Source organism: Tympanuchus pallidicinctus, unplaced genomic scaffold, assembly GCF_026119805.1.
Source record: "Tympanuchus pallidicinctus isolate F22 unplaced genomic scaffold, pur_lepc_1.0 scaffold16, whole genome shotgun sequence".
Lineage (NCBI taxonomy): Eukaryota > Metazoa > Chordata > Aves > Galliformes > Phasianidae > Tympanuchus > Tympanuchus pallidicinctus.
In genome coordinates, this window is record NW_026294679.1 from 6,852,789 (window position 1) to 7,407,440 (window position 554,652).

General features: G+C 36.8%; 2 protein-coding genes and 2 long non-coding RNA genes across 14 annotated transcripts; 1 reads left to right on the forward strand and 3 right to left on the reverse strand.

Annotated features, from left to right (window-relative positions):
- Positions 1-36,657: 36,657 nt before the first annotated feature.
- On the reverse strand, positions 36,658-462,088 carry ATRNL1 (attractin like 1). Of its 10 annotated transcripts, none has more exons than XM_052678074.1 (29): positions 461,534-462,087; positions 423,433-423,516; positions 421,351-421,464; positions 419,688-419,816; positions 416,598-416,806; positions 408,027-408,201; positions 406,693-406,780; positions 395,764-396,019; positions 388,845-389,028; positions 384,764-384,918; positions 374,372-374,456; positions 372,417-372,625; positions 370,065-370,183; positions 361,412-361,544; positions 359,404-359,585; positions 349,858-350,071; positions 348,506-348,694; positions 345,997-346,215; positions 343,453-343,590; positions 327,611-327,704; positions 311,999-312,051; positions 292,291-292,385; positions 291,599-291,677; positions 290,303-290,460; positions 249,743-249,804; positions 231,313-231,391; positions 151,697-151,804; positions 88,679-88,793; positions 36,658-40,278 (listed from the first exon to the last, which is right to left on the reverse strand). In XM_052678074.1, exons 1-29 carry the CDS (start codon positions 461,833-461,835, stop codon positions 40,154-40,156), a joined length of 4,152 nt encoding a protein of 1,383 aa, XP_052534034.1. In that variant the 5' UTR covers positions 461,836-462,087; the 3' UTR covers positions 36,658-40,153. The 10 variants fall into 10 exon arrangements, 8 of the variants coding, with proteins under 8 accessions (XP_052534034.1, XP_052534041.1, XP_052534037.1 ...); XM_052678081.1 differs by lacking the exon at positions 461,534-462,087 and adding an exon at positions 428,251-428,371; XM_052678076.1 differs by lacking the exon at positions 36,658-40,278 and adding an exon at positions 78,887-79,256 and having other exon boundaries at positions 461,534-462,088.
- Positions 398,812-435,334, forward strand: LOC128078142 (uncharacterized). The gene is made up of 3 exons (XR_008205318.1): positions 398,812-398,989; positions 416,386-416,466; positions 435,208-435,334. It is a non-coding gene; the product is annotated as an uncharacterized LOC128078142 (long non-coding RNA).
- A 13,271-nt stretch (positions 462,089-475,359) lies between the features above and the next one.
- LOC128077890 (uncharacterized) lies at positions 475,360-497,779 on the reverse strand. Of its 2 annotated transcripts, XR_008205208.1 has the most exons (5): positions 495,314-497,779; positions 484,021-485,640; positions 481,957-482,182; positions 481,002-481,165; positions 475,360-478,004 (listed from the first exon to the last, which is right to left on the reverse strand). It is a non-coding gene; the product is annotated as an uncharacterized LOC128077890 (long non-coding RNA). The 2 variants fall into 2 exon arrangements; XR_008205207.1 differs by lacking the exon at positions 495,314-497,779 and having other exon boundaries at positions 484,021-486,108.
- Positions 497,780-511,684: 13,905 nt separating this feature from the next.
- TRUB1 (TruB pseudouridine synthase family member 1) lies at positions 511,685-541,524 on the reverse strand. Its single transcript, XM_052677256.1, has 8 exons — positions 541,279-541,524; positions 541,093-541,188; positions 537,444-537,499; positions 523,996-524,077; positions 519,080-519,152; positions 517,724-517,863; positions 516,602-516,658; positions 511,685-515,289 (listed from the first exon to the last, which is right to left on the reverse strand). The coding sequence occupies exons 1-8, from the start codon at positions 541,409-541,411 to the stop codon at positions 515,075-515,077; spliced, it is 852 nt and encodes a 283-aa protein (XP_052533216.1). The 5' UTR covers positions 541,412-541,524; the 3' UTR covers positions 511,685-515,074.
- Positions 541,525-554,652: the final 13,128 nt, after the last annotated feature.

Genomic DNA, 554,652 nt, shown 5'->3' on the forward strand with positions numbered 1-554,652 from the left:
CCTGTATACTCCTCCAGCACCCAACCAGTCTCACTTTAAGGTAGTTCTTGAGCTAGCTATTGCTTAATTCCAGCTGGTAGCCCTCAGTGAATTCCTTAATTAAAGGTCTCAAAATTCACAGAAACTACTTAGAACTTCAATTGAAATTGGGAAGAACATGTGTACCACTGTTAATCAGAGGTGTAAGTGTGGTGCAAGCTATAGCAAGGTTACGACCACCGTCTTTCTGTGTTCTCCTGGGAGCAAGAACTTGGATGCATTTGAGGACCTCTGACAAGTTCGTTCTCAATTTGTTTCATTTCCTTTCGCATAACTACACAGAAGAAATGGACTGCCTGCAGTGAATTGTCTCTCTGAAATATTCCTTGAGTGGCTACATCCTACAGAAGATGCAGCTAAAGCATATTCTAAAACGATAGTCTGGACAAAGAGCATAGCTATTGTTGGTGTATACTGTAGCCACTTTAGGAAAATTATCTAGTAGAATATAACTCATGTTACTTGACAGCATTTTGCAAAAGAAAAGATAAAAGATTAACTCACTAAAAACCATTACAGGGGACTCGTGTTTGAATCTGAGAGAGGTTTGCAGGCACTCTGGGGTATGACCCATTGAATAACAGTGAATAGGCACTACTCCTTCCAAGCCTTTTACGCTGCAGACTAGACTACTCCTACTCTGTAAGTACAGTAGATGAAACCTGACTCTGTCCATCTTAATAATTGTTTGAAGATCTCTGTGAACTCACATGTCTTTTGTCAGTACTACATCTGATGCCATTACAGCTTTAACATCCCACTGTGTTTATAGTGCAGTTCAGCTCTGCGTCGAGCAGAAATATGCTGGCGAGATGGAGTCTGTGCTGGGTGCTCTGCAACTTACATGCATGATACTCCAGACCAGTCTTACCTCATGCAAATACTTGTACAAACATTCTCTTAGTGACTCCCAGAGGCTTGAGATACACTAACACTTTGCCTCAGTGTCTATCACCTTTCCTTCACAAAGGAATTGCCTTAGTTCCAATGACCCCACTGTAAGCAAGGGAGGGCACAATCTTTCCTAGTGGAGCTCATCTTGATTTCAGTAAAGCAGAGGTGTGGCAGCGTGCCCACATTACCACATCATTCACTGAAAACAACATATTACATTTCTGGGAAATTCTCAATATAGTGGGAGGCTGTCCTTTTGTTCATAGGTCATGAATTCACTGTCCCACTCCTCTGCAATACAGAGAGTTGATAGAACAATTTCCCTTCTGTTCATTTAGTGAAACCACTCATCAGGAATATTTAATTAAAAATCCATCCTTTGAACTCTTAATTCAGGAAAAGAAAAGAATTCCAAGTAGTTTGGCACTCTCAGGAAATGAGATGAAAGGAGTACAGGCGCATTATGGAAATGCATTGATAGGGGACTTGTGGAACAAATGATGTCATCAACCTGAAGAGAGGAGAAGAATCAGGGAGAAAATTCCAAAGTGAAGATGGTCTTGGCTCAGTTTTGAGCCATCTTAGAATCATAGAAACGTGGAATCAGAATCATTATGGTTGGATAAGACCACTAAGGTTATCAGGTCCAACACCAATATTGCCCACTGAACCATGTCCTTCAGTACCACATCTCCACATTTCTTGAACACCCCTGGGTGCCCCTTCCTGGGCAGCCCTCTTCAGCCTTTGCCTTCTCCCAGGCATTTTAAGGCTGCAGCGTCAATACATGGGAATGCAGCTGCGAATTATGCACATCATTTGTCAGAAAGCTCACTAATTCTTCCCCACAAGACATGGATATAATAATCATTTTCAAATAGAATCTGGAAGTGATGCTATTCAAGATAGTCAAATCAGGCCTAAAAGCCTGGGCTTAATGATATGACAACTGACAGAAAATTCTTCGTGCCCTCACTAATGGAAGTAAATAGACAAATGATCACAAAACTATATAATTTGTATGAGATTAAATGCTTTCTTAAACTTCGCAACTAAGAAATAGAAAAATAACGTAAACAGAAGCAGAAACAGAAGGTTGCTAATGGGCTTATCTCTACGGCTTCTGTTGGGAAGATTAAATTTAGCAATATTCTCCCTGTGAGATTGCTTCCTCCCTCTGGCAGTAATTTTCATAGTACCTATCCCCAGGTGTGACTTTTTTTTTCTGATTAAAAAAGTGCTTGCTGACATTGGCCAATCTGATGATCAATAGCTGCACCCTCAGTGGCTCTCAGTTTTTACTCTCTGGTCATATGTGGAAGCTTAGACTATCATACAGCCTTTCATTCTGAGCCAAGCCAGCCCCAAATCACAACCAATTTACCAAATACAGAACAAACAGATCCAAAAAGATGTGATCTTCATCTATCGAAATATCTACCATCGGAGATGATGAAAGTGGGATCCTACCCAGCATAAGCTTCTGCACAAACATGCAGACTGAAGTCAGTTTGGTTAACTTGAGCCTAACAAGGTTCAACAATGTTTGGTAAGATCACCTTTAATATTACTGATTACACACCTTACAAGATGGAAACTGAGCCATTATTTCCATCAACTCTTTAAAAAAAAAAGGAAAAAGAAAACCAACATTAAAGGTAGCTGGTACAGTAATCTGTCCCCTTTCTATTTGACTCCATTGTTTATGAATTATCAGAGACTGTCTAGAACCTCTCTGTCCATTTTTTGCAGTGTGGCACATGTGTCCATATGTCTTATGTTTCCTAGCTCCTAGGCGGCATGAGATGAGCACTTGAATTCCATGGCACATCTGTACTCCAAAGGTGGTCCATGCAATGGATTGCCTTAGGAACTTGTCATGCACTCTGTTTTGTAGGAAGATACGGATGCTCATCACATGTGGCTGACAGGATGACACCAGGCTGCATGCACTGAGAGCCAGGTCTGTGCCCCACTGGTCCCTACTCGCCCTACACCTCCCTCCTCATCCCCTGCACCCGATATGCCCCTTTGGGACCCCATATGGTTGATTGTGGAGCTGAACCGTAACGCAGATTCCTGAAAGGCACAGCCTGAAAATAGCTGTTAATAATAAACAGCTGTATCAACACAGCTGAGGGGTGATGAACTGTGGGGCAGTGGGTGGGAGCTGCCTTGGGGGAACACATCTCGGCCATCTCAGCTTTGCTGCTGAACCCCTCATCTTTCCAGCTGCTCCTTCCAGCTGCAGCAGGGGGTTAGCAAAGTAGCCTTGATGGGGTGCTAAGATATTAATATCCACAGTGATATTATGAACCTCGTTCAGGGGGCATTTCAGCCTTTTATAGCTGCTGCCACTGTGAATCCAAATAGCACACTGCTTTCTGCTACTTTTTCTCATACTACTTCTGAGGACATTGGGGAATTCAATGCCAGATCAGGCTGTGATCTTTTCGGTCCAGTGCCTGCCTTGTTGTAAACACTGGCCAGCAAGACACTTCTAAGGAAAGCTGCTCACAGCTGCTGTTACACGTAAATTCCTCACCTGGGAACTATCTTACCAGCCCCAGCAGTCAGGAGGTGGATGAAGACTATCACTATCACCCTGCTCTTTACAGTAGGGCTCATATCTAGTTTACTATTCTAGGAGCATGGATTCTAACTGATACACAAAATATCAATTGTCAACAGTCAGTGACATTAAGGCCAGGCAAAGTGTACTATTTCAGCTAATTTCAGATTTTGAAGCTGAGGCACAGTCTTAAGTGTTTGCATTCCCATCAGGATGCTTTCAGAGCTGTGGCTGCGGGCGTATCAGCACCAATATCTAACACCAAGGCTCAGAAAGCTGGCAATCCAAATGGACTGGAGAAAGAAGAAATATGCTTATCATTATTTTAAAGATAGATAGAGATCTAAGACAGAGAGAAATGAGAGACCTTCCTCAGGTCATGCAAAGAGTCAATAGCAGGAATTGAGCAAAGATTGCCCGAACCATGCCCAGTGTGCTAATATCTTGACCTTTATTTCAAGGCATTTACGCTTCCATAGGAAAGAGTTATATAGCTGGCAGAGGGAAAGGGGTGTGCAGACAATTAATTGCACTTTTACCTGCCCTTTCTTTCTTCATCCCAAGTTACTTCCTGGCCCCACGGCTTGAATCATGAATTCTGGAAGAATTTCCTCCATTTAGCGAATCTGTACATAGAAGATAAATAGAAGCTGGAGGAAAAATGCCGAGATGATAGAGTAGGTGGAGGAGCTTTTCTGTGCAGCCAATGTACTTCAGTATGCTCCTCATCTCAGCTCTGTGCAGCTACTCCAAAGAGAGAAAAAGCCTGAACACTTGTTTTTTCCCTCCAGGTAACAAGTGCAGACGGTAGGTGTTGAAGAGTGTTCCAGCTCTTCAAAAAACTAGAGGTAAAGACAGAGATGCATTAAAAGGAGAAGAAAAACTCTTTGTTTCATTTCTTGCCCCAAGAACTCACAGATACTTCCTGGTAGGTGCAGAAGAGCTGAGGAGGCATTTGCATCAGTACCTGTAATAGCTGAGAGGGGCAGTAGAGGGCTTTTTAAAATGCTTACGGGATTTGGGAGCATAAGTCCTACTGACAGGCATTATGTTCCTTAGCTATGCCTGAAATGCCACATTTCAGTTAACACCTGGAACAGCAGATTTTGTGCATTACCCTTCATAACTGCAGGTGATGTTGGATTACATTTAACTTTCTATTACACAAAGAGACTTTTTTAACTTGTGCTGGCAACAAAGTTCTGCTCTCGCAGCTCTGCTGTGCACTTCAATATCATGGCCATGGTGTGGCTGTGCCTCGAACTGTGCCCTCACCAACCTCCCACTACGTTCCTACAGAGTCTCCTCAAAAGGCACCAAAATGCATAAAACCATACTCAGCCCATACAGGGCCAGAGATGCTGAATTGTGCTGGATACTGCTCCTTGGTTTGAGAATGAGAATAAATTTCAGCACTGCTTTGGTCCTGCACAATCATCACTTGCATGGATGGAAGCCAGAAGATATACAAATTCCCAAGTGTTGCTGACTTGTCTAGCTTGCTAAAATCTTGTATCTGACCCAGAGACACACATATACGTTCACACTATATTGTCAGCTTTTCATACAAGTCAATTGTAACAGAAGAGTGGCTGCTTAGTAAATGGGGAGCTGTGGCTCCCTCCTGCCAGCAGGCCCTGTATGCTTGGGGAAGCTCTGAACAGCCACAGTTCAATTGCTGACCCAACTAATCCTGCTAATCCCATACCCTGATGTGCCCCATTAGCCTGTGAAAGGAAGACATAGATTTTCACAACAGTTGCCAACCTACACGATAGGTGACCCGCACATTTCTCCAGACCAGCCAAAAAGGGCAACACGAGGATGTGGCCAAAGGAGCTCACAGGAAGCATGCCAATCCGTGAAATGAGCTCCTTCTCAGAGGCCTCTGGAGGCTGTTGTATTTGCAGCTGTATGCCAGAAGCCACTGATGCTCTCTGAGGCCATAACTGATTTATATAGAAGAAACTTTTTATTTCATGACATTGTAAAGAGCAGAGTGATCCTGCATTGCCAGTCTCTGAATCTGCCGAGGCACAGGAGCCATCTATCTCAGGCCTTCACTTTAGTGCTATGAGTTCCAGAAATGGATTTTACATGGACGTACGCAGCCAGCATGCACCAAATACAGCAGCTATAGCAATGGAGTGAGAAAACTGTTTTCATTTCTCTTTAGGACCTCAATTGGCACTGCTAAGCGCAAGTATATAGTGCCTAAGCCCATAAATGCCGTGAGGTTTGAATTAAAGATGGAAACATCCGTGTGAGAACAGAGAGTGGAGGAATCATTTAATCCTAAGGAAACTTCTAGGTAGCAAAAAGAAGTGGAAAGATGCTGTATGTGGATGTGTGTGTGTGTATGGCTGAGAAGCAGCATACTCTTCGTAGTGATAAACTTTAAAATATGATTTACTCTGTGCAGGCAGCAGCCTCAGACATCAAAGCTTCAGACTCAGTGCAGTGTCAAAAAACCATGAAGCTTTAAGACTCGACCAAACATCAACACCAAGCTGAGGCCAAAGCTTTTACTCTTGAGACCGCTGACTGAACGGATTAGATTTATTATTAAAAAAAAAAAAGGGAAAAAAAACACCCTCTCTAAAACTGCCGGTAGAAAAATAAATGACTAAATGTATGTTTGCTCAAGTACATCTTTATCCTGCTGTGCTCCACACATCAGTAAACTCCTTGCATTTTAAATGGAGGCTAAAACCAGTTGTATATGCACTAGTCAATGAACTAATGATAACGAGGGTATCCAAGTGCAGAAGACAAAGGTTTGCTTTTAATCAGGGACGTGAAAAGAAAAACACAATGTACTGACATATCTAGGTGTTTTCTCTCACGCTGCAGAGTGGATTGCTGTGGAGCCATATACCAGCTACAACTATTTCCTGCGTGCACAAAGTTATACAGAACCACTGATGATCCACTTGTGTTTAGATGTTGGAGCAAGACTAACTGTAGCCAATAGGCACAGAGGGAAAGGGTTTCATGGTAGATTTTGCTCAATGAGACGACAGACTGCTGTGTCTTCTCTGTCCATACAATGGGGCCAGACCTAAACATACCATGGTGCCATAAAGTGAGGCCTCTCGTGGTGAGCTCTGAATGCCCTTGGAAAAAACCCCTTCTGCAAGGAGCATGCAGCTCAAAACAGACAATATATAGAAAGGGGAAACACCTAAAAGTTATCATCTCTCTTCTACATATGAATAACAAACTGTATCACAAAAGTGATGTATGGCCTTCCCATCAATTTCAGAGGGGATTTTCAGTGCCTTTTGGAAACCATGCCAGTTGCCCAACCAAGCCTTTTGTACAGTCTATGAAAGAGATGGGAAATGGCTACAAAGCCCTCTATGTCACTATGGATGTTCCTTTCCTTTAAGCCTCATAGCTTCACCCCAAACTTTGCAATTGAGTGAACACTGGGAGAAGACGTGACTGGAGAACCTCCATTCAATGCTGTGAACCTGTGACATCCTCTGCTCATGTTGCTCATGCAGAAAAGGGAGGGAAGTTGGTTTTATTTGGATTGCATACACACATATGAGCAGGTGAATGAATTGCTACTTTGCTTTCAGCAGAGTACACAGACTTACACAGAGTTGGCAGCAGCTGATGGGCTGCAGCTGAAGTGATGGCAGGCATTAATGCTGCTTGCATAGCTTATCTACAGGTCTGCTTTGAGAGGTTTCATTCCCTGAATTGGAACTGGGCTCCTAGTATTCTGCACAGAAAAACACTGCCTCCTTTCCATTAGGATTTTGCAGACCAACTTGGTACTAAGGGACACTGGTTACTGTCTTCCAGTTTCTTAGTTTCTTACCCTTTCCAGGTACACACTGGACAACAACCCCTCTCTATGAATCTTCATGGGAAATCTGCACATTTCAGAGCCTCTCACCTCCAATCTGCCCAATGTAAATTGGCAAAAATTTAAAAAAAATTTAAAAATCCACCACTGACAAAATAGCACTGGTTTGCTTCAGTAAAAAAGAGAACTAAATCTTTTCCTGTAGGCATCTAAGTCCTGCTGCTGACACCGAACAAGATGGAAGGAAAAACAAGGAGGAAGATAAACGACTGAATGAATAGCTCAGATAGGAGCCTGGCAGCCTGTAAAACTCCATCTCTTCTGCCACTTATTAACACTAAGACCATTTAAGAGGTGCTGTATTGTTATTTCTGTAGCAGGGCAGCAAACCAAGCTTAGTGACATGGAACATGTTGTCAATAGTCCTACAGATCTGCTGGAGGACTTTAATTGGGTAAGAACATATGTCAGTAGGAGGTGGGGGCTGACATCTTTTTATTAGCTAAAGATGTTACCAGGCATGGTAGCTTTTGAGAAGGAGAAAACTTTTATTCTTTTGTTTCTTTTATCACAGAAATCTACTAAACCACAAACTGTTCAGCTTTGCAATGAAAGAGCGCCTTTTGTGCCATTTATATTACCTACTGTGCTCTTATTATTAACAGTTTTATGTGTAAGAACAGCTCATGGAGAAAAAAAAAAACAAAACACAACCAAAAAACACATGCTTTTAAGAGCTTGAAAACACTCCCTGCAAAGCTTTCTTCCTTTGCTCCCACCTCAGAATCTCAATCAACAAATGGATTTGTATTCAGGCTCCCCCTTCTGCCCCACAAGTCACTTTGGTGAAATATTAATTCCTCCTTGGATTCCAGAAAAGCCATTGAAAAACAGCTTGAGACACTTCCCTCCCCCTGGGAAAGGCCATCTGAGGCCTGTTGGGTGTCTGCGAGCAGGAAGGTTATAGGTTACGGAGGCAGGAAACCTCCTGACCTTCATGAAGGAGTGATGAATCTGAGCAGCAGTCAAGAAAAGCCTGTCGGAATACACAGATGGGCCTCACTGCACCTTCTGTCTGTGTGCAAGGCAGAGAAACACGGGAATCCTAGGTTTCCCTCAGTAGGAAAAAGAACTTGTTTGATTAAGTGAGCTGTTTTGAGTTCAGAGATCCTGTACAGCTGAGGAATGAAAAATTATTACAAGCTCAAGACAAGATAGAGTAAGTGCATTTGGGCCTCAGCCTGCTTTCCTGCTCTACTCTACGGTAAGCATCTCTTCTCTGCCTTTCTTCTGTCTTTTAACCCTAGTTTAAATTATTTTTGTCAGTGAAATTGGCTAGCTTATCTGAGTATCATGATATGGAACAAATGTGGGAGCTCTGCCCTCTCCCCACAAAAAGATGGGGAGAAGTGCCAGGATTGTCAGCTAATGATCTCTACCTGTATAAGGTACAAACAATAACTGTAAAGTTTCCCACTGCCATCCCACAAAGTACACACTAGCGCTGCTGTTTGGGTTCAGTAGAGCAGTGCAGCTCAGCACTAGTTTGGTTTGCAGAGCAATTCTGATGCATGCCACATGGCAGCTTCCAGAGGCAGCTAAGCCTGCACCTCCGGTCCGTGTGCGTACCAGATATACATCAGCTCTTAGTGGGAATGTGATGGTGTGCACTAATGACTGGTCCTCTGCTGAGTGTTTGGAATCACAGAATCATTAAGGTTGGAAAAGATGACTAAGATCATCCAGTCCAACTGTTATCCCACTCTCACCATGCCCACTGACCACATCCCTCAGTGTCACATCTTCTGTGTGATCCCCCACCTGCTTGGCACCCTGTGCCAATGCCTCTCCACTCTTTTTGAGAAGAAATGTTTCCTAATATCCAACCTGAACCTCCCCTGGTGCAACTTAAGGTCATTAACAACGTGCCTGGGAGTGAAGCCCAGTCTGAGAGGTCAGAGTACACCCAAAGTAACTCCCATCCACCACTACAGGCAGAGAAGTCAGGTGCACTCACCTGAAGTGCGGGGAACAGCAGGCACTGTGGCCCCCTCAGGGACATCGTGGAGTCTCCCAGTCCACTGGGAATTAATTAATCTTAAAGCAAGATGAGCTAAGACGACTGCAATGAAAACATGCAGTGGGCAAAGGAGTGATGTTTGGGGATCTTTCTTTTGATACTGTCCAACACTCATGGAGAGCTTCAAAATAAATCAGTCTTAATTTCCCAGATGTACGGCTATTTCCCCAAGTACATCGTCTCAGAGACTCAGATAATACCAGCTCCCATGTATCTCTGGGTAACGTTTTGCCCTTTTTAGAAAGGACTTCAGACATGCAGCTCTGAAGTTAAAATTGCATGCAACTGATCAGTGTTCACGGTTAAATATAATCAAATAAGACATTTCTCCTCTGATTAATTTCAAGTGCATTGTCAAAGGTGGTACAGATAATATCAAATTCACATTGCAAGGCAAAAGGGGCAGGGCAATGTCTCTGTACTTTTCAGCTGCTAAGTTTGACGAGGGAGCGAGGGCTGTACCACTCTAGGCAGGGAGGAGCACAGCTCACACAGATACAAAAAACGGGTGGTATTCTTCATGGTTCACCGATAGGGGACAGCCTTTCGCATGTTTGTCAGATGAACATATTCTCGGATGGCATTTCCCAGAGGGAATAAAGTGTCTAAAGTTGTTTTTCAAGCTCCTGTGCACTGTCTGAACAGATAGTTATGAAATTGCATCGCTAATGCTTGCCGTGGAGAGGCTTTACATTATATGCTACAGTGAAAACATTCAAGACACAGCTACACATACTCACTGCCTCTGAAGGTACAGAACAGCTTGCTCTGTTCTAAGCAGGATGCCATGCTGTTAAATAACGGGACAGCAACCAGAGAATATTTTGTGTGATGGAGGAGCTGAATTTCATTGCAAAAGCACATGCCAGCTCACCTTAGCCAAGCTGGCTGTGGTGCTCTCTCCTTACAGCACAATGGTGATGTATCTGCTGCACTTCTCCTAGAAATGTTCAAATCACCATCTCAGTCACTACCACGGCCCTTTCTCACTTTCTCCTTTCCTGTCCCAAATGCCACCTCCCAGCTTTTTGCCAAGGATTGTAATTCTGTACACAGAGACATAGAGAAATTTTATTCTTGCCAAAGCTAAAACACTTCCCCCTTCTGTTCTCCCCTTTTTCATCCCACTGGCATTTATGAAGGGAGAAAAATATTTGCAGTGGATTGTGTACTTGGGTGCACGGGTTTAACTGTCCCAAACTCAGAAGCTCATAGGGCCACAAATGCATACTATTTGTTAGATTAAGCTGTTCAAGGACAAACCTCTCCTTCCTTCTCCCTTCCCTACTTGCCCAGCCATGTAGATACATCCAAAGTTACTCTCTGTCATTCCTGAGCAACATGGCTCTTTCATTACAGTCATCAGTGTCAATGTCTATGGTCACAGAGAATTTACTCACTTACAGGCCCCAGGTGTATTTTAAGGGGCAAAGTTTATTGCTGCAGTTTTGTGTGTATCTTCATGATACCTCCATGTCAGTGACAGGTGTTGTTTGACTGATTTGGCTGTCTCTAAGTACAATGATTAAATATGAGCATCATGAGCTATTTATTCAGACTTAATCTCCCCTTCTTGATCCTCAAGACATTATCTGTAGAGAGTTGCTAATGCAGAAAATGTTGCTGCTACCAACCAGATAGAAGCCTGAGCTATCCCATGTAAAATGTGATGGATATACTTTCTAACAATGGAGTGGGAGGTGGGCAGAAGGCAGAGCTGCTGAACAGGTTTAAAACTCCATGCATCAGAGATGTCAGCTAACTGTGTATCAGATTTACTAACAAGCCTTTCTGGGGCAAGGATTTCTAATTTATCACTGTCTTACACTGGAAGGTCCTTAAAATATACATGGTCTTGGCTATTTTGAGTAAGACCTGCAAATTAATCTCCATCTTGTTGCATTCCCTGGACCTTTACACTGAAAACACCTGAGACGACTGTAGTTTACAAAAGGCTGCCTGCTTCAGATCTGCAGATGGCAAACAGTGTGCCGCCTATTGCAAGGGAAAAAGGCATGTCAGCTAATTTCCTGCCACTGTAGTTCAAACTCACCTTCATTTAATAATGAAAAAAAAAAAAAAGTATTTTGAATAACATATATCCACATCCAAATACCTAAAACACCTAAAGTTTTCTTTGACTTCTTCCACTGAGAGTATGAGGGGAGAATCAGGCTTTAATGCCGTGCCAGCACCAGATCTCCTGTTCTTCCTCACTGCATTTCGTCAGCAGGGCTCAGTGTTTGATCTGTTGTTGAGTGATACAAGGCGGAAACACTGTGGTCACCCTCGTGTTATTTAACGCTGGTTTTCCTCAGTTTAGCAATTAGCACGGTCACTGAGCTGTTTTACAGGAGGTGTTACTATGCTGAGTTGTTCTACAGCTGCACAGGATCAAAGAGTCACAAAGAGAGCCCAGTGCATATATCTGCCACACGTTCCTTTAACTCAGCTTTGGTTGATGTTAACAGTTCTAAACGTGGTCATTAACTCTCTTTCTCTCTAAGATTTTTTATTTCTTGCAACATGTCGGAAAGCTTTGTTCCAGACTAGCAAGCCATGACAGTGAGCCAGGGAAGATGAGAGTGATGGAATATAGCCAGGGCTATGGCACTGTTCTGCAGAAATATTCCACCCAGGAAAGGATGCCTTACTGTTTCAGTTATCATCGTCATGAGTGTACTTAAGATCACTTAAGGCTCAGCAGCTATGGAGTCATATTTAGATTTTGAAAACAACTAACACATCTTTAAGAATGATAGTTCTATGGATGCATCTCAGGGAATGGGTCCAGGAAGACAACACATCAAAGCTGAATCTGAGTCAGTTGAGAAAAGCAATACAATCTCTCCTCCTCCCCTCAAAGATATTATGTTCATATTCTTTCCCGTATTTTCTCAAGTCCAAACCCTTCTCCTGTAGTAAAGGTTTTGCATCAATAGCTCTATCTCATATGGCTCTAAACTTTCAAAGCCAGAAATGATAAATATAAGAACCCAATAGCTCTGGTGAAAGAGCTTTCCAGGCTGTTATTAATAGGTGCTGCTGCTTGTCTCATGTAGCAGTTTCATCACATTCTCCTGTAACTAAGGCTCCAAAACATAGTACTTGGTATGGCAAAAGGCAGGTGGGAATTAGAATGAAACTGTGAACGTAAGGAAAGGGGAAGGTAAACTGTCCATAGCTACATAAAGGACAAGGAAAGTGGGAGAGGGATAGTTTGACAATACCAGCACATAGAGAACATAAAGAAAACATTAAATTTGGATAAGATAATGTATAACAGATAGTATGTGAGTCAGGAACTACAGTTTAAGTTATTTTATTCTGTCACAATAACAAAATAGAATATTTAACCTATCTAAATTGAACTGTTAAAACTGTACAGAATTCTAAGCCTTCCTCAATTAGTCCTATAAGGCAGTATTAATTTCAAGAGCATCTTCAATGGTATGGCTTTTCCACTCTATTAAACTCTATTAAGCTCGTTCAATCCATAAAACCGTAAACATGAAAACCTAATTAACATTCATTTTATCTTTCTTCTTCATGTGTCTCCACCAAAATCTATAGTTACTAGCTTGTTACTCTTGTGTTCTGCCACTTGTTCTCTCATTTAAAGGTCTCTCTAACTATTTGAATACACTGTAATTTGACCCAAACATCTTGATAAAACTGGAGAGCTCAAAGTCCTCATTGGGGACTTTAGGAGTACATTTGCACCCTGCAGTCTCATGTAGCTCATGATACCTCCTTTTTTTGAGGAACTATACCTCATTTCTTCAGGTGTTAACAATAATGCAAACAAGAAAGGGCTGCAGGATTTCAGAGGATAGCATAAAATTCTCCCAGAAAGAAGGGAGAGTGTGGAGTAGAAGTTTTAGTCGTAATCCTATTCTTTTCATTTTGATGAAACATCTTGGTTTTTTGTTTCAAGAAAGTGATCCTTTCTACCATTCTTTGTTATTGTTGTGTAACACTGTTTCTCCTACAGATCTTGTCAACAATGAGACCCATCCTTTCCTAGGGGATAACTTGTCATAGAATACAGATCCTATGATTTTTCCTCACTGTAAGGACAGATGTCTGCTCTGACTGGAAGATCTGAAAATGAATGATTTTGTCCCTGCAGAGATATATATACTCCCTAGACAAATTTGAGCATCATCAACAGACATCTTCCTTAGAAGATTGACACAGAACTTGAAAAATGATGTACAGGTCCCCTGGCGAGAACATCCCTGCAAAGCAGTGACACAGAACAGAAAACAAATGATCTATACACTTTGCCTTTTCCATCATTTTATCCTGTGCTCTAACAGAATAGAAATCCTCTGTCCCAAATGTAGAAGCCCATGAATGAAGAACCCTCATTTCTGTGCAGGCAACATCCTCCTCCTTCTCAGAGGCTAGAGAGGGTCACAAGCTCTGAGGTGGATCCTAAGGGTCTGCATGTTGCATCGCTCATCTACTGGGAGCGCTCTCGTGGCTGGCTCTGGCTCTCCTAGTTCCTACTTCCTACTGGGAAGACTTCAGGTGGAGCACCCTCAAGAACCAAATTATCTGCAGCTCTCTTATCTCAATAGCCGATGAGAGAGAAATCAGGCACTCAAGACATATGAAATGGGGAAGAGAGCATGCCAGGAGAGGTATTTGGTGTGAATCAACCCCACAAGATCTTACAAAATGATTTGCCTTTTGAGAGGCCGCACATACCATGATACAACTGTGGCTTAAAGGCTAAATTAGATCAGCTAGTTCAAAAAAGTGAGGGAGTAACACTATTATGGTTCATGTGACACTTTCTGAATTTCATAACCTGAGATTTTGTGAGCAGAAACAATACTGTGTTTGGCAAAGCTACATTTTCAGAGAAGAGATAGAGGGAGGTGATGTAGCAACCCAACAACAACAACGTATACATTTAAAATAGCCTCATCCAAATGTTGGAGAAAACCAAACCTTGGAAGTAACAACTTCTGCCTTGCATTTTTTTTCTTACCATTTCCACTCACAGTGCCATATTTCAGTTCAGATTGTAAACACCTTTGAACAGAAACTGCATTTGTTTCTAACACTCACTGGGTGCCTGGCATTAATGATCACCACAGCCATTAACAACTGAGAGGATCCCATGTTCTGGCTGTACTTATAAAAGACCCTCAAATATCTCAACGTAAGGAAACTCATAGTTGGGATTTTCAAAATATTAATTAGTATGCATCCTGCTGCTAACCCCCAGCTCCTCATCTCTGTTCCATTCACACTTTGTAAGGTGTGCTTAATTTTTCTAATCAGTTGCTTTTCTTTAGTAGTGTAGGAAGGCAGCTGCAATACACGAAGGAGCTATTCCACATGGAAGAATCACTGTAGTTGTACCAATTATTTGTGCACCACAGAGCTTTCTTTTTATAATTGACTTCATACGTTCATGTCTTCAATGCTAAGCGCACAGCTTCATCATCACACTAATCTTTGTTCTGTTAAGAAAGCAATAATTTCCTGATCTGGGCCTGGGAGGTTTATTTATGGAGGCAAACCAAGTAGTATATCTAATGACATTTATATAATTGGTAGTCCATGCAGGAGGAGCATTAGAGTCATTGGAGCCCTGCATGGTGTCTGAGGCATGGACCTCTCCCTGTCTCACTTGCATATGGCTGGAATTACAGGTCTCCCTGACTTACCCATTTGCCTATAGTTATACCCCCTCCATAACTGGAAATGGCCCCAGTACCCCCCTTTAATTCTATTCTGTTGAATAAAACCTGTCCTGGGAAGGAAAGCTGGCTGAGCCTACTCTTTTCCTGACTGTGGATATGGACTATACAGCACCAACTTCTCTCTTTTGGCTTGCATTCATCCATAAAGAAAATCAGAGTTGGCAGAAGGCTACTACAAGATTTAAAGTAAGTCACTGATAAAACAAACCTGTTTGTAACAGAAACGCAAGATTTAAAGTACATCACTTACAGATAAAATAAGCCTGTTTGTAATGGAGATAAAAGCTATTTATATTGCAGTGGTGCTAGGTAAACATTTTTTTTTCAGTCAATAATAAAGTCACAAAAAAAATGCATTTTCTGTTGTCCAGAAACTATTTGTGAATTCAGGTCAAATTTCCTAATGGTTACATCTGAGAAAAAAAATACTGAGCTAGGACTCTCAGAAGAGATGGTGGATGTTTTTGCTACCTTCCATCCAACAGTTTAATGCAGATCCACTCTATAAATTTTTACTGAGGTCCACTTCCTCCCAGCAGGAAGCAGCATGCCATCTCCTGCCCCACCAGGGGTTACAAGTTGTCATTTCAGCCAAGATGGACCACTGCAGCTGTTCCCTTATTTCCCTGCCTGCCTGCCTGCCAGACTTTAGAGAACAGTGAGCAGCAAGAAATCCGGGGTCTTTTGCTTGGCATGCTTATCTGGAAATATGATGAAGCATAAGGAAAATGTGCATAGGATCTGACTCAGAGACTATCCAAGCATAACGCTGATTCCAGGGTTTCTATGTTGCCTGAGACAGAGGTAGTTTCTCCTCTGACATTTTCCAGTAAATGTTAACTGGAGTAAGACCTACCCAGCAGTTCCACATCCCAGCTGAAAATCCTAACCATCACATAGCGGTTCACAAGCTCTCCCTTTGGACTGTTTCCACACATGGCATCCAGCAGACACTTCACTTGAGAGGTGGTTGCTACACTCATCAGGCAAGGAAAGAAGCTAAATCTGGAATTCCATCTTGTGATGAATAACTCTAATCAGCGTCCTACTGAATAAAAGGAGGATGGTCCCTCCATCCTTATCTTTGTTAATTAGCTGTCTTTTGCTTTCTGCCATGAGTATTTAAAAATGACAGATTTTGGTTCATATCACATAGAATTAAAAAATTACTGCACATTATAAATTTTGATGATTTCTCACACCAGAGCAATGTTTTGATTCCATATTTTTGTTTTGATTTCTCTAGCCTGAAACCACTCTATTTTGAACTCATTTTGACTTCTCATTGTGATTCTTATTGGACAGGGATGGATGCATCACAGAGATGCTTTTAATAGCAATTTTCACACTTCCACTGTCTAAATTCTGGAAGCTCTTCTCATAAATTAGCCTTACCTCTAAACTTCCTGATTTCACCGGTATCTGGAAACTTTAAAAATGACATATAAAAATCCAGGTATGGTTTTAAAACAACCTTGGATGGATGGAATAACATAACCTAGAGGGAAACCAATATTAGTTGCAGGGAAAGCCAGGATTTGCAAAAGTCCTTCTTCAGCTTCTCAGTTTCCACAGTGCATAATTCCATGAGTAATATGGCAGGTTGTAAATATTAGGATCTTCTGCAAAGGTAATATCTCAAGAAGAGTTTGAAATAACAGTAAGAACATCTAACTAAATGCATGGGCCTACACTGACCAAGACTGTGAGTAGTTCTGTTCTCCCCACCTTATTTTTTTCCTTTACACGTTTACTTTATATGTTTCAAATGTCTGGAAAAGGGACAAGCTAAGAACAGAGAAAAACAAGATCTCAGGGATGCCTAACACAGGCTTTGCAGGTTCAAACGTTCTGATTGTCTGGGGAATATTAACTCCACAACATGAAAGACATTTCCCAGTTGGCAACGTTGTGCCTGAGGCTGAGCACCACCCATACAACCAACTCCTTTGTGCCCATCAGCCAGAAGGAAGGAAGCTGTGAATGAAGCAAAACACTGACCCCAGTGAAGTTGGATGGAAAAGCCCCTTTTTTTCTCCAAAGAGGAAAGGGCAGGCTGCAAGAGTTCACCTAGAATATTGCATTGCCTATGGTTGTGAGATGGGAGGCCCCTTCCATAGAGACAAATGTGCAGTGGTTGAAATTGAGCTGGCAGACCTGCCTGGGGAACAAACTCACCTTTTATTAAAACAAAAGAAAACTTGCCAGAGCTACTAGGCTCAACATCACTTGATTAAAGCCATTGGGGAATTTACAAATCAAGGAAAGGGCAGAGCATGGAAAAAATAAGAAGTGCTAGATCAGTTAAAAGCGGCTAGAGAAAGCCCCGAGGCTCTGCAGCTGGTCATTACTGATGCAAGAGATAGGCTGCCTCATGGCGAAGGGATATAATGGGAGAAGAGCAACACATTAATCTGCAGAGTTCAGCATTAGGGCTGACTAATCACATGGAGCACTGGCAGCTGCAGACAGCAGACCACCTCCTAGAGCCAGGGCATTGGTGTGGATCTCTGTGTGCACAATGCTGCAGGTACCACCGTGTCCACACGCAGCAGGAATGATCTGTGCTGATTAAAGAGCTGCAGGGCAGTGGCAGTAAAAGCAGGATGGACGAGAGAGCTCCCTGAGGCAGGTAAGCAGCAGGTGTGCAGGTGTGCAGAGGGATAAAAACCTCTCTCGGCCCTTTTCACACTTTGGTCAGTAGCTCCGGGGCAATGAATTTGAGGCTTCACTACACAGAATCCTTTTCTGCCTTATGTAAAAATTACCTGACTCTCATTCAGCTATGATTTATAGCAGGACTTGCAGGCACACAATCACACACCTGGTTAGGCCACCAGCAGCAGAGGACCCTTCCCTCACAGTGTAAGAGGAGAAACTGAGGCCACCAAGGACGCCCATACTCAGATCGCTGTCTGTCATGTAGATTGAGTTATGCAATCTCTGCAAATGTGTTCCCAGGCCTGTTCCTCTCTGCCAGAAAGGACATGCACTGAAGCCTGTATAACCTGCTCCTTAGCCACATCCAAGTGACTATATGAGCAATTATTTTGTGTTTGCCAATGTAGCGATACAAAAGAATTGGCAACAAATCTTTTCTGCCCTGCTCCCTCCGAGTGGCACGGCGTTTTCTCCTCCATCCACCTTTCCTCTGTCTGCCATGAGAAGTGTCAGAAGTCGTCAGATTGCAACGTCTAAATGAAATGTACTAATCTGATCAGGATGAAATGCCAAATGAGTCACCTCCTTCCGCATCAGCCTCTCTGCCACCTGCCCTTTGCTCTACTTCTTGGCTTTCGTAGTTTGCTGCTCAGTACAGTGCCCAAGATAATATAAAATGGCCCTGATAAAAAAATGAGCTAATGGACAAAAACTTTGTGAGAGGTTTCAGGTAGGAGACTGCAGTATAAGCAGATGTAAGCGATGACATTTGTGGGGAATCTGCCCTATACTCTTCCCTCTTAATGGGAAAAGTGAAGTTGATAGAATAATTCTGATGTTTTTCCCCTTGCTCTTCTAAATGGCACATCAGTGAGACACTAACAATGCTCTCTCCATTAAATCTGACAGAGAAATTTATGTTCCCTGATTCCAGAAGACTGCAATAATGTAAGAAGGAGTATGAATCTGAACTGGATAACCAGGTGGGCCCTGGACACAGGACAGTGTGGGATCAATAGCTTTTAATAAACTTGCTGAATTTGGCACCTGTTGTTGTCCCTGAACATCAGAAAAAAAATTAGTTTAAAGAAGGAGTTTTTTTTAAAAAAAAAGAAGAAAGAAAGAAAAGAAAAAAAAAATAAAGAACAGGGTGACCATTTTTTCTCCATTTTCCTTGACTGTCCAAAACTACCATCACATGAATGAAAACACTTTAGCTCTTCTTTGCTTTTTCCCCTCTTTGAGGCTGGAGCTAAGTTTCTGCATGGGCAAGATACCTTTCCATAACCACTCATCTGAGGCATAGGATAAGTGCAGGTTGAATATCCTTAGAGAGTAGTGTTTGAGCTGAGAACACCATGCGGCTGCTTTGGTGCTAACAGGGAACCAGAAGGAAAGCTGCAGAAAAGTGCAATCTACAGCTCCTTCTTATTAATGAGCTGAAATAATTCTGCACTGAAAAGTAAGAAAACTACAGAATAGATCCCTGCCCATCTCTACTTTTTTCCTTTGGTTATGCACTGTGTAACTCATTGCCTAGGCCAACACTTCCCAGGGCAATCAGATCTTGTCAGTAACAACTATTTGTTATATCAAGGCTAAAGAAAAAGGTGAAAGAACAAAAAGGTTAGATGGTGGAAAAGACTGTTAAAAGACTGATTCAGAAGAAAAATGGGTCTTACTAAGAAAGATGAACCTTTCACATCACACACTGGAATTTACCTTCACTTTGTTCTTGTCAGCTTCCTAAGGGTTAAGCCATCTTTGGTAGCAGGAAGGTAAAACTATCCTAAATATCTTCAGAAATCTGCTTGTCTATTAGTAATTCCCCAGTGACAATGTAAAGAAAATCAACCACCAGACTTCACATCCTGTACAAGCCTGGTTATGCATATTTAATAAAAGGAAACATACTATAAGGCAAAAATGTGTGTCCATGGAAACTGCCTATCTGGATTAAAACAAAAACCACAATATATTATATTTTACATACAGCATTCACATACACTCTTCCTCCACCAGTCTGGTTAGGTATTGACTGTCAGAGATTTCTACTGCCTGGTTATTATTTTCGCATCCCTGAGATGATCTCAGTGTTGTACAGCTCTGAGGTCTGTCAAGTTCTGTGCACAGCTCAGGCACTGAGCTCACTGCACACAGGCAAACATGGGCTGCAACAAAGCACTGAGCAGAACAGCTTGCCCCTAGGATTTTGAGCTCTTCAGTAATTTTTTTTTTTTGTTGTTTTTGTAAGGGGTTAGATGAGGGGAAACAAAACATTACAAAATGGCATGGGCAAGCCAGGAGCAGTCTGTGCTCTGCACAGAGGGGGAACTGTGCTCCCAGCTTTCACTGTTCCCTGTCCTCATGCTATGCCTGTACAGGGAGAGATAAGAAATATGGGTGTGTATGTCCCCATGGACATGCACACGATCCTCCATCAGTGATTTCTGGATGCTGGCTTCAGTCCGTGCTGTTCTAACACCACAGAGCTACAACCAGCAGCTGTCCTGGGGCTTTTTGAGGGGGTAAGCCTGCAGCTCTGAAAGCTGGGGTTCAACCTCAGGACAGGGAGCAGAGAGCGACGGTGGGATCAACAAACCCACTGAATCATCTTGTGGCTCTGTCAGCTCCAGACAGCAGAGCAGTGCCCACCATCAGAAATGCTCAATAACCTCTTTGTTTGCAGCACCAGCTGCTGTGCTCTCCGAGGCCAGTTGCAGCGAGCAGTGGTGTGCAGCTCTGAGAAGCATGTGCAGGGACAGGCAGCAAGTGAGCTCTGTTACAATTAGCACATGATGTACAATAGCTTGTTTATCAAAATGAAACCAATAGTTGGCTTTCTCAAAATCTTACCTCTAGTACAAACTGGGAAGATGGTGACATCACCAGTATGGACTTGGGGGTGACCTCTCAGAAAGTAGCTCCAAAGAGAAGGACTTGGGTGCCCTGGTAGATGGCAGGTGACTGTGAGATCAGACACTTTGCCAAAGAACAGCAGTTTCCCACCTTGCTGCAAAGAACATCAATACCCAACCTTTACATTTACCTTTACCCTTCTCTTCCTCCTCCATGTCTGTGCACACATTCACTCTGTGGCTGCTGCCTTTCATTTAACTTGCTCTTAGGAAAAGACTTCCTGAAGGTTTTACTTGCCCAATTACTAGATGAACATAACCACACACAGCTGAGCTAATGCAAATAGATTCTCTGCTCCTTCATCCAGTACACTTGCTGCAGGCTTTGCTACGCATTCATAAGCAAATCCTGTTTCCTCTCTTCCTCCCTCCTGTGTTCATCTGAAACTGGAGAGAAGCTTTTATCCTGTTTCCTTGTTATCATACAAGGCATCCACAAATTCATTCCCCTGCTTGAATTTCCTCACATTCCTGATAGCACTACCTGCAAAGCCCACATTAAAAGCCTACTCCTGTGTCAGAGTCAAGCCAAAGCAAACCTAATAAATCCATGCAGCAATGTCAAGGCTACATCAAGGCTACACCATCAACATTGTGCTCCTGTTTGTGCAGTTAAGATCTCAGACTTCTCATGCTCTTGTCCAACAGTACTCTGAGATTTCTGGACTATGCTTCTGGCAGGGAAGAAAAGACCTGGCCATCTCAATGTGATCCAAGGAACCTGTACTTTGAATCTGCATCCTCCACACCCTAAGGCTTTCATGCCTGATATTCACCACCACATATCTGACAGAGTTGAGTAATAAGGCTGGCACAACTAACAGACATGCCATTTGCAGCATGTATCTTCACACGCTCTGTGGCATAAGCAAGACACAGTACCTTCTCTCCTTTTTAACAGAATGCCTCCACCAGATCAAGCATCACAGGTAAGGAGGGAGAACAGGAGGAAGAAGGGAAGAACAGTGCTAGCCTGTCAGCAGCAGGAGTATGGTGAAACTTGGAGCTGCATGGAACCCATCATTTTGGACTATGGAAACTGCAGATTATTTTCTGCTTCTTCTTCCATCTTATTCCACTTTTTTTTTTTTTTTTTTTTTTTTTTTTTTTTTTTTTTTGGCAGGGGGAGGGGAGGGGGGCTGTTTTGCTCCCAGCAACATGCTCTTCCTATATATCTTGTCAAATATATATATCGAATATATTTTCTCCTGTCAGGGTAAGAAATTGGTTAAATAAGCTTAGAAGTGGGTTTGTTCTCCAATGAGCATCTGTATGCCCTAATAAAGTCAGATAACTGTACTATTGGGGTAGCTTGGAAACAGACAAAATCTGCTTTCTGTTTTGCTAAATCCACAGCTAAATGATTTTTGAGGGGGATGTTTTCACGGGAGATAAAAGACTAAAATCAATGATAGGACTGTCTGAAGACTGAAGTTTCATTTTATCTCCACAAAAAATTCAGGAGTCAGCTATTCCACTAGCTTTCTATTAAATTTTGGTTCAAAAATGTCACTTCTGCTCACAGCAGTGCTGAAAAAACTATTTATCTGAATCCAACTGTAACACAGAGATTCTCCTGGATCCATTTGTTCATCAAATTAGATAAGCATACGTCAGTAATGGTGTTTATTACAAGAAAGTACTTGTAGGTGATATGAAATCCAAACCGATATGTGACAAAAATTAGTAACAGCAATAATAAGTGGCTATGAGATCGACACGAGGTCTAAAGATAACGCATATATGCTCAGATAATAGGGATTTTAGGAGAAAAGTGATTGTGACAGTTCAGAAAGGAAAATTACTATCTCTTTCAAACACTTAACAAGACGTGACAACAGTTTAATCCTCAGAATTACGAACCACATTGTCTCACCATGGTGATAGGTCTGCTTCGCATTGGAGTCTAAATAAGAAATCTAGGAAGAAGTGAGAGAACAATGTGAAATGGACGTTAAGATTTCATGATGTAAAAGGATGCCTATGAGATGGTTTTACCTTCCTGACGTGGCACTACCTGAGACATCTTTTTGCAGGAATACCACCTTCCATAAAATCTCACTGAGTGAAGCTTGTTGGCCCAGGTAACTGGGCAGGCAGCTGCTATTGGTTTCTCAGTACTAGACCCAGAGAAGAGCTTATAAGGTTTGAGCAACGCAGTTGTAGCCTACAGTAAATGGGTGACAAGAGCTGATGGCTCCAGACTCGCCAGTGGTAAAATCCTCATTTTCCAATCAGCTTTCCTATGCAGCAGGCTCTGGGTAGAGCCTACAAGAGGAATAAGGATTAACTATTTCTATTTAGGTTGCATACCAGACCTTTAAACACAGATCTAGCTGTAAAGCACATTAAGTAGAAGTGAACCCTTGCTCATTTTCTCTTTGCAGCCAACTTCTTTTATAACGAGCTTTGTCTCCGATTCTGCTAAGCCTTTAATTGTGTGCTTAACTTTATGTGCTTAACATCAATGGGACATGTGGGTAAGTACAAAACTAGGTGTTTTGTTGAGCAGAGTAAGTTACCTCAAACAATTGAATATTTTGCTCAACTGAGGCTCTGGCAAATAGAAAAAGAAAGAGCATTTAATGGGTTATTGAAAAGAAATAGTTTCCCAGTATCAGCTGGTAAAACTAATATCTTAAGTTCCTTCTCTTCATAGGTATATCAATAACTCATTTCAGCTCATCCAAGAAGGAAAGATTTCTTTGAACTTCAATTGAAATTTGGGCACCTATGTTAAATAACCGAAGGCTTTGCTACTGGGAGTCTTTGATGAGAGTGTCAAAGATATTTGGGTAATTATTTCTATTACATCAGTGCTCAAGACCTTGCCATTAAAGTATATATACATATCCTCTCATCTTCACTGCATTTCTGGGATTATTACTTTCCTGTAGGAATTCAACCAGAAAAACTACTAGGTGAGTTTACGCATAACATATGTACTCACTTGGATGCAAGAGCAGTTGTGATGATATCCCTGCCTCTAGATTACATACATTTTTATTACCTAGCAGTATTAATCACAGAAGGGCTTAGGTTGAAAGGGCTCTTGAAGATCATCGAGCTCCAACCCCGTGCTGTGGACTGATTGCCCCCACCAGATCAGTTGCCCAGGGCCCCGTGCAGCCTGACCTTGAGCACATTATAATGGTTATAAGAGGAGATAAATAAACTGACGAACCCTTGTAGCTTCTCCCATTTTTGAATTCAAGAAAAGCACTTTCCATAGATTTATGTACTTAAACACTCTCTTTCCTCACAGCTAGCTCAGCCATTGCACTTATCATCACTTGCTCTGAGATTCACAGTGCCTTAAATCGACTGAGGTGAGCAGTTTTTGGAAAGCTATACCTGGCAGACAAAGACAGCTTGCATTTTGGCAGCTCTCTTTCCTTTTCTGTCCCTGAGCTCATCCTGTAGCAGAATGAGGTGTTACCCTGTAAAAAAGAATAAAGGCTACATGCAGGGAGAGTATTTCTTTTTCTCTCTTGCCTTATCCAAATGTGTTCTTCTCTCATCTGTCCTCTATTGCATCATATTCAGCCTCTACCTGCCCTCTAAACCTTGCCAGAATATAAATTTTTGCCTCTTCCACTGCAATTAATAACCACACCTATACATTCTTCTGACATATCTGTTCTCATTACTTCTCCATCTTTTGACCCTACCCAGTGTCATTATCATGCTAATATCTCATACCTTCCGAGTCTTCAGTAATGGGAGCAGTTCCTTCGCATGACTTCCTACAGAGAAAGTCAAACATTTCCTAATGTATCACTAATGTTTTTCCTCATTTCTTTCACATGACAAGCCACAGAAACACAGAGCAGCTATACCACTATTTCAAAAAAATGTCACATCAAAACTCTCGTGTCTAATGCCTACAGTTGTATGCCACAATCTCAGCTACATCTTGGTGGTAAAAGAAGGGGAAAGTCAACTTTAAAAGGGCAATGATCGGGATGCAGTATAAGCAATGTGCAAATAAGTATGTTATTACTGCATTCAATTCCTAGTTCCCTACTTCCCCAGTTTGCTTCTTTCCTTTGGCATTTTTGGACAGCTTAGACAGTTAAAAGAAACTCATGTTACTGTTTTTCTGGTTTCCCTTTAAAATTTTCATGCATAATATTTGGGTTGCAGCTATCACTGGAGATTTCGTATTTCTTTTAAACACTTCTCCTGGAGATTTAGAACGAATCAAGCATATATTCCTATAGGTCTTTCATTTTGTAAACATCCTCTTCTTCAAACAATAATCTGCATTCTGGGTCATATTTGGAGATTTGTAATGTCTCTTTAATGGATTGTAAAACCAAAGGGATTGTTACGATAATCTATTTTAAATTAACTTCTGTTTAAACAATAGTACATTTTTCAAAATGATAATCAGTGTGGGAAAATACATTCTGATCCTCAGTAAATTGTTCTGGTAATCAATCACCCTCAGTTTTAAAACACTGCATGGCTTATTTTAGGTCCATATTTGTTTAGCTCCAGTTTCTATTCACTGGGTATTGTTGTGCTTTTTAGTGATGTATTCATGTTTCTTCAGAACTATAAAACAGCTATTTTAGGTAGATTCTGAACACAGGTATCAGTTCACCTATTAACCTTATCTTAGATTAATTAGATAGATTGCTTTTTAAAAAATCACACATTATTGGAGTGATTTTCCACAAGCTTGGAATCATTTTTTATTTCTCTCTGAACCTTTGCTATTTTTCAGATTTTTTCTTAATGGGTGAAAACATGATCTGGACAGAGAATGCTAGCAATTATCTCAGCCATACCATGAACTCAGCTCCCTTCTGCTTGACATTCGCTGCTTACCCAATCAAAGCAAATGCTTTTCTCCTAGCCATTATACTGAATGGGAGCTCATTCAGACTCTACCTATCACCAACTCTAAATCTTCATCAGTACCACTGTATTTCCAGGGTACTTTTTTGCTACCCTGTATGTGTGACTGGAATTCCTTGCTCCCACACATATGACTTTGGCTTTATTAGAAGTACTTATTGTTCAGATGAGCTCATCTTACGGAATGATGCAAATCCAGAATATAGAAATGATCTGTCCCATCATTATTTACCACTCCAGTAATTTTTATTCATCTGCAATATTTACCAGCAGAGATTTTGTATTTTATCCTAGATCACTGGTAAAGATTAACTGTCTTTAGGCTAAGAACAGAGTAGTTCAAATATTTCCATAGGATGTAGATTTTCAAGCACAGCACTTTTGAAAATCCATGCATTTAGTGAATCTTTCAGTCTAAGAATAAAGAAGTTTGGAATAAGCTTTATATATACACTATAAAACAGTAGGGAAAGGTTAAGCTGTTTTAAACAATAAAAATATAGCTGACCAGGCAGTAGGTTAGAGGCTATTGTTTCCATCTAATAACATCTTAGGCTATCTGGTCATAAAACTTTAACATTACCATAGGAATAAATACAAAATCACACTGAGTTACAAGAAAAAAAACCTCATGTCTTAGAAATAATGCAAGACAGTTTTCTCCTTCAAATGTTTTAATCTGAATTTTAGGTTGGATATTAGGAAAAACTTCTTTTCAGAAAGAATGCTCAGATGATGGAATGAGCTGCCCAGGGAGGTTGTTGAGTAAGTGTCCCTGGAGGTGTTCAAGAAATATTTGAATGCTGTACTAAGCGACATGGTCTAGGGGGAAATTATTGGTGGTAGGTAGAAGGTTGAACTGGGTGATCTTGGAGATCTTTTCCAACCTTAATGATTTTATGAATACCTGTCATGATTTTAGGCTAGAGTTAACTTCCTTTGTAGAGGCTCACATTAAGCTGGTTTTTGGATTTTTGATGAAAACAGTGGTAATATCACACCAGTGTTTCAGCTGCTGCAGAGAAGTGCTTACACAAAGCCAAGGGCATTTTGGCTGCTCATGCACAAGGAGCTGGGAATGGACACAGCTGGGCTAGCTGACCCAGACAGGCCAAAGGGATGCCCCTTATGAGATCGTGCTCAGCAATTAGAGCTGGGGTAAAGAAAGAGGAACTGGGAGAACATTGGAGTGATTGCATTTATCTTCCCAAGAAGCTGTTATGTGTGATCAACCCTGCTTTTCACTCGCCAGCCCATGGGAAGTGGCAAACAGATTACTTGTTTTGCTTTTCTTCCACACATAGCGTTTAATTTACTAAGTAAGCTATCTTCATCTCCACCCACGAGGTCTTACACTTTCACCTTCCCAGTTCTCTCCTGTCCCACTTGGACAGAATGAGCAAGTGGCTCCTCAGTGCTGAGCTCTCTCTGCTGGGTTAAGCCACAGCAGTAGCTTCACAATAAAAACAACATGATATTCAGCAGAAGATCTTTAACATCCTACGTGGCTAGAGAGAGGCATTTGCCTAATTTGCCCCCAAATTACTACCAAAACTTGGAGAGCATGATGACACACAGAGGCAGCACTGCATACACATCTCTCATCTCAGGAATGGCCTAGTATATATGGTAGCATCACTATAACCTAATTCTGTCCTTTCTTTTTCTTAGTCAGCAGAGTACACAGTAATCTCACATGAGCCTGCATCTTGCAAGTTATGCAGGGTTTTGGCAGAACTGTCACTTCCCTTACAATACAATGCATTTTGGCCTTGAATTCATTATTAAAGAAATAGCATTTGTCTAGCATTAGTCAGTCCAAATGCAACACTTTACATTTAATTTTTAGTGATTTATCTGGGTCATATATCATTACATGATATACAACAAAACTGCCTATTTATCTAACTGTAGTAGGAAGGATTCAATTATTGTGGAAATATGGGAATAACTGTAACAAATTGGAAATTGTGTTTCATATGGCTTGGATATCACTATTTAGGAATGATGTTCTTATCAGCTGGAAACAAACAAAATTGTCAAAGTTTCTGTAGTTATTTCAAAACTCCTTGCAAAGAAAATCTGCTATTACCACTCAGTCTTCCAATATCACTCTCCCTCAGTGATGAAGTCACATACTCCAGGATCACTCTGCCTTCCCTTTTCTGCACTTTAAATGGAACAAATGAATTTTCACTTTTGGGCTCAGAAGTAGTTTAAACTGGTTAAGTAGGTGTGGTTAATTTCGCTGGTTACATGGATCTGTATGTCATAATTCAGTCTATTAAATCTGCTATCTTGTTGTTAAAACAGAAGTCAAAGCTTGTTCTTTGTCTGCATTGATGTAGCACTCTGTATTAATTTACGTTAAACAGGGACTGAAGGCTTAAGAGTTCCAACCTCACCATCACAGTTCTCTTCACAAAATCCTGAAGTCTTAACAGGTTACCCATATGCACTAATTCTTCCCCCTTCTATATTTACTTGGTGTACTAATTTTTATTAATCTTACAGTAAAAAGGGAAATACAGCACTTCCAATAGTTATTTCCTTCCAATATGCTGCGCTACTGAAGAAAATAAGTATCAAGTATAAAAACATGTGAAAAGCGACTTCAGTCTCCTGATGTTAAATGTTACATACTTTCTTCTTGCCAACAACCTAATGTAGGTATTTGAGTATTCTTCAATTGTACAAGCTTTACTACGTTAAATATTTTTACTTGAAGCATAATATATGTTCTAACAACTCTAGCATGTGCAAATCACTTTATAGCCCCAAGCTTCATGGAATTAATAGAGGTTTAAAGGTAATAAGGCTCATATATTTTATGAAGTGGATGAGCTACCTTGACGCTCTCATATTTTGTGACCACCGCAGTTTCCAGGTACCAACAGAATTGGATGGATGGGGTGGAACTGGTAAGAAAGGCAACAGAGTTAAATCACATGAATTAGATTTTCTAAAAGTGGAAACATGAAATCACCCTTTCATTATCCTTGCATCTGACAAAATACATTATCATATGTTTTTGCTTGAACAGTGTAAAGATCGTTCAAAACAGATACAATTGCAAATCAGGAAGGATCACACTTACGTGGAGCCCTGACAATGTGATCTCATCAAGCTAGAACTTGAAATTGCAAGTGTCACTTCAGATAAGATCAGGGAATGCTTCCTGTCCCAATAATGTGACATTATCAAGTTTGAGAATGCAGCAAAGGCACATGCACAGTTTTGTGAACTAACAAGGCAGATTGAGAACACACTGGTTGGCAGGATATTTTAGATCCCCAGATTGCCTTGAGCTGGACATAATTACATTATTTTTATTTATTTATTTATTTATTTTGCATGTGGGAGAGCCATCTCGAAGACTAAAAGAGCAGGGCACTCACTGAAGAAAGGAAAATGTTGATCTTTTAATTAACATAAGTTCAAGCATCTAAACTGCATTTCACAGCACAGAGAAAGCTTTTGAGTGAAAAAATGTATGTTTTATAGGAAACTCTTAAACAACTCTGCTTCTATTTTTATAGGAAGTATCTAACATATAGATTTCTACTCTGAGAGTGCTGGTATACTTAAGTTTGCTTTAGAAAATTAATAGTTAGCTGCCATTATATTGCATGAAGCTCATCCTCAAGATAGATCACACCAAATTTATCAGTGCGATTATCCTCTTGATTTGGACTCCAAAACTACAGAATAAACACAATGGTTCACAGTCTTAAAGCAGGAGGGATAAGGAGCAGGAAGCCAGTTAGATTTTTTGGCTCTTCACCTTGTTTTGGCATAGTTTAGGGACATAAACAGCACTTCTTTGGGAACCAATTGAAAGGTTAGGTATATGTCCAAAGCAGAATTCATGCATTAAAAGCAGTACTTCTGAGGAAGCTGGAAGTCACATGAGAATTTGCAATATGAGAATGTTTTTCCTAACACTAGAAACCATGAAGTCATTAACTGCCTCTCTTTCTGATCTGGGAATACTTTAGCACCTAACATTTGCTTTTAATTGAATAGTTGTCAAATTCTGCTCATATGGGAAGAACTGCTTTATGAACTTTTCTGTCCTTCATGGCTCCAGCTCTACCATCTGACTGAGGACTCTGGAAGCCAAAGCTCACAACACACCATCTCTGCTGACACAACATGACCAGAACCATTGGTACTTTTTGCACAGTGGGAGACATGAAGGCTTCTGTGGTAAAGAAGCTGGGGCAGTCAGAGTGAAGTCCTTTTGCTTCAGTGCTACAAATAAATGTACTTAGAAATAAAACCTATTTATTCTTTTTATTAAACACACACATGCTCTACTCATAAACCACGTCATTTCGTGTAGCATGGACTGCAGCATTTGAAATACAAATTCCATGCACAGGATAATACTGAAGGTTGCTTTGCCCAACTTATGCATGTACCACAGTACCAAAATAATTAAAAGTTGACATTTAAAGGGGAGTACCCTATCCCTCAGAAAGAACTGCTTTTTTTTTCTTTTTTTCCAGTGACTTTCCAATATCAAGAAGAAAAAAAACCTGCCAGCTTCCTATGCAATGCTTGATAAAACATTGTTTATGGACACGACTTAGTGGGCAATATTGGTGGTAATAGATGGTAGGATTAAATGATCTTAGAGGTCATTTTCAACCTTAATGATTCTATGAAAACATGAAGCTATAACTTAGTGCAGAACGAAGGACCTGTGGCGAAAGCTTTTTATGAGCAGAGCTCTTCAAAGGCCTCATTTTTGCAGCAAGAAAAATACTAGAGAAAAAAATACACCACGTGTTCTTCATCTTAACAAACTTCCTTGCATTGATTAACACACTGTTTTATGAGACCTGAAAGAACAAAGTTAAATGAACAAGAAGTGAAAACTTATGATGGATGTATCCCTCACAGCATTTAGATCTTTTCCACTTGATTAAAAATTCCTAGTTCCTCTTCACTGAATTGTTTAGTTTTTTAGCAGTCTCTGTCCTGATTAAAACAAATTAGCATCAAAGATCCCCAGCTGAATGAGGAATCATTAATTGAGAAACATGCAATGCTCCTTAATTATCTTAGAACAGTCAGAGAACAAATAATCTTAGGTTGCAAAGGGGTTTGCACGCACTGTGCACCAAAAGCTTATTCTCTGTGTCTGCCAGAATAAAGGTAGACTTGCCCAAACTGTTGAAGGATATCAGTACAAGCCTCAGTAAACACATTATAAATTGTTTGTCTAAGAGAAAAAAAAAAAAACAAGCAACCAAAATAAAGGAAGGTGATGGCTGACAGAAAGAGAGAGACGTTTCAGTTTATTACACTGATCATAGTTTTCAATTTGCTTTGCATATGCCAACGTGGATTGAGAAAGAATGAAAGCTGTTCTTTATTGATACAAATTAAATACTTCTGAGCGAAATGCTCCAACTCCAGAAACATCTAACAAATGTCAGACATGCAGGTACAGAGGAACGGTGCAGCTTGAAATAGCAGATGAAAAGGCAACAAGCCTTCATAAAACCTGTCTCAAAAGGAATCCAAGGAATATTTGCTATTCTTTGGTTGTTTGCTCTTTGTTACACTATTCCTCCAACAGCTGGCTTTTTTTTTTTTTTTTAAACTATGTCTCAGATTCCCCAGCTCAGCACTGCCAGCCTGCAGACAAGGAACTGAGTTGTTTTTTTAAGGGCACAATATACTTACTAGTATAAATGTCTTAACATTTATTTTGCATTGCAAATTTATAGAAGAAATCCTGCAGAAGTCACTCAATAACACTGAATGGTTCCTAGAGTGAGTCTGTTGGATTTACATTCTTTTACAGCTAAGACTAATCCAGCAAGTGTTGCTAACTTAAAAACCGGACAGCAAAATTAAATGCTGTTCAGAACCACCTAAGCTTGCTGTGAACAAGTTTGTCCCAGTGCCAGTATCCCCTGCTCCCTCACTGAGCTAATTAGCTTTGCAGAGAAGGAAACTATTAGCAGGAATGCAGAAGAATGATGATGCAGTTGTGCACTCCTGGTGCCCAGACACTTTGCACTGTACCACATTATTATGTATAGGTGCATTCTTACAGTCTTTGCATGTAAAAATTCTGATGTAATGTTATATAGTGCATGCAGTGGACATAAGATGATTCCAATGAGTATAAAGGATAAAGACTGATCTAATAATTTTTTTTTTGAGTCTCCACACCACAAGAAGGCAATGGGCATTTTCCCAGTTCCTATAAACTTGTACCATTCCTCTGCTGCCAACGAAATTCTCCTGACATATTGCGTAAGGGTTATCCAAAGATCCATTAAAGTAAGGACTTGATCTAGATCTTATGTTCTGACCTTAGTATTCTGGCATCTGAAGGACAAGAGCAGAATATCCAGCCTCTTATGCCAAATTTACTTTGATTTTCTTTCTAGTTCATAGTCACAAATCTCTAACACAAATGGGAAGCCTAAAGATTTAACATCAGAGCTCATTCTTCTGCGTAACTAATGGTGATGTCACTCTTCAGAGAGGAATTAATGATGTAAAGAACCACAGAAACCTCAGTAGGGATCCGGCATCCCATCCTCGTGCAGTAGGGAGGGAATAGGAGAGGTGGGACCGAAGTGGTCTGCCCACCATTTCACTCCATGAAACAGCACAGCTGTGCTGTTTTTTTTCTCAAAGCAGTCAGACTGCTTTTATGTGAGCAGTATCACTCTGCATTTGAAGATAATGCACCATATTGACTCCTTGTTTGGGCTTATGTGGAGCACTGTTTCTGAATCAGGTTAACTCCTGAACTGCCTAGGTCCATTAAACCTGGGACCACCATGTCACACAGAGAGCCATAACTGGTTGCCTGAGACAGCTGGCACAGTTTTCAGGTACACATATTGAATATAGATCTCTGATTTACGACTAAGTCCCCTATGGCTGCTTACACCAAGTCCAGAGAGAGACTGCTCAGACAGAACATCAAGTGGATGAATAAGAGGCAACTATTTTTTATAGTTAGATACAATTCTGTGAGGGATCCCACTTGCAAAGGGGGAAAAAATAATTAAAATAACAGACTGATAATCTTCAGGAAGTAACCTACACCTCTGTATCTTCACTGGAACGACACTCAGAATAGCAACATCTCTTTTCCTCTACTTGATCCACTAGTAAAGAAAAATTCCCTTTAAGCAGAGTCTAGATACACTGCAAAGTTAAAAAAAAAAACAAACAACCCTCTGGCTCCTGGAGGATACAACTCACTTTTTACAAAAAAGGTATTACATATATTTGCAAGGAAAACACAGACCTTGATCCAAACTAACACTTCTACAACAGAAGCATATACACAAATGTGCAAGCACAAATATACTGTTTGGGTAAATATGGATTAGGTTAAAACTTTATATTTTCTTTCCTCCCTTGAAACAGGACTTTGCCTGTATGTCACGCTCCCTACAATTCCATATCAGAAAGTAAAATGTCCTGTTGCTTAATGGTTTATATTTTACTTATTTAAAGCTTAATGAAGCCATTTTTGTATGGGTTGAAATCATAACCTGTATGAAATTCCATCACTTACTAATAGCTTTCCCATTGGCTATTAGAGAAAATGGGAGATGCTTAAGGAAAGAATGTAACTGGAAGACTTGCAATGTTTCAAGTGCATACAATTCTAAAGAATCTAGAATGCCACATAGGGGAATGGGAATAACTGGGTTAGTATCAAAAGTTAAAAGGCCCATGCAGGCAATAACCTTGTTTCATTAAAGAGTATAATTAAACATATGCTACAAATAAAACTTACAAAGTCAGAGGGATTCAGGAACCAATAAGTAGCAGCTACAGACCAGTTTGAAGCTTTGGAATATTTCTATATGAAGTGAACAGAGGCTGATGATGTGCAAGTTGATCAGATATACAGTAAAATAACTGCTGAATAAGCTAAGAGCATTAATTCCAGAAAACAGAGATAAAAGCAGTTGGAAAGGAATTGGGATCAGCATGTGGCAAGGACTGCATATCTTCAGAGCTTGGATCAGATTGATGATGAGACTGCACCAAAAGAAAAAGACAACAAGGCAAAGCAAAAGACAATATTTGAATGGCATGGTGGCAAAGACAAAGCAGAAGAGGAATGCTAATGCCAGTGATCACTTATAAGACCACTTGGGTCTGGAGGAAAGAGTGTCAATTTATTGCAAACCTGCTGAAAAATGAAAATATTTTATTTTCAAAAAAGGAAGCTGTAGAAAGACTGACCAGAGTTGTTTGTGGGAGTGAGTTCTGAAGGGATCAAGGACTTGCTACTTGGATCTTACCTGTGGGAAACAGTTCTGTGCCACATGTCTACACAGTTTGCATATTAAGTTATTAAAAGCAGGAAGATGTAAATAAAATCATACACTGTGCAGAACAATTCTGTTGGTTTCATAGATCTGAGACAGTTTCAGAGCAGCAGCAAATGTTTTCATAAATGGAATGTTGAAGCTGGTGTGCTGCCTCTTTCTTAAATTTTATAAAACTCTCACAGTTTTTTTTGTTGTTATTAATTTAATAAAGAAGGAACTGTTCAGTATAGGGAATTCTGAAAGAAGACTCTACCAAATATTAAATATTTTCCTGAGATATTTGATAAGATGTAAAACTATCATCAGGATGAATACACAGAGATTTCAAGAACTCTTATGATGCTGTATCATAGCCCTTGAGCTACACTGGAAGGATTTATAACTTCATAAAATGGTTTTAAAAAGGCATACTCAGTATTTGCAATGAGGGAGATGTAGCATGAAGGAGGTATAAGATCCCCGGCCCACATAACGTGACTGAGGAATTAAGGCATGGAAATGTGTTATCTTCAATACTAATCAACATGGTGAAAATGGTACAATTACTGACGTTTTCAGAACTTCAAAGAAACTTCAAAATTGTGAAGCACCTTTGAGAGTCTGTGGTCTGAGCAATTGCGAATGAAGCAGAAGGTTTTATACAAAAAATAGATAATAAAGGAGAAAAACAATGTAAAATCAGACATGTAGAAAACTCAATTAACCAAAGAGATCAGTAAGCTCAATGATTTAGTAAACAATGGGAATTTACCAACAAGAGGAAATTGACCTCAAGAGTAAAAACTAAGAGCAAATTCTGGGTTCTCCCACAATAGTCATCACAGGAAGTAGGAAAACTTTGAAACCTAATAGCAAATGTTTGCTTTTCACTTCCCTTCATTAAGTATGCCCCTAGTTTGGGTATAGAAAACTGCAACATCGAGCACTGTAAATAACTGCTAAATAATGTAATAACAAAAATATACTTAGTGCTCATATGGTGCCTGTTATTTTTAGAGAACTAAAAAGATCTGAGTGCTCTCTAAACATTAATTAATCTTCAATATTCCCTTGTCATTAGTAAGGTTAATTTTATCATTCCCAAGTATTTAGTTAGGAAATCTAAAGCAGAAGAAAATGATTTACTACATTCCAACTATCTGTTTGGCAGCAGAAACAAAATTACCTATGTTAATACATTTAGGAAGATTTTTATACTGGAACATTTGCCTTTCTGTGCTTTAAGAACTGGGGAAGGAAGGACTACAGGAATGTTAACAGATTTCATTTCTGAATGAAGGTATTAGAATGCAGACAACTTGTGTACGCTCTATCATAAAAAATTGTTCATGGTAGTAATACTAAACATTAGTTTCCATCATCACCATGCTTATTTTTTTGTGCAGATTTGATAATTGAATATCTTGAAAGAGCTTTAGGACTTCAGATGAAAAAAAATTTCTTGATGTTAACCAACAAAAATCAAGACACAGCAACGATTTTTTTACAAACACTGACCTGGAAGAGAACATTTAACCGAAGACTCAGATCCTCAGTAGAATAAGGTCAATATCTTCTAGATCCAGAAGCATGCTTGAAGATCTCCATCTTTTCCTTTTCTTGCATCTTGTGTAATAAAAAATATTTATTAGAAAATAAAAATTACTAAAATAGGAAAAGATAAATATCTTTTTGATGGTTTCATCCAAAATAGAAAAGCAAAAAGTAATCATTGAATGAACAACAATTCTCTCAAACTCAAATAAGCTAACCGCAATATTAACTCTGGCGTTAAGTCAGCGTGGAAAACCTGTTACAGAAAAATAATATTAAAAAGCAAAGACATTAAGGGATAGAAGGTGCATGCCTTACTTTATGCACTCAGTCTTGGACTCTGCAAATACTGATCACAAATTGGTAACCCCATGGAAGAGCATTATTTTTTCAGCATTTTAAATAGACTTCTATATCCTCATTCATAAGGATAAAAGCATTTATACTTCATTTCTGGAGAAGTACCCATAAAGAGACACACAGTAGTCACCAATTCAGTTGAAGCATGCAGGCTCTTTAACAAAACATGTGAGGAAATAGGAAAAAATGGTCTGATTCAGATCAGTTGTGGTGTCACTAATGCCACAAATATAAATGCTTCCTGAGCATTTTGAAGTCTTTTTTTTCTTCTCTGACCATCATTCCCCTGCTCCATTCTCTTATTTGAATCTTGCTACTTCTAAATATCTGAAGAGGTGTAGAGATCTTTTTACCTAAGCATGACTCAGCCTCAAATGGCATGACTGAAGAAGTATCCATGAATGGAATTCTGGGGTAATAACAGCCCATTCACTTTGGAGTAAACTTCTGAGGGTTACTAGAATTTCTAATAAATAAACAATATGCTTTCAACATCAGAAACAGTGGTAGCTGTGTGGCCATACACGTAATAATAAGAAATGCAAGTAAGTGTTTTGAAAGCAAAGTAACATTAAATGAAAAAAATAATAATTAAAAAAAACCCACAAAACAATTCAGATCTATTCAAGTCTAGATTCTGCAAGGCTCTCTTCTGGCAGCTTTTAGTATTTAACCAGCTAGCACAGCTGAAGCCAATATGGGAAGTTTTGGCTACTTGTTGATGATGGGAGTTTTGCTGTTGCTGTCAGTGGAACCGTGGAACCATATAAGTATCCCCAAGTGGTCCATACTTTGATCTAGAAACTATTGCATAGTTATCAGCAAACTACAGCTTTTCAGATAATTCTGTACCTTAAAGACTGAAAAGTTAGAGTTAATTTATTGAATTTCTTCCAGTAATACCAAGCATAGGACATCTTTATATTAAAAAAGAGAGGGGATTGTTAATTACCTTTAACAGAGAATTTACCTTTATTGTCAAGAAACCTTTCAGATACTTTTAAAAAAATTGGCAATGAAATTAGATACATAATGAGTTTATAATTAAAATTAATGCTATGAAGACTGAATGCCTGTTAAAGCAATCTCAAACTAAAATTCTTACCATCAGGATTCCAGCTCCCTGCATTAGGTTAATTAGAAAAGAACTATTGCAGATTTTACACATAACAAACATAAAGATACAGTGAGACTGGATGATCTCAGAGGTCTTTTCCAACCTTCGTGATTCTATGATTCTGTAAGAGTCTCAACTTTGATAATCTTGTCCAAAATTGTCAGCTTGGGAAGAGGGGAAAGGACTTTAAAGAGAATAGTCAGCTATGAAAATTTTCAAATCAGATAAATGTGAATTTTCTCAGTTAGCAGTATCTCCATTAACATCTCTAGAATTAAGCACTTTCTAATGTGATATTTATACATACACAAATTTTATTTGGATAATTTTAAAATTTTGTATAAATATAAAGGTTCAAGGAAGAAATGAAGGACAGTCCATATTATTATGGGTAGTCTATCTCATACTTTGACCAGTAGCTGATAGCTGCTGAATTTCCCTCAGCAGAATGATGGGGGTGGGGGTGGAATCCTGACAATCAAAACTTCACTGTGGGTTTACTTTCCAGAACAGCATTTAGTCATTTATTTTTCATCCAACATAAATCACATTCGGGTTAAAAAAAGGCCATTCAACATTTTCTGACTCTAAGAAAGAGGTCAAAAGTTAATCTTGGAGAGCAGGATTTAACAAAATTGGCTTTCTTGTGAAGCAATCATAATGTGACAGTTGATAAAACATCTCATCTGATGTGCAGTGGTCATTATTAAGAGTTAGGAGTTGACAACAACTGTCAAAATCAAGATATCAGACATATCATATTATTTTTACACCTTTAAAATAGAAAGCAATAAAAGTTACTCTTAAACACTGGTTTAAGATATGTTGGCAAACTTCTGGTATTTAAATGTGGCCATTATATAACTATTTCTCTCTTTATATTTTATTATGTCTTTACTAATCTGCATGCAATCAGGGGCCCTAGAAGAAGAAAGTTGCATGAGGAGAAAACATTCTCAGAATACATGAAAATGTTGAATGAGCTTACGACAAACATGCTTTTCTTGTACAATAAAGTAACATTTTTAACCGTTAACACAATAAAATAGACTAATATTTGCCCATCTTCAATGTTGCAATAAAATATTTTAATCCCTTTAAAATTCATATCTCCTTTTCAATTGTCAAACTCTGGTTGAGATACAGAGGAATGTAATCCTTTGTGAGTACAGTCAAAACTGCTCTACAAGAAGAAATGATCTTTCTGTGGTTTCCAGTACATTCGCAAAACACACACTGTATAATTCTTATGTGAAATGTTTAGGTTGAGGATAATAGAGAGCTTGGAAAATATTCCAGACAAGTGGTTCTTTCCTTTTCATAAGTGTATACGTCGTATATAAACCAGTTCCACTGTCTTGCATTCATTTGAACAGATCAACTTGAAAACTGACAGAAAGGGTTGTTTACAAAGGACCGTTTTTTCCCCCACAATATTAATAGTAGTATTGATTGAAAGTTCCCAATAGCAGCTTTAAGAAGGAGTTTTTTAAATTTTAAGATACAAGAGACTGAGGGCAGAATAGGCAATAAAAGTCACAAGATTGTGATGGCATTATTTTAGGATAATAATCTTAACATATGAAAGTACTGAAGCAATCATGCCAGCATAAGAAATAATTATACCATAATTCATAAGTGCATAATTTATCAAAACAATAGAGCAGTCATGGTTAGATGCAACCTAATATTGCTGTATAAGATATAACTACACACTGTACAATCGTTCCTTTTTATAGTTATTTTTACATTTAGTCCTCACCCAAATTAAGCTGAGTACTTCAAGATATGAATGGCATTACAAAATAAACACAAACCACAACAGGGCTTTATTACTGCTACTGCACCACCATGGCATGCAAGTAACTATGTAGTCAACTATAAACAGTAAAATGTCTTCATTTTCCTGAAATAAAAAGAACATGAAAAATACAGATATAGTAGTAAACATCAATTATCTTTTTATATCTTTCATATTTACCAAAAGTCTATCATTACATGAAGAATTTATACCTCTGTATCGCTCTTCTGTACTAGTATAGTGGCAAATTTGGAGCTGAGAAACTACACTTTCAACAAGCTCATACAAAACTACTAGTTTCATTTTATACTGCTGTCAATGTGCAATGCAGAAATGAGAACATGACACGTCTGCTACCTACCCCCTAGCATTCTCTTACTTTTTTATGTTCATGAATTTTAGTAAATTAAAAGACCAAGGGCCATTAAAACTGTTAGGTTATCTATTGTGGTGACCGAGCCCACAACAGGCAAAAAGGAAAATCCTTCATCTTTTTTTCTCTTTCTGAGTACTGATTATTTGAGGATCCATCCTGGATGCTGAATTTCAGAACCACTGCTGGAAGCAACTTGGATTTCTAAATAATTATTTATTTTAATTTTGGCGTACAGGCTTTGAAAGAGGCTGAGATGAAATTCTGCAGCTGGGAGAACAAAACTATCAGAAAACCATACTGGTCTATTAAACAAAGGTCAAGTGCTGCCTGGGATTCATTTCTTCTGTTTGGAGGTGAGGACAATTCATAGACACTAGATAATTTCAATATTGAAATGAGGCCGCTACATTACTGTAGAGTAAAAGCAAGCTAAACTTGGAGACTCTTGGAAAAAATGCCAAACTTGACTGAAGAAGAAACTTCCCCATGCTCAACCAATTTTTCTAATGAGTTAGCTGTCGTGGAAGTCCCGTGTGAGCTCTGCTGCTTACCTGCTTTGGGCAATGATAAAAGAACACCTAAATCCAAATGTTCCTCCGTAGTTCCTGCTTACTGGAAAGACATCTTAATGCCGATTACAAGGAAAGAACTGTACAATTCTCATTGTTACATAAAGCTATACAAAAATGTCCTTTAGTTTCATGGAATTTGTTTAAATTTCAATTATACAATTTCCCTCTACATTACAAAACAATGTACAGTTTTTCCTAGTTCTGTTCCAGGATTTTCTCTGCTCTGATATGTTCAGGATTAAGAATGCTAGGTATTTTATTTAATGTTTTGTTGATATAATAATTTCAATTATTTTTATTAAAGCTCATCAGATATACCTACCATAGATTTGTTCTGCTTTGGGGTACAGTAGGCTGTGTGAATATAACAGAGTACCTCATATATTCATTCATAGTTTTGCCTCCATAAAAACTGAGGCTGTAGTATAGCTTTCAATGGAAGCCATTTAAAAAGAAAACATTACAGAATATACAATTGCAGTTTTTGAATTTCAGACACAAGTTCCTTGACGTGTTGAAAGATGATGTTTTCTATTTCTGACTCCTGAACTCTTATCTTTACACTCCGCAGGCTTCTGTTGTGAAATGTCTATCAGTGCACTTGCAATTGCAAGACCTGTAAGACAAATAAAGGGAAAACAACATTTAATGCCCAGCTTTCGTAAGAAGACTTCCATGGCACTGTGGTGGTTCCTTTTGTGCACAGTTTCTTTATTTTCCCAGAAGGGACTGGCTTGATTTAAGAGTTAGATAACAAGCTCTCACTTTCTGAAATGCTACTTTGTTACAGTGAAGTAAAGGAGAAGGAAAAATGTGCAGCTAAGAGACCAGACTGGGAAGTGAGAAAACTGAGTTCCATTTAAGTCTCTTTGATTTTTGTGTGTGATATTAGCTTCACCTTTCTTTGTCAATGTTTTCTATATTATGCGGACTAGGAACTCTGACACAGATTTTCTCTGATTAAATATCTGTGCTTTGCATTTACAAACGGATGAAGATACCAAATCTGAAAATGAAAGTAAAATGGAGAACAGTTAGTACAAAATTTTACTCTTGAATATTTCCCTTTGCAATATATGCACCTTTCAGCCCCAAGAGCTTTGTATTTACCATGCAGAGAAACGTATGAAAATCTTTCATAATGCACAAGCTTATGAATAGAGAGTAAAAAGTGATGGTGTCAGTCTGTGGTGAGCCTAAATGTGGTCAACCAGCCAAAGCTGTTCCAAACTGTGGTTGTCAATATTTCATGAGCTGCTACAACCTTAGCAGAGTATTACAGTGTATTGCAAAGGGTATGGACAGGTACTCCTAGGAAATGAGTAGTATAAGTATACACACATTTGATAGTTACTCAAATGCTTAATCAATGGCAGCTCTAAAATTTTTGATTCACAAAGGTGACACTTCAATGAAATGGATTAGGTGTATTCACATCATTCATACGTTGTACTCCATTATGGCCACAATAAAACTATGACAGTTGTATCTACCAAAGCACATTTAAATATACCCATAATATAGGCAAAGAAGCTGCTGGTTCTCCATAGCACCCAACACATCTTAGTCTCTCAACCATCCCGAAGAATTTATGCTATTGCCTATGGTAACACTATCATTCTTATTTCAGAAAAGCTGCAATGATTAATGTGCAGACAGCTTTTTGAAAATTCATAGCATTATACTGTAAAATGCTACCAAGAGCTACCACAGGATATGTAGGAGCCAAGATTAATTAAAGAAAAGTCTTTTTCCTTACATACAGACACATTTTCTAGCAGACATAATTTTTGAAATCTTCATGGCACCTTTAAAATATCAGATGTGTCTGGTATTAGAAAATTTAATTCTGATGCTTGCTTACACATGATTCTGGGCTTAGGGAGGGAGAATACTAAATGGAATGAATGTTATAAGGAAAAGAGGCTTTACATTTTTTATAAGATATTTAAAAATATGCTTGAATGAATGACACTAGCCTCACTTTACATAACACTTACGAGAACAGAAAAACTATTTTTTTTTTTAAATCCATGCTGTGCACTGGAATACACTGGTGTGCTGTTAGAGTTCCACTAAAATCAGGTCACTCCAAAAGATCATTTTTCAAACGTCACACAAATCATCTGATGAAATTCATTTATTGTGTTCTCTAAGCCCTGCATAGTTATCAAAGCAATACAATTAACTGCAGGAACGATTAATTATTTCAGACTGGCGGTCTAAAGGAATTTCATTTACCAAGTCAAGCTGATGCACAGACACTGCAAGCAAACAGAATTTGCATCAAAATACAATAGAAAATTTGATAAAAATGATGTGGTTTAAATATTCATTAAAAACACAACACACACACACACACACATAGAAAAATAACAAACAATTTCACTTTATTTTCCAAATTTTATATCTAAACAGTGAATGCAAAAACTTTTATATTCATTGAGCTGGAACTGTAAATCCTGTGTAGTGCTCTACATCGATTGCCTCTATTCATAAATTAATTCATTTACCCATATTCCCCAAATGTCTCCATATAAACATCCTACCTACCACCAAACTGGTATTTTCACAAGCAGTACATGGTTTCTAGTTGCTTCTGATAAGATCCTGAACAAGTTGGCAGAAAGGAACATTGGAATCAGTAAGCGTTCTACACGCAGAATCAATGGATCACCTCCACTAGTAAAAATTTAAGTCTACCTACAGAACCACATCTATTTTTATGCTTAGTTTGTTTTTCTACTAAATGTTATAGAAATAACCTGACCTAGTTCTGTGCAGCTAAAACACTTTCTTGCTTGTTTTATGGATATGTATGGAAAGATCATTATGGAGTGTGCCCAGTCAAATACAGAAGTGGAAAGTTTATTTTTATAAGATGTAATTGCATCCACAATTAGAAAATACCACAAAATGTAATATGAACTTGGTTATGGCTAGCAGAACTATTGTCTTTCCTAATGGAAGTTAAATGGTGGTAGTTTATTCTCAAGAAGTAAGTATCTAATCATAAAATTACTGATGTGTGAATGTATTTTATTTTTTTTACAATTACGCAAAACAATTAATAAGTACAGGAATGAAATACAGCACATCAAATGAGATTGCCTTGAAAAGTGCATTCCCGATTTATGCACAAACAGCATTTTAATTCTGCATTTAAACAAAAGCATCAGAAAAAGTCATTCATTTTGAGATACTCCCCTCCCAGTCTCTGTAAAAACAGGCGATACTATATATTTTAATTTTCCAGCAAAACAGCTTCATTAGGCGTGAAAGGTTAATTGCAGGTTTAAGTGCAGTTCAGGGAACAGTGCACGGGTCTGTAGTGAATAGCACAGTCTGCTGCAGGAAGGCTGAGTGCTATAAACTGTTTGCCCCACTGAAATGTTTTACTACCTCATTTACTAACTGTCTTCTTTTACTGCTTGTATTTGTAGTTCTTCTAAACCTTTAATAGCTACAGTTTTATTTCACTGTAATCAGATTTAAATGGAAATACCCATGCTGGGATGTTTAAATGCTTTTTTTCTGATTCTATACAGCTACATTTGAACTGATGTGAGGCTACACTATCTCTAAAAGTAGAAAAAACTCCAACATTGAAAAAGTTTTTTTTTTCTTCCTCTATTGTTCATTTTAATGAGAAAAGCATTGAGTTATTCCTATTACTTTGTCAAAAATAAGGGAACAAAGAATGACCTCAGATTCATGGTTTGGCAGGTAATTGGAAATGTTTTTTTCAATTTAAATATGTATTATTGGGAGATAATAATTGGATAGATGCCTTCACTTGATTAAATTCTCCACGTTTTCATTGTCACACAGAATTAGAACATTCACAATGCTGAAGGCAGTAAAATAACTACAGCTCAAGTAGATCAATGAGAATTGTTTGATATTTTAACCAATATTATAATCATTGCTTAAGGTGACCTTAAATAATGAAAACAAAATGACGGCTACCAAAGCTGAAAGTGTAAGTTGTGCAGTAATATTTTCATAGCTTCACTCTTCATCAATCAGCAATGTTTGCATCGCTGCCTTTTTGTTGATTCTGTAAAAACTTGTTCCTGTACCTGCTCACCTAATAGTGGACAGAGTCTTTTTATTATAAATGATCCATTATGTGACGTTTTTCCATTGTGTAGAATGCACTGCCTGCACTGCCCATGAACACACCAAACGGATCTAAAGAGCTTCAAGACATTCTGAGCAAGTGGTGAGAATTATAAGCTCGAGTGTCTGACGTAGATGACCATCACACACAGTGAGCACAACTTTATGCTCATCTCAATAAAACTACCAGTTACTATGCGGGGAATTTTTATGAGGCCTGTAATTTATCATTCCAAGCCTATAAAGATCTTTTTATAAGTACACATCTATATATTACATGAGTATAAATCACATTTATATACAAAAATACCTTGTTAAAAATGCAGTCTTCTATCATCTACTTCTGAATTTGATGAAATAGATCACATTCACCATCACCTTTGTGGATGCATTCCAGGACAGCATCTATTCTTCATAGGAATCATATTCAGTCACTACCATGGTTATAATGGTAGAGGAATATAACTTTCAAAAAGGTAATTATTTGGCAAATGTTTCTAAGTACCCAACAAAAACAATTCTCTCATTGTATACATGACATTACAGTGAGTCTGTTCTTATTCAGTTTAATTTTTTGATTAAAAAATCCATACTTTCTCGAACTTTCTGTACTTTTCCTGTTTTCTTATTAACCAAACTTTTTTTTTCAAATGGTCTAACTTGTGTTTAATTTTCATGACTGAAAAGCCTGCAACACTGTTTATGCTACATACATACATGTGCAATAGAGCAAGCCATGAGAGGAGTTAGCCAAAAGGCACGTCACGAGGAAACAGAGCAGAAGGAATGATCCACAAAACATTCTCCTACGTATGTAGAGGTATGATACTCAAGTAATTACTTTCTTAAAGAAAAGTTGAATCATCTGAAATTCAACACTGGCCAGAGGTGCCATGGAGTTCTAACCCACAGTATAACTGAGTTCATTTCAGTGTTATAACACGGTCCAGTTCTGCACACAGATCTGAGGGTCCCGGTGTGTCTAGATAACATTTGGAGTTCACAGACTTAGTCACAGAGAGCAACCATCATAAGCAACTGCCAAGAGTAAATATCTGCATAAACTTTCATACTGCAATGTTTTTGATTGAAATGAGAATTTTTTAAAAGAACAAACTGACAGCATCTCAACATCACAGTCTTTTTATGGGCCTCTCTTCTGTTTGCTTCATGGATAGGTATAACACTAGTATTTAACATTACTCTTACTATGAGAAAGATACATGAAAGAAACAAAACTAACTAGGAAATTACTTTGGGTAAGTAACCTCATCATTTATTTTTCAATGATAATTTTTGCTAGATGGGAAGTCAGCCAAGGGACCAGGACATACGTTTTTCTTTTCTTATTCATATAACTTAATTAAATAAGTAATATATGAGACAGTGCTTAAACCACAGCAATAACAAACAAAATAATGGTAGCATGGATAGGCACACACTAGTAGAGAGGAGATGCTGTGCTCCTTTGTATTATACCCTTGGTATTTAGTAATAACAGTATCTATGAGGAGCTAAGAAACTCCTATTCCCAGAATAGACTTATAAATTACTTGCTGTCATTTTGTGGGAAATGCAGACTATACAATAAGTTATCTTTTGTGAAACGTTCAGCCTTTCCCAAATTTTTCTCATTTTGAAAAGGAAATGGCCCCACATATTTGTGAGAAATATTTGTCTTCTGAGGGCTCGGCAGTGATTTTTTGCATGCAGTCAGGCAGTTCTCCCTTCCATTTCAGTGTGACATATCTCTGGTTTAGTCTGTTATCCAGGTCTGCAGAACGTCTGGTGCCTTAAAACTATTCATCCAGCTGGTAGCTGAGACAGCAAGTGCTGATTGGTCTCTTGCTGTGGACAGATGGGGACTGATGATGTGGCCAAGGTGCATGCTGACTCCCCAAGGACGGCTGTCAGGTCAGGGGGTGTGTACTCCAGGGTAATCTGCTCCAATGTGAGATAGCTATCATATCCCTTTGGGGCAGGTTTTGTTTGTTCAATAGGGCAAACAAATACTGTTCTGATGAAGAAGATGTAGAGAGGTGTTGGAGGGCCCTCAGCGATAGGATGAGATTGGTGTAATACCATTTTGGTTAACCTGCTTTCTCTCACCCACTTGTCTGGACTCGAGGGTCTTTAGATTATAATGAATAAGGTAATAAAATTTAATGTAATAACATCGTATGATAATATGAGATCACTGCACTTTGTTGGAATGCATCATCACACCCGTGTGCCTGCACCAGGTTCAGGGATGGCAGCACAGAAGAAAGGATAAATGAGCTTAATAGTGGAAAAGGAAGATGAAGGTCATGGCTGAACTGATGTGGGAAGTGAACTCTCATTTGAAACCATGTAAAAATGGTAGGTGGGGAATGATATGTCACGTAATGTCTTGAACATTAATAATGACATTTGACAGAATAGGAAAAGGAGCACATAGAGCTGCTAAAAATGAGATGCAAAAGAGTCCACAGTGGGCAAGAACACATAGGCAAGACCAGAGGGTAATGTTGTCATTTACATAAATTTGAGGGTAAATAGTGGAAAAACTGAAGAAAAAAAAAAAAAAAAAAAAAGAAATGGAAAATCTCAAGAGAATGAGAAATAAATTACATAAGATTGGACTGTAAATGACGCTTAGATTATCTTACCCTGTTGGTGATGGGTAGTCAAATACATGGTTTTTTTTTTTACAAGGGAAACAGGAAATTGAGCCATTGATAGTTGTTTGAGATCTCAGATACATTACTTTGGAAAAAATTAAATTTGAAAAGGAAACCATACCTTGAGCTACAATAGTTATAAAGATTACTGAGTATATTATTACATATTTCTCAGATCTTTTTCCTTGGGGGTCTCTGGTAAAGCTTGTCACAAATTTGCCCAGTAATATTAAGAATATGATTGACTTCAAACACACTGAAAAAAAAAATTAAAAAAGAAATTGTAGTTGGCTGCTGAGACTGAAGATAAAAGGTTCTTCTCTAAACTTCTTACTGACTCACTTTAAATACTAAAACAGGTTTGGGGAATGCTTAAATTTAGACTAGTTGAGTAATATCTCCTAAAGCTGAAATATTTATCAGTACTAAATTCAATTAATAAAGTAGGCATCAAATTTAGTCAGGAAATATGTTCTCACAAAATAACAGAGCCCATAGAATTAAAACTGCTTGATGCTTTTATCTAAGATGTTTTACTTTGGCACTAGTAACAGACAACTAACAAATTGTTACACCATTATTTTGTTATCTCATTATAATTTCTGGACCTTTGACCACAAATGGCAATTACAGAAATCTGAGAACATTCCTAACTATCCCATTGCCTTTCTCAGCATGTCTTGTGTTATGTAAGTCCATGGAAAACATTGTTAGCAAATAATATTTTTACATTAAAAATATGCATGAATTACTATGTAAATAATATTGCATATAATCAGGCTTTGTGTCCTGTGTTTCTTGAATATAAGTTGGAGTCTCAAACAGGTCTATCAGCAGCCAAATATATTTATAGTTAAAGGAAAAAAAATGAATTAATAGAATACATAATATTTTCAGGAAGCTATCAATTAAATACATGAATTCACAAAATTTTTGTTATTTTAACCTATTAGCAAAATAAGGAGGATGCTTTTAACTGTTAGCTATTAATAATAGTTAAAAGGAATATTCTGCTTGGAGCATGTGCAAACTTCATGTCAGTTAATTCCTTAATGCATTCCCACTGCATACAGTACATAGTATTAAAATGGAAGTAATTACACAGGATTCCGTTGTGGACAGTAATATTTGAAACACTTGGATTTTTTCACAAAAACTATTAAATTTTCAGTTTGATTACATCTCCTTTCCATTGAATCATTTTTCCCTATGTTATGAAAAACATCTCCATTCTTGTGATGTTTTGCAGCAGTTTAATTTGTTTTCAAGAAAATCACTATAAACTAATTTGCTACTCTGCAAGAATTTGGTGAGATGCATTAATCATGCCAGAATCTAATTTGGTCTTGTAAACCCATTGCTGTAGAAGAGAAAAAAATATACTTGGAGATATACCTGGAGTACTGAACTCTTTTTACTTTTAAGCTATACCTTGGTAAATAGAAATGAAATTCAAATTGGTTTTGTTCAGAAGTGGTTATCACAGCAGTGACTTACGTGGCATTAGTTCATGAGCATTACTATTGTAATGAGCCAGGGGAGGATCAGGTTGGATATTAGGGAAAAAATTCTCTCAAAGAGTGATTGGGCACTGGCACGGGCTGCCCAGGAGGTGTGGAGTCACCATCCCTGTGGGTGCTCCACCACCCATGGAGTTGTGGCACTGAGGGACATGGTTAGGGGCTATAGGGGTGATTTGGGGTTGGGCTTGGGGATCTTAGAAGTCCTTTCCTTAATGATTCTGTGATTTGCTTTGTGAAAGCCTTCTTCAGACCACTATAGCTGAGGTTATTCCCACAGCATTATTTTACCCTCTCTACCTTCAGCAATCTCCACTGAATTGAGATCCTGCATGCCAATCAGAGAACGTTGAAGACATGAGAACTGTAAAAATTTGTGAGCCCCAGTTACATTTTTAAATCTTTTTAAACCATATCCATTCATGCATGCTGGACAGCATAACCACTGTGATGAAAGCTACAGCCTTACTAAACATTCTGAATAGGCTGAACACCTGCAAAACAAAGATTTACCATTTGTATACACAGAGCGTATTGGATCATACAGTGCTATTATTTCATGCAATTAAGAAATCAGAAAACTTGCATACATGTGTGTGAGTGTCAGGAAGAAAAAAGTTTCAGGCACAACTGATCAATCAGGGAACAGTTGGATGGAGACAAGGCAGAGAGAGATTCATGAGGGGTTGCTACTTTCCAGAGGGGCCTTATTTGCAGAGGGTGATTTAAAGCAGAACTCTTCCTGTCTGTAGAGGAAATCTGGGGTGATTAACTTTGCCAGGTGTAATTCAGCTTTTGTGAATACCTCCCTAATGCTCCATCTGTGTGATAACACATATTGTTAGATTTGCAGTTTTATTACTCTTACACTCTTCCCCTCATTGTTGTTTCTCTGCTAGGCGGTCTACTGCTCTGACACCAGACCTCTCCTCAAGACTAAAAACTCAACCTTAAAGACAATAGGTTTAAGGGCCCAACCGAGGCCAATTCAGTTCCCACTGGAAATAACACAATACTATTTGCACTATCATTTACTTTTAAGGAAGAAGATAAGAGCAGCAATCTTCAAAGATGCTGTGTGTTGCTATTTCTCACACTTGCACCTTTATTTTTGTTGTTGGTTTTTTTCCATTGACAAAAATTTTATTTAAACCAGAAAGTGATGAATATGTTTATACAAACAAATGATTACAGTTCACCAGAAATTCAAGAGGGTTCTCAAAAGATTAATCAGAAGCAAGTATGCTATCTGCAGTGCTTTTCCTATAATGAATTCTCACTTTAATTTCTGCTTTCCAAGGTTGACTTGTTTTCCATTGCCAACATGCTACCGCAATATATCATTGCTCTAACCACTGTTTGGCTTGTAATTTGGTTCTGGCCAAATAACAATACCAGTTTTTCAGTATTCTGCTGATTTCCACAATTAGACATTCAGTACATTTCCAGCTACCTTGCCAGCCGTCACTCTGACAAAATAAATGATTCTGGGAGTGTAACACAGAATTAAGTCAACAGGACAGAAAACATGCCTAGAATTTTTGAATTCTAATTCTAGCATATTTTGAAATATCACTAAGAGACAACTTCAGGGTCACTACCATCCCCAACATAAGGCTGCTTGGCATGTTAACGCCCAAGAATCAGGAAGCTTCAGAAATAAGCAGAAAATTTGGTAAAAGGCTGAAAAGTTCAAGTCATAAAAATGTAAACAACAACAACACCACCACCACAAAAAAACAACGAAAAGATTTTAAAGAAACAGCCCTACCAGAATCCTGTGCAGCACTGAAAGAGGATAATTCTGAGAGGAGTTCCAATATATATAGGCAGGTTATATGGCTACTCATTCATTCTTCCTGAATCTTCTACACTACCCCAAACATGATGCATTGTAGCCTTACCAAGCAACATGACAGACATACTTGCAACTGGTTATTGTAAAATATACGGTAAAAAGATTCCATTTCAAATAGTCTATTTGCAATTGATTACATACCATTAATTTTGAACAGTCAATATAGATAAATATAAATAAAACAATGCCATCAGAGCTCAGTTTCTTTGCAAGACACATGGAGATAGAGCAAATGCCTGAAACTGCAAAATACTAATACCATGCTGGTGTACCACTGAAAATGTATTACATGCCCTATGCATGCTTCCTGGTCTGTTTCCTGGAGAGGAAAACTAGAAAATGGGCAGAAGATAATGACAGTTTCCTTCTTTTATGTGTACTCACTCTCCAAAAGACAAGTAGCATTCAATGTCTTGTTTACCTTATTTCGAATAAATCTCAGCCTGATGAGTACACCACCATTTCATCCAACAAACATGATAAAGTCCTTTATTTTTTATTGAATAAGGTAGAAATCAGGTGACAGACAACAATCCAGAAGTTCCCATAAAGTCACTTTTTTAGCAAAGTCAGTTCCTAGAAGGTGTCCTGAATGAGAATAAACATTCAAGTATAGAAGAGTTTCTTCATCTGCCCTTGTCATTGGTAATCAGAGTAGGAAGTGGCAGAAGTGAAACCTGGGAGAAGATGAGATAACAAGGGCTACTTTCTGCTTGGAGCTTTTCAATGCCAGAACAGTTCTTTGTGCTGACTGGCAAGATTTATAGCAATTGTATGCATTCTTATTCACATTACTTTCATCTAAAAGTAAAGTATTTCATAAATGACCATGCTGGCTTTGTATTTCCAGGATGTGATTAAAAGAGAGTTTTCATTTATGTATTCTCAAGAAGTTTTTACTATACAATGAAGGAGAAATAAACCTTCAGCAGGACATTAGAATTCCCTCACTGCATTTTATCTAAAACTCCCATCTGTTTTTTAAAAGCAGAAATTATGTTGTCTTCTACTTCCTATTTAACTGTGGCCCTTTCCCCCCCTCTATTTTTTCCCATATGCTTTTTGATCACATATGAAAAACTTGGCTTCAGTGCTCTCATCTCCTGATTTTCTGTATTTCAATTATACTTTAATGGCTGTATATACACTGATGATGGCACAAGAGTGTGTTGAGAATGAAATCTGTTTTGTACTATCCTAGATTCTGAGAACAGCTACAATTTGAGTTGCTTTCTTCTGTAGCCTCTGAAGTGCCTTCAGGAACATAATAATGCAATAAACACCAAATCTGCTCTTTCCTTCACAATCCAAGCCAGCATTCTGTTTCCCATAATACTGCTACATTATGATTTGCAACTATAAATAATTATCCTAAGTTATAAAGATAAAATATAAAACTTTAAAGCAATACAATTAGACACCATTCACTTGAGACTCTGAAGCTGTTATAAGCAAACAACAATTTTCGTAAGGAATAGAAAAGAAGGTTATAAAGGAAAGCATGTTACCCGCTTATGACTAGTTCACCAGAAGCTTGTCACAATCTTGGGTGCAAATAATGATAACAGTCAGTGGCACACTGCTCCTTGTTTCAATTTTAAAAGGATATTAAAAAAATAAAATAAAAATTACAGGAATGGGATTTGGAAACGTATAAGATTTGGTAATACAAGAGATTATCCCTGGGCAGCCTGATCTAGTGGCTGGCAAACATGTTCACTGCCACAGGCTTAGAACTGTATGATGTTTGAGGTCTCTTTCAACTAAAGTCATTCTGTGATTCTGTGACTCTGTGATTCTATGAAATGGGCAGTGGTTGGAAATGAGAGGTACTTCTCTAAACCTCTGTAAGGCTTGTGTTCAGATGTATGAACATGGGACTCGTATTTGTTCGGGGTTGCCTGGACAAGTGTTTGATATGACTTCAATACATAGAATTCCTGGCTTTTCTTTGTACTATTTTACATTGTCTTGCTTCCAAACTGCTCTTCAGTCCAAGAATCTCCACTTCTCATTCCATTAAGTGTGAGTCACCCCAGTATTTAGATGCCTTTACAAAGTACTTGTTACTCTACCTGGATTTCCAATAATGAGAAATTCTCTTTGTGAATCCAATACTGTTACTACGATGTCTCTAATTCACTTCCACCTACTTAAGTCTCTTTGGATTGCAATAGCATAAAGAGGTAGTGGTACAGCAGGCTTTAAAAGGCTTTATTTATATTACTTGCACTTCTACTGACTTCTCATATTAGTGGTCAATTCTTTTCCAAGAAAAAACTACTCTTTACAAAGAGAGATAAAAATAACTGTACACATTTGAACTATGATCTAATTGCTCCTTCAAGAGTGATGAAGTAATTTGTGAATAATCTAAAAAGAGCTGTCTTATTTCATTACTTGAGCCCCACATGCGCTTTAAAAACAATATATTCATTAAAGATTTTAATATCTGTGTGCTAACTAGTGCACATTTTTATTGAACTTCTCATCTTTGATGTGCCTCTATTAATATGGCAAGAAACCCAAAGCACATTGCGTTATCCCTACTGAAACAGCTTATAGCTTACTTGCTTTTCCTCCTTTTTTATTTGCAAAGGACAAGTACTTTTGAAGAAACATTCTGAAATGAGATATTCAATGAGTTATCGAAAGATTGTAAGACCAGGCAAAAGCATAAAGGATTAATGATGGCTATGTGTGTTGAGGATGGAGATTCAGATATTTCAAGTCAGATGACTGATGTGTGCTATATAAATTTTATAGGCATTGACCAGTCACAGTATCTACTCAGGAATAAACAGCACAGAAATTCCATGGGACAAAAAGTGTTGTCCCCTCTGTGGAGTTTTTCCTTCCATCCTCCATTGGGAAAAAATGCAACTGAGTACGCATTCTGTCCCTGTGGCCTTCCCAAAGGACCACACACCATTGAAAGTTGCATAGCACGTGCAATTCTGTAGGTTAGATTACACACACATTTGTACATCTCACCTCGTACTGAGGTCCCAAGCAACAGTGAAGCCTCTGAAATCCTCAAGAATATAAATAACAATAATAAAAACTAGTAATAAACAGAAATTAAACTAGTAGCATCACTTGTGGAGCTTTGGAATGACCACAGAAAAGCTGACAATATTACTGGTAAAAAGTATATTGAAACAGCTTGGAAAAAAAGAAGTGGGAAGGAATAACAATATGAATAGAATGAATGAGCCTTTATGCTAGATATGAAAGTGTTTCTGATACTGACAAAAGAAGTTACAACATTTATCATTCTAGGATCGCAGGGGACAAAACAATATTAAATCATGAGAGGTATTATTTGTGAATTGGCACTGTTTTCTTTCCCTTGTGTTAAGAGAATGATAAATGCTTTCAATTGCGTTAAAGGAAAAGTCTGATACTGGCTGTGAATTCTATACATTCATGCTACAATTTCTGGGACATTTGGTGAAATTCTCATAAATACCATTGTTTACATTAAAGATGTTAGTAAGATTGTTTTTGTTTTCTTTTCTTTCTTTCTTTCTTTCTTTTTTTAACTCCTCATCTCTCATCTGCAGTTTTATTCAAGAGTCCCCCTCCTGATATTTTGCTTTCTAAGGCAGATGAAATAAGTAAGATTCAGTTACCAGAATTCTTAGGATAACTGGTGGGAATATTGCAGAAGCACAATGTGATCAAAACAGATGGAAAAGCAATCCCCAGATGACTAAGGGCAAAACTGCATCAGTGCCAGGACTGCAGAAAGAGCAGAACTATATGAGATATATTAAACATTTGCATTTGAATTTTTAATATTGAAAATAAATGTCACAGCATTTCGTGAAGAATCTATTTGACCTGAATGCAGCTCATCTGCTGCTCCTTGCTATAGAAGATCACACCTTTTACTTGCTATTTATCTTTAACTCCTGCTGAACTCTCTGGCACTTCCAACCTCTAATGGGAGGTTATGGTTTTTTAAACATTTGCTTGCATTTTATATTTTCAAAAGCTAACGCAAGACATTGTGGTGACAGCATGAGATAGCATAATAGCATGCTTTGTTTTTAGCATTTTCAGACACGAGTAATATCTTCTGCTTTGCAGTTTGGGATAAACATGGTGCATCACTGTGCCATCTAGTGTGACTCAGCTTTGAGAGCTTTAGGCTTGGCTCTGCCTCCAGTGCGCCAAATATACATGGCTGAGCTTTTTAAGCCAGTAAATACTGTACATGTAAATATATTTAAATGTAAATAGATAGATATAGATATAGTCTGATTTGAAAATAACAGATTATATTTTTTAATGGTGTAATTCCATAAATGGTCTGGGTGCTATGAAAAATTCCTAGAACACACCCAAATTCATTACACAGATTTCAATTACTAGGTTACATGCTCTTCAAAATAATATTCAAAATTTTACAGAACGTATTTATTCATATTACATATAACAGCTTGCATGGATAGAATGGCTCTTCAAAATAGCCAGGTGTATTCATTTTCATTTTCAGTGCAGTAATTACTGCTTCTCAGCCATCTTTCTGCAGCCCCTGTTAACCCCAGTTTGGGATGCACGCCGCACTGTGTCAGGTGCAATACATGAGCTGCACCAAAAGCATCCACAATCTAAAAAAACATTTCACTATGCTTAAATTTTCATATTCAAAAATGTGCTTTCAGACCTTAACCCTGACTTTCCAAGTCAGGCTTTGCATTTGAAATTGGAAATTTAGCTAGGTTTTTCCTCTGGGCAATAACCTGCTAGGCAATAAAAGTTCTGAAAATCACTATTCATTCTCTGTTACAGTTCTCAATGTTTCTGACATTCTTTTACATAGCTTATACTGAACAGACCTCATACTCATGAGATACAAGAAAGAGCACAACCTACCTCACTCATGACCATTGACACTGGCCTTGCAATTCTAATACAAGTAAAAATAAAATTACTATTTTATATTAAAACTGTCAATATATACATTGCATTGATCTATGGAGCATAAGACTGCATTAATCAAAATATTTGCCCTAGAGAAACAGACTAAATTACCGTGAAACTGAATAAATGCAGAAGATGCTAAATTCAATTAGAATGAGTTATTTTAAGAAGTTCATGCTCAGAGGTAAGCACAGAATACCTACACCAAAAAAGATCTGTAGTTCTGACCCGTTACGACATTAGCACAACGATTCTGAGAAACTTTAACTACTCACAGAAACAAAGTTTTGTGTAGGAAATCACACATACAGAAGTTAGAATGAAAAGTCAAGAAGTTTCCAGGTTTTGATAGATTTCAGGCTGGATGTGTCAAAAGATAAGCCCTGACACTGGCAGGCAGTCTCCCTTGAAAATTTAGATTCCATATACAGAGATCTTCAGGTAAACCAATTTCTACTTTCACCTCTGCCTCCAAACACTGGTCTCAAAGGACTTCATTTCAGCCAAGACCTGTCAAAACCCCCAAATGCTTTTCATTACTGAATTCCTTCTGTATGTTCTCTGACAGCTGTGTTAAAATAATAAATTCACCACCAATTGATTTTTGAAAAGGGAGAGAACCCATTTCATCTCACCCACAGATTTGGTTATTTTGACACGCAAAATTGGAGGCATATTTAAAACTGTTGTTTGAAGTCCATGCTTCTCATGCCATTTATCAAGCTTAAAGTAGCAGCAGGTTCAGAAGTTCTAATACAATAATGTTCAGTAGAAAGACTATGAGATATTTGGACTGTGCTCAATTCTGTTCATATCCTTTGCAATCATTAATATTAATGCAATTCACTTACAAATACCCAGCACAGATGAGGTGTCCTGGCGCTACTAATTGGTGCTATAGGACAATACAATTTATATTCTATATTCTGACATATCTGAGAAGAAATTGAAATGTTTCTAAAATTCCACTGAGAAAGGATTCTAAACACTTTTTTTCAGCATCAAGAGATAAAAAATACACCAAAACCAGACTGCTGGATTAATAAGGTAATGGTTGTATTATTGAAAGAGCAGAAAAAAGTTCTTTAAAATAGTGTGTGCAGACAGAGCTTAGTTGAGATGGAACAGTTGCAAGAACACCTTAATGGAGGACAAGAAAGCAATTAACAATGAAAAGTCACTGATGCAAAATATAGTCCTAGAGATTAAAATCTTATTGAAACAAATGCTTCTCCATTTGATCATAATGAATTGAGCTGAAAGATCTGCAAAACCAGTTCAGTGAACACATAAGAAAAAAACAATAATTTGTTACCCAATTATAGTACAGAGCTTTCTGACCAACATGGTGCTCTACAGCATTAGTTAAATAGAAAGAGGAAGCTTAGGAAATGGAATAATGTAAGAGAATTAGACACAGTATTATTTGAAATTGCAATGAGGTAATTGTAAAAATATATGCAGAAATACTAATGTGTACAGTGATTTAAAAACACTGGAAGAATGTGCATTATCTCAAATGGGAAAAACAAAATATTCATGAGAAAAGAGTCAGAATGAGCATAGCAGGAAGGATAACCTATTAGGGTAGATGAAGCTAATAGTACAGGGAAGAAAGTCATGATAGTGGAGCATGGGGCAACCTGGGAATATTCTGAAATGAGTGAAATTGCAGTCAGAAGTGTGAAAGAGAGAGAGAACATTAAGAAGTGAAGACTAAGAGGCACATTACGTGTGTGGGAACAGGCTGCCCAAATTAGAGAGATCAATCCTATCGAGGTGGATTAGGGCTTTGTAATGGGGACAACGGTCTCAAATTGCCTTTGGGTGTCTTTAAGCACCTTGCTAGCATCCAGGTCTGGAAGGTATCTGCAATGGGAGATGTGTCCAAACAGTTATCAATATTGCAGGTGGGCCTTCTTCAAGAACTTTTAAAAAAGAAACATGAGCAGTCAAATTAGTAAATAAATAAAACAGTGTGCACTGCACAGATTGTGTGAAACTGGTGTAAAAGAGGATAAAGGAGGAAACAATTAAAGTTAATATCTGCAAAAATAGCCGTCACCTGGAAATGTTATTATATAAGGTATTTTTACCACGTAGCTTGGGGGTCCTAAGTTCTTCAGTGTTGCCATTGATAATACATTTGTGATGAAATGTGGGAAGGTAGGGCTAGGTGTAACAGAACAGTCAGCAGTGGTGAAAATGGCATTCACAGAAAAGAAATCTGTCTTTTAAATGGAGCACATTTCAATAACATTTCTTAGATATTTGTCATTAGGAGCCAAATATGAAGTTACATGTTTACGAACCATAATGTGGGACTCACTAAAATAAAGCAGTGATTTCAGAAAGGCCCTCCAAGTTAGAGGTCTCACAAAGGGAAACAATTTGATTACACTTTGGAAGTTCCAAGGAAGGAAAGATGATGTGCTAAAAGGGCTCTTTCACTATTTCAGCAAGAAAAGGTTAATACCTGGGTGGAGAGCCCAAATTAAGGAACAAAATGCAGTGAAAGTAAAGAAAGTTTGATAAACATGTCATCAGAGTAGGTAAGCTAATCATTCATGTCTTAAGCTCTGAAAATACAGAATCGAGGAGAAATCTTGAAAGGCCAAGAGACTTGGAAGGATATCAGCAGCGGAAGAACCATAGCAGTAAAGCACTGGGAAAAATACACATAGATGAGAGCAATCACTGAAAAAGTCAAAGTGCCTTGCTGAAAGTCAATAATATATATAATTATTCAAAATGAACATATTTCACTTATAATTTGCTAATGATTTATTCTGTCAACATGACAAACTGAAGAGGTCTGAAAAGATATTTCAGCAATTTCAGGATGTGAAACAAATTATCTGAAAATATGGATTTCTACACTGTCTTGTAAATAAATTATCTCTAGAAACTGAAGGAAGGAAGGAAAGAAAGAAGGGAGAGAGGGAGAGGGAGAGGGAGAGGGAGAGGGAGAGGGAGAGGGAGAGGGAGAGGGAGAGGGAGAGGGAGAGGGAGAGGGAGAGGGAGAGGAGAGGAGAGGGAGAGGAGAGGAGAGGAGAGGAGAGGAGAGGAGAGGAGAGGAGAGGAGAGGAGAGGAGAGGAGAGGAGAGGAGAGGAGAGGAGAGGAGAGGAGGGAAGGGAAGGGAAGGGAAGGGAAGGGAAGGGAAGGGAAGGGAAGGGAAGGGAAGGGAAGGGAAGGGAAGGGAAGGGAAGGGAAGGGAAGGGAAGGGAAGGGAAGGGAAGGGAAGGGAAGGGAAGGGAAGGGAAGGGAAGGGAAGGGAAGGGAAGGGAAGGGAAGGGAAGGGAAGGGAAGGGAAGGGAAGGGAAGGGAAGGGAAGGGAAGGGAAGGGAAGGGAAGGGAAGGGAAGGGAAGGGAAGGGAAGGGAAGGGAAGGGAAGGGAAGGGAAGGGAAGGGAAGGGAAGAAGAAAGGAAAACAAAAAGGCCTCTAGAGGAGAAAAACAAAACAGAAGTCAACAATCTATCTGTATTTTAGGTTTGTAGACTGTAAACAATCGACATATATCCCATTAGAATTGAAGCTGTAAACATCAAATATTTTTAGATCCCCATCTATTTGCACTTCAGTCACCAAAGCTTTGAAGAAAATCAGTTGTGTGTTCGCACTGCAAGTACGTTCACTAACACTCTTAGTGATGTACTATAAACTTTATTTAATTAGGCCTGATTAATGTTGCCCCTTAATTGGAAAAAAAACAACCAAACCTGAGGCTTAACATTTAAATATGAACAAAAGACACACAAAAAGGAAACAGAAAATCTATTGCCTACAAAAAGGTCTTCCTCTATTTTGGATACTACTTATAGAACTTTATATAAATCAAAAGATATCAAAATTAAGTTGTAATTCCTGTACAAAATAAAATAAAGTAGTTGAACTATATCCCATTTAGAATAACTTATCCAGAAATCTAATATCAAAAAACAAAACAAAACAAAAAAAAAAAAACCAAACCAAAAAACAGTAAAACCTGGTGTCAGCAGCAGGAGCATACAAACAGGAACAAGATATTGAACACAAAGTAGTACACTGTGGTTCTTGCTGTCTCAATTAGTGACAAATCTCTTTATATTTTGAAATTTTTCAATTCATGGTTGCACAAGGTCTTCTCTGCTATTCTCCTGTGCTTAGTACAAAATGATCAGCAGTCCTTGCTGCATGACTCTCTGTTGTCTAGACTTATTAAATTGTTCCTTGCCTTCTCAGTGTCCTGTGGAGCCAACAGCAGATGAACTTCATTTCCTCCCCTTATAAAGAGAGCTTTGAGGGAAATCATTTTGCAAGAATAACAACTTCTTCCCACCATGCCAGATCAAAAATGGGAAAGAGAAGTGGATGTTCCAGTACCAAATGAAATAATATGATTTTCCTATCTGTTGGACTTTGTTTCTCTTAAGAAATATTCCCAATGGAAACATCCATTGATTGCTTGCATTTTTACAGAGTCATCTTGATCAGGACTGTATAGAGACCCACCCTGTCAACAGAGAGTGTCTATGCTTTAGTGGACGCATTTAATGACATTTCTAGTAGATACACGTTGTTTTTTTTTTTAAATATATTTTCCTTTTCTCCCAGCTATCTTCCACAAAGTTACTAGTGGAAAGAGATGATCCACCCATGGGTTTCAGGATAGTGAACATTAGAATGGCTGAATGCATGAATCCAAAAGCATAGCAGGGATTTACTCTCATTTTTCCATCAGCCTTCCTGGGGCTGTGCACATAAAAATATTATCTTCTCAAACCTCTTTCACAAACCAAAGCTAATACCTTGGCCAGTGTCTAAACAAGAGAAATATAACAAAGAATAATTGTCTTTATAAAATCTGACTGAAAGGAAACCAAAGTTATAAATTTACAACAAGGGACGCAGTGCTACAATATATAAAGCAGTATTGTACTACCCAATGAGCAAGTGGAAGGTATGTGTCCAGACATTCCATTTCCAACTCTCTGAGAACATACCATTAGACATTATCACTGAAACTGGAAAATACTGTAAACATATCCATTTGTTCTTAGCCTTAACAGAGTTATCTACTACAGTATATTCTCTTGTGCTTTCCTACCAGTATGAGAAGATTTATTTTAGACTTTTAATCTGATCATGCATACCCCTAATTGTTTCAACTATAATTACAGATGTTAAATTGTTTTGCCTTTTATGAAAAATAAGACAAAAACAGAAATTAAATGCATGTAAAACTGAACTATTTCAATGGCACTAATTGCAAAACAATTTTTAAAAAACAGCTTTTGATGAAATAATTGTTTTAATTATACAGTATACTTAGGTTTTTATCAACTATAAACACTTCAGGTTTTAGCACTAAGGTAATTTCATGGGCAATGTTTCCCATATTTTATTTCAGAATGTAAATAAACTAGAAGTATAAATCACTGCATAATGACTTTGGAACAAAGGAGAAGTGTTGATCTCTCTCTGTTTAACAGGATACTATTGTAGTATATCACTAGTAGATACGTCTAAATGCAGACAGAACTTCACAAACTGCCTAGAAGAAACCTTTACTCTTGGACTAGATGATCTTAGTGATCTTTTCCAACCTTGATGATTCTATGCTTCATAGCAAGCAATGTCTCCTTATAACTTTAGGTTGTTCAGAAATGCCATTGGCTCACTGAAAGCTCCTAGTGGAGCTCAGCAGGGGTACTCCTGAGGTAGAGTGATTGCACAAAAGTGGTCTCCTAGCAAGGAACTGCCTAAGCAGAAATTTTCACACAGAGTAACATTCGCATATTGCCTGCCTTAAACTCACAGATGCACGAATGACCTTTTTCCAAACCAAGATGCTGTTTGTCTGCACACTGTGGTGGACCACAATTGCCATGGCAGTACATTGTCCACTGTCTCAAGAAAAAATAAGTGCAATAATTCTTATCTAAGTGACAGTAAGTTTCTATTAGGCTGTTCTTAAAAGTTTCCTTTGGGGGTCAGACACAGCAAAGGTGTTAAAAATCAAATACTGCAGTAGGAAAATTTATTCAATAAAAGGACTTTTAAAGGTAATAAATTATATCCCCAGTCAAATATCTCTAATCTGGTACTGTCTTTAGTGTTCAGCAGACACAGTCATAGCAAATGTCTGGTGACATTTGGAAGGAAGGGGAAGGAAAGGAGATATTTGTGACATGGAATGAATATGGAAAAGGAGACATTAGAGAGACATTGCACATGTGGAAACGCTCTGGCAGAATTACAAACATTTTTACAGCTACAAAACAGTCAAACCTCTGCTCAGTTTAAAAATATGTCTGTGGACAGCTACTTCATATTATTCTGTGAAACAGCTACGGTAACAACTACTTGTATTCTCACCGCGCGTGAAAGCTCAACAAACACCAGTGAGTAGGTTCCTCCTTCAGTAAAAATCACACCATTACATTTAGGAAATGCTCGTTCCTTCACAAGACAAAGAAAAATCCTTCTGTGCTCTGACTGCTGAATTGGTTACTGCAAATACAGCAAAAGCAGCGGAAGTGCTCGGTAGGATTTTAAACAGCCTCTTATCTCTACACTACACTCTCACTTGTACTGCACCTCCGCACACACACAATACTTTCTGTTAGTCTTGCTTTCGCTTTGTAATCCACCAATCACACCGGTTGATGGTGATGGTGGTGTCACCATCACTGGGGGTTGTCAAGGACCATGGAGATGTGGCACTGAGGGAGAGGTCAGTGGGCATGGTGGGGATGGGTTGGGCTGCACTGGATGATCTTAGAGGTCTATTCCAGTCTTAATGATTCAGTGACTATGATTCTACAAAAATGCACTTCTGTAACTTTCAGAACAAACATTAATAACAAGAGATACTACATATCCAGGAAGGAAATGAATGTCTTTTATCTGTTTTCTATTAGTGTTATAATCTCTGAGAATTTCTGCTCCTCACCTGGGAACGTGTTTTGTTTTGTTTCTTCATTTGACTGTTTCTTTCATTTTTTGACCATCTTTCAATCATTTATCAAATATCAGATGTCAGCTGGAGATTTGTATCAGACTCTGAATCTGTCTTCTCTGATTTTTTTCTCAAGCCTTTTCCATGTAATTACATTTTTATAATGACAATGTTGCTTTAGAGGTTGCTATTAGATAAAAGCAACAAATCCTGACTTACTAAAAACTCTAAGCATCAAGGGAAATTGCTGACATTCTCACATTGTAATAGAGATCCAGGGGTAGCAGTTGCAGCGTGATGTCATCTTAAGAAAAATCTCTACCAAAACATTTTTAATAAAAGACATTCCCTTTCATCTTGTGGCAGACAAATATATGAAAACAGATTCACAGTCCTGTTGGCCAGCTGCATTTTTCACAAGCACATTTACTGAGAGCTCATGGTAAGGTCTGGTCTTGAGCTGACCTGTACTCTTTCCTGCCCCTCTTCCTGCTTTCTTTTTACATTCACTCAGCTCCCTTTCCATTTGCTATTAAGGTTAGAAGAGACTTAAGGCACAGGATCTAGAGCTAGGAAATTTCATATGCTCAAATTGCTATACATTTTCTCTGTCTCAGAGAGAGATTGTGATCTACACACATCTGTTTTTTTGTTTTGTTTTGTTTTTTTTGAGGTAACTGATAGCTGTTTTGGTATGGAAATGGACACTGTTTTTTTATAAACAAGCAACATCTATTGCCGCCTAAACATGCAGTCACTGAAACCAGCAAGTGCCAGGACAAGTCTCATCTGAGGTCACTTAGGTGTTTGTCTTCTGGCATCTTGGTGGGAGCATTATTAACTTTCCTAATTTGTACAATAATTACAACACTATTTCTTTCATTTACTTTTAAGGAATGCATTGTGATTTAATTCACAGACATAATTCACAGATGTTAGATGGAAGATGTTAAAGAAAGTGAAGGTGGGGGTTTTAATTAATAATTCACTTTAAATTGTTGCTGCCTCCCACTTCAATTGCAATCACCTCAGTAATTAGAAAGACGAAATTGAATCTTCCTGGGGAGCTCCTACCTATTCTGTGTGCATGTCTTCATCAATGATATGCATGCAAAATACTTTGCAATTCCATGTCTGAGACTGTCCTATTTACTTACTCAGTACACTCTATATTCCAAGCAAGGCAAGACTCCTCTTTCTCAGTTCCTTTTCTGGAATATATTATGGAGAGTCGAAAATTGTGCAATAAATACATTTGAAAAATTTTTAAATGTTGTGAGTTTGATACAATCTCTTTGCATAGTCAAAGGATTCTGACCATTATGGGGCACATTTTCATCACTAAGAAAAGTTTATGGGCTACGTCTTTAAAACTGACGGTGTCTTTCAGGATCTATCAAATGCATCATAACATAAGCTATCAAAATGAATAAAATATAAAGTGCACACTTCTCAGAGCCATCGCTTTCAAGCACGTAAACTTTCATCTTACTTTTGAAAAAATGTCAAACCACTTGGAGCAGCACTTTTAAAAATATGATTTATGAAAAAGGCTTATTTCACAGGCACAGAGAACTACAGAAAAGTCCCTCAAACAGCACGGCTACCACAACTTTTAGCAAAGAAAGTAGTAAAACAAGTGAAGGATAGGAACAGGTAAACAGAATTATGGCTCCTGTGCTCAGTCAAATGTGTCTGCAATTGGTAAATAGCTTGCAGAATTAAATATGCTACAGCCAAGGAAACACTCTTGCAAGTTCCCAATTTGCATTCAACAGATCTGATGTTTGCAGTGTAATAGATTCTGCCACACTAAGTGCCAGCGGTGATCTAGTGCACAGAAGAGAGCTCTGAGCGTGCTGGCAGGTGAGGACCTCAGGGCTGAAATGAAAAGGTTGTTTTGAGAGCAGTCCAGCAATGCAGAAACACAGCGCTCTTAAGTAAAGCAATGAAGTAGGAATCACAGTGCACAATATTTTCATTCTTTAGGTTGACTATCAATGAAACTTAGAATAGCTTAGAGAAGAAACCTAATCTTTGGAAGGCTGTGAGAAAGCTCCTGGTTATTTTGATACAGAATTGGTTAAGAACAGCTGTGAGTGCTGCTGTACACAGACAGCATTAAAGATAATTCTTGCTTCAGGCAATTCACCAATTAAGCTAAACTAAAATCCCATTTCAGCTATAATACTTCTTTAAAAGATGCTTTTTGGGTTCATATTATATGTCTTAATGGGAGAAGGGTGCCATATGGAGGGATTTCATTTTGTTAAGAGATACTCAGAGCTCGTCTTTCGTATAAACCATGCATAACATGGAAATGAAAGCAAACATAAAGCTTATGACAAGCAATTGTCATTTTAAATACAGAGAACTTTATTAATATAGCCATGGGATACAGAAATACTGAAGTGAGATATCTCAGATGAAAGGCTCCTTTAGCTCAGTTAATGCCACCTACTTGTATATAGTTATCTTGCTTTTAATAGTTTGCATACTTGGTTCATGACTCTTTAAAATGTGTGTATTATTTTCCAAGCCATTTGAAAAGAGAAACTGTAGTTTACCAGAACCAACTGCCATATAAAATAATAGCTAATGTAACAATATGATGAAATTACTGTCAAGTTGTTTACCAACTGTCCAGTATTAAACATGGTCTTATGATTATTTACTGAACATGTTAGGAAAAAAGAAAAAAGAAAAAAAAAAGACTTCAAGACCCAGGCTTTTGTACCAATAGCCTCTGAATTCTGGGAGTACAGAAATATTTTCTAACCTCCTTGGCTAAAGCGTCTCATATGCTGAAGAATCTCATGAAACTGTGGCCAAGTCATGTTGATTATATGGAGAAATCTTTCAGTGAGGAGGATAAGGACCCTTCTTTGGAGGATGGCTCCACACTTACAACAGCAGCACAAAGGCACACTCCTTTAGTGCAGTGTGAGCTTTAGCTCACTCCTATTTATCCAAAATTCTGCAAAAAGTCACGTACTTATTCAGAGATGTTAGTGATATTGCCACTATCTGTTCACTTTCTACTGGTTTTCCATTTCTATGCCCCCAAAATGTGATGATCGGCTTTATTTACAAAGCCCTTCAAGCTGCCTCGTACTCCTCGAAGGAGTTCCCTACAGTTGTGTGCAAAGTACTCTTAATTATCTCATTTCAAATCCTGTCTTCGATACATTGCTTACAGAAAACTCATAGCTGGCCTGTTGCTTTCCTATGAACATGGGATTTTTGGCTAACCAGTACTGTCACATTGCTTCCTTATGCTACCCCGTCTGTCTAGCCCCATCTGTTGTCTCTTGTTCCATACTCAGATTATAAGCTATATGGCAGAGGAATTGTCTTTCTGTTCTGAGTCCATTTAGTGCCTAAAACAGTGCAGGCCTGACCCATCATTAGGGCTTCCCAGCACTAGAATAATACAAACAAACAAATGTCCTCACAAATAACCCAGCTGGAATGCCAGATAGAGAGACTGCCTTGCAGACACTACAAGATGGAGGAATCAAATTCCACCAAAAATAAATTATGCAGCAATACCAGTCCATTTGGTCATCACTACAAAATGTCCCTCTTGCTCACAATTGTGGCTTTTAGCTAAATTATGTCTCCTGATAATAAAACTTGTCCAGTTCTTGTATTATGCTTTTAGCTATTGGGATCAGCTTCCTGTGTCCTGGCTCTTCTAAAGTAACCAACCTCATGCTTTTCCTTCTTCTGTTTTACCAGAAAGATTAGAAGTTTGAAACCAACTATTTTCAAGCTAACCTTGATATAAGAAGTTTACTCATAGTTGCAGTGATCCAAGGCATTACCACTTTCTGGTGTGCTTGTGAGCCATACCTTATGTTCAGAAGAGATGGAAGAATAGCAACTCTTCTCAGCTGCTCTGTGCAAAGTTTGGGGCTTTTAAACTCACTGCCTTTCTGTGGCAGTTTTAAACTACACAGTTTGTTCCCATCCCTCAAGGTCCTGGCTGGAATTTTGCTGTCTCATCTGCATAGCTGAGCAGCTCATGCTTTGCTTTCCATCCATCACTGGCCAGGCTGGACTCCAAGTGGCAAAGTCCTTCTTCTTATATTCTCAAAATAATAAAGGAAATATTCCTTGTCATCAAGTAAAATCTCTACAGGTGTAGAATATGAATATTAAAAAACCACCGTGAGCAACTCTCAGAAGAGCAAAGATGCAAAACCCCCACTTGTCTCTGATGCTGCAAATGGATGAATTTTGTAATGGGCCCAGAACTCTGCAGATGCAGAATTCAAGTCCTTTGGGACTGACTGATGTGACTTCGGGAGTTCACAATGCTTGCAGTTATACTCACAAGTTGCCTGCAGGTTCTGGCAAGGGATGTGGTGTGGTTATAAACTTATTCCCATTTTCAAGGCTGCTTGTATAGAGATGAGCAGAATTTGGGACAGGATTTCTCTTGCGGTTCCTAAAGTGCTGATTAGTTTAATTAACTTTTTCATGAAAGTAAAATAGGGAATAAATTTTAGTTATTTTCCTATGAGATCAGATTATTAATGGGTCTCACTAACCTAGATTTCTTCAAGCACCTCTCTTTCATATTGTCGGTATTCTGCTGCTTTGATTACATAGAAGAGGTGGCAACATGATGACTGTTAATTAGATCAGAACTCTCAACTTATTCCAGCCCACTTTTTTCCAGGTTTCATATAGCAGATTGATACAAATAAATAATGGATGTACAGGTGGGTTTAACTCTAACATTGAAATCACTCTTGTTCATATATGACTTCAATAAAATCCTGTAGTTTGTAGCTTGAAGAACTGATTAGAAAGAAGAGAGCATATGAATATCCAGAAATTCAGCCCTGAGAGGAAGCTTTACTATAAATAAAATTTCATATCTTCAGTGATCAGAAATGTCCTTGATCTTAGAATTTTTGGTGATATCATTAATAAGCATGTCCTTACTTGCATGCAGGTATCAGCTGTAAATTATGCTTTATATACAGGCTCTATATAGTCCTCAGGGAAATTCTTCATCCAGGAAGTTCCAGAGATTCTCAGAACCAGCAGACTTTAATAGGAGCTGAGGATGCTCAACAGCCTGTACTCCTCTGACTAAAAATCCTCACAGCTGTGCAGAGCGTGGTGCAATAACCATGGGGTAAGTGCAAGGGAAATTCTTTTTTCTAGACAAAGTGCAGACTGCACATTAAATGCATTCAAGCATCATAAGGACTACTGTCAAGTAACCTACAAGCAACAGTAGCATGTCATGTCTCTGCAGATTGCATCTGGCAAAATGAAGCTTCATCAATCTGTGTTATTCTGTGCTATCACATGTATGAGGAGAATATCAACCAAGCAACTGACAAACCAAATGAAACTTAAATAAAATTCCATATTTTAAGGTTTGCTATTGCCATAGACTGACATTCCAAGAGTGCCAAAGAAGTTTAAAACACAGAAAAGAGTAGATATGGAGGTCACGTCGGCAGGTATTTTATATGACATTCAGAACACTTAACATTACTTACATTTTGGCTTCTCATTGATTGCTTTTGAATATAAAACAAAACCATAACATGTCCAGGCAGCTAAAATTCTGCTTTAACAGCTGTATCAATTACTCAAAACTCAAAAGTGGCATTTTGATAGATTAACAGTTCTCTATAATGCTGTCTTTCTAACAATTCATTTCCAATGAACAAGAATTAAGAATTAAGAGATGCAAATAATTAGAGAGAAATGACTGAATGATTTTTCATTTTCTGAGAAATCCACTGTCAGGAAAGGAGATCCACTGAGGGAACAAATGGGATTCTGATGCTAGAACATTGCCAGAAGGATACAACGAAATGTAGTTTAAACAAACTAAAAGATAAAATAATACCACACCAACAAAAATGATTTGTGCATCATATTTCTTCCTCCAAAAGGAATAGTTCTGTGTCTAACACGCATTTCATAAGTGTTAGAACAGTTTTTGGGGTTTTTTTTAATGCATAATTGATATTTCTTACTCTAATTTGGGTAACAGATACCCAAGGGACTATTGGTTCACATATACATTTGTTTCTTCTTACTTTAATTTATCTACTGGAGGGCTCCGTTTGCATTTGCTGCTGCACTGCCTGTCACTGAAATACATCCTTAACCATATATCATTTTTCTCAAGCTTTTATTTACCATGCCATTCACCAGCTACCTTCATATAAGTACACCTCAAGCTACTGGAAAAAGAACATTCCCCACATTCACTGATAATATCATTCCATAGATTGAGTGGAGTGCTTTATGAGAGATGTTGCTATCATCCAAAGACAAATCATCTCTATGACACATGCAGTTTCCTTTTACCCAGGGCTTAAAATCATACATCTACAACACTCCAATGTTTAAGCTCTCCCCACAGCAGTCTTCTTCTGATAAATTAATAGCTCTTTTAGTTCAGCAACAGAAAACTCCTCATTTTCTCAATTACAGGTCATGTGTGCATTTAACCTCCCCACCCCCATATGTATGGATACATCCAGGAGTGTCCACACTCACTGCACTATGCTAAAATATAAGGAAGGAGGGTAATTTTGACCTTCTTTATGGTCAATCAACACAATGACTGTTGCATTTGTTCTGCAGAAACATGTAATAGTACTGCATCATCTGATGTCTTATGGTTTACATTTCCACTAAACTAGATGGAATTAAGGGAACAAAGAGGTGGTTCTTTAGTTCATGGCTACTGCAAAGAACAGAAGCGTTAGACTTACCTTGAAAATAATCATATATTTCTGCAAATTTATTTATTTATTTATTTATTTTTCCTGCTGGGATACTTAGTTCCTCCAGATAAATATTTCATATATCACTACACAAGCACTTCACAAACAATTATAAATATTGCTGTAACAGCAGTTGCATTTAAGCTTGTTAATTGCATCAAACAGCTAGAGATACATTCAGTCTTACCTATAGTTTTTAATACTCAGCCCAACTGAAGTCAGTAGCAGCATTAGAATAAAAACTTAGTGTCTAAAGAGTTGTAATCAAATAAGTACAGTAGTCGTAGTTCATTAACACTGTTTAAAATATTGGAAGTAGTTCACACAGTTAGTTTAGAACAGCAGAATTCAAAGCAATACTGCAGTATCTCTTTCTACTTATTTTAAGTTAGTATCTTTGGATACATCACAGTGATATGTAATTCAGTGACATTAAAGTAGGATTTGTATGGAGAGAGAAAACTGATCAGTTAATGAAGTCAGAAAAGTATAAAGACTTTCTCAAAGAGGAAAGTCTTTGTTTCCTCCAGTTTTGAGCTTTCCAAAGAGAACATTCTTGAGTGTAAATTTATCATTTTTTTCTCTACATATGCACATGCATACGCATTTGAAAATACCTGAAACCTCAACGTTTCTAAAATAGGGCAGGTTATCTGTTGGTTTTTAGCAAAATGCGCAGAAGGAGTAGCACTATGCCATCAAAGTAATTTCTAAAGCATCTGCTTAGCGAGACTTAAAACTTTGCAAGTCATTGTTTTGATTATTCTATCTCACCTGAAAAAAAAGAAATGCTTTATCTTATAGAGCCATACTTTCTAGCATGTTCTCGAGATAATACATATGCAAGTATGCATACAAGAAAACTGAATATGTAGGAAGTGCAGCTTACTTACTAATAACAAATAGTGTTCCAAGATTCTTGTCTTCTCCATAAAAATGATAAAAATAAGCAGTTTTATAAAACTACAACAAATGAAATTTTCCTGTATGTGTGTGGATGCTTGCAGCAACATTTACTTCTTCGGAGAAATATGTCACACCTTACTCAATCTCTTGAATGTTACTTTCCATAATCATAACTTGAAGTGTCTACAAGTCTGAAATATTTTTTGCTGTGATGTCAATACACCACTCTATATGCAGACAACGAATAAAGTTGCTCATGAAAAAATGGCATATGTTGTTATGGTTGATTTCATTTGCATTTTTGCTTCTGTTTTTGTTGTTTGTTAGGAGAACACATTAGACTGAAAGTTACTTGTAAACGCAGAACAGCATCAGAAGTCTCTTCCCAATTATTTGGTGGTTGCTTTTTTTTCCAATACAAAGATCACATTCAATTTGAAAAATAAACATTACTACTTCTTATCCTGCTAACTACACCCATGCACAACATCAGAGTTTAAAATGCTATCTACTGTAACGAAGTTGAGATCCATGTTGGCATTTCAACTTACAAATAGAGTATTCAATTTTACAGCCTTGTCTAACAATGCCATCTCATTTAGTCAGGAAGAGATCTAGGAAATCGAACTGTAGAATATCTTTCAGTGTACATAAGATTGTATGCTTTTTTTTTTTTTTCTGTACTAATAGGAAATAAAATTTATTCCAACTGTATCTAAAATGAAACCAACTACAAGCAGACCTTCAACTTCAAGCAGGTTCCTTTTTTTTCTATTGCAACCCTACTAGCCTGGGGCAGGCAAAATGGTATTATGGCAGACTTAGAGATTACAAGACACAACAATGGATGAAAAAACAGCCAAGTTTCTAATTTGTGAGTGCTCGGGTCATAAAGTGCGCATAATTCATAGCCTTGCTTCCAAAGCAAAGAATATGTTAAAGTATGTTTCCAGATGCAATAATGGGTGGTCTGCGGCTATTTCTTCCTCTGCATAAATTGTTTGTCTTGAAATGCTGAAAATGTTTTGAACAGAAAGAACGCTTCCTTTTCAAGACCTGTCAGAACAGCTTTGCAATTAAAGAGTGGTAGATTTGTGATACAAGTGGCATCCAAATGCAAAGAAGATCAGAATGCACTCTGTGAAGCATTGCCAATGAGGCATCTCCGCCCATCTTTTTAAAGCTGTTTCATTTTCTAATGTACAATTTCTTGATAAATCAATATTCCATTCTCTTCCATTCTCTGAGTGGAGAACACTCAGAACTACTGCTTTGAAGGTGGAGTTTTTACTCATCACTGACTTTTCAGTAGGCTGCCTGCACTGCAATCCAAAAATATAAATAATATGAAATAAAAACCAGTTAAGAGCTCATAACTCTGAATTATGCATAATTTAGCCTTGCAAATATGAAGCTGGTTAAGTGCTCAGACTTAGTCCTCCTCTTCAGTGATAGATTATTACTACTACTACTATCTGATTGATATTTGGTGGTATGAAGTGAATGTGGTATCTTTTTCATTTCACTAGAAAAATAATACAAGACTCTCAAAAGCTTGCAGTTACCTCCATATTTAGTTGTGATTTCCCCAGAAGCGCTAAGGAATAAGTAGAAATAGTTTCTTTCAAAGTAAGTGACCACATAGACCAGCTCTGCTGGAAAACTGCACTTTTGTTTGCCAAGGCTCAGATGAATAATCAAGTTTCAGCTCCCAGAGCAAGAAACGCAGCATTGAAATTCAAGCATGCAATTTGTTATCCAAGGAAAAATAAGTTGGTGAAGCAAACTTTCTCATACAGTAGCTACTATAATTAGCCAGGGAAATTCAAAGAGAAAAACATAAAAATTGTTTTCTCAAAAGCACTCAAGCAATGAACCACAAACTAAACTGTGCAGGTACTGTGCAAAAATGGATGTAGTCAAAGCATGGGGTGAACACCAAGAATACATATGCTCACTAGCTTGAAGGATTACATACACTATTTGTTTTTGTAAAGTTCATTAAGATTTATTTTTTTTTAATTCAAAAAGCTAAAATGTTTAATAATAGTCAATCATAGGAGACATAGTTGAAGCTTGGAAACTAATTTTTAATATTGAGGTGGCTAGATGTCTCCCAGTCAGTGGAAGCACTAATTTGATGAGGGGACTACTATTTTTTTTTCCTTCGGATCCAAGCACATTAACAAAATTCAGGACTGAGAACACTGTAGAATTGCTGTGGTAAAAAAAAAAAACAACCCAGTAGGCTGTACAAAATACATATTTTGTTCTGCAAGTTTATTCTTTTACCAACAGCTGGAAGTTTGTGTGTTTAACAGATTGCAAGTTCACTCTGCTTCACTGTGATTGCAGCTATATATATACCTAAAAATAGATGCATTTGTTACACTTGAGGATATAAAAGCATGGAATCTGTGGAACACTATGGTACAGAGTGGGGCACTTGTTCAGGTGACGGTGTGAGGCATTGGCTAGTTTTTCATGCGGAGTTTGTTGCTACCTCAGTATCTGATTCTGTGTACCACTTGCTGATTCGAGAGAAATGTATTTGTGCTGCTAAGATTGGTAGATATAGGGAAGATGTGTTGCCTGAAAACCAGGAAAGGGATTTCTGGGAAAATTATTTTCAAGGGGCAATCTAGAGTTTGTGTCCCACATAACATATTTTTCTATAAATTCCAGCAGGACATGGTGTAGCAACACAGGGGCACGCTTCTTTTCATCATGTTCTAAGTTCATAGTTGAGTATTCAAACAGTTTAGCTTCCAATTTAATGGATAAGTGGGAGCTATGGGATTTGTAAAGAAAATAGGGATTCCAGATTAGGTTTACTAATTGTTCCCTGTGTATGCATTTTGTGGGGGATCTAATGAGTGATTGAGGGGATCTAAGGAGTGGCTGTTCAGCATCCCATGGATCTGTTAAGTAAGGATTTGACAGCGTAATTGCTCCAGTATGAAAAAGGGTACCAGGTCTTCCTTGTTTTATGCAGTGTATAAAAAAGGTCTCAAGAGGTGCTAATCTCTCTTTAATAGTTGAGTTATACAATCCAAGTGGGACAGGTGGTGAGTGCAGCAGTATTTGTTGATTACTGCATTGTTTATGTATGGGTCCAGTGTAGAGATATGTCTGTTTTAGGATATAAAATCCAACATATCTTGCATTTTCTACAGGGAATTGAAGAAGGCCTCACAGCAAGGAAGAAGCGTAAAGTGATTTCATTAAATGTAGAAAAACTACTAGTGCTGAAGTTGGAAACCCAAATTCTTAATCCAGTGCAAAAACTGAGCCTTCAATAGGTGAACACTTGCAGCAGATGTTTGATTGTTTATTTTACTAGATGAAATATTTTCCTGTATCTTCCATTCAAGAAAAATAAATAAATAAATAAATAAATATATACACACACATAAGCAGATGTGGGAGAATAGTGCTATCTCAAAATCTCTTTTCATATTAGTACTTCTGATCAATGGAAAAAAAGTTAGTCTTAGAAAACCTCACTGAAACATAACATCAGGAAAAATGTTATTTGGATAGAGCTCTAGTCCCCTAATAATAACTGATACAAATTACAGAATTTCTAAGTGCTGTACTGATGGAATAGATTATCAGATTATACAGCCGTATCCAAACGTTAGTAGAAACTATCACACATTAGTAGAAACTATCACACAGTTAAAGATTAGCTAAATAACTTACAAGTTTATTTCTGAATTGATGGTGCGTGCCTCCTTGTGAGCAAAATGCAGATCACAGATTCCTAATTGCCAGATAATACTTCTGCTGGGGACTACATTGGGCTTTCTTCCTAAAACAAATTCCTCCCCATTCAATGCAGTTTTCATTGCACCTTGCTACAAAATGCCATAACCCTGCAGGAATAAATAACTGAACCTTGCTGGCTGACTGCACCAGACATGAATCATTGACTCTGCTGTATATGGAAAGGGACAGGTTTGTTTGTAGAAGGAATTAAATCCCAGGGCCAAAAATCTCTGCAGGAAATCCTAAAAATAGCCAAACCTGGGAAGAAGCATGGAACAAGCTTTCCATTTTTAGCATCGTCACTTAATAAAATAGAGGTTTAGGAAACAACGTAAATCAACCACAACTATGATTTCTTACTTCTCTGAAGATCCTGCATACTGCCCATGTTCAGGTCTACACAGTGTCATGCACTATGCCTAGCAAGCCGGCTTTTCAGCAAATCATTTCAGCTTTATCAGCCATCAGTAATTAATCACATAAAGAATATGGAAGTTATGTTTATGGAGGATGAAAGATAACCCGGTATCCTTGCAAAATTGCTCTTGAATGCTGGATTCCCTTTTAAAATAATTATTCATCCTCCAGTCCTCAATATTTTACAGTCCCCTTTCATCAATCGTTGCACAGGCATAGTACAGAGGACTAATACAATGCAAACAGGACTAGAAAACATGACCTTGACCAGCTTGGAGGAACTGGGACTATTTTGATATAGAAAAAGGTGATTTGAGGGGAAACATCAAAATATAAAGGTAGAGAAAAGGAAAGGAAGGAAATAATCTTCTTCATGCTCATTATAGGCATGATAACAAGAAATGGGCTTAAACTGTAGCAAAGGAAATTTAGGTTAACCATAAAAAAAAAAATTCTAACAGCACAGCAATGCATGAGAAAATAATTCCTAGGCAAGAAGCAGAAACTGTTTCTGCAGGCTTTTACAAACAGGTTAGTCAAACATCTGTCAAGAATTGTTTACATGCAGCTGATGCTACTTGAAGAGAGAAGATAAGAGTAAATGATCTCTAAAAGTCCTTCCCAGCTTTATTTTTTTCATGACTCCATAATCAACATTGAAAGGAGCTTGGCATCACTCCCACTGAAAATAATGGTAGTTTGAAAAGTATTCCCTGATGGCACTCCAGATCTCCTCTGGTGCTAACCAAGGTGGAATCACGCGAGTCACAGTAGTGGGAAGTGGGACCTGGAGATCCAGCTATTGCTGGAAGTGGTCATTTATACAAAGTTGTACTTGTCATGCTCATCTTGTATAATCTTGCATTATCAAGCTCTTCACAAAAGCAGAGAAAATTTGATGCTACTTTCAGACTATTCTTCAGATTCTGTACTGAACTGAAGCCAATGAATAGCTGATAATGTTTCTTAGGTGGATGAGGAACTGATTTTAGTGTATAATTTCAAAATAAAATAGAACTTTTGATATATTTTTCTGAGCAAGTACTACTAAATCATCAGTAAACTCTAAAGAACATATTTTAATTTAAATGTACCAGAACTCATAAAAGCAACATATAACTCTCCTGCATCAATCTAAACAAGCCTTTGATGCAGCTCAGGATATGGCACAATGTGCTGCTGGCCATAGTTTGCTGTTTTCTAAACAAAAAATCCTCTTCCTCTATAAAAGCAAGCACAATTTATTCAAACAATATTTCTTCAATAGCTGGTATTTAGAATTTAATAATTTAAATCTCCGGAAATTGCAAAGAAAATTCCACCTGAAATTCACATTTGTACTTCAATCATGTTGCACTTTATGGCCAATCCTCCTCTGCTGTTTCCCCAAGAAAAAGATGCAGTCTTCTCTTGAATGCTTATGCTCTAAAATGCTCTAATAGCTTGTAGCGTAACTTGTTGTGCTTTTTGCATATTGAGACATTTTCAAGTAGTCAAAATCTCCCTACAAAAACTCCTTTTTCTCACAGTTGCAGTATGCTACCTAAGAGTCTTTATATATTTCCCCTGATGGTGACTAATCAGTATTTCTCTACTGTGGACTAAGACTCCTGCATGAGTATATTTGGCAGCAATTGTTTATCTACAGAAAGAATAATGGATTAATCTGCACTTCCCCCCCAAAAAAAACAACAAAAAGCCACACAAAACAGAGTATCTTCTATTCTGAGATACTGATCTGAAAATGCATCAAGAAATACTGAGGAAGAACTCTTAACTTCCTCATTGACTCAGACTTTCCTGCTGAGGCAATGCAGGAATCTGAAAATTAATGGATGATGTTAAGTGTAAGCCATACTATGAATGATTATTTATAAGTTTTTCTATTATGCTTGCAACAATGAATCTGAGAACATCTCAAACACTAATTTGCTCCCACTGCCACATCCTCACAAACAGCATCTCAGTTTTACAGACAGCACAGAGAAACATCATCCGTCCCTAAACATATGGGGGAACCAGTAAGAGCACAAGGACCAGCATCTGCTTTGGACGCACGTTTCAGTAGATGCAAATCCCAAGAGACCACATAGGAAATAGGTCCCTAAACGAGAAGGGAAAGAGATAAGAATATAGCACTGAAGCAGTTACATACCTGGAAGAAAGCACTGAATGATTCTAGCAGGACAAGTCTGAAGACTTGATGTGTCGTTATGAGTATCATGGTCATATATCACTCTCAGAGGACAAGCATCTGTTCACCCCAAACAAAATCAAACCATACTGCCTTACTGCATGTGCCCTGCAGCAAGGTAATAGGTATTTTAACTCCCACTTGCAGACAGAGGCAAGAGAAAATATCAAGGCCGTGTATCATTGAATCCTAAATTAAAAGTAATAAATACATATAAAAATAGCAGGAATTAAGCATAGAATGGGGGAAAAAGGTAGATACGTTTTCATCCTAAACTTTCTATAATTTTCATGTTGAGTCACTCAACCCTAAATATAGTTTGCAATTGTAATTTCTTTTGTAAGCATTCAATTTACACCCTAGCATGTTTTGAGCGCTTCAGACAACCTTATTGAAATGACAGAGTTAAAGTGACAAGGTTGGCCTTTTTCTGCTGCTGTTCAGATTCCTGCTTCCTGCTTAGCAATTTGGAAAATTCATCTAATATTAGCATTTTAGAGATACAAGAATTTTAGAAAGCTGAAGTTTATAAAAAGGAATTATTCTAAAAGTCCTTCATATTCAGGTGCTAGTTAAAAGTTTCTCCCTTTTGGACAGATTGTCCATCATATTTCTATGTTAATTAGTATTCAGTCACTTCCTAGCTCACCATCTTCTCTGTATGAACAATAACTTTATTTCAGTACACGATTTGTGTCTCAAATCCAAAAATATTTACAGAAACACTAAATTCATTCTTTTCCTTATTTTTATTTTTCATGTATTCAACTGATTCTTGGATTCTATACCTTTATGCATTCATGTAGGAGAAGCAATTTTTCAACCACTGGCCTATTTACATTGCATGGACCTGCTAATTCCTTATAATTGAGCTTATCCCTGTTGCTGTTACTACAGACATTTGTCTTTGCTGTATTTGTAAGTAAGATAAGAAAAATCGCCATCCAATTTTTTTATTTTTTTTTTTAATTCTTTTTCCTTTTTTAAACCTGGGTAACCATAGGCAGGAATAGCCCTACTATTCGTGAAGCCCATATACTTCAGGAACTACAGGATGTAGAGTGAGTGGTACAGCCCTCTGAAATACTTGGGCAGTTCTGCAGTCGGGTATGATCCACCAGAGCATAGGAGTTCTGAGACAACTGTTAGGCTCAAACGAATTGCAAAAAGCAGCATCTGGTGAGTTTTATGTTGTTGCCACTGTTTCACGTTCAGCAAAGAGCTAATCATTTGAATATGCTGTTTAGCTAGCTGTATCCATATGCATGGCCCTACATCCAGATGATAAAAGGATAGTGCAGAGATGTGGAAGTCAGCCTTAGCCTTCTACAGGCAGTGCTGACCTGGACCCAATGTGTCCAGTAATACATGAGCTAGCACATAGACATCTCTGAACTATACTCCCTATAGCTCTCAGTACAAGAATTATGAAACAGAACTATCCAGGGCACACAAGAAGTTGAGATGCAACCATAAGGGAAGATGTCCTAACAAGCATCTCTTCTATAGCAGTTGTGAGCTCATTAACCCCAACCTTCAGCTCTCAGCTATCTGTGGGTGGTTTGTATTAATATCTTTGCTGCACACATATAATCTCTTTCAGAGGACATTTCTAGTGATTTCCATAGTGAAGGAACAACCAGAAATGCTGCCAGTGATAAGGGAGTTCACTGGTACAATCTCACTCTTATTACAAGACAGAAAGTATCCCATTAAGATGTATTTTCTCAGTTTGCTCTTCAATTTTACTAATAGCAAGTTTTGAGATTTATGCCTTTTCCTCTTCCTTACGGTATAGTAATTGAATATATAGAACACAGAGTGTGGCTCTTCTTCCATTCTTCATCTTAAAAGTGTTTTACTTAGTGATAGTTATATTAATTTGTGTCCACAGGCTTTAAACCTAACTTCCTACAGTAGCTGCACAATATTGATTGAAAGAATCAAATGATTCCATCTATTGAGCAGTTCCAAAATTTAAGAGCTGCTTTTAAGTTAGAACTGCCCCTATCATGCTTTTAAACTGCTAAGAAAAGAAAGCTCTGACATCCTTCTGTCAACATTTTCCAGAACCACAAATTGCTCACGCATTAGAAATTGACTTGGAATGGCATAAAAAGGCTGTGAAGAAAATGTATTCCTGAAGTCTGGGCCTGCAAAGCCACTGTAATTTCAGAAAACACCATACAGCCTGAAAAGACAGCAGACACAAGGACTGAATTTAACTACAGATGATAACTCAATTTATTTTCTCTGTAGTCTAGTAACTCAATAAGTCCTTAATGGCTTCATAAATAAACAGATGGATGTCATCAAATGCCACAGAATGATAAATTTCATTGGTCTCTATATAATTTTGGGTAACTTTATATCAGAAATAGACAGTAGAAGCATCTTAGCCCAAAAGCTTGATAAAATAAGTGTGGGAAGGTAAATTATAAGTGATTGCATTGTCCCAGTGATGAATGAAAGCTTCCATGATGGTATGACTAAGAATCAGGGCAGGTCTCCATGTAACCATTTCTAGTGGTGGATTTCAAACAGATTTGTCTTCTGTTGATAGAGGTGCTTCTTTTCAAAGAATTTAAAGTTAGAGGAAGGAGAAATCGGTAATGGGACCCCTGTTGAAAGATTTAAATCATATATAACTTTATATCTGAAAGGTTTATGGCTCTAATTTATCCGTAAGCCATCTGCTCCACCTCCTATATCTTGACAGAATATAAAAGCAGACCACCAATTTCAAATAGGAAGAACACATATCATCCAGCGTGTTACCTGAGCAGGGATTTGTTCACTTCACCTCATTTTCCAACTCATCTCGAGTTAGACATCTGTTGGATCCTCAAGGTTTAGCAGGAGAAAATTTAAAATCATCTGCTTGCATTTGGGGAGGAATGTTGCCAAAAAGATCCTCAGTTTAGGTGGAGCTGTGCATTCATATCGACTGGATGCAGAAAAGAAAGGCCCTATTACTGCATGTTTTCTATGTGAGAAACAATGGGCCTTTGTATCAATACCAACAGTCAGTGTTGGAACAAATCACCTCTGAATGGCATTATCTAACTACCAAGTGTTTCCATGTGTATGAAATAAACCATGTGAGTGAAAGCTGGTTTTTTTTAATTATTATTTTTTAAATAAAATTTCTATTAAAAATGACAAATATACAACCTTTCTCAGAAAGATCTCGAATTGAGAACTTCACATGTTCCTCAGTTGCCTGCCTCTATCCTTTTTCTGCTATTGTTTTTTCCTTTGTTGACATTTACACAGTTCACGTCAAAAGAAGAAATGCAATTCACAATCTTTTTCAGTTATGGAAAGCTTAGTCTTGTAGAGTACCCAAGGATCTGCCTGAAAGTCAGTCAAAAGTGAAGACCTAACTTCTTCCTACATATGGATTACTTTTCTTTGTACATCTTATCAATTTCTTTGTGATTCCATAAGCCGTGCTAATCCTGTGGCCTTCTGCATGACTGAATAGGCATGAATCCCACTGGAAAAAAAAGTTATGATTTGATGGCTTGATATTACAAAAGTAACCAACCTTTATGCTTATTCAGTGATTAAAGAAAGATTAATACCTCTGCTTTTCCTGAGTCTGAATGATTAAGCTGATGAACCTACACTAACACTATGAATAGCATTCACCTACTCACAATATACAGTGCTCATTTTACAAATAGGCTTTGAAATAAATGCCATGCATCCAGAAAAACAAAAACAAAAACAAAACAAAAACAAAACAACAAAGCCACAACAACAACAACAAAAAAAACACCACATCCAGCAACATGAGTATAGCATTTATAGCCTGAGAAAGTAAACAAGACCAAGCTCTGTAAAATACCAGTGTGATTAGAAGAAACAATCACAGTAAGGAAATTTGAGCAGTGAGAAGAAGAGGATCAAAATATTAATAATATATGATTAATACATCAACAGAAAAGCAGTTACAGATGAACTGCCAGACATTCCTCAAGAAAAACCCTCAACTCTTCCATGACTTCTAAAAACATACAATGTAACTGCAATGTAGAAACCAACTAGCTTCCAGAGGACTGAGGCCATGTAGTTTTTGAATTTAGAAACTATGAAAACAGATGAAAAAGTTCCAACTGCAAAGAAACTTTTAGAGGCGAAGAAATGTGAAGTGAGAATTGTCAAAAGTCAAGTTAAACCTTGCCAAGGTTTATTAATGCAAATACCTAAAGGTTTTCAGTGTAGAAATCAAATGAAAGAGAAGAAAATATAGGAAAAATCGCTACACAGCGAGAGATGCAGTGAGATGGAGAACATCTAGATACTGCCCCAGAACTGAGTTAACTTTTTTCTACTGGTTTCAAGGAAAGAGAGAGAGAGAATGTTTATCAAAGAGGGCACAATTCAGAATGATAATGGCACAAGGGTTGGAAATAGAAACAACACAAGTTTTATGCATTGACACAGTTATCAGAACACTAGTTCTGTAAGAATGCAAGAAAACAAAGGTTGGTAACAGGGATGTTTAGTAATCTGTCAAACAGTGGCATATAAATTGAGAAAAGTAAATGCTGCTTATTTCATATTAAAAGCTGTCTAGACTCAAGAAAAAAAATCAGTTATTTATTGATTACACTTAGCTATACAATACTTGGCAGGGAAGAATAATTAAAGTCAGGTAAATGGAAAAGGTGCAAAACACATCCATATTTCATCAAAGACTGTGCCAGACCAATCAGACCACATTCTTTTCAATGTTAATTGATTTTCTAGATAAGAACATGGTTAAGATTATTCTATCTAGACTTTTGAAAGGCATTCTACACAGTGGGATAGTATCAGTGGACACAAAAATGATCTATATTACAGAATTACAGAGAGCAGACAACTACATGAAGGAGAGAAAACAAAGTGTAGTTGTAACAAAGGAGACAGGTGAAGATATAGCACGGCAACAAGAATCAATCTTTTGACCAGTCTTGTTTAATATTTTCATTAAAGATTTTGGCATACAAATAGGGCCATGCTGTTGAAATTTAATCATGACAAACACTGGTATGTAGCATCAACACAGAGAAGGAGTAGAATACGAAAGAGAGTTGCATGACCTCAAGTATTCAAGGAATATAAATGTAATCATTCTCCTGTTCTAAATTCAAAGTTTTATTTTGGAGCAAGCAGAACCTTATGTTGGACACAGAATGACCAAGTTGAAAAATGATACAGTTGTTAAAAAAAAAAAAAGTAAACATTCAATGGGATCCAGCAAGGAAATGTAAGGAAATGTCCAGATGGGACTCCAAATGGCACTCCAAGTACGACTTCTCTATGAAAGTTAAAAAAAAAAAAAAAAAAAAAAAAGAAAAAAAAAAAAAAAGCTAAAGCTAAAACTGGGACAGTGCTACAAAGATGCTCAGAGGAAAAGAAGAACGTTTTTCAAGTAGACGTTATTTGCCTTTGCCTGAAGGATAATGATTCTTTCACAGTCAAAAACTTTGGACCATGAGCATCTACCACTGTCTCTGTATTTTTCATGAGTGGGGAGCAAAAATTGGCAAATTGACATTTGAACGTGAGTGGAAAATGAGTCAGCCAATACCACAAACAACTGAGGAGATGTTCATGGCCATGCTTATAATTCACAGTATTCAGAAGTTTTACAGCATCGTCAAGTTTTATTTCAGTCCCCATTTTGCATTTACAGATGCAAAAGGGCCCAAAGGAAAAATGTCTATGTTCTTAATACTCTGAAGGAACTGTGGTAATTTTTGTTTGAACAATGAATAACTATGTGTCAAATAAATGTTTATAATATTTAACAGTTTTTACTAATGTCTCATTTTATTGACCCCCTCTAAGGCAGGAAGTCCAGTGATAAAGTTGTAAAACAATCATCTCAGCCGCCTTTGTTTTCTTTGATAGCTATATAGCATGAAGCTTTTATCGGCCAATCAATAAGTTACTTTGGCCAAGATTTGTGACACAATGCTAACATCATACAGTATGTTCTTCATTTTAAATTGCTTACATCCCTTTTCAAATAAATACTTCAGAAATAAAAAGGAATCAAGATTCTATGACTAGAATGATGCAAAAAGTAATTTATAACACATCCACCTAAAATTCTTAACAATAAGACCAGACAAAAATCAATACTCACTTCATACCTCATCATTCACAAACCATAGCATGCTAAGAACCTCAATGTTTTTTTTGTTTTGTTTTGTTTTTAGGTGAAGACTTTACCCTGAAGGTTGCAAATAATTGCTTTGGGTTTTGGGCAAGGGTGTGAAGCTGTTTGGTTGGCCACTGGGTCTTATTATCTACTTTGTTTTTGCTATTGCCATAAATATTTTTTTAAGTAATCATCAGCACCATCTGCTACTTACCACTGTGTTCTTTTCACAGTGTCAATACTAAAAACACAGTCTGCTCCATCATTTGATGCAGTGCAGAAGAACAAAATTAAGCAGAAAATAGTCATGCCAAAAATAGGCATAACTATTTAAAAGAAAGCAACTTCTGTAAAATAAGCTTCAGAATAGATGACTGCAGGTTTCACTGAGTTTTAAAGAGTTGTTTTGCCAAGCATCTCTAGTTAACAAGAATGAACTCTTTTGTACTTCTTTTGAGACAAGACACTTGACAAACTCACCCATCCATCTAAAAATGAAAGTTACTCTTCAGTAAGTCAATTAGTCTTACTTACAGTTACCAATCTCTTTCAAAGAGCATTTTGATTTTCTCATACATTTCAATTCTGTTTTTTGAACATTTCACTGGCAACATATTGTTTACTAAGGTAGAACATCTCTCAACTTAATTACCAAAATTTATTTCTGCATGAAATACTCTAGTCATGCTTTATATCACAGAGAGATTTAACTCAATCTTCAGTCTAGATGGTGAAAGTTAACAAAAAAAAATAATTATGTTTCATAAGATAAACATTCAAAAAAAAATCTGTTCATATTTAGTAGTTCAAAATAATTCACCTTATCTGCAGAGTTTGGAGTCAAATAAATACAATCATATATCCACAAGCTAAGCTACGTGACTTGGCACTCCATGGATTCTCCATGCATTTCTATAAGATGGATCTATAGCTTTTCTGGAGACAAGGTGGTTTTTTGTGCCTCTCCCATTGGAATGGTGAATTATATGGCAATAGAAACCCTGCTTGGGTTTTGGTCCAGACAAAATGCCTGACTCACCAAGTCCTGAATTTTAACACAAGTTGAAGGCATCTATGGTGATGTGCTGTAATACATAGTTTGGCTCATTCCCAGCTGCATATCATCACTTCGGAGCAGATAAATAGAAATGATTTTTTTTCTTTCAGTATTTCATAGCAGAAATCTTGTTATCCTGTTTTTTTCCCTCCCTTTCTGGTGGGTGTTACGATGAATACAGTTTTACTCAATGCTTTTATAATGCTTTCCCTATTTACCTATCACTTTATCCTATCTAAATAGTATTGTTAGATTATAAATATGAAAGCATTTTAAATACATCCATTCCATCAATAACACACAGAAAACAAGCTAAAAATCTGTCTCCAAAACTACAAATAATGAGATGACACTCTATAGAGGCAGTCTGGTATAGAACAAAGAGCAGAATGATGCAGAAAAACATGTACACATGTAGGGTGCCCTGGTAATGCTTTGATGGGACTAATAGGCTGAAGAAAAAGAGAAAACAGAGCCATGCTTTGTTTTCTTTAGACATATCCTTTTCACAATTTTTCTTTCCCTCTAGTAGTATTATATTTCAGAGTCTAATTAACCTACCAGCTATGAATATCTTCCTTTTTCTTCCCATCTCCACTTTTCTTCTCCTGGTATCTATTATTCATGGTCTTTCTTCACATGAGCGCCCTATATATATATATTACATACGTATATACATACACATGCACACAAAAAAACTGGAAGTCTTACTTCTCAATGAAGGAAGCAGGGGGAAAAAAAATCCTTTTATACAAACTCTCCGCTAGGTTAAGCGATTCTCCTTCTTGTTGCCTTTTACTTGTAGTTACCAATCCAAATGTGCTTATAAAACACTGCATGCAATATTCTCAGGACTGTCTAGTCTAGAAAAAAGGAGGCTCAGGGGAGACTTTATTATTCTCTGTAACTGTCTCAAAGGAGGTTGTTTTGAGTCAGGGTTCAGTCTCTTTTCCCAAGCAACAAGCTACAGGACAAGAGGAAATGGCCTCAGGTTGACCCCAGAGAAGTATAGGTTGGGTGCTAGGAAAAATTTATTCACTGAAAGGACTGTGAAATTACCATCCTCAAAGAGATATTTAAAAGATATATAGATGTAATGCTTAGGGATATGTTCACTGGTAGACTTGGTAGTGCTGGGTTAACAGTTGGTCTTGATGGTCTTAAAGAAGTTTCCAATACACATGTATCTATGATTCTATAAATCTATGAAAACTATTACATATAGTTTTGTTTCCAAGGCTCAGAACAATTGAGTAATATCATTAAAATAATACTTTATAACATGTTATTTCATATTTATATTAATATGTCTCATATGTATAATAATTTGGAATTTTAATCAGGGAAAATTAGAAATAATACTAAGAAACCCTTATTACTGAAAACCTCATGCAGAGCTAATTGTCTTGTAGAACAATTAATGAATTCATTATTTGTTAAGATGGTGAGTACAGCGAAGGCAGATGGCATGGTAATTTTATTGACTCTGTGATCCTACTGTAGTGTGCTGATTGGGTAGGATTGAATGCCACAGTCAATGCAGACCGAAGTTCTGTTTTGATTCATAAATATCAGAGAGCAATTTTCAAATAGATCTGTAGGAGAGACCCAATGAATATAAAATCTTGCTATGAGCATTTCTATACAATAGAATGTTGCATGAAGTTTTCCAAAATGCACATTCCACAATCTACACTACAAGTTATTTCCACAGAAGTTGCTCTGTTAACCAATACATTTTATTTAGATTTTGATTTCAATTTGCAGGTCATATTTTAATGTCTAAAGTTAGACTTAGTCATAGTCATTTAGATGTTCTTTGGGGCTTAATAGAGAGAGACACACACATACAATCTCAACATCACTTGGCTCACTATCTTAATAGAAAAACACACCTTTACTGGACAATTCTACATGCTAGGGAAATTTTGCTTTGTGAAAGTAATGTATCAGCATGTAAATAATTCACGAATCGCATCCCTTGATTCTGGTGTTTGTTTGTTTTTAAAATGCTCTAGTTTCCTGTTTCTCCTTGAGCTTTAGAGCACTTACTGGCCTTCTCTGAGAATGATGCAAACATTTATCACAGAGTTCTATAAACTTTTTGTACAGTACCTTGATACCTCAAAGTGTGGGATTTAGCTGGCTTTAATAATAATGATGACATGATCACAGTTCTTTTAGCAGAATTTATCACACTACCAGGCTATTCTTTCTGCATTGCCCAATATATCACCAGAGTTGTATTAAGACCTTGAAGGAGTTATTCTTGGTCTTTCCACTGCTGGTAATTCATTGGCACCTCTTTCTGCAGTAAGCAATTTATATATTATCCTCTTGTTCCTCCTATATTTTTGTCTAGCCTCTTTTGTTCAATACTCTTTGAGACACATAATTTAGTTCTTTTTACAGATCTGGTTGCAGCTGCTCTCATTATTAGATCTCTTGACATTAAGTAGTGAGTAAGCTATTTAAAGCATGGGGTCAGACACTAAAAGCAAGCACAAATGTCCCCTACCTTCTAACATATCACAAAACCTGCAGGACATGTTCACTGCAATGGTTGCTTTTTACAGTGATGCATATGTAATAATATGCTCAGAGATTGTATAAAGAATCCATATTTCCTCTGATCTCTAAATTCTGACCTGATTACTCAGATGCAATGTAACTAATGAGACAACAGAAAAATGAGCAATCATGTTCTATCAGTCTAGCCACAGTAGATGTTTTTTCATCACTAACATTCCTTTATGTTTTATGCTGATTATTCTAATTTATAATTCAGTAATTTCTATTTTAATCCAAGAAAAATTTATTTAAAACCATTTTCTACTCTTTAACTAATGTTAAACATTTTAATTACATCAACTTAGTCAAGTTTTGCATGCTCATAGAACTAAACATCAAAAGCCTCTTTCTGTAAAGTTCTGAACATTTTCTGCAGGACATAGAGAACTCTCAGGTCTCCAATGGGACATATGGTCCTGCTAGAGAAGCTTTTGCCATGCATAGCCTTTGGCCAAAGCCCACCATCTGTAGTTTCAAGTTTTCTTCCAGCTGCTGATAAAGGTGAAGTATAGAACATATGCTGTAGAAACAGTAACCTTTACATTGGAATTATTATTATTTTTTTAAACATTCAGGGAGACTATTTAAGCACACTGTTCACTAATATAAACATGGGAAACAAATAAAACCCACTTTTGAGCACAGCAGGTTATAAAAACATATGAGTACAGCCCTAATAACTCCATTACAGAATAGCTTAGTTATTAATGAAAATACCAGCGTTCTTCATTTTGAAGAAAACATGATGCACAGCAATACAGGTAGTCTCTCGTATTTCAGACATACACCCACAAAAACAAAACCCACAGTCTCTCACTGTGAACTAAAAATCAGTATCTTTGACGTATCATTTAAACAAATGTTTGACACATTGTCCGTTTTATCCTAGAATGATCCCAATAAGCATGAAAATGATTATATGCAAGTAATGGATGATTCTAAAATTACCTGGTAAGACATAATTGCTGAATATATTACTTACATCCACCTAAATATCATTGTTTTAACCTAGCTTGGGTCATAAGGGAAACCAACTGCACAGCAAACATATGTCTGCTATACAAAACTTCCACATCATTTCAAATGACTTGGCACAGTTCACAGCATCTGCTCCCTGAAAGCCCAGGAAAGAAGCAGCAGGTAGTGCTGCAGGACAGGAACGAAGTGAATTAGTGGAGTTACAGGGATGCCAACAAACTTGCATAATAGCTTCTGCCAGACTATGCATGGTTACGTACAGTGAAGGCAGTTCACGAGTACCAAAATTCATTACACTTAGGAAAAATGATTATAGCAATATAGTCTGATATAATCTAATGGTTGAATCAGCATGGCTGCACATCTCAAGCACTCCTATTCGCTTGTGACCCTGAAGAAAGTGGGAGTTGCAGATGGGGACTAAAAAAAGTCAGATGTTTCTAAATAATAAAGTGTCATAATGAGCAACGGAGGAAAAGGATTTAAAATATGTACTACAAAGCTGATTGAAAGTAAGTAATAAAATAGAGGAAGACAATTTATATACAAAGAGGTATGTTCTTTCACATTGAGAGACTGAAATGACACATCTGTTGCATTGTTGAACTCAACTACAGGTTTGAAATGCCTATTTGCACTGTATTTCATATGCAGCAAAGATCAGCAATTACTTCTTAAAAGATTTAAATAGTGAGTAGAAACTGATGACGAAGCAACTAGTTAAGCACATTTTACTGCAGAAGAGCACACAGACAAATCGAAAACAAACAACAACAAAAAAACATTGTAAGCTCCAGTTCAACAATTAGCTTTAATTTCTTTCATTATGTTTTGTTTTTCCTTGTCAGACCATAAACACCTTTGTTTTGTTTTCATTTCCTTAAAACATGAATAGAGAATACTTTAAATATCCTTCCTCTTTCATTGCTGTTTTCAGAGCACTTAAATTTATATACTTTTTCCAGGCAATGCATTTCACAAAGTATTAGTAACATTTGTTTTCCTAGCACATACAGAAATTCCAAGCCACAAACTGCATTTTAAGAACAAAATCCTCATCTCAGAACTCAGGAAGAAAACAAACAAGCAAACACAACCAAACAAAATAACAGAGGATCATAAAGCACAAAAGAGAAGACAGCTGAGCTTATTTCAAACAGAAGTCAACTGAGTTTGCCCTCATCATCATTACTCAGTACTTTTTAATCTCTTAAATGGATTTTAAAGGTTAAGATGAACTCTTTTTGGCTCTTAATAATAGAAGCTAGCCTTAAAGCATATTTTCTGGCTTGAAGGAGTATTTTTGGTCCATACCATGCAGCATATCATTAGTTGCAAAGGTGTACATTTTGGTGAACCCTCCAACGGATTCTGAAATAGCAAAGTGCTCATCTCTGCAGTGCCAGACTACTGTCTGAACTTTGTTATCATTTCCATTTTGTATCACATCATTGTAGGCAGTATTTAAAAGATCTAAAAATCGTATGTAGGTTCCTCCTGCTTAGGAGGTGTGGCTGTAATGGTTTTGTACAGCAGTCTAACAGAGATCAGGTAAGACAGATCACCATGACAAGTACTTCCAGGTAATGCAAATGCTGTTTTAAAATAAACCAGGATTATTTCCACTGTGGACATGTTCCTAATAAAGCAGGCAGATTCACTCACAAAATCCCAGGATTCATTTAACAGGCATTCTAGTAAATGTTAACATTTTCAATGAATCCCAAACAGCATAGCGTTGGCATTTATTTCTCTTGGTGCAAAGAAACTTATGTAGTGCACTCAACATAAAATCAAGAGAGAATAATCACTGGTGTTCCCTTTCCAGAATCGTTTATAGCAAATGAACTGAGACTGTAGAAGTGGTCACACATGAAAATGTTCTGTCCTGCAAAAAAAAAACCCACCTGGTATGCAGTAGCATGCTTCTACGCTTCCTGAAATATATGTATGCACACCAGCCTAGATTGCCGCTAGGCTTCTTATATTAGATATCACATCAAAATTCCAGATGAAAATTCCTCATTAAACAGTGACACCTTGACTGAACAGCTCCTTGCATTCATATACTGTACGTTATTTTGTATGTGAGCAGTTGTCCACGCAGACTGCATTGCAGGAGGACGGAGGTAATGCCCACCAGCACAAGCCTTACCTGACTGACCCGGGGGTGGGACTCCTGATGATCCTCTTGGCAGGCATAAAAATACTGTGAGGACAGCAGCTTTGTTTCCTGAACACGGCTCGATGGCAATTGGTTTGGGAGCACCCTGGAAAAGGAAGGGACTCGTGTAACACCTGATAGAGACTTCTGTTATATTTTTATTTGTACTTCTTTATTTTAAGGTTCACTGTAACAGTATGAAGATATTTCTTTCCCAGTTAGCTCTTTGCTTTCAAGCAGATCGTCCTACTTGTATTAACTGACTGAAAAATGGGCTTTAACAGCCCACACTGCAAATCTAATCAAACTGAAAAAAATGAAATGATCATAAAGGCAGCAAAATTGCTCTTCTCATTTTATACCTGACTAGATGTAGCAATTCCAACTTCTTAAGCTTAGAAAATGGCAAAACATTTTTGAAACACACAACAGTATCTGAGAATACTAGAATTTCCCATACTGTAAGAAGTATCTGCCTGAAAGAATTGTGTTCCTATAGCCAACTACTACCTAACCATCTTCCAATGTCAAAACCATTAAATAAGAAAAAAAAAAATAATTGTATATATATATATATGTACATATGTATGTACTGTAGAGAGAGAGATCATTCATAAATTTCCCAGACCTATAAGTCTGTCTTCTCTGAATCTGTCCAGGTAAACAAACGGTTTCCTTGAGGCACATCCTTCCTGATATTTTTTTTAAAATATTTTTTCAATTTTTATTTTCTAAACATAGACAAAACAGGTGCAGTGTTACTTATTTAAATAAACTCAGAAACTCCCTTCAAATGTTGGTTGCTCAAGTATCACCTTACTTTGTCTCATACAAAACTAAGATAACAGTGCTTATCCTGGCAGGAGGTATCTGCTGTTACTAAGCATTTCTCTTTCATTAACTACACAGATCTTCTAATTTACAGTTAGCTTTTGAATAAATGGTTACTACCATCTTGCTCCCAGCTTTCCAAGACATGGGATCCAGAAGGAAGCAGAGCAGCCTACAAAGCAATGGAATGGTAAGTTCCTAATACCACAATTTATTATGTTTCCATATTTACACCATTCTGTATTTTGTGCTTGCTAACAGATAGGCATTTCACTTTTGAGAGCTTAAATGTTTAGTCAACCGCTAAAGATATTTGTGAAAACATTAGGTCAAAATCAGCATAAGCGTTTGTTTCTGTTCTGGTTTGTACATTTTTAGAATGTCTGTCATGTTCCAAAGCAAAATACCAGTTTGATGTTTTCATTCAAAATTCAAAGCCATAAAACTTTCCATTTACATGCAAAATGCAAAGTATATATATAAATGTCAACTGATTCAAATATCCTAAGAAGAATGAGAGTCTAGCCAAGTTAAATACACTGTGAAGTACTAGATAGAAAGAAAACAAAGGCGCTTCCATCATTGGAAGAAATTATTTTCCATTCTTCTACCTCCAAGTAACCAACATTTATTACTGCTCAGCAGAGATAAGGAAATAGAGAATACTGCAATAAATTGAGCAATAGATAAATATATTTAATTTTACTACTTGGTCATATTTAAATGAACCTACAAAAATGCCATTCAAGGCAACAGCACTAAGATAACTTGGGTGAATAGTGCCATCTAATTTAAAATTACCAACAGTGAACGACAACCTATTATTCATAAACACCTTACCAAATGATGACACACGAAAAATAAAATGCCAGGAGTTTCAGCTAACAACAATCGCTTTAAAAATCAGCATAAAGAAATGTAGTTAAACTGAGAGGACTGGATCTGTAACATCTAATAATCTCATGTAGTTTTCTGTAACTCAGTGGTCTCATGCTGGCCACAGCATCAGAGGACAAGAACAGACTCTGAGGTTGTGTAAGCTGATGTGTATATGTTAATTTACATTGACTTATGACAAGCAAAACATCTAAACAAGTGCTATATGATAATATTCCAAAATTACCGTATAAAATGGGTGAAGAGAACCATACTAATATACTAGCAGCATTGACTGCACAAACAGCAGCAGTCTCAGTGGATTACTGGAAAAGAAATAGTATGGCAAAGTTTTATTCTTAAGGTTTGACTCGCTTATGTTGAATGGCAACGTAAAGAAAATATAACAATAATGGTAATTTCTTCTGATCACAGAATTTAATATTGGAAAGGGTCATTATGGGATCATTCAGATTAGCAGCTACTCTGTGCCCTGGGCTGTTTAAATCTAATCAGACAAACATAGGCACAGAGTAATAACATATAACATACCAGCACTGACAGCAGCCTGACCTGATGCAAAACTCTCTGCCTATTTTTCCCCACTATTCCACACTTTCATTCACTTCTACCTCTTGCACTCTCAGTTGTCAGAATATTAGGCTCCCAGCTGCCATACACTCATGTCATACCTCCCCCAGCATCTAAGTTTGTGCCCATAACTCCAGTTCTTCCCCCCAGTTCCCTCCTCCCAGCCGTTCACATAGGAATGCAGCTCTCTGCCAGTTAGGTATCTCTCAGTGAGGCCCTGCACTTCCCTCTTCAACTTGCCATGGCTCTTCATCCTTTGAGAGAATATGCTATTAAAATAATTAGCATTACTAGTGCAAGTAATGGAGCTTTTAAGTCATCTCTTCTGCTTTGTCACAAAGTCAAGTAAAATAACATGGTTCCTTTCTATTTACGCCTGCCAGTGTCTAAGGGGCATTTGGATTGTGCCATCATCAACGTGCTTCAGTTTTTGGTTCACGCTGGAGGGCTTGGGAAGTTGGACTGGATGATCTTTGAAGGTCTCTTCCAATCCTATTCTATCTAAAAAGGCAGACAACTGAAATCTTCATTTGAAATTGTATTTTGGAGCACAATATATGCAAACATATCACTGCAAGCAAAAATAAAAATTATCACGGTCCTTTTATTTGATGAATAATTGCTGGATTATAAATCAAAATCATGACATTTTTCTATTGCTCTGCAATATAAAACCTTTCATTAACAGGTCTTGTCCTTTTCTGTTTGAGGCTTTTACTAATACTTTTCAAAACAGAATCAGAAGAAATTTTCAGATAAATATTTTTCAGAGGGGCTTGTCCAAAAAGTCAAATGCATTAGGATTTTTCTATTTGTGCTTATAAATGAGGATCCTCTACAGAATGTAATGACTGAAAAAACTAATGCATTATCTTACCTCATATCATTCAGATTTGCTAGCACAAAGCCACAAAAGAATGGAGCAAATGATAATAGTTCAGAAACCCCAAGGTTTGTCTGTTGTTTAAAGATAAATACATAACCACAAATCAAACTTATTTCCTGGTGACATAACATGTACTCTGAAATGTGCAATTTACCATGCCTTTTTCACAGGGGTTTTGTTTGTTTGTTTTTGGAAGAGATAAGCACACGTTTGCTTGCACAAAGCACTTAGCTACTATGATTTACTTATTAGAATTACTATTATTTTTTTCCCTGACTCAGAAAGAAGTGACTTACGTTTCTGCCAGAAAGCACAAATGACAATCACAGAGTTAATAAAATTTTATCAGTGGAATGCAAAATAAACAAACTTTTCTTATTAAACAGCTCTTCGATCTCCTACCTCCTTTCTTACACACTGACAGGAAGAGATACATTGGGTGGGAAGGGGAAGAAAACCAGAAAGGGATAAAACGGTGAAAGAGTAAATATTATCATTGATAGTGACAAAAGAAGACTAAGTCAGTGCATGTAGAAAAAAAAAAAAAAAAAAAAAAAAAAAAGGAGATGACAGGGAATAAAGCAGAGAGTTAATAATAAATTCGAATAGTTCAGTTACAGAAACCAAATATCAGAAGTCTTCCTGGGGTTCTACATTTAGTCAAAGAAAAGATTCTCCACTCTTCAGATTTGTTTTAGAAAGCCTAGCTGACGCCTATCTGCCTGAGCACGTGAGAAACTGGCAAACTTTGGGAAGATTCTTGGCTCACCTCTGATCCATTTCTATCAGAAATAAATTCAGACTGGAGGTTTTTTCCTCAGTACAAAGAGCAGATAATAGTACCACTGTTACTGGCAGAAAAAATATCTATGATTGTATTGAAAATATTCATTTATTGTAAGCTAGCACACCTGCTTTGTTACAACAATAAACAAAACAAGCTTATTTTTAAATACTGAAAACCTATCAAACCGTGCATTATGTTTAGGAATAACTCAGGTGAGCAGTTTTAGGCATGCAGCCCAAGAAAAGATGGGAAATGCATTCTGACATTTGTAGATGGCAGGAGTAGCAACAATGCAGCACGAAGAGGTGAGAAGAGCAGAAGACAACGATGACTTAGGCGATGTTCATGGGTCAACCATAATAGTTTGGGACCTCTTTGGACAAAATGCACCAACAATTTAGCACTGATTTTCATCTATACATCAATGAAAATACTTCTTAACCTAGAAAAAGTGTAAAGGGTTTTAGTTCTGTCTGTATTCCAAGAACTGGTTTTTGCAGAAGAGCTACAGAACTTCAGATTTTCAGTATAAAGTAATATATATATATATATATTTCTGTTCAGCATTCTAAGTTAGGTGCATCCAATTTTTAAAAGTGCATTATTATACCATAAGACAAATAGATCACGTAAGACTAAATGGCTCCGATTTCATGCCAAAAAAGCAATTAGAAAATTGAATCAAGGAATTAAGGATTAATGTGAGCATCTTACACCTGTCAGCAGTAATAAGTATTTTGACAAGAACAGAATAAGGTTTGACAATGTGCACAAATACAGATCTGATATATAAATCAAGTATTAAAATGCAAACAGTTATGCATTAATCACTTTAATGTTTCCTAGCTAAAAAGGTTTTAGTTCTACTTATGAGTATTCACTATAAATAAAATTTCATCTCTTGTACTTAAAAAAGAACTTGACTTATTCTTCTTGTTTTAGTTATAAATGATGCTGATTTAAAGTTAGTTTTTAATCATATTATTAAAACAGAATTAATCAGGTGAGTTTCACATAAGCTAAGCTTGACGGCTTGGCAAACAAGGAACTAAATCTGTTGTTACAATAGGATTAATATCAGACTTAGAATGTAAAATGCATTTTTCTAGACTTCAGTGGGCAAGACTTCACATGGAGAAAAGAGGAAATATTTCTTCTGAAGAGGTAAGGTAAAGGAGGATAAAAGGTGTAGCATAACATAGGTATAAATTATAGGTGCGGACATCTTCCTTTTCTCTTGTCCAAAGGTTATTTTTCTGAATTCACTGATTACTTTCTGAGTTTTAGAAATTTTTTCTAAGGTCTTTGATTGATTTCTGAAGTCTCAGATTCAGAGAAGAATTTCAGTGCTTACACTGGCCAAATTTAGATATCTATATGCAAAATCAAGAGCTTTTAAACTTTGTTAGTATCTTAGCTTCAAGATAAACATTTTCCCAATAGCTCTCCTCTAGGCACAACCTCACTGATCTTACACCTACTGAATATATACTGCCAGTCCTGCAGCTGTCCTTGCTGTGGGAGCTCATGTTAGGTAGGTGTCTAGTAAAATACATTCACCAAATGAGGCTCTAGAATACAGTTGTGACCACCTCATTTGGAAACACATTGAAAGCAAAAGCAGCCCTGTTCTTCTTGGAAAGAGGATTCCTTTTGGTTTTCCTATTTGGTAATTTGTAAATACTTGCTTGAGGTGATCTAACCAATAGCTAAGGATAAAGAGTAAAATGTGATAATTCCGACCACTTTTAGTGAAAAAAAGGCTGACATTTCAACAGCGTAGAAGAGAGAAAGAATATCATCTTCTCAAACTCACAGAATTTCATTGATGTCATTTGCTTGGGACGTTTTTCTGGAGAAACTCTAAATGTCCCCTGGAAGGAATCTGAAAAACCAGGTAGTTCTAAGCCCTCTGTCATGAGCAGGGATAATTTCCATGAGACCAGCTTGCCAAAAGCCCCACCTAACCTGATGTAGCACACCTCCAGGGATGGGGCACCCACAGCACCTCTGGGCAGCTGTGCCATGGCCTCACTATCCTCCGAGTAAAGAATTTATTCTGTGCATCTTTATCTAACCTGCACTGTTTTATGTGGTTAGTTCTTGTTCTATCACTACAATTAATTAGCCTTAATTACATGGCAACTGGAAAAAAAAATAAAGAAAAAAAAAGCTTTCACCAAACATCCTTTATATGTCCACAGAAATACATTTTAGGAAATTCTGCAACTGAATAAATCAGCAAGGCCAGAGTTATGAACATCTTTTATCAGCTGTCACAGGAAGCACCAGTTCTTCATACAACCCCGAGGTTTTACTGAAATTATTTCATTCGCTAAAGATTTTCACTTAATCCACGCCAAAGAGTTCCTCTCACAATTAGTGAGTGGAAAGCCTTACTTCAGCTTGACCTGCTGAAACGTCCCAGAGCCTGAGAGTCATCAAGGCTCTGCACTTCTACACTGCAGCTCCTTTTGCCTGAGGATCTCCCAGTGATTTATAACTTCAGCTAATGAGGTCTCAGCAGCCCAGGTGAGGTACACATCCACTTTACCCACAGCAGTAAAAGCTGCAGAGCATCTAAAGACTATCTTAAAATTCTTTGGCCTATACTGAAGGAGACTTGAGGCAACTGCATTTCATCTGCAATGGAGTCACCCAGCCAGTGCTGATTTCCTAGGAGGAGTCTACCAGCTCCATTCAGCCTCTGAACACTTCTATAGCAGCTAATGGAGCTCAGAACAACAGGCTGATGGACAGTATAATGGGACCTGAACAAAATCAAGCCAACATTTATTAAACTTTTTTTTTTTTTTTTTTTTAAACAAACTAATTTTGCCCCACTCCTTTAGCAGACTATAAATCTCAGTTAATTTCCTTACTTCAAAAAAAGCCATCGAAATCTCAGATATATTGGTACATTAATTTCCATAAGAAAAACAGTGGGAATTAAAAAGAACACAGTGTGATTTACCAAGCTGTGATTACGGCACCAGTGATAGAAATACATTGTTATCCCTCAGTTTATTGTTTTACTTCCCTGTCACAACTGTACCAATACATAACAATGGGCTGCATTCTTTTTTGCAGTCTTTTCTGATTAGAACATGGCTGCTGCTTATCAAAGGTCATGTACAGACATTGAATTTATGTATCAATTTGAAATTGTTTATGCTCAGAAGAGCTGTATTTCTACTATATGAACTATGTTTGCAAAACAGGTGTGTATTTATTTTGGAACAAAGTTACTCTCTCTGCTCACCTAATAGAGGACATAATTTCACAAACTAATGTTATGTCAGACAGCATTTCATTAGCAAGAGAATTATGAATTGACATTCTGATTAAAGTTGAAGCCACAAGGAACACCTGCAGATGCATTTATTTCCAGTAGGGTTTCCAGCACAAACTCCTGCTCAGCTGCCTCGGGGTGGTAATTCTGAATTTGGAGACTTGCGTGAACTCGAGTTTCACGACTGGAGAGAACACAAGATACTGAACTTAAATCAAAATACCAAGTGGCCATAAGGCATGCTTATTTTCTGTCTGCATATGCCATGTCCTGTCAGCCTACTGTTAAGTAAACTGGAGTTTATTTTACCATTACATCTTGCCTACTAATATGAGTAACTTCAGGTTAACCTGCAAAATATTGGATGGAACCTCCAGCGGATGGTGTGTGAAGCAGTTGTGCTGGATTACTGCCAGAGGAATCCCCAAGAGCCTCCAGAACATTCTCCTATTAAGCTGTCTGAGTCTGATTAAAGCTTGGCAGTGCTAATGTCCAGAAAGAGAAAGAAATTTATCTTGGCAGCAGCCAGCAAGATTCTGCTGGGAAAAGCAACTGAGACCCTATGTCTGTGGCATATACAAAGCTTTGAGCGTCCTCAGATACTTTCCTGTAAACTCTTCCTGCTGCCATTTCAAATTCAGTAAGTCAAAGTGGTGCTGTGCAGTGAAGTGATGCTAATGGGTATTTGTTTTCCAGATGGGTATATTTGTTGGGTCTCCAAGGATCGGAAACAAGAAGTGGAGAATTTCATTACTCCTTTACAATTCAACCTTAAAGGCTCATGCCGACAAAAATTCACGTTTTCACTGGTGACAAATCACCAGTTTTCAGCCCACCACTGAAATCTGAGCTGATAAACTAAAACCAGATTGTCAATGCTATGTATGAGAGTGGTTACTTCACCACTGATTGCCTGCAAAATGTGAACATGGTCCCCTCCAGAGCCATGCCTGTTCTTAAAGGGTGGAATAGATGAAGGATGAAGGCCTAATGTCCAGGCTGACAAGAGAGTCTGCTGTGATGGGCATCAAGGAAATGCTGAGCAGAACACTGACTACTTTCTTTGGAACCAAAAGCAACCTAATGTCAACATTTTAGAAATGTCCATAAGGTGGAAAAACTTGGGCTATGCTTTGCTCAGAGCAGGCCTTAAAAAAACTCAGTTTGTCCTTTCTGCAGGACTGTAGGAGGGAATCAAGAAGTTTTGACTGGTGGCATTTCTCATGATCACAGGGATCTCATTCCTGAAGCTGTGCAGCACCACAGAATAATTAAAGATATGGTTTAATTGTTATTTAGGACATCTATGCCAGACTTCAGGGGTTAGAAAAGGCAAGTATAATTAAACTATATTTTGCATTTCTTGCAAAGAAAATATAGTACACCATATGTCATCTAAAACACACTTCTAGTGAACTTTTCTTCAGCAGTGTCTTTTAAGGCTCTTTTGTAACCTTCTGGCCACATGCAGGATGCCTAGCGAATGATAAAGTAAAACATTTATCCTTGGAATCATCATAATAATAAAAAAGAACTAAATCAAGACACTGCGAAAGCTAGCTGTCAGCAGAGAGGATTAAAGTGCAAACTTGGCAATATTCGTAAAGCAAGAAAAAAAATGCTAATAGTACCAGCATAACAAATGACTTTCTATCGTGACAACTTACACAGATCACAGCCTCCCAAACACAAATAGGCAAAAACGGAATGTCTGAAAGCGTGATGTAACTTTTCTTTTGATTGTCCTTGCCATGGTCCAAGGACAGCTATAAAATGCAGACACCATAGCCAAAAACATTCTGAAACAAATTACCTACCATTTAAGATCTGTAAGTACAGAAAAGTTTTCATGCTAGTGACCATGTGCAGCATGACATCGGGGATCAGATCATAGCTGCTTCAGCAGCAGGAAGAATAAACAATCAGACGTCTTTACCCCAAGGAAAAGGCATATGATGGAACAAGAGGGAACGCATTTTGCTCTCAGGAATTTTAAATAATATAATATATAACAAAATTTTAAACATTATGAAATAATCATCAGCTGCCTAAATCAGTACAACACAGAAATAATATCAGAACTATGCCGATTTATATAAACTACAAATCCAGCAGTACATTATGACACAGTGGGGGGATTGAAACTAGATGATCACGATGGTCCTTATCAACCAGGCCATTCTATGATTCTCTTAATCGTTTTGTTGAAAAATCCTGCAAACAAACTTAGGTATCATCACAATGTTACTTTCCAAGATTGGTCCCCATCAAGGTTGTTAACACTTACAGTGGTCACAAACACAATAGAAACTTCACAGAAAAAGCACAGGAAAGGAAACTTTGCCTCCAAGGATGGAAGCTGACAAATAATTAGGCACATGAGAATTAGTGCTTCATGAAGCTGTCGTGTTAAAACAAACAGGATTACTCGCATGAAAGAAACTGTTTATGTCCATTATCCGTGTTGGTTTAGCATAAAAATACGGAATACTTTTTAAGTTGTTTTTTTAAAATAAGAAATAAGAAAAATATTCTTCCTTTAAAATATTACAAGATCTGTTTGATTTTTTAGCAAACCAGCAAAACATAAAGGATTTGCTGAACTAGGATTTCCTGGATCTTGAATTATTTTCCTGACTTACATGGAAAGTGTCCCTTTCTTTTCCTTTCGTTCAGAAAGTACAACATTCTGAGCATGCTGAGTCCCTTGAGCACTGCGAACTGAAAATAAAAAGCTCGATTATGCTCCCATAGTGCAGTTCTGCTGGTAGTTCTGTTCTACTTATATTTCCTATGGTACAGCAGGGAACTTCTCTTTATTTTATATTTTTATTAGTATATAGTCACCACGACCAAAACCATTATTCACATTGCATTCTATAGTTCCTACACTTATTATATAGAAGTACAGAAAATCTTGTTATTTTCTTTTCAGAAAATGTTTCAGTCTTAAAGTTTACGTTGTAAAACTTCACAGTTCCCAATAACAATATTTGAAACATCTTTTTTCCTCAACGCATATCTTTTTAAGAGCAAATTGACCTTTTTTTGTTTGCTTGTTTCCTTGAAAGAAATCTCACTTTTTTTGGAACTTTCCATTGAAGTTTGCTTCAAATTTGTGCATTCCATGAAGATAAATACTCTATCTACAATCTTTTTTTTTATTATTATTTCTAACCAAATGATTTATATTCACTTAGATTTGTATGTAAGATTTAGTAAGAGTACTACCAAGACTAAAACAGGAATGCTTGACCTGTTCTTCTTTCAAAAGAATGAAGCATTTACTTTTTACCGTATGTGAGCTCTAACGTATTTTCTCAGTGACTAATATCAGGCCACTGAGGAAAACTGTGCATTTCATCCTTATTTCTAATTCCTCTTCCCTCCCATTTCCCTGCCCCTTCACCACACCTTTCCAGTCCTACAGTGTTCTTTCCACAGAAATAAATATCCCATATCAGATGTCACAGGCTAATACAACAAGCAGAAGCAGCAGGATCTTATTTACTTAAACAATGGCTGAGATCTGAGATCAGTCATCAGGCAGATGTTGTTTCTGAAGTTTAAAGCGTTCATGATGATTGTTACTATAGAAACCGAGCTTCGTAAAATATTCCAAACAAACACTCCTTTATTAGCCAGCACTATAACTACAGTGCTCTGCATTACGCTGCATCCCATAGTAAGTTATCAACCACACGTTTCTTTTCTGGTTATTTATTTTCAGTAGCGACTACAAGACAGGATTTCTATAGGTCTTAAAAGATGCTGTATCACAATACCAGTCACCCATAAAATGACACATGCTGTATTCATTCAATGCTAAGCTCCAGGCTGTTTCATTTCTCCCCTTCTGTGGGCAGCCACACAAATCAGAGCTTTCCTGTTCAGCAACAGTGAAAAACAGGAACCCACTGCTAATTCCTGTGGTTAGACCAGCAGCACAAAACCAGCTGTGGTTTCTAAATGCCAGCCCCAGCCTCTTTAGCAATTAGACCATTCTTTGCTCCTTAGAAGACTTCGCAAAGCGCGTGCGTCACTCACAAAGTATCTTTCAGCTGCCAGCCATACCAAACCAGCAGTTCAGACCTGTTCATTACTTGTGAATCATTCAATCAATTCTAGAAGAGTTACACACTGAGCATCTGGCTCCAGTGCAGGTAGGTGGAGCCCAGCAGTGCAGGATCCCTGACTGCATCTCTGACACAGAGCTGGTCGTGGCTGTCACTACTAGGAGACTTAGGAATACCCCCATTAGATCAATCTGCAAAGGAACCACATCTCTCTTGCTACAATTAAAATACCTGCAGGCAGATAACAGGGCACCTAGGACTGAAGTTTAGCAGGTCATATCTGACTTCCTATTATACCACGTGGAAGGAAGACTGTATTTAAGGCTACCCAAGCAAATTACAAGAAATGTTATTACAGAATATAGGCATCATGTGGATATTTGGTAAAGTACCTCTGATGTTTTTCTGTTTCAGAGACATCCTTAGAAAAGATAAAATGCTATTAATTTTTCAGACCACAGAGATTATCAAAACAGATGGTAGCAAATTCTGATAACTCCAAAGCAGTTCTGCTCCTGAACCTGTTGCTGTGCGTTCAGTCTCCTCTAATTTTCTACAGTGTGTTTCTGCTCAAATAGGATAATTTTGCTGGAATCTTTCAGAATCTTTTTGGCTCTCTATGATGTGTGGAGCAACTACCATTTTTTCCTAATACCAATTCTATCCAAGGCTTACAATTTAATTTAGCCTGAACCATGACTCAGGTAACATCCTGCTTTTCCTGCTTTCCATTACTATAAAACAACACTGTTTTAAAATGCAGTGATACAATTAGATGCGTATATTCTTACGGACAAGTATGGAAGAATACGTGCCAATGGTAATTTTAACACACAATACCCTTGCAGTAATGGAAGCAGAAGGGCATATTAAGAAGTCAGTTAAAAGAATTTTAGTTCTGATGTGCTGTCAGAGCCAGAAATTAAGATAACAAACAAACAAAAAAACCATAAATTATCTTAAGATTAAGGAAAGCATGGCAAAAGGAAGTTTTGGAAACAGGTGACAAAGCAAGATCACTGCAGGCATGTTTTATGAAGGCAGAGCTACTGGTTAGAACTGATCATGTAAGGCTAAAAGCAAGGAATGCAGTTATTGGATGGCAAATGTCCCAACCAACATCCAGTGAGGAAAGGGTCATTGGTACGTGCTGTGGTTACAAGGAGGTTGAATGTTCAGTTGTCTACATGCCATTGTGAAAACAGCTGATTTGGTATGGTTGTGAGGACCAACATTTTAACAAATTTTTAGCTCTTAACACAGCTTAAGAAAGTCAGCTCCTCCGGACAGGAGCACTCATAGGACTATAACACATCTGACTCCCTCACAATTTAAATGAGCAAGATGCCATTTAGAGCTACACTGACATGCAATAATCTTGAGTACGTGCCTAGAACAAACCATTCCATTCCTCTTCACACGTACAAACTCAGCTTTTCTGAAGGGTGTTTTGTACTTTTTGTTTCCCATTCTGTTCTCTTATGTTTGCTTTTTTTTTTTTTTCCCCTCCTTAATGTTCTACATGGACTGGATGCACAATGTAAAACAAAAAAAATGTACTTATAAATACCTGTGGACATATTACACACACAAGTACATATTTCAAATTGTGACATCAGAAATGTTATGGTGAAGCAAAAACGCAAACACAACCAAAATTTAAAGACCTTAAAAATGAAATCCTCTTGAAAATCTCCTCATTTCTGTTGTCTCAAATCCCCAAATATCCATTGAAATGAGTTGCGCTAAGAGGTTCTAGATCCTTAAAGTATTTCACAGACATCTTTTAGTACTCTTTGGTCATAAATTGCGAGAATAGTTTCTACTGTCTCCAGCTCCCTTGTTTCCAATTCTTCTGTTGTGACATTTCTGGATGACTTCCAGTTGTGACTGTTGTAAAGTCCTTGTTTCTGCAAAATCACCTACTGTTGAAATTTGCAATTCCAAACACTATCTTTTTGGTCTGTTTATCAGCTAGCACTCTTTGCTCAAGTAATCTTTGCCCTTCACATTCCAATTGATTTTGTCCTTATTCAAACTTCTATGAATTTACCATAAGTAATGCAACTTGAAATGTAGATGAATAGATTTCTTCAATCAAGGAAAAAAAAAAATTACCTTCATGTAACCTTCAGTGATGGGAGATGTCTGAACATACAGTTAATGACTAATTTAATTTGGGGATTAACATTTCATCCATTAAATCTTTGTATTACTGGGTTTTATCTTTTACATTTTCTCTATATATTTTAAAGATTTTTCTTATGTCTATGTTAATTGCCTCTTCATTATTTGTGATTTTCCTCCATTTTCTTCTGGTTTTGGGCTTCAGAAAGTTTCCTAATTTTCAGTGAACTGCTGAGTAAGCTGAAGATGTTAATTGGATATATCCCTTCTTTTTTGTAAGAGTTTCTTATTAACGCCTGCTCTCGCAGATGATAGAGATGTTAATCAATTTGCATCTGTCCTTTTAAAAGATTCAGTTAGGTCCCTAATTAACCATCTGTAAACAAACCCTTGTTCAGTAACATGGTTCAGCCACTTACTGTGAGTGAGCTGGTAAGGGCCTTCTGCTGCCACTCAGCCCTGCTGTAAATATTTGACTTCTCTCAATATTCAGAGAGTAATTGGAAAAAGACAAGTGACTCACAATCCAGACTGTAGATCATTGGATTCTCTCTAATTAAATCAATGGCATTGCTATTATGGGAAAACAACAGAAAGAGGTGTATTTTGCATCCATAGAGAGTCTCGCTCTTCACCAATACTGAGTCATGTATTCCATAACTATAATAAATGAGGATAATGAAGTTCATACTTTCCTACAGTGAAAGTAATAGAAAGTCTTTATAAATCAGATTAATTCCTCATGTAGAAACTTTTTTTTTCCCCCAAAAGAAAGGCACATTCTCCTCAGGATTTGCAAAGATTGTGATCTTCCAGAACATCGATGATTACCCGTGAGCAAATTATTTCATATTTTCTATAGTCTCTACACAATACGTTTATCAACTACTTTCCTTTAACACTGTTGCCAAAACTGCTCTTCATCTAACTATATCCCATGACTCTTCCTATACCCTAAAGCAATCACAGGAGTTTCTGAACATATCCAAGCACAGTAAGTAACTTCTCTAATAAATCTTGTCTCTCATCACCCCCTGGAGAATGTGCCAATGCAACCTGGATATCTTTTTTTATTATTCTTACGTGCAGAAAGATATATTTAAGGCAGTGGATATTTACCTATATGTCCCATTCCTAGCACGCTGTCTGTCACAGGGCATATATGTTCCCATAGACTGGATGCACAATCTTTAACTCTTTTCTTGTGGGCTACTCATGTCCATGACAAAGAAACAGAGATTAAAATTGTCCGTGCTTATGAGCAATTTACAGCACAAAAGGAAACTTCCTCTGTTCTTACAAGCAGATAACTTACTGATGTGTGTCAGTATGGATTACTCATTTTTACTGCACAGGAGCAGATCAAGGGGTTTCATTTTGGTTCAGTACTTCAATATAGCTATGAACGTTACAGATATTACCTCCATTCCTGTTAACCCACAACAACATTTTTTGTATGATGAACATGCATATTGTATCATTGGCACAAAAACAGGCTTTTAAATCGCACGTAATGTAAGCAGAAAACAGGACAGAATTCACATAGTTTGGCAGATGTGAATTTAGAGGCAGATATTTACATTTTTATTTAGAGACATTATTTCAGTGATACTGTTTTATGCTTTCCACCAATATATCATCAAGGGTTCCTTGAGACTCTTATAGTTTGAGCACCTTATTTATTCTCTAACTGTTAGAGCAGTTTTCTGGACAACACTTCTATGTAATTAGAACCCTACTACATAGTCATTAGTAGTTAAGAAAGATCATTAGGAGTTGAAAAGAAAATAAATAAAATTAACTTTTAATCACCAAGGCTGAAAAAAAGAAAAGACACAAAGGGGGAAAACAGAGCTAAAAATCAGAGACATACCCAGAGGATTTTCACCCTCTTTATTCTACAGCTCTAGTTTTCCGTGAGTCAGTGATCTTCCACAAAATCCAGTTTTGTTACAGCATATTCATTTCATATTGACTGTAACAGATTGTGTAACGTGAATTTTCTCTTCTCAATTTTTCACATTCTTCAAAAGAAACATCACATCGTATGTTAACTTGTTACCAGGATTCTTAGATCTGCCATGCTCCTCTGTCTTTCAATTACCAGATACATGCAATTGATTAAATTCATATGCTGCTAGATAATGCACTATACCAGGTTACGTCATAGATAGCCTATTGCACATGTCCATACTCTTGTTCCAGACTTAAAAACACTAATTGGAGAAGACCTAGTCTAAGTTCGCAAATATCTGACTCAAAATGCTAAAGACACTTCTCAGTTCTTAAGACCTGGAATTCACTTAAAAGCTATGAAATATACACTTCGTATTTTATTAGCATCAGTTCAGTGTGCTATCCCATGAGTCTAGGAGTTAGAAAATAAAAGTTTAGATAATCTAAACTGCAAAAACCACAGTTTTTCCCTGAGAAATATCGTCCAGCCTCTGGACTTCAGATTTCATTGGTAGAAATGAAGGAATTGGGCTTTATAATCTAAGAAAAGAGAGAAATTAACCCATACCAGAGTTCTTAATTACTTTTTTTTTTTCCTTCTGTGAAACACGTGGCATATGCATGATGTATGGCAATGTGATCTACAGAGCTTTTTATTGATGATTGTTTCGTGTGATCTATAGAACTCACACATCGCTCATATTTATGAGTAATGCAGTCCTCCCAAACTCTTGCTCACAGATGTATAAGAGATGAAAACATTCAATGAATACCACTTTAGGAAGGCCACATTATTCTTGAATGTCAGAGCTTATGCAAGTCAAGCTAAAGAAGGCATAACGCTGACATCATCAATTACACACTAAATTCTTTATGTCTGTTAGAAAAAGAAGTTATTTAGAAAAGATGTGGGTTTTTTTTTTTTTTTTTTTTTTTTTTTTTTTAAATCTTGTATCAGTTTTTGCGTACTTTGGGTTTATAACCAATGTCTTTGCTTGCACCAAATCAACTGCAAAAATGGACTGCAAAAACTTCTGACTTCATAATTTCATCCAGCAGGAACTCTCTGTATTTTCTGATTTGTATTCAATACATAAGCTTTTTTTTTTTTTTTTTTTTTTTTTTTTTTTGACAGCACCAAGGTTCCATAGCTTTGGTGCTCAATCCCAGAGAAGTCGTGGATGTCCCATCCCTGAAATACTAAAAATTATGCCTTGGCAGCCAACTGGGAGATGTCTCTGCCTATGGCAAATAGGTTTGAGCTGGATGGCCTTTAAGGTCCCTTTCAACCCAAACTATTCTATGATTTTATGAGTTGTCATCAACGACTGTTACACGTAATTAATAGTAACACAAACTTGCAATGTAACTACTGCTTTTGAAGCACAAAGCTAAAGCGTCATAGAAAAAATACATTCTTTAAAATTTTTATTTTACAGTTGGTCACTGCATTTTTCTCTAAATTTTTTTTAATATTTGAAATAACCCAAACATTAAAAAGCTGTATTAGAGACAGTATAAAAGACAGTATTTTCTTATTTTAATACAATTTTATTGATGTATAGGAATATAACTATATATTGAATGTTAAGTATTTGCTTTGCAACATTCAAAAATAAAGCAAAGGTTATTATTTTTAAGAAAGGTTTTCAGTATATTAAATACCAAATAAAATTTTTAAATGTTGATTCATGAAGTCTCTAATCTATTCATAGATTTTTAAGTTTCTCCATAGGACAAAGTTAGTTAATCTTAAGGATATATATTTAAAATTATTCATAATCAATACTAAAAATCAAAAAGTTGGCAGTAAGCTCATTTTAAAAACTGCAGGCATGCAATTTATATTGGGCCAAAGTGGCCAAGTCTGAGACTGAAAAACCAGAATGAACAGATGCAGCGTATTATGGCCTAATTCCAGGTTCCCAAATGGAAACAAATGATTGAACTGTATCTGCCACATTAAATGGAAGACCATTTAAACTCTTAACATTTTACCAACATGACAGCCTACAAGAAAATGGTGACTTGTCTTCATTTATCTAGTAAGATTCAAGAATTATTTTCCTCAGAAATTCAGAAAGAAATTTTCTGTCTTGTCTTATGAAAATGACATACTCAGTTCTGAGCCAATTCAAAAATAAGTAAATGGCATTTCAAATGTTTCCTTCTCCAGCCCTGACATGTTTTTTTCCCACAGGAATGAAAAGGAAGAGAAATGCTTATCTAAAGCTGGTTCAATAGAAAAACAGCCCTATGATAAAACCAAATGAAGTGGATGATAATAAATTTGTTTAGAACAGAAATAAAACTAGTAGTCAATAACATAGGATGTGCATTTTAAACTGGTTCAACATATTTTCTGTTCTACAAACTTTAGACATCTCACTCAATTTCTAAATATTTCACCAAGGTAAATAAATCCATGTTGAAGTGCTTTCCAGGTTCAAGATAGGCCTATTGCATTGTTTTGGACTAGTCTCAAGAAAGACTTAAAGGTATGAACATTTTGCAAGACATTTCTCTCGTATGTAGACTTCCTGCCTTTATTTTCAGTTTCTTGTTGGTACCTATTGCAGTAAAATAATTATACAGCTTATCTTTCAGTTAATTTTCATGCGCAATAATATGATCACATGTTCATACTGTGGCTAGTAAATTAGGAATTCCTATTTAAAAAGTCTTTCTTAATCCATTCTTAAGAAAAGATGACAGAGGCAAGACAAAATGATTACATTTGTACTTCTATGAAAGGGAAAAATATCAATAATGGTCCCCACTTTGTGGGGATGTCTGCCATAACCCCTGAGGATTGTCAGACATTAACTGTTGATGAATATTTAATTCTTTCCAAGCGGGAAAGAGCACCTGAATGTTATTAGTTTACAGTACACTAATTGAGGAATTCACATAAGGGATGGGAGACTGCTACTAGAAGGATGAGATCTACATTTCCTAAAGCTTCAGATACCATCAGAATTTAGATGCATAAGCTACGAAATGTCCTTGCCCATGCTTAACTGCTGTTTTACCCTGGAGGTTATATCAACTCACTGAACTTCTGCTTTCTGGATCAGAAGCCATTCTGAATACTTCAGGTTTCTCCAACGCAGAGAAGCGGTCCTCATTTAGAGCTATGAGTTTAGTTACTACTTATGCTCTGCTGAAATCTGTGTCCCATAGGACAGACATCCGATGACTACCTAAATCTCACCCATGTGTCAGATTTAACAAATCTGCATGTTACTTCACATCAAAACTGGATGTAGTCCATTTTCAGCTTCTCATTCAGCTGTACATGCATATGGGTTCATATTGAATCTGCAGATAATTAGCCAATAGGCACAAAAATAACTCAGGGGGTTCTGTGCGGCTAGTCTTGACTAAATTTAGAATGCAGAAAAAAAAACAACACAATAACCAAAAGTCAAAACCTACAAGAACTGCAACAAAAACCAATCCCTCACCAGTTACATGTTTGATGATAAGCAAAATTTTATCTAACCTGATACATTCATTAAACTGCATCCTTGACAAAGACTGACAGGATGAGATGTTGCTGTTCACTCACAACCTACATTCGGTATGAATTTAAGACAATACATTCATACAACTTACAAATACATGCTAACTATTACAACTCATTTGTTTCAGTCACTCATTGCTAATATTTAAATACAAAGTAATAGGTTCAACAACTCCACTGACAGGGTGATAAATTACAAGAAATCAAATGAGTAAAGGGTATTATACTTGCCATCTCACAACTAGGAGATTGTGAAAACAGCATAAATCTTTAATTAACTCAGGAAATTAAAAGGTGACTTTAATAAAGAAACTTAATAACAAGACACACTCAAATGAACTCACTAGCACATGTTAAAAAAGAACAAGAAATAATTTCAAGTGTGCTTATACACATGCCAAATTAAAACAAAGATATACGTTATAAACTTGTACCCACATAAATGATCTCTGATACTAAAAGACTGAAGACTATGGCCCATGCCTGGAGACATTCAAGGTCAGGCCTGATAGAGCTGTAGCTGTCCCTATTCATTTCAGGGAATCTGGACCAGATGACCTTTAAAAGTCCTTTCCAACTCAGTGATTGTACATTCCTATGACTTAATTACAACGCACACATAAACAACAGCCTCCTGAAATCTGAGCATTTAAAATAGTCAGAATATAACTATACTGACTTAAGCAAACAAAAATCAAATAAATGATTCATTAAGTAACTTTTTTTTTTTTTTGTCCTTTTCTCTTTGTCCCACTAGAGCATCTTTGGAAAAATTCAGTCATTTAAGTCACGATGGAGTCAGTAGATATCACAGTATCTCTAAGGCATTTATAGACATTAAACATGCACATCAAACAAACATGTATACATTCTAACAAAGCCAAAGTTTCATAATCTAGCTTTAAATGCATTTAACAAAGATTACCAGTTCTGGAAAAAAAAAACAAAAAAAACCAACAAACAAAACACTCTAAGAAACATTAAACCAAGTTCTGTCTTCATAGTTAAATAGTCATGATTTCAGTGGACAAAATAGCCAGAGACTTCAGCAATTTAGACTCGCATGGCAGATTTTTTCAGTGGCAAAAAAATTAACTTTTCAAAGTATTAAGAACTTCTTAACAGCCAGTGTTCTGGACACTGGTTTCAGCAATACAAAACAAATTCAATGGAAAGAAGGGAGATTACACTGAAAAAAGTGAATTTGAAATATCTCTATCTTATATAAATATGGACTTAAAGTGATAAAATACCAAGTGGAATTTAGAATTGGAATTCTATTTTGATGAACTTTATGAAATGATCTCTTGATTTCCCTAATCTCACACCACATCTAGCTTAAAAAGTCTTCTGTGTCTGCTCTTCCTACAAAACGCGTTGTAAGAGTTATGGAATTAAACTTACTCAATTTATAATTCATGTTTTTTAACTTATTCAAATGAGTTTGGCAATGTACAGTGGTACCCCATTTATTCTCAGCAGCCATGCCTTCCCCCTCCCCCAGTTTACTCATTTCCTAAAGGAAATTGCAAGTTAATAGAAAAAGCAGTACTGGAACTGCCTCACATCCTATAGTTATTAATTAAGCAAAGTCTGGTTCAGTAACTCTGGATACTAAAAATACAGAGTTACACAAAGCCCAGTGCCTTTTGACACTCTGTCAAAGTTTCAATTTTGACAGCCATTCTATGAAACTTATGCAATAATATAAGAAGTTCCTTGAAAGGAGGATAATCTCCAAATTAAAAAAAAAAAAAAATCACAAAAAAAAACCCAGTAAAACAGCTCTTGATTATTTCTTTTGAAAGTCTCCTACATAAATCACAATAAGTTATAATATACAATAAGTATACAATAAGTCTAAATAAGTTATACTACTGTAGTGTAGAAGCTGCTTGCTGTATAATTGTCCTCTATTCCTACACACAGATTTTTTTCCTACCACTAATAAAAGCTACACGGCATTTTAAATTGATAATGTATTACAGCTAGTTGATAATAAATAACATTAAAGCTTAAAATACTCTAATAAGGGAAATTTTTAAATGTTCCTGATATCCTGCAAGATCTTACAAGATAATTTATAGTTGCAGTTGGTACTGAATTTTAAGTGCGTAGGTAGCATGCTAGGAAAAATGCACATAAACTCCATAGTTATAGCAAGTCTGTTCATAGTGAACCTTTTCCAAAAATGAACAGATTATCATTAAAGCGATTTTTGAATTGAAGGCAATAACTGCTTCAACATATATTCAAGTATCTTTTAAATTCTGAATGGCATTAATACATTGAAAACTTACTGCAAGTTTAAAAGCTGGAATAAATGCTATAAATGCAAGCTGAAGTAGGACATCCCAATGAATTTTATCTGAGTGCATGTACGTTAATGAGAATATTCAAAAGCAAATCATTAGTTATTCTATGTAGGAATTGAGTCCCTGCTTCCTTCGCACAGCTTGATGGATGGGAGCCTCTCAGTGAAAAAACAATGGAAAGGAAAGAGAGTACCCTGAAGGATTTAAGGAAATTGCTTATTAGAGATGGACTGACATTCAGTTCTGGTTGGACAGTGAATATTTAGTTTCTTTTGCTCTCATATGTGCTTTCCATACTCTAAACACAGCATCTGTCAGGAGTTCATTATGTTCATACAAAGTGAAGCTCTTAGTGATGCTTATCATGATGCTGAACCCTACATCTCAAAAAGGGAAAAGGAGAGGTGTTTGCAGAGAAAGGAGAAAATTCCTCATGTTCTTCATGGTGACAAAGAGGCACAAAATTACCGGCAAGAGAATTTAAGACAGATGCAAGGCAAACTCCCCGCGTTTACCCCTGAAGTAACAGAAGCTACTTGGGTGAATCGAATGCTTTTCCTGTTCAAAAGGGACTGCCAGCTTAGGCTTCAGCTAGAGGGTTTTTTTTGTGAAGCAAGCAGAACCCTGTCTCCAACCTTGTCTCTAGCTATTAGCACCTCCATCTGCCAATTTCTGTAATGACAAAGAGCCAGTGCTTTGGCAGACTGATTCTGCAGGAGCAGGGCCGAGGCTGCCAACCTCACAGGCAGAAACATGCATGGGACTGAACCAACAAGAGCTGAGCTTAGAGCAAGAAAGGAAAAATAAATAAATAAATAAATAATTTTTTTTTTTAAAAAAAAGGACTAAAAGATCACTCGTAACAAAACAGTGTCACATAATGGCTTGCATCCCAACTTTTTTAACTAACAGAACAACGGAATAAAAGAATGGCTCAGGTTGGAAGGAACCTCAAAGATCATTTAGTTCCCAATTCCCTTCCATGCAGGGTTGACAAACTCTAAATCAGGGACTAGACCAGCTGCCCAGGGCCCCATCCATCCTAGCCTTGAGCATCTCTAGGAACAGAGCACCCACTGCTCTGGGCAGTCCATGCCAGCCCCAGTGTCTTCTTGGTTGCTTTCCTTTATGGTGCATCTCTTATAATGAGCAAAGGAAATACTGAATACTACAAGCAGTATGGAAGTAAGGTCATCAGCCCTAATAAAAAAAAAATAATAATAATTTTTTTTTGTTCCTTACAGACACATTCACTTTACTACACCTGAGCCCCAGTCTTCTCTGGTCTCAAAGCTGCTCAGGCCCTGAAGTCTTCAGGATACTTGTGAAAATCTTTCTAATCAAAGCACTGAAATTTTAGTACAAAGGCTAAAGGAAAGCCCTGCCTGCAATATGTGCCACATCATGTCTGCTGAAGGCATTCTGCTGCAAAAATTAAATTACTTCACACACACAAACCCAACAAGACTCAATATTAGTTTTAGACCATACTACCTTCTAATCCAGTCCCTCTAAAAAAAAGGAAAAAAAAAATAAAAAAAAAAAAAATCACCCTTCTGAATTCATACACCTTGGTTTAATAGCACAATAGCTTGCCTGAGTCATTTAATAGGTTGCTCAGGCAGTTTGGGAGGATACAAGAAATAGTGTTCAGGTTAAAGGTGCACTTGGTAGGGTCTGATCCCAAGGCCTTAAAATATTGTAAACCAGTACTGTCACCATCCAGCTGAGAACTTTGAACTACGTATTTTTTTGCTAGCATGCCTCCCAGGGGCTAATTTATCCCAAACTACTTCATGTTAGTCACACTAGTCAAATAGTTGTTTACAAATAATATTTGCATTGAAGATTATCACTTCTTTTGGGGAATTTCTTACACTCAGAACCTTCTATTTATATTATCTACATACTCTACGTATATATCAATATAGAAGTATATTTCTGTCTGGACTTTCTAAACCATGAACAAGGAAGGGTAAAACTGACACAACAACAGGAGCTGGCTTTTTTGCTACAATTTCTGTGAGACTTGCATAGTTTCTCCAGTGCCCAGAGATTCTGAGAACAAATAGCCTAAGCTGTGCTGAAAATACAATATTTTTGCCAAATGAACTTGTGGGCAATGGGCAGTCTGTAATCAAGAGTCAATAGAAACAATAACAAAAAAATAACCTTTCAGTCTTATTTCTAAACCAGGGGATTGCTCTGTTTTACTAGAGTCAAATCTAAGAGAACAAGCAGATGAGGACAGCAAAGCCTTTATTGACCAATAGGTCACCCTGTCTGTGGAGGAAAAGACATCCAAAGAGGACATTCAGATCCTACAGTGATTGCAGCAAGGATCCAACTAATGAAAACATTCAGAAAGAGGAGAGAAAAGATTATGAGGAATTCAGAGTACTAGGTGAAGTTAGTCTGTGAAAGCAACAAGATATACAGGAAAAGGTCTTGGTCAGAGCTACTCTCAGTGATAAAGGCAATCTTTATCACCATAGCAGTTAGCGAGGAAGATGCCTAGACACTAAGCTACCAAGTTTCACGTATAAAACAATGTGGAATGTAGAATAAGGAAGAAAATAAAAATAATATCAAGGAGATAAGCCCAGATGAGCAGTCTGCGTTTTTACCTAGCAGACTATTATCAATAACATCAAGTCCTTTATCTTGCTCATTACACTTACAAAACTCAGGTTAACACGCTTCCACTTAGTAATTTTTATAACAATCTACGAATGAAAATTCAATTTTAGAAGATGAAACTGTAACAAATATCAAGTAGGACAGAGCACAAGCCTCCACCTCCATCAGGCTGTGGAACAGGGCCAGACACAGCTCTGAGCTTGTCACTCTTGGATGCCTGCAGAACTCAATGCAATAAGAAAAAAAAAACAAAGAGAAAGATGGAACAATATATTTATTCATATAGAACTTAAAATATTACTTAAATGTTTGCTGATGCACTTGCACTACAGACTTTTACCATTTTGAAAAACCAATTAAACAGAAAAAGAGAAAATATTACTGAATTACTTCCATTTCTTGCAAAGTCACTTCTAAAAATTATGACTATAGTTCAGGTAATCTTGCAGCCCTTAATGCTTTTTTTGGCTAGTTTGTTCACATTTTCTTGCTTAATGACAATGCTCAGACCAGTATCATTTAACTCTATCCTTCAGAGAAAATGATGCACCTAAAAATATTAACATAAATTTCACTGTAAGAGGATTAAAACTAAAGTACCTCTATCCAAATTAATTTAGCTAAGTACACTAGATAAATAAATCAGCACCCTTCTACTCTCAGAAAGCACTTCAAGCAATTTCAAGTCATTAAAAATACTCTTAGTTCCAACATTTTGGCTCCTAGAACAGTCTTAATGGTTATATGACAGTATGTTCTACTACTGGCTGTATGGCTTTTATTACATGCCATGATCTATTTGATGATCATGGCTGCTTTTTAGAGAACTACAAAGAAAAACTGAAATAATGAATTATTTTTCAGACAAGTCTAATAAAAGTGTTAATCAAAAATACCATAAACGTCAGAAGCTCTCATAAATCCTACATTGCATATATTCTTCTCACTAAACATTCAGCCAATGGAAGAACAATCCTAAAAGGGAAAAGGGAGAGCAAGCCAAGAAAGAGAACAGAAGCACTTTACATGAATTTACAAAATCATATCAATTCAGTTATCTGATCTTACATACATATGAACTATTCTCCTATGACTTAATTTTTGACAGCTTGTAAACATCTCAAAGAAATACGATTATGCTTGATTTCTGGTTAGACTATAACGTATTCCTATCTGACAAGATACAGTCACTTTCTCCCCCCTTTAGGCTGCTATCATAAATATTAGTGAGTTTTAATACACTTCTTGCAGAATAAGAATGACTCTAATGCCCTTCTTCCAGTGCCTTTGACATGACTAATCCTGAGAAAACAAATATAATGTTTCAGAATACAACTTGAAATGTATAGATTTTATTTCTAATCATAATTTTCCTTTTTTGGTTTAGCAAGAGTATATGTGATTTGACCCTCTTTCCGTCAACTTTTAAATTCATTGGTAAAGAAAGTGTAAATACCTATAACACTGTACATTTGTTAGGAAGAATTAGTTTTGCATTTCTATGAGGTTCCAAGAACATTATGCTGGAAAGTGAAATTATAGACCTGTCAGTTACATCTGTTGGATTCTGTGCTGATGTTAGTATGATGCTATAAGTTTTCAGGAAATTTTTGTGAGGTTTCCATAGAGCTGTGCAGATCCCTTCTTCCTCTTACGGTACAAATACCTGCTGATTTACTTCACTTTCTACCTGAAGGCACTGAGTTAAAAGAAATGAAATATAAAGCTTCCAGATGCAAAATGCAAAAGCAAAAACAAACAAACAAAACAACAACAACAAAAACAAACAAAAAAAAACATCCACAGAAAATGCAGATTTAAATAGAAATCAGAGGTGAATATTGATGATTTTTAAGCAACACTTAATTTATAGGTATATTTCCCAGTATTAATGTAAACACCCAAATAAAGTTTACCAGCAGACTTAACAAGAAACCAAACTTGCAATTTTGATAATTTAGGTCTATTTCTCCAACCAGCAACGTTTCTCTCTCATTGCTTCTTAGTCTTACTCATCCTGTCTTTAAACCTGGCAGAGATCAGGCTGCTGGGATGGAGCTGCCATGAGATCATGCAAAATGCATCAGCAAAGCCTAATGTGGGCAATGACAGAGGCACAGGAAATAACTAGTTTCTCATTTTGTGCCTCTTCCTCTCTTTCCTGTCAAAATTCTAATTATAAAAAAAAAAACCCAACACATTTAACTGACGTTGTGTCAAGTACTCATAACTGTTACCCAATATGAGTGTTTGACTCTGGCTCCCAAGTAATAATGTTAACAAGATAACAGAGAACAGGGGGAGTGTGGGCTGCCAAGCCTATGCAGTAAGATACAGCACAATTTTCAACGCAAATGCTTTCCTCCTGGACACAACTGCATTTGATTTGAAGATTTCTTAGCAGATTCATTCTCAGGCTACGTTACCCAAGATGCTGCTTATGTCATCATCAGTTTGCACAAACATGCTTTCTGCCAGCAAAAGCTTCTCTTTTAAATGTTCTTACTAAACATTTGTGTCTACAACTTTAAAACTCTGCTCTCATGACACTGATTGACTCAAACAGACAAGATACTGAGGAGCACTGAGGCCAGTGGCAGACTCAATGGTATCCAGAAGTAATTTCAGTGTGGAATTAAGAAAAAAAAAGCCATAAAATCATTATATATGTATATATTATATATATGTACATTATATAACATATATTATACCTATATAGACAGCAAGTGTTCTTTTAACACTCATTTGATCCAAATTCTGGATTTTCAACCTACATTATTTACCCATCTTGAATAGCAGTGCTTATGGTACTCCTCTTGGGAAGTTATTCTACCATATTGCATCATTATACACACGTGCACCTTTCACTCTCAAAAGAACATTATTTACCCTTTTAACATCATTGGACTTAAGCTAGCTTCATCTTCTTTCATAGGAGAAAGAGCTCAAGTAGAATTTACTGGGCACAACTAAGATCTCATCAGAGAGAGAAAAGTTTCACATTACATCTCATTTCACTTTAATCATATCCACACTAAATATCTGCAGATTGACTAGTTTAAGGGAAAAGGATTTGCTGTAACTGTGCACTCAGCTGAGCTCTTTGCAGTGGTGTGTGTAATGGTTTATGGAGGTTCCCTGACTTAAGAGATGGCAGTCCTGTTGGTCAAGTGCAAAACTGAACACAATCAGCAATTTGCCATTGTTTTCAGTTGCTTTAGATAGGCAGGGTCAAGAGAACAAAGGATAAGTTGTGTAGTATTTACATTCCTTAATGAACTGCTGGAGGCAACTGGGACATTGTAACAATGAGGACAACCTGAACAGAATATAAGTAATTAAATTAATCTGCTGGTATTTTCTAGCATTGCAGTTAACCCCAGAGATGCATAAGACAGGCCTGTATTTAAAAAAAAAAAAAAAAAAAAAAAAAAAAAAAAAAAAAAAAAAACTTTAACAATGACCTTTTTCTCTTCAAAGATGCATAACATATGTCAAGTAATCTATATTTGTTCTCCCTCCTGACTTACTATTTTTTTTTTTTAATAACCAATTAGATTAATATATTAACAAATACATTCTTAAGATGTTCTACACCTTCTTCCTTCTTTTGCTGTGTGCTCCATTTCTATTTTCAATAACCACATGAAATTTGTAACAACTCCCTACCCAATGAACCCCTCCTTAAGGGATCCTTTTATGTTATGGAGGCAGGACTCGCGCCTCAGCATTTAGAGTAAATTCCATCATTAAAAGCAAAAATTATTTTGCCACAAGAAAAAGAAATCAAATAATTTTGTGATATCATACTGTGTTTCCCTTGTGTATGGGTGAATTTTTACCCCGTTGATATTTGTTTAGAAAGTCAAGGATTAGACTATGAGTTTAAAGGAGTTAAAATTGAGTCATTTACTGATTAGGAAAAAAAAAAAAAAAAAAAAAAAAAAAAAAAAAAAAGAGAAGCAACAAAAAACCTTAGCCAAACAGACCGAAACAAATTTGTCCAAAAATTTGTATGATTTAAACTGATTTTGCATTTATTTCATTTATGATCTTTTTTTTTTTCCTTTAAAGTAATTCACAGTAACACACAAAACTGTACATTTATTTTTTTATTTTTTTATTTTTTTTTCCCCCCTTCAGCATTGCCAATTAATAGCGTCCAGAATTTCCATGAAGAACCACACTGGTCAGAGTACTTTTCATCTCTTATTGTTCTCCCTGGAAATGAAACAAAGATGCTGGCTACAAGCGCTCACTTAGGGGAAAGACAGCCATTTCCTACAGTTCTCATTGAAGCTGTTTCCTTATCTCCTTTCAGCACAGGAGACCATCAGCTAAGGGCAAAGTAAAAATAAAATAAAATAAAATAAAATAATAATAATAATAATATATATTGCAGGCAATGGCATTTCTAAAGGAGGGCAATTTCTCCTAAGCTTTTCAGACAAGTGAGTCTTTTATATTTCAGCCTTCCTTGAAACATTTCTGACTCCTCTGTTTTAGAACCCACTTGTCTGCTTAGCACAGGTATATTCCTGATATGCCTATCATGAATTTGGAAACAGATGGAATTAAAGGACAGGATTGTGCAGGAGATTAGGGTAAAATAAAATTGCCCTCTGGAAACATGTTTTAGGACACTAAGGAAATAGATCACTTCTTTTTTTACAGGCAGATATCGTATGTTTTGCAGTAAGAATGTAATACACAACACATGAAACTGTTAACAATAATTCTGTATCAGCTTTTATTTTTTAGCAAAGATGACCTCAGAGAACCTTAATCTTTTCTCCAAAGCACTATACTGTAAGCCAAGACAATTGAACCCTTTTAGTAGGGATGCGGGGCACTCGAGACAAACTCTTGAGGGCTATTATCTCTGATACCATCAAACACACTATAATTTGTGCTGTGTATAGCAGTTTTGAAATGTGTCATAGAGACAGAGTGATTCATACTTTTTATTTTTCCTGACAATAGATGCTAATATTTTCTGGTATTTAGAGTGCCAGCTTTTTGACAACCTACAATGCATTTTAGGTTTGGCTTTTTGTTGTTATCTGAAAAACTAAGTTGCATGACTTGGTACAAAACAAAGCCTATCACCTGACTATCACTTCTGTTCCCTTCTCTTCCTATGGATACTCATAAAAAGTGAATAACTTGCGACAAGGCAATCATAGAATCATAGAATGAAATTTGGGGGATAAGGAAGGAAGGTGAGAGAGAAAATGGAGGAAAAATTAAGATCACGAAAACATTTTGATTTCAGTGCGAACAGATAACTTTGCTGATGATGCTCTCTGGATAGAATCTATGAATTTGTGGCTATTAAAAACCACTTCATTCCAGATATGCACATTTAATCTCAACTACACAAGTATCACATAGAAGTTAAATCATAAAATAATACAAGATCTTCTTTTGTCATCTCACCTCAGAATATTCAAAATTCGTTCTGAAATTAACAGAGCAATAGCTGAAAGTCTGGTAGACATTTCCAGAGAAACAAGATAGAATTCCTGTGAACATAGGATTTTCCCCAGACTTGCATATTTAACTTCAGAATGCCCTTGAAAGCCGCATACAAAGTTTCTAGATAGCACTGAGTATACTAAGATAAACAGATCATAGGATTCCAGCCTTAGTTCTGCTCATTTTAAAAATGATATTTCACCCTTGTTCGAAAGTATGAAACAACCTAGGTATTTGGCTCTGAAGCATATAGTTTTTTGAAGCACTATTGAAGAACAACAGAATATAAAGGTTCATACAAAGGAGAAAGTACCAAAATGTGACATTTCTCATAATGAGAAGGCAGCATGGTTTGTTACAAAGCAGAACACAGAGAAGGCAGAATCACAGTTATTTCAGAACTGCAGCACAGTCCCATACACCACAAAGAAATAAAACTTCAAAGCTTCCTGGACATGCTACGAGCATGTTGGAAAACACAACACAGGGACAATGAAACGGGCAGAACTACCACACTTGATACCAGAGTCAGTACTGCTTTACAGTTCATGCTTTCCCTGCAGAAAAAACATCTAGAAGCAAGTACCCCCTCTGAGGTTTTCGAACTGTTAGTATGCTAAAAGAAAACCATTCTTCAACATCTAAAGGAAAATAGTTCTTCGCAGAATCTTTTTGCTCATTCTCCTTCCTTTCTCCTACATCACACTCACCTATCAGAAGTAGGACATTTATCAGTATAAGACTAAATACAGCCATATTTGCAGTAATGGATTTTCACAATAAATATACAACAAAGTTTAAAAAAACAATAGATTTTGTTTTTCCTTGAGTAAGGAAAAGATGTAGAATTAAAGAACAATTATCACAAATGCATTTAACTAATAGCTGCCACATTTCTAAAGACAAGGTTAAATCATTAAATAAGACAAAGGAAAGACCTATATGATGCCAAGCTTGATACCTCTTGTACTGTAGGAAACTTCTCACTAAAGCATAAGTTTCCCATACAGATAGCAGTCAGTTCAGCACTAAAGTTTTCCAGTTCAGCTGCCTGTGCACAACAGCCAAACAGAGGAAAAAGCAGATTAGTAAGATCTGGGAGACCAATGAATACCGCATGGCTACATATATGAAAAGGAATTACTACAGACAGCACAAAAAGCCCCCTGCACAATCTCTGGACACATGAAAAACAACTAAAAAAGTTGTAACCTATGTAAAGTGTGTCTTTCTGGACAGAAGATATTGGTCTATCCATAAAAGGCACAACAGTGCAAGTATAGGTTGAACCTTCCCACACCAATATACAGTTCCATGTTGTTGCCATGCGACAAATGGCTGCAGGGGAGCAGTCTAACAAAATGGCATCTGATGTGGAAGTATGTACCAAATGAAGGTGTGTCACTGGATTCCTCCACGTGGAAAAAAATGATACCTACTGACATTCATAGACCCTTGTCGAATATTTATGTACATCAGACAGTGGATGTGAACACAGTGAGGTTATGAAGTTACTGCAGCTCTGGCCTATGAGGCTAAAAGTTCTGCAATTTTTTCCAATAGTCACCTACCTGCAGGAAAGTGCCCACCTGCCTTTACAGGCATCACTGATATTATTGGTAACCCTGTGTCTGCACAAACTGATCTGTAGCATGCATCATACACATTCTCTGGTACTAGCAGCATAAGGAGGAGTCCCTTTACGCTCCATTCATATTTTTTCCTTTCAGCATCACCTCTGCAGCTAAAGTTTAATCTTGGTTCCTATAATCACTGCTGCTATTTGTGGTACTATGGTACCCCTATCTGATGCATTCTGCATTAAAAAGGGACAAAATCCCTCAGTCAATAACTCTTGCATCAGGCTGAGCTGCTTGCTCTTGAGGCAGCTCTTCTTTTAGAAAGATAAGCAGTTTTGATCAAAGACTTCCACTAATGGAAAATCTATCATATTCCCTGAATGATGCATTCCAATAATAAAATACTTTGGCTTTTTAAAATGTGCATCATCTTTCCTGATCAAATTCTCTGACTTTCAGCCTCAGGATCTTGTTATGTTTTGTCTCCATGATAAATGAATCCCCAATACCAAGCATCTACTCTGTGTGCAGTGTCTGTCAGCCTCTATGACAAAGAAAATGAAACAGAATAAAACAGAAGTTAAAAGAAAGCCCCCATATGAATTTAAGACTGACTCAATGTTTTTAAACAAAAGATGTTTGTGTCTCGCCTCAAAAATGAAATTGAATTCTTCCACCTTAAGTCCTACAGCAAAAGAATCTTCAAGGTCAAGCACCGGGGGTCAGATTCAAAAGACAAAGGAAGAGTCCTTACCAGTGCCCCCCACTACTCCTCCACCAAAGAAAAAAAATTTAGGACCTAACTAAAGTTAACTTCCCCCACATCCTATTCTGAGATATACCTAATCCAGATGATTGAAAGACTTCTATGCACACATACATAAGGGCAAATCCTTCCTGTAATACAGCTTTAAAAACAACAAATTATGCCTCTAATGTTCTTTCACAGTTATAACACAGATTCACAGCACTTTTAGTTAAGCAATTAGCGTATAAGTAGATAAGCATAGAGAACTTCAATCAACGTTAAAGGAAGCCACACCAGTGACCAAGGAGATAGATACCCTCAACGTTTTCCCAGGCAAAAAAATGACAATTTATCAACACAGAAGCACTGCTAATTGTAGCACAATGGAAAGCACAACAACAACAGCAAAACAGCAGGGTCCCAGGCTGCAGCAAGTGAGGGTTTGCTCAAGTGCAACTGCCATGGGCACAGAAATAAAGGAAAAAAAGCAGTTTACCTTCCGAGGGCCTCAATTATACAGTGATCTTCAGCAAGATACCCTTACCTCCCCTGCCAACCCTTAAATGAGGTCTGGGACGGGGTGGATCCTGGCTCCAGCCCTTCTTGCCACTCAAGTAAATTGCATGCACCTGAGTTCCCCTGGGTTGGCTCTGCCTTCCACCAGGTGTTCAATCACTGTTTCAAGCTGTGACTTGCATTTTTGCTACACTGAGGCTTAACACCAGGGGGAAAAAAAATGTGTTTCAGGAATACCTGGAAAACACAAGAAAAAGGAAACATCTTCTGATCTAATCCTGATCACTATTCACCTTTTATACTCAGCAACATACCTTGGACAGAACATAACTTATCAAACACTAGAAAAAAGCACAAAGGTGGACCAAAACCACAGCCATCTAGACCAGCTGTTTAAACCTTCAGCAAAATGCCCAGAACAGACAAGGAAAATAAAATAGCTCTGTAATTGCAGCTGATCCTGAAACAGATGTAGAACCATTCTTGCTGAGAACAGCACAACAACACAAAACAAATCATGATATGAGAGAAACAAGTAAAATTGGCAATGCAGGTCAATCTTAACAATCTTCCTTTGGTAATAGGAGAGTGAGAAAATTAAGTCAAGATTGCTATTCCAAGTTAACCCGTGGTTTTGGATATGATCACTTGTCAAGTCCTGCCCATACACTGTAGAAATACATTCCTTAGGTCAAGACACAGCCATGTCTTCTGCCTTTTGTCTCCTCTTGGAAAATTAGCCCAGGCCTCTTTGCCATAAACATTATTCAATATCGAAGCATTTAAAAAGGTTTCTTTTATTAGGGAAGTAACAAAACAGCATCAGTACATCAATGCTCAAGAGTAAACAATAAAATTTAATTGTTCAGTATCTAGATACCTGAAATTTTAGTCATAGGTTTCTTTATGTACATCCACATTCTAACAGGCTCAATGTGCATACAAACATACATATGCATCTCAATATGAATTACTTTATATTAGTCAGCCCATACAGAGACCCTGCAGCAAACGACACTTCCAACTGTCATGCATAATTTTTATGGCCATTTAAGGCCAAAGAGGAAGGGTAGGGGACAAAATAGAGAGATGTGAGCAGAGAAGACAAGCAAGTGAAATCACTGATCAAAGACTGGTTATTGTCTCCAAGTCTTCAAGTCAGAAGCTAAACTTTCAGAGCATCTGCACTATTGTTTAGAAAAGTCTACTGCTTAGCTGGAAACAGCTTCTAGAACTGCTTTTAAACAGGGATGGCTGGGCAATAAGACATAGCTGTTGAAGCAAAATATTCAAAACGTTACAGAGGACTTCTGAAAGAAGGAGACTAATACCTCCATATCTGGGCTTACCTAGGCTACCCTGCAGGCGAATGCCTTCTTATTGGTGGGGTTTGTTGCTACACTGTTCAGGTCTGCCCCTTGAGAAACCTCTCTGGTGGCTGCACTTTAGAGCAGGGATACCATAGATGCCTGAATTCCAACATACTTACTACACATTCCTATCTAGCACGAAAGGTACTATAGCATGTGAGTTGATATACAAGCAGAATTATACTTCTTCTACAACAGTGAAAGTAATTAGGTCTCCCTCTGTGGGGACTGATGCAGGGAAAGTTCAGCTCTTTAACTTTGGTACAACATTCCTCTGTGTGCAGCCTTTGTTTTCAGACATTTTCAATTAAGAAAATCCATTAGGTAGTAACATGTTAGGTATCAGACATACTTTGAAGTTCAATTCTAGCAACAAACATTGTTAATGAAATCAAATCATACTCTAAGAATGTAAACAAAAACTGTCTAGAAGAGCTACATTTTATAACAAAAAGTGAAAATAAGGACACTTTGTAAAGTAAAATAGTCAAAAGTATAACCAAGTTTCAAATATACTGAGCATTTAGTAAGGAAATTTATGAAATCCCTAGATGTCTTCATATCAATTTAACCTAGTTCAATATATTAGAGTAGAAAATCCATTCAAATGACCAGGTAGCTATGGCTGACCACATTGTGAATGTCAGTTCATTGACTCAATGAACTATTGGTATTTTCAGTTTAGGCAAGCCGTTAAAGAAAAACAAGATTATTACTTAATTACCTCCTCAGTTGCTGGTACAAATATGATAATTTTATGAACCAAGTACAGTATGTATTTTCTGCACTTACTTTCTTAGCTACACGATATACTTGAGTCTGAGGACAAATTTTAATACAGAAACTACGCAATTAAATGTAATTGGCAAATAGCAGAAAAAAATAACCGAAATGCATGTGAGGGTTTTAGGGAGTTGGAGGAGAACAGTAAGGGTATAAGCATGAGACATTCCACAGCAATGAGACAGGCTGGCTGGGCGCCTGTCAGCCGCTAGAACTGCACCCTGCAAGAATTCAGCTGCAAATCTTTGTTTCCTTTATCTTTTTCATATCTCTGCAAGCCTCAAGGGAAAAGGCAAAGACTTTGTCTTTCGGCTGGAGTTCTTTCATCCAAGAACGCTCTTCATCCAAGGCCAAAGGTTCACCGTATCCTAAAAGGGCCTTTGGATCTGCATGTTCAGTCATCTTCATCCAAATGTATTTCTTTGGGAGCATTATTCGGTCCTTGTGGTCGATCCTAAAAGAACACCGATAAAAACTATCTTCATTCCTTCAAATACAATGGCTTTATCTTTAGGACCACTGTATAAGAGCATTGTTTCAAAGGTGCAAAATGGTAAATGACTTATTTCAATTAAAACCACAGCATATTGAACCACTTCTATAGTTCTGGGTTTTGGTCAGATTTTTAGATATAAAGCTTTTCAAGATGAAAAAGACCTTCTGGAAAACCACACAAATGACCACAATATTTCCAATGTGCTGGCGGCACTGTTTAAAAAGTGCATAGCTAGTGTTTTTTCATGTGCTAAAAAATATGAAATATGACCCTACATATATGCTGCAGTGCTACAAAAGATTCTGAACATAATAATCGAGAATATGAATAGGTTCCTGTACCCAACTTAAGTTGCCTTACCAGTCAAGATGTAAGCAACCTTTCCTCTGTGAGGAAAAAAGACAGTTACGGTACCTGAGAATTTACAACATGAAGAAAAAACTGCAATTGCAATCAGTGATTACACACATACTCACACACAAAAAAGTGTAACATTCACCTATCAGTATTCTACACCTACATTGCTTAATTTTTTTTCCATTCCATGTTTCTCTAAATAAAGTCTTCCAGCTTTTTTTTGCTCATTTCATTCCCTTCTCCCAAACCTTCCCTGAGCTAAACATTCACTTATTTCTTTCTTCCATCTGTCCAAATTCCTTATTTCCTTTTACTCTTTAGGTTGTCTCTCCCTGCAGTACATACTCTTCTCCATGAGTCCTGTTATTTTAGTCTTCATCTTTCTCCTTCTGCATCGCTCTAAACTATTTCCACCTTCCCAGTCTCTACCAGCTGTTGGTCTCCCGCCCCTTCCCACCTGCTATTTCACTATCCTGCCAAACACCTGATTCAGATGAATTATTTCTAGAACAAGAGGGCAATCCTGCCTCGCTCTAACAGTACAGCAAAGAAAAACTACAAGGAAGTGGATCTTCAGCATCACTTAGAAAAACACTGTATGAATCCTTCTCTGCAAGCAGGGCTGCCAATTCTCATTATTTCATTACAGCACTTGAACGAATTTTACTGCTACTATCACTGCTGCTTCTGAAAGAAATGTGCTTTTTTAAAGAAAAACAAAAGCACCTCAAAAGAAAGTTTCAAGGTCTGTCGGACTGAAGAAAAGCATGAAACATGATCGTGTCTCAGCTTCGTGAATCACAGATGAGAAAGGCTATAATTCAACCCTGATAATTTATAGTATTATGATTTTTTAAGCTAGCAATGAAACTGTTAGCATTCTGACTCACAGCTTTTTAGGGACAGACATAACATGATCTGAATTAAAGCACACGACAGCAGCTTCAATCCATGCCTGACTTTGAACTGCAGAGGGTAAGCAGCACTGACTGGGTGGTTTGAAGATTAGAGAAAGGAAAGAAAAAGGGACAGCTGCTTTCAAACAGTCACATGAATAGTATGAAAGCATCACCTCTTATCCAAAATTTGTAAACCCAGGCAGTAATATTTTCTTGATAGTTTCTAGTCAATTTTGGCTGGAAATGACCAGAAGTGACAAGTGTCTGGCACTGCAGATTTCAGATCATAAAGAAACAGAGGAAAAGCTCAGCTTTCCTCCTCAGTCTCAGATAGTTCTTCCTCCCAAAAGCCATTTCTTGATCTCACTTTAGAAGTGGTTGCCCCCATTATGGGAAATGGACATAACAGGTAAAGGATACTAACGAGGGTTACTTTTTCTTGAGGTCGAATGTAATCAATACCTTCCTTAACTGATCTTAAGAGAGATGATTTGGAAGGAAAAGGCTTATGGTTTTTGTTGTTGTTTTATAACTCAGCTTCCAGAAAAATTTTAATTTCTGTTTCATGTTTTCTAGAATTAATATAGTTAAATAATCTCCTTGATTCCTTGATGGTTCTATTTATTTTCAGTTTAAGACTAGGAAGGATTAAAATGACTACAGAGAGTTTGTTTTTCAACAGAAATGATGCCTTTCTGCCCCCACCTAAGCTCCCATAACTCGGTCAGTTACTTCGAGGAAATGTTACTCTATCAGTTCTGTGCTGAGGTGAATTTAAAGACAATGAAGGGCAGAAATCAAATCCTTTATAACATTAACTTTTTTCAAGGATGTTAACAGGACATATATGGCTCAAAGAGAAGTTTCCTATTGACTCACTTCTGCCTTCAAGGCTTGATGAAAGCAGATCTGACTTTAAATCTGATAAGACTTGGATGGGATTTGCCTTGTACAAATCTCTACGCTTCAAAGTTTACTAATTCTTTGAAGTGTCTTCTATTCTTTAGCTTTTTTGTGTGTGTAAACTAGATTTCCGTACTCTAGTCAATATATAATTCTATCTGAAAGGGGCAAGTGACATAAGTTATCATGTACCTTTTTGTTAACATCAAACTTGTCAGCACAAGTGTAAAATAAAAACAATTAAGGCAGATTACCTACAGGCTGCAGATGACTGACTGAAGTCAAAATGGGAGCAGCCTCTCAGGTAAAAAATGTCATAACTATCAGATTTTGAACCTCATATATTCTATAATTAAGGATCATTTTCTGGATGCTCAGGCCTTCCCAGATTTACAAACGGGTCTAAGATACTGTGGTCTGTCCTGGCACCTGATGGTAACCAGATCTTAGCTCTCTGCTGACTCCTCCTGAAAAATGCAATACAAGAACATTATTGTCAGGGAGTGAACCTGGTGCTTGTTCAGTGTTTTCTACGCAGTGGTGAAAAACTGAAATACCATGAAGTGTTTGGAAGCACTCACAAACTATTTTCTCAGTGCTCAGTTCTCAGCACTAAAGCTAGTTCTGGGTCAAGTCAGTGCTAAGACAAATCTAAGCTTTGCAGCTGTTGAAATACTTAAGCCATATCAGATCTTAAAGTGATGTCATAGCAATGCAGTTATTGCTTGCCTGCCATGGGATCTGCTGATGGCAGTTGAGGTTCTTATTCATCAAGGGGCCCAAATAATTGAAACAATCCATCTGCTCTATGCACTCCCTTTCTGTCTCTGCTGTGATTTCTTACAGCCTTGTGAATTTGCCAGTGATGTCATACTTAATCAAGCAGTTGGTGGCCTGTTTGATCTCTGGAGAGCCACAGTGCACGCCTGTGATGCTGCATAGGTAACTAAAATAATCCACCTGTTCCGGGCCTTTCCCTTGAAAAACCCAACGGGACGTGATATTTGGCAGTGACTGTCATAACTGATCAAGCAATTGCCAGACTCATGCATATTTCCTGAAAGCTGCTGCTGTTTTTCATCATGAATTCCAGATAATTGAAATAATTGTCCTGCTCTAGGGCCCTGCTTTGACTCTAGCACTTTTTACAATGGGACATTTGCCTATTGTCATCTTTCTTTAAGAGCTGCTGCAGGAAGAGGCTTTGATTATTTTTTTTCACAAGATGTCATAATACTGCAAAGGAAAGTGACATTATTCACTTTGTGTGACTGAATTTCCAGACACTACTGCTCTCTGTGCTCACACCGTGACTCACAGCAGATGCATTATGCTGCGTCAGTCTCAGTGGTGGAAAAGTTGCAGGGAGACGAGTGAGGGAAAGCATGCAAGAGCACTGTAACCAGGTTGATAGTGGGAGTCCTATTACCATTTTTGTATAATGAGCAGTAAGTAATTTCAACACTCCAGTGCTCTCTTTGTTAAAGGGACATATAGTAAGCTTTATTTCAGCAGATATGGAGACTACAAATATTTTACAGCAGACCTAGTACCCTGCCTTAGACTATTCACCATGTACAGTTAAAGGACACACTTGCCTGTTGATTGATGTAAAGATTTTAGAATAGCCCAACTAAGTGTACTCGCCATAAAAAGCCTTTGTGTGTTCATCTGCTATTGTGGGAATAGGGGCATAGATCTTACTTGTAGTCAGATTATATTGCTCAATTTTATTTGAGAAGTACAGAAATACCACATTCACCCACTAGATTACATCCCACTCTTGAATTTACTGTCTTCATCTCTAGGATGGATGTTCAGTCATGTTCATTACTCTGCTTAGCATCTGAGCAGGTCACAGACTGACTGTCAGTGACTGTAAGAGTCTGGCATATCTGAAATAATCTTGCAAATGTCAGTCAGAGTTTCCCAGCACTTTCATTAAAATCTAACATTTCTGTTGCAGTAGTTTTTTTTTCCTTTTTTTTACTTTGATATTTTGCCCTACACAAAGCCCAGGACACAGAAAAACATTCTTTTATTTTTAAAAGACGTCTTCCCAGATAGTATCCACCTCTAATAACATCCAACCATCCAACTTTTCTGAAGCCTAAGGTTTTCTTTATACTTACTTTTTTTTTTAGCTCCTTATCTTCACACAGCAAAAAACTGACTAAGGAGAAATGCTGATTTTAAATGGGGAAAACAGCTGCCAAATCTTATACAGGTACAGTTAGGACCAATATCAGTGACATTATAGTTACGTCACATCATTATTATTTTTTAGATATTTGGTTGAAAATGAAACAAATTTATAAGCAAGAAGATCTGTTAAGAAGAAGATTGTTTATAAGGAAATTACATGATGGAAGAAATACATTTTCCATATCTGAAAAAGTTGGTTTGATACAATTTTCGCTAAAATAATGAAAACAAAAGCCCACAACCTTTCTACTAATTGTCTCTTGATTAGAAAGAGTGTTAGTTTAAAGACATATGAAGTCTTGATACCCAGAAGAGATTTATGTTTGTCAAAAATGACTCTCTAACTTATACACCAGGACCAGTGGTCATCAGAAGATCTTTTGTCCAGAAAGGTTTGATCTGCTCACCCCTATGGGGATTTCTGACTTTTGGGTTAAGTTCTGACCTTGGGTCCTAGAGGAATCGTAGCATCTGCAGGCCAACTATTTCAGCATTACTCACAGGAATTCTCCCCTAAACTGTGAAATATCTTTTAATTATAAGAAACTAACTTGAGAGTAGTAGAGTTGAACCTTATTTTTTTGAGGAAAGCTTACATAGGAAGACTTGATTCTCTACTTATGACTGTTTGTCAATGAATTGACTACTAGAGGGGAGAATCAGTCTTTTGATGAAATAGATTTTTTAAAATAAAAAAACATATACAAGTGATGACTAACTGTAGAGAAATTCAGAGGAGTGACTTTATTTACAGATAATTGCCTCTGGTTAACAAAAGAAAAGAGCACTACAGATTTTTGCCATCAATTAGACATCATTAATTATGGTGGCACGCCAACAAGAAGTCAGACAACACAATATAAATGAGGGAGAAAGTATTCCTATAGCCTGACAATGTTATGGTTAAAAAATAGTAAATGCTTATATAGCACACTCATGGGAGGAAATCATTCGTCATTTAGTCAGTGAAAACCTGAAGTCCAATTCTAATCCCTGATTTAATACCAAGAAGACTAAACAGATCAAGGTGATGCAAATACAGGAGGTATTGCAGACTTGCTCGCCAACAATTTAAATCTGGTCAGATGGGTTTGCACATGACAATAACACCAGTCAGTTACATTTCCTGCAGGGTCAATAACAGCTTGACCACAGCAGTACCATTAAAAGTAGAAAACCTAGATTTCTTTTTAGTGTCACAATATATCACTGTAATTATAATTTTTATATAATACTTTCTGTAGTCACCAATCTGATTATCTCAAATGCCAGCTCTTCTAGGAGGTAGAGTTGTCACATGAGATACCGTGACTCAGTGGAAATAAACCTGTGCTTTTACTCATAGGTTGTTATTTGACCCATCACCAAGAAAAATGGAAAGAGACTTGGTTCACTTTGGAAAAATATTTTTCCTTAAAATTACTTTTAAACAGAGAGTTACTACTCCTCTCATTTCCTAGATTGCTTGATTAGGGCAGACTAATTTGTGAAATGGGAGCAAGATTTGCGGCACTGTAGGTATTTCAAACACTCTACATGATGGCAACTCTGCATGCAATACACAGTATCTTTCCCCAGTCTTTTCAATTTTACTTAGTAAGTTAGAAATGCATACACAGTCTTGAAGGCCAAAAGCTTCTGGAGTAAACAGCACTCATTGTTCTAATGGCTGTCACTAATGGAGTCAGCATACCTCTCTGCCAGCAAAAGAGGCTTGGACAGATTCTGATACTGCTGCTTCCTTCTCCAAAGGCACAGCAAGACTTGGAAATGGATAAGAAAAGCTGTGCCAAAGAACATCTGAGAGATGCACCTTTTCATCACAGAGCTAGAATTGGGTTAGGCGAAGGTTGTGTCACAAGGGAATATGTTGTTATAAGTTGCCAATATTTGTTTTCTTCAATTTATGGCTGTTCTTTCCAAGATTGAAAGTTGATTTTTGGCTTGGGGTGGATTGCATGAGTCTGTTTTTAAATAAACAAACATTATAAATAAAAAAACATTACCCCCATTTCTCCATACTCAGATATGCTTCTGTTCCCCGAGAAGAACACAAGACGCAGTTAAGCTGTAGTGATTAGAGCAATGACAAGAGAAGAGAACTGTGGAAAAAAGTATATCATTTATCTTAAGTAGAGAAATCTTGTTTTCAGCAGCTTGCACACACAAACCTCCCCTGAGATACTAATTTAAAGCCTGAAACTGTCTCGTCTCCTGATGTTGTTTAATCTTTTTATGAAATTACAGGGAAATTGCTAATGGTCACATTTAGATTAGACTTATCAATATGGCAAATCAAACACAGCAAGTTAAGTCATGCAAGATACGTATTTCAATACAGAACTATACTTGAGAACTGATCATTAAAAAGCAAGCATTTAATTGCATAGAAATTTAGAGGGGATAGAGACAGAAGTAGGGTAACGAGACTGTCTTTGAACAAATTGAGTGGATAAGAATTGAAACAAACATAAAAAATAAGTAATGCTGAAAACTGTTATGCCAAAATAGTCATAATCCCAATTCCCGGATTTTACTTGGCATAAAATATACTAGAAATGAACTTTAAAACTGGGTTTTCTTGTATTGCAAAATGCATTTCTTTTTTTTTTTTTTCCTTACAAGAAAAAAAAGCTTTTTTTTTTTTTCTAAACCATGGTTTTGTCCAACCGTACAGCTCTTATAGTGGCTAACGTCTTTCCTTTTAAGTTTCTTTGCATTGCTGTAGAACTTAGATACCAGTCATCTATTCACTGTATCTTGCCTTCTGCTTAGGCAGCAAACGCTATTCCTAGACAATGGTTATCTTGAGTAGCTATAGCATCATTAACTTGTCTCAAATGCCCCATTTTTGAAGATTGTTCTTGTTAAGAACAATTTTGGAAGAGTACAGAAGAGCTAGAAAGGGCTGAGTGTTTCAGATTAGACTATTATAGTAAAATTGAGCATCACAATCAATTTCTCTGGTATCTAAACTGATTTACTGCATCCTACTCCTTTTCTGTTAAAAAAGGTCTGGCAATAAATACGCATACACATCAGAAATTTGGTAGTAGTACTAAGACTCCTGTATCCCTTCAGTTGAGTTTATAATTCAGATTGCGTAATTCAATAGAAAAATTAAAAAATGCTTCTACCTCAACATTTAAAAAATATATTGTTGAGATCATGGAATCATAGAATCTTTCAAGTTGGAAGGGACCTTTAAAGGCCATCTAATCCAGTTCCATGCCATGAACAGGGATACCACAGCTAGATCAGGTTGCCCAGGGCCTGGTCCAGCCTCGCCTTGAAAGTCTCCAGCAATGGGGCATCAATCACATCTCTGGGCAACCTCTTCCAGTGCCACCATCTCTCAGATGTCCCAGCATCTGTCACTGAATCTGGTAGCGGAGGTGATGTTGAGATAATTCTTAATTGTTTTTGAGGTAGATTAGAAACAAAGAAAGAGATGATGTTTGTGGGATTCCTTCTATGACAACACAGCTATCATATGTAAGTCACTCTGAAACTAATGTCTCCTATGTATTTCCATAGAAACTGCAACACATGTAAAGACCACAACGTTATCTGACAGAGCATATTTTCAGCCACAGAACAGTACTTCCAGCACAGTCACCACCATTAGCTATGCAGTTTCACCAATGAACAGGAGCCTGCATGCTGTGGTTGTAAAAATCTGCATGGCTGCCTAAAATTCGGCTTGTCTTTCTTTCACATCACTGTCAACCACGGCTGAAATGCACCACCCACCACTTCACTGTGCTCACATTCACTGTTTGGTTTCCATAAACATTCAGCAAGCACCGATGAATATCAGTGGGTGCCTTGTTTTCCCACAAAACTCAATGGCATACTTTTGTTTCGTTTGCATTTCTATGCAGATGCAATTTTGTCAGACTGCCCCTCTGTCATGCAGCAACAACATTTAACAGAATATCTGAAGGAAGGTTCAACCTCTACTGGCATACCACCAACTTCTACTTTTGATGTCATGGGCCAATATAATAAAATAGGAGGCATTACTTTCAGAGAAGCACTCGTACCAACACTCATTCAGATCCACAACTTTCTCTTACTACACTGTGAATACCAGAGCACTCAGCTTTGTCCATGAACTGTGATGCCAACCCATGAGCCCAACAAGTCCTCTTCAAATTCCAGCAGTTACACAACCCAGCAGCTCAGCATATGCCTCCAGGTTGTTGAATGTTCTACTTCACTGACTCTTTGCAATGCAGGGTCACTAGAAGGGAGAGACAACCCTCATCCTGATCATTCCTCTTCCCTTCCTCCTCTGTTTATTTTTGGATGTTTTATCACCTCAAAAAGTGAAATTTTTTACCACAGAACTTATAATGACTTTTTAGAAAAGGATACTGACACTTTCTGTTGGCTAGTATTGTATTGATACAATTAATTATCATCTCATAATGATTTTTCTAGCTGAAGTTTCTTAATACAACTGTTCAGATTACTAAGAACAAAAGATAAACTGCTTATATAAACACTTTGTGTTCAAATTTTTCCTTTTTTTTTAAAGTAGAGAAGGTGTTTTGATAGTAGCAGTCAGGAAGGGGCTACCTAACTCAAGTGTTAATTGTGCACAGAGAAATGAAGACAAAGCATATTTGAACTGTTAGATTAATTTTGTCTGGATACTTTTTCCATTGCAGGTTTTAGGCATTTGAGAGCCCAGACAGAATCTAAGTATTCATCCCTATGACTTCATTCCACAGAAGACAAATATATTCATTTCTCTCCTTATTTTTTCATCTTCAAGCCAATCTTTAAAGAAAAAAAAAACAGAATCAGAAAATATTCAGTGAGAATGAGCACTCTGAAGAAGTACAAGGAAGATGGATATGAAGGAAGAAAGGAAAAAAAAAGAATTCATTCTTTTAGAAAATGGTTATTGCTGTTTTAGTCCACGGCAGTAAAGTTCTCCTATCACAACATGTGGGGACATCCCCACAGAGAGGATAGCTTTGCTCAGGTTCTTCAATATTTCAGGAAAAAAAAAAAAAAAAAAAAATCTGAAAATACACTTCTAATATCTTTGCAAAGCAGTAACTACTGATTCTTGATAAATTAATATATTAGTGGAATTCTAACTTATCATTATTCTATTAAAACTGCCAGTTGGCTAACAAGATCTAAAGACACTCTATGACTGATAGCTTTTATTCTACCAAACTAAGACAAAAAAAAAAAAAAGTTATGCTTGTTTTCAAAGGACAGATAAAATGCAATATAAATTTACATTTCAAAAATTTTGTCTATGAGTTTGAGTTGGTGAATACATTTGTCAATATGATCAGATTAATTTGCATTTTATACATTCTACTTCAAGTTTCAGTGTTGTCTATTTCATCAAATAGAGGTGATCAAAGCCATTCTCCTAATTTGTAATAGGAATGCTGTGCTTATGTTGGCAGAGTAGGACTCTCCACCAGGACTTAAATATTGACAGAAAAATACATTCAATTGAAGGTACAGTTTTAGTGTTACGTAATTAAATTTATGTTAGCATGTGCAGGTTGTTACTGCAGTGACAGAGAGACAGGCAGATCCTCACACTAAAGGGAAGTCTTAATGGATTCTGTAAAGTAATGAATCTTGGTATCCTCTGCAGATCCACTGCAGTCACTGGAATCCACATACTTACAGCATTTTTCCAGAATGATTTTTCCAGGTGGTAGGATGGATACACTCATTTTTAATTTCAGCTTTAGAAGTCTTATTGAACTGTGAAGGAAGGTGGCAATATTTATTAGAGAGATTTGAAAGACTACGTTTTTATAGTGATATTCATCAAAACATTTTTGATGTCTGCTACCCCAATTTTTTCCAGAAGTGGCTAGCTCTTCCTGCATGCACCTACACAGCTTTCATGATCGAAAGTAAGGCATTCTTTTCTGAAATAATTTACAATGGTAAATACAATGGAGTTAGGATTTGTTGTGTATTTTTCAAATTAGCATGTATAAATTTAAATTTTACTAGTAATTCAGAAATCTTTAACACTCATTTATTTAATTAGTCTAGACTTAATAAAGTAGCCAATGGAAACTAAACCGGTCAAGTTGCCTTAATCAAAAATAGGTTCAAAAGTTAATTTTCTGAATGATAGAGCAACAAACCCAACCTTGAGTACAACTGTGATTAATTAATTGATTAATTGGTTCCTGTTGAGAAGTTATACTCAATAAGAATCTGTCAATACAAATTGCTATAGTCACTTCATGAAGTGCCAAGAATAATGGGTTCAGGTGTGTATTAGAACTAGTTGTCATGAATGCCAATTTACAGGAGAAAAACAGACTGTTTATTACCTAATTTAATTTCAGACAGTTAACTTACTTGTAATAATTCATTTTAGCACTGTATTTCCAATAACTTGACTTTTGCTAAAAGTATCATCTAATAAGTCAGCAAATTTAAATTCTTCTGTAAATAATTAACACAGCCTATAATGCAGTTTTGCCATTGATTACTAACACAAAATTCACCAACTGTACTTAGTCTGTATTTTACAGACACCACCGTTCTTCCCACTGGCAGCATGGTTAATTACAAATGCTTCCCAACTGCTCCCATAGTAGACTCGATTCTGCAAGCTTCCAAGAACATCAGGAAATATGCAGCAATGTAGCAATGTTGCTTCTTGCTGATCAGCCAAAACAGATTGTGGGGTCTTTTAGATCAGACATGCTAGCAATTATGCCACACTTGGAAGCATTTACTACATTTGATTTCAGCACATCTGGTCAGTGTTTGTGTCCAGATGCTGAATAAGATATTGCTTGCTAGTTCATAAGCAGATGCAAAGTTGCTCTGTTTGGAGGTTTTGCAGGCATTAGTTTGTGAGTGTCGAACTATTTGGTTTGCCTGGCCACACTGAATGGAGAGGAATTGTTTTGGGCTTGGGCTATAGATACAATATAAAAGAACTTTTGTTACTTATATATGGAAAAATAATATAGTTAATGTATTTTTTTTTAAAACAAAAAAAGGTTAACAAAAACATTGGGTTGGACATGTATGCTCAGTTCACCCTTAACAAACCTTTCTGCTTCTGAAGTCTCTATAGGTAATTTGTTGACAGTTGTGAACTGAGAATGCTCTTATTCAGGGCATACACTGCAACCATGTAGACAAGAGTTCAGACAAAAAATAACATTTCTATGTCCTACAAGAGGCATCGCTACCTGCAAAATTTTATTCTGGTATTTTACTTCTTAAGTTAGACTTGACTCTACACCTTATTGCCACAGGCTAATAAGACATCATACCATAGAAAATAACTAGTTAGGATTTCTTTTAAAGTGTTTTCTCTTATGTATACTCCAATACTAAGCATTAGACATCTACTGTTGCTCACTATTTCTGCTCTGAATACGACAGTTTTATAGTAAGTACATATTAGATTTATTCCCTTGGTAAAAAAGAAATAGTTATGTACTTCCATATAACAAGACAGAGCAATCATCAAAAAAAGAAACAAGTATGTAGAGATCTGTGTAAACTGGAAAAGATGTTCATCTACTTGAACTAAGTTTTAAGAGGCTTCTAAATCACATTTGTCATTTCTTCCACAGAATTTCTAATATATACCCAGAATTAGAAATTGAACCATTCAGACAATGTATCAGTGAAGCATAAGCCAGTTATTGTAAGACAGTTTACCAAACAATTCAGTTGTGAAATTGTAATGAGCTCAGGACTGTTCGAGCATACTTCCCCCAGTTTTGGTACATCAGTCATCATTCAGCATCTAGCAGCAACAGGTTGCTGAATACAGTATGTCCTGTATTCTTCATTTCACATGTTGTGAATACTTTTATCTCAGAATGAAGACTGTAGGACTAGATAATCCAGGAATGTGTGTGCTGAGTAGAAATCTGGAAGTTAAGAAAATCCATTGACTTGGAACCTTTGAAAAACAATGCAAACCATTAATTTCTTAACAGATCCTAGAAAGATGTCAGCTAGAAACAACTTAATGCCTTAATGGAAAGACCTTCGCCTTCAAGTTCAAATATTCTCTGAAATTCAGTTAGCACCACTCAAGTACAAATAAGCAGTTACACTATCGCAGAAAATTAATATTGTGTGATTATTTTATAGCTTACTAATCTGCTTAAAGCTTCATGTCCTTTATACCTATAAACCACATAGCAGATGTATAAGAGTTGTAGAGAGTCATATGTCATTGCAACAGTTTGCAGGTTCTAAAAATTGATATACTAGAAAACATACTTTGCAGTGTGTAGAACTAAATTAGCTTTATTAAATGCCTTTTGAAAGGGTATTAAATCAAAATCTACAAGTACCAATTAAAACATAATGTTTTGAGACTACTTCAAGAGGTAAAACAAATGTAAGTGGCTCTTAAATTTATCACAATTCAAGTTGATGCATTAAAACAGATTCCCCCCCCCAAAAAAAAAAAAAATAAAAAAAATTGAAGAGGTGAAAAGCATTAATCATCGAAAGAATATAGTTACAGATCCAAATGATCAGCTGTGACTGAAATACAGATGTGTAAAACTTATATCTATTTATAAGTTACTGATCCACAAAAGTCTCCTCACTATTTTGCTAGTACTTAAATCCAAAACCAAATTCCTGTTGGTACATAATCTTCGATATTTGTTAGAATTTACTGTAGTCTAAGCAGTTCAGTATCCATGTCTTACATGAGCACATGAACACTAAAGTAAACACGCTTCAATTTTTCAATAGAACAATGAAATTTCAGGATTAATTAGGCCATTACAAATTACAGTTTGCAACCCGTTGTTAATATAGAAGCAAAGGTTGATTCTACCTCAAAGCACAATTCATGAACAACTCATTACTATAGCTCAATTGTATTAAATTCTTGGTTATCACTTGTTGAAAAAATGAGAAAATCCAAACCCTCTTTCCCAGGACAGCAGCCTAGGTGATGGATCACATTTTCCTTGATCTTCTAGAGCTCGAGAAATCCTATCTGCATAGTAACAGCCATGACAATTGACATGATAGAGTAGTCAGGCATTGAACTACTTTAGACAGAATAGTTGCAGCAGTCCCACCTTTATATTTGAAAGCTGTCACATGAGCATCTAGGTCCTGGAGACCATATTGAGTTGTGAATTTTGATCCAACACAATGAGCTTCTCGCAGCCTTTTTTAGGAAATTCTGAAGATGTGACCCTTTGCAATATTCCATATTGGATATGCTGCATACATGGCTTTTGATTCAAATCTAAATCAGACATCTAAAAAGTAGTAGTACAGGAGAATATCAGAATCTCTTGGGAGAACTTTATTCCCATGCTTCATTTGGTAGTTTTAAATTGACATCGTATTTCTGAATGAGTTCTTGTTAAGACTTGTATTTGTAGGAATAGCTGCAGTAATTATTGAGTTATATTTTATGGCTTCTGTTATGTTTAAAGTCACATCTAGATTGAAGATTGAAAGATTCAATACAAATACTATCACTTATGAGTAAGACAGTGGATAGGGAACAAGAAAACCTGGGCTTGCATCCAGTTTTTCCCTCCCAGGTTTCCTGTGTGTAAAGTGGGATGAATATCTGCTGGTATATAAGAAGCATTTTTATACCTAAACATGAAAATAAACATTGCTTACTAGTAGATTATTTCAAATAGCTAGAAGGTTACTAAAATATTGAATTACTACAATATTTGCTTTTTATCAAAGGTTCTCATCTGCATTGTATAGGATTTACTACTATGAATTATTTAAGACAATGAATTAGCAGAAGAACATTCACACTTCAGGAAGCCTGATTCCATCCACCACAAATACCACTTAGATTATGACAATGACTGTTAGATAATACTGAAGAACCTCACTTTGTTAACCATGACACTTAAAATACACTGGAGCTTTGCCAGCAGTTTAGAAACATTTCAGACCATTAGTACAGTAATAATTCAGCATCATGTTATAGGAAAGGGAACATGAAATATAACAGCAGCTGTGTTGATCTCCTCTGAACTGGCAAGCAGCAGTAAGACATTTCAGACAGCGTTCATACAGGCCCATTTATTCCAATAAAATGAATTGGTTTTATTATTTTGTAATGACTCCTTTTAACTTTGATCTGTGCTCACCTTATGTTACATGCATATTTGCATTATTACCTAGTCAGTCACATGTAGGAAGACCTAAAACTGCTGTAAAGCTAAAAAGGGCATTCGTCTTCTTTTTAAATACAATATCTGTTTTAATATGATTGTAGCTTATGAAGAAAATGCTAATTTCCCTGCATTTATGTTTATAAGGGAACTTTCAGTTCTAGAAGAGAATATACATTATTCACAAACAGACTTAAACGATCACTTTTTAAAAACAGTTCTTTGGTTATTTTCCTCAGAATCAGTAATAATTTTATTAGGAACACAGATTTGGGATTTCAGAATAATGACAATGTTTATATTCTCCCCATTTTATTCCACACAAGAAGGTGGAAATTCTAATAAACAATTTGTAAATAAGCACATATAAGAAATGCATAGGCATGACTGGCTATTTTCAGGAAGATGCTACTGAATATAACCAGGTATGCACTAGTTCTGATATAAAAAAAAAAAAAAAAAAAGAACTTATTTATAGAAGAACAGTACTACATTTTCATATCAGAATTCCTATAGGGAAATACTACAGCTTTTATATCACTGAGCCTATATTATGTCTTACAGCCTGCATCTGTACTATACCTAATTTGAAGGCATGCTTCTAGCACTAACTGCATCCACATTCTTTTTACTACCAGAACACTATCACCTCCAGCATGGTGATGCTGGTTCCCCTGCATTATACGCATTTTGCAATCACAAAGCAATGGTCTAAGTAAAAGGAAGGTATACTTATATTTCCTTTCTCTGCTGTTTTGAAGTAGTTGCATAGACATGGTACTTATTGCTGCTAGTATAATGGGCAGTATTTGGCTTAGGTCACAGCTTTTACTCACTCCATCACTCACTTTTTCCTTGCACAACTTTCCTCTTTTATTTATGGTGGGTAAATGGAACTAATTTTACTTACCAGCTACTCAGCTTATTCACTGGTTTTACAGACTGAGACAAATGATGGTATTCATCAGTTATTTTCTATTGAACCTCAGACCACTGTAATCTCACAATGGAAAGATTTAGATGCCCGCTCAATGTCGGAAGCCTCATTCCCATTGCAGAGATCGTTCCCAAGGTCACCATATCATACAGTCAGGGATGCTAACAAGCTTTTCTACGTAGGAAAGAGTTTTTAGGTACCTGAAAACAACTATTGCATTTCTAGCCTCTTTAAAAAAAGAGGAAGCTGGTACTGTTTAAATGTCTGCAGAAATGACCAGAGGTGAACTGAACTGCCATTCTTTTCTTAACAGAGGGGAAAAAAAATGCAAGAAGACAAAGTTTCCCTGGTTTCCATCAGAATCCCTCTAGCCTTTATCAAAAGTTAACAATAATGTTGACTACTCACTAAAGCCATAAATTTCTCAGAGTTTCTTCTTCCTTTATCAAGCTTATTTTACAAGTATCATTTTTAATACATTCATTCAATGATAGAATAGCTCATGTAAGAGCGTAACTGAAAGTTCATTTGGTCCAACATCTCTGGTAATGGGTAGTGTGTGAAATATGATCTTTCTCATCTGGTACATGTTATTTTTTGCTTGAAATATAGCTAATTACTGTCGTTTGTTAGAGATTAGACAGTTCAGTATCATTCTTTGTGTCACACTGATTTTAGGTTTGTTATGACTGCATGAAATTGGTGACAGTGAGTGTTTGAACAGAAGCTGGAAAAGATTCACTATCCACCTAAATTATTAATATACTGTCTTCAGTAGTACATCCCATTTGGAAAAAGAAATACTACAATGAATGAAATCATTAATGTATTAAATGCTAGATTAAGATATCTATTAAAATAGATCAGTAGTCTGCATTACTAGCATCAGATTATACACAGCAGAGAACATTTTTTTCTTTACTTACAGCTGAAGTAACACTGAAGCTTTGTTTTAATTATTTGTATGTAATACTAAAGAATCACTTTCAGATACAATTGCTTCACATTCTATAGCAGTTCTGTACCATGCTTCAGTGTAGCTTCTACAATACACAAATAATAACCACAAGTAATTTTTTAAAAATTTCAATGCAACTGCATATAAGGAATATACTTGAAACTATTTTTTTTTCCTTTTTTTTCTAACTCTTTGAACAGAAGTTCCTTTTAGAAGACAAGTGTTACACATGTCTTCTAAAAGATTGAGAAGGAAACTTGGGTTGATCAGCTGAACTAGCTTCCCACTGTCCTTGGGAAGGCTATGAAGGAGATCTCCCCATACGCCGTATCCAGTCAAATAAAGACAAAAACATTATTAGGAACAGCCAGGCCAATTTATGAATGACAAACTTTTCCACACACACCTGACTGCTTTTGTTGGCAATACAACTAGCTTAGAGGGATAGCAGTGGATGATGTTAAACTTGACTTTAGTTAGCAAGACTTTCAAAGCAGTGGTATGGCCTGGGAGTTAGAAGGAAAGACTGACAGGATTGGTTCACTCTTACTGAAAGGTTAAGGTGGGATCTGAATCCAACTGTGCCTTTGCTCAAAGACACACAGGGTTAAGATAATGGGAGGTAGAAAAAGGCTGCAAAAGGGGAGATTTTAATGAGAAATCGGGAAAAAGTTTTTCACAGGGAGGGTTATCAAACATTTGAATGGGGGACAGCAAGATTTTGGAATCATCATCCTTAGAGGTACTCAAAGCACCACTGGACATAATTCTAAACAACCTGACAGATGATTCTGGGATGTTCTTTTCCACCTAAGCCAGTTTCTGTTTTTCCAACCTGTATTAGTTTATGATTAATAAACTAAAAAATATGTACATGATGAATGCAGTTTCCTACCAATGAGGTTTATTATTCAATTCCAATTCAGTAAGTAAAAATATTGAATTTTTGTTTAACATAAATTGTGATAACAAGGCTTAATTCTTTATTCTTATCAATATAAAGTCCCCAAAACAGCTGGAGAGAAGATGAGTTCTCTAGTGCTACAAATACTCAGCTAACAAGTTGTTGCATTCATCTGTCACAGATGCTCACCACATTACCGTGTTAGTGTACTGAAACATAATGAAGAAAAGCTGGTTAGAGTTAAAACTGAGCAAAGTCTATCTGAGTATGGGAAAGAAATCTGAAGACCTCACAATTACAAGGAAGGTGTACCAAACAATGATTAGCATAATGTGCTGTTCAGAATAGCATTTGGCTTTCTCATTCATTCCCAGATCTCATTAAGCATCTTTCCATATAATTCTTTCTGTCTTTCCCAATTGATTTGAAGTAATTGGCCCACATTTTGGAAGATAATGAGCTGTTTGTTTTATTTTCAGTTCTCAGGGCAACTGCAGCTCTATGATATAAATCAGACTTTTCAAGCTCTTTGAAAAACTGTCTGAAACAGAGTAATAGTGTATACCTCAGTAACAAAGACCATTGCAGAGATTGCTGTAAAAATGTCAGAATACCTCTTACCTTCTGTGATGGCTTTCTAAGAACTGTAAGTTCAAAGATTCAGACCTCATCCTCAGGGTACTCAGTGGTTCAGATGGACATATAAATCACTGCCTAAAGTCCTGTGATCAAGCCATCAGTTGGCATTTTTGTTCATCTTGAACAATGGAATTTTTTGGAACAAAACAATTCCAAGTATCAGAAAAGATGTAAGTTCCTTAGGATTAGATTAATAACATGAGTGAAATCATATTATGTCTGCAGATTTCTCAAAAACTTCTTTACCATATATCCCAAATCCTTTACAGATTTTTCTATCTTTGCTTGTTCTCAGAAAAATGCATGGCAAAATGCATAAGAAGCTTATTTAAAAACTGTAGCCATTTATTGTCCCAAATATTGGCATATTGTTTATAAATTGTTGCTAGATCACAATGATACTGTGCTCGGTATTCAATGGATATCATTCACAGAAGCTTCCTACTAGAACAGAAACAGATGCTGTAGCTGTTTAGAAGAAGTATAAATTTAAGTAGTCAGATTATAGTACAACATCTATGAAAAAGTGTGAAAAATAAAAACATTTTTGATTCTTTAAAATATTTTTGCAATTATCATGTATTTGATCATGCAAGTAAAGGCACTATTCCTCAATAAATGCATCAGGTATGGAATTACACTAGTCTAGTTATTAACCATGCTCTAGCAGATACACATAGTGTTGGACTTGGATATGCAACTTTACCTTTACTGATTTCAGCATGTGAGTGATGGGAGAGTGTTGTGCAAATATTTATGATTAAACGCTGAGGGTACATTGGAGTACCCAACAGCAGGTTTTGGAGTTTTTTATGGATATTCAATTTATGATGTTCAGCTGGCTCAGTTTAAAACAAAATGGTAATATATTTTCTTTCTTTAAATATGGTTTGAGGACATTTGTCATGCAAGAAAATGGAATATGCACTTTACGGCATCCACATGTCCAGAGAAGATTGATCTCACTAGATCTCATTGCCAAAGGCATTTCAGCTCCTCTTGCTATATTTAGTGGAGATCACAGTTTGATGTATTGTGTCGAGAAACACAAATGTTGTATACAAGTCACTGAATAATGCATTTTGTTTTCACACATAAACTAATATTTAAGTGTGTTCAACATTTGATTCCTTCTGTTTCCTACAAATCTGAAAAATATCGTAATATAAAATAAATTGCTTGTCTACCTTTCCAAAAGCCCAGTGGCTTTTCTTTTAATAACAATTAAGGTGTTTGCAGAACAGAGTAATTCCATTTATTAACTACAGATGGTTCAATATTTATCCATCTTTCTCAAAGACCTAAAAAGCGGAGGCAAGAAGCTGACAGCAAGTGTCTACTTAAACTTTCCACTTCTTACAAAAAGCTGAATAATAAAGATAAGATAAAGGTCATCTTGCTAAGCATATAGTATGAGAAAGAGCACTGGGAAATAAAAGGAAAGATTCATTTCATACATATCTGTTTAAAACTTTATTTCTTCCCTCTACAGATAATCATGTTTTACAGTTTTTGTTATAGGAAGATCTAATAGATTACTAAAGTACACTATGTATATAACTGAAAGCAATCACACATCAAAAATACTGCTAAGTCATTAGAAGGATTCCTGATATAGAGATGGCTGTGATTCAAACTTACTGATATTCCCAATGTCACTGCATCTAACTGCTTTTGTAATCTCTACTTTACAGAAGTGCCTACTGCACTGCGGTATACCATTCACAATCCTTTGATCTACAAAATAAATCTTAAATGGAAAAAACTCCTTTGGAACAATTAAGGAATCATACCATTGGGTCCTAAAACCTGATTGGGGTTAATCATTTTTCAAATTCTAAGAATATTATATTTTTTGCAATTAAAAATGCTGAGATGATTATTAAAGCCACGTCACAGGCAGTGTTTCTACCTCTCTTTGTTTACGCCAGTGAACTGTCTTGTAACTTACAATTTCAAAGAGGCGACAAAAAGGCTGGGCATGTGAGTTCATCTCACCAAAGAAGTGATTTAGTAGGTTGGCAATAATTACCAGGCCTTCCTAAATAACCATTTCAAAAAAAAAAAAAAAAAAAAAAAAATCTACTTCTCAAAATATGAACAGGGAAAAGTAACGTCTAAACTGCAGATTCTCTCTTCTTCAACTCAAAATGCAGGGAACAAGAAGCAGTGGGCAGCACAGTATTAAACTCCCTCCACCTTGATGACAGGCACAAAATGAGAGCAGGGTTTTCATCTGCCTTTTGTACAACAGCACAGGTGAAGAGTGACCCTGGCAAGGAGAGAACTGAGCTTCAATCTCTACAAAATCCAGTAGTGTGTCACGGTCTACCTGAACAGGAGCACATCTCAGCCTTCTTCACATTGAGCCCCCATGCAACTTGAAATCCAAGAGCCACGATGCACAAAGCAAGCAGGCAAAACTAAAGTTAGATACCGAGATGGAAAGAACATTCTCTGTAGCTATGGAAAATGTATATAACTAGAAAGAGCAGCCTGGCAGGGAAAGGCATGTGAAAATAGGGTGTACAGACAGGCCCAGACAAACAAACCTTAAAAAAAACCTTAAACATACATGCTTTTTTGGTTATCCTGATAGTACAGCTATTTCCTAGCTTTGGTAAGTTTGTTTTAAGCAATTTTAGAAAAATTACATTGCTGGGGATTTGTTATCCAAAGGCAAGATTCCCTGAGAAATCCTGCTAAAAGATAATCCTAGCGCTGCACACACATTTATTTTGTTTTGCATTCGCTGATTTTTCTACCTTTTTACCTTATAAAACAAGATTACATTTATTAATGTAAAAAAAAAAAAATAGGGCATGTAAAGTGTCATTTTTCATAACATTTACAGACACATCTATATACTTCTGCTTGAAAACAATCAGAATGTGTATTTTGATACTTTCAATTTGCAACTATGCATAATACAGTAATTTAACAATTTCTATTCACAGCATGCCAATATCACCGAAACACCTACATTTAGCAAGTCAGCCAAAAATCCTGCTAATTGTTTCAATTGAGCATAACATTTGTTGGCAATTCTGTTGGAAACAAATAAAATATTTCTATCCAAGCAATTTCTGTAGTTATCCGATTACACAGTACATGTGCAAAATACATTTTTATTAAAAAAAAACCTGAAAAAAAACAGTTTTACTAAACTAACTGAGGTGAATCAGCAGAGAGCTTCTACCTTCAAGGCATGTTACCATGAAATATCAGGAGACCAGCTTGGAAGTACAGAGATCTTGTATCCACTACATTCAACACCTTCTTACAGTGCCTGGTCAATGAAGGTAAATTGACTCAACAGAAATAAGTAATCAAATAGGAGAATTCAAGCATTAAAAGTGTGTTTTCTGTAAGTTTAGAGACTGCATAAATTCCAGAATCAATCCAGAATTCTAAAAAATTCATTTAAGAATTCTGCCGCATGCTAACATTCTTAACAATTAACATGAATATTACATGAAAATATCTTAATAATGTCTTCTTATTACAGAAGAATCTTTTGCAAAGGAAAATACAAAGATTTGAAGGTAGGATTTTAACTAACTGAACAGTTCAGGGAAAATAATTTTCAGATAAATAAAAGACTGAGGGAATGAGCAGAAGAGAATGCAGGGAGACAAGGTCAAAATATAGCACAAGGCATTGGACTTCTTGTAACAGTTCAGTAAATTTAGTATAATCCTTGAGTAACACAGGAAAAAAAAAAAGAAATTGAGATCCAAAATAGACTCTTTTCTTCAGCATCAGGTGTATTATCTGACTGCATTTCCTTGAGATTTACTAGTTTTTGTATGTATGGATTTTGAGAGGCTACAAAAATGGCCATGTGGTTAAGATAAAAAATAATTATATCATGAATACAGACTTCAGGTAAAGAAAAGGTAAAAGCAATTCCAGAATGAGTTGGAGATCACATTAAGCAAACACACAGTCATGAGAGACTTAATGGTGCCCGATCTTAGAAGAAAACTGAGGATGTGGATCAATGAAGGTAACTGCAACACTAAAGGAAAGAGTCAGAATCATTCAGTAACAGAAAACTCGTGCAGTGAAGGCAATTAAGGTCTCCAAACAGAAATGGAAAATGTTCAGAGATCTTGCAGAAGGAAGAGCTAGGAGGCAATCTGGTTCACAGCAAAGGCAGAGCTGAAAGGAGAATAGCAAATGTAGCCATACATCATTTCTGAGAACTGTTCGTCCACCCTGTTCTAAAAAACGATGAAGGAAATTATATAACCTCTCCAGGCAACCGCTCCCAGTGATTCCATTTTATTATGAGAAGCTTTTCCTGATACTAAGCCTAAACTTTCTCTACTACAATTTAAGTCCATCACACCTGTGCTGCCTACAGTGCACACAACGAAAAGGTTATTACTCTCCTGATTGCTACTAACATTTTGCATATTTGAAGGTTATTATTTTGTCTTCTTTCAATAGTCTATCCAATTCCCTTGGCTCTGATTGCTCACATTGTTCTGATCTAGATTCTCTCTCCTCCTTTGCAGTGACTCAGATTGGACACAGTACTTAGGCAAAGTCTTTCCAGTACCAATCAGACTTACAGATACATCATATGGATTATACAGATTTGAAATTATTACAGGGTAAAATAAAAACATTACTAAGATAAAAAGAAAATGAGAATTAAATGAGAGCTCAAATAACAACAGTACATGCATATCCAAAGTATTGTAAGTTACAAAGGAAACAAAGCACCCTTACTTTCTGGATGATAATGAAAAGAAGTAACAGGGTAGATGTCTCTAAATGACATTTATGCTCCTGATTCCACCTATGAATACTATAGGCCATACAACCTGCAGAACAACCTGCAATATGTTCTGTGTGATTGCTGTTGAATTGGCTCACAGGCTGCATCTATACTTGATACTGCACCTTCTCCAGCACTAATTGTACAGGTAGAAATAGGCTGATTAGCCAGCAAATCTATGCTTCCCTATCTAGGAGAATGTTTACTTTAATGAAAAGATAATGTGGGATAACTTCTAGTTATCATATTGTAAACAAAACAACCAGATCTGTTATTGTTATTTACAAAATTAATAACAAAATATTATGTAATTAGTATATTCTTTGAAATACTTAAAGTTCAGCTCTCCAATCAGGTTGTATGAACAACACTTGAAACTGTAACTTATACAGCATGATTTTTTAAATAAAAAATTCAAGTATAATGGCTTTTGATATTACCTCTTGCCAAATATGCAATGCCTTCATGTTCAAAGAGAACAGAATGACCATTCTAAGGACAATTTCATCACTGTCTTCAATAAGTTACTGCTCTCTTACAATGGGGCTTAATTTATACTGAGTCTAAAATTGGGAACTGAGAATATCAAAGGCAATCTGAATTGGTAAGAGTCTGTTCCTTGTTCTTAGACATTATGTCAACAACACAATGAGAGCTGAACGCTGACAAAGCATACAACTAGTTTCATTTTGTACAAAATAGTGAAGTATGCTTAGCTTGCAGTTTCAAAGATTACTCATTGAATCATTCAAATTAAACAAGAAAATGAACACAACTTAACTGGAATTATTTATTAAGCAAGCTAAAAAGTTCTGACAATTTATTGGCCAGTGAAACCAGCAACACATCTTATTAATATAAGCTTCAATTTCCCAAACTTCATAAAACTCTGGTACAGGACTTTAATGTGTTTTAATAAGTCACTTTGACTTCCAATAGCCATTCTCGGCATAATGATAGCTACTGGTGTTGGTGCATAACGTCCGATTCTGTAACTCAAATAAATGAGAACAAGTCACATAATCACAGAATTGTAGAGATTGGAAGGGACCTCTAGCCATCACAGAGTCCAGCCCGCTGCTAAAGCAGGTTCCCTACAGATGGTCACAGAGGTGGGCATCCAGACAGGTCATGCGTATCTCCATAGGAGACTCAGATGAGCTTTGCTTATAGTTTTCACAATTGCCTGAAATTCAAAACTTGTTTAATGTACCATAAATATTTCTTGCTGCTTACTAGAGAAAGGCCAGATTTTATCTGAATTCCCAAAGCCCTGCAATTATCTTACCTTTTCAGAAGTAGAGATCGGTCAAACATCTGTGACAATTCTACAAGAAATACAGTAACTTGATGGAAAAAAAAATGTGATTGAAAGGATTACTACATGCTTTTCTGCAAAAATAACTTATAAAGAACACAGATTTGAAAAAAAAAAATTATAATCCTAGTCATACTGCATAGATATCAAATGTATGATCAAATGAACAAATCTGCACTTGGTTCCTATGCAGACAGCAATGTAACTGCCTTTACTCCAGCAGATGTAGCAGAGTAAATACTACTTTTCAGAGACTTAGCATAGCAGTACACTAGAATTTACAGTACTGTCACCTTATCTCACAGGCTTGATGAAAGAATCCGTTCCTGTTTCAGAATAACATAGGGGCTATGAAAAAGCTGAAAAGTAGCCAGAAGTTAGGGAAAACAGGACAGGAAAAAAATTCTTCTCACTTAATGTACAGATTAACTAAAATGACTGGCAGCAGCACAGTGGAAGCAAATCTTCAAAAGTGATTTAAATTTGAGGGGAAAAAAAACCCAAAACATTCCTTACAGTGGAATATGAAGGCAGCCTAAATGATATACTGAAGAACTGAAGAGCAAAAAGCAGCCATGTCCAGAGAAAAAGAAATGAAAGAAATAAAAAATGCTTTAACACTGAGGGCACTGTGTAGAAATACGTATCATGTCTATTGATGTAAGATGCTACTTTAATTTTTTATGATTTCAGTACTGAAAAGTACTGGAAAAAAAATATGGTGGTATCACAAAATATCACAATATTATCAAACTCTGAACAGAGAGCTTTTGATGTTTTCTTTCTCTGTTCTTTAACAGCCTGTGCTACTTGGAACTGTGAGCAGTGGGACCTTAGGAATTCCTTTTTTTCTTTACCTCCCTTGGATATCAGCCAATTCACTATACTCCTCCCTTCCTTTTCTCCTCTTGGAATATGGAGGCTCTCTGCTCACCTGACTCCCTTGCCTCTCCTCAACTGGCAAAACTTAAGGGTGTGTAGGGAAATGGCATCTCAGTAAAAGTAGATTAAGGTCCAGACTGGGGCTGCCATAGGCAAAACAGACCTTTTTCCTCTCCAAATTAAGGCACAAGATGCATATCATAAATACCAAGCCACAACAAGAAGTACTGCTTCATATGTTTAGAAGGGATAATCAAATAAAAAATATCAATATTTTTAGCATATGTGGTTCATGTAATGCTAAAAATGAAGGAGGGCAAGGGGAAATCTAAGTTTGATTTCTTCTGTGCTAAGTTTAAGCTGACAGTAAGATATTTAAGTGTTGATATAAGACCAACATGACAAAATGGATGACAACACAAAACATGTTAATGTCACGTTATAAAACAGTTGCACAGAAAGGCAGCCTGAAGAGGTAAAGAATGAATGAATAATATTAGTTAAATTGAGAAGAGCAAAGGCTAGAGCTGAAAACCCACTCAGACAACAGGAAACAGAAGGAATATGATGCAGATGACTGGTTTTTTTGGAGGAGTTATTATAAGGATACTGTCATTTTGTTGGCAAAACATTAAGAAAGATAGGCTGGCTCATGGAGAGTCCAAAATAACAAGAGAGTCTAAAATTTCAGTGCTCCTCTGTAGTCTTCAAGATTTTATTTTAATCTGTTGTAAATTGCAGCTCACTCAAAATAGACCCAAATACTATCAGTTGTAATGTAGGCATCTAAAGTAGGTATATTTTAAGTACAGTATAATTTTATTATGTATTTACGAATACTGTTTCCAAACACTGGTCAAAACGTACCTTCCTACTGCAAAATAAAACTCTACAGTAAAACAATTGCCCCAGATATTAAAAAAAAAAAAAAGGAAATAAATAAGAGGAGATAACCAAAATGGCCAAATGAAATTATCATGTAGGCAGTCATATGAATATTGACATGTAGCAGACAATCAATATTAATGTGGAACAGCAGCTGTACAAAACCAGTGTCCACGGACCCATGAACCAGTACAATGTGATTGAAAGCACAGTGTCAATAAAAATACATTAATAACATCGAAAGAATTGGTGAGTAGCACACAACTTAAAAAAAATGATGTGAGGAACCACAGTGCTCCTGATTAAAACTGGAAACCCTGTTATATCAGTGCAAGTTCTCCACAGTGCCATGGGAACATTTGGAAGGGAGTTACTGAATATTATTCGTTTTACCTGAAAGTCCCCTAACTTCAAATAATCTCAACGGACACCAGATACCAAAAGATTATAAAAACAATTTTAAGATTAAGTTATAGTTACTGCACGTCTTTTGCTTATGCACTGTATCCTGAAAATACATGTGTGATCCAAATTCCCTTCAGCCCAAACAAGATCTGAGATTAAAAAACACAATGGCAACTACAGCTTCTGGTATCCACTTGCAAATTCAGGATAGACCTGGAGTAGAAACTCAATACGCCACTTTCTTGCAGAATATACTTGAAAAGTCAATCAATATTCTGAATCACATTCATTTAACACTCAGCACAATGCTTTGTTTTGATATAGATCACTGTGTCGTAATTTCAAGGATATTTTGAATGGCCTCTATTCTGTGCATAACTGTATATTAGTTAGAAAAAGCAACCCTGTGTTTACTGAATACTAAGCAATTACTAGAAAAATGCTTAGTCTAGGAAGAAATAGCTAACAAAAACTATGAAATAAAATATTTTAGTATCCCCTTTTAGCGCTGTATAAAAGATAGTAGAGAAGAAAACATGGCAATTAACTTGTGATGTTTACTTCTAAAGTTTAATTAAACAATCAGTATGTACAGAATTAGTTTGGATGCCACAGCTCCCACTCATTGCCTCCCTCAGAAAAGACAACAGAGAAAATGTTCTCAGGTGTCAGCACTGAAACAATGAGAACACATTCCAAAAAGTTAACTACAGTGTATTTTGTCCTTAGTCTGTGAGCTGGAGAGATCTTCCGTTCCAAGATAAAAGGAGACAGAAGTAAGGTGAATGACGGGGATGAGTTTTTTGTCCAAAAATAACAAAACTTCTCCAAAGAGATATGGCATTTTTATGCACTATCTAATGCAAGTATTTAAAATATATCAGCAAGAATAATTCTGATTGCTTCCTGTGCAGCAGAAGGACAGAGAGCCTCAATTTGATAAGTACTCAAGAGTTGATACTTTTTTTTTTTTTGCTATGAATCTGCTTTTCACATTGCTCACTTCTCTATGAACCTTAGAGATTTGATAGAGTATATTTAATCTTCAATTGAAAGAGGCTATTGAGAAAAGTAAGAGAAGCTTTGAATTTAAGAGGAATTGGCAGCAATGAAAAGAAAAGTACAATCTTGAAAGAGTTCAGAGCTATCACACCTCATTCTCAGGTCCCACCATAAATAAGATAAAGTAATAACTGTAAACACAATATTGTAAATAAAAGTAAAGGAACAGAGAATTAGCATCTATCAAAAGACCAACTTAGGTTAGATATTCATTATCATCCACATATTGTAATTCTCCTTCTATTTTCAGTTGAAACTTCTAGAATCCATTTCATGCATTATTACACTGTTCCAATATTACATTGCCATGCATATTATTATTTCTTTTTCAATGGTCTGCAATTACAATAAAAGAATGCAGTAATGTAGCCATTACCTACAAATGACAATATGCAGTATACTCAGTGTTCTTTAAATCTGTACATATGAAACACTGAAATGCTACTCTCAGCTGCTTTATTTATTTGTTTGTTTGCTGAAATCTCTGCTAATTAAGATAGATGTTAACTAGGGGGCACTGTGCACTCGAAGGACTGAGCATGAGGTTTGTTTTCTCCTGCGACTTGCATTCCTCCAGCTCATATCCATCACGGAAGGAGCACCAGGTGAGCTGGCTGTCACTCCAGCCAAGGCTAATAGATTCTTCAGTGGCTTTTGTTACAGCTCATGTCATGCTATTAAAACTATGCACCTTGAAAATGGCATAACATACGTAGCTGAGACTTGTCAGCTCCAGGTAATCAGACACTGCTTGGTTTCAAAAGCAGATGCAGATGAGACTAGCAATATAAATATGCAAATCACAACGGTCCCTTGTCAGCACCACTGTTCCTACCTCTAATGGCCCTCGTAGAAAGTCTGTTTGCTCAGCTCCTACTTCCAGTGCTACATCGACAGAAGCAAAGGGGCGGCTGGCCATCTGCTGTCGCTCTCGCATAAGTTGCTGATGGGGAAAAAATGATGTTTTAACATTAAAAAGCACACCAAATATTAGGCTTCCCTACTATTCCTCCCCTTACAACATAAGAATGCAAATAGCATGCAAATACTGATATCATATTTTCAATATTAAAGGGAGAAATTTATACCAATTGATCAACATCAGCATTTACTTGAAGACTGAGCCTGGAGAGTTTATGTCGTCTACAAATAGTCTTTCAGCTAAAGCTCTGATGAAATCTTGAAATGAAAGCTCCCCTAGCAGGCTATTCATGAAATAACTTTGCTATCTGTGCAAGCTGGAGACAGATATGGGAAATGGTTGGTATAAATAGTTGAAGTCTAATTTCAGTGATAAAGAATGCATCAGAACACCTGCCAAGAAAAAGCCCACTTGGCCTTCAAATTTTCATGCTTTACTATTAAACCAGATGGAGCTAACTGTGTCAGGACTCATCATTTTATACAGCATTGTTCCTGCCGTTACTTAAACATGAAGAATAACGTGTTAGTATTGGAAAGACTGCATCAGTATATGTGAGTATGATCAGTTATGCTCACAGAGCTTGTATAATCCCTTCCAATCATACCAGCATGCACAGAAGTCCCAAGCAAAACCACAAAGCTAACTCATATTTCTTCCTCAATCTATAATTATAATGCTTATTAAACCATGATGAATAAAAATGATGACCAGCAGTAGATATTACAGATCTTACTCCACTGGTTCAGTGCAACTAATAAAAGCATTATTAAATATTTAAAGTGAATGAGTCATGCAATTGAAGTCGTGTGCTCCTTCAACTGAACAGGATGTCACAGCATCTTGAAAAGACAAAACGCTCACAGAAGTGTTTTATTAGAAAATATCTCATTTTCTTTGTGTTTTTCTCCTTACTGTTTATCTGGGAAACTTAAAACATTAGAACCTGGCATTTGAATGTTAATGACACTGGCACTGTGACGCACTGCTCATAAAACCCTTTGAAATAGTAAAGGGTATACAAATATTTCTGGCAGCTTACTAATAAACACTCTTGATTTAAGGTCTATGACACAATGACACAACAACCACCTCGTTTTGTAATACCTTTCATGTATGTTTTTTCTCAACTTGCATTTTAACATTGTCTTTAGAAATCTAAAGAAGCACCCAGACCATTAAAATCTAAACAGTTCAGTATTCTCTTAACTCATATCCTGTATATTCCAAAGGCCCTTTTTTGTAGCCATGCTCTGAATCTTTCAGTAGGCAACTGCACCATTGGGTTCCCCACATATCATACCAAGGGGATGACTGAGACGTATGTGAGTGAAGAATAAAGGAAAGCCTATTCTGAATATCCAGATGGTTAGAGATTAATTTTTTAGCCTTCCATTTCAAAATGAAGCTGATGGCTTCTGCTTTGCTTCAGGACCAATTTGTACCAAAACCAGTATCTTTGTATATTTACAGACAGGAAGAACTACTATGGCTACCATGTCTCACCAGCAACTTGATAAACAACACACACAAAAAAAAAAAGAAAAAAAAAAGTAATGTGTAAAAATACCGAGTTGCTAAATGATAAAATTACTGTATTTAGCTCATTTGCTTCCTAAAATAACAAAAACAAAAGCAAACAATGTTATTAGAGCAGTCCTACCATATGGACCTCATTACTGTACTGTATGCCTACGGAGCTATTGGCAAATGTGTATTTTTTAATGGGAAGCTAGACATCATTTTAAACAAACAGAACTGCTTGGAAAAAGTAGTTAATTGAGCAGAATAACGTATGTTACAAATGCACAAACGTTTATTTAAAAGACATAGTTGATACAGAACATAAAGGAATGAGTATTTTATACACTCCTTTTTTTTTTTTTTTTAAGGTTAGAAGTTTTCTTCACCTCTGCTTTTAGCCATTTGTTCTGTAAAGCATTCTCATTCACAAGGCAATAGCTGAAATTTTGATACTCTGTCATGCATGAATAGAACTATGATGATTAATACTAAGAAGATTCTTAATTAGTTCTGTAAACAAGAATGAAAATTTTAAAATGTTTAGCTATCCATGAAGTGCTGCTGAGTTTGGCAGCTGAGCACTTGCAACATGAAAACAAAACTCAAAATACTGTTTCTTTCTGCTCAGCATTTTAAAGTTCCTAATAAGGTGCAGAGGAAAAATAGAAAATAAGGGGGAACAAAGAGAAAAGCAGGAAGATGTTATGATGTTTAAAATCATATTTGTGGACAAAAAAGGAACTCACACCTTTTGCAGCTGTTCATGTATCAAGACTAGAACAAACAAAAAGTTCCAGTTAAAGAAAATTGTGAGTATGGTATGCTACCACAGGTGGCAGTCAGGTATGACAACCCATGCTCCAGCCACAACTAGGATAGGACAAAACAGGACAATATACCACGACCATCTAGAAATATGTCACAGAGATATATTTGCCTGAGTATACAGTTATGTTTTGCTGTTGATCAGAATTTCTCTGATAAATACATTTTGAAGAGAATAAAAATGTTCCAAAGAATCTTCTGTGAGAAAATGCATAACTTGTAAAGTTCTTCTTAGGAAGAAATGTCTCATTTGAATGCATTGTTTGATTACATCTAGACTCGCCTTCAAAATAATTAGCACTGCCTTTTCTATGCTCTTCTAAAAGCCCTATTTTGAAAAAAAGCATTAAATGGTAGGAACTAAGATAGGTGTACTTTCTCTTTGTAACAGACATTCATGAGAAACTGATAGATTAGGATAGCTGAAGAGGAGGAGAACATTTTTGTCATAAGCAGATGAATAGAAAAGCCTTTTCAAAGATCCTTCTGATGCAGATGAAAGGGTAGCTATAATTTTATCAATAGCACAGCTGTACCTAGGTTTGCATCCTTCATACCCTAGATTTTAGTTTTCTTCTTTCCGTTGAAGCATAATTACTAGCAGCATTATAACATGTCATGAGTTACTCTGGCAAGACAAGTATTCAAAATCTCGAAGAACAGTGATCCTACAATCTTTCTGGCAGCTTGTTAGTGACACTGTTTTCCCAATTATCTAATCTGAAATTCCTATTCTGCTTACTCATCACTCAGCTCTGACTCCTCTTCTTCTGCTTCTGTGCTGTTAAACACCGATGCAAATAACACCACATTGCTACAATAAAAGCATTAAAATGTCCTCTGTTACATGAGATTTCAAGGAAAACTGATGGCAATATAAAAAAAAATTATAAAAACGTCAATGCTAGTTGTATTAATTAATTTATGGCTGCATTGCATTTGACAAACTTCTGGGGTAAAAACAAGTATGTTAAGGGACAGCCCTGTAAAAAGACATTCTCTATGAGCCATACAATTCAGTCATATTCCTGAGGTATTTTATTGCCATATCTAATCAACAGAAGTAGCCTAAATGGGTTTAATGAATACACAAATCCAACTGGACTACGGGCATACTAGTTAGCAACAGAATTTAATTATCCTCAAAATTCCTAAATTCTCATTTTCAGACTGAATTGTACACAGTGATAATTCAATGCAACTCTGATTAGTAGCTTTAATTTGCAGAGTCCTTTCACTGTAACTTTTCTCATTGTAACTACCGGTGGTACAAATCTCTTCAGATTAAATTAGGTATTTACATAGATGGAAAGAAATTTCTCATTTACATGTTGAATGACCTACCTGATTAATTTCCAAATAAGCTGATGTCACTGAAACAGTAGGTCACTGTCATTAAGCTATTTTATTTTTGAAGTAAAATAAACTCACCATTCTATTATTGCAGCAGATAAGGTGACTTTAAGAAGCTAACAAAGGATACCAGTGGAAACCAAGAAGCAGGAATAAGCATGCTCATGACAGCAGTAGTAGTTTTACAGTCTAGATTCACTCATTCTCTTCACCATGAACTTCCTAAATAACTCTGGCCACTTGCCTTCCCTGTGCCTCATTCCCCAGCCTGCTAAGTGGAAGTGCTCTGACCCAAGAGTGCATTCAGGAAGAAAATGAGATATTAAAAAGACGGCCATAGACTAACATGCTATTTGCACTGCAGAATAGACTCTACAGAAAGTTACTAAGATATCAGAGCCTATTCCATGTCACTTTCTTTCAAAATTGTCTGAAGAAAAAGTGCTTTCAGGTGTGTGCAATGTCTGTCTTGAGAAAGAAAAAAAAAAAAGAGAGAAGAGTTATATTTCTCATCCTAGCATTGCACTGAATAAAAGAAGGGTTATTTAAACTAGACATAGTCTAGCAAACAATAGCTAAGACATACTTAAAATACAGTGTACACATCCCAAAAAATAACCGTTCCAAAAGGTCAAGTTTTTATGTATCCTTTTTGGAAGCCAAATACCAGTTGTCTGTAATTTCCCTTGAACAAATCAAAAAGAAAAAAGAAAAAAAGACGAGCCCGGAAAAGGTCATTTTGTTGCTAGATCCAAGGAACAGACTTTTTATGTACTGCACATTAGGAAGCAAAGAGCAAAACATGAATCTGCTGTGACTTTAGGGTAAGGATGTTTCTCGTTATGGAAGAGAATTCCCACCTCTATAAGACTGCAAGTATAAAAAGCTGTGTAGTACAATGGAAATGGCATACTGGTTTATGTTCATTTGCGAACAGTTTATGGTTATAGTGAAGTTCTGATCTACCCTTCCGGTACTTTCCCTATGGATTAATTTAGCATATGAAGATTTTTTGGGTTTGAAGAATCAACAATAAGCTCAAAATTCAATTCTATACCACAACTCACTGCTTTCAAATCTAAGAAGCACTAAACAATACCTAATCCCATGAATTCATGTTGTGCATTTACGCAGTTCTGTAACCATAGTCATTTTAAAGGATCATCAAGACTTAAGTCTTGCAGGCCTTGCTAACTCCAGCACTATACTCTTAATCAAATAGGCTTACAAAATCCTTTCAGCAAACCCTTGTTATTTTGCTAATAGCCAGCAGAGCCATTTTCAATTCACAGAAAGTTTCTAAAAATACTTATTCAGCAAACTAATGCTATGTACAAAGGAAAAGAGAACTAGGTCCACTAATTATAAATGTTAAAATGTTTCCACATAAGTCATTCTACTGAATTTGCCCAAGGACAGTTATTTATAAATGAATATATTAAAATATGTATTCAAATTAATTATTTCGGAAAATGAAAGTGAGATTCAAGTACCATATTATGCAAACTACTCTTTGGAACTCTTTCATTTACAGTGATGTCACATAAAGAAATGCTTTTTAAAACATTCTCTAAAGAATTATTAACACTGACAGCGCAGTACTTCACTATAAAGTGTCATGTTTATAAGTGGAATAGACGGAGTATGAAGCTACCTTACATCAAAAGGTTTTCAGAAGAAGAATTGAGTACATCCTATTCATTTTATTAAGCTAGTTTTTGAAATGAGGCATCATTAATACCACCCCCTATTATCTCAACTGTTAAAAACGGCTTTAGTTATTTACCTTAAACAACAGACATAAACTTACAATTGAAAATAAAATTTTCAGCTGCTCCTGTAGCAATTTAGATTTCCTTGAAGATAGTAAATATGATCTAATAAAAGAAACTGGGTATAAGGGGTACCAGATGAGATCGGTTTGTCCACCTCTGTACATTAGTCAACAGCAAGTTGCAGCATGACTAAGATCTTCCCAGCAGATACGGAAGTTTCCAAGGAAGGCCCCAATGATGGGGCTTCCACAGTCACTGCAGAAGTCTGGATTGCCTAACAGCCCCTGGGCCAGAAAGGTCTTTTGTAAAATCTAAATTAAATCTCCATGCTGACATTTAAGCCAATTGCTTCTTGTCCTGTCTGTATCTTCTCCTCCACAGGAGCTCTTCATGAAGTTGAAGCTTCCCTTCAATCCTCTCAACTTTAAACTACTGTAGGGATACAAGTATTTTGTCACCACTTCCACTCCCAGTTTCAATGCTCCCATATGCATCTCCAGCTGCCTTACACTCTCATTAAAAAGTAGAGCCCCAAATCCTACACAGCAGAACAGAAGGCTCAGTTCTACCACCTTACAGATCTTTTTGTTCACAGCATTATGCCAGATCTGTGCTGGAATCCATTATAATTCCACCTCATTTGTTTTTGTTTTTTTTTTTCCTCTTTTTTTTTTTTTCCTCTCCTCCTCCTTTCTGCAGATGCTTACATCTTCCTCAGAGAAGAATCTTTCATTTGACAATTACAGAATACCGGAATTCTAACTTTCCAGTCAATTATTTCAGATTCTCCCACCTTCTTCTGTACAGATTTCAATTCCATTCTACAATATGTCTGCACACTTTCAGTTCAACTATACTACATATGCAATAACCTTGGTTCATCACAAATAAACACCAGAATCAGATCACAGCAGAATCCCACTTAATGTCACTTCCCCCATTCCACTCTGGACTGCATAGAACGACCTACCCTAAGCATATAGTTTTACACTATAATCCAAGTGTGAATACCCTTTCAGGATGTTTATGAGAAAATTAAGTGAAATACTGTCAGAAGGAACTCTGCATCTTGCTTCCTTCTTCTCTACAATGTCTGCATGTGCGTTGTATCAAGAAACCAGTTTGGTTTGGCATTACTTGTATAATCAATGAATTCACAGCCTTCACCTGTGCTCCCAGGGCTGACTCATTGCTCACCTCAGGTGGTCAATCAGAGGTTCAGGCTGTGATTCAGCAGTTCCCATACACTTGTACATGACAAAAGAATACTGAATGTCACCCTCACTTTTGCTCTCTACTAAATTATTAGAGACTGTTTGAAAAAATTTTTATTTTAATACTTTCCTAAGAATTAGTGATAAATTATCTGCTCTCCAATTGCCCAGCCCTTGCTTTTTCTCGTTTTTTTAAGAAGGAAATAACAGTTGTCGCTCTCCAGCCTTACTGAATCTTCTTAATCTCAGAGAAAACCCTGTCAGGCTCTGTGATCAGATCAGTACATTAGACAGTTCCTGAACTATTCCAGAATAAGTAGAATTTGGTTATCCAATCTGAAAATATTTAGCAAGAATCCTCTGCCTCATGTTTCTGTATTACTGCTTGAGACCATATCCCTTTTTCACTGTAGGTACTTACAGGCTTTTGAAAAGGCCTTAATTAAAACATTTCTCTTCCTAGAACAGAAAAAGTCACCAAAATGGGGTGCATGTACACTTACTTCAGAGATTTTCAAGTGCAAGACCAGTGTATTTTCATTTGCAAATTGTGCCAAGACAACAACAACAACAAAAAAAACAGGTGATGAATTTGTTTCCCAAGTGAACTGAAGTGAAAATATGTTGTTCGAATTATAACGGCCAAATTGAAATTCTGCCAATTTAAAAAAAGCTGCAACCATACCTGAAGCCTGGCTCACACCATGATTTCAGGTCAAAATCTTCAGATTTTTTAGATGATTATAAATCCAAGGTACATATTTATGTTTTTCTTCATCATTTCCTTTCCTTTATTTTTTCTACAATGAGTTTGTACCAATTTTATGAATTTGTAAAAAAAAAAAAAAGATTAAATAAAAAATGAGCATGAAAATTCTGAGTACTACTTCAATACAGGTGAAGTTCGCCTTTATCATTTATCATTTTTGTTGATTATTATTTTGTTAAAGATGAAGTTTGTCTCCAATTCTTTAACACCATTTATTATTTGAGATTACTCATGCACTGATAGAGTAACAATGTAAATGAAATGTGAAGTGCAGCATTCTTAGCAATTACACAACACAAAGCACAAAGCACATCACCATTAAGGAAGGTAAACTGGAGATGTGATTGACATCACAGGAAAGCCTTTAAATGCTTTCAAACTTAATTCTTCAAGTACTAAGCTAAATAACTATCAATTTCACTGCCTTGCAAAGAAGACCAAAAAGAGGTGCACTTTCCAGTACCCTGCCAACATCAGGTTGGAAATGTCCTCATCTAAACCGGTCCTCAGTGAAAAGAGCTGCAGAGCCTCACCACTGCAAGCCACGCTGGCATGCCACACTATCTTGTGCTTCTGAATTGGATGAGAAAAATTCCTGTAGAGAATTCTTAAAAAAGCTGGAGCTGTGTTACTTCCAGTTATACTAGACTTCAGGTTAACTGCCTTCCACTTCCATTAAAAAAAAAGAGGCTCACAGTGACACTGACAGACTTTTCATTGTAATAGTGCCATCCAAGATCAGCTCTAAAAGCAGTATGTTTCACATCAACAACCATTACAAATTTTTTTTTGTAATTGTTTACAATTATTTGTAGCCAGTTTTAAGTTACATCCAAGACCAGGAAGTGTGAAAAAAAGTGTGGTTGATTTGATTGTGCAGAAAGTCTTGTCCATCTGGCAGCTTCAGAGAGGAGGCATTTAGCTAATCAGTGTAAAATGAGGACACTGATTTGAAATTTGGGTACTTTTCCAAATAAATATTCCAAACTTCACAGATTTGTTCACCATACCTAGCACCTCCAGGTCAGCAAGAACTTGGCACACAGTGCTCATGGGTATGGCATGTGGCCATAGCCAACTCATTTTGTGCAGGGGAGTGACGGCTGTGAAAGAGATGCAGTTCTGCTTTCTGACCAGAGTAATAATATGAATTAAAGCAGCTCTCCTTTGTTCATGATGTTTATTAAATTGAGACAGTTGATATAGTGGATGTGAGAAGTTACACCTCTTAATGGTGACTGCTCAAGAATAGCTGAAAAACAAATTGCTCACAAAGCTTTCAGCTCTGGCTACAGAACTAACAACTAACCCCAATCCTATCACTTGCCTCTGAAAGAAACCAAAAGATTTACTCTAAGCTCAACTATCTAGAACAAGAAAGTACTGAGAAAAGGAAACTGCCAAGGTAAGGAAGTCTGAAGCTTGCAATATATTAGTGGAGAATTAATTTAGGAGTTGAGCTGCTATCTAATAATCAACTGTTATTGAAGGGACTAGAACCTGTCTAATCTCCTAAAATATTCAAACTTCATCAGAATTTTAGAAACTGAGGATTTCTAAGTATTAATTACCCTAATCCTACAGCCTAAAATTAAGTTCTGGAATATAAAGCCCACTACTAATTGCAGTGGACCATTCTGGCAACATATGTAGTACGAAAGTTCAAGTTGTTTTTATCTTGATAGCAATATGGTGCACACGTTCCAGCCACAAACATGGAAATTGGACTTTTCTGGTAGTATCCCTAGAAGAGAGTGAACCAATCTCTGTATATACTCTGTGGATTAAAAAATACTGTGAAAGGGTTAATCCCTCACCAGTGCCACAATGAGACTTTCTATATAAAAGTGGCAGAGTGTAAATCAAAGTACTCTGGCAGTTTGAGCTCCAGTCAGACTGTTTCAAAAGAGAGAAGTGGGACGATTTAGAGTTCATCAATTATATCACATCAAATTAGCCTCCACCACAGGCTTCGCTCGACAGCTTTCATCTATTCTAATTTACAATAGAGAGGACAGCCAAGTACAGGATTGTGGCAATGACACCGTCAAAGGGAAGCATGGTAGCTCTGCTTCTCAAGAATGATAGGCTTTTCCAAAAACTAGCTTCAACTGGGGTCAGAATCTCTGGTCAGGTTTATTTTCCTTTATTTACTCTGCTCCTGATTTTAGGAAGCATCATGCTAAACATCTTTTTAGCAGTCACTGCCTTTCTACAGACACTGCTCTCTCTCTCACCATCATACAGTGATTTACCCTCGCAGTTAAATCCTTAAAATAGACAAGTACACTACTTGAATGCCATTGTAACTGTATGTGGCAAGGACATAGGTTAGCTATTTTAAAGGGGAATAGCTATCAGCAAATTTGCCTTCCAACTGAGAGACTTTACATGTGAATTCATCATGGTTATTTGAAGACACTGACAGTGCAGTAACGTAAACTGCAGCACAACACAAGAAAGCATTTCAGTATCCTATGGAGATATCATTTTACAAAACATTTTAATATTAAGAATCCATCCTTTTGCTGTAGATCTCATCATAAGCATTGTGCATCATTTAAACTGCAATCCAGAGGCTTGGATGGATTCAGATGGAAACCAGGCCTTGTGCCAGCCTTCTGCATAGGGGTGAACTCACACAAGAAGGATGAAATGCCTTTCTTATTGCTTCTACCAAAATAAATCCTAAGAGTCCAAAAGAGCAAAAAGACTGTTTACCTTATAGCAATCATTTTACTCCTAAAATAACTTTTTTTTTTTTTTGTTTAAACAGACAAATTAAAATAGGCCTTTAAAAGTACACAAATTTCAATGATTACTTCACCAGGATGAGCAGGCTTCAAAACTATATTTCCATCCTCTTCCATCACAGTTTCTATGCACATCTGTACTACATGAACCAATTCTGTACTTGATTTTCTTCTAATATGGCTTGTTTCCAAATGAAGTATTGCAGGCTTTAGGCAAGTCAAGGTCATCTTTCCCTTTCCCATTACTTTACTCTCTCCCCAAGGTTGACTTTGCTGGTAAGACTTTACTGTGAACTACTAATAAGCTTTTAATGGCAGTCTTCAAGTTGTTTTAATAGTTGTATCAGATTAAAATACTTAGGGACAAGTAAATTATCAGAGTTCCTGACAGCTAATTTTTAGAGACTATCAAGTGAATTCTGTACTGGTAAATACTAGGTAAAAACTTAGAAATGTGATCGTCTTTTACCTGGAATATTAATTTGCTCCTTCTTTTAATATGCAATGTTATAAAGCTTCTATAAAGAAAAATTGAATATAACAAAATATACTCATGATTTTCTCTTGCAAATCTGGAAATAGGACATTCTTTATCCTTCCAAAATATGTCCCTTTCTGTGTGAGAATTGTTTACCTTCGATAGAGAGTGCCATAAATTTTTTAGGAATGTGGACTTGTTTTTCATCGCTTGTTCCAGCTGGAGACATATTGGTTTAAAATGTCAGGGAACCTACTATGTGTTAATGGATTTTATATGGGCATCTGCTAAATGCTTTCAAGTTTACACCACCATAATATATGAGACAGCTGGAATTTCATTAATTGAAATTTATTTACCTAGGAAAAGAACAACAACATCCTTAATTGAGAGACAAAAGAAAACAAAGTTATGATCTGAGTCAAAGGTGCCATACATCTCCGTCATTCTGCTCAATAGATCCACATTTATCACAGTGCAGGCAAAGAAAAGACTCACCCTTGGGACTTCTAAAACAGAGCATGACAACTGTGATTTGCCTAATTAAATTTCCTTACTCATTTGGAGTTGAGGGAAATATGTTAGTATACATGTTCCACTCCAAACTTAGGTGCTTTGGTTTTGGTTTTGTTCGTTTTGGTTCTTCCTGGGGCTTTGACCGCCTAGTATCTGTTTTGGTTGCTTTATTATGAACATATGAAAAGTTACATCACAATCACACAACATATTGCTCATAGGTTCCAATGGCTTCAGGTAATGACATCAGGAAATTAGAAAGATGTTTTTCGTTATCTGCATTAAGATTAAATCACAGAATACAAGTTTTTAGCAGCTCCTCAAACTTGCTATTGGAAATCTTGCTATGGTTGCTCAGTACAGTTATGCCTTATGCCTCAACTATAGGGAGTGCAGTGTTGCATACTCATTTGGAAAGACCAATTAAGAATCAGAGACCAGAACTCAATATAGGCAGCTTGGAGAAGTTGGGTTATGTGTTTTATGTCAGTTGTAACTTTTCTTATGAGAAACATTAAATCTTATGTTAAGAAAAGGTAACAGGAAAATCTAACAGTGGAGGTAAACTCCTTTATATAGGAAAAGGAAGACCAAAGAACCATACTTAGTAGATTTTTAAGATCAGCATTATTACATTAAGAAAGTACACAGCCATAGGCTATTGTAGTTATATCATGTCATTTGTGCCCTATATGGCCATTTTTGAGAGTCAGTAACAACGCTTAGGTATGTAGCCCCAGAATGACCCTAAACATAATACTGTCCCCACAGTTTATTTCAGTAACATACTAAGAATACATAGCTGAAATACTCTATATAAAAACCCCCAAGCAGGTTTAACTTTTACAGTTTTGGTAATGCTCCAACACAAAAGGGAGCAAACATAACATCAGCAAATGAGTTTTATGCAGGGAAGAGGAAATTCTTGTACCGACAAACTGCAGATCGTTAAGACTATAGACTTCCTAGAAAAAATAAAAATATTGAAAAACTATTTGAATATTTGCCTTCATAAATAATTTTGCAGCATGTTGTTTCTCTTCCATTTCAATTTTAATGAAGGAATTCTATGACTTCAATAGTAAAGATTTGCTTGCAGTTATATTTCATTGGCCTTTAAACTGATGCGCATTCATTCCTATCCTACAGGCAAACGCCATTTTTAAATTTCTCAGTCTTTGATGGAGGGAAGTTTTGACCTAATTCTCTGCAGCTTTAAAGGCAAAAGATGTCAATGATTTTTAAAATGCAAGGTCAGTAAAAAATGCTCCAATAAAAATAACAGTGGTAACGAATAGAAATAAATTAAAATCGCTGCAGATTAAATTATTTTCTTTGAAAGTGGAATCACTCACGTCTCATGAATGTAATCTTCTACTTATCATACTGACACGTCAGATACAGTCTGGCTAAATCAATCATACAAGTTAAAATTCTACCCATTACTCTGTATTATATAAAATGTTACCAGAGTCCTCATGCTTTATTTGAGAAAGGCAGAAATCTCTAAAGTATATAACTTAAAGTGCATTCTCATTTGTAGTCTCTCTTTCTACGCTGAAAACAATAGTTCCCAATGACCAATTGAGTTTCTGATCCTTGCATATAGAAGAAGATGACACTAACTATTATGCACAAAATAAACAGTACTTAACTGTGAGACATAGATAAGATAAAAGACTACTGGTTTTACTCCAAGACATTTTTGCTTGTCTTGCTTAGGCCCTTTTCCATACAAACTGCAGGTCGGCAGCTGTGACTCAGCTGCACAAAGCAGCTCTCATACTTTCATCTCCTGGGGTACATCTTCTCCAGAAGCAAACTCATTTCATGTCACCTCAGCTGCCACTGGCAAACTCACCAGCAGTGCAAAAGAATCAAGCTGTGATGGGATGAAATCCAGCACTCTGAGCACGTCATTTATTCTTGCAATGAATCAACTCAAGTGGCTGGACCAATAGTTAACCGTATGTGAAAAGGACATACAATGCTACCACACCTGCACATAAATTATGTTTACTTTCCAAAGAGTATATATTCTGTTGTATCAGCTGCATCTCTCAAAGTAAATTTACTTATTTAAAAGAAAAGTCATCAGCAATGATTCAGTACATACAAACGGCTGAGTTCAAAATGTTTTATAATGTTTGCGAACAGCTTCTATTAAAAGGTCCAACTCTGAGCCATATCAACAAGCCAAATTGCATACCAACTTGCCTCAAGCACCTGAAACAAGTCGTCATTACCTGTGGGCAAATTACTGTTTCTGCTAAAAACATACAAAATCTTTGGTGCAAATGTTTGCAGATGTGAACCACACATAGGATACTTGAAAATCTCTTTAAGTATCTGTCTGTTTTTCACACAGGTGTTTTGAGTGAGTTGCCCCTTTTCTTTTTCTTTCTTCTTTAAACTTGAAGAAGCAGACATTTGCGTGTTGTGAGCCTAAAGCTGCACTTGCATAATAGAGAGCTTGGCTGCTACGTTTCTTAACGCAAAATGACACAGAACATTGTTTGCAACATACGGAAAAGCTGAAACTATGCCCTAAGGCAAAACATCGTGAGCCATAATTATTCAATTATGATGTTTAAGATCACCTACAGTTGTGAGAGCACTGCATAAATGAGGCGTAATGAAGAGGGTTAGGCCAGGTCTGACTTCTCACCCTTCTCTCTGATCAGGCTGGCTTTGGGGATTTAACTCAGCTTTGTTGCACAGCTCCTTGTGGCTTATTATTATTTCCATTTTAACAGTAAAGCAAAACATATCTGAATTTGTAATGGGATTGTTTTGTACTTCTTAAAAAAAAAGAAATCACAATCTATCCAAAGGAAGCATATACATATTTAAAATACATAGAAATAAGAGACATTACTAAGGAATGTGACCAAGAAAGAAGTAATAATCACAAAACTGTTTGTGCAAAACAAAAGCAGTAAAAAAATAAAAACCGAACAATAAACGTTGACTGGTTTCTTCCTGAGCAGTCCAGCTCTCTTATAGCCCTTTAAAAATGGCTTTATGTTCCAAGAGAATTCATAAGCAGCAGTAAGGCTCTCAGCTCATCACCCCATAAGACAAATGTGAAGAGTGTGCAAACAGGCCCCACTGGGGCTGGGTCCCAGATCACAGTGCTGGCAGAGAGGCTGCAGCTGCAGTGAGCCTGACAGGGCAGAAGCCATCCAGCTCTGCCCTCAGGAAGCTGTGCTGTCCCTTCTTCCCTATGTTTCATGTGAATAATACTGCAATTCATTTTCCTGCTGCGATGCCCTTTCCTTCTCTCTACCATCCTATTCTGGTTTTGATTTTCCCTTTAGAAATGACACAGCCTGCACAGGGCAAACTTTGCACTGCTTCCTTCAACACTTGTTTTGCAGTTTTTGGCAGCCAAGGATGGGTGTGAGGAACAACTTTTCTGCACTCCTCTACATCTCTTCCTTCCCGTAGGCTCTGATGGGCACGATGCAGAGGCAGGAGAGGTACAAGAACTGCCTGTGCACTGTTGCGGGATGAAAGGTTTTGGGGCAGTATTTGGTTGGTCTACCAGCTATTTCTTCTCTTTGGGGATAGAGACAGCAAAATCATAGAATCCTTTGAGCTGTAAGGGATGCTCAAAGGCCATCTGGTCCAATTGAACAGGGACATCTACAACTCAATCAGGTGCAGAGAGCATGGTCCGACTGACCTTGTGTGTTTGCAGGGATGGGACAGCCACCACCTCTCTGGACAAACTGTACCAGTGCTTCACCGCTTACTTCAACTCGTTTAGGAGCTGCTATGCACCATGCTAGTAGTGTATTCAGGGAAAAAAAAATAATACTACTACTAATTAAAAAAAAAACAATAACAACACATAAAAAACAATAACAAACAGCCACCTTTACTAACAAAACAAACCAAAACACAAACCATGAGATTTAGTAAGAATGTCTTGACAAACAAAAAAGAGAAAAACTAAAATATATCTTTCTCTCCTTCAAGTACTATGTGGAAGAAAGAATAAACTCCTAATATCTTTTCCTCCTTGTAGATAGTGCTCAAATAGCAAATAAGTACAGAGTGAATATACAGATGAGTTCTAGAATGAGAAGCCTTTGCCAGGATCCATACTTTGGGCATTCTGCAGCAGTAAATATTGCTCACTGCCAACAGGCACACATACACATGGAGCAAAAAACTCTCCAAAGAAAATAATATCTTAGAAAATTTATTCTTCTTTGCTGTAGGGCAAAAATGATGTGGATTTTAATAGAATGCTGAGAGAAATTAAGACTACAATAAATATATGTACAGGTAGAAGTCACTTTTTAAAGTAGCACATAAAAAAGCAAAGCCAAAAAAGGGGGCTAAAAAGCAATTTAGCTGAAGAAGAAAGATTTCAGGTAGTACTAATTTACTGCCACAGATATGAGCCCACAGCTAGCACAAGCATAAAACACTTCCTATGCAAATACAGCAGGCAAGCTAAGTCCCGTTTCCTAGCTATGTTCAATATAAGATAAAAATAATATCATAGAATGAGCAAAAAAAATCTACTCACTAGTTTTTATACTTAATGGTTTTTGTTAAGTTTGCTATTATTGCTGTTATTTTTTAAAGCATTTAAAATCAAGCACTTATGATACAGACAAACCAACGTGGACGTGTTCTTAAACGTGACACAATGCTTGCCTCTGACATTATCCCGTGAAACATTTATTCAGGGTCCATGGCTTCTGATAACAGCTCAGCACACTGCTGCTGTTCTTCAATTTATTCCTCAGGTTTTTGATCTGCCTGCTGATCATCTCTGAGCTAGTGGTACAGAATCTTAGTTTTTCCAACCTGCATCCTAACACCAGCCAATTCCTTAAAGGAAAAGATACTCAATGGAGGATCTCGCTTCCTAACACCATCCTGTGTGCTTTTAGCAACACTGAAACTGCTGCAGTAACAAAAGAAATTAAAGATATTGTGTCAGAATTCACTGCTTCCAGGGATGGAGAAGTGGCTTTGTTTCTATATACAAGCAAGAAATAAGAATGAACTGATTTCTACCAATTCCTTTTCCTTTAGTCACAGAACTAAAAACAGCATATGCTTACATATTGAGGACTGCTACATAGAGCACTGTTAGGAAAAAGGAATACAATTAGACTGAACACCACTTTATTTTGGCATTTTTGCTTCTATAATCCTGAAAAGATTAATTTATATGTACTTTCAGAAATGTGGATGAACTCTGCCACGAGGAAAGTGTAAGTGATGGCCTCAGTGTCAAGAAGGAATAAGAAAAGAAGGGGGAAATACAGAGTTTGGTGCACATCTTCCGTGTAAAAAAACTTAAATAGCAGTAACTTGAATAGTGTGTTCCTGTACCAGGCATTTTGTAAGGCAAACAGCATTTATTTGGAGAGATTTGCAGGCTTTCTGTAGCAATTCATGCGAAACAGAAATCCTGAAGAAACAGATGGAAGAAATGTTTAAAGGAAAATTTCAAGCACGGGAAATGCAGTATTTCCAACAAAATGAAAATAACTATAATTTCACCTAACTTTCACCTCTGTTAACAGAGGCAAAGCCCCTTTGTCATGGATGTTGACTGCATATAATCTGTTCACTTAAAGTCGAACTTAATCGTATGATTATTTTTATATACAATATATTGCCCAAAAGCTGTAAGCCAGGAATTTGCCACATTAGCTGCTGTGCAAACAAAGGAAAAAGGGGATTTATGGTCCAGAAGATTTATATTATAATTTGTTAATTTTCAATGAAAAGTAAAAGATAATCTGAACGAGGCATCCAGGCATTTAAAAACAGAAAGTATTTAGCTACATAATGCAGCTTCTGTGCCTGCGTTCAGAAAAGACAATTACCAGATACACTGAGAGCTGCCGTAAGTTGACAGAAGGAAGTGAAAATTCTCCTTAAGTGTAAATGCATGAATTAGTACTAATGCCAATGGAACCATGTCTATTTACAAATAAATTTTAATACACTGCCCAAAAAAAAGAAAAAGTCGAAGCATGAAAAAATACATCCAAACAAACAAAAGAGACACATCCAAAGACCAGACTGTAAATTATTAATATCCATAAAAGGAATGCTTTCTCCTATAACTGCAAAACTATCCCTATTTCAAAATAAAATAGAAATGGTAATGATGGTTATTGCTGAGTTTTTAACTTCCGGACCTTAATTCTTACTGGAGATCTGAGTTGATTAAAAAAAAAAAACAAAAACAACCTAATGTTTCTCACTGTTCTTTCTTCATCTGCAGTCATCACTGGAAAAATCTAGAAAAGCCCGTTCAGATTTCAGAGGTTTTGAGTCCTCTGTGAAACTAAAGAAATACAAATAAAGGTATTTCATTAGTATAAAATGATGATACTTTTTTTTTTCCCATACAAGATATACACCCATCTACGCTTACCAGAAAGATTTAGAGCAACTTCAAATGTCTTAACATGAAAATTAGAACACTTTGAGAGTAGAAATATTGAGTGCTGTCCCTCCCTCCCAAGACCTTTATCATAAAGGACACTCTGAGTTCAAAATATATCAGCAATTTTATAGAATCATAAAATTTGGAGTTGGAAGAGACCTTGAAGATCATTTAATCCTCCAAACCCACACATGGGCAGGGATATCCCCCACCAGATCAAGACCCAGAGCCCCACTCAATTTGGCCTTGAGCACTTCTAAGGATGGGGCATCCACAGCTTCTTGGCACAGCGTTCCAGCGTTTCGCCAACCCCACAGTAAAGAATTTCTTCCCAGTGTCTAATTTGAACTTCCCTTCTTTTAGTTTTTAGCCAAGTTGCTTACACGGTCATTATTCCCACTAAGTACTTTGCAGTGTGCAAAAGTCAGAATACACTGTATTTTCAGGAATTAAAAAAAGTAATAGAAATTTTAAAAACCAGGCAAGATAGAATTCAACCAAATACAAAACATTATGATCGCAATAATACAGAAACCATTCTTTCAGTACGTGCATACAAGTTTTAAAATTCATCTGTAAAATTGCTTTAAGATTTAATAGTTATATGTAAGTGAAAATGAGCATGCCGTGTGCAGTGATAATACCACCATTGTGTGATATCATCTGAGTCTATTATTCAGCAGAGCAGAGAAATATCAAGAAATAATTGGCCCAAAGCCTCTCATTTTAATTGCTCTGCACAGACCTGGAAAGCAAGTTTGATGCCTCTAATATCAAGGAACATAACCAATTCTAAAAATTGAAATCTGAAATGCATCAGGCTGGTCATAAAGAAATTATAAGCACTAAGCCAAGATTTGCTACACCACCTTCAAAATAAAAGGGAACAATTTTACTATGCCAAAAGGCAATAACAACAACAGCTCACATAGGCTTGTTTAGAATTAAAAGCCCATTTAGACTTTGGAGCCGGATACAGGGAAGTTGTTCAAGGCTGGAACTCAAAGTCAGGGTGGCTATGATGTTCTAAACAAAAAACAGTAAGAATTCTGACCTCTTCTAAACCACAGCATTGACTTTGGATAGCTAAATGCATTGCTATACATCTTTCCCAGTATCCCTTCTTTGCCACATTTTCCTCAATTTCCAGTCTACCTTCCACCTTAAGAAGCTGGCTGCAGTCAAAAGACACAAAGTGTTTTTACATATAAAAAGGTTTTACTTTTCATTCCTAAAGACATCTTGTGAACTTCCAAGATACATTTTTAAGTGTCTCTTTAGTCTAAGCTACGGAAAAAAATATTTTCTTGGTGGTACTTCTTAGACACAGCATTACTCCCAGGTTCCCCAAGATCAGTTCTGATTTCAAAATATTCGAGAACCTCACTTCAGAGTACACAGTCCTAAAAACTCTTTATATTAGTTATACTAAACTTCTCATAAAATGTCTAGTCTGGGGAAAAGGTACTTGGCCAATTTTCAGCTCAGTTTCTCTGAGGTAACAAAGAGTTTAAGTCAATCAGTTTTATAATGAGAACTAGCATCAATGAGAAGTTCAAGAGCGACTTGTCGCTTCATTTTAAATACCAGATGTGTCTAGAGACACAATTTTATTTCATTTTATGTTGTTTGCCATGTCAGAATAAAAGTGCTAGCTGCAAAATAGTAAATCTGGGACTGAGTGATTAATAAATGTGCTTTAGGTTTCAATGTGTGAACAGCATTGTTCGATTGTTTTTCATCTCAGAGTTGTGTGAAGGCTTGTTTTGTTTGTCTAGAACTACTTATACAAAATGCATTTTAACTACCAAAGTTGATCATAAAGGGAAAGAGGGAGAAATAAAAAGATACGTTATATAAACGACCTTGAGATTTCTTAGCACAAAAGGCACCAATATTTCTTTACTCATTCATTGGATTCTACTGCATGGCATAAAGTTGATTTAAGAAATTGATAACTGCTTTACATTTTAAATGAAAGGACAAGTATTTTATAAGGGAAAAACAAAAAACAAAAAACAAAAAACAAAAAACTTTTGGTTTCCTCAAAAAATGAAGGGAAAGACAGATCTTGCCAGGATGAATAAATTACACTAGCATGAAAAAAGGACAGAACAATACAATTGACAACAGATTAACATCTGGGGTTAACTGCCAAGAACAATGCATTGCTTATTAGTACCCAACTGAAACGTTCAATCTTTGTCCTAGCCCACATTATTCATTTGCTAAAGCCAAACAGGCTCTTCATCAGCTTCTGTCTTGCCGTATGTTCTCATTTCCCTGGAAATGTATGGTAATGAAGGTCCTTCTAACAGATGTTCCTTTAGACTCATTAACTTTTGAATCTTGTTGTTCATTTTATCCACCAAAAGTTAGTTTGTTAGAACAAACAATTACGGGAAAATAGAACATCACAAAGAGCTATCATCGTGATATTTAACTCCAGATACTGATGGTGAGTGAATGCACACAGATGTCAGTAATTATAAAGTATGATACTTAGAAACTGTCCTAAGTGATCAGGGAGTTCCCTGTGTCTCATGAGACAAAAATATCCTCTGTTATTTCAGGCAAAACAACGTAAATGATTGCTTAGCAAAGATTCAAATTGCAACCGTCCTGGTTACTGACAATGACTAAAGGCACCAAGCACTTTGATCCTACTTGCCTTAGGGAGAGCTAAAATAAAAGTACAGGACTGTATAAATAGTACTATAGCAACCAACTTCGAGGAAAACATTAAAGTCTTGATGATTTCATGAAAAATGCATGAAATAAAGCCCTAAGAAGAATGAAACACAACTATGCACTGGATCTACATGATGATACACAGAGCATGATAAAAGGTAACTTTATTTATTACAGGTTATTTTTAATGTATCCCTTCACCTCTGTTTCAGAACAATTAATTTAGATTTCACTGTTGAATTAAGATTTGAAAATTTGATCTTGAGGGATGGCTCACTTCATTTTAGTGATATACCTTTACAAGGGTGTTATTTTTACTCTTCATTACCATGAACTAAACAGTTCAGGGTCGATAAAAGTCCTGACAGTTTTCTTACATTTTATTATAATATATGAGTTTTAAGGAAATGTAAAACGTCTTCCTTAGCATAAAGACTTTTTAAATGACATTTGTACTCCTATTAAATCTCAAATTAACAGAATTTTACATGACCTCATTTGAAGACTGACAGCAACGTGAAGTCAGTACCTACCTAAAAAAAGGAAAAGATGTCTTTTCACATGAAAAGCTATGCTGTGTAGTAGATTTCTAAAAGTCATTACTTACGAAGAGATCATGGTGTTTTCAAATATAACGTGCCAACAAGTGAAACACAACTACAAATTTGCAACTTGCTTCAGCTCTTCTAGTTAAAACCAAACTGTTGCTAGCTTAAGGGCTCCAGTAATTTGCGGGACTGTTCAATAAGAAATATTGATGAGATGGAAAGAACAACCAGCACCGGGACATATAAACCAGGGATAAGCTATAAACTCCGTTGAAACTCTTCCATGCACTACTAAATTGACCAGCACTGAGGTTTTATTTGGAAATGAAACTAAAAGTAACTTTTCAACATGTTGCTACTAACCTCTCTTTCTACCATGGGCTTTGACTTTGTTTCCCATATACAACATTCTCCAATTCCACACACCTAGTGACAGACGCAGCATTAAATTCAGAAGATACAGTGCAAACTGCCACACAGCAGTGTGACAGCAGACTATTATATTTCTTTCAGAAATAAATAGAATTTTGTTGAAAGCAAAAACCAATTTTATACGTATTTGAAAATGATGAGTAAAGATGAAAAATGTTATGTAGGCAAACGTTTGTGATGCATTGTGCAGTCATATAATTATTTCTACACGCTTTTGTCTTACTAAACAATCAGCTTATGGCTCCACTCATACATTCACATGAACTAAGCATTCTTAGCCTGAACAAGGCTGTATTATCTTTGGTTACTAAGAATCACATGCAGCTTTTTGCTTGAATGAGGTAGAAAGAGACTGTGGGCCTATTTCATTTATTTCATATATATGTGTACTGACTGTACAAAAATGCAAAATCATTTGCTGTCTCAGTTGATCATCTGACAGTTTGTAAGATCATTTTGAACAATTAAGACAAGCAAAATAAATGAATAAATGAGTCCTAGGGCCAGCATTCTTAAGAGATCAGACTAGTGGAATTACAAAATCTCATGCTTACCAATGGCACTGTTATATGTGAACAGTGTTAAGAAAAAAGACTGAAAAAAAACATTCTTTCACCATTCCTGACACCATATTTGTCAATAGAATTCACAACCCAAATCTGTATTTTGTTGTATACAACTGTCAAACATTTTTGCAGGGACAATATAAGTCACTTATTTCAAGTATTGTCTCATTTTCTTTTCAGTTAAAATATAATAAGTATTCATGTTTCATAGTCATGAACAAAATCATCAATCATTAAAAAAATAAAAAAATAATTAAAAAAATCAGAACAGACCTCACCTTAAGGGCATTCTCATATTTTGTCATTTTTCTGTAAGTTAACATATAGTAATTACTTATAAAATAAATGCAAACACTGCATTGCCATTCTTTAGTAGTTGATGCGCATGTGAACATGAAGCTACAAACATATTTTTTATATTAAATGGAAATCCAAGCTTTTACTTAACAGAAGTATTCATCGGTTCAGTGCTTGCTGTAACTAATCCCTGGTTTTCAAAGATGTGTTGCTGCTTTCACTCTGAAACCTTTACTCCTCTCACTGTGCATTTTGGACATTCTGCATTTTGCAATACCAAACATACCCCGCATCCTATACATCTTACACATCATGGCAGAAAAATAGCTTGTAAAGATAAATACCTTTTTTAATTTGATTTTTTTTTTTCCTGATTTTCAACAGATGGCTGTCTTTACAAATGAATACCCCTACCCAGACCACAGCAATATTCCCCCCAAAAAATTTCATGGTACACAAGGAAAAGGCAGAAATAAAGTTATATAAAGAAATGAAGTTAACGCATTCACCATACAGACACAGAGTGAAAACAAAGAAAAAAACCCAACACCTAGTCCTGTTAAAAGGGTTTGCAATGGACATAAATCAAAGATAACAGATGAATATTGCATTATTGGAAGCAGGTTGGTCAAACTATCGCTTAGCATGTGCTTTGGTGTACAAAATGGGAAGAAAAACAGTTGTCTGCATTTCTTCACTTTAGAATCACCTCTGTATGCTCTGATCTGTATAGGGCAAATGTATGCGTTACATTCCATGGATAAACGTAATATCAGCCTCCAAGCTGTTAGCTTCATTGCTTTTAAAAACAAACACAAAAAAAATATGCCTCAGCGATGGACAGAAAAAAATGTAAGACTGCATTAAGTATCGTACAGAAAAAAAAGGAAAAAAAAAGACAGAAACATCCATTCGTGCACACTGTCTTTTGGTAAAGTTCCAGAGAATTTGCCCTTCTGCTTGGTTTCTTTTTGTAGTAACAGTGCTTGAATATGTATTCAAGCATCCAAAACAAAAAGGCAGCAATTGTCCCAACCCATTCATTAAGCTATAAACCTTGTAAAATAATTTCTCTAATGCATGAGATTTCTCTAATGTCTCTAATGCATTGGTGGTACTAAGATACATAGTTTAGTGGGCAATATTAGTGGTAGGGGCCAGCTAAATGACCTTACAGATCTTTTCCAACATTAATGATTCTATGATGTAAATGGGAGCTTTAATAACAAAAGCAACCTTATAGATCAGATGTTTTAAGACCATGTTCTGAATTTTTTGAAATTCATATAAAAACACAATTTCTATAACTAATAATTGTTTCATGACTGCTATGCTGAGGAAGAAATGAATTCAGATAATCCTATATATTTAAAAATATTTTGCATCATATTTCCAAAAGAAAAAAAGAAGGCGGGGGGGGGGAAGAGGGAAGAGACTTTTACAGCTGTTCATGTTTTCTTCCATTTTAAAATTGGATGGTAACCAGGTTTGGCAATAAGAGTTTTAAAATCTGCCTAGCCCTTCCTTTTGGTTAGCTCTACTCAGAACTAAACCTTGCCCCTGTACATCATTGGTGCTTTACAGACGGCCTTTCAAAGGAACAGCTTCTCTCAGATTACCTGTACGACAAATCTATGCACATAAATTCAGATTCAGATTATAGTGTTAGAGAAGGTAATCTTTGAAGTCATGGTGCCTATTTTTGGCAGAAGTCAAAGTAGTACAGTGCTATTCAGAGACAGCTGCAGTCAGAACTACAGATTGTAAGAATAAAACAGACAAAAAATAGTAATTAAATATAAATTGAACACATATCAGAAAGTATATTATCTTATAGTATGCCATACAAGCCAGCAGTGTAGCACACTATATGATGTTCTATATATGAGGGGCTACCAACAGATTTGATCAAATTGTTATCTGTTATATGTATTGTTATACGTTCACAAGATAATTTACAAAATACACACAAAAATAAAGAAATCACATATACTTCAATATTAATAACTTTATGAAGTAAACCTTATGTAAACCTTTACTTGGCTGAAACTAATTGTTGACTAATTGTAAAATAAGTGTTAACAACACCATTCAAGCCAGGTGGCTGAACAGCAAGACCAGTAAAGAAAAGTAGGTTACTTATAAAGAAAGATACACGGGTATATAAGAAGAAAATTCCATTAACTACAAAGAAGTCATTAGTGATGTTCTCTGCTGCTTGACCTGATAAATCTGTGCTGTGTCCCTTTTCACTCAGCAGTCAGCAGCTAATATTTTACTACAGTAAATTAATTGAGGGTGATAAAGAAGAACTCACCAATCTTCTTACCATTATTTTTGCCTATCTTAAACTTGCAACTCATATCACAGTGAGAGTAAATAATTATTTGCCCATGGTTCCATCTCTATTTTCTTTACAACGTTTATTTATGTTATATATACGTCTCTTTATAACGTTTATTTCTTCCAACATGAAGTATGGATTGCAGCAAAAAGATTTTCCCTTTTTAGACAAATTCCACAAGTTGGAGACCCGATCGCCCAACAAAAAAATAAAACCCTGCTGAATCTATTGAAAATGTTTTCAAATGCATGTATATTAAACCAAGTAGCTAGGAATTAGACAGCGTTAAAACCAAAAGCTTAGCTACTTTAATAGATTTGCTTTTTACTCATGATACCTTACATAAAAAAAGTTTTAAGGGTAGTGAGAATGAAAGGGATTATCTTCACTATAACTGTTTTTAACTCTGCGAAGCACACCCTCAATGCACTAAAGAACTTGAATTCATCTATGCATATTTAAGTGATACAGATTTCAAGTTTGAAACATAACAATCTGTTTTTGTTTAATACCATCTTCAACCTGTCTTGAACTGGGATCTGTACTTTAAAACAAAATAAAAATAAAATGATTGAATAAAAGGAAAAAAAAAATCCACAACACTCACTTCAGCTACACACACGCACAGAAAATATTTAAGAATGTGTTGCCTTTATTATTTTTTTAAGAAAAACAAAAGATCAGATTTTAAGAGAGGCAAGATAGGGTATGATTAATACCTTAAAAACCATTGTTCTTGCACTGAGAATGCTCACTTGCCAAAACAAAGATGCTGAATGTCTCTATCCAGACAATGGAATCTGCAGTGAACACAGATCTGTAACAGAACCTAAATCATGTAAGACTTACAAAGCCAAAGTGGTTCCTGCATTTACAAAAAATAAAAAAAATAATTAAAAAAAATCACTGATAGGTCAAGGGATGCCCCAAACACCCAGGCAACATCCTTACTCTACAGAATATGCTCACAGCAGTTTCTACCTTTGCAGCCATATATATCTATGGATTCTGGGAGAACTACAAATAAGGTCACTGCAATAATCCAAAGTAGCAGGTAAATGAACTTGGATTAATACAGTAGATTCCAAATTCCATGGTAAAGAGTTTTAGATGCCTACCCAGCTGCACCTTAAAACATTCTTCTCCATCAAGCTTATTGGATATCAGTGAACAAACCGAACTTCAGGTCAAACTCCCTTCATATATGGATGTATCTAAAGTACCCAAATGAGCTATGTCTTGTTTTAGTCAGAGCATTAGCCAGCTCACTGTCACCCAAATCCAATTTCATGGACACTCTATGAAGACAGAAAGACAGAAACAGTGGAAATCTTTCACTGATAAAGCTTAATGAAAATAAATGACAGAGCCCCAGGTCATCAACTTGCTGATGACAGTGAAGTCTATGCTGCATGCTCACTTTCCTGGTGACATCATACTTTGTGTTGAATAGGATCCGTTTGAGCCTTGTGACTGGAAAAAAATCTTTGAAGATTACCCTTTGCATCTCAAAAAGAGAGAAAAGGATGGCTATTTAAAGAAAACAATGTAACACAGTATGGAACACGGCCAGATAATTAACAAGAATAAATATTATGATTATATCGAGTGGGTGGGTCACTGTTTCAGAACATCAAGATCCAAATTCATGACTCTATTCTTTCAAGGACATCCGATATACAGTCATACATTATAAAAAAACTTAACAGAAGGGACTTCATTTAATACTGGTGTCTGGTTTTTCTAAAGCTGTATTGTGCCATAGATTGCAGGACACGGGAGTTAACAAAAGTCCCTAATGAAACATTACCAAAACCAAGCACAGTGGAGAAAACATTTCATGCAGATCACTTATTTGTCAATACAACATTTATCTTTTATTTTTGCCCCAGCATAACTTTTGCAGCATGACCAACCAGATACAGGCAAAAATTTATGTATTTATGTATACATAAATTTATAAATTTATGTATAAATTTATGTATTTCTCCATTTTTGCTGCACAGCTTTGCAATGGAGCTACTGACTCCATTTCTCCTTGACAGTTTCATGAAGACAATATACTCCTTACCTACTGCTTCTCCCAAATCTACTTTAGTCTTTCTTATCTCAGTCCTCTACCTATAAACTATGTACAGCAATGTTTTACTAAGTGTTTTTGAGGTACCACTCATCTAGCATTATCAAGTGCTCATGTAATACTTTAATGGAAATAAATTTCAAAAGTACACAGGTTTCATATCCAAACAATACAAACAGGAACATAATTCTTATTTATTATTTTAAAAAATTATTATTTATCTGCTATTGGGCAATCCTTATTCTCAGCCACATACAAACAATGCTATTTTCAGACCTGAATAAAAGAATCAACCAAATGTCAGAACACTGGAGCATGTTTGGCCCTTATGATCTTGTTACATTCCATAATCCTTGATTTTTTTTAAAAAAAAGCAGACACTCATTGGCAAGGCAAAATTGGTTCCTGAAAAATGCACAGGCACCCTATCCACTTTTTTTCTCACGTTCTTGAGAAGTATGCAGCCCTTGAAAAGGACAGTACTTGCTCATTCTCCCATCAAGTCACTCACAAAAGCAACATAAATAAAGGTGAACGCAAATTGAACAGCCTGCTCTATCTACCTCACCTCCCGCTTATCTATCCCACATATCCTAAGCTTACATACGAGGATATTATGGGAGACAGCATCAAAAGTCACTGAAGTGAAGAAACAACATGCACCACTCTGTCCTCATCTGACCATGACATCACAGAGGGCCACCAGACTGGTCAAGTGTGATTTCCCCTTGGTGAATTCGTGTTGACTATTCCTGATAATCTTCTCTTCCACTTGCTTGGAAATGACATCCAGAATAAGCTGTTCCATCAGCTTCCCATGGACAGAGATTAGGCTGACTGCTCTCCTGTCTTAAACATACACGGATGCCTTAACAATTAAGTGTGGCACATTACTTGGGTGAAAGTTCCTCCTTCTCTGGGTTGGAAATGGCACCTAAGCCTAAGATTCTAATCTTTAATTTCCAAAGACTGGAAATATTAATTGATTTTACTTAATTCTGGCTTTGTAGATACCACTGATCTGGAGACAGAAAAATGTAACTTCACAGTGTGAGAATATCTCAGAGATCATGCAATTCTGTTTTATGCTAATGTGATAATCAGTTTGTATTTAGACTACCAGAGCCTTCTCATCAGCCTTGGCAAACAATCCTAGACCATCTACATCTATGCAAAGTATTTCTGCAGAGATAGTTATCATGTCACCATCCCTTGCTTACGGATACTTTTACTATTTCCTTTCACATCAAGTATCCATTACTCTACAATACCAAAATTCCTCATGATTTATTCTCCCCTATCTAGTGCTTCTCACATGCTGTCATTACGGTTCCTGAATCACTAATGCTGCCTCTGTACTTTCTGTATTTTCTCCTGTGATTTCCTGTAGGCTACCCAAAAACTCAGACCATTGTCAGCCTTCCAGTCAGTTCTGACCCCATCTCCAGAAAACTGGGCATCACTAGTATACTGAGATGAATCAGCAAAAAGAGCTTTCACATCGCATGCTCTTATCTAATAGATCACCATTCACTGCATTACAATCTGGTTTTGTTGGTTTTGTTGTTGTTGTTGTTTTTCTTTTTTTTTTTTTTAATTTGCTTTCCAAAAACTCAGTTTTAAAGCTCTGCCAGACAGAGACCAATTCAATGTGTCAGGTTCATATTTAAAAGAACAGAGCCCTTTAAGTGCTGACCATAAGAAATCACTCAGAAATCCCATATACTGAGATTTCAGAGAAACACATAAAATAATAAATGAATTTAAGGATATTAGTTGGTATGATCTAAAAGTTGGCACAAAACGAAAGAAAACTGATATTCCACAGTAAGTAAAAGCAGAAGAAATTCAACAAGATTGTTTACTCAGTTGTTTTTTTTTTTTCTTTAGAACTCTCAAATAGGAGCACTTCATCTTAGGATGAATCCTGTATCTTAGGTCTTATAAATTTGCCATGTTACACCACAGAGAATAAATGACTTTATGCAGAGATAGAGGAGGTTATAAAGCAAGCTGAAATACTTCTGAAGTGAAAGCCTATGTTCTGTAATACCTGCAGTTGTACTAGAGGGCAGGACTTGCAAACCATGAAGAGACATTCATTTAAACTTGCTGGTCTTGCAGCCAGCAAGTTCCCACTTGACAGATCCTGCCCCTTAATAAAATCAAGTTATTCCTCTTTAAACATCATTGGCATTTTATAGGCTGTTAAAAGGAACAGATCTAAGTATGTTTCTATTGCTCTGCTTTTTTCCTGATGGTGTCCCATTCTGATAACAACCTGTCTGACTAAGCTTTGATTGGGTATGTATCTTCTGCAAATAATTCAATAGGAAACAAACATGTTACTGTTGTATTAAAAACAGAATGTGTTTTGGGACCAAAGATTATTGGTCAGTGCTGGAATTTTCCAGGCATCTGGTCTGTAGCTCACATTGCATGCAGTGAATTACATCCCAGTAATTGAGGATGATGAATGATTTGACCCTCTTAAATATATAATGAGGGGAAAAACAGCACAGTGAGAGCCAAGATTTAGGCAATTTTAGCCTTCAGGAAAAAACAGTTGTAACTCAACACTACCTACAAACCTCAGTGGGTGCTTTGCTTGGATAGTGTGTCATGTATCTTGGGTAATACATCTTGCATTGCGGGCAAAAAGAAACACTAATATTGATCTTCTAAACCATCAAAAACCATATATAATTTCAATGAAGTTAGAGGTTTCAGACAATAAGGTAAGAAAAAATTAACCTTTAGTTCAGGGATTTTTTTTCCTGCACAGGTATTTCATAAGTCACTATAAAGCACAGGAATATTAAAATAAGTGTTACATAAGACAGCTAAATTACTCTGATAGAATTTAACGTCACTTTGCTAAGATAATACCCTTTTTGGCACATACCTCTGCATTATTGTGGTGGCTTTATAAAAAAAAAAAATAACACAAAGTTAGCAGCCTACCCATAACTCAAAAAGCGTGATAATTGGTGATTTCATGCTGGTGTTTCACACTGGGGTGTCCTGCTGAGCTAAGAGATGGGCCAGGCCCAACCTCCCATTCAGATGGATACCAAAGTCAGAGGTCAGCTCACTTCTGGTCTCACTTGTCACTTTTTCCAGCTGGCCACACTTCTTCCTGCTGCACTGTGTGGAAACATATGCAAAATGCAACTCTTCTCATCAGACTTTAGAAAAGATGCTGTCCCCAAGGCAGCAGGATTAGATACTTTGACGACAGGACAGCTATGCAGCAAGAGGACTTGGCCTTGATTTATTATTGTGCAGGGCCAGATAGAAAGGGGAGTGAAGAAAGTATTTGTTCATATACTGTCTTAAACACCATCTTAGAAAATATTGGGCAACAGTGATGGGGAAATTTGGTTTGTATTGCAAAGGGAAGTAGAAAGCAGAGAAATGATTATAAGAAGATAGATAAAAGAAGTGAAAACTGTTAACAAAAATGACTGAGGTAAAACAACTCCTTTTCTCTTGCTCTATCGATTGTTTTTCTTCTTCAGACAACCAGTTGCTAAACGTAGTTTCTGGTGCCATTAGTGGAGGTCGTTAAAGAAATTCACTGCTCTCTTTTGTCCGTGGTTCAGAGACATGCATGCTTAACGCTATAGAAGATGAGCAGGTGATTAGTCTGCAGTTCTGTTCTGGCACAAGGACCACATTTAAATATGAATAGGGAGATCTCCTGCAGCTGACAGAAGTGCTCGCTCATTCCACCACTGAGGCAGAGATGTCACCAGCGCCAGTGTCCCATTTTCAAACAGAAATCCAAATAATGCATATTTATAATGTTTTTAAAGCCGAATGAGTTAACAAATCACAAAAAGCTTGAATTACACAGGAAGTAGCAAAAACCAATTGGGTAGTGCCTTAATTTGATACATCTGTATTGTGCGATGCGCTCCATTGTATGGACTCCATCCTGCTCCATGGCAGATAGAGCGTATATTGAAAACTCTACATTTGCGCTCTGAAAGACAGCAGCTGCTTCCCATCTTCCATAACATCTGAAGAGAGATTTACATGCAGAGTACTCACAAGCCAACACACATATCTAATACAGGCTGATGGGAGAGAATTGCTCTGAGTATCCAGAGTGTTGGCTGCTCAGGAACACTAAGTGGGGCAAACAATAGCAGGTTTGACAAGGAAGTATGTTGAGCAGTTAAACGTGTACAATAGAATGAGATGGCACATTTATTTACCAGCATTTCTAAAGGCTGAGAGAGGTCTGTAAAACTTTATACAGCATATCCATATCTTCACCAGGAGCTAATTTCTGTAATGGATTATATTTTCCCTATATTTTCTATAGTACTAATAAAATTAAGATAGAGGAAAAACAGAGAAAAGTATTCTATTGTTAGTGTAAGCTTTTGCTTCTTATTTCTAAACTGTAACTGATTTACACATTTGTTTTTTTAAGTACATTTTACCTGCCTCCTGCAGTACACAGCTATTAGTGAGACAAAAATACATTATTTTTACATACTTTTCACTTTCTACACGAGACTTTTTTTATTTGTCTCAGTTTTAACCTTTGTGACAATAGTTTTTTTGTTCATCCGTTAATGGATTTCTTACCCAAGTATCTCAATTCTTCCCAGCAACCCCTGACAAATATTAATTCCTGCAAAATAGATTCAGCATCTTCCTCCATGTTGTTCTCAGGGCTGTAAACACATCACCATTTCCCAAAACCACTTATTGCAGGGATCTTTTAGAACATGCACATTCTAAAAAAATGATAGCATGTGTTGCTATTTACAACCCACCATTTAGGAACATTCAAAGAATAAGTGGCTTATTTAGTTATTAGCATGATACAAATGGCGATGATCACTAAAACAAAACAGTTGGTTTTCTGTAAGTTCCACATGTGGAATCTTCCAGCGTTGAACTTAACCCTATTAGAGACCAACGCTCCAATGATATTACTTACCAAAGCTAGCCACATAATATTCAAATAACGTATTACTAAGCTCTCTTAACAAACTATTTTGTGTGGAGTAAATGTACCATTTTATAAATACAAAAGTAATATTGCCCAGATATTAGAAAACTAAGTCAGAAGCTAACACACAACACCAAACAAAACCCAAAACAAAACCAGCCACCTGGTAAATTTACTCATTCGTACATTTTACCCAGAAGGTTTTGTAATTCATAAATGAATGAGAAGCTCCCAGAGTTTCCTCTTCTAAAGGCTTTTATGTTAATTGAGTTTGCTCTAAACATTTTCATATATCACATCAAATATTCGATGAAGTGCCAAAGCACTTTGTTAACAAACTTATTTCCCAGATGTGGCTAAAAGCAGGGACAGAAGGCTTGAATGTTCTAACATACCTAACAATTCAATTACAGTTATCTTATGGTGCCATCACATATTTTTCTTCAACAATCAAACAACCTCAGCTGGAAACTCCAAGCAATAACATAAATAAAGGACCATCTGGCAAGAATAATTAAGGAAGGCTGGAAATAAAACATTAATTAGTGCAGTAGTTCAAACGACCTTCAAAGGCCTTATTATGAAATTATATCCAAAACAGATAATCATTTATTTCATGTTACAGTTATATTTAACTAAGCATGAATAAATAATAATATCATTTTAGGATGCTATTATGTTGTTATTGACTCAAACTCTATTTGAAATTGTCTTATTTTTCTATAACAATAAAATTAGAATAGAAAACAACCTACATCAGTTTAGAATGGCAGCCTTGGCTTCCCCGTTTTCACATCAGCGAGTCAGATGAATCAAGACTGCTTTGAAATTCACATACTAGAAAGGAATAGAATGGTTTGCCAGGACAAAATGCATGCAACTAAGTGCCTTTAAATCATTTACATTTTTTTCTCCATTCTGGAAGAAAAGAATGAAAGTGTAGAATTGCTTGCTTTTTGGTCTATGAGATGAAATGCCAAATATTAAGAATTATTAAAATCTCTTCTGTATAGAAATATATATTAGTATAAAGCTTATGGAAGATATCTTCTTAAATCTTTCAGTCACAATTAAAAAGAACCAACAGATTTTAATATAACTTGTGAATAGATAATGTTTTGGGGATAATAAAGGCATTAGAAACTACCAATACAATGGGGAAAAAAAATATTTGAAAGATAATATAACCAAGTTGTTCAAAGGGAAAAAAAAAAAATAATCAGTACTTCCTCTATTTGAGTACCTTATCCAAACAGCAGTTAAAATTTATGCATGAATTATTAAACAAGTTACATCTGTGTATTTTCTGGTTTTGTTCATTCGGTTGAATATTATTGGAAAAACATGCTATGGCAAAGGATTTTAAACGGGACTATAATTAAAATGCATTAATTATTTTATTATTGTACAAAATTATCCCACCAATAAGAACAGAGATTTCTATTATTTGGCAGAGTCACCTTCTCCTTATCCTACAGGACGTCAAACAACTGAATGAATTATCTTGGAGAACAGCCAGAAGCACGTCCTTTAGTTACGAGCCAGACAATGACAAAGCCCCTGAAAGTCTCAGACATCATCTGGATAAGCAGGCACAAGGGATGAAATCTTCCTTAGGGAATCTGCAGACCAGATCCGCTGTAGGAAGATCCTTTATTGAAAAAAGACCACAGGAGTCCTCAATGCCACTGAACACCATGGGGAGCCAGAGGGATATTTGCTGATATGTTATTATTTCCACTATTGACTTTTGCCTAACACAGCACACTTACAGCACTAAACGAAGCAAAGAGCAAAAGTGCAATCTTAATGGCAAATCTGAAGTGCTAAATTTCAGTTTTGTTCTTTTATCTTTTCTAAAAGTCAGTAACTTATGCCTGCAGACTTCATTAGGATATATTGTTGATACAGAACAATGCTGCCTTTTATATTGAGATATTAACACGGGATAAGCCAGCATATAAATTCACCACTGCACCCACTGTGTAGGAGATAAATTATTACCAGAACCTGCTGTTATTCTGTTTTTAAAATGAGGAAAAAAAATATTCCAATATGTGGGCCCACACAGTAGAAAAGAAAAAAAATTACAAAGCAAAATAGATGTCATTATGATACCAGCCAAACTACAGCAGTGGGGCATAAGAGATACTAAGCAGCACTGGTAAAACCACACCTTGAATACCGTGTTCAGTTTGGAATCCTTCACTGGAAGAAAGACATTGAGTTGCTCAAGCATGTGCAGAGAAGAGAAAAGAAACTGGTGATGGGACTGAGAAAACAAAGTTATGAGGAACAACTGAGGGAAGTGTGATGAGATTCAGTAGGTCAGTTTGACAGTTGGACTTGATGATCTTGAAGGTCTTTTTCAAAACAGATGATTCCATCATTCTATGATTCTAATCTAAAAATAGCTGATGAGTAACTGATACTGAAAGTTTTATCCAGACAATATTCATCCACTCTAAAACGTGCTGAAAGGAAGGAAGAAAGCTCAGATAATTAGGAAAACATGAGAAAGAAAGACCTGAAACGGTGCGAAGGTCACAGGCAGGAAGTTGTTAGAATTACCTAAGGGACGGTGGGAAGAAATTGCTAGGAAATAAAAGGAAGGTGAAAAGCCACAGGGCAGACTGCAATAACGCAGAGATATAAGAGAGGGAGGTGTGGATTTAACACCTGCACGAACCTTATGTCAGCTGCAGGCTATTCTACTGGGATCAATCTTATAGCAAGACAGGGAATACAGATCTAGACACTGGAGCTGTTTTCCCTGTCAGAGAACCTACTTAGTTAACACAGAGCTCTCCAAAGAGTTCTGTGATCACCTTCCTGTGGTACCTCTAGAAGTAATCTATCTAGTTAGGATGCTTTAGACATGTGACTATGCGCACAGAGGAAGGCAGATGGTTTGGCAATCTGTGCAATGATCAGAATGAGTCCGAGTTTCAAGATCGAGCTAAGGATTATGAACAGGAGAGAGACTGATGCTGTTTTTCCTAGTTTCTGGCCTTGCATTTTTAGGTAAATGACTGCGTTGTTCTGTTATGGGAAAGTAGAAGGAGAGTTAGGTGTAAGATATTCAGTTTTATGAAAGAAAAATATCATTTTTTCAAACCAGATGCTACAGTTATATTAAAAATACACAGGATGGGCCAATACACCCATAAACATGCAGTCACTATTCTCAATGTATTTAGTCCTTTCATCCCCTGAGCAGTCTCTTAAAATACTTAACTTAGGACCTGTGAGGGAAATGTCATTAGCTAAGAGTACAGTATGGTTTGTCCCCCTAACTGTCCCCCTTAGCTGTCAACATGGGTACTACAAACTGTTGTGACTTGAGTATAACATATACAAGTATGCCACACACAGAATGAATATCATCTCAAATGTCTGAATCACATCCTGATTGCTTGAGATATGTAGCCATTTCTTCTCTATGTGCAGTGTACATCACTTACTGAAGCTGTATGTGCGGAATAGTAGAATTTCAGACTGCAGAAACACTAAATGAAGGACTGCCCTGACAAAACCTGTTCTGTATGGAGAAGGCTGACCAACTGAATAATGGTACATAAAACAATAAAGATCACTACAGCATTCTGGGAGCAGAGGACCCAAAAAACTCAAATAGTCATCTCATTTCAGAAGACAGTTGCAGAAGACACGACCACAAAGAACTGCCTCAGTAATTCCCGTCTGTGAGTGAAAGTATGGATCTGATCAAGACTCCAAATCCATTGCATATTTTGTGTGGTCCTAACTATGATGTCTCATTTTCCAGCAGTGAAGAAAACTTCAAAAATAAATTGTAAGATGGTAGCAACGTATCAAACACTAGGTATGATTGTACCAATGTTGACAGCATGCTTTTGATGAACTGGTTTGGTGGGTACTACTTTCACTGTAAATCTAACTAGTTTTAAGAAATATATAAGTGTTTATATATAAGAAATATATAAGTGTTTATAAGTGTTTATAATGAAATATTTTTGTAAGCTGGAAAAATCTTGTATGAATAATAATAATAAAAAAAGGTATATTCTGATTTCCAGACAGTCTTTACTGAAGGTGTTTTAGTATTTACCTGGTCCTTTTAGTGAAAGAAGTAGAGAGATTCCTTTCTCAAAAAAAAAAAAAAAAAAAAAAAAAGGGTAAATTCTGAAAGGCAATTCAGATTCCTCTTGAAGCATCTGACTTTCTTGGAGGTATTTGCCAAAGGCAGAAAAAAAGCATATATTATTTTCTTAAAAGTTATTGTTTAACGAAACTGTTTAGGTTATTTTCAAGTGAGTTAAGTACTTAGAGTGAAAGGTTGCTTTTCAAATGTCTCTGACCTAAACAAAATAAACAGCTTGAGTATCCATCATTAGCGGGTATAATTGCTCTCTAGGAGACGCAGCCTGAACTGGAGAGCTACGTTCTTCAATTAAAGCTAAGAAAATTTAGGAAAATCAAATAGAGAAGAAAATATTCCCTTAGGGAAGTTTTGTATGCAACACTCTGAAGACAATTTTCATTAACAATAATTTATATTTTCTGGATCATAGAAGAAAGGGTAATGTCAGAACAACACCTTCTGCCACTCAAGAAAACACAGAAAGAGAACTTTAAGATTTCAGTGAACAAGAATTCATAGGATTTCTTTTAACAGTAGTATTTTCCAGTAAAAAAGTCTTTCCATTTGCAGACATAAGCTATTTTTATTTAATCATCTCTAGATCTTTTTCTGTCTCTTGGTTTCCAGATCCATAATTTTCCATGCTTAGTCTAATACTTCTCTCTCTCTTCATTTCTATTTATTGCCACCTACTTATGATTTTCAGAATTGTATGTATGAGTTACAGTGAAAACAATGCCACCAGTCCACTTTTTTTCCACTGCATCATAAAAAGACCTGATTTTTATAAAATTATAACTTCTATAAAGTTACAACTTTTATGTTGCACATTTATCTTCAAACCTCAACTTAGACAATCCTACTGCTATAAAAAATATGCCTGAAACCCTGTGTGTCAGGTGTGCATGTCCTCATAACACAACTCAAAGTTGTTATACTTAGAGCCACATAAAATATTTGTAACAGAAAGTCTTGATACATCTGACACATCATCTGGTTAAATCTTAAAAAGATAAGCAAAACAAACAAATGCACATGATTACTGAGGGTAGAATTATGACCTAATTTACAACAAAAATAACAGAGCAAATAAGGTTCTGGAGGGAAAGCTTTGTCTGGTTCCTTGTGATTCTACAGCATTCCTATGAGAAGGAGCACATTCCTCCCTCCAGACTACCTCTAGCTTTCCAATGAATGACAATGCACCACACATCATTCAACTGAAATTAAGTAAGCCCAATAGGAAATAATGTGCTTCCAAAACAGCCACTCAACAGCAAACTCTGCATAGATGTAACTAGACGATTTAAAACATGCGGTCAGTATGACTGCAGTGATTATACAGTGCAAATCACAAGTAGATCAGAGAGATAATTCTTACTTTACTCTCGGGAAAATATACATCAAGCAGAAATACAAAGTCAATTTTCATCTACAGTTTGATCACAAAAGTAAACTATAACTTAGGGTACAATAGATACATGTCCATTTGCTTTAGAATTTCTATACCCTGAAGTATATATATAAAAAATAATAAATAAAATGTAAATATGCTAATATAAACATCCACTCCATTCTGTTACAAGAATATGAACTAAGAAAGCAAAGCTAGACCACTGGGCCTAAAATACAATATAAATAAGAATTCCTTAGTCTTGGGATAGTAACTTCATTAGGTACTGTGTGGATTTTCTATGTATGACTTGCTTACTAACCAGTGGTCAACTAAAGCCATCGTTCCATGATTTTTAGGAGCTATAAGAGATGAATTTAGCTTCTAAGACAGTGACAGTCTATCTAAATTCAAACACCTCTATTGCCAAGTCTTTGAACCATTCTGTTAACAGGTCACTGCTTAACTAGGTTGAGTAAATACAAGTATTATTATAGGAACTAATGAACTGCCTTTTTTGTTGTTGTTGTTGGATGAAATGGAAAAATATGTCTAGGTGAAGTCATTCAGAGAACAGCAATGATCATTTCCCAAAGATAATAGAAGCTGATGGTAATTGCAGCATACCATGCATCAAAAATGTGAATTTGCTAAATATGTTTCAATCACAGAATTGTTTCAATAAAAATGTACAAAGTTGTTTTATGTATAACTTTCTTTTAGACAAAACAACTATTATGCCTTTTTCACACTTTCATTTAATATCTACTTTTCAAATGTCATTAGCAATGACTTAATGACTTAATATACTAATGTTGGCATTTGTGAGAGCTGACAATACATTGGAAATAAGAGAAGCAGTGTTCTCCCATTTCTGCCCAGATTTAACCTATGAACCATTGTGTTATTTAACAACACAGGCCTTATTTTCTCCAGCTGTTAAACAGGAACAGTGCTCATTTTTTTGTGCAGTACTACAACATATTTGTAAGAGAAGCAAGACATACAAAACTCTTAACATCTATACCTGTATGCTCTTATAATTTGCTTGCAAAAAGAGAATAGCCTCTTTTGTTTTAATAGATACATAAACAGATACTATGTTGATGCTATAAACTATATAAGGTACAAGATTAAATCTTTTATGCTAGTTTTTGACCCAAATATTGGTGAAGTGGTCTGAAAGAATAATAATAATGGCATTACACATTTTAACCTTTACATCCAAAAAAAGCTGCACCACATTGCCACAGAAATATAAAATTAAAGTAAATGTCAGCAGTTAGCTGTTTCTATTGTTAACAGGCTTTTTTCTTGTTGTTAATACTGTGAAAGAAACTGTATCAGTTTTAGTCTATAGACAAGCATTTATAGACAAGTCTATAGAACAGTATTTGAACATTGCCTCATCTCTACTCTTTCCCTCTCCTTCTTTCACATTTTCTCAACATTCAGAGTCATGTTACAGGCTTAAAACATTTTTGTTCTTTCCTTTTTAAGCCCGCAGGAAAAAAAAGGACAATTTTTTTTTTTTTTTTAATATAGTATTATCAATGCTGATATTTGAAATTCTAGAAGTAAAAATAAATAAAATTTTGTTGTTGTTGTTGTTGTTTTTACATTGGATTTGAGAATGTCATCCTGATAAATTTGTCTTAAGTGACAAATACTACAATGTTCTTAAAAATATTAATATTGTAAAGTTGGACTTTCGTATCTTCAGTAATAAATCAAAAGGCGCTATCAGTTAAGAATCTCTCAAGATAACTTCATACAAGTATATCAACCCAGAATATGCTTATAAAATACTTTAACTGAGTTGATTGTACTCTGAAGCAAAAAAAAAAGTTATAATTGTCTGTTACCTTAACATAATACTCATTGATTATGGTGACACACAATTCCTGGATTCCTACTCTTAAGCTATGAGTGAAAATGGTGATTCTTTCATTCATATCCTAAAGGCCTTAAAATAACTTAAAAATGCATTTTTTTTTGTGGAACAAAATAAATAAGAACGAGTTGCTCACAGTAAAGAATAATATATTTCTAGTTATACACAATATATCAGCTTTTTGTTTGTTTGTTTGAAAGGATCATTTATCCCCCAATGCTAGAAAAATATTCAAAAGAAATTAAATATGCAGAACACAGCCTGCACATACTGAGGGATTTTAAAAAATTAACTCAAGGGCAGATGCTTAAACAGGATATCATCCACGAACAAACAGTTTGGGCCAGGTCCCTCTTAACTGTAAGTATTCTAATTACTGAGACAGCTGATGTTTCAAATGAACGTTAGCCACTTTGGCTAGGGTACAATTTCTGAATGTTGTATAATTTCATTGTGTCTTTTTACATTTACAAGCAGTGAACAATGAGGAAATTCTACCAGAAGTAATATAAAGTATTCCTGGAGCATTGTGTCCAGTTCAGGGCCAAAAGGCCAAGGTTACTCTCATCTGTATCTCACTTTTTTAAAATTTTTTTCTCTTCAAATAGCTTTTCATTTTTCTGGTCAAGCTTACCATTACAAGGAACCACAAGTACATTGGTTTCTTTTAACAGCTAGCATGGCCTAATGTAGAGGGTCAGCTGAGATTTCAGGTTGTCCCTTGTCATCCGAAATCTGGGAAGAAAACTCTCTAACTCCAGTATGGTGTTAGAAAGTGGTATTTATTCCTTGTGATATGTGCTGGACTACTTGAGTAGTAAAATGTTCCTCATCTGCAGAAGCTGCATTACCTTCAGTGCTGAGACAATCACCGCGGACACACTAAAAAATAATCACATCATAAACTCTGGACATCCAGAATATGCATTCTTCTGCCAGGGGCAGGCAGTCATTACAGAATTCACTTATAAACCTATTTTGGTCACAAAAGAGAATGCAGAGAGATGGCATAACAACTACACACATACACGTCTTATAGATGGTCACTAGTTTAGTCTGTTGTGACAACCACACATTTCAACAGCAAGAAGAGGGAAAGAAAGAAATCACTTTCAGATCTGGCATGTGAAGATGCCATGATCTCGCTGTAGAATGAGATGTCAGTTCACTAACTTGAATAAAATTCATTTCTGAAGAACTTACACTTTTCTGAGATCTCAGAATGTCTTATTTTTAGCCCTCTTCTTCTTGTTAGTCCTAAGGACATGTTCATGCTTAAACTTCTTTAAAATACTTCTAAAAATATTTTTATGACAACAAATTATTCTATATGGAGCTGGGGAAAAAAAAAAAAAAGGAAAGAAAATGGCAATTCAGAAAAAAAAAAAATTAATAGTGGGCACATAACCAGAAAGCTCACTGCAGGATTTGTAAATGTGTAATTTGGCACGATTATTCCTTCTGTCTGAACAAGCTAATGGATTCTCTCACATTAAGAAAGGTACGTGGATGCTGTGGAACCTTTGAAAGAATTCTGTAATGACAGAAATCTGCAAGTCTATGAACGACCCTAGAATTTCAAATTCACTCTTAATTCTTCACATCACTTTGCAAGTTTTTTTCAGAGTAGAGTAGTAGCCATACGTTTGTCTACCTCACCACTTTTCCTGCTGGGATTAAGTCACTTATTCTACACTAATGCTTTACATTAATTACTTTCAAATATCAAACTAATGTGCATTTGGCACTCTTAAGTAAATGTGAGTTTATAGACACAGAATGGAATTTTGATGCATGTTTTTTCCATCATTTGTCCACACCAGAATGGGATGCAGTCTATTCTTATAACACATAAGTACTAATGTTACCAGAAATAAAAAATAAAAAGACATTAATTTTGAAGGAAAATGTATAAATCTATAATGCTTAGTTCATTAAAATAATGGAGATAATCACTATAAGCAAAGGTAAGTAACTCTTTAATACAATCTGCAAATCAGAAATTTAGTTATTTCTATTAATTTTAGGAAGTACTTTTATCAATGAAAGTAAGGGTAAAACAAAATATAGTAAAACATAAAAACTGTCAACCATTTTAATGTATAAAATTCTCAACCTATATAGTCTGAATTTTGGTTAGAAGTGTCTAGCTGTTTTTCCTGAACTTTGTCTCTCTCACATGCACTTACTTAGCTCTTCTCATCACAAATAAGTGGCTTTATGTTCCTCATAATGTCACCGTTCTTGAACTGTTAATTTTGCCATAATTAACACTTTGGTCAAGTTGGTTTTTTGGGGGGGTACCCTCCCCCCCCCCCAAAGACTACATATATTTCATAGAAAATGTATCATTTCTTTCTAAGAATTGAAATTGTTTGTTTTCCCTTACATTTGGTACAATCTGACTTTTTTTTTATAGCTAAATTGGATCTTGCACTCTAATGATTTGGAGATAAAGTTGCAACTTGAAAGCAAGATATTAGTATCATGACCTTTGTCTTTTCATGAGAAAAAAGAAAATCTGTGATCATGTAATATAATACCATTTTAACACAAATAGAAAGAAGGACATGAATTACGCAAGAGTTTGAGCAACATGCCTTCAGAACTTTCAGACTTTGCTTTGAAACATTCAGAGTCTCAAACACACGCATCTATACTAAACTCTTGGTTTTCATTATTGTACTTAGCAATAATGGTAGCAAAAATCATGACTCCATCAGGTCACAAAACTCACTTATCAAATATAATTTCACAAAGAAAAAAGTGACTATTTTGTTTGACAACAGTTACAATTGGTATTTTCTTTTCTCTTCCACCCAACTTTCTCTGTCCAGACAGGTGTGACAAGTGACTCTAAAATCTGTGAATAGTACACAATCTTAATGAAATCTTAACACATATTGCAGGTGACTTTATTACTATATGTTATTACCAAGTAAAATGTTATTACCAGGAGATTTTGATTTCCCTTGACTTACATTAACTCTACATGTCAAGAGGTAGAGCAAAACTTGCATGTGTGGAATGCACAAAACTTGGAGATCAAGTGGAGAGTAGCATACAATGTTTCCTGCAGATAAGATCAATTGCAAGCATCCTCCAGAGCCCTGGCAGTATTTAAAAGTATTTATATTAATGATAATATAGAGAATAGATATAATTAAATGTGAAAAAAAGACCATCATAGCTGAATGAAAAATGAATATTGTGTTCCTTACTGATCTGGACATCTAAAACATCAGCCATGTGTACTGATGAGCTAAAACCACATAAACATTCTAAACTTCTCTGTTAAACTTTTCTGGTGTACCTACAGTGTTGAGTAGCACTTCAGTTAATCTATGAATTCATTTCTTCAAAGTTGAACATATAATGTAAGTACCTGGTAGAACTTTGAAATGGCAGGCAAATAACATTGATTTTTTCTTTCTTCAAGATATGAAATGTAAGCTTTGATGCATACAGTATTGAGTGTAGAACACTGTAATTAAGAACTATATATTAGAAACAAAATTATTTCTGTGATATCTTATTCTCTTTCTTGTGTTACTCAGTTTATATTAGTCTGCTTATTTAACAACTCAATCTCATGGACAATTAAACAATACTCACAGAGGTATACAAATGTCTGACTCGCAATCAGTTCCACCTTATTAAACTCTTCTTTTGTTGTTTTGTTGCATCCTGCATTACACACACAGTCGATAGAGTATCCTCAATATTACTACCCTTCTGAATACATTTGAAAAAATAAAGTCTCAAACTTGATAGACTCTGTTATAAAGTTAACTCTTAGATTTGCTCTTGTAAATATAAACAAAAGTTGCAGTTTTTCCAATTAGGGTTCCCATAGTCTTCTCTTAATTCACTTCTCCAGCGATTTAAAAATTGCAGCACTAAAGATCTTGAATTCACTGCCGTCATCTCAGATGCTGTCAGAGGGTTATGATAATATGCCAACCCCGGGTCTTCCCAGCATCAATTATGAAATTATCACTTGTATTCTATGGAGATGCTAATATTTCTTTCCACATTCCTTCTTAAAATTGGTAACGTTCACTATCTTTGCAACCACCAGGACCGGCAAGTGAGTTTGAAAACCACATCATGATAAAATGACAGTGATGTAATCACTGATTCTTTCCTAAGGTAACAGCAGTCAGCCTACAGAAGATAACTTTTGTTCTCTTTCAGGAGAGTAATAATTTTTTTTAGTTAATGTCAGTTCTATTGCAAAGTCATACTCTTATTACGTACTTATTTTGGCATGTTACTTTTTTTTTTTTTTTTAAACTAAGAAACACAGAATAAACTAGATGTTTTACATTTACATCTGAGATGTTTTACATTTACATCTGTTTACATTCACATTTCAAGTGAATCATGTCTTTGGCCATCAATTAAATGCCTTAAAAAAAATTCCAAAAAACAAAAGCACATGGAATTAAAAAAACCAAGAATCTTTAAAGCTATTTTCTCTTTCTTATTGTTAGTAAAAGAGCTGCTTGTTTATGTTAAAGTTAAAAGTATACCTAATCTTCCAACGTTCTTTAGGTCAGATAATCACCTGACTTTCTAGAACAGGAACTGCCCAGAGAAGTGGTGAAATGAAGTTCTTTGTAAGTTATCCTATATTCCTCTCATTTTGTACATCAGACGAGTGATCTGAAATTTGTCTCATTTTTTGTGGTAGCGGCATACATCAGTGACAGGTCATGCCTCTTTGCAGTAGAGACCTTTAAGTGATACTAAATGAAACTATTATATACATACCATATTTCAAGTGACTGCCAACATTAATGCATTGTTTCAGTAATAACCATGAATCTACTGTGACATATTTGGGCTATTTCTCTGTGTGGTTATAATCAACTTTTGTCCAAGAGCATTTAAGTACGTAGCGCTCATTACCCTTGTTGTGTGACCTAGAAGGGTCCTTGACAATAAAAATTCTGACATAGAAGTTCACAGTTCAAATCTGTCTTTCAAAGTGTCCCTTGAGACTACTTGTACAGATCCCAAGTCTTTCTTGACAGCTGTGTTGAGGTCTCCTGATTATAAATTCACATCTTCTAGTCTTTTTGCTGGAAAGGGCAGCTGCAAGTAAAGGCAAGCTAATTACAGCATATGACATAGATGCTAATAAGTGCTTAAAACATTTCCTATCTATGCTTAAAAAAAAACAATTTGCTGGTAATAATTTTAGTGTAAATCTCTTTAGAGGTGTAAGTTTCTCCTAAACTCCACAGGAGAAAAAATACGTTCGTGACATATAGGTCTCAGTAATTGTCATGGCCTGCCAGGTTTTATGTTACACCATTGAGAATTAAATTTTTATACACATAACCTGGAAAAATATATATATATATACACTTCAGACAATGAAAGATCAACTCATACTAATGACAATCTACTTCTACTTTCTGATTTTTGCCTTTGCTATATGGCTGAAGAAGTTTGCAATGTTTAAAATAGATTAGCCAATAATGTGGTACAATCAGGCAGAACAAAAGAAAAATACCAACCTGTATTGACTATAAATATAATGGAAGATTATTTTATTCGGCATGAAAAGTGGATACAAACTAATTGTAGTTATTTGTCACCTGCAATTATTTTCAAGTAATCCATGACAACTGTAATACAGGCCTGTCAGCAGTTGTCCTAACTTGTGATGAGACATACAGATCTCACAAACTAAGAAAATGCAAGAATAGATCAGTACGTGCATAAAAGAATGAAGTATATTCCCAGAGAAAGTAACGTTCTAACACTTATGTTAGAACACCAAACATAAGGACCATTGGGTCCACCAAGGAGCTGGTATGATGATCCCAACTGACTTGACCATAATACTTTAAAGAATTTATGTATCAACTACATAATACTTATTTAGCAATAGATAAGCCCTGAAACTTTCCAGAAGTTATGTCTGTCTGTTTGGGATCTTGCTTTATGATTCCCTGCTACTTTAAAGAGCTCATGTTACAAATGGCAGTTTTCTGCCTTACACAGAAATAAACTCAAATCAGATCACCCTTTAAGCTTCGTTCTCCTAATGACACTGACATCTTCAATTTCTGCATACGTATTTTATCAAACCTCAGACAAATTCTTGTTTATCTTCTGCTGATCCTTTTACAATTACTCAAGCAGAGATATTTCAAATAAACATTTAAGGGAAGGAGAAAGCATGGAAAAAACATTAATGGATTGTAATAAAAGGTATCTGAAAACTCCTATATATATTGGTACATATCTCTAAATGACTGCAAGCTTTGCTGTAAGACATCAATTTTCAGATCTAATATTACACAACTTCAGTTCATACCCATATATGGTTTCCTGTTTTCAAGTCAAATAGCAAAAAGCACAGCAGACTTTGGGTTGCTTTTCAGTAAGCATTAAAAATACCAAGGATAATGGCAAAATTATCAGGACTTAAATGTATACCTTAAACAAATCTCTGTAATCTCTGTAGCACGCTTTTAAGTGATTCAGGAACTTCTGTTGTCAACCTCAGTTGATGTGTAGGTGAACTAATGTACATTATAACCCAGAGAAAAAAAAACATGAAGATCAGTAAATCTTACTACCTTTTCAGGTCTCAATAGGCAACACCGCACCCTTCTAATGACATAAGCAAGAAATACATACTATTTTCATTCCCTTAGATCTGTTAGAAGCTAAAGTCTCCTAGTCTCCTACACATTACTGCACTGAGTTTAGAGAGGGGATGAGGAGTCAAAAACTACAGCAAGTAAGAGCACATTTCATTGTCCTTGTCCATGTGAATGCCCAGAAAAAAAAAAACTGACCAAGCATACCAAACTGACCTATTGACTTTTTGAGACTCTGGTAGACTCTTCAAAATAGCACAGGCAGTAAGCTATAAATCAGGTCTCAATTTGGTTTCACTTCTCCACACTCATACTCAATACATTTTTATAAAACAAACAAACAAACAAAACAGAGCAAGAACAGATCATGTCTTCATCAAAAGCCCTGCAATACGAGACAAAAGAAAGATGATGAGCAAAGACATCAGAAGAATCACAACCCGTCACTACCCTTACGGAGTTCAGCACCTGGAAGCAAGGAGGATGCACATAACTAGAGAGTCCACTCAGGTAATCCCTTCTATCACAGGGGCACACAGTGCCCATTACTGCACTGGTTGTTTGCAGGTTTAAGGAGATGCTATGCAGAAGTTTAGTGACCACTGATAGTTCTGTTATCCTCATATCCCCAGATGAGAAGATGGATACGCCTCAGAAAATGCGCAGCTTACTGCCATTTAATTTTTCTTTTCATAACAATTTGCTTTCAGATTTTCAAAACTACTTTTTTTCTGAAACCATTTTATATAGGGATATTTTCTATTGTATGATTTGAATAGCATTTTTTTCCCCAACAGAAAAGGCTATTCAAACTTGCAGAGCAGTAGTTCTTTAATAGGAAGTGGGCATATTTGCATGTATTCATTTACTGTAGTGAAAAAAAACAACAACAAAAACCAAACAAAAAAACAAACCTCAAAAGCAGTCTCTCTCAGAATCTAAACACCTCAATAAGCCATTGACAATGCAATTAGTCATACTTCCTTTATCACCCTATGATTTCAAGGGAACAGTGCTGGAGGTAGAGAACTTCAGGACAATAGTGCTATAACAGAACTTCTGAGCATTAGTGAGCATCTTAATTAATTAGCAACTGGAAAACTAGCACATGCAAAGATTCTAATGGAATGACTTTAAATACAAGCATGTGTCTAAATGGCATTCACAAAATAAGCCAAGAGCATCTGAGGTGTTAAAGCCCTAAAATTGCCTATTTTAGCAAAAGAGAATAAAAGTAATAAGTTAGTTGTATATTATTTTTATGTGCTTATAATAATCCCTAAGCTAGCAATTTTAAATTTTTATAAGGTGTTAAAAAAAAAAAATTGCCAGGAAAAGTATTAACCAAAGGTACTCCTTCAGTTATATCTTCAAATACCAGCAGGACTAATCCTCAGGTAAAATAGCAAAAGCTTAATGCTATCATATTTAATTTCAAAGGATTTGAACAAAGAAATAATTTCAGATGATTAAATCAGTTCATTTTGAAAACTGTAGGAAAAAATAATATTGTTTAAAAGTTTGTTGCATTTCACATAAATACCCAGGAACATTTACATAAAATGATAGACATTGCAGAAGTTGGCTTGCATTCCAGAACCCAAGAATTAATAAGTGAGCTGTTGAACACTACAGATGAGTTCCTTTGTACTGACCTTGAACAAGGAGTCATTGTGAAATATCATCACTGTATTTATACTGTTAGTAGTGTAGGAAGACTATGTCCCTCACACTTCATCATGCATCACTGAACTGTAACAAACTCTGTCAGGTATAGAGCATCTCTCTAAATATTATGACACTCTGCCAGTGACAGCTGGAAAAGAAAAGCTGGACACAATCACAGTTCTCACGAAATGCCATCCATAGCAACTATAGTTCAGGAAACACATTTTAAGTATTTTTAAGTATCTTATTTCCCAACAATTTAAAATGCAGAAAGGTTTCGGTTACAACAAATACAGTGCTGTGAATTCAGGCACTTTCTTCAAAACTTTCTTCAAGCTCTTAGGTATGCAACTACCTACTCATCTGTACTCCAGCAGAAAGACATTCCTGCCTGAGTACACAAAGAAATACTTCAATCTCTGGTCAAGTTAATGGGAAAGTCTTCCATAGTGTAACTTTTCTTATAGCCGCTAGGTCTGTGCTTTAGGTATGTGCTGAAATCTGTATTCTCTAGAAGCTGCTTCTTTTTTTGCATGGCAAAATACGGATCATTTTCTTCATAAAGAATGTTTAATACTAAAAAAGATTATAAACTTACAATTTGATTCAGGAAACAAGAATTTAATGTAGCTATACAATATGCTATTACATATTCCAAGAATAAACTAGCATTCTTAATCCCTACAAAGTGAGACATGAGAACGCAGAAGGTTGGGTTTGTTTTTTGCTTTTTGTTTTAAAAAATGGTGCTTGTACATAGACACATTATTCAGAAGTGATGATAATTATGAGCATGTTGCTGCTTTAACTGATTTTTGCAGAAACAGTTTGGTTGCTTAATCTTAATAATAAAGTCTATTACATAAAAAAGATTAATCTTAAGTGGTATGGGCGTGGCTACAATAAATTTTGGTATATCTTGTCTAAAAAGTTTTCTTTCAGCATATATCATATTTTCCCAAAATTTATGTGACACTGCATTCAAGTTTATTTTACTAAGAAATTACTTTAAAAAAAGAAAGGGATGCAATTCCTTATATTTTATGAATTACCTCAAAAAGTTTGAATTAGACTGCTTCAGTCTAGAAGATCTAAAAAGATATAAAAGATCTAAAAAGATCTAAAAGATATATTTTCGGAATGTTTTAACTCATTTTCTTTGGCTCAATCTATACTCATAGAAAATGAAGCTAAATGCTTCAGACTTAAATCTGACTTACAGACCTTGCCAAGAATGGCAGATCAGCTCACCTTTGAAGTAAAGGGTTTGAAGTTTATTAACTTAAGAATATTTTCAGGCAACACATCAGAATTTGTTGACAGTATTCTTCATGCCACTTGGGGCATGAGACGTTTTTTCTCATACCTTTTTAAAGAGTTGAGCTTGGTGTAGAAAAATAAAAAATAGGGTGGTTCATTTGATGTCTTTGTCAAACAAGATGTCTTAAGGGATATGTATTAGGAATACTTCCTTTCAATCTTCTTGAACATCCATTGTATTTTATCTGTTTTTCCTCCTTTTTCCCCTAAGCCCTTGTATAATCAATTAATATACAGATATTATAATTAAGAAATCTAAAAGAAAGGCTAAACAGGTTATCACGCTAAAGAAGAATGATGGAAAGCTTACCCTTGTCCTTAGCTCACTGAGAAGACTGCAAGAGGAGCAACCTCCAAAAAGAGATCCTTCCTCGCTGCTAGTCCGCTCTTAATTGGGGTCTAGGAGAGAAAGAGGAAGGCTCTACCCCTTCCAGTAGCACAGGTGAAGACAATTCACCTGTGCTCCCAGGACTGACTCATTGCTTGCCTCAATCGGAGGTTCAAGCTGTGATTCAGCAGTTCCTGTACAGCCCTTCTATTTCTTGGCAAATTAAATGGAAAGAAAAACAAACAAACCAACCAGATAATAATCAAGTAACAGAGAGAAGAAAAAATATATGATGTGAGACAGCTGATCAAGTCAATGCTAAAGCAAGTTCTTCCAAGCTCTTTCCTTTTCTTTAAGTTGTTAATGCTAAGTTTAAAATTCCTAACTCAGGGATTTCACTACTGTTCAGGATCCACCAACCTGAACAAATGGAGATCATTTTAAGTGGAGGAGAGGCAGAAAGTAGAACAGTGATTGAATGGAGAAGAATAGGAGGAATTAAAAAAGTACAATAGAGAGACCGCACAAAGGGAAAGAAGCCTCAGTTGATAGCACTCAGCTAAACTTACTCACCATGTATAATTAGTACAATCAGACCTCTATGTCTTCTTGTGTAAAATGATATGATATCTATCTACTGCTGTAAAGTGATTTGAGTCTTATGGTTTAATGCTCCTAAAGGAGCATTAATCACCGAGGCGCAAAAGATGATGAATTATACACCAGCCAGTTAAAATAGCCTGATTTTCAATTGCTTGTTTATCTTTTGGTGGATTAAACACTAAATGAAGAAGTTAGAAACATGTTGACTGAATTCATAATAATACAGAAAACAGTGGTAGAATATCAACAGAGTTGAGGTTATTTTCAGAGCCCACACGATAGATCTGTGTGCTCATCTGCTTGGTTTGTAACAGTGTTCTTATTAATTAGAAGAGCGCATTCTCTTTAAGCAGACGGAACAGAGACTATTGATACCTGAAACTGCCATATTAGAGGCTTTTTTATAGTGACCAGTTCATTTCTTCACTAAGTGCAGTAGAAAATGGACACTGATGACAGATGATCTGAGGTCCGTTTGAAAGCTGCAGCCAGTGTTGCATATTATCTGCCTTTATTTCAGACAAGAGGTCTTCACAAGGGGAGAACACTCAGGAGTCTTAAACGAATTTACCATACTATTATGGTAAACACAAAAACACTTCATCTTCTTTTGAAGCTTTTCAAAAATCCAACATCTTAAAATTGATCCGGAGATATTTAACAGCACTTTTCTGATAATTTCCTTTATTTCAGTTTTCAGCTTTTACATCTGATGAAGATGAAACAGTAATTTTGTAAAGCATATTGATTGCAATTTCATGTTATATTTCACTCAGAGTAGAAGAAATGAAAAATAACAATATTTTCCTTTTGTTTAATTCTCCCTTACATCCATGTTAGAAATATTTGACTACCACACATAAAATTCACATCCCTGAGTATTGAAACTTTCTGAAAGGCAAGATCTTTATATCGTTAAAGCTATGCTTGATACTACCCTTGTAGTTAATGGTCTGTTAGATACTCTTTTATGTCCCTATTTTAGAGGCTTTATAACTTCAGGACAAAATTCTTCGCAATCTGAAGCTAAGCATATAGAATAGCAGTCCAGGAAGAATTTTATGAGGCACATACTCAAGCCTTCTATGAAACAATTTTTAAATAAAGACTTCTTTTTGTGCTCATAGCTAAAATCAAAGATTAAAAAGAATTTTATTGGCAGCTATCTGTGATAACCTTTTCACAGTAAAATAACTTTAATATAATAAAAAAATTACATTTCTGAATAAAAAAGAAAAAACATTTTTGCTACAAATGAGTCAGTTTATGCTGATCTTTACTATTACCATTTCATTAAATCTTATAAAAGAGGGGAAAACTGCAAAAAACAAACAAATAACAAAAACAAAAAACAAAAAACAAACAAACAAACCAAAAACACACAAAAAAAAACAGAAAACAGTTTATGCCCCAAATTATTTCTAAATTAGAAGAGACACAAATAGAAAGTTCAGGATTTTTTACTGAAGACTTAATTGTAAATAAATGTATTGAAATGAAACACTGCAAACTATTCTACATGCATCAATCAGAAAGAAGCTGGCAAGACAGACAGAGGGGAACAAATATATAAAGTAGCATTAGCATTTTGCTGAAATACAGTAATGTGATTTTGAAGCTCATGCTCTGTTGTACACACATTCTGTCCTTGGATAGTTTTGAAGTGAAGCAGTGCACTATGCTCTTTGGAGGAAACCAAATGAGGAATTCTGCTTCATGCGTGCACCATAAATGCCACCATTCCAATGAGACTGTGAGCATACAGAGCTATGATGGGTGCTTTAGAAAACTGAGCTGCACACACTGTAGGAATGTCCAACATGGAAAAGCAGACTAAAACTGGTCTGAAGGCTCCTGAAGTGGTAATGGTTTCCAGCCCAACTCTGCTCCTCCAATGCAGGTACCACACATGCCATCTTGACCCAACTCCCACTGCTGAGCAGCCCCTCTAGCTGTTCCTCACAGATACATCAACAGATTTATTATCTCTGGTTGAAATGACGTTTCAGATCGTAAATAAAACTAATTTAATCCAGGTTTGCATCTGCTCATTAAGCCAGCAATCCTAAATCATGGAAGTAAATACCTAACTAGACCTACTGAAATTAATAGAATTGCACATATTAGTAATCTTATATGTATATATATTTATATATTTCTGCGTGACCAAGAACACCAAGTACTTAAGACAAACTGCAAAAAGTTCCAGTAATGTAAGCTGATTTTTTTTTTTCTAATACACACATTAACAGAGTACCACTAGTTCCTGTTAAAAGAAAAATCTTTTCACAGAAACTTACATAAACTCTTAATTTGATCACCAGCATTGACTCAATCTACAAAGCATTTCTCAGTACACCAATTTTAACACAGCGATGCAAACATCTCAAAAGTCCTCTATCTTCTTGCAAAATGAAATTTACTGCATTGTTAGATAATAGGTGACTTGATTAAAATGCTTATAAATATCTATATGATGTTGGAGTCTTTTTTTTTCTTTAAATATCTGAAATAAGAGATTTTTATCAAATATCCTGATATTTTGAGTTGTACAATGTAAGTGTGCAATTTAATTCCATAGCCATTACATATCCAACCTAAATAGCTGATACATCCACCAGCATCACCAACTCAGAGTGCTTATTTTCATTGGATGGAATTTAGTGCTCACTAAGGTGACAGAGACACAATCTGGACTTTTGCACACAAGTTTCAGTGGGACACAAGGACGTCACTCCTTATTTTGTTGTGGAATTATGAATCTGTGCTGTATTTGTCGATATTTTGTCGAATTGAAGCCTGAGAATGTTCCAAGCCTCTACTGAACTTCTTTTTTATGTCATCATAGGCACAGAACTACATCTCTGGAAACAATAATGCAGCTATTACTGCCATCCATGCCTTTGGTTTAGAAGACAGGAGTCCTCCAGCTGCAGGCAAGTTGTTCTCTCAACTCTGGCACTGACTGCTATTGATTACTCTGTCCACTTATAGCCCCTCTTACCGATCTCATTTGCCTTACCTTACAATAAAGAGTGCTTTGGTTGCACAGTCTCCACTTCCAGCAATGCTAGGCTTACAACCTCAATTTCCAGTACAGCAAGTCCAAATTTTATTGACTTCCAACCAGCACAGGCATTCCTAATTTATGAAATTGCATTTAAGACACTTGGATAATGACACAGCTACCCCATTTTGTACTATTCAGAGTCTTCCTAAATGATGTAAGGAAAAGCAGAGTAATGTATATGTAAAAGAAAAAAAAATCAGGCTGTTCAGTTAATATAAGTTTTGGAATTCCCAGAGATGCTGACTTAGCAACTTTTTGTGGATGCTGTTAATTTTCAGCTGACAAGCAGCATTGAAACTTGGAGTGGCAAATGTTTGCAAAGCAGTATTTCTCTGTGTAAGTTTAATGGGCATCAAAAGCTTTGGTCTGACACCTTCTGGAGACCTGAGCCTCTCTATAGGAAAATGAAATTAATCGCGTACCCATTTAGCATAAGCTAAAATGGTGTAATTATGCTGCTATATAAAGATTCCCTTCTTTCATTTCACCTCATTCTACCTCTATAGCTTGGTTTTCTTCATGCAACAAAAATGATTAACCTACAGGTTTTTTCTTCTACTTACAAAGATTTCTAATTTTTTCCTTGTTAGAAAACATCATTTCTTAGAACCACCCGTCCATTGCTTCCAAGTATTTCCAGTGAAGTCCAAATCACACCTGGAAACTCTATCAAACTATCCATGCTATACAGACAATATAGATCTGAATGCTTTTGAGCTTTCGGATTCAAATGCCTTTAATCTTCTATGCCAAAGTTCTGCAGAGGAAAGCATTTCTTGCTTGCTGTCCCCAGAGAAATAAGTGGAGTCAGAAGAGAGGAAGGACTAAGAGACTTTTTTGTACTTTCTCCTATCCTCTACAGTCTCCTTGTTCCCCTACTGGTTTTTTTAGCTTTCCTCAAACCCACAGGCTCTGCCCACCCTACAAAGCCTCTCACAGAACCCTCATCTCCACTTTCTGACTAACACCTCTCAGGATATTTCCTTCTCCTAATTTGTGTTCCCTACCACTTTAGCTGGGCAAAAGACACATACTGCTGCCAGTCTGTGACTGCCGTGTTTGGTTGGTGTTGGGGTTACGCTGATGGTTTCCTAACACATCCCCTAATGGGGTGCCTGCTTGGGGTACAGACCCACTGAATCCTCGGCTGCCTTGGATTTGCTCTCACAAATTCAGGTCTCCCTCCTCCAAACAGTTGTCAGGTTTCCCAAGAATTGTTAGAAATAGAGCACTTCTGAACTTTCTAATTCAAGTTAGCAAGCTGCAGTTGGAGATTGGGTTCAGAAATTACTACTGAGAGTCAGCAGAGTATTTGCCCAAGGATATTTTTTCAGGCCACTAAGCTAAAAGGTGATGCTAGAAGCAGTGGAATTGCTTTCAAGGAAGGAAAGCGAGCATGGCAATGAATTGTTTTTAAATACTGTGATAAAGAAAGTGCCAGCTTTCTCTCTTTATATTGCATTCAGGCTGCTCAGCTGAGAAGTGAACTGAGCAATGGATGGCAAGCTGCAGTAATAGAAGCCTCACACTGTGCAAATACCATTGTTACTTTTTTGATGTTTCAGTTGTCTATCCAAATAAAATCATCCAGTGTGAATGAGCATGAGGAACCATATGGTATGTAAATCAGGAGCAGGAGGCTTATGCTAGACAAACTTCTCTCTCTCACCTTTTCTTTCTTCCTCCCTAAGTTGACCTTAAACATACTTGGAAACAAAAACTTTGTATCAACTATGTGCTTATAAATAAGAAATAATAAGATCTAGTCCAATAAGGCCACTCTCTTCTTTTTTTATTTATATATATATATATATAATTAAATGCAAATTAACCTAAATAATACCTCAAGATTTCTCAGCTCTGTATATGTTTTCCTACGATAGAGGGATTGTATATGCAATCAGTACAGAATATTTTTGAAGAGCTACGAGTAAACCTTTTGTGAGGGTACAGCTCATCCAAGTAATCCAGATGTAACTCAATTATTTTTGAAGTTAATAACTTGGTTTTTCACAACACTACTGGTCAGCAGTTTGGCAATGATGCAAGCTGAAATTGCTCATTCGTATTTTAGGTAAATGTTTTGTTAGCTATCCCAATGTGTATCAGTAAGCAGCACTTTAGTTTGAAGACTTTGATTAATAGCATGTATTTTAAAAAAAAGCTTGCATAGGTTTAAGAAAGAAAAAAGCATGGTAAGATTATAAGAATATTCATCACAAAGGAAGATTTCACTCTCATTTTCTAGTATTTTTATAACTTGGAGCATCAAAAGAAGAGAAATGCTGTTGTTCCTGAGGATAGAGCCGCAGGACAGGAATGATGAAAAAGCTCAGCAGCTTAATGAATTACTGACAAACCCATGTTCTTTTTTACATGGAATGATAACGTGTAACATGCTCTTAGGTGGGCATACTATGTAGAGCATAATTACACTGTTCTTCTACTTAGTAGCTCAAGCCACCTGGGAATGTCTAAATATGCATTCCAGCTTCCAAACACAGTTAGTTCTTACTCCACTGCACAAAGTCGATGCAAGTAATACATCTTAACATTACTGTGTCCCACATTAATTATGTGAATTAGAAATATATCACTAAGTTGTTAAAATAAATAGTGTATGAGAAACAAGATGAATCAGCTAACAGAAAATCTGTCTCGTGAACGTCAGTTATGGAAAAGACTGCATAATAAAATGTTACCACTCAAGCCAGAAAAGATCTTGTTTTGGTTTACATCTTGGTGATTCACTTTGTGGAAGGAAAAATAATTGATTCTGCTCCTTCGCAGAAAAGCAGTGTGTGCAGTGTCATCAGTACGTCAACAATTTACAATTGTTTCACTGCACAAAAGATCTTCAAATCAATTTCAAAGGCTGTACATTTGAAAAGCAGCCAGGTGGTTATTCAGAACTTCGAATGTGATTGCCTTTATGTTACCAAGCAAGCAGACAGACAACTAAACATAAAGGGAACATTTATACCAGCTAATTAGGAAACGCCGTTGTCATGCTAAACAAAAATTATTTCCACACAGTTGGGCACCACTGTCCTTAGCAGACCTACCTCACAGTTAAATATTACTTCCATGAAAAAACATACAAATTTCCATTCGCCTTTCAACATATTTGTTTGCTGAAAATAATCTGGCTTTCAGATGACTATCTAAACATATCACAACAGGCAACATAAGGCAACAAAATGCTTATTTTCCTCAAATGCTGTAATAAGACATTTGCTCAGGTCTGGCAAAAGATTCAGAGATATGTTTTGTTCTGCAAAATATACTCATGGTGCAGTGCAGCTTCATGAGAAGAAAACAACTCTGTCTTAAATCAGTAGACCAATGTCAGCATGGGGCTATACCAAAAGTAATATGTGCCTCTTACTGCAGCTGTCTCATCTCCAGCATTCATGATAACTTGTTTACTGAGAGCACTGAATAAAGCAGAACATATTCTTAATATATTTTTTTTTATTCCCTTGTTGGAAAATCCTGAGTGGATGAGAATGCTGCCAGGGAGCAAGGAGGCACCTGGCATGACAGAAAGAAAATCAGTCCTAAGCTTTATGTGAGTTGGTATCTCTGTTCATGCAAGCATTTGTTCATTGTAAGTGACCCAGGCTTTGACTATCAGCAGCAGTGTTTGACCATTATTCCAAGCTGGGCCTGAACCCCTTGGAGTTCTTCTTTTCAGCCTATATATTTTTCACCTAAAGTTTGTAGGATCTCAAGCAGAATAGCAAAGGAAAAAAATTACAGAAATTAAAGAAAGTGTTTAAATCCTGTTCTTGCGCTTATTTTTCATCTTATGGATAGAATTTGGCTTGCAGTGCCTCCTGTTCTCTGAATTACCCAGTCTTCTCACCACAATCCAAGGACTAATTGCACCCTCATTCTAGTCAGCAAGATCAGCTTTTTGTGATCCCTCTGTTCCTGAAACTGTATTACAAAGCCCATTCAACTGTGTACTCCAAGACTACACAATCTTTAAGAGTACTAGGAGGGGCCAGGTTTCTGTTCTGAGCCTTGAACTTCTGACTTCAAATTTCACATCAGAAGGCCTTGTGTGTGGCTTTGAAATACAGGTACTGAAGTGTTGCTACGGCTAACAGGGACATCAGACTGTCCACAGGTGTGCTTTACTGACATCATCTGTAGGGGACAAGTTATATTGCTTGGATATGCTGATATCCATGTCAGCACAATTTGTGTTTTGCTGATCATGGAAAAAAAACATTTTCACAGAGCAGGCAACAAGGTTCTAAAGTGATCTGAATTGTTATCCCTTACTCAGAGAACGCATTAACACCTCATCTCAAGAGTAACCTTGTCTGGATTGCTTCTAAAGATCATTTGGAAGACTGTCATAAATGTGGATTGGATCAAACAAAAACTAATTTGTGCCTTGTCGTGTCCGTCCCCCTTCCCCCCACCAACATTCTGTTCATTTCCTTTAAAAATATTAATATTTTACAGAATATTTCATCCATCTAAGAAGACAAAAGCATTAATGCTTTCAACAGATTTTCAGTCAGTGTTCTTCATAAAATATAATGAAGCACACTGAGTTTTCTCTGAAAAGCTGAAGAATTTCAGAAGAATTGATCTTTTCCATGCAGTAATCTAGTTATTTTCGCCATCAATAAGTTATCCAACATGTAAATTCAATCTTTAATTACTTGACAGGAAAAGATTTCTTTGTTGCATAAGGGCAGTAGAAAACAAAGGCTATCCTTTGAGTACCGCTGAAATTGTAATACAGCAAATACAGAAACAAAGCAAATACTGTCAAAAACAGATCTTTGCCATTCTTAAGTCAGCACAATGTTCCTAAATTATGATTTCATTTTGCACTGTATATAAGGAGTTGTTAGAAGAAAAACATGCACTGAAATTAAAGAAGCTTCAGTGAAGAAATCTAAGAATTTAATTTGAGGAAAATATTCAGATAACAAATTTCATGTTGTTCACGTGAAAATAAGTTAAAAAAAAAAAAACAAAAACACAGAGATGTAGTGTCAGAGCATTAAAATGGAGGGAAAGAAGAGTGGAAATGCAGGCGTGATTGAGACCGTGATAAGCTCCGAGTGGCTCTGATGGTACAAGCTTGTTTAACACGAAGAACAGAAGTGCAATTCATACGCCTGAATAAGCCAGCTAATCTTGTTAGGATATGCATTCATGTAAAATTAGTCTCTGCATCTCTGTCTGAAAGAAGCACTTAGACCTTTTTAATTTTTATAGCCTATGGCAGTAAACGATTGTAATCATTTAGCAATCATGATCTTCGCTATTCAGATCTGTTCTTAAGGCTGCTACAGTCCCCACTTCCAACCCAACAATGGCCGAAGTGAACTCATTTGTTTTGACTCTCTATGTGCTATGTTTCACATTATCAGAATACAATTCTGCATTAAAGCTTCCTGACAGAGATCTAACATACACGCTGCGTCAGCTACAATTCCGTCCATCACATAAAATAGCCTGATGAACCCTGGCAATGTAGAAAACCTGCTGCCTGAAATCACAACACGATCACATAATTATTGACCATATTCTGTTGACCTTTCTACTACTAGTTCAGGGCCCCATCTTACGATTATTCAATGATTCTGTTATAAAAGACTTCAGTACAAATTACACATTTTAAATAAAAACGTTTATTCAAGAGCACTGTGTGTCACAGTAGCTTAAAATAAAATCTATCTGGGGAATCTAAGTCCTTATTATTACGGTAGCTGTGCTGCTGGGCTTCTGTAGATTATCTGTCCCATGAGAGTTCAGCAATGGGGTGGAAAAAAAGTAAGCAGCTGAATAAGCAAAATCTTCTTGAAAGTTTCAGAGCAACTTAAAACTAGCCATAGTAAAACAAACTAATATCTTGCAAAATTGCATTAAATTGGGTTACTCTGAATACTTGCAAATACAAACTATACTAGCTATTATAACAGAGAATGCTTCCCAACTGGAATCTAATTATAAATAGAAATCTCTTACTCCAAGTGTTGTAAGTACCTTTTGTATACTCACTGTGAATACTAAGGTACAAATAATTAGGATTGGTAGGTAAATGTCTCCACGGAATTTAAATGAATGGATTAATATAGCTTCTAAACTTATATATAATCTCTGTATTAAAAAGCTGAGAGTCAGACGGGTGTCTCTCATAGCAATGATTCCAATGGAAAGATATGACAATCTACATTCACAGAAGTCAGTGAGAAGATTCCTCAGTGAACCCAGGAGAACAATATTCCAAAGCAATTGAACAATATGAATTGTTTATTAAATATCAACACTTTTATTGTCTTTCCCTACTGTACTGAATCACGCTTCTTTATTTGTTACTCCTGTTTGTACAGGCAGAGATGAAGCATCATAGTCAACTTGTGCCAGGATTACTCTATTATCTTAAAGATCTGATCAGAGAGCAATAAAACAAAGTTAGTCTTCCTTAAATAGAAATGAAGCCATGAACAACAGTTCCATTTGGTTGTTGTCTTCAGGCTGCCCTTGAACTTTTGACTCTTTTCAACTGTTGGTTGAGGAAAATTTTAACAAATGTAAAATGGCTGCATTGAAAGAGGAAGAGAGAATTAATCTGAGACTCCAAACATTTAGGGAAATCTGACTGCACGGCAAATGGATGTATGATCAATAACAGAGAGAGAAACACATTATACAAACATATTGAGAAATATTCCAGATGTCAGCAACACTGAGCATCAGACGTCAGACAACAACAAATGCAAGAACATGTTCATTCTTTGATGTTCAGCTCCACTTTAGGGCTGATGGTTGTTGCTATTCTCTTCTAGCATATAATATTTGCTAATACAAATCTGGATATTGTGCTTTTTCCAATAGCATTTTGCTAGTGACATAAAAAGTTAGCAATGTTAAAATCCAACATTTCCTCACAAGTATTTATTACTAAGGATAAAGTTGAGCTGAATGCTCCTGAATCTATAGAGTCATCATAATAACGTTTTATGGAAGAAAAAACTCAATAGACCATATAGTGAAAAATAGTTTCATGGAAAATATAAAGCTGCTAAACTTGATGGCTATTAAAACAGAACGAGTCCAGCATTTTTCTTTTCATAAAGTTTACAATATTTGGAAAATAAAAGCTACTGAATTTAAGAGCACCTTAAATATTTCCAAATATAATATGAGAATTTGAATTAATTCCAGATTCCTTCTGATCTTTCAGATGAATAAGAGAAGTCCCAGCTGAATAAGCAGGAGGATGTCCTAGAACCATGATATATGCAGGGAAATCACAGTAGCAAGTTAAGCTATCCTGTAGAGGCTTTGATGCTGACATTGCCTTTCAGCAAACAACTATTGAGAAAACCAAAGAAATGCAGGCTAAGACCAATTCACAGAATTTGTAGCCCCAAAGTAAATGAGATTATAATGTTGCCGTTGTGATGCAATGAAATGGGAGTGTTAGCATGTACTTCTAATAAAAACAGATTAAGAAATTTTGTTTATACAAATGGAAGAATCTGAGTTAAAACAGAAGTAATTTTATCTTTTGCAAAAACTCTTATTTCATGCAGGTGAAAAACCAGTAAAACATATTCCACCAAAAATTGCAACATATTGTCTGATGAAGATCCTCTGCTTGGATGGACAGTAAAAAGTGAAACACAAAAATTTTATTAAAGCAGAATGATCAAAGCCTTGTCTTCTTTAGGGGTGTGGGTTCTGTCTGCTGATCCCTCACTTTCCTTCAATGATAACAAATCCCCCAGTATACTCTTTGCCAGTCTGGTCCGCACTCCATGACTGAACTAGGATGGGTCTCTGTCCTTTACCTATTCCACTGACTTGCGTGACATTTGTAGAACTGAATTCATTTTGTAATTTCTTTTCTTGTCCAGTATGTGTCACACTGGCCAATGGATTACAAATTTTAGGACACAGGAAGAAGAGAAAGATCACATTGCCTCTGTTTCTTTAGGCAAAAATTCATGAGAACACTCTGTGAAGTCATATATTAGGTATTATTCCTTGAAGTAGTCTCAGTTCCTCTCATGAGTGATATTCCAGAGTTGGTCATTCAGAGTGACAGGAAACTCCATGAAATTTGAGACTTGTCCTGACAGCCTGAGCAATGATACCAGCCCATGTCTGCCTAACAGCAAAGGTCTGAACTGACAGAGCCTGACCCCTACCACTATTGTGCTGCAGGAAGCTACGAGACAGCTGGAACAGTCTACAAGCATATAAAAGCCTCTCAGCACAAATCAGATGTTCTGTGCAAGAAAGCCCCACATTTCGGCTCTGTGAATGGAAATCTCTCTGCTTGTATATCTGCTGTGCACATACACTACAAAAGATCTATAGAAATCATAGAATAGAAACCTTTAAGTTATGGCCAAGTACGTTTAATATTAATATTTGATATTTAACACATGAAGCACATTCATTCAACAGTGTATTTCCTAATCTTACTGGCATTTGTTGCTCAAGAGGGGTAGAATTCCCAGATTTTGCTGTAACCAGATGAAACGCCCGTACGCTCGCCTTTCTGCCACCAGCATTCTTCTGCCTGCATTGATTTATCAAACAATGCAAGCTGGTAGCAATATTCCACATATGTTCACTTTGTGTAATCCTCAAAAAACAAAGGAGCTCAGATGTGTGAACAAAGTGAATGTAATTCCTGCATAAACCATTTGCAGTTGTTGTTTTTTTTTTCTGAGTAGTAAGCAGAAATGCTGGCTTTGCTTCCGGATTTCTGGTTATCTTCAGTAAGATCATAATCAATCTTATTCTTTGTGTAAATCTAAAGCATGGTTTTGAATAGAAAAAAAAAGGCAACACATAGGAAAAACAAAAAAAATAGGAAATAGCAAAAGCAGTATTCCCTGCACAAGAATATAGATTTACAGTGATATATTTTCTCTAAGACAACAAAATCATATTCAAAGATAACAGGGCATAGAGTGAACCTAAATCTCTATACTGTGTATGTGTCTAAGAACAAGAGGAACTACACATTGCTCTGTTTTAAAAAATATGAAATGCCCTATGCATAACTAAAAGAAAATTAGTTTCATTTCTGACACTACTAATTTTAAATAAATAAATCGCAGCATAATTCTGGTGCATTTAAGGTTAGTTAAGTATATGCTGTGGCCATGCAAATAAAAACAGCAACACACACAGACAGTTGGGGAAGGATGCAGGAAAGGTGAGAGTGTAGTTGTGTGGGAGCAAAGGAATGGATAAAGCATCTTGGATGTGAGTGAACTCAGTCTGATTCCTGGAAAATATAACTGCATGGCTTGGCTGTACTGAGCATTGAGGGAAAAATGGTGCATTTATAAGGATTTGAACAACATATAAATATGTGATAGTTACCCTCCATAAGCAAACAGTAAAATTGTGTATTTAGCAGTGAGCAAACAGAATGTAGCAGTACAATGCATTGGAAAATATGCTTTTTTTTTAAACATAATATATGAAAAGTGAATCACAAGTTTGGAAGAAAAATCATCAAAGCCAAAACATTGAAAATAACAACCACTGTATCCAACAGATGGCCAGGTGGCAATATAATGCTTAGTTAATTTTGTAATGAGGGCACTAAATGCTTTGTGCCTATCTAATCACCTGATGAAAAAAACCCTCCCCCCAATAAGACCCAAACTTAAGAGTTATTCGTATGTATATATCAGTGCTTCAGACCTTCTGGGTAGAGCTGTTCTTAACTCACGTACTGTGTGTTAAGGTACAATGACATTTCATTCAGCTACAACAGAGGCACAAAGAGTACAATAACAGTTAGCGTCCTGCCTACCAATGAATAATGTGATCATTTTCAATGACATCAGTGTTCTTTTTTTTTTTTTTTTTTTTTTTTTTTTTTTATAGTGCTGTTATCACTGTCTGTACTATATGTGAACGTGTGTCTGATATTGATGTGAAAGGTGGTGAGGGCATCAGTCCAGAGACAGAGGCAGAATCCAATACTATATATATATAGGATCTTATACGTGTATTTTCATAAATTTGGGACAGAAGTATGATACATAATTCTCTGTCCTATAATAACCTCAAAGAAACTTGGTTTCAGTTTTGGGCAATTGATAAGAGGAACTGAGTAAGCAGACATGAATACTGACAGCAAAGGGAAGTCACTGGAAATTTGTAGCCTTTGATACATCCATCTCGTTTTAAGGATAAACAGATCTTTAGTTTTCAGAGATGTCAAATTTTGAAGGTTTCAAGATTGTGTGTCTCAAACTATTCATTTTCTAAGAGACACAAGACAAAATATTATCTGACACAGACTGACTCTCTGTACTAAAACAAAAATGACAATTATCGCTAAACTTAAAATGTTAAGTACCAAAAAATACCTGAAAGCTGTGAAATCTGTAACAAATATTCATAGATTTCATTTCAAAGGTTAGAATTAGAAGAAGCACATGCCAAAAGTAATACAGAACTGCACAAAACACTGCTGCAGGTATTACAATGTCTGATGCACAGGTAAGTTTCATTTGTGCTCTTTTAAAAAATGCCATGTTATTAAAAATACATATATGTATATATACCCACGCAATGCATTGTAGAATCATTCTGAACCACTACATGATCAGATTAAAACTAAAAGAAGAAAAAAAGAAAAAATTAAAGCAAGACCAATAAGCACTATTGCCTATTTTCTTCAGTAACCTACAACCAAATAAATTCGCCATATGAAGACTGGAAATCATATCAACACATAAAATGTTCAGAGTGTGCATAGTTACAGATAGAATCTGACTAAGAGGACATCTCAGATGTTTTTGTTTTAGATGTATTGATAAATATAACTGTTATTCTACAGTGGCAAAATTTGCTACAGAACTTACCCCCCGGAGAATTTTGGGTCTGTTCTCCAAAAATTCATTTTAAAAAAGGATAAGAACATGCATAAAAGATGAAAACAATATTAATAAAGTAAAGCCACCACCTGAATGGAACAGAGAACGCTTTGATGGTTAGTGTGTGAGTGCTGCAGTCCTTCATTTAGCGCATCTCACACAGCCAGGCAATGCAGAACAATACCTGTCTGTATATACAGATAGACAAAGTTAAGTAGTTATGGTAATAAATTTGCATCACATTATTCTCAGTTTATGCTACTTTTCATAATACCCAATTCCTATGATGTAAAATCTGGAAGCTAAGCCAAGTTTGGGGCACTGATTTCTTCAGTGGCTACAGGCATGCTATTCCAGAAAGCAATACAAGCCACCTGCCAGCCTCAGCTGGCCTTTCACACCTGCAAATGCAATCTCTCCATGTGTAGGATAGTCACTGAGACACCAAAATTGGCAGATAAATTTCCACATTCAAGCAGCTTAAATTGCAGAAGTAAATAACTGTGGGCAAAAACACATGGATAAAATAGATAACAGCCTACAAATTTGTCTCTAACAGCAAACAAAATGATGGGAAGAGAGCTTTCTGCATTTTCTATTTCACCCTTACTTCTCCAAAAATGCATTGACTTCAAAGAAATACTCTTAAGTGTCCAGCTGTGTCTGAAGTTCATGTAAAGCAATTGTAACTGCTTTTTCTTATTTAAGCCATGTATTACAGTTTGCTTTATTAATTCCTGCTTTGTTCCACATTCTGTTCTATGCACCAATAACAAGGAGACAACTTTTAAAATTAAAAGCATTAATAAAATGCCACTTGTAAATATTTTTAAATTAAAAAAATGTCAAATGTAAATAACCATCTAGGGATCTGAATAGTTATTTCTTTTATTTCAAACAGCTTCCAGCAAGTGAATTATTTCTGAAGAATTAAAGGTACATCCTTTACCGATCCACTGACAGATACTTTATGACGTTTGCCCTGTATTGATATCTGAAACATTTTCAGATAATACATGCTTTTAAGTTATTTATATTCCTGTTACAAAATAACATAATGGGCATTATTCTACAATTCCCTCCCTATCAGAACTTGCTTGTTTCACGCCAACAGTTTGTATGGATATTGTCTACAAAACTTGGAAATCATAGCCCATCTGTTATGGCCTGAGGTTTAGGTTTATCTGAGGTGAACCCCATATGTTCATGTAGAAATTTAGAGTGCTTAAACATCCTCAGTTTCCCATTTCACTTCCCACATAGTCCCTGGGAAGTGGGGCAGGTGTTCTCTTGGCACAAGATGTTAACATTGCACTGCAGCAATTTCTCTTCTCCACCTCACCAAGTTGCATTGCACTGTCAATCCTCTTAAACCCTTTGTATGGTCATTTACGCACTCAAGATGTAGTTTAATCTTTAATGATTATTATATACCAACAGTGTACTCAGGCAAAAGCATTACTATATAGAGACATCAATCTAGAGAAATTCTGTTGACAACAGAGTTCAACTGTAACAGCCAAAAGGCAGAGGCCTAACCTTTTAGAAGTGCCAATTTAAACAAAAACACAACACAGCAGTGATGTGTTTCGTAAGAGCACACTCAAGTACTGATGAAATAGAAGCAAAGAAAAACAGAAATGGACAGAAAGGAGAAACACATGTATGAGATGTGAGAGGAAAGGAAAATGGGGAAAACAATAGGTAACACTGCATAACCAAAATCAGGTGGACAAATGAAGGAAGATATAAGTTGAATTAATGTGCCTATTAAAATCTTTTTTCCCTCGTTATCTGGCAGAATAATACTATAAGAAAATGAATTTATCACTTACTTTGAGAGGCTCCTCATGGAAAAGCTTGCTATCGCTAGTTTGTCTTCTGAAAAATCTCTGAATAAAGGGCAGATAAAGTATGCACTCTTATATTTGCCTAAGAAAATACTAGGTGCAACTAAGCTACAGTTAAACGCGAAAGAAGTGTTGTTATGGTAAAATGTTACACATAAAGCAAGCTTTCTAGACAAAACCAGCATTATTTTGGGGGAAAAAGAGAGAAAAAGAGAAAGTTGAAAATGTTTACTTTCTGAGAGAATGACATTTCATCTCCTGGGAAGAAAATAATTCTGGATTTGTTGTTTGTTTTCTTCATGCGTTTTGTTTTGTTTTGTTTTTTTAATAATGCCTTTTACCACTTTTTTATCTGTTAAATACAAAATGGCATCAAAACTGAAAGACACTCCTTAAACAAGGAGATTCTACTTTGAATGAAAGTACATGATAAACTCCCTGAGATGCCAGCAAGATGTATTTTTTCCTTTTTTAACCACTCAGACCAGATGTACATAGCTACACAGTCCCTTCAGAGCCTTGTACTAAGTATGCTGGCCTCACACACACATAACAATGACCTGCTGCCAGACACAATGGTACTTCAATTTGCACAAGTTACTTCTTGTTATCACAAGTGCCAGCCATTCAACATCAAAGGCACCTTCACTTAGGATTCAACAAACATTTATCTTGAAGAAAGAACTCCACAAGTATATTAATGAGATGTATTAAATATTCCTAACAGCTAGAATGAGAGTGAAATTCTCCAGAACTTCAGAAAATTCTTCATTATTATCAAAAGGACATAAGCACCACTTAACAAACTTTTATGTGAGTAAGGGGGGTGGTGTCACAGTGGGGGTTTTTTGAGCCAAAACATTCTAATTTAACCAGACTTTAAAAACCCACTTATCATTTGATTCACTGTATTTCCTAAACAATTTTACTTTCTTACCTTTTCCCTTTGTTCACTTAATTACCAGATTGTTTTAAGAAAATATGAAGATCAAAAGCTGATTTTGCAGCACTTTGAGGTGTGAAAATCAAAGTGAATTATAAATGAAAGATGATAAGAATATCTTTTTTCTTTGTAAAAATATATATTTATAGAATATGTTGTTTTCCCTGTTTAAAATATAATACTTTTGGGGAAAGGTGAGAACTAGAAACTGTATGGAATTCTTCAAAATACCACACCCATGTGATGGAAAGCAAAAAGAGGTACAGAATAGCTGTGATGTGAAGCGACCACATGCACTTCATACTGCAACAGTTGGGTATCCTAATCTTCAAAAGCTTGAAGGTACATACACACTACTGTGGTGGTGCATAACACTACCTAAATTAGAGCAAGCCACATAATTTTAAAGATCAGGGTTTCAGCACCATTAAATCAGTAAGAAATATGTTAATTTTCTAAGAATAGTTGAAGTTATGCTCTGTTCCTTATTTGTGTATTACTAATTTGTGCCACATTTATATGGCAAACTAGGGAAAGACATACTTTTTCCCACCTTAATATAGGTTACCTCATCCCAAGTCCCATTGAGGGACTGAGCCTATGAGAAACTTGATCAGAGAAATCTTGTAAACACAGACACTATCTTCTCACATAGAGTAAGTACACTGAGTGAAATACTATGACAGGTAACATAGGACAACTGATTGCCTGAGGCTTCTACCCATTATGATGAGAAAAGTAAAGTTTGTATTTTGTAGATACATACTGTGGCTCATATTGGAAAAAATCAAACAAGAGAAGGAAAGAATCAAAACAAACCAACATTACTTCCCTTGTTCTTGCAATGACAAACTCCATGAATAGCAAATATCTGCATTAGGTGTAGAAACATAGGAGGTTTGAGATCAGCAATCAGGATGCAATGACAAATTACAGCTCAAGATAGTAGCAGAAATATCACCCTGCAACATATTTGGATTAGATTCTTCATAGAAAATTCTCAACAGCGTCAGACTGACCTGACTGAGATGGTAGCAAACTAGAGGGACAAAGTGTTTGTAAGTCTTAGCTGTGAATCAGAACTTTATACTCATTACTAGTGAATTTGTCACTGTACCAGCTACCAGAAAAAGCTGTTTACAGTTGAGATGGAAGACTATATCTTTATATATCCTGTTTTGCTAACATTACAAATAAATCACCCTATTTCCTTATGCTCAAAATATATACTTACTTCTATTAATAATAATAATAAAATAATAATAAAATAATAATCTAAATGAAGCTGCATTATTAAAAGTGAATTTTCAGCCTGTAAATATCTTTGTCAAAACAGCTGTTTGTTAATAGTGTCTACACCATCACATTAACTTCAATTGGCAATCCTTGTAAGTAGACATACAAAAGTAAATATACACATAAAACAGCAAATTTTATTTTATTCATTTGTTAATTCAAGAGGTAAAACAATTTCACACAACTTAACGAGGCCATAATTTAGCTCAGATCAGACTGTGCTTGATCTAAATTTTCTACTCAAAACACTAACACCCATTTTTTAGGCACAAAGAACATGGAACAAATAATTACATATTCAAATACTGATGACATCTCCAGCTCTGTATTTCAACAGCATGGATGTCCTAAACAACATCATATTCCTTTCAATTGGGTTTTCTCTCTGAAACTGTACATTTCCCTCAAATTGTATCTTTTAAATAGAATTATCAATGACTCAAGAGATAAGGAAAGTCAAAGTTTAGATGTAAAGTATTGGCTATGTGAAGGAAATATATTTAAATTACGTTAGCTTCATGTCAGCAAACAAACCAGTCTGAAAGCACTAGAAATATAATACACTGTCCATCTGCAGGACAGATAAATCTTCTGCCATTGGTTACAGGAATGCAAAGCTCACAAAGATGAAGTAGTTACTTCTTCTGATAACTGCTCTATACATGTGCTGTTGTAAAAAATATGCAAATCTATTTTAAAGACCTGTGAAACTGGTTCAGCAGATGGAGAACCAGAATAATTATAAAAAGATGTATTACAGAAAAATAGTAAAAATAAAACCAACTGCTCAATTTCTGGTCTGTGTATTTTAATCCCAACTAAGCCACCTTGCTTTGCTTGCCACTCTTACACTGAAGCCAGTATCACCATATGATGGGTGTGCTGTCAGAACAACTAGTCATGTTCAAATCATGAAACCAAAAAATGCAGGTGAGAACTCACACGATTGGTCAATCAATTGATGAATATCGTGAACATAAAAATAAGGAGTGTAAAACATAAGGGGCTAGTTTTGACCCTAATTTTCTGAGATAGTGAAATTTTAACCATGACATGCAACATCAATAACATCAAAGACTATATTTATGCATTAGAGATTAAAGAATAAGAATGCTGCCACTTAAAAGCCTTTTTGAAGGATAAACAACTGAACTTACGGCTAATTACTTGTATTTACCATCATCTGGGACGCAGTTTTGCAATGAAAGTCTAAACATCAAATTTGTATACATTTTGAAATAGTCTTTAATGAGGAAGTGCAGGTACTATTACAGCAGTACTTTCAATGTTTCAAAGCTGTTCTCTTTCAAGGATCTGTTTAAATCACGCACAATACTGAAAAAGAAAATCCAAATTCCTTTCATAAACCTGAGATTACTTGAATGAAAGCAAGAGAAAGTTTATGAAATTAGATGTATGCTGCTGTAATTCCATGTCACCGAATAACACTAAATAAAAATGCCACTGTTTTTAATCATAAGATCATACGATTGAAGACGACTTCAGGAGACCATCAACCTCTCTCCAAAGACAAGTCAGTCATATAATTACTGTCATATTTTATCTTAAAATCTTCCAATGACAGAGTCTCTGGGATCTCTAAGTCGATCAATTCCGGTACCACACTATCTTTTTCATTACAAACTTTGGTGTCATTGCAAATTCTTTGTGTCACCTGAATGCTCATTGCTGCAACACAATCACCTCACTTCTTGTCCTCTCTTCAATGGTTATGACAAACACATCACCCCACTCCCTACATTCCAGGCTGTTATCATTTCTCCGTATGTTCTTCTGCACTATACAACTACAGATATCCATACTTTCCAGTTGCTATCCTTTCACAAATGCTTTATACCTTTCCTGTTTCCAGAACCTTTCTGGACTTGATTATCAAAATTGGATACAGTGCTCCAGTTCCAGGTTCCATTAACGCTCTAACGTTTTAGAATTGAAATAATCTACCAAATCAGTAATATACTCCTTTTTTGTAACCAGTTTGCTGCTGACTCACACTCAGTTTGTGAACATTTCTAAGCCATCGATCAGTTCTATAGAATTGTAGCACAGTCAGCTTTTTCTTCATGCTGTTTTTCTGAAGATTATTATTTCTACCAGGTAAAAAAGCTTGCATTCACCAATATAGATATTCTCTCTAATTTATAAAGATTATTTTAAGCTCTAATGCTGCCTACAGCACTCATGACCTACCTTATAGTATCTGCAAATTTAATAGATATGTTCACTAACTGTGTAACTCAGGTCATTAATAAAAACATTGACAACATCTAGAGCTATGACAAATATCCAAGGTTAACCTGTAGCAGATGAATCATTTTACTGACAGTGAATATGTAAGCATGCTTTTCTGACCAGTTTTGCACCCATTCCACACCTCCTGTGTGACAGACTGTTAAGCATTTATGATGCCCATCTGTACAAACATGAAGTGTTCCCCCCCGCCCCCTTTCTAAAGGACCCTTTAAAGGATCTTTTTCATGTGATTTTGTTCCTGAAAAAAATGTTGGCTACTAATCTTGTTCAAGGATGTTTTGGGGAATTTGCTTTTCATAATTCTCTGGCTTCTGTTTTCCTCCCTTTCTTCCAAAGTGATTTATGATCACTGCTTCCATGAACTTACCATATACTGGATGATCTAAATAGAGGTAAAATTTGAACATTTCACACATGGGTGATTTAGTCATTAGTAACATTAACAGTGTAGATTTCATTTCCATCACAATGGGAAAGAGAACCAGTTCAGGAATATTACTAATAGATACAGTTAAAGTATTAAGCCAAAATGTGGTGAGTCTGACACTTTCAGGTCACATAACTTGGTACAGCATTTCTGTAATGTGCTCTCAACTGTAATCTGGAAATATTTTTCCTTAACTTTGTGAAGACAAAGAATCATGGTAAACAGTATAATCAGGTCTTATTATCATACACATAAAATCGTAAGAAATGGGTGATTGGTTTTGATTAATTTGAATGTGAAGCACAAGAGATTCATATTTTTATATATATTTTTAATATTGACATTTATAGTAAATATAACACTTAAACTAACAGACTGTACTTCACTACATGTTTGTACCTCTGATTATCAGCAGTGCACCATGATAACAATGAAGAGAGCCATTCAGTGCTCAATTCACTTACTTATCCTGTCTAAATAGACAGATTCCTAAATAAGATGCCTAGGTACAAACAGTATTATTGGAGAACAAAGCAAAACAGCCATGCAGATAAGCTCCCCATGTAATATTAAAGGCATGTGTAAAGGCAAGCATATAAAAAAGGCTTGTACAATTTACTCATTTCTGCAGGTAAAGAAACTGATTGCCTCAGCAGTGAAGCAAATTGCACAAGGGAGCCTATAATACCTTTAAGCAAACAGTCTTCCAAACCTAAACTTTCCATGCATGGGACATGCATGCTTGCCTGTTTCCAAGAGTACTTCTGACTGTGGCTGCACGAATGCAAAAGACTAACAAGCTACAGCTACTTAGAGATGGTAAGTCTAATTAACTTGGAGTCAAAATGTATGTAGAGCACTGAGCACCAAAAAAAGCTCAACCTACAGGGTTTATTGAGGTTTCATTTTTGTTAATTACATGCGGTTTAATTGATTGTTAAAGCAGTCTAGAGTAATTTACTGATATTACAATTTAACTGACTGTAATGTTGCATTCAATCCAACACATACCAACCAAAAAATCAAACGTACTCTATTTTCCCAAAACGACTTGTGCATAAATTGAACAGCATGGATGAAAAATAATGATCTGTTCAAATATTCATATTCCCTATAGAACTTATGCTACCATACAACTGTCCTAAAATAACATTGCATTAATTTTAATTAAATTTTGCATTTCAAAGCAGTCTTTCCATACATAGTATGTTTTTGTGTGACTTCTGTCAATACTTGAAAGATGAAAGGAAAGCCAAAGGTTATATGTTAATTATTAATTATCTCTTGAAAATAAGGATAATGAGCTTAGTTAATACTAGGCTATGCTATTTCTCAACTATTGTTTGCAAACAGTTGGAGTAGTAAAATCTATTGCTGCAGGAAGGCTATCATATCATTACATTCTTCAGAAAGAATAACTATTCTATATTTCTGTGGACTGTGCTGTATACCCACGGTTTCCTCTAAAGATATTTCTTTACAGCCTAAGGTTCCAGCATTTGTATGAACAAGTTTCTCAATAAATAAGGACATATATGCTGATTGTGTCATCACGTGCCTACTTGCTTCTTCCTTTAACCCAGATAAAGGAAAGAAGCCAGAAGAACTGCATGGCCATCGTTTGCTCTGAGCAATGACACCAAGGAATGTTTGTATAATGTTTGTATAAATAAACATGTACAAAAACCACAGAATTTCCCCACAGTTGGGGATACCAACCATTCTGACATTCACAAGAATGAGATTCTGCTGAGAGACTAAACAAAGTAATAGCACAGACACTGAAAAAAGTGACCCTGGTAAAGTTAACAACTAACTTTTGGTTCCACTGATCACTGTGTTCCTTTGCACTGAAACGCATTAAAGCTCAATCTTAGAAGGGAACTATTATAAGTATAATATATATAAGTATATATACATATATACTTATATATATAAGTATATATAAGAAAATTTTTAAAAGATGCTTTGAAGATACTAAAGAAAGAATAATTGTGTGTACTATCAGCAGTAATTGTAAGAAAGAAAAGGTCAATGCAGTTATTTCCCAATCCTGAAAAGCTGAGGAGGAAGCAAAGAGGAGCATTTGCATTTCCCTTAAGGAGCCTTTAATTCAAACATTCAAACCTCTTCACTCTCTTTTCATAGCAGAATTCTTCCAAGCTTCCAAGCATTTCTGGTGTTTGCTCCTAAATCCACTCACTTCTTTCTTATAGAGCTCTGTTTGTTTTTCAATAGACAGTAACAACAACAAAAGCAAGATGCTACAAATAGAGGACACAAATGTAAAGAACAGTCTTGCCACTTTGGGCCAACATTCAACACCTGCTCTTTTGTTTTGCTTAAGAAAAAAATGAGTCATCTATTTTGGTGCTATACTCTTTATTTACTAAGAACATATTCGTCATCTCATTTCCTTTACACTGTGGAAATGACTCCAGATGACTTTTCATCTCAGAAGTTCAAAAGAAGCTCTCTTGGTTCCTTCCCAGAGCCCCACTGCAGACTGCATTTCCCTCCATCTACTGCTTTTTGCTGACAGGTATTTTGCTGAAAAATCTCCTAATGCTCTCATGCAGTCAACTTGTCCCATAGAAACTTCTCCGACCATACAGCTCAACAACTACAGCTCTGCCAAGTGGCTATTTGCCTCAGGCCATCTTCACTTTGTTCAGGCCCTGTTTTCTCTTAAATAATATGATTTTTCTCTTCCTGTTAGCTTGAAAGCTTAAGCTTATCACTGGTAAGATTTAACCAGGTCTGTGAAAGATAGCAGGAATTAATATACTACAGTGTATGCACACACACACTATCTCCAGCAGCATTTTATTCTAATCTGAACTTGTAACAGATTGTACTGAACTGAAAACCATAATTATTAATTTTAAAGTGCTGCTATCATCACTAATAACTATATGCAAACTTCATTCTGTATACAAAAATTATACATAATGAAATTAATTTATTTTGATTACCACCTCTTAGGACCTTCAGGCTAACTACACTGCGCAAACATAAAGAAGGAGCTTTGGTTATTATATATTAAGCAGAGCAAACAATTTTCTTCTTCTAGTCGTATCTGGCTATAATTAAAACTCCTATCTAGTTTACATTTTCTTTTTTACTTTTTTCTTTTTTTTTTCAAGAAGCAGCACACAATTTTCCTTGTAATAAATCTATCATCTGTTATCTTTTCTACTCTCAATTTTTGTGAGATAAAGAAACTGAACTGTAGGAAGCTATCACAAATGCCTCATCTCAGCTAAAACTGCCTTATCTACAAGCACAACAGGATTTCCTTTGTCATTTACATCATCTGCCTGTTGAAAAAATGTTTCTTGTACTTAATTTAAGAAAATAAGTCCACATGCAACTGCGGGCAGGAACAGATTTTCATAGCTCAGATATACAGGTAGTAATGTCTTCAGAGTGAATTCAGTAAGTCATATCAGAATCTATGCCAGACCACTCAGATTGCTTCTGGGATGAATGCCTGTGGCAGGAGGTATCTAACCTTCAACAACTAAAATGAGCCCTCCAGTCTCAGACCTTGAGGTTTATAAATTAGTTATTCATGAAAAACTCTTAACACTGTATAGTTTTTTAGATATCTGTATTACATCAACATTATTTAACTCAGCCCCACAAGAAATCATTCCTGTATAACAGTCTGGTGCCATTTCATATTTTTCTATAAAGAGAATAAACATGATGAGCAGTACTAGCATAAAAGTTAATCAGATAATACTCACTTATTTTTGTGAAGTGACAGTAATATTACTATAACCTCAGTTTTACAAAAGGAGATTTGACTCACTGGGTCCTTATATAGTCAATCTCCCACAAGAAATCAAAGTGTAAGAATTAACACTGCAAAACCTGGGTGGGACGAGCTGTTTAGAGATGTGTTTTATAGTCATGAGAGAAGATCTAGTGCCAACTAAGTAGGCATATTGCTTGAAAGGTTCATTCAGGGAGGAACCTAAATTTTAAATTGGAAAGAAAGCAGAAAGTCAGACTAAAATAAATGCGCTAGCTTTATTGATTTCAGAAGAGCATGAGCAATATAACAAGTTGAGATTCAAGTCCTATGAATAGCTCCTTTGACTTCAGGAAGATTACTCACGCTCTGTGAGTAAGTACATATAGATGTGTAAGATATTTGCTAAGCAACAGACAAGAACGCACCAAAAACGAAAAGTGATCTGAGAGGTTAATTTTGAAATGTAAAGTATATAATCCATAGACACACTCATAAGAAGAATTAGGCATTGGGGTATGTTAATTATACATGACTATTGCTTGTTTTCTTTGTATCAGCTATTGGTGGTCTCTTGCCCACACTAAAACACATGAAGTAAAGTGCTCCTTTTACTCCTTTGCTTCATGTTCAATGCCATAATCTACATACAGCAGTATTCCTAAAATAAACATGTTGCATTCCATAAGCAACATGAAAATACACAAAACACCGTTGTTATATTTAAACATACAAAAAAATACAAGTGTCCTTACAATAGAAAGTAAAACTGCTTTAGCTGGAATTCACATATTGTCTACGTTCATTAGTACTACCAACATAACCAAGCTTTCCTGTTATTGGGTTACCATAGAAATGAGCTTAGAGCTGTTACATGAATTGTTACTGTTATTAAGTAGATTCTTTCAGTTTCATTTGTGTTTTAAGAAGCTTTGAATATTCAAAAGAATAAAACTACCTTGATGTTAAAATTAAGGCTAGAAAGGTTATTTTTTAAAAAACAAACATAAGCTTATTTAATAAAATGAAGCAATAAGTTGTGTGGAACCCACACATGGTGTAAAGCAAGCATTCTCTCTAATTCCATGTTTTTATGCTTGTATATGCTATTCTTTCAGACATGCAAATGGTGCACAGCTGACTGTATAATGAAATGCTATATATAAATATGAAAATTCCAATAAAGGAATGACATTAACCTTTAAAGTTAGGCAAGCACTTATATATATAATACCATGCTTTCGAACATTTTTACACAAATGTGCGATCATGCATTACTTCCTCATTTCTCAAGAGCCTTACAGTGTATTGCACAAGCAAATAAGAATTCTAAGGTATGCTTTTAAATATATAAGCTCTTTCTATTGTGTAATTATGAAAATATTTTGAAAATATTTTCATTTAAAAAATATAAAAATGCATTTTAACTATTCAATTGACCTAATATACACAAAAGTATATATTTGCACAGGACACGTTGGCTTATAAGAGCATTTTCATGTAGGGGGAGGAATAGGACATCTGTATGTACATCTTCCATTGCATGCCTATGGATTAACAGTAGTAAATCCCCAAAGCATCTGGCTGAGTTCACAGTGTATCTGATCAGCAGCTGCTTTACCTCATGAAAGATGAATATTTGCCAAAATACCTCAGCTAGAAGATGTGTGCTTTATAATCCCATCTGCATGAGTTGTGTTAGTGACATCAATGTAGACTTTTTCACAAGCAAAAGAAAGTTTGATATGCTGTTAATGTGAAATCATTTTGGATACTGAATTCATCTGCAGTGTGGTGCCTTTCAGTAAAAGCTGTTCCACATTTGAGCCACTGCAAAACTGGTAGGTAACCTGTCAAGATTTCTGTACAATGACTTATGAACAGATTCATCTTCAACCATTCTGGACACAAGACTGTACAAACATTTTAAATATGAAACATACAGAGACATCAACTAATATTCTATTCAATTTTATTATCCATTGGTAAATCTGGATAATATATCTTGTGTCTCTGTGTGAAAAAGGAAAACAGAGTCAGATTGAAACTTCATGTGTGGTCTCTTGGGTGAATTCTGGGCATACAATGCAAGAGGTCTCACAAATCTTTTCTGGGAGGAAATGACAGGTCTCACTTCTTCATCCAGTGAACTAACAAATGAAATTTCACGGAAGGGTACTTGTAGAAAGGTTAGTCAGTCTTTGAAGGAAAAAAGAGGATGAGAGACAAAAACCTAGAGTATATATTTTATATGTATATATATATATATATATCTTTATGCAGATAGTATAGACTGTGCTAAAAATGCTTTCCTATTTCTAAGCTTAAAATTCTTAGGAAATCCTTTACTTTTGGAAGAATCCTGCCTTCTGTAAATTTGACACGAATTTCCAAGCTTGCTTACAAACGCTTTCCTGCTTTGTAAGTAGGAATTTGAGTTTGGTACCCATAGGAATGTTCCAAATTCCTCCGGTTTGTTCCTTAAGTAAGATAGTGCTGTAAGAATAATGCTAAGGAAATCATCTGATAAAATTCACTCTTATGCCTTCCAAGGATCAAACACTCTCAGATGAGCAATATTCCAGTATCCTACTTCTTAAAAAATGCTATCCCTAATTTTTTTTTAAACGTCACTGATCTGTGGGAGGGATGGGTAGGGAAAGATGTGAAGCCAGGCAGGAGGTTGTTCATGTTCTTCTGCTCAGTGTTTCATTGATCTTTTTAGACCATGAAATAAAGGAATGATACTTCCCATTTTCTTTCAGTGCACAGGGTGAAAAATTTCAATGGCAGAGGGTGAGGGAGTATCTATCTGCTCTTTCTTGTTCCTTAAAAGGCAGGAATGAAGAACAGAAACTCATCCAGGAGCATAAATTCAGATATTCTAAAGATAAAGTACATCTTAAGAGGCATCTATTTAAGCAGTAAAAATATGAGAAGTAAAATTTTGTCATGAGTGAAAAATACCAAAACTCAAGTACGTAGCCCATGGAAAAAAAGATTTCAATGAATGAAATGGAAAGACCAACAGATATGGACAAAGGAAAGCTCAATTTCAGTATTAGTAAAGATCAACAAAATGATGGAAGACGTAACTATATAGATATGCATATACATATATATCATGCCTTACATGTACATGAAAAATGGAAAAGAACAGTTCAAGTGACCTACAGAGTAATATTTCGACAGTGATCTGAGCAGCAGAATCTAAATCTTTGCTCAGTAGATAACAAATTAGGAAAGGAATTGAAGATAAAATTTCTATATTAACAGGAAAATGAAGACATTCCCATTATACAATGGAACTCATTTTTGGCTTGAGTTGGACTGATGCCATGCTACATTCAGTTTAGAATAAAAAATGACCCAGTTTAGACAAGCTTTAAAACCAAACATGACAAAGATACGAATTTTCATCTACACCTAGAAATCTAAGAAAACTTTTAAAAATTATTTGATACTTTCAACATCCTGATAGAACTTTTACAATCAGAACACATGAACAAGAAGTTTCTAGTTCTCTTGTGGAAAACAGATTGAGATGAACAATAAAAGGAGAATTCTTGATGAGTAGCTATTAGCAGCTGTGAACAGGTTTTCAATTTTGGTCATGTCTAATTTAATAGTTAATGTCTTAAACTACACTTTGAGTCCATACTGAGGGTAACATCTGAAGAGTCAACATTCCTGTATTTCAAGGACTAAAAAAGATGAAAAACCCATCAGACTAGAATGGTGGGATTTAAAAGTACGTACTTAAGAATTCGATAGAATAATAGATAACATTTCTGAATCAGAAACAACTAAGTTTCTCTAGCAATACTTAAGGAAAAGCAAGGATCAGCACTCAAGCACAGACCTCTGAGAATTTTAATCCAGTTGCAAAGTATTTCTTTCTACTTAGCTCTTCTAAAGAACCTGATTTATATTTATAGTGTATTTATCAGTCTATTTGCATGATCTTTCATAAAGACATAAAAATAATTATTATGATATTAGGATAATAAAACTTGAAAAACTTTTAAAAAATCCTAATTGGATCTGTTCTTCATAGAATAATATTTTGGACTAAATTAGAAATGCTATAAAAATCTAAGAGAGTAAACACAGAAATCAGAATAGAGTCCCTTAATCTGTAAATTCATATGCTTGTATTTGTTCTTAAACATGCCAGAAAAACAACCTGATAAATGTGGGAAATACATTAACAACTATTAACAACACAAGTATTGAGACAAATTTCAATGAAATATTAATAAGTTTAATTGAATACTGTAGTTTAAAGTAACTTTTATCTCTATTTTTGCAGTAAGAATAAACACATGAGCACTTGCCTCATGACACACAACATGATTTATAATATTCATCTGAATTTAAAAAAAAAAACCAAACAAAAAAACCTCAACTCAAATAAAAATTACATGTTTTTCTTTCCAGCATCAGTTCTAAACTAAGCCTGGACGTTAGCACATTATAATTTCAGTGAAGGAAAATTGTAAGTGCTAGTTACCTGGCACTCTTAAAGTGTACATAAATTCACTGCAGATCAACAATCAAACCCAACCAAAGAAAAACTTATTTAAACATTTATAATATCAGAATATTAAACAAACAAACAAAACCTAAAGAAACACTTTTTTTCTTTTTTCTTTTTTTCCTTTTTAAATCTAGACTACATTGCTATGAAACAATTATTTTTTTCCAAAAGTCATCTAGATTGGAAATTTTGCAGGAAAAAATCAGTGTCTAAATATATTTATTTTATTATGAGAATAAATGAAATCTGACAAGTGTATATCAGCTGAATCTTATCACATACGTGTAGGAATACACAGAACCGAAGTTTAATCTCATGGAAGTTTAATCATTTGTTAAACAGGTAGCAATAAATATTTTGGCCAAGTTTTCCAAAATTGCTATGACATTTCATGCTATAAAATAATAATTTTTATGTAAAAATACATATAGTGCTAAGAAAAAGCTACTGATGTCAATAGAGGTAGAATTTTGCTTAGGATTAAAAAAGACAAATGAAAAAGACAACCAACAATAATAAAAAGAAAGTAAAGTAAGTAAAAACAGTTTGAAGAGAGGATTGTCTCCTGCTATACGTTTCTATGACCTTTGATAATGACACAGCAAAGTAATAGAGCCAGATAACTTCCAGGAGAAGTTTGAGATGACATACTATGATCCTCTTTGTTCAGTCAACTCATCAATGTTTTTAATTACCATTTTGAGACTATTTGGGAGTATACTCCATCATAAAGAAAATTCAACTTTCTGCAGTCTAGTTCTGCAGTGTCTGTAATTTGTGATAGGAAAGAGGAAGAAACGATATTTTCTTCATTTTCAGCATGGAATGTAAAGGCAAAAAAAAAAGTTCAGAGGAATTTTTAAAATGTGTATACAGGGAAAGTGTGAATATGATTGTTCAAAGCTCTCAATATATTCTTTAAGATAAGACACCACAATAATCTTAAAATTATTAATACCTCTCTCCGTCGAGAAGCCCAACAGGTTTGTTTGATTTTCCAAACGACGGCAGCTACCAGCAGTAAGGATAAGAAACAACTGCAATTACAAAAAAAACAAAACAAAACAAAAACTATTTGTAATATAATGGTCTGAAATGTTTATATATTAGGGCATCAAAGGTAATAGAAATACACTTAAGCATGGAAAAAAAAAATAACAACCCACAAAAGGAGAGGAAAACTGAACTCTTCTAGCATGACAGGAAACTGTCAGTCATCCATGTTTAAAGTCAAAAGGGGATACACATCTACAATGCTATGGTTAACTCTATAAAATTTTATGATTCTCTCCATCAGTTTGAGGTAAGTTCAATTACGACAGTCCATAACAATCTACATACCCACAACTGACTCAACAAACATGCACTGCATGTCCACGCTCAGTAGACAGAAGAACAGGGCAAAATATAGTGAAAATTGATATCAATTTATACTTCTTCCCTGGTTTGTAAACTGTGAGTTATTTCCAAGGATAAAGGAACTAAAGCTAGGCAGAGTGTGTGATTGGCTTCAGGAACGAGGATTGCAGATGTCAAGAGGTCTTTTTAATAAAATCAAGTTTCCTTGAGAATCACTCAAGGAAACACTACTACTTTGCAGTCTCAAAGAAACAACAGAAAAAAAAATCAAATCAAAACCATTTAAACTTCTGCAGGTCACAATGAGAGCACATACTTTCTCTCTTGCTCCAATAATTTTGTATTTGTAACATTTAGTCCATAAAGAATTTTGGCAGAACAATCACTGGATTATCAACACCTTCTAATGAATTTCTGGATATTGATAAAAAAGCTTCTAAATTTGACACCTAACATAAACAGTTAGCACATCTTTTAATTTATGTAAACAATTTTTAATAAAATAACCGGATTATCTAGGTGTGTCCTGTGAACACATCTGTGGCGTATTGTGTCTGTGATTAATATAGTCCTACAGCTATTATTTTTGCCAAAAATCTTCAGAATATATTCTTTAACCAATGTGGAATATACCAAAAACTCTCTGTACTAGTGAAGTTCAGTGAAATACTGAATACTAAATCGAGAATACATTATCAGTGTAGGAACATCAAAATTTCCCTGTATCACACCATAAACAGATGAAGTTATGACTTAGCAGATGCATATCTAGGATGAACATCTTATGACATTCAATATTTATCCGTAATATGGAAACTATTAGAAACCAATTTATGGTGACTGTAGTATAATGTCTTTATTAAGGTAATGAAATGAAAACATCCAGTCACTCCTTGGCCTGCAAGCAACAGAGAATCAGATGTACAACTGAATATTTAACAAAATATATAAGGTGAACAAAGTATGTTCAAAACTCAGCGTCCATAACAGTGTCTGCTCTCTGGTGACAGTGACAGGATCCAATGGAACAGCATGGAATTGCATCAGGTGAGGGTATTAGGAAAAGTCTCTTCCCCAAAACACTAGAACAGGCTCCTGAGGGCAGTGGTCAGGACACCACCAAGCTTACAACAGCTGAAGAAACATTTGGACAACACTCTCAGACAAATGATCTAATTTTGGGAGGCTTCAGTTTGAAGTCAGGAGCTGGACTTGATGCTCTTTATGGGCCCCTTCCAACTTACAATATTCTATGGCTCTATGGACACACATTTTTCTTTATGATTAAAGTAAGACGAATAATACAGCTTTCTATCAGCATCTTATTCACATAAAATTCTTTCTAGCTTTCTAAATTCTTTACATACATTTTTTCTTTGTACACTTCTTTACATCTATTTTTTCTTTGTACACCCTTGAGAAAGCCTGCCAGAGTAAGGCTAGGTCTGAAAGAACAAAGCACCATACGTACAATTATTTTGGACATAGAATGCTCAACTAATGCTCAATTATGTAATTAACAGATTGTTTTTGTTGTCCGATTTGTTTTTGTTTTACATATGAGATTTAAGTCTGTCTGTTTAGTTCCAAGAGGGTTGACAGTTCTAAGCCTCAAAGCAAAAAATGGTTAAAGAATCTGTTCCTAAATGTAAAGTTTGACTTTCCCCTTAACGGCAAATGTCAACCAGCAGCATTTCTTTTAGCACATTTTTAAGGCTGTTTGTGACTTAGAGATTTTTATGGAAAGGAATATATTTTCTGCCTCTCTCACTGTAAGGCCATTTAAATATGGTGTTGTGCTTTTACTGGTCTTTGGCACGGAGTCCCTAACAAAACAAAGATGGAGTTTTGACTGGTTCTGATCCACAGATCAGAACAGTTCAGCACATCTAAAAATCATCCTCCCAAAAGGAAACTATGGAAGAGTCAATGATCTGTAGTATAAAGACAAGAGGGTGCAATTTCTGGTTCAAGAACCTTAGGGAATTCTGAAGAGAAATCTCTTACACTTTAATGTATCTCAGTGTAAATCATTTTTCAAGGTGGATTTTCACTGATAGAAACCAAAGTAGCAACAACATTTAATCGGTGCACCAGTTTATTAACACAGTATTACTTACCAAAAGGCTTTCACTTAAGAGATTTTAACGACAAAGTATCTCAGAAACACAAACTATGTTATGACAGAAAGTGATTATCAGAGACTTTCCCATTTTGTTTAACATATCACTTGAGTTGGTGCGCTACTCTCACTTTTTAAAATATATCTTTGGCTGCCTCCTTTTATCCAGTCTTTTTTGAAAGTAAGCACAGGTTGACCATGAATTTGTACAGCCTGCCCAGGGATAATGGGAACAAAGACATCTCACTGACCCCCAGAATAATACACTTTTGCAACAAAACTTTTTAAGCTTACATCAACAGCTGCTTATAATCTTTCCTACTACAATCTAGCTAGTATCTGCAGGAGTACTGTACTGATATTTTGCTATAAATTAGCATGCTGAACATGCAGTAAAGATAAGCCATTTCAAGCTTTTCCATAACACAGAAATAAATAAGGGAAACAGCAGCAGTTGTTTAGAATGATGAACTCAAAGCTTGTGGAAATTGAAAAGGATGGTGAACTGGACAGAAGAAACCAAGAAATTCTTGCACTGTCTGGCTGCTTCATTATCCCCAGGAACTGGATCTCTTTCCCAAGATTTTCCTTTTTTAAAAATTAATTTCTTGAATGCTTCTCTTAATTTGGAGGGGGAAGAAGCAACACAGAAGAATTCTTGTCTTGAAACTTCAGTCAAATTCCTGCTTCACTCTGTACACTAAGAAAGCTGGGTCACACACCTAACTTTACTCAAATCAGCCAAAACATCTTTTACTTCATGTGTAAAATCAGAAGCAAGTATTTCAAAGACACAAGTAATACAAATAATTTGAAAATTACAGTGGTGAGTGTCTTATGTTTACTTAACTTCATGTGCAATCTTTTCCTGCTTTCAGGGTTTTTTTCCTGCTATAATTCAGAGAAAAAGAATCAAAATTCTAGATAATGAAGAGAAGAAAGATAGGGAAAATAGGTTTTCTCAAACTAACCTTGTATCAGGCTGTGTGAAGATAAGTCTTTTTTTATTTAAAGCAATAAAATTAAAACAAAAAAAAAAATTAAAATTGACTGCAAACATCTTGCAATATTGAGTGACTTGACAAGAGAATAAGAGAATGAAATTCAGTGCCAATGAACTGAAGGGAAAAATAAATAAATCTAGCTACAGGTACGTGATAGGTTCTAAATTAGTAATTACCACCCAAGAAAATGGCCTTGAAATCATCTCAGATCATTATTTGAACATATCAGCAAATTCTTACTGACGGTCAAAACAGCAAATAGGATGTTAGGTGAGATCAGAAAAGGAAAAAAGGAAAAAAGAAGAAGACAGAAAACACTGCAATGTCAGTTCATAAATCCATGGCATGTTTGTATCTTGAACACCACCAAAAGCAACCATTTCTTCATCTGAAAACTACTGAGTGGAAGTAAGCATGTAGAAAGTAGTACAGCCAGTTTGAATATAATATGCTAATAGAAATGTGCTTTTACCCACAGTTAGCACAATACTATGGCAAAACTGACATCAGTGTAACCGAATAACTGAACGAAAAATTTACCAGCTGATATCTCTAATGTTGTCAGAATGTGGTCAATATCACAAAAAGATGTCTCTAAAAGGATTTGCGAGGTTCAGAGTACCAGACCCAGTCAGTTTTGATGAGAGAGATGCCTACAGCTCTGAGATGTCTACGCATGACAAAGACTGATAAGAAAATTTAATAGTATTTAGGACAAGAAAATCACAATGTGCCAGTACCAATTGATCAACTGCACCTTTTTCATCAAGATGCACAATCACTGCTAACATGTATTTGTGAAGACAACAGTTCTGGGGCCTGTTTAGGAGTAAAGTAAACGTGTTCTCCTTGGGCTGAAGCAATTCCCAACATAATTCACAAATCAGTGTGAATGACCTGCTTAAATGCTAAAACAAAAAAGAAGTAAAACAACCTTAGATAACCAGGTGAACAGTATTAAGCAGCACTTTGGAGATGAATGTATCACTATACAGGATATTCCCAAAACATATCTGATGCGACTTATTGAAATTCTGCCTATAAAACTTCCATTTTTCACATTCTTTTAAAAGAGTTTGACAACATAGAAAGAATACATAAAATAATCAAGAAATATTCGAAAGTTGAGAAGACAATTTACTGATAGTGCATTAATAAGCTCAATCATTTCAATTCTTAAAAAAACCTACGGGTGACTAGCCTACAGAGTGCATGAGTTTCCAAGGGGAGTAAATACTAAGGGTCTCATTCATCTAGAGCAGAAATGCATAGTAAAAACACTAGCTGGAAGCAGAACAATTTGAATTAGACTCTGGCACTATTATGAGTTATTTTCTGTATCATAATTGTCACAATGAAAATAATAAATAGATAAGTGCCTCTGCAATACAGATTAGTTACGAATTATTGTCCTAGAGTACAGATGGAGTGAATGACTACTTACACTGATGAATGTAAATCTACCCAAGAAAATGGTTATCATGTGAATACACACTCAAAGCTGCAGCAACCCAAGTGTTACCATAATTCTGTTGTCTTTAAAACAGAGGAATGAACTACCGGAAAGTAGTGACATAGCTTGAAACAACATGGAACCAAATAAGGAAATGCTAAAAAATGATGCTTGAAAATAAATAGTTCATCACCATGACTTATGGTACAGACTGGTCAGAAGTTATCATCATAGTATTAGCTAGGATACAATAAACAATTAAAGAATGGCTGAATTGAAAAGGATGCACTGAATACAATTATTTTATATCTGACAAAGTAGAGGAAAGTGACCAAAGCAGGTCTGCAATAAACATGGTCTAGCAGCAGGATCTAAGCTAAACAGATGATCTTCCTGCAAAGGGAGATTGGTTTATTTGAACACAAAAAGGGAAAATAGCACAGAATAATTACCATCTGCACAACCACTTTAGTTATGTAGAGAGTAAAAATTTAAACTTAAAGACATCACTTTTAGACGTGTTTAGTTCATTCCAGAGGCTGAGGAGTGAGATGGTAGCGTTTTCTGTGAGTGAGAAACAGCTTTTCTCAGGGAGTAAAAAACCAATAAGATTAGTCGCTAGCACAGATTGTAAAGGGGATGTGTTGCTGCTTGGAATCTGCAAATTAAAATGAAACATGTAGATCATCTTTTAACAAATCCAAATTACTGGGATAAATAGAGGGGAAAATCATTTACTCACTTTTGCCGTGCTGTAAGAAGAATTATGTCATGAATTGAATACAAATATTTTTAGAACCAATATTGTAAGTGGAAGATAAACAGAACAAAACAAAATGTTCCATCCTTTGCTATTTATTTTCTCACTCTCCTTTTGTCTAACATGCAAAAGAAAATGTCCAAAAAATATATGTAAACATCTATGCATGAATAATTGTTGTTTCTATGATTTTATTTAAGCCACCAATTTGCATAGCAGTTGAATATTGGATGAAAGGAAAACAGTTTTAAAAAAAATCTTTACCTTAAACCTAATATAATTTTAATTGTATTAAAATTAAAACTTGGCTGTGATCCTACTTTGTGCACCACAGTGGTTTAGTGTGGATTGGATGTTGGGCTTTGGAGTGTAACAGCAAGCAGTCTTAGAGCTCAGGATATAATGAAATGGAAGATTTCAGGTTCACAGAGCTAAACTAGAGCTGGCCAAAAAATAAGATGTGTCCAGTATGGACTTCAGCTCCTTAATGCCAACCGTTTTATTCAACAGATGACCTGTTTGTCCACCCTGCTTATTAATGGAGATATAAGCAACTAGTTATTCTATTCATAAAATTATTTAGGTGTATGGTAGTCTCATTGAGTGTCTATATGTGTACAGTTACACTTATTTTAAGAACTACTCCTAAATCTTTTTTTCAAAAAGTAGGAGATAGGTCATTAAGGCAACTATTGCTACATTACTGGCACTTTGCTGAGCGGAGACAACAATTAAATATCCCTACAGATGCACAAAACTCATGCCCCTTTTTGCTAAAAGCAAAAAAAGTACATTTCACACTGTAACATTAACCTTAGCAGCATGCCCTACATGGTATTAAAGCTTTTCATTCATCCCAACTACAGTAGTTTTAAATATGAATGAAAAATAGTAGCATTCTTCAAAAAATAATAATCTAATAACAGAAAGCTTTTTAAAGTAGATTAATGCACAGAAAAAGTCTTGTTAGTTAATGTTTTAAAATTAATATTGCAGGAGTTTCCTAAGAGATCACAGATGCTGTATTGCTGAAGTATTATTTACTATCTTTTTTTTATTGGCAAATAGAGCCCATTTTAATTGATGTTATGAAGCAGTCGCTGTTCTAAAATAAACATAATTGAACAATTATTTTTCTAAAGCCATGAATTTGAATAGTAATTATTGTCACAGCAATTGATTTCTCTCACTGTACTTGACAAGAACATTGTGTTTATGATTATGACGTGCTAGGTTCAGCCATCTTCACTCGTGTTAACTAATATACACATGACAAGCACTTCAAAGATTTCAGCAGGGTTGTCTGAAGCAAGAAATACTGTAAACATGATATTAAGAGTCTGATATGTATGAGAGCAGGATAAATTTTTTAAACAATTAAATTGCTCTGAATCATAGTTTTACAAACATGGTTAGAAATAGCAATATTTCAATTATTAACAATTCTAAATGTTTCTGGGAGTGAAGTATCACAGTTCCAAATCAAAACGTTTGTGAGGACTGAAAAGGAAAGGAGCCTTAACTGCTGATGCAGTAGAATATGTAACTTTCAGCCAACTGTGGCAGGAAGGTTGGAGATTCATGATCCTTGAGGGAGGTCTCTTCCAATCCTGGCCATTCTGTGATCCTGGGAAAGAAATATTGACCCCGTGGAGCCAAGACACAACAGAACTCCGTTCCTGGTCTAAGATCTCTGACTGCAACAGCCAATGAAATATACTGCCTCCTAAGCCACCACTACCATTTGGATGGATTTAAGAGATTTCTCCTCCGGCTTTTGTTGGTTGTGAGAGCTACATGTGAGAAGCAACTAGCACCATCAGATCCATGCACATGTGCCCCACATGCCATTTTCAGCATCTGATCAGCAAATAGCTGCTCAATCATTCCCTCTTCACCTAGACACGTTATTGTTATACATAGAGCAATATGGCAGGAATGATTCCTCTTTTGTCAGCCTGGATCTATATCCCATTTCTAATCAGACCTTCCTGCTCCTGTTGCTTTAATACAGCAACAGTTCTAGAACTCCAACTTCTCCTTTGCACTTTCTTCATTAAACAGAAGAAACTGAGGAAAACTTTATTCAACTGTGACCTCTCTAATCCCAAAGCTATGCAAAAGATTTAAGCCCCTTAGTTTTTGCTTTCTGAACTGGGAAGTGAGAGAAACATCTGGATATGAAGCAAATGATATAATATGGTATATAAAACTTCAAGTACTACCAAATGTCATTTAAATGCAAATTTGTATTTATTTATTTGTCTCTCAGTGGAATTCACGCAAGTTAAGCAACACCTTTCAAGTTCATTTAAAGCTAATTACGTGGATAATTCTTCTTACCCAAATGACAGTGCTTAAAGTGCTATTTTTGGTTGCAATCCTGAAAACCCATACATTTCCATAAATAAGTTTTAACCTGAAGCATCTCATGAAAGTCACATTAAGTTGCCTCTAAAATTCGTATCTCACACAACCACGACTACCAACTTCATAAAAAAAAAGAGAAACACTTAAAAAAAACACATATGGCCTTCTGCTAAGCTGGTCATCCCAGGCAGAACATTACTTTTTGGTAAAGATGCATATTAAATGAGACTGATATTTGTTTTACTGTGTTGTGGTTGATTAACAGCAACAGCATCTCTGCACAGTGAGTTCATAAAATTACTGACCAATGTTTTAAATGAAGGCTTACAGACATTACAAGGGTACAGGGGAGATACCTTAGCTCACGGTTTAAAAAAGGCTTATGCATGCTAAGTCAGCTGTAACCACTGCTCCTTAACATACACAAAACTACTTAGTTGAAAAAATTAGCAATTGAAAAATCTGTATACTCTTTCTACAAAGCAAGCTACCAAGAGCAGCTCCTTAGGACCAATGCATGCTGGGCCATAAAACCTTTGAAGTACTTAATAGGAGTTTAAAGAAATCCATGAAAGAAATGAGCCTTAAAGAAACCTGAAGAGCAGCATACTGTAAAAGCATACTATAAGAACCACCTAGAGAAGTGCATTTAAACAAAATGTTGAAAATGTAACCAAAATTCATTTACTCAGAAAGAACAAAATTAAGTAAAACAAAAAACTAAAACTTTAATATTGTTATTAATAAAGCCTTGCACTTTAAGTACAGAATACATAACTGACAATACAGAACTTGAAACACCTATGGCATCTACTGCTTTTTGGATAACTTATACATTAGTTAAAGTGAGAAGCATCAATGAAACATTGCTATAGCACATATTACTTAATTAGTAAGAACAGCTACTACTGCATCCTTCTATCAATTGGTTCTTAATACATATTGAGTGTAGAAAAATGATCCTTTATCTTCGCAGGCACGAGCACAACCCAACAAAGCAGAAATTTGCATTGCAGCAAAATTTCAAAATTCTTATTGAAGGTAAGGAAGAACGAAATGCATCTCTGAATGGTATTTGTTATTTATAGTAAAATTAAATATTTAGATTTTTCTCAATTTATTTATTGAAATAATTATTAACTAATTAGCCAAGTGTAAATATACACATACATATTGTATGATGGCTGCTCCAAAAGTAATGACTCCTATTTTATTATGTTGGCCCACAGTATCAGAGGTGGTGCTGGTGGTATGGTAGTAAAAGTTGAACCTTCCATGAACATCCCATTGATTTTGTTACCATGTGACAGACAGCAGCAGAGCGGAAGTCTGACAAAATAGATTGTGACATGGAAGCATGGATTAAGCAAAAATATGTCAACTAATTGCTTCAAGCAGAAAAAAAATGGCACCCACTGACATTCATCAACACTTCCTGAACATCTGTGAAGTGCAATCAGTGGATATGAGCATGGTGATGGGTGGGTGGTGCATCTCAGCAATGGTGATGGTGCTGTGAAAGACCACATTCTAGATGGGCATGCAGATGTTTATGAGTTTGGCGTGCAGGCTCTTGTCCACTGCTGATTAAAACATATAACTAATGGTTGGTGACTATGTTGAAAAACAGAGTTTTGTATCTGAGAATTTGCTCTATCGAATAGTGTTACTGTGCTCTTTGTATCTTTGGTAGTTTCCAAGTAGATAAATAGGAGGCATTACTTTTGGAGCAATCTAGGTAGATATAGTATTTTTTTCTACATGCATAAATGATTTAAATCTATACACACACATACACAGACACACTGTCTTCATATCAAACATATCAGAGGCCATATCAGAAGCTACTGTAATAAAGTGAATAAACAATGAATGCATGCCCAATTGTGTGAACAGCCCTTATTTGCAACTAAAAAGGGAAAACAGCTGTAGTGTACATCGGGATGCTATTTAGAAGACTAACATCCACATTTCATTCTGCCAATACAATATCAAACAGAAGCAAACAATTTAAAAGGACTGTAATAAATTATGCAATAAAGTTTTAGATGTGAAGTTCAACTCTCAGCAGTTCCTCCTTTAACCTCTTTGAAGCAGAAATAAAGATGATTTATAATTAAAGAGGTTTAATCTAACATGAACTGAAATTAATCTCCATAGAATAAATAGAACATCACATCCATAAAGTGTGATTATGTTTCTTTTACTCACGGAAAAGACTTCCATATTTCACATAATTTTATGAGCTTGCCCTTCATGGCTAAAATACTCCATTTTTTTTTTTCCAAAAAGTGCTGTTATGCATTTGTGTATATATATATATACATACACACACACACACTCAGAAAAAAAAAGATCAAAAATGGGAAAAAAATAAAAAAACTATTTCCATTAAATTTCCAGACACATTTTGAAATACCAAATTTAATATTTTCTGCAGTAACTTTCACAAAGAATAAGAAATGAAATACATTATTTCAACTTAAAAATAGATGAGATTTCACTTCAGCTTTTGATTTTGCTAGTTTATAATAATTATCTACGTTTTTAAGTTAAGGAAAGAAACTCCATCTCATTCTAATTATGGCCTATTAGTGAATTTGGGGAAGTACTGAAGACTAAAGCCACATTTCAGCAGCCTTACAGATCAAAAGACTCACATTGTTTCAATACCATCTTTAATGCTTTCCCTTCATTCTTTTCTTCCTCTATGCTGTTTCCCTTGTCTGGCCGTTATACTTTGATATTAAATCATAGAAATACATATTTAGAGAGCCACCAAGTTTATGCATTGTTTAGCATACTAGAATCAAATATAATTAAGATGTTTAATACTTTGCTGAATGACTTTTCCCTTCATTATATGCTATCTCTACTTCATTTTTCCAAAGAAGCAAATACATTTGAACCTGTAAGTATAAAGAAGTCACAACTCTCCCTTTTAAAATCCCCATTATAAAAAAGTTTTTCTGAAGACATTATAAGGATTCTCTGATTTCTAGACCAAAGAATCATCATTATTGTTCTTCTGGTTGCAATATATTAAGAACTCGAAACCCTAGTGTTCTTGGATCTGATATTCAGAAGTTCAGCTGAAATGGTTCAAGATATGTAAGAGAAGGAAAATAGCTTTGAAACTGCAGAGCGTTTTCCTAAAATACCATAAAAAAAAAATATCCTGAAAAAGCATAGGAAGACAACTATTATAAAGAACATAATTAAGCCATACATACACACTAAATCCTAGTTTTAATACATAAATGATACAACTGCTTCTTAATGCAATTCTAATGTTCTTTTAATAGTTTAGTTTAGCACTTTTTGGAGTCCAAAGTGTAACTGCCATAATCTTGCTTCTTTTTAACACACAGCCCAACTCCCAAATATACATTCACACACGTATTTATTTTTATAACAAAATCTTCCACACTAAATGCTTCATTTGCTACGTGGAAATTTCACTGGGGTATTTTTGTTAATATTCCATTTAAGAGGCCTGTTGCATAAATGCCTTTTGAATTCAGATTTCTCCTTTCAAAAATAATAATTAGATTTAATATTTCAAGAACTACGTAAACGACACTATTACATGCAGTCTGGTGCTATCTTTCCTCTCTGTATTTTACCGGAACTGAACGCAAGGACCCTCAGTACTCCTTCACTGCCATAAGCAGATCACTCATTTTTTCAATGTCACTCATTTAACAGCATGCCATACTGACTGCATTTGCAAAGACAGACTGGCAGAGTGCTTGAGAAGTGGATAATGACATTATTCCTTAAAGAAAAATTCTACTTTTTATTTTCCATTTTCTTTAATTGCTTAGAATCATAGAATTTCCCAAGGGAACCATAAAGATCATTGAGTCTCACTCTTTATTTGACCACCTGGTTGACCAAAGGAAGCCAGTTAATGTAATCTTTCTGGATTTCAAGAAAGCCTTCAATGTTTCTCACAGACTACAACTAGACAAACACGTAATGCAATGGGTGAACACTTGGCTGAGGTATCAAAACAAAATACACACTTTCTGCATGTGTCTTGGGATGTATCTTTTACATCTTTAGAGACCTCTGGTGTGAACACTACTATGGAAGTGGCAGCTTTGTTTCCATTCAGATTTCGTAATAGCAGAAGTGTTTTTTTGGACTGCAAGACTTCAGCTTAATACAAAATGAGCAGTGCTATTTAGGATTAACATTTTCTTTTATTTTTTCTATTTTTTTTTAGGAACAAATAAATAAATCTTTCAATTCCTGTTGGAATTGAACCTTATTTGGATGCTAATATGGTGTTGCAACTAAATTCAAGATCATACAGCGAGGGAATAAAAATGAATATACCATATGAAATATGGAACTTCATACATGAAACATCTATGAACTTTATACATCTATGTCTATCTGTTCCATCCTAGACAATACTTCTTTTATACCTTTCATCAAATTCAACTGTGATCAACACTTAATATTTCATTCAGTCAAAGGAGAAAATGCAACTCACAAAATGCAGAATTTCAAATCTATTCGTGATTCCTACTGCAGCTAATACACAGAAACATATTTCATATGAAACATACACAGAACATATTTCTAGATGCTGTTAACTGAGCAGAACTTGGGATTCAGCATTTCACGAGGTTCAGCAAACTGCAAACCTGCGCTGTGCTTGACATGTACATCAGGTCAAAAAAGGGATATTTTACACACATGTAGTTGAAGGAAGGCAAACCTCAAATCTGCTATGTATCAAGAAAATGCATAGGCCACCTCCAGATTTAAAGCTGAGCAAATATTTTCTACTTTGAAGAACACAATATGGCAAAATAAAAATACTGCAAGCTGTGGCACACTGAGATGCACTTCCAACTGAATGAAAAGGATGATAACAAAGAAAGAAAAATAAGAACAAAATAACGAAAAACAGTTCTATTCACTGGGGAACTAAATAACTCATCTGTTGTTTTGTCGAGCAACCAGTCTAGTGGTACTGGGGAATCTCCTCTGCCTGCGGGCTAATAACAAGAGGCTGCTTTCTCACGAAATATGAATGCATCAAATAACTCTATCGTGATAACAAAGCTTCCTGGTGATGCATAGAACACAAAAGAGAGCTGCATTCAGTTCAAAATCAAATATTTTCAACACGAACTCAAATTGGCCACTGCAGTACAGACATGTTCGTCCCAGTGGAAGTAAGACTCTTTGTTTTTAAGTAACGGAAAAACTCTTCAATGCATCACTAAATAAAAATCAATTTTATTCTAGCCCCAAACATAAAATCCATTTTTTGCTAGGATAACTTTTTTTTCCAGAAGATATTCTAAATCTGATTTATAAGGCTTCTACATTTTCTGAGAATCCAGCCATGGTGGATATGGTCTGATCCTTAAAAACTGCACTTTATTTTCATGACAACCTCACAAAACTAAGTATGTATATCCAGAATTATTTTATCATCCTTACTTTCAATTAAAACAAATCCACAACTCACTACAGCACGCTAGTAAAGAGAAGGAATCCACTTGTTGCAAATTATCACCAAGAATGGCCCATTCGGCTATTGAAGCTCTCAGGACATCTTACATAATCAGTTTTAGTGCATCCATCCAGTCCAGCTGAATGAAATTTAATTGAAAGAACTGCTTTGGGTTGTTGTTACTAATAGTAATACAGAAGGGCATGATATATGATATATGATACATTTCCCCTGTACTCAGCGCTAGTGAGGCTGCACCTCGAGTACTGTGTCCAGTTTTGGGCCCCTCACTGCAAGAAAGATATTGAGGCCCTGGAATGTGTTCAAAAGAGAGCAACAAAGCTGGTGAGGGGTCTGGAACACAGGCCATATGAGGAGAGGCTGAAGGAGCTGGGAATGTTCAGCCTGGAGAAGAGGAGGCTCGGGGAGACCTCATTGCTCTCTATAACTTCCTGAAGGGAGGCTGTAGTGAGCTGGGGGTCGGCCTCTTCTCTCGTGTCATTAGTGATAGGACCAGGGGGAATGGCTTCAAGCTACGGCAGGGGAGATTCAGGCTGGACATGAGGAAGTATTACTTTTCGGAAAGGGTGGTCAGGCACTGGAACGGACTGCCCAGGGAGGTGGTGGAGTCACCGACCCTGGGGGTGTTCAAGGAAAGGCTGGATGTTGTGTTGAGGGACATGGTTTAGTGGGAGCTATTGGTTATAGGTGAACGGTTGGACTGGATGATCTTTTAGGTCTTTTCCAACCTTGGTGATTCTATGATTCTATGATTCTATTCTATATCTGGCTCTTCAGTTACAGCTGTATCTCTACAAGACTTCATTATATCCTAAATGCCCATGCCTTTCTCCTGCAGTAAGTTCCAGGCGTATTTTGAATATTGCTTTCTTTCATTTCGTGCACACAAAGATTTGTCAACAGCACACATCTGATTTGGCCATGGCTTTCACAGAACATTTAATGAATACACAAGAAAATACAGGTTTCATATTTCTTAATAACACTCCACTGATTACAAAACATAAATTCAGTAATCCATAATAGTAAGGAGGCATAATCTGAATACGACTAACATGTGGGTATCAGCTGGCAACTCCACCCCAAGAGATGAACCAGAGACAAAGGAAGGAACCATTCTCAGAGCATAAAGAAGATGCATACACAGAGGAAAGCCTGATTAATTAATTAGTGGCTGATATTCTGTATTTGAAATACGTCATACGAAAATAGTTATGACTGTAGCAGATGAATATCATTGCCTATCACAACAATATGAATAACTAAACTTGATCTGTATCAATAACTTGCAGGATCATGAGAAAAACATTTTTTTTACAACACTTCTGCTTCATCTTCTTGATACAAAAAAGTTTGCAAGAAATGGATGAGCACTGTTTTAAATTTTTAATTATAATCTTACTGAGAGCAGCTTTAGAACTCAGGAGTTTCTTGGCTTTCAACTCTGAATTAACTAAGATATATAATTAAAATTAACAAATATTGGTCATTATATGCCTATATATATATAATATTATATATATATATAATTATATGCCAATTATAGTATATATGCACAAAGAAATTAAAGACAAAATAATGTTTTCAGAAGTTAAAGATACTTTGAAGATCTAAAGATTTAAAATCTGAAGATTTAAAGATTTGCAAACATTGAAAACTCCATCATAATTTATAATTTATTTGAAAATATTTTAGGTTATTGAATGTTTATTTTTCAAGGTAATATTGGAATGGACTTTCTACAGCAGCTGGGATGGAATTTGTTCAGTATAAGAAGGGAGATCGTTCACACACACTGCCTGTGAAATTTTCTAATGAGATTTTTTACTGCTTCAAAGCAGGTGGAAAAAACCCTCACTTCTCAATCGGTGCAACAGCTAAAATTCTTCAAGGCATAAGCTAAAAAGCAAAGACTAAAGCAACACAGATGCTACAGTCTCTGTAGTCCTATTAGGAATGTGCTGCTCTTAGATATCTGATTGCAATTCTGCTTTAGAGAAGAGGTCATTAAGCCAGTAGGTACAATGATACATCCCAGTATAAAAAGAAAAATTGAACTGATTTCCACTTTTAGTTTAAAATAAATTCTTTAGAGAATAGCACTTTTAAAATTGTAGATATATATTGAAAATTCTAAAAAATTATCTTGTTTTGATGTTTCTGACTGGATGAATAAAATGCATATTTCATCTTTTACTCTAGAACATTCACCCCTATAAAGGAAGAGTTTTAAGCTATACTTATGAATGATAAAAAAAAACACCATCATTACATAAAAGTCCTTTCTGGTTTAGCTAGGCAGCCAATGTGAATAGGGTTACGTGCTCAGAAATACAAAATAATAATAGATGGAAGAAGGTCCTTGCTAAACGTTTGTTTATTGAGAATGTTTAAAGCTTTTTTTTTTTTTAATTTAAATCAAGTGTATTAGAACATTTGCTGTTTCAACAATCCTGCTCAATGTGTTGTAGGTGTTAATATTACCACCATAATTTGTCAATGTTTTAATATACTACACTTAACTATCCAGTTAAAAATATACATATATATGTATATGTATATATATATATATATGCATATACATATACATATATACATATAAATGCATATATATATACGCACATACGAGTATGTATACATACACAGTATTGCTAGGCTGCATTTCTTGTTGTAATATAAATGATAATATAAATGATAACATAAATATAAATGTAATATAAGTTGTAATATAAAGGCTTGACCACTGTAAGTCACTTTGGAGAATTCATGTTATATGAACTTATATATATAACTCTATATATTATTTATATATACTTATATATATATATATAACTTGATATATATATGAATTTATATATACTTATATATATATATATATAACGCTAACCATTAGTGTGAAAACAAGCAAACAAATAACAACAACGAAAAACAATTAATTGCTAATTGCTAGCCCTTGCTAAATGTTTCTATCATAAATATTCTGCAGTTAGTTATGACTACTGTTCCCAGGGAAAGAAAGAACATCCAGTTTAAAATCTAATGGAAAATGCAGTGATGTTTACAATGGATATCTTTCATTCTAACTGCAGAAGAAAACAAACTACAGACAAACAAAAAACAACCAAATAAACATGCACAAAGTACAGGAAGCAGCCAATTAGCCAAACTGCATGTTCAGGCTCATCTCCCAGGCAGAGTTTGTTAACTTGGGAACACAGTGCTACTAACTTTTTATGTCACTATGGCACCAATTTGCAACTCAAGCTCCTTAGATATTTTCCATCCTTTCCCAGATCTGCTTTGCGTAGTGTGACTCTGACACATGCTTTTCTTTTTATTTCTAGTTTTTTTCTTGGATATATAGGAGAGCTTCTATGCTCATAGACATGTTGCCTACATCTAAAGGCACCAGAACACTCTTCAGCATCACAAGCTTTGTGTCTGGATCTGAAGATACCTAAAGACACACTTATACACATAGAAATGAAGTAAAAGAAAGACTTTCCTCATTATCTTCTTTTAAATAATCCATAAAAATAAAGAGCACACAGATCTGTTTCGCTGTTCATAGATGAATACTCTTACCACCTTTCAACCCTTAAGCATTTCAGCAACTCAATTCCTAAGGTTGATTGCTAATGCTATACTGAAAACAACTGCAAGACCCTCTTCTTGAGCTGAGTGTAAGCTGAAAGCCTTGTTAATTAGACTGAGCTGAATCAAAGGCAATGTTACCGTAGCAGCCAGCTAGGACACCCTTTCTCTCAGTATGGGATAACAGGTTCACATGAATATTACCTCCTTCTGGATCTTTATTCCCTAGAAACAAAGTGAACTATTGCTAGACTGGCCTTCAAGCAATCAGCATTTTAATGCTCCATTTGCAGTGGAAGAAGAGGAATGGAATGCTTGGCATCACCTGTTGAAGTGCCCTCCATTAGCCAACATATTGTATGCAGAATACATCAGGGCCTGCTCGTTTCTGCCCCCTTAAAGGTGACAGCAATTAACAGAAGTTTGCTTGTTCACAGCATTTAACTGTTTGCTTGAGTACAGTTCCCCAAAGCATGGTTATGAAAACAGGAAGAAGAGCAGTGCTGTGAACTTGTAAAATAAACACGCAGCATTCTTAAGATACAGAAAGTCTGATGTACATAGTGGTCCCTCAGTCTCTGCGTTTTACATACACACTGTGGTTACTGAGGAATGCATTCATAGCAAGATTTCAAAGAACTGTAAGTAGCCCATGTATATCAGCTTTGTGACATTTTATAGAACAACTGAACTTATATGAAGTTTCGATTGAGTTTTGTTCAGATGCTAGAATAGCTGCCCAGCTGCAGATGAAGCCAATTCTTGCACTGCTCCCACTAAAGCTTCTGCATCACTTAGTGACTTTCACAATTCACCTCTAACTCTAAAAGTGATTTGAGGTCTTTTATTAAAACGTAACTTTCACAAAACATTGAACAGAACCATCATTTTTAATAATTCAATAAAACAGGTCACAAAAAATCATGCACACACATTACTGGAGTCAAATAAAGCTGGCTTCACTTAATCACTGTGATATGAAGTACTGCATAAAGATCAGCCAGATGTGTAAGTGTGAACACTGTACCAATGAGCCTATGAACAAAGCAAAAAGCTCCCTGCACATGCAGTTTCATTCCTCTGATTCTCCATCAGTGCAAATTAGCGAACACAGCTTAAAGGCTTCCTTTCAGGCATTTCTTAAGATTAAAGAGCTTGGAAAGGTATTTGTTTGATGCAACAGAATCAGCACAATTTCAGTCAAAAAAAAAGAAAAAGCAATTTACCTGAAGAAGGTGACAAAGAACTGCACCAGATCCATGATAGTATTGTGCTGTGAGAAGGCAATCTGCAAATAAAATAGAAGTAAATTACAACATTTTCAGAGCCATTTTCTTTTTAGGCTGGGGCTTTATGGTTCCACGGATGATCAGCTTCAAGTGTAATTGCAGTCTGGTGTACACACACCTGCATTCACCATAAAGTGAGATGAGTAACTAACTCCCATGTCTTTGTCAGAGTCAAAATATGCACAATGAAATATAGTCTTTCTATTGAAGTAACGTTAATAGAAATTACCCATGTAACTCTTGCTTGTTATAAAAATTGAAAACAACATGGAAACTACTAATAAATCACATTGATGTAAATCATCTTCTTTATAGTTAACTATTTTTCAACTACCACCATTTTCCATTCTAATTAAAATACTGAAACGTGATTTTAGAAATGCAAAAATCCATTTTTGCTTAAAATTAATAAATTTAAAATATTTTAGTTGCACAATTTAAAAATGAATGCTAATTTTAAAAGAAAAACAGATTAATCTGGTACATAATAAAGCAAAATATTTCAAAGTGAATTAAAGACAAAGCAACAAACATTCTTTTGGCAACATTTCTACAACCTCACATGAACGTGCATTAGTTCAGCCCTTCACTGTAATTTCTTATGAAGATTTAATAATTATCTCTAAAACAGCAAACACACACAGCCACACACCCACACTTGCACGGAATAGAGACCATAATTGCTATTATAATTGCTTATCACTGATATTAAGGACTGCACTTAATATTGAAGGCATATCTGCAAATATCCCTAAGTCCCTGAGTTGTTCTACATTTCATAATATGTAAGTACCAAACTGATACTATACAGAACTTTCAACTTTGAATTGCACAACATGATCAAACTCTGTTCCTGGCCTGGTCATATGTGGCTTTTTAGAAGTCTTCATGCATTTGAGATCTGATTATGACTAACAATTATACCAAACTATGTGGATTCCCTTTCACTGCCTGTGAACTTTCTTAGCAGTAAATGACAGAACTTTAGGCCAGCAATGGAACAAATAAATTTGGTTGCGTTCAAGTGTAGATTGAAAAAAACAAACCAACCCAAACAACAATCAACCCTAGACATTTTCTGAACTTTCCTCTTTTCCTTCTTTCTTTCTATGTTAAGAGAATTATTACAGCATATAGCTCCATTAAAAATGAAAGCTGTCTTATGATTAGAGAATTTCAACCTTAAGGAATTTGCAAGGAGAAAAGTATTTTTCCTGGGTAGTTCAGAACATTCTAATTGTTACGAAGTTCCAGCTATGAGGATCTATGCATAATAAGACAAAGCCATAGGCATTGATACATTTTTCACAAGATAATAATGAGTCAAGTTCTGGAGTATGCAAGTTCTTTTAGTAGCCCAGTACAGGTGACTTGAAAGCAAAGTAGAAGTTAGGAAGATTGCTCAGTTTAATTAAATATGTATGTTAGATCATATAATGCACAGTTTTCTTGGGTGGAGCAGAAAGGACGGGTAAGAGAAAAGGAGGAGTTGATAAGATAGGGAAGTCATGAAAGGAAAAAGAGAAATGGAGAGTTTATAACCAGTGAAACATGAAAAAATGAGCATGGGCAAGGAAATTATTACATGCCTAAAACTGATACTTCTAAATCCAAGGCTTCTTGTATCCTAGTCTCAAGGTTCGTTTTGTGAAGGAGTTGTGAGGATCAGTACTGAGAAGTAAGAACCACAGCAACTATTTTATGAAAAATTCTCTGTAATTAAATTCTGAGCAATTGCTTTCAACTTGGATTTAGCTTTGAAGTCTAGAACTTCTGTATCAGACATGAAGGACTTGTGTGAACATTTGTCTAACTCTTCTAGTTACTCAGCTGGCTTAAGAAAAGAATCCAACTTTTATCTCCAAGCCTCATCTTCCCATTTTAACTTCAGAAATATTACTACACATTTTCTCTATCAATATTTCTGCCTTGATTTTTAACTGGATGACGATTTCAGAGAGCACTGTATACAAGGATGTATTACAAATAACATTTCACCATGTGCTAGTTCTAAATTTTTATAAATCTTTGGCTACATACATGACATCGGAAATACACTTTACCCTAGATAGTGATGTACAGAATGTATCTGCTAAAATAGGAAAAACTTTTGAACACAAGGGTTTTTCCAGGCTCCAAAGGTTAGTATCTGAAGGAGTAGAATTTTTTCCCCTGCTCTAGATATTTCATGTCATCTTCACCTTGGCTATTTTTACTTGCCATAGAGCAATAACAATCCAACAGAACAATAGGTCAAGATCTGTTCCACCATGAAAATGAGACAGTATTTAAAGTCTACCTTGGGTACATCTTTCATATGGAAACAGTAAGTCTGGACATAGAATTTTGTATTTTAATATGAAAAAGAAGCTGTCTCTGTAATTCAAAGGAAACCAATCTAGCAAAATTACAGACTGTAAAGACATTATCCTGTAGTATCTAACCACTATGTTTTATTCTTTTCCACCAGAAAACAAAAATTCCAAAAGAATACAGTAAGAAAAGCACAGATTTGCCAAAAATAGAAAATAAAGTTTGAAAGAATATAACTCTGAATTTTGACATGTGGAAGTTGAATCTAGTGAAAATTACCCAGCTAGTTTATAGGAATCAATGGAGATACGAAGGCTTAGGATAGATGAGTGACTCTAAAATAAATGGACCAAAATAATGTGGGATGAATTACCCAGTGGAGCTGCCCTGTCTTTCTGCTAACAAAGGTGGGGAGTCTGTGACTATGATTTTATGTCAGACTTAGGATATAAGTAATGTTAGGTGAGATAAAAACTCTCGCAGAGTTCCTAAATACTGATTGGCTATTTCTGCAAAACAGTCCAATGCTAGAATAGAAAGAAAATAAATATTCCCTCTTGCTGGGATGAAGTGATCAGAGAAGCAGTACAGAGCTAAGTGCCCTCTGGCAGAATCCTACTGCTTTCTGCTGTGTAAAGAATTTAGTCCAATTTCAACAAACAGTCCTCTCATTTGCGAGAATTATTGGTAGTAAAACTTTTATGTTGATAACATAGAGAATGAAAGATAACTTCAAGAAAACCAGACTCAAAATCACAGCCTTCGTATCAAGATTTGATAAGCAGCTTCTAGAGATTAGTTCTGCATGCTGAAGTCCTGTCTCTCACAGTACCATACATTAGATTAACCAAATATCCACCCCTTTCTTTCTCAAATAATTACAGGATATTATTTCCACTACTCAGAACGATGAGAGGCTGAAAGACAATCTAAGTTTGTACTCAAATGAGAATGACATTCTTAAAATAGGTTTTTATTGTTGAATTTTTTCCTAACTTGCACTTTGCCTATTAAAATCAATATGCACACACTTATTTTACTGCTATCTTTAATCATGTGCATATGTACACATATGTTCAAATACATACCACACAGTTAATAACCTGGAATTAGTGAAGGAGAAAAACTGGGAGAGGGGAACTGCTATCTGATTTTCTGTTTAAGTCAGTATGTAAAAAAAAAAAAAACAACTTTAAAATTACTAATGTAGACATTACTAAGAAATTGAATCATTGAGTATTAAAGTCAATGAAAGATTGAAAGAAAATTAAAAGATATGGACAAGGGAGAAGTGACAAGTTTCAAAATTAAATAATAAGTCATTAAATAATAAGTCATTGGCATCTATAGTAGTTACAGTACCAGAAAGTTATTTTAGACATAAATCTTTGCAGGATTGAATTCTCCCAAAAACTGAGTGAAATGGCAAAGTTTCTAGACAACTTCTGCAGTAACTGCTTTTTTTTTTTTTTTTTTTTTTTTAAAGCCTGGACTTGTTTAAATGGGCTGACAGAAAAATTAATTAAATATGGAATTAGAGGGAATGGAGTAAAGGAATCTTTCAAGCAAAGCTGAATGAACACAATAATGATTTTGGCCATAATAAACAATTAGATTCTAACAACTGACAGACTAGAATTGTTCTAGAGTACCAAAATAAGTAAAAACTGCAAATTATATTTATTCATTCAAAAAATAAACATATAAAATCCTCAAGTTATATGTGTTTGATGTTTCTACACAAACCACTTAGTTGCCCATACAGATTAACTTCATGTATTAAAAATAGTAACGTTAATTTAATAAAGCAAAACTGAAATGCTATCTTTCTTCTTATCAAAAGAAACTATAAAAGACAGTAATGCCAGCACACTACTGTTGTACTGCTCTGTCAAATGGCAGCTAGATGAAGAGTTGATGAAGCGATTTAGAATTCAAGTCCTGATGTATGAGAACATACCAACTGACAACTGGTTTTTAAGTCACAGTTCTGTACCTACTGATGAGATTGGAAGGCAACTTGAAAATATATGCTTTAGAGAATTTGTGTAAATGATCAGACAAAAGCTTCCTGGATGATGAAGTCATCGTGAAGTCAGGGTATATTTATACCCTTGTAATACCCTTTTATACCCTTGACTTGCCTTGTAATGCTGAATCTCAGTACATCTCATTGAGGTGAATAGGTCACTTCACCACAATTATCATACAGTGCAGATGGTGCCTTAGAATTCTTTCTCCTACGAAGAATTAAAAATTTTCTGAAATTCAAGAAATACAACACTCTAGTACACAACAGTCATAAAGCATGTCAAGATCTCAGCCACTGAAGCGCTGACTGATCAGACAGGATGCAGAAATGCCACCAAACCACAGCTTCTTAACTGGTCAAATCAGGGCAAAAGTTTCTCTAAGGGCAGCTAAAGCAAATGTCTACCAAGTGAGACTAGCTCTTCACCTGCACCACAGTCACCCCATATCTCCTATTCACCGACCCTTGGGGAGGGGAATCCTGTGGCAGCGTGTGCATCTCAGCACTGCTCCAGCACACAGCACGTGAGTACCCACAGCTCCACAGGACTTTGTTGTGTTCCTTATACAGTCCACAGAAGTTGACACCGAAACAAGCTGTCTTTTATAAATGGAAAAGCTTACAAACTGAGCGGAGGCAACCTGTGGAAAATGCATGCAAATTAAGGGGGAAACATAATTCTGTGGAAAACAAAATGTCTCACGAAATGGCACACTTAGGTAATCATTCATGTGTCTATTACAACCTCTGCTTGAAATCTAACTTTAATCCCCCCACCTTGCTCCTTACAGCATACAGGAGAAAACAAGCAGCTTCAGGACACGACTGTAGGCGTTGTAACTCCATTACATCCATATGTCTTGTTCTTCAAATCTAAGCTAGGGGCACTGGATGTTGTGGAAGGACACACAAGTGCCAAAACATTATAGTTCATTAATCTTGTAGGCAGTTAATAACTTTGTATTGGCTCTACTAAAAAGTATACTGTTCAAATGAGTTTAATTTATAAAGCTATCCTGGTGGCTTAGAATAATGGACCTCTTATTATTTATCAATATATAATTTGTTTACTCCTGTAGATTACTCAAAATAAAATTTAGAGGAATCAGATCAATTTAGAAATCACAAAGAGGTTTTCAGAGGGCACTGAGCTCCCTCAGGAATGACGAGATTTCACTTTTACTGTTATCCCACACAAATCTAATCAGTGGTACAGTATCTCAATGAATGAATTTTAAAGGTATCTGAGATTCAAGTCAAAATAAGTATTGAACTCCCTTCTGCTTTTAAAGACGTTGGTAGCAGTATTATTTCCACAAGATGTAGAAATGCAGTCTTATTTTATGAAGAGAGAACTAGCTGCTGTGCAACTTTTAGCTCACCAAAAAGTGGACCCAGATTTTATAATAAAAAGTAAAATAAAATCAGATTCACACACAGAGAGATATATCTGTTATATAGTTAATCTGAACAATAGAAACTTAATACATCATGGAAAACAGAATATTGCTCGAATTATCAGTGTTCAGCTTTCGATTCTTTAGGTACCAAATACAAAATTGTAGTTACTTATTACAGAAAGTAGAAAAAAAATAATTTATGACAGGTACTTCATGTGAATTAAGAAATGTAAGATTCCAGAACTCATTATTTGTTCCTCTTTTTTTTTTTTAGCAACTCAGTTTTCATTATTATACATACAGTAAAGTCAGGGCTACTCAAAACAAGCAAAGTAAATATTTGTATTGCAGTACCTAGGAAATAAAATATAAACCAAAGGAAAACACTGTTTATTTCTTGAAAAGAGTGAGTTTTAAATACCACTCTTTCTATAAACAGCATTCAGTGGAGATTTATTAGTACACATTAATTATATCCCCAAAGAAAAGCAGAATTCTCACATTCTGGAGTTTATAAACATGAAAAATCTATTTACGTTTCTGCACAGAAGACATTTTTTCACCTTTGCTAAAAAATACCTACCTTAGCCATTTGAGTAACTGCAGAACTTAGTATGGTTACTGCGCCACTTAATGCATGTGTTCATGCTCACGTGCATTTGTAGAAATAAATATAACAGGAAAAATTTGATGCTAAATAAGATAATATATTGAAAAAATCAACACCCTTCTCTTTGTAGGTATAGAGTTGATCTGGTTTGGTCAGACAATCTACGATCTTCATGCTAATAAAAATTATAATTTAAAAAGAATTATCACAGAATCACAGAATCACAAGGTTGGAAATGACCTGCAAGATCATCTAGTCCAACCACCCTCCCATTCCTATCAGTGCCACAAGCACTAAACCATCTCTCATAGCTCCTCATCCAGGTGCCTCTTGAACACTACCAGGGACGGCGACTCCACCATCTCCCTGGGCAGCCATTCCAGAGCCTGACCCTCCTTTGAGAGAAAAAGTTTCTCCTAATATCCAACCTAAACCTCCTCTGGTACAACTTCTGGCCGTTTCCTCAGGTCCTACTATTTGCCTGAGAGAAGAGGCCAGACCCTTTTGCACCACAACCTCCCTTCAAGAAGTTGTAGAGTGCAATGAGGTCTCCCCTGAGCCTCCTCTTCTCCAGACTGAACAATCCCAGCTCCCTCAGCTGCTCCTCATAAGACTTGTGCTCCAGACCCCTCACCAGTTTCGTTGCCCTTCTCCGGACACGCTCCAGGGCCTCAATGTCTTTCTTATAGTGAGGGGCCCAAAACTGAACACAATACTCGAGGTGCGGCCTCACCAGTGCTGAGTAGAGGGGGATGATCACCTCCCTGCTCCTGCTGGCCACACTATTTCTGATGCAGGCCAGGATGCCATTGGCCCTCTTGGCCACCTGAGCACACTGTTGGCTCATGTTCAGCTGAGAATCAGTCAACACCCCCAGGTCCCTTTCCTCTTCACAGTCATGACTACATAAGCTAAATTCTTAAGATTTCTGTTGTGTTTTGCTCATTTTAGAAATCAAAAACTTAGAATATGCAAAACATGCACTGACTTTTGCATAAAGATCATGTTGCTCAAAATAAGATATGTAACAGTCATTGGTGATATGCCAAGAAAAGGGCAAAGCATTTTCTTAAGCGTGAAAAGAATAATGTCCCAAAGTTTATTGTTATAAATGAAGAGCATGCTATAAAGCTGTTGGAACTATGGAATAAAAATTTTGTATTTTCAATAGCACTTTTCTTGATTACTCTGGATTAACATATTTATGAGGTTACTCAGCCTCAGGTTTTAACCCACAAATCAAAGGTTTATATGAGCACGGGTAATGGATTACACAAAAGTCTACAGCCTACAATATCCCAAAGGTATCTGTCTTTCAGAAGATTTATGTATATAATACCACTTTGTAGAAAATAGTTCTTGTTGATTCCTGTCTCTCATGTGTAAAACATCCAAAAAGAAGGATTCCCATGTAGCAGAGAAATTCGTTCATTCAGCCTCCTGTTCCTGTCTTTACCTACAGATAAGGCCATGAAAGGAAGGCTTTAATTTCAAGATGTAAATAACGCTATTACAACAAGAGTAGAAGTCACTGTGAGTATATTTGATGTAATTAAACCTCTGAAAAAAGAATGGAACCTGTTTTCCAGCAGCTATTCATAGAACAAATACTTCGATTTTGTTCATCTTATAATTAGAACTATTATGGAATGCATCTAGAAGTAGAGATAGGTCTGGTTTGTCTGCCACCTTCAGAGGCAAACACTGACTACAACAACATTAATTGTAAATTACTTACTTTTGATTTCTAAAGAGGCAGAATTTCAAAACAGAATGCTAAGAGGAGAAATTGAAATGCTTAGTCCTGCCCATCACAAGACTAACTAGACAAAAGTTGTCAGGAGAGTGGCTCTTGAAGAAAAGGCTTCTGAAGACTATGAGTATCCAAGTGAACTTTTATTTTTTGTCATAATAGTCAAATTGTGACAGAAATCTCATCAACCGTGTACAGGGGAAAAGACCATTAGCTTTATCATTATTTCCATTTCTTAGTGAAGATCCACCTCTGTAGTCAGAAGGACTGAGATATGAGAGCGAAGATAAAAGAGGTCACATACTAACTTATATAATTTAGAATATCCCACCTAAGAAATCATGATGTACAAATAAAACTGATTAAGCTTCCTGTGTTGTACATACACTCTGTGGAAGCAAAAGTGTTTGGCTTTGTGTGTGGTTTGGTTGTTTTGTTCTGTTCTTCATATGTGAGAGATAGTGTTCACTTATCTACATAAGAACAAGACTGTTCTAATAGACCTGTGGCTAAAAGTACTACTGTTCCCACCAATGGAAAATGTGAATGACTTAAAATACAGTAGAATTGGTTAACTGAACTAAAAAATACCCTCAGCCTACCAGGCAAAAAATATATATATAACATGTAAAGAATGAAATGAATTTAATATTATCCCCCTTGAAGAGGTGATCAAAATCAGGAAAGTGACAACTGAGACTTCTTCAAGATAAAACGAAAATTAAATGGTGAGGATTAAGAGAACACATTGTGATCCAATTTTTCATGTTAATTTTACTCCCTTTCATTATTTTTCCCCTTCATTTGAAACCCTTATTGCATTGCAAGCTGTAATAAATATGAGAAAAAAAAAAAACACCAACAAAAAATAGGCAACTGACAGCTTACATTTTACTCAACTTTCTCACATATTCTGTAGAGTCAGGCTGATGTGTCATTGATCTATTATATCACTGAATGATACACTGTCGTATCCAGCAAAGTATTCAAAAAAGATGCAGGGGAAAATTATAATGCTAGTGAATGGAAATTTTTGATGTCATATTTTTTAAAAACTTGCAATAAGCAGCTAGGAAAAGGTTGACGGGTTGCTAGCTTTCAAGCAGATTCAGCAGGATGTAAACCAAGGAGAAAAATGAGACTTGTAGAATTGAAATTGTTTTTCCAAGAAATTATGCTGTAAGGCTGTGAGACTACGAGCTGCCATGCTAGCAGTTGAGTAGTAGATCAATGTGCCGTACTGTTAAGGTATGTACTGTTTGGGCAAAGGTCATTTCTGTGAAACCGTGAGCATTGTAATGAAAGCCCAATAACTGAAATGCCAAAATAAGACTGTAATATATGAGACATAGACATGTATCTGTTAGAACTGCAATCTTTGAGGCTCTTAACAAAGTTCTGCATGAGTCGCTCCCACCTTGTGGGCAAACTGTAAAGCACTTTGTAAAGGCCTCAGTCATTAAGCAGAAAAAATATTCAAAGTTGGCAACACTGAGGGTACTGAGGGTACTTTTTGCACTTCCCTTTAAAAATCTTTTCAATTACATTTTCCAGAAGATCTAACTGTCTAATTAGGCAAGTGCAAATGAACATTAACTATTCAGTAGCTGAACAGCTTTAACAAAATCCAAATTCAAAGAAAATAGCGCTTTTTCAGTTAGGGCACCTTATACTTTTTCAAAGAATAAAGGATAATAATTAAGGATAATTATACAGGGACAGAGGTCCCTATATAATGCTGACCTGAACATAGATCATATATTTTCTTATATTGAATACTTCATACTAACTTACAGGAGAATCATTAGAATGTGCTAGCTTGATTCTTTTTATTTGAATAGGAGAAGAAAGGGCATCTGCAGAGCAGAATTTGATCCCAAAATAATGAGTAACATCTTCTGAACAAAATATGTATATAAGTCAGGGCAAAGATGGAAAACATCCAGGGAGATAATTACTTCAGTTTCTTTTGCACAGTTGCATACTTTGGAATTCTGAAACATCTCATTTGCTGCTCCAAATCGCTATGGCAGGGGAATTAGGCAATGAGTAAGAAACCTATTTGGAAGAGTAACTCAATAAAACTTTGGGTGTCTTCCAGCCTATATTCATGCTTCAGCAAAATTGTTTCTCTCTTTTAACTAGGGATATGTTTCAAAAATACAGTATGGCAATTTCTAAGAAATCCTTTTTGTTTCCTAAGGATCAAAGCTACAAAATGTAGCTCTGCCTGTCCTGCATGAACAGACTGGCAGGCTGATTTTAATCAAACTACACAGGAGGCTAAGGGTCTTAAAAATACAGTGCCTACAAGACTTACAAAAAGAGTAGAGGAGAGATGGTCTTAAATATATGGAAGACAACAACACAAGTGTATGCATTATCAGATATCACAAGTAAATGGAAAAAAATATTTATGAAGTGATTATTAGCATTAATTTCAGATAGAGCCTGGACACATTTTCAGGTTTAAGTAGCAGGCTTCTCCAGAGACCTAAAAATGTTGAGGTTTCTTCTTACTCCTATTAGCTTTGAGAAGGTTTTTATTGGCTGAGCTGGCCAAAAGTATATATAAAAAACTTTTTACGACGACAACACTTGCAGGGAAAGATTAGTTTCATAAAATGAGAAAATATGGGAAAAGTTCCAGCTTAAAAACAAAACAAACAAAAAACTAAACAAACAAACAAACAAAAAAAAAACTTGCTTTAACTCTTAAATATTTTCCTCAAAAGTTGTAGAAGAAGAAAAAAAATTCTCAGAAACTTTCCCAAAAAATAATTATATTTGACAAGCTCAACTACTGTATAAGCCTATCCAGGCTTTTGTGAGAGTAGAACTGAACAGAATATGGAAGAACAAATATTAACAATGACATTCCCAAAGAGATAAATACATTTAAATATAATTCTAACTATTTGGCTTCAAGCATAGCAAAGTGATGAAAAATAAATTAAAATCATAATGTTTACTCCCACAGAATGAAATTCCTCACATTCAGATTTTAAAGGTATTTTTCCTGACAGAAGCCATGTGTAACAGAGATCCTCAGAGTATTCCAGGAAGGATTTCAGTGCACTCTCTGGAATAAAAATACTGCAGAAGCGGTCTCTAGCATATCTTTAACTAAATGCATTGATTGCACTCAAAGAGAAGGTATTGTGCTATTTTTTCCCTAATGGTTACAGAAATCCTCAAGATCATTTCATTCAATCATATCTTTTCGTCCAAATTAAAATTTTCTCAGGTTTTTCCCTGAGAAATGAGCATACATAAACAAAACATTCTCTAATTTTTTTTTTTCTGTATATTAATTCTGAGACCTAATATTTGTTTTCTACATGCAACTCTCTGTTTTTAAATTATTTTATGTATCTATAAGGGCTTGATGCTGATTTATGTTGTTCACTGACATCTTAACTTGCTCTGTTGGGAAAAAGTCTCACAAAAATAAGTCACATGACCGTATTCGAATCTTACAAGAGCTTTTCATAAACAAGATGTTCGATACAGTACATGTCCTATATCAGTACAAATTCACTATCAATAATCCCTTCTAAAAATAGTAAGTCAAAGTGTTTCACAAACTGTATATATCTGAACCTAAATCAGATCACACTGAAATACAGGATTTTTCCACTTAAACATAAGCCGTTGTTTTGTGGTTCTGTTTTGTGTTTGTTTTTTGTTCGTTTGTTTTTTAATTGCAGGGGCGATTGAAGACTGGAACAGGTTACTCAGACTCTCCGCCTTTGTAGATATTCAAAATCTGACACTGCCCTGGGTCACCTGTTCCAGTTGACCCTACTTTGAGGGGTCAGACTATCTCCAGCTGGTCTCTTCCAACATCAATCATTCTGCAATTCTTTGATTACTCGTGATTATTTCCCTACTGCAGGCCACTAGGCTGCCATGTCAGTAACAGGAAACAACACAGAGAAAGGATTTAGGAGAGTTAGTTTTCTTCCCATTCTTCCAAAGCTGACAAGTGCAGCAACATTCACATCAACAAAATTTGCATGTTTTCCATGTAGTTAGGTTAAAATAAAAAAAATGACACTTCACAAAAAGAGTTGTTGAGTGGGCATCTTTCCATTCCAATACTTACCCCAATCATGAAAACACAGATTTGCTCTTTACAAACTATATATCTTATATTGATGCTTCTGCAATAGCATGTTGCAGTAAATATATGATCATCACAGTATTGATATAATATGTGGTATAAATATATGATCATCATAGTTTTAATAATTTTTTGTCATTACAAGAATCAGGTCAGTTTTTCAGAAACTTGTAACAAACTTGGAATGCATCACTTTGCTTCTCTCAACGTCAGTACTTTTTTTTCCTGCTGAGATATCAATAGACATAAACTGCTTTGAAATTACTAAAAAGCATAAACTTCTTTGGTAATACACATGGAAAACTTGTAACTTTGGTGTGGAGTAGATAACATTTATTGCTTTTAATTAACACTGTTAACATGGATGTTGCTGTACCTGTCAGCTTTGGAAGAATGAACAGTTAACTATTACTCAAAAAAATCAAGGTTCATGTTTTAACCCAAACACAAGCTGCATTTCCTGACATGCAAAATAAGAAATATAGAAATAGAAGTACAGAAATAAACCTCCTTAGCAATTAAAAAAAGGAGAGAGAAGAAAGAAAAGAGCGAAGAAACAAAGATATTTGATAGGTATATTTAGAGATACTCAAAATCCATTTGAGTATCATCTTGGTCAACCTCTTCTAGCTGACTGCTTGAGCTAGAGGTTGGACAAGATGACTTCCAGATATCCAATCCAATCTAAATCATTCTAAGACTCTGTGATACCAATAAAAATAAGTGGCGAGACCTGAAATTGCTGTGGTAAGTCTACTTTCCATGTCCTAATCCTTGATATGCATGAAATCTTAAGTATGGTATTAAAATTCTTTGCACTTCATTTAGAAACTCAATAGCCGCAAAATTCAATACAGAATACCAATGAAAAATAATATAGATTAATATATGTTACGCATATATAAACTTTGGTTGCTTGAAATGTCTCAGATATCAATAATGCTACAACTAGATGTAACAGAAAATCTATTTATAAAAGTTTTTGCTGGCCATAACCTTATTAAGGTACTACATTCGAATCCAAAAAAGGGGTTGAAGATAAAATGCAATAGCAGTCACCAACAATGAAATTTTAAGCCATCTGAATGCACAACTAATCCCTGGTGCTTTGGAGTTCTTACCTTCAATCAATCAAACTTAGAAGTTTAATATAGCAAGGAGAATAAAAAATCCCTTCATGTTTGCATTTGTACTGTACCTGACTTAGCTAAAATGCATCTGTTCTAAAAACAGGAGTCTTAATTTAATCATCAACAGTATCTGAAATTGTCATTCATCAGTCCAAATATTAAACGAATAAACAGTATAGAGAATGAACCGATTAAAGTTATAAAAAAGGATGACTACTGAAAAAGAAAAAGTAATCCTATTTTATATTGAGAGCCTTCATATGTACGTACAAAGATCTATCCCTCCTTTCAAAGAAGTAATATTTGTGAATTATGGTTTGATTAAAATCAAAGGGAAATCTGTATACAGCATATCAGCATACAAAAAGCACAAGTATCTTCAGATAAAATCTAGAATTTCATTTTCACAGAATCACAGAATCACAGAATCACCCGGGTTGGAAGGGACCTCAAGGATCATGTAGTTCCAACCCCCCTGCCTAGCAGGGCCACCAAACGTACACATTCAGATCAGGTTGCCCAGGACCCCGTCCCACCTGGCCTTGAACACGTCCAAGGACGGGGCATCCACAACCTCCCTGGGCAGCCCGTTCCAGGGCCTAACTACTCTCCTTGTGAAGAACTTCCCCCTAACATCCAACCTAAATCTTCCCTCCTTCAACTTGGATCCATTTCCCCTAGTCCTGCTGTTGTCAGCCCTTTTGAAGAGTTTACTCCCCTCCTGGGTGTAGGTTCCCTTCAGGTATTGATAGGCTGCAATGAGGTCACCCCGCAGCCTTCTCTTCTCCAGGCTGAACAAGCCCAACTCCCTCAGCCTGTCCTCATAGGGGAGGTGCTCCAGCCCCCTGATCATCTTAGTCGCCCTCCTCTGGACCCTTTCCAAGATCTCTATGTCTTTCTTGTACTGAGGGCTCCACACCTGGACACAGTACTCCAGGTGGGGCCTCACAAGAGCCGAGTAGAGAGGGACAATCACCTCCCTCTCCCTGCTGACCACCCCTCTCCTGGTGGAGCCCAGGATCCCATTTGCCTTTCGAGCTGCCAGAGCGCACTGCTGGCTCATGTTCAGTCTCTCGTCCATCAGGACCCCCAGGTCCTTCTCTGCCGAGCTGCTCTCAAGGCCCACTCCTCCCAGCCTGTACGGGTGCCTGGGGTTCTTCAGGCCCAAATGCAAAACCTTGCACTTTGCCGTGTTGAACCTCATTAGGTTCACCCGAGCCCAGCCCTCCAGCCTGTCGAGGTCCCTCTGAATGGCATCCCTTCCTTCCACCGTATCAACCGCACCACTCAGCTTGGTGTCGTCAGCAAACTTGCTGAGGGTACATTTTCTGGGAAGAATGTGTCACACACCTTCAACACTGAATGCTCTATGAGACAAATCATCTACCAAATATGCTTTATTGCTGAGAATGAACATGAGAAATAAAAACTCCTAAGCATTACAATTTCCTTGTGTGAAATGATCACTGTTCAGAAGGGGAAAGAGACTCTTTAGCAGGACCTGTTGTGACAGGACAAGAGAAAATGGTTTCAAACTAGAAGTGGAGAGATTTAGATTGGATATCAGAAGTTTTTTACAATTAGAGTACTGAAGCATTGGCACGGGTTTGCTCAAATTAGTGGTGGGGTGCCCTGTCCCAAGAGAGACTCAAGGTCAGGTGGGACGGGGCTCTGATCCTGTGATCAAGCTGCAGATATCCCTGTTCATTGCAGGGGAGTAGGACCAGATGACCTTTAAAGGTACTTTCTAATTCAAATGATTCTATGATTCTACAAACACATCTCAATAGTGAGTCATCTGTAACATAAAATTTCTGATGTTTTCTCCATACCAGAGGAAGAATTTATGCTTATTTTTCCTTTGCTTCTTAACTACTAAAATTCTGTCTATAAATTTTATTCACTCTTCAGAGTCTCAAAATATTCACTAGGCTATAATTTAAGATTCTGACAGGAATCAAAGGTACTAGAATTGAAGTGGAACTTCAGGTTAACTCTTCCTTTCTTGAACATTGATAGGCTTTGATCTGATTCACTGGAAGAGGTTGCCGAGAGAGGCTGTGGATGCCCCATTCCTGGAGGCATTCAAGGCCAGGCTGGATGTGGCTCTGGGCAGCCTGGTCTGGTGGATGGCAACCCTGCACATAGCAGAGGGTTGAAAACAGATTATCACTGTGGTCCTTTTCAACCCAGGCCATTCTGTGATTCTATGATTCCTTGACTATGTCAGTATACCAATGTTCCATTTGATACAACTGTTAAACACGCTGCTTTCGGAATGTAAAAATTCTGAATAATCCAAAAGGAAAATTAACTCTCTCAATTCAACACAAAACCTTAATCATTTTCCATACCACTTTAAACTCAATTTATCTTAAGGGTGATTTTTGTTTTAAACTCTAAACTGTCTCCCAAAACTCAAAAACAAATATTTAAGCAACAATTGATCAATTGAAACAATTGATTTGGTGGAGATAACTTAAAACACAATAAAATTATCATCAATTTTATTCAAAGGGATTTCAATAGCATGGCACATCACACTCCTAAAAATAAAAACACAAACACTAACACAATGATATAAATAAGTGGTATTCCCAATCTCATAATATTTTTACCCATAACAACACTTTTACATTGCATTACATTGCATTACGTATAATATGCATTTTGAATTTATAAAACTTGATAATCAATTGGATTTTTTGCATAATTACTGTTAATCTGTGTCTTTTTAAGAATCTCCAAATTCTTTTTTGCAGTCTGAGTACACTAAAGTGAGTAAAGTCCACTTTTAATAGAAACTAATGTGAAAACAAGCAGAATTGAAATTGTAAAAATACATCAACTCCGAACTTTCATGAGGAGAAAAAATAATCTCTGAATGACCAGATAAGAGAGAAAAAAAAATTTAGGAAGTGGTAGTGACTTGAGAATGATGAGAGTGAAATGTCGTGGAATGGCAGATGAAAGCCAGCAGGAGGTTCTGTATAAAGACCGAAGACTCTAAGATGCTTAAAAAAAAAAACTTATTAAAACTTTGCTGGTGTTGAGGAAGCCAGACTGATGGTATAAATTTTTATTTGCCCACAGATCTTAATACTTGTACTTCATCCATACTTATGATTGATCTATTGAAGAATAGAAAATCAGAAATTTTTACTTCTGTGGATTTGCCTGTTATATAGAATTTGATTATCTAGGGAAGTAGGTTTTCAACATTTTAATTGCATCTGGAGATACGCTACCAGAGGCAAAGCCTGATGTCTCCGTAAGCAGATCAGCACTTGGAAACTCAGGCTAAAGCTAAAAACTTGAGTTCCAGAACAGTCAGAATTAACTTTTTGAATCACAGAATCATAGAATCACTCAGGTTGGAAAAGACCTTAAATATCATCGAGTCCAACCATGACCTAACCATACTACCCTAGCTAACAACCCTCTGCTAAATCATGTCCCTGAGCAAAGCTGAAAGGTCTCTACAATCTCCAGAGCATCAGCAGCTTTAAGAGACTGTCAGTCAGAAACTGGATCAGACTGGCCAAGACCTTTAATCCTCTGCTTGGGTGTAAGAGTCACACTGGATGGGTCAAGAAACTCCTTACACCTCACTATCTGTTTCAGATATAATATTGTTGAGTTATATATATTTCAGCTACATTTCTAAAAGAGAATCTCACTACTTTATACAGAATAAAGATAATAGCCACATAAGTGTTACAATATTAAACTTGCTGCAGGAGAAATTCACACTTTTATTTTTTTTAGTCTGTTCCAGTGCTCACTTATGTCTCTATAATAGACCTTGGTTTAAAATATAAGCATCTATAAAAAGGTGATATGATAATACCTTGTGCTAATAGTGTCATTATCAAGCTCTAAAATTATGCCAGTATTTTGCCCAACTGTGGGGTTTCATGCCCAAGGCCGTTGTTCTGGCTGGAAAGAACAACTCACAGTTTTATGACGCATTATGAAATTTCCCTAAATACGTAAGAAATTTCATAAATAGAGTGCATTTATGCAAGCAAGATTTATATGAAATAAAACAGTCTGCTGATTTATATCTGAGATATCACGTCAAATCATCTCCTAAGATTCCACACAAATTGAAATATACTTTGAAGAGTGATAATTGAAATGCAAAACATATATGTACTTCCTATGTATTCTGTAAATAAACCAGCTGTTAGAAATAAGGGTGACAAAACTGTAAACAGGAAAAGCTAAAAAAATTTTAAACTCAAAAGATATTTTACATGCATCTAATGCCTATAAAAACAGGAATTATAAATAACGCTAAGAGCAGCATCTGCAACATTTCTCCTACACCTAAACTATAACACATCTCTTACTCTGAGCATTCTTGAGAGTCAATGAGTTCCAACCCTGTCTTGCAAGTTCAAGAAAAGAGCAGCTGACAGTCCTGCTGTGCCATTTGAGCACATTCACTGTTAACCTCTAGTCAGTTACTGGTTTAGAACTTCAAGCAGGATCATCAGTAAAACCACATTCCTCATCACACCCAGAAACAAACTGCAAAGGGAAGAACAATTCTTGGCATCGTTCTCACAAAAGAAGCAAATCTAAATTATGACATCAGTTGCAGATTGACTCAATAGTAAATTACCAAATCCAATTTACTCAGGACCTAGTAATTTAGTTTCAATCTAATTTAATTCAATTTAAGCTGTTATATATAAATGTTGATTAGTAGTCTATTGCATGAGAATATAAAGTACTTAAGTTTAAGTCACTGCTGCTTAAGCTACAGCAGCTCTGTTCTTTTTTTCCAAAGATGGGATTGAAAAGTATCAGGAACCATAAAAACTAATGGTATTAAAATCAAGTCTGTAATCCACATCAGTTACTTCAGCAACGCATTTTCCTACCATGCAGGAAAAAAAAAATCATCCACAAGGAAATCAAGCTACAAATGTACTCCATTACTTTACACAACAGCCACATGATATGGGTTTATCCCTATGAAAGAGCCATAACTGCAGCTCTTTAAAAAATGCAGATTACTACCATTTGAAATCTAGATTTGAATAGTGTGGCAACAAAATATACTTAAACTTCTCACCTGAAATATGTAATTTGATATAATTTCTTTTACTTATCTTTAATGAAAAGAAAAACTTAAAAGAATTAAAAACCAATTCAAATGGATTGAAAATAAAGGAGGATTTTGAAACAAAATAGAACAGTGACTCAAAGTTGCAGTGATAATCATGGAAAATTAGACAGCAAAAGCTTTTTCAAAAAACAAATTTAAGTGTTTCTTATAGGACAACCAGCAAATACTCATATTCAACTGAGATGGAAAACTTCAAAAGTCCATAATTGGCTGGAAAATAGTTCAAGAGTTAACTCAAAGACTTAATAATTATTCATATAGTTAGAATGAGTACACAGTTTTACTACCTACTATTTTAGTTTACCTCACTTAATAAATGAATAAGCCACATAAAATATTTTTTCATCTCTGCACGATACTATTCAAAAGTCTCAAAAAAAAAAAAAAAAAAAAAAAAAAAAGTTGCATTCCCCATCCTGCAAAAGCATAATAATATTGTGGAGCTTCAGAATAGTGACCAATTACACAATTTTTATAAATTCATAATTACAAAATTTTTATAAATTTACAATTATCAATACTCACAGCCCAGATTTTTCGTAGTTAATCTGCTTGAATTGAATACACCAACACAACACAACTTGCATCTTGGATACCCGCCCGAGACTGTAATACCACTGAATATATACAGATTTACCATCATAATAGATAGTCAATTTGCTTTTTTTATTAATTAAAATTTCCTATTGACATATTCAAAGGCTGCAACTTCTTATTCAAAATTGATGATTAATTTATCTGTGACTGATTTTTTGTCCTGACCTGCCCACTTTCTCAAGATGGCAGGAAAAAAAAGAACAGGAAGCACTAAGCTGTGACTCATCAGAAATAGACGACAGGTTTTTTGGAGAAAACTTCTGAAGTTTGTCACTGAAACAGCCCCCTAAGGATCAGGAGAGCTCCCCCACGCTCGCTGCTTGCCACTGCTTGGTTATCCATATTCAGTGGAAGAGCCTCTTGTTCCTGCCAAATCCATGATAGCAGCACTCCCCCTGGACAGTGAGAAAATGCTTGAGCATTGAGATCTCCAGGGAGAGACTATTCACAGTGACCTTACAGAGGTCTATGATCTTTTGCTTTTGAGGTCTTCTAATACTACAGTGTGAAAGTACAGTGAAAAGACAGAACAGTACTGACATATGCCAAATTGTCAGGTTCTTTTCTCCACAATATTGCACTGATTTGTCTTAACTTCAAAACAAGTGAATGATGGCAAAAGCTAAGCTATAAAAAGCTAAATCTAACACAGTTTGACATAACATAGAAGCAACATCTCTAGTGCTGAACTGAGGGGAAATACTTAACCTTATGGAAATATTTTGTTTAATGCAACCCAGGACACCATCAGCTCTCTTTGCCAAAGGGCAGATTACTGGCTCACGTTTTATTTGGTATTTACCAGGATCCCCAGATCCTTCTCTGAATAGCTGCTTTCTAGTTGGGTGCCCTGGTGCCTGGAATTGTTCTTCTTTCCCTTGATGAACTTCAGGAGGTTCCTGTTGGCCCATCCCTCCAGCCTGTCCAGGTCACTCTGGATGTACCAACAACTCCTTCCAGCTTTCTGATATTAGCAAACCTGCTCAGGGTGTGCTTTGCCCAATCAGCCAGATGAATGCATTAAAACACAAATTTTTATTACATAAATGATGTAGCAGAATTAATTGCCTAACAGATAGCTTTTAATTCAATCTAAGCCCTAATGGCATTCTTACAATATACCGTGTTCTGACACTGGAATCACTCTGACATGTTTATGGAAGTAGTAAGGAAGAATCATAGAATCATAGAATCATAGAATCATAGAATCACCAAGGTTGGAAAAGACCGAAAAGATCATCCAGTCCAACCGTTCACCTGTTACCAATAGCTCCCACTACACCATGTCCCTCAACACAACATACAGCCTTTAATCATATACTACATATAGAAGCATTGTGTGTATATATGCATATATGTACACATATATATGTTTATATGTATACACATATATATATAAATTAGAGAAAAGCGAATGACACCAGGAAAACACAACCAGCAGGCCACATTCAGCTTTAAATATATGTTTTTCCCATTCAGTTTCTTTTCTCAATTTAGTTTCTTCTTCCATCAATCACCAATTCCCCTCTGACATACATTATTTCAAGTCCAACTGAACAGACAAAGGAAAGGTATTAAATAAAATTGAGAAAATATTGTTGAACAAAAGTTTATTTGAATATTGATGCAGTACTTGTGAAAAATCAGTTTCAGACTCATAGTTAAAATCTAATTTATGACTAAATATAATTTATTTATGGTAAGAGAAGAATCCTGTGGCAAACTGATGCTGCTTTCCAGCAAATTCTTATGGCTGTGAGTGTGATGAGGGGAAAAATACCTTTAAACCTGAACCTATGTCTTAACGTCACATAACTTTAATTTTTCTGGCAGTGATGTCTCAGACAAGGTCAGAGTAGATGTATCTTCAGAAAGTGCCTCAAAATGTCCTATAAAATCTATAATCCATTCAGCTTAGCTTTTCCTAACTGAACAAACACTTCCTATCTTTTTTTTTTTCTGTGAGAAAAAAGGACCAATACTGTTTTATCATTTTTTCTATTAACTACACTCATTCTTTATAGAAGATAATATATCTTGTTTAGCTGATAACAAACCAAAGCTAAGGAGTTCATACATAAAGCAATTTGTGAACAATCCACATGCAATAATCAGACTATTCATCACTGCCCTTAACCACAGGAAGAATTTGTTTTCATTGAGACATGAATATTGAGTTAATGATAGGGGCTGAATAGAAGGTACCTTAAATACATGAAAAAATTACCCTAACATTGGCAAAAGAAAACCACTGACTAAAATCTAGAGTTAAATTTTCTACCAAAAAATGAGCTTAATCCATACGAAAATGTTTCCGAAGTTGAACTAGAAGGCTTGCATTCCATATTTCATACAGTGTTTCATCAAGGTGGTCATTAAAATAGTTCCTCAAAAGCTAAGGGGAAGAAACTGAAAAACCAAAGGAATCCAAGGACATTTCAGCAGAAGTGAAAGGGAAGAGACTGCTGACCAGCTACAGATAGTGATGTACTGCTGCAACCATGTGCAGGGGCACAGCCATCACCCAACAGAGCAGCTGGTGGAAACCATTTTCAATTCCTGACATAGAAGAAATTTGAGATTGAGGAAGCAATTTCCTTTTGCTCTCCATTTATATACAATGAGGCTTTGATTTAGGACTAGCACTACATCACAATTATTCTAATAAATGCTTACCCCACATTGCTTTGCTGGAAATTAAGGAAAATTGATAGGAAGGTGAGACTATTGATACAATAGGAACAGGAACAGGCTTAACTGACAGCATGAAAGTGATAAAGACATGGGTGATGTGATAAAAGAAGTTCAGATCACAGGCAGTGAAAAATAGAAAAAAGTATATCCTAGCAGCCACAAAACACTTTTTGATTTCTTAAGGAAAGTTTAACAAATAACTATCATATCAGAAGTAGATCTGTGACTACAGGCAGTATAATGAAGCTAAAAACAGGCTGATAATCAATAGTGTGTTTGTAGAGATGAGTAATGATATAAAGGAAAACAAAATCAAAAAAGTGTACTTTTACACTAAACTTGTACCAAGTTGACTTCCTCCGAGAAGATTAAAGAGACCTTGACTTTGGAAGACTAAATAATGACAAACAAAAAAAATTTTTTTGTTCTCTCTGCTTCTGAATAAGGGAATGTTTCACTGAGGGAAATGTGTGCATAAATCTGGGGCTATTTTATTACAGAAATTCGAAATCAGAATACAGAATTAAAATTGGCTAAACTGAAAATATCTCTCATCACTATGAGGTGCCAATACAGTGTTCTGAGTTCCCTGGTAGAAAAAAAAAACAACAACAACCAAATGAAACTAGACACCAACTTGGTGATAAAACTTTTTTTTTCAGCCTTAAATCATAGGAAGAGATCATTAAAAATTTAACCCCTTTTTTTTTTTTTTTTTTTCCTGAATAACATTTGATAGATTGATTTAGTCTCCTTTACTCACGTGGCAAATTAAATTAAGGGCACTCTTTTTAAATTAAAGATGGATGTTCACCTTCCTGAGAATAGCATAGGATATACTTATAGCACACCTCCTGGTACTAATCTGTAGTAATTCATCACACACGAGAGCATGGTGATCTAAAGAATGATTTGGCTCACGGAAAACAACTCATTGCCAAGCAGCTCCTCAATCACAGATAGAGTTGCTCTGTATTATTATTTACCATAATCTTGTATCCTCCAAGTCTTTTACAGTGTCTATCTAGCTCCATACGTAATCTCAACTAATCCAATATACAACATGCAAATCTATATGAAACACTTATCTGATTTTCCCACAGTGACCAAGTTGCTAAGCTAAGTGCTAAGCTTCAATATTATGTGAAAAAAAAAAGAAAAAATACAAAAGCAACTCTGAGGAACAAATGTAGCCTAGGAAAATAAATGGCAATTCATCTTTTACAGGTGTAATGCAAACTACCTTAAGTTAATGAAGTCATGCCTTAATATCCTGGTAGCAATCTTGATTCTGTAACTACTGGACTATGATTTATTTTATTTCACTGATAGAAGGGTAAATAAAAGTTAAGCTTATCTGATTACTAACCATTTGCTGAGCATCTTCTGGAACCTTTACAGAAAGTAAATACTTTAACTAAGCTTCTATATATCCTGATGGACACAGTTATCTGTGGTCAGGAGTTAATCAAATGTTATCTCTTGCTGCAGGAGGATATTCTGCAGTTGACTCTGAAATGTTTGGGGCCTTAGAAAAGCACAAAGGCAGTACAACTGTTAAAAATAATTTAATAAACAATAGCAAAAAGGGACACTGTTACAGGAAACATATTGTACAATTCATCTTCTAAAGGTCATGTGAACATTCTACACACTTTCCAAAAATTGCATTTTCAGTGCAACATCTAACTGAATTATGGATAATATTAATGTCAAACATGGACAAAAATAGTGACGGATTTAAACTCATTTAAATTACACACCAGTCACACTCACAAAATTCCCACCTATGGCATAATGATGTGCCTTTCTTTCTGTAGTCTGTCTTAGGAGGTAGGGGAGCTGAAGTAGACAATCTTTAATGACCTTTTCTAAACCAAACCATTCTATGATTCTTTGATTTCTATGATTAAATAATCACTTTGAGAACCCAGTTAACCTGATTAATAACAAAAAGTTATTCACCGGTGGCTTAAAGTCAAATAACCTTTAGAAAAACAATATTAATATCCACCTTATGAGGTCAAGAAAGACATTCTCTTCAAAAAAATGTTCTGGTAAAGAAATAACTGTTATTGAAACCTCATAACTCTCAGTCACAGACTAGCAGTACTGGTATTTCAAAACAGAAAGTTTATTTTATCTACATGATTAAACCACAAATAACAGTAAACAGTGACCAATTCCTAAAATATTTCACAGAATAAAGACTGCAATGATATTGCTGTTCAAAACAAACTCTGTGATGTCTTTAACCAATTCTAAATGCTATCTTACTAAACCTCTTTTTATTCCCGAAACAAAACATACAAAAAAAACTCTTCCCCCTCCCCCCCCAAAAAACAACTAAAAAAAAACAACGCTCAGAACAGAAGGTTGTAGCAATTTATCCATTCTCTGAGCAGCAGGGTAATTCAATTAAAGAGCATGTACTAAACCAATTGTACCATTGCTCCTTCTGGAGTAGAGGGCTGTATGTGTCAATGAACTTGCAATGAAAAAAGAGTCAATAGGTAAAAGATCAATTTCTCTTGTTCTTAAAATATTCACACTTGCAAAGCTGAAAAATGGACCAACTCAATCCTTTTTCTCAAAGCCTACTAACTTCTTTCTAGTACTGTTTAATTATGTCAAACTTTTATTTTTTAATGTGAGTTAGTGATCCTTAACAGCTTCAAAATTATAAACACTCCTCCTCCACATTATTGTTTTCTCTGTGTAGTTCCTAAGAATTCTAAATGAATGATCTCACAGTGGTTATATTCCTTTATCTAGATGATACCAATGGAGTCATCTCACTTTTGCTATAAAATATTCACAGCAAAAATGGAAACAAAATCACCAAGGAATACTGAAAAAAGAAAATGATATCTAAAAACATCATAAAAGCATAGCAAGTACAGCAAGTAGCACATATCTGCTTTTGCAAAGAATTAAACCTACCCAGAGAGATGGTTATACTTTAAAAATAAAAAAAAAAAAAAAAAAAGAAAACCACTAATTTCACCAATTTCAGAAAATTCCCATGCCACCTTTTATTTTAATGTCTAACAAATATCACTTAGTGATATTTAGTCTCATTTCTTCCTCTAAAGCTCTCTCTCCATTTGTTTCCCTCTCCTTCAGTCAAAACTTTTTGCTGCTTGACTGCAATATCATCCCTTAAATCTTTTCTTCAGATGATTAAAAGTGAAATAATTTCAGAATTTCAAGTCATTTTCTTCACACCTCTTCACTTTTTACTATCCTCTGAACTCTCAAGCTGAAACCAGAAAGAGCTGAGTAACTAAAAGGAGTTGTTTACACCTTTCACTTAAAACAATGATTTTCAAGGGAACTAAATCTCTTTAATTTCTTTGTACGCATTTTCATTTTGTTCCATTTGTATCCTGATTTATTTTTTGAACAGTATTAGCACAAGACATGTCAGACTAGCAATAAAATTTTTAAAGCATAACATTACTTAGCATGATGATTTACATAACAATTTACTTTTTGTACACTGTAAGATTTAAAAGCCTTATTAGTAATATATCGTTGATAAAAATTGAATTTTAAACTCCAGAAATGTTATGACATTGATACAGCATTTACAAGTAAGTTCCTAGAGATGGAAAACACAATTAACCTTAGCACACCTGATACCGTATTATCAGTAAAATACTGATAATATATCAGTATTGTATCTTGTATACTTGTAAATTCAAATTGAAAATACCAAAATGAAAAAAAAACATCCTCCGTAATTTGATTTTATGATAGTGACTGAGGTCAAACAGAAGTTAATATTTAAATATAAATATATGAAAATTGGTTTTAAAAGTATGAACAAGATTTTAAGCAGTATTCCACAAAATAAAAATTCACACATGAAGCATTTTATCCAGTCAGTGCAGTCCCAGTAATGCAGTACTCATACCACCAGAGAAAGCATGTCAGTGGACCTGAATAGAAACTGATGATTTAATGTTTTAGTACAATGGAGTTTATCACTGTGAATGAAACTACATTAAAATCTGATTGAGCATTTATAAATTCAAAAGTATAAATTCAACTTGGTACTAGGATGATAAAGACTCCAACCACTGCAAAGATATAAAGCCATCGTCAATGATTGCTAAAAGGAATGCAATTCTATCACAGTAGAGGATCACTTGAGATTGTCACTTCAAATGAGATCAATTGCGTGACAAATTCTCTCTTTTTTTTTTTTAATTGAAAGTCCTATCTTTCCTACATTTGGCTGCTAGAACAGGCATGGAGTAATCACCAGTAAAGCAACTTACACAAAACTTTGTCAACAGGCCAAAAAAAAAAGCACAAAAATAAAGCACAAATGGAACATGAAACACATTAATGGAGTAACAGAAATTTTAAATATTAGAATAGTAGTGTGCAATTTATTCTTCTGACTGCAGAACAATGTTTGACAGACTAATAACTCCATACTCACTATCACTCTATTCAAAGATTGATTCAAACTGAAGGTGAAGAACCATGAGGTTGGCCAGGAGGTGAACAGAACATGAATCTTACAAAAGGCAAAGAAGAGAGTTTGCTTAGCCAGGAAAATCAAAGGCTGATAGGGAATATGATGTTGTATAAATACACAAAAGATGGCTAAAAAACCCAACAGGAATAATGAAGAGCTACAGAAGCTGCAGAAAATGGATGCACGTTAGCAAATATGTACTTTAAAAATAACTACATTAGCATTTGAAATAAAGGAATTTTCTGAGAATATGCAAAGTTCAGATAGTAAAGAAATGTATTTTTTAGAGTAGATGGATACGTTTATGAAAACATGTTTGCCTGTAATATCAGGTAACGTGACCTTGACAACAGAAAAGTTCCCTGCTGGACCTTAGCCTATGTTACTAATGTGTCAGAAGACCACTAACAAGATGAGGATGTACCGTGTGTATTTGCAAAACTTGGAGCTCAGCTCGTAACACTTGTACCTCCATACTTTTTGTAAATCATATACACTTTGTAGAAAAAAAAAATGTTCAAAATATGTTAATGAAAAGACTAATAATGGAATCAAATCTTGGCTAGAATAATGGCTAGTATGCATAAAACCCAAGCACTGAAAAATTACTGCATGCATCCCTTCTACACTTCTACACTGTACTTTGTGACATTGTTAGGACCATAATAATTAACATAGAAGGTGAACATATCATTTAAATGTGAGAAGAGACAAAATAAGACCAGATAAAACAGAGGACTGTAAAAAGAGTAGGGTGATTTATATCTAAGTTTTCAAGTAGCCCTTATTTGTATGGGTTCTAAATAAAATTTAAAGGAAGTAGATGAAAAGAGATGAGTATCTGTCTTTAAAATGAAACAAAGATAAGATCCAAGCACATCAGATTAGTGCAATTTTTCCAGCTCTTCAGGATGCCTCTTCTAGTTAGAATGGAGAAGTGAGTTGATTACTTTGCAAATAATACAGCTGCAATTGATTTTTTACCATCACTAGAGTTACCATACATGAACATAGCTTTGAAAAGGATTTTCAAAACAAATGAAGTTCTGCAGTTAATGCCCATAGAATATAAATGAAATGGTATTAGTTTAGTTAAAAAAAAAAAAAAAAGGTGTAATCATTCTACAGAAAAAAAGCATTACTAGCTTACAGTAGTTAATACAGGTACGATATAATACAGGTACGAATTAAATAATTTTTCCCCCTTTCTAACTCCTAAAGAGAAAGCAAGAGCTAAAGAAAAAACCTATTTGTACTGATGTGCATCAGACTTAACCACAAAAGCGCTGTTCCTTACGGCAGAAAACACATCTGTTACATTCAGGCTTTAAAGAATGCCACTGAATACCTTCACTTTGTCATGGATGCAGCGATGCAGTTTCACCGTGCTCCTATTAGGAAGAGCAGCAAGAGTATATTCTCCATGAGAAAGCAGAACTGAAAAGTTCAATTTGAACCATTTTAATACACTCCTTACAAACACTTCTTCCGTTCCATTGACATGTCACCACTAACTCTGCAAAGTGCAACAGTAACAAGAAAAAAAGTTTGTTTTGACTCTCCTATTCCGGTTTAAGCGCTGCTTTACATTACTCCCCCTTTTTTATCTTGCTTCTACAGAAGAAATGCAGTTCATCCTTGTTCTTTTCAATCCCTACTTTGTAAACGCCAGCAATCTTAAACTTTTCAATCCAGAAATGTACATTTACATGATTATATAAAACAACAACAACAAAAAGCCATAGGGGGAAGAACCAATTGTTTAATACTATGGAGGAAAGATAAGAGTTGAAGAGAAAAAATAAACTGAAATGGCACTTCATATAAGCTCTGTACAATGCTTGTGGCCTGCAACCAAAAATTCCCTCCATGGTAAAAGTTGCAAGATTCTGTGGCCTGCTTCGGAGTGAATCAGGTGGTCATATCACATATTGTCCAAAAATGAAGAACTAAGATCACAAAAGATATAATTTAAGTTTCTCACAGAAAATATCATTCACATGTTTTATTTAATGATTAGACTTAGTGTCTACTAATTCTACTAAAGCTACACATGCTTCCTTTAAAGGAGACTATCCAGATGCCATCTAAATAAGGGCTTTTCTCTCCAAGAAGATGGATTTAAATATGGAGCTCAAGTGACCAAGCAGTTGAATAAATACCAAAATAATCCATCTTGCACTAATGTTGGATGTCTTATTAATTCAAATAATAATCTCAAGATCTATGGCCATTTTCATTATTTTGAAATTTTGGGGGGAGTATCAAGCCGAATCGCCCTCCTGAGTTTGATCTTAATGTATTCTGCAAATTCACTGAGCTCACACAGTAATAAGTCATTAACTTCAAATGTCTCAAGGAGATGCCAAAGAAGGAAAACTATTGCTGTCTCCAGCTAACAGGTAGGTTGTAGAGCCAGACTCTTTTCAAAGATGCAGAGGAAGAGAATTAGATACAGTGGACAAACTGCATTATGAGAAATTCTGAATAGAATGAAAAGATGATGTCAGCTGTCAAGGATCTGGGCAATCTGATCTAATTTTGAAGTTGATCCTGCCCTGAGCAGGTAGCTGGACCAGAGATCTTTGGAGATTCTCCCAACATCAAGTATTCTGTTTCTCAGGACTCCAAAATTCCATACCTACTGCAAGTAAATTCTGTGCTCTATGATGAAGATGCTTAATATCAAACATTTCAGTTGAAGTTTATTAATGTGAAAACTTTATCAGTGTAAATTAAGCATTTCTGTATAACTATGTATGCAGCAGACAATTTCTCAGACACTACTGCTGGGATATAAAGAAAAATAAAATTACCTTAAATGAAAACAATTCAAAGTTTGCAAAAAATAGTATTACAAGACAAAGCAGTAAAGATGATTCTATATACATACAAACAGCTTTTATCTCGCTCATTTGAGAATATCTGACAGCTTGAATGGTTTTCACTACATGGACTGCTAGTTAATACGGCAATTTTAACAAGACTGCAATCTGTAACAATGTCAGTCTTGAGTACTTTTCTTGTCACAGAGAAGAATAATAATAAAACGAAAAGCTAAGAAAGTAAAATGAGACCATCATGAAACAAAAATGGAAAAAAAAGAAAAGGAAGGGAAGTCAATCAGAGGAAAAGAAAGTCAGAACATTCACATTCCCCAGTTTTATGTCAGGTCGTCAGGGGATAATAGAATGAAACACTGGAGGAAACGTAAAGAGCAAGCAGGATAAAAAAAATATAGCGTGGGAACAGAACAGTAAAATTTATAGAGCATTTTAATCCAAAAATACATTTTATTAACTATAGAACATATGTGTTCAAAACAAGTATTTTGTACTAAGTACTTCCTACACATCTTCAGAGGCAACCCCTACTCCACAGTTCATACCCACGCGGACCGTTTCCTGACTCATTCCCAACAACATGCATTGCCAACACAAAAATAGCAGAGCTTCTACTCCTTCTGGATATTTTTCCTGTTTATATATCCAAATGTTTTATTAATCCTTCTGGCAACAGCAATACTTTGAGAAACTAGAGTAGCATGATTTCAGTACGACACGAATTCTATTAAATAATGTGAAATGTAATTGCAAATAGAGATTCACATTTGTACAAACATGTTTCTAATGCAAAGCACTGTGAAACTCTTGTATCTTCATTTTTTACCATTAGTTAAAGCTTTTGTTGGTTATTAGAAAGGAAACAACATTATCATTATGAAGTTTCACTATGATATACTGAGGGAAGGGAGAGAAGATGATAGGTCACTTTAACTGTGCCATCCCCACAACAGAATAGGTGGAAGGCAAAAGTAATAAAAAACTGTCTTTGGAACTGCAAATGTGGAATTGAAAAATGAAGCTCATTCATAATGACACTATTCTGTACTCAGTAACAGAGAAACAGAGAAAGCGTTACCAGCTGGCTGATTTGCTTTCTGCTGGAGAAGCAAAGAGACCTTCCAGATCAGCTTCAATTTTCCCCCTTTATTTTTTTGTTGGCTGGGGGGGGGAGCAGGGTGGGGGGTAAGAAAGGAATGAAAGTCTTACTGGCAGGAACAGCAGCTCAGACAATGGTGGATGTGCCGTTAGGATTTGCACCGGTTCATTCATAATGACACTATTCTGTACTCAGTAACAGAGAAACAGTCAGGATAATGGTAGATTATTAAATTTCAAAAGCCACAATGAAAGGTCTACAGTAATCCTGATGGTATAGATGAAAATATGATGGGAAAAGGCTGGAGTGGAGTCACAAGAAGAAAGAGAAGGAAAGGAGGTGTTTGGTTCCTCCAGCATCATGGTTGGCCCATGCAGGAGCTGCGAAAGAGCTTTGTTTTTGTGCCCCCTCAAGAACATCTTTAGCTCTGCATCTGAAACAGATGTAATCATGCTTGGAAAACCATATCCAGTTCTAACATCCCGAATTCCCAAGGAATACTGAAAATGAAGAGAAAAGCCACAAGAATAAGACTGGAGAAAGACTAAAGAAAAGGTGATAGAGTACATGACAAATATTTACAACAGCACAAGCTCTTCTCTCTAGCATGAAACTATATTTTAATTTAGTGCATAAAAAGCCACACTTACAATGAAAAATATGTTTTCGAACAGTACAAAGATTAACAGTCAGAACTATTTAGTAGGTATTGAGTACATATTCCCTTTCTAGGAACATCAATGACTGGATTCTTTTTTTTTCTAAATATATGGTCTAATTCAAACAGCAATTAATTTGGGAAAGCCTATGCTTTGGTTTATGTCTCATTTCAGATTATACGATCATAGCAGCCCCTTCTGGATTTATCATCTATGAGATAAAACACCAAGGTAGCAATGAAATCAAATGCTTACATGAAAAAGTAATGACAAGTAACTAATGTACTTACAGTCAGACTTTAAAAAAGAAAAAAAAAAAAGAAAAAAAAGGAACAGATGACATGAAAGCTCTCCTCTCCCTTGTTTAATATAATTATCTGGCTATCTGTGCCTGACAGTTATTCGCATTGCTTCTCCGAAGGCAGAAAACAAGTTTATCTAATACAAACCAAGCTGGTTTTTTATTTGTTTCTCCAAAATATTGCTTCCTGATAACAAATAATTCAGGACAGATTATAAAAATGACACCATTAACATAAACTGAAAGTCCTTAAGACATTTTAAAATGAGAACTAATAAGAACAAATCATGAAAAATAAACAGAATCACAGATCTAACATTTTTTTGCAGAGTCTAAAGAAGTGAGCATTCACACCATAATCTGTGAAAGAGCACAGAGCACAACCCTCCCCAGTATCTGCCTTTTGGTCTTCTCACTGTGGAAAACTTGTGATTCTGCCCAACATTGTGCTAATCTTTGAATGTTGCTCAGGAATGACATTTGTGGACTTGACTTTCTCACATGTTAGCACATTGGTTAGCTCATTTCAAACCATATAAACATTAGTTAGTGTCAAGACCAGGATCATTGTATCACAAGACTGAGCAGATGTGGGGCTCCCAAAGAACCCTACTTCATAAAAATCTTATGCTGGAATTTTTCAGTTCGCTTTGGCCACTGAAATTTTATTTAGGAATATTGAAAAAATGCAATTCAGTCCAGTTTGGCACAAATTGAAACTTAAAAATATAAGATACAGAAATCTGTTCACACCTATGAAATCCTGGTTAGAGGGGGCAACTAAGGTTTCTAGAAACAACAGTCATGATAAATAGGATGCTAATCTTCTTACTGCCATTCTGATTCCCTATGGGCCAAACATTTACTTTGAAATTATTCTGTGTGAGAGCCATTGTGCTCGGCCTTTGCAGGCTTCTACAGTTCAAAAATGCATGGATAATTTTTTCAGGGAGAACCTTAAAGTGTTCTTTTCTCCTTAATACTTAAAAATATATATTTCTACATTCTGTCATAAGTTCCCTCACAAAATCTCAAATTGATTTCTTCTCCTATAGCTACTCAAAAGCAAACAAGTAAAAGCTACTTTAAGCAATATTTGCTATTTCATTCTAAATGTTCTAACTATCATTTACTCAAATAGATAAGAGAAATTGAAATTACAGAAAAAAATCTCAATATCTACTTGCTAAACATAACCGAGAGATGATTTTTACTACCAAATACTGTATCTATACATCTCTAATGTATTATACAGCTATCAGCGGATTGTGTCCTGGCCTATCTGGAAAAGAAAACCTGACACAATTGGCAAATCAGTTACAGGAGTTCTTATCTCTGACATTCAAATTACACACCATTTAAAACTATGCATCATTGAGGACTAATTATCTCTTAATTGGCTGTTTTGCTTCTCTTAAATCATGAGCTGAACTATTAACAGTACTTCTGCTTTCTGAGAAATAACAGTTACATCAACTATGTTTAATGCGTCAAAAGCTGCCCAGAGAGGCTATGGACTCTGCTTATCTGGAGACAGCCCAATCCCTGGAAGCTTCCCTGTGCAACCTATGAAAAGGAACCTGCTTTAGCAGCAGGTTGGACTCAATGATCTCCAGGGGTCCCTTCCAACCCCTATGATTCTGTGCTTCTCTGACATCCTGGTGCCTCATATTATACCTGCTCTAGAGTGACTAGAAAAATAAATATATCAAGTAATTAAGTTAATATTTTACATGTATTGGAGTGGTCTAGATGCTTGGTAGCAAACTTGTTCTGGTATACTCTAAAACTAACTGTAGCAGTTCTATCGTTATTTGTTAAGAAATAAAGATTATCATCAGAAAAATCATTTAAGTAATAATTCTGGATATTCTCAGGAGTCACAGGAAGCATTTTGGAAAATGCTATATTGTATTTGGGCATATTACATTTTTAGGAAATGTTATATCATCTTGTAATATATTCTCTATAACACTGGCCTTGAAACTACAAGAAAATAAATTATGGATATTATAGAGGAGCAATTTTCCAAGGCAAGAACCAGTAAGTTTATTGCACAATAAGAAAAAAATAATTGAAATTACCATAACAGTGCATAGTTGGTTCCCAATTTTTGTCCTTTAATGCAATAATTACACTTTTAAGTAATACCTCTGACAATGTAAACATGACACAAATTTTAGTAGTGGTCTCTAATGTTGAAAAAACAAAATGGAGTTTAGTTCTAGAATCGAGTATTGAAAGTAAATCCCACTACTTCTCACACTGCCATCACACTGATTTCAATTTTAAAAGTATTTTGAATTCAGGAGTTGTTTGGAACTCTGGAGAACATACTCTATTTACTTTGAGCTGAGAAACAATGAAAACATTTTTTTATATATTTTATTCTGATACAAGAAATAATCCTACAAGAGATATAAAATTGAATTTCCAGGCTTTTTTCTATAAGACAAATGCGATGTTTCCAGTCTTTCATGCTCAGAAAGGTAATTAGATGAGCCACTTTGGCAGAATATTGAAATGCAAATGTACCATGAGAAGCTATGTGATCTGCTACTGAAAGCTATTTCTTTATTGCCACATTCTTGTAACCCTAGTTCTGCATCATCCTTTTATGATAGACCTAAAACAAGAATATCTCCTCATGGTGGAGTCCATGGTTTATTCATTCCTCTGTTTCATATAATAAGCATATATTCTGGAGAAATATTATGGGGGGAAACATCAATAGAACAATTTTAAAAAGTGGCTTTAAATAGGAGTTCAAAATAACAGTTTCCTATCACAGCATCCTCTAAAGGGTCTTTGCCATATCTTCAACTCAAAGTTCTGTTTGTCTACAAAGCATCACATCGATTGCACTCAAATATGGCTGCAGCTTACACAAACCTATTAAGATCTAACAGAAGCATATGAATTTTTCACTCTGCTTATTCCATTATGATATTGTCTAGGACTTTGTTTTTTCAAAGGTTAAACACTATCTTTCAAATTGAATTTATAATTCATAAGTTTCATGTACTATTTCATATATGTAATTTCCGTATTTCAGTATGCATTTTCCTGATGCATATAACTTCTCTCAGTCTTAGTTTTGCTATGTAAAAAAACCACCCTGCTAAGACCAACGCTTTGTCCCTAATTTTCATAGCCAATAGCTATTAATTTAGTTTGAGTTCATCCTTAGAAAAAGAAGTTCAAAACCACATGAAGTATTCCAGAAGAGCTCTGCTTAGATACTAAAACAACTGCAGTAGGAATTTGTATCTTTTTTAAAATCCATCAAATCACAAATTTTTACAGTTGTACACACTTCTACTGCCCTGAGAACACACAGTTACTTTGTGAGTAAATCTTTCTTCCCACTGGTAAAGTCTGCTAACTTTTTCTAAGTTATCAATCAACATACTAAGCATCTGAATCCTCAAGACTAGTTTTGGAGAATTCCTATTGTATGGAATAAGTAGTTCCATGCATCCTGTTGGTGTAGTCTTTCCCAGCATCAATACGTTCCTACCACTCCTCAATCATTACCCACTTCAACAGCACTTCAACATCACCAACTAATTCTCTTAGTGTCCACCTTGATGCAAACAGTCAATACATAAAAACTGAGAAAATATTAAAATACAATAATATAATCTTTCAAAATATCTTCCAAGGCATTATACACTACTAAACTTATGCAAATAAGTCCTTATAAGTTCTTATGTTCAGATAAATAACTATTGTCCAGTTCTAATCTCCTGCTTTTTTCCCCCATTATTTCACATCACTTCTTTCATATTCTAGGACCAATATTATACAGTGCCTAATCTGAGCACATTAAGCTGCTTGACTTTTACATACAACTCTTGGGAATTTTCATAGACAAGTGTTTATTATTACTATTATCTATCCTGATGTTACACAGGACGTTCTTACTGAACAATAAAACTATGCATGTATTCACATTCTAGATTATACCTCAGCCATCTCAAGTCTTACCAGTCTGTATGACGTACAGGACGCCTTCTCTCCCTGTTCTCCCAAAGAATTTCACACACCTTGCAAGATCGCATCTAAGAGGTTGCTTGGGGGATTTCCTAGGTTTCTGTTCTCTGTATATTACCTTCAAACCCAATTTCAAGGGGGATTTTAAATTTATTGAAAGATAATATCTAAGGATTCTCAAAACTAATGCATCCACTCCATCATCAACACCTGTTCAGTGTTTCAAGAATTATAGTGTCTTCACACACAGCTAAAAACAGTTTCTCAGCAGCCTCTATGAAAACCATTAATGCACTTAGAAATCGAATTGTTCACCATAAATCATGGAGATTGGATTTTTAGGTATGCAGTCACTGATGGAAGGACATTATGTACAAGCACTGCTCTATGCAGAAACGCACACATTTTCCAAAGATTACAGAACAAAACTTGCGAAGGTCCTAAACCACAAAAAAACCCTGATATTAATTTGTTAATTTAATAATTAGGATTGTGCTACTGTTGTAAATTCTGATGGCAATTCCTGACAGTTTTTACAGCTTTTACAACTCAGGAATGTTAAAAATTCAGAGTAAGCAACAAAACAAACGGAGTTAAAATAAAAGTGTGCTACATCTAGTAAATTTTATTACAAAGCTAGATAAGACTCTTGATTTACATTAAACTACTTCTTCAGATGGTACATTCAAGCTATTGAAAGGAAGAAGACAATGAATTCTGAAACAGGAACCGGTAAGCTGGAAGAATATCGGTTTCCTCATTAAATTAAAAAGAAAAAATTGGAAATTTGCATATGAAGCCATTTAAATGATTTGTTGTGCTGCGTCCAAATGGAATGTAAACCATCATTCATTATATTATATTCTTGCATACAAACTTACACAGAGTTGTAAAGATAGTTTTCCACAGAAACAACCGCACAGAATATATTACGAGAACGCATAAGGGATGATGGATTCCTTGACCAAAAATGAAGAATGAGGCTGTTTGGATTTTTTTTCTTTAAATACAAACCTAAGCCTAATCTTGGCAGGCAGTTCTTTCTCATTGATGCTGAACCCTACAGATTAAGCTGACTCTCCCAATTAAAACTCTGACACATGTGAATCTTCCATTTACACATTACAGGAGGAAAGAAAATAACTATTTGAACAGTTATTATTACCTTCTGCTTTTTAAGGAGGATTTCGTTCTTCCCCCGAGTCTTAGTAACTGTGTGAATTATTCTTAGACACAGCTGAGCTAGTCAAGTTAATAACTGACAGCTGACACACTCTGATGGCACAGGTAGGAAGGACTGAGCAGCTGTAATTGTGATGGTATTCCCTGTGCCAAGGCAAAAACTGTTTAAAACTGGCAGAAAATGGTACTGATTAGGCACAAGGTGAGATCAGACTTACACAGCTGACACTTATAAAGAGGTAAGGGGGCATGAAAGTAGCTGATCTGAAAGCAGGAATGCTGCCCTTTGGGATGAATTTCATCAACCACATAGTCAGGACTGCATCTGAAGGGGATTTGCTTGCTTCACACGCTTGTTACTTTTCTGACCATGGGGACAAATAATGGAAAAGATGAAAATATGTTACTAACTTCAGTGACGAAAATCTTTTGCCATAAAGTTAGTTTCCAGAGACTGAAGAATGTACTGTTATTATTAATATTTGCATAGCTGTCAGAAGCCTAAGCTTTATGATTGTTGGCTACTTTGGGGACTGCTGACCATTATTACAGCTGCTGGCTAAATCCTGAATTATTGCTTTTCAATAAATGCTACAGCCTTGAAATTCTATTACCAGCAGAGTTTGAATTACATCTACTCTCAAAATAAAATAAAAATGAGCAGAAGAAAGTGATGGGGTTTTGCCACGTATTCTATTTGCAAATCTAGCCAATTTAAGTTAACTGCATTTTCTGATGGAGTCCTATTTAAATGAGATATAAAATATCAGTACATATAAAGGGTCAGGACTACGAAAGATGTGTTACTCTTAGAATTCAGAATGTCAAACACGGAGATGATGAAACTGGATGAAAAATCATGTCCAATTACTTGGATACTTGACGTCTCTCATAACAAAGATACTTTATACAGACATCCTCTCAAAAGATTCATAAAGTACTATTGTCCACAAAAGCATTTAACAGCTAAGATGATCATGGATGGAATCACAGAATTGTTTGAATTGGCAGGGACCTTCAAAAGTCAGCTAGTCCAACTCTCCAGCAATGAACAGGGACATCTATGCTAAATGCATACAGCTTATGTCTCTATTCAATCATGGCTGGCAAGTAATTTATGAGTACACAAGGCTGAAGAGCTTGGATTCTTAGATCATCATAAAGCTCACCAGTGACATAAAAAAACACAACAGGTAACTGGGTAGCAAGCTGCTGCTGCTGTGTTACCACAGATCAACATTTCTTCAGGTAGTTGATGCATAAATACAATCCTGCCTTTTCAAAGGCAGGAAATCACATTTCAAAAGAAGATATTTTGTGTTAGAGTCATCAGGTATTTGTTAAAGTCTAGAAAAAGAATCCAAATTTTCTGAACAGATAACAGGAATTATAAAACTACCTGAGCAACTGTAGGCCATCTATCCATTTAAATAACCACCTGATGAGATTGCGTGGTTTTTCTTTCTTGTATACGTGAAAACTGAGGTAATACAGGTGATTTAGACAGGATTAGTGGCCCTTCTGCTATAGAAACTGCACTGGTAAGAGCAGTAACTGTAGCACCCAAAGCAAAACCTTCCCACTGAAAGACAAGTAATCTTAACTCTGGTATCAACACAGCAGGCATAAAAGGAAGGTGGTGAAATGCATATGAACACATCTTGAAATATCAGTTAAAAGAGAAGTACAGTCACTATTTCTGTTTTCTTAGGAAGTCTTTATATAATCTATTCTTCACAAATCACAACCAATAATATAGATATAGATCACTGGTACTCAGACTGTATTTGAATAGAATTAGATGTGTTGAAGAAAGTATTTAGCACTCAACCAAAAGCATGTGCTAAGTCCCTTTTTGCTATCTTACTTATTTGTCCGAATACAATACCTCTCATGGAAGTTATAATAATTATTTCTTTGGCTCTAACAGGATTAAATGAAACCTTTAGTGATGAGTTGATATAAAATATCATTATGCTTTCAGCCAAAGTGATCTGACCAATACAGTGTAACACATACATGTGATGCAGCACATATAGTTCAGTGTCTAGAGCACTTATGCATAGGCCAGCTTTCTGTGACACCCAAAGCCCCTGAGACTTGAAGCTAGCTGTATAATCACCACAGAAAAGCAATGGTGGCTCATTCAGGAACATTAAATTGGCTAGAAAAGCTTCAGAGATCACTTAGAAAAAAATCCTTACTTCTAAGTGAAATTTTAATCCATCAGGAGTATTTTACCAGTGACTCTCCCAAAGAATCCTGTAATCAGTATAACAGCAACATCATTTTTGTAAGGATTATCATCTTCTAAATGGATGCACTCTAATATAGTAATAGACTGATTTCAGCCACCTTTGGACAGTGTGGAAGTGAAATCTGGTATGCTAACAGATGTAGATAGTCCTGAATATTAGACCTATGAGCTCTTTTAGTGTATTGGCTTTGGAATTTACAGTCTCTGGACTGGGACAAACCATGACCTAATTTCCTTAATCTTTAGTTTTGTGAAGATTTTAAAAATTTCTTCTATCCATGAAATCATAAAGATATCACACAGACTTAAACGTGCTATCTGAAAAGCTCCCTACTCATTATACCTGTATTTTATCTGTTGCAGATCTGCTGGTAACTACAAAATCAATATAGCTAATGTGAACTTCACATGCTTCCTTGTAGAATAACGAACCCCAGCATGAAAATATTGAGGAATACATATTAATCCTGTCAATTTAGAAAGGCAATTACAGAGGACAACTTTATCATCCCAAAGCTTAGTTTCCATAACTGAACCTTAGCATTCCTCTTCCTCAGCATGAAATTTGTGACTTGCACCAATTTGGAAATTTTTATGAGAAATTAGCAGGACAGGAAAGGAATGCGATAGCCAAATACCATCACCTCTGAGACAAGTGAACTTCCAATAGTCCTCACAATTAAAAAATAAATAAATAACAAAAACAAAATCTGTGCATCTAAGGCAGGTAAGGGAGCGAAAATAGAAGGCTGATTAAAAAAAAAAAAGGAATATAACTTGATTAGGCATTACCTTTATCAAGCATTAAAACACACTGCCGTTAAGATTTTATACTGCAGTGGAAACAGCACAGAAAGGAGATGCAATTTTCCAACATCTGACAACAGGCTGCACATCATAAGAAAATGCATCACCTTACTAATGTTTGTCTTACAGAGATGACAGAGGCATCTTTCAGTCTTCAAGGTGAAATTGGCATGTAATGCATTTACAATTTAATTGCTTCATGGGTTTGTTTAGGAAGGCTCTCTAGCAACTGAACTTGGTCTATCCTTGGGAAGTGGGATTGGTGGCTAGAAAAAAATACCTTGTTATGCATAAAAGTTATGCACAAATACATGTAAATAAGTTACATAACTTCATCCTTTGACAACGTGAAACTTATTTACAGCTTCCATTCATGGTTAAGAAAAGCCTAGCTATAGCCAAAAGCTGATCACCCACAAAAAGAGCTTGTTTGGCACATGCAACAGAGTATTTACAAATACAGCTACAATAACAGTAACTATAAAAACTATGAAACTTCCAGCAAAGAAACAAAACATCACTGCACCGACTTGTTTGAGTCTGCCACTACACAGTACTTCAGTATACCAGAAAATCCTCAACAAAATTCATTCAACTGAAGTCAAAGAAGAATACAAATTCTACTCAAACGCGCCTAATGTTAAACCTGAACTTTGAAATATTACAGGACTGTGTAGACATTTGATTTTTAAGAAAGCCAAAAGCTAAGGTAATAATTAATAAAAAATTACACAAACATCTAAGTATATACATGCATAATCATCACATACATCAGATGATGACTTACAAGTTTCTGTGCATACATATCTTGCATATCATCTTTTACATATACATCAAAATGAATAAGATATATTACAAATAGATGTATGTGCTCAATAATACTAACTTCAGATTTAAAACTGACAATCTGAAGTCTGATTCATTTTAGGAAGAGAAAAGCAAAAACATCAAAATATAACTTTTACACACAGATAATACAGCATGCAAAAAATACTATTTCTACAGTTTCTGTACAAGTGAAACTAAGATGTCTACACCTTCATAAGTGCAAAATGGTTGTACTAACCTGTATTTTGATTGGCCAGGAAAAATTGCTGACATAGACGTAGAATGTGATGTTTGGGTTGCTCCGAAAGTTGAATTTTTCACAAGAAAAGCTATCTCTGTATTCCTTAATATTTGCCTTAGAAACAACAGGAATCTCTTCTCCAGATATTGTTCCAGCTAAAAAAACAACAACATATATATTTATATATATATACACACACATACACACACCCTTATGAAACTTACTAATCACAATAAAAGGTGTGAAAGTAAACTGGCCGATGAAACTTAGATTCTTGAATTGCTTTTAGTTTCAGCCTCCTACAACTTTAATTACCCTTCATTACAATGTAATGGTACAACACATTTCACATATAGAATTTATTAAATCTCTTACTCTGCTTTCAAAGGATTATGAATGAATGAAAAAAAATGATGGAAGTTGCATGAAATTTAGGAAAGCAAGTTACCTCCAGTAATTTACATTCAGTTACCTCCAGTAATTTACATTCAATTTCAATAAAAGCCTCATAGATTGCTGTTGGATTTGTTCTACATTAAAGTATTAGAATTTGCTAAGTGTAGTATATTAAACTATTTCGTAGTATATTAAACTATTTCATAAATACATTGATGAAGAAATTTATAAGTTAATGTAAGACAAACTCTGACCTCTCTTAAAAACATTTTTATTTTGTATTTTATTTCAGTACAATTTCATGTAAGCATCATGCTTCTCCTTGGATGTATTTTCCGAAAGTCAATACAACCAATTCAGAGAAACTGCCTAAATAAAGCTTTTCTTCCTCCTTATTAAAACAAAGAAGAGTAATGGGGTTGAAAGTTGGAGAAAAATAGATAAGCAGCTCCTTTTATCAGCATACACAGAAGAACTTTATTGTTTGATATCAATGTTAAGGTTAATAATTAAATTTTTAGCTTGAACACTGAAACAAAGAAATTAAAATCTCAGTCTCTACAGTAGTTAAGGAAGCAATTTATCTTAATTAAAATCACAGCATTTCATAACACTGTCATTTAAAAAATTTAAATAGACTACAGGCTTTTCCTACCAAAGTAATTTTAATTGAATAGGAGAGAAAGTTAACATATTAATGAAGCTTTGTTCAGATTGCAAATTATCATCTGAGGTTTAAATAATATAATTAATAATGGCATAATGATAATGGCAAAAGAACAGATTTTGTAAAGTTTTATTATCAAAATGAGCAACAAAAAGACAATCAGGTTAAAATAGCCTAAAGGATCATTAAATCATATGGGAAAAAGACATCATACCAAAATTCATCCTTACCAGTTGAACCAATAGACCATGTAATGTTGAGGTTGAAGTTGTTTGATGCATTAATTGATATATCCAAATTTTTATTTGACTGTATAAAAAAAAGTAAAAAGTTAACAAAATATATCAGAATTTATTGAATATAGCTTTGGTGTACAAAATCAAATATAGATTTTTTGCTCCTCTTCCATTTTATAGTTTAAACAGAAACTCTAATAAGCAGTCTTCAGAAGCAAAAGCAGTAGTCTCTTTTGCTTTAATATGGATGGGTCACAAGTAAGCATCAGCTATCTTTTCAGATTGTGATTCAAATTGTGAAATAATTATCTTTGCAAGAATAACTTAAAAAATACATGGCATAAAGATACATCTCAGTTAGAATTCAGAAATTATCTTTTATATCTGTTAATAAACATTCTTTCACTGAAGAGTGTATTCCTCTTTAATTCAACTCAGGACAATGTTACAGCTAGTTATTCCTGGGAACAACAAGATGGAACCAACTGATACATTTTTGGAATATTAGTTGATTTGAACAAGTTGATCCAGCATTTACAAAAAATTGTTACTGAATGCTCAGGAATGTTATCAGTTTCCATAAAATTTTGAAATACCTCTAGTGTCTTACAAGCACCTGACAGACCTTTCAATATGATCAACTACAACTGAAATCTTAATCACAACAGCTAATCATATTTTCTTACCTGTTCTGGATTTGCTATAAAGTTTATGGCGGTGTGATGACGATCATCTTCTTGTAACAAGCTGAAGGTAAATTGGTAATCAATCAAAAGGCTGTCTGTGGGCACAACAGAATGTAGAAAGAAAATAGAAACAAGTGTTCATACACTAAGAAAATATTATGTGATTACCTAAAAGCTTTACTGATCACTTTTATTTTAAAAGTCATGAAGTTGGACGTATTCACATGCATTCCATTTTATAAATATTTGTGACTATACAATGTCTTGAAGCAATAAAAAAAAAAAATTAAGTGAAGCAATGACAAAAAAATGACAAAAAATAACTAAATTAAGAAGTTGAGTTTATCACAAAGTCATCATCCCTTGATTATTCCAAAATACAATATCGTGTTGCTTTAGTGCTACCAGTTCCCTAAGGTTACTCTGAAATAGTTATTCAAATATTATGTTCAGAATATTTCAAGTATTATAGTTTTCCAGTCATAAGTTTTATCGTGTTTGTGTAAAACAGTTTACATAGCTACATTACTGTATCACAGCTCAGAATTAGTAGGTTTAAAGTTTTGGGGAAAAAAAAGGTTACATCTACCATAAAATTACATAGTTTGAAGGTATGACACTATAGCAAATAACGTTGCTAATAATGAAGTGGCACAGTAGAATTCTGAATAGAAATCATTTAACATACCCATTCCAAATTGCCAGAATTCTAAGCCATTTTCTAAATGGCAAGTGATATAAACTTTCCATACAAGAGAAGCAAGTAGTAGCACTGACTCAGATTTTATTACACTCCCAAATTACATTTGTTCTACAGATTTTTTCATTCAACCTATTAAAGTAACAGAGGCAAGAAATTGCCATGCTGTTTCTACCCGTACAGTTTCCATCATTCAGTCCCTACAGTGCTCTTCTTATGGCCAACTAAAGCTGCCTTAAGTACAGAAGGGAGAAAGGAACACCCCCAGGTGACCCAAGTCATATTTAACCCTTCCTGAAAGGACAATAAAATGATTGCAGTGAGGCTGAAGACATCGATTTTGAGACAACTTATTGAGTTCCTGAAGTTGGAGGAAGTAGAATGAGTCTTAGTAGGATCATATATTTAGTAATGACTGAAAAGGAATTTCTAGAGGTAAATCAGACAGTATTTATCAGGGTGAAGCAGTTTTTTAGCAAGACAACCCCATCAAACAAGGATAACTGTGCTGCATCTTAGAGACAGCTGTGGAGAATCCCAGCACACGCTGTTCAGGGCAATCAGATGGTCAAGAATCACAAGAGCCCTCAGAGACACAAATTGTGTTAGCAGTTTAATAATCCTTGTGCAGTCAGTCAGGATCCAGAGGTGGGTAAGGTGGATCTTAAATGCTCTTTTACAGGGGCAAATATCTTCAGAACTAACAGAACTTTTGTCAATCTAATCACGATGGTCCTGCAGGAATCAAAAGATTCTGATTTTTTCTCTACCAATGGAAATGAAGGGAGCCTTATGAGTGTAAATATACATGTGTGTGTGTAAAAATACAGTCAGACCCAAGTGATCTTTGACACTAGAGACTAATGCATGATTACCATGCTCTATTTTGATCCATCTTTTGATGACATTATACTATCAAAACCACATTAGCAAAATTTTAAAGATAACTTCTTAAAAGTAATGATAAACACAAAATCAGTAAATACAAAGAGAGTGACAGATTAAGACAAAAAAGGAAAAAGCTGTGTCAGCCTTCTGTTGGACTCAATAGTTTGCTTAATGCTGACGACCACCTTTTTTACAGTGACGTATAACCTGAAAAAATACACTCTTGTATCCCATGGGAAATCTGACTTAGAAGGAGAAAAAAAGCCAATTGATCACTGAAGTGTGAATACAGCCCACTGTATCATCCTAACAATTAAAGAAAATAGTAACTATTTATTTTACTGAGCAAAGAAAGGAAATAAGAAGGGTTGCATGAAAGGAATTACCATGACCATGGAAACTGAAAAGTCCACTTTATCTACTACCAGTCAACAAATTTCAATTATTTAAATAAGTTAATCTTATCATTAAACTTAGATAAGGAATTTTGATCAGGTATTTTCAGCTTATATAAGTGAAAGATGAATTAGTATTAAATTTTAATTTATTGACACTATATAACTATGTAAATATAATTAAGAAAGTCTCATTGACTTTACTAATATCAATGTACCATATCAAAATAGGAATATTACCATTACATTTATCATACAGAGGTAACAGAACAGCAAGAGATTGGAAGCAGAGACTGATCCCTATAAAAGGGATCAATGAGTCCCTTAATAATCATGAGTAGCAAGGCTAAAAAAGGCCTTGATAAAATCTCTTGGATCGGCCAACGTGGAGACGGTTGCAAACGAAAGAGCTGATACTTAGCAACATTCCTTCGCAGTATTCAGAGGATTACTAAAGAATTAAGTTTATTTTCCCTCACAGCCTGGAGAATGGTTTATTTTCACAGTGAGCCAAAACTTTGAGCAAAATTTGCCTGGATAGATTATATAAAACTAGATTTTATTAGAATATAAATTAGAAGAACTAATGTAAGAGGAAATTCAAAGTGAGAGTAGAAATTAAAAAGGGCTGTAAAGAAGTCACTCCTCTGTTGTATCTGGGTCCTATTCTACTTCCTCCCTCTCATAGGTTTCCTTCTCCAGACAGTACCAGGCAGCTTTACTTCATGCTGCCAAACCCCATCCTGAATGTAATACCTAATACATAATCTGTGCTTACATGCTGTAAATACCCATAAACAGACTAAGCAGTTACACAGTACATCATACTGTATCTCCCAGTTCATAAGGGCTAGACAGCTTATGATGTAAATACAAATTTTTAAGTAAAATTAAATTGCATGATATGATCCATTCTGAATAGTAAAATGGATAAATAGCTAAATTGTTATTCTAGTGTACATTTAATGCATGCTTTTGAAATATAGCTATGTTTGATTACAATCAGGAATTCAGAAATGCCTGAGACTTTACTGCTTGAATTTTTGTTTCTACTGTAAACTTTGATCAAGTCAACCATAAGCATTATTACCCTTTGGATAAATCCAAGACATACCCTAAGTGCTTCTGTTATAAAAACAGGTGCAGAACAGATTGTTTAAATTAGGAAATAAATCTGTATCACAGATAAAGAGAAATTTAGTATTCTGTATTTATACGTAGGATAGGATGAAAAAAAGCAAGAGCTCATAGACACCAAATACCAAACATAATAATCAAACTACCATAGAAGCAACAGCTGACAAAAGCAATCATTCCCAACTACCTGATCTATACAGACAAGAAAACTTGCAAAACTTTTAAAATCTGATGAGCTCTGAAAACAAAATAAACAAATTCAACCAACAAAACTTCTGTAAGAAGTGCTAGAAATAAAAATATTATCAATAACCATTATGTTTCAAAAGCCAGTATCATCTAAGAGTATTCTTTCAGTGAATTATAGAATAAAGTGCTTGGTTCTCTAGGATTACAATTTATATAATTTTTTTGTTGGTGGTGGTTGTTTTCCTTTTCTTTTCTTTTTTTTTTTTACAATTGGTTTGTTTGGTCAACTGTTTCATTTTTCTGTAAGAAAAAATAAGGCTGTGTGTGTGAACATTGTAATACTTTCTCTTAAGATATCTTCCAGATATCATTTTACATTTGGTTTTACATTTGATGACTGAAACATAAAAGCAAATGTTAAAAATTCTCAATTATGAATATCGCCTTTGCTGAAAAAAATTTTCTTCAACCTAAATTAAATTCTCAACCTCAGATTTAATTCACAAAGTATTAATTGTTATTATAATGATATATATAATCATTATAATGATTCTCGAAATAGACCAGGTAGTTAACAATGTTGAGCACTGCATAGATTCTTCTCTTAACTCTGGAAGAAACGTTAATGACATTATAGAATGATGGTTGTATTCTTTAATTTTTAAAAGATGAACTGAAAAAGAATTCACCTGAAACACACTGACAATTAAGTTACCTGTTCTTCTATGCATCCCCAATCTTTTGGAAGTATTATGCACTTCCATTTTAGCTTTAGATTATTTCAGTAAAATTTTAATATTCAGTACTTCAACATTCTTATGCCATCAATATCCTTCATGCTTACACTGCCTACTTTTTTTTTTTAATAAACACATTTTAAAAATTGTGTTCAGAAATTCTCTGTGCCAATGAGCAAGAGAAAATCGCTGAGGCACTATCACACGATAACAGCAGTACTCTCCCCTACTTTGGGCTGGTGCAAATGACTGTAAAACGCCTACCATGTTTGCTCTGCAGCCCAGACCTTCAACTCAAATCTGATAGAAGATACATGTGACTAAAGGGGCAAGCAGACAGAATTTAAGCATCCACGTGCCAGAGTGCAATCTGTAACCCCTCTGAACTTTAATGTCTGAACGATCTTAGAAAAAGTTTTAGAGAAATTAGAAACCTCGTTCATAAACTCAACAAACTCACAACTCAAGTGTTAGTTCAGCACAGGCAGTACTTTGAATCTACAGTCTAGGTACACTACAGCTGAAGGTCCCCAAGTGACCCACCCAGCGATGAAAAACTAAGCTCAGTTCCTGAAGAATTCAGCATAGACATGTGCATGGTGGTTGGCAGAGATCCCACCACATTGTGTGCTGCCTTCTTCTTGATAGTATAAAAACTGAGTCCTATTTTTGTCTAGTAGGATGTATGCCTCCACCAACTCAGTGTAGTCAAAGGAGAAGCTGTGGAAGGATTCAGGCCACCAGGGAAAAAGGATTCAGTTTGCACACAGATGGAAAGAGACAAGAGCAAGTCAAATGACATGGGCACTCAGTAGGCAGGGAGGAGTCCCACAGTCTAATTTCTGTCCCAAGCCATTCCTTCATTTTTTATTAAAAATTATTGAATAAAATAGAAAAAGAACATTGGGATATTAGACCACAATACAATCCCAACATCATCAACAGCCAGACATAACAAGAACTCATGGTTATTGAGCATTCTCATATCTCTATTTCAAAATTTTGCAAAACTCTTGATACCTTTCACTGTCAAAAGAAATCATTAACATCAATTCAAAATGTCAGTAATGAGCACTTGTGAGAACACACCAATAATTAGGCAAAGAAAGCCATTTAATTAAATGAGAAAATAAATTTAAAAGCAATTATTTTATCCTACTATTACTGTTAATTTTCAAGAAACAGCTCTTTGTTTAATGAAATCCATGCCTTTCAATACGGTATGGGAGTTTTCTGTTCACACCCAATGGGGAGCAGACTTATTCTGACATTTAAGCTTTTAAATTAAAAGTAAACTGTGCTTTCAGTAATACAAGAATATTCCCAAAAGAACAAAGGCTGGACGGAAACCTCAAGAGATTTGAAATTCTACTTCACTATTTCTGAGTGCCACTAAAACCCTCTAAGAATACACAGTTATGCTATTAAAACATGGATATATGTAATATAACAGTGATAAAGTTATATACAAAACAGTTTGTTAAAGAGGAATATTAGGACTGTAAAATGAATCACTACAATCAAGGTTGCCTGTGAATTATTTTTGGGTGAGTGCTCTGTTAATGGGCAGCTATTCAACACTTTGTTCTCTGCTCAGTACTTAGTGTTGGCCCCATGCCTCATTTACTGCATACCACACAAACCCTTTTCCCAAGACTGAATTAATTTCTAACGTGGCTTTCTGCAGTATTCATCACTATCATTTTCTAAGTTCTTCAGAAAAGTTAATGAATTTGTTATAATATTACTATGAGATGAGCAGGCACTATTAGTCCATTATTACAGGACAGGAAATGAAACAAAGAGACCAAGGACTAAAACATCCATTAATCATGAGTAGCCAATCAAAAATATCTAGAGTATGACTTTTTCATATTTCAAAATAAGTAACAATACGTATGATCATTTTTATTTTGTCGATCCTTCCATCATTCACTATCATTCTTTCAACTTTTTCTAGAAAATAAGAAAGGAACATACATTCAACTACATGATCACTTATGTGTACCCCACAAACAATTCCGTTCTGTTCATTCTGAAGGGAAAGATTATGGGGAAATAGTATATAGACATGATATTAATAATTACACGATCCTGCCCTACTAAAGAACAAAAATAATGGTGCTAGAAACTAGTTCCTCCACTTTCCTGGCATCCAATGCTTACATAGCACATTTCACTTTCAAAGGGGTTTTTATTAAGCAACTTTGCCCAGACAGAAGAAGATTCTAGCGGATTGTTTTTCTGTTGAGTTGCATCTCCCTTTCGCATGTTCTTTCCAATAGAGCATCCCATTTTCCATCAGGAAGGAAAGAATGAACCTGAATTCCTAGCAAGGATAGGTGTAGCTGGATATATTTATGGGACTCATGCTTTTGACTGGTTGCCTTTCTCCTACAGATTCTGTCACGTCATTTCTTAACATGTATATCAAAAATTGAACAAACTGGCAAAAACTTTTCATTACATGCAAACATTCAGAGAATGATGTTCAGTATTTTAGCCCCAAAAATTAATGTTCAGAGTAGTTCTTAGCCAGAAGTACCACAGTACATGTCAAAGAGCCCTGCACTGTGCTACCAGACCCGCGTATAACATTGCTTAGTTCCTTCCAGAGCAGCTGATTCACTCCATTGACTGTTCCTTAACAGTCTCCCACTGCCTCATTTCAGTTTTATTAATGTTAGTACCCAAAAATTGCTTGTCTACACTGACAGGAAAAGTAATGTTTTCTAAATGTTGTGGGTCACATGATCTTCACCTGATCAATGACTAAAGGGTTTTTTTCAAAATTTCTTTCTTTAACTGCAAGGTACAGGTCATAGAAATACGAGACACCTCTTCATTCACTGAATAAAAGTCTGGCCTTACACACATCTGTGTACATATTAACAAAATCTTTTAAGATCACAGATAAGATACCAAATTTCAACCATTTACTGCTACCAATAACGTTATTTAAATATTTTCTTCACAGTAAAAGGGGAAAAAAAGAATTACATGCCTGAATTGGTACATTTTCATGACAATTCGGCATGACCAAATATACTAATTCTGTGAACAGACACATCATAAAATAGCATTGTTCTATTTTTATTTCTTGAAATCACTTTTGAAGCTAGAGTAGGAACCCCACTCATGACTGCTGCATAGCCCCATCAGTCACTCTACCTACATTCTTCTATTTAGGGAACTCTCTATTCATGAGGATTCTAAAAGTTAAACTTCAACCTTTTCAGCATACAGACAATTTGCCCCTCTTTTGCACTATGCAATTTTTCTCTATTTTCAGTGAGTTTGTTGAGAACAGCCCTATTCATATTCAACTTTGTCAGCAGAAGTGTTGCTTTTGAAATCAAGTTTCATTATCAAATGCTATAAATCAAATTCATTTGTGACCAAAATAAGTTCTGCTTGTATTACAAAGTTAGGGGACTACTACCAGAGCTATTTTCAGTCAGGATAATTATTTTGAACTTTCAGAGCAGCTGTTTAATTCATTCTATCATCTGCTGCTGTCATCCATTGCCTCATTTCTGTTGTTATATTAAAATATGTTGGTACCCAACATTACTTGTCCATTGTGACAAAACAAAAAGTCATTTATTGTAAAGACTTTACTATCAACTAGCAAAATTTGCATTTTTGATAAACGTAGTAAGAATGGAATGAGCTTTAAAAGATGCCAGCAATTATTAATTAAATGCTTCTTTCCATGTAGAGAAAGCATGTGAGAATGAATTTCGCAGAAGTTCAAAGCTATAATAAAATAAATACATAGTGACAACAAATTAGCCTATCTTTTAATGTACTTTAAAAAGGTAAACTAGGCTAAAAGGACTACAAAAAGACATAGGGACTGCTGTCATAATCAACAAACTGAGTAACTAAATTTTATTTAAAGAGAAATTCTCTCTTGCAAAATGTTACCTTCTATTTGGAAATGTATTATAAGTTATCAGGCTCTTGTCCATCACTGATGAAAAAAGCATAGCTATTGGTGCTAACTATCTTGAAAAATACGTTTATAGCTGAGAATCTGCTGTTAGAATTTGCTATTGTACTCTTTGAATCTGTTGTAGTTTCCACGGAAATAAATAGGAGGCATTTCTTTTGGAGCAACCTGCATAGTTGGACATTTATCATCGTTTTTTTTCCCAGCTCTTCAATAATTCAATACAGACATCAGCAATTAAACGGCAACCTCTGAGTGATCAAGTATTACAAGGAAACAGAACATACCCTTTGAAAACTGGCTACAAATATACACAGAAAGTATTCCTTTAATATTTCAGTGTTTTCAACATTCTTTTTTCCTTTTCCTAATCATTTAGCTGATATTTGCTTATGAAACCTTAAATCTACAGTCCCAAATGTCAGACCTTAGTCCATACTGCTCAGCTCCACATGAGTTGTATAAAACACACAATGTACACTGAAGTTGAGATGTTTCAACTTTGCTGATATTCTTTGTTGTTTCTTAAACAATTTTCACATGTTAGTTCTGAGATTAAAATCCCTTACAGCAAATGTAACCTGAACGTTTTCAGGAAAGCTTCAACTAACACTGAATAGAAATACATGTTGTATACCCCACTGTGCAGCCTCCTGTATTATAGTATCATCAACTGCAACAGGTACTTGCATTGTAAAAAATGATATGCTAAAGCACTTTCTCACAATGGGCAGTAGAATATTTTTGCATTAGAACTTCTAAGATAGGTAAAATATGAATCTTCTCATTTAAAATCAGGTGTATTTCAAGAAAAATCTGCTGAATTAAATAATAAAGTTTTCACTGATTTTGGCTCATTGATGAAATATTACAATTTCAATTCATTTACAAATATTGCCTACTCTAGCCTATGGAGCCTTTAAAACAGAGAGAAAGTACAGACTGGTAAGAAAAAAATAAACCCAGATTATTTTCTCCACTCCTTGCATGTTTAGCTGGTAGAGCTGGCGGTTAAGCATGTAAAATAATAAACTGTTTGCTTAAGCTAATCAAATGGAAATAACACAGGGAGGAAAAATAGAGCCTTGAACTGCTGATTTTTCTCAGTCACCCACTCCTTGGTGGAGATTTATTCTTTGATTCAGAGAGGGAACCTTGGCCACTGTGGCAGGGCTCAATACCTCCTTTAATAATCTCCTTTCCAAAATACCTTGCAATATTCAATTTCCACCCCAAACAGCTGTCAGACATTAAAAGTAATATTCATTGCACTGTATTTTTCTCTGAAACAGGAACCGGCTACAGCTGTGTTTTTATTAACTCATGACCTTCTTGGCCACACAAGAAAGTACTGCTAACCAAAGTGCACAAACAGAATAAACCGCTTTTTCATTTACTGCTTTGTCTAGCAGTGACTAGCTTAACACAGAGCTATTTCCACTTTGTGATAGATGTCACACATGAGCTCTTTAACACGACTTATCTAGGAACTGGAATATCATGCAAAATAACAACAAAATGTAGACAACAGTGTGACAGCCTGTTTGCTTTCCTTATTGAAAAGGCACTGACAGTGAATGTCTTCTACATCTGAACTTCAAAGATCTAGCATCGTGGTAAGTAATCCATTACAGTGAACACAAGGAAAGCGATCTATCTGCGTGATGTAGTTTTGCACCATCTTCTCAAGACCAATTCAGTTTTTCTCTACCAACCTACTGCTTGGTTTAATAACGTCCTACCTTCATTTTTTCTTTCCTTAGCTGTCCCTAATGTCACTTAAAGTTCTAATACTTGAAAATCCGCGTAGCTGCATTTTGACAGATCTCTAAAGAAGCAATACACATCTCTACTCAACAAGACTATAATCCTGAAAATGTCACTTTATTGGCAAAAGAAAAGTGAGATTCTTGCTCTTTTAAAAAAATTTCTGCCCGGATTTTGTACAGCTTATCATTTTTACAAAATTATTCTGATGGTCATGGCACTTCCTTAAGGGAGTAACACAATAAAGCATATTCATTTACTCATGCTAGTGAACATAAAGAGACAAATCAAATGCATATATATTACTTCTCTACCAGTGTATCTTCATGCTTCTTGACAGTGATATTTTTCAAATTTCCCTTAATGTCATTTGCTATTGTATCTATTTTGCTAATGTGCATTGCTGTTCTTTGACCTCACACAGTTTGCAGAACCATTTTTTCCCAGTGTTACTCTTTATATCATGTTATGAGTAAATTACACTATGCTGCCAAAGAGTTATATTTCTGCAATATATTTTAAAATGATATTTACAATTCAAGCTAAGAAAAAGTGACAAGGAGTCACTGACTACTTCACAATATGCTGACACTGAGCTGTTAGCCATTCAAAGAGAAAGTTGAACTTGATAATGACCACATTTCAATGTAATATAAATTTTCTTAAAGTCCATGAAATCCAAATTTTTACCATTGTCTTTAGGCATAAATGACCCTCAATATATTTCAGTGATCAGAGCCCTTCATCCAAATACCTTGTAAGGGCTTCACACCACTCATTATAAAGCAGAAAACATTATTGACTGCTCTCTTGATTTTTTCAAATGTGAGCTAAGATTAGGTGGTTCAAGACACCTGCATAGTGAGTCTTGTGCTAACAAGACAGTTAATTAAGTGCTCAGGCTGTAATAATGGAAGAGGCTAAGCCATCCTTAAGCAGTTCATATTAGCCACTGGCAAAAAATATTCCAGCTGACATATAAAAGCTATTAGACCATTTGAAGAACTCCCAAAGGAACCAGCAGAAATTCTCCTACAAACCTTAAGCCCCCTTCCTATTGAAGTCAGGTGTTTTTGTTGCTTTTTCTTCTTATTTCAACTGGTTCAAGATTTCACGACTAAGATCTCTCCTCAAAGTCTCTCTTATCAAGAATTCTCTTTTCCCTAGGAAGTCAGCAGTAGAAGCAATGTAACTATAAACCCATCACAAAGGTAAAAGAGCTGGATTTCCCTTCTTCAACAGAAGGTAAACTAAAGGAATACTGATGGTTACTTTTCTGTTCTATTTGCTTCTTACAGCATCAGGTTTGCGGAGCTGTAAGGCCTGCCAGGTTTTGAGGAGCGACTCTCTGGACATGCCAGGAAAAAAACACACGCAAAGCACAATGTAACGACTCAAAAAAGTACCCATCTCAGTGAATCCCAGGTCAGTAAACTAGATAAAATACTGCATATACACAGATCTTTGGATCACTTTCCTTCTAAATAAAAAAAAATGCTTCACTCGTAGGCTAGAGTATAGAGAATAGTATTTCTTTTGAATGAGTTCTCCAGTCCAGAATCTCCCTTTTCAGAGTAGTATTTTATAAATAATCATAAATTATATAGCTTATATTTTCTTAACTTTATGTAGTACTTAAATGTAATAGTAGTAGTTACTTACTAAATATTATGGCATCCATGGAACCGCCATATAAATAATGAAAGAACCTAATTCAGACTTCTATTTGCATGCCTTTAAATATTTGTCTATCAACTTCTGCTTAAAATTTAGGATACTCCATCTTTAGCCATCTTTCTTTGGCTAAATGCAGTCTAAATAAAAAGTGTATCTAAACAAATTGTCACTAAAGTTAAACAATCTACTTTGGCAAAAGTAACATAAATAGTACATGCAAGGAGATGTCAGTTGGTAAATTCACTGATACTTAAGTAAAAACTATCAGAGAAAGAAAATAATCCTTATTTCAAAACTCAAGTGTGCTTTCTGAAACAGATACACAGAGAAAATTCCCAGTGTTAAAGTCAATATAAATAAAAACATTTGCAAATTCATAGCAAAATCTGAAGATGATTGGCAACAAAACTGTTTCTTTAGCTTGCCCAACTGCAAGCCAACCTAGTATTTGGCAAAATGAGTACATAGAGCCTGGGGTGAGATCGTGATACTTAATTAGTAGCTTGGTATGGTTATTGTTTTAATTCTCCTTGGAAGGCTACAATTCAGTTGTGTGGTTATTTTAGCTTAGGGTAAACACACTGTTGCTTTTTTTTTAATGTTGTTAGTTTGTTGAGACTAATCTTTTCTAAAACTACCTAGAATTGCCTGATTCAAACTACAATCTCTTCTACTACAGTCTTGAAACACTAACATTTCTTTTTAAATAGAATTTATTTGTATAAGCCTGCATATTCAAAGACAATGACAGACATTCTTATGTATTTATAAATAATAAAAATTGCCTCAGTCTGTATCAAAGTCAATCAGTGCTAGATATAATTGGAGGAACTCATTAATTTAAGTCAAGCATGACAGTTTTACAATTACAATATGCAGCCAGTTTAAATTAATGCTGTCCCAAAAAGAAACAGGAATTGTACACATCAGTAGCAGGAAATTTAACTGCTAGTAATATTCTCACAACTCAACTAAAGCAAACACCTTTTCAGTAGTGTAAATTTATTGTTTCTGCCCTTTAAGTTTCAACATAATTTTTAAATATCTGGAAAATCTCTGTTAACAGTGTTATTAAAAGTGCTACTTGCTGTTTATCTCCTGAAACACTCTCCTTGGAATGTTCTTGAGTTTCATCTTTTCCTAAGAATAGCAAGTCTGCCATCTAGTGCTTTATAGCCACCTCTAGTACATGCTTTATTTGATCTTTTTAATTATTATTATTTTAATAAAGGATGTCACGCTCTAAGTTCACAAATGCCATATACATGCACATGTACACACAGTGCTTAAAAGTCACATTTAATCTTCTTGCTGCTAGGTTGTATTACATATTTCAACAGCTATTAACACATACAGCCATCTTCTACTCTCACTTATCGATTGTGAGAACTACTCATAAGCTGAGAGCAACCAGAGCCAAGTTCAGTCATTCCAGATCTTGCACCCACCTATTTCTAGAACAGCTCTCCTCAGAGGCTACTTATGTCTGTGGCCTATATCAGAACTCAAATTATAAGATCAAGAAAAAGGAAAAAAGTATGTTCAAACAGTAAACACCAGGTAGTCTGACCTATTGATAGTTCAGCCCAGGCCTGAAATGTATTTTGACAACATAAATAAGAATGCATTACCTGAGGACCATTCTGCTTTCAGATAGTATTTAACTGATGTTTCCAAGAAGTGAATATAAGTAAGATGTTGCCATAAATTACTGACCTTTGAAATCTATCCCCCACAGAAAGATGGTTTGGTGTTACAAACAAGCAAGAAGTCAGAAAGGAAAAATATAAACACCTCTAAAGAAGTACTACACCTTTACCCCAAGATGCAGGTATTGAAAAATCAGTTAAGATTTGTTTTTCTTATTTTTTATCGAGATGAATTTTAAATAAAAGGAAATTTTGGATATAAATAGGGATATAAGAAACATAAAAACTAAGTGTTTGGTTTTGTTTCAGACACCACTCACTTTGCATAACAATGTCCCTTAAAATATTCAAAATTGAAATTTTACTCTTTAGAAGGGTAGAGAAAATGGGTAGAGACTGTCATTCCTCTTTATTTTGCCCTTTTTGGAGTCCTGGAGTAATGGGGCTAATGCAGTTCCAGGACTGCAATATATACCTTACAAGGGTTTACAGTCAGAAGCAAAATCCCCTTTTTCCTGTTGAGCTCTCTTCACAGACACCAGATTTTATTTTAAGAGTGTCCTCTGAACATGCACTTCGTGCTTTCTCACCAATTTCAGTTAGGAAAGTATCTTGGTAAGTCACTGATTCACTGAGAGAACTGACCACTGCCATCCTTTCTGCACATCCACCAAGGAAATAAGGAAGAGCTATAATTGTTTCAATGCTGACAGTATGGAATTGCATTGTAAAGCCATAAAGCTATTATTCATATTGCACTCCCAAAAACTGCTATAAAATATTTAATACCTCACATGCTATCGCATTTCTCCATGAAATGCATTTGAAGTACAATATAAGAAAATAACGTATTAATAAAATAACTTAAAGATATCTTGGATTTGTTTTGAATCTACAAGTATTATTTCCCTACTAGTTGTTACGCTGGATGTTTTACATTTCCTCCCTTGATGTCCACTGGGCCAATAAGGAAAGCTGATTTGTGACAGTGCTTTGCAGTATATCTTAACCTTAAAGTTCCTGCAGATGGGCCTACCACCTTGCTTTTTTATATGCTTCATCCCAGAACACATGATACAGTGGCTGATGTTCTATTGCACAGCTGACATTTCCTAAAACATTGAGCTGAGAGAAAAATTAGAGCTGTGGAAGAAAACACAACAAAGCTAGGAAAACAGTTAAAATTTGTATGGCCTTTCAGCCACTTTTATGGACAGATATTAGTGCTTCCTCTTTTCCAAAGGCTTTAAATCCAACAAATCTCCTTTAGAGACAGACATTCTGGCAAAGAAGTGGGGGGGGAGGGGGGGAGAAATCAATAAATAGGTTTTAACTTTACAGAAGGCCATGAATCATTTAGTCCATCCCTGTTTTAATTCTCTTCATAAGTGACCCATCCCTCTTGACCTCAACACATACTTGGATTCTCTAATCCTTCTCAAAGGTCATGTTCTAATCTCCCACAGATTTAAAAGCAGGCCTGCTCTGCAACACAGCAAAGTCTATAATATTACCCTGGATACATAATGCACATCCTTTTGAATGCAAAATAAAAGATTCTTCTGATTTCTCTTTGAGATCACATATAGTCCTACATCCACAAAACATTTGTCTAACCCAAAGATGAACAACAGGTTAATAAAAATTGTTAAGTTATTGTAATTTTATTGCTTGCAACTACACACCTGTTGTGCATTGCTGAATCTATGAATGCTTTATATTTTGAATTGTCTTGCCACATAACCCACTACTGCTGCCTATTTCAAAAGAGCAACCAAAAGAAGAACTACCACTGTTGATCTCAGTTTCCAAAAGAGAAAAGTGCTTCTAAGCACATTTAAAGCACTAAAAGGGAGAAAGAAATAAAGGTCTGTCAAAGGTATATCTGTGTATAGTTTTTAACTACTTTTTCTTAGCTGGCTACTCATGTGGGTTTTGGCTAGGAATTGTCTTGGTGGAACAGGCAACACTTGAGAGCTCTGCTCCAGCAGTGTAGCTCAGCCCTGCTTGAACCACGTTTCTGCTCCTGCTCTTACTTGGGAGAGCTTTAACAGAATGGACAAAAAGCAGAGAGAATTTGTGAATGCTTTGTGCTAAATTACTCATCTGGAAATTCTGACAACCACATAAGTGAATAATGCAGTTTATACTCACAGTACTGATTTGCTGAAAGCGTCTATGTCTTTGCACAGAGTAGTGCTCAGAAAGAGATACTCACTTTGATAGAAATGTAGCATTGGAATTGAGACATTTAAAGTAACATACATATTGCAGACATTTTGGAAAGCTTTTGACCTTAATAATGCAGATTTCTAAAAGAAGTTTATGCAGTAAACTATAATATCCTTTCAAAAGGAGTGGTTGTAAGCAAGTCTATACTCTACCCTCTATGTAAAAACGTACCGTGAATTATGTATTTAAATTCTCATTTCTCTAGAGCACTGGTTTAGCTATATTTCCATTTATGATTTAAAGCACTGTGTCCAAATACGACCCAGGTCAGATTCTCAGAAGTGGCATTTGTCCCAGTGACTCTTTCCAATCAGTCTAAAACCATCTGGTTGCTGCATGTTTCTTTGCACCCAGGAGCACTGGTTCTGACAGTAGCATATTTCTAATGCTGACATGTGAAGAACTAATCCAGCAATTTGGATGCATACTTTGCTATCTAGGTGTCACTGTTATACATCACGCTGGCTCAGATACCAAAGAACAATAACAACAACAAATACAAATGCATCACGACAAAATGTTATATTTATGGTTTGCGTACATGCATAAGTCAGCTGAACAACCATTTCTGGCCTCCATTCAAAATTCATTTATATGGATTAAATCAGCTTGCAATTGCACACAAAAAAAATGGTTTCTAACAGAAGGGTCTGGAGATACTGAGCCTCCTACCTAGAAACACAGAGGAGCAAGCAGAACTGTACTCAATCTCCAAGAGCACTTACAAAGGCAAGCAAATCTGACTTTTCAATTAATGAAGCTCCTTGTTTTTTATAGATATTCTATTTTTTAACGTTTACAAGAAATCTTGGATAGTATTTTCTCCTGAAAGTGACATTTCCAACATTTCTGGACCAAGAAATCCTCCCTCTCATGAACTTCCCGAGCTGCAAATTGCTATACGTTAAGAAGGAAACATCACTATATAGCCATCCATTTGCTATACTATGCCCTGATATTCATATTCAGCTGCTTGCAGTGTAGTACTGGAGCAGATAAACCATCATACAGCTGCTGATACATTCTTCTACTTTCAATACTTTTCTAATTTTTATATCTGTGATTTGTTCTCATTCTCATACTCTGACAAGTTTGTTTTTGCTGTTGTGACTTTTCAGCCATGCAGAGAAGTCATGAAAAATGAAATTAACATAAGTTTAATAGAAGCAATAGGCTGCAATTTTCACACAATCTGGATAATATAATATTGCATGCCTTATTATGAATGTCCTATTTACTTTTATTAAGTTTTGATAATTTTAACCAAGCAGGGAAAGGACTCACGTCCAGTGCTGCCAAGATTTGAAATGCCACATTAGAATGAAATCTGATGTTTAATGAGCTGTCCTTGTCATCCATAGAATTTGATGACATTTCTGCTGTTTATCTTCCCGTGATAGCATCTGTATTTTTTTTAACATCTATAATGTTTCAACATGATATATAAAACTCATTTCTATATACATTCATATATATTTACACACATGCACATGCATATACATATATTATTCTTTTTGATCATGCCAGATCTTTCTGTAAGCATTTTTCTGTTCTCGTTAGTACTCACGTCACTTCTACAGTCATGGCAATGTCTATGCACAGCACTCATACTGTGCTAACTATCCTACACTGCTACTAGAAGAAAAAAAATGATGAAGAAAATAAAATGATCTGTGCTATCCCACTAGGTTTAGAGTTTACTTACTAAGTTAACAGTCAATTGATGTCAATACCAGGGTCTAGATAAACACCAGTCTGCTCCCCCTTCCTGGTCTTTCCGATAGCAATAACAGGAAAGAGGGAGGAGTGCAGGCAAGAGTCAGGCTGTTGGGGAGAGAGGAAGAGGTGGAAAACACTACATTTTCACATGGCAGTGGGTATTTGCATCAAGAGTTGCAGAAGTTTCTGTCAGACAACAAGCATTCTCAATCCACACCCTGCTGTTAAGAGAAACTCAGGCCAACCCCTATCATACAAATGTTAGCCACACACTCAGAACTGAATTCTAAAGTTTGGGCTAAGAAAAAACATTCCAGTTAAGGATAGCATTTGAACAAGTGAATAAAAATAAAATTTAAGCACATAAAATGTAACGAAGATGGCTAAACTTAAGCATGCAACTAAAAACTTTCCAGAAGATCCCAGCTGTTACAGTGAGTTACTAGCTGTAATCCTATTTCTGTACCATTCATTCATTGATTTTGGTTATGAAAGGAAGAAACAATTTTGATTAGAAGTTTTGATTGTCATAGACCTATGCTGATTATAAGTATATACTCTTCTCTATTCATTTGTTTTTCCTCAGTATTTTCTTTCCTCCAGAGCAATAACTACCAGCATGATGTAGAAAACAAGAATATTCTTCACTTCAAGGAGAAGCAAATGGTAATACAGGTGTTTAAATAGAAAGTTCCTATCGGGTAGCAAAAAAAGTACAGAAAAATAGCATCCAAATGCATATCTTCTACAGAAGCAAAACATTCTTATGTAAGTGACAGTCAATATTAAAGTCATACTTTAAAATACTTAAGCATCTAAGAAATGAAAGCTGCGCTTTATGACAAGCTTTAATACATGATTTAGCAGGTAATGAACGGTGCCAATAAGCAACTGTCACAGAAATCACAGGTCAGTCAGTTATCCATAAATTAGCAAATAATTTCTCATTATGATATATTATCCACTAAATGTAAGACAGACAGAATTCCATTATTTTAATTAGTGCGGATTCCTTCTTACCTCCAGATATTATAGTTTATATGCTACATTTTAAATTACTGAAAGTATTAGATTTATCATTCCAAAACAACAAGATCTTTAAAATATTTTGAAATGTGACAGAAGACAAATACTGGTAGTGGGCTAAAGGTGGAAGGCTATCTTGAATACAGCACAATTTGTCTACAGTATGATTTATAGACCCAACCTGTAACATGATAGCAAAAAATAAGGTTTTTCTTCGAGGTGCCTGAGGTCTACAAATCTCATTACCATCATTTTTTTTCCACCTCTAAATTTAATAGCTTTTATTTTTAAGGGGCAAAACAAACATTGATGGACGTATCCAAAATAGATTCTTTAGCACTACTTCTCATGTACTCATTACCTATCTTTGATTCCATATAATTTATAAAACAAACAGATAAGAAAATCCAAATCTCTGAGTAATGAAATTTCTCATTTAAAGAAGTAAGAATGTAGACATGGAGACAAGTAACAAATGAAAATAAATTTATTTTATTCACATTATCTTTTAATCATAGCTGTAAGGAGTGTTTTCAATCAGGTCTATTTTATATTAAAAAATCAACAATTACAACAGCATGTTTTAAATATTTAAAGATGCACCTCCAGTTTGAAAAGTTACAAACAAACTTGTCTGTGGAAAAAAAAAAAGTAAAAAAAATTTTACAACTGGCAAAAAGTGTAAGCCTAGGGATACGTCAGCATCTCTAGTTTAGTACATGTCTATTTTGTTATGTAAAACACATTTTGCAGACACAGACCATTAAAGGTAGAAAGAAACATTAGTAAAGAAAAAAAAACACTACTTTGTTAGGCAGATTATGCCTTAAAGAGATTCTAAGACAAAACTTTTGTGTGCATTCTGAACGGATGCTGCGAATATAATCAGAGATACTACTTTATGTAAATTTAAATTGGAGGTTGGGATGGTGTTGGGAAACAACAGACAAATGGATTCAGTCTAACATAGAGCAGGTATATGCAAAAGTCTGAAGAGATAAAACAGTGTTCTTCAGCATCAGTTTTTTATGATGATTAAAATTACTATTTAACATTGATATTGGCTCAGCAAAATTGGCACATCTCTCTGAGGGATTTCTGCACATGGGTAATAAGCATTCCTATGCCTTCGAGTCTTTCATTAGGACTATCAGAAATGTAGTGCTTTAGAAGTTAATTTGCCCAAGGCACCTTTCCTGCAAATATGAGGACATGCAGACAACACACGTGCTCTACCAATTATGATACTCTGGAGAACTGCTGTGCATCACGCCCCTTGGAGGTATACTCACTAAGCCATTCTCAATGCCCTAAGAAAATGCTAGTTTGGTCTATTTGCATTTTCCTATCACAAATTCTGTCTTGTGAACAATAATGCAATTACAGGTTCCTTTTGTTCACAGAGTTATAATGCAATGACTTGGTCGTTGCCTCTAACTTTGGAGAAACTTCCAGTAGCCTTTAATTTGCTTTCTCAACCAGAGAAGCCCAGGGGGGTATTTCATGTTTCAAAGAATCAATAGGCCCCAGCTTCAGAAAATCCCAAGAAAAATATTTAGTTTAACAGAGGCAACAAAATTACCACACAATGCATAAACAGCATTTAAGTAATGAACATCAAAAATATAAGTACTCACAGTAACATGTTCCCCTAAGCGGATTTCCAAGATACCTATTTTCAGAGTCACAGCTGTAGGGGGGAAAAAAGACAAAAGCAAACATTCCCATTAAATAAAGCATAGATTTTATACAAATGCAGCCAGAATATTTATTCCAAATAGCACGAGCTTGATTAGTAGCAGCACCGGCACAGGGAAACATAAAGTACATAAAGTAACTTAAAGTACACAAAGTACATAAAACATAACGTAAAGGGATATATTTCTTAATCAAGATGAGCTATTTTCTGGAAGGACTTCTCTTCTTGCAAAAGTAACCAGGAGTGATGAGGCTCTTGGATAGGGACTTCAGGTGTGTTTTGTGTCCACTTTGGATAAATGTGAGTGGGGCAGGGAAGATGAACACGGAATCTGCCTCTATCCACTCTACCCCAGGGACTGCTCACCCCCTGGCTGCCATCCATCCCTCCACTGGCTCTTTCCAAGGACACAGCATTTATCAGGCAGCAGTTCACTGCAGAAACTGTTCTCAAATAAATCTCCTCCTAACATGCACAGTCCCAAAACACTACCAGAGCAGGCTTTGCACCCTTATGTAACCTTCCAAATGTGCTCAAGCCACTCCTTCAGCCATGGAATATACATCCTCAGGTTCAAACACACAAATACGTTATTTCAAACTCTTTTATATGAAAACAACAAAATACCCATAAGCATAAAATAATGACTACACTTTCACAGCACCTAAGAGATGTGCTCCAAAACGACATAGACTGCTCTAGAGAGGCTAATCCTAAACTATTAACTGTAACTAGACCATGGCAACCAGTTCTGGGGCCACAAATTGCAGCCGTGGCATAGCATAGCAGTGTTCCAGAGGCAGCAGACCATGCATAGGATGCTAGGTGAAATTTAGGCTGAATAGGGCACACTGCATCCAGACTGTTGCTGCTGGGGAAAAAAAAATGTGCATGAAAAGAACAGGAAAAATACCTTACTTATAAATATATATTTGTTTTCAGAGGCATGGAATATGCTATGGAATATCATAGCGATCAAATTGAGTTATATAACATTTCTCTAAAAATGTCACATACTTTAGTAGAAAATAACTATCTTGTTCTAGGTTTTCTTGGCTATTGTACAAAAGTCACCAGCAAAATTATAATTTGCTATTAAGCATAGAGAATGTTTCATAAAACAGAGAGAAAACTTATCACTGCCTATTAAATTTCATAGAAATATTTTCCCACAGGAAATCTGGCTCAGTTAATGCATGGAATACTCTTCCATTACTTTGTTCTCTTAGAGAAATTTAAACTGCAAGCAGTTTTTGCTGCTTATGTTATTTGTAAGTGATATTAAAAAACTTTCTGATTTCGATGTCATGTGAGTTAACAAGCATGCTGTACAATACTGCCTGCCTTGCTACTGTTCTCTTCACTGGTTTCAAACCTGGTGTTTATTGCCATGCTCATTATTCAAAATCAGGTAGAGCTTAGTTCACTCCTACCACAGAATGGGACTTCTTTATTTCTTGAAAATCTCAATTGGAAAAAAAAAAAAAAAAGAAAAACGGAAAAAAAAAAGTTTCCATACAACTCCCTTTCACCATTCAGCTGCCCTTCTAACCAGATGAAACCATCTCCTGTGGGTCAGTAATTATCAGAAACCAAGGATTTTCAAAATTACATACACATTTTTGATGCTATATTTCTATTTATAATGCAGAAGAAGAAAAAAGGAAAAGGGAAAACAATAACTAAGAATACATAAAATAAAATTATCCGTAAAAGTCAGTGTAATGCACCACACGTCTTACTGCTTAAGGAAGCACACGAAAGAATGTTTGATACAAAAATTATTACGTATGTAATACTTTGCCATAGACAAGTATTCATCCAAATCCCAATAATCGTTAATTTCCTGATAATTTTAGACACGACCTTCACAAAATTTGAGGAGAAAATAGCAGTACAATTTTACAGCTATCATTTCAGCATTCTGCATGATGAAATGAGAAAATACGCATAACAGTATTAACAGTATTTTTAAAAGTGAATTATAATACAGTAACAGCATTTGATACACTATCACATTTATTATACTTTCTATATAGTGAACCCTGCAGAACACATTTTACTCAAGGGGTTGGCAGTTTTGGGCAAGCCATATCCAGTCTACTGGCCTTAGGAGACAGTACATGAGCATGAAGAGCTGCTGTAAAGGGGTGTACTGGAATGCCCTGTGCAGTCCTGTGCTGCATGCTATGGGTGCTATGAAGAAGAACCTCCCAGCCTGTCCAAAGCTACTCAACTCTATTACATCACCACAGTGTGGTGGAACCTCTTCCACGGGAAGGAACTGTGCAGCATGCCGGGGAAAGTCCATCTAGAGATCACCCTGAGCCTGGGGCTCCCACCATCTGCAGTGACATAAGCTTTTCCCCTTATATGCACTCCGCTTTTTCATCCAACTTGTTAAAATAATATTTTATTATTATGCTATTCATCGTCAGGCCTTTCTTACTGAAATACAAGGGAATCACCCTTTCTTACACTTCTCCTCTGTCCCCTGGTGCAAAACAATTTTAAAACATTTATTAGTAGTAACATGAGGTGGAGTTCTTACGAATTAAGGAAGTCTGCTTTAATCAGAATGGAAGATACTATTTAAACACTCCATTTTCAGCACAGTAAAAAGATAAAACTACATCTAAAACTACTCATGTGAGTATATATGCTAAGTTCTGACTAAATTTAGTTTTGTCTTTAAATCCAACCATACTTCATTAAGCATATCTATTGCTCCGCTTTAGCCACTAATTGTGGCTCCAATTACAAAATTTTATATTTGCTGAATTATCTCCTTATGAGCTCTCCTTGTAGTAATTTTTGTACATTTTCCAAAAGACACTACACATTTGAGCATATCTGAAGCATAATATATGCTTCATATCTGTAAATTGGGAATTATACTGGTTATAATATGTGCTGTGAGGCTATGATCATTTGCTTTAAGTGGCAATAATGAATGAGTAGTTCTTCTCTGGCCTGCCTCCAGAGACCCAGTTCCCATTTGCAAGTATAAATGGAGACACATCCTAACATGTTACATACAAGTAAGTACTCTGGTTTGGTTCAGTACAAAAGTATTCATCAAGCTACTGGACTCATGGCCAGCTATTAACAGTCATCCTCCAATCTCTCCCTCAGTTATGCTTTCAAAACTAAACCATTTTCTTCCCCTCTCTCTGTATGTCCCGGAAGTTCAAACTAAAAAGTTATGAACAAATAATACTGCTCACGTTTACTACCAAGTTCATAATAATTTCTGGTTTTCTCTTCAAATATATGTTTTCAAGAACACACTATCACTAAGTTTTACAGATTTTTACTTTTTTTAATGGATGAAAGGCTTATTTGCTTTTGTTTTTGTAAGAACATTTATAAATGACCTTATGATGAAGATTAGTAATATGTTTTATTTTGTGCACTGTACCAACATTTTTCAACCTTAAGAAAGGTTGCATGGTATGTATTTGTATTTCCCTCAAGCAAGCATCTCCAGGCCTCTCACCTAAATAAACCCGTCAGAATATAACACCAACCTGGATGATTAGGTGGAACCTCATAATATTCCATCCAACCTTTGATCACAAAGCAGGATTTTTTGTAGATCTACTGCTACAACTCGTTGGTATTTCTTTGTAATTAAAAATTAGTGCAAAAAAGAAAGAAGGAACAGGGAAAGAGGAACCCAAGTACCACTGGTCTTTCCTTGATTTGCATTTGTTTCTAATGCCAAATTCTGAAGGAAAACAAAAATGCATGTTAGACCACGCTATGGCCCTTCTGGGGCTGTTCTAACTTGTTTTGGCTTAGATACAGACAGCTACTAAAGAGCAATGACCCACAACTCACACTGTGTCCTTCCAAATCTGAGATTCGTGATAGCTGTAGACTAACCAGAATCTGAGGGAGAACCATCATATTTCTGACCTTCAGCTAGTTAAAGACAGCTCTCAAACTGATCCTGCCTGGGATCTCAGCCTTGAACTACAGCAGGTTCCTGATAAAGACTAGTGGCTCTGGTAAACTCTTTCATAGCCACAGTCAGTGGCTTGCACCAGCTTTTAGATGAGTAATAATGTCCTCCAGGAGTACTGTTTATCATCTGCTATAGTGCTCTACTCTGATCTAGCCCTAATTTTTCATTCTGCTTCTTGTCCAGAGGTTGTGCTTCTGCTGCCCTCCATGCTGAATTCCTGCTTCTGAGTTACTTGTCCTAATTCTAATGTCCAGAATGAGCTTGTTTTCATTCCATATGCTGACATTGATGTACACAGACTTATATGTAAAAGGGCACATTTGGAAGAGCAGGCTTCTCTCTTATTAAGAACTGTTCTCTCAAACGGACATTTCTTCCTTTGCATTTTGAAAGAACTAAAAGAAAATTTCACATCCTAAAGATAAAGTTTAATTCAAATACCTACAAGTTTTACATGAACCTGATCAGAACACATCACGTAACTGAACAAAGTATACTGATGTAGACAACAAATACTTTTGTTTAATATCTCTTAGTTGTTATAATGATCTAAATTCTGTTGTACATGAGGAACTGTAGATCTAAAACTCCCTTTAGGGAATGGCAGTGGGAGGACTGCTCAGCGGACACCTTTCAATGGGATTTTCTATGATGCTATTCTATATCAAGTTTTAGAAAACAGGGATGTTAAGTGAATTATTTCTCTGCCTGTAACTACTTACATAGTGTTAAGGGCTTCATACGATATGAATGTGAGAAATATATATGAAAAAGTTTTAAGTAAATTATAATGCGCAAATGGCAATTTTTATATGGTGTCTTCAAGTCACATGTTCAGTATTCCTATATGTCTATGGAATTTCTGACTAGTCATTCAGAAAGTATGTTGATAATATTAAACTTATCATACTTGTTTTCTTGTGACCTTTAAAACCAAGTTTTTGTCCATCAGACCATTTCAATATTTATTCCATGTTGTTCCGACAAATTCTTTCTCTGCCTAAAGTTATTTTTTATTCAATTTTCCTCTACTCTCCCATCCCATATGCAGCAAAGTCCATTAAGTTCATGTCTTACTGCCAGCCATTGTTCTACTATAACAATGTTCAGCTTCCTTTCAAGTCTTTTTTAATATCTAAGATAACAACCCCATCTTTTATTTGACTTTAGTAAAAAGTGATAGCAATCCACAGAGATACAGAAATATCTATTAAGGGTAGAACGCAAGGAATTATGTGGGTGGTCGGAGAAATCATGAAGATAAATACATGTGCTCATTTTTCTCTGGTCCCTTTACCATGAAGGGCCTCAAACTCCATTAGCCCATTATAGTCCAAAGTCTTGCAAATTTCTTAGAGCAAAGATGACACTGATACTCCATTATGAAGTGCCAAATAAGTGGAAATAAATGTTACTGTTTATGTTATGACAACAACTGTATATCTGCCAATACTTATGGTCTTGGCAGGCTCTACTGAAAAGTTATCTTGTCTTTAAGAAGAAAATTAAAAATAAATGGCTGTAAAAAAGAAAGTGACTAAAATTAACACTATAGCCTCATGGCAGGTTACTGCAAAGTATTTTACTGCAGAAGACCTGACCTGTCAGTCTTGAACAGAGTTCAAACTCTGTTTATGTTGGTTTTGATGAGCATGCTGCAGAGGACTACCATGAATAGCAATGCCTGCTCCTGGGCCAATGCAGTACCAGACAGAGTGTTTAAATCTGCAAGTAATCCCAATGCAAAGTATAAAGCTCTTTTCTAAACAATAGGTAGAAAGTCACCTAAACATTGACAGATTGATGAAAGAAAAATTGTTAGCTACTACCTTGCGATAGATTAGAATTCTATCATATCAATTGGGAGTGACTAGGAAAGACAAAGACTCTCTTCAGAAAACAATATTATCATCCCATACTGCACCTTAAACATTCAATCCTTCAACAAAGAAACGATAAATGAGTGGCTTTGGTTATGATTTGTAATCACCTCGCAAGTTTTGCAATCAAACAACATGCTTGGGATCAAAGTAATTATATGATGAACACTTGTTTCTGTGTTAAAGTATGTTCAAAATGAAAAGGAAACAAATAAAAAGGAAGGAAAAATGGCTGTAACAGAAAACTTTAGTGCATGCTTGAGACTGATGAATGTGGCAGATCAATGAGCAAAACAAAAAATAAAAAAACAGGATTACAGAGTACTGAAATTTACTAAACAGGGACCTTTTCTGACGTCAGAGGTAAATGAAGAGAACTCAGGAGGCATCCAAAAATCCTGCTTGGTAATCCAGACATACTGCAGAGGTGGGATATAACTGATGCAGAGATTGTGTGGGAACAGTTACGGCATAATCCCTTCACAAGTCTCTATTTCACCAGCCTTGAGCGGTTCTATTTTCTATCCATCATTTTCTGACTGTCTGTTGGGTTTGCTTCTTAACTCTAGCCTGCATAGAATAATAGGCTACAATTACATTAACCGCCTTTCATCTCAGTTTGAATTAAATTTGTTCTGCATGCCAGCATGAAAATCTGTCCCAAGTCATTTTGCTTAAGTCAAAGAATAATAAACTGCCTCAGTAATAATACGGCCAATGGTTTTATTATGAAATATTCAGATTTTTTTTTTTTTTCCACAGAGAGATAAGCTCAGAATTAGTTCCCAGGAAGAAAAGTTTCAGTTAAAATATTTGTCAGAAATATATATATGTATTTTACATTATGATGATTTCTAAAATATTTAAAGTAGAATCCTACCCTGAATTACTTTCATCCCTTCTTTCTTTCCTGTTTCTAGACCGGTTTTCTAATTTATGTAAAAGAAACACTATAATTTGTAATACTGCACACAAATCAGAAAAACAAAATACTTTAACGTCACTTGAAACTTTGATGAGAAACAAAGTACTTATCACATTTTCCATAAATAAAGGAGAGAAATCATCTGATGGAGTGGAGAAATGCACTCTGAGAAAAATGTTTTTTTGGCAAGATGAGAATGGAAAAATTCCAAAAAATTCACTCTGATTATATAATGCTTTCAGAGTATTCTGATGCATTATAGCAAACGCCTCAACCTTGGATGAAATCTACATTTTTAATTTTAAAATTCTCAAGTGACCATTATGAGATAAGCTCAAAAAATGTCATCTTCTTAACTACAATTTTAATCCTTTCATCTTTGCTTGTACATATTTCCTCCTGGACTTTTTAGCTTTAAAGGAAATATAACTGAAAAAACATTCCATGATCCTATACTTGTAGTTTAAAAATAGCTTCAGAGAAGAGTCCTAAACCACAAGGCATTGTCAAAATGGCAGAATATTTTATAAACAATCTTGCTTTTACTGATTTAAATAATCAAGAATATAACACCAAGAAGAGTAAATACTTAAAAGAAAATAAAACTTCATCTCCAAAGCAAGAAAAAAATCCCCCCAAAAATTATAGTATAGCAAAGATTTAATTAAAGTCTATATAAAAAATGATGAAAACATGTACAATTATAACCTTACATAGTTTTATCCTTTATCTACTTTGAAAGCAGGGTTGGAAAATGCATTTGACTTTGTATATATCAGGGTGATTTAAATAGAACTAGTTGAAAAAATCCATAAGTAATACTCAACAATAAGTACAGTTTCTAAAAATAAAATAACAAATAATGATTATCTTTTCCAAAGAATGGATTCACTGAATTCCCACTTCAGAATCTTAGAAGTATTTTATTTTTGCATGGATGGCACTGAAGAGCAGTAAAATCCTTCAGCTGTTCAGATATGCTGTTATCTCTCATTTGTTCATAAATATAGAGAGATAATATTTCTCTTTAATGGAGGAACTGATTGCCTTAATTTATTTTTTCCTTTTTTTTTTTTTTCAGTCACCATTCGCTACCTTCAACTTTACCTCAGACTTTCTTTATTGACTCTAGAAAACAAAAACAGTAAAGAGAAAGAAAACAAATGAATAAGCAAAGTATCAGGAGAGAATGGGAGGAACTTCTGAACTACTTTTGTGAAAATGTTGCTGCCATTCTCTATGTGATAATTTACAGTTATTGACCCAAGAGTAGAATAATGCAGAAGTAAACCATGCAGACCCTGGTGCACACCAAACCGCAAACATTCTCTCTTAAACTTCAGTAACAAGGCCTTATTGTGCTGTTAAATACTTCTCTGGATCCAGGCCCAAATTTGTGATTAAACCAAGACCATACGTAAGAAAGGATAAAATGACCTAAACAAGAACGGGATTACAGAGTCATTCTGAAGCATCTGTTAAGAAGTAATTGTGGTCCTCATCTCCTTCTGGATCTCATGAGAACTCATTCACAAGCCAATTGTTTTTATTTATTTATTCATTTTTAAGCTAAACCTCCTTTACGAAAACTGATTTGTTAAATCTCTTTCAACATCTCTGACTGTTCCTTTCCCTTATAATTCTTGTCACTTCTCTGTGAGCAGCCCAACAACTTATCCTAGGGGACAGTAAGCCCTTCGGACATGTTTGGCAATCCCACTGCTGTCTATCTGGCCTCCTGCTTACATTTAATATTACTCCATTTATCATAGCTCTGCGTAACAGTAATGACAGAATAGTGTAGTCACATTTTCATATCCGATTATAAACCTGCTTTGATTTTAAATCAGAATCTCCTTGCTATTTAAAACAGCTTTTTCAGGTGAAGTACTTACTTTTGACACTTTGTTCTTTTTTAAAATTGCTGAAGAAATTTCTTTTCTTGTAATATCAGATGAAGCTGGAGAACTAAATCTGTAAATCAATCCTTCTGAAGTGATAATCTAATAAACCACTTGGGCATCACTGTTAAAGTTTAGGATATCATCAGGGCTCTTGAATTGCTTTATGGCTTCATAATCAAGCTCTCCAGCCCCATTATCTCATGCGCTTGATAAAGAACATCACCTTTCTTCCTCACCCCCAACTCAGCCACAAAATAATACAGAGATCAAAGCATGGAAAGGTTACGCAGCTTAATTTCTATTTTACACTTTCTAAAGTTGGTTATTCAGTACAAAAGATGAAAAACATAAGGGAATATTTCTGATGTTAAGAAATTATTATCTTTTAGCTTGTAAGATAGGATAAGTTCTATGCTATTTGTTGTCACTCTGTTTTTATTTGCCAAAAATACCTTACATATGATGGAAACTTGCTTTTAGTGTCAATTCTTGTTAGTTTATATTATAAAAGGTAAAATATTATAGGTACTTTTTGATTATAATGCATATACTAAGGCAAAGATATATTTTTGCACATCAAATATTGATTGTTCTCTTTAAAATGTTGCACAGAGTATTCTTATCTTCATAACAGGATGAAAAAGAGTATATCATTTCAGTTAGCCTATCATTCAGGCATTACAGCTTTCCAAGCTCTGCCTATTGAACTTGGGCCACAGGGATGCAACTGAGCACAGGGTCTTCTGCAGCAGCTGCATAGAGATGGAAAGCAGATGCAGTATATAAGAAAATGTCCATGACTTCAAAATATTTGCATATTCACCTATAGAAGAAAACGTGTTTGCTGTAATTGCAAGTCTCCCAAAAGTTAGGATTCTCACTAAGCATTATTTAACACTATGTAATTGATTGGCTTACTCTATACAATTATCAGAAGCTTCATGAAAAATAGAAATGAAATGTAGCACATTTCTCATTCCTATGTCTTAATACCAAAATATAGGTTTTAGTTCCACCTATGCATAATTTGAATACTTTATGTGAAAATTTCTTTTTAACATGCTCAACAACTACTGAAGCAATTTAAAATTAATAACTGGCAAGAAATTGAAGCAAAATGTTTTTAACTTCACTAGAAATACACCTATTGTAGCTAAACTTTCATCTATATGTAAAGGTATACAATTGACTAAAAGGGAAAACAGAAAAATGAAAACAGCAGTAGGAAGATGCATATTACTTCTATTAGAAACCATAAGAGCAGAAGAAAAGCAATCTTTCCATCACCAGGAGATTTTAAAGAACAAATGGTGTCACCAGTGCACCTCTGACTTAGCATTTCCTTATTCATGTATTAAAGCCAGCTCTGTATTCCTTTCTTAGTGAATAAAACCAATAAATATCACAAGCCAAAGCTGATAGGTACATCTATCAGTAAATGTTTTCAAGACAAAATAGCTTCATTTGCTTTGTAAAATTTTGAAATCGTATTCAAAAGTGAAACTAGGCCACAATATTTTGTTCATGAGTATCCCATACCATTACATTAAGAGGAACTATTTTAATTTCAAACTTCACTGTGCACCAATACCTTACAGAATGCTCTGTGCTACCACTGTGGTATTTTCTTTTCCCAATGCTACCTAGTTGGCTTTTCTTACATTAATGATGAAGTGATTAAAACTGATGTATGTTTTAACAATAACAATTCTTGTATCAATTACTAATTACCATGCTAATGGATTATCAGGTATATATTATAGGCCCAGAACTCCAATGCATGGAAAATAAAAGAATGGACAATAATTTACTCAAAGGGTAATATTTGATAATATTGAAACAGAAGTCGGCAGGGCTGCTTATGCATTAAGAATGCAGGTGCCACAGAACACATTTTGTCCTCTATAATGATTTCCAGAAGAGTCTCTTATTTAAATCTTTGGGAAAAAAAAAAAAAAAGAAAAAAAAAATCCTGTCTTTAAATGCTCTCCTTCCAAAAAGAAATCTCTCTTTCCTCCCTTCTGCTCCATAGCTAAAATTGTCCACAACTGACTTAGGTAGAAATATTCACCAATAATAATAATGATGCAGATACTATAAAATAACACCCACTGAACGTAATCAGTTACTATTTCGCAGCATATAGAAGAAATATCAAAAACTGCTCCCTCAAATATCCAGATTTATTATTCTCAACTCAGTAGAAAGTTTTTTTCTGTTAAGCAGGGTGAGTAGCCAGAAAAGCCACCAACTTCTTTTTTTCCCATCTGTACTTAGAGATCCCTCATCTCTGATCAAAGCAGTAGGAATACACAAACAATTTCAAGCTGCACTGGAAATCTGTATCATTGTTTCTCTCCTTTCTTTTCTGCATCAAATATTCTAACTTTTAAAATCTGAACTGAGGTTTTGAGTTAGAAAAGAGGATTAAACATATTGTCATCTGAGATTCAGGATATAAAACTCTTAAAGTCTGAATAATTAAAAACTACAGATCCAAAGCATTTACTGGACTTAGGCAAATATACACTTTCTCTGAAGAGAAATAGCAGAGTCAGAACATTCACCAAACAGATGCGAGACATTCATGACATCAGGTAGACCAGTTAATAACTCAAAAAAAAGCTGAAATTGGACTGTGGAAGTAGTAGACACTGAAACCTTACAATGACAAGGTACATGGGGCCTGACTACAGTGAGACACTGAAATTCATTAGCAATAAAAGCAAAAAAGTGCTCTAGCAGAGACTAACCCACGGATACTATCCTATCCAGGACAATCTATATGCTATTTGTTAAGGTTCTCGTGAACACAAGCAGCATGCAAAGCCAGCCCCATGCAACTCTTTTATCTGTTTTTTGCATTACAGAAGTAGATTCAGAATCCACCAACGGCTTTCTAAAAATGAGAATAGACGCTAAGGTCACAACTTCACTGGATACCATCATATACTCAGATATAAAGCAGTTTTATGGCACTCAGTCTTTCTATTGGTCCTCTCCTCTATACGTCTTTCATGTGGCAAAGGCTGTCCCATTTTTTTCTCTAGTGTAAGAGTAATTAGCCATTATCATCATCCCCACTACATATATACATAAATACAGTCATTTGGAAAATAATCTAACTTAAACGTCAAGAGCAAAATTACTTCATTCTTGTGAAAGAAAAATTCTCTTTCCACAAACTGTTCCCGTTTTTCCAAACAATTAGTACTGAAGTCAGAAAGACAAAAGACATATTTCATTGGAAGATCTAAGCAAATTGCGTGTAACATTTTAATTTTTGCTCCTAGCAAGAGACATCTTGCTAACATAACTACTTTTACACTGCAATATCAATATTGCAGTACTCTCGAGATTAACACATTCACAGTTGACCCACAATAAAATACCAATATACAAAGCTCTTGGCTAAGTAAGTGTTGGCAACTGTTCCACAAACCCGTAGCTCCTTCTCATTTCTTCACTGAGAAAATCTTTCAGGAATAATAAAGGATATTCAAACTCCAGTTCTCCATTTTATAGCTGGGCAATTTTCTGAATAAAATGCAATGTTTGCAATGTAACAATTCTTATGAAAAGTGTTGTTTCATATCTACAGGGTCCACAGTTCAGAGATCCCAGAGAGCTTCTGAACTTTACACACCATACACTGAATATAGCAAAGAACATGAAGCAGGCTACTGCAGTGAGAAAAATCAACAGAAAGGCAGATAGTGATATACAATACTGCCAAAACTCATTAAAAATACTGCACAAAGCCCCTTCCAAATCATAAGCTTTATTTTTCTTCAAATTTTAGATTACATACTATAACAAACATTTCTAGTTCCTGATATTTGCCTTGTGAGTTTTTAAGACATTAGACTGCACCTGCATCATATTCTGAAGGTTTGATACTAGAAACGTTATTTAAATGAAAGCTACAATTAAAGCAAAATGACTGATGCTAGAAACATGATTTTTAAAAAATAAAATAAAGCATCTGAAGTCCTTGATAGATCTAGTAACAGTTATCTACAAACAGAGCAGAAAATTAGAATGTTTAAAACATCTTCAGTGTTGAAGTGGGAGTTTTATTTTATTGTTCTCCTTAGCAGCCTAATAATCTAGCTGTTCACTAACTAGCTGAGGGCTCAAACCTTTCTCCTTACAGAAGCAAGATCACATTTTCATAGACTTAAAGAACAGACACAGACACTAAACCCACACAGATCTGCATATCATATTTTGCTGGAATTCTCCCTGAAAGATCAGAGCTAACAGAGTAACACATGTAGGGATGGAAAGAACAGAAGTTTTCATCTCTATGGATAATTTAATGTCCAGACTCAGCAGGAACAAAGAGGAAACAACCTCATGTCAAAAACCCTATATGTAAAAGTAATGGTGGAATATGATGAAATGGCAAAAGAAAGGGAAAATCTTGCAAAGAATATTAAATACAGTTACCTCTAGTATTTTAAAACATTGTATATTATATTTTTGAACTTCGTGTTAGAAAAGCACCGCTCGATACACATATAAAAGCCTGCTTTAGTCAGCTTTCAGCAGCTACAATCTGTGTGTGTATGCTTGATAAAATTCTAATTAAGTTAATTTGTTTCATGATTATGGTCAACTTTCCCCCTACTGGAAAGCACAAAAGAGAATGCTGAGAAGAAACAATGGGGAATAGATTTACTCTACTATAAGCAAATAAAGCAGCAGTGCTATTAACAGAATGATGTCTTTTACTCAGAATGCTTTTACCTGTCTGTTTGGTGAGAGGGATTACACAGCCAGGAAGATGTTTTTACACCGGAGAGAACAGCTGGATGTTTCTAAATACATATTTTTTTCTCTGTACACCAAATAAATAGGATTTTCATGACAAAAAACAGTATTTCTTCTACCTCCTCAGAATCATGACAAAAAAATTGTCTGAAGCTCAGTATGATTAAAATGAGCAAGATATTAAATTTTCATTACAAAAAACTGGATCTTTAAATGTTGTACTCTTAAATTTACACTTCTTACAACTACATAAAAGACACTATGAAAAAAACACTAAAAACTATTTTCACTAACATTTCATTAGAAAAGTCTTACAGATTTGTTTTCATGCATTGTTTTTTGTTGTTGTTTTTGTTTTTTTAAATCAGCAAGTAAGAGCACACAATCTGCCAGTCCCAAGACAAAAACTGTTTTCTCTGCAGATTCTTACAGCTCTCACTCTGAGAAAAAAATAAATAGAAGAAGTGTGGTAGGGTCTCCCTGATTTCCTAAAACCTCTGGCCCTAAGGCACAACATGTACTGCACCTGGCACACAGCTATGAAATCACAAGAGAGAAGGAGGAACAAAGGAAGGGAGAGAGAGAGGGAGATAACATGCAGCCCTGCGGCTAATGCTTTCTAATCAATAGGGTTCTTGACAGGAATATAAATCTAACTTTCACACAGCTAGAGTTTCAAACTTTCACAGAAATCCTTATTCTAGAAATTACATGGTTACAGGTTTGCTGCTAAGATCGCACAACAGTCCATCTAGTAAGTGGCAAAAATGATTTTATCTAGAGATGTGGAGAACAGTATTCACGCTTTGTTTGAATCAAGAACATTTATAAAGTAATAAATATGAGTAAAGCATTGACTTAAAAATCTTCCTTACCTTCAAGACAACAACTGCATATATACTCTGACAATATAATACGACACTTTCAAAACAGGTTTTGAACATAAGGGTTATTTTCTCCTGGATAATAGTTTTGTATATTTTTTTAGAATCATATAATCACTTAGGTTGAAAAAAACCAAAACTCTAAGTTCATCAAGTCCAACTATTAGCTTAGCACTGCCAAGCCTACCACTAAGAAACATCCCATCTATATGGCTCTTAAATAACTCCAGGGATGGTGACTCAATTGCTTTCCTGGGCAGCCTGTTTCAATGCTTCACAATCCTTTCAATAAAGTCTATCCTAATATCCAACCTAAACCTTTTCTGGAGCACCCTGAGGTCATTTTCTCTTGTCTAATCACTTGTTGACTAGGAGAAGAGACTAAGACCAACCCCTGGCTTTCTACAACCTCCTTTGATGTAGTCGTAGAGAGCAATGTCTCCCTCGAGCCCTTCCTCCAGGCTAAATAGTACCAGTTCCCTCAGCTGCTCCTCAGAATTTTTATTATCCCTAAAGATTTATACCTTTAACGTTTATAAAACAAACTAACAAAAAACACAAAAAAATACTAATTGGGTATCTCTGTGTATTAGATAGAATGAGTTGAAAGAAACATCCGTAAATGTAAGGCTGTTCATAGTTAGTGTTATTTGTCCTGCTTAACAAGCTACTTCACTTCACTTGTTCCTTGTTCTTAGTCCTCTCTCTCTATCTCAAGCTGCAAACTCCTTCTCTAAGCAAAGACAATAAGTTGTTTGAATACAAAACACAGGAAACTACCTGTACATTACAGATCTACACAATCCGTTCTGTATTCAGTGATGTGGAAAATCTTCTAAAATACTGCGTCCACATTCAGATGTTTCTAAAATTCTAAAAATCTAATTACTCTAGATCAATCCTGTAGATCATGTAGATCAAGATATTTGACAAACATGTTGAATATAATTACCAATTTTGCAGATATTTTTAAACTTAGTATCCACAAGGCGCATAAAAGAAGCTGTTTCCTTTTACAATACTTTAAAAATTGGTTACTAATGTTACAAAATGTTACTAAGATTTCTGATGTTGCTCTTTAAGAAGTGACTAAATAATACTGAACTTCAAAATACAAAGATTTTTTTATTATTATTATTATTTTTTTTTTTTAAGAGAAAAATATTACTATAGAATGACAATAATTTCAGGCTACATGTAATTGTACTCACAGTTGACACTGGTCTCCTTTGATGCCTTTAGTTGTACAGAAACATTTTCCTGTTTGCATGTGACAAATATTTGCATGTCCACTGCACGTGCAAGCTATAAAATCAAAAGGGGAGAATGTGATTTATTCACCCATATTGTACGTTATAAGTAATGAAATTTTCATTGATATTAATACCATATCAAAACACACTTCCTATACACTATACAAAAAAATACTACTTCAATTACAATCCTTTGTGGAATATTTCGTATGTTTAGTTTATTTTCTGTAGAGTTAAGAACTTTGTATGTGTCAATAGATGCTCTCCACCACAGATTATTGACAATTTAAAACCAGAAGTCTGAGAAGACTCATTACAGTCAACCATTTTTATGTCCCTTTATAAAACACAGAACATTATCAACACATTCCTTCTAGACAAGATAAAATTCTGACCAATAGGAAAAGCAGTGGCAAAATTCCATTAATTTTAAACGTCAAGCTACAGAAAACATTATTGTAGTTGCACATTAAAATCTTAAATATATTTGGAACTCTTGAGAATATAAAGAATGCTTTGAAATCATTCAAAACAAAGACTGAACTAATACTACAGTTATGGTACACAACAGGAATATTCCAGAAGCACACACACAAAAAAAGGCATCATTAAAAGCTCCTTAAGTTTGAACTGGAGGAGAATCATAATCAACACTCCACTCTAATGTTCTTATTTTAAACTCAGTGGCTGAAGTAAATCCATGGTGGCCTCTCCATTGCAACTCTTGCTGCCTGATTGATTCCCATCTCAGTTCAATCTTTTGTACTCCAAATTCTCCATTTTCTTTGCTTTTCCTTCTCATGTTTATGGGAAGGACTCTTTTGTTTATGTAATAATCCCTCTTCTGTACCCATGTGTACAAAACAATAACTTCCCTCTGGTAAATATAATTAAGCTCCCACATCACACTGGAATAATTATCTGCTAATATTCACACTATGTTTAAATACTTTCTTCAGGACAAAGCAACTCTGAACTTATCTTGATGATCATACTATCCTTTTACTGGTGTTTTCACTGCAACTGGGATAAAAGATTTAATATCTGGGTTCCTGCTTGGGAGCAGATAACACTGACTGGTGACCTTTATATAATAAAAAAATATTTTCCATTTTATAATCCTAATATTGAAATGTAGTTTTTAATTTCTACCAGAGGATTTTTAACGTTCCTTTTCTAATACACAACGAATACAATTTCAATCCTGTCCACGGCAGGGGTTTGGAACTAAATGATCTCTGAGGTCCCTTCCAACCCAAACCATCCTATGATTCTATTGACGTGGATGTGTCCCTTTTCACACACACTATAATGCCTGTTCCCACTGAAGACAAACAGGAATAAAAGGTTAACCAGACTTGAACCACAGGTATCATTGACAAAACTTGTTAATTAGCCTGCTACAGCAGGCTAGGAAGAAAGGAGTTCCTCTTAAAAGATACTACAAACTATCCTTTATCTTTCAGAAGCATTCTAGAGCTGCTTTTCCATCTAAGTTATAGTTGTGACCACCAAGGAAAATGGGAACCGAAGTAATATAGGAAGAATTAACAGCCCTGGATGAAGACCTGATTTTGCAGTCACTACTGTTCATAGCATGAATTACCAATAGCCATGAGGTTACCTATCCATTCAAAAAAAAAAAAATGACATGAATTCTAAAGCTTCTTAGAGTCTGCATATTAGGCCTATAAAATTGTCTGAAGTTCTGAATACCAGACCAGTGTTCTCCATTCAAGTTAAGTATCCTGAAAGTATGATCTTGATCCTCCCTCCACAATAAATGGTCACTGAAGTTATACTCTCTATAATCAATTACATTTTCCTAAATCCTTTTATGCTTTCCTCTCTTCATTAATGACTATTTATACACTTCTAAGATAGAAAAGCCTGTTCTCAAAAGTTAATTTGAATAGTATAAAATCCTTGCCATACTGTCAATGAAAAACAAAGGAATATAGTCTTTACAGCTCATTCTGCTTAAGGTTAATTACTATTAATAACAAAGCACCAGTACAAGACAAAACAAGAATTGCAAAGGAGCCAAAATGCTGCATTCCAGATGAAATTCCAAAAGCTGTCAATATGTTGACAAATTCAGAAGATATTGACAGTGAATGTTAATTAGTTCTATAGTTACTGATAACTTTATAGGAAGTAAACCACAAATGTGGAAGTGGAACTTCATTGCTTTGAGCAGCCTTTATTCAGCAAAAGTTTTTATACACAGAATTATAAAATCTTTTAGATATTATTAATCTTTATCATCTTGAAAAAAAATGATAAAATGAAGTGTCTATTGTGAAAATATATGAGAAACTTTCCTTCAGCAGCTCTGATAGGACTTGTATACTCAAACCACAGAATTACTGATAAAGAAAAATTATCATTGCCATTCATCCCCAGGGATATCCAAATCAAATCAGCACCTGTATACTCCACTTTAGTGTATTATGTGCTCACTCACACAGGAGTCCACAGATGCACCCCTCTCCAATCAGACACACATCTACTTCCATTTAAACTGCATCACATTTTAGTTTCTGCACTCTGCCCTTCCTCTAGAGTTTCCTGGATTTATACTGGAGAATTGTCAAAGGTAAATAGCTGATGGAACCATGAAGTCATATCTAAAGTTTGATCTCTGTGCATTCGCAATATAAACATGCTCGTAAGGGTCGCATTTATAGCTTGGTCTCTCTTTGTAGAAAAACAAATGGAGCTGCTCTACCTCATCTACATTCTTGTGCCACATATAAGAAGTTCAGATGGTGCTAAGATTGGTATGGTTGAAAAGGCATAAGAAAAGAGAAGTTGAGAAGTCACAGAACTTTGCTTCCTGGACCCTCATGAGTAAAAATAAATAAATAAAAGAAAAAGAAAAAACCCTAGTTATGACTAGCTAATTTTCTTCTATTGCAAGATGAACAACAATTACTCTCACTAATCAAATTCCTAGTAATTTAACTGTTCCCTAGATAATACCTTGAAAAAGGACATCATGAGCTAATCACTTTTACATTAGTTTTAAAATCTCATCTGGACAAATTTTGTTTAACAGAATTAAATGCATATTTTAATCTCAAGCTTGCAAGTCTTTGATGAAAAGTGGATTCCTACCGACCCATGGATCTCAACCTGACAAGTAAATCTAAGCAAAATACATATAAACATATATGAGTATGCTATCAAACAACTGAAATAGGAGAAGCAGCATGACATTAGAGGACATGCAGTGCAAAAAAAAATTTGAGATATTACCTTTGAACCTCGCTGCAGATTTTTCCATTAGCCTACTTACAAATAACATAAAAGAAATTATGAGTTTTGTATATGAACCATGCCTACTAATTAATAATCACAGAATCACAGAATGGCCAGGGTTGGAAGGGACCTCAAGGATCATGAATTTCCAACCCCCCCTGCCACATGCAGGGCCACCAACCTCCACGTTTAATGCTAAACCAGGCTGCCCAGGGCCCTCATCCAACCTGGCCTTGAACACCTCCAAGGTTAGGGCATCCACAACCTCTCTGGGCAGCCTATTCCAGTACCTCACCACTCTCTGGGTAAAGAATTTCCCTCTGATGTCCAACCTAAAATATAAATAAACTGCAACCTAAAGCACCATTTGATTTCAAAGTCATTAAGTCACAAGCTACAAAATCTAAAACAATATCACTTTACTGATAAAGATATTAACTAAACCCTCGCCCATGATTCCATGTCTATATTGGAAATTCCAATGCAGGAAAAAACAATAACCAGAAACACAGTAGTTATCAGGTAAGAATGCTTGAACTTCAGCATACCCATTCAAGCTCCTGACTCAAAGATTATTCATTATGTACTGTATACATTTTCAATACGCTAATCACACCTGTAGGATACATATATGAAGAGAAATGACAGTATATCATGTTGTCTTCTCCTCATTCTCTATTTCATTTTTCACACAGTGCTGAGAGTTTTTATTGAAATTCAAAATAAATGCCAGCTGCTACCTATTACATCTTCTGAAATAAATTTCAGTCCACAAATCTCAGAGTAACTTGTTATCAATGCATCCATTCCTTTTTGTTCTAGGTACTGATTGATACAGCTTAGAAATTCAGTCCTCAGCAGGTACTGAAAATGATCCCCAACAACAACTGTCAAGATATAACATCCTATGCTTCTGTAACCAGTGTCCCAGTTGGGTTTGTATCATAGAATGGCTTTGCAGTCTGTCAAAGTAATTTCATAGGATCTTCCAACCTCAGGCTGTCTGTAACTATGACTCTACAAGCTCACCTCAAGGATCCCGGCTACTTAGAGCTGTTCTGTGCTATCCTCTGTGACATCCAGCTGTCCTGTGATATTTGTTCAATCCATACTGCATGCAGTGTGTTTTACTAAACACCTATTGGACAGTTTTACTAAGCATTGTACCCTACAGATGTGTAACACCATTGCAACAGTGCAACCTATTGCACTGCTGTAATGCACACATACGCCCTGTTGCTACTTAGGAAAGAGCACAGAGATGAGCTCAGCTTCAGGGATCTTTTCATACTACTGCCAGCATCTGACAAACTTTATTTGCTCCATCATTAAAAACCTTAACATAGAACTCCTCTAACAGAAAACTTATGATTTTTTTTTTTAATAAGTATGTATCAAACAATAGAGATATTGTGATTCAAGTTTTGACAATGCAAAAGAAGTGCTCTCCTCTCCAACTTAGGTTTACGTTACGCATACAGGCTTTTCCTTAAACAATTATTTTAAAAACTTAACTATCATGCAAAAAATTATTAATAATTAAATGTTAAAAAGATACAAAACTTATACACCTGCTTAAAATAGAGTTTTAACACATTTTTATCTTTATTTCACATATTAACTGAAATCACATTAGTTTTGAAACCAGCAACTACTTTAAAAAAAAAAAAAAGGCAATAGGCAATTCCTACTCTATTTTAAGCAAATAGCATTTCACAGTACTGCTTTGTGTAAGATGCAATTCTAATTCAACAGGAAAGTTGTATGAAAATAAAACAGCAGACTAAATCCATGCTGTAAAACCAGGGGCCTACAGAATTTATTAAATAATAAATCCACAGCACAATTGATTCTGAGTTGCTAGCTCAGCACCTAAGCGTCCCTGCTTATGCTGACAACCAAAGAATGCCCATCACCATTTCCATGAAGTACGCATTTTAGACAATTGAATTTAAAAACCTTTATTGTTTAGCCTCCATCTGACATGCAGCTGCAAGAGGAAGTTCTCTCAGAAATGGAGCTCACTACAAATGGTTCTTTAACTTGAACTTGATCTGTTTGTTTATTTCTAAGATTACCAAAGCAGGAGCTGTCCATGCATAACTTCTTTAAGATGCCCTAAAGACCTTCTTTTTTTTAAAGGAAAGCTATGAACAATAAAAGTGTTGAAAAAGTGATATTGAAAAGGACTGCTGTCCTTTAGTAAGTCCTCCAAAAAGTACACACAGGTCAAATGCAACTATCATTCCACAGTGGCATGTTTAACTTCCATGATGAGGCAGTCTTATTAGCACTGTATGACTAACTTTATTTTCACTCTTCATGGTTTGTCCTGTGATTTTGCTTTCACTGGTCTCACGTCCACTTCTTTCTTACAGTACAATAAACAGCATGTGCATTGATGCAGTTTCAAGAATTGTACTTTGTACTCACCCAACAGAGGGAAAAGGGAAAAGGAAAGATGCACATTTTAAGAATTGTACAGGTAGGATATGGCTTCTGTATATGGTATGCAGAAACTCTACAAAAATTAAAATCACTTATATAATACACATACAACATCATTTAAAGCAAGGTCAGCTATCCCCAATATGCATAAAATCTAGGTCAATTTTCTAAATAAACACTAGATAAAATATTGTTCTGGAAAAGACAAATATTCCCAGTCACTCAGACAGACATATTTTGTGAGATTAGACACTCCTCAGAATATGGTACTTTTTTTCAATATGCACCAAATTTCTTCTCTCAGCTGCAGTGCACTCTACCTAACAGACCCAGGAATGTATCTGTTCTGAGCAGTTACAGGAATGCTCGTGGTCCCATTCAAAAGAAAAGAGAAAAAAAAAAACAAAAAAAAAAACAATTTGCCCAAACCTGAATGTGATTTAACTTCTTTTCTGGTGTTTACAGTCACAGCAAAACACTGTCAGACCGTGGCTTAAAACTACCAAACTGATCTGGCTACCAATAAGGTGATTATTTGTTTCCTGACAAACAATGCTGTGACATGCAATAAACAATATAGAAAGAACAAGGGAAGTTTCCTTAGCTAAATATTTCATCTAAGAAGCAGGAAACAAGTTTATTTTCTCTTCCGGGAACTGAAAGGTATTTTGGTTAAACCAACACTACCCAATGACAAGTTTCTCCATTTTTTCTTAATCCATTTTTACACTTTGACAACATCACTCTGCAGTACCTGTATTTCATTACTGCTTCTGTTTAAAGCAAGTACCCCTAAAATTGAATTGATTTTTTAATTTTTAACATTTGTAATAAATCTTTCTCAAACAATCATAATAAACGTCTTTAATCGTCAGCAGCTAATACTATAAAGCAGCTTAAAAAATAACTTTTTTAATAAATAAGAAAAACTCAAAACAGAAGACTAATACTGAAAGAAAAGACCATTTTTCTAGTTATTAACTGAACAGTCTTTAGTAATTAATGTGTCTAGTTGTGTTTCTTTCATGCTAATACCATTTAAATATTTTCGTGGGAATAGAATACAGAATTTCTATATCTTGTTCCATGAGAACTCACAGAATAGTATCAACTTTATTTTCCAAATGTTAATCTGTGAAGAATATGAACTTATTTTAAACGTAAACTGAAATATTCTGCATGGAAAAATTAAAGTACTTTATTTGGAGAAAAATTAACATATCCTATGTATGGCTTTCCCTTTAATTCTTGCCACTCATTCTTTTTTAAATAAAGTATAATACACTATTACAAATAGCCTTCAAATTCAATTTCACAATGGGTTCAATAGCGAGTTTTGTTATTCAGGTGAAAAATAGAATTCTGCATCAGATGTGTAGCATTGCTTCTTCAAACATGCAAATATTTTGATATGCTTCTTTCACATGCCTACAAGATTAAAAAATACTATTTCTTGAATTACTCTTCTTTTACTTGATTGTTAAGAGATTTTTCACATGAATACATAAGCTAAAATTAGGGCTGCTGAAATATGAGTATTTTCAGATGCGGAAGACTGAAGACTAGGTTTAGTAAAAACTAAAACCCAAGGATTTTTTGTTTTCTTGTGATTTTGTTTGTTAGGTTTTTTTTGCATATTAAGGAAAGACAAAAATTGATAATTTTGGATGCTTTCATTGTTTTCTGCCTTCTATGAGATGTGGTTAACAAGACTTTTTCAGATACCCAAGGCTTCATAAGTTTAACCAAAAAAAAAAAATCTTAGAAAAAATAGCTGCCTCTATATTAATGATTTTGAAAATTTGATGAAAGGAAGTTTTTGGCCAAAAGACTACTCTTATTCCCTCTCTAAGGGAATAACTACCTAAATTATAACAGAAAAAAAATCAAAGATTATTATAAGGCAGCATGAAAAACAAAACAATTTAAACCACTCAGTAACTATTCATAGTGGCTTTAAATGTAAAAAAAATTATTCCAATCCAAGAAGAAAAACAACTAAAATCAACAACTGGTGATTGCAACTATTTGTGTGTATTTGGTCATTCAGGATAAAAGCCCAAAGAAGGGAAATGTGTTACACAATTTAGCAGACAAAAAATGGAACAAAATGTAAAGAAGTCAGCTAATCATTTCTGTATTAGCCATTAGGAGGTATAAAATACTGCTGATTTTTAATGCATTTTAATACATTTTTTTTTCCTCTTAAATAACGAATGTTGTCTGCCATTGTAAGGTATTGCATTTACCACTCAGGAAATGAAGGCAGAATTAACTGCAATCAAACAGAAATGCCATTACAGGAGTTTCAGTTTTTTGAAATCTTCATTCTACCAGTTGCAAAATGATAAATGACTTGATAGCCTTAAAAGAATCTACTATTTCAACAGCCTAGGACATTTTCAAGAGCCTTGTGGACTGGAATAACCACCTCTAAGCATGACAACTTCTTGCCTCTTCATATCCTTGTAGCATACTCAAGTGTAGGGATTCAAGCCAGCAATTCCGTTTTCTTGTTATAGTGGGATTGATTGACTGTCATACCTCTGATTGATGTGTAATCTCTGATCTGATTTTAAATAATGGGCATAAATATAAAAATAAATTCATACAATGAAAAATTAAATATGAAAATATAAGAATGTAAAGGAACTCATTCATCACTGCCAGAAACTAGGTTATGCAATGACATGCAGGAGGACATGGATACCATTTATAAGACTTGAGAAGCTTTGAGAAACAGATAAACACAGAGATAAAGAAATCAAATTATTGTATTTCTACAATACATATAAAACTAATAAGGCATCATTAACTCCTGAGTTTTCATGCTTAAATAGTGAGTAGGTACAAAAGTCTGCTAATTAAACAGATAAAGATAGCACAAGTTATTACTACACTTTTTACTACTATTTCCGATATTATTGCATCACAGGCCTCCAAAAAGCTTAGTTTAACATGATGAAATATTCAGCTGTGATGAGCTACCCTCAGCTGGTCACCATCTCCCCACAAAGCTGATCTCTCACTTCTCCTCCTCAGGAAGAAAGGGATTGAAAGTAAGATGAAAATCTCATCACAGGAAAATCCTACTTGACTTGGGGAAGAATAATTTCATTTATTGTCCATCAATAACAGAGTAGGTAGAGAACGACAAAATGAAAAATTCTTGCCTTCTGCCCCAAGACAGACAGGAAATGGGAGTTCGTGGTGCTTCATCTCTGCCACTCCATATTCCTCAATGTTTTAAAAGCTCAGCAATAAAAAATGGGTAGGGCAGGAGATGGGCACTGGGAGCTGATCATTACCAGACTGAGTATTAGCCCTCTTCTGGCAGGAGCTGACTGATTGCTTTTGCATCACTTGTGGGTTTTGGTTGTTGAGGGTTTTTTTGGCAAGGTTTATTTTGAATTTAGTTTACAGAATACAAATGCATCTACAAAAAGGTTCCAACTTCTACCCAAATTTTTGCTTTTAATTTGCCTTTAACTTTGTTGAAAAACATACTTTATAATACAGATCTAATATACAACAAACAGAATTATATATACACAATGATTAACATTATATTGAAAAAGCTTGCTTAGCATAATTTGCTTCAAAGCCAAAGAAAATTGAAACAGGAATTTTTTACACGATGTTTTTCATCATTCCTCAACTAACTTTTTCTTATGGTACTCTGCTTTTCTTCTGCTTACTTAGAATACATTTTGATTGGATTTAATTCAATTTAAATTCATAGCTAAACCCAAGTATGGGCATTTTATTCACTCTGTATTCAGATTATCTTGAGTAATGTTCAATAAACAAGATTCACAAGATCCTACAGGAAGAAAATAAATTTTTAAATCACACTTGGTGGAAAGGTCTTAAAAAGTGCTTATTCTAACAAACTCTCTACAAAAAGTAATATTGAGAGTTTCTCCTGAATATCTTATTGTGCAACAATCTCGTGTTATTATCTTTCACAGGCAGTAAGCCTTCTACCTACTACTAAAAACAAATTCCAGTGTTTTAGTTAATAAGTGTGTTTATTCTGTAATAATCATAATTGGCAAAATTATCTCCATTCTACACTCCTAAAAAAAAGAAAAAAAAGAAAGAAAAAGCAACTCAAAGATACTGAAACAAAGATACATGACAAAAAGTAGAACTGCATATCTCTTAAAACTTTTGCCATTTCCATTTTCTAGCACTGGAGACGGTCTGACTTACTACAATGTGAATCTGTACATTACACTGTAGACTTTTCCCACTAATTTGCAACATTTATTCACTTTTATACAAAATGACTTGATTCACATAGAGTCTTGGTAAGGGTATCATAAGCCTTCAATCAACTGAATATCTGCTGATTAAGTGAATGACTACTGAGTGTCTATACTCAAAGATGTTAGCAATTTTTTACTGTACAGATCAGGAATATTGTTCCTCCACAATTTGAGCAACGTGATGCCAAAAAATAAGATCTTTAAAGTATCAGTGTATTCCATAAATACATTTCTCTATATGCTAGACAGCAAAATGGCTGAACAGAAAAAAAATGAATAAAAATTCTGTATTCCAAGTTGCCATGTCATTTTCTAAATGCATCAAAACTTCCGTCAAGCCATGTTCCTTCCTAATTCTACTGTAGAATGTACAGAAGAAAATGCTTTTGATGTTGTTACTGTAGCTAGTCAAAGATATTGTGTTCAATATTTGTTAATTTTTATGGCAAATAATATTTGGAAGTATTTTGTCCTCATTTTCAGTCCTACTTTACAAAGGACTTGAGTTTCCAGACTCCACTGTAGAAGACTAAAATTAAAGCTGCCTACAATACTAGGGTTCATCTACTCACCTCTTTACAAATATCATACTAAACACTGAGTATCACTTCCACATGAGTTCCAATAAAAGCCCATAATCCAAACACTACATACCGACAGAGCTTATTCCTGTGCCCCAACAGTTTTATAGCAGTGCAGGTGCTGACCTCTGCAAACAACATTAGGCAAAAATACCCAATCTGCAGGCCCTGCTCAGAGGCAGTCACTATGAAACAGGAACAAATATTTCAGAGTAACACGACCTGACAGTAAATATCTTATACCTCTTTACATGGTATTTTCCCCTTAGGCCTGTGCGATGTGCGAGGGACATCTGTGAACGCACGCACAAACCTACAGCAATACTGGCTGCTGCTATCACAACCAGCCGAAAAGCATCAAACAGCAGTAATTACAAACCAGATTACAGTTGATCAAAAACTACGGGATCCCTATTCATATTAACTGAAGTCACACAGCTGGACACGTCATGCCTTCCTCATTTTGATAATCTAGATAAAAAAGAAAGCTTACACTGAAAATGTATCATTTTTTCAGTCAATTAAGAATAATCTATTTGCTATTTATTATGAAAATAGATGTCTAATTTATTATGAAACTAACTATTTAACTCTAGCTTAATTTTAATTTGCCTGACTACAAGAAGCCATTTTATGTGATCACCAGACTCAATGGAAGGAAAGACTGATGACTGCTTGAGGGCCAGAATTAAGATGTTCTATTCGAAATTTGTGACTTCTTCACATAATCATTGCATATAGAAATTCATTTTGTTATATTAATTTGAACTAGGAACATCTGTCTTTTTCTTCGAAATAATACATGACATATGTATTATTTAGAAATAAAAGAAGTCATTCTTCACTAAATTAATGGCTAAGATCAGCAGCCTCTGCGCTATTAAAACCAACTACGACTACAGCTTAAATGAAAAACATGCATGTAAGCACTTCATCACCTTGCATTCTTAGTAGCAGGAAAAGTCAATTGAAATAAACAAAGACATGAACACAAGTACTTAAACTAGTTTAATAATTTTAATCCAACTAGATGCATATAATTTTGTAAAAGTTGTATGAAATGACTGATTCCTTGTCTTTCTTTAAAATATCTTATGAAGTCTGTATATTTTATTTCTTTGATTATCTTAGTTTATAATAATTCCTACATATTTTCCTCAAAATGACAGTCAATATGGCTGTTCCTTGCTGAAAACTGCTGTTAACAGATGTTGGAAGTGATACCAGCGATGGAATTCAGTGGCTGAGAAAGCTTCAAGGGCAGGTTACAAAATGAGATTTCAGTACTAAGACATCAGGATTACAGTTTTGGGAGTGAAACTCACTCCTCAGAGTCTGACACCTAAACTCCCCAAAAAGCACACAGGTTAGCCAGCTCTGACTCCCGATGGTTTCATCTGTATTAAGGAACTATAGTTTTGAATCCCCTGACTCTCAGGACAGAAAGGACTGGATCTTTCAATTGCAGCTGCTTCTTGGACCATCATAAAGAAAATGTTAAGTGTTGCAAAGGTTGCTATTCCTGAACTATAAAATGTTAGACAGTGCCAGAGGAAAAGCAATGTCCAAGTCTAGCTATCTATCACAGGTAGAACCAAGGGGACAGTTGCAATTACCTGCCATGAGTCTAACATTTTCTTAATTTTCATAGACACCAGAAGTAATGACTTCTGCCTTTCCTGAGACTCTTCTACAAAAAATGTATCACTCAATAGAAGCTACTCAGCAGAATGATCATATTCTTTGAGTGGAAGAACTTCAACAACATGGATTTCCCTTCTGCTACTAAAGATACAACCTTTCATAAGTATTCATAAGCAACAAACATGTTTTACTTCTTTTAACGAGTAGAAATAAAAATAATCAGAAATTATTTCTAGATAAATGTTTTACTGCCTGGATAAGTTCATCCTCTTCAAGATACCTTAAAGCTAGGAACTCAATCTGAAATTTAAGTCCTATATGATAAAAATCCAGAGTTGTATATGTGGGTGTACATATATACACACATATACACAGTCATACCTATATAGAAGCATTTATATAAAAACAAGAGAAAAGTGCCAAGCTACACAATGCATAAAAGAGCAGACGATGCACAAGGTGCTCTCTCTCTCTCCAAGACAGATGTTTCAGAACAGCAGAACAACAGCTGTGCCCTCCCTTCACTTTCCAGGCTCTAAATGAACATGGAAGTTACCCAAACCTTTCACCTGGCTCCAGCAGATGCTGCCAACCCAGTGCATTTTCACAAGAATCACATTCACTTACATTAATTGTCTTACGATCTGATAAAAATCTTTTCAAACAGAATGATTACAAATCAAATCGAGGAGGAAGCTGTTGTGTTTGATGTTGAAATTTTCAACTTTACAACAGCAGAGATGACAACAGACCTGTAATACTACAGGCTCACTTAAACTTTATCCATGCCGCCTGCCTGGGTAAGAGGATTTTGCAAAAGGCTCATTAGCATTTTCAACATCATGTCTTTTAAGGTTGATCAGAGAGAGAGAGCAGTGGGAGTTAAAACACAATGTTCCCAATGTGCTGGAACTCACAGCTTCACTCCTACTGTAAAAGCAACAGCAATAGTAGTGCAATTATGGGAAAAGTGAACACTGTTTGGGATGTTATCGCCTTATGAAAAATGGCAATACAGCAGAGAGCTTACTTTATCTTATTATTAAATGTATTATATATTCACAGTATGTGTCATGTGTTAGTATATAGAACTCTCTCCTGGCATCTCATACATTTAAAGAATAATTTCAGAAATATCTTGCATAAAGCAAATGACAACATGATAAGCAGTTAGAGTATTTTTATTTTTTTAACGTTGTCAAGCAAGTGGATGATTAATAAGTTTGAAAATAATGCTCAACATTTTTTTGCCAAGACAACATAAATTTGTTTCAAGCAATTTCTTATACTGCTTTCTTCTGTTATTTCACATTGCAGTCTTTAGTACAAATCCTACTCTGCTTTTTCTAGAATGTATATAAAATTGTTGTGCATTTCAAGAATATGTAGTACAACCTTGAAGAAAACATAACACAAGCACAAATCACTGAGAGAACAAGGTAGTATCTCCATTTCCATCTAAAGTTAGGCCTGTTTTATTTTTTTAAAAAATCCATCAATATTTAACATTTCCTATCACATAATGTTGATATCCATACCCTCTGAACTGTACCTAAAATGGGATTTCAGCAGCAGAATTTTACCTATAAGTACAACAGTAGAATTTACAGAATACATAAGTACTTTTGTGAGACCAGCAGGGAAAAATAAATTATTCTGTATATAAGTATACTGAGAAAGATATTCAGGCTTTCTCCCACTGTACACTACGTCGTCTCTCAATTAGAGACACTGGTTACAACATCTTTTCCCATCTTCAACTGTTCACCAGTTGATAATCAAGTCACACCCATGTAACTATAGCAATTTAATATAGGAAAAATATTGCAGTACTACAAGATCATTCCTTTTAAAAGTTTTCATTCAGAATCCTAAAAGGAAAACCTCATCAGCTCTGAGGTATTCTTTAGGAAGGATGAGACTAGGGAGAAATGTTGGAAAGGTCCAACCAGAAACTCAGCTGGAAGCAATAAAGTAGGAGAGGAGCATGACGATGTCTGGTCCAAAGCCCTCTTAAATCCAAGAAAAAGCAAGATGACCGTTTTATATTAATATTTTTATACTGATATTTGTTTCTGCAGAAATCCCTGCCCACAATTTGGACGCTATCACAAAAGCAATAGTAATATCTAAAGTTCATAATAACTACCATTCTATAATAACTAATTCCATAATAACTAACCATTCATCAGAATGGTTTAAAGACTTAAACTAGTGTAAATTTTAATGGACTCTATACTTCAATATATAATACAGATAAATAATAAAAATGAAAACAAAGCTTCACAATAATTACTATCTTTATTTTTAAAGCACTCCTTACACTAAATAGCTCCCGTTAAAATCACATCTACTAATATATGAACTCAATCTTAGGGTTGAAAAAACAAGTTATAAAATTTACGATTTTACTAGCCTTATAAATTGATTTTAGCCATTATTGTAAGACACATAATTCACTAAAGGTGATGGAATGCTTATTTGGTTAGATAGCTAATGTATCCCTGAAGAATAAAAGCCATAGTAATAAGTCATTTTGCTGTAAAGGTATTATAGACAGCAAAAGAACATTTTGTCAACTTCAGGAAATAAGAGAACTATTAAGAATTATTTAAAGCTTCATAAAGCACCAGAAAAATGTGCAACTGTCAATAGGGGCAGGCATTAATCTTTCCATCCCCTTGAACACATTTCTAATATATTGTGCTTAAGTTTACCAGATGTGCAGCTTCATGCATTGACTGGGTGTTAAAGTGCTGAGGAACAAGTGAGCCCTTTAAATGAATAAATATACTTCAAGATAAAGGCTCAGTTAAACAAACACCAATATCAAAGATGAAGAGTTGCAGGCGAAAAGTGTCTGACTGCCTATCATATTAAATCTCAACTATCTTAATAGATTTTCATATTAAAAATATTCCCACACTCCCATTTAGTTATAAAGAGAGGAATTAGTGTCAACTTCAAAATCACTCATGCAAACGAAAAAAAGAAGTCCTACAGCAATACACAACAAACACTTTTATCATTCAATTTCTTTCACTTCAAGGAGAATTCTCCAATGTTGAAATTATAAAAAGAAACAGACTGAAAAGGTTAGAGTAACATACAGTCCCTACTAAATCAGACTGTCCAAACTTTGCATGAATAAGATTTGCTGATCTGTTGAATTCATTATTTTTCCATGAGCATCACATATTTACAGAATTTAGTGTTATTAAGCATGTTTAAATACCAAATTTCATTTGTACTTCATTACAAGAGGACTGCTTAAATGCAACGAAATGATACTTCTCTGAAGTACCACCATGTAGGTGACGTTCCCCACATAACAGTTTCCTTCTACCTTTGCCTGAGAGAGCATCTTTAAATTACAGCCTCATTCTTAGAGCATGCAGATCAAGTGACAACTGCAAAACAATGATTCCAAATGCAAAGTTGCTATTAAAAATATTAATCTAGATTTTGAATTAATTTATCTGATCAGTGTATCTGGTATCAAATCAGCAATTAATCTTTAAAGGAAAGTGGATTTCATATTATATAAATTTTTATTTCAATATATATTTTTTTTAACGCCAGCAGAACTTACCAGTACACTGTCCTCCATTTGTGGGATCTCCATAATATCCTGGCATGCATGTCTCACATTGTTTTCCTGTTGTTAAGTTTTTACACTGATCACAAACATTACTGTTGATACAGGTGCTGTGGCCGTTACACTGGCAAGCTAGAACACAACATTTACAAATCCATTAGTATATTGCTCTTTGGAGTAAAATCATTCTTACATTGTTACAAAACTGCAGAAAAATGTAAATCCAATGAGTTTAATCCTGACTAATCATCAGCACATATATATTTTATTATATATAGTTGATAATAGGGTGACTTTGAGCTTAAGGCTTGTTAGAAAGAGTACTGGCTGACTGAATCCAGCTTATATAGCTTTAAAATGCTGCGTAGCCCCTTAGAAAACCTGTTAAGAGTCCACAAATCACTCACTGATACCATACCTACACACAGTCTTTTGTGAAGTATCTGAAATGCTACTGCAGTGGAGAAAATCAACTTACTCATTACCGTATTCGCTGGTGAGAGAAGGCATACATAAAAAATTAAACACCCATCATCTTATTTTTAACAGTTCTGGTCCTTTCATTAGCTTTGGCACACTAGGAGATATTTTTTTTAAGGCATCAGAACCACTTCAGACATCTCTAGTATCTACACAGTGTGACTTTGGTGAAAGTAGAAGAAACTGGAATCTTACATAAATATTTTCTGTTTGACCCTGAAAGCCTAATTAAGCTCTTTGACAAGCAATAACAATGAAGACCACTGATCTTCTAACACCACACTCCTCCCATGTTCCAGTGCCCCACAGACTCTCAGAAAGCACGGATCGCTACTGCAAGAAAAACCATAACATGAATTCTGCTAGAACCTATCAATCCCACTGTTAGGCCTTGGCTGAAAGCAAGACAATCTCTCTGCAGTGGGACCTCCAACTCATGGCATTCAGCAGATTAGCAATGTGTCAATTACCAAAGCTTATCAAGTGTCAGATTATGTCTAACCTGCCAAACCCCTACTGGTGAGGAGTCAGTAGACTCAGCACAGGGCAGCTATCTCAGTAAGATCATTTCTGTTTACTCTTTTTGTAATTTGGATTTTTAATCTAAATGTCACATTGACTGGTGTTTTGGCTGGAAGTAAAAGTGGCTCTCACTGCTTGCCTTAAAAGTTTTTGGAGTTGTTTTAGAATTACAGTCATTGCCAGGCTTGGCTCAGAAACTGTTCAACCTCAAAGTTTAGAATCTCTTCTTCTGTAGCCATGGCTATAAAATCTTGTAAACAAGTATCCAGTATTTCTGTAATACTGGAAAATAAGAGTGGGTGTTTTTTTGTTTGTTGTTTGTTTTTTTGTTTGCTAAATCTCTTAAGAAATTATGATTTTTTTTTACCTTCCAAAGAATGCTGAATTTAGACAACTTTGTGGTGCCTTTCTGCACACAGTCTAGTGTTCTACACACTTTACTGCCTTCTGAGAAAAAGAAAATACTACGAATTGCAGCTCTGTTTTGCATGAGTTCTGTTTGTATTTCTCACACACTGAATGACTTAAAGTAAGACTTATAAATAAATAGATTGCAAGCCAATGAGCCTAAAAGTAAAAAAAGGAGCACAGTTATTCGCTTGTTTTCAAATCAAATCTTTACAAATGCCTTTGAAAAAAAAAAAAAAAATGAAGTACCCAGAGGAGCAAACGCAGCTGCATGTACCAAAGCCTTTGATTCCAAAGAAGCCCCAGCTTCCATATTTACCAGCAGTAGGAATACAGACTGGAAAAGTAACACTATAGTAAAATTGTACCATTTATTCTAAAAATAAAATAAAAAATAAAGTCATCTTTTAAAAAATTATTTATTGCAAGTTACCCCTGGAAGTCTGTCCAGCTCTGCGTGCTTTCCAGCTGCCTGCACTACTCCTGCCCTTGTGTGGCCATATCAGTTCAACCTCCACTGTCTTAAAGCACTTGATATCTTTTTCAATAAACTTAAAAGTACTACAGTCAGATCAACATGGCTTAAATTCAGTGTTCTGATACTATAAAAGCACTACACAATTTAGTCTCAAGGTCTAAAAGGTAACTGGAAGCACTGCTCAGACACGATCCTGCAGTGCTTTCCCACAGCCAGCTGAACTTCAGTGTGAGCAGCTGAGATGCAGGAGGCTCATGCTCCTGGCCATCAGCAGTTGCTTATAAATGATTTCTTAGCTAGAATAGCATAAAAGCTGAAGCAAATTCATACGGTGAATTTCAAAAGGGGGAAGGATGGAATTGGTGAGAAATAATTTGCAATTAAATTGTAATTTTGATTAAGTAGTGTATTTTACACACAAATCTGTACAAAACCAAGCAAATTTATGTGCTCTAGACAGAGACAAAATAGACAAATGAATTAGGGAGCATTCTGGAAAAACATCCATCCCATAAACATATTATTTGTATTCCATCAAATAAATACATTAATTTAGTGTGTCTAAACAGAGAAACTTAATTTCTGTTCAGAAATGTTACTCAAAAAAAAAAAATCTAAAGAAAATTGGACAATAAATCAGCAGACCTTACCTGGACACTGGATAAAAGACCATTCATAGCTTTTTTCTTTGGGACAAAGAGTGGCATCAAGCACCATTTCAGTAGAATGCATGCCAACAGGTTTCATTGGACCTCTCGATGATCCTTCCAAACATTGACCTTTTCCAGTGTTGCTGGGATCATTGCACCACCCACAGCCAGGCTGTTCCAAACACTGTCCACAGGTCCTCAGTCCAGAGCAGTTTTGAGCTTTTTTAGATGAAATACAGTATTAATGTAAGAGAAGTTTTCTTTGTTTGCTTGTCTGTTTCTGTATTCTTTTTATGTTTTCCTTCGCTTTGTTGTTGTTTGGTTTTTGTTTTGTTAAGCTAGATGCTAGGATTATACCACATTTCAGGAATAAATAATTTTGCATTTATACTTTCTGGCACAAATTCAACTATTTCAGTAAAATTTATCAGTATGTTTCTATGTTTAGTCTAAACATGGAAGATCACAGAATATACTATAGATGGTCGTTATACCACAAAGCAACAAAGATAATGACACAGAAGAGCAAAATTTCACATCTTCATCCAAATTCAAATCTTATGTTAAATATATATTTTGTGTTTATTATTAACATATATCATAGAATGCAAATATACTAAACATACTCATGTAGACTGCACAGATAAAAATACTTTAGACTTCAAGACCAATTTATTATTCTATTTAGACCAATACAAATACTTTAGACTTCAAGAAAAGGCCAATAATAAAAGAGGAAAAAAAAACTGTGGTAATTCAAATTCAAACCAAAATTTTATTTTCATTTGAAAAACTGAAAAGAACTAAATAAATGAATGATTTTAGAAAAACATGATATTTGAAGATCTTTTTTTTTTTTCATTGAAATTCCACATGTCGTCCAAGGGTGTTCTGCTGTCAGCTATTCAGTCAAAGATCAGAGCGGGCAGAAAATACGGGAAGTGTGGAATGCAACTTTTTGGCAAACAAATATTAAAATGACCAAACATCAATAATTACATGGCATTCTTTATTTTCCTTCCAAAATACAAAAATTCAGTCTCATTGATATAAACGGATAATTTTTAAAATGCATGTGCTTGTGTGAAATCTCTTTTCAATCCAGAACAGACATCCCAAAACTCATAAATCGTTAAACAAAATAAAAGAGAATGAGGTTTTTGTCCATCTGGCTGGCTTTGTTTTGTTGCTTAGTTGTTTTTTTGACTTGGGATAGTAGGGCAGGAAGTGGAGGTGTTTGGTTTTAAAGATAATAATTCGCATCTTATTCTTCTAGTAGAAACACTACTCTTTGACAAGAGAATCCACTTAATGTTTCATTACCTCAGCAGCAATAAGAATAAATCTAACTAATAGAATTTTCAAGTTAAAATCTAGTCTGAAAGAGAGTCTGAATCATGTTTCAGTTATACAGTAATCTTCTTGTTTAATGCTTCAGACTGAAAAAAAAATAAATCAGCCTATGAACATAGAGTCCTGTTTTTCTTTCATTTATTGAATAGAAAACATATTCTGATACAAAACTCATAATAATGATCTGGCATATATCAAATTCCATTTGGCTTACTTAACATTAAGTTTTACAGACTTGACAAAAAAAAAAAAAAAAGACAAATAAATAAAAAACATTTTCTTTTGTATTCCTCAAACAAAGAACCTGCATGATGTGCAAATACTACAGAAACACAACAGAATTACAAGTTTGGACTGACATAATGTATGCCACATCTAAAAGTTAAGCATTACTCATGTGGTATTCTGTCTACTTTATCCCTAAATTTTCAATCACGTTTTGTTTTGCCACAATTCACCATCCACATTTTCTAAGTTGTAAAACTAAGTTTTTTAAGGACAGAAAAAAAAGCTTAACCTTTACAGTTACAGTATCATTAATACACACGTATATGGGACAAGAAATTAAGTGATCCTATTTCTTTATTCTTAGACTAAATGAGGGCTGATGGCTAGGGTTAGAGGACAAAGCCCTATTTCGAGTCCATGCCGAACTTGAATTAACAACTAAATTCTACTAAGCATGAAAATTTACCAGAACAGGTCAACACTGCACTGGATCAACAGAATTCAACAGAATTTCAGTTCACCTCCCTTATTTAGTAACTGGATGTCATACCTAAGGTCTATAATATTAGGTCTCCAATTTTACCAGTATTTTGTTCCAACTCATGGACATCATCTCACACAATACAGCTAGTCATCAAAAAAAAAAAAAAAAAAAAAAAGATTTTTTTTCTTTATTTGAAAGCAATAAGCACTTTTCACCTCTTTCAAAAGATTAAATATGTTTCATCTTACGATAGACACAAATATTTCACCTGTATCTAGAAATACATAATACTGCCCGCTGAAATTAGTGACTAAATAAAGTCATTATGTGAATTTGTTTTTAATTCTAGTGAAAGTGTTTAATACTATTCAAACAGGTATAGTTCTGAGTGGAAAAAATTACATCATTATATTTAATAGGATTACCGTTCATTAAGGTACTCACGGGAGCATGTTGCAGTTTGCCATTCTAGACACTGTCCATATGGGAAGGAAATTATATAGGCATTTGAATCAACACATCGCTTTGTACTGCTGCACCACATACATTCCATACCATTACTTGTACAATTGGAACATGTTGTTCTCAGGGAACATGGCTTTTTGCAGGGCCTTGCATTCTGGTTGGGACTAACTAGAAAGAACAAAAAATAGTGATTTTGAACAAAAGTTCAACGTCTCAGCTAAAATACCAGATTCATATATTCATATATATATTCATATAAATTCAATATATGTATAGTACATACGTATGTAGTATGTATGTAGTAGCTTGTCAATGTTATTGACAGTGAAAAAATAAGCATTAAAAGGAAATCTAAAGAGTTTTGTGTGCTTAACCGCACAGCTATGAAGAAATATATGGGACAATTAGAGAATAAATACATTAATTTGAAGTATAATATGTAAAGGGTAAGGGTCTAGCATCATCTTTTGATTAAACAGGAGTTATAGTTCTCATTAGTGAGTGAAGGGTAAAAACAAGAATCAGCTGTAAGAAATTCTGATAAAGCAAGGTTAAAATAAACTACCTTTAAACAAAGAAATTTTGAGTAAGTAACTCTTAGAGAAAAAATTGCAATATGAGTAGGTGTTGAAAGTGCCAGAGTCCAGCTTCTAATCACATAGAATATTTAGGGTTCTGTGCAGGAGCCTACTCATGACATCCCTGAGCAATTGTGACTGTAGGCATTAACGTTGGTTACCAACTTATCTACTGGGACTCCAAAGTAGAGGCATGCACTGAGAAAGCTTCCCAGTTTTCCAAGCTCCTTGGATAGGCAGTAATGGGGTCATCTTACTGAAGGATGTTAGTTAACCCCTTTTCATCTTTCTCAAAGTACTGAGAACTGACTGAAGTGACTATCTGTTGTAGAATTTTTTAGATACAAACAAACCTAACTGGGAACAAAACATTTAGATCATTAAAATGTTCAGCCATGTTCAGTAATGTTCAAAAAGACGAGTTGTTTTTAGCTTCATCAGCTTTGTTGAACATCATCACAGACTCTTAACGCTACTGTTCCCGTTGACACTGACTACCAATTCAGAGCCAACTTATAATTTTGGTGTTATGTAGACTAAGCTATGTACACAACTTTACAAATAAATATTTGCTGCTTTAGGAATATTATTCATTTTCTCAATTAAAGCTTCATACTTTTCAAAAAGTAAAAGTAAAATTTTGATTTGTAATTGCTTAATCCAAATTGGCAATAATCCCTTTTAGCCAAGTGAAAATCCAGACAGCTTGCTAATCATTACAGTAACAATAACTGAGTACAAAAGATTGCTTACCGACAGGTTTTTCACAGACAAGACCATCTGCCATTGCAGTGCATGGATTTGCCTTCAGACCTGCCACCTCTGCTCTTTCTAGATACGCACAGAAGCCAGAGTCATTTGGCTCTCCAGGAAGCCACTGCAGAGTTGTGTTTGTAAAAGGAGACATGTCATCCCATCCCCAGTAGGAGATGTTGATCTTGCGTAAACCTACCCAAGGTGAAATTTTCTGTGAAGAATAATGAAACAAATCAGAGGTAATTAGTTAAATAGTCACTAATAACATTCAATAAAAAATTATAAGCCTAGCTGAATACTCAAAACTATTTTGTCCAGTGGATACTCTTAGCAATTGCCAAGTCAACATAGATGATAAAACAAAGGAGTTAGTACTTCATAGAAATCAAAGGAAAAAGCAGGACAAATATCCTCTAAAATCTGTACTGCTGATATTGATCAACATCAACATCAGAGAGAGATGAAAGGGATACATCCATTATTCCAATGCCAGTAAGTACACACTGAATATACCTTTGTTTTTGATTTCTATCCTACAAACAACCGTAATAAGCATTAGTTCTCAAAAAATATTTAAGATGCATCAGTAACATTAAATCACAAATTTTGTTCACTATCGTTTCATCTTATTTGTACAATTACAAAATCACAGAATCAGAATCACAGAATTGTAGGGGTTGGAAGGGACCTCCAGGGATCATCGTGTCCAACCCTCCAATTAACTAGAAAGAAGTAGGAAAAAGGCCTTTGCTCCGAGATTAATCTATAAAACATTCTTATTCCTATCACTTCAAAATCTCAAGATACTGAAAGCAAACATTTTTCCTCATGTAGTCTTTGTCCACAGGTGGTTATCAACAACCTCCATTTAAATATAGGGAAGAGTTATAGAGAGACCATGGTCTGCAACACTTGTGGTGAGTTAGTATGACACAACCATCTGTTCCAGACAAAGGGCAGATGTTGTTAGCGCCAAAGAAAATATGTTGATCTACTCATGAATTCAGTTCTCAACAGACCAAAGTAGGTAAAACACCACAATATACCTAAAGGTAAACTGCCTTGGTTTCAGATCTATGTGTTATTTCACAAATGAATCAAGAGTCATTGCCGTTGTGCCTCAGTTCTTTCATCTATCATCTCACAACTTTCTTCAGCCACTCAGGTTTAATCTTTCAGACACCTTAAATCTATACCTGATCAGAGCATTCTTCAACTCTTTCCTCTGCCTCATTAGCGGCATCTGAAAAACGAAGGGTCATAAATTTTCCTTCAGAAAAATCAGGAGGAATATGATTAGTATTCCTCACCTTCCTAAATTATGTACCCTGTGTCCTCTCCCTCTTCTTCCCTATCGGTTTGAAACATGATCAAATAAAAACTGCTAAGCATCTAACAGACTTGCAGATGCAAGAACAGACTTAAACTAGAAAATGAGTAAGAAATGTTCTATTCCACAAGGAATGATGCATGCTTAGAAACACTCAAACAGGAGCAGGAAAATTCAGCAAAAATTCCACCCCCTACTCTCCTGTCTCACTTCTCTATTGGCTTCATAACTTCACTGCTTCCCAGCTGACCAACTTTTAAAGTGTCTGAGTGCTTCCAGGTTTCAGGTACTGGAGAGAGGGTGGTGATGCATGCCATTGGGCATCTGGAAGGTGACAAAAGATCTTATCCCAGATTGCTCAGATGTATGCGGTCCACATGCATCAAAAAACTGTAGGTACTTAAGCGTGGCTTTAGATATTCCTCTCTAGAATGCACCCAGGCTTGTACAGAATATGTCAAGGCTGTAGATAAGATATTCTGCTGACAAACAAACCTAAAATAACTTTAAATGCCTACTTTGGAGCTGAAAGATTCTAGCCAAAAGAACACATTCAACACATTACTGACAATTTTGATTACATTGCCAAGTAATTAAGCCCTAGCATCAGTTCAATGAAAACAGAGATCCTAGTCCAGCTATGGTGAAAAACATGTCAGGCCAATAATGAAAACTGAGAGGGAGAAGTGACATCTGGAGGGAAATTCTTCTATTGAGTAAGAATGCATCAAAACCCTTTAAGTGATGATAAAGTCATCAGGAGGATCAGGAAGGCCAGAGCAGCTACAGGAGATAAAAGCAACATCCCCAAAAACATGAAAGACTTCAAACAAAAATAATGCATATCATACAGCCATTGCCTTCATTCCTAACAGCAGCAGTATCTGGACAACCTACAGCCATTGTGCCAGATATCTCAAATTCCATATGTACCATCTTTGGCTCTTCTGCAACACGTTTAAATACAGACGTGGCACCGATTAGCATGCTATCGAACACATATCAAAGCCTTGCAGACACACTTGTGTGGCTTTGGGCATGTAGTTAGGATGATGGCTGAAAAATAGGCCAGCCAAATGCTCCAAGGCCATGCTTAAAGCATATATTGAATTGTGCGGCAATAATTCCATGATGTGGTGGACTACAGTCAAAAACTGCTAGAGACAGCAGAGTTAATGTGCTGACAACATCAAGCAAAAATGACTGTTGCTGTGTAGTCAAAGCCAACAGAAAAATGCAAACAGTGTATAAAAAATTCAGAATTTTCACGGTCACCCATTGCCATAACCAGTGTGCTGTGACAAACTAATTTCAACTTAATTGTCCTGTTTGCCTTAATAATGTATTTTTCAATCAACTTAAAGAAATTATCTTAATTGGAAAAAAAATAGCATTTAAAATAAGTGGTTTGTATTTTTATACATTAACTATGAACATGCTTATTTGAAGTCCTCACTTCCTTAATACATGAGCTTTATTACCTGGTAAAACTGTTTTGCATAAACTAACCATTTGCTCTGACTCGTAATCTTAATTTCAATTCTTCTAATCAAGATTCACAACTGCATCTAAGGAAGGAACTTCCACTTACAACTCTAAATTTTTCTTTACTTTAAATGCCACTAAAGAATCACAAACTATGGTTATTTTCTCAAGCAAAAATCTGTTGTTACTTTGGACATTAGCACTGTGAATTTTTGTTCTCTTGTTGTAAAATCATAAAGAAGCTAAAAGCTATTTTTCATCTACATGATAGCACATCCACAAAAAAACTGAACAAAAAAAAAAAGCTTTGAGACTGTGTAAAACAGATAATTACTCTTCATAGGATTTCAAAAGTAGTGCAATTAATGATTTCTATTTAAAATTGAGAAGTTGATTTGGAAAAACAAAAAAAGAATACTCTGAAATGTATCAGTGGATATATATATATATTTTAATGGGGCTCAGAATGTATCTACGAAAATGGTGGTTACATATTAGATACCATTCATTTTAAAACCACATCAACAACAACTACAGTTTTTGCAATAGCATTACAGCATTCTAGGTAAGTTGTCAGAGAAAAGATAAAGGAAGAAAGGAAGGAGGAAAAATACCAAGAAATGATCAAAGTATAGCTCAGTGGAATTTTTATAGTGAAACAAAAAGCAATGCAGTGTACAGCAGGTGGTAAAGTCTGACTTGGGAAAGCTTGTAACAGGCCATACAAACCTCGCACTGGGGAATGCAATCAGATATATCTCAAGAATGTGAGAGTCATAATCCATAACTTCAACCCATTACATGATCAAAACCTTGGAACCATTTTCTAAAAATGATTCTCTCCTTACCTATTTCTTTCTAGGCAAGTTTTCAAAACCAGCATCCGGTTTTAATACGCCATGCTCTTATGCTTGTAATACAACAAGTGAAGGATTATCCATTTTTATAGAGCAATCATTCATAACAATGATAGGAACTTGCCAAAACACTTTCTAAGTGAAAAATCAACCTTTGTGCTAAGTTAGAAAAGATTTGGGTGTTGTTAAACTCAGAGAAAAACTGCGGGACAGAGATTTATTTTCATCTTACAAGAGCGAGATTATAATCATATGACACAGTCCTACGGAATATTTCATGTCACTTTGTACTCACATCAACAGTCCTACTCAGTTGAACATAAGACAAGCTTTAGTAATTACATCCATTTATTAAATGCTGATCACTAGCTTAAAAATGTGCTCTTTTTCTATACAGACAGTTAACATTTTAATTTTCTTCTGAGTAGTAATTATGGAATTAAGTTAGAAAGAGAGATTGTGTACCATTAACTACAGAGCTGATACTTCACATTAATTCCACTGTTTACTCTGAAGATTTAAGACAGACTAAGTAGCTTCGAGATATACAGCAAACACAATCTTTTATTTATCACACAACATTCTTCAGGCTCTACTGCTGCCTCAGCACAAACTAAATGAAGGTTGAATAATTTGCAGATGAGTAAAGTGAGCAAACCTACCTTTACTGAATAGCCAATTAGTACCCAGGCATATAATTACCCTGTTTCATAATCATAGAAAGTGCTGAGCAACCATGCATTTCTTTAAAAAAAAAAAAAAAAAAAAATTATCACCAAATTCATCTCCACCTTTCAACTCTTTTCATTTTGGATATTAAGTTCTGCTGCAAGTTCTCAGTGCACTTCTGATTTGTTTCCTTTTTGTCTGTGTCACAATATCTTATGAAAAAACTTCTAACTCAAGAACCACTTAAACTCCTTGCCCTCATAAAAGCATACAACAGAGCCTTGAAAATACTGCTGCCCCTTAACGCTTGCATTCCCACACCATTCACAGTTTTGAGAAGAGCTTGCCCTTAGCATTCCTTTCTACATCATTATCAGTGAAAAACTGCTTTATGAGAATAAGAGCTATAAAAAGAGAAATTATCTTTTTCAGTTACTGCCTCATTTGATGGGCTTTTGTTAAGAAAGTATGCATTTATTCTATGATAGGTACCTACGCATTTTATTTTTGTTAATATGTACACAGAGAGTTCATGTTCCCTTCCCAAGGCATCCAAAGAGAGCTGAGCTCCCACCTTTCTGAAAGTAGGAAATTAGCTCATCAAGAGGTGAACTAATGGACAGTTAATGTAACAATACAGAGGTTGAATGCTGAAAGAATGTATTACATCTCTACAAACACAATGGTAAAATGGACTGCTAGAAAGTGTAAAAAGAGACCAACTCAGAAAAAAAAAACAAAAAAACAAGTAGATGTCAGCTTCACTACAAGCAAACAAAACAAAGCCTTAAAAACATGCAGTCCTTTGAGAATACTTGGAGCTAACAAGGAATAACACTGCCATCCAAAGCTCACTAATTAACCACAACCTGCACTCAAGAGTGATTTATAAAGAATGCCTGGCCCTGAAAACGGCACAGTAAAGGAAAAGTTGCAAACAGTTAATCTAATGAAATGCATCATTTAAACCATTCTCATTTTTGTTTATGCTTACTACATCAAAACCAAATCTTCTCAGAATTTATTGCCTAACTGCAAGAAATTTTTTATTTCTAGCTAAATCCCATGGTGGTAGGTAAACTCACAAGAGAACTAATTGCACTTTTAAATTAGTATGCTCATTTAAAATATAGACATGTTAGAATAATATCAGAAACAATTAATTACCCTCACACTGCTGTTGTTTTTTTTTATCTTTTTTTTTTTTTTTTTTTGCAGAAATACATGAATCTAATATTTTGCTTACTGGGTCAATAAAGCAGCATGAAAAAAAAATGTCAAGCATTATTTTGTTTTACTGTGAACTCTGCTGTCTGTCCATCGTGTTTACTTTGGCATTCTCTCAATGAATTCTATTTATTTGCGATGAAAAATACAAACTACACAAATTCAGTTGTTGGCCATCATTTTAGAATACAGTTGCAAGTTCAGCAGTTTTTGATTTCTCATTGCACAGGTCTGCACATTGTCACTTTTTTTAATATCAAGGGAACTTCATCCTTTAAAAGGAGGCAATTATGTATTTCCAGTTTAGTACCAGAATTAAGAAAAAATACTGATAGAGTTCTTGACAGAATGTAGAGACATGGGCAATCTTCTCCCTCTCAGTTTCCCCAAAACATCAATCTTTTGTATTACTCTAAAAGCTTGATGAAGAAATGAAGCTAGATTTGTCCCAGAAGAAGGACTTCATGGGGCTACAAAGCCCCACATAGTTTCTATGAAAAGTCAAGAATTTCTGAGTCCTTCATACTGTTTTAGCAGTTCTTTAAAACAGTCAACAGTAGCCAAAATTTTCCTTCTTTTCTCAGTACAAGAATATCAAATAAAGTAAAGATAAAAGCAGATTCATATTCTTATTTTGAAATGTCACTCTGACCCATTCCCTAATCCTGAAAGCTTTTGTTCCACACAGGAGAAAGGTTTGAAAGCCTCTGACATTAACCTCCCCCAAGTCACACTCTCCACCTTCAGGTTAAGGCACAGTGTTCACCTCACAGCTGCTCTGACTACATCTGTGAACTCCACACCACCATCTGTCACAGAAACAAGCCATCTGAAATGAAATCTCGCACCTTAAATCATCATGATTGCAGTTTGAGAGGGAGACAGACAAAAGAAAATCAAGCAAAGTTTCAGAGAGCCTCTGTCAAACCTGATAACACATTCAGACTCTCTCACTGAGAATAAATGCAATTGGACAGATACAAATGTATTTTTTCCTTTAAATGCAACTGAAAAACAGCGTAAATTGTGGCAGCATTCCATTAGAGATTCGGGTAACTAACTGACTGTTTAACTTGAGATATGCCTCTGAAGTGCACACATTTGTCTACAATTGCCTAAACTGTGTATGAGGTATCTAAAATTTATATCACCTCATTGGCTGACATTTTTGAATAAAGATACACACAGTAGGATGTCACCTTGCAGAAGTTCAAAGTTCTGAAACAAAAACCAAAACACACTACAATAAATCTGGGTTCCAAACACAAAGAGCAATTTTTCATCAATACTTCAAGCCAGTCAGGTAGTATTCATATTCAGTCATACCAGAAGTCCAGTACACACTGTTAGATTTGAGGATCTGCTGTACAGCAATTTTAATGGGAGACCACAGGAAAAAAAAAAAAGGCATAATATGTGACTAGACAAATCACTGCCTTTTGTGATTTTGTTATTGCGATTTTGATTACACTTTTAATATTATCTCACATCAAAGTGTCAGCTGACAGAACATTTTTGAAGGTTTCATTAAGTACAGTGTCAGGAGAGATCTTCTAACCAAAGCATTACTACTCCCTTTCCTTCATTAGCAAATAACTGAAAATATTTGTCTTATTGGAAAAAAAAAAAAAAAAAAAAAAAGTTTTCCATCCAAGTTCTCCATTTATTGAAAGAAACTGAAATATATAACCTCTAGTTGTATCTCCTTCCCTGAGGCATGTATGCACTTTTAACCAATTCCTTCCACCACCCTTATCAGACTGATAATGAAGCTCTGACTCATTCTATCATCGCTTTGCAGGGCATTCTCACATGCTTCATGCAGTAGCACAGCTCCTCAGAGCCCTTCTGAGCCCACACTGTGGACATATAGGAAGCTAGGGATTTCCAGCAGCAAAGTACACTTCTTCAGCATTTCCCTGTCCCCATTTGTTTGCAGACCATGTGAAATGAAGGCACAGGTTTGCATGTGCCCTTCAAATAACATGAGACTATCAAAGACTGGAATGTTTTCACCAATACACGGCTGTGTCCATGATTGCTTTCTTTTATACTGTCATAGGCAGTTACTGACTGCATTTCCAGGACCAGCATGTGAGAAGATGCTGTAATTTGAAGATCTGAAGGTGTTGAGCTTGAAGTCAAAATAAACAAGTATCTTGAGTTCTCAGAGCAATTCCCTAAACAGCTGACGTAGTCAATCACTGACACTACAGGTTCCCAGTCCAATCAGACAGTTAATGAAAATGCTGCTACATTCTAAGCTACCTGTAAGCAAACAGATGAAGACAGTCCTCCCAGCGTTCCTCAACAGAACACATTACAGTAATGTAATTCCAAGGCAGCTAAGGTCCAGACAGGGAAAAGAGACGTATTCTGTCTCACACTGACAAGCTTTTAGAAGTGGGGAAAAAAGCTCTTAGGAAGTACCATGAATTTTTACATAAAGGACAACAGCTATTAATTAAAGAAGGTGATATGAGTCAGAGCAAGTTGTTTTATGTACATCAACCACAAAAAAAACTATTTTCTTTATCCAAAGACTTCCAGTTGAAATATGTCTGTTTCTAACAGAAATTAAACGGCTCTGTATTTTACAGAAATATATATTCACAAAACCAAAGGTATGCGTGAGCATATATATGTGTACATATACACATATCATACTCACATACACAGTGTACACATATAGGTATATGTAGGTGTACATTCAGCAGAACAATAACATTAAATAAAAGAAAAATCCATGCAGCAGCTGGGAGAACATTCAAATAAAAAGTGAAAAAAAAATTGTCTGGAAATCCCAAAGGCTTTAAGAAATTTTATTCACACCCATTCCACGTCTATCTTTCCATTAGACATCACAGTCATGAGTGGTACCTTGCCATCAATCACTTTAGAGATAGCAGACACAGTTCTGCCTTGGACATGTTGTTCTCAGCCACAGACTGCCATTATTGCAGTATGATAAGCAGATTTAAAAATAGGAAATAGCGTGCTTGGATGATTAGAGGAAACTTTGTTGTGTATTTTTACATGTTGTATTTTTAGTACCTTTCCTTAGATGCTGTAGGGAGAAGCTATTTCAGTGGAGATAAAAACATTAATTTACACTTTCCTGAAGACAGGGCTCACTACTAACTTCTAGAGCATTTTGATCTGCAGTATTCACACAAATGCTCTTTTCAAGCAGGTGAGTTTATTCCACTTCAGTCTTTTTCTTTTTAATCTAACATAACTTTAATTTTAATGTCCACATAAAGGAAGAAAATGCATTTCACTTATAGTAAGATTAACTGTAGAGGTAATTAAAAGCAATGCTTTCACATATAGGGCTGAGGAATCGTCACATACCTACAGCTTCTATGTGTGTTACTCATGAAAACACAAAGAAAATTCCTTTTGATTTGAAGGGAAGGTGTTCATCAGCTAAAATTGCACGTATCATGAGCAAAGTCTGTTCCATTACAAAATGAGCAGAACAGAAAGAAGGAAAAGTCATGCCATGCCAGTAGTCATTTAAGCTTACCTTTTGAAATAGTCAATGTATTCACCACCCAAAAACAATCCTAAGTTTTATTTACAATGATATGAAAGCCAAGACATCTTTCTGTGTTACATTAAAAAATATTTTGCCTTACACTGATTCCTGCTGTCACGGTGCGCTCAAGAGGACTAGAATTCCTCTAATCAGCCTTCTTTTCATCTCTTGAAAGTCATTTGTAAACAGTAAACTGAAGCAGTTAAAGCAGGTAAGGAGAAACACTTGGGAACTGCTGTGTCGTTAGGTTTAAGTACAAGTTTTCTTTAATATCCTACACATCACTGATATCAATCTTTAGCACCACACTACATTTCCTTGAAGTCCTTATGGTGGCAGACACTTTACCCTGTCTACTGTGGAAAAAACCTTAAAATAGATTCCTCACAGAAAATTTAATTCACAGGAACATCAATTACAGTTACCCAAGTTACCTGAAGTGTGTACTTCTGTATTTCATCCAGAACAAATTCCACTTCTTTTGAGGTTGTTAATGAAGCAAGATTCCCACTTAAATTGTAGCAGTACAGTTTGGCATTGTCATAGCTTTCACGACTAGAATTTATGCGGAGGCAGGCATCTCCAATGTGACTCCATCCTTCCCCACACAGGTGAGCTAGTATAAAAAGCATATGGTTAAAGTTGAATTGAAAAACAATTAGAAATTCTAAGAAAATATGAATTTTATCTTCTTGAATCTGTAGTTCAAAATATAGGCAAATAATAAGGTTCCATTTTCAAGTCACATAAAATAAAAACAAACGAATATCATACTACAATATCAAGCATTCTCATTAAAGAAATAGAATATTATTTTGAAAACTAATGTATAGCTATCTGAAATATTTATTAGAGATATAATAACTTTCATTATAAAAATACTGTTATTACACTTTTTCTCTGTATTCATGTTTGTGCAAAACTACATTAAAGATCAGATGATGTATATAATTAAGAGCACTTAGCAATCAGTTTACTTAATTGCAGTCTAAATTTCAAAAAACATGAAAGCAATCACTCTGGAATTAAGAGATCAAAACTGTATCCTATTTTACTTTATCATATTTAAGCCTAAATAGAAACACAATCAGAATGATAAGAATTTCTAGTAACATCTTAGGAAGCATTTCCTTTTCAACATATTTCAGCATTACCCAGATGTAGACAACTATCAAAAGATAAGAAAATAATTCAGAGCAATTATTTCAGTTAATATTTACATAAATGTCACAAACACAGCTTAATACTGTATATACATGTTAACAATTTCTGTAAGAAATGATGTTCATTAACTTCAACTGTACATAAAGATCAAACAAGAAAGGCCCTGATATCTACCTGCAAATACGTAGTTATGAATATAAATTACAGAATAAATATTGTTTAAAATGTTAGCTTTCACCTTGTGAGAATATCTTATATTAGCATTTTAATATTCACAGCTTCCATAGTATTACTAACATTACACAATTAAGAAACTAGGTCTTCGGCCATATCTGTGCAGCTAAATTGAAGTATAATTCAAGTATAATTTATAAGGCAAAATTCCAGCCAGCAGAAGTAACAGTGTCAGTGACTGTGCAACAGCACAGCGTGGCAGTACAGCAATTCAGTTCTGCACGTAGGGATCCCCACAGACTGGAGCCCATCACCAGTCTGCGCACCAGCAATCTGTGAGTTGCAGTTACACGTATTCACATTGTGTAGGCTCACCTATTAGTGGAGTCATCATGAATAAAACAAATCTAGGCCTACTCGTTAAATAAACAAACTCGGCAATAATCAGAGGATAGCTGAGGTTGGAAGGAACCTTAAGGAGCATCCAGCCCTGCCCTGCCCTGGGTTGGGTGCCTCCCACCAGATCAGCACCCAGAGCGCCACCCAACCTGAGCACCCCCAGGGATGAGGCACCACAACTCTGGGCAGCACTGCCAGTACCTCACCGCCTCTGAGAATGTCTTTCTAAACATCTAACTAAAATCTTTTGGTTTATAGCTATTCCTCATTGTCCTGTCACTGTCAGACTGTGTAAAAAGCAGGTCTCCCTTCTGTGTATAAGCTCCCCTCAAGTACTGGAAGGACACAGTAAGGTCTCCCCAGAGCCTTCTCTTCTCCAAGCTGAATAAGCCCAACTACCTCAACCCATCTTCATAAGAGAGAAGCTCCAGACCTTTGATCATCTTCATGGCCCTTCTCTGGGCCCACTGCAACAGCTCCACATCCTTGTGCTGGGGGCCCCAGGGCTGGATGCAGTACTCCAGATGGGGCCTTATCAGGGCAGAGTAGAGGGGAACAATCATCTCCCTCACCCTGCTGCCACCCTTCTTCTGATGCAGCCCAGGACACAGCTGGCCTTCCAGGCTGCAAGAGCACACGTTAATGAAGGAGATTTCCTCAGTTTTGACAAATATAAAAAGCAGCATCCCTGCTGGCAGCCCTTACCAGGTAAAGCCTGGCATTCCTGCTGCCGCTGGTCCCACTGGCAGTTCAGGTGCAGAGAGCAGCTCTTGCAGCTGGTCAGCTTATTGCAGATCTGTTCATTTCTCACGTGACATTTGGTGTAGTTTTTAACGGACTACAAAAACAAAACAGAAACAATGTCAGACTGTTGACAAACCAGAAGTCAGAACTGAAATACACAGCAGGAGGCCTTCTCTCAGCAAACCACAGCCATCTAAAGCCATCAGCTCTTTGCCTGGGTTCACCTGGCAGTTGGTGGGGGCAAGAAAGGCATTTCCTAGAGCACCCCACTTGTCATACAGTTCACTTCAGATGGGTAAAACAGCACTTTGAAAATGCCACATCTCTGTATAGGAGACAAGAAGAGCTTAAATATCTAAAACACTTTCCTTAGATAGTTCAGGAATATACTCTCACTAAATCATTTCATTCCCAAGTTATCTGCAGGCTTAGCAAGTGAAGCAATCCAAGAGATAAAAAATGAAGCAAGATGCAGGTGTAAAATAACTACACTTCACTTACTGATGATATGAGAACACCCTCTACACTGTCTTATCTGGATCCAGAGAAATGAAATAGGAACTATAGGTGGATACAAGTGATTGCAAGAAGATAATTTTAGAATTTGTCAACAGTGATTGTTATTTTACAGTTTTAATTGCAAATCTGTAAACAATTTAGCTACTATAAAATTTAAAAAACAGGAAAGCATTTAACCCATCAGTTTCATAAAAACAGGAATAACTTTGGTACTTGAGGGCATAAGAAAAGCAGTAGATACAAAGGAGATTTACCCAGTTGCTGGGTTTTATCCTCCTGAAAACTGGAGTATTCCTTTCTAAATAAACATTCTGAATACAAATTCTTGCTTTTTCCTACATGCTACTTTAAATCTGAGATCTTATGCTGATATCTTATTTAATAAACTGCCCAAGATCTTTGGCTCATTTATCCGTTTAAATCTGTCTCAAATAAACTCCTTGCAGAATAATTAAAACAAATCCTAAATGAAGACAACATATTCTCAGTACCACAGGCTGCTTGATGTTCAAAGGGACCTCCAGAGGTCACCTGGACCAACTCCCACCTGAAGTAGAGCCACATCCAGGTGACTTTTGAAGATATCCAAGGAGGAGACTCTATAGCCTCCCAGCAGCCTGTGCCAGTGCTGCACTACCCACACAGCACAGGAGTGCTTTCTGATGCTCCCATGTTCCAGTTAGCATCCATTGCCTTCTGTTCTGCCACTGGGCACCACTAAAAACAGCCTAGGCTCTTTGCAGCCTCCCTTCAGACAAGATCTATGCTCAGGCTTCCTTCCTCTGGGGTAAATAAACAGTCCCGCATCTCTCAGCTTTTCCTCATGTGAGAGTTGCTCCACCACCTTAAAACACACAATATGCAAGTTCACATTAAAGTACATTTCCACAACAGACTGGTACACAAAGCAGTTATGAAAAAAAGAAAAGCTACCAAAAATGAGATTAGTTCATGGAAAAAAAAGGAATAAGATTCTTGAGTTATTATAGGCTTGTCAAACTGCAGAGAAGTATAATTCATCTGGAAAAGAAAATCATTATGTTGAGATAGCATATTTTTGGTAAAATTAAGAGATAAACAATCCATGAACTAAAATAACATCAAAACATATTCTAAACATTTCAGCACATGCTCAGTCTTCCAAGTAATCAGAAGTTTTAGATAAATTCACTCATTTGTCAAAGATCAATTCACAGCTATAAGCACAGAATCACAGAATCACGGAATTGTAGGGGTTGGAAGGGACCAGAGATCATCGAGTCCAACCCCCTGCCAAAGCAGGTTCCCTACAGCAGGTCGCACAGGTCGGCATCCAGGCAGGTCTGGAACATCTCCAGAGAAGGAGACTCCACCACCTCCCTGGGCAGCCTGTTCCAGTGCTCCGTCACCTCACTGTAAAGAACTTCTTGTGCATGTTTGTGCAGAACTTCCTGTGCTGCAGTTTCCGGCCGTTTCCCCTTGTCCTGTCTCCACTCACCACTGAAAAGAGTCTGGCCTCGCCATTCTGCCCCCACACCTTAGATACTTATAGACCTGGATCAGGTCCCCTCTCAGTCTTCTTTTGGAAAGAGTCCAGCAGAGGGCCACAAAGATGGTGAGGTGCCTGGAGCATCTCTCCTATGAGGAAAGGCTGAGTGATCTGGGTCTGTTCACTCTTGAGAAAAGAAGAATAAGAGGGGACTTGATCCAAGTCTATAAATATCTAAGCAGTCATGTATATATTTAATGCAATAGAAATATATTTTCTCAATTTATTAATACAAATATTTTTCTAGATTTCAGTTAGTTAACTTTCTTTTTATTTTTTATGTTTTTTATAATGCAATTGTTAAAATGAATTTTCAGCCTCACAGAGGACCAGCTTAATTACTGTTAAGAATACTTTTTTTTATGCCTTCATTGGATGAGTTCCCCAGTGGTGAACATAACATGGAAGGTACTTTTTTTCTGTCTGTAAGAAATCCTACAGTGAAGCCAAGAGAAAGAAACGGAAACTGATCTAGGAGAAAGCATCTACACCACAATACGAAACAGAGCCAAAGGCAATGCTGCAAAGTAATAGAACATCTACCTAGACCAATAAATGCATACAGACAGTAAAGCATGCGATACCTCCGGTACGAATCTGCACAGAGGTTTGCTCAGCCACAATGCATATCCACAAAACTGCCTGAGAGATACTGAGAGAAAAAGCACCACCTGCTCATTTACAAGCCCTCAATTAACCCACTTTTAAAACATGATACGGTCAAAATCCTTAAGCATTCCTGCTTTTTAAAATCATATATTCCCTAGTAACACTATATACAGATTACTACTGTCCAACTAAACTATCTGTTCTGTTATTTTCTAATCATGAAGCTTGTTGTGTGCTGGTTATTTAATGTTTAAAATAAAATTTAACGTATTAGTGAGTCTTCATAACAATGTTCTGTTGTATTCCCTTATTCCCAGCACTTATTGCCTTGAATCCAGTTTAAACATTGCCTAAAAATTTCATTAGTTCAATGTAGATGTAAATCCAACAAGTAATTCATATTAACGCAATATTAAGGTCATAACTTCAGCTACCAAACCCAATAAAATTCAGAAATATGACAGCCCATCTGTTACTGAAGTTCTGTATTTTTGTAGGATATTTCTGCACACTCAAGCATCATTAAATTGTTATGTATAATTTCCTATTTAAATCTGATTTACTGATTTTTCAGAACTGATCTTGATATGGTGGTAATACAGACAAACTTTTGAACTGCAGTGATTTTCTACATCTCCACTCTAGAGTGAAAATATTACAGTAGTTAATGTTAAAAATTCAGAAATTACTATTAAACAATGTACTTCTCCTTCCTCCTCCTGGATTTTCCAGGGTAATGTTATAATCTTGCCTAGTTTGCCCAGCCTCGTTGTAAATTATCAGATAGGTTTGCTACCCTTTCTCTCAATCTACTGCCAAATTTTACCTAAATTTACCTTTACACTTTACAAAAAAAAAAAAAAATTCTCTATTCACAATTCCTTCTACTACTTTATACAGCATTTCCCCCCTTTACTGTTCTTTAAATTCTTCATAGGTAGGGATATCACTGTGATTATTATTATTCATGTTAGTGTTTTACTGTCACTATGAAAGAGATCATCATCTTTCTGGAAGTTGTGCAAACATTACGCTAAGATAACGGTTCTTGCCTCTAAGGCATTGCATAAAAACACTTAATAATGTAGGATTACACTTTTCTTTGAAGCACTCTCTAGTACCCTCTACAATACGCTCTTTACCATCCCTATCACTGGTTCTAAAACATTTAGTTTAGGTTGCCGTGCTCAGAAATAGCATAATTTAAAGTAACTTAACACTTTGGAGTGCATTAGATTACTTAAAGTAACTGAAGTTTCACTGTATTGCATGTGTGGAGATTGACACAAGAAGTGCACAGACTGCTACTGGAGACACAGGTGTGGATTGGTCACAGTGGCAGAAAGAACACATCCCCCTTGTAGCCACAAGCAAAAATCCATACAGACTGGCTGCAGGAACACCTCAGCTGTTTCTTCCCAGCACAGTCTGCCCAAAACAAGAAAAGCACCTATACTCCTCTTCAAAAGATGCATCTCAAATTGTTCTCTAATACAGAAAAATATTCCGTGTGCACTACTGCCTGGTGTTCTTGATCCCAAAGTGTTTTCAATGTAGTCAGCCTTCTTTATAAATGCTGTTTGTTACAGTGAAAGTATAAGTATTTTAACAAGTCTAAAAAATGAGGATTCGGCTCAAGAACTGAAATTTGATACGGAATATCTTTTCAAATTTTCCCAAGGACTCGTACAGTTGTGAAAAGAAAGCATTTTCTTTCAATCAAGAGTGACAACAGTTTTCATGTGATGTTTAGCACTACTTTCTATTCTTTCTATATTTCAAATCTTCAAAATATTTTGTAAGTAACATGGAAATAAGTTACTTTATTTGCAAAATACTAATGTGGGCAGTCAAAATTCCTGTATACTGAAGGATTACAGTCAAGATAATAGCAAAAATGTGCAGCATATTACTAGAGCTACATTATCTGAAGTGAGTGCTTGAAATTTCACTGTAGAGATGTACAACAACAACAAAGTTGGGATAGAAGGAAGAAGTTTTCATTAATTCCTTCAGCTGGCCTTTCAGGACTCTTGTTTGGATGTGAAATGGAGCTTAATGTGAAACGGGAAAGGGGATGATTTATGTTTAAGATATGAAGAAGCAAAACCAATTCGTTTTGTTACTGCAAGCATTTCCCAAAGAACTGGGTGAGAGAAGACAAAAGAAATGGTTTGGAAAAGATATTAAAAAAGGAAAAAGAGAAAACCAAGTCTTCAAAACCTGGTAGTATATACATCAAAAATAAATCAACAATGTCTGGTACCAACCTACATGTATGCTTCAATATTACCAAACTTTTTCGTCTATAAGCCCAGAAGCACTCAAGCTGATCACAAATTAAAGTGGCATGGTACTTACCAAAAACCCAGCTCACCTCCTCTTTCCCAAGCACACAGCTTAGAGAAGACTGGCAAGCAGAGGGAACTAGCACTTTCAAGGCCTCAGTGCAAATAGTTTTTCAGTGTGTCTGCATGTATTTGAAAAGCACAACTGCAAAAATAAAACAGCTTTATGGCCGTATTGCTTTGCTATATTACTGTCCTTACAAATGATTATCTCTTAATATCTCAAGAAACTGTGCCACTTTCTCTACAATTATTTTGCTGCATTTCAAAAGAGTAAAAGAAAAAATAAATTGATAAAGCACATTTTTACTGTAAAATTCATGCTCTCTGTCTTTTGTTGCAGCCTGCAAATTCTCTTCAGCCTACGTTCATTCTACCTGTCACAAGGAAAGATTTTGTTTTCATGGGATGGCTCAGCTTCTTCCTGTGAAACAGACCAATTGTTTACTTATACTTCAATGTTGCTACTCTCAAGAAATGCAATGCATAAAGATGCAGCAAATTGTAAAGAAAATCTTTCCAAAGAAATATTTCTTTCTGTTCTGTTTTTTAAAGGACTGGAAAGTAAAATTGATAAATGGCTTTTTTTGTGAATATTTTCTTTACAGAATATGAATACAGTCAATTTAATGAATACATTCAGCAAGTATCACTGTCACATAATGCAAAATAAAGCTTGTTATAAGCAGATGTCCAAGATGATTATAATTTCATAAAAAATTATTTTGATCCACATGTGAACTTCTTCCATCAAAAAATAGGCAGAACACATCAGAATCAGTGATGACCAGAGACCCACAGGTAAAAATCAATACAATCTACTCCACACACTCCAAATAAAACAGATATATAAAACAAGCAGTACAAAAATTCTCTTTTAAATAGGTGAAATAAATGAAGATGCGAAGCAGAGAAGTTAAGGAAAAAAATACAGTGACAGAAAGCTATTGATTCTAATTGTAGAAAAGTGCAATATGCACAGCTTAGAATAACACATGTGGTACTAGCAGGTTTCAAAAGCAAGACTTTCCTGTTTATGTTTCCTTTTTTTATGCAAAGAGATCCAACAAATGGGAGAAAAATAATAAAAAAAAAAAGTATATTGATGAGAGGTTGTTACCTCCTTGCAACAGTGTTATATAACATTCTTTGCTTCAGAGCTGAAAATAGCCTTGGACTAGATGCAAGAGTCTCCACGGAAGGGCTTGCAAGAAGAGGTTATGCCGAGATTAATATGCCATATATCATGACGTCTGTATGAACTCTGAGTAAGATGGTATCAAGGAGATTATTAAGTCACTAGGCAAAGAGAAATTTCAGTACCATCTTGGATGATTCCATATAATTTAAGTTAGCTGCTTCCTAGTTGAGTAAGATTGGACAGGATGAGCTTCATCCCTCCATGTTTGTATCGGATATAGTATTATGAGTCAATTAAAATCACAGTATGCAAAAGTATTCAATTTAGCTGAGGTTTTATGGGGAAAAAAAACAAGCCAGCTTGCTAGTGCTAAAACAAGATAGGCCTCCAAACAACCTGGCATTGCAAGCTTCTGCTCACAATTTCACCAGACTATTATACAGTGTTATAACATATCCTGATGATCCATGAACCTCCACAGTGGTGGAATACAATGCCCTGTTAATGTGCTGATTCATATCAGATGGTGAGCATAGGCAGGTATATGTGTATCATCAGTGCACTAGTACAGCTTATGAAGTCCATCTGTCCAAATAGCAGAGTGGTTTTGGGAAATCTCCTTATTTTATAGCCCTGCCAATCAGTGCCCCTCACATACCTGTGACCATGACACCAATGCCAAACTGACTGCCAACATACCTTTAATTCTCTGCCAGTTTCCATGAACAACTTTTGTAGCATTATTGTCACTCTCAGCTGGATGTTCTATGATCTAAGTAATAAATCGAAGACTTTGCACAGCTGCAGAAACAGGACTTTCTCCTTGAGATATTTCTGAGTCCTCAGCTTGTTATCTAATATTGCCATCACAGCGCTGTCAAAACATTTTCGAATTGTAGGACTATGAAAATGGGTAATCAGCCTGATTTGTGCCATTCCTCCACATGGTGCAGTTCTGTTCATGCTATTTTGGTAGGTTTATGTTGATAGCTTCACAATTCTGCCTCCATAGTCTACCAGACAATACATTCATTTTGAAACAGCCACATCCAACTTATGGTACCTCTTTTCAAAAATCTTTTGGATACATTTTCACTATCACTAGTTATCATTATCACTATTATCTAGTATTATCACTGTTCTCTAGTAACTCCACTAAGAGCCTTTGTTACCTGCCTTTAATCCTGGATAAAATGCAAGAAATTATATAGAAGACTGGTGCATCTATCCCGAATTAAGCTAACAATCTTGGTCATGAACAGTTATCAACGAAAGATATTGAACTGAGAAGCCTGTGCTAGAATACTCAGTACTCCGTATTTTCTAGGTATGAAGATGGTTTGCTATTTAGCAACTATTCCTTGCTTAAGAGTTGAAAGCCATGGCTAGAAGGTTGGTACTTAACACAATATTTTCTATTAGGAAAGGAAGAACCCTTGAAAATCACAAAAGAATCTAACCACTAGAGCCTAGAATATGAAATCACTCTGAGAAACTATCCTAATGCTAGTGATTTGAGCTGTCTCACTCTGAATGGGCAAGCTTTAAGTCAATCCAGAGTCAGTCCAACTCATGCCTTTATTTGTCTATCTGGAGACTAAGACTGATTTGCATCAGGTTCAAACTAGAAAGTAAGCCTACATTTAGTCATGGAAGTACGTAAATAAAGGATTCTGAATTCCAGTACAGCTAATGTCTGGTAATGTCTGGAGCTAGCAAAAAAAAAAAAAAAAGAATATATATATATATATAAACAAAATTTATCAAGCTAAAATGGTATCATAAGCTTCTCAAAAATCAAATGAATGAGCAAGAGATGCAGCAGATAGTGGACAAAGTTTAAAGCTCTAAGCAGTATTAAAAACAAAAATTAAAGCTGTTTAAATCTATATGTTCTATCTTTATAAACATAAACAATACACACAATCTCAGCAAATCACCACGGTGACACCACAATCTTATGCTCACGCAGGCTCATACTCCTTTAATAAAAAGAGATGCAACCCTATGACTTAAACAAAAACATCTGTATGATGACCAGTGATCAGAACATCAAGACTAAAGAAACTGACCTGGTTCTGTTCTAAAGGGAAACAAAATGAACTGTCATGCATCATGGGAGTCCACAGTTCCTGCCTGCATACTGTGGGCAGCATATGCTCAAAAACCAAGCTGGTAATGACTTTGGGACATTCCAAATATTGTTAATTAGGAGATAATAGTGTTTGTATTGAGAGATATACATAGTGGGCTAACATAATTGAAGACTATTTTTTCCTCCAATACATATCTTTACTGCAGTCCAAGCCTGCCCTCTGAAATATTTCTACTGCAGAAGTCAAGCTTTTGTTCAAAATAACCTACTATTTGTCCACTGTTCTATTTAGTGTAACAGAACTTGGGTTTAGTTAGGAAAAACAAAAACAAAATTACTATTAATAACATGATCATGAATTTGCAAAGACTCACCACACTACAGTTACTGTTTGCTGAAATGCACTTTTTGTCATCGCACCATTGGCACCCGTTCGTATTGGCAGTACAGCTCGCACAGTCTGCATATCTGTAACATCTGTCATCTGCAGCAGCTGCAATACAAATGAAAGTCAAAAAGAAACATAGGACTGTATTTTAAAAAAATCGCCTAGAGTACTGCCTGTTACATCATTTATTTAAGCTCTAGCCATTAAAGGAGGGTGTAAGCTATTCTGGGAAATAAGTTCTATTCAGTTAATAATATCCTTTAAAAATTCCCCAAGTAAAAATCATATTTGAAGGTTAACTAAACGAATATTCACTGATTTGCAGCACATGAGCATTTTTAGGACAGTGTGTAAATTTAACCTATAAGAAAGCTTCTTAAACTATTGACTGTTCACTTCTTTAATATAGAAGATAGATTTTCTTTAGATGCAAGTTTCTGATTAAAAAAAATTAGACTGATGTCAGGAAGCAATGGTAAAAGGTTCATATACAAAAATCTAAGACAGCTGTTAGCAACACATAGTCCTCCTAAGTTAAATTACCAAAATTAGTTTAGAAATTAGAGAGTTCTGTCATTGCAGTATTAAAAAAATCTTGGAGGAAAACGTTCATGTCAATTCCTTAACACAAAGCTGTAGGACTTGGACTGAAATTTATGCTAATTACTGTGTTTAATGCCTCTGTATCTAGAAACAAGTCTTGGGATCATGAATGTTTAAGAGATTCCATTGCCAGGAAGGTCTTATCCAAGAATTGCTCTTTCACAAACCCATTAAAGTTCCTGCTTATCTTTTAATCTTGACCATCATCACTTTCTCACGTGATGCTCTCCACTAGATAACGCTCCAGAGAAGTGGCATAAAAGAATAGAAGGAAAATACAGCTTTGGGCAGAATGTTATCACCTCAAACTGGAAGGATATGACAGCAGGGAAGAAGTGCTGTCCAGTCAGCAGAGGTTTTGACAGATCCATACAGTTTCTTCAGAACTACAATTCTCAGCAGCTTGTCACATATATGTTTAGGTGCAGTTTTATCCCAATTCAGAAGCATTGGAAATTGGGCCTAACTCTTCTATTTTCTTCAGCCTGACTACATTTTATTTTCATAAACACTTGTTGATACAATGCTTTGCTGGGGTTTTCTTTGAAAATAAGTTCTACTTTTATCTGTGTTACTTCTGAATTTGTAGTCTCAAGATTCTTCTTTCTTTAAAGAGCTGAAACTTTTTAGATTAGTATTATGAAAGTGTACAAAAACAGTTCTTCAGAAAACTACCCAGATAACCTTTCGGTTAAATAATGCATCTTTTTCCAAGTTTATACCCAGTTTAGAAACAAATAAGAGCTAACATCTTGAAGCACTAATAGAAGAACTAATGATTTATTAAGATGTATACCACCATTTGTACATTTAATAAATGGACAAAGTTCGAGTGGTGATTTTATACTGCATGTAATGAAAGATGTGAGTAGAAAGTAGGTATATTTAGTAGCGATGCATATTCTGTTCATGTAAAGTATAAGAATTACATTTTCAAAAGCAATTTATTTATGACATGCCAAAATACTCAGGAATAGAGTGCTAAAGTCAATCATAATGTTCAATAGATTTTTCAAACAAATATGACTATCATAATGCCACACAAAAATTCACCAGGCAAACTTGCACCCACTTCAACATAGTGCTGCAAAAGACTTGTCTCAAGTTTCTCTGCAGCTATGGATGAACTCTATACTATGATGCAGATATTTCCACTGGTTTGTAAACTACTTGAAACAGTGATGTTTTCCCTTTTCTGTACTGGTACATACAGACATAACAGTGCCATATGCCTGTAATGGTAGCTAGCACTTGCAGGAGCCATCTGTGCTCTGTCTGCTGTTACGATTTCCTGGAATCAGAACAACATGAGGGCTTTTATTTAAGTAAGCATGTATTTATATACACATGCGTGCATAAACACACACAGTCCAGTAAATGAAAAGGTGGAGAAAAAGGAAAATAATTTCTCTGAAATAGCCTTGAAGCTCAACCTTCAAGTTCTCCAAATACAGTGCACAAAATTCAATCTAGAGCAATTTTGCATAAATTCTTCTCTTTTAACAGTCTTATGTTTCACATTCTTTGGCACTTTAAGCGTTTTTCTTTTTTTACTGTATTTAAAATCCCCCCAAAATCGGAGCTCAAAAATTTTAAAACATTAATCCCTAAATTGTCAGAATCACTACATCAGCCTGTTTGGGTTGTTTTTCCCATTTCAATGGATTTGTTTTGTTTTTCTTCCTTCTGTCTCCTACACTGCATCAAAAATTTCATACTGTAAGACAAGACTTACCTGTTTTCTTTGGACATTTTGCTCGAAGGATGTTGTTAGCATTTCCAGATTCCCAGGATTCACAATGTTTCTTGTTCCACAGACACCTTATCCCTGGACGAGCATTCTTACACAGCTCTTCGTCTCTGAATGCTTCACAGTTTGGAGGTTTGTACACAAGGATGTCATTCAAAAGAACACTTGAAAATCCCCCAAATATGTACATTGAGCTGTTAAGAAAAAGCAAGCAAATACAACATATTGTAACTAAAAAATTCTTTTTCTTTAGCTGTCTTGATACGCAATAAAAAATAACATATTATTAAAAAATATTCTTTAGTGTTTGCATTATAATTATTGATATGCTTTTCTACATATTTTTTTCATTGGAAATATAGACTAAGAAAAAATCATTCCATGTTAGCTGTATCAGTGAGTGACACACACCAAATGTGTAGAAGAAAAGAAGGGATATGCAGGAAATAGTACTCATTTTTTAGTTTGATAATGAAAGAAGTGTGATAAAATCACCTGCAAGAAAAGAGAACTTTTACCTTGAAAATTTCAGAGCCTACCAGTAATGCTTAGGGATGGATATTTGGCTTTAGTACAGTAACAGCTAACATCAAAGCCAGAAAACAAGACTTGAGATCTTATCCCTTTTTTCTCCTTCAGGATTAAAAACAGTCTCAATTAAAAGATATTTAGAAAGAACTTATGTATCTGCTGTATCCTATACTCTTATAGTAGATACAATCATATAGTTACCAATAAGAGAAATTTTTGAAGAGTATCTCATAACATTATCTTTTACATAAAACCCTTCTAAAAATACCATTAAACTCTAAAAAAGAAACAGTCATTTCACCTTAATCCAATTCACTGAAAAATTACATTGCTTGAGTATTAGACATAACTTAGCTGTTTCAAAGCGACAAAGATCAGAAAGTGAAAATTTATCTATTGTTAAATTCACTCATTTCCCCAATTTTCTGTTAAGTAACATTTGCTGATTAATTTCAAGTGCTGTGTTACAACTTACTGCTTTGTTTTTATTAAAATCTGTTAAAATCTTAATTGAATTATTACACCACCTTTATTTCTGGTCCCACGTAGAGGATCTGAAGATTGTCTACCTATACTTAAATAATGAGCTTATAATAATGCTGAGTAATGTGTAATGATCAATAGTGTGGGACAGTCATTTGCAGTTGTGCAATGTTCAGACATTGGGTCATTTGGCAATAAGCCAAATAGCAAAACTCACACAAGCAAACCTGACCACAGTTTTGTACAATTCTGCTACCAAAAAGGAGACATTTGTCCTAAAATTTTATTTTGGGGGATTGGAGTGGGGGAAGCAGAGAGCTCAACCATCAAATTCTGTAAACTCTAAATCCATCTCCTTGTTCTAAATGACAAAGATTTACTGAGCTCTTCTATTCATGGCAAATGGCATGAAAGTATGACATATTTTATAAAGGATAAACACTAAACTCTATATAGTCAGACGCTGACAGGCTTTTATTTTTCCACTTGCAAGGACTAAGTGGTGATCACTATCAACATCTATGAACTTACTTTTTTTCCCCAGTAAATTTATATGTTTTTGATTTAATGACTGTAGAAGAAAAAGAAATAGTTGTACACTGTAAAGAAAAAACATTCTTATCACATCCAAGTGAGGATTATAGTGGGTCCTTAATTCAAATTCACTGCAGCTAACAACAGTGACAAAACACCTCAGTACACTAGGAGGTTTATATGAAACAGCATTGGAATAGGTTCTACTGCATGTCATATTAACTCTACAGCTGACTGCTGATATGTCAAGCCACTGATAAGTGCTATTTTTCACATTAATAAATTATATCAGTTACGTGTCATTGAGCCATACTTCAGATGGATATAATTACCGCCTTTTTTTTTTTCATTACAAAAGATGGTCAAGAAAATTTAAAATATGCTTCACTTACCCATTACTGACAACAGCAGTGTGACCAAATCTGTTGACATCTCGGTGCAGATTAGGTTTCGGTAAAATCTTCCACTCATCACAAGCTGAAAGACAAAAGGAAAACATACAGTATTATACAAAATAATCTCAAAATTTGCAACAAAATATATGCAGAGTGGATTTTACTGGACAGTCATCTATATTTTAAGCATCAACTAATTTTATCCCCTATTTAACTGTGCTTACTTCCACTGATCTGGGAAAGGTTATGTCCATGGTAAAAAGAGACCACATACCTACTCCTCACCTCCTTCAAATGTTCTTACATGATTTTATCTTGTTGTTTAGCTTCTTTATTTTGTTTCTTAATTAAGCTGTTCTGTAAAAATTGGCACGACTTTCTTTTCCTTTCCCCTCTTTCCAGTAGGTAAAAGCTGCTTTTTCCTACTCTAAGCAGAAGCATCCTACAGAAATCAACAGTCTGAAAAGTTCCTTGGTGTACAGCAAGACTGCACAGAGCACTTTTGAAACCCAAGGCTTTCCAGAGTGTTAATGTAATTATTATGTAGATTTTTACTCAGCACTGCTGAATTCATTTATCTGTACAATTCTAAAGACAAGCATGTCTAAATAAAGTAAGCTTTATGCACACTGAAAACATATTTTTAGATATGAATATTTTTTGCAAGTTGTAGATCTGATTAAAAACTAAAGCAATATCATCACAGAGCACGTAGTCCAGGAAGGTCTGCTTAAGACTGAAAAAATAGAAAACAATATGAAATTTCAACACCTTTTCTTCCTACTCCTTTAGATTGGAAACTAATAAAAAGAAAAAAAAAAGAACGAAAAGAAAAAAAAGAGCGAAAAGGAAAAAAGAAAAGAAAAAGAAATGCAAATTAGGACATCCAAGAAGGAGAAACCATCCTTAAGGTCAGTGTTATCCAGCGCCAAAGTCACTCTAACTGCAGGCCACCCTGATCCTGCTCTCATTTCTACTGTCAGAACATTTCAGCTCCATTCTGGCACATCGAACGCAGAAAGCCATTCACAGCAGCTCTCTGTCCAGCTTGCTTTCTGTGGCAGTACCACATTGACACAGCCTGGTGCAAGGTCACTCAGAGCTGGATTTGGCACATGAGAGGACGCACAGCTAGAGACAATGCTGCAGTAATAAACAGCTCAGGAGACCAAGGCTTCCCCAGAACAACAGCCAGAGCCCATAAAAAGTCAGAAATAGCTGTAATAGATAAAGCAATTACTGCATTCTATTATTTGGAAACAGAAACCTAAGGCACATCATGACCAGAGTAATGCAGATGGTCCAAGCAGCAATAATTTCAATATCATACCTTGAGAGAATTTGACAGTTTGAAGAAACTATAATAAAATTTCTTCACTGTCTTAGAGGGCCAGTAGATGTCAGAATCCTCTCTCTCAACTTCTACATTCTGTCACAGTAACTATTATCATCATACAATTATATTTTAATACACAGCACCTCTCAACTGTTCCTTTTGATTTTCTCTACTTAAATAGAATGGTAATATATGCCAGAGAGATGCTCTTGAACAGGGTCAGTAGCAGAGCTCACAGTGGGATCAGTTAATTGTTTATGATCACCAGGTTGGGAAAAACATTAAATATAAAAGCTGCGTATCCACCATATATAGGAGTAACATTGGCATTTGAAGTTTCTATGATGTTTGAATCATCTGATAGCTTAAGACCAGCAGCAGTACTATTTATTGGAAAAGAAAACTGATCAACAATTGTGTGTTCGATCTTTATTTCAAGAACATATTGTCATTTTAAAAGCTATAAAAGAAAACATTTTTAAAGTTTCAGCAGATCAGCAAAATCTTTGTGTTGAACTTCAAAACCAAAATATTGCTGCCACTATAAGTCATTGTACCTTAACACAAACAGCACGTCTCAGCTCATGTCAGTGATGGTAAAGAAAACACTTAAAGAAAACATTACATTTTCAGCCTATCTAGGAAAGCGTTACATTTTTTCTTTTTATTTGTACACACATATACAAATAGTGTTTCCTGTACTTAGAAACTTATTTAAGAAAAAAAATGGGATTTAACACTAAACGAAAACCATAAAACCATAATAAAGGCCCATTTTCAGATAAGAAATCCTTGAGGGCTTGAGATATAATAATTCCTAGCTTGCTGATGATATTTGTCAAACTGGCAGTTCTTTTCAATAGAATACAAGAGGAAAAGGAGGAGGGAAGCTCTTTACAAATAGCCTTTCCTCTTATCTCCTCCAAGCCTTCTCAATGACTGCTGAACACTGAACAGGCCATTGTGCAAGAAAAATCAGGCTGTGATACTTTAAATTCCTCATCAGAATTTCTGTGCAAAAACTGGTTGATGTGAAATACAGATAGTTAACCAACTGCTGGTGTGGGGCTTTTTCTTGGTAAAAAAAAAAAAAGAAAGAAAAATCAAACAGAATTCATCCATGCCTATCATTTTCAAACTGCTTTTGAAGATTTTAAAGCACCCACCTTTCCAAACTTACTGTATGGTTTCAAGAATAAAAAGACAAATAGCAAACAGTATAATTTACAACACTGCCTATCAACATTACAGCCTTGTCTATCGCATTTACTGCATTAATAAGAATGGCAAACTTCAAGGAATAAAAATAAAATACTTTCCACTGAGAAACAGATTTCTTTTAAAGAAACACAAATTAAGAAGTTGAAGGAATTATTCTATTCATCCCAGATGAGCAGAATTTCTAGTCAGTGAGAAGTACAATGCAAACACAGGGCCCTTCCTTCCTGCCAGTATGGCTTCAACTTCAAGGACAAGTATTATCATATTATATCATAGGAAAAAGATTCATATTCCTCTCTAGTGATAGTTATATGTAATGCCATCATGAGATATGACAATGAGATTATACAAAAGCGGCTCTTAGACTGAATTCAATCCCCATACAAATCACATACATCAGGAAACACACCAGAAACGTGCATTAGCCTTGAGGTAACCCAGCTGAAGCTGGTAGAGAAATACACTCATGCATACTACATGCATGATTTTTAGGAAAAAAAACCATTTCTAATCAATATTGTCACATAAGTGAAATAGTCAAAAACAGACATGCTTTACAACATTGAACTAAGACCAAATTTACCAAATCACAACTGAGGTGAAAATAAGGTAACTCCTGCATCCTAACTGTATCCTGTTCATTTTGCAGGTCTTCCTGAGAGTGACTTCTGCTTTTCAGAGACAGTTCAGAACATTAACAACCTGTCTTGCTGTGGAAGGCAGCATGAAGTTTACACTTATTCTTCAAATCTAATTTTGAAAAAGATATTACTAAAACATTAGGACAAAGCTGGACCAGACACGGGTTAACGCAGCCTCATTGTGTCCGAATTAAGTTAAAACACTTTAAAAAGTTATATAAAAGATCAGCACTCAACCATCTCCAATTCAGATTTTGATTTACAAAAGTCTGAGGGAATAGCACATCACAAGCTGTTTTCGGAGGTGACTAGTCATCTTTTTTCTTCATCTGATACATTAAACATATTATGGACATCTCTTATTGAATTATTAGTAGTAATATGACCCTTAAAAGCTTAATAACTTACAGAGCAACAGAATTTTGCAAGGAATACAGAAGAAACAAGAACTAAAATGTTCCCTTTACAGAAATACTGTAGAAATTCCAAAAGAAAAAAAAAGTAGGGATCGAACCGAAGAGAAGCTAATTGGTATCTTATCAGCCTTCCCTCCCTGGCAATGCCCAGTTAAAGACTGAGCAGCATCACCATGCCTGCTTAGAACCTGCAGGTGGAATGTGACAAGATGCTCACACTGTTTCATTTAAAGGACAGAAAGAGTTCATAATTCCAAAATATGACAAAAGGAAAAATACTTAATTTTCCATAATTCTATAGTAGTTAGAGTAATGACCCAAAATGTAGAAGAAACAGGTTCATTTCCTCCCAATGGGACTTAAACCTAAAGCTTTCATCTCCAAAGAAAATGCTCTAACCCTTCAAGCTGCTGGCTCTTCACCACTCTGTTACTGCTGAACAGAAAAAGAAAAAAAAGGAAAAAAAGAGAGAATATTGTCAAAAGCAGGGAGGAAATGGAAGCAGTGCTCCAGCCTCACCTTTGTTAGTGCAGTCTAAAAACAGGCAGTGTTCTGTACCTTACTTCCAGAATCTTATCTATATTTCTGAACTGGAAGACAAGGTAGGAAGGCTCTAGAGAGGGATATATATATCAGTGTATCAGTATAACTGACTGATATCTTTAGAAGCATATACACAAATAAGTAGCCATTTCAATCACCTGAGTTAGGCAGAAGCAGAAAACTTATTTTCTGACACATTCACGCTGAATAAATATTTTCTTCATTCAGGTAATAAACTCTTACTCTCAGCAAGCCAGAAAGGCAAACAGATTTGCAACAGCATGAATTTAATTTTAACTATAGGTGTAACATATACATTGGAGTCTATATAGGTGAGACTCTCAAGCAATATTCTAAAAACAATTAAGCTTAACTTTTAAATACAGCAATTTGTGCATTATATCATTATGGATTTCCTCTCCTAGTTGTACAGTGATACAGAGGAATCTGCTACTACAGACTGCACCAGAATTATCTATATGACTTCAGTGCTTAGAAAAACATAACACTTAATATATCTAAGATGTTGTTTTACTTTTTCTTTGTGGTAGCTTATTGATAATCTGTTCGCAATTCCAGAAGAATGGACAATGGTACAAATAAATTCTTTCTTAAGGAGGATTGAAAAAAAATCTTTACCAGACATGCAAAGTTAGTAGTTTTATGACAAAAGCAAGAGTTTAAACAATCTATTTTACAAGTATACAACAATTATGAATAAACAATTAAGTTTTATCATGAAATACAAGCAATTTGATTACCACTGCATGGGCAACCAATTGGTAACACTGAAGTCAATCTTAGGAATCAATTTTTAAAATGCTTTCCAAACTTCAGAAATTTAGTTCTTAAACTTTGAGTAGCACAGAACAAAATCTTAACATTCTACAAATTGTATTGTCTGTCATAAGCAATTGAATTTACATATTATTTATTCTGTAAAAAGAAAAAGTCAGTAGAAATCCAGAATGTTAGTAAGACTTACAAAAGAACCTTATCTTAAAAGTGTAGGTTCTCACACTCTCCTATAAATACAAGCAAACCTGCAAGACAGCTACCACTAGAAGAGGGCATGCAAGCAGCTGCCACATTCCAATGATTTGAGAGTTGGTTGGGTTGAGGTTTTTTGTTTTCATAGAGGTTCTCTGCCAGTCATTTTGCACACATTTCGGGAGAACCAGATGCAGTGCATGAAACAAAAAGGCAGACACTCAGTTCTTCATACACTGAAACAACAATAACTGCCTCAGGGATACAGAAATGCATTTACTGACATTACCATTTAGCCAGAGACTGAAATCAACGCCCTATTTAAAAAAAAAAAAGAAATAAAAGCCTTTCTTTTGTTTCTTTTTTAAGTACTAAGCTCAGTAGTTAGAATCTCAGCTTTAACTTCCAGTTCTTATGTATAATTATTTTTTTTTAATCTACTAACTTTGCAGCTCAGTATCATAACATATAACTTCAGATATTTCCCAGGCTATGATAAGAATAGAAATGCAATTTAGGCTTGAACTGATGTGATGGTGAGGAGAGCTCCTAGATGATGGTTTTACAAGAAAATACATTAATCAATTTAATCACAACGGGCTGGAAACAAGTTGCTCAATATACGCTCCTGAGAAATTCTGTGTGTGCATAAAACATGTATGTTTGTAAATACACACTTCTGTATTGTTCTTAAAAAAAAAAAATCTTTCAACAACTTCCCGAAGTTGAAAATTGTGCTCTCATTCAGACTGTCAAAACCCACATGGACACATCTTCCTAACTGCTTCCTCCATTATTTAGAGATCACTTAATTTTGGCCAATCCTCCAAGTTCCACATTGTTGAGAAAAACTGTGGTTTTAATTAATTGTTTTGAAAAATTAAATATATTGAGAGAAAGAGTGTATTTCCAGTGGTGTTAATATTATAAAAATATAAATCAGGTTTATACATTTATACTTCAATACATTCATCAGTTCTGTGGTAACAATTATGCAGCAGTATAAGGAAAACAAACACATGAAATTAAATCCCCCTCAAAAATTCACAGGACAGAAGTGAAAAAATAACCTAGAAACCTGCAACTCTCTCTTCTACCCAAGCATTTGAGAACAGAGCAAGGTGAGATTCTAGCTCCAAAACTCATTACCAGATACACTCATGGCAGAAGTTGTTCGCAGTTATAGCCCAGAAAATGGAACATCACACAGTGTTCATAACATAACTTTCAGTATGAAGGACATCCAATCTATGTCAGCTCCCTTTTACATACTGAACAGGTAGCTGTGGCACTCCAGTGAACAGTAGATAAAGAAAAGTTATAACCATCATCAGCTAAAAACAGGTCAAGCAGAGCATCCAATGCAGTGGTAACCTTGTTCCTATTGTTGTGGTTCCTTTTCAGTCTCATATAGGCACAGTTAGGAAAAAACCTCCTCACCTCTCCAAGAATAACCATTTGAGGATCTTTACCAAAGCAACTTGGTGATAAAACATCAGAAGACAACAAACACATAGCAAAAAACATGTCTGAAGAGCTCATTTCATGCTGCAGATTTCTCATTGTTCTGTTGCTTTGTTGTTGTTGTTGTTGTTTTTAACTATGTGAAATAATATTAAATTATAAAAATAAGGGCAGGATTGTTTTTATAGCATCTTCAGATTTTTGAGTCTTCAGCATTAACAAATATATTCAGATGCAGAAAGCATTTAAAATTACTGAATTCAGCTCTTTATTGGCTCATGGCACTTAAAGCATCTAAAATTTATGTACGTAAACTAAGTTCAGTACCTAGAGAGCAATGGTTGGCTCCAGAAGAGATGAATAAAATCATTCTTTTTAAGCCTAGTGAAATGAATTGCTCTCTGAAAATACTTATTTCCCACCACTGACTTCAGGAGGAGCCTAGATTACCAGTTGGTAACAGAAGCCAGCTCTTCAGACAGCAAAAATTAACTCAGATGAATGTCTCCAAATCATTATTTCACATTAATAAGAAAAACAGTAAGCATTTTCATGGATAATAAAAAGCTGAAGCACACTACCCATAAAACTATGTCACATATAATAAAAGATATTATCAAAAGTATTCTGTAGCTCAACTTGAACATAAATAGTAGAGGCTCTATCTCTAAGACTCAGCTGGTTTCCAGACAGCATCCTTTGAAGGTATCAAAGAAAGGTGATACAGATAATATAGTATATTTTGTCTTCCAGTCGTTGTTCAGAGCTCATCATACATGCAGGACAAATAAATTATGAAATATACTCATTCTCTATTTATCAAATTCTAAGTATTTACTGCTTTCTGAATAAGTATGTCTGTATCTAATGTGCGCCATGAGACTGTATTTAATTTGGTCAAATGAATAATACAGAAGATTAAGCTTGCATCAAATCAATCTTCTAGAATTTTTTAAGAATAATTACTACATTTGTTCCCTTTTGTACTTCTCCAGCTTGAAAATGCATGGAAAATGTGACTTTTAAGAAAATACAAACAGCATATTAAATATTGTAATTAACTAGAAAAAAACAAAGATCCTGTTGCAACTAAGAAGTGTACTTAATTGTCATGAACTAAAATAGACAAAAAAAAATGTCCTGGTGTGTGAAAGGTTACACTTACTCACATCCTCAGACTCAGATTATTGGTTTTCAAGTGCACGTTCTATAAACAAATGTACAGCACTAAACAATATTATCCTCTAACAGAATAGGAAGGGATAGTCCTGTTTCATTAACAATTAAAACCAGCTGTAAACTTAAATAGTGGGAAAAATCAATAGCTCATTCCATCAGATACCTACACAAAAGCCTACAGAAATGTAGTATAGGAAAAAAGTAAAAAATAAAAAATAATAATTAAAAAAAAATCGCTTTTCTGAGAAGATTTTATTCACAAGCCCAATCGAAACCATCAGGTCATCAGGTTAGGGCACATGTTCCATGTAACAATTTTACCATTTGTTTTCTTACGTGAGCAAGTGCAGAATGGTTGATAGGTACACAAATCCATAAAAAGACATCAGCTGATCCCTACAGAAAAAGGGTCACGTCTCACCGTTACTACAACTGTAGCCAGATGACAAAGCCAGAAGCTATCTACGATCTACTCTCAGCAGGATCAAGCATAAGGATTTCCAGAATGTTAACTCCCAGGAGTTGTGATTGCGCTTTTTGGCCAAATATGGCTTGTGTGTTTATATTTGTAGAATTGCATAACATGGGAATGTGAACAAAAGAGAAGGGCAAGAACAATGGCAATAAACAGAAAATGTTATGGACTCCTAAAAATTGCCCAGGTTTACTGCCTGCACAGTCCTACGTAAAGGCTTTTTCATGACAACCAAACAGCTCTCACAGTAGGCAATGGCTGGAAACATTTAAGAGTGACAGCTTACACCCATCTAGTCTTCTCTGGAGACTTCTACCTTAAACAGTTTTTCTCCGAAGTGTATTCTTTTCATCTATTTATAAACAACAATCTTTTCTGCTCTCAGCTACTCTCTTGTAAAATTAATCTTGTAAAATATACCATATCCTTTTATTCCCATCTCACAATGACTTTTCATGCTTCAAACAACCTTAATACCCATGCAGAGCCTGAGCGGAGTTTGTTTGTATTAAACTCTTGCTTCACAAATTCTTGAAAAAATCTTCTACAAAAATATCTCCCGGGTCTCAAAAATTGAATTCTTCTCTGTGGATTTATTTCATTAGAACTGCATAGCCCACGATCACAGCACAATGACACTCCAATTGGACACACAAGCTGTTCTCAACTCCAGATCATAGGAGACAATTCTTACACTTCCTGACTGCATGTTCCATTTGACACTACTTCATCTATCTAATCATCTCACTCTCCATGTATGCCAATTCAGCCCCCTCCCACCTTCTAAGAGCTATCAAACTCTGTGTGACTTTTTGTTTCTTATAGTAGAGGGTTTCACTTATTTTGTTCAGGTTTGGAGACGGGGGAAGAGAATAGCAAAAAGAGATTTTATTTCAGCCTTTGAGCTCCAATCACTGAGAATTTCAGTCCACCATTTGTACATCTGGAAAGCGTACCAGCAGCTTCAGTGGGTCTGAATCTTATTTATTTTTAAGTGCTTGAAGCTCAGATACCCAAAACTAAAATTCTTCTGTTCCATAGAACTAACAAAGCACATACAGCTTAGACACTTTCTTGTCTGTGGAAACAAAGCTTATTTTTAACAGAACTATGTAAGTGTCCCATATACTGTTATCACCCTGACTCATTTCATGCCACTATCCCATCAGCCTACATGAGGAAGTAGCCCCCAAAACTCTCCTTCAATTGTGGGTGAGGTACTGTTTCACCTGAAAAGACATTCATCAAGCCAGTCATCCTGATCAAATGTTTTTTCAGTCTCAAAGATGGGAATCTTAATTGATACTCTAATCTGAAATTCATGGGAAGGGGAGTGGGTGAGAGGAACTTGCCAGAGGCAGATATCCAGTTCAATCCACACATCTTGGCTATTACTTCACGCTGACTCAGCTACAGCTAGTAACTTTTCCACAGTCACTCTTCCAAGCGTCTGGTTCTGCTCAGTTTTTGTTGATTGTTTCACCTTGTCCTCATCCCATGTGCCTCTTTCTGATACGGACTTCCTACATATCCTCACTTCTCTGTACTTGTGACAGCTCCAGCTTGCTTAGTTTTCTGACCATCATAACCTGACTAGTTCATCACTGTCAGACCACTGCCTACTTTGTCTTCTCCATATCTCAGTTTTGGTCATGGGACTTTGATATAAGCACTAAGCAACGTGTTTTACAAAATGCTCCCAGTTCCAAACCATTTAAGGAACTTACATGGGGGAAAAAACAGTTTCTTAAAATTCCAGCACCGGCCTTTGTAAGTAACAGGTAGATGTTCAGTAAGAAAAACAAACTAACGTTTGTTGGTTATAATGACTTTCTGACAACAGTAAAATGCACTTTTTGCAATTCATGTAGAAATATCTGCTGTTCATAAGAGAATATTATTCAAATGAAAACAAAAGTCACCATTTTAGATAATACGTTTCGTCCCACAAAATAAAACCTGAAGACTATTATAAAAAATAAGTCTGATTTTAGTTTTACAGAACAATTTTTAAATATCTTTAAGGTGTTTGTGATGAAGACTTTATAGGATTGCATTAGCTGGACATTTGAAAGCAACACTTATTTAAAAAAAATTCAGTCAAAAAGAGAACAAAATACATACCTATGTCATATGCAAGAAAGTCAGCAGAAAAGCACTTTGCTCCATTACTGAGGGAAGTATCATTATGAGTATTTCCACCAAAAATGAGCATAGCTCCATTGATTAAGACAGCTGAGTGTAGATACCTTGCAAAACCACTCTCTTTCAGAATAGTCCTGCAAAATATAAGATCAACACCATACATAACACTTGGAAAAGTCATGTGTGCTGCACACCAAGAAAATGTATAGATGAAAACATTTTCGGCTGAAAAAAAAATACAGTGAAAACACTAAAGTTCAGAAAACTTTAGTTTTAGTAAACAGATAACATTCATTGTTTCTAAGACTTTGAATCTGTTCACGTTCTAACAAATATACCTATTCATTAAAATAAATACACCATATTTTAAATCAGTCTGTCAAATTACTTTTCTGAAAAAAAGGTTTACATTCTCCAAAAGTTATTAATGATATGATAAATTTTACAACTGAATTAAAACCCACTCTTTTTATTCATTCATAACCTTATATGTCCCCAGCCACAATAATTTTTTCTTCAATAAATGTAGTAAAGGATACTCAGGAAGGCTAAGAGAATATTTAGATCATCCCAGGTATCAGAACAGAGCGAACATTTTTTATCTGAACACTCAAACTTGGAAAAGAAATGGTAGAAGTCATTCCAGTTAAGATGAAAAACACTCGCACCACTTTGTCCATATATTCACTTTGCCAGACTCGCACAGAATTTCAGCACACAAAAATTCACACAAATGGAGAACGATTCATCGTTTCCTCTCTATCCAACTATTTTAACTTGTGCACATGGCCTGCCTTCTGCTGGGGAACAATGTAGGCTTGTCAGTAGCCTCAGCCAGTAAGTACTACAGATTTAGAGAGAAGAGATTTCTAAAGTGGTTTAAACACATCAAATAAATTTTAGCAAGGGAAAGAGTAAAAAATTGTCTATTTTGCCATCTTGAATTATTTAAGTAGAACAGTGCTAGATACTTTTGTGAAAAGCTGCTTTGACCACCAGTAGTGAACTTTTATTTGTATGACTTTTAAATTGACAAGTTTCAAGTTTAAAATTCCACTCTGACTTGTATTGTTACATACACATACAATTAACCTGCTTTGTCCTTCATTTCCTGTAATGAAATTCCTGACCTGACCATCTTTCCTTCTCATTGAAAAATACTGTCTGCCTTGGATCACACTGATAACATTTTCAGTAATTTTTACAGAATTACAAGGCCTAGGGATGAGAGTCTAAAGTATGGCTCCTTACTTTGATTTCAATAATGATTTCAATTAATTAGCAAAACATCAAGTTTTTTGTTGTTTAGAAGGGATTTTTTATTGGTTTTGGTGTTGTTGGAGGAATTTGTTTTCTTTTCTTTTTTTTTTTTAAGTGGACTTTCTTGTTTTTGCTATTCCTGAATAACATACTTTGAACATACTGTACCACATGAATGTATTTTTCTTAATCTGGAATTAGCTTGATAAAGAACATATAGGTAGGTAGATTGGGTAGGCATACCCAAAAGAACACAAAATTTTGTTTCAATTCGTCAGTTATAAAAATACAAAATTAGAAATGACAAGAAAAATAAGAATTTGTTATAAACTGTTATTTTCTGCTAGTAATGGAGAAATATTCCTGCTTTGAGCTGAAAGTATGATAACAAACTAGACATGCTGTCCTTAACCATTCTGACCACAGATCTCTTTGCAAGTCTTTTGCTTTATCATGTTTCTCACCCCCACCCTCTCAATTTGCATTACTTGCCATATTTGTTTATCCAGCCTTGCAGCTGTCCACAAATGCCTGTCTTGATCACTAAAGGCCTAAAGAGTCATACGCTACCTTGGAGAAAACTAAGGATTCTGCTCTCCTCTGGGCTGTATTAACAATCCCATCAGTTATTATTTGGGTTACTCAGTTTTCTACTTGAACCGTGTTGCTCCAGCTCCAGCCCCCATGTAGATTTGTTGCGTAGATTTCTTTCCTTAACTTTTTTCATATTGTTTGCTCAATTTCACCCCTTCTGGTAACAGTCGCTTTTTCCCCCAAGAATCAGCAGAAGCAGAAGTGCAATACAAATAGAGTTTGTTAATTTGGACATGATTTTCACTATTCATCAGCATCAGTGATGAGAGTAATCTTCAGAACTCTCCAAAACATTTCAACCCTATGCAAATTAGGCACCTAAGCACACTTTGCACTGAATTAATAATCTATGCACATATACACGTATCTGCAAGCAGCAGTTACAAACAGTAGCCCCAGTTAACTATAACCATGCTAAATGGTGTAGATAGAGCATGATGTTGTAATGGTAACAGAAATATCCAGCAGCAAGCAGGTAGTTCTGTGGTTTCAGGCCATCGTTTAAGCCCAGCACAACACTGCCCTCCATTACCAATTGCAGCATCATGCAAGTAATGCAAAGCAACAGAAGCATTGCAAACACTGATCACACAGTAGAAATAATGTTTACACAAGAAAGTAACTCCCTCACATTTTAAGAAATATAAAGCTCATTCTAAGTGATATGCAGAATGAAAACTCATGTGTCTCTGAATAAAACAGTTGACTGGCTTTGTGTATCAAGACATAGAACAGCATATGAACCTCAGCCAGATGAGACTGAGAAAGAGGGAATGGATAAGAGAGAAACAGAAGCAATGAGCACAAACAAATGCATGTGTGCGAAAATAAACAGGCACACGGGTATGAGATCAGTTGTGACACCACCTCTGCCTTATACACCACTCTTCCAGTGACACATTCAGGCTCAGCTGCCTCACTGAGTATTCTGAATAGTTTATAAGCTCACTGATACATGACCAATTAACCATTACTGTGTGGTAGTGTCTTTGACCCGTGCCCTCAGGCAGTTTTCACTCCCATAGTATGAAACCTTCATGAAACAAATTTGACTTATGCTCCTTACCAGCTGCCAAGAGTACAACATTAATATAAGCATAGAAGCATTCATTAATAGTTATGGCAGTAATAATGAATAGTAATTTTATATTATTATTCTCTGAAAAAGTGGTCAGGCACCAGAATGGGCTGCCCAGGGAGGTGGTGGAGTCACCAACCCTGGAGGTGTTCAAGGAACATTTGGACGTTGTGTTGAGGACATGGTTTAGTGTGAGCTATTGGTGATAGGTGGATGGTTGGACTGGATGATCTTGTAGGTCTTTTCCAATCTTGGTGATTTTGTGATTCAATATTTTGAATAGATTTTCAAAGGACACAATATCACTTTGATCCAAAAACATAGTAAGAGAGCATTAAAATTTTAGCAATTTAAAAATATATTAAAGGGAACAAAAAATTGTCTAATGCTTCTAACTGATGTGAGCTACTAGCATTCAAAATAAAGAGCCTCAGCAAAATCAAACCCACATTATTTCCAACAGGCTGATCTGAGAGCAAGTCTTGCATGCTTTAAGTTAAACCATTAATGCTCAAGGCAAACATTAAACTGCGAGAAGAAAATGTTTCAAGAAATAAATCTTTGTCTCCCATCATCTTTAGGAAGAAAAAAAACAAAAGCGTTTAAGGTCAGCTTGCATATATAACACATAAGAAGCATTCAGAAGTTAAAACAGACTTGATGAACAAGGATCTGACAAAAATAGAAACACTGAGAACAAAAGTCACTACAATCCCTATTCAACAACCAGAACATTTTCCTTCAGATAATGTTGTGAAATATAACCTTCCACAGTTCTCAGATTTCTCTACTTATTTATGTAACTCGTACATGAATGTGCCTCAGCAATATAGTTGTATCATGTGGAAGCAATACAAGCGCTACCTCTGCATGGTGGCTATGTATGAATCTACCTTTAACACACATGCAACTTTCCTTCTTTCTTTCAGTGTGCAGCACCATTAATCTACTGGTTATAGCCTAATCCTTCTCATAATTCTTCAGTTTTGTTGCAGAGAACCTAATGTCTTGCCACATGCAAAGGACACAGTCTTCTCCTGCATGACTTTACTAGAACTTCCTTTTATGCTTATCTTTTCTTATTCAGTATCAAATAACTTAATTTGCTCAGTTACAAACCCAACTTACCATGTTCTAGTATTAACTTCATATTTGTAAAGATCATCCACCAATCCATATTTATTGCCAGGCAATGCTTTGTATCCACCATGGACATAAACAGATTTTGTCAGTTCATCATAGACACTAGTATGGCCATATCCACCTTGTACAATTGCTCCTTTTGTTTCTGGTACAAGCCAAGAATTTGACCCTGGAATATATGTACAGAAGACAGAGGTTTAAGGCTTACTAATACTAATGCACAACACTAGACGTTCAGCACACACAAAGAAAAACAAAGACAAGAAGCCTGGACCTTTTGGAAAATACGAAACAGTGGAATTCAGTGTCTCTCAGCCTTAACTTAGTCCCACCAGAAAATTAAGCATTCCAGCTGTTTTAGGAACACCTGTGGGGAAACCATCTGGAAAAGCCTGGGAGAAACTGAACTGCTGTGGGCTCACAGAAATATGTAAAGTAGCTGCAGGTATGCACACATACAGATACTACACTAGTGAACTGTACAACTACTGAGTTAAAACCAGTTTTTAACTAATGTTTATTAGTATTTTAACTGCAAACATACCTATTCAGTTGCTGAAGACTCAAAAATGGATAATTTGAAAGCAGCTCTTTAAACTGGCACTTAAATCCACCTTTTACATCACATCATTTGTAACCACAAAGAGATATCAAATAAAACTATTCACAGTAGCTGTTACAAGTAAAGATTAAAACACAACTGGAAAATATCTGCCATAGCACTGAAAAAGGTTGAGAGTAACTGAGTAACTTCTTGTTGCTTGTAGCCCTAAAATTTGCATTTTTCCCCCCAGTCTTTCCAGATGTTGATGATAGGAGCCACATAAAGAGCAAGCTAGCAAATGAGCATTTCCTGTAGAAGCAACCTTACTCAAAAGAGCCTGTGATAATGAGGATGGCAGTTCTGCAGAATGGGAAATGAGAAAAATAATTCACTTACAGCCTCTTGAAGATCATGCAAGCAAAACTGAAAGCGCAGACAAGAACTTCATATGAGGAACAGTCTCTTCCTAATTCTTAGCCTACATTGGTTACTTCTACAAAGATACTGACCCAAAACTAGCACACAAAACCACACACCCTGCTTCATCTCAAAGTTACATTCTATTTCAATTTTTTATCTGATACTGTGTAGGGATTTTAAGATTACCTCTTCTTCCTCCTGATTCGTCTATGCAGTGAAAAGACTCATTACTTTCAGTTATTACTGCTGCTATTCCACTCTCACTAAACAGTTTCCAGGCACTGCGTCTATAAACAAGTTACATTTTTTCAGCAACAAAATCGAATTCTGTGAAATGCAAGGCAGCACTTTTATTCCTAAGTGCTTATAACAAATGAGAAGGTATGGATTGAACTGGAAGACTTGTGCCTGTTTTTCATGTGTGTTCACTAATGCTGATATTTTTTATAATGTACTAGTTATACTTTTTTTTTTTTACATTATTGATATGTACTGCAATGTAGGTTGTATTTTACTCCAATCTCCATCTTGGATATTATCAAGTTATTAGGAACAGCAGCTCCAAACACAATCATCAAAATTGTAGCACTAATACTGTATTTTACATACATATTACCTTGCAAACAGATTTACTTGGTACAACTTACATTGGGGATCAGTGAAAAGTCAACCTGCTGATGCACCTTCCTATCACCAACTCCGTCCTCATTTTTCCATTTAAATACTAATCAGTCCACAAGATCAGCATATATGCCTTTCAGGGAGAAAAAATGACTACTACTTTACATAGTAAAAACCATCATGAAAGTTTACTTGTATAATACAATATTTTGCATTTATACCTCTCTGGTTCATGTAATAACTAGAACATTTTTGCAGTAAAGTTGCATATTATATAGCTCTCCAGGTTTTGCACAGAAATATGAATTGCTGTTCCATCTTGTTTATTAAAAAAATGCGCTGTGGATAACCAAATTTGAGAAAAGAGGTTCAGAAGCATCGTTCTGAAGTAAATCCAAGGGAGTATTAGTTTCTGTTTCTGTTCTTCCTCTTTCTAAGACTTAGTTGAACCATCTGAACTTTGACTTCTAAAACTGAGAAGACATTCAGTGTTGATCTCTTTTGTGAATCTTTGCCATCTTAATACAGAATCATTCAGTGCAAGAAGTAGTTTCTGGAACAATTCTGTCCGAATTTCAAGGTGTTGCTCAACTCAGATATGAATCTTCACTTTTTCTTTAAACACAGAAATCCAATCATTAAATGCATTTTCATAACACTTCTCATACTAAAAGACATCCCACTCTTTCTAGCATTATATCAGTGGAAATACTTGATTGACCAATCAATTCTGCAACCTCAACAGCTTAAAAAGCCAAATCAGCTTGGAACTGACAAGATTACTACTTTTACTATTCTGATGCAATTTATAGTTAAAAAACAGATCTTCTCCAACAGTTCTGTGTCATTCTTGTGCTGGGGTCCCAGGCCTGGACACAGTACTCCAGATGGGGCCTCACAAGGGCAGAACAGAAGGCAACAATCCCCTTCCAACATTCTTTTGTTATGCATCTGAGGACACCAATGGCATTCCAGGCTGTAAGAGCACAGTGCTGCATCAAGATTCTCATCTACCAGTACCCCTAAGACCTTCTGCCAGGGCTGCTCTCAAAGAGTTCTCCTACTCTGTACACATCTGGGGTTGGTCTGACCCAAAATGCAACACCTTGCACTTGGCTTTGCTGAATTTCATTATATTCCCATTTTCAAGTGGGAGTCCATGTTCCTCCACGTTCCTCTGGGCAGCATTCCTTCCTTCTATTGCATTGACTGCACCACTCAGTTTAGTGTCATTAGCAAACTTGCTGAAGGTACACTCAGTCCCATTTTCTACGTCAGTGATAAAGGTGTTAAAGAGCAGCAATCCCGAGAAAGACCCCTGAGGGACACCACTTATGACCAGCCTCCCCATGGACATAGAGCTGTCGACCACAACACTCTGGCTGGAAAGGTTTGATCAATTCTTTATCCACCAAACAGTCCAGCTTTCAAATCCACAGCATAATCCAAACTCTGCCTAGAGGGGCTCAGGAACAGGAGCGACATGGGTAGGCTGACTGTCAGTGAAGACTGAGGCAAAGAATTTGTAGAGTACCTCAGCCTTCACCATGTTTGTTGAAGATAGTTCTCCCTTTTCATTTATTGCAGGGGGTACAGCCTCCTTGGCCTGTCTCTTTTGACCAACATACCTGTAGAATTCCTTCTTATTATTTTTCACATCCTTTGCCAAGTTCAGTTTTATCTGCACCTTGTCTTTCATGATTTTATCTTTACATGTCTCAACAGCATCCTTGCATTCTTCCCAGGCTACACAGCTCTGCTTTCACTACCTCTAAATTTCCTTGTTTTCTTTCAGTTTGACCAGCAGGTACTCGCTGAGCCATGCTGATTTCCTGCTTTCTCCACTTGATCTCTTATGCTTGGGGATGAAGAGCTCTTGTTCTCTCAGAAACGTGTCCTTAAAAAGCTGCCAGCTCCCTTCCAATTCCTGTCTCCCTGAAGATTGGTTCTCAGGAATTCCCATCCAATAATTCCTTAAATAGATATGCTTACATGCTGCAATATTCTGGTCAGAATACTGGTTCTGATCAGAACCAAGTACTAAAGTCCAATTTTCTACAACTGTTTCCAGAAGACTTTCCATGTGAAAGAAAAATATGTTGAGAGGTGTCAGAATTACTAACCAGACTTGTTAAGGATGAGAAGGGGTGCATTTTACGATGCTCACAAACTGAAGATGCTATAATCACATGCATTCAGACATTGCCAATTCACAAAAGAAGCAGAATAACATGCAGGATGAACTGGATGATCTCAGCTACCAGAAAAAGAAAAGAAAAAAACATATTCAACAGTAATTTAAAGATGTCGAGCACCGGGATTAGTAACATAACCTTCCATAAAGTGGAAGCTCATCAGTTGATAATAACTGAGAAGAATGCATCATCAGAGAAAGTCTATGATCCAACAATGGCTTTCTCATGGTTGCAATACGAATGCCATTTATCAGGTGAGACTAAGGTTATTTAGCCAGGTAAAGGTGAAAACACACCTAGAATATCCCACAGATTTTTCTAATCATCCACATTCAAGGAAGACGACCTTGTGAAAAAGTTACAGAGATGAACTATTGGAACAAGACAGAAACAAATGAGGTTGTGTTGATTAGTCTGGCAAAAATAGGGTTGGTATCTTTAATTCAAAGATAATTCCAGAAAGGGAGATGAGCTGCTTTCAGAAAATAACATAACCAAACATAAACCAAACAATGATAAAGATAGGCTGCGATTAAGATGATAGCCAGTCACTAAAATTATAAGCCCTGAATTAATTCTCCAGATGTTTTCCAAACTACTTAAGTTTAGTTTACACACATAACAGAAGAAATTATAAAATACAGTGTTTTCACTAAAAAGCATGGGTTGTGATGTTCAAGATTCATTTCAGACTTTTCCTCAGAGCAAGTTAATCACATACAAACATGTAGAACCGTTCCATCAATGGAAATCCAATGAACTACAAAAAAGTTTGTTTTCTATTTATTACTAATTTGGGTGGTCACATTAAAAAAAAAAAAAAAAAAAAAAAAAAAAGCAAGCCCTTCAAATTTAAGTAATAATAATTGTATCAGTTAAATACAAATAATTAAAATAGCATTTGGAAATAATCAAAGCATTTCTAAAAAGATCTTTGAAAAAATTTAAAAAGTTTTCATATACAGTAATAAGCCTAGAAGAAACCAAAGGAAAGGTAGTTACGTTGGTCTGACCCTTTCTTGACACAGTAAAGCCTTTAAACAGGTCAAGTAAATGGAACAGATTCCTAAGGTAGCACCTCAACATCCCATCTTTGTTTGAATGCAGGGAGAATAAACTGTAAGCTTTTTTTTCTTGCAATTACGAAGGTCATAACTTATGACAAAGAGCAAGAATACATCACAGGGCCATTTCTTTTAACTCTACTTCAAAGAAACATCCTTAAATCAAAAGCAACCTAAGACCCACTTCTAAAGTCATAAAAAATTTCAGCCTAAGAACTGAAGTGATATGTTGCCAATCCCAACAAATCTCTACCTTCTAAAGAACAAAATAAAATCACAGAAGATTTATTCAGAAGTTTCTTAATGTACATGGAGCTTTTATAAACTTTAGCTAAAACAAAATACCATTATAATATTCACCTTGAGATTCACATTGAGATTCTCAAAAGGTTTATGAGGTATTGCCAACCTAAAAGGAAATAAATTTCCCTGGGGAGTAACCCAGAAAAGCTTTATGGTTCAAGTTAGTAAAATCAGCCACATAATTCCTATACCAAGATTTATTGTTTCCTCAGAAGTCATAACTCCAATCACAGCAAGAAAGGACAACAGAAAGCTTTTATTATTACTGTAACTATCATACTTTAGAATACAAACAAATTCCTGTGCTTTCACATGGTGAAATTCTGGCTGCAAGCCATGTCTAATTTCTCTAGGACTTTGTTGATTTTGATAACAATTACTTGCCATGAAAGAAACAAACATAAGAGAAATGTTGAGACTATGCACACCTTGAACTAACATGCGCTGTTAGTAGAACCACATGCCTATGAGAAAATCCAGGAGTCCATAAATAGCGAAAACTTTTTGGTGCTCTTTTTACACTCAGAGCCCATGGAAATCGGGATTATAGTTAACTAGAGGTTTTATGGAAATTCAATGAGGTAAAATGAAAACAAGTTAGCCTTCAATACCTACTAACCCTTATAGTATTGTTGCAAAACATAATTCTGAGTGTAGAAGTTTTTAGTAACTTTGTTCAGATTAATCAAATTTTTCCAACATGGAATAAGCACATCATTGCACTCTTCCTCTTATTCCTATCCTTTCAGCTTTGCTCAACATCCCTACAACTCACAGGTAATGCCAGAACGCATAAGAATCCTCTGTGTTTTAAAGTGATTTCCCCACCTCACAAATCTGCTTACACAGTTACTATATCAATATGCATAAATGCAAATGAGTAAATGAAACTACTTAAAAGACTTAGGATTAACGTCTTAACATAAAAACACTACTTGAAAGTTTTGAATGCTTTCTGTGAGTGCTTAAATAACTGCAAGAAACTCAAATCAATTCTGCAGAAAACAATAATTCAAACATTGTTTGAATTAGTGGGTATACAAATATTTCTAAAGAAAATCAAAATCTGTATTTTCAAGATCATTTTATTATAAGAATGTCTTAGAAGTATCGCATGCAAGAGGAGATGTCTTTGTTTATTTAATTTTAACATTTAAAATTGCCCATCAGAAAAACTTGCCATTGTGGCAGGGAAATCCCAGACAGACATGTTGGAATACTTAAAAATTTGCTTTTTTCCAATATTGGGAATTTATTCCAATTGGAAATTTATACACTATCCAAAAATCTTTTTATTTCTTTTAGAAGGAGCAAGTTACACTTCTGAGACTAGCTTGTGTGTAATTGATAAACAAAGTTCTTACATTTCAAAAATCAGCATGATGATATCACAACATTAATTAAAGAATCTACAAAATTAACTTAATTCTTATTGTAGTTACTCTTTATTGTAGTCTGTTTTGCCACTTGATTTTTACTCTGCTACAAAGTAAGAAAATAGTCTATGGTTAAAAAGGGTAAGTTTCATCAGAATAACAATTAATGCTTGGAATTTAGTGTTTTGGCCTTCAACAAATAGCCAAAGCCATGATATTCCAAACACATACTAATGCTACTAACAATTAATCTGATCGGTGTTGTCTGAAGGAAAAAACAATGAAATTGCCAAATATGTATTTTCCTTTGTGAAAACAGGAAGTGTTCCTAAGAAATTTTTTTCATCAATGCATGATAAAAATGACTTGGAAGCAACTTACTGATGTAGTATTCTTGCACAATGCTCGTGTAACCGTATATGGCAGAATATCCAAAAATGATAATCATAACCACATCTCTGCTGTCCAGCTCCACGATGTGTGCTGAATGACCTTCCACAGCATACTGCTGGCCATGTACAAGCACAGCAGGCGTTCTGATACTCCACGTTTGACTGTGGATGTTGAAAATCCACAGCTCATCAGTAACATTGCCATTATTTGTTTCAATTTTGCCTCCGTACATGTAGATGTCTTCCTGTAAAAATTGGGAGAAAGGAGAGAACAGACAATGGATTACAAAAAAGATAACATCTGAGCTGCGTATTCCTGTGCTGCATAGAATTTTATAAACGGAACAATCTGATTTAGATCTTCACGTACAGCTACTGCTATCTTAAACAGCTCAATAACAGAGACTGGTTCCAGAAAACAATACTTAAGCTAAAGCAAAAGCGATGATAAGGAGAGCACTTCACTGAAGAATAAATGCAGCCATGAAAATGACATGAAAATGAATCTCAACCAGATTACTTCAAGCAGAAAAACTTTAATTACATGACTCTAATTCACACTGCAGCTATTAAAAACCTAAGCAGAAAGGGATTTACACTGTCTTCTTAAGGAATAACTCACAGAACTAAAACATAATTTACCATACACTCAAACTATATGAATTTCATTTGGCATATGCACAAGAGAGAACATTTTATCTTAATGACAACATAACTTAAGTCCTGAGAAACTTCACAATCATAAACAAATCAGCCCGAAGAAATGGGACAATGCGTGTACATCATCCCCTTGGGCACATGTACTAAAATCAAATCTCAATGGGAGATAGTTTGAGTTCTTCTAAAAGGATGCAAAAGAAATTTTCCAATCTTCATTAACCACATATCAAAACAGATGGAGTCGTTGCTCGAGATACGTAAAGAATTATTTACTTTAATATTGATTGAAAATGATTCTAGTAAATCTCTAACTTCAAACCAAGGCATACGGAGTCATAGAAGGAATTCCAGCTTGTTGGCTTCACTGACTGGCTCACTGTTCAAGGACAGTTTATCCCAGGTAGAAAAATACTGCTTCTGGTTCAAATAATGAGTTAGTGTTTGATAGGACACGTCAGGTCCACGTGCACTCAGCATCTCACCTGTACGGTGTTTGTACAGTAGGCAGTCATCTCCTGCACAATGCAGTATCATAAATGCTCTAGGGTCTAACCAATTTGATCAAGAAAAAAAAAAAGCTGCAGAATACACATTTAGCAAAGTTTTGCTTGGCACGGACTACTGTTCCTCGGGAGAAAAACAAAACAAAACTAAGATAAAGAAACCACATAATATAAGAAGTCTGAATGAACCGTAAGGAAGTTGAAAAACATGGCTGATCAGTAGATTGATAGTCTACTAAGACCAGCAAAGCAAAATACAATTTTTATTGTAATAAAATAAAATAAATGTAATAAAATGTAATTTTTATTATAATACAATGTTCCCTCATTTGATACATGTAAACGTATCTTAATTTGGAGCTTAGAGTTGTTCCTATGCAGTGCTACTCTGTGTTAGAGAATAGCCTACCCTGGTCTTTGAACAAAAGATGTACACAATCTTCAGTAGATATTAGTACTGGGATAATATCTGTACTAGATATACATCTGAAGTCATTATTTTCCTATGAAATAAAAATGTATTTCAAAGGCCTTGAGTAAAGATCTGTAAGAAGGCAATTGCTGAACACAACCAAAGGGATTGTTTCTATGGGATGTAAGCATTGACAGAGTCTACAGGCATCAAAGCATGCAAGCCAAAAGGCTGCCAAGACATCTTTCACAAAACCACAGTGAAAGGAGTCCTAACATAATAGTTATAGTTATCATTGGTGAGGAATTAAGACTTGCTTTGAATGCTGTTCTTGCAATACCTGCCTGGTGAGCTGCATTTTAGCTTATGCTTTTATTTCTTGAGAAATCTTCCTCTAGGTCTTTGCCTTGCACTGAGGAGCCTTACTTAGGAAGATACTCCCAAGTATCAGCTATTAGAAAGATTCAGTGGTGTTAGAACTTTCTTGTCAAATTCTCAAATGCCATGAAAGAGGGCAAGATCCAAAGGAATTGTTCCCCATACATCTAATGAATGTTTTTGGACTAACTCAGTAACTAAAACAGATGTTAAAGAAAAATATTTATATGACACTATGGGTTTGTTTTAAGTTCATGCCAGCCTTAGTTTTCCAAAATAAAAACAAAGAGTGCTAAAGTGCAGCTATTGACTCCAAACACTTCTACTGTTGGGTTGTTTGCCACAGATGTAAAAACAGGTTTCTAGGAGATTCAGCTTTGGGCCAACCAGACTTTCTTTATATGCATGCTTTGAGAAGGAGGCACATGCCCTATTGCCTTCAGGAATGCCACTTTTCTTCCTGTATCTAAGGAATAACTACAATTCCTATTTTGAATGTTGAATACAGATTTGTGCACTTTATGTAATATTAAAGGCCAAGAAAGTAACATGGTAACAGTACCAATTGAGTTTATTAGTTTATTTCAAAAATAGCGATAGGATTTGCATCTGAAAAATTAAGAGTCCCCATTATAATAAATTAAAATAAAGATCATCAATATCTCTCTAGTAAGAAATACACCAAGGCTGAAGGTAGCATTCTGTAGCCTATCAATCTATTACTCAGTGTCGACTTGGTAATAAAATCTGTCATAATTCTTGAGACTGCAAGGAGAAATCACTATGACAGAACAAGCTTTCTGATTTTCTTCCTTAATAGCTAAACCATCTTGAAAATAGAGATGCTGACCTCTAGCGTGCTATTCTGACTTTTAAAAATACATTTAGTTTCAAAGACCATCTTTCCACTTTTCATAAAGAAATACGCTATAGCATTTCACTGTATTAAAACATGAGGCATTTTGGCAGGGATGGAGTTAATTTTCTTCCTAGTAGCTAGTTCAGTGCTGTGTGAGAATAATGTTGATAACACACTGACGTTTTAGTTGCTGCTGAGCAGCGCTTACAACAAGTCAAGGTTGTTTGAACTCCTCGTGCTGCCTGGCCAGAGAGAAGCTGGGGTGTATAAGTTGCTGGGAGGTGACAAAGCTGACAGAGACAGGTCACAAAGATGTACCACTCCATATGGTGTGACATTCAACAATAAAACTGGGGGCACTGGATAGGAGGGCTGCTTCTGTTCGGGAATCGGTCAGCAAGTGGTAAGTAACTGTGTCGTACATCGCTTGCTTTGTGTACTCTTTTGTTGGTGGTGGTCTCCCTTATTTATTTATTTATTGATTTATTTATTTTCCCCCCCCTCTTCATTCAACTGTCCTTATCTCAACATGTAAGTTCTTGCACTTTTCAGTTTTTTCCCCAGTCTCACTGGGGGGGGAATGAACAGCTTTGTGGTACTCAGCTGCTTCTGGGTTAAACCATGACCAGGCTTATAGGAAATTTGTAGACTAGTGAAACATGAATGGTTTGAGCAAGTACTTTTCTTTAAATTATCCCAGAGAGCTCATTGTTGAAACCTGCCCATTCAGACTCACAAAGTAAAGCACAGAGGAAGGAAGGACCTAATTAAGGGCTTGCAGGTGAAATACAACAGTTTTTAAAAATGAAATACTTTCTGAGACAGAGCAAAAACGTAATATGCTAAAAAGGTGACCTGAAGAACCACATGAATTTCAGAACGACCCCTCAGACAGCTGGCAGTGTCCTCCTCACCGTTCTACTTAAATGATTCAACATACAGATAAAAGAACACGTCTGAGAGGAGCTATCTTTATAAATGACACAGCAGATCCTGTGCACAAAACTATTCAGAGTTCTACAGAGAAAAAAACAAGACGGTCATCAAAACTACTTTATCAATCCCAAAATCACATTTAAGCAAGCTTCACTCCAGGCTATATCTGAGATTAAGCAGCTCCTACTGCCGCTAATAAAAATTAAAAAATTAAAAATCACTTCGAAAGTTAGCTATGATCAATTCAATATGGAAAAAGAAAGGCTCACAGACCTAAGTCCATAGAACTACAGAATGAAAAATTTTACAAGCATATAAATAAAGGACAAAAGCAATCACATAAAGGCAAGCATTTTCTGAGAAGTCTAGAGAGGAAACAAGTGCAGCCCAAAGGTTGAAAGAAAAGGAGTCCATCCATAAACCAGCTATAAATCAAGGCATATGCTGCCATGGTTTGGCCTGGTTTCTATGACAAGGAGGTGAAGGGACCTATGGATCCATGCCCTGTGAAGGGAGCATGATGAGGAGGGGGCAGGAGGGAAGGGAGAAGTCGGGAGATTGGCCCAGACGAGGAAAACAGCAGCAATGAGCTAAAGGAAAAAAAAAACCTTAGTTTACTATTGAAGTATGCCAACAAGCCACAGAACTGCAGCATTAACTCTTTAACTCCCAGTGCATTCAATCACATCATGATGTGGAATACTGATTAAAAAAAAAAACAAGAAGCCATGAAGGTGAGGCCTTCTGTACACAAGATAATGACTTTCAAGAGGACAGGTACACAATTACTGCTCACCTTCAAGCACAGGAATGAAGTATACTATGAGAGTTTCTCCAAAAGTAATGCCTCCTATTTTATTTTGTCAGCCCACAACATCAGAAGTGAATGGTGGTGGTGTGGCAGTAGAGGTTGGACTTTTCCACCAATATTCCATTACATTTTGTTGTTGTGTGGCAGATAGTAGCAGAGGGGCAGCCTGACAGAACAGCATCTGACAAGTAAGTGCATATGAAGCAAAGGTGTATCACCGAATTTCTCCGTATGGAAAAAAAGGCATCCATCAACATTAATTGATGCTTGCAAACATTCATGGAGACCAAAGAGTGGATGTGAGCACAGCAAAGTGGTGGCAGGTTTCAGCAGTAGCGACAGGACCTATTGAACTAACACAGGTGAAGGCAACAGTTTCCTGGATCAGATCATTACTGGTGACAAGGTATCACCACTATCAAGGTATCAAGGTATCAAGCTAGACTCAAAACAGCTGTCCATCACGTGGAAATATATCAATTCCCCTTCAAAGAAGTTGCTGAAGATGCAGCCCTCATTGAGAAAATGATGCACACTATCATGGTGCTCTTTCTGGTTTTCCTGGAACCCAGACAAACCAGCTCTGAACACTACATCACAGCCTGGCTAAATTGAAAGATTAAATTTCCAGAATTGGGTCAGAGAAGAAGACAATCTTTTTCTTGCAACATCAAAAGGCCAGGCCCCATATTGGTTCAAAGACCGTGGAGCACATAATCAATATCATTTGGACTATCCTACCATTTCCACTGTATAGTTTGAATTTGGAGCCTTCTGACTTTCATCTTTTTGGGATGATGAAAGAGGAACAGCATGGACAACATTTTGCTAGAAATTATGCTCTCACAGCAGCTTTTAAGCAGCAGTTCACCCCCCCGCTGGTGACCTTGTTTGTTTCGTATTGGGTTTTTTGTTTGTTTTTACAAGTATGGCATACAGGCTGTTGTTCATGGCTGGTGGCAATGCATAGCTAATGGAAACGACCATTGAAAAATAGTGTTTTGTAGCTGAGAATTTGCTTCATCAAATAGTTTTATCATGCTCTATGTAGTTTAATGGACATAAATAGGAGGTATTACTTCCAGAGCAACCTACATACATACTTGTACTCAAACTAATATGGTATACTACATCAGTAATTAGATGAACAAGCAAATAAAGGTTTAAAAGAGCATATCCTCATGAAACTAGTGAGGAAAAAGTAAAAATAACCTGGACATGCTCCCCAGATGAGAGATATTAAAAATCGAACCCTTTACGCTGGAGGAACGCAAAGGCCAAGAAGCAGACTGTGCAAGAAACAGACAGCTGAACAGCAGGCAGATAAGCATGAAGACTTGACCTCCAGTACACTCCTGTTTTGAGTTTTTGATATCGCTTGTCAAAGCAACATCTTCAAATATACTGAGTAAAATCTTGTGCAATACAGAGTATTTACTCAAGAAATTAACCTGGGTCATTTTTAGATGTGTTACTTCGTGCTGCTAAAATCACCTAAGAAGTTACAGAAACCTCTGAAAATCTTGTAGTTTTTTTAAATGAAAATTGCATACAAATGTTACCCCGTGCAAAGCATATAAAAGTACATTATATGTTCAATGTGTAATTCAGGGTTTCTACCCAGTATGAAATCTGCAGGAAAGAAAATTTTCCACTGTAAGAGGAGCATGTATGCAGCTCACTTATTCATGACATTCCCACTTCCAGGCCATGACAGTTGGTTTCTTGGCAACTATTACAGGGTAAGTTAGTAAAATAGCAACAGAAGAGATTGTTAGTTTCAATTGCATTAAAACTTTGATAGATATGACCATGTTCTTAAAAAAAAAAATTCCCTACCACAAACAATTCAAAAAATAATTTATTTAGATGATAATGAACAAAATCCAATTTGTAAATGCAGAGAAAAATTTCTTAGGGAAGAAAAAAATCTTTGGAAAGTCAATTACTTTTTGTGACCTAAACACATGGCACAGCAAAAAAAATACAGGCTTCTAGTAAACAAATAGAAATCATCCCAACAGCCTGAACTTAATAGACAAAATACTTTAACAAGTCTGAAAAAGCATGAAAAATTTCCATGTACTTTTATCCTTGGAGTCATATCAAAGAAGAAAGTTAGATACCTATATGAAACCACTTACTTGCGTAAATGAATAAAGGCTCGAAATTCAATATAAGTCCTCTGCTTTAAGTGAATAACCATTAATTAATACTGCTATATGCACGTTCAAAGTTTCATAAGAACTGACAAGGTAATCTACAGAATTTTCCATAAGATAGGTAAATTATCCCCTGTTTTTAATAGGAGTAAAAACAAAAATTGCAAAAATGACCAGCAATCCAGTAAATAAGAATTCCTGCATGAATCTCCTTGTCAAAACCAGAAGTCCACAGCATTTATAAATAAGAATCTTGTGATTGCGCATCTCACATAGTTCTCAATTTCTTCTGAGATCTACAAATAAGAATTTAAAAGCAGGATGTTCAGAGGATGTAATTGAAAGCCATAAAATAATTTTAAAAATTAATTTGGTGGTACAACCCATTAACAAGTATTAATTGAATGGTTAGAACAGACTTCTATATTCCTAGTGCTTTTCCAAATCATACTACAATTACCTACATGAGTAAGCTTATACAAGAACAATAAACTAACTGATGAAAGAGTGTCTCACTCACATTAAGGGAGAAAAAGATTTTGCTCTTGTTTTGTTAACTCTAGATTTTGATTAGACTAATAAAAATATCAGAAGAGACACGCACACTCAGCATCAATACCAATTAATTTGGATATCAAAACAATTAGCCTTTTTAAATAAAGCTTTAAAATCAGAAGTAACATTTATAGTACACAAACGAGTCAAATTGAGTTGGAGTACATATAAAATGGCCCACGTATCAGGAAATATCTTTACAATTACTACTGTGCCAGCCTGTTTGATTGCCAAACCTAAAAGAATCTAATTTCAGTGCTCAGTTAACCTTCCACTGCCATGGGACTAGAAGATACAGTTTCATTATAAGCTCAGACTCCATGAAGGAGTCTGACCTCCTCCAGAAGGTCATGCCCAGCAGTGACCATGCACTCTCTCTCTATGCAACTCCCACCATACTTTATTCCAGCCATCTAGTAGTTTTCAAGTTGCCATCTATCTAGTTGTGGTTTGACAAAGCTGTATGTGCCTGCTTCAAAAACTTCACTAACCATTATCTCCAGTCTCTTCATAATCCTTTTTCTTCTGTGATTCCTTTCAAAATATGTTGACATTTTTGAAGTATCAAGATGCTGAAACTACACAGAATCCCTCAGATATGGGAGAACCAATTGCTAACAGAGATAGGTAGTGCTTGTCCAAAAACCAGCCTGAAGTGGCAATGAAGGCAACACTATCTAACAATTTAGCTGGTCTAAAAGCAAGAACACATTTTATGCATTTATGGTGGAGAGAGTATAAAAGTCTTAGTCACTTGTTATAACTATACATCAGTGGGAGTCTTCTGATCACTTTTCTTCAGAGTAAAGAAGTACAGTACTTCAATTTTAACTAAAGCAGCTTTCTAAGGGAAATGGCACGGTAACTTATTTCATTCTCCACAGAGTCAATTATATAGCCTCAATTTAGCTTGCACCACAGTCAGGCAATACTAGCTCTGTGCTCTCACACTCTGGTCTAGCACAGGCTTTGAAATCTTGGCAGCTGAAGTCAAAAACTTAATCTAATTTCTTCTAGGTGGATACTATTTTCTTTCCTCTAAAAAGAAAACGTTGAACAATGAGTAGTACACAGCTCAAAACACAGCTCACAGCTGCCATCTCTAGGTATTATATCATGTCCTGCCACTCTTCACACTCGAATTTTGTTTTTCAATGGTCTGAATACATGAAAGGAAAAAATAAAACTTTATTTTAAGATCACACAAGTACATATTGTTTGATATTTGCTGGAAATTTTTTTAATGGTTACTCTTCAGTTCAGAGCATTTCAAGTAAATATTACTACTGTTGACCTAGAAAAGGTTAAATGATATTTTAATCCTTTATATAATAGGTTACTTGAATGTTTCCAACAAAAATGATCCACATTCCACAAGAAGGGAAATAACCAGAATATAGCAGTCTAAGACATTTCAAAGAACAGATAATACATAGGTAGTGAATCAGGGAACTGAGGAGGAGAAAAACAATTTTTGAGTTGGCTATGGGGCACGCACAGAATCTAGTTCACATTATTGCTGCAGTAGTAATCGTGACGTTCAGCATCTCTGGAAGAGAAACATGACAGAGGGGAAAAAAAACAAACACCCACAGTTCTGCATAACTGCAGAGAAGCAATGTATGTAAAGGAAGACCGATCATAAAAAAAAAAAATTAATAGGTACAACTGAAAGGAGAAAGTCTTTAATGACGACACAAAGATACTTTAAGGACATCTGAGATCCCATAAAACCTTTCTATTTGAAAAAAAAAAAATTCCAATTAGAAAGACCAAAACAAATCAGGCTTAACTTAACAACACTGTTAGAAGTAAGAAAAAGTACTTCAAAATCTGCTTCAAATCCAGCAGATTAAGATGTGGAAAGATATAAGGCAAGCCAAGAAACAGCTTGATGAGTTGCCTGCAAATTTCATGTGTTAAGTACTACACCATTTTTCAAATGCATGAGAAGAACAGTCAACTAGATTTATTTATGCTGCCAACAGACAGTAGAATATTCCAAAAACAGAGTCATAGTAATAACATTAATTTTTGCATTTGAATTCTTCATCATAGACTTCACAGGTATTTCCATAGCACAAATTAATAAAAATGGTCATAGTAGAGGAGCAACAAAAAAGTCTCCAAGATCTGTTCTGAAGGAATTTAAGAATAAAAATGGTGACTCAATGGAATTTTGAGGAAAGTGTTCACTTAACAGTGAGGAGAGGTCACCTGTGGTATCCCACAGAAAAGAACAATAACAATTTGTTAGTTCAACATACTTCAAAATAGTCTGGCACAGGGATGAACAGAAAAATGACAATTTCAATACTAAGCTACTCAAAATATTCAAGATAATGAACAAAGGCAAAGAATTGAGTAATATTTAATGTCCAATATGAGAACAAGAATATACAAAGTCACAGATTTTCATGAAAAGATGCATACAAAACTATTTAAGTCTGCACTATGGTGGTGGGGTTTTAATTGACTAGACTAAGGTCATAACATTATGGTTGATAGAGTAGTGATAAAACCAATTCAAAACCAATAGTAGATTGATATAAACATCTGAGGTACTGATACCTCACAAACAACTCTCACAGAAGGGATACAAAAACTAAAAATAACACAGGCAATGGCTTCATTACTACCTGATGTATGAAATACTTTCCTTCTGGATTACTAAAAAAGCAAGTAATTTTCGCATGAATCAGAAATGATGGAGGATATGATAAACTTACAGAAAATCACAACTGGTACCAAGAGCCCAATTAGAAAAAGTATAAAGAAGTAGAGAATATCAGAACAGCAAGTAGCAGTATCCCAAAAGGTGGCATCTCTTCACATAACACCCTGGAATTCTTGAGCACAGGATGGTACCAATGATAAAAATAGCCTGAATGCATAGATATAAACGAAAGGCACAGATTTATAGTCTTTCCATAAAAATACTGTTTCAGAGTCCTTTTGATAAAGCAGCTTGCCCACTATTTAAAACTGCTCTGTTTCTGTAAGCAGTTGTAATAAAGCAAATTAAAAATTATTTCTTACTGTCATGGCCCTTTAGGCACTAAGGGGCCTCAGCCAGGAATCAGCCATAGATCTTCCCCTCCCTCCTACTCTGAGTTGATCTGGACACAGACTGTAGATAGCTTGTTTCCTAGATGGGCTCCTCAGGCACATTCTGTAGCCTTGTCTCCAGTCCTGTTTCCAGCCCTACTTTCTCTTGCTCCTGTCTGGACTCCTTGCATGGTCTCTGGACCTGGGTCATTACTTGCCATGTACAGGCTTGCTTTATCAGCCCACCATCCTACATGCTGTGTTCAGCCCCTGCGGGTTGGCACCTGCTCAACAAGGGCTTTGTCCATGCTGAGATCACACTTGGCTCCCAGTTCACCTTTCCTTACACAAGAATTGCAAATATTATTTTGGGGGAGGGGAGGGAATACCATATTGGCAAGTTTAGCTCTAGAGCTAAAAAGTTACTCAAAAATCTTTCTCCAAAACTGTGCAATAGGTCTAAATACTGAAGAAGACAATAACAGCAAAGCACTTAGGGACTAGAAATTACCCTCAAAAATGTATGAATCATTTCAAGATCAGTAACAGTACATAGAAATACATTAATTAAATAGGAGGTGAAAAAGTCCAAACCTGATATAATGCAAGTGTGTGTCCATATCTCTGGAGCGGCCCTTTGGATACAGGCACCACATTCCATATACTGCTTTCCAAATTGTAGCTAGAAGAGAAATAAAACATGAAAATGTTTTCTATCCACACAGAAATAGGGGATTTTGTATTTTTGAACTAATTTTGTTATATAAAGTGTGCACACTTCATCAGACATTGTTTATTTGAAGTTGTTGGTAATTTGTTAGTAGCAATTAGGCGATCATTTTTAACTGCTGTAACAGTGCAATAATAATGACAGTGAGCTAAATGCTCATCAAGGGAAAACAGGAACAGTTCTATTGGGGACACGTCAACAATTTCAGAAATTGCAACTGTAATTAAAACCACATTACTTACAAGAAAGTTACCAAACTAGGTTACTAAGTTCACAGTTATCAGCAAGCAAAAAACCACCACTCAACTGCCTAAGCCACAACCTTTGGCACTGCTTTGAAAACTTGTTATTGAGCACCCTCTCAGTTACACAGCCAAATTTAATTTTCATTAACTTTAAATTAAGTGTTGAAACAAACACAACAGGACAGAGGTAAAAAAAATAAGAGCACAGAGGTACATTAAGGGAAGATGCAAAGACAATGGGATTTGTTTTGGATGATTGTAAAACTGCAAAAGAAAACAGGAGGTAGACAAAAATAGGAGAAATAAACATATCCTAACAGTTGCATTACTTATCACATTCAGGGCCTCTGTCTGTATAACAAGTTACCATTCAAATTGGCTAAGTGATATTTACAGATATTTTAGGAGTTGGAGTCCATGATCTTTATGGGTCCCTTCCAACTTGAGAGATTCTACACTTCTATGATAGATGCTTCAAGTTTGTTTTTAATAGCTGATCAATTGCATATGCATACAGAATGTTACAAATATGGAGAACCAAAATATCCTGTACCAAGCAGGCTAAATGCCTGCATTAAATATGAGCCTCTTGTAATTATAAATAAATATTTATATGCAAATATCACTCTAGATATACTACCTGAAAAAGCCATCACACAGATTTCTTCCCCACCATTTCTTATCACCACAAGCACTTTTATGGTTTGTAGCAAATAACAGTGACTGTTTTCAGAAGACTGATGAATTCACACATTAATATTACATAGATCTTTGTTACACATACTCGAATTCTTTTGAATTATAAGAAAATTGGAAGCATAAAAATAAGACAGTTAATAACCTAAAAAAGCATAAATCTTTTGATTGAGTTGAAGGATAGGTGTTCATTTGTGTCGATATACATTTTCCCCAGGCCTTATCAGAAGGGATATCATAAGGGAGAAATCACTTACTTCAACACCATTTGGAATGAGCTGTAGTTAAAAGTATATCCACCAATCACCCACATAAATTTTCCATGAAGAACTGCCTTATGGGAAGCCCGGCCCACAGAAGGGCTGAATGGCTTCACGTTTGGTAAGATCCAGTAGGACTCCGTGGAAGGGACATTCAAAGAACAATCTGGGCCTGTTTTGTAAACAAATGCAGAATTTGTACAATCTGTTAGACTGAGTTGTTAGCATCAATAAAGCAGAAATAGGAAAGGCTTAATTACAGATGTCAGGATTGCTCGTTCTGATAAAATACAGTATACGCTTTTATGTTTAACAGATGCTCGACCAAAAAAATGACAACAAAGGACATTAGTCAAATTGAAAGTGTTAGATTAGCTGAAATAATGATATATTTCTGCATTCTTCTCAGAAAACACACTGTATGAGTCACAGATCAAAGGAAAGGCAAGACGATCCATATTTTTAGAAGCAATATAGATCTAAAATGAGTAACACAGAATAAACTTTTTATTACCTCTGAAGAAGCACTGTAATGCAGAATATAACCAGAATAAGTTGATATCAAAGCAAATAACACTGAATAAGTAACATTACAGTACAGAATATAGTATACACAATCTCAAGAATACAAATTTGGCTTCTTTCAGTATCATTTTGGGCTGCCTTTCAAGAAGAAAGTGCTTCATAAAATCTAGGATTTGAGAATTTGAATGTTACAGAAAATTAGTGGTTATTCTACAAAGCACTCAAAGCCTGCATTATTTTGGAATGTATCTTAGAAAACAGTACTGATAAATTAAGAAAAATCATCAAAAGTTGCCATTTTTAAGTTTTATTATTTCGATAAAATTAATAAAAGAAAAAAAAAATGACCAGCACGCAAACTATGAGCCTTTTCTCTCTGACTGTTCAGTATTACTGACCATCTTTATTTCTAGATAGGAAAATGCTCAATCTTCAAGGCACCACTTCTAGGACTATCAATCATGGAAGTGAAGCTTTCATCATCAGTAAGAGCAGACACATTTTATGGCAGCTAAATGATGTCAGTAATTCAATGCTGATACTGTAAAGCAGTGTTATGCCCATCTCTGTCTAGTTAAATTAAATCATTCACTCAAGCTACTGGGCATTACTAAAACTCCAAGCTGTTAAACTCACACTGGGTGTAACCTTTTTTAAGAAACACTGCAATAGTCAGCTAACAATAAACAAATACCCAAGAAGCAAATTAACACAGCCAGTCTGCACTCAAAGAATCATAAATCACCCAATTTAAGGTTGCATAGAGATGTTCAGAGCTAAGGAGTAAATGCATAAACTCAGTTCATGAAATCATGTAGCTGGGAAAATAGCTTTATATCGAGTGCAACCATCCACCTAAAACTACAAATGCATTGCCAAATCAGATCCCTAAACTTAGTTCTGAAAGCATAGAGATAGAATTTTGAGGGGGACAATATTTAGGCACAGCAGAGATGGTTGGAAGGACCAACAAAAGCCAAAAAAAAAAAAAGTCTGCTGTGTTGAAAGGAGGAGCTATGTGAAAATATGGAAGAAAGGAACTTCAAGAAGCAGAAGAAATTAAGAAGCAGCTAAAAGGATCAACAAAGAGAATAAGATTCTTACTGATGGCATGCAGGTAACTACAGACACTTCCACGGGAACACTGAACCTATGCATTCCCTTGCTCAGAAATGCCTAAGTAAATGTAAAGGGGGCTGGCATGGCTGAACAATAGTGTAAGGAAAGTTATTAGAAAAATATTAATGTACTACATCATTATCAAATGAAGAAAAAGAAAGGAACACAAAATACAGCATAATAAATATCAAACTAAAGCATGCAGCTTAATAAACGTTAAAATATAACTGAGAAGGTTTGGTTTCATTCTGAGTTATGATTGAGAATGGGACAAAACTGAGCAAAAACAAATTACACATGAAATTCTATATAGACAAATATAAAACTATGCCAGCTGTGCTCTAAAAAAAACTAAAAAGATGACAGCCTCAGATAAGCGTCAATACCCAGTAACAAAGTCTAGAGTTATGAGTATTATAGTATTTTTCATTAGTAATCAATAGCATAAAAGGCAAAACACGCATTAGAAGTAGAGAGCTTTTGTCCACAATCAGAAATCTGTGAGTCCTTCTCGAAAATAAAAGATATATTAGTTCCAGAGGCTACTTACAGGAGAACAACACAGGATATTTAAAGGAATCAAATGGCTTCTGTAATTGGAACGAAGAAGCTGGCTGGGTTTTTCTATCTTAAAAAAAAACAAACAAAAAAAACCTCTCCTTGAAAGTGAATGCTAAAGGTGCGCAAAATAAATGGCCCAAAGAGAGTAAATGTGAAGAATTGAAGCTGCCACATTCAAAACAGGAGGTAGGTCTTCATGCAAGTGTCAGCCCTTCTTACCAAGGAACTGATACAGGACACTTAAGATGCAAAGACAACCAGGCAGATCATCTGTGCCCAAACACTTGCTATTTCCTATAGAACGATACTGACTTATATCCAAATTATATTTCACTGCTTGAATGATGGAAACCTCAGTTCCCATTGTTCATTATTCCCTCTGCCCTGGAAAGATTAACAATATTTGAATGGGGTCTAATGAAAGTAGGAATAATTCAATATATTATTGCTTAACGATTAATATAGATAATAGAATTGTATCCTCAAGAAGATTCTGGTCTGGTGAATCGCTACAGGAAGCAATTTGAATTTAACAGTGTTCATATTTAAACAACTGATTAATTATTCCTTGATCAGGGAACAGATGATAAACGTGAAATCTATGACGTCAGTTTTATTAGAGGCGACCATTCCGGCACAGAGATGCCGTGGGCAGCGGCGCCGCCTCGTGGCCAATCACGAATCCTACACACAAACTGAGTTGATCGAAGATGTTCTTTCCTGGAGGCTGAGCGCCGCTGGAATTCCCGAGGGAAATCCGAAATAACATTCCTGTCCACAGTATCTTCACACTGCATTCAAACGAAGGCAAACAAAAGCTTTTTATCCGAAGTTAACGACGCAGGTTTCTTAATCAGCGGTTAAGCTGCAACTAATCAGCGATTACATGAGCGTTGTATCTAACTGTCTTGCAAGCTCAGTGCTTTGTTATTGGTAGCTCGGCTATGTTCTACAGCAACTGGAAGCTGGAACACGAGATGGATGAGAGACATCACATACACAGAGCCTATTCTGGCATGGAAGAAGGGAACATTCTGAGTACTCAGGTGCCTGAAAGCACTAAGTCCTTCATTGTTTTCTTCCAATAACATAATAACAACCTGTGCATGATGGATGTGATTATTAAAATGGCATAAGTTTGGCATTCCCAACAGAAAAGCCATCCCTAGCCTCCACTCCTTACTCTCCATTTCAAAACTGACACTACTTTTCATGTTGCTGCACAATGAACCAAGAACATCCAGGTTAAAACAAACGTTGCTTTTTGGCCAGGCAAGATTTTCATGTGGATGCATCCCTTTATCCACTTCACTTTGCACACACACGCATGGTTGTACCAACAAGAGTACAACCAGGACTGCCCTCTGCCTGTCAAACATTAGGCAGAGTTATTTCAGTACATATGAACCTGTACAAGAAGTTTAATATACAGCTGAAGGGGGAAAAAATGCAATAGAGTAACACTGACATCTACTGAAATGTCATTTGAAGAACAAATGCTTTTGTGTGGCTAGACCTTTATAAAGGTAAGGTAAATGTAAAACTTTGGAATATAATTTACAGATCTTCATACATATACAATATATGTACTATGAAACATCACCATTATTTCAGTGTAACTACATTTTCACTTCAGAACCATCAAATCCACTAAGCACATGCCTTTGTGGAACAGGCAGCACCACAGCTGCAGAACACAGATAAAAATGTTTTATTATTTTCTATGCAAATACAATTTTTCTCCATTTATTTAAAATTGGATTTCTGTCTTATCCACTCAACCCATAGAAAAAAAGAAAGGTTTACAAAGAAGAAACAACTTTATAAAACTGAATTGGAAGTCAATTATGTAATCCTCAAAGGTAGGGAAAAATTCTATAGGTTTAAAAAAAGCGATTTATCCACACAACACAAGAGAAGGAATTTGATTTCTATTTATTGAGGAGTTTCATGAACTGCCAAAGTAACAATCTGTTCCAGTAGTTCAAGTCATAAGATCAATTTCCACCTAATGAGAAAACATCATCTATTGTCTCCAAACTTAATCTTCTCCTTCAGGTTCACAGGAGAAAAAAACAGAAGTATCGATCTGTTGAATATAAATGTTCTGGTCCTGCTTTTCATACAGTGTAATCAAAGCATTCAAATAAAGTATTTGCTGTCATTTATTCTGTATTTATTTGATATCTGAGCATTTGACTTGAGAATTATTACTGAGGCAATTCTTCAGCCACCACAATACAAACCAAACATTGCTATTAACACACATCCAATAGCAATTTCATATGATAATGAATTTGAGATTATGAAAAATATTGGACTTGATGATCCTTGCAGGTCCCTTCCAATCCTATAACGTTTAGAAGAGTGAATATATCTGAATATACTTTCAAAAAAACTCCCAACACTGGAAGTTTCACAAAATAGCAAATCATCTGCCTCAGAGGAAAGTAATGAGGATGTTACTATACATATATTAAACCCCGATACATAAAAAGATAAAGTGTTTTTTCAAGAATGGCTTACTACTATGAGAGCATCACCTGAAAGGGTCTCGAGATAAAACAGCATGATAGCAAGCTGATAGGACTCAGCCTCCCCCACGAAAGCAGCAAATACTGACATGCACATGGTGATGCACTTCTTGAAGTGCCACCTGGTTACTATTATTCAGTCCCATCACTATTTCATTCAGGAGAGTGGATCATCTAAAGATGATGGGGCCTTGGAGAACCTACAGGTCAAGAGCGAGCAGGCAAACCAGAAGGGCCGCACTACTTGACAGCACCCTTCAACCATCTGACTTCAGAACCCAAAATCAAGATCAAACAGACTGGTACCAGAAAAGTTAAGAATTGATGCCGAAGCCTTACTGGAAGCACATAGCCATCAGCTGCAGAATGGCTTTGGACTGTAGAGATAATCACATTCTCCACATCACCTGCTACCCATTCTTTAAGACAAATAAAAGGAGTGTAAATGCTGCAGAGAAAAAAAAAAATACAAAGTAAAAGGAAAGAATTTGGGTTCTTGGGGACATGCGTGAAGAAACATCAACCCACAATCAAAGAATGAATGGTGCGAGGGGTGGAGATGCAGTTCTGGGTAAGAGAAGTAAGACAAGCAGCCAGGATGCCCAGGGAGCTGCATTCACTATTGCCCACAGGGACATTTTCCCACAGTAAGTATCAGTGGAGCACAAGAGGCGCCATCTTTTAGCAAATGGTTGGACCGTATATATTCAGTATATTCAGACCACAGGCCTGAGTACAAATGAAGGAAGGAAAAAAAAAATGCATGGCCTGTCACTAATTTTTCTTCTGTTAGTGTTGATATCACTTGTCTTAAAGAATTGACTTGTCTTTATAATTATATACGGCCCTCAAAAGTTTACCAACTGCAATCCTATTCCCCCTTTCCCTCCTTTTTAACAGATTAAATAAGCTATATTGCATCGCTCTAATCATTTTAATGATTCTCCTCTGTGCAATTTCTATTCATAAACGTGTAAAAATAAAAATGAAGTATAGTACTAATATATTCCTACATTTAACTGTAGACTGTAGCTGATGATCCTATTAGTGCACTTGATGCTTCACAGCCTAAGTTTTATATTCAATATAATTTAATGTATCAGTTTATATTCTAGTTGATAGACAAGCAAGTTTTCTCCTATGTCACCTACTTCAATCCCACAAGCTAAAAAGTCTTCATATTCCCAATCCCCAAATGTGTGCATTTACAACCTATACTGAAGCAATTTGGTCCCACACACTCCTCTTTTTTACAGGATATTCTGTTCCTCCTTCCCATCGAGAGCAACTTCCACCTTCATATGACCAGATTTCATTGTGTTATGACTGATAAAAACTACGTAACAAAGGGAACAGATCTGAAGTACTACTTATGTCCCTCCATCCCAACTTGCTTTCTTAGCACTCCCACTGACATTTCAAATTAAGCAGCTCCATTGCTCTTACTACTCCCTTATGCATTTCCTAACTTCTCCAGTTTCAACTGTTTCCTACCATCAAATGCTGAGGTTCAGGTAAATGTGTTGCATTTTCCTGTCAGTTACAAATTATTTTAATATGAACTACATTGACAGATGCCCACTCCATCAGTTTCACTATTCAGTCATGCTATACATTTAATAATTCCTTTCTTCAAACTACAGTTTAGAGATTTAGACACCAGAAAAGAAGCTAACACACATTAAGCTGCCAGTGCCATTAAGTTCAGCTTCTTAAAGAAGTTAAAGAACACTACTGGAGAATATTTTATTAATAAAACACCCCCAATAAAAAAAGAAAAGAAAATGAATGCTATTATTCTTAATTATTTGCTTTCATTGTCATGGCATCATTCTGTCTGTGCATGACAAATGCCTAACTGAAGATACAGCACCCATCTTTCACAGTGTATGCTATATAATAAAGACCTTAACTTCTCCTAAAAACAATTGTTCTATCCCAAAGAGGACTTGTTCTCTTTTCTCATTGCACTACACTGGTTTCTTTACTGGTGCTACTTTCCCAGCATCCACAAGATGTCACTATTGTTAAAAAAAAGAAACTCCTATAGTGCAATACAAAATACCCTTTCCATCTTCCAAGTGAGAATTTTATTCTCTGTATATCATATTCAACACAGTCCAACAAATTTTTTCTTCCTGTGTAAGGACTAAACATACTCCAACCAACATCACGTGAAACAAGAAGGAGCAAAGTTTTCTTCAAAAGAAGAAACTATTTAAAATAATCAATTGAAACAAACAACAACAAAAGACCTGGCAGATTGTAACAGCAGTAAGATAAGGAGAAACATTTATGGGTCCTGTATTGCAAACAGCCTATGTAGAAGATGCTGACAGTTTAGAATTTTAAAAAATTCAGATGTAAAAATATATGTACACATAATAACAGTGAACACAAGCTAGTAGTCTTCCAGAAGTCTTAAGGAAAGTTTGACTTTATTTATATATTCCTTTTTTAAAGGAAAATCTATTATGTATCCAAGCCGCTTTACCTAGGATACAATAAGAAATGAACAATTGAAATTGTTCAATTGAATTTTTTTCAATTTGAACAATTGTTCAATTGAAAAGAACATAGATTTTGTGAGAACACAATGAAGAATTAAGTGAATTATCAGTCTAACTCCTGCTTGCTGTAGGAAAGAACAGAAAGCTGTTACAGAAGTGCTAGATGAAAAGAAGGTGCTAACCATGAAGGTCACAATACTGCATGGAGTCAATGCACAAACAGAAGGCTGCAAGTCCTGCTGCAAATCCTATTCACAACTTCCTTATAGAGGCTCATCTTTCAGCTTTTTTTTTTTTAAAGCACTACAGTCATGAGAGGTTCTTGAGGACTCAGCAGCACATCTGTGACAGGGCTGTTCCCACTCAATGCCTATATTGCTGTAGCCCACTTCCTGCAGGGGATTTCTGTGGGTGCACTGACTGTCTTTTAATGAACAACATCATTAATTATTTTCAAGAGAAATGCATTAAATCTTATGCTCTCTTTGCTCTAATAGGTGTGACAGTTAATAGCAGTAAAACAGCCATTTCCTTGGACATACAAAAAGAGGCAGCAGTGAAACAAAGTAGAGGCATTAAGGAATGGGAAAACAGCATTGTATCAAAGTAATTTGGGAGTATTTAATACTTAAGAAAATAAAGGCCATTTCAGTGCATAGCAAGCTAAGCCCACTGAGACTTCTAGTAGGAACAGTCAATAATATCATCTAACATAACTAATAACATCTAACATATTATAATAAGCGAATTAAACATTTAAGAGCTTAAATAAATGAACTTCAGTAAGAAACAATTATAGTAGGGCTACACAAAAGCTACTGTGAGTAGAAGTACAATATACTTACAGTGCATCTGTTAGTCCACAGTACTCATCCGCAGGCACAACTGCATAAAGGCAGCTTACCTTCTCAGACTGACAGTGAATATACAGGCAACATTACAGAGCACAAATAAAACACCATGATTTGAAAATAAAAAAAGGTGGGGAGGAAAATCTAATGTATTTTAAAATTGAAAAAGCAAACAATCATGAAATGAAGCTTTGGAAGGTTTTAGCCTTCACAAGTGTTGGATATGCTAACAATTTTACTGCCATTGTTGTTTCAGATCAGTGATGCAAAAATAATGTCCACCACTGGAGAAGTGAGATCTGGTAGTCCTGCATTGTCTTCAAAGAAAAAGTGTCAGGTAAAGTTGTTAGCTTTTTATTTCATTTAAAGTAGAGTTCTAATCCCATATGAAAATTTGCATAAGTTTTTTTGTTGTTTGTGCTCACTCTTTAAGGATGGTAATTTGCATTAAAAACAACAAACTCTTACCTTGCCAGCTGTCATTGCATACACACAGCTTCTCGCCTGTCAAATCACAGTACCCATGGTCTGGACTGCCACAGTTGGCTTTACAGTATGGGATATCACAGGCTTCTCCTTTCCAATACTTGTCACATTCACAGTATACCCGGCTTGGAACAGACAAACTGGTTGTACACTTTCCATGTTCTGAACAGTTATTAGGACAAGAGTTAATTCTGGTAGAAAAAAAAGTAAATTAAGGAAGATGACAAGCTAAGAGTTGATGAGAGAGGTTTTTATCTCACATCATTCCAATAGCATTTATTTGATAAAATGCATTTTTCTGAAAAATTCCTAAGCACTGATAGAGTAGAAGTTTAATCATTTGACAGTCAAGGGTCTTGCAAAACACTCCTTACAGGCTTACATATATTGCCTGTGGTGCAATCAGTATCACAGTCATTTCATACATCATCAAATATTGACATTAAGCAGAAGGACGTGCCTGTTCTCTGGTATTATTCACACTGGAAGCAACTGCAAGCAGTGCCTCACAAAAATATAAATTAAAATTGAGGAAGATCTTGGCATCCCTATCAGATAAGCAGCACTTTTTTAAAAACAGATTCTTAATGGGGCTTCTAAAGTAGATTTGAAGTTCAATGCGGATCCAGGTGGCAATACTTGAGAGAAAAGCTTTTTATACAGCTTGCCTGAACTCTGACACAGCTCACCTCTGCTGCAGCAGGGAGTTTACAGTCCCTGCAGCACTTGCTCTCCTAGAGAATCTCTGTAATGCAATCAACACTCCATCGAGTGCATTTAGAGTTTTCGTGACTGGATTTGTTCCATGTTGTGAAACAAAACATCTAGTATCCAAGGGGAAAATATATATGTGTGTGTGTGTGTGTGTGTTTGTGTATATATACAAAGGCTTGAAATATCTTGACATTATGTAAAGGCAGCAGCCTTAATAGAGCCACCTTTACTATGCCTCTTAAGTCCAGAGTGAGAGAGATGCAAGAATAGCAAAGCTAGGGCTGGAAGAAGTTGGTGACTGCTGTGGGATTTCATATTTCTGTGATACACCCCACCAAACCCTGAGATCACAGGCAACTAGACTCTGCTGAACTATGTAAGCAGGTTCCAGAAATGTAGGCAATTCCTTGGAGATGGAAGGAATAAAGGACATTGATGTATCTGGGTCCAGGAGATTCTGTGAGTAAAATACACATCTCGGGCAGTAAAGTGCCTGAGGAAATCCAAAAAGGCTTTGAAATCTTTGATGACTCACAGGGAAGAGTTAGGTTAAAACTCAAAATAAACTGTTACTACAAATCCCTGACGAGGTTAACACTGACTCCACCCTGTAGATGGGAAAAAAACTAGAAGGGTGGAGCTGGAAGCAGACTGCCTGACTTAAAGAACACAAAGATTAACACAGATTTCTGGAATAACCATTTCTGTTTGCAGCTGGGATGGCACGTCAATCACAAACACTGCACTCCTGACTTGTTCAAATAAAAGAACATGGGTGGTCTATGAAGATGAAGTCAAGAAACTGTCTATTTGGGTATCAAACCAAGGAAGAAGGTAACAGAAGCAAAGTAAAACAGATCAGAATGACAGACAAAAATTAACTCAGCTTCTTTCAGCATCAAACGAGGTACTGTTGACTTGTTAAAAAAAATAAAAATTGTTTCTAATGTTGCAATGAATGTTTTTCAAAGAGTAGAGTTATAAATCACACATAATTCCATTACATATGCAGGGACCTAAGTGGAAAAACTGCCAGTTTTTAAGTAAAAATGGAATAACACATAGTATTCACATTACCTAAGCATAAAGAATGCAGAGGACATGCTCTCATTTCTTAAAACTGACACTTCATATTGCCAGTTGCTCTCAAAACAAGTACATATGTGCAAAAAAAAAAAAAAAAAAAAAAAAAAAAAAAAGCATAGGGGATAAATGAAAAAATTATCTAATTTTAATAGAGATGTCTGCCAGGTGACTGCATTTTACTGATGTCAACAGAAAAACATGGAAAATATCCAGAATTGAAGGCAGCTGACACTTTCAATGCCCCATATTTAAAGGTTTCCCCAATTCTTATTATCTGATAAAAGGGTGGTGAATTACTGAAACAATCTGCCCATAGAAAATTTCAAGACCTGTGTGAAAAGCTATTGTCAGAAATGCAAATTGGAAATTGAAACAAGTGAATAAAACTGAACAAAAAAGATAAGCATTGCCACATTTGAAGTTAGCACTGGCCATCACACTCCAATAATTGGTATTTCAGAATCTGAAGGGATTGAAAGAAATGAAAAGAATATCTGTGATCATAGGAGAACTATCCCATGAGAAACAAGATGGAGCAATCCTCTCTCGAACCAACCATCCAACATAAAAATACACTACATCATGTGCCTATCAGCAGCGGACTCACAAAAGCACAGCACAGTTGTGCCAGATTAGATTTGAAGAGAAACCAGAAGAACAGATAAGAGTTATGGAGGTAGAATCACAGAACTGCAGAGGTTGGAAGGGACCTCCAGAGATCATCGAGTCCAACCCCCCTGAATGATGACAGATAGAAGATAGGAGAAGTAACAAACGTAGAAGAAGAATGATGGCATAAAACCCATTGTGTTTGGCACAAAAATAAAAGAACTTTGGTGAAGGTATCAAAATCCACAAATACACATTCAACAAGGAAAAAAAAAAGCAGGGGATTCTAGTTCCAGAAAAGGGAATTGACACAGCTGATATAATCTCCCTTCTATTCCATACGACAACTTTGTGTATTGGATAAATACTGGAAGGACAATACTTCCTAGTTCCATATGCCATGGGACAAATATACACTGAGTGCCTATGAAGCTGCACAGACAACAGTATAATGCACTATGTAGGGGTTTTTGTTTTCTTCAACTAGCTTCTTAAAGACAATTCCTTACAATCTCCAGCTTCCTTGTGTTAGAAATATACCACAAAGTACAATCCTTACACAATTAACAATATCAGCAGACAAATACTTGCCCTGCAGTTATCATTCTCTTAAAAGGAATGCTAGGCTGACTAACAAAGTAATTATTTTTAAAAAGTACTTACGAGTAAAAAATGTTAAATCCAGTTAGGTTATAAGCTGCATCACTAAAGAAGTGTAGCAATGCATAGCCAGATGTTGTAACTACTTCAGGTACAGTTTCATTTCCACGTACTTCAGGAACTATTAAACCACTGGAGGGGAATAAAAGAATTAAAAAAGAGTAATATTTTCAAAATCAGTCAGGGGAAGGGGAGGGAGTTTGGCATCCAGGTTGTTAATTACATTAACTCAAAGAAATTGATCATCAATCTAACTTGCTGGGTTTTTTTTGTTGTTTGTTTTTTTTTTTCTTTAAAGCTTATCCATGCCTCTGAAAATTAAGGTAGGTTTTCCTAAGAAAAAAAGCTTCCCACACACATTAATGCAAAGTTCCACATCAGATCATTCTGAAGGTGCATGCACGGGAAGCATTAGCTTTAAAACACTTTAATTTTGAAAATAAATCCTTCAGGCAGATGCTTAAGTTTTACTGACTTCCAGCATGAGCTGTATTTCCAGACAACATTTGCACCTTTAGAAGTTTATCTTTTTAAAACAATTCCAAAATTTACAACAAACTAGTTTCCACGTAAAAGCTGATTTCAAGTAAAAATTACTTTTTAGAACCTCATAAGAATGTTCTGTTTTTAATACAGACTGACATAGGAAAGACATGCAACACATCAGTATACTGAGAAATGAGGTCATCTGCATAAAACTGCGCCACACCGAATGTAAGTTAAAAGCTACAGAAATCCCTAATCAGCATTAACAGATCAATAAATTGAGAACAAAAAGCAAAGTTAAGAATACAGGATGAGGGATCTTCTCTTTCCTCCTATTCATGCTACAAGTCAGACTCCTGGGCAACAGGCAGACACATTTAACATCCTGAAGAGGGAAGAGGAAAGCAAGGAAATGCAAGCAATCACATAAACACGCAGAGAGAAGAGGGAAATAAAACGTAGATGGATAAAGTTGGGCAGGAAAGAGAAATGAGCTGAGCTTTGTTCCAGACTTCAGCAGCATAATCAATATTTCATAACACATAACGCGGAATACAATTCTTTATTTCTCTTCACAATGAAATACAGTTTCTGCCACAAATCCCCATGCCGTGAGACAGCAGTTGTATTTCAAAAGATAAAATTTTTACTGATATCAGAGGATTAGGATCCCACACTTTCATTCCAACAGTCCAAGCGTAGAACATTAGTCTTCATTACTCTCATAAAACTCTAATAAACTATAGCCCACTTACCTACAGCATTCTGTCTGAAATGCTTCCCAAAACATTAACAGAAAGGTAGGAATAAACCAACTGAAAAGTTCCAATAAAACCCCAGAATGGAGGAAACATTCACATGATCTGATTTTTTATCTCTTGGATGCAGAAGAAGTGCAGCGTGTGGACTTCATACTTTACCACAGCATTTTATCACTGCTTCAAAAGCAAGGAACTAGTTATTATTTAGTACTAGTTACATTCACTGTTAACTATTGTTGACTTTATATTTGTTTCTAAATCTATGATTCCAGATAAAAAAAAAATATTAATTTGATAAAAGATTTACTGGAGTTGCAATTCTTAGAACGAAAATACTAGAAAAACAAAGACATTTCATCACTTCCATACAGCAAATCTCTATGATTATTGGGAGTAAAAGGATATTAAATTACACTCACCTAAATACTGCTATTAAAGGTGCATATATTGAATCTCCATCATATACATACATATGGTCCCAACTACATTCTGTAGCAAAGTGATTAAATCTTAATCTTAGTATTGCATTAGGGCTGGAGGGGAAAAAAACATTGGTGTTAGTTATAGAAATATTGAGTTTATAAGACAGTTTACAACAAAATTGATCATGCTTGCACTATTTTATTAAAATGATTTGAGTGTTAAAAAAACATTTGAGTTAACAACAAAATTTAGAGCAAGTAAATATTCCATTTTTATTTTACAATATGGTAAAAATAACACCTGCAGTCCAAGCCTAAATAATCTTGAAAATTTATAAGAGTCTCAAGTTCACAAGGTTTTTAATCAGTGTTCCAAACCACAAATTTAAAGCCATTACAATCTCATTTTAGAATATTATTTTTACTTTAAAACATCAGGAATAACAGGTTTAGAGTCTTTCAAGAGAAAATCCTCTATAAATTCTCATTCCGACATTATACTAATAACTAAAACTTTTAATACACAAAATTAAAACAGCAAGCAATATTAATGCTGAAATGCAAGAGGGTTTTTTCCTCAGATTTTATCCCATTACAAGGACCATACAACTGGAAAAGCACTGAAAATATTTCAAAATACATTTTAAAAATGCATCTTATGCTTGTTACTGTTTCCAAACACAGTTCCAAAGCAACTTGTGCCATGCATCAACAAAGCTCCTCTTCCCCTTTAGGGAGTTTCATGTCACCCTGTCCTGTAGTACAGGAACTTGAAGGAGAAAAAAAGCAGCAGAAAGAAAACATCCAACAAAACACAGAATTATCTTTAAAATTTCTGTGCCGTCTTCTTTGCTTGCAGTGACTGGATAATCCAGTGCAGCACCTCCCCTCTTTTTTAAAATTACAAGTTTCCCCATCACTCCTGGCAGTCCATTTTCTCCAGGTTTTGAGAGAGATCGGAATGGAGATTGTAATTATTCTGCTTTCCTACTGACAGGCTCAAAGGCAATCTATTACTTCGGAAAACAAACGGGACTTCATTGTTTGCTTTGTGTTAGTTTTTCAAGCAAGAGCTTTGGTTGCATCCATTTGTTTTTTTAAGAAAGCCCAGCGTGTGTGTATATATATATATATATATATCTATATACAAGCTCCTCACGCGCTGACATTCTGTGCTGTTACTGGGCTGCTCCCCCATGTGCTCTGCAGCACATCATTCCCCCCCAGCTAAGCACTCTACCATCTCCTGCAAAAAGGAGGAACAGAGTGAAGACCAACTTCAAAGCAGAGTTTGCATACAGTCCTGAGGCATGCTTCCACTTCAGTGCGTTGTAGTTCAGAGCAGCTATTCTTGTGCTAGCTTTAGTAAAAGAGACAAGTCTAAAGTGTACCAAGAGAACAGCAACATGGATATACAGAAAAAGGAGTAATTTTCTTCTACAGCCTTAGTAAAACTCAGACCTGTTTGAATTCTTCAGAAAAATCCCAGTCAACCCTGGGGAAAAGATTCCCATCAAAATTTTACAAAGTTGTGCCCCTGCAGTCAGTCAGACCAGCGTATGCATCTTGTTTTATATATGGCTGTGTTTCTGTGCTGAATAAACTGGAAAATCAGTAACAAATGTATGAAACATCCAAGCTGTAGCAACTTTAAAATAAAATACACAGGGAAAAACTGGGACACTTTATGGAAGCATCAACTTCTGAGCATCATTTAACCAGCAAATTATCATCGGACTGGAAGCTATTCCTGATTTATCACTGAAGAATATGATAATAAGTTTGATAACAGGATCCTGAAACCACTCAAGGGACTTAGGTAGAGGTACTCAAACAGGCAACAAATTTATCATAGCACTTTGAGAAGCATGCAGAGCTGGCCACATTCCAACATCAGTAATCTGAATGAAAATGGAATTTGGCCAACTCTGAGAAAATTTGAAAGTCCTTTTTACATTATAAATATATACACACATGTACTGTTCTATAATGTATCCAGATGCACTTTCCATTTGAGTTCTTTACATTTCCAAAACACTAAACTGTCAGAAAATTTAATCTTTGAGAACAGATACTTACTATCCTTCAATTAACCAGGTACATTTTGTTTTATATTTATAATTTATTGGTCCATCTGTTAAATATCCTGAAGGTTCTGTTAACCTACAAGAGAAAAAACAAAGCTGTGATATAACAGAGACATTTCTTAAGCAAACAAAACTGAAATCATCAAGATACTAGTACATTCTTTCTGGATAAAAAGAAAATTGGGAGCTGAGGAAAGAGTTAACTACTTTCACATTTTTTGCCATTATTTTTACTTTTGCCTACCGAAAGAACAATTCTGATTATTCTATATCATTGTTTTCTTCCCGTAATCATCAATCACAAGACATTGATTTTTTTTCTAGCCTAGTAGCAAGAAGATATTACATGTAATTTAAGTTTTTCAACAGGCACACGTTTGTGTTTGTTATTTGTTGGTTTTGATTGGTTTTGCTTTATACTGTTATGTTGTTGTTTCTTTTAAAGGAATACTTTATCTTTGTTTGCTCATCTCTTTTGCTATTGCTTTTTATCTTACTTCCAAAAGTTAGACCAGCAGCAGTTCAAGATCTAGAGAAACGAAAGGATGCATTAATAAGTTTCAGTAAACATATCTGCCGGTCTGTCCCTCTTTTATTCCTAGTCAACAATAAGACACAGGAAAGCAGAACACTGGACTAGATAGAAAATACATCCAAACAGCCACTCAGTGTCAACCAAAACGTCAACCTCAGAGAGAGAGCTCCTAGGAACCTGCCCATGTAAACTCGTACAGACGTTTGAAACGTGGAACTTCCCACAAGAACAAGTTCTGCATGTTACACAAAAAGGAATCACAGCTTTTTTTTTTGCCATGAGCCTATCTCCTGGCTAATCCATGTGACACTCAGCACTGGCATTCAGAGAGCCAGGGAACCATAACACCATTCTGCCCTGCACCCACAACATGGGGAACTGCACGGCCGCTCTTCCTTTACTCTGCCATCCTGAGAAATGCTTTCGTTCCCTTCCCTGTTTCTCATACAGGATAACTAAGTTTGATCTTTCCTGCTGCCTTCATTTAATAAATCTTTCTGTTCTCCTCTAACCTTTTTGAAGATCAGCACAGAGATCAGCACATTGCATTCAAGATGCAGGGGAGCCATAAATCCGTACTGTGGCAAAACACTGATTTCTGCTTTGTTCTATTCTCATCCTAACTTTTTATTTGCTCTTTCAACAACTTCTAGGCTGACATGTTTAAACACAACCCCCTGCTATAACTCTTTCTGAGTGATAACAGAATTCAAGGCTCATTACTATGGGCGTTAGAACATGGAGACATCCCCTCACACATACACTTCCACGTACCTCACATTAATCTGTGCAGAGTGATAAAACAGCAGAGAAAATTCAACAATCTATTACCATTAAAGCCTTCTGAAGTAGCCTAGTATCTTTGGCACACAGTAACCTCACTATATGCCTCATTTTCTGCCTTTTTTTTAAAATATACAATTATGTCCTATAGTTCAGGCTGTACACTGACCATCCTACTCTTTAAAACATTGCAGTGATGACCAATGATGCAAATATAAACTCAGAAACCCTCATTTTTTTCACTATAGTGTGGAAGGATAACAATTAAGAATAAGTAACACTGAATAAAATTAAATAAATCCATTTATTTCATTATAAAATGAAGAGCTTTAAGCCTCCCAGAGACAACTCCGATAGCACTGTCCAGGGCACAGCTGATTTTTCTCATCCAAAGTCCAGCTGAAAAGCAGCTCTGTAGATCTTATAACCTTTGAAGTTGCATATATAAATTTTCAAAAATATTCACTTTCACATGTACAGAAAAATTAAGGGAACAGCATAAAGCTGTGACAGGAAGGGGCCAGGTCTGAAATGGGAAAAAGTTCTTCACCAGGAGGTGGTCAGGCACTGGAACAGGCTTCCCAGGGCAGAGGTCATGGCAGCAAGGTGCTGGGCTTCAAAAAGCATTTGGACAGTTCTCTCAGAGATGGGATTTGATTTTTGGTTGATCTTAAATGGAGCCAGGAGTTGGACTCAATGATCCTTATAGATTCCTTCCAACTCCATGATTCTATAATTCCAAGCATAAACATTCAAAGGGATAGGGGGAAAAAAAAATACCAAAAACAAAAACAAGAAATAAGACTTTAAAGACAGCAGTGACTCAAAGTTCTTAAATGAGGTCCTTCTCATGTCTTGGAAGACCCAGCCCCACTTGGCTGGGCACACTGAGGACCACCCTCTCCTAGCCACAGAGTGGCTAGAAAATTTTTTTCTCTCCTGCTGTTCTTTCGATGAAATGGGAAAAAGCTTTGTTTGGACTGTGCTCCCCACAGGCAGTCGTACTTTGAAACATTTTCAAGGCATAAAGCAAATATCAATACAGTATTTTATGTTTCTGAATTAAAAAAAAAAAAAAAAAAAAAAAAGGAAAGCAAACAAACAACTAGTAATGTTAAAAGACTGGGAAAAAAAATAAACATACTTCAATCAGTCATCAGATAGAAGAAACTTTCCCTGGCAAATTCCAACACTCTGAGCTGCTCTGAATGCTGCTGTATAACACTCCCACCAAGCAAGTGGGAAGTGCTTACAAATGTTAGGCAGTGGATGAGCAAAGTAATGCTGGTAGGCAAGGAGCATATCTTGGGCAACAGCCAGCAGTGTCTGCCTGTAACTTGGTTGTCCTTAGGTCACATATCAGGGATTTTGAAATCAAGCTGATATTGATGCTCAGCTCCTAACCGAACTGGATTACAGGATCAGGGGCTATGCCTGAGCTTGTGCTAGCTCCATGTCCTTCATTTTTGTGGAAAAAGAGGCAGCACTGCAAAAAGTGCCAATCAAAATAGTCGTGTGGCTTCAATACAGATTATGCCATCTTATGCAGCACATTTATTTTGCTGCACTAAAGTAGTACAAAACAGTAATTTTTCCACAGTTATAACCATCACCTTCCTGGTAGCTGCACAGAGGTGACAAATTTGCTTTTATTAGATCAGCCCTTTGGCACTGGTAAAGCACAAACAATTTCCCTTTTCATCTGGAATGATGATTTTTGATAAATAGTTTTTCAGAGGAGCAGAGATAACCTTTGAAGCAACTACTGCACTACGTTGAAAAAGTAAAGAATAAATAAGAGCATGATACTGCTTTGTAATAATGGCTGTGAAAACAGGGAGATAATGGGGCTGTTCCATTTATAATAAAGTAATTCCCTTCTGGCTTGCCATTTCTCTACATTTCCTGAGTTACACCAAAAACTTCTGGGTATCATTTCTTTCCAAGTGTTTTCAAGTCCCAAATCCCATAAATAGTATGCAGACAAGTCATATTATCACCTGCACATAATCCCATACTAAATCAGGGGCAACATGTCCTATCACACAAAGTCAGCTGTTCGTGGCCATAGCTGGGTATGCTCACACTATGTGGAATAGATATTTCATCGCTGCTGAAGTAAGGGCCTGGAGAGCAACATGAGTGGAAAATCCAGAACAGTGCCTCCAGGCTGCACCCCACTCACTCCTCATCCCTGAGAAACCTTCAGAAGGAGATGACAGACAGAAACATTCCTGTGGCCCACTGAAACCCTGAAGATTCATCATGCACAGGAGAGCAGCTGATGCTGTTTCTCGCCACATCAAATGGCAGGCCAGCATACACAGACACAGTGCAGATGCTCACCAAGCTAACCAGAAACAAGCTGTGACAAAGGTGGGAGGCACCACAGACAGAAAGCAGAGGGTGAGGTCAATGCAGAGTAATTCAAACGTGAAGCAGAGGGAAATCTATGCTCCCCTGGAAAATCAGTACTGTTAAAACACAATAGTGAATATAATTGAAATAGGATATACAGTGGAAATATTTACCACCATAAATACCTTAAATCTAGATCGATGCCATTCAAGAAAAGGAAACAGAGAAGTATGCCCTACATCAGTCAAATTATTGGACTAAAATGAAGGGGAATGAGATGAAGAAAGAGATAAAATCTATGGTCTGCAACGTCAGAGCAAGTTATTAAAATGGCCCTGACTTCAGTATTTATAGATCTGTGAAAAAAACAATCATATCACCTCCTGTAATCTTATTGAAAAAGAATAATATCTTCAACTTCTCCAGAGATAGGCCCTGATTTAAGCCAGAGAAGTCATTAGCTATTCTCTATCACCACAGGAACTTCTTTCCTGAGAAAGAAAAGGAAAACAAAAAGCAATAAAAGTCAAACAGGGCAACATCACAGATCCACTTACTGAACACCAGTAGTTCAGCTTACTGACAATGCAGCCCTACCCTGAGAAACTGCATTTCAGTTTGCTTGGCATGTGGAGATTCACTAAACTGAGGATAGACAGACAGAGGTCTGACTTACAGCACAGGTTTATTAGAGGAGAAGAAAACGAATAAGGGATAGTCAGAGTATTGCAGAGTCTTGCAAGTCACTGCTAGATAAAAAGAGTTATGGAGAGGTTAATTTATCGCTACGTTACTTGGTGTCACATTTCTATTCTTAATTTTCTGAATTGCTGGATTAATTGCAATTCATACTATAGATGAACCTGAAGATAAGAGTGTATTTTGCTATATGGTTTCATCTCAATATCAGTATTCCCGTGTCAATCAAGGGCTATTCTATCTTTTACCAGAAAGCCTTGCTCCATCTCTTTTCCCCACCTTTTATGAAAACTGTTTTTAATAAAAGAAAAATAACAACTTTGCTTCCATGCTGTACAATTAATGAATATACTGACTGATATTATAGTATAGCAGAGAGCTTGGCTACGATGTTGTTACACCAAAGCAGGAAACAGAGATGATAGGTACACTCACCCACATCCTGGGCTCACGTGGGAAACTCCAGAGGAGCGGATCTCCAGAAGAGATCCTTCCCTATTGGTAATCAGCTCTTAAATGGGTCTAGGAGAGGTGCAGCCAGGCTCCACTCCTTCGGGCAGCACAGGAGAACTGCCTTCACCTGTGCTCCTGTGGCTGACTCAGTGCTCACCTCAGGTGATCAATCAGAGGTTCAGGCCGCGATTCAGCAGTTCCCATACACATGCTGTAAGATCAAATTCTCCATAAATACAAGCAAGAGCAATACCTTCAGCTCAGGATCTTCTTTACAGAATTAATGAAGAAAGAAAGAAAAAGTTTCGTACCATTTTACCAGAAGGAAATATAGAAAAGAACAAGGGGACATTTCTCACCCGTTACACAAGTGGCAGCTACTTTACTGCCAGAAATAGATAGGTGCATCACAAGGGATATATATTTGGTTTTGTAAAGCCTGAAGTGAATTTACATTCTCTCCCCTCCCCAAGGCAGAGAATGAGTAATGAAGGCTTTTTAGTGTTTGTTTGGGGAGTTTTTAAGTTTCAGGTTTGTTCAATATTTTTCACAGGAATATCTGGGGGACAAAGAAATGCTAAGTGGGATTTTCATTTTCCATGCATACAAAGCACTGATTCTATATTTTTACATGTATTAAATTATTCAAGTTTTCAATTCATCCCCTTAAATAAGCTTAAAGAAAACGAAGCAACAATTGTAAAAAAAAACCTCCATTTTTAAAACAAATACAATACAGCCTCCTCCTACATACAGAATATTCTGTATACGAAAAAAAACTTGTTGACATAACATTGGCAGTGATATTTCACCTTTGGCTAGTCTAAAACATAGAGGTTTGACTTGAACAGGTGTTTTGTTCCCTTGTTCACCACCTCTGAAAATGGCTGCTATTCTACATTCCATTTCTGTAATGGTTCCAAGAACTACTGAAGACTGCAGCAGAAAGAGCAGACATTGCTCTCAAATTACAAACTTACCAGGCATCGTATTCAAGCAATGTATTTTCACTTGCATAAACTTATGAAAAAATAAATCTCTTCCCTTACTTCAGCTGCATTAACATCCACACAAGATAGACCTTGACAGGTCATTTACCATAGGCTATCATAATGTGCAGCAGAGACATTACAACAGAATCTATAAAGGGACTAGAAATAAGCTGATGTGGGCACAGACTTGTGGAAGATTTGGAAGACAAATCAAGTGGGAAAAATGAAAATAATATAGCAACATTAAATGCAATCTCAAAATTTATTCTGCCATAAATTAAAATTACTGGGCAAATACCATATGAGGCCACCTCAGGGTTTTCTCCTACCACCTCACTTTGTCCTTCTTTAAACCCAAAAGCTAGCCCTCACATTGTTTTAACAGTGCCCTTTCTCAGGGCCGGATCAACCACACTGAAATCTTTCTTGACAGTTATTTGTCTAATTTCTTTTTAGTAAGCCCAATAACAGACTGCAGACTCTTATTTTACTACTGACTTACTGTTTGAAAGCTTCCCCAGATGTCCACATTTCATTTCTCTTGCTTCTGCTCACGCATACTGCTTCCTGACATGCTCAGAGAAAGAGAGGCAACTCCTTTGTCTTTCTGCTCACCTTTTACAGACATCTGCCCTCAGGCTTCTCTTCTCTGAATTTAACAATTCATTCCAACATTACTTGTGTGTCATTTTTCAGACCTCCCTCCTCTGTAACTTCTTCAATCCACCTGCATCACAGAATAGCAGTCACTACTCCAGCTATGTTCTGATGAGAATAACAAATAGAGAATAATTCTTTAATGAACTTCAAGCAGCAGATTCTCCTGAATATGAGCAGCTAAGGAACTGCTCTTCTGCATGCCCACTTGTATGCAACCTGCAGTTCCCTCTGACTGCCAACTCCCCCTTTAGGAGGATTACTGCAATATTACTCAAGCTCACATCTTGGGGGTTCATTATGTCTACTGAAGCACAGAGATTTGATTCCAATTCAGTAAGTTTTTGGTTTTTTTTCATGTACTATATACATTGATCCCATAGGATAATATGGGATCAAGGCAGCTTGCATGATCAGAGCCTTGCTGCATGAAAAGGTTCAACCATAATCATTTTCTGAATAGGGAAAAAGAAATTTCTTGTGTAAGCATTTACTTGAAAGCTTGCAAGTCCTGGGTGTACAGCACACTGCCATAAGTCATGGGAAATGCTAGTTAAAAATAAACAAAGTGAATGGGCTCCAGAAGAATAGATGGAATATCATTTGTGTACATGTAGCATAAACATTCTTTAAAATGTCTGTGCCTGTTTTTTCTGCATCAGCTATTTTTCTATTACTCAACTTAGTCCCAGTTTTTGGAATTATTCACAGCACCAGTGAAGCACTGACAGAAACTGCTAACAGCCATTAAAACCCAAGGCCACGAACACAGGATGAGCCCGTGGTGACACCTGCACACAAAGATGTTATCTCACAGCCAATTAGAGCATGGTGCCAGGCTCTGTAGCAGTTGAAAGCAGGTAGAGAAGCAAGCATGCAGGATTTTCTTCTTCGCAGTTGTAATATTAAGTCTGAGGAAAAACACTGACACATATGGAAAGAGCTTCCTACTTTTCTGTAAGGATATTTTCCTGCTAGATTCCAACAACAAATGTCAAAATGCTCTACTTCAAGTTTCTTTGACAAAATGAATTCCAGGGTTTTGGATGAAGAGAGGCCAAGAGATGAAGCGAAGAAGTGGCACCACATCACTCTCACTGCACAAGAGGTTGGACTGTTTCCATGTAACAGCCTGGTGTGTAACTGAAGCACACAAAAGATACTTGAAGTTTGCTTTCACACTGCAGGTCTTGAAAAATTCAGAATGCCGTCTGTCCTCAAAGTATGTTCATTCTTTAATATACATGAGGATAAGGCACGTTGTCTAAAAAAAGACAATCCAAATGCTGATTGCCTTGCATCCAAGCTAAGAAACATGTCATTTTCTCTACTGATATCAAGCATTTGTTTACAGTTAGAGTCACATACATGAACCCAGATGTTGGAGTAATGGAACCTCTCCTGGAATAGCAGCAATTTTTTTGAGATGGCTCAAATCTAAAATATAAATTGAGAAAGACAGCAAGGCCTAACAAAATCTGGTCTGCCAAGACACTAATATAGTATGAGGGAGAGTAGCAGAGTGCAGCCAGCATGATAAACAGTTCAGGAGGCTGACTGAAGGGAGAGGCACTAAGGAAAAACAGAGCAGAGCTCAGAAATCTCTCATTAAACATATTATTGCCCTTCAGTGGATTGTTAGCCTTATTTATTTCAGAATAGTGAAATTCATACCCTGCTGTGAGAAAAAGATTCCACACAATATTTTAAGAAATTGCCTAGGTAGCATTCAGGAAAATTCCTCCCCATCTGTACCTCTAATTTGTCACTGTTCCTTTTCTAATTAATGTATAGATACTCATAGAAATGTTTTTTCTTATATTAACAAGACTTCCAATCATCCAATACTCTACCCACAAGATGAACAAAAAGATTCCTAGAGATGACTGCCTAATGGAGTGACATAGGTGCAATATGGGTCAATATTTTTCTGAAATACAGCTGACATTTCTCTGGAGGTTTAACCCCAACTTAATTGTAATACTCTTTAGTTTTACACAGATTGATCTACATATAATGCATTTACAGAAAGCTTCTAGGACACTGAATGGGATTGAGTCAAGCTGCAGTTCGCCATTCGACTCTGTACATTTCACAGAAGTGCTGCACCAATTAACAACTTTAATCTTGCCATTTTTTTTCTCCAAGTGGCAGTGGTCCTCTTTGTCTCAACTCTGAAATCAGTGGCTTTCAGAATATACTGTAAATAGCACAATATCCTTCACTGACCTGGAAGGACTTCAGGAAATCATCTCTCCTATCTGGAATAACGCACATATTCTGTACTTTCAATTTTAATGTCAGAGTTGTACAAAGTCATGAGACAGACATATCTATTGGAAATGGCATGACTATTTCATACTAAACATCCAAAGCTCTGCCTATAAAAATAGCTTACTACGATGTTTAAAATTTGTTAGAAAAACAAATTGGCATTTGATATAAAAACAAGACATTTATTTCCCTGTATCACTGTGTATTTCATTTAATTAGGTCATCAAATGCCACTGTAAGAGGCAGAAAATCTACCTAATTAGCTTATCTAACTCCTTGCACTTGTGTTTCTTGTCATTACTATTCTCTCAGTAAAAAAGAAGTTGAAAATATTTGAAACTGACTACTCACTCTCAATATTAACAGCAATCATTCATCCATACAGTCAGCTCCTGTTTTAGGCAAGTATTACAAAAGAACCTGATAGAAAGTGAGGGAACGTCTCAGTCTAATATATCTTACAGAGCTCATTTACAGCCAAATCTAACTACCTACTGAAAGAACAGTTTGCCAAAGCAAAGAGGCCCCATTGCCTACTTTCTCCCTCCCAACTGCAGCAATACCTTTGATGCCTCTGATATTTCATTTAGAAAAGTCACACCTGAATAGCCATTGAACAGGTCTTTGGATAAGATTACTCAGACGTAATGATATCTGATGTAACCCTACTGTTTAAAAAATAGGAATGTTACTGTTTAGGTTTCTTTAATTGCTACAGCTATCTCCCTGAGATTTACTTCCTACAAAGCAATCTTCCATTTCTAAAAATGATGCCATAGATGTATTTTCCAACTTATTTATATTCCTTTGTTAAATGTCTTCTGCTTCATGACAGCAAAAATAGATTTCAGTCCTGAGTGGAGTTTACATTAATGTTCAACTGTCCACAGGTTATGATTTAATCATAAGCACCAGTGAAGGATAAAGTTAGTCAGGAGTTTTATTTACTGGAGACATAAATAAACAAAAAGTTCAGAAATGCCTATTTGAATATATATTTTTATATGTACAGGTATACATATTTATAAACAGAGCTGTATGTTTCCTAAGAAGCACAAGTTCCTCTACATTCAAACTCATAGCAGCACATTAAATTGTGGCACACAAAACAAAACACAGTGCATGCTGATGTACTTGGCAAAACAGAAAAGCACTGTTCCAGTTTTTCACTGCACATCACTGTAAACCTCATTTCCATTTGTGACCTAGTTCAGGGTTTTAACTTAAGCTTCCCGAGGTAACAGCCAAATGCTCTAAATCCAGTGTCACCTACTCCTAAATTTCTCCTTTTTCTCTTTAGGTTTAGTACTCACCTGCTCTCAGCAGGAACCACCTGTTCTCACCTTCCAGTGCCTTGGCTCAGTTAATGCCCAACCACCAGCAGGTGTGTTAGAGGCACAGCTGGCAGAAAGCTGCCCAGCCCCATGCAGCCCTGCTGCCTACATCGCTGCACACCCCTCTGGTATCATTTCAGAACTAAATTTTGGATTCCTCCTCACTGAGAGGGGAAAATAAAGTCTACAGGAAAAAGATACAAAGCATCTCTTACCACCCCTAATTCTCCTTCACAAGAGGTTCCCAGGCCCTGAGCTGAACCTCAGCCAGCACAGCTGTGAAGATAAGTTTGTAAAAGAAATTATCTCCTTAATTGATTAATAAATTGAAATGGCTGCTTTCTCAGCGGGCTTCAAAGTGCTGTCTTTTAGATGGTGCAGATAATCACATGTTTCTGACTCCTGATAGCTGTGGCCATTATCAGGACACTGCACGTGCCTTAAATACAAAGCACCTGTGGTAAAGAGCTGGAATAACAGAATTTGTGTCACTGGGGTACAGAAAGACACCCACGTGTGGACATGAGAGTTCTGCTTAGTGATAGAGAAGGATGCTGCAGCTCAGAACCCACCACTGCTGCAGGTGATCACTTTCTGCTCAACTTTCTAATACATCAGCAAGTTGTAAAACAGGAGGCAGTGCCCTCAGAGAAGGAAGAAATACCAGAGTGGGAAGATATTTAGAGTCCCAACTATTTCAGCAACCGGTTTTATAGAATCAAAAGAGAAGTGCCACTGTTTTGCAGTGTTGGAAGTTTTTTGTTTTGTTTTCTTGGGTTTGGGGGAGGTTCTTTTTTGTGTGTGTTTGTTTGTTTTGGGTTTTATTTATGGAGAGAGGGAGGTACAGGACACGCAATGGGCAGAGTTGACTATTTTGAGCCTGCACTTTGTCCTTCATTTAAACGTAAAACTGCTAGAAGTATTGAAATACTGAAATAAAGCCAGAAGCATGAGGCTTGTTGTTATCTCTGAGCCCTTTGCCTTGCAGTCAGATGAAGTGAGGCACTGCAGACAAAGCCTAGAACTTCAGCAGAGCTGAACTGCACAGCCAGCAGCCACCAAGCTGCATGCAGCTCCCAGTCACTGAGCTGCTAACTGAGCTGCTAAGGCCACGCTTCTGGAAGATGGTTACCCACACCCTCAACTGTTAAAGTCTAAAAGTGATCACATTTACCTAATTCACAGTTACTAATGGAAACAATACAATCCAGGGAGGAGCCAGGATACAAGCTTTTCCACACAAAATATTTAATGTTCACAGCCCCATGAGACCTACATTATACAATGCCACAAACGGAAGGCCAAGTAAAAATCTGTGAGAACATCTGTGCAATCTAACAGCAATTATTTTTATTTTTTCCTTCAAGAAGCAACAGCATGATTCAATACTTCACAACCCCTTTTATTTCTGACAGGGCAGCCTACCTTTGCATTAGCACACTTCTATATCCCACTTCCATTTTAAGCCTATTCCTCCTTTGTTGCATTTTTGTCACATTCTACCTGATAGGTTCCCAAAATCCCATGCAGCTGATACCCAGATCTTGAGTCATTAAGATCTTCAAGCAAGTTCTTCGACATCACAATACAGTGCAGTTTACTCATATGAGATGAGTGTAAGCACTAGGGGAGATAATTTATTGCAAGTGTGTTCTAACATAATGGTTTCCCTTCCTCTTTAGGCAGAAGCTCCATCAGAAAAATAGTCAGGTCAGACATAACCACTCTCGTCACATGTTTGGCTAAAAGGAGCTCCAAAGCTGATGTTGTGAAATATCCTGCCTGCTTCTAAACTATGCAAGCATTAAAACCTTCCAAAATAAAACTTAGTCTGTGTTGCATATATTCAGAGCGTGAAAGTTGGTGTCTTGGGAGAAGAGATTGTTTTTACTTTTACTGTACAGAATCAAAAAAGAAAAGACAAGAAACTAGTCATGCTATTTAAATGACAAATTGCCATTATTTCATTTTTTCTTCTTACTTTTTTTCTTTAATGAAACACAAAAATGAAGTATTACTAATCCGCACCTCAGAACTACTGAAGAGTTCTGAAAGGTAGCATCTACATTTTTCAAATTCTCCATGAAGCAACACTAAAACAGGCTTCATCCTGCAGATGTATGTGCAATTCCTGTGGTTGTACTGAAAAAAAATAAAAAGATAGCAGCATGTCATTCCAGATTGATACAGGGTTAGGATTTAAATACATTAGAGCAATGATAAGAAATGCTATTCAAGTTCTTCAGCGTAACACTGTAGATTTATTCACCATAGGATCAGCGAAACAGAAAGCAGTGGTTTAGAACTTCCGTTAAGCAGAGAAGCTACAGCAAAATAAATAAATAAATAAATAAATAAATAAATAAATAAATAGGTTCCTTCAAAACCAAAGAGGAAACTGTAAATTCAATGAAGAAACACATAAGAATTCCTTCTGGGAGTTCCAAATCCTTGTGCCCCATCTTGCAATCAGGATGGCTTGAGTGACATACCTGGGGCTAGCAATGAAGAAAAGAAGATGTAAGGAGATTTCCCATACCCTAACAGATGGGCCACAGGGTACAGGCAGGAGGAGTACAGCCTGGAGTACAAAAGGAAAGAGCCCACATCTACAGGACCAGGAGTTCTCAGGTCCTCATGAAACCAAGGAGTCACCAAGCTGTCACGGCACCAGAGGACGTAGCTTGTCTTTACTTATCAGTAAGAGAGGAAATAAGAAGCATAAGACTATTTCACACTAGCAGCAATTCCTAGACTACCCCTAGAATAACAGGCTTCACCCCCTGCCCTCTCTGAGGCTGAGGATGTAACTTTGCTACAATAGCTGCTGCTGAGCTTTTTTTCCCCTCAAGCAGCCCTAACAAGACAGAGCAGATTACAAACAAGTGTCCACTCTTAATCAAGACAGGGTAAGCAGAAACTACATCTATCCACAGAGAGGAATTTCTGCTATCAGCAGTGCCCCAAAAATCACTGGGAATCAAAGCCAAGGTCTAAAGCCAGTAAATTAGGCTGCTGAAAACAAGAAGAGGAAAAAGAATGAGAAGACAAGCAATCACTATGAAATAGTGTCAGAAAGAAGCAGTGACCCCAAGGCTTAAAGAAGTGATGATTTAGGCAGCAGAATGCACTAGAGCAGAGAATTGCTTCAGTGCAGCTGAACGTTTGAGAGAATGAGAGGGATGGGTCAGCTCTGCCCCTTCTCCCATCTCATGAATCCTACGCCAGAGAAGAACCAGAAGCAAAAGCTCACCCTGATGGAGAAGTTTCCTTAGCTCTCAGCAGCTGCATATTTTGCAGAATGAAAACCAGAACTATTCAAAAGAGTCACTTTCATCATTTAATATATCCACCTACAAACCTGCCATCAGCTAAGCCTGTCAGCATTTAACTGCTTTAGCTGTCACTGAGCTGTTTCTTGCACCGCATCAAAACAAATCTGAGTTGCCTTGGTCACCTTATACAACAAGGCACCTCTGACAGTGAAGCACTGAGCAAGTTTCCTGGCATTGATGGAATTTCTACCAAAAGGCACTTGAAAGATGCATCAAGCGCAGTAATAATTGTTTCATTTGATTGGCTTCAATCAAACTGCAATATACAGCAAATTCAGAAAGAAATGCACAGGCAACTAGAACGAAAGTATTCAGCTGAAGGAAGATTATCAATGCAGTGAGGATGACAAATGAAATCAATCTTTTTAGATGGAATCAACTTTACTATGTGACCTTACTTGCTCTCCTGGATGTTTCCAGGAAGCTTTCCCAGAACTCCATTGCTCTCATCAGGCACGCTCTGACATACCCAGCACCTCTGACATCATACATGTTTAGATTATAACCTTTTTTTTTTTTTTTTTTTTTTTTTTTTTGCAAAGATGTAATTGCTTTTAATGTTGTTTTAACTGCTCGGCTTGATTTTCAGAACATGTAGCTATACGCAAAAGTAAGTAAACTAACAAAAACAATTACCTTTTTAAATCTCAAGGGAAATAAAGACTGCAATAAAATGTTATTTAACAGAATAAAACTCAAATATTCTTTGAAAGGAAGCTTCTGTGTTACCAGCATGACACTGAAATTTATCCAGAGCCTCAAAGCTGATTTACAAAGCAAATCACAAGGAACCCTCACAACAAAAATAATAATTCTTCCATTTGCCTCTCAGTGTGGGAGCCATCTAGTTTGGTGTTTATGCTAGCATTTCAAATACCTCAAAACTGCAAAGTCATTGATCAGCTGATATCGATACAAAACTGATTCAGTGTTGACAGATCTAGAAATAATTTCTCTTATGAAGAAAATAATCGCAAAGATTAATTCATAAACACCTTCTAATAACAGCTATCAGGCACTGGGGAAAAAACCCACAACATCCTTTAAACTTTCAGTTGGCCTTAAACTCGTTCAATATTATTGCAATACAGCATTGTGAGGTCTTCTTTCGCCATATGACTGTTTCCAAACCAAGTTCCTACCAAAATGTTGCTTTGGTAATGAAAATAGGTGGAAGTAGAATAACATACAAAACAGGATTCAGCACCTCATACCACTGCTGAACCTCCATTTCTGACACATTTCTCATTATTGGTACTCTTTTGATAGATCTTATCTGACAGAAGTATTTATTCTGCAATGATTACAAATAACTGAAGAGATTGAGTGCCAGGAGATGTTCTAGAGCAGAAAGTCCAAAAAGAAAAGTAAAACCTTGAACGTTCTGTCATACAAACTATATCAATTCTTTATTCTGGATAGGTAGTAACCTATATATGCACCTGTGTCACTAGGAGCATCTTTTTCGTCATTAGTCACAAGCAGGTGCTCTTCAATCATTAATCAGTGCTCCAGTCACTCCTGACCTCAGCTCTCTGAGGACAGCACCATGCACAGTACTGTTAGTGGGTCATTAAACTGGAACATTACAGCCAGAGCAAAACTCAACCTCATTCTACCATGGCTTTTTAGCAAGGAAGCCGAAGCGTTATCACCAGCCTGGAGGAGCCCGAGGGCTTGCTGAGTCATCCTCAAAATAAGCTTTAATTCAAAACTGCAATAAACTAAGAAACAATGATATGAATGCACCTTACATAGAGGTTATTTTTGCTCCATCTCCCTACATGATCTAACCAAAAGTGAACAGATCCCCTTTACTCTTATTCCTCTGCCAAGGCAGGAAGCCAGGCCCAGCCAGTATCACAGACACAGCTGCACAGAGCCAGCTGCCACCCGTGGGCACCCCATGGAGCAGCATGGCTACTAATGGAGATGCTCTCATTCAGTTTTATTTTGTCTCATTTCCTACCCCCAAATAAGCAGCTTGATAATACAGTTGCTTTCTAAGCACTAAGTTTAAAATTGTCTCTTTATACAAGACGAAGATTGTTTCTTCAGCCTGGGTTTTTGGAATTGGCAGTCTAATGTCAGCTTTTGCATTTAGTTGGAAAGCAAGTTAAATCTTTGCTTACAAAGTCACTGGGAATACCAGAGTGTAAAGAGATTATAAACTAAAATGCTTTTTCTTGAATCAGCCTGAGGATCCAAGTGCTCCAATTCATACAATTCTTAGACTGCAAATCCATTTACTAAGGATAGGATTATACAGCACATGCATATCATTTTACATATGATACTTTCAGGCAATTTGAACTGACAAGATGGCTTTAAAAAGCCTTCAACTGAAAAGTGAGCCTTACGGAAGTATTTACTTTTATTTCTCAAATTTCAATACACCCCCCCAAGTTATCATGAAAATTTGACAAGACCTGAAAGTTTGACCATCTCCAGACACAGATCGAGTCCTCGTCTCAGTTGTGATCATTTAAGTATTGATGAGTAGATCTCACAGACAAAAGAGATGCAAATATTGTATTCTTATTTCAATCATACACAAATGATTAAAAAAAAGAATCACACCTAGCAGCAGGTATCTAACATCACATAACAAAATCCTATTTCAGAACTGTGCTTAGTAAAGTTCACCACACTTATTTAGTTTTTATAGTATGAAAATATAAATGAAGACCTCAACATTCTACAAATAAAAGGCCTGCTTGTTCAGAGACAGAGTAGAAACCTGCTCGCCAAGTTTAGGCATAGTAGCCCAATTCATGTGATTCCTAGTTCAAACATTTCTGAAATGAATCCCTTCTCCTCCTCTCACCACAAACACTTGGGCTTCAGAGCAACCCGAGAGCACGCAAACAGCATTCCTCTTGGACAAAGCTCAACCACAAAATGCACTTCAACCACTAAAACAGATGGCCAGTCCATTGGAACAGATTAGAACTGTTGCAAACTAAAACCCTCAAGAAATATACTGGGCTCTGTGCACCAAGCACCCTGCACAGCAACCCCTGCAGCACCACACTGCTCCACGCAGACGTGGCCCCTTGGCCTCCATTCCCCTCACAGCCATAGGAAGCTTGCTCAGGACACTAGCAGGTAGTACATGCCACATATATGGCAGGGAAAAGTGATCTGGAATCAATGGGAATGAGAACAGACACTCCTTGCAATTGCAGAGGATTCATTCTTTGATTATAAAACAAGCAGAATCCTAAGTTTGGCAGCTCCTTTGCACAGAGTGAGCTTTCCTGTTCAGCCTATCTACAGAACACCAAAAATCTCTCCACACACTCCTCTGCCAACTCACCCTGTGCATACACAGCCAGCCTTCCTTCACTTCATCCCTAGCAATGCCCTGAGCACATCATCTCTGGAATGGGTTTGCAGGCACATGGGATTGGGTCTTACAGGCAGGGCAGTGCTAAGCTTCATAACCTCGGAGGGCTCCTAGCACATTATGTAGTTCTGATCACTCTTCTCATTACAGAGAGTCCTATAAATGCAGAAGAAACTTTGTATGTGCCAAAAGGGAAAAGAGGAATATTTTATGCTTAGACAGTAATTGAGAAAAATGGAGAAAATTAGACCAATAGCTTGCCTCTTATTAAATATGCAGTTAAATTGCAAATAAAGATATTTAACACAAAGTATTGATCTACAGAAGTAGATTTATGCCACTAAGTAGTCAAAATAGAACAGGGCAAAAAAAAAAAAAAAAAAAAGACAAGTTGATAGCAAACACTCAAACTGATTATTATGTGTTTGTATAGATTAGTAGTTACCCATGTTCTTCAGTTTATCCAGTTTTGTTTTGGTTGTTTTTGTATGCTACGCACAGCCATACAGATCTGTGCTATTTACCTTCAAGTGTCTGGATTTTCTCAGCACCAAACTGCAGCTTAGCCTGCATAAAAGATAGATGCGTTTGCTTCTATGCACTAGATAAGGCAACAGCCCAAATGAGGTCAATAACATCTGCCCGCTTCAAAATAGGAAAGAGCCCTCTTTGGTAATGCATTTAATATGCTGGCACAAGTGAACATTGGGATTTATGAATAAGTCATAAGGAAGCTCTGAGTCACCACCTGCTACTCCATTAGAAAACAGGGTGGCTACACGTTAGGTCACAGGTTGCCTTGCACAGATGCATGTACAAAAAGAGCTGAGGTTTTAAACAGCAGAATTGAGTTTCTTATGAATAAGCTGGCAGAGGGTCCTTTTCCATACAGTGATCTTAAAATAGAAGTTAAATGTGAATTCCAACTCTTGCATTTGTATCAGAGTTTTGGAAAGATTTAAGTGCTCAGCACTGATACAAACATTGTTACAAACATTGCAACAACTCAGCTGTCAAACATGATCCAATAGAAAAGAAAACCAATCAAAGGCGAATTCAGAAAAATATTCAGAGATAACCCAGAAGTGGAAGACAAAAAGAGAATAACTGTTGCAAGAATTGTTGACTGTTACATCTCTTTCCAGGATTATGAGCGAATGGAGGATTTGTTTGTAAGCTACAAAGTGGAGCCCCTACTTTGTTCAAAGTTCAAATAGCACTGAATGCCACGACACGCTTTGAGAACACTCTTCCCATAGATGTGTTACATGCAGAGCACGACTCCAGCTGCGATATGAAACTTGAGCTATGAAAAAAAACCACAGAAGTTATTTTAGAATCAGTTACATAAACGGGAAACATACTAACGTATACCAGATGTTAAAGCATTATGTTCCAAGGAAATCTCATTGCACTGCAATGGTATGTACTCAACACAACCTGCCGGGTAACACTCCCCTTCAAAGTAGATGTGCTCTTAGGAACAGGCTTATTAATCAGTGATCCAGAAAGGAAAGTCACTTTGCTTATTAAAGAGGAGATATCCCAACCCTCTCTCATCTCAGGAGAGATATCCCTGGTAATACTTCAGGAAACTGATAATAAAGGCTTATTATCAAATCAGAGCTGCTGTGAGAGTAGAACTAGACATTTGCAGACAGCCCTCTATTCAGAAAGAGATGTTAAGGCTCAATTTCTAGTTCCCAGTGGACACTCAGTTATTGTAACTCCACAGGTATGTATTACTTAGGTTTTTTCTCTTTAAAATTAGAGGTAAAAAAAGATGAGATGGAGACATCTTAGGACTTGTCATGACACTGCTAGTAAGCCAAACCCACAATAGTCATTATCTAAAAAGCTGCCAGCTACATGCTGCTCTCACTGCCTCACAATGTATTCAATCTCAAAAGTGAGTTAAAAAGACATCACAGATTTGCAGTCTTTATAGTGGGCTTAACTACTATTTCTGCCAACTTTTTCCCCGTTAGATTTTTCCATTCCCTTTAAAATTCCTTTAAGCTGCTGATCCTAGTGTCACAGTTAATGAGCATGTAAAACTCATCAGCAGCAAATTTTAAGAACCCTCCAAAGCTGATTTATTTTCTCCTTACAAGTGTGCGTAGAGATTCTTTCTGTAGCAACAAACTGTATCACTTCACTTCTGATAAGAAATAAAGATCAAAATACACGCCAACAAAAATGCATGGTAGTTACTTCATATTTCAGACGTATACTGACAGAACCTCCCATTATCAATGGATTATAGAGTGAACAGGCCCTTAAATATTATTTTAAATGATTTGTCAGTAATCACAGAAGTATCCATCTTAAAAGATGGTACAGTTTACTACTTAAAAGTGTGGATTGTTTACGCAATTATTTTTTCCTTAGATCTTGGAGAGCAATGTTTATGAAAACATCAGGTATCTGTAAACAGTACAGTCAAACTCACTTCAATATATATAATATTCTGTCTGAACATTATTGTTACTCAGAAAGGGATTTGAAAAAAAATATTTCATTTAGTATATAACTCTTCCACAACACAATTACACTCTAAATACTTATTTTAGCAATCCATCAACCAGACATGCACCTATAACCTCTGATTTAGTGCAAGTACTTAATGATAGGGCCATTACTGGAGCATATAATGGTACCAAAGCTTTTCATATTGAGCAAATTACATAATTACTTGGTAAATATCAAGTGAAGCTAATTAGCAATTTCTCAGCCAGCATGCATCATCTTTCATTCTTAGATTTTTCCATTTAAGTTTTCCACTGACAACCAATTTTCAAATGTAGAGAAAAAGGACAAAGAAGATGGAAGGATGTCATACACGGGCATGATGTAACAACTTGAGCATCCATATGAACATTAAAAAGAAGAGTTGTACAACTAGAAGAGTTGTACATACTCTCTACAGCTACTCCAGCTGATTAGTCAAACACACTGATTAAGTCATTACTTTTAATAACCAGACAAACACAGGAGTAATTCACCTTCTCCAACTACTCTGCAAAACACAATTCATGGGATCATAAACCTGTAATAAATAGATATTATATCTTTATCAGTGACAGTTGGAACTTGCTGTCTTAATGACAGCTACTATTTGTTCACTTCATAAAATGCTATGAAGTATTTCATCATTTCATTTACTCAGTTATTAAGAGAACCGACTGAAAACAAATAGAAAAGCATCATGAAAGTGTATAATTTAGTAGCATTTGGCACAAGTAATTTTTCATTCTAATTAAATTAGATTTATGAAGTAATAGAAAATGATCTTGTTCTATTTACCTTAAAGCTAACAGGAATTTCCTTCCCACAAGGCAATTTTCAAGTCAGAATTACATTACCACCCTAACTCCAAGTAGGTACAAATCACCATAACCAGGGCAAGAAGTCTAAACAACACCTTGAATTACATCTTAAAAGATGAATTGACATGGTGTGATTATAATCACAGACATTGAAGATATCACAAAACAAAATAAAAGGTCACTGTGCAAAAGCAAGACAGTTGGAGAATATCAATTCAGTAGGAACAAAAGTCAGATAAGAGACTGTCCTACCAGATGGACAAATCTCTACACTGGAACACTGGGAAACACGAGATCTAAGACATTAACTTGCAAGTCATGCAGTAGGCACTTTAAGTTATGACATTTGTCATTTTCTAGCAAATATCGTACCTAAATTTAACACCAAATGAGAAGGAATTGCCCAGAGTTAATAGAAGCCATTACTCTCATTCTCATTATTCAATATTCATATTTCTAGATTAAACTATGGATGTGAGGAGAAAGTAGAATAAAATGCAACATAAATTTAATAACATCATATACCTTAATAAATCATCTAAGTTGTCCACAGTACTAGAAATCAATCTGCCGCTGTGCAAAGAACTAGGTGATGTCAATGCTTAACTAACAGAAAGAAGAACAAGATCTAGTAAACAGTCTTTAAAATCATGCTCTTAGAAGTGACAGGAATAACTTCAACTGGCCTGTTAGGGAAGAAAGACAATTGGAACAGGTGTAGAATAACTACATGCCACTAGTTACAGAGCCATAAAAAGGAAGAAATTATCATACAAGAGATGAGGCAGTAATAATATCAAAGCATAGGAAGCAGGAAACACAATAGAAAGATTAAAGTGGAACATGAACAGAGAGCACCATTTAACGACTAGAAGAAATAAGAGCCTGGTAAGAGGACACTTGCTTCTCCTAGCATAATGAAGTCCAAGGGAAAAATATGACACTCAATATAAAGAATACAATAGAAAAAGCAAATGGAAAGGGAAAAGGTTATCTTGCCTGGACACCATATGCTCACAAAATGAGGTATACCAAGTTGATAGCATGAACAAGTTTGTATTAACAGCCTGCATATTCATGAAGTCAGAAGAGGGAGATTCAGGATGAACTTTTGAACAAGTTTATTGTGTATTTAGTTATGAAATTCTACCACACCTTTTTAAAGAGTTTGGGTGCTTACGGATCATAAAAATTCTACTGAACCTTATTTTATTTAAGCCATACATTCAAAATCATTAAAGAACATTTTGAAATATTTGCTCAAATTTCAGATTTCTTCCCACTGGATTTGTTTGCAGAGTTTGGTTTGTTTATAAATATCTAACAGCCTCTCCATGTGAGCTGTTTGGGAGTATAACTAAGAACAGGAAAACTCTGCCACATATAGGTAACCAAGTGAAATAAAGGCTTCAACAAAATAGCATTTCTAGCTCTTTAGTCATGTTCTTACACACTTTTTAGGTCTCTACAAACAGTTGGTGCCTTTGCCCCTTAGAAGAGCACGTATGGAATAGAACAAGAATCCCAAAATGAGTGAGGTGTGGGGGAAACAAAGCAGAAGGAACGCTCTGCAGAGGTGTCAGCAGCCACAGATTTTGGTCATTGGCCAGTCAAACCACACAAAAGTGGGGCAACATCGTACCTGAAACGGGACAGGAGCAGTATTCAAACTGAAACTGGCAATCAGAACTTGGTCTTGCTGTCCAGCCCTGAGGACAGCTACCTCATTCTCTCCACACCACACAATGCAGCAACCCTGCAACAGCTTTCCGACCTGGACGTACTGGGCTTCATGAAGCTGGAGGTCAGGTGTACCCCCAACAGGTGCATCTACCTGCCAGATTCTTGAGATCATCAGTCAACGGATGATCTGGGAGCACAGCTCAAATGCAGTGGTGGCAATTTTGTTTTAAAACACAAGCACACACGGAGGAGATAACACTTATCCCATTCCTTCCCACTCCTCAGCAGTTCTGAGTTGACCACATTAATCCCAGTAGCACTGCCACTGGATTGCCACGTAGACTCCAGAAAATTCTGTTTTCAATAACATTCCTATATGCATATAAAGATATGCAAATAGTATACACTCACACACATATACCAATCTACCAGCTGCATAAATACTTCGCTTTAATATGCACGTCCTCACCTTTAAACTCACACAAATCCCAGTTGCTTTACAGACATGCCTTTTTAATTAATCCCAAATTACCCACCTTCTTAATTAATCCCAATTTACCAGAATGTTGAGAAGGCAGGCGAGTCATTAGAAAACTGAAGCACTTAAAGAGAAAAAAAAAAGAAAAGAAAGGTAATACTTCCAAAATGAGGCTTTGTAAAGAAGTTTCATGTTAAAATAAAAGCTCACATATTCAAGTGAAAGTACCTGACAATCTTAAATGATTACCTTTAAAAAAAAAAAAAAAAAAAAAAAGATGAACTGTAAGTTAACATATCAAGAGAACTAAGTGATTTTCATTTATTGCACAGTACTATATTAATTGTTAGTTGGAATTTCTAACATTTGGCCAAGCAGCATGCTAGGAAAACTGAACCATAATAGGGGCAGTCAAGAAACTTACAACATTTAGGTTCAATCAAATTTCACAGTTCTGATGTTTAATTTTCATTCTCCATGCTGACAGTGTTTTTAATAGTTTGTAAGGCCCAAACAAATGAGGAAACGCCGTACGAAAGAACTACTTGAAAATAAGAATTCCCTCAGAAAAACTAAGCATCACTCAGTATTTATCCACAGGAAGATGTAATATAGGAGGGGGAAAAAATTTACCTGAGATAGAGCAAACAACAGAAACAGGATACCTGAATCAAACATTCACATTTCATAATAAGGATTTTTAAGGATTTTTTTTCTCCTTTCTTCCAGAATAACCTTACATCGGAAGATCACACTTGTCCTGAACGTTTTTCCTTCTTTACTCTTTAGCATAAATTCAAAAAAGCAAAAATAATGGTCATGAGCTGCAGTATGGCTTTGTTCTTTTTTTCCTCAAGTGCCCATTCTGTTCGCAGGCAGGATTCTAATTTCTCTTCTGCATCCACACACAGTAACACTCCCATAAACTTCATCCTAGCAACCATTCTTACTTTTCTAAAAAAGCTATTGACAAGCATAAATTAAACATTTTTAAAGAGGATAAAGAATTTTACCTGAACAGAAACAAACATTTCCCTTTATTCACATGCCTAAACCATGCTTAATGGAAATGCTCCTTGGGACATTTCTAATGCCAGAAAAATATTTGTAACCACAGCCTAAGAGCAGACAGTTGAGTAATTATCTTTTTATCTGTGCACAACACTGATGTAAATATATCAAATAAGACTGCTTATAAATTGAAGACGTTCCCAACATGGAACAATACTTGAATAATTTGATTCCAAGCCTATCAGGAAGATTAATACAGCCCCCACCTTTCTTTAGATGAAAAGGATACTTCACCAAGGCACCTCCTACTTATATTATTTAAAAAAAAAAAAAAAAAAAAAAAAAAAAAAAACACCTTAAAAAGGGATGGCTGCACCATCCACCAGCCATGCAGACTTAAAATGTAAGGCACTAAATACCACAGGCATTGACTAGCTATGTCATTCTTCCCTACTGCTAAGCATAGAATAATGTTAGGCTAACACACATTTCACCATCTGCAAATGAAAGGTGTATTACTGCCATAAACACAATTTCAAGAGTCTCCATTCCATCACACAAATTTCCTTAGGCTTACTTTCAAATTAGACAAACATATTCTAAAAAGATCAATTACATCATCTTAAGGCTATAGCAATTGAGACTGAGTCCTGCAGTCTAACTGCAAATGAACAGTCATAATTCCTTGTTACACAGCAAATAATAATGCAGAAGTTGTATTCAAATTGTACAGTCACACCCAGGGATGCTTTCTGATGGTTTATATCTTCATGAAAAGCCTCTAAAAGAGACATTTCTCACCCTGTATTAATTAAAAGACCCAAATCCTATTCTGCACTCATATTTTGTTTTACTACAATACTTCCCTGTACTATGCAGTGACCTCTTTACAGAAAGTTTTTCACATCCACCCACCTAGAGCAAATACTTCTGTAAGTAGGCTGTACCTGTGAACCACAGTTTCTAGAAAACTACTTTCTGAAGTCTATCTATACCTACAAACACAGAATAAAATAAGATTCAAGATGACTGCTTATAAGAAAAAGTATAGCATTTCATAGAATCCCAGAACAGCCTGGGTTGAAAAGGACCACAGTGATCATCTAGTTCCAACCCCTCGCTGTGTGCAGGGTCGCCAGCCACCAGACCAGGCTGCCCAGAGCCACATCCAGCCTGGCCTTGAATGCCTCCAGGGATGGGGCATCCACAACCTCTTTGTTCCAGTGCATCACCACCCTCTGAGTATTTCTGACATGCAAACATTGCATCCACATGGCTATGTAATTCTCTGTTTCCTACATAAGTGAATAAGTTACACACCTGCATACACATCCTCCTAAATATCAGTGAACATGGATAAAAGTGCACTCCGACGCTTAAAAAAAAAAAAACCCACAAACTTCTGATAGCCTAAAGAAACAACTGTATCCTCCATAACTCTCATACCCCTATGAAAACCTACCCATAAGGGTTTGCAAAAGCAAGCAGGCTGGATGTATGCAGCCTGGAACTCAAGTCACTGTTGTAGAGTTGCACAGAACATCAGAACCAGCTTGTGCTCTTGAGTATGGGTACAAACAGAATTTGCACTGCTAGCACTTATTCAGCAGAATCCACAGCCTTCCCCATGCAGTAACAACCTCACACACATCGCAAACCTCTTGCCTGTGACTCAGGATAGGATTTTTCCTTTTCTCTTGTCCATTCTCCTACAGAACTGCTCACAAGACCTTTCAGATTAGGAGGCTTTGGAAACTTTTGATCATGTGTACCTTTAGCAAGAGAAAAGCAATAAGATGACAAGCAATCAATGAGAAAAGCTGTTCTTAAGTCTACACATGGTTGGATGGTTGCTTAAATGATAGAACGGCTTTATTTCCTGCTTGAGAGGTTTCAGTTTTTTCAAATATACTTCATAAAATACTCAACATACAGAAGATGAGTTTGCATAGCACAGTATCTTGTAGGTTGACATCTTCTTGGAAAGGCTCCTAAACACTTGTGCTCCACTGGGAAGAAGAAAATGATCATCAATTCCATACCTAGGAAATTCAGCGCAATTAAAAACAGGAAAGGAAAAGATGTTGCTTTTTCCTCACTAATCTGTAGTTTTTCAAACATAGGATACTTGAGGATTTCCTCCATCAACTAGTGTTCTTTCATTTAACACGGTATGCTTTCAAGTAGCACCAACCAGACTAACTGATACGATACACTGAAGTCTAAACCAGCAACAGCACAGCTGTGAGAACAACAGAGTATTTCCTCCACTCAAGATGTTGCACCGCTATGCTCACGCTTGCCAAGCTCAGCATATGTCAGGTTTGTCATTCTCCCATGCCTGAACGGTAATTTACCCCCCCCATCCAGTGAGTTACACAAAGAGAAGAAGGAATCTTCAAATTTGAAAGCTACAGTACAGATCAGAGTACTGCAGGTTGCTCCACACTTTCCTTGATCTTCATAGAGAAACAAACCAAATTTTAATTGTTGTATTTTAAAAAGGAGGAGCATGACTAATTGCATCCATCAGATACTTTGGTCTTCATTAGTAGATGGAAATTAAAATGGTCAAGTTTAATTAAGATAAAAATAAAGTGACTGGAGAACAGGTGATGTATGAGAGAACTACAGTAGACCCTTTACAAGAAGGAAATATCCTTAGACAAGAGCTTTAACTGCAATTAAAAATTATTATTATAACAATTGGGGGTTTTTTTGTTTGATTTTTTTTGTTGTTGTTGTTGTTGTTGTTTTTTTTTTTTTTAAATACAATCATTATTGAGTATGACCTCAAGGCAATAGAAATAAATAATACCAACTCAGAGGAAAAAGCTCCCAAATTGCATTTCAGTACAACCCTGGAAGCCTCCACCATTCTGAAAGAATCTAATATATACTGGTTCTGCTTTTAAGCCCAATTGCTACCTAAAAATGCAGCTGACTGACATTAGAAGCACTGAGTCTTAGAAGGAATATTCTGCTTATCTTCAGCTGCCTGTCACCTCTGAGTTTTTATATGAGATTTCTGAACGCACACAAGCCCCAAAAGCAGTAAGTGCACTTTAATGATGCATATAAAATCAGAAATAAAATAACCAAGCAATTATTGTGTTAGAAAACAGCTTTTGTGAACTGTTACATTAATACATTCAACTGCGGGTTGCACATTTTCCAAACATTGCTTCAAAAAAATAACAAAAATAAGAGGCCAGGTCAAGTACAAATTCAGTCCAGTTCCAACATCCTGGCTCATATGAATGGAGGACACCATCCAAGGTCAATTCTCTTTACCATCCCCTTAGCCACATGGACACTTATGTTTGCATTAACATAGGCCTAGACACACTGAACTGCTCCAGGATGCATTTGGAGCAGTCAGTCAAACATATCATCCTTTGCTATAGATCCAAACCTGAAAAAGAAGCTTCATATCACATACATCTGATAATGCTACATGTAAAAGGTACCTGAAATAAAACAAAGCATTTCTTGAAGTGAGGTCAGGGGCATAATCACAGAAAACTGTATAAACCCAAGTTCTGATTTCAATTCTGTCACTTATTAATTAACATTAAAAAAAAAAAAAAAACTACACAGCTTTGGTTTTTCTAAGCATAAAACAAATGGGAGAAACTAGCACCTATTCCTCAAAGCCATGGTGATAATCAGCTACTTAGTATTTAATTCAAGATACTAAGTACAATAGAGATGTGCCAAGATGAAGCACATCTTGAATATAGGTAGGGTTTGGATTCCCAGCCTCTCATAGCTATTCAGAAATTAAACTCTAGAAAAACTGTATCATATTCATTTCACAAATCACTCCTACAAAGTACTATTAAAAATGCCCATGTAAACAAAGTTTTAAACACAGGTGTTGTAGATTTAATACTTACATCACTTTAAGTTTTACATACCATCTGCAAAAGTACTTTTAAGCACAACTGCCTTAATGCTGTTACATCTGCTCACACAAATGCAGATGTGTATGTTTTCAAAACCAACCATCTGCTTCTGTATTTGTTCTTTTCCAAGAGCACCTTCCAGCTTCTGTCCCATGTTTGAAGTTATCCTCCAGGAGGTGCCTCAGCTGAATTTGATAGCCAACAAAACGTTTAGTGATACAAGAGAACTACCAAACCACACTGCTTAATTCAGTTACAACAGCTCTGTGATACTTCCTATGAAGCATGCAGTTCATTCCCTCTGGCACATTTTGTACATCCTTACATACATTTGATTATCAACTGTATCCATCCTCCAAGCTGTGTTTGCACACGCATAAACCTTAATAAGAGTTTTTCTGCATTTGTTTAGCTTTTGATTTCTTGTTTTGTTCCTCTGTGAGAAGTATGTTCTCTTATATACTCTACAGACTGTGGGAAGAAAATTAAGGAGTAAGCCACCTTAGAGCTGAATTAATGCTCTTTTCAGTTTTCCTAGTAAGGCTGGAATTCTAAGTCACTATTTCATATAAAAAGTCAGACTGGATAGAAGTTTGTACATTTTTTGAAAGCTAGGATACATACAAAGGAAATCATCTTTACTGCCTTTTACTCTTCACCACTATCTATTACAAAACGTGTTTAACTACAATATAAGTTGACTACAAAAGAAAATATTTTGCTAATCCTGCCTGTGCTCGGATGGCAAAGATAAAGAAAAAAAATTATATATATATATATATATATATGTGTGTGTGTGTGTGTGTGTGTGTGTGTATATATATATACACACACACATATAGATATATATATAGGAGCAGAAAGACAAACGTCATTGATATATATACAATATATCTATATCTATCTATCTATATATATCAATGACATGTTTGTCTTTCTGCTCCTTGGTGCCTCATTTTTGCTTTCACCTTGAACAGAAAGTATCTCTGGGGCTCATCAGACTGTATCAAGCTCTCCTCCCTGGCTTTTGACCAAGATCATTTCTGTTCACACTTTACTGCAGCAACTGGTTAAGTATATATTTTCATTTGCAGCACTTTTGATCCCTCTTCAGTCCAAGTTCCTACAACTCAATAATTACATGCCAACTTTACCCACGGTTTCACTGAAGGCAAATTGTTAGCCTTCAAAGAAAGTAACAGAGAAGAAACTGAAAATTCAAAAATATGACAATAATCAAACATCTATTCAAAAAAAATTAAGGTGCGTGTCTACAGTAAAAGTCTATTTAATTAAAGATGGTGGATCCAGATTCCTGATTCTGGAACAAATGCAAACATCCTGCAAACTGGAAGCCCACGGGTCTCTGACATCAATATAGGAATGTAAAATCCAATATAGATCATTTTTTTCATACAAGCAGAGTAACTTCAAAGTAGCTGCTAAGCAGTCCTGAGTATGACTGTATCTCTCAATATTTTAATAACATTTAATCCAAGGGTGGGAATTAAGTCCTTCTGGGCGTTTCCATCTTAACTATAAGATTATCAGTGGCTTGGATAATGTACAAACTGCTTTTGCAGAGATTCTCTTATTCTAGAGAATTTTCTTCAAACATTCTGCAATAATACAGACCAGTTCCAAGTTGGTCTTAGGTCCCTCTGACCTAATGAGAAAGCTATTTGACACATATTTGAGATGCACAGTACAATTTGGACAGGAGTAGTTCATGCCATAGTATTTATTACATTCTAGGAAGAAATGCATTCTCAATCTACTAAAAATCATATCTAGTTCGTGAGCTGTCCCCCATCATTACAGTCACGAATCACCTGAAGTCTTCAACCTTACAGGAAGTGCTTATTTCCTTTTAACAGATGAGTCACTGAAGCACAGAAATTAAGTACCAACTCCATAGGAAATTCAGATGCCAAATGTCATTTTTGGTGCCTGCATCCAAACTTGAAGTCATTCAGTACCTACTTAATTGTCAGGTAATCCACAAATACAAATTGCTCCCTACCTAAATAAGGTTTTCCAAGTGTACACTGCTTAAAACTTGCAGTGAGCAGTGCCTCTCCCTCTGCAGCTTGCCACCAGCTCAACTCTTGTGCTTGCTCGTTAGGCTTTTAATAACATATAGGGCAACCTCAATTCCTACTTTGAGAATTCCCACAGCTCACCCACCTCACATGAAGGCATGAAGGCACTCACTTATAGCTTACAGCTGTCTCTTAATCCAGTTAATCAGTAGAGGCCACTGCAGTGCCCAGACTTCCCGTGTTTCACTCCTCCTTACATCAACTCTGAAGCACGTTTTCCAAGACCAGACCATGCAGCTCCTTGTAATTTCCACAAACACCAACAGAAAATTATTCTTCAATACTGCCTGAGATTTCCAGTGCATTTTCTCCACTGTCTACACAGCAGCATCTTAAACTAAGCTTTTTTCCACCAGCACTTCAGTCAGTACATGGAAGAATATCATATTAGCTCCTACCTTTCCCACCCACATTTTGAAACCAATAAACTAATACCAGTGTAAGATGGAATCAGAGGAGGAATCTCACAAACTACTCATTTGCATTTTTAAAGGATGATGAATTGTAGCGATGCATCCCAAAAACATGTTCTTTTTTGTTAGAGAAAGTAAGAGATGCATAGCATGAGACCATATATGTGCCAAACTGAATCAGGAATGAATGCTTATACAAGATACAGCTTTTAATAATATTTATGGACAGCTTTACACATCTATGCAACACAAGTGAGCCTTTACATGGGAATGGCAAGCAGGCATTGGGGCTGACATGGTCATCAGCCCTCAAGCTGTGGAGCACTCAGTCTGGAGACAAAGCAGGCTCCAAAATCCATGAGCCCTTTGCCTAGGAGTGCCTTCCCTTCTTCCCTCTCAGTGAGGAAAAGGTGATTGTTCTCAGCTACTCGGGAAACTTAAACCTGTTATGCTGAAGGCTCTGCAATGAAAGCAAGACTCAAAGCACAACAAAATTGGTCAATCCAATGAGACAAAATAACAATAAGAACAAACTAAGGCAGTTTTCCTGGATTTAGAAGGATTACATGTTTATTTTGTGGGTTTTAGAAAATGCTGAGGAAAACTAAAAGAAGATTTTTGAGATGTCTGTAATGGGCTTTCAGTGACTGGAAGTACTGTCAGATGCTTTTCTAAACTGTGTGTTCTGCTTCAACAGGAGCTAACTCAGAATTACCCTACTGCCTACACAACACAAGCTGCCAGAACAGGCAGTTTCTGGTATTGTACACAAAAACCTGCGGATAACTTTCAAATATGAAATATTAAGCAACAACAAAACACACATCCTACTAAAAGCCTTTTTCTTCAATGTTCAGAAAGACAGTTCCTCTCAATAAACACTTCCCAGTGCAGATAGTTTAATTTACAGGAGAAGTTTAGCACACTTATGCGGCTTATGCATCTACATTTTAAAGACAGTATTCCTTAAATTGGAAATCGTATCAACTACCACTGTATTTTAAAGTTTTAATGCACAGAGTAACTCACACTGGAACAATTATTTTTCAGGGCATCACCTCAAACTCAATTTTAAGCAAAACAATGATCACATCTGACATAAAATCATAATGACCTATACATTCTCAGTAGTTTAATTACACCAATATTCACATGCTGGCTTATAACAAGACAATTCATAGGTGTAAATTCTTACACACAATTCCACTGGCTTCAGAGAGACTAATTGTGTGCATGCCTTGAATTAATACAGGTCATGCTGATGACAAAGGCTGTTTGGCAACTGATAGGCTGACTCAGGATTTCACTATGTGTAATAGAAGCCAGCTTAATGAGAACATCATTCCACATTAAAATTAAGGCGAAGGAACTCTATGATATGTAGAAGGAAGGTTCCTTTTCCTATCCACATCTATAGCTCCCCTGGGTCAGTATGAAACTGGTAATCGGGCTAGCTCACAAAAAAATAAAAAGACTGGTCAGTGGGAAAGAGATTTTGCCATTGATACATTTCAGCTGCTAATGCTTACATAAGAAGCAGAAAGACACCTTTAAAGATAAGCACGAAGGATAAAGCACCTGAGGCTAAGAGCAAAATTGTAACTTTTTTTTTTTTTCCTACAGATCATTTCTTCAGCAACTTTTGTTTCTGCTTACAGTCTGCGATTTAAGGACACTGCTTGTGCAAGTCTTTCTGCAGACAACAGAATCCAGAAACTTTTGTAGGTGCTCTGAGAACACGCAGGAGGTAATTCAGAAGTGCAGTAAGAGCCTGTCTGAAGGTGATGCACTCAGAGGAGCTCACCTAACTGCTATGGTCCATATGACAGAACGACAGAAACTTGCAGGTTACCAAATAAACAAAGAACTGTCTGATTACAGTTTTGTTTTGTTTTTAAAGACCACATTTAAGTCAGCTGGGTATTTCCTCTCATTCAGTTAATTAAGAACTCAAAAGGAAGAGTTAATGCATGTATGGTCTTTGATTCTAATGTTCTTCTACATATCGGTATACAAAATAAGCCTAGAAAAGGGGAAACTTCTGATCCAACCTCAGGGAAACATCCCCCCTCCCCAGAGAGGTCATCCTGAGACTCACAAAATTAATGAAACCTGTTTTCCTGTAACACTCAGTCTGAAGATTGATCGACTTTAACATCTAAATACACAGACACTGTGACTGCAGCTTTTCCTGCTCTTGGGCCACTCGTAATGGTTCTCTTCCTGAATTCCCCAGAGTCTTGTAACTCAACTCACTCAATCTTCCCCACTCCCTTCTGTTCTAACTCCAATTGTCATGAAAACTGTAACTGACAAATAAACTCCAAGGTATACAACAGGAGGAAGGAGTAGATGCACAAGATCGTATCAAAAGTTTCATTCCTTTTGTAGGTCATTATAAATAAGTAAATTATGAGAATAACCAAGTTGTTGAGCAAAGAAATGTAGATGATAGTGTGGGTATAGGGTAAGAGATTTACGGGACAAAATAAATCCACATCAAGTCTGCACTGTTAAACAGGACACGTGAATTGTAGTGTCCTCCCAGACACTGCACAGAAGTAAGCATGTAGACTCATATTCTGCCATACAGTTATGAAAAGTAGACTCAATGTTGTATATGCAGAGTTCAGCTAAGTCTGAAATTAGAAAATTAAATAGCAGAAGCACTGCCTTTATATATTTTCTAACAATCATCAGGTTCAATACTGAACTTCAACAGCATGGCCATAATCATAATGGGTTTTGCTCATACTTACTTTATACTTCCGTGCATATCCTGTGGCAACAAGCTCTATAATTTCATTATGTAGCACAGGAAGAGCTTCCATTGTTATTTTAAGCTTTCCACCAGTTCTGATGCTGTAAAACATAGCTGAAAATATGCCCTGTTGTGCTTCCCCGTTAGCTATGATTTTACATACCTAATTGCACTATAACTGCAGTAGGGAAAAGAGCCATCTTACCATACCCTTAAATATTCCTGAAGTGTGACGGCAAATATAGTCAAAGAGCTGCCCAGAACAGCAGGCGTTACCAAGGCAAAGTATTTCTCTCTTTCCATCTTATAGATACACCCGAAATAATTGATCTCCTTTTAGTGATACTATCTCACATGAATACATAATAAAAAGAGGCACTGAAAGCAAGAGACAAATCGAATGCAAGGACCAGTTCAAACAGCTCTCTTAACACCACTGTATCAAGGAAAAGTCCTGCTGTCTTTCCCACAACAAATAGGTGTCTCTGATGAACTTCCTCACCCCAGGAAAGGGATTAACAAGAAATGTTTACCTCTGCACAGAAACACAAAGCACAATCATTGGCAAGATAGCATCGTACAGAGTTGAAGAAATGCAAACTAACTTTAAGGAAACAAAATTCGATACATAAGATCAGGGATTTTCTTTTCCAGAAAACATGAATTCCAATTACTTCTGCTGTTACAATGCACTTCGGTAAGATGTTGGTCTTTAATGAAGACATCTGTCCTTAACCAGCCTCTTATTCCTCACTGAGCAGAGCAAAATGTTGCTTTTACATATTGTTATACTTTTCTGCGTAAGGAAACATCAGCACAGCCTGTGAGGCACTGCAGAGAAAGCACACACTAGTGACAAAGCCCTGCTAATTACAGCAAGCAATACACAGATTATTCACTAATTTATGTCTAGGACTCAGCATTTGTTAAGACAAATCATTTTAGCTCTACTTCTACACTGCTAAATACCTCCAACAGCAGACTGTCCCTCAGCAAGGGGATCGAGGCCAAGTTTCCAGCTGAAGAGTTTCAGCTGCAGACAGAGCTCACTGGAAGAGCAGGAGCTGATTGTACCATAGAAGCATTTCCCTTACCATCACTCTAAGTGGAAGTTGCAGTCATTTTGTTTCATACAGATTCACCATAACAAGGTCAGGTTCTGAACATAGAGTTATTATAATTTAATAAAGCTTCATTAGAAATGCTACGGCTTATTTGGTATCGAATGGTAGGAAACACAAACATAGCCACTAGTGCCGCCACTGCAGTAGGCCACAGAGAGGCACAGGGGTCACAAGCAGGTGGAAAGTGTGAGAAATACAATCTTCAAACGAAGCAGAGCAAAACCAAGGCATTACTACATGGCCACTGTGTAGTAACAAAGCACAACCTCTCACCCAGGCTTCCTATAACATGCATCTAAACCACAACATTTGGACCTCCCTAAAGAAAGCGATAGAAGGAAAACAGCAACAGAAAGATGGGAAATCAAGCACAAGCTTAAAGTCCGGACTGACCGCAGTGTGTCAAACCAGTTTTCATCTGCAACATTAAAATTACAGCTGCCAAGATTACAGAACACGGATTTCTGTTCTGATGGATCTGACAACTGTTGGCAATTTCATTAGGAAGAGAGCAGCTACTAAACACTAGCTTGGGATTAACATACTTAGGATTTTTGGTTTGGTTGGTTTGGGATTTGTTTTAAACAACAGGTCTCAAAAGTGGAGAAGTTTGCACAGTGAACTAGTATCCCACCTGCAGGTTTCTTGCATGCTTGAATTTAATAATCACTGTATATAGTCTTTAGAATGCGATCAGGTGCAAAGAGAGAAGTGCTTTCCAATTTCAGCATTGAAATGCCATCATTTCAAACAGAACGTATGCCATTGAAATTATTTTTGTTTACATAACGATGCAGGTAAAATTCAAGTAATGTGAAGATTATAGTGATTAGGGACAGCCACATTTAGTCATAGAAACTTCTACAGAACATGACTGCTAAAAATATTTGATCACACTGAAGTACAACTAGATGAAAATAAAACTCAATGTATCTACGCTTGTGTTTTTCCTTGACATCTTTGGAGCTATAGATTCGAGGCTCCCTGCTATAAGAACAGACCCTGCTGCCCCTTTAGCTTTCTTATCTTACCTATCTCCCAAGTACACAAACAGAATTTCTCACTTTTTCTAATATCTAAATTTCTCTTCTCCATTTTGGTTCAGAAAAAGATTTTCATCCTATCTGAATATAAGGCAGTGGAAAGTACAGCAGAGAAGGAACTAGACGCAAACGGCCTTCAGACAGCCATTTTGGCCAGACAGTAGTTTACCACCAAGCAGAACTGAGGCTCATGCTGGGAGATGACTGACACAGCTGTGAATGCAACAGTGAGAGCAGCAGCACCGCTCTGTTTTCACAACACAAATTTTACAATGTAAGGAGTAAATAACAATGCTGATAAATACAAGTAGTGTAACAGTGCTAAAGAATCTTTTCACCTATTTCCCCCTGCTCCCATTCCCTCCCCCCCCACACCCCCCCCCCCATCCACTCCTCCTTCATCCATTTTGCAAAGTACTCTGCTCACTCAGTAGATCTTCTACAGGGAAAAGGCAAGGTTACCATAGTACTGTCCATTAGCTTTGACACTTCCTTACTAAGATTGATCAATTATTTTTGATGTCTCTCTACTATGCTGTTATTTCCCAATCCAGAAAAGTAATAAAACTGAAAATATTACTCATCTCTCACAAAAGAATTAATGGTCCCAAGATACCCCTAGGTAGTATTTCTCCTGCAGTAATGTTTCTCTTGCTTGCTAATGCAACTCCCTCACTCCCAGAAGAGGGAAAATAACCACATTTGATTTATACAAAGAATAAAGATCCCTTTATTTTGGTACGTTTCAAGCTTGCCCTTAAGCCTTTTTTCTCAGATAATTTGGTGACAGAAAACTGGCTTCACACCTGCCTGATTTAGGTCATTAAAAGCTCATTTTTAAATTTAACATAAGACAGGCACACACAGCAACTTTGAACTGCTGAACTTTGAAATACTATAAACATTTAGATTGTAAAAGTTCCTATTAACATTCTTACACATCACACTTTATAATCCATGTTAATTTTTAATGCAGTTATAATAGCCAAACACACTTTTCAATCTTTCTGTTATTTTAAAACATTCTTCATAATAGCTCTTACCGTAAGAAACGGCTACTCCATGGTGATACAATTCCAACATGACTGGTCAAATAAGAGTACTACCATCACAAAAACCCAACCATGGCAATCCGTGTATAAAGCAGATAGTCACGCTTCACAGACAAGAGGAACAACATACTAAACTTCCATAATAATAAATCAAACAACTACGAATAACTGCAGAAGTCAGAAAGATCCTCAGTCAGCTGGTCCTAAAGTAATCTAACATTCATTTTCCAACTGTTGTGTAAATACACTCAGCTCATCACCCATTCAGCACTCTTCTGAGTTTTGGCAATTCAACGCAGAGCCACTCTGAGCTGCTGCTTGCATTGCAACAGCCATGACCATATTTCATAGCGTCAGGGTTTGGAAAACGTTAGAACTCAGAATGCTTATTTTCATTATAGAGTACATTTCGCTTCTAAGATTAAAGATGAGCTATCGAAGATACACTACTACTGAGAAAGCCCTCAGCAAATTAAAAAAAAAAGGAGGGGAGAGGTGGGGGAGGGGGGTGCAGGGAACTCCAACATAACTGCAAAAGCTCACATCTGTGACAAAAACCATAACACGAGCATCACAGCCATTTCTGAAGCTAATCATGCAAGAACACAGAGGAGCTAATAAAAAAAGAATCTATTCTGATTTCACCAAAACTCCCAGAGGCACATCGATTAACCACTGCATTAGCCAAGCTCAGAAGAGATGCCCTTTCAACACTCAGGCAGAACTTCCTCTAGGTGGGGATGGATTATTAACTTTCCACCAGAAGCGAGCAAAGAAAATGTAACCACTGTGCCTCCACTCATTGAATTCTTCACCTGACAAACACAATGAGCATAAAGAAACATAAATGCTGTAACAAGTAATGAAGGATATGCATGTGAGGGCTCACTAAAGGCTCCAGTAACCATTCACAAAACACACTGACAAGCTTTGAAATTGAGGAGATGAAAATTTCCTTCAGCCCTTACAGTATTAGGGTCTGTAGTGCCGGGTGCCAAGGTAGAGGATCTGAGTAATCTCTTTAAAGGAAGGAAATACCTGCTCTGCCAGTCTGCTGCAGATCATCACGCACAAAGACGATTCACCTGGGCCTCTACTCACCCAATCCCCACAGCAATCCTCCCCTCGTGCCAGGGCACAGAGCAGACACCAGCCCCAAAGCCTCAATGCACGGAGGTAGCCGATGACCAACTCTGAAACAGTGTTATTGAATTCATCTGCAGACAGGATTCATTGTATTGCCTCACATTTCACCTACAACCGGGTTTCACAGAGAGAGGCATTACGCTGGGAGTATTTGGTGGGTTTTTTTGCAACACGTGCCTCACTTCAGCTGCACGTCTGGTTGTCAGCTGCTCCCCAACTCCCCATGCTAACAAGTCACTCGATTCACTTTTTGCTTACTTAGGACTGAGAGAATAAATACGCAAATAGTTAGAAGATGCACGAATTACATGGCTTAACTTTAGTAGTTGGAAGCACAGTTTAAAACAGATAATTATGGATGCTTTTAACCTTAAAGTGCTTTGCAAGGAGTACTTGCAAGGATAAAATCTGAGTTCCATAAGATGCAGCCTCACCAGTATTTTTCTTTTAGCTAGATATTAAACACTTCCCAGCTGTATATGTCAATACAGTTAATAAGCAAGAGCTCCTGCTTTTCTAGCTTTAAGGAGGCGTTCTACAAGGGAATGAAATGCAGTGTCCTGTCCAAGGTTATACAGAGAAATAACAGCAAACTGTTACCTCCAGCAGTGCTCCTCGCTGCCAGCCCTTACCCTGACACCAAAGGGGGTGGGGGGAAGTGACAGCCCTATAAATTAACTTTTCTCTCCAACCACACATAGAAAAGCAAGTGTCAGTGTGTGGCTCTGATCAATGGCTCCATTTCACATTCACTTTTTGAGAATAAAAGCTAGATCCAGCACCACCAACCACTACTTTATGTTTACTTCACTGCTTCCTCTCCTCTAAACCTCATCGTGGTTGATGCAGATTTCTCTAACAGTTATATTTATGTCATTCTGGACGTGCCCTAACTTGGGTTAAACACTTGTAAGAAAGGGTGCACGCAACGAGCAAGAGACTGTCACTCTCCATAAGGCAAAAGTCACCAGTAATTTTCGCTCACTGGGCCATTGGGCAATCTCATGAGGTGCCCATGTCATTTCCATGACACTTCCAGAAGGGACAGCAGCGACACAGCTTTAGGCCGACTGCTGGGCTCCCACTGAGAGCAGCGGTAACCGCGTCCTGCATTCTCTGAAGGAGGGAGCAGGAGAGCTATTTCATCCCCAACTTCTGTCACATCTTTCCATCACACGTGAACAAAATCACAGAAAATAATTATAAAGAAAATAAAATAGGAAAAGCGTGAGCACCGATCTCAAAAGAGGAAGCGGCAATAAGCAGAGACTTACTTGAACCTGCCCTGGCAGTGCTGGCACTGATCTCCCACCCAGCCCTGGTCGCAGACGCAGGTAGAGTTGACACAGTGCCCCGAGAAGCAGGAGATCTTGTCGCAGGACTTGGACTGGGACACCTGGGCATAGAGGGCCAGGTAGAGGAATCCGTAGAAGAACAGCCAGCTGTTGACGTCCAGCAGAGCGGAGAAGCAGCAACAGCAGGCGGAGGGGAAAGGTCTCCAGGCGCCCAGGGGAGGAGGGGCGGCCCCAGCTTTGCTCAGGGCGCTGCCCGGCTCCGCGCTGCCCGCGGGGGCCATGGGCCAAGAGCCGGGAGCTTCCCGAGAGGAGAAATAATCCAGCCGGCGAGATTCAAACCCGCCGCTTCCCTCCGGCCTTCCTCCGCTCCCTCCTCCCGACCCCACCGCCGGCTCCTCACTCCCGAGGGGAAGCCCGGCAGCCCACGGCCATCCGCCCCTTCTCTTCTTCGTCCTCCTCGGGGCTCATCGCTCTTCTTCCATGGAGGAGGAGAGCTGCCTCTTGACCTTGCGCTTTCTCCTCGCAAGACGCGTCCCTCCCCCGCGCGCACACACCGCCCTCGCGCCGGCACCCCGCGCTCCCCCTCTCCTTTGTAGCCCCGCCGCACACACGCAGCAGCGGCAGGAGGAGCGCGGGAGGCGGGGGCCGCCGCCGTCCTCCTCGTCAGTCAGCGAGGGCGGCCGGGCCCGGAGCCGCTACGGCATCCCGCACGGCGCGGGGGGGATGGGGAGGGGGGGCGGGGGGTCGGGAGGGACAGAGGGGCTCTTCTGCCCGCTCCGATAGCAGCCCTAGAGGGGCAGAGCGGCGGGAGAGAAGGGTTAGCAGCCGCGCCGCGTCCCGGCTGACAGCTTCCAAGCAGCCATTTTTAAAGGCTAATTGTAATCCCCTCTCCGCGCCGCCCGCTCGCTCTGCCGCCCCCCCTTCACCTCCCCCCGCTCTGCTTGGAGCCGTCCCTCGGCCGAGCCTTTAGCGGGAGGGAAGGAGGGAGGGAGCTGGGAGCCCGGCGGCAGCCACCTGCGTGCTGCAACGGGGGTGCGAGACACCGCGTGCCCCCCCAGCGCACACGCACACTCAGACCGCACGAAGCCGGCGGGACCTTTAAGGCCGCGGGTCGGTCGGCAGCGCCGCTTGCAGCTTTGTTCCCGCGTGGCTTCGTGGGGGGTTGGCTGCGCTCTGCAGGGGCCGAGGGGCGGGAAGGGAGGGCACGAGGCCTGCTGCGTTCTGCCCGCGCGCCCCGGGCCGCCCCGCCAGCGTCTGCTCGGCATTGGCCCCTCGCCCTGCAAAGTTCAGAGGCGGTTTTCTTTAAAACCGTGGCGGGCAGTGCTGGAAGAGATGCCGCAGCTTGCCGTGACAACCCTGCCTTCCTAGCAGTTACTCCATCTTCGCGTTTCGCAGTTGAAATCAAGGCATTGCCTTCCACCCTGAGCCTGTTGTGTGGTCGTAAAAGTTCCCAGATCAATACTAAAGTAATAATTGTAATAAAGTTGTCTGAAATGTCCTTTTTTTTCCCCTGCAAAATGTGCCATACATGGCCTGCTTTTTTCAGCTTTGCTGTAATGTGCTTTCATTTCACAGTCAGAAAACAATCCTGAGCCCTGCTGGCAAGCAGTTAGGAATATAGCAGCAACTGAAACTTTCTCTTAACACTTAATTAGAAAATTTATAACAGGATATCTTCATTCCAAGAATATAAGGGAAAGGTAATTAATTTTCTCTCCTGTTAGTATTTAAAACCAGATAGGTCTGAAGTGCCCCTAATTGGACCGTTCTCCAGATTGACTGTTCCCAGATTCCACAGGCCTCTTGCCCGTGTGGAGGAACTGCTTGCATGGCTTTGGTGCAAAATCGATGTCATTACTCTATCAGTTCTACAGAAGGGAGCACAACAGTACCTATCAGTATCTATTTGCATTTTTACACAGTGTGAGAGTCTAACGAAAGCTAAGTGCAATACAATCACTCAGAGAACTTTGTCGTATGCACTTTGCAGTCTTAATTAAGGGAATACCTGAAAATTTGTGCTTGTGGAAAGCAGAGGTGAATAGTGATTCATCCAGTTGCCTTGCAAAGGCTGTCAGGAGCACCACAGCCGCTCTCAATCCAGGAGTCTGTACATTGTCTTCCTAACAGAGCTTATATAGATCACTGCATTGTTCTGGATCAGACTGATTTCTCAGCTATTAGGGATCTCTTTGTGTGTGTTTTGTAACGAATTGGTGAGTTCACGCAATGAGAGGAAATGGAAATTGTGTTGCTGCTTTATATTTTACAAAAAAAAAAGCTGAGGCTGAAGCATTTGCTGAACAGTCTGCTAATTGTGCAGTACTACATGTGATTAAGGCTGCTGAACAACTGTCCTCTGTAAATACCATTATCAGACCAGAAGTGCAGTTAATACAAGATTACAGCCTAAAATACAAAGTCATTTCAAGACTACTTTTTAATCTCATATACACTTTCAGCAATTTTTTTTAGCTTAACATGGCTGGAAGATACATTCTTCCTCCACTTTCTCAATTCCTTTATACCAATCAAGACATTTCTAAGATATACACCATCTTTTCTCAGCCTGAATGAAGATTTTGCTTCAGATTTACAGAAGTCAGCCAAGTTTTTTAAATTAACACCCAAAGCAAAGCTAAGCTTCCAACAATTCATTACAAGACACACACACAAAAAAGTTTAAAATCACAACAATCAGTGCGTATTTGTCCTCCAAGTGCTAAATTTCTTCTTTAGTCATGAATACATAAACACAAGAAAGACAAACCTATACTGGGCAGGGCCATTACATGACTGGATTAAAAACACAAATAGGCCATCAGAAAAGGACAGGATAGATATCAGAGGTGCAGAGAAGAGTACGACAGTACTCTTACACTGCATAAACAGTCCTCTCTAGAAGCCTAAACACTACTATAAATGTTTCTAGATTTAGAATAGTGAGGAGAAAATATTGGATAGCTATCTCCTGGGTAGCTATGAAAATGAAGAAGTGCAAACCTTTTGGCTGTTGTATGTCACAGTAATGCATTAGATGTTTCATAACCCCGGGAAATGAATGATGTGCAAATGCCAATATTGGTACTCTTCTGTCCTGATTTGATGAGAAATTTCTTTTTTGTCAGATGAAGTTAGCAGTTCTGGCTGAGAGGAGTCAGATCTGTCAATCTGCTCATTGTTACATGCAGATCTGTAAGTTCTGCTTTTCTTGGAAGTGTGACATTTTACACCCTTCATCCCTCCAGTTCTTGACGTAGAAAACATTTACATTTTTGAAGGGCCAATGTACTAAAAAGTCTTTGGTCGAATTTACAGCTTAGAAGCGTTTGAATAACTCTTCAAAAGTTTTAAGTTGCTGATTTAAAACAGATACTGAGAATAGACTATAGTGAAGTGATGTCAAGGGTATATTGAAAAAATATCTGGCTAGAATATATTTATCATATTGTTAGCTATTGCCATCAAAATCTAAGGACTAGCATTCAAAAATAGTGATGGATTTGTGTTCAGAAAAAACATCTTTACACATATTTAGAGATCCATACAGCCGCTGTTCCAGGCAGGGTGGAGTGCATACAGGGAAAATTTGAGGACAGTACAACCAGCTGTATGGAACAGGGAGAAGAGATTACCTTTGTGACTGACCTCTGTGTGAGGATATTAAGAGAAACAAATGATTTCCATGCCCTTCTCCTTGGACAGACATTGTCAGACTCATTAAATTAAAGCGGCCAAGCTTTGCGCTGCTTCCAGGCAGTGATGTTTAGATCTGAGCTGGTTACACTAGCATGTAGATTGCCATAGCAGAGGGTAATATCTGCACAGTGGTGCACAAGCTGTAGTGCAACACATACAGGCATACAGGCTTTATTGCGTGCAGTGTACAAGCTTCTTAACTAACCTTAAAAATATAGCATAGATATAGACTTTCCCTTTTTTTTCCCCAAATATGCCTTGGGTGGAGGACAGCATAAAGCCTTTTTTCCTAAATCCCATTTTTCCTTGAGTGATACTGGGGCACCTTTGCCATTCCATATAAGCCTTTCTGTCCTTATGACAACCATCAGTCTCTTCCGGAAGGTAAAACAAATTTATCCATACTCAGCAGATCCTCTGGTTAAAAGAACAATGCATGTTACAATTTTCTGTTCTAATTTGTCTTAACCAAAGTCAGCTCTTGGGAGGCATCAGTTTTGTAAATTTAATAATATAAGCACGGAATCAGTTTTGAGGTTTCAGACTTTAAGAAAGTGATGGTACATACATTGATTAGTTCAGCGGTTGAATCAGAAGGGAGCAATTACACACGAAACCATCAGTGTCCTGTGACAAGTATGTATGGGAAAGTCGAATGCTCATTTCACCTGTTCACAAGAACAGTACTGTTTGATATTCTCCTGGAGAGTCTGTAAGTTCTTAAGGAAAACCAGGAGATACGGACAAGACTTCAAGAACATACAAAATCTTAAGCTACGTGTCAAGTAGAAACAGGTACAAAGAGCAGATGGCAACTGGGTTATATTTTAGTGTTAAATCCAAGCTATGCTCTTTGTGACTGATAAGCATCTCAGGTTTTCATGTTTTTAGGATTAAGTCTTACAGAAATGAAGTTTGAATATCTTCTTTTTTTCCAGCAAAGAAGGCATGAGGATACTTTTAACCTGAATATTTCCTCAAGTATCTCTTATGTGAACATCCACCCATCAATCAGCTCAGTGAAACTGTTTTCTAAGTTACAGTTCATGGACAAATTCTTTTTTTGCTGGATCACCCGAGGCAACATTATTATTGTCTTCCGGTCTCTATCCACTGTCACAATGCCATGTGTACTTACCCAGTGCTAGAAGACCAGTTCTGAAAAGTGATAATGTAAAGGTTTAGAGAGTAGGAAGATTAAAAGGTTAAGAAATTGGCATTTCATTACAGTTTAATATAATTCTCCTCCGTTGACATTGATCTTGACTCTTACTACAGTCCTTTGAATTTTTTTTTTAGAAAAAGGTTTTAGATGTCTGGCTTACACTTTCCACTGAAAGAGATGTAATTTCATGCCACACTGAAACTTTGATACATCCTGTAATATATTACAAATTATCAGGAAAACACATTTCCCATTGCAACTGAAAAATACTCAGCCTTCTGCTGAGTATTTTTCTATATCTGTTCAGCTGCACTTCATTTTCACTGCTATTCCTTCTGGATTTTCCCACAATCCTGTTTAATCTTGACTACTCTCAAGCGTTTCTCCTTGTCAGCAAAGCTGCATCTCACAATTCAACCTTTCTTTCACACCATTAGTAGATGTGCTGAATTTATCCAAGACTCTTAACGATCCCAAAGGGACGTAGCTATTAGAATTTTTCTAGCTGAGAAAACATTTCTTTTAGTTATTTTCTCTCATTCTTTCCTAAATCAGGAAGTGATCTTTAGGATTGATGATACTGCTGCCTTTATTTATGTATTTGTTCCTTTTATTCACCAGTTTCAGCAAAATGCTGAAAAATATATTTGATGGTAATGAAATTCAAATGCCCTCGCTGGGATTTACACTCCTCTTTCAGATTTTAGCACAGTTCTCTGTGTTTTTCCAGATCAGGTTTGTTCACTGAATGATGTCAGAAAAAGCCTTACTTAAAGAGTTTGAAAATAAAAACGAACTGTTTGCTCCAATTTTCTCTCATCCACTATTTTTTATCTGCAGGGCTTAGGAAGACCGTGTTTACTATTATTAATGGCCTTCTAGTTTTTCCTCATCACATTATATTTTGCCCAAGGGTTTTGTATGTACTACACTAATTACCTCCAAGGCTGCTAAAGCACTTCTCAGCCCATACTTCCAGGCTGGCAAATTTCATCCGTTTGAAAAAAAAAACTGGGAAAATTTTGGGTAGCTGCTAAATCAACAGTACAGTATGGATCTTGGTTTTAAAACTTTTCATCTTTTATTTATATCACATTTCAGTCCCTTTGGAGTGAGAGTGCCTCATCTTAGTGATTCCATTTCAATACGATCTCATGTTGTATTATTAATTTTCTTAAAAACAAAATGGGGTTAAACAAAAATGGGGACTGTGGTAACTTCTGCAATGCTTAATTTTTCTATTTTTTTAACTTTTTGTTTTGCTTTTGCTAAAAAATTGCATTTTTCTTTCCTGCATTTGGAGCCTGATGAATTTTCCTCTTGGTTCTCTTTTATGTAATGAAATGTAAAAATATCTACACTTCTCTGCATGCTCAGCTAATACTTGAGCAGTTGAGCTATTAAATTTGGAAAGTGATGCTTGCAGAGAATGGAAACACAAGCACGTCGGGTAAGTTGCAACAAGGAATAATGAGCCAATGATTGCAGTAGGCGTAATAGAGAACTGGAATAAAACAGTGCTCATTTTTTGACCTTCGCAGAAAACTGGGAGAAACGGGAGGCTGTGCATGCATTGATCCTTGCCTTGTCTTCCATGCAGATGTCAAAAAAAGAATTGAGCAGATTAATTTTTTTCCTATGTATTAAAGTTGAAACATGCAATATATGCCAGGAATCTAATTGGCATATTGCATTAATTCAAGGAAATTATTTTCAGTAATTTGAAGGAATAATTCTCGTGTATAAATATAACATTTTGACAAGCACAGCAGCAGTTATTTAATTAGCTGAAGACATTAATTTTCCAGAAGATACGAAGTAATACATTCCATACCTGCAGCTTGAAACAATGATAGACCAAGAGGAAAGAGAGAACGTGAAGTAACACACCAAGCATTTGAAAAGCAGAACCACACACGCTGCAGTCTGAGATCTAAGTAGCTGGCTGTTATGGTGCTGATACACTAGCATGGTCCAGCGGTGGTACAGCAGAGTGGTGAAACAACAATACTTGAACACTGTCAGAGAAGAGCATAGCATGATCTAGAAGAACAAGCATAGGAAAAGTCATGTTGTGGCTTGAAAAAAAAAGTGTCAGAAAGATTCGCTGAATAACAAGTTAAACTATGTGAGTTAAAAAGAAATGAATGCTCTCAAAGATAGGTTTAAACCAAAGATTTTGAATACAGCAACTATTGGAGACATCCAAGGGACAGAAACTAGAAATAACTAAATGGCAGGACCTAGTGGGTAGATGGTAGTATAACCAACCATGTGGGAGCTGCAGGACATGGATTGTCTATCCAATATCTGAATGTGTTAGGGACTGTTTTTTCTTTCATGAAGTGGAGGAAATTACACAGAAAGTAGCTATTTTAGATTTAACTCAAATTCTTTTGGAGGAAATGGTTGAGAATCTTAAAGTGGAAGTTAATTCAAGTGAAAGAGATCATAAAAATGATAAGTCTTCCACTCTTCCTTTAAATTGCAAATAACAAAATAAGGGTAATGGACTTCAAATGGCTCAGGGAAATGCAAGTATCTGAGAAGAGATAAGGAAAAAGAAATACACAAGATAAAGGCATAACAGCAAATTATGCTAACATGGAGGAAAGATTTGAAGTACATCAAAAATTAACGTGATTGCATCAAGAACACTTTAACAATCTGAAAATCTAAAAGAAAATCATAAAAAGTGGGGGGAAAAAAGGCACATACGTGATGATAAGTATAATGAAATAGAACAAGCAAAGCAGAATAAAATTAAAAAATGCTGAAGCACAGAATGAGTCAGAAGTGGCATGATAATATTTGCATTCAGTTCAAATGGGACAGATCTGTGCTGCAAATAGTAATAACTTCTATGGTGGTACGTATCAGCAGACTGCTGTTTCCACAAGGATTATGCCACATCACAATGCCTCGTTCCTTAGATTTGACTTTTCTTACTCTTTGAATTCACTTGTGTTAATGCTTTACTTCTCTAAGTCTCCCAATAGTGTGATTTCAAAAGATCAAATCAAAGAATGGCAGTGGAGCTTCAGTGCCACAGGTGCCCATTGCAGCTGTGGTAACTGCAACTGTTCACCATCATTACAAGATGAAGCATACGTTAAAATTAATTCCATGTATCACAGTTTACTTCCATCAAGGTTGCACATGCACCAAATATTAAAAGAAGATCAAAACAAAACTACAAAGCACAATTTTCAATTACATCTCATGGAGCATTTTTGTGATTTCATCATAAAAGTTATTAGCCGTATGTCAGAATCAAGATGGAGAACCATGTAGTCGAAGGTAACACTGTGGATTGATTATACCAATAAAAACAAATCATTTAGTTATGCCACAATGACAAATACCTTTGGGCTACAGGAATGGTTAAGAGTAGAAAGGTTCAAAAAAATGTCACTGAAACACTGTGCAAGCAGAGTACTCTTGTTTCACAACTTTTTATTTTTTTTACATGGCTGCATTATTAATTTCAATGTATTTTATGCTTCTGTATGTTCTCTCAATCCCTCTTTTTTTCCAGGCTATGGGAAGAATGTTTTGTCATTTACCAGAAAACAAAGTGAGAAGAATCATATTGAAACACTTCAGTATGATTCACACTCAAGAATCAGACTGAAACACTTCTCATCTGTTCAAATATTTCAAATGTCTAATTGCACTGAAAAGAATAACTTGTAATAAACTTTGTCTAGAGAATTTATTGACTGAAGAGCCACTGTGATGCAAGACAAGTTATTAAGTTTTAACTTCGGTTTTCATTCTGACCTTTTGTGTTCACATCCTTTCTTGTTTTTGTCAGCTTAACTTTTAACTTTTTTACTTTTCTTCCATTATTTTCCAAATTTGACCTGTCTTCTCTTTATCTTCCATGTTGACCTTAGAAAAAGAGAGCATCTTCTTGGTAATCTAAGAGCAGTTGGAAGTTATCCTAGACTAAAAGAAATTAAAATACTCCTCACTTTCACAAGAAAGATTTAGAGCCCATCCCCTCAAAGGAAAACAGAGCTTATAAAACACTCTTGACAATAATTAATGAGCAAAATACTGTCTTTGTTTTTTTAAATAAAAGTATAGACAGACTTTAAAATAAATATTCTTTGACATGATTCATCTATCCACCTATTGCTCTCTCATTCTGCATTATCTAAATTACTTTAAAGCAAAACAGAAAAACTCCTCTTTTAAATCATTGTGTTCTTTTGTTTGCATTCATAGTTCTTTCAAATCAGCACAGTATAGAGATATCATGTAAACAATAGGGCCTGTGTTAATGCCTTACAAAAGGACACTGTTACCTACATCGCCCATCAGTCTGTATTAGTTTACCATGGCCCTAATAAGTTGTGATTTGGTGATTTGTCTTGATGTAAACATACATGAGCACACATATGCACATTAGCCCACATTTTAAGTTCTGTAGTTGTTTTAGGGCCTGTTGTTTTTTTTACTTACACACTCTTACCTACTCAGACATCCATTCTAGAAGCTGCCTATAGAAAAGAACTGAGATCTTGATTTTACTTCCCCATCCGGGAGGGAATATCTTCAATAAAGTGCCCAAAATGCCTTGAATAAAAAGGCAGTTTCATGCCCAGGGTTGTGTGTGAACACCTGCCTGTTACAAAATGAATGACAGTTTTATAAATAGCATGCAATGTGGATGCTTTCTGTGAGGGCAAGAAATGAATGTCCACATCTCTCTGCAGAATGTCAGAAAATTATTCCAGAACGACAGCTTGTCATGCACAGGGGAGCGTCAGCCTGAGCTTTCAGCATGCTTGTGTGGTCTGCAATTAAAGAGGATAAACTTCTCAGGTTTTTACAGTCTGGGTCTTGAAGGAAAAGGGCTTTAAGTGCCTTTGATGCCTCTTTGACTCAGCTGGAACATCTAATACAAGAGTTAGCTCTAAATAGGAAAGAAGGCAGAAATGTCTCCACGGGATGATGATAGCTGTTCATACCTGGAGACCTTAAAAGTCATTAAAGCACAGTGCAGTTCAGTGCTGGTTCACTCCAGAGCAGTTCTCAATGTTGTGACCTTCAGTTTTAGCATAAGACAGAGGGGATGAAATTGAATTCATTTATCATATTTAGCCACTTTCAAAGACAAATGAGCAGTGAAAAAAAGGTAAAAGGATGGACCTTATCTGACTGTGGAAATGTGATTCATTTTAGTATGCATTCACACAGATATATGAAATGCTGAGTTTGTTTGGGGTACCTTCAAGAAAAGACCTTTTAAACACAAAATTAATTTGTAAAGTCTAACAGAGAAGCATGAATTTAAGGAAATATTACCTCTTGTTTGTGTCTTTCTTGATCCGCCTTTTGGGTTCAAGAATCAGACCAGAGAATCCTTCTCTGCTTTTGAGTCAAAGGAGCTGATTATGTACTGCTGGATAGCAAGGGGGTAGGTCTCAGGAAACAAAAAGTGAACTCTCTGTAAAAAACTGTCATGGAGGAGTGAAAGCATGTGAACTCTGGGCAGAAGTTGAGCCCACACGATCCCCAGACTGCCCAAAATATGCTGTCTGTTCATATTGGCTCTTTTTGTTTCCTGATGACAGCTCTCTTGCCTTACTTCTGAAACTTTTGGCACTGTGTCTATGCAGAAGTACAAAGTCTGCCTTTCATGCGCCTGTGTCAGAGGACATCTGCGTTACGGAGCAAGACTTGAACAGTTCCAAAATGAAGGAAGAAAGAAGGAAGGAAGGCAAAAGAGTCTGTCATGCACTCTATTGTGGTGGCTGATTTTCACATCCGCAGAGAAATATAAGGGAAATTCAGATGGTTTGTCAAGGGAAATATGATTGAATTATCTCTATAGCCCAGCTGAAAGGTGAAATGATGAGCAACCTGGAATTAAATTAAAAACCTAAACCCATTAAAGTATTCAGATTTCCCAGTCTAAGATAAAAGTGAAAACCTTTGAAATTAAGCAGTCTCCCTACCCTTATCTCAAGCTGAAGACGCTGCTGCTTTGGATAACACAAAGGAAGCCAGACTGGATTACTGCTCATCTGAACACTGGTTTTCAAATGCACCATATTTTCCTCAAGAAATGAACGTTATTCATTTCAGCTTATGCTGGATATCAAAGTAACTGTAGAAAAGGACACAAAATAAATTACCAGCCATCCTTTGATCCCAACACACTCCCACTGCTCCACTTCCCCACTCCAGAGAATAGTGAAATAGGACCATATCTCTTCCTTATTCTCAGCACAGTGCTGCGTACCCTGAGTCTTTCAAAGCTCATTCCTTTTCTGAACAATGTCTTTATTTGTAACTCAATCAATTTTAAACTCTGCGTAAGATCTTCTCAAATGCTTGTTTTCTCACATGACTCTTTCTTGCCTTCAAAGTGATTCTTCTTAAAATGCATTTCCTGAGTCCCACCTTGTCTGGCTTGAAGAGACAAATAAATCTCTCTCTTTGAGGAATCCAAATCTGTTCATCTATCCCATCACAATGAAGTACATTGCTGTACAGAAGTATTCCATTCCTATATGCAATATAAGCAAGAAAACAAATGTTTTTCTGTTTAAATTGGTTTTCATGTTAGGGCAGTTACACTTGTGCTGCATGTGAAATGAATCCTTGCCTTCTTTCGTAAAGGCAACACCATACACAGTCACTACTTGATGACATAAAATAGTGGAAAAACATATGATAAACTATGTGATATCCCAAATCATGAATAGAAAGGGATCAGTATTGAATTCCTTACATATAATAATGATGAAAAAACATTCATGTATGACAAAGTGGGACCAATTCTCTGTATTTATTTGTTCATGTGATGCACCCACATCCTTTTCATTATGCCTGATTGCACTCTACGGGTACAAACACTTCAGGGCAGGCATTCTTTCTTTGAAACTTGCATGACATCAGAATAATAAAGCCTCAATCCCAACAACGGTCAGAAGAAACAGCAGGGGTAGGAATATTTACTACTGCTAACAATGTTATGTTACTGAAAAAGAATGGTGTTTTTCAGTTGCATTTTGAATAAGAGGAAAATTGGAAGCAAGTTGCTTCATAGCCCTTTATCTCTTCTGTTTCTACATTGGAACCGAACGTGTCCTGGAGTAAACAAGGAATAGCAAACCTCCCTGATGTGAAACAACCAGAAGGAAGAGAAGGGAAGAAATACCTATTGCTGTCAGGCCTCTACAACCAGATTTTTGCAATAACATTTGCAAATTACTTAGAAGATCTTCAGTGGAGGAAAGTTACTACTGTGCCTCTGTTGTACTCCTCGAGCACTCGTCTACATGCTAGACAGCAACTGGGACACCATGGAAATTCCCTCCATAAACATTATTTTTAAATTAAATGTGAAACCTTTGGAATGGTATTACTCCTTCCATCATCAAAATATTGTGCTGGTGTAGTTAAATTTCCCCCCCTTGCCTTAGGTTTCGGTTCTCCAGAATTAAATATTCCATTTCAAATCCACATTTGGTATTTCAGTGATTTACACCTCATCTAATTTTGCTGGACGTCAGATGCCCTTTTAATGAGTGCTTGGAGGGTTTCATTCCATTATAGTTCCAGAAAAGCTGATGCTGCATTTTCTTTCAAATTCAAAAATTTAGCTGGCTGACTTCCAACTTGCAATCAAATAATAATGAATTTTTAAAACTACTCCTTCCCAAGCAGATTCTCAAGAATAAAATTAAAAAATAGAAGAATAAATGTGCCAGATTTATGCAAGTCTTTATAAAAATTGTCCAGAAGAAAAAGTGCATTGCTGTAATTTCTCAAAAATAGAACAAGTAGCCTTTGGGATGTTTCTTCCATCTAATCAACTGAGAATATTAACAGTTTCACATGTTCGGTGTTCCTGCTATGTTTAATAAATGAACTAAATGCGAGCACTGTCTGAAAAAGCATCTATTTAAAGCCTGCTGTACAGCTAACTCCCTGTTGCGCTGGGCAAGACGGAAGTGCAGAGGCAGAGCAGCAACCTACAGAGATAAGCATAGTTAAGAAATAACTGAAGATAAACAGTTTTTTCTGAGAAACTGTGACCAAGATGAAACAGTGGACAAGGCATCAAGCAACTGGAATCCTTGGTTCCCTTTCTCTTTCCTTTACTTTCTAAACCTTGAACAGCCTTTGTAATGTATCCACTCTTCCATCCATCTTCTTTCTTCTCTGCCTATCCATTCTCACATCATGTAGGCAACTCCCCCTCTGCACCCTGAGAAGAAAAGGTATCTCTCTGTACAACTGTAAACAAAGTACAAAAACAACTTGTGTAAATTACCATGAACTATTTGGAGATCAGTGGATAGAGAATTTCCCAGTTAGTTTATACCACTTCACTTTAATCCATCAATTTGATTGGTTGCGAGAGTTGTTTCCATTTTACAAAGATGGCTTTCATAACCTAGAATATAATTTATCATCCTAGTGAAAAGCATATGACCATATGGTACATAGCTTGTGCACGCTATTGATTAGGTGTTTCACTAGCAAGTTCCACTGACAGGACCTGCAGAGGTTGCCAGGTGCTCCTTGTGAAGGTTTTTGTAAATGCATTTACCACCCACAGTTTAAAACCAGTTATTTATTTGCTTGCTTAATACCATTTCCAATGGTCTATATCCAGTATTTCCAACAGCTGATCTATTAGCTAAATATTTATAAATAAAATGAAAAAATGGCAGATTCTCCCAAGAGAGTCAGCACTCCCCTTTCCTGCATATAAACAAAGTCCTGCCAACCCATGTGAGATGCTTCCCTGTCTGTTCTGGCAGTGAAAGGACACTGATGTCTCCTTGTTTCTTTACATAAGTCTGTAGGATAGGTGACAGTTCAACTTTTACACAGAAATAATTTTCATTTTCTGAAAGGATTTTGTCTTTGGGTGCAGTGATTCTCTTTCAGTTCCTTTTATTACCATAGAAATATAAAACTGAAAGTGAAGTCACCTAGCCCTTGCCTTCTCTTTTTTTAATCTAAAAGAATCCCAGTTCATAAAGGCTTTCTTCAGAGCCTGTGCTTTCTAGACCTCTGTTCGGTCCCTACCACCTCTCGCATCTTTGCTCCTAAAGCCATTTTCACAGCTTCACCATCTTACTAAAAAGGAGTTGATTTCAAAGTGAAACAAATGTTATTATTCAACTTCTCTTTCCCTTACTATTTTTTTTTCAGTCCAATCTGACTACAGTAAAGCTTTCCTAGTTACAGTGTTAAGCACGCTCCCCTTTTATGCATAGGCATAATTTAGTAGCACGTAGTTGAGTAACGCATTTTAGCATTCATAAACACTGATTATTTCCTTCATGAATCACCTTGAACTGCATTTCTCATGATTTTAACATGCACTCCTTTGTTGTGGTCTGGAATTCCCTTGATATAAAGCACTTTGCAAAGTGATATTTCTGTGTTACCACATGCACTGAAGATGAAGAAAATGAGTAATATAATTTTTACCACAGAATAACTGAGGTAAATCTTTTCTTATGACTGGTTTAAGGGAGTAATGCACTAAATCAGTACATTTTTATTATTTTCATGACATTAATATGGTAATCAGCCCTGGAATCACCATAAACATCCTAAAACATAGGCACAAATTAGGACTTCATGATGGAATGTCATCATTTCTATGCAAATGATTCTCAGTTCTTCCTGTTGTTTGCTTTTTTTCTTTTTTTTTTTTCTTTCAACGTTACCTTGAGATGTTTTGAAAGGACACTTGTTAAAAATACATTTAATGATCACACAGAATTCTTGTTCTAGTGAGCATTTAAATCTACTGACCTGCAAACAAAGGGCTGGACTTGATGTCACTGCTGTATCATTAAGCAGAAATAAAGTCAATAAATGTTGGTAAAGAACTGAACAAAAGTTATAATTTCCTCTCTTTAGATGAATTGCATTGTTCCTTTACTGTAGATCTTCCTAATACTGAAAAACAAACTATACAACTACTCATGGCAAGAGAATGTCACAAACTGCTTCAGAAATGTAATCTTGATTGAGGTCAGTAACATTCTGGCATTTTCTAACTCTGTTAGAATATCATTCCCAGAGTCCCTGGTCTTCTCAGTCATAAATGTTCTCTTCAAGAAAGGGATGTTTTAGCTGAAGCAACAAAGTGCAAGCATAGACATTGAGAACCCCTCGTGCTGCATCACAGCTGGAAAGAACACTAATAGCAGATTTTCCTGTTCATTTTCAAAAGTTAATGATGTTCTGTAATTATAAGCAGTGAAACTGGGGTACTATCTTCCAAAATGACAGTACTGCACCTCCTTCTTCTGGTTTTCATCTTGGGATCTCAGTTCCTCAATACATCAGCCTGGTAATTGCACACGGAGCTAATGTCTGTCTCAGGTTCAGTACTGATGCTGGCAATTAGCATCTAGTCAGAGAATATAGGATTCACTTTAACTTGTCCTGGGTATTTGTTGAAAGAAAAGAAAACATAAGTGGAACAACAGATAAGTAAAACACCTGCGCATAACAAGTCTGAGGGGACAAATGCCATTTCTAGAAATGGTTCTTCCACTGAGCAGCACATATTCAACACCATGCAGAACTCCACACCATCAGCAAACTCTTCTCATTCTTTTGTTTGCTGCAATAATTTTGTCTCAAAGGCTTTGAAAGATTTTCATCTTCATTTTTAATCAAAAGAGCATCACAGTGTATTTCATAAATAGCAGAAACAATATTTTCCATAATCACTGTGGAAAGTTACCATGTCACTCTTCTTCAAAGTCACCTTTTAAACAGAAAACAGTTTATTGAGCTACTTTGTCCCTTAAATTAGCTTAAAAAGAAAAATGGGTAGCAACTCCTATAGAGAAAGTAACAGAAACTCCCCATGATTATTTTCTTGCACTTTACAAAAATGCCAAAGGCTTTGTGCTGTACAGTGTGAAAAATACCACATTTTCAAATGAAAAAAAAAAAAAAGCCACTCTGAAGAATCCTTCTAATTAAGTTACTCCTGGAAGTCTGAATAATTTTGCTGTTTGTACAGCAGGCTTTCAACACTGGGAGGTCTGTTCATTACCCTCAGATTAAAAGGTGTGAACTTGTTATGAACTTCTTCCTGATGGAAGAAGAAAAACTAGCAAGGTGGGATATTAAAAATGCAAACAGCTGGTTTTACAATGGAAACTGAATCTTCCGGAGGGATTTTTTTCTATTCCAGACTGATTTTCTTCTGTTTCCAAGAAAACTATCTTACAGAATTAGAACTGTGGTATCTAACACAACAGTGCATTAGGTAGGGGTATTGAACATGGGTACCCGCTTTCTTTGGGTTTGCAACCAACACTGAGCTTTAAGTAATAGCAGAAAATACCCACTTTCAGTGCAGTTTTCAAGTAACAAAGTACTGGTATAGCTGAACTTCTTTCTAAACACTGGAGAATAAACATGCAGCACAAAGATCTTTGCAGCCACAATCATAGAGGAAAGCTGACACTTATCTCTTCCTGATTCACTGAACCCGTATGCCTGCATCTGTTGTGTCAGCATTTTCAGAAGCAGTAGCATGGAATAACACCTGGCTTGATCACGTGGTTCAGAATTACACTGCAAGGAGAAAAACAACACAAAAAAACCTAAAAAACACGTGTAATTGAGACAATGATTGATCTATCTTCAGAAAGCAAAGTGCTACGACCATTCAGTTACTCCGAATCCTAAAGACTGCCCATCGTGACATGTAGCCTTGTTTGGTAAAGATACCAAACTCCCATTTCAGCACTGGCCAAACTCCTTTCCTAGACATAAAAACAGTCACACGTTTTCTGTGTTATTGGGAAATAACCCCAGAGATATTATAAACAACGTAATCTAAGAAGTTGGCTTTATGCCTTTGCAAAGGCTTTGATAGGTCCTGTTGGCTCGTGCAGATGCTTTGAAAATGGTTACACATATTTTACTGGTAGCGATGTTTTTCCATTGTTCTGAAATCCCAGCATGGGACCGTTAAAGCAAATGTCCCTTTGAAGGCATAAAACAGAGCAGAGCAAGCAGAAATTGGGTACAAAAGATGGGAAGACGACGAACTGCAATCTCAACCTCTGAGCATGATCAGAGAGGGAGACCTGCACTCAGGGGTTTTAGAATCTTCTTCAGCACAGCATTTTACTTAAACTGGCTAACACAAGAAATCACTCTTTCAAACAACTGTTAACTCACCTGCTTAAAATCTCATATGCCTTTGCAGAGAGAAACAAACAGTAAGATAAAGAACCCAGAAGACTGGAGTTCTGGAAAGGAATGTGTGCACACAGTGTGGATATCTCATTGATGAAGACAATTGACTTGGGTCTGAGAGAAAAGTGGCATTTTCTGGATTTTAGACCCAGAAAATCCCATTACAGTTCAGATGACTAAGGCTCCAATTCCGAGAAAAGGATATTTAAATGAAATCCAAACCAGCTCTATAAGAAGATACTTAAATTGCTACTTATTATGCAAAAACTTAGCAATTTGTTAAACCTGTATCCAATTAAAATGAAATAAATATCAGAATGCATTTAAATGCTTTTCTAAATTGGAACTTTAAAACCTTTTCCTGGAAGCTGATAAGGAATATCTACAGCAGTTGAGACTTACTGCAGCCTTTTCCATATTTCACTACAGTCACGCTTTTACACAGTCACTAGAAACTCGTAATGCAGACTTTGTCTACTTTCAAAAATTAATGCTCTCTGTGGGAGCTTTGTTAATAGTCAGAACTTAATTGCTTTACAATGCTCTCCAATCAAGACCATTTCTAGCAACTCACTGGATTACAGTACTAACAAACTGTTCACCCCAGCAGTGAAAGTGATTGCCCAAAACTGTTACACAGAGATAGGCAGGGTTTCCCCCCAACAGTCTAAACTGAGGAGTTTGTTTGTGCTTCTACTGCACATCACTACTCTGCATGAGAAAAACTAAAGTAAATCAATATTTCTACCTCTTTGGATTTCTGAGTTTAACCACTGCTTCACTTTACTTGCCCTTGTCAGATTCGTTCTGCTCAGCAGCTGACAGAAGACACAGTTCTGACCCATTTGAAGGGGACGTTTTTAACCTTCTGAATGAACAAAAACAAAATAGACCTTTTTCTTTCTTTCTGTGAACTTTTTAAATCAGTCTGTCCTGGGTTTTGCATAGTGGAATGCTTGAAAAATCTGACCTACATCTAACCACAGCGACTAAGAATCTTTTATTGACTTCAGCCAGTGGCCTTTGAATCAGGGTCTACAAGAAACTGTGGCTTTGTGTTTTAAGACAAATAAGAAAACAGAATTTAAAGGGACACATTGTTTCAAACAGACTCATTCAATTCCTTAGCAACAATTTAAGAAGTCACAAGGGAAATGAGTTTTTATGGTCTCATCATTTCTTTGATGTAAAAGTGCACACTCCATCTTTCTGGCATTTCATTCAACAGCCTCACATGAGAAAAAAAGAGCCCCACTGTGCATAAAGAGAATAAAATATGTTCAAGAAGAAACAGGAAAAGAGATTCAGGTTAATACGAAGGTCAACCTCTTTCTGTGTTTCAAATCTGCACTTTGCTGAGATCTTAAAGAGGAGTAGAAAAAGCTTTAATCTTCAGTGCTGTCATCCTTGTGCCGGAGAACTAAAATCCAAACAGAAATGCTTTGGCTGATGTTAGCATTGTGAATTGCTGTTAAATCTTATATCTCCCCCTGAAATTCTGGACCCGACGTGACACTCTTCATATTAAATAAAACTAATGCCTCATGAAGGCTATCAGTGATCTCAAAATGCCAGAATCTGCCAGTCACTTCTTTCCTCCTCCCCTCATCCTATGCAACGATGCAGTGGGAGGCCTCAAGTAGCCCCAGTCCCTGCACAAAACTTATGGCCCAGGATGGAGGAGCCAGCCCACCTCCCTGCCTTCCTTTGCATTTCTGAACCAAATCCCAGGAACTGGTCATAATCTGATGCCATTCCACAAGCAACAGAGTTTTCAGGATCCTTCCCCTCCCAGGTGAGCTCTGTTTGCTTTGCTCTGCCTGGAGGCTGCAGGCTGTCCCACAGATGGGCCGTAGATAGCAGTTTGAGCTGAAGGTCTCTCCAAGAGCACAGTGTAATGGCAGCCCAAGCTTCACCCCTGAGAAGGAGAAGGAAGCATGGCTCTGCCCACTGGAGAAGAAATAGACTGAACCATGAGGTTTTCAGGTACAGTGAGGCTGAGGATGAGCAACGGAGAGAAAAGCACCTCCCCTGGGTCTGCCTGAGAGGCACGGCTGGGAACTCCCCCATCTGAGGTAACGTGGAGAAGTGCAGAAGACCCTCTCCAAATGCAGGTATTTGATTTTCAGGATCATCTCCTTGTAGTGTTGTGTGTGCATTTTCATACTGTGCTTGTGTTTCTGGTGTGTTTCATTTGTCTTCTTTAATTCTTTTTCTCTTCTTACAAAAGAGCCAACCAAGCATGAGAGGGTACTACTGAGAGCATGGGAGCTGACAGGTCTGCCACAGAACTACTTCATCAGCTACTTTGAGATTAAGCTTAAAATGTTTTTTTAATGCCAATATTTTATTCATCCACACAATTACCTCTTCCTTGCAGGAGAACTGCTGGACAATTACAGTGCCTACTATTTATAACCTATCAAAGCTGGAAGTCAGTTCTCTCGATCACGTAGTGTGGGGCTCATTTCACCAGCAGTGGTTGAAGGAGTGAGAAAGAGTCTCCTCTGCCTGGCTGTGTTCTTTTCCACCTTAAAAGTGAAGAATTAATATTAAAAAAAAAAGAGAGAGAGAGACACAGCTATCTAACCAGTATCATACTATGTGGGCTGCACTATATTAAACAGACAAAAAAAAAAATCAGGAATGAATTTATATCTGTAGCTAGACAAGCACAAGGAAAAGGCTTTTCACACAAACATAAGAATTTCCCTAATATTTAAAACTCTTCCCTGAATTATATTTTTCCATTACACTTTCCCAAAAGGACAAAATGGTCTCTTTTTTTTTTTTTTTTTAATTACTGGGGGTGAGAGAAGAAGAGTCCACGATTAAGATTTATTTTTTATTATTTAACTGCTAAGGAAAGCACACCGTAGGGCAACCACAGGAAGGAGAAAGTCCAAATTCATACAGTGCTTCTATCTCCCAACTCATGGGAGTAGCAGCGTCAGCTCTTAGCGATGGAGCAGAAACCACTTAAAATGGATCTGGAAAGGTGGTGAGAACTGTGGCTGCTTCCATCCATAACTGTCACCCCAAACAACCCATCATAGTTAAGTGATAAATACGACAGTGAACATCACTATCTGAAAGCTGAATGTCAAATGAATAGGAATGAGAGCACACTGCCATTCAGTTTTGAAATCCTTGCTTCAAGAACAGCAGCTGCTATCTGCTTTGCCTTTTGTTCAGGCAAAAGAAACGAGACTTTTTCTTACTCTGCTGCAGATGTAAAATGTATTTCATTTAGCATGCCTAAAACCAACAGCTCTCTGTGTGAGCACAGAGCTCAGTGCCATATCACACAAGTCTTGAGTACCTTTGAAATTTTCTTTCACTTCAGTTTCCCTAGTTGAAAATAGGGGTGTTTAGCTGTGAGAATTCACCAGTTCAGGTGTCTGACGGGAAGAGGTTTGGCACCATCCTGGCAGGAAGATTGGGTGAATGCACCACCAGCTGCAGTGATTTATGGAGGGGACGAAGGAATAAGCAAAGCCACAGGTAGAGATAAACAGCAGCATGAGATTACAGCATCGGGAAGAAATCTGTTTAGAATAGAAAACAAGGAATAAATATTTTTCTCTCCACTATGAACAACCTTTACATTTCAATCTTCTGGCTTAGTGCCTTTAGCTATCATTTGAGACTCCTTGTTCTGCTGAATATTTTTGCATCATAATTCTGCAGTCTAATGTCTTTTCAGAATAAATTTTAAGTTCTTCTTCATCCTTTCATCCTTTAGTAACAAGCGTAGACACAAACATACCTGTTCTGCTTCTCCCTCCTCTGTAGCTGAAGTGCAATTTACACTTTTGTTTGTTCAGCCACCAGCCCCTCCAGCATATGTAAATGATGCAGCTGACTGGATGCATTGTGAAGAACTTCAAAACTATTTCTGAGCAGAATATTTACTCAGTGATTAGAGAAAAGCTTTCTGATATTTGTATACAAAACATTTTCACATGAAGGTGGCACGCTTAAGCTTTGAAGAGATGATGATCATGTATTATACCCCTCTAGTTAAAAAATTCATGGGTGCTCTACGGAAATATCAGGAACTCGTGTTTCTCTGCGGCTGTGTCACTTCTTTAATTAAATGCGTCGTATGAGGGTGCACAGGGCTATGAAGCTTTTGGCCTCTGTAATGCAGGCAGTACCCTGCAAATCGTGGCCACGCAGCCTGATGTGAGTAATGGACTCGTAAGTGGCTGCAGGATCTGCTGCCTCATCCCAGGAATTGCACCACATTGATTTCCTGCCCACGAACCTGTCTCCTCTGCCCTTCAACCCACCTCCACAGTGGCTGCTCTCATGAAGTATATATCCAAGGGAGAGGACCCAAAGAACAGGCTGATACTGCAAAGCCACATTAATACACAAATTCCTGCTGCCTCTTCTGCGTATTGGTGTTGTTTTTTATCCACTAAAGAAAAATGGTTTTCAGGATCGTTGTTTTCCACACTCTCACTCCCTTCTGCCTTTGGTAATTGGAGGGAAGGTAGAGATGCATTAGGCATCCTGACAATTTCTTACTCTGTTGCAGGGAGAATGTCTCATGGAGATTTTTTACATAGATTCCTGGCCAAGTTTCAGAGAAGGTCATTGCAAACTATCTCTTTTTATTACATCACTACAAACTGTGCTGGTTTTGGCTTTGAGACCCACTAGAGGAAGGCAATAGCATGCCAAGTGTTGGGCAAGGTATGTTTGTGCAGAGATTATGCTTATCCAACAACATAGGGAGTGCCAGAGTTCCTTCTTTGTGAAAATATAGAAGATATCCTACCAGTGAATGGCTACACTCAACAAAGCAGCAGCCACAGACAAAAATTCCTGAAATGTCCCATTTATAGCACATGGCCATAAATCTAGGCATTTCTGCAAAGCTGGTAACAGTGTGTTTGATGCTGGGTAAGAAGAGACATCGTTGAGAACCTATATATGAGTTCCTAATACATAAACTGTAATTTTATGCTGCTTGAATAATGTTGATAAAAGCTAGAGATATAGCTGACAAAGAAAGAAGATAGAAAACCACCGCCTTAAAAATGAAATTGATACTGAACCAAAGAACAACAGCATTCAAATAATAATGCTACAGTGTATCACCCTGTTAGAATTCTGCACAAAACACTGACTAGATTGTTTAGGAATAGATGTCATATTTTAGATAGAAATATTTATTCCAGGAAAAACAAATTAACCAGCTGCCAAACCCCTGACTGTCAATCAAACTGCAATAGAACGAGATAGATGCAACCATCAAACAACAAGGTGGCCTATAAAATACAATAGAAGACAAAAGAAGAAAATTTACCTTCCCTGCTCAGGGAAATAGGAGATCACGTGAAGTGTAGAAACATTGGCTGCCATGAACACTTACCTTCCTCCAGTCATTTTGCTTTTCCTGTTATCCCCTACCCACTTCCATTTAGCAGCACTTGGCAGTATGCTGGCCACATTCTTCCTCAGGAGTATGCATGGGCTGCCTGGAGAAGTATGGGAGACAGAGGTGAGGTCAAGGGAGGAAAGGAGATGAGAGGCTCTGGCTCTGATATCTCCCTCTGATGCTTGCAAGGCTTGGGAGAAGTTTAGAGAGCAAGGGCAGGACATGGACTGATGCTGTTTCAGGGCCCAAAGAGAAAACAGACTGAAGGCAGGATAAGAGTTAATGTGTCCATCCAGATTCAGGTCCATTTAAACTTTCAATTGCCTGTGTCTTTTTCCTACGCTTACAGGAGGTTCTTTTGTGTCACCACATCCCCCTCCCTTGATCCTTGTTTTTCTCTAAGGCATTATCTGGTTTTAAATTATGTAACAATAATGCTGTCTTTGAAACAGTAATGTAATTGAATGATATGCTACATCCTTTCATTTGTGCTTAACCTTTAAAGGACACATTTATATAAAATATCCAGCAGTGCCCTCCTTTTTACTCCCTGGCTAAATGCACCTGTAAGACTCTATTTACTTACCATAATAGTGCAGGAATTCAAAATTTAATAATGCCCAATTTTTTATAAATACACATCTTTCAGCTGAAAATGCAACGCTGATTTATTGCATTCCTAGGGATAATTCCTAAGGCTAAATGACTTTCGAGGCTGATCAGACAAACAGACTGAAACATTTGACTTACATTACAGTGCAGAGGCTTTGGTACTCTACTATCAGCAGTAAAGTAATCCTTGAGTTTGTGAAGCAGAAGGACTTTGTGGACGTAAGGAAAGCCTCTCTTACTTATGGCTGTTTTAGGCGTTTCTGTGCTCCCTTCCAGTTCATGCCAAACATGATGCTCTGAGATTTGGGCAGAACGGCCACCCAGGCAGCAGCAGTGAGCACAGCCTTCCTCCTGATGCACACTGCTCAATGTTTCCAAACCCTCTGCAATCTGCTGGTGTTGTTGCTGTACATCAGCAGTTCAAATGTTCAGTATTTGAAGTAAATAGAGGACCTCAAAGCTGCCAGCCTGATAAATATCAGAGGATTGAGTTTGCTAAGGAAACTGAAGTAGTTCCAAACTAATTTGGTGTGTTAAACCTGCATTTGGGAGAGGGAAAAACCCCTTCACTTTAGTGTTTAAGCTCAGTGCAATTTTTGTGTGCATTCTATTGTGTTCCTAATTATATAACAGGCAAATAATGCTTATCTTTGGGCAGATGGATACATCACTAAAAATGACAAGCCCATTAGATCAACAAGGGCTATATAATTATCATGGGGAAATAAAGCCAATAAATCTATCTGGTATAAATTATGGGCTTATGAAGTCATACATAATGAAATAAATATTTAATTTTTCTAAAATCCAAAGCCTTCCTTCGGAAACAGGAATATTAAAAATTCATTTCCATTTCTTACGTGGGGAGCAGTGCGGTTGAGTGGTTTCAGCACAGGCGTGCACTCCACTTCTCAACCCTATTCCTGGTTCTGCCATTGATTCACATTGTGGTCTGAGCCAAACTGTTTCCACCTCTTTGTACTCCTCTGCCCATCTGTAAAGCTGAGATAATGCTCACCTGCTCCATAGAATCATTAGGAGAATTAAGAAACATCTGCTCTGCATCTTGAAGACATGAAATACCCTCGAAACACAAAGCAGCATTATTTGAGAGATGGATAAAACCTTCCAAGGTTTGGAGATTTTCACTTTGTCACCAAACCTCTCACTACCTGGCAGGATTGATTTCCACTTCACTAATTCAGTCAGCTCTCTCTTTCTATGATATTTATTATTTCACTCTGCTTTGCTAAGTCTGTCACCATTAAAAGAGATCTGTTTACTCTAAGTCAGCTCTTCCAAAAAATAATTGGCAGCAAGTTCCTGGTGGAGACACAGCAAAGGGAACATCATCCTCTGCAAAAGATTCACCTGCTGCCAACGCAGGTCCTGCTCTGAGAGCAAAGATGTGCACTGTGTCTGCTCCATAATTGTGGAGAAAAGGTGAAGGAAAAGGGCTGTTTGGGGATGTAAAATTATAAAATGGAAGCACAAGGAAAGAGGAAAACAAAAGTTTAGTAATTAGAACTTTTGCTACATGCTGAAATAGAAACAACTTCTCTACAAGGAATGAAGAAAATATTTATTTTCATCTAATATTTTGTAAACTGTGTGGAACAGTCTATGGCAACTCCATCAGTAAGATTGCAATACTCGTATTTCAAAACTGAAGTAAAATAGTTTTCCTTCTTGATCAGTAATATTGTATGTCATTCTGCTGTAGCCATATTGTATCTATCCATTCTATACAGCATATTTCCAAGATTATTTGATTTCTTTGCCTGTCCTCTTCAAATTTTATCATATATATATATATATATATATACACACATATATATATATATACATCTAACTTCAGTATTTATTGACTTTTCTAAAGTCAATAAAAAATGAACCTGGTGATACCATTCTTTTAGTATATTTTGTTTAGCTTCATTGTTACACTCGCAACTAAATTTTTTTCATACACTTAAAACTCAAGTTTTTTGAAAGGTAGGAAAGATAGAAAGGGTCGCAGAGGTAGAAAGGTAGGAAACCAAGTGTGTTAGTTTTAAAAGTATTTGGGAAAAATAAAAGGAAAAAAAAAAACAACTATGCAGCTCAACAAGCAAAACCCAAAATGGAAAAAAAAAAAAAGGTATATAACACTTCCCAATTAATGCAGAAGGCAGATGAGTCACACCATCCATTTTTGCCAAAGGTGGTTTAGAGTTGGTGTTCTGTGTTCTGCTGTGCTTGGCTGGAATTAACAATGATCTGCACGATTAACTGAGAAATCTGACCTGAAAAGCAGCAAGGCTTTAATTGCTGTTAAGGAATCCACTTTGGCCTTGAAGCCTTTATTCTGTTCCACATAAACTCTTGTTCTCTGCCATCAATCTGTCTCTCTGTAATCCCAGAGATTAGGAGGGCAGAAAGAGTCATTCTCATACCTCATCCTTCAGACAGATCTGTTGGATATCCTGGAGGCAAGTTTCATTGGATCAAACTTTGGCTGAGTTCCTCCTTGTAGGAAGTCAATGGCCTTGACTTAATGGCTTTAAGTACCCATTCTGCTTTTGGCCACTTAACTGTCCAATTAGTTTCTTATTTTTAGGCATAGAGAAGGCTTTGTCTGAGAGGGAAAGAAGCTGTACCCCACTGGAAAGGACAAACTAAGTATTTCCAGGCTGAGCATATCACTTAGTTTTATATTAAAGAAGAGTGAACCAATTCAACCTCTAAATCAATGGCAGATTTTCCAAACCTTGAGTAATGCTTGCAGCCCTGCAGTGAACTCGCACCATTACGCTGGCTTTCTCTCAAAAAAAATCCTGTTATAAATGCCTTGAATCATTTCACAGTGGTCTCATCCAGAAGATGAACATTTCTAGAAAATAATTTGTCCCTGCCATATCTGTAGGTATGTAAACCCATGCTCACAGGAAAAAGATCAACTGACAGTACCTGAAAAAATCAGTTTACTGTACAGACACCAAACTACTTCCACATACATCACATGCAGCACTGTCTGCAGCAAGCATGGCAAATTGCTGCAAACACACAGGCTCAGCATCTACAGCCGTAACCACGACAACTGCCCTGCAACGACACAGGAAAAGATCTCCAAAATACTGTGTCTGCTGCAGCACGATCTCGTCTTTCTCAGGCAATTCCAAGCATTTCACAAACAAAACGTCAGAATTCATCTGCCTGAGGCACTGTCACAGATGTTGTGCTGTGGATTCGGAGGGAGGGCTGTGCTGCCAGAGCCACAGGAGCCCCGCATTGAACACTGCACAGTGTTGCTGGCTGAACAAGATCCTGAGCTGGCTGGAGCTCAGCAGCCTCTAGGAGGGATGGGGACGGCCTGCTTGAGCACAGCAGTGTGGGCTGCAAAAGTTAACGGCAAGGATACCAAGCACTACAACAGTGCTTTGATTCTAAACACTGAAGAACTTGTATGTTAGTGTAATTGCCATATCAATAGCTCTTTGTATTTTACCCATCCACAATACCAAATAGTGCCCTAAATATGTCATCATCTCTAAGATGTCTGAGTGCCCCAGTTTACCCCATGAACAGCTATGCAATCATAATATGTTTTTGAAATCATTCACAGAACAATAAGTTCTGAGTTCCTCGGTTGGTTGGTTTTCATTTAAAAACAAACAACAAACAAACACAAAAACAAAAGCTAAAATCTAGTTCCTGTTAAAGAAAAAAAAGACAAAAACACTTTCATATCCCAGAACAAATGTCTTCGACTGTGTCAAAGCCCAGAGAAGCTGGAGTTCATATGGCAGCTATTCCCAAGTGCACCATGGATGCTATCCACAGAACATGCTTTAGATAAAGTTTGCCATTTCCTTTTGCTACGTTCTTTGGGAGTATTTCTATTCTGCCTTGAGCATAGATCTCAACACAAAGGGCTGCAATATGCAGCTCCAATTCATGACAGAGTGCCTATGCCATGAAAAATCTCAGCACCTTCAATGAGATATTGGTACATCTAAGGCTTACTAATATGAGCAGGAGTTGATGACTAACATGAAAATCTGCTTCAAAAATACCACTGCTAGAGCTGACATATTATTATAGACAGTCTATTGTACTTGCAAAAGACAAGTAAAGAGCTCTTGGTTGAGAATACATGTCAGAAAAATGACATGTTTTCATCACTTCCAGCCCTAGTTAAAAAAACTCTGAATACATTAACCAGCTGAAGGAAAAATACTTTCAGCTTTTGTATCACAGTGGGAATCTGTAAATCTGCTACAGTGTAACAGACAATTAGTTTGAATTCAACCATTTATCATTTCCAAAAAGTTATGGTTATTATTTTTTAATCATACATATATACAAATAGAGGATTTTTCACTGAGTTCCCCATGCTCCACTTCTGGGGATCCAGCAAACGGAGGGTGTTTCGGGTGGCAGGACCAGTTCAGTAATTGCAGCTAATTCGTTATTTAATACAAAGCTTCAGCTTGTTATTTCATCCTGACTACACGTCCCTGTATGCTAATTCAAAATGATCCAAACCATCTGATGAAAATCTGGTAAGTATTTCAGCATGCCACCTGCATGGGACCCCATGCTTTGCTTTCAGTAACTTCCTATCAGGAGTGAGTATTCTGTTTTGTTTCCTAGACCAGACTTGCTATTTCCTTTATCCAGAAGGCTTCAGCTATGCTCTGGGGACTGAATTCCATGCATCTGTAGGGATGGCTGTATCTCTAGGAATGCCTGGCACTGCTTCTGAAATGTGTTGCTTTTGTTGGCACCAGTAAGTATCTGAGAGTACTTGTTTTGGCTGAAGTTTTCCTTTTGTAATCTAATACTGACCCAGAATCATCCTTTCATGAAAATGAGTGGATGGAAAGCACAGGTCCTTCTCTGTGATTCTGCATTTCTTAAGCTAAGCTGGACATCCTTTCCAAATTCAGACCAACAGAACGAGTCCATCACGCTCCTTAAGAGGAACATATTACTGTCTACATGGATAAGAGAATGGAAGCATGGGGTCTAGTCCTACAGCCTTTACTCAAATCTCTTTCATAGTAAATCTAGATTCACTCTGGATTTAAGAATAAAGGAAAAAAAAAGAACAAATTAATTGCAAATTGCACCATTTTTCTGTTTTTGACAGTGGTGGTCATTTTGTATTTAAAAAAAAAAAAAAAAAAAAAAAAAAAAAAGAAGGCGACTGGTTATTTGCAGGAAGAAATAAAAAGGAAAAAGGATAAAAGGAGGGATGTGGCCATGGATACACCACACAGGCTTCCATCAGAGACACATCTACAGCCAGGAGCATTACTGAAGTGGCTAAAAGGAAGCACCAAGGGGATTCATGCTTTGAAAATCTGAAAATGCAACTATGCATATCATCTCAACAATACTATTTTTATGTATTTATTCCTATACATAGCCCAGAACACTTAGGAGGCAGCAGCACATCAATGGTGACACAATAGTTATTACTACATATCATTTGTGCAGTGTCGTAAGTGTTCAGGGCAGACAGGAAAAAATGCTTTCCCAGAAAGTACATGTTATAAGGATGTTTAATTAATCTAATGGCTTAGTGGGTGCCATTAAGCACCTCTTTAGGTTAATTTCAGTCTCAGCAGGCAGGTGGATAAATAGGAAGTGATTTTACTCCTTCTGCCAGACAAAGCATCGTTTCATTAGACCAGAAAGGATTGGGCTTTTTCAGACCTTGTATTTATCTGAGTGCTCTGTGAAGAGACAAACCCTCACCCTGTTTCAAGCCTTACAATAGCAGGGAGCCCGCTGCTGGAAAGCCCCTCTAGGTAACAGCTTACATCTCCACTGCTCTCTTACTCACACACTAAGAAATGTGGGACTTTAAGGGCAAGCTTGAAGCTGGACAGCAATGTCCTTTTCTGAAGTAGAATCACACTTGTGACCACACTGCTGCTCTCAGCCCCAGACAGATCAGCTCATTCTCATTTAGAATCACAGAATCATAGAATTCTTTGAGCTGGTAGAGACCCATAAAGGCCATCTGGTCCAACTCCCTGCAGAGAACAGGGAGAGCCTCAACTCTGTCAGGTGCTCAGAGCCCACAGCAGTCAAAGCAACCTGATCCAACTGTAGATTTAACTCCACTGCACACACAATAAACCACAGGATAAACCGAGGATTCGCCCAAACACTGCAATCTCAATGAAGAGAACGACTCACTGCTATCAACGCCAGTTGTCTCTGGCAAGAACCACCCACGTATGAAACACAAAGATGCATCTAGAGTAAACTGCAGCAGATAAGCTCTCAGCATTTTCTAAGCGAGCATGAAAGATTTCTCAAGGTTAAAATTGTATCTTTTATTAAATGCTACAGACATCTCTTTACTAAACATTTTTCAAATATTACTCAAACTAAAACATCTCTTGCTTTCCCTACAGTTCACCTTTTTAACAAGAACACCTTTTTATACGACCTTGCATAGGCTGAGACAATTAAACAAACACCTTAAAGGACTCAGAAATTGATTTTGACAGAAGTAAAATCCAGCACTGTAAATGCAAAGAAAACGCTGTGGTTTAACTACCTCACCATACGTTACACACAGTGACAAAAATATCTCCAGGGCTTTGCATTTATGCACTAGAGTTCAGATACTTAAAAGTTTAAACATTTAAATCTGGATTTACTTGTTATCCTAAGCAGCCTCCTGCAGTTTTACAGCACTAAGTTCTTCAGATTTGTCTAATTCAAGGCTGCACATGCATGACATATTGAAGCAGCTTTAAGAAAACACACTTGTTCCTGAGTTACTGAAGCAACCTCACCTTGTTCTGAAATCAAGGGTGTATCTGAAAAACATAACATGGACATTGCTCACCCTGGGCAGCCCTCATTGACCTGTGGTACCCAAACCTCAGCAGCACTAAGGCTCTTTGTTTGCGAGTGAAAAAGTCATTGAGAAACAGGTCCTGTATCACCTATGGCTTGGCTTCTATTTGATCTCATCCCCAGCATCAGAAGGAATAGAAAGAGAAAAGTTAAAAGAAAAAAAAAAGTAAAAATCAAAGAAGAACTTATTTTTTGTACATTCATCATTTCAAAATTGGAATATAGCAGCATTTCTGGTCTTATTAATAAATTAGAAAGAATAAACTGGACCAATTTAACGTGAAATTCACTGTAAGATACAATGAAGTGGTAGGAAATTGTAGATAGCCATCAAAACAAAAAGAAGGCAGAGATGAGAAACCAACCTAATATGCATTACCAACATTATTTACAGACCATGTCAGGCTTAGTTCCACTGAATAGCTTCTCAGCTTGCTTATTATCAGGCATTTTTGTGGTATTTAAATGTTGAAACTACAGATAATTTGTATTCCTTTCCCCACTGCAACAGGAAGGTTTAATAGAGAAGATAATATCAGTGTTTGAGATCCTGTTACGCTCTCAGCAAGGTGTACCTGCTGTGATCGGGTGCTGAGGGAAGGCTCTTTGTCAGACCCATTTCCACAAATTCTTCGCTCATTTTCTGTTATAAATAGTGCACAGTGCAAAACAACGCATGGTCTGAAGAGGCACTAAGAGTAAAACAAGATTTTCTTGTTTAGCATCAGCTCTAAGATGCACAAACCTAAGGAGAGATCAACACATCCATTTGATGGTGTATGTGCTTACACACCCATGAACTCCTTCGTGTCTCAAGGCAACACACAGAGGGAGCAGGCAGTGAGTCTCATCCCATCCCACAGAGCCTTTCTAAACAAAATAAAACGTTAATTTTTGTCCTCAAGCAATGGTTGTCTGTAAGCCTGCGCGATCAATGCAGCAGCCAAAGATGTTATTAAAATGCCCCTTCCAATGTGCTTCATTCTTCACGTTCCTGAGCACTAAAACAGAAGTTGAACCTGTGCCTGAGCACATATCATTCAGGTGTTACTCTGCTGGGATCTATTTTCATCCCATGTGAACACTGTGCTGCTCAACAGCGGGGTTACAGGGGCCAGCTCATTAGTTGGAGGGAAATGGCAGCTGGGGAAACAAAAATTCAATGCAGAAAGTTACAAATGGTTTCAGCATTATTAAAAGCTTCTTACACTGACAGTTTTGGGGAAAAAAAAAGTTTTCCTCTTTTTTTTTTTTTTTTTTTGAGGGCAGCTGACAGTGGCAGACCCTTAACTCTGTGAATACCACAAAGCCAAAGTTCGACACCTACCAACTGCAGCACATACCTTTGTTTTCAGAATTTGCTTGAGATCCAGAGGATGAATGCTGATGGAAATGTAGACCTCAATGTGCTCTTTTTGGAAGCTGGTGCCCACCTGCCTGCACTCATGAGACAAATGCCACCATCTCCCCACTGTAAGTTCATCATTAGCCATTGCAACGTCTGTCAGGAAGTTGACTCTTGCTGCTCCCATTATAAACTGTTAGCAAGCCTGGGTCTTTCTTTTAGTCATTAAAAAAAAAAAAAACAAAACCTGACTTCCAACCTCAGTGTACTTGGAGCAAGTAGGTGTTCACCTGCCATCCAGCCAGCGTTACAATCTGCTCTGTCTCAAATACACATCATTTTCCGGTGTTTACTTCTCTCTCCCACAATTTCTTTGCAACCATCAGTATCGGCGTTTCTCAGACTTCAATAAGAATTACATTTGTTACTTGTCAGCAAAGCACTGAGAGGGTGAGGGAACCCAATTTGCATCCACAATTGCAGTCACATAGCTCAGCACACAGACTTTTCTTCCAAACCACCTTGCGCTGACTTGAGATGTCTTCTCTGGTAGCCACATGCTTACAGAAACTGGGTGTTCCATGGCCACTCGCCATTCTTCTAATCCACTGGAGCACTGTTTTGAGTTCTGATGAAAATTCTGAAGTATTCTAAGGAAAATTGGCCAGTCCATCTCCTCATCATTTCAAAACCTTTAGAAATACTATTTACAAGGCACGCAACTGGAAAGCTGCATTGAATAATGTATAAAGAACACTTTTCTTTGAATTTCATAGCCTTTTGATGGCAAAAAACACTGACAGATTGAAAGATGTGATTCTGCCATGTAGCACACAAGATGAAGGGCTCTGTAGAGCTCTCTCTCTTTTAAACAGATCCATCTCATGCAAGTGGATACCTGGGACTCCCATTACATTACACTTTTTTGTTTTGTTATTTTTTTAATAACTACTTTTGAGCGTTGGCATTGTTTGTTCCTCCTGGGTCCTGGTCCTGTAGCAGTGGGGTTTCCCAATGCAGTGACACTGCTCAGAAGGCAAAGGACTGGTTTCACAACCTCTTTCCCATCAATCCCATGGCCTTCATCCCCTCCTCTCTCAGTCACAAGGCAGGGAAATCACTTCAGGATTTCAGAATCACAGAATGCCATACATTTAATTCAACTCTTTCAAGAAATTCCTCAATAGTGCTCTCTGTTAATAGCCAAATCGTTACCTGTGCTTTATTCCCACTGTAAAAGTTAGTCATAATATACCATCTGTTCCCTCCTTATTCAGCAGCCAGCACACAGCACTACATACATAGCATCAGCCAGTCCTTTCACCAGGCAGATAAATTCACAGCCATCATTTTGAGTGATTCATTTGTAGAAATATAAAATTCTCCCTCCTCAAGCATGATTGTCACAGTGCTTCTTCTCAAAAAGTAGAATTATTAATTTAACCCCTGCAGCAGTCTCAATGCACACTGCATATGAGATACTTAATGTGCACAGCTGGTGTGACCATTTTAAAAAATTAGGGAGAAAATAGCTTCTTGGTTTTCAATTTCCTCCCAAAAAAAGAAAGAAAGAAAAAAAAGGCACATTTTGTTCTGCTCTAATTAGTATGTGTGCCAGTGCATGACTTCCAAAGCAGGCAGATGCTTTGAATGAAGTGTAATGTAGATTTTCATTAATCTTCTTTGGCACAAGACTTTTCTTCTGTTATGTGTATGCAGGAAGTAATGACTAGAGAAGATGAGCAATCACAGGCAGTTCTAACCAACTTAAGCTGGCTTTTGTAAAGGGCAGGATAGGGTCACCAAAGAGTACGGTTACCTCAGTGTATGACGTCTCCCTGTTTCTGGTTTTTCAGTATAATAAAGGTTTTGAAGTAATTCCTTTTTAATAACAGCGCATTAAAAAACTCAGACATGCTAACTAAAGAAATTAAATATCAATGTACTGAATAATGCATGCATTTCAACCAGCCACACGGCTGATCCAGAAGAAAACCACAGACACGCTTTCCTTTCAGGAGGCACAGAATTAAAAATTGTACTTCCTGAAGCATTGATTTCTGGTTCAAAGCCAGTATGGAGAAGGGCCCCATCTTGCTGGAACTGTCAATTAGAGCCTATCAATAAGCAGTTTAAAGAAATGTTGGAATTACTTTCATCTTTCCTCACTTCAATTCAGAGATATTCTCAATTGTTTTAGGTACGACTGAGGGGAAAAATAACAAAAAAGCTTGAGGCTGAGGCTGTGGATGTTTGTTCTTATTAAATAGCCAAGCTGGGTTATTCTACCACAGAGCCAGGTTCTGCCCTTGATTCACTCCCACGTGCCACAGTCAGAACTAAGATGCTTCGGGCTCTCTGAATTATGAGAGCATACTGATGATGTGAATTTTTCCAGTGCTGAGTATGCATTCAGTATAACATAATACAAAAAAAATCTGCTTCTTTTAGAGATCATAGCTACTCTACCTTTTGCCTTTCTGCAGTCCCTTCCATGGCTTTCCTTTTTCTTCCAAGAGACAGTTGTTGCTTTCCTCCGCACTCCTCCATTCATTTGTAAGCTGTGTCACACACATGTAAGAAGAGAGCAGTTCCCACATTCGATTTGAGGATTAACTTCTGAATAAGAGTGATGGGACAGGGAAAGTCATACTCCCTCAGAGACACTGCCTTGGGCAAACACGGCTGCTCAGCTGTTTGATTTCCACTTTCAGACAAATCTCTCTCATAACTCTGAGGTCTAAAATGCAGCTTCTGCCACGAATGTTCCAGTTCTGACTTCAGGAAGAGGGAGGCTGCTAACTACATTACGTGGCCCAGCTCCAAGCTAACGATGGCATGTTTGACATCTACGTGTAAGGGAAGTTAAATTAAATAAATAAATCCTCCTGTAATAACACAATCATTAATTACACAAATGGATTTCTATTTACAGTCTAAGTGAAATTATGACTTAAGAAGATTACAGAGTAATGTGCAGTATAGAACAGTGCTTTCAGGAAAAGCACAAGCCAAGAAAACATAATGAAAAATATGTGCCATCATTCGAGATAATACACATGGGACACAAAAATAACTTCTACAATTTGAGCAGAAAGAAATATACTTCTTCCTGACTTCTTTAGAAACAGCCAAGCCCATTAAGCAGTAGTACAGCTGTTTTAATGTGCCCTATCTGAGCATTAAAATAAAAAAGGAGGAAAAAATGGGTTTAATCTACTCTATGTATTATCTTTTCCAAAAGGCATGCAGAATAAAGAAAGACATTCCATCCAAACCAGCACGTATCTCAGGAAATGGAAGTGAGAGCTCTTACATTTAGGAAACCCACTTGCTTTAGGACCCCAGCGTTACAGTGGTGGGACTGGACTAGATGCTATGTTCCATGCAAACAGAATGATTCAGAGATTTTATGATAACTCTTCTATTTTCACTTTGCAGAGCAGAATCATTCCAATTTAGTTGTCAGGCACCAGATAATAAATACAATTACACTGCTAAAGACAGAGGGTCCCTTTCCGCTCTTAAGGTTGCGACCTTCTGCATATGGATAATCCACCTATGGCAAAGTGTCAGAGCACCTTTCTCTAACGGTTCCTGAACTTTGCCTTGATTCCCACCTTCTTTATCACGTAAAGAATTTAAATTCTAAAGAAAAAATACCAGGACTCTTCACAAACAAAGCTAGCATTTCTCTTACTCATTCGAACAATAGAAATGATGATGTTGTGGCTTGCGCTCATGTACAGCTGTGTTACTTTATTAGTTCCAGTAAACCTTGTCATCTTTGCACCAGGACACCATGGCAGAACAGATGACAGTTTTGATCTCTGATGTTTTGTTAAGGAGCTCCCAGGGCTTGCTTTATATAATATATATACATACACACACATATAGTATCCAACAGTCTCTTAGTGGTTCATTATCAGGTATATTTCTATCTTTTCACCTATGTATATAAAGGGATGATAAATCTGTCAGTTCCAGGAATACAAAGTTAATATCATTTAGACACATAAATCAGCATAAACTCACCTGATTCTATCAGAATGAATTGACGACTCAAGCTCAGACAACTTATTTAATATTTGAAGAGAGAAAGAAAGAATCCTCCACAGAAGCAGCTCACAACTTTCCTGTAAGCCCTTCAACAGGATCAGTAAATCACCTGGAAAAAGCACGGTGAGGCCCACTCCATAACTCAGGCACCGAAGAACCCTGCCTACAGACAGCAGATCCATGAATGTGCACATTAGCTTTAAAACTATTTATACAATCTATTGATTTGGTAGATGATGCTGAAACACTGAGGCTGGACTGCTTCTGCATGCACACATACCTTACCACACTAATGTGACATAACGAGCTAATCAAAGGAATGCAAATAATTTGGTTAGTTACATATGTGAGCCTCCCACACCGTTATATTTCATAAATGAAAATGAAAGGAGATAGGATAGACACAAGCTGCTGTATATCCATGAGAAAGGGGCTATAAAGGAACAGTTTTGCTAAGGCTGGCACAATGCACAGTGCTTCACTGGCTCCAATAAATAATAACACTTCAGCTGCAGAAAAAAAGAAATCCACCCTACAAATAAGGTCTGCTTCATAAAACATAATTTGGAAGAAACAGAGTCATGAGGGAGATCCACACGAGCTGAAGGCTGAAGGCAGGTACACCTGGAGAGCAGGAGGGAGCTGGGCATTGGGCAGTGATGGGAAGCAGGCAGCAGATTGGCAGCTGCCCTCTTGTAGGAATGTTCTGAATGATTCCAGTTGTCATTACCTCAAGGAAGTTTTCACTTGGGTAGCATAAATAATACATATTTTTAAAGAAAGCGGCAAAGAATCTGGCTTGAAATCTTTCTTTCTTCCATACAAAAGCAGCAGTCATTAAGTAGACTGCTTATGGGCTGCAAAGAGATAAGCCAATCTGCCACGCTGCAACCTCAGGAGTCATAACTATGGGTCTCATTCATGTAACACCAAGCTGTGCTTTTAGAACAGCAGCTTTGACCCTTGGTGACTCCAAATATTTTGGCTGTGAAGCCTCTCTAGGGTGCTTCATACATAAATATTAAGGTGCCAAGAAAAAGAACCAGTCATAACTAAGCAAACAATTAAGATTAAAAATTACATAGGATGTCGTGCTTTTATCTATATTTAACATGCCATTAGGGAAACTTCTTTGAAAGGCTCAATATTAGATTTAAAATTAAAATGGTATTTCGGCAACTGTATTCAGCAAATTGTGCACATGTAAAGGGACCAGAATATTGCACAGTTCAGCACTAATAAATAATGTTCCCTGGAGAATTGAGCATTTCAGGCCTTTTTGGAAACACGTGTGAGATTGAACATTTGTATGCTATTTGAAATATAACATAGGCTGCTCTAAAAGTAATGCCTCCTCTTTATTTCCATGGAAACTACAACAATCATACTATTTGATAGAGCAAACTCTCAACTATAAAACACCATTTTCCAGCATAGACACCACCATCTGCTATGCATTTTCACCAGTGATGAACAGGAGCCTGCATGGCACACGTGTCAAAATCTGAACCAGTGGAGGTGACTCACTGTCACCACAGATGAAACAAACCACCTATCACCTCACTGTGCTCACATCCATTGTTTGGTCTCCATACACATCCACAAGAGCCAGTGACTGTCAATGGATGCCATTTTTTCCACACAGAGGAATTCAGTGGCACACCTTTTCTTCCTGCACACTTCCATGTCAGACATCATCGTGTCAGACTGCCTCTCTGCTGCCATCTGTTACACAACAGCAAAATGTAACAGGGTATTGGTGGGAAGGTTCAACCTCTACTGCCACAACATCTGCCTCTGATGTTGTGGTCCAACATCATAACACAGAAGGCATTACTTTCAGAGTAGCCCTCATATCTCACAGTTTTGCTGAATTAAACTGACTAGAACTGAAACAGGAAATGTAAGAGTTCTTAGGCTCAGCTACTACAGGTTGAATCTGCCTTCCTTGAAAAACACCAGATACTGCCCTAATCTGTTTCCCTTAGCAGCTTGAGGGGGTAGAGTTCAATCCAACCAGGATGGGAGGTGATCCCCATGGAAGCCAGATGGGAAATGGGGATTGGTGCTGTTGGCAGAACAGTCCAAACCATAGGGGTAGAGAAGGTTGCTGGGGCTGCCTGTCACCACTTGAGTTTTCAAGTTTTCATACAATCATAGCATCATCAAGGTTGGAAGACCAGTAAGATCGTCTAGTCCAACCATCAACCCATGTCTGTGCCTGCTCTAAACCAAGTCTCTCAGTGCCACATTTATCCTTCTCTTGAACACCTACAGGGATGGCGACACGGTCACCTCCCTGGGCAGCCTGCGCCAACGCATCTCCACTCTTTCTGAGAAGAAATTGATCCTAATATCCAACCTGAACCTTTCTCGGTGCAACTGAGAGCCATGACCTCTTGTTCTGTCTTATCCTTTCCTCTCCTCAAGGCAATCCAAGGCCAATTTGTGCACTGCGAGTTATGCTGTGAGGACAGGGATCTCTCCTCAGATCTCCGAGCACAGAAGTTAGAGACAGAAGAGCAGTAAGAAATCACACGCATCCCACCAGCTCTCAGCCCTATTCCTGCAACCAGATCAGCAGGCAGAAACCTGCTGATTGCAACAAAATTGTCAGTTTGCAAACACTGAAATTTGCAAACAGAAATTCGTGCTGCAAAAAGGTAAAGAAAATGCAAACTGACAATTTCTTATTACTCAGAAGTAATGAAGTTACGATGCAGGCGTACAGAATGACAATGTATCAAAGCCCCAGCTCCAGCTGGAGAATTCACAACTTCTGGAACACGAACAGTAAAACCCTTAATGAGATGAGGACCGTGGATAAAACTGCTGCTTCAGAAATGCCCTGAGCACCCGCAGTTACCCAATTAGTGATCTGGCAGCAACGTGAGAGCATTCAGTTCCACAGAAGAAAAATAAATATTTAACATACGTAAACTCACTCACAGACTGCTCATTAAACACCACCCAAACGAAAGAGGAATATCTTACAATAAACTCACCCTTAGTTTTGTTGTCCTTCTCCACATCTTTGTAAAGATTAAAGAGCAAAAGTAAGAATAAATTTAGAACTGCAAGTTTCCTTTGAATATCTTTGTACATTTACTGCTGCCATTAGAGTGCCGCAAATAACTACTCCTAAAATATAATTTGAGTGAGGAAATGCACATGATGCTGCAAATCCCTACATCTCCTGCTGGGCTTGTTTGGGAGGCAGGGAAAAGCATTCTCCACTTCTCTTTGAGTTGCTTTGCTTCTCAGAGGAACAGGAGCATGGCACTTCTGCTACCCTTCACCAAGAGAGACAGAGGCAATGACAGAGAATCAAAGAAGCAAAGGATGACGTGAGTTGGAAGGGACCTTTAAAGGTCATCTGGCCCAGCTCCATTAAAATGAATGCTCTTGGGTAGGTCCCAGAATTGTGGGGTTGGGTCACTCACTGCTGGGCAGCTCTGCTTGCTACCATCCTACAAACAACTGCTTACAACTGTGCCACCAACCCCCAAAATGTGTGTTTGACTTCCCTTTCACTTCTGGCTGCCAGCATGGCAGCCTCAGTGAGTTCAGAGCAATGATGAGCTGCTCTACATCTCATTAAACATCCCCACAGCTCTTCAGAATTGCTGATCTGTGTCAGCTGCTGCTCAGGCAGGGAGCTGGCTGCCATCAGTGGCTGTCTGCTGCAGGAAAACAGCACTGGAACACACCTGACTTAAAACAATGAGTGTTTCAGGACACAGCTTCTCACTACAAGAATAATAAAAAGAAAATGTAGTCCAGGTGAAATAATGGGATGCACAAAAGAACGATACCAGCAGCCACCAAACTTCTCCTACAGCCACGAGCTGCTCTGCTTGCACACCTGCTCTGTCAGACCAGGTTTGCACACTTGCTCTCTACAGGCAGATCCTGATGCACTGAACCCAAAAGGAACAAAACTTCACAGAAGCAATGTGCTCCTCCAGCAGTCCTGAAGCCAGAGCAACCCTCCAGCTCTCCATACCTGCAGTGCCACTGCTCTGCACACTGCAGCAGCTGGCAGAACTTCATCACAACCCCATAGGAATTTGCTACTTAAGGCATTTATTGTTTCATGCACAGCATCCTCAGCGATGAGCTTTTGATTAATCATATGGTGATTAATTACCTGCTCACTTTATGGCTCCATTTCAGCAGAGCAATCAGGTTCTAACAGCAGCACGTTCCCAAGTTCTGAGGTTGGCCAATTATCTGTCACAGCTGCATGTGTGGCGTATTTCTGTGCACATTCCTCAGATGTTTAGATTACGGCCTCAGAGTGCTTGCATGAAAGCCATAAAAGTGAGCCCGAGAACGCACCAACAGCACGGTCAGCCCCATGCAGTAAGACATCTGAGCCATGTAATCTATCTTAGCTGTTATTGGTTCAAGAGATTGACCCAACGTTTGTTATAACATACATACATGGCTTACCCGACCAACCAATGCATTTTGAAAGTGAAGTTGCACGATATACAAACATTTATTCCAGTTAACAGCATAGAATATATAAGGTGCTGCTCCAAAAGTAATGCCTCCTATGTTATGATGTTGGACTACAATAACAGAGGTGGATGTTGACATTATGGTAGTAGAGATTGAACCTTCCCACCAATATCCCATTACATTTTGTTGCTGTGTGACAGATAGCAGCAGAGGGGCAGTCTGACACAATGGTGTCTGACATGGAAGCATGCAGGAAGCAGAGATGTGTCACCGAATTCCTCTTTGAAGAAAAATAGCATCCATCGATAGTCACTGGCTCTTGTGAACATGTGCAGAGACCAAACAGTGGATGTGAGCACAGTGAGGCAGTGGATGGCGCGTTTCAGCAGTGATGTGAAAGCCAAACAACATTTTGAATAGACATGCAGATTTTGATGAGTGTGACATGCAGGCTTTTCAGCACATTTGTGCTGGGACAACACAAAGCTGACTGTGGTGCTATGCTGAAAAGCAGTGTTTTACAGCTGAGAATTTACTGTACCGAGTAGTGTGATCCATACTCTTTGTAGCTGTTGTAGTTCCATGGTAATAAATAGGAGGCATTACTTTGGGAGCAACTTCCATGCATCTTTCCCTTGAGAAAATCTTGTACTTCAAAGCAGAGCCCTATATGAGTGAAGACAGTAACAAGATATGCATAAATTGGCCATGTAGCATTTAGGAAACACTGTTTGCATGGCTCCTGGCAGGCTGGTAGGCACAGAGTCAGGACAGGTCAACCAAGCCCACCCAGCAGCTCCAGGAAGGGCAGATGTTTGCCAGCCATAAGCCTGGCCCAGCTCAATGAATTACTTCTGAGCATTGCATGACAGCAATGAATAGCAATTGCCAAAAAAACAAGAACAAGGACAGAGAAAACATGCAGGGATCCAATTATCCCAATCTCCAGTACTCTGTGGCTCATACTTACTAAGGAAGAGAAGGCAGCACAGCATTATAGCTGGAGAACATGTTCTAATGCAACAGGAACTCGTAGTTCTAAAGGTTTCTGATTAGCATGCATTTAAATATGCATGAGTGCATTTCTATCCTTTTACCCTCTTTGGATGCTTAGGGGGTGGGGAAGCACAGCATCTCCACACATGTAGGTTCTTAGCCATGAGTTACAGGTTTTGTCAGCCAGCTATTGGAAGCAACTGCTCTCTGGATGTTATTTAAAAACAAAACCATAAAACCTAAAAAAGAGGTTAACAAACACAGATCTGTTAAAGTTAACTGTCTTACAGAAATTTTACAGAATCAATGTTTTTGTGTTTCCCTCATACTCCTTTGCGGATTCAGGATTGCAGAACTGCTGATCCTGCATCACTCTTAAGTTTTAGGGATTTTTATCTTACTTGTAAGTATAGCCTACAGGAGCTTTGCACAACGATGCTTCCTCAGCCTGTGCCTGCTCTCTCAGTGCCTTTTGCTGGAGATCTGATGTAGTATCTGAGAGGAGACATCACCAGGGTAATTTTAGAAGTTTCCCTGGTAACCACTGCTGACATCCATAACTCAAAATTTAAGACTACGGCTCCCTGTGTCACCCTGAAATGGCAAACTGCCTCCTACCAGCGGAGATAAGGGACATCACACATGAAAACGCAACTCCCTGGGCTTGTTAGAGGTAAGATGCCTGCCCACAGATAGTTCCTTCTCATAAAGGAAGCTGCCTCCACCTCTCCCAGCCTGCAAGTAGGGAAAAGATACAGACAAATCTCTCAGATAGTGATCCAAAGAAATGGAATAGAGCCTGGAAAGAGGGAGGTGCTGGAGGGAGAGCAGTGGAGGCACAAGGCAATGAGTAAGAAGCTCTGGGGAGCTGCAGCATGAAGTCAACAGGAATGCCTGGAATAATAGTGAGCTGGCAAGGAAGCACTGAAAATAAATGAATGTAAAGAAATGAAGAAAAAAGAAGGGGGTGGGGGGAAGCGATAGTATTTCCAGTTGTTAAAAATCAGTAATTGCTCCTTCAGTATGCTTTTGAGAGGATGCTCATCTCCCTCTCCATGTCTGGAAGGGAGAAAAAGTGAAAACAGGGTCACCATGAGATACCATTTGTGGTCCCCTGTGTGTCAGTGCTTTATCTCTGGGCAATCTTGTTTTCAAAAAGCACAAATAGCTCAGCCATTTCTGTTGATGACTCAGGCCTAACCTAGATAAGCAAATCTATCTGCTTCATTCAAGCAAAATAAGAGCCCAATAATACATCACAGACATCCAGCAATCCTCTTCAGCTAAGAGTTCAGCATCTCCCACTCACAAACCCTTCCCATCAGTTCCTCCCATCTTTGCTGCACCCATCACCAACTTCCTGGTGGGCTCTCATGGGTGCTAGTTGGTTGCCTCCTCCTTGTTTGTTCTTACAACCAGCACAAGTACATGCAGCAAATGTCAAATGCAATAATTTCTTTAGCAACCAGCCCTCACACATCCATCTCTATCCTGCAGTCCTTCTGAATGGCCTCACTGCTGGGGGCTTTGCCCTGCAGTCCTTCTGAATGGCCTCACTGCTGGGGGCTTTGCCCACTCCTATCCCAAAGGCTCACCACCCCATGCTGATGCCTCCAGTATATGGAGCAGGGGCTGAGCTTAATTCAGCACTGAGCACTTTGGGATCCCGATGCTCTTACCAGCATGGTAAGACAGAAAGGGAAGAATTGACACCAAGAACCAAGAAATAAAAAAAAAAAAAACACCTTGAAGAGTAAATGTTGCTTTGTCTTTTCTTACTTTCCCAGCTATATTAGTGCACACTGCAAGACATCTCCAAGAATACGTTTTCCTCTCCAGTGCCTATTATCATTTTTACTCCAATTCCCCAAGGACCAGAGGGCTATGTACCAGCACACAGTATTAAAGGTGTGATCTGGTGTCAGGACATTTCCCAGGCACACCAACCAGCACGGCTCTATCACCCCAATGCCTCTCCTTCCTCCCCCCATCAGTCACATTCCAGCTTCCTCACAAAGGTCCCATTCTCGCTCTCCAGGTACAGCGCTAATGCAGCCAAAGCCCTGTTTTCCTCTTTGGAGGCCACTGTAAGGGGAAAAGCAGCAGTAAATAACAACAGTATAGCTAAGGATAGCAAAGTTTAAGAAAAGACTGAAGAACGTCTGTCAGTTACCTATATTACACAGGAAAAACTGCAGAGTGCAGCGCTCATTAAGGGGAAAAGGAAGGCAGGCAATACAAAAACAGACACAGGTAAATGGGAATCCAGCTGCTAGGGCTCTTACAGCAACAAAAAGAAAGAAAACATAATGCCAAGCAATGACAAAGGAAAGAAACAACTGTGCATGGAAATAGTAAAGCAGAGAGAAGGAGAGAGCTATAAAGCAGTGTTCCTCAAAGCACCTTTTAAGCGCTGAGTCAGGGAAATAGCACTGCTGCAGGAGAGGTGGTGGGGGAACGTGCTGCAGGTGAGTGATGGCTGCACCCTGAACATTGGCTGTAATCAACACATGGAACAATTCATAAAAGGATCGTGATGGTCAGTGGTTGGGATTTTTGAAAGTATTCAGATGGCTTTTTCTCCTTAATGATTTGAAGCCCTTCATTGCATCTACCTCCAAGGTTATCGGCAGTTTCAACTACAGTTCCAAGCAGAGCACAGGACTGCTGATGTTCTGACCACGAGGCAGCATTGCCTTCACAAACACTTCTCTCCAAGCTCCCCAAGCCACACATCAGTGTGTGCACTGCACACTGCAGCATCAACTTTCCAGCACTCTTTCAGAATCTATTAACACATTTTTTCTTAGATGACTAAATGAGGAAAATGTGCTTTCCACCATTATTACGTTCCTGTGCCTTCTTTCCATCAGCTTTGTTATTTTCCTACTGCTTTAAGATGCATGAGAACAAGCAGCGCGTAGGGGCACAACTCACACTGTAGCAGACATTCATAAATTTAGATCTGAATTGCACTGCTGGTGCCACGCTGTGCAGCTGCTGGGAGGAAACTAGGGCAGTATGCAGAGGAAAAGACAGAAAAGAGACTCATTTCCAATAGCACTGTCAGATACAATTGACTGGTCAGCATCTCCACTGCCTGAGCATCTACAAAGAGACACAAAAAAACCCCTAAGTCTTGGTCCATTCCAGTATTGTCGTAAAAAAATTAAACAAAATATCTCTTATCAGAGAATCTGGTCTTGTGATTGAGTTTCACATGATAGAACCTCATGGAGCATGGGAGGCTTAGCACAGCTGCTCCTACACAGGTACAACCATAACACTGCAGGAGACCTCTCTCTTAAATACTGACTTTCTACATGGCCTAATAGTGACAGGAGAAGGGGGGATGGCTATAAACTGAGAGAGGGGAGATTTAAGTTAGATGTTAGAAAGACGTTCTTTACACAGAGGCAGTGAGGTACTGGCAGTTCTGCCCACAGAGCTGTGGTTGTGCCATTCCTGGGGGTGTTCAGGTTGGCTGGGGCTCTGGGCACTGATCTAATGGGAGGCAGGGCTGGGACTGGGTGATCTTTGGGGACCCTTCCAGCCTCAGCCATTCTAGGATCCTATGCAAATCCACTGGCATTTCACCATCTTGTTGGGGCGCAATCTTCTCTTAGCATTTGCAAGTTATGTCAACATCCCCAAGAGGCACAATGCAAACATGCCATGCTGTAAGAGAAAAGCCTTTGTGCCTAAACTCCTTCAGCAGGGCAGGCAAGAAGGAATTGCTTACAGAATAATTTCTTTGCAAGTTCCTTCATCAAAGAAAATAATAAAACACTGAGTTAGGTTTCATCTGCATTTTGATGAAATACTGAAGTATATTTCATCTAAACATTGTAAAGAATGCCAGAGCCTTCCCAGCTCAGCTTTACCTTCACAAAATCAGGACAGAGGCCAGGGTTCACTGTATCAGAAGAGTTTTTGTTGAAGTGCAAAACCCCTTCTCAGAAACGGAGCTTCAGAAAGCACTGTGCTTTGAAATAATGCCCTCAATTATGCTTTAAAGTTGTAAGTTAAACAGGATTGCAGGTAACAGGTACTTCCAACCAGCACAGCCTATGGAGAGTCTGATTTAAAATAACTCCAAAGAGTAACCAGCAGAGATCAGACTGCTGCTAGAAAGACATTCCTGGAGGCACCGGCCTTCCTTTTGAACTAATTCTCACCTGCCAGCCAATAGGACAGCTTTCCTGCATTCCTTCTCTACCACTACATACAAGCAAATGGGAGACAGCCTTAAATGAAATTGAACTTTGACATTATTCATTTAAAGTGAGCTTAGTGAATGCTTTTGGGGTTCCAAGTTCTCATGTAAATCTGGAATAATGGTAGACCAACAGAAAAATTTGTACATCACAGTGATCATTTTCAGCAGAACCAGTCCAAGTTGATTTAAGAATGAGAACAGACCAGCAAATATACTTCACACTTAGTTAATGGGTGAGTGGAACACTGCTCTGAAAATGGTGTCCTGATCAAATTTGGCTTTTTCACACTCCGGTTGAAGGCATTTTGTTATTTAAAGCACATAATGTCAAACTATGACCTACAGTCAGAAATGTTTTAAAACTACTTATAAGCAAAACAAACAAACAAACAAAAAAAAAGCCTCTTTTTCTCCTCTGTGACAAAAGCAAACACTTCCAATCAGCCTATGAGAATCCTAAATTATGCTGCCAGTAACATTTCTTCTGGGTGACAAGAGTCAGAAGCCAAGCAGCTTGCTATTCATCTCAGCCCTACAAAGTGCTCTGTCGAGCTTCATTTCTGTTGGAGTTCACATCCACAAACACCAGTCTGGAGTTTATTTTCATTCCTGATACGCCTGTGTGTTTGGTGGGTTTTGTTTTTTTTTTTTTGGTTGGTTGGTTTTTGGTTTCTTTTTTTTGCTTTAATTTAAGCTGGAAAATACATAGAGAGATAAATATTATTGACTGCTGTGGATACTTACATCGTCTGCGAAGGAACACCAGTGTTTCACATTGATGCTGCTTCACATTCACATGCTCGAATCTATTCTAAATGAACCAAATGCCTCAATAATTGAGTTAAAGCAAGGTTTGACAGCACTGTGAGCAGGAGTCAATGCTACCAACTCTACAGTTTGCTTTTCAAATTAAAGAATAATTGTATCTTCATTTCCAGGGCTTGCCCTTTGTGATATGTGCCTGGGCAGATGAAGTGAAAGAAGATGAGCAGCTGAGTATTAATTAAAACTCAGAAGGAGCCTTTATATGCTGCTGCTTATGGCACTGACAGTTCTTCAATTAAGCACCACAGTTCAGACCCATGAGTTGAGTTTCTCTTTTCATTCTCATGTCAGCCTGCAATAGATTGCACAAACATGCACGTTTGACCAACCAAAGCCAGATAATGTCTAAGACAACGAATTTTTAAAGCAAAAAAATAAGTTTCCCCTTTTCCTCATGCCTTTTTTTTTTTTTTTTTTAAACTGAGTACCCCTGCATCCAGCACATCTGGTGCCCTCTGATCAGATGCATCCTTCCCACAGAGTTAATTTGGATCCCTCACACTAAGCCAGCTGCAGGGCAGCTCTGGCAGCTCCAGCTGGTTGCAGCCCTCTGCCAGCACTCACCCCACATGTAGCCAACAGCACACTGAGGATCATCCTCTCTCCATGTGCATGAACCCACGCTTTGGAGAAGCTCCCCATTGACCCTGCATGATTGCTGACAGGTTTATTTCTCAAAGTAAAGGCTTCCAAACATTTTTTTCCTCTTTCAAATCATTCTTTGCTATTCACTTCTGCAAGGCTTTTCATAATCATCAGAAGAATTAAAGCAGCTGTGCTACGGTTGAGCTTCCCACTTCCCATTCAAATCACCAGGGCTGATGCTGGGAGCACAGAGCACACACTGTAGAGGCAGGAATCAAGCCTGCCCCATACACCATGAGCATCTCCTAGGCTCAGGAACTCCTTCCCAAGTTACCAAAGGTCAACAGATCAGCTTCCACTGAAACAGTATCACAGCATATTTAAATCAGATTCTGACCCAAAGAAACCAGGCTAATTCATGGAAGGGCTCTCCTTGGCATGGAAGGAGTATGCTGTGTGGCTTATGTATAATTAAAAAGTTACTGGATTGACCTTACTTCAAAATGAACACTGATGAAGCATTTTCCTTACTGAAGAATTAAAGGCACCAGCATGAAGGCTGAAGATTTTTTTTCCACCTATTCCTTAAATCATCCCATCTTCAGCATCACTCCCACGCTACACAGAAAGGAATCTGTGGGGATCCCTCCTGACTTCTGCAGAAACACACACAGGAGTGGGAGTTCTGGTTACCTGTAGTGCTTTATCCACAGATTTGCAAGCACTCACAGGTTGCCAGGAAATAACCAAGTGCTGTACTAACTGAGCTTCCCAAAATATTCAACTACACTTGACCAGATACCAATAAAAGCGAGAGTGGGGATGAGTTCTGCTGTTTCTACTGATAAAATGGAGCAGCTGAACACCAGCTATAGCTGTATGAACATGCTATTCCTTCCAGTAGTAAACAACATCCTCAGCGTAGCAGAGAACCAACAAAACTGGTGCAAGGCAACTCCATACAATTCAGCAAAAGTTACACATTCCTGGCCCTAGAAACAAATCACTAACACACTCAAACAGGTTTATTCATTCTGCACAGCTTTTAATAGCTGTCTCTAGAGAAACAAATGCATTTCCTAGATAAACACATAAGATGTAACACTAATTCTATTCTGACAATTTTTAAGTAGAAAATAGAACTGTTACATATTCATCAGACGCAGAACAACTCTAAGTAACATGCCACATCATTGATTTTCATTCTTCTTTTCCCCCTGCAAAAAGAAATACAGTTTTTCAACCCACTTGTTTGTATTTCACCAAAAAAAAAAAAAAAAAAAAAGGTGAAAAGGTGAAAATTAAATACATAATTCAGTGAGTAATAATGTACGTAACGTACTGAAGCGAGGCAGGAGTCCTCTCACTGAAGCCAAGAGAAAGACAACGCGCTTGAAGTTACCTACTTCCCTTACACACTCTGCTGACCCTCTGCAGTACAGAGCACTGCCACACTGCTGCCTGCTCTGCCTCTGCCAGAGGTGGCTGAGCACCACCAGCAGACACAGAGCAGCAGACACTCATCTCACCTACCTGCACAAACACCACACCAGCACTGCACATTACTGTGATAGTCCATGAGAAGGCCCACAGGTGGGACAGAGGAGAAAATATGCACTCCCTTCTGCAGGCAGAGGGGCAGACACTGTGCTAAGGACATCATAGCAGGCAAACGCCATGGTTAAAGGCAGCAGCCACTCTGCAGGTGAGCAGCTGGGTGAAATGAATCACCCTGACAAGAAACCAACGGTCTGCCAGTGCCCTTTGACAAGTGAGAGTATAAAGCTAAGAAGGAACTGTATACAAAGCAAGCGCAGCAGCAGCTAGCCTTCATGAATTCTGTGTAGCAGTTTGCTCAAAGAGCAATCTGCATAGCAAAGATTACAGAGCATTAATCCTGTTTTTTTAAAAGCATATTTAGTGTTTGTACACAATGTTCCATTTACACTGCAAATGCGTATTCTGTACCTGCAGAACTTGAAATGGTTTTGTTGACCCCAAAGAAAGCCAGCTGCAGACAGGGACTCAGTGCTGACATACTGCTCTCCAAAGAATAAGCCGTGCTGAGGTTTACTGCAACTCAACACAAGCAAAACAAAAACAGTGAAATGTTGCTGCCTTTTGAAGGGCATCATAGAAATCTATCTTTTCAACTGCTGAAATGAAAATAAATGCTTTCTCTCACATCAGTATACAGTAACAACCTCTATTATGCATTTCTACTTAAAAGCTTCTTAAGCTCTGAAATGATGTATTTAAGCTAATTGCTTTATGTGCTTAAAGAAAGGCTAGTAAAAATGGCTAGTAAAATCCTCTCCTTACCTTTCTTGCTTTATATATTGGGGTTAAGATATTTTCTTTCATGATTGCCTAAAACGAGTTCATCTACTTCAAAATGTAACAACTGAAATACGCGTTCACCTCTTGTCATTCCTCTTCTAGACCCCCCCCACCCCTGTGTGAACTATAAAATTATGCTCTGAAGCCAATAAAAGTAGTCTGACATCTGTGAAATGATGCATTTTGTTTTTAATGCATACACTCAGCTGCAGATCTGACTTTGAAGTACTTAATTCTGAAAGATCAAAAATAATCGTATGTTCCTGAGAACAAGCACTGAAGCATCCAGGACTACATCTTTCTTAGGAAAAGAGCAGTGTCAGGAATGGGTCAAAAACACCTCTTCATTTTCAGCTCTACTTTCTTACCAGTTTTTCTTGTCCCTTCTCTCCCCTAAGCATCTTTGCTCCACTCTTTCCCACTGCACTCTTGTACCTGGAAAAGAACTCAAGAGAGAATAAGAGCGTTTTAAGGTGAATGTTACAAGCAGCAGATGAATTAATGGGATGCAAATAGGAAAGCCAGGCACAGAGCTGTAACCTAAGACAAACAAATCTGGTAAGAAGGCTATTTTGTAAGCTGCAGAGACGTGTGTGTTTGTGCTACCAATTCTATTGCCTCATTTCTACTCCCACTCTCAGTTACTAATGTCTTCTGGAACAAGCCACACATGCCCTTTTCTAGCATCACTGCACTGTTTTACAGCTCACAACACAGAAAGCAAAGCAATGTGGAAAAGTTAGGGAGAGGATGCTGATTTGCTTTGACCCCACTTCTTCCAGGCTTTCCTCTGGCATCCTATGCGAACAGATTATCTGAGACATTGCAGTGTCCCCAGTACATCCTCAAAAAGAGGACTGGAAAAAATAAGGCCTCCTTCATGCAGTGCAGCTCTGTTTTCAGAAAGCATTTATTGTCCCAAGCACTGAAACCACTCGCTGCCAATTACCACCATCTTGCTGTGCCTGCTGGACACCTGTGGCTGATCTCAGAGACAGTAAGAAAAGATGGGCAATCTCACTGCTCTGAATGAGGGCATAAGCATTCAGGCCATAACCCTGCTTGTCTGATGTGCTCTTAAGCACTGGTGATTTCCTTAACTAGGTCCCACAAAGAAATTAGAAACAATGTCTGATGGTTAATAGGGACAGCAACTTTGCCCACAGATTGGCTGAATCCATTCAGAGCCCACACAACATCCCTCCCGTGGTGTCACACTCCCACACAGACATGCACCTTCGTTTTTTTTCCCCTTGTGCTTTTTAATAAAAGAAGTACTGTTGCCAGCCAATTCCTTGACTCTGCCAAGCAACCCAAGAATGATCCCAGCCATTAAGTTCTTAGAGCCATTTACGATCACAATAGCAACTGGACCATTTACTACACCAAAAATAAAACCAAAAAATTCTAAGGTATTTCAAAATCTGGTGAGCCATTCAAAGTTGTTTGACTTTATTTTCTTCTAATAAACATATAAATCACAAGCAGTTCTGCAGGGCAAGATGCTAAATGTTAGTTATTGATGAAGGCGCTCCTAGAATATTTCACTAATGGCTCTGGCTTGATGAATACATGTAAAAAGAAAGATCTTATCGATTTTACTTAAAAACATTTTAGAAGTGCTCAGCAGGCTGGCAGCAGAAAAATAATATGAAGCACACAGAAAAACTAGCATTTAAAGCAGGAAGAAAGAGACCCAGCCCAGCAGGGACATTAGGAGGAGATAAATGACAAAGCCATTGTCAGTATCATTGAAGCAGCACCAGCACTGGCAGCAGAGACAAGGCCAGACTAAAGGAGCATAATGCCACGGATTAAAGATCACGAATCCAAACTCAAGAGGGAAAACATTTATGTCAAAATGAGGATATATATATATATATATACATATATATATATATATATTTATTTTTTTTTTTTGAAACAGGATTTTCTCCATGAACAATGCTCATTAAAATGACACAAATCCTCAAGTCTGCATCACTGAAGTACTTCAGTAGTAAATCACAGAGACGTGGATATTTTATGGCCAGAACAGCATATGATTCCTAACTAACCTTTGTACATGAAGTACTCTCAGCTGGGCATTTGGTACTAAACCAACTTTTCCTACAGAAAAACCTGTATCTGCACTTTTCCTCTCACTTTAAATAGCCCTTAATCGAACTTCAGACATAAGGATCGTCAGTAAACAAGATCCATGACTTCCTTCTGGGAAAGCTCAAGTCTTCAGTTCCTAAGGCTGATATCTCAGGGACGTGCATCTTAATAAGGAGTTAAAATGGGAGAATATTTCCCTAGGTTCCCATGGGAACACAACACTTTCAGATCTGGAAAGTTTCAAGATATGGGGTTATACACTCATTAAAACACATCTTTAAAAAAAAAGCTATTTGTTTAATTTTCAGTGGCCTCCTGGCTGCTATTCATTGGGCCTAATCACTTGAAAGTCACTAAAGGATAGAGTTACTCAGGAAAGAGCACACTTGTGAGGTTGAGGACCCAGGAAAGATAATAGGAAAAATCTCAACTGTTTAGGGCCAGAACAGGCGTGATACTCACCTGTGGTCACAAAATAAGCTGTTACTACATTACTTGCTCATTGTTTTATGCCACTGTCTAAAGACAGCTATCTTACATCTGACGTCACACTGCATGCTATCTGGCCAACCAAGCATAACCTCTAGTCAAGCTGTAAGTGAAATAGCTTCCATAGCATAACAGAATTCACCTGGAAACAAACTGTTTATTAATTCGATACAAAACTCTAAGCACTTGTTTCTTGAAAACAATTTTTCTTCTCTGTTTCTACCCAAAGTACCAAAAAGAATCCCTAGAAGAAACACCCAGAATCGCCCTGCTGTCTTAGTACAACTCTTCTTCCATTTCTTATACACAGATTTTTTTTTTAATAACAGTTACTTCACCTGCATTCTACATTAAGCATGGTGCTGCTTTGGTGCTCTAATATTGTGATGTGCGTGCAGCATTTGCAAAGCTTCCCTTAAGTTCTTTATAAGAATACATAAAAGAAAACAGTTTACTGAGCAACAGAAGATAAGCTCTATCCTCCTCCAAAAACAATCAAAAGAGGGCTTCATTAATCTTGCAGAGACTTGAGTTCCTTATTTTATAGCAAGCAAATAAAAACTACAGTTGTCTCGAAAGCTATCTTGCAATAAAAACTTCAGGATATTTACTTCTTTTCTGAAGTTGAAAGCAAAGTTTGAACTTCATTTCACATAACACCAGTACAAAGAGAAAGCTGCACTATGTAAGGTGCAGAGATAGAAAATCCACACACTGTATTCTACAACTGGGACTAAAATGTCATTTCTTTCATACAAGGGAGGTAATTAGCTATTGAGACAACTTACCACAGAAAGCAGCAAGGTGAGTAACAGAGTCATTAAATCAAAGTTTCACATCTGTGAAAGATACACCCACAAGATCTAACCTGTGTTGCCTTCCCATCATTCAGTCACTACAGTAAGAGAACCAAGTAGCTGTATTCCAGAACCAAAAACCGACATTGATAGTGTAGGAGTTTTGCAAAGCCTCAGCGGACCACCTGGCCAGCAAACAGCATGGAACTGCAGCCACTCCACTCCTCGTTTGGCAATTCGGATATTCACATGTCACAATGAACAAAAGGAATAGTTTTAACAAGAGGAAAGTAGATGTGCTAATAGATTGCTGAATGGGGACGAATATGAAAGTCCTGTTTGGACAGTCTGGTACACAGTCAGAAAGAATCCATGTGCTTTTCAGCACCAGCAGCCCTGACTCTTTGTCATTCTGCAAACCTCTAGAGAAGCAGTGCTGAGAAATTATCATTGCAGTCAAATTCTGTTGAATATGCGAACTGCTGAACAGGCACTCAGTGCCCCAGCAAACTAAAATGGTTTCAGCAAAGACTCTCCATGTTGGACCCTGCTGCTGCCCACACGGCTTTGAGTTCCACTGCAGAATTCAACTCCCAAAGCTCTATAAAAGGCAAAGCAGTTGACTAGACTTGAAATGACAGATCACCAACAGATACCATTAGGATGTCACACCAGAATAGGATATGTACACCTGTAATGATGAATGCACCTTCCAGAGCACTAGTTACATAACAATTACCTTTACAGACCCTTTGAATTTATAAACTATTCACTTACAATGCCTTTTCAGACCTCACACAAGCATTTAGGTTTAATGCATTCTGGATAACATTTGACTGAAAGAACAATCTGCATAGCAAAAACTACAGTAAAGTGGGCATTTTCCAAAATGGATTTCAAGAAAAAAAATTGCCACTCTGTATTCATATAGCCTTGCAGCTATGAAAGTCCTGTCACTATGGCACTTCAGTGTTTGGAAGCATCTGTCAAGGAAAAAAAGGATTTTTCTCTGGAACACATTCAGTAAATCCTAAGGTTTGTAATTTTTTATTGAAAAATTAGTAACAACAGCTGTAGGGCAGCCTATCAGTTCTTTAAAAGTTTATGCAGACTTGAAGTCAGCGGCAGAACAATTTACAGTATGTAATGAGAGAAATAAACAGATCATGGAGCAGCAGGCACTGGATGCTTTCAGTGCATCTTCTAGCTCCAGAAAACAAAAGAACCATTTGTCTTGGACTGCATTTTGTCACCCTCCCAACACAGACCTGTAAATTTATACAAGAGGCAAGACAATCCCAATCCAATCTAAAAACGTCTCAATCATTCAGTCTTTTTCGTTGACCCAACTTATCACTTATCTTCACGGCTCACAGCAGTTTCTCCAGGAAGCTCTGTCTTAAATTTTTTATGAGATTGCTCTCCTGGGAAAAGAGACATGCAATGCTCTAAGGATCGTGCAATTTCATCAATTGTCCATCTGTCTTCATGAAGCGCGTGCTCCTCCAGCGTAAAGGGTCCATGTTTGGTTCGGGTCAGTTCCTGTATACTGGCACAGGTTGAAAGTTCTACAGTACAGGAGAAACAAGAATTTACAAGAAATGCACGGTCAAATTAACTCACTTATTTTGCTATACGTAGCCTGCATTGCTCTGCTTACTTTGAAATGAACATTCATCGCTCATTTACATCTTCGTAAGTCTGAGGAATTCCTTTGATTTCAGTAGACCTTCAGTGCAGTAAGAGTTCAAAATCTGACAAAGTTGTCAGGAAGTTTTCCAGATTTAAATCAGAAAGAAAAATAATGACAAAATAAATGCAGAGGACCATGTGCTGATCTTCCTTGTACTTAGAGGCCTTCGCATTTTTGCCTTCAAGAAGAATTCTGGGATTCTTATCCCTGTGATGCTCTCCAACATAATATAAACTAAGATATGGAAACATTTGAAATTTAAACAGATCTTCTGATGGGTTAAATACACATAGGACATAATTACATAAAGAGGAGTAACCAAAGATAAGAGCAACTGGAGCTGACTCCTCAGTATAAAGGTGTACTAAAATATTCCTGACCACCCTGTCAGAGGGCAGCAGGATTTTTCCTGCATTTCATAGTTTGAAAAAGAGCCAGCCGGGAAGAGATTTTTACCTTGGTGTGTTTTTTAAGTGACTAAACTCAATCCACTGTACACAGGAGGCTACAGCAGGAGAATCTTTGACTTGCCTAAGCACGAGCAGCAACACTGAAATTCACAGGATACTCTCACATCGCTTGTTTTTTTGGTCTGCAAATGTATCACTTAATAAAAAAAATACTCAAATAGACTATCTGTTCTCCATCACACAGCTTGATAAATATAGGATGCAAGACAAATAATCCTGTGGGAAAGCAACATCATTCGCAGTAGAAGGGAAGGAAAAAGAAAATACTGGAGAAATAATCACAAGTGAAGAAGACTTTCCAGCAGACAGGGCTTATTATGTGCATGGTAATGTTCTGTGCAATCTGTTTTCAAAATGTGATGAATAATGTTTAAAAAGGCAGAATCTTTCTTCTGCTTCTTCTCACCCTTAATCTGAGTTAGCTTTAACATATGGAGGAGAGGGGAAAAAAAAATTCCCACCTTGCCTTGCATTTTCTTTCTCAGTGCTATTCCTCACTCCATTTTTATCCCCACAGCCCCCAGAGCTCTTGAGCAATTATTTAGGCTTCATTCCTTCATGCTCCTAATGAACATACTCTAGTACTTAAAAGCAAGTGATAGCAACACTTTGTTGCTAAGTTTGGTGGCTGGACACCAAAAAAAAATGGCAAGAGTTTTCTATAAGCAGACAGGTTACTTCTGAAAGCCATCACTTTCTTTATCTCCTCATACCCACCTTTGCCAATGTCACTGACCAGGCTCCTGACATAAAAGCCGCCGCCACATTCAACATCTGGAACATTAATGGTGACATGGTAAATTGCCAGCAGAATGTGAAATCCGCTTCACATAGAGACCGTGCTCCCAAACAAATGTAAAAATGCACTGAGCAAACAACCCAGTGATAAAATATTTATAGGATGCAACATCAATTATTCATCCTGTAACATATGTGCGGGTGAGATTGCTAAGCCAGACAGGAGGGAAGGCAACTACAATGGCAACTGAACTAACTCGCTAGAAATTAAGTACTTGCTATGGTATGTTAAAAATGCTTCAGTTCTATTCATTTCTAAGGTTTCAGAAGGTCATTTCATATTTCTAATAATGAAACCAAGTTATTTCAGGAATAACCTAAAATAGCTATCAATGCTTTTAAGATACTGCACTTGGGCAGCTCCAATGAAAGCTGCTGACATTTCAAAATTCCCCTTTAACTTCCCCTGCTGCTAGTGATCAGCATCTGGTCACCCAAACAGAAAGTAAGGCCTGAAGTAACACAGCACTGAGATCTGTCACTCGTATCAGCTCACCATATACAATCTGGTCCAATTGTGGGTCAACCAGGTAGTACCTCAATGCAAACGATTATCCAGACCTCAGAGTAGCATAAAACATTTACAACAGGATCTTTGATTTATTAATGTGCTTCCTAATGTATGACAGAAGAAAGGGTAAGATCCCGCCAATGCAAACTAGAAAAAGCCCTGACAGTAGTTGATACTGGACTGTCAATTGCTCTGGGCATCAAGGCAAAAGAATGGATCAGGTGAAGTAAGCAGACCTGAGAAAGGAGGAGTGAGCTGGAGGTTGCAAAATCATGGACAGATGCAAATAATCTGCTGACCAGCCTCTCAGAATTTTCCCTCACAGAAAGATTACAAATAATCAGCTTAACTTAAAACCAAAATATGGTGCTTTTACTGCAAAGTGAAAGTCTTTGCACACAGGCTCACACCAAAATAAGTAGATGAGGGAAACGAAACCCATTTCAATATCTCACTGCCATTCTGAGCGTAAATAAGCACTAACAAACAAGCTGGTAGCATCACCCTATGTAATAATCTTTGGTTTTTACCCAGTGTGAACAGTGGTGGCTGGAACTGTTGGAGAGACAGGCTGTACACTCTTACTGGCCGAGCAGGCTTTGCTTCTACTGCTTCTCCTCTCTTCATTAGAGTTGATAGCCTTTCTCCACCCTTCTTCAAGGCAGAATAGCTGATCAAATGGAGCACGAAAAACATATCACCCGGTTATAAAAGAACAAGCTTCCCCTCCTGTTAATATTGTACCACAACAGCATACACTCACTCTTCTAATCCTTTCTACACAGAAACATAAAACCTAGCAAGTACTTCTGAAATCTCTTGGACACAAAATAATCCCATTCACCAGTGGTTAGGTACCCTGGAAAACAAGAGATAGCCCTCAAATTACCTCTTGTTGCTTAGATTTGAGTGTTTCATCACTCAGCTTACAGTTTATGCAAGCAAAGAGTTGCTGTAAGAAATACAATGCTTGCAGCTGCCTCTAGCATTTCGTCACTCAGAAGTCTACAGGACATGCTGCTTCAGTGCTGTGTTAGGGTGAGCACTGGGTATTGCTCAGGCAACACCTGTAATTCTGCCTTTCAACTTTACTCAGACTAGGGTCTTCCCTGAACAGCATCTGTCAGGTTATGTAGCCTTGTTTCAGGGTGTTTAGGACAAAAGCTTAATCCACTAATTTCACTCATAATGTTAAATTTTATCTAAAGCTCCCACTTTGGCCCTGACAGAAAGACAGCTAAAACAACAATCAAAAATGATCTTGCTCAAATTACTGGAAGGTAATTTGAAAAGGTCACACAAACAGAACACCTACTGAATTACTGACCTTACAAGGCTCACAGTGGAGCCACAGTAACCAAGCCAATGCAAATGCAGAGGAAAGCACATTAGTTTAAATCACCATGAAAGCCATCTGTCACAAGCTAAGCACTTGCATACTGCCAGTTACCATGGCTCACCTGACTAGACGAAAACTGTAAAGCTAAGGAAGTTTAAATCACTAACAATTTATTCCTACTGTAAGTATTCAGAAAAGTAATTTGAAGACATTTAAAGAACTTCCAAGCTGATGTTAGTAAGCCTCTCCCTACTCTGTAGCTGAAATTAAATTCTTGAGGCTTTCTCTTCTAAATGGAAGACAGGACAGAATCCCCCCTAGTCCTGTAAGACCTGCTTAAGACTGCTACTCTACTTTAATCAACAAAACAGACTCCAGGTTGTCATTTGAGATGGATGTTCAAAGCAGCATGACCCGCAGTTGCAAATGTTAAACTTGTAAGTCTACAATGTCTCTACTTTCTTACCAGAACATCTCTACTTCTGCCATAACCAAGTCCTGTTGGCAAGTCCCAACAGCTGAGAGTTCAGAATGTTGTGGAACTTACAGTGGAGGAACCTGCATTATGTCCCCTGTGAACTTCTGCAGCACATTCTCAAGATCTCTTTTTGTTACTTGGTCTGTCAAAAGAAAAAAAAAGTGTTAAGAATGGTTATTCACATTGCACTAATGGCACCAATCTTGTCTGAATTTAGATTGGATGAACAATGCCAAAGAAAGATAAACAGAATGTAAGTAGGAGTGTGAATTAGTACGACAAGATGGAACAAACAGTCCAGGCTGATTAAGACAGTCTGGACACATTCAGAAGGGCAGAAATCTCTACATACATAGTTCTGCTATGCAATTTCTCTCTATCAGGACTAACAACTAATTTTTCTTGGGAACTACACAAAAATTACAAATCTTGTGCTATTCTAACCCTTGCTAAAGTTCTGAGAAGAATAAAATGCTCATCTGGCCTTGGCAACTTCTCTTAAAGAGTGCCTAAGCACAAGGAAAAAATACAACAGGTTACTGGAGAACAAAAGCATTGCACTTTTTTTTCCCCAGCAAAGCAAAAGATTTCACCTGGAACAATACATTAAATTCCTCTATCAAACATCTAACTCGTAGATGCTCACAAAGGTATTGTCACATACAATTAAGTCAGCTGCACTGAAGATATCCTGTAAGAGAAAGCAAGGACTTTTAGAAATTTGCTCTCTCAGTGGTACACATACACACCTGCCCCACCTTTATGGGAAGGCTACAATTGAAGTAAAGTAGCTGGTTGCATCAGTCCTCTGAAACGCTATTCAGTAGAGATGACATCAACCCCTAATTTGTTTAGAAAGTATTTGTACTTTTGTACATTGCTTTTGGACATGAGATCTGTAATAAAAATGCACTTCAGTAAATATTTTGTCCTCTGCCTCATAAGTTATATTTTATTAGTATCACCCTAAGCCAACAGCACCCTATCATATAAATGAAATTAACTTGCTCTGGAGGAGAGCTGCACTTGCAGCCCTTACAAAACTGATGCCCTTCATGTTGAAAATGAGAAGGAAGAGGTTTCTTTCCCACAAATTTTTGAAGATGGCAATGCAGCACCTCCTTTCCACAATGCACATTTTGCAGCCTTGGGAGCACCTGCTGTCCCTAAGCAGCATCACCGTCTCCAGAAGGGTTTTTAACAGTAAGTCTGCAAGGCACACAGGTCAGCCAGGGATGCTGAGAGAGAACAACGCACAACGGAACGTGGAGCAGAAATGACAGAATTGCTTGCACATTAAGTCTGGATCTTCTTCTGAAGGGCCTCTTACACCATCAGTTCAATCTGATTGCATTACTGAAGTTTAGCAATGTATCACAACAAAGACACAGAGAAAAGTTAGCTTGACTCAACTTGATGCATGTCATCCTGTCAGCCTTCTTGCAAACTCCACACTGTTTTAGGCTAGACTTTAATGTCTAAGGAAAAAGAAATCCCCATGTGAGGAATGACGTATAAAGCCACTTACAAAGCTGTGCAAACTAAATATTTATAGATGAGCTTGTTGAGATATAGAATAAGTCACGTTTGTTTTCTGTAATACATCATGGCTCAAGGTGGTCAGAATTCAACTCTGAAAACGTTTTATTTTTTCTACTCCAGCATGCCTTGCCTTTGTGCTAAGGGCTGTGCTGGATTCTTGCTCTTCCCTACAGCAAGTTGGTATAGTTTTTACCCAGCAATCTGACACCAATGAATACCCCATTAATCCAGATCCAAACAAACAGTTGCACTGTGTCTAAACTGGTATAAATTGTGCGTTTACAGGCATCAGTCTGGACTCATGGCTAAGGAGAGCACAGAAATACACTGCAAACCAGTTCCTTTACTGTCTTCCAACTCCCACTCTCCTTGAATCCACCATACAGGTAGGAGGGAATTCACTCCTGCTCAGCAGAAATATCTCCCTTCCGGCCCTGTGCCCCCAGCTCTCCCTTCCCTAGCCTCAGGCTTGAGTTTAGCAGGTTAACAGCTCCTCTCTGCAGCAAGTTCAGAGCAACATTGACTCAGCCCTCTGTTACGCATGGAATATAAGCACATCCATAAAGAATGAATAGTTTCCACAGTTCCTAAGGTTTCTCTCCTGTGTGACTTCCCTTCTCCACTCTCTGAGAGCAAGGGGTAGAGAGGTTTCTCCAGTACTTACCTGGCACAGATCCCAATCATTCCTGCTACCAAGAATAAGCTCATCCTCCCCACTACCCTGATTGCAAATGCCAAATATCCTTATCTGCCACATCCCAGAACACAAGATTTGCTGGAAGCTGGATTGAAGTAGCAGCAATCTGCCCTTCCAGAGGAGGTTAAGGGACTGCTGCCCTGATTCAGGACTAAGTTTGTCCCACAGGACAACTGCACCCCATCCCCAAGAGTAATGACAGCCCTAGCTTCAAACAAAACAACTACAGATGCTCTGTGTGAGCACTATTTGAAACACATTTAATTCATCCCTATTTTCTAAATTTCTTCCTAAATCTCTCACACCAACAGTGGGGCTACATGTGTCTGCACCAACTGTTTCTTCCACTGGAACATCCCCTGTGATTCTACCAGCACCCAAAACTCCTCCAATATCCTAAAAACATCCAGAATGCTTTGGCTCCTAAAATGAAAATTTTCAAGAACAGTGCTTTTGAGTGCTGATGACTGCAGAAATATTTTCCTGTTGTAAACACACAGAAAGCTGTAGAAGTTACCAAACCAAGAGGTGACACAGCCTCAAGAAGCCCCCACTGCAGGGCGATCTCGCCCTGTGCTTGCTAACAAACCCTACTGAAGAAGAACACAAGGCCAGAAGAATTAGCCACAACCATCCAAGGAAACTACAGCATCTGGCCTCAGTTCAATCTGGCAGCAACTAATTGCAAACAGTCAAGCAAAATGCTGAAAAGACAGCATTTTAAAGTTTGGGTAGCATAACCAGCAGAAACGTGGAGAAAACCCTGAGGAGTTCTGTTCCCCAAATTTGGATATAGTCTGTGAGCAGCTGGGAGGAAGCAAGTTTCAGAATGAACATTCCTGTTTGTAGTTACAGAAAGGCTACAAACGCTAGAGTTCCTCGGAAAGTATCAGAGAAACACTGAACCCTTTGCTGCTTCCAAAGTCAGCAACTGAGCCTGGGAGCAGCATGAAGCCTTAAGTAAATCTCATGTGATAATACAAGTTCTCTCTCTGCTAAAAAGGCAAACAAAAACTATCAGAAGTCCAGGAGAGATTAAGCCCAAGCAGTTCTCTCCTACACATTCTTCACTGTGATCAACTTAGCACACAACAGTTAGCTATCCAAAGCACTGCCTAGAATCACCTTGAGGACTCTAATCTGACACTTAATCATGGGAGGCAACTTTCTTCAGGCACTTTATTCTTTGGGTCCAGTGGAGTCATTCCAGAGGAGGTAGACACATCCTGCAGGCTGTTTTACTGCCCTCTCCTGCTCCAGGTCCCAGCCCCGCATTCTGTTGGCACTGCAGAGTCTGCATTCCCTAGCAGATGCTCAGCATCTCCCAAGATCCATCTAGATGTCAAGAAATGCTGAAAATTGTCTCAAATGTCTTTTGTGTATGCTCCTGGAGTAGCAATTAAGATCAGGGGTGAGTGAGTCACCCAGAAAGCCAAGCTGCTTTGAGAAAGCACTGGAGAAATACCTGCTTTATTTGAAGGTAAGGAAGGAAGGAAAGATAAAATACATAGGTAGCACGGAGAAAAAGGAGTATGCATGTTCTTTAATCCTTCTTCAGGAAGAATTGGAATCTAATTTGAATGAGGAATGCAACAGACCAATTTCATAAGCATTCCGTCCTGCAAAAGCCATGTCCCCCACCCAGTACTGAATTGCCCAGCCAGTGCCAATACTTTTATGAAAGCGCATTTTGAGCTTCTCTGTGGGATTGATAGCATTTTATTTTTTTTAATTGACAATGGGGGCTTCATCCACTTGAAAAGTTAATCCACAGTTTCTTTGCGAGCATTCTACAATGAATACTCATTGCAGCAGAGCTACAGCATCCCACTTTGAGTTAGAAAATACCAGGGAAGCATTTACCAGTCATCACCAAATGTTGGCAATTAGAAATTCTCAATACCAAGCTGGCATTCAGTTCTTTAGAAGCTCAGAAAGAAATTCAGTCCTGAGACAAAAGCAAATGATTCAACATCTCTAAATAGCACTGCCTAGCAAATAATGCAATTTGGATTGATTCATGGGGTTTAAGTTGGACAACAAAATCATGCTTGTATGCATTGTGTAAAAAGAAGGACAATAGAAGAAAGGATATAGGGGTTGAGGAATGGAAAACAAGCCCCCTTTTTCATCATGTTTATGTATTCCTTATGTATTCTATTCCTCAACCCTTAAACCCTTGCTCTGTAGGTCAGAAAATCTCATATATTAAAGTTGCTAGGACACAGACTGCAAGCAAGGGCAAGATTTGGTAGGTAAACATATGTAGAGGGAAGCTTATGCCATCCTGCCATCCTCACTTTATGTCACAAAGTCTGTAGTTAAACAGCCATCCTGGAGGGAAGATGTGGGTACTTTATTCATCTACTGGCTGTGAAGGGCGTTACTAAAAGAGGACTCACGAGACTACATGCTGAAAGAGGAAAGTTTTACTGGACACAGCATGCCATTTGTCAGCCTTCTCAAGATTTAAAATGATACAGTCCTGCTCAATTCTATTTTCTCCCTCTTAATCTATTGCCTGTACTGTTTTCTTTCCCCTCAACAGAAATGAACACACACTGGACATAATTGCATGAAGCTGGACTAAATTAGATGAGCACTGAAGTTGAAGATGAAATAATTCTAGTTTGATTTCACATTTAAATTTAATTCACAGAGCCCCAAACATCTCTTCCACTTTTCTATGACATAGTCCGCTTATGCCTTCAAATAACATCAAGCATATCAATTTGTTTGTCATTACCATAAGGCTTTTCTTCAGTTACTTTTCCTGTAGCATCTAATGTATCAGTAGCTCTGCCCAGTAGTCCAATGGCAGTGTACTTCTGGGAAAGAAAAAAAAAAACAATCAGATTTTCAACTTCTTCTTTGGTGGTTTGGTTTTTTTTTTTTCTTTTTTTCTTTTTTTTAAATGCCTGCAAAACAGTAAATACTTCAGATGAGGCCAGGAAGAATTATATCTTTGGGTAACCAAAAGTAAAGATAAGAGGGAACTCAAAAGAAATTAAACACTGCATTACGTAGGCCTATGACTTCAGTTTTAGAAAGCCAAGGAAGAAGCAAGTGATCTGATTTCTTCCTATGAATACATCATAGAGAAAGTTACAGCATGCTAAAATCCAAAGTCTCTGTAAGGTATCCTATGTCACTATTTAAGCAAGCCAAGAAGAGTACCTTTCACGCACAATTCTTCTGTTCTTTCACAATCTTGTTTGTTTCTATGGTACACAGAGAATTTTTCTACTAAAAGCAAAACAACACCACTTCCAAGGTTCCAAGACACAGCATTACAACAGTTCAGCTGAAGATGTAGTGATACACAATAGCCTAAAGCTAGAGGAGCTGTGAACACCTGAACACGGTAAGGACATCGTGCCTAGCACACGGCGACTGAGGCCACTGATAGGCATCTGTTTGTCATTGCTTCACACAATATTGCAATTTCAGGGATTTTTCTTAAGCCTAAATCTTTATCTTGAATGTGTATTTGTAACTTGCAAGCATTCAAACCTGTTCCCACGCCAGCAGCTCCAGTCCTCATTGCCACATTTTCCCCATAAGTACTGCCAGGCAGAACCTGAAGAAGCTGGCAGAAGAGCCAGCTGCCCCCTGGCTTTCACAGGGCAGCTGAGCCACAAAGACTCACTCGCCCTATATCAAGCATTTCCATGGTCCAGGGGAAAATAAATAAATAAACAAATCAAGGTGTTCCACCAGCCTAACTCCCAGGAAGGCTTCTAATAACTTACCACAGCTGAGCTAGTAACAATTTGAGCTAAGTCACAAAAAAGACACCTTCCAGAACCTGGTTGACCAAATTCTACTGGAATACATCCAGACAGGTAGAAGCACTAACATACCACAATCGGATGCAATTCACCCTTTTAAGTATCCTTGCAAAGAACCAACAAGTTCAAGTAGTAACAGTGATTCATATTCCTACACACCTACAGAATGGGACTACTAAGACACGTCGTGATTTTGTTCTGTGTGACAACCTGCCACTTGAATGTATTTCTTTAAGCGACTGCCAGTAAATGGAAGCAGCAGAAATAGACGAGAGGCAGCGGACTGCAAACTTCACCATAAAAATAGCTGTAGCCTTAACATGGTAAGCAAAGTACACTTTTTTCTAAACACTAAGATGCCCAAATCACCAGAAAATTGCAAAATCAGGCATTCAGATATCTACCTGCAATTTGTCATGTTTACTTCTGGAAAGTATGGAAAAGAAAAAGTGGATGAAGGCTCGAAGGCCACTCCACAATAAACAACTTAACAGTACATCATCTGCTTTTAGGACCATAAAACTGCTTGCACTCTGAGACATTTAATGATCTAGTTCTTAACTTTAATAGCACAGTTAGAAAGAGACACCATTCAGCAGTTATTTCTAGAGGTTAATAAAAAATGTGAGAGGATCTTAACAATTATAGCACAATGAATGATCTGAGCAGTTCGGGGAAACTTAAAATCTGAAAACTTCATACCTCTTCTGATTAAACATCTCCAAATGGAAGCACTGATACTACTTCATTTTGAATGCACTTTTTCTTCCCAATTCTGTTTTAGGTCAGGCTGTCTGTTTTAATAATAAGCTTCACTTGACCTCCATGTAGCGGGCAGATAATACAGTATGTCTATATGAGAACACAAACAGTATGAACCATACAACCCAAAGCTCAACACTTGACTTGCCCTTTGGTTTCTGCAAAAAAAAGACAGAAAGCCATCCTTAAATGCCATCCAACAAAAAAAAAAAAAAAAAAAGAAACCTTAAAATTAGTTACAGATTGCCATTTCTTAGAGCAGCCTTCAAAGAGTTACAAAACACTCAAGTCAAAAATACAATAATCCACTAAGAATGGTAGAACAGGTCAGGAAATTAAGAATTAGAGATGGTTTGCATATCAGTCTCTGGAGTGTCCTTGGACATCTACAATTATACATCATAATTCTTACTGACCACTTAATAGGGTTTACTTCCCCTTTGTTAGTATCCAGGACCCAGACATTGTAGAAGGTAAGATGAGAGTCCACATTTAATCCATCATTCCTCTTATTTTGTATCTAAGTTCAGCATTCATTCTCCTTAGCCTCTAACTTGCACAGCCCCACAACTGCCCAATGGATTGAGCCACCCAGTAAGCGTTTGGTGACCTTTCCTCACTTGTGTTGACAGTCATTTATTTCTTCCAGATTTATAAAACATATCCAGTGAAATTCCTCCTGTACTCTCAAGTTATAAATCCCCACAGGAACACAACTGGCAACGGCTCACAACCACACTGACTTCAGCCCACTCAACCTGAAACAAAAAAACCAAGGTAGTAGATCTTGCAATTAGTGGAAAAGCCTCACAGATCCAGACTGCTACAGGAAACAACCCAGCCTCTGCAGCCACCAGAGCTCACTGCCAATGGATAGCCCCTATGTTTCTTCCCCTTGCTTATCTCAAGAGATCAAGACTGAAATCGTTTAAAGATCAAAACCAGCACCTCAGCTTCCCCTATAGGAAGCTACAGTACGCAAGCACGGCACATTAAAAGCTAAGATGAAGTGTTCCCACTCATATCCTGTATGCACTGTAGCATCATGCATTAATTTCAACTTCTAATGGTGTGCTCAGCTGTCCCCAAAGCCTCCCAACTGTTAGAACAATTCAGCCCTGAGGAGGTAAGACCTTCATACAGCATCATGCATTAGGGAATGGCTACAGATCTCTGCTGTCTATAAACCATTTTTGTTGATGTTATGGCAGCTGAAACAAGGGGCAAAGCGATCAGAAGCCTTCAACTATAAGGAACTCTTTATTCACATTAGTGAGAGACAATCTTAAGATGCTACAAAATGGCAAACACTGCCCTCGATGATGTAGCATGAAGAGTGTCCAGCAGACTGGGGGATACATATACAAATACATGGTGCATGCAACCCCAAGATGAGAAAGATGAGGATTGTGCTTTGGAAGCCACATGGCTGTTGCCACACCTGTGAGCAGAAGGACATGGCCAAAAACCAGTGCCTGAGAAAACAGGGTGACAGGAACCTTGAAGAAAGAAATGACAAATCCTCTACTAAACCTGAAAGATCACATGCAGAGAAGTTTCGTTTCAGCCACAACCAGTCGCTATCAGAATTCTCACAATCAATAAATACAATAACATCTTGCTAACAGAAGAGCTATCATTTGGCTTTTTGATTCCAAATCCAATTTAAGACAAATCCTGATAGTAGCCTGGAGAAGGAAAGTATGAACACAGCGAGAGAAAGGACAGGGCTTTACCAGTATGCACATTTAACCGAGAGAGGAACAAGAGGAGGAAAAGCCCTCTCCTGTTCAAGGGTTTCTGCAGCCACACAGCCCTGAAGGCCCTGGGCTGAGTGCCCGGCACGTCTGCCCCACTTATCGGCATGAATGCCAGACAGACATGGAACGGAACTTCTCCATTTTAATTGTTAATATATCAAAGAGCTTTTTTTTTTTTTTTTTTTTTTTTTTTTTCAAATTTTGGGAAAGAAGCCAGACAGTTGAAATCTTAAACTAAAACAAGTTTAAAAGCTTTTCTTCAACAGCAATGCTTTGGAGGAACAAGGCAGAAACACGGTTATGAAATAAGGTCACCAGTAGCTGTCAAGAAGATTTTAAGATGGCTCCCAATGCAGGAACTTCCCAGCAAGGCAAACTCCTGCAAAAGGCAGTTCAAAAGAGTTCATCCAAGGATGACCCATTTTCTAATCACAGCAACAACTGAACACAGAAGTGTAAAAGGAAAATAAATAAAGGCTCCGGCCCACGTGCAAGAGACTGGAAGCCAAGAAAGAGCGGCTAGAGCTGCTAGAAACAGAAAGTCAATTTATGCAAAGTGATGTCTGTGTGTGGCTGTCGTTGAAGGAACAACAACAAAAAAAAAAAAAAAAAAAAAAAAAAGCAACACAACAACAACAGTAAACCCAAGTGCTCCAGGGAACATGAATGAGACCAGGCAAGCACTGATTGCAAGTAGAGATTCAGTGTCTGCTCCATCCAACCTACAGGCCTGGTGCAAGCAGTGAACTGAGAGGCTTTCAACTCTCAGTTTTAATCAGACATCCAGTTTGTGTGGCATAATTTCTAAAGCACAACTACTGTGCTCTGAATTTAATAGTAGCATAATTTGTATTTGCTCTTCGTATAACATTTGAAGCTACCAATGGTTTCCAGTATGCTAACGCTCACCACAACAGAGTACATGAGATAGACAAATGCTGAAAGAAAAGAGGGTTGCCATAGTTTCAGTTATTTTCCAAAACAAAGCACTCTCACTAAGTAGATTTCAATATATTAAAAACAAAGAGCCCTAATCTCTTAAAAGCAGGTTGCACAGACGCAAAATTAAGGCTGCGGGATTAGGGAGGAGTTCGATATTTTAAGACAAAGCAAGTTCAAAATTAACGAACGCTAAACATGTCCTCTTCATATCCACAAACATAACAACTATTCCACCATCCATTTTCCTCCTAAAAAAAAAGCTGACTTTGTGCTAAGCCTGCACTAAATTTTATTTACTGCCAGAAGCTGTAATTGTACTGTCATTGCTGAAGAACTATCTGATCTTTACTCTCGGACTAACAGGATTTTCTGACCTCTTATGTCAGCTTATTTAAAGAGTTCAAGCGCACGGGGTGATGGGATTTTCAAAGTGAAGGAGCAGATCCACCAGTAGGAGGGGACCCAGAGGAGATGCTTTACCTGGAATTGAGAGAAGACAAAGTGGTAACTGAAGAGGCCAGCAAGTTTAAGTTCTGGTGTTAAAAGGAAGGGAAGAAAGTAGTGGGAGAAAAAACAACCAAACCCCAAACAATCTCAACAGCAACAGAAATGCTTGTTCTCCCTCAATAACACTGGTCCCCCTAGGCAACATCATGGCCATGTGTCATTCATGGACACAACACAGGCTCTATCTTTTCTATCCAAGAATTGTAGGCTCGCATGCAGTAGTGGCTGCACAGAAACCACAGTCTATTTATTCAAACCTTCCTGACACTTGATGTCTGGAGGAACCGATCACACTCACCAAAATATCTCAGGCTGGCTCTTAAATTCTCTTTTCAGCTTCAGTACCTGTTCTTTACTCATTTCCTCATTCTGCCGTCTAGCACCTATGCTGCAGAGCATACAAAATAAACCCAGACAGCCTTCAGCTCCCAGCTGAGAAACAGTTTTAAGCAAATTCATAATTCTTTGCCCAGAAATAAGACAGTATCTCCAGAGGGGCTAAAACTTCACACACATAAAATTCACAGATAAAATTGAAAGCAGGAAAGCCTCCGGAATCCAAAGATGCTGCTAAAGTTAAGATGCTGCAAGTTCTAAAAGGCAAAGCTACGAGCATCTCTAAGTCACCTGAAGGGAGCACTACAGATAACAATGCAGAACAGCTGTTTAAACCTTTTAATGTATTTTCTTTCTCCTTTGATTTTTAGTAAGAGAAAAGGCCTTGCCATGTTGTGGCCTTGGGTTTGTTTTTTTACAGGGTTTTTTTTTTTTTTTTAATTTAATGAGTGAATGTGAGGAAGACCTGTATGTGCAGCACAGACACACACAATTATAGAAAGGTCAAGATAGAAAGGGCAGCACTGACCTTGCAAGTAAAAAAATAGAAAAAATCACACTATAGCATGCTCTTAGAACACTCAGCATTTTTGGTGGAAAGAGCTCCTGCAGCACAATAGGTGCAGTCTATTCAATATTTCCAACAGTTTTTAAAACGTGTGAATATTAATAGAGCATGGTGCTGAGCTATTAATAGCTTGGGCCTCTGGGGTTAACATAAAAGAGACTTGAGCAATACACAGCATGTTAAGCCAGCTTACTAATGGTGCCGCAGGAAAGCTTCTGTCTCTACCATCTAACAGCTTCCTTCTCTACAACTGTGTTTTGGGGATACTGGGCAGGTAAGGAAAGTGCAGGTATTCATATCAGCTTCTTGTTATTATTTGTTAGGAAAAATAGACCTCATGGTTGAAATAACAGATAATTGAAGACGCTACAAATGCGTATTTGGTAAGAATGCTTTCCCCAGGTACCGCTTCAGCCCTTCCCAATTTCTGTAACCCCCACTGCGTGGGCTTAGCATTGCTCCATGCATCTTGTTTTGCACAGACACCACTTCAAGTTTTGATAACGCCTTCTGCACATTCTCAAAACACATCAAAAACAACATAACTCATGCAGCCTCCTTAGCTTTCTTTTTATGCATCTTCCTGGTACCAAAATAAGAAGGAACACTGTGCTTCCGTGAACTAACATTGATCTTCAGTTAATATCTTGGGACAATCAGTAACATACAATTAACACACACAGAACTGAAAAACATGCTGAGTGTACATTAGTGACCCAGACATTTCTGGAAAGAGGGCATGGAATTATAACAGCAAGCTCTTGTTCAGCAAAGATTCTCAGGTGTCAGTAGTGGTTCAAACAAAAAGCAAACAATCTCACAGCAGCATTTGGATACAGCTGTAATAGGCTACAGACATAAACAGGACAAGTTTTAGGTGAAAGTCATTACCTCTACAACTAAGACCTCCTTTTGTATTTGCACAATACTGTAAGAAATATCAGGTAACAGAAAAGGCAAGACTCCTCTGCCCTGTTATCTGCATTTCAGGAATGCAATGTACATTACTGAACACACAAAAGACAATACCTAAATGGATGAAATTAAGCAACCACCACATGTCAGGATGAATCACCCAGTCTACAAAGGCTGAAACGCATCCATCTGCCTGTGGGTTAACGCTGCTCGTAAAACAATCATTCCTTCTCTGATCTGCCAGTCCTCTTACTCAAGGGAAACCCATAAAACACCTTTCAAAACAAGTCTGGGAACTAAAATTCATAACTCCACTGGGCTCAGAGAGAAGTTGGGCTCAATAGAGATGTCGGATTTATGGCACAATGTAACGCTACCTCACACTAACCCCCTCACATTCCACAATGTATAATACACCAGGCGCTCTCCTTCCCCTAGGAGATAACCTTATCTCTCTTTCTTCTCCTACCCTCCTTGTAAGGAAATAATTTCTTTGGGCTTGAACACAGGCAAAGTACTGCTGTTTTATGTCATTGCAATCCATTTTGCTTAAGTGAGCAGGCTACATATAGCACTCTTTTTTGCTCCTTCTTCCATCTCAGTGCAAACAGATTCAGTCAGACCCTTACTTGGGTGGTGGGATAACAAACAAGGAGCTGTGAGAATAAAAGTGTGTATGCCATAAAGTGAAAAAACGAGGTGTTGATGAAAAATTTCCTTGTGAAAGTGCTGGAGAGCAATCTGATCAGTATTACTTGGATTCCTTATGACAAATATAAACCACTGGATACGGAAGCAGTGCAGCTTGGAAGCAGAACACCCCCAAAAACCATGTGAAGAACCGTCCAGCAAGCAATAGCAATGCCCTGGCCTTGTGACTGGAAGCCTGGCTCATGCGGTTGTGAACAAGAACCTTGCTGCCCATGCGGGAGAATTCTTACTCCATTTTATTAAAGCAGGTCATAAAACATAGCCCATCTGCACAGAACACCCTTGGGTCCTACCTGCCAGATCTGCCTGCCCAACCAGAACTGCTGGTGTACCACAGGCACAAGCATTAATGCATTTTCTTTCAGAAGTGGTCTAAAATACACCTACCTCTCCAAACAGAGCTGAAATTACATTTAATTTTAAAATCCATGTCTTCTGTTTCAGACCTGAGAAAGTGCTTGCACGTTCAAATGCCGAGCTGTCTCTACTATATCAACAGATCTAATAAAAAAAAAAGCATTACCACTACCCACAAACCTTGCCCTTCTGAGAGAATGTTAAAAGTATCAGAATACGAAAAAGAAAACAGAACAACATTCACTATGCACTGTATGAATAAGTAGCTTTGATCTTAACAGCTCCAAAAGAAACCTAGCTGAAGCAAAGAGCTCTGCTGGTGAGGCAGGAGAGAATTTTATATTTAAAATAACAGCACACACAACCAAGAGGATCCTTCAAAAGGAAAGTCAACTCTATTTTCTTGCACTCGTAATTCATGAACACGAACTGGAGAACAAACTGCTTTAGAAATACATTTTAAAACAGCAGGGGAAAAAAAAGCCTCTTTAAAAAGAAAAACAGGGTTGCCTAAGATTTAGCACTTATACCATCACGTTGCACATCTGTGTGCGAAAACACACAAATGTTGGCAGAAGAATCCCAAGTTCTTATAAATCTCAGGAAAATAGGCAGACAGAGGGGAAAAAATTAGAGCTTCAAATAAGAAAGAGGCCCCAGAGGGAGCCCCCCTGTATTCCTGGATACCAAAGTGTCCACATGGGGCTTTGGTGTCTAATGAGCTATAAGCAAATGAAGTCACAACAAAGGGCTTCATTAATTCTGTTCCTTATAAGGACTAGTAGATGTTCTTTTCAATGCATTATTAATTGATTGAACTCATTACCTAAAGATGGTGGTGAAGTACTTAAATAAATTCAATGGAAACAGCCAACAGCCTTTATGCTTGAGAAGTTAAGGGATACAAATTAAAGCCTAATCTTTTAGGACAGTAAGACATTCACAGGAAGGAAAATGAGGCAACCTTTTTCATAGACACTGTATTTTGTAGCACCTGGTCTCAATCCTCTAGAGAAACAATTCTGCAATACAGAAATTCTAAGCCACAAATTGCACTGCAAGAAGCAACTTACAGTTCTCTGAACAACCTGATCAAGCTGTAGATGCCCCCATTCTTTGCAGGGGGAGTTGGCCTGGGTGACCTTTAAAGGTTCCTTCCAACTCCAACAATCCTATGATTCTATGCTTCCAAAATTCTCATACATGATGTGCAACCAATTCCTACACAAATAAGCCCTATTTCATAGGATAGAAGTGAAAATGACAAGTATGAAGACCTGTTCAATGAACTAGTACTCACTTCCCATTCAGGATTCATAGAAGCTAATTTTTTTCCAATTACAGTAAATCTAGGTTGTCACATATCAGTGATTTATTCTTATTCTGTTCATATTCTTTCTCTAGTCCTTGCAATGATTTGCAGATTGCATTTTACTCTATCCAGAGTTTTTTTAATTCCTATTTATTTAGGATAGTGTACCATTCTGTAATACCTTGAACTTTTGACATTACATTTTCTATTTTAAGTAGTTCCTGCCCAAACTTGTGCAAACACCAAAACCCCTTCACGTCACTGAGCTCTTGGGGTTTCGGACCATGACATTATCATGCACCCTCAGATGAAAACAAAGCACATATGCCTTCTGCTCATTAAGAAGCAATGATTTCAAACACAGTTAGATGGATGGCCAAGCCCTTTCCTCATTCACACCTGTAAGATGCAAATAAAATGCTTAGGGCGAGCCCAGATGCTACCTCACTGAAAAATATACAAAATAAACATAGTATTAAAGCCCAAATTTTAATTATCCTGTTTTATCCCACCTAAAAATAAATACTGTATGTGTTGGAAGACATCTCCAAATAGGAAGCGTTAGAACAGAGAAGGATCACACTGCTTATTGCCAGTCCTTTATTTTTCTCTTCTGCTGAGACCCCAGTTATTTCTTCTCTCTGTACCTACATTCCAACACATTCAAGGAGATAAAAGGTTTTAAAATGTAAGTACTACTTGGGAAATTGTGCTATTAGCTAGCATTCTTGACTCCATTTGTCCATCCCAAAAAGTCACTTCTATATTTTGTTTGAGACAGACCAGTCACCCACAAGACTGAAATAATTTACTGTAATAGAAATTGGCCCACTCCCATTATACTCATTTTCCTGCTAAAACGAGGAATAGTTCCTCATTCTACTCTCTTCATTTTGCAAACACAAAAAAACACCCAAAACAATGCAATGAGAAAAGTTCTGGCAAGTCCAATGCCAAAACGTGAGATGGAAGAGCAATTCTCTATGGAATTGGTATTAAATGCTCAGTATTTATGTTTCTCCAAGAGGATTCATCTTTTCCCTCTCACTTGAGTCACTTGAAAAGAATAAAGCAAACAAACAAAAACGAAGCCAGCTTGCATATATTTTTAATTCAGAATAGAGAGTAAGAACTCAATGAGATCTGGAACATTAAGTAGGTATTGCCTTTGGCTACGCATTTTTATTTGTTTTGAATTAATTCATAAGGAGGTCAAACCAACAGAGCACCAGTTGAGAACCTGATCTACAGTGGATGAGTAACACTCCCTGTATAATGTGCATAAGTTGCAAATAGAGTGATAACGTTCATAGCTGCCACACAGAGTCAGGAAAGTTTCACACAACGTTTGATGAGGAAAAAAAAACACAGAAACAGTCCAATCTCTGGCAGAGCCACCATATGGAGTTTACTGCAGAAACATACGTTTTGGCCACTCAGCATAGCTCTGCTGCCAACAATGATAGACTGAAATATTTCTTTACAAGATATGATATATTCCTATAATGAAACAATAAATCCTAACCAGAGACGTTCAGCCAGTTCAGCCAAATCTTTATCAGAATAAGCAGGACAAAAGAAAAGCTTCAGCATACACTATAGTTTCCACAGCGGTAAAAAGATGAGATTAGAGTGTAAGTTTATGGCATATGCAGAAGATGTTTAGAAAAAAAATACTCAAATCTATTTAGACAGTTGTCAATTTACCTGCATCAGATCTCTTGCTAAGATACCAGCCTTTATTACAGCATGGTCAAAACCAAAAAGCAGCTGCCTGCAGCAGATCCATCAGCCTCCTCAAGCCTCCTGAATTTTCATGTGCCAAAGTTACCAAAGTATAAATGGAAAATAAGAAAGCTGAGGCAGACAAGCTCCAAACAAAAGCTTATGACTGCCACGCCATCTGGCACAGCCTCACACCCTCTGCCACACCAGAACATGAACAGTTGCAGGGGAATAGTAGATCTGCTGTAAGGATGTATCTTCACTTCACTCATAAGCACACAGCCTGCACCAACCCAAAGCCAGGTGAGACTGGATCTGGCAAGAGGACCTTGATGGACTGTCTCCACTGCTCATTTCTCCTCTGTGTCCCCTTTCCATTGTCCTGCAGCAGCATCTCTAAGCCTTTTTGAGCTACCGGGTCACAAAAGAGCTTGCACATATGCTCTTCTGCTAAAACAATAGAAACTACTTAATCCACCAGAGCTGTTTCCACTCTGAAAATCAGCTTAAGAGGCTCTTTAGGAGCTTTAGGTGTTTTGAAATCAAGAACTTTCACACATCCACCTGTGAAGACTTAATTTAGCTGAATTAGTTCAATGTCTCTCTCAAGTTCTTAAGAGGGAGATGTCAAGTGACAGAAGGTTAGACTTGCATAGGAAAATATAGCATTACAAGATAAATCATTTCCTAAGGAAGGCTGGGAACTCACTTCTAGACCTGGAGAGCTGGGCTGTCCTATTTCCAGAACTGAGTCATAGTCTCTCAGAACTAAGACCAGCCTGCTTTAGGCAGATGTCTACTGAAAAAGGTCATGGATGGGTGACACGTGGAAGTATCAACTAAGCCAAAGCCAGAAGAATTCTGCAGCTGCAGCAGAAGGCAGGAGGATACAAAAGCATTGGTGAAACCTCCCAGAACAGCTGGTTCAGGAAAAGAAGCTGCTATGAAAACAATATTCAGTGCTGTAGCATGCTCCTTCGTGGATGCGCTCGGATTCTGGTCACTCAAGTGCAAGCAATTAGGAAGCAAGCACTGTTCAGATTGCCATGAGAAACACAAGAGCTGACTTCAGCTGAATTGCTATTATTTTTCTTGAAATTGCAAATTTTAAAATTGCATTCATTTTTTTTTTTTTTCTATTCAAATATCTATTCTAATCCCAAATTAATTTTAATCTCAGTTCTGCCCGTAGCCAAGGAAAGGTAGATGTCTGTAGGTTTTCAGAGACAGAAACATTTCTTGCGTTTCGTAAGAAATGTGACGTCTGAAGCATTCAGAACACATTTTCAGAACACACATAGATTTATCATCTATCTTCTCACTTTTCACTTCTACATCCAGTTCCAGCTGCTTACTGATGTTTCAAATTGGAAATGACTGAAGTCTGGTCCTATATATTAGTGCAAACCCATTTCAGTTTTGGATCGGTCTCTACAGCTTTTTGACCTAGTTGTATTCTCTTTTGTCAACATTTTTTCTGTTGAGCTGAAGATTATCAGTGAAATTCTACATCAATTTATCACTTCGACACCTATAGATGTTCATACCAGAAGAGAATGGGAAAAAATAGGAAAATTAAATGCATTAGAAAGGCTGTCAATATGCTGAACGTTTTTTAATGTTAACATTAACATTTTTAATGTTAACAATTTTAAGACTATTGACTTTCCCCAAGCACAAGACAGGAAGGCTTAATTGATTTCTCTATCTGTCAGCCTTACCTAAAATTCTCATTTAAAAATAATGGTCAAAACTACAGATTTCACTTGCAAAGAGGGAATCAACATTTGCAGATTATTCCTGGAGTACACGCACCTGCTCAGTAAGCAATAGCACAATCTGGAGCACAGTCACCAAAGATACAGCACAACTAATCAAAAGCAGCAATCAACAAGTTTGCTATCTGCCAGGGCTCCAGTCTGGTTTATCTCATTCAGCCAGAAGGATTTTGTCACCTTTAGCTTCTTACATGTGCCTGTCCATGTGTTTGTAGCTCGCCTGTCTAAAGTGCACAGACTCTGAACCCAAAGCTACTATCACAAACAAGACATAACTCCAAAAGGTGCCTCCTGGCATTTAAGAAGAGAGAAAAGAAACATCTGTTACTGCAAGCTATATCATAGCTCTGCTATCTACATATATGAGAGGCAACCAAAACCTGAACCATCATACACAATTACCCTCTAAAAGCATCTCTCACAGTGCCATTTTTATTATGGCTTTTCAATCTTTTTCTTTGTTGAAAATAACAAAATATTATAGCTATCTTCTTGCAAAACAGGAATTAATCCCTTATTAACACTCTTCAGCAAAACAAAGACAAATAAAGGTTTTTCAATGACCGTCCCAGACATGAGTGCAAACACAGAAAGGAACAGTTGTACTTATTTACAATAACTATATTGGACATTTCAGATATTTGTATGTAGGTGCAGCTCTTACTTGAAAGAAAAACAGAAATCAAAATAAACAAACCAGCACTAATACAGGTCATTTAGCATTCCTTACCTTGGAACCTGCCAATATAGTTTTCAGCAATTTTGTTCCCTTTCCAATACCAACCACTGCAAAGACAGAAAGAGAAATTACACTTCCAAACCAGCTTTGCAATTCCCTTCTTCAACACCATTATGAGATAAGCTCTAATGTTAAAAAAAAAAATCAGACTATAGAAATAAAGAAGTCTAAAGCAGAAGACAAATAAGCTTCACCTAGTTCTCAAAATGCTTTAATTTGACTCCTAGATTTATTTATCTTTTAATCACCAGAGAAACAGATAGTGCAATTAACCCCGTCTCTCATTTGATGAAAGCTTTGGCTCGCTAATAATGAGTCTGGACTGCATTGCAAGTAAAATGGGCCTTTCAAAGGCTGATAGAGGTAAAGAGTAACACAGCCAAAGCAGCATAATGAAACAGTTCATGGAAGTCACAGCAACAAAGTAAATTAATCAAAAGGTCCAACCAGGCTGTCAGAAATCTTTCCTAGTCAGGCTCCTGTGTTATTGTAAATGCACAAACCATTGTTTCTTCCATCCTAAATCAGTATTCTGCAAAGTAATTCTCAGTCAGGTTTTCACAAGACAAGCAGATGGGAAAAGGCAGTATTTTACATTTTACTTCAGAGCTTTTTTTACAACAAGGTGCTTGCTTTGGATAAGCCTTTCTATTGATTTGCTCCACATACAGCAATACAAAGAAACAATAACAACAGAAGGAAGATGGAGAACTGGGATGAGTCAGATACATTGCCACGACACACGTTCCTGAGAACACTGCCATGCTATCTACTGTAATTCATTGCAGAAATTCTCCACTGTGTCACATCAAGAAAAGAAAAAAAAGCACTAATGAGAAATTAAGGAATTATTCCACAATTGTTCTACTATTAAATAATAAAGGGTCACCTTCACCTTTCCTGAACTATACAGGGGAAATTATTTCCACACACAAGCTAAGGAATATGTAACAGCTGTCCTTGATCTTAATAAAACTACAGGAGTTAAGTGCATTTGAAACAAATCAGCTTTGTACTAACTTGAATCAAAAAGCCAAGAGCATCTAGCTCAGTAATGACTACTTAAAACAAAAAAGAAAAACAAAACCACATTTGTGCTCTAATGTTTCCAATCTTAGCACTCTTGAGATTCATAAGACTTCCTATTCTCAATAATTCTCCTCTTATTCCTCGGGGTTTTTACAGTCACATATGCCTTCGTCTTTGTAATTCCTTGTACCTTCAGTTCAGCCTGTTCCTGTCAAATTCACCAGGCAGAGCTACAACAAGGCTGAGAAATGAAGATAAGCACACATAAAACTTTATAACCAAGCACTTTTCTTGCAACACGCTGACATCACTCATAACTTGGATTAAAAAAATAGCTACTTCAGTTTCAGAAGTATTACCATTGCTCGTTGACCACTGCCTTCTTATAGATGGTTCAGAATTCCCTAGGACACAGGGCCCCACCAGCACAGGGCTGTCTACCACCTGGCCCATAAGTTGCCCATCGTTCATGCTGTACATATCACTGATCTCTGCCTCCAAAATTCTTCCTCATCTACACCCACCATAAACACAAAAAGAAATACCAAAGCACATCTTCTGATGAAAACCACTGCCCAGTTATTTGCAGTACACCCCACACACCAAGCAAGACCCAGTATCAGCAATTCATACGAGCGAAGTTGCAGACATGCAACTTGTATAACCTTTTATTCTTTCCCATTGTTTCACATTTCGGAAGATAAATACTTCATTATGCTAAGATACATGAAGAAAGAAAGCTTCCTGACCCCTCCTATCACACACAAAAAAGCAGAACACATCTTAGGAATGACTTGATTCTATCATGTTCTTCCTTTTCTCCTAATCATTTTAACCAAATCCCCAAGATATCTCAACACATGGCCTTTCCTGCTCCTCTCTAGTCTTGTCTTTTCCAATCTAACTACCATTGATTTTTCTCTGTGTGCTTTGTATGGCAGTGGAATGAAACATTCTATACCTTTTTGGATCGATCCATAGCATATTAAGGTGATACACTTCTGTCTTTACCAAGCACATCAAGCCCAAGTACTTTTTGTCACACCACACGAGCTGGCTTTGGAGACTGATGGATATCAGAGAATACTAGGAGAAGCAATTAAGGATGACAAGAGATTTTTCTTTCCCTCTGGATCAATGCTGTTGACTTCCCACAGTGAGCAGTAGGTATGCTCATTGGGGACATCCCTGAAAGGCAGAAGCATCCACTTCAGCCAGATACACAGTATTCTCTGGTGAGTGGTCACACAACACAGGAAGACAGAGTTAGTGCTTCTCTTCCAGCCCAAGAAGGGTATGTTTCAAAACATTTACAGGTGACACAGAACAATTATCAGCATATATAGACCTCCACTAGCAACAGACTCCACAAACATTCCTGGAAGTATTGCTCCTATCACAGTAAAACTCAATGGATATCTCATTTCATTAGAATTCAGTGGATATACTTGTGTATAGTAAATGCTCCCCCTGTTGATTTTCAATACCAAAGAAGTATCACTTCTTCAGACCAAGTTGAGCTATAAAACCGTGGTAAAAGCAAGCTGCAGATTTTAGCATTACTCATCAATGAAACCATTACTGACAGTGTATGATACGGGACTAATCCAGTCTAATTTTCACAATTACAGCTGAGTTCTCAGTAGCAGCAACTGATACATCATAATCATCAATGGAAGCAACTGATACATCATAATCATCAATGGAATGAAGAAATTCAGTAAATAGATGATAGGACAAGGAGGAATGTTTTTCTGGTGAGACAGGGGAGGATTAGGTGTTAGATATTAGAAGGAAGTTTTTCACAGAGAGGGTGGTGAAGCACTGCCCAAGGTTGCCCAAGGAGGTTGTGGATGCCCCATCCCTGGAGGCATTCAAGGCCAGGCTGGATGTGGCTCTGGGCAGCCTGGTCTGGTGGTTGGCGACCCTGAACACAGCAGGGGCTTGAAACCAGATGATCACTGTGGTCCTTTTCAACCAAGGCCATTCTGTGATTCTATGATCAGAAAGCAAAGCCTCACACAGAATCACAGGGGTCAGAAGGGATCTCTGAAAATCACCTCATTGATGACTGTTCTTTAATGAGCAAGAGAAGACAGCAAGTGAAAAATTCTTGAGGCTTAGCACAGAAGTAAACAGCACCTGAATTGCTGTTACTTATTTTTTATTTGACAAGTATTATAACCCCCAAAGGTTCCCTCAAAATCCCAGAAACACATTAAGGCACAAATAACTTTAGAAAATTACAACGGCTATAAATCCCCAGCTTAACTAAAAACAAAACAAACAAAAAATAACACACAAATTTCAAAGGCAATTTAGAAAACGTGGCGGGATACATGGTGGGATGTAGTGTGAGGAACGTGAGCAATGACCAACAAAGTTGGTTATCTCAGGAAGTTTAAAAAAAAAGCAACAACAACAAAACTTGTTCAGGAACTTATTAAACATGCGTACAAGTACACAAAAAGGAAATGTAACCCAGGACACTCTTCTCCAGTAACCCAAAGCCGCAGTGTGTGCTGCACGTATCCAGACCATCCCTCCACCTCCACACGGAGGCACAGAAGCGTCTCCCGCGTCCTGTGACTGCATTTGTACTGCTCATTACCCAGAACTCCTGTTGCTGCACTGTCCAAAGTCCCACCATGTCCAATTTTCAAGGCTTGCTTTTTTCTTTTGTTATCTTTTGTTTGCACACCGGCTTCTGCAAACAGAAATGGAAAGAAGGCGTTACAAGACAACCTCGGAACTCAGGAAGGGGCGCGCAGATCCCCCAGCCCAACCGCCCGCCTACCTGCCAGCAGCCTTTCCTTCAGCAGGTTGAGCACGGCAGCCGAGGTGGCCCCTTTGGGCTTGTAGACGGCGAACAGCCCGCTGAGGGAGAAGAGCTTCTCAGCCGCCCTGCCCCCCAGCTCCCCGGTGGCCATGCTCAGCAACCCAGCGCGCCTTCCGCCCCGCCGCCCGGGGGCCTCTGGGAAACGCAGTCCGCCGTGCGGAAGGGCGGGGCGGCGCGGGCCGGGCGGGGAGCTGCGAGCGAGCGGCTGCTGGAAGCTGACACGTAGTGAATGGCCGGAGCGCCTGGAGTCCTTGCAGAGCAGCCTGCACACCGGGGCTGGGCCGCACAGCCGGCTGATTCCAATCAGAGCCCGACTAAAGGGCCCTTTATCAAAATATGCTCCATCTGGCCCCCACGAAATGGTGCTGGTGTCAGGGCTTCCTACCTGTGCTTACAGCATGAGAGAACGTGCAGGATCAGGGCCCAACTTTTAACTGCAAATCTCAAGCACAGAAGGTATATTTTGTGGCTGTGTGCAACTCACGCTGTCCTATGGCGTGAGCACAAAAACACACGGCCTTCTGATAAACAGGTTTGGAGAGCTGCTGCCTCTCCCCCTCAGCCGTCACAGTGTTAAGCATTGTACCTTTCTTGCTCAACTTAACAGAATTATATTCTGCTGACTACTTGCTCAGTCCATTAATCTTCCTGCCTTCACATGTGCTCTACAAGGAGGTATCGCTAAGGCAGGCTCTTGCTTCTCACAGCAGTGCTGCATGAGGGCTTTCTTCTTCAGGCACGACTCGTGCAGATTCATTTCTCTGACAACGCTTCCCAGAGCATTAAAGCAAGTTATACGTGAGGTATGTGAGAGCCAAGAGCCTGGTGCCAAGGTTCTGAGAGCCTGGATGCTTCAGTCATTCATTTCAGTTATTCACTGGTAGGAGCCTGCAGGTGAAACCATGAAAAGATCCAGTTACGGGGAAATAAATACAAGTTTAGCTAAGAGCTAAATGTGTTCCCAGTGCTTCCCAGAGCCTGAGAAGCAAACGTTCCTGCTGAAGTCAATGGTTGTCTCTGCACAGAGCAGGACCAAGGCCCACGTGTGCATAAACACTTTTTCAGCCTGCTCTGGAGGCTCTCCCAGTGCCTGCTCACACTGTCCTCAGCAGCCCCAGGGACACCCCGTGCTCCAGCTGTCAGCACTAGCAGTGCCCAGCAGCCTCCCTGACACACTTCTGGCATGTATTACTAATGGCTCTTCTTACCAAGGAAGTTTGTCTCCAGGACAAACAGGCAGACAGGGTTAGAGGTGCCCACCAAAACCATTCCTTATTATTAAGAGTCGGGTATTTACATAAGAGCTCTGGAACTATCATGCAAGATTTTAATTATGCGCCTTATTTGCTTAGATCGCATTTACATATCTGTAATCTAGCTGTGGCAATATTTGCTGCTACCTTAAGCTGTGAGGGTGAATTCTCAGATGAGTGACACACATGGCCGTCACTGCAGGACATGGAAGCAAGGTGTCAGCGTCCTTCTCCATAAGAAAAAATGTAAACAAACAAACAAGCAAACAACAAAAAATACTTTCCACAAGGTCAGCAGAATTGCTACTGGTTGACATGGAGTTAAAATTGACGCTGCAGTGTGGAATGCATGTGGTGAGCTGTGATGGAATTTCTCTTGCGGATACAGCATAGTCAGGCTAACCTCCTGAAAACCACTTGAAAAATAGTCTCACAAATGCCCTGCTAAAAAGTGCTTCAGCACAGATTGCTCAGTGAGAGCTCGAGTAAAACTATTTAAACATTACTGTTAGAAAATGGTGCAGCAAGCTTCCAGGCAAGGAGACTGCAGCCCACAGACTGAAATGCAGACCTGTCACACAGTCATGCCCAGTGCTATCTGTAGGCCGTCAGACTGCTCTGAAAGCATTGCTGAGGAGCACGGGGACATTACACAACAGTGAGAGCTCCTCAGTGGCATAAAGATGTCCCTAATGCTAACGAAACCTCAGCTTTCCAATTACGAGGCAGCTGACAGGGCCTGTGATAAACCTCAGTGCTTTACCTGCTAAGGACTGAGCTAAGCTGAGAATTGTCCAAAATGGTTTGTCTGCTGTAATTACCCTGACACAGACACAGGGCGTGAGCTGAAGGTCAGTGTCTGACCTCGGTACTGTTCTCACAAATTACCAAAAGCCTTTTCCTTCTTCTATTTTTCTTTTGAGAACAGGTGTTTAAATGGGTTTCAGCTATTTCTTCCTCTCAGTTTTAGGACTGAGCAGCAAGTTCTTGTAGGTTTCCCAATCTTCTGCGGCAGCAATTAAAACCCAACACTTTGTTACCACAGCAGATGGGGTCTTTGAAGGCTTAGAAAGAAGAGATTTGCTTTGACTTTACCGGGCATTGGAAAAGGGCCCAAAAGAAGAAATGTGAGAGACTATTAATGACTGTCAGTATTTCAGTTAGCTAGAAGGATGTGAGTGCATAAATCACATGTGGCTTGCTTCATGGGGCAAGGTTACTCAGCATTCAAAATGGTGGGAACGATGTACCGAACCGTTCATCTCCAGGGCATCATTTCAGATTTGCCTCATGTTGCTAGTGATTAAAAGTCATTACCATCTGCTCAGTAGCCTATTTGAAATGAGATGTTTATCTCCAACGATTTCTAGCCAAGCCAGGATCCAAAACAACCAAAAGCATGATTAGAGTTACTGATTTTATTAGCAACCTTAATAAAAAGGCTCAGTAAAAGGCTGAAAGGATATTGTTGCTTTATGCATGAATGTTGGTAGGGCTAATAGAGATGGGCCAAAAGTTTCCTGCAGGTCACTGGAATTGCATGGATCAGTACCTCGAGAGTCTGGTGCAATTATGCTTTATAGAGAAGAGATGATAGTAGCTGTACTGTGTGCAAACTGCAGATAAGTGCTGTTTGAGTGAGGTGAATCTTTTACTTCTTTGTGCAGAAGAGAGATGCAGCGCTTCCTTCTCCATAAAGATGCTTCCCTGTCTGCTTTCAGACTGACTTCTTCTGAAGTGAACATAGAATCATAGAATGGCTTGGGCTGGAAGGGACCCCAAGATCATTCAATTCCAACCCCCCTGCCACAGGCAGGGCCGCTGATCTCCAGATCTGGCACAGGACCAGGCTGCCTAGGGCTCCATCCAGCCTGGGTTTGAACACCTCCGGAGCACCCACAGCCTCTCTGGGCAGCCTGTGCCAGCACCTCACTGCTCTCTCTGTGATGAGCTAACCCCTGACACCCAAAGAACTTCCCTCTGACATCTAAAAGTGTTGCTTACACACCACCATACGGAAGAATACAATGCTGGATTTCAGTTTTTAAAGTAGAACCATCAGCAGAGGGCCATTTCTGTACCTGTGTTCAACAAATCACTTTGTGACTTCAGCTTTACTCTCTGTATCCAAATCAGCAGATAATTGCAGGGAGGTCAATCACAGCTCATATTCCTGCAAAAACAGAGTTGCAGCTGTTTGAAAGTACAAGTCCTCCTCAGGACCAGCCAGAGGAATTTTGTCCGTATTGGGAACCATAAAAGCCTAAAGTACACAGAATATTTTTCCTCTAACTGTTCCATCTGGTTGCAATAAGGCACAGATAAATAACTCTTCAACCTGTTAAGTTTATTCAGTCCTATCTGGGTGGCACGAAGCACGTACTTGATTGTGCATGAGTGGAATTCTGAACAAAAGTAGGTCCTTCAGCACCTTGTTGATCCACAGCAGTTCTGAAATAAGAACGTCAATTATTGCATGCGAGGGAAAGTATGGCAAGTGCCATACTGGGGCTAGGCTTGGTATTTTTTGTTACTTATTGCCCCCCTTGTGCTAAGCTGCAAGTACGCAGGTGTGTGTTTTGTTCAGAACAAGATCAGTAGTCTGCGTTTTTGGATTTTACACCCAGGTGTTTGCTTAATTTCAGGAATATCTTCCTTCCACCTTTATTCTGTGTTCTCTGAGAATTATTTTTAGTTGAGAATAGTTTAGATAAAATGTAAGTTTTGGTTAGCTGATTTAATGCAGGTTTATAGTATCAAATTGAGTTGGATTCCACAATATAGTACAATTGAAATGTTTTTAGTCATTCCTTCTAATGTGAAGTGCGACTCTGACAGCTAAATAAGGGTAACCACTGATAGGTCACCAATGCTGTGGAACTATGAAGAAATATGACACAGATATGATTTAAATTGTACCTTAAAGAGCTGATTGCATTCGTAGGTGAGGACATAGCTGTCACAGACTGGGAAGTTACTTCTAACCTCTGATCCGTGTCCAGATGTGTCTGTAATGACATGGGATGGAGCACAGTCTGGAATCAGAAGAGTCAGTGATGCAGAAAGGAGAAAAATACATTCTGCAGATCTTTAATTTCATTGCTAATAAAAGTCTCAGTAGGATTCTCAGTTCTTGTTTAAATTTGCACAGTTTCTTCTTGCAGTTACTGTCGAAGAACTAATTTTCCAAGAAGCTGCATCCTAATTAGGAATGACAGAGAACTCACCAGATGTGCATGTGGAGCAACGCAGTACATGAGGGATTGTTTGTATGGACAATTCAAGTCCAAACTCCCCCTGTAAGTTTTGACCATGAAGTTAAGAAGACCCAGACACTCTTAAATCTGAGAAACTGCCACTGCTACACTCAATTCAGCAAGATGAGCTGAACTATAGCGTATACTTTTATCTGATCTGGGTTTTTTTCCAATTCAATCTTGATTGGAAGACACTGGGAGGCAGAAAAGAACAGGAACACAAGATTCACAAGTAGTTCAATTTGATATTGGTTTTCTTGCCTGCCTTTGTACAGTTTCCATGTTCAGGTAAGTATGTTACCAGTGTTACCAACCAGCCCTCCAGTGACCCACTGTCACCCTGTGAGCACACTTACATAGTCTGATGAGCAGTCTGTGATGGATGTGAAGCAAAGAGAATGCCTGGGCTTCCACACCTCAGTGAGATGCCCACCTTTCCTCACCTCATTTGTCTGAAGGAACAGATTATATCTCCAGAAAGAAAGCCAGCTTCATCTTCTAGCATTAAACTTACATCATAGTTAAATAAATTTCTTGGCACAAGAACGCTGAAGCCTAGGAAGTCCTCATCTAAGGAGGATAAAAGCTAAAACACTCCAAAAGTTCCAAGCCATTCCTGATTTGGGTTTCAGGTTCGGTGTTCTTGGGCTGCAGCAATGACACAGCCACCTCCTCTGCACAAGCAGCTGGGTTGGTTCAAGTTCCCAACACGCTACTGGCAGCAAATACTTGTGAAAAGCATAATGAAGACTGCAAGGAGTCTACATACACCTTACGTACCTCATTAGCCCAAGAAAATGGCTATGATAAGAAGGTCAAAGCTGTAGCTTTGCTATCTGTTGTACTAAGAACAAATCTAGAGCCAGAGATATGTTTTCTGTATTCCATGGCAGGAGGGGTCAGTGGCCATTCTGGCAAGTTTTGCCTAGAAGATTTCTTGCTGGCATGAGAACAATTGCACACCCCCTCTGTCCTCTTTTATTGGCAGATTATCAGCCTAAATAAGCACAAGTAACCATGGATTAGTCCCAATTAATTCAGAAGTGCAAACAAACAAAAGTAGCCATTGCCCATGGGTGAGGGCTGCCAATTGCATCTCTAATGAGAACTCCAGAATCAATAATCAAGCAGTTCCAGGCAGTGAAGTGTATTTCTAATGCATGTTATAATAGTGATAAAAGGAATTGTTGCATTTACCATAAATTATTCAACTTATAATTGCTTAGGCTTTGGAGTCTGTAAAGATGCTAATTGCCACCTGTAAGATCAAATTGATGTCTGCTTTTTATTTTCATAAAGACAGGCTTAAAATGGCAGAGAGAAGAAAGACGAATCCACAAATACTTTGCCAAAAATAAAGAGACACTAAAGGTGGTAAACATTCTGCTTTTGTATTCTGGCTTGCCATCTTTAAAATGACTCTCCATATTTACCATATTTACGTGTCTCCATGATCAAATACATGTTTGGACACAGCTGGATCGGTATTCAGCTCTATCCCAATTACTCCATCTCATTGTGAGCATGGACAATGAGCAGCCCTAGGATGAGGCTATTTTCACCTGTCATGTGATGTGCTAAACTCTTTAATTAGTAATTTAGTGATTAGAAATTACTTTTTAGTAAGAAAGGAAAATGGAGTCAAATACTTGCTAATTTTCTGACATTTCTTCCAGGTTTTCATAACAGTTTTTATGATTCTTCCTTTGACTTTCCTGCCAGATCTGTAACGATGTCGTCTAGACAAAGTTTGCTCTTTGTAATTTATGGGGGAAAGACAATGAGAAGATTATTCAGAAATATTTTTGCTTATGAAGGAGATCCCATTAACTGCAACTGTTAATCCAGTATCACCTAGAAAACCAGTCCGGATTTTAAAAACCAATTACCTTCAATGTGATCTGTTGTTTAAAGCGTTTGATGAGGAAAGGACTGTGCTCTGCATGGTATCCTCATTCACTTCTGAAAGCAACAGTGCATCTGATCTCAAACGTTAAATAAATTAAAACAAAGAATATTTTCCTGTTAGATGTTGAAAACCTCCTTTCAGGAAAGCTGAAAAAAGGCCGAAGTATTTTTTTTTTCTCTTAGCTCAGAAGTTCACTTTGAAGCAGTATTCACTTACACAGCTGACAAGCATGATCCCAAGAGTGCTATCTGTAGAAGTCAGTGAGAGGTAAAGGATGCTCAAAATCATGCCCTAATTGCTAACTTGGCTTGAAGATACACTCTGTGTCCTACTAAGAAGACGTCCCTACAGTTTACAGTAATCATCTCTTGTAGCAATAAGGTCACAGTAAGCTGTGGTGGGCAGCACAGCCGTTGCACGCATAGCACTGGCAGGGGGCACAAAAAGGACAGTCTCATAGCAGTGGTATTTTGGTAAGCGATGATCTACAAGAGGTGGCATGGAATGTGCACAAACTGATTGGCATGACAGTGCTTCAGTAAGGATGCTCTGCTGGAGTGCCCACTTGGTGTAAGACTTTGTGTTGGTGGGCTGGTCATCAAGTTACTTTGTTTCTGGAGTATATTCAGTACTTTTAAATCTAGTCTATTGAGTCTTTCTTGGTGCTTCTTTCTGAAACATTAATGAGAAACTCACGCAGAATTTGTCTGATTATCCCATTCATATTTAATAAGCTTGCTGCTTACACTTCAGAGCAACAACAGAAATTAGATACTGCAATGCTTCAGTGCTGGAGTGACCCCAAATTTGGCTCTAAATTATTCATTATACTGGATGAAGGTAAGAGAGAACTGTCATAACCTTAAACTTCTCTAAATCATACATTGTTTAATTTGTCCCTCTTTGTTGTTATTCTCATTTCAAAAAAAAAACAATGTCTCTTTCCCACAGGTTTCATCAAGAAGCACACGCCCAGTGTTGTATATTGTACAAGAAATTGTGTAAGGTTAAAGGTCTAATCTAAAAGTAGGTCTAATCTGGACATCAAGCAGAATCTAAAATCATATTGGTGAGCTCCTAATCTATGTATTGAGCAGAAATCATACCTTCACAACTGTCATACCTCCAGATTCATCACTTGGAATGTTCCATTTTTAATCTGGAAGAAGGATGGCAAAATACAGCCCAGTTCCCATCTATCCCAACTTTCATGAAAGCAGAAACGTCACGAGAATTGCTCAGCTAAAAACAACTCTGTGATCAGATCTGGTGGACATTTTCTGTTCTCATGCAAGTGGTTCACACACAACTTCTGAACGTAAACACTTAGACCAGTACAAGCATCACCTCTGGTCATCCCCTAAGGCACTGCCCCCACAGCTCACCTCCAAGCATCACCATTAGTGAGCTCTCTGCCCAACAGCACAGGGCAAAACCAGGTTCATGGGGAAGGATACGTGAGCATACAGCATGGAAACTTGTCACTCCTTCCCACACCTCAGCTTGACCAAACAATATTCCATGAAGGGTCAGCACAAGGAAATAGTGCATAAACTGCTATCATGTTGTTTCTACAACACGGTAAGGGTCCTCTGGAGCTTTTTTGCATTCATTGCCTTTCAGATGACGTGTGTGATAATGTTTCATTATCATCATCTGTTATTAAGAAATAATGTCGCACATTCAAGAGTTGGAAGCATTTTATCGTAACTCCATTGCTGCCTGCAATGCTCACCAAGACAGATTGCAGATCCTGACAGCAGTCCAAGGGGGGAAAAACAACTTTGGGAAGGCAACACAATCTAAATTTTGTAGAGTTGAGCCAACAAACAGATGGCAGGAACTAAACCTCCTTAAAAAAACACTACTCCCATGGCCGTGGCTGTCCTGGCGTCAGCCCGAAACCCTGCCAAATGGAGAGCTGCACTGAATGAGCTGCAAGGAGCTCACTGTCACGCCGGTCCAAAAGAGCTTAAGGGGAAGAGTTGGAAAGAACTGCTGCAAATGATAGCAAATCAGGAAGTTAATGTGGGAGCCTGCCCATTAGAAGCAGACAGCAGGAGAGGTCTCTGAAAGAAATCAGTGAGTTGGTAATCAAGTTAGTAAGTGATTTTTTAGCAGTAGTGGCACAGTTATTGTAACTGTTCCATAACAAGCAGCTTCAGCTGCTGGAAATTTACCTCTTGTGCAGAGAACAAGGAGAGTCTTTTCCCCTCTTAATACTCAATACAAAGTGTGATGAGGCTTATTCAGGTCCTGGCAGAGGCAGCTCTCTGGAGCAGCAGTCTCTCACTCGCCCTTCACTGACCCTGCAGCAGCCCCACATACCACACTCCTGCCACAGCACTGGGTAAGGATTTCCTTTGCTGATTGATCACACTGAATAACTTTATGTACTCAGGAGATTTTTTTTTTTCCTCATTATTTTAAATACAGCCTAATGGTTCAAACAACTAAACGAGGATCATAGAATCCTAGGATCATAGAGTGGTGTGGATTGGGCGTCAGCTCAAAGATCCTCCAGTTCCATCCCCCTGCCACAGGCAGCCCCACCACTCAGCTGCCCAAGGCTCCAGCCAGCCTGGCCTTGAGCACCATCAGGGTGCACCACGGCTTCTCTGGGCATCAGGATCTGCTTTCCCATTCAGAAGCATTCTGTGTTCACAATTCATCCAGATTATTTTTAAAGTCCAACACTTTTAATACTGAAAACTGTGAATTCTGTGAGAGTTCTGGCTGAACTATTCACCAGGATGACAGCAATGCAATACACTTGTTCTCCCCAGAAAGCTCTGCATTCTCTGACCAGCATTGAACAGCAGCAGAGGCAGAGCAGATGCTTGCAGGCAGAACCCCTCCATGCCTCCCAAACCAGCCTGGGGTCAGCAGCCCTGCAAGTGGGCAGAGCTGTGGATCTCTCTCACAGAAGTACCCAAATCTCTGGAGAAGTCAGGTTCCTATTGTTTCTGGGCGTTTCTGGGCCCTTTTCAGATGTTTTACAGTTCAGGGAACAGACAGGACGACCTTCCCTCAGAAGCCTCAGTCTCAGTGGGTGAAGTTGGCAAGGTCTCCCACTCCCAATTCACATCTCCATCTGTCCTCCTATTGAAGGATGAGGGTGAAACCTTGCCTGGGGGAGGGCTAGCCACACAGCCAGCATTGATTTTCCCTGCATCATTGCTGTCCAAAATGAAGGAGACACCCTGACCAGCCACTAGCAGGCAGGAGGGGCTGCAGACATGAAACACTGAGCTGATTAAACTTGCTTTGATCTTCACAGTAATTCTGCATCCAAGATGCTGTGGCACATCATTGCACACATGGCTGAGCTGGAGCCGTTCCTGGGGGAATATTTTTCTCCCCGGAGCCTTTATGCTCTGGGAAAAAGCAAAGGACTGAAGCGTGCTGTGGGAGCAGCAAACAGGCTGCAGGGCTTCTCCTTTCTGCTGGAGCCTGCCTCCCCTGGCTGCCCGCTCCTCTGCTCTCTGGGTTTGACTGCCATGTGCTGTTTGCCTGCGGATCCAGGCCTTCACTGCTCTCTTTACCCTTCCCAGAAGTGCACTTAGTGGTAAATGGAAGGTTCGAATTCAGACATTCACTCCGGGGGAAAAGTAGGTTGCGATAAATAATGGTTGCAGGTTAAGTCATCCAGGTATTGTGTGTTCCCATTAATGGGCATCAGAGAAAAAATATGCCATAATGCTTGCAAATAACTCCCTTTTTTTCCTCCCCAACAACATCCATTTTAAATTACATCTCATGAGAGGTTTCAGCTATTTTCTTTGCTTTCAAACCCAGCTTCCCTCTGAGTCTCTGACTGAAGCAGAGAGCTGAATTGGAGCTGCAGAGAAAGCTGTTAGAAGATGCCCGCAGGTATACGTGGCACAAAGACACAGGAACTTTATCTTATTTTCTGGCTGCTCTGAACTGATTACGGGGATTAATGATTTATCTCTCTTTAAAGAACTCCTTGGAGCTACATAGTCTCAAATCAGATAAAGTATGCGCCATTCCCTGACCAGGCACCTGCCAATTTAGGTTTATCCTTTAATCTGGGCATATCTAGTTTTACAAAGATTTGACTTAAAGTTTCTTGAGAGACATCGTCAGTGCTCCTCAGTTTCCCAAAACCCACGTGATGTTTCTTTTGAGACCCCTGCTGGCCTGGATTTTTCTGAGATGAGAGGAGAAAGCAGAGAGAATGAGCCAGTACCGCAGCTGTGTGCTGGGTGAATCCCTTGAGAGGTGTGGAGGGCTGGAGCTCACTTCTGGCACAAGGACAAAGCTTTCCTTGGAGAACATCACAGCTGTGTGTCATCCCGCTGCCAGCACCAATGCAGGTTGCCAGTAGGCACGGAGAAAGTAGGCAGCTCCCTCGTCTGCCCAGCATGTGTTTGAGTTTGCTGCAAACTTACATATCATCAAATCATAGAGTGGTGCAGGTTGGGAGGGAGCTTAAAGATCATTGATCTCCAGCTGCCCTGCATATCCGTGCAAACAGAAAGCAAGAGATTGCTCAGAGGCTGAAACACATGACACGGTTCTATAGACAAGTCTTTAAGAAGTCAATATGAACGTTTCTGAAGTACACCAGAGACAATGTGGCTCGGTGACATTTTAAATCTGGCTATTGACTCCCTTGCAACTAAGTCAATGGGAATCATCATAGTGAAGGCGTGTTTCAGCTGGATACCTGTCTGATTCACGTCCTCATTTGGGTGAGTCTGAAGTGGGATTTTTCTTTGGAGTAAAAAAAAAAAAAAAAAATAGCACCAACCAATAATTCATTCACATATACAATAAGAAGGAATTCACACAGTCAGAAGTCTGCCAAATGCAAGGCAGCTCCAGAGAAAAATGGCACTGTGAACCACTTCATAGCTCAAAAGAAAATAAGCTGGGCGTGCAACAAGGTAGGAACCATCTGCTTGGCTTCAGTGGGAATTTCCCCTGAGTAATCACTGCAGGGGTGGATAGATCATGAAACAGAGGAATTTTTTCCTCCTTTAGTAATTAAATTTACTGGATTTCTGCAGAACAGTTCCTGGCACAGAGTGAGACATGTATATGTGGCACCTTATCATTGTAAGGCCACATAATTACGGTGATAAACAAGCTCGTTTAGTTAAGCAGAGTCTGACATTTTGGCTGATTGACAGACCTTCATTTGCTACAGACCGTAAGCTCATCTTATGCAGTCATGTCAGTATTCCCATTCCGCTGCTGGTCCATCCACCAAAGTGCCTTTCCCTTCCCTTAGCACCCAAGGTAAATATCGATTCGATGTGGCCTCAGATCTCTCTAGGAAGCTAAAATCTGAAGGTGGCTCCATATTTGCTTCATCCTTCTTCATGACATTCAGGCTGAACAGCTGGCCTTTCCCTGCGTCCTGTGGGGCTGGGCGCAGCGAGCATGAATCAACGCAGCAGAGGTCTGCACGACCTTGTAATAAATTGGCATTGTCCTTTGACTCGGCGGCGTTGGACCTGCACCATAAATTCTTGCTCAGGATTTAAACCCAGACCTCCTCCTTGGTTGCTTCTCTGTGGTATCCGGAATTAATACAGCAGGTCGTGATTCAGTTCTGATGCAGTTGCAGTTAAATGGTGCTGTCCATCTGAGTACATTTAATTAAGAGACATTTACAGAGCAATTAAGTGTTCTGAGAACTGCAATATAAGGACTTGGAATTTTTCATTACTTCTTTCTCTTTCTTTTCCATTGCAATACCTCTGCATTTCATCTTTTGTGCTGGTAACTTACTGCTGTGTCACATCTAACAGCTCCCCTTTAGAGGTAACGAAGCTGAGACCTCCATGTTGGTTCTGTGCTTCTTTCCTTGCAGTTGCAAATTCTACATATTAGACTTACTTCAATTTTCCAAAACGAAACCAACACTGAGAGTTGCACAGTGTCAGAAGGAATGATTTGTCCTAGTTAGATTTTGATGAATCTTGTTGGATATGCTCTGCTTCATTTTTCCAGTCCCTCTGTTACACGGAAAAGAACACCAGAAGAACGCACAATCATTGTTTGGTATTTTCTTCACTATTAATTAAAAATCCATAAAGTGCAAGTGCAAACAAAGATGAATAATTCATCTCCTAACAGTGGGTCTGACAACAAAAATCCATATTCTGGCTGGATTTTCTCTAGATACACCAGGTAATGGAATTAACTCCCATAAAGGAGTTTAAAATTATCTTGTTTGTATATCTTGAATGTAAATACAGGCAGGTGAGTTTACAGAGAGACAGGAAAAAAAAATAATAAGGGAAGATTTACAGAACAGGTCTTCAGTTTATCTTTTACAATGTTTGATTGACTTTCTAATGTCCTCTTTAGTAGCTTCATTCTGCATAATCAGAGCTAGAAGAAAAAATCATCAATGAGCGAGGCAATCTAATCAGCATTTTCCTCCACACGGTGGTAAAGGCAGCGCACAGCCTGAGAGCACGGCGAGCAGAGCTCAATATCAGAGCTTGAGACACTGGTCAATCAATGAAACCAAGCCCCTGAAGGGAAGGGCAGGGTGTGTGCAGCTGCTTGTATCCGGGCTTCAGTTTGGGCATCCTGGCTGCTGCTGAACAGCTGGGTGTTTCCACACCCCTGAAGTCTCACACTGGCTGCCTCCAAGCTTTCCTAAAAGCTTTCCTCACAGTCCCCCAGCAAAAGTCTCTGAACCTCCTGACTCTGTCAGGAACACGTTGTGCTTCGGAGCTGTGATGCACAGAGCTCCCAAGGATGTAAGGAGAGCCCATAAGCACTCAGACAAACCCAAAACTTGTCATTTTGATCCATTTTCTCATGTTGAAAATATACATATTAGATAAAGTTGTGCTGGGCTCCTGCAACCTTCTCATTTACAGGGCATCCCACGGCAGGAATCCATCCATAGAAGAGCTCCTGAGCA

Excerpts from the sequence above, each read along its gene's own strand:
- TRUB1 (XM_052677256.1), bottom strand. The coding sequence starts at position 541,411 with ATGGCCACCGGGGAGCTGGGGGGCAGGGCGGCTGAGAAGCTCTTCTCC. Across the intron at positions 524,078-537,443 it reads CTATATTGGCAGGTTCCAAG|AAGTACACTGCCATTGGACT; the intron begins GTAAGGAATGCT and ends TTTCTTTCCCAG. Across the intron at positions 516,659-517,723 it reads GCCACCACTGTTCACACTGG|ATGTTGAATGTGGCGGCGGC; the intron begins GTAAAAACCAAA and ends TTAATGTTCCAG.
- ATRNL1 (XM_052678074.1), bottom strand. The coding sequence starts at position 461,835 with ATGGCCCCCGCGGGCAGCGCGGAGCCGGGCAGCGCCCTGAGCAAAGCT. Across the intron at positions 406,781-408,026 it reads TCATTCCAAATGGTGTTGAA|CTACAATTTGGAAAGCAGTA; the intron begins GTAAGTGATTTC and ends TTTCTCTTCTAG. Across the intron at positions 384,919-388,844 it reads GAAGTTAATACTAGAACATG|GACTATTCTGAAAGAGAGTG; the intron begins GTAAGTTGGGTT and ends TATATTTTGCAG.